Below are 496,648 nucleotides of genomic sequence, written 5' to 3' on the forward strand. Positions count from 1 at the left end.
AGAACCAGTTGTTGACCTCGTATTAATAAAGAAGAGTAGATAGACTCGTAGATTCTTTAATTTCTTATCTTATAATAAAATCCAACAAAAATCGCGAAGCAACGAGCGAAAGAGCAACGGCACCGCTCGTCTGTATCACCTTTAGCGAACTCTCCAAGTACCAGAGCCACTCCACGCTTGAGATCCTTTCTTACTGTCCGATCGGGGAACTCCTTGGCAGGTCCCCGAGTCTAACCACGAATTTATTCGGCGCCCTCCGTCGGGATTCCATGATAATTGAGGTCTAGCCGGCGCGCACAAGGAGGGATATTTGTTCTCTCCACTTAAAATCATACCTCGACGCATTCCCATATTACGCGGTTTCGTGCCGCTGCTGGGCCAACTCCGGAATGCCGTAGCGTGCTCGCCACGCCGCCCACGCTGCATCCTCCTCGTCTCGCGCGTTCGCCGGCACGCACACGCGAGCGCCGGTACCAGTATGCGCACGGGGCGGCGTCGTAACGCGCGGCGAACACCGCGCCGTCCGCGCCGAGGGTAGACGGCTTCGTGTGCGAGCGCAACGCGCGCGTTAAGCGTGGACGCCGCGGCTGGTTCACGCATACACGCGCTCCTCTGCGCCGCGCACAGATTAAACTCACGCACAAGCCGGCCCCGGGGGCGGCGTGCCAGCCAACTAATGAGAGAGGCGAGCGACCGAGCGCGATGATAAAGTCTCCGGCTCTCGAGAGGGTTCCCCGTAACCAGGACCACGGCCCAAATCTTTTCTTCTTCGCCGCTCTTTCTTCGATATTTCGCCTTCTTCTTGTTCTCTCCTCCGCGCGCAGGACAGCCCGCGTTTCCTGAGCACGCTGTTGCGCGTAGCCGGTACAAGGATCGGTAAAGAAACGGGACCGGCTGGAGGGCGATCGTGCGTTGTCGATGAATTTTGATTAAATGTCGTACAACTGAAAATTGTCGAGGGGTTTTTAAGCCCTCCGCGAGCACGCGTGTCAAAAGCGAAATGTATGCGCGGTGGTGAGAGAGTAACGCGGATATTAATCGTTCCTCAAGGCGAGCGTTGTTTTTCCTATTTCGTTCGTTTCGCTGAGGCACGCCTTGCGAAAGACCGCGCGCCGCGGAAAAATCGCTTCCTCGTACAGGCAATTATGCTAATGCGTCACTTAGTCGCGTAGCCTTGCTCGAGCCGAGGCATTGGCCGGAATACAGAACGTATGGCGTACGGTACTCTCCTGCGGTGGCCACGGAGCTCTTATTTTCTTCGTTATAGCCTCGTTCGGTCGTCGCCGCTCCTTCAGCCCCTTCAGGACGGATACGAACAAGCTTTTAGCATGCACCGCGTGCGCGTCTCGTAGAAATTCCACCGCGAATGGTAGGGAGAGGATGTCCGAATCGTATTCGCGCCGTGGGTGCACGGCTGAACGCTTAATAACGACGGAACCAATGTTTTATCGCGAATTAAGAGCTGTTGCCGATGCGCCCGGCATAAAGTGCTTCGCCCCCGATGTCCAACCTGGAATTCGTGCGGGACATCCAAACACTATTCGATCACGCCACGCCACGCCACAGGCCAGGCTGTCCGTTCTCCGTGAGCATGGCTTCGCCACGCTACCAGATTCTACCTTGGTGTACCCTGACTGAGTAAAAGTGGCACCGTTAAGAAATGTTGGGACCAAAACATGGGATGGAGGGATCTGCAGGGTATCATCAACTCTCGATTGACGGAGTAAAATGCGATACCTCTCTGATTGTAGCTAATTGGATCGATGGGGATAAGCAGAGGCAAGTTTGGAAATATGTGGAATAAACCCTTGGAGAAATGCGTGGTAACGCGCGCATAAAAGTATCAAAGCATTAGATTTACCTATTGCTATATCATAAGTCATATGGTTCTTCACGAACAGAAATTCATTGCGTCACTACATTGTATATGTTCGACGTACTCCCGTTCGATAAACTCTCGTTGATACACGCTTATTACAACGAAACATGGTAGAAGAAATCGTTCGATAGCAATGGATTTTGTCCTAGGCATTTTCCCTAGGTAAACACCGCACATTGGAGTGCTGAGCTGTAGGCCATTTTGAAATGTTTTAAATGGATAACACCATACTACAGACGCAAGTTCCGCGGTATCAGATTTTAAAGTTGGTACCCAGGCTCAAGGAACATTGACACGCACTTATTAAACTCGATAGGACGATGGCGCAAATCGTACGGTGGCAACGAATTTTATTTTCCGAACGGAGCGAGGACCACGGACATAGGATCGAGTCGTGTGCCGTTTTCAAATGCTACCGGATCACGCCACGCTGCGGGCGACTTTGTGTAGCCACGGGAACAGGTAGAACGTCGCTCATAATGGAACGAGAGGCTTGGCATACTGTTATTAGAAACAGCGTGGTCATAGGATGCCGCATAGGTACCTATTCTTAGGTGTATACGGCTTTCCGTGTTTCGCCTCGCAAGGATGAACGCTAATTCCGAAACGCTACGGTCCATCGAGGATCGAGACGTTACGAGAAACTTGTGGCTCGAACGAACAGGGGTTTTATTATCCGAAGCGTTTTCCTCGAGGGCGGGATGGTGCCAGCAGGAGCTGCTCTTTATTTAGTTATCAGCTAACCTCGATCGAATTTGGCACGAAATTAGAAAGACTTCATTTAGCTTGAGAATAAGTTACTTGCAATATACATAAACGATAGAAAAATGGAAAACCCCAACTTTGAAAGAAGAAGAGACAGAAAAGAAAGGATTCGTTTTACAAAATTTAACTGGGAATTCGCATTCTTTAATGGTAAACTGTTCGCTGAAATTCCAGCTGAAAAAGGAACAATTTCCACGGGGATGGAAACAAATCCACGAAAATAATATCGTGCTCGATATTCCGATCGCGCGGTGAGAGGCTCTCGGACCCTCTTACAAAAATATCGCGTAGCTTCAAAGGGCGGCAAACCCCGTTCGGATTCAAAGAGAGAGGGAGGGAGAGAGAGAGAGAGAAAGTGGTAAGAAATCACATTTCAAAAGAACCCACGGAGTCCAGACGTTAGGTAAGCCAACAATTTGCATGCCATTACCGTGAGACGTTTGCGCTTCGTTGCGGGGCGTTTTACCGCGGCAACCAGGACTTGTTTATTGTAATTACGAAAGTTCGACTTCCAGCCGAACTTATTCCGGAGTCTACCGTCGAGCCTGAACGCGTAAAAGGCTGACCGGAGAAAAGGCTGGGATATCTAATAGAATAAATTACGATCATATATATTTATAGGCAATTAAGAAAGAACGATCGTTTGTTATAGGCAGTGGCGAGAAAAACAATTGTAGGAACAAATTTATTAATTCACTTCATAATTTACCATCTTTCAATCAAATTCGTTCAATCATGGCATTACACGTTAAAATATTACACGTATTAAAATTTCACGTGAACTGATTTCCTCTTTTAAAATAAGTTTGAAGCTATTTATCCAATCCTTAATACAATCACAACTCATACCTTATTAATGAAATTTAATAGAGCACAAAACCCTAGTTGTTCCAGTGTTCTTCCCATGTACTAAAACCGTCTCTATCGAAAAAGACATCGAGCCAAAAAAAAAAAGGGAAGAAAGAAGTTCTGAAGAAAGGATCCGTATAACGATACACTGTAGTACTTAGAACCATTTCGTGGGCGTAATCCTCGAAACATCGTAGAGTAGCGGGGGCCAACATTCGCGCAGTGAAAAACGTTTGAAAGGAACAAATTTGCCACGCGCTTAAGTCAACAGGCTCTTCACCGCCCGCGGAGGGAAAGAAAAAAAGTAGGGGTAGGTTATTCAGAAGGCTTTCAAGATGCACGAATGTTTTCAGAAAAATCAGCTCCAGATACGCACATTTTTATGGCCCGGACGGCGCGGTACCACCTGACAGCCTCGAGCTGTTCGTGAAACGTGAAAGGATATGTACCGAGGGTAGGACGCGTCGCGTTTGCCATCCCCGTGATCAATAGGGATCAGTATCGATCTAAGGGGATCTGTCTAGGATGGCGGACGGATCATCCGGGATCTATTGATTTTGTCGTTTCATCGATCGGGTTCGCTCCTCTCTCGCGCACAAAGATGCTTACGTGAAAAAACTGTTGTGGTATCGAGGAGGAAAGCTCGGGTGGAAAAGAGAATCACGTCAGGTTGAGTTTGTCATGGTCACGCGTGCGATGCGTGTGAAATTCCGTGCGCTGTTTTCTCCGTTTCTTTGTAATTGATCGACACATTTAACTAGACGCACAACACGAAACAGTTTGAATGCGAATATTGGACACGCTGCGGGTGATGTTTTTCAATTTCGGATTGAAAGTCCGTGAAATTTAAAGGATTTCTAAATTCGATGGAACGCGTTGTCTTGTTAGGCTTTATTGCTTGCGTTGATATTAAAACTTGCAACGGTATTCATTCGTCAAACATTTCATTCGAGTACCACGAAGATTCGAACAGCACATTATTTATTTGTTGGAAACGAAAGGGAGGATATAACGCGGTAATCAAGTTTGTACGCGTCCCTGGTATGTCCATTAGAATTTACCGGAGTTATAGACACATCATTCAACTTGCTGTGACGCGGAAACCACTTAGACACGGCCAAAGTTAGGTCATCGCTTCGGATTATTAGGTAATTAGGGTAAGATGGTCTCCGTGGCCATCTCGATGATGGAGTGGGGCCGCAGTATATGCCTGACTACCTACCGATAGATAAACACATGGGCAGATTACACAGCGCTCTCGGCTCTTGCATGGATATATGCAATTTAACTAGTAATTTCCAACTTACACCGGCTTAACTTTCGGAGTAATGATGTGGTAGTTAAATTGCATCACACGAGAGAGTTATGGCGTTATAATGTGATGTGCTCTGGGAACAAAGTGGATTATAGTAGATTTCTTAGCGAGTAACTTCTCGGTTAGCTGCTGAAGCTTGGTTACAGGAAGGATTCTTGTCTTTGATCGTACGTACGCCGTTCAACGAGGCAAATTAATCTCTTAATGGCTCGCCCCGTGAATATAAACGTCGGCCGAGGAAAATTAAAGGCGCGGAAGAAACTTTGCTAATTATGAGTCCAGCCACTATAGGCGATTCGTTCTCTCAGGAATCCGCAGTATCGTTGCAAGACAAAGTGCGATTTAAATGCGTTGTTCATTAGTCCTCCCGAAAATATTGCAATACTAAGGAGTAACAGCTGATTGGCATCATTTTTACGTTATACTACGATAATGCACCCCTTGCGTTACTTAAAAACATATTCATCGGTTCGCGTGAAAGAAGAACTCGAACACCAACCAAATGGAACTTCCATATGGCATAAGAAGATATCTAGGCAACAACGTGAACTTTAAGTCCTCTTCCGGAAATGGAAGATTCCCTCTTCGTCGAGGAATTTCCACGTTATACTACTGAACCCCTCGACGTCTGCACGACGCGCATCGTTCGTAGGCGTAGCTCGACTACGCTCAAGATATCGAGAGCATCTACAGCATCGTATCGAGTCAGTGACGTTCCAGGTAACATCGAACTCGACTCGACCCGGTCGATGTTGCATCCAGTTCGAGTTCAAGTCGATTGGTCCCGTTCACAACCATTGCGCAACACCGGCCCGTTGTTTGTCGATCTGGCATTTCTTGCTTCTTTCTCCACGGGCGATTCACGAACCACCGTGGATACCCCGGAGGATCGCATCAGGTTGTTCCTGGGCGCTAATATAACACCGGCGCTTCCTCCTGCCCGATCGAGTCACGATTTAACATAGGCGTGGTGCGCCGCTCTCCGGCAAGAAGATGGACGGCTTGACCTCTCCCGCGAGTTTAGAGTTCGATCAGGGAAACTGGCGGCACGTTGTGACGGTGTACGTACCTATCTCCGCTTCTTCGTGAAAGTAATCACTTTCCTGCGGAATTTTTCAAAACAGAAATGCCATAAATAATAGCCGATAGGTTGTTCGCGATACGTTTTCTCGATTGCAACGACCGATCGTTTCCTCCGTTCGTAATGTCTTCCCGGGCATCGTTCTTATATCTGCGACGTAGTTACGTCAAGGATAGTACGCTGATTAAGTTCCATTGGTCGTTGAGTAATGGGGATCGATCTGCAGGCACCGTCCAAAAGAAAGAGTGCCACTTCAAATCCGAGGGGCATTAATATCCTATAAACTCGTAAAAAGAGTCTATCGAATTCAAGATTCATGGCCTCCCTGACAAGAGAAAAGGACCGACAAGAGAGTGAGGTGAAACTGGTGCGCGTAAGGGACGGTAAGAAGACGCAGGAAGGAGAGAACGAGGGAAACGAGAAGAAAGAGAACGACGACGGCGTGAAAACCTGCCGAAATCTCCAGAGGGAAAAACAGGAGCATCATCTTGACGTGTTCTTAGAAGTCTCTTCTCTTCACTCCACCTCCGAGCGTTTCTCCTCCTTCGGCTCGCACCCTTCTCTCTGTCTTTCTCCCGTTCTGGAATTGGGAGTAAAAATAGGGGTGGGATGGTCGACGGAGGTAGCGACAGCAGGGCTGTACGAAGAAAGGGGCTGCTGTAGCTGTGGTAGTCCTAGTTCGCTGGGGACAGGGTAGTAGGGTGGTACGAAGTCGGGCTACGTACAGTAGTAGCGTGGTAGTCTGCCGTCAGAAGGGGTGACGGTGGTAAAAGGAAGGGGAATCGATCGGTCATGCGCAGACGAAGCTAAGCGCTTGTCGTCCTTCCCGTGTTACGCCGTGCGAATGTATTGGCGGCTCACGGTTATACCGTTCGTCCTAGGATTAGGGGTGCAGAGGGTGTGGTGTGCGGAATCCAACCCTCTATCCTCGTCGCGCGCACGCATACACACGCGCCCATCTTTTACGCGACAAACAGGCATATACACGCCGCTACCAACTTACGTTCCCGTTGTACCTTCGAATTTGTTCATCCCTTACGCGTTTCAACCAATACTCGCTAACGATACAAACTTATATCGTACGAAGAGAAAACCATCTATTCTTCACGTCCTACCTAGAACCAAATAAAAATTTTCGTTAACCAAATAAAAAGTCGAAGAGCTCGCGTACACCGGAAGAAAAAATAACATCCGTAGGAAGAAAATAAAATCGTCGTCGTCGAAATGGAATGGAGGGTATATTCGCGGCCGGTAGGCCGATCGACGAGATTCGCCGTGTTAAACGAAGCGCGCTCGTACAGGTTATGCCTCGTAGCCGCGTAGGTTAGGTTACGTTATCCCCGCCGGCGGACGTGTACAGCAGGGAGGCCGCGCAGGGTCCGTCGTGTGACTGGAGGCGGAGGCACCACACCCCCGTGGGGTGCAACGAGTAGAGGGAGGCCGGTGGTGGACGCGCCGCAGGTGCGGGCGGGCGGGCTGACGAAGCGAAAGGGAGGATGGGGTGATAGGGAGCGTGGTTTACGAAGGGTGGTCGTCGAGATGGGTTGGGGGGCGCCGCGGCGCCTCTCTTGCCTCGAGCGCAGTGCGACGTCGCGACGCGCCACGTGCGGTGGCAACACACACCGGGGGAGGTACAACGTACAAAAGTCACTTTCTTCCTTCCCGTCGTGTATCGTCGCCCGCGTCGTCGTTTCGAGCCTCGCACGCGTCTTTAAGAGGCCACCCTCGCGACATCCGGAGAAATCTCGCGTCCCACCGGCTGGTATCGCGGTTTCGCCCGATTACGGGTCACCGTCTCCGAGTAATCGCCGGTTAGGGTGCGAGGACGAGAAAGAAAGACGAGAGATAAAGAGGGAGAGAACGTGGGGGGCGAACGGAAGAAGGAGAGAGGGAGAGATAGAGTGAAAAAGGGAGGGAAGGAGAGAGGCACGAGTCGAAGGACGGAGAGCAATATCGCACGAGGAAAAGCGAAATACAGGGAGAGGGGAGGCGAGTAAAGGAGAGGGCAAGAAGGGGATCGCGAAGTCGCGGAGAAAGAGAGGAAGACGCGGGTTGCATTTTGAATTAGCCCTTGCTAATCTAACCGTGGATTAAGTTATCGGACCCCGGACGTGTATGCGAGCTATCGTGCCGCGAGTGCTTATTAGAACGTAACGAGGTCACCGAAAAGTTCTCGGCTCCTTCTATTAACGGTCGTTTTCAAAACATTTGCCCTGTCGCTTTATCGCGGGAAGGACGGAAACTTTGGAAACGTGACGACATCTTAGCCGCGGGCACGCACACAGTTCAGTTCAGTGTCGTGTCGCGACGCGCGCGCTTCCCTTGTGTCTACCGAGTCCTCGGTGCGGTGTATCCTTCGGATGCCACGGACACGAATCAGAGGAGGTGAATCGTAATTTACCAGTCGTTATTACGCGATCGTACGTGCCAGTCAAATTGCGTTCGAGTCGTGAAAAACGAACCGAGTGGAGTTTTGTACGAAACATTCGCTTGTGACGTGTGCCGTTGCTCCGTTTTCGCGGTCAAAGGACGTCTCGAGGGGACCGCTTGTGACGCTGTGATTTGGAATCTGCTCTCGTCGACTGATTTCAGTGTGTTTTTACGTGAACGATAATTAGTTGCTCGCTGAGTCTTGTGGTGAGTACGCTAAACGCTTACGTCTCTTCATCTCTCGTTAATTGTGTTTCTTACTACGCGACAAGTGATGTCGAGGGTTATGTCACAGGGAACACTTTGCGTAAATGAATTTTAAATAAATTTCCTGCATTCGTCCTTCCTCTTAGAAAATTAGAGCCCTTGTCGATATAATTTTTGCGTCATAGTTGACTGCCAATAGATTTCTGGTTTGTCATTCGTTATCGTGAATAGTACACGTTTGAATATGGAATTTGTGTAATTTGTACCTTATAATACTGATTATATCTGACTGCAATTATAATATCCGTGCAATCAATATCGTTGAATCATTAGTGGCAATCGAAGGTACATTTAAGGACGATTAAATTCAAGTTATTTCCTGAGATATGGGGGGTGAATTGGTAACACGCGTTCGATGAAAAGCGAAGCTTCGAGCGACGCGTTCTGGTCGGCCGTGTACCAGGGCGATTCCGGTTATCTTTTCGTTTTGTGAAAGTGTTTGCAATTAAAAAGCGGCCGTGCCACCTCGGGGAGTCGTATTTAACTTTACTTAACTAAGTTCTCGATCCGTTGACGGAACGCCCGAGGGACTCGAACCGACGACAGTGTAATTCACATTTTTTTCGCCAACTTTCAGTTTACGTCCCGCTCGTGCCTCTGTGTTTTTCTTCGCCGTTTACGCCTCCACAGGCAGACGCATTCACTCCTTTGTGCTCACAGTTTGTTTACAGTTTGTCATTTTCATTTTCAATCTAATACATGCTTAACATTTATATCTACATGTTTGTATTTCTACTTTATAAACTCGTTGTATAAATATTTCGCTGTTTCGTACAATATTCTGAGTAAATCTAAATTAAATTGAGATATTTGCGAATATGTCATTATAGTTTTAGTAACTATAAATGTGCAAAGTAGAACGATTTGAAAAATTTTATGGTATTTTCTGGGAAAATTTGAGCTTAACAGATCGTTGTATAAACATAGATTGTCGTATTCGAGGTTTCGAAATAAATTTATTATTCCTAACGCATTTAAAATATATCGCTGTATGTAATTGTCCGTGCAATTCTGTTGAATTTCATTTCAGTTCAAAAACACGCTTTGTTTGCGTTTGAGAACCGCTTACGCTGAAATATTAAATTTTTCGGTTAAAATCAACGATATTTCCGTCGGTTTAAATTGTTTGTCATAAAGATTCATTACTCGGTGACGTATTTTATTTAAATCTAGAGCGTTAGTTCTTCACGTGAACTTAAAAGATTTACATTGTGCTATGGAAAATAATATTTCTGCTCGAACGAAAACATTTCTATCATTCTCCAAAATGTAAAAATAAAGGTAAACGTAATGATTTCAAGTGTGGTAATCGACATATAATGTCGTTGCAATGTTGCGATTAAAAGGAAGAAATAAAAATACCAAAAATATTAAATATAAATGCGAGAATGCAATATTAGATCGATATGAAAATTATACGGTAGTGAAAATGATGAATCTTATAAAAATAGGATATAGGATGGAAAAAAGATGGTTGATGATCATTTTACGTGTTAAATGTCCACATGAAGAGCAACAAATTTGAATAAAAATTATACAATTCTAAGTTAAGTTTTGCTTATCTTTATTGCAATAAATTAGTCGATAGTCAAGATGCCTTCTCTGGGAATTAATATTAATGATACATTTCAGGACCTTCTGCACGCTGTCGAAACGACCGACGGAAGATGCCGCCTGCCGATCATCTCGGGACGTGAGTGAGAAGTTTCGTATTGATAAAGTGCCGAACGGCGACGGGTTCACAGAGTCCATAGCATTTTCACAACCACGGAGGACAGTAACAACAACATGTCTTATCTCGCCCTGGACTCCAACGCCTGGCAGGTAAGTGTTAAATTCAATTTTCACTTGCGTTTTCCGTGAAAACGCGAGTCGAATAACAAACGTTCCCTTTACAAATGTGTATAGAAGATCGATTAATTATAATTGCGGTGTGTACCAGACCTAAAAGAGAATGAGACGAATTAATAATTTTGGTCGTAACATATGAAATTTCGACATCGAATTTGGAACGAATTAATAATTTTGGTCGTAACATATGAAATTCCGTAATATACGAATTCCCCACAAGTGACATTCATTTCTAATTAATCGTTATTAATCAAAATACGTGCTATCGAAATCAAAGCATATTTATCCATGGAATACCATAGTTTTAATCGTGGCTTAATCAAATGGTCAGATTCTAATACCATAATACGTATCAGAAAATATACTTTTTTATTTAAGAAATATTTCAAGTATAGAACGTCTATATCTGCCGCAAGATAGTTGAAACAATATTGCGTATTTCTGTAAAATATACTTTTATTATAGAGAAATTATATTTGAGAACTATACTCTCTCTTTCTCTGGAAATTATCCAATATTATTTCAAACTAAAAGCACATGAAATAAAAAAAAGGATTTATTATGATATGATTAACCGATATTTAATATTAACATGTTTTGAGTATAATACACTGAGAGAAAACCTGCAAGCGATTCAGATAGATATTTCATGTACTACGATCTAATATTTAAGCATCTAACAATTTTACTCAACAGATAGTGGAATGAATGAAATATTATTAACGATTACTAGTCGTGAAACTGTAGCGTTGTTATATTGTTTTTATATCAGACAACAGATGGTGAATACTCGTCTTTCGATACGCCTTGATCGCGTAAAATTCGAGAGAAACGCTTTGCAAACTTTTGCACGCAAAGCTCGATTGAAACGATATACGCAAACACAATTACATCGTATAAATACCCGCGTAGTTGCACGACGAGCAATGGTAGCACGTGATTTTCCGCCGTTTAATTTGCGGAAAGCGTAATAATTTAGATGATAAATATTTGTTGACGAATAGATTGCCTTTATGCCTGTCGCGTTTCACACGAAGCGAGCTTCTATGTCCGCATTGTTCATTTTGCCGCGCGTTAAGAACTGCCGACGTGTTGAAAATGCTAGTATAATATGACTAGTACGTGGACGCGTTTCGAAAGTAATATTCAGTTACTGTCAGCTGCAATTGAGATCGAACGTTAAATAGCTTGGATAAGCCGGTTAAATGAGCCCCATATAGTATGCTATTGTTGCGCGAATAGAATTTGATAGAACATACTTGTAATACACGTAATTTTCTCAAACAGTGTGGTTAGAAACGACGATAAGTGGTTCAATGAAGCCTCGATACGGATAGGTTTTAGTCCGGGGTTACTCATGAAATTTTCTATTACTCAATTGTAACATCTGGTTATATTACATTTCTATATCGTATACAAGAATCCATCATTCAATGGATACAGTAGAAATACAGTACCGTTATACGGTACGATTCTTTTCATTTTCGATCGAATAAATTTTGGTAACTTCACGAAAGAAAATTTATGATACCAGCTCGTGTATCATACATATCGCGTATCTTATATATTGATAACAGAAACAGGAAGAACACTCTAATCTCTATTTCCTTAACTTTTAATGCACAAGCGTATAAGATGAAGATCTCTAGTTAACCACCCGACTAATGTTCAGAAAATTCGTATAAAGTATTATGCAACGCACCCCTTCTATCCATTTTGTGTGAAAACGAGGCACTACTGGACGCGTGAAGGGACCTAAGGGACTTAATCGACAGCCGCGTGCCCCAATTTCGATCGATTACCATAAAGGAGGACTCGCGTCGAAGGCTCAGTCGCACGAAACGGGTCGCCGTGGCCCTTTTACCTCGGGCATTTCTAACAAACATCGCCGATCACCGGGGACAGATCAATCTACTTCCGTGGTCGTCGCGACGATCAGCAGAGGTTCCACCCCATTCGCAAAGCAGCCAACCAGGCGTCAGATACTGATCGCGCCGCGGCTCTCTTTTTGCCGGTTAATTCTCTTCCCGTAGCTGTAATCATTATCGAGGCAAATTAGCGACGCTCGATTCGCGTACGGACATTCTGCGTGCAATGAGGGGAACGAGTATGCGCGATTGTATCCGGCGAAAAACGACGCCATGTGCGAAGCTGAGCGTGGGCTAGCTAACGCTCGCGGCACGCGGTCATTAAGCTTAAGTTCGTGTCTCATACTTGTCTCGAAACGATAGTTGCACTCGCTTTACGTAAGTAGTTATTTTGGTCCGTTGATAAGTTAGATATTTACATTGGAAAGTTGCGTCAAAACAGCGAGAAACAGAGTCAGATAGAAATCTCCAGTTATTTAATCCATTGCTATTACTGTAGATACGTTTGATAAAATCGTATGATTGGTATTTGTAGTTGAAGAGTGTAAGCTATGGGTTAGATAAGAAATAGGTCTTTGTAATACTACCACGATTAACTCGAGTAGCGATAGCTGAATTAAGCCAGCTCGTCAGCAAATTAAGTATTTAACCTTAATGCAGTATCGGTAGCTCTTTTAACAAATCATTTTAATGTATAGTTTGATGGATTTATGATATAAATCGTAGCAGAAATTAGAGATTTGATATTTCTTATCACGTTTTATCGCATTCTTCTAGCTGAAATAATTAGTAATAATGGTAGACGCATAAACACGTGTACACGCACATTTAGGGATAATTAACCGCGCGAGGAAAGTTGAAGGGATGAATAATTTGCGAGAAAACCAGCTGGTGTCGAATCAGAGGTGGTCCTGAAAAAATTGATCGCACACGCATGAGTTTCGCGCGCAAAAAAACGTTTCGTCGCGGCAAAAAGTTAATAGGATCACGGGGAAACCTAAGGAAGGTCGTTGGTGAGGTAAAAAACATCGGTAATCGTCGAGACATATTCGACACAGTATGGCGCGTATCAAGATTCCCCTACGGTAGCCCACGGAAATCACATAGTGCCGGCAGGAAATGTAAGGCCTAAACCATGGCGGATAACGGAAACAAGTTTAGGTGGACTCGGCTCGTATCGAATTATATTGTTAGAGAAGTTCACTAGCTTTGCCTAGGTTGCCCAAAAGACGGTGGTTTCAGCGCTGTAACCGCCCCTTCCGGTTCAGAGAATATACAGTTGGAATCTGCCTTTTGATGTCTCGCTTGAAACCATTCCTTTAGAGACATTAAACTCTTACCAATGTTTAAACACTTTTTTAATAATCAGTATACAATTATCTGTACGCAATAGAATTTCCTAAATCTAACGGTATTTCAATGGAAGCTGATAATTTTATTGTAAAGTTAAAATTACACCGTTCAACGCGTTCCATGCGATATTTCCATAATTGAATTCGATTAATGATAAACCAGATATTAATTTTACATTCATACATACCGTGTACTAACAATTGCGGACGATATGTTTTATACATTATGATTTTTCCATTATTAATTCTGTCATATTTGTTCTGTATCAAATGATTCTATCGCGTATGATTGGGGCGTGGTAAAGACAATCGAAACAAAGTAGAGGCCGCGGATAATCTCGAGGACCGAGGGAAAAAAACAGAAGGAGGAAAGAAAGGTCGAAGGAAGGGGGATGATCAAGGGGTATTTGCACATTTTCCAATAAAGTATGATGCGTGCGCGTGGCAAAGGCGAGCGATGGATCGTGTCTTTGCTTGAAACAACAAGGGGCTGTACCGTACGTGGAATTAATACTTCGCTCACACGTGTCTGATTTGTTACTGTCCCCCTTTCGCTTCTGTTTTTATCCCGCGCCATCCTTGTCCACGACTGTTTGTCCGTTCGCCGCGTCTTTCACCCATCTTCCCTGGTCGAACGAGCGTGAACGATAGGAAAACCACGAAAGCAAGCGCTGCGCTCCACCCTGGACAACGTAGCCAGCGATATTTCATCCCGGTTCCCGTGTGCGCGCGTGCACGCACGTGCATCCGTGCACGCGTGTGATGTCGCCCGGAATCAGAAGAGTTAAGAGGCTGGCGGATCGCGGTTTCGTGTCCCCCGCATATTTGTCTTCGCCATCCACTCGACTTTCGCGCTCGTGTTCGCGCGTTAAAACCGGCGACTCGTCGTCGTTGGGGGACTGGGTGCGTGCCTCGGGTTCGATTAAGTGAACAACGACCGGTGGAGTTTTACGATTTCCTTAGAATCCCTTTGACAGCGTGACAGCCACGATATAAATCGACCTCTACTCCCTTCTATCGTGAAAGCTCGTGTTACTTGAATTCGAGCTTCAAGTCGATCGATCGACTTACTATTGGGGCCTGTTACAAGTCTGGTGTGATCATCGAAGGACGTTTAACTGCTCTTTATTTAAATCTTCTTTTCATAATGTTTGAAAATGTTAGGGAATACAGGCGTTGGTAATTTTAAAAATTAATTGAGATATATCTATTCGTTTCTTAATTGGTTTCCTTGGTGCTCGTGTAAAGCGAAATTGTTTGTACGACACCGCATAAGGGCGCAAACGTTTGCCTTCTGGATTGGTCGGTCGATTACTCCGATTATTTGTCTCTTCATCTTAGCTTAATGCGTGATTCACTGCTTTGCATGGCGAACGAGGCACGGGAACAGTTGGTGGCTACATCAAAAACCCGGCGCACTTCAAAGTTGGAGCAGTTCACGACGCAACGTGGAAGGGGTTGGTCGGAGTAATGGAGGGTAAGGAAGAGAAGGAAGGGTGAACGAAAAATAAATGATACCCGAATTAGCGTAATCGTGTGATGGTTTCACGAGGGAGATACTCGCGCACCGAACGGGTATCGCGGGGACGACAAATTGAATTTCGATTTCATTCTGCCGTTTGACGTTCGCCGCCGCGAGAGGAGATTCGCAGATTCGCAGATTGCACGGCTACCAATACTTGCGGAGGAGAACCTTTGGTATCTAAAACACATAGAGCTAGCTGTTATTTTTACAAGTTTTTAGTTACTTAGCAAATTTAACGTGTACTTTGCTTTGGATACTTTCCCTATGTTTCTTATATCATGTACATTTGAACAGTTTTCACAGATTTACACTTTTCCTAAACATCCGTAATTCAGTTATCAGTTTATGCAAGAAATAAATACACGATCATTGCTTCGTTTAATATCGAGTTTAACGAAATGATTAAATCGATAGTTAATACGGATAGCAGAGGGCATTGTATCCGACAGGCATCCATTCGAGTACGGTCGATTCAATTTTTATTTACGCTGTACGAACGCAACACAATCAGAGAAACAGAGGGACAGAGAAAGGGAGACATGTAGCGCAAACTAAGCTCGCTTTGTTAGCGTTCAAACTTCGATGCAGAGCGAAACCGGAATTCTCTAAAACGTGCGCGGCTGATGTTCAGTAATTACAGTACCACGGGCGAGTCACGTACGCAGCAAAGCCGCACGCAAAGGGTTGAATAAAAGATGATGAGCTGATGTTGGCCGAGCCACGGCGATGCCAAACATCCGCGATACCCACTCACTCCCCCACCTGCCACCCCCTGAAAACGTTGGTTAACCCAGTGACAATGCGGAGAGCGAGGTCCATTGTCACCCTCATCGGGCACAAAGGGCTGCCGGCACTTTGTTCGTGCGCGCTTATGTACACTGAGCATGTCACGAGACACATTCCTCTATAATGCAGAAGGTAAATTCAGTTGCACGCGTTTCACGGTACGCTGCAATTTCCCCGTCAGAGATAACTTTCATGACTTTTGCGCGTAAGCGTGAAGCACCGTCGGAGGAGCGAAATGAACGCCGCGGACCTGGCGGGTGGGGGATGGAAATGTGATTCATAACAGTTAGCGATAAGGTGACGGGTCTTAAAACGCGAAATAAGTTGTAAACTTTTCAGCTTCTCGCGATAGCGATTAAATAAAATGGGGTTATTCGTGGGAATGGAGCGCGAAGTTAATTGTTTCTCCAGAAGCGATATAATCGAAACTTGGGAAGAAAAGCTTAAAATAGAATTCTACTCTACAAAAAAAATGCAGTAATCATCGCACGATTTGTACAATCTGTCCCATTTTCACTGAGATTACTGCATGCAAGGGTGTTCGAACGTGAGGCAAAAAACTACGAAATAACGCCTGGAAGAGGAATCTCGTTGACGATTGAAACAATCGAAGAAATTTAAAAAAAAGGAAAAGGAAAAAAAGAAAGAAGGCTAGGAAGAAAATATGGAGTGGAAAGGGGGAGAGAAAGCCAGCAGGTGTCACGTACCTTCCGCAATAATAATTTTTCTAGACCGTTTTCATTTGGCACGGACGTCAGACGCGACGCGCCGTGATCAGTCAAGCGACGTCGGCTTGTGTTTTAGTCTTTAACCCGTTCTGCTTCCAGTAATTAAGACTGGAGTATAAAAAAAGGAGAGAGAGGAAGAGGAAGCGACGGAGGAACGGAGAGATGAGAGGGCGAAGCGAAAGTAGTTTGCGTTGGGCTGAGAGGGGCTGGTGGGGGTGGAAGGAGGGTAGAAATAGAAGAGCATTGAGGGTGGGATTGTAGATGGCACGGGGTGGCCGGAGATAAAGGTGGAGCATCGAAGTGAAAGAAGAAGAGAGAAAGGGAGGAAAGGTGAACGTTGCGAGGCAGCGGTGTAGCGAGGATCGGGGGGGGGGGGGGGCGGGGGCGGGTGTAGGGTTGGGCTGGCTATACGATGACATGCTCCTTTGTTCTGCCCTTTTGCGGAAGACACCGTAGCGAGTAGCATTTGCAAGCACAAAGAGAAATAATGACTAGTCCAGTGTTCAACTAATATTTGCTTCCAACTTTTCCCGAGATTTTTTCTCCGAGAATGCTTCCCTTTGTCACTGGTGAGAGCCGGTGAGACACGACGTTGACGACTCTGGCCCGATTCGGGTTGTCGGAAAAGTGTTCCGGGGCTGGAAACGGGGCGGACGGCGGTGGATCGTCGCATCGTCGCAGAGGAACCGGCCTTAAGATGGCTAGTGTCACCGTCTCCGCTCTGTCGTCTTGTGTGTATACCTTTGGAACAAAGGATCATACTTTTGCCGGCTCGTTGGCTTGGACCCGGCTGCAAACGCGTTCCGTCTCTCTTTTGCATATCTGAGAGACAGCGCACGTACTACAGCTGACTTTTTTCCGTTCGCGCTCGTCTCCTCCTTTTTCTCCCCTCTCTCCTTCTCTGTTATTTTTAGTTTTCTTCTTGTTCCCGGTCTTTCGGCCCTCAGGATTGAAGAAACTTTGCTCCTCTTCTCCGGTGATTTGTTGCAATTCATTCGTTACCGCTAGCAGCCTCTCGTTTTCCGTTTGCCGTCGTCCGTCACTGTTAATTTGTTTTATCTCAACCAGATTTGCGAACGCTTTGCAGACTATTCGAGCGCAAAGAGGAGTTTACAGCGAGTTACTCGACGCTCCGCGGGTAGTTTCTTCCGTGCCTCGACTCTTCTGCGTTATTAAAAACTTGGAATATTATTTACGTATCCCTCTTCCAGCAGCAGCGAATTTTCAGGGGTTTTTCGTGAGGCGGGCACGAAACTCGCGGACTGTGCGTCGGTCGAAGGGTGACCATTGGATCCACCCTATATCTAGTTTAGTGGTCCTGGTTTTTCGAGGGTGGTAGTTGCTGGTCGCAATGGTGGTGGTGAAATCGAGTTAGCCAAATTAACCATGAAATAGACTCCCTCCGCCCTAGTGTCTGTCTATCTCGTCAGCCGCTCGTGTCGTTCGCATCGTTCCACGACCACTAACCAAAGCTAACCAGTCCCGCAGGGCTTTTTAGGGCCGCTGCACGCAGAATTGAAGTATCGGGTCTAAAGGAAACGCAGGAAGCGTTCCGCGTAACGTTTGTCAGGGTATCCCCACGATAATCAACTACTTGCTTCGATCATTGATTATTGGAATAAGTATTTTTTTTTTTACTTTTTAATTAGAACGAGAAATATAACGTATTTAAGTGGACACGTTTCATTTATACGATGATTCAGTGTCATTTAACATAATTGATAGCTCGAGTCAATATTTCCTTATTTCCTTACGTTGTCAGCGGAGATAATTGTAGCTCGAAACAATCCGTAAATTACTTCGAAATAACAAAAAAAGCATAACATATGGCGTATAATTAACAACATTCTCCGCTTGTAACGAGCATTAGTCTTTCCAAAGGGATTACTAACTCGAGCACTGGTTATTTTTAATTATCGCTGTAACCGTTAATTAGCCAAATGGCAACTACTTTGTGTCGTTAGTTGTTCGCGAAAAGAAGATGGCAAAACGAAAAGAAGGAGCGCACGCTGCCCACGCAGTTCAAACGCCCAAGTGAACATCTCTCTGACTTGATTCATGGGCACGATGATCCCATTGACAAATAAGAAGGACGCGGGTCGGCCTTTTTCTCATTAGCGGCACTTTGAACTAACCCGCCCACGTTATGACAAACTAGATTAATTTTCTGTCCAAAAGGGACCGCCTTCCCGATCGTTTGTTACGAAATTTCGTCTGTCAGAAATTGCCACGTTCGCTGGCCGCGACCGCTGGTAAAAAACCGGGCGTTTAACCGATCGCGCTGCAAAACAAAATTGATCCTACGATTTAGAACGATTCTTTGTCGTCGCTTTTTTCTCCCTTTTCCCCGTTGTTTTATTTATTTATTTCTTTTTTTTCCATTCGTCGCTACATTTTTACGTGATCTCGATCAAGTTTTCGTCGTCGAACATGATTGTTTCGATACAACACGGTGCATGCGTTATAAAAAAAAAAAAAAAGGAAAAGGAAAAAACCAACGTAAATTCGAAACCAACGTTTCGAGACAGCAACATTCATCCCCGAATCGCTCTGGCATCGAACTGGTATCGTAATCGATTCGAATCGTCCCTCTCTTCCAATTCGATTACAAAATGATCTGCAAAGTGGTTACAGGATAATCGACGACGAATAACTTGGAATATCGCGTAACACCCGCTACCATCGGTAAGAAATTTCATCGACACGCTGTTTTACGGACGTCCGTGTTCAGTTTTCGTATCGTGTTCTGTGTAACGCGCAGCCAATAACAGAAACTCCGACGAGTGCTCGAAACGTGATTAAACGCACGTTTAAACGACTCTGTCGCGCGTATCTCAACCCTCGCCCTATACCTACCCGTGTACCCTTCCTACGTAGCATTGATTAACTTTGCGCGAGCACATTTCTAGACGCATCGATGCGAGCGTAACGTACGCGCAAAGTCGAGCATCTAGAATAGAAATATCGTAGAGTGGGTCTCCATAGCGGTATAATAAAGTCTACGCGTGTCTACGTTCAGTGGCGGTGGACGTTTTCATTGCAAAAATCGGGATCCGGTTAAAAATATTCAAAGGGTGGGAGCGATGGCCGGAGAGGGGTTTATAACTCACGTCAGGCAGGTAATTAGCCGCTTTTGCCCAGCTGTAATGGACCCGCTAAGGCACTAAGCGAGACCCTTAACTTATTTAAATGAACTGGTAACCCATGTCCATGTCCAACGTGAGCCAGACACGAGGCAATATAGAAAAACCATTTATAAGGGCACTATTCCGGATGCCTAAGATGCTTCTTTTACGTTTTGCTACAGTTTCGACTCCGCAAGCCATCAGGGGATCTATTTTTTCGTGTCGACAGGTACGCAACAAACATGTGCACGCGCGCAGGTTCCTGTCCGTGGTTTGTTTTGCCCCCCGACTGACCAGCTCGCGCTTAAATAGTCGTTTTAATGATCCACCAAAGAAGCAACGAGTGACAACGTGTTCTCTGGTGACTGGAAATTTATTTGTCATCGCGATGGATTTCTATGTTAGGTATTACGTCGTGATTAACTTTCAGCGACCTGTTGGTTGCTTTTCTGAGGTAATTTCTTGGCTTGATCTGTAAATTGGGCGTTGTTAGTCATCGTAGACGAATGTTTGCCAGAACAGCGATGTGATAATGATGTGTAATAACAGTTATGTATGTGAACGATTGATCGAGGAATTAATGAAGGCATTCGAATGAAATCATTTCGTCTGTTATCGGTTGCATAAAAATTTTAATTTACGCCGGCTAATGGCGGAAAAAAGAAAGTACAAAGTGTTCGTTCGCCGAATAATATTTATCTCGTCTTTAAACCGGAGGAGCGCGCTGATTTGTTTTCGATGGAATTTAGGGACGTGTCCAAAGGGCGAATATTGATTTTATGTTCGGCTGTAAAAGTGTGATTTGAATTTTGATTGCGGGCTGGGAGAGATCGCGTAACAGGATAGTGCACGCTTTGCCAGACACACAAGAGCCCTTCAACGAACGCTTACTCGACTGGAAAATTGAAGGAATACACGTTTTAAAGTGGTGAACTTGAAGACCTCCTGACCGAATGGGGTCCTGCGCTTAAAAGAAAAATCTGCGTTTCCTCTGATTCGAAAAAATCAATTTCCCATCCGCGCGATTACACTGCGAGCCGATCGAATCACTTTGAAGAAAATGTGTTTCTCTGTTATTTCTCCTTCATTTTACTAGATTCCTAGATATATCTCTCGTTCGACGCGTGTGCGCAAAAATTATGCAAATAACAGTTCCTGTCGTCGAATTAATTATGGCAACGTATTAAATATTCCAGATCCTGGGTCATCTTTTTTTCCTTGGCTCGATTTAATATTCAGAGTGATTATCAAAATTTTATGCATTTTTAATATGCAAATATAGCGACCGTCACGGCGTAGGCGGTTTTCTAGGTGAATCATCATTTCGTTTGATTACGATCTTCAGCGAGCCGTAATTAGATAATGATACGAGGGCACAGCTTTTATCGTGGAAGCATGCTAATTTCGCTTTTGTTGTAACCCAAGATACCCATAATTTGTGGGAGCATAAAAATAGAGATTAAAATATCATCCTAGATCTCCTTTATTATGGGGATCGGAACTCTAGTTTCCTTTTGTCAACTCACACTTGATAATACGTTAATACGGAACGCGGGTTTTCTTCTACCATTTTCCTAATAACAATTTTGGATACAAGCATTTAATTTGTTTATAATTGCATCGCTAATCGATAAATAAATTAAAACATAATTACGTTTCCCTCGAAAGGTGCGAGTTAATTTTTGATTCGTCGTTTGATCATTTTTAATGAGTCAAGCAGAATATATTTGGGGGGACGAAAAGGGATAAAATTATCCTAATTGATGCTATTGCATTGAGCTACAAATTTGAACGGCGACCAAAGGTTCATCGCGCAATGTCGATCCCGGGGTAAGTTAACGGAATGTTATTTCACTTTGCGTTGCCGCTATAACGGTTGACGCGAGTCACCATTCGTTACGATACCCAAGGCGCATTTCTGGTGCATCAGCATGCAAAACTAATGCAAATAAACGCAACGCGTGTCCAAAACATCATTTCGCTCAAGGATACTGCGTTTATGATGCGCGAAACGTCTCGGTATAGTACCGTTAAACAAACTCGTGCTGCTATCCAACAGAATCTAGCGTATCCGCATATTTTTTCCATGTTCTTTCTCTACATTAGCATAACATTTTATAATACACCGTAATTAAACATTTTTCTAATGAAATAGCAAATCTTTTATTTTCGTTAGTATCCTTGCTTTCATTTTCATTCCTTCACGTATCATAGCTCACTGTAAGACTCTCGACGAGCATCTAAACGTACCTTACATCGTCCAGTTATATATTTTGGTTTTGTTTCTCTATAAAAAGTATCGCAGACAGATGACGTTAATATCGTCCGAAATAATTAGAAAACTTGCCCCAAGTTTCATCCGCGTGTACCCTCCGCCCACGCGGATCTTTCCTTGGCGGGGCTGTTAAATCTATTAAAATCGGTATTTCATTTAGCCAGCCGCGGCGGCGCTCGGTCCCGAAGTGAAAATCTGCTCTCTCGTGCATACATACATCAAGTTTGCCCGAGAGGGCCGGCTGAAACGGGCAGGCGCAATGTCGTTAAACAAACTCGTAACACGGACGAGCTAGCTGTTAATGCGATCATTCGCGGTTCGATCGGCGCACACCCGTCTAACGATCCTTTCAAACACCTCAGCCTCGTTGAAATTCAACCACCGATGGGGGCCCCGCCGTCCTGCGTTTTTTCCGTGCCCGGCCGTGGCCCGTCGTCCCACCGCATCATCCCCTGTCCCCTTTTTCGACGCTCGTTCGCCTCCTTTTTCGCTCTCTTAATATCTCGTGGCTCCAATTAGTTCTGAACCGTCGGACCGTCCCGATTGTCCGTCCGTCCATCCCCGTGTCTGTCCATCCATTCCGTTCTTGGTGCCGTTTGCACACCGGTGCGTTGCGCGCTGCGTTCCTCTCGTCCCGTTGCCTCGGCTCGTTCGTATCCCTCAGCTTCATTAAGAAACGGTAATGCGTTTTGTTTCTCTTTTACGCTCTCCTCTCTCCCGAAGGGGAACGAGCTAGGGACTCTTTTAATAATCCCGCAGCACGCTCAGAGATTTATTATTTTCGGACTACGTTGCTGGATAAGTCCATATGGCTGCCGCTCTCTCTCTCTCTCTCTCTCTCTCACCCTCGCCCACCCCATTTTCTACCCTCCTCCTCTTTTGTCCCTCTTCCTCTGTTTCAGCGACGAACGACGACTTTTACCTTTTTTTACCACTCTCTTCTCCTTTTCTTCCTCACCCTTGGCTTGCAACCGCGTCCGTCGGTCGGTTCGCGAACTTCTGTATAGGGTGACCTAATAGCAAACCGCTCTCGAACTTACTTGGAGCCGTCGCTGCGTCCGTACGGTCCGTCTCGATCTACTTTCGCCGCGAGACGATCGTGAGAGCCGACGAACTGCTTTTGCTGCCGAAAGACTCGCAAACGAAAGGATCTACGCTCGGTGAACGGCTAGACGAAGATGCGTCTAGAATGCGAACGGGGTTAATATCAACGTGTTTCGCGAGCAGCAGAAGTTCAACAAACTAATAAATTATAACTTGTTTCGCGTCAACGTTATTTATGATTGCTGCGATAGAGCGACTCGGTTCCTGGCGAGGCTATCCTTGATTTTAATAGTCGGGTTGGTACGGTTGGACAGTCGTTTTCAACACTTTCCTTTGGCATCTGTAATTCCTCGCATTCTTCGCGTTTTATCGAAATTACTAAGTTCAATGAGTTAAGATACACAAGTAAGGTTGTTTTTTCGTAAAGTAAGAAAATGAAAGGAAAAATAGGCATAGTCAGTCAGACTACGGCGGCCCGATCGAGCCAGAACGACGCTCCGCTCGTTCAGTTATAATTCTTAAGGGACGTGTAGCTATAAGCATATTCCGGTCCTTTGATTTAACGAGGTGTGGTGTCGGTTATACTATAAACGGTACATCGGAGCGCCTATAAACCAAACGGGCGAGTCGGTAAATTAGGAACTGAGACCTCTCTAAGGAAGCCCCTAAAAATACAATTAACGAGTCGTTTAACGGATATACCTGGCGTAGCTCGCTATTCCCGAAGATGGGTCAGCATCCGTGCAAAATGATCGAAACTGATTTTTCTCCGGTGCATCGTCTGGCGGACCACTGGGTCCACCTTCCACGAGAGCGCAATATAAAATTGAATTTCTAACTTCTTTTTATTAAATCTCCTCTTCTTAACCAAAGGCACAACATAAAATAACTACATCTTGTAAAAGCCAATCACCATTTAATAATCTTGAATACAGTAAAAAATATTAGATGGACGAAATCTGCGCAACTCACGCATATCGATTGATAATACCGTTTAAAGTAATTGCTCATGTAAGTTGTACTGAATTTATATCAACAGCCATTTAATGGAAAAAAGGACCGACACAATGGTAATTGCTCGTAATTATTATTCAAATTGAAGATCGATTCGTGATAATTCATTGCCGGGCAATAAACTTGCGGTTAATGCAATTGATCTTCTGTGTGCTCGTTAACTGTATGCACCGGAGGATTGGAAAGTGACCGGCGCGATTATCCTGGAACTATTCACAGACGCGTCAAGTAGAAAAGAGTAAACACGATTAATCGCGGGCATCGATAATTTTCTCAACGACAGCGTCGTCTAAGCAGTAAATTACGAGTCGCGTGGTTTAATATTGTGTCCATAGCGCGGGCAGCGAATATAATCCACGATAAATCACCGGGAGAATCTGTGGCTTAATGAGTTTTTAGTGGCGGGTTTCACCGACCGTGATTCATTTTGTTTTTTAATCAATTCCTTAACGCTCCGCGCTCGGATACAACTTGGAGGGAGCTCGCCTCGCTACCGCTCCCCGATCCGTTCCAATATTCGACCAACTTACGTTTTCATCGGTTCATTTCGTTGCTCTTAATTAATTTCGATATCGTTAACGATGATTACTTCGCCCACCTGCGATATTTTCCTGGAAATCGAACGGCGTGGAAATTTATCCTTTCGCGTCGTGTCTGTTCCTCGTCGGAAGTTCGAATCTTATCATCGCGATCATAATTATCATCGGATAATTAAAGCGTTATCGATAAGTGCCACTCTAAAGACACAGTTATGATTAAATTTATCAATATTTCTCGATAGTCAAAGATGTTGGTACATTTCCAACGAATCCCTTTTCTACGTGGCCAACGAATCCAAATGACGAATTAAAACGTGCTCCATTTTTGTTTGTTCGTTTAAAAATGAACGTTTCATCGTCGAAGGGCTTGATTTCAACGAGTATGAATTTGATCGCAAAGTGTAATCTCTCAAATGAACGTTCTCCGTTAATTTAAACAATTCCACGCTCGTACACGGTAATCGTACCATTCTCCGACTTTGCGTTGTTATTTCATTCTATTATTGAATTCGTATAACGCGCTCGCTGTTTTGTTACACTGAATCAATATCGTGAAAACAGTCTGGCGTGGGTACACAATGGCCGAGCAAATTCGCATCGCGATGTCGATCGCTCGACGAATCTCTGAGAAAGAAATCTCGATCGGCGGTTCTCGTATAATCGCGCGCGTTCGCTCGCGCGTCGCTTCAGAAAGCAACGGGCCAGGGTAAACATAATTACGCGAAAAACAGCCGGGATTATTTATGCAACGATTTACTCTCGTTAGACGTCTGGGAACTCTGTAGAGAGAGCGCGTTTTGCATCGCGTGGTAACACCGGTAAATTGTGTATCGCGGCTGGCCGCGGCAACAAAAGCGTAATATCGCAGTAATCAAAACGAAGAGAAATATAACGCGGCTGTTACAAAGAGCCGGGAAGACCTTCTATACGGGAACGCGGGGCATTGTAGGAGCCACAAAGGGTTTCCAAGACACGGGGAAATTTCGAAATTCAAAGTGGCGAGAAAAGGTCCGCGGTAACCGGTTTCCTGCTCGCTTCTGCAAACAATCAAATATTAAATTATCAAATAAAGCGCCAGTCCGGACGGAGTATTACGCGCGCGCGTTCGCATTAATACCGTTAATATTTAGAGGAAGCGCCTACGTAACGAAGCCCGCGTCTCAGGGGTGGTAGCACGAAGAATTTGTAACGGGGGCAGAACGAGCGGGGCATAGTTTCATGCGCGTTATAAATACAAATACGAGAGGATCCGAGAGAGGCGGGTGGCGCGATGCACGGGACGCGGGGTATGTGAAAAGGGTAGAAAGAGAGGCTGGCGAAGGTGTCGGTGCCGAGGCCCTGCGGGATACGACCCCCGTGGTGAGCACACGACTCCCGAAAGAGCCTCCGTTTGGGAATCGCGCCTGCTCGTCCGGTCAAGTCAACCTGTCTCACCCACCGAGTCAATCCTCTCGACGCGGTGGCCAAAATCGATGAAGAATGTCCCACGAAACAATTCTATAGGGTACGCGTCTCCTTTCCTGTATAATAATTTTTTTAAAATCAAATTACGGTATTTGTTTGCATATTTTTCTTTGAGCTGCAGATACGTAGGCTTGTTACGAGAAGAGGCAGGCTCATGGAAAATCATTTTCCATTAAAGACTGTATTTATAATTAAAGTTGGTCAACAGCAATTTTTTCTGATATTCGAAGGAGAATTTAGAAATATCATCGCGACGTTTGCGAGGAACACCCTGTACATTAGAATCACTGTTATTTAGCCAGCGATATATCAGTTTTGTACGAGCCACGGGTTTGCCCCGTCGCGGTTTAGTGTTTGCGTTTTCTGTCACGGTTAGTGTTCGTTCGCGGGCGTATTTCCTATCCAGAACCATAGCTGCCGGTGAAAAGAAATTCTACGGGCAGTGGTGGAAGCTACGTTTGCGCGCGGCGCGCGAGCATTGTTCGCGGTGGAATTTTCTCGGATCACGGTGAACGATCCCAGGCGAAATTGTGCCATTAAGATCGGAGATAACGGGAATTGATAGCAATAAATCAGCCGGATCGGTAATTGTTGTCCATTGAGTCTATTGTAAATAATTGCAATTACCGGCGTGACTGATTTATGTTTACATTAAGCCACGTGCGAGTTGGTTAAACGCGTGGGACGCCCGGATGGAATTTTGTGTAAGAACGTTATCATCGAAATTTCGATCGCACCGTTTGCTTTCGAACGCGGTCGAATCGAAATGCAGCTCGAAATTATTCTATTTGCTATGTAACGCAAGCTGAATGAATACATCCACAACGATTTATGCAGGAATCTATCAGATTAACCCCGTAGGAAGTAAAACTGACGACAGTTTAATCAATTCCAAATCGTCAACTTATCACTATCACTTTGCAATTTTTTTTAAATTACCTGTTAAAATACCTGTTACGTTAATACTTACGGTCAACATACCCTGAGGTACAGTTCCAGCGAAAAAAAGGCCGAAGAAATCGTTTAACGAAACCATAACTAATAAACCAACAAGTTGGCCAGCTAAAAATCCTTTCGTCGTAAACTCGGTTTCACGGGCACAAAGTTGCTATGACGGGGCGCGATGATGAAAGCAAGAAATCAACGGGGCGAATGCGGTCGAATCGAAATGCAGCTCGAAATTATTCTATTTGCTATGTAACGCAAGCTAAATGAATACATTCACAACGATTTATGCAGGAATCTATCAGATTAACCCCCGCAGAAGTAAAACTGACGACAGTTTAATCAATTCTCTGCAATTTTTTTTAAATTACGTGTTAAAATACCTGTTACGTTAATTCTTACGGTCAACATACCCCGAGGTACAGTTCCAGCGAAAAAAAGGTCGAAGAAATCGTTTAACGAAACCATAACTAATAAACCAACAAGTTGGCCAGCTAAAAATCCTTTCGTCGTAAACTCGGTTTCACGGGCACAAAGTTGCTACGACGGGGCGCGATGATGAAAGCAAGAAATCAACGGGGCGAACGCGGCTACAGCCGCTCTCGTCGAAAGACGGATCTATTAAGGCTGCGCCGGCCGGGGCCACGGTACCGGGGTTAGACCTGTAATTAACCGGTAGCTCTTTTACTCGCGAGAGAGCGTACAACTGGCCGTTTAACGGTCTACTTTTATTGGTCGCTTATTGGTTATTTTTGGGGCCGCAGCGTAGCCCTGGGCGCCGACCGCCCCTGGGCGTCGCGTCTCTACCGTGTAACCGGAAGCCGGAAGTAGCCCACGGAGATCGTTCACGGATAATGGAAAGTATCGTTTTGCACGCTGACACTTAATACTTAACCGGTGGTGGGGGGTCGCGATTCGAATATCGAATTTGGCAGTGATTACGGACCGCGAGTTAATGGATCGTACGGTCGCTGGTATATTACACATTCGTCGCGAGGAAACGCGCGTTCCTCCTCGTCGTTTTCAGCCAACTTTTTCTCCTTTACCTCGAAAAGCGTTCTCGATGAATGGTAGCGTGTATTTGATTATTTCATCAAACGATTCGTTCGCTGGGACACTTATTTCGCGCGTATTAAACCAACATCGGTTCGCGTGTCATTTCAACTAGGCGCGCGCCACGGGCTCAAGGGGTTGTTATCGAACACGCGAGCGAACGAACGAATAATAGCGACTCAATTTATTTTTCCTTCCCGCGTACGTTTCTATTGTATATATCGAATGGTTTTTTAATCCGTTGATTCTATGATTCGATACGCGATGCTCGAATTTACCAGCGCGCGTACGCGTTCGAGTGGATTTTAATCGGGTCTGTCGGGAGCTTCGGCGGGTGGAATTAATTTCTCGCGGCCGCTGCCGCGCCGATAAACGATCAATAACGGCGAAACGAAGCTTTCGCTAATAAAATCCATTATGCATGTATCTATGCCGAAGAAAATCAGCTAACCTAAATTGGATCAGCCCGTCGGTTCTCCGCGCTGGGCGCGCGTTGGCCTACGTACTCGAGGCCCGGGCTCCACGCTTTCTACCCGCGAGTGAAGGGTCAGCGTAACAAAAGTGAAGCTTACAGTATCATGATTTTAGCTTCGCACGTGCCCAACGAGCCCGTTTTGTTCGCCACGCGAACTGCACTCCAGTCTGTGTACATATTACCCGTTGTTTATTAGACGGCACTATTAAGCGCACTCCACCGCCCGCTCGAGTTCTCGAGTGCTCTCTTACCACGCGCTAGCCGATTTCCGAACCGGGAGTATCGGCCGCTGTCAGCCGTGCCCGGCCTTTTGATTAATTAATCGCTCGAAATGATGAATATCCCTCCGCTCGGTGGGCGTTTTTGTTTGATGTTTACTGTAATCTGTCTATCCAGCGTTGCGTTGCATTTTTCACGACGTCGTGAAGATCGTATCGCACGTGACAGAATTGCGAGTCGGTTGCGTTTGGACACGCGACGCTTTTTATCTCTCGTTCACGGAAGTTTGCTATCTCTTCGAACAATTGCATTTGGCGCTAATAAGTGACGGGGATAGACGCGAGAACTAGCTGCGCTAACTGGAAAAATGGTAACTAGAATTTGTTCGATGTTAATAAGCAGGCACGCGTAGTAGATAGTTTTTTAAATTGAACAGCGAGCCTCTGTACAAAGTAGAAGTTTAGTATGATCGAAGGTTTCGCGGTTGAACGGTTTTTTGCAACTATTATCCGGTTCGAGGGCCGCAACGGCGAGGCTCAAGATTATACGCAATTAACGCCATAACGACCGCCTTGGTCAAATTGGATTATTTTTTTCCGGCAACGTTTCAATCAAGCCCGTCAACGTCCCCTTGAGCTATATCGAAAGATTCGACCCTGCAATTACTTTGCTAATTAAATCACGATCGCTTCCGCGGCAGATGTTTCGTCGGTCAACGACTGGTAGTGAAAAATTGCTGGAAAGCAATTCGCGCAGTGAATCTTGCCAGACTCGATACGTATTTATGTTTACCATCGACATTCGTTCGTTCTTTTTCGTTCAAACACCACACTTTCGCGTGATCCGCTCCATCTTATCCTTCTAGTATTCGCGCTATTTAACATAACACACATAAACGATCGATCATCGCAACACGTCGTTTTAATAGGAAATTAAGGAACAGAAACAGGAGCACGTGTGGCGATGTGATTAACGGATCGGATAAAAGGCACGATCGATACGTATGACCAACAGTCGCAAGTATTTTTACGCGTTACTCGTTATGAACATTGCTCGTTCATATTTCACTTTAATTACATTAAAGCCCAGCCGTATGCACCGGTTTTACCGAAGAACGCATACGTTTTCAAATGTCCCTGCCACGTAAACGGAACAACCAGACCTTATCAATGCGCAGCGAGCGTAATTTGTTACGAGTCGTTACGAGCGTGTCCAGTTAAAGGACAAGTAGCACACGTTAGCCCACGAAACTGACAATTATCCTCGCCTCCTTATCGCGGCGCGGTATCTGCATCCGCAACAGTTACATTTTCCACGCTCGTTTTAATAGCATTCTCATATGCCGCCCGTCTTATTTATGCAGCCCGTTCCAACCTGCGAGATGTATTCCGCCTTTCTGGCTGCTCGTGTCCCTCCCAAACCCTCGAGCCCTTTGCTCGTCGATCCTCCTTTTCCTCCTTCTTTCACCGCTCAGTTTTCTCTCGTTTCCTTTTTCTAGTCGTCGACTAGCGCGGTGAAGAGAGCGTGCAGTATCTTTTGAAACGCGCGATGCAATCGTATCAAGGGGGTAGTTTTTCGATAATATGTAATAACATTACTTGCATAAAAATTTCATATTGAATTGAACAGAATAATACTGTAACGTTAAGTTAGAGATTATTTTGAAACTTTTGAACTCGATAGAAAATGGTACCTTCAGCTGAAAAATTGAGGTTTGCATTTTCGATTCTTTTTTGGACGTAGAATAACTCTCTAGTTGGTCGCGTCATTGGACCCAGAATACTTTGTATACGCCCGCTAGGATGCCGTTCCTCGGAAGAAACCCAAAACTGATGGTTAATTATATTCGTCCCGCAACTGAACGCGGACTCTCGAGCGCTAGGGGTCTTTTTTAGTTTGCGGCACGCGCCTCGCCACGTGGCGTCGCCGTGGACCACGTGAAGAGGAAACGAGCAGCCAGCCGAAGGCTTATCCCCGTCCCGAGTTAGTGTTACCGATATGCGGAGGAGCACGTGGAAGCCTCTTCATCGGCGGAAAAGACGCACGCACGACGAGCTCGAAGAGGAGCGCTGTTAGCCCATTTATCGCCCCGTGAGATCGAGAACAATGAGGCAGCGTTGAAACGATGCAGCGTGCGAATCGTGGGCTCTCGACAGGTTTTTTCAATTTCATTTCGAACATCGATGATATGTTCTTTCAGTGCAAACGGGGGTTTGATGAAAAAAAGGCACTTTTTCTCATATCTTCCAATATGCTCGACTGTATTTGATTTGAAAATTGATTTGTTTGCCAGCAGGCTACCTGTAAATGTTTAAGTTTTTTCTTGAACCAATGTTTGGAATCGAACAATCCTCAATACCCAATAAGGGTAGGAAAAAGTTGTTTGAAATCTGTATTTACAAGTGATACACGGCGAGAGAGGGATCCATGTAGAAACTAGAACGCGTTTAACGCGTGTTTTCGCAATCTCCACCATAATAGGATGCGTATCATAGCAAATGCTGCTCGGGGCGTATTTGCTCCAGCAAGTTTCTAATATAACCAGTCCTTGTTTCATAATTACCGTTAAGTATCGACGGTTTAGTTAACGAAAAAGTATTGGGACGCGAGTCACGTTAGGAGTTGTGTACATACAAGCTGAAATGGAGATTGAATTTCATTTAAATCCATTGATTGCCGTTTCATTGGCGCGTGACGGTACCCGCTGAGCGAGCAAGGAAATACCAAGGTCCTGTAATGACTCTCACCTTCAACTTGCAAAGAGCAAGGGAAAGGGACGCGGTTGCGAGGTAACGCGGAACCAGTCACCAGGACGAGCGAAATGTCTTCATGATTATCAATATGGCCACCAAACTGGCTAACCACCGCGGGAATTATAAACAACTAACACGAGTTAACGCGAGTCTATCGAGCGCAGGGTTAATTAAAATTCACGACATCAACGAGTTTGTCGCCGCCAGTCTCGAACGTCGTCGATCTTCAACCCGCGCACCCATCGCGTTTAAAAAGAACAGGAACGACGGCCACCGCGTTCTCCATTTTGGTTCGAGGTGATCGCCGGCGAGCGAGGAATTATCCCTCGTGTAAAGGCGCGCGATCGATCGATTTACATTTTAAAATGCGCTCGACGCACCTCCCTTTCAAAATGTGATACAATGATGTATTTCATTATTAAGCCTCGCTTCTCTCCAACCCAAAAATTACACATTCTCGAGGACCACGTTCTACGTTCTCCCGTGGCATTACGAGTCATGATGCGCACGATTATACGCGCAGAGGATCGTACGGCGGCCCGTTCGATTTCCTCGGGCGACGGAATTCGAACGCGGCTGGTCCTGGTTCGACGATCGTCGTTTCGATGGTATTCCCGTGGTATTGCCTTCTTTTGACGCGATACGTCTCGAGCGAACCCTCGAAAAGGGTTGGCTCTGCGCCTCGGTACGGACGCGAGAGGCCTAAATGGTAGCTCGCAAAACTATGCGAAACGGTTGTCCCGCAGCTAAATGCGCTTCGTGGCGCGCGTGGGATTTGAGACAGCTGCGCGTCCACCCGGGACAATTAATATGAATTATGATAAACAGAATACAGCGGACCCACTGAAAGGGATCATCCGTGGGAGTCGCGCATTCGAAGGCAGCCGAGCATAGAAACCCCGAATTCGCCCCCGGGAGTATACGAACATTTCTGCGCTCATTTTTGCGGACACAGCACAGCCTCGCAGCTGGTCCCTTTCGCGAAAAAATGGCACTCTTTCCTTCATTCTGGTTTTTCGAGGTTTCGTTCGAATCGCGCGTTGCGTTAAATTATGGATAGCTTAACGGGGTGGAAAAATTTAATTAGAACGATGCCTTTAATATTAATAAATGGTTCACGCGTTTACCATAAACGATACAGTTTATAGAATTTAGGTCTCCTAGGCAATTTGTCAACGACGCGAGACGTCTAAAGCTTGTAATTATGAATGCTGCGAAACAGGCGCGCACGAGTGTCTATCGATTGAAGCGTGCATTTCCATTTGCCCCGTGGCAGCAATGTTCCCGTGTACCTTTTTACCCGCAGCAGACCCGCAGGTGCTCCGCTGCCCTGTAAACGTCAAGTAGACAGTATTGCATTTATACGAGGATATCGGCTAATTTACCACGTCATCGAGTAAATTTATAGCGAGCTACTTCGATTTGTCGTTAGATCCAGCTGAGAATCCTGGACAATTTAATGATAACAATTTCTCTTGACTTAAGCATCGAAACGTTCTGTTTTAAAAAAATTATTTATTCTTCGCGTAGGAAACATTGTAACGCCCACGATATGGAAATGGGGGAGTGTTTCAATATTTCAATTAAGGGAGGGAGAGAAAGATTATTACTTGGCGCAATAAGTATAGCGTAGAGCCATTTACATGAATTATACAAATTTTCACGTCACGCCCCGAAATGAAATCCCTGAAAGTTGAGCCGGCAAGCTGCGGCTACGTCGCGTAACGCTTTAATTAGCGTTACCAGGTGGAAATCAGCGGGGCAAATCTGCGGCGGGTAACCACGCGGTCGAATCCGTCGGCACGCATTCGATCGGTGCTCGCTGGCTCGTCACCCATTTCGCGTTAACTTCTTCCACGCGACACGCCCCCGCTCTGAAAATGGCTTCCGAGACTTATTAGCTGTTGCAATTTCCTTCTAATTGCATCATTGTACCGCCAATCCTGGGTACGCGTAATTACAGAGATCGCCGTTGCAATTTTCGCGCCGCCCTTCCTACCGTCGAACGAAAACGTTTCCAGGCACGAAACTTTGCCGCGTAATACTGTACCTACGCTGATCGATCCGGTAATTGACACTTTAATTAATTTACTTTCGCATTTGATATTTAAATTTAATTTTTTGCCTCGTTACTGCTCCATTACCGATACATTAATTAGGCGTGACAATACGGTTACCCGTGATTTATACGCGATATATTGCGTTCAGTGTTTTTTTCTTGTGTTTTTAATTAATATACACGCGGTTACACGTTACCCCCGTGGCACTGGTCGTTTATTCATTTTTCATTTGGTTTTTAAATTACACGTCTCGCGCTTGCTCCAAAAATTGCCACATTAATTAAACGTCTACGCGTCCACCTTTCGAGATTCGAACACAAAGCTGATCGTGTGCTAAATTTCTAAGCGAAAACCGTTCGAACGTAAATTCTTGCGATTTTTCGAAACAACCTCTCCGCGAATTCGTCAGCCATCCGTGCAGCTGCCGGTCGACCGATGTGAAAGTTAGATCGTTTCGAGGAAGTTACCTCGTCTGGCCGATTACCAGATACCGAACAATGTTACTCGCTCGATTATCGATCACGTTATCGATCCACCGTCGAGCGCGCGGAATCATTAAGATTCCTGAACAAAGACGCGCCGATTAACTCCAACAATCGTCGATCGATACGCCGCGCAGATAAGGCCCTACACTCGTTATTATTCGGTAATAACTTTTATACCGTTTCGAACGGCACGTCGCACCACGCACAAAGACACACATACAATCCGTTAAATACAATAATCGATCGACTCAGACGGGCAAACATACTGATTATTGTTATCAGTCGGAACACTTGGGTGCATCTTGGGTGGTGTTGCGCCGATCGTAGATTCCATCGAACGCGAATTATCAGTAGACCTGTTATTCGTCTCAAAAATGGTGCCATCCTCGCGGCTAGATTTTTCGCATGCGACAGTTCGCGAATCCTGACTATGCGCCACGTTCGACTAGCTTTCGAAATCCGTCTGATAGCATTGTAAAATCGCTAGAGCAGTGTTCGACGTTCGTACGCGTGGTTACGGATCAGATTGGTAAAGTGTCGAGGAAAAGGAGAGGCTTCAATTCCAAAAACTGTCAGTCGCAGATAAACATCTGTAATGGAAGCACAGGGTGGTTACCAATGCGCGGTGGTGGCGATCGGCAAGTTTCCGGACGCGACGGAACGATAGAGAGAGGGAGAGTGAGAGAGCGTTTCTGGCCCGCTGGTTGGGTAGCCGATAGATGAAAATTAATACCCGTAACGGGAGAGGAGCTTTGGTAAACGACGAGTTCAATATTTCGAGAGACAAATCGTTTGACATGTAGGTAGAGCGGTGGGCTCGCGAACGGCCGTTCACCTGTCGATTCGGGGATTCGCTCTCTGTCGAAACGCAGCTGACAAAATAATTAGTTTCCAAGGCTCGTGCACGTGAATGGACGAGGATTCTCTATCTCTCGGAATCGCGTGCACACCGGAATCGCTCAAAAATCGCGCTCTATCCACCTGTCAACGGATGCGTTATGAACATGTCGCGCGGGGCCGGGGCTCACCCTCGAGGGCCTCGACGAGGAGCGCCTTTTTCGCTGGGAATTAGACGGTTTAATTTTTATAACGTCGCCTGGTGACGTTTCGAAATATATTGCGCTCGTCACGGCCACGGGAAGACGGAACGATTATTATTCGCGTTACCTTTTCGCATTTAGATTGGCTGTATGTACCTGCAAACGCGCGTCGCGTTCCTGACATTCATCTGGCTTCTGATATTAATCATCGTCGATAATAAATTAGCGTGCCATTTTTGTCCCGGAAACCTTCGTAATCGGACGTATCATCGCTTCGCAGAGTGACAAAGTCTCTTTAGAGAATGAGTGAACGTATAAGCAACACGTACGAGTGCAAATTTTACGCAAATTTTTGTCCACTTGACGTTTCCATGTTGCTCGTACACTTTGCACGAGAGATTTCGCCAATTATGGCGCTTTTCAGCGGAACGCGAGGCACATCGTTCAAACGTGATAGAGCAAATTGATCATCGCGATCGATACGTAAACCCTTTGTATCCGTGCGCCGCGGACGATTAAAAATAATTTCTCTATCGAATAACTGTCTATTAATTGGAAAGCTCGAATTATCGTCGGTGCCGATAAATCTTTTGCCCGTAAAATAGAGTGAACCGTCGAGGGTGACTCGTTGGTTAATTGTACAATCTAAACGATCGATCGGAAGTTGGTTAACTCGTAGATAGCAATTACGTGGCATTAAATTATAATAAATTGATTCGCCCGCTATCTTTCCCTTAATCTTGTACCGAGCATTTAATGGCGGGATTTAACACCGTGCACGTAGTCGTGATTAGGGATTTACTTTTCAAATGTCACGAGTGACGAAATGCAACGGAAGCTGTGCATTTTCTATACCGTCGTGTAACAGTTTAACGACGATTTCAGACTGAAAAAGTAAGTCAGATCGTAACTGATATCCTGTACTTGCTTCGTCGATTGTTCAACTCTTTTTGGAGGATGCGAGTCGTTACTCGTAGTGCTTTATGCGCGTGAACGATTCTTAAAAATCGTGCAGACACAACAACATACCAAAATATTGATAACAGCAATGGCGGTTCGAGTAATGTTCTATATATCTGTGACATTTACGTATCGTCGATGAGCGAGTTCAGATTAGATATCGATAGCTTCCATTAGTTCTAATCCGTTACGACATGTTTCGAAACGATACGTATCGTTATCTTGAAAATCTTGCCCCGTTTCGTTATCATTCTATTATATTGCTCGGATATCGAGCGAGCAACTTACAGCGATCGTTACTATCGAGCTGTCGAATCAAATTATAGAATCCTAATCCCGTGCGTGTATCAGTTTTTGTCCCACTCGAGATTCTGATTGCGAAACGTTGATTCTGTACAGGGCTTCGGAAAGATTCGATTAATCGTTAACGGCCCGATTAAGTGCTCTATCGTGTCGATCGTATCTCGCTCGAGTAGTCTAGTGCCATAAGCATCGTAGTAGTAGTAGCGTTAATACGCTTCCTAGTACCGCGTTTTGGTAAAATGCTTGCGCTCGAGCAGCTTTTATTTGCCCGTTTCGATATCATTTATTATTAACATGGCTAGTTTTAATACGTATCGTGAATTTTACGATCGACCATAAAATCGTACCTTTTCATAAATGACTGGATGCTTGTACCGGAGTAATGCCTTCTCGTAGCAGGGCAGTACTGCTCGTTGTCCGTCGAACCAGTTAATAATAATTAACCACCATTCCCGATGGTAACCGATCGTTCACGAGGAACTGTAATTGGCCATAATAATAGCAAAGAACGCGGGAACGAGGCCGGCTAGGCATGCTCGTTGAAATCTCAGCCGTTTCGCGTTAGCTTTATAGATAATTTTGTCCCATGCGACGGTAAAAAATACCGTGTGCAATGCGGATTCGAGGGTAGTTCCAGGCTGGACACGGGGCTGATAGCTCCGGGCTGATAGATGTCGGCTAATTATGTGCCAGAGGAGCCCTGGCCGCGTCCGGCCAGGAAGAGGACCCTCGCTTGCATTCTTTCCACGGCCCAGACGTCGCGGACGACCACCCATTGACAATAAAATCTTGCGCCCGTTCCTCAAAGAGAGATCACGCCCAAAACGATTGCCTCCGCGCTTTATGGGGCCCCGCGCGAAATTGTCCGCGCTCGCGCGCTCCTGTCATTAGGGACACTCGCACTTTCTCTCTATCGTTATTCTCTTTCGATTACGATAACGGCTCGCAGTGAGAGTAATTAGAGTGGACTCGATTACGCCTCGATAAAATTGTCTCTCAAGTATTTCTCTTTTATCATCGCCTCTACCCTCTTTCAGATCGAACGCTTCGATAGCTCTTACGCGAGTTCACTCGCACTTTGTACAGAAATGAATCTCTTGTATCTGTTATCCAAGATAGTTGGTAGTGGAAAAAGAGCAAACGCGATGTCCCTCGAACTTTACCTACACGATATTACCTCGTTCGAAAACGATTATCGCAATAATCGACCATCGACTGCATCGTTCCTTGCATTGCGTCGTTCGTAACTTCATGTACGATCTGCAAGTGGCGTTATCACGATGATCCATCGCGTCGACTGACGACCGATCGCGAGACGATACGAGAGGAACGCGAAGAACGGGGAATCAGCGGAACGTAGGAGTCTGGACCGAGGCCATTATCATTTATCCCCTTCCGGCGTGGCGAGTCTTTGGAAATTGTTGCGCGTCCTTGGCCAGAGCATCAGCAACGGAACGTGTAGACGCTGGCACAGGCACAAACGCACGCACACGACACCGCGGTGATCGCGATCCCTCGCAAAGTCTCCGGCGAACATGGAGGCGTGCGTTCGCTCGTTCTTTCTTTCGTCCATCCGTCCGTCCGTCCGTCCGTCCGTTCGGTGGTACTGGCCCTGTAATTGGGCCCAAACTCTTAGCTCCGCTCGGCCGGCCAAAGATTATACACCCGCATGTCCCGAGGGGCCAGAGCCAAACGTTCTTGTGTGATATATTATGCTGCGGATACCTGTATCTGATTCACGAGGTGAAGCCGGCGTAAACGGAGTAAACTTTTTCGGCCGTGCTAAGAGCACGTTGCCGGGAACAAGCGCGCAACCCTTGGAGAAAAAGCGGCGCGAACGGGGGCCTATCGTAGACGAGCAAATAACACGTCGCACGCGGCGCAGAATTCGATCGTCCAGCCTGATTTTTAAAACGGAAGGTGACCCCAGCCCGCCTATCGAAACGATCGTTACGCGGATACCAATTTGTCACTACCGCCCAGCCCTCGCGGTTGCTCGCCGCGCGCGCCACCGTAGAATTTAGAGGAACGCGACACTCTCGAGATTGATTCGCTCGCGCCGGTTTGTTGATTTTAACGAGTCGCAGGAGGTTAACCGATCGTTTGCGTGGGTTGGAATGGTCTGCTGTACGAGTGGTGGTTGTTTGATTTATATTCGCCGTGTCGTTTCTATCATGCGACCGGTAGACTGTACGGTTTAGTCGAGTTTGAAGTCTGAGGACGTTCTTGATGAGAGACTGATAGCACCGTGATGCTCGAGTGGATAAGGTTATCTGGTAATCTGATGAGACTTGACGATTCTGTTTCGTCGCGCGAGGTTTTTTTATCTACAGGAATTGCTTCGTAACGAAGCGAGAATTGGTTTGGAGAAATAGAAGAAAATAGTGGAAGAGATCGAGGTTGGTTTATTAATCAGTTTAGTTGAACGGTTTGTTGAAATTGTTTAAAGGATAAATTGATATCTCGCCAGCGGTTAAACCTGCGTGCTATCTACTGTTCGACAACCAGTGAAGCAACACCTGATCGTCACACCTGGTACACCAGATCGCCGTATAAAAAATTCAATGGCGATGTACATACGATTATACGAGCACGAACACATCTTAATTCGGTTTAAAACTGAACATACGGAATGGACAATAAACGACGATAACAGCCGCGTCGATCTTATCGAACGGAGGATCTCGAGCCGAAAATTTAGGCTGGCACGAACGCCGAGGAAGACGGAGAGCTCGTGACTTTGCCATCTGCGTGGCGCTCAATTACGCCAAGGTTCCCTTTGTTATGCAGAAACGGCATAATTCTTCGTTGCGTGCATCCTCTTAGGGCAAGCGGGTGTAATTGTGCCAACGTTCAAATACTCGCGGGGTCGCGCGTATAACGCGTGACCTAATATGGACGTGCCATTAAGAAGGAGAGGGAAGGACAGGGGAGAAAAATTGTTTGACCCGCGCGGCGCTGTCGTAACGGCACGTCGATCGCCTTAATAAATTCAACACTTGAGGCTCCGCTTCCCGATTTGGCTGGACGATAAGCGTTTCTACGTCATTGTGAAATTGGAACAGGACAAAATTACGAACGAGGCACTGTCGTATAATTATAAGACCAAGCTGGTCGCTCGGACAATTGATGCACCCCTCCGCCTTCTTACCTGCTCGTGTGGCACGTGCAATGTCGTGCAAAAATCGCAGAGACAACTAGCGCTACTAATCTCAGAGACTTCTGCACCAGAAAAAAATTCAACGAGATTGTTTTACGAGGGGAAACTCAACGTGCCTCTCGACACGGTTAAATTAAATACCTTTTTGAGAATTGAATGAAAGGCTGGAAAGAGAAGCGATGACTATCTTGAAATGAAATTCTAAAATGATGAAGCATTTCCTTGACAAATGGCCGAAGAATTTTCTAGAGTGCTGTATTACCGTTCAGCTGGTTGTTTTTCCCTTCCGCGATGTTTTAACTACACTGTCAGCGGTCGGCTGGAAAGTAAGAAAAACCTTGGGGTCGTTCTTACGATACTCGGGTAGCCGCCGTCGCTCCGACGTGCGTTCCGTTGAAAGGTGCGCGTGCACACCGTACACGATCGCCCTTTGTCGTTTATTGGTTATATTTTACTCGCGCTCGTACACCAGAGGAACGAACGTGTTATCCGTGTCGGCCGGCTGATTGGCGGATACGCCGCGTACTGGCTGTATTTTATAGCGCGAACGATTGCGATAGGATATTAACTGTTACCCGATACAAGGTGTGTGTTTAGCTGGAAGTCGTGCGAACGCCGTCCGTGTAAGTTCCACCTTGTGCCGGGTAAATTACAGATAATTTCTTGTCTCCTGGCGCGAACAATGCTCGCTTTGCTTCGAGGGGTAGTGCACGGGGGTTATTAATCGGACGTTCCGTGCTGCTCATGGCCGGTGAACGTATAAATATCGATGCGCGAGATATGACGACCGAATAATACGCGAACTGCGACCAGGATCATTATTCGAAGGAAACGACTGCCTTTGGAATCTGCCAAGTCCCTCGAATCAGATGAAATCGCGCTAGAAACACTAAGAGACAAGGCCAATGTTCCCAAATGCACACGCGTGTACGCGTGCATGTGAGGTTCGAGTAAAGGTGTACAATGTGTTATAATTCGAACAGAACGTGGGTACAGATGTCAGTGGCTTGTTTGCGTTTCCTTAAATGCTCGTAAAGGGGTTGTATTCTTCGCATCGCGTCCGCAGCACGCAGTCGGTGTATATTTCATTCCGCATCTCTAATCTCGAGTCCGCCAGCGAGGATGTCGAAGCGACAGCAGCCGAGACGCATGAACTCGAGGCGGAATCGATTCGATAGAGCACGCCAGAGTCCGAGGATTGCCCGAATCGTGAATATATCAGTCTGAAAGGTAGTTACGGCCGAGGGCAGCAAGTTGGACCTTTCATTACGTTCGGGTCTCAATGCCAGGGTGCTATGTAGCGTCAGCGTTAGCTCTGTACGCGTCCACGTTCACCAGCCTGGCCAGGATCGGCCGGCATCACCACCATCACCATCACGGGCGTACGTAATGCTTTGGACGGCGAAAAAATCGCGCGAAGAAGCTTTTGCCTCGCGCACTCGTTGATGTGGCCACGCCCGTGGCGGATTCCTCATACGTAACTCGTGCAGTGGCTCGACCTACCAGACCTCTTTCTCCTTCTCCTACGCCTTCACCGTCTAAGATTACCGCCACGTTGCTTTTATTGCAATTGAATCCCCCAACCCTCTGCCCGCTTTACCCGGCTCCCTCTCACTTTATCTCACTTCCACCTCGAACTGGCTCGCCCCTCGCTTTTTCCACTCCTTGCCCACCGCGATCTTCCATATCCTTTCCGCGTGCTCCGCTCGTTGCTACATCATCCTCGCCTTCATCCGCACCTCTCCCGTTTCTCCGTTTCCTCCTCATCTTTATCCACCTCCCGCTTTCCCTCTTCTTCGCCTTCTTTGTAATCTTCTTACACTACTGCGTCCACCACCATCACCACCGCCACCACCATCACCACTACTACCAATACTACTGTTTTCTACCTTGCTCCTTTTTTTAATCCTCTCGTTTTCCCTCTTCCCTCTGCCACGTTCGCTTGGTTGCGCCGCCGCCGCCGCCGCAGACGCCGTTTCGTACCACGGAACTCTACGGCGCCGCTTCTTCTGCTCTCGAACCGCGCTTACCTCCGTTCTCCATCTCGCTTCGCCCTGCCCCTGTCCCCGACGCCTCGTATGAAATATTTTCCTGCAGCCTGCCTTTTTGCCCCTGCACTCTCAGTTCACTATGCGCTATTACATCGCGCGTTTTGCTCTTACCCATCAGCCAGAGCCATCACCTCTCTCTCTCGCACCCATTACCCTGCTCCGCTTTGTCGTCTTGCACCGTTTCACTCTACGCATGACTCGCTCTCCCTCTGTTAATGCCGTATTGCCCGGCGCAAGCGAACGCGCCTTGCAGCTCATTAAAGCGATGCCTTCTTGATCGCCTAATTACAAGATGGCGGGCGCGGCTACATGGCGTCTTGAAGAACTTGCGCCGCATCGGGTATCCATGCCTCTCGTCTTGTTCCTTACGGTACTCGCCCTTTACAAGCTTTTCGCGGGAGATGTACCATTTTTATTTCTTTATTGATTTAAGTCGCTGTTTAATTAGGGGTGGAGAAGCACAGCAATGAACTGTGGGTTGTTTGGGTTTCATTAGCCCAAGTTTTTGAGAGTTTCTCTGCACAACAGATAGAGTTTCCTTTAGAATCTGGTGGGAATATTTCTCAAAGGTGCATTTACGGAGTTTTTTTTTTATCGCGATAAAAATGTGAATTCATTTAAAGACAGCGTAAATTGGGAATATAAATTCGATAAAGGCGTACGGTCGCAGGTCCACTTGGCTCGCTTGTTAATGCGCGATGAAACTTAAGAGTTGCCACTTGATTCGGTTCAAATAAAGTCTTTGCAACCCGCGAAGATATAATTGAGCAGGAAAGTATCGAGAGTAATGGCCCGTGCAATAGAGTTTAAATGTTACCGTTCCGTTTCTGGCGTTTGAACTTTTGCGAACTGTCGAGTGAAAGTATGCAGTCACTTGAGCGTTCTAAGAACTCTCGCGTTCTTGTCTTTTAGCGATACTGGAACAAACTTGAAACGAGGGACTCGCTAATTTCTCACGATTTCATTAGAATCCAGGAAACTTCCCCCGGTACTCTGTTCAAAAGTTCTTCATCGAATATCACCGTTAAACTTCCCTTTCTATCTCTCTATTTCGTAATCTTTCGTTACAGTTATCCGTTTAAAAATAAAAATTCTCTTATAAATAAAACCGATATTATTTATAAAGCACAGCTAAGAAATAAATAAAATTGTTTATCGCGTGCAAATGATAGGGGAGGGCGAAACAATTCTCGCGAAAATTACGTCGAGTTCGCAATTTTGAACGTGCGGATACAGTGCGCATGTTGTACGCGCCATAAATCCGGCGAGTTTATCAAAATTTGACGTCGGGTGATATTTTGATGAGGCTGAAAATGCAGCACGTTGCTTTTCTATGGGAACAGCTAAATACTCGTTCAGATGAATAGTGTTGAGACAAGAGTGCTCTAATATGTACGTGCGTGCATGCATATGTATGAATGCATATATTCGGCGGATTTTCTATCAAATGAGAAGAGCGGAACGCACGACGGGAAATTTATTCATCACGCGTGTAATAATCGAAAAATAATATTTCGGAAATGTGAAATTAATTTCGTCGAACCGACGAACGTATGCGCGTGCAGCACGGGGAAAAAGGAACGAAGTATTAATTTTTTATTAAACTACATACTCTCGCGTATTATCCTTTCGCAATAGCTCGATTCGGTATACCTATAAATTAAAATAACGTTGCGAGGACCGCTAACGGATGGCGGTTCTATCGAAACGTTCAATTCGCACACTAACAAAATAATTTTTATCGCAAATTAAAAATTCTCGCGTCGCTAGAATTTAATTAAAATACGGCGAATGACCATTGGTTCGTATGTTGTTAGCGATTTTGTAACACCTGCTTCGAACTCACTTGGAACTTCCGAATTCATTTGGAAGACGAAAGCGTACGAAAAAAAAAGAAAAAGGAGAGAGAGAGAGAGAGAGAGAGGAGGAACGATAGCAGAACGGAGTCGTCGAGAGAACGGTCACCTTCGACCCGGTCCTCGAGGCGGCCTTCCACCTTTTGCAACGGAAGTAAAAGTAGACGTCGGAGGGAGGCGCGCAGTGTCCCGCAGGTTGTGGGCATTGTTTCCGAGTGAGTTCGCCCGAAGGGTGCGGGCTTCTTCAGGTTGCTGGCGTCCTACTGAGCGGCCCACGCCGACTGCCGCTCATCGACATCCCGACAGCCCCAGGACTCGAATCCAGAACGGCTTTCTGCGATCCTCCCCGTACGTACGGTGCCTCGCGCGTTCCCCGTTCTTCTCCCTCTCCGTCCTTTTCCTCTTCCTCTTCTCCTTCATCATCATCATCATCATTATCATTACCATCATCATCATCATCATCATCATCATCTTCGTCATCATAGTCCCTCTGCTTTCTCCTTCTCCTCTGCCTCGAACTTCATCATCCTCGTCTTCTCCTCCGTTTCATCCACGTTCCGCGGCTTCTCTCGATTCTCGACTGTCTTCTTCTCTCCGTCGTTCTCTTCTCCTACTCGAACGCCTCTCACCCCCTTCCCCCGTCGATCGCCGGTACCCTTGTACCCTTCCGCAGGCTCCGTGCTCCCTTCTTTTCGTTTGCGTGGCGTGGGTGTGCGTGCCTTCACTTTGCCCGGTAATCGTATGTAAATCGTATAGCAGATCTCTCCCGTCCTGGTCGCGCGACCGCCTGGATGAAGGGGGCCCCGTATAGAATCTGCAGCGAGATGGACCGTGCAGCTTCTTACCCCGCGGCGGATACGGAGGATAGCCGCGTGCGTTGCTCATAAACAAATTATCCGGACCCAAGGGTCGAAGGTCTATTGAACCGAGGCGATCCGTTCTCCGTTCTCATTTACATAGTTAGCCCCGGAGCTGCAGATGCCCTCGTCGCACCGTCCTTTTCCCTCGCTCCTGCCCGGCTTCAACCGCCTCTCTGCTGGCCCGCCTGTCCTTCTCTAGATAACGACCGGCTCCTCCACCCTTGATTCCCCACTCGCACGCCCGGCGTTCCTGCCGACAATCGGTGTGCAACGACAATCTCGTTCCGTGGCAGGGACTCTTATGTCCGTTGGAACATGGTCTCGTTCCTTCTTCCCGTTGTCGTGCGCGCGTTCCTCGAACGTCTCGCGGTCGCGTTTCGTTACGGCTTAATTGCCGAGCGGCCGCGAGATAATCGAGGAAACGTTAAATCAATCGATCTTACCGCGGGACAAGGGCTGCACGGTGGTTAACCGTGCAAATTGACGGGACACGAAAGTATCGTGGCTACGTATTGGACGATGGTACAACCGGGGATAGGTTTGCCTGGCTGTCTTCTGTCGTGCGATCGTCCTTTTTCGTTTTATCACCGCGCGGAGGTCTACTTCTATAATTACGTTGGCCGTGATTTATCGCCAGGAAGAAAGCTCCCTCTACACCCCCGGTGGCTACGCGAGGCGCGTCCGTTCGAATAGCTTAATAACGCGACGATAAATATTCCGACCAAATCGAATGTTTTAATCGATTGCAGGAACTAGCCTGGACGACAAGAGTTCCTGCCACGAATCACGCGAGATACACTGCGCACCCTTAGGGTGCTCCCGGCCCCGGTGCTCATTACGAGAGCTACTCCGATTGTACCCGGGTACCCCGTTCGTAATCCTGTTCCGCGGCTCTCTTCCACCGTCACGCTCGTACCTCGCGACCGTGCACGCGTAACGAAACCACGCCGATAACCGATTGCGCTTATTTATTATTACCGCGGGAGCATTTCAATTGGACGTCGAAGATAAGGAGCTGACCGCGTGCAACAGGCGCACGCCAGACGCGATCCACGGACCCTCGCGAGTCGTTGCCACCCTTCGATCATTCCTGACGAATGGTTCCTCGTCTGCTTTGATACGTTTCACTTACTAAATCGAAGCGTAGATTACGCTTTCGAGTTCCTTCTGGAGATTACTTTACTGGTCCGCATTCCGGATCTGTTTGCTTTACTTTTTCCTGCACGGATAATCTCTCTACCCTTCCTCTTACCTGCTACGTAAGGTTCTTCTAGATCCTAGACAGCGATAGAATCTTCGCTGATTTACGAGAAGGAAGATCGAAAGAAGAGATTGAAAGATTTCCGTTAATCTAGAGAACAACGCGCGAACGAATATACTATGCGAGGATACGCTGGAAAAAAAGGATCATAGAGGGTTCGAGTAACGTTTTGATGTCCGCTTCGATGAGCGGCACGAGGGGAATCAAAGTGCTGGGACTGTGTCGATCGAAAAGACGCAGCGCGTTCAATCCTCCCCCAATCCTGGAGTCTGCTGCAACGAATCCTCGACCAGGGGCCGGTGGTACGCTAGCAACCTGAAAGAACACACCTAGGCGATACTCATTACGAGAACGGACGAGCCTTACCGGCTGTTTCGCGCTGCGATCGCGTTTCGTTTTGTCGGCGGTGGTCGTATACCTCTATGCGGCGTAATCACAGTGCCCCTGAGCAGTGCGCGGCGTCGAGCCCGAAGAGTAATCCACGAGGGCAGGGCAGCCGTGGAGAGAAGAAGGCAAACGTGGGGCGGCGGGCTCCAGCAGGCTCCTCGCAGGCTCCTCGCGCAGAGCGGGAACGAGGGTGGAGGGAAAAAAGAGTAGCGCAGCGTCTCTTCTTTAGGGTTGCTATGGGTTGCTGGACGGGTTGGGGAGCGCGCGTAGTACAGAGGGGGGCTATTTTTCTTTCTGGGGCCCGATCACGGCGAAACGGAAGGGGAGCCGCGGAAGGTGGAGATTCGTGGGGGAGGAATAGAGGCCCGAGGGGGTTGAGGAGGAGGGACACGGGGATCGAGGTTCGAGGCGCTGGCTGGCAGGTTGAGTCGTCGAGGCGGCTCGACGCCGCCGGAGGGGGACCTGGGTGCACGAACGAAGGAGGTGGGGGCCCAGGAGCGGGGACAGGGGACCGACGCCGGTGTAGGAGGCACGGTAGAGAACGAGAGGAAGAGGCAACGTGGTCTTCTGGGCCCCTTTCGTGGCCCGCCCCCGCCGCCCGCCGCGTGATTGCTTCCCCCGGGCAGGCATCGCGTGTCAGGCCCCTCTTACACACTGTCCCTCCGGTCCCGCTTCTCCTCTTGGCGCGGTACGCCGTTTCGATATCGCGGGGCCCCTCCGTCGTGCCGCAGCTCCCTCTCCGCTCTGCTCAGACCGCTCGTCTTCCCGCTGGATCCCCGACCACCGCGCGTTTTCTTCGACCACGCATCGCGCAGTCCGCAGCTTGACCACCGCTACGCTCGCTCGCGGGCTGCTCGCGCGACCGCGCACCTTCGATGTGCGCGCTGATTCGCCCCCTGTGCGCAGCGCTTTCCCGCCCTTACAAATTGAACGCTTCGCGGAGCAAAGGGTGCTGATATATTACGTGCATAAACGTGGAGCAATTTTTTGCTTCTTCTTTCTCCTTTTTTTTTTTAGATTCGCCTCACTGTGTTTATCGTACGATTATATAGGCGAGGCGGCTGATGGTCGTTTTGTAAACGCGATTAGTCATCGCAGACACTAGAAAATATAGTACGCTGATATTCTAGGAATGTACGATGATCAACTGGTAATCATGGTATCATTGACTGTTGCGATTCTATCTTTACGAGACTGCACAGGCAATGATAGAAATACGATAGATACGTTAATTCGTAATTAATCTTGAGCAACAAGTAGTCCAGATTGTTTGAATCTAAATATTCTAATACAGGAATCGTGTCCTGCATTTGACAGAGGATTAACGATTTGAACAATTACTCACGGATCGTTCAAGCAAAATGACATCACAGTCGCGGTATCCATTTCTGGCTAAAAATGTGCATCCATCGCACTGTAGATCCAAGAATCAATTCTGCCGGTATTTCTCGGTACTACCAAGGTTGGTTAAAACGATTAAGCCGCAAAGATGCTCATTTTTCCGCATCGAACGGATCTCGCAATAGGCAACAGCATGGCGAACGGTCGCGCAAAAACGTTCCGCTCGCCGGGAGAAAATGGTCGCTCATGATCTTCGATATCCGCCAATTGAATCTCGAGGAAAGATCTCGTCCCGTTGCAATGGTGCCTCTCGAATGCAATGATTCGATGCTCGCCACTTTGACCATGTTCTTTCGAAATTCCCACAATGAACAAGTAAATCTGCTCAGAAACGGGTACAGAAAAGAAAAGCAGCGTATTATGAAGATAATTCTAGTTGCGCCCGATTTCTCAGACCCCACCTAAGATATGCTTCAATAATTTGCTCACTTTATCATCGCAGATATCAATGACAATTAAAAATACTTAGTATCTTACAGCAGAACGTTATGTTACGCTGTTAACCAATTAAAACTGGATTCTTACGGCACATTTGAATATTCTTAGAGCGTTGATTCATTCAAATTGAACATAAGATTGCGATTAAGCTATCTCAAGATTTTTTAGGAAATTTCATTTACACTGTCATGTATAAACCCAGCTGTAGTCTCAATTCTGTTTCTGATTCACGGAAAATTCGCAAAAATTCAAATGTAACATATAATATAAGATATCTTTCGATATCAGCGGAGATATTAAAATCGAAGAAGGAAGCACGTTTTCCGCGATAATCGTCCACCTCTAGCGATAAATATGAGACGATTTTTTCCACATTATCCAGCTGTTTTACGTTAATATATCATTACGATGAATATATCGTCCAAAGGATGGACAAACGTTTACGAGCGATAATGTATATCATACTCGCGTTATCCCACAAGATAAAATCCGCTAAATAAACAGATAAATAGATAAATAAGTAACTAATCATAGCCAGGCAGGATTTCTCTCCGCGTTTCTGTCTATCTATAGGAATACACCGCGAGAAACTGCGAACACTAGCGACTCGAACTCGATCGCTGCGGAGCAGGTAGAAAATCTCCGATACGAACCACCGTTTCCGAGTCTTCAAATTATCCTGCTCACCGTTCGGTTTAGGCAGAGAACGCGGTTCTTATTAGCGATTACCTCTATCGCGTGTATAATTCTAAGCTCGCATAATTCCGCTGGCGAGTGCACGCGGAGACCGGGCGCAGATATCGATCTTAATAACACGGGGAGGATTTATCGGGACCGATCTCGCTTATCCGTCGACCAGCCGTCACGCATTGCTTCCCCGTCATTCCTTTCGCGTTATATAATTGAACAAACTATGATTTCGCCTCGCAACCGCTGGTATCGGTTGCCAACGCGTCGAACTCCATCATTCGCCGCGATTTGTTCGACCGTTTCGTCGCGTTACGTACGACGAGGTCGCGGAGGGTGCCGCGACTTCCGAATCCCCGAGGACACTCGCGACAGACGTAGGAAATTGTAGAATTGACGGGTTGTCGACGATTGATTCTGGATTCTACGAAAATGGAGCGATTCTACGCGGCTCGTATACAAATATTGAAATTTTTAATTCGACGGTAATTCATTTTTATTTCTCACGAGCGGTTCGTTCGCGTGAAATTCTCATAAAAGCGATTGCTATTAACTGATCTAATTACGGTATCGCGTATCGATCTTGGCAGCGTCAATTAAAAAATTGTTCGGTGCTAAGAATACACGGAATTATGAAATTTGCAAAACCAACGCGATACGAACGAACTCGCAATTTGCATGATAATTCGTTAGTAATTATTGGCGCACCCTACGCGGCTCGCCCTCGAAATGATGTGTAATAGTATTATTAATTTTTCACTTGAATAATATTAATTACGGCACGGCTGGTTGGCCTGGAAGTTGAACTATTTGGATACACGTAGCCAGGCTCGTATTAGGCGGTACCAGCTCGCAGTGTAAGCAACGTGGTGGTGCACAATTATTACAAGGTGATATCACGATAAATTCATATTAAGCACGAATTAATTGGATCGTGGCAGTGATAAAAGGTAAATGGAGCCATTATGGGCGTTCATTACCACAAATAATGAATTATGCAGATATGATTTAATCGATACCCTGGACAGAATGCACGCGCGTCTAATAAACTCGCGATCTCGGTTTCTTCGAGAACAGTCTCCCACGAAATAAAAATCGTTCCACGTATTTTCGATTTTCTACACCAAGGTACGCGACTGTACCAACAATTACGCGTCTTCCTTTTTTCTCTTTATAGTTAATCTCTCGTTGGCGTTCAATGATCGAGGAATCGGGGCGGGGGAAAAGAAGTTGTACGGTAACATCGACAAGGATGATGCTTTTGTTCCACGAAGTTGATAATGACCGGGGTTGTAATTGGCCTAGACTAAACCCACCTGTTCCCAAGAGTTAGTCACGGCACTGGAACCGTGCCGTATCGTTCGAATTTCGAGCTCGGGTGTTACGAAACAGAGCCAAACGTTGTCCGTGTGGAAATTATTTCCCAGGCTCTGCTCGCGAGTGTAATCTTCCAATTTCGTTTTCTTGATAATAGGTTGGACAGTTCACCCTCGTCTTCTGGCCTCGAACTGACACCTGAACGGTGCACGAACTGTTCGTACGGTCCTCTAGATTTCACGTGAAATTGTCCAAACATTTTCCTAAAAATATGTGTCTTTGATTATTAATCGATATTATTGCTTTGATACAGGTGAATAGATGAAATGGTAAGAAATTTAAATTGAAAATATTCGTTGAAATCGCGTTTGAAGATGATTTATAGAAAGGAGCGACGCTGAGGAGCACGAACTCGCGAAGAGAGAGGCGAAAAAATTTTCCGGATCTCGAAGGTCTCGCAGCGACCCTAGAATTACAGGTTACGAAGGCTCGAGTGTCATTTGCAGGCAGGCCTCATAAACGACTCTTTATTTGATAATAATTGCAGCATAAGAGCCATAAACACTCATTTTCTGAGAGTCATGCCTAATACCTGGCATTTCTGGTATCCTTGCCTCGTTCTGTCGTCCCATCGCGTTTTTCTCCCGCTTCTTCGTTCCACTCCCTGACGAAATTCACTTTTTCCCCGTCTCCCGTCGAATCATCACCGCGTCTAACTGTTAATATTATGTCATTCATCTCAAACGAGTTTCTAACAATTTCGAGGAGCTTCGTCACATTATCATTCTTTCGAGCTTGATTTCATTTTAAAACGTTCGACACTAGACGTTTATGGAAATGTTTCTACTGATTTCTAGATTCGTGTGTTTACCTATAGGCTGGATTATGTAGCATCAAAGAAAGAGCAAAAATAAAGTAATCTGCCTGGCGTTTTAACCGCCCTCGGTTGGACGAAAATTTCAGAACGAAGAAGGAATAGAGAAATAATTATACAGCTTGAATCGCATTACAAGAAGTACCTTTTATCTTCGTTGTTTCGTCAAAATGAAATAAACAGGCTCGCTCGCGTCACTGGCAAAACTGTACGCGCGTGTTTGCGCACAATATAATTAACAAGTTGTACAAAGATCCGTGTGTATTCTGCGCGATGATACTTGATAGCTGTAATGTTTGTGCGTTAATCTCCTACAATGGCGGACCTTTGTCGGTACTTTCCCCCTTTTCTTCGCTTTCCACACGCAAAATTGCCGCTCGCATTTTCTTCTCATCGCTCGGCTATCCACCCTTTCTATCTATTCATGGAATCGTGAGACGCGCGATGGTTTAATGGAACTTCCACAGCGGAGTTTATCATTTATTCATACGCTATGTCCTTGTAAGTAGCTATGAAAAGATCATTAATATAATGCAGCCGTTTATGCATCTGTTACGCGGCAATTTTATCATAAATATGCAAAACGGCGTAGAGTGTTCACAATAGTTTTGTTCTACCACTTGAAACGGTCGTCCAATTAAAAGCGATCGCGTCTGTGGTACTTGAACCGTCGCCGTTATGCGTTTTACGTCTACTTAAGCGAGTAGATCGATCCTCGTTGGTCAGCCATCGCTCTTGAGCTAAACGTAAGCAAGAATCCTGATTTCATGATGAATTATCTACTTATCTAAGTAGATAAAAGTCACTTCCAATCGCTCTAATATTTTCAGACATGAGTTCTTCATAATTTAACCGAGAAGACGGCGAACCTTTTACTAACTTCGAGATTCGATTTCGAAAATCTGCCACACCGTTTCGATTCACGAATTCTCTCAGTTCTCGCGAAAGAATTCCACCAGCAAGTGTACGCAGGATCTAAAAAAAATCGTGAAGCTGTCCAAGACACGAGATCTGGCGAAATTCCAAAGTTCGAGCTCGGTGTTCGGGTCGACCTGCAATTTCCAGACACCCCCTCCCCGACTATACACATTACCACCACTCCGCGGTTTTCTCGTTCACCAGGCGTTTTCTACTCTCGTTGAACGAGCCGCGTGTTCGTCCCTGGTCCCTTGGCGTCTTCCTCCCGCGCCCGGGGTGCACGAACCGCCTCCGCTCCCCTTTTTGTCCTTACCCCGGCTCGGTTCGCCAGGCTCGTTCGCCAGCGATCAGGGCCCGCGCGGCGGACGGAACCGGGACGGAACCGCAAATCTATAATTTGCCCGTCGCGATGCGTATAATCATCGAATACCAGAAACTGTGCTATTCATTATTTCATTCGGCGCATTTGCTACCAGCGCGGCGGCGGTGGCGGCGGTTTTCGCGGGCCCAGCGCAATAAAAGTTCCCGGTGATTATGCTAATCCGGCAAATGATACAGTCCCCAACGCCGTTACGGGGGAGAGATTTGGATCTCCCGTGGGTCCTGGGCCTCGCGTCCGAGTCCTAAGTCGAGGCCCCTTTCACCCCTCGCGTCCATCGCGGCCCAACGCCGCCGCCGCCGCGTAATTTCGTAATTCTAATCCGATTGCTTTAGATCCGGCTCTGTGATATCATCGTGAGACGTTCCCAGGGCTACACAACTCTGTTCTAGCCCCGTGATTAGGTCCTTCTCGCTAATGTTCTCCTCGCTTTTTACGTTTATTTCGTCGAGACGATCCTTGCAACGGAATGTATAGGCAGTACGTTGATTCATTTTGTAAGTAGGAACGCGTGTGCTTCTTCTCTCGATTCTCCGTGCCAGTTAGTGTTTACGCAATGTTCGCTGTGGGCACAGTTTGAAAGTATCATTTGGATTCGAAGTGCTGATTATCCTTCTTTTTTCGCAAGGATAATTACGTCACTTCGAAGATTAAATTGGTTACTGATGTTGTAATCAGATGTTGAGCTTTCTAAATTTCTTACGATTTATTTCGCGTGGTTTAGAGTACGATGCTCGATTGTATAAGTATAATTATATTTACAATTTGAAAATATGTGAAGATTTTAGATGTGGCGTTATATTTTACATAAACATCCACCCTTGAGTTACCAACGTTTTGAATTTGAATTTCATCGTTGAGTTAAAAAATGAAGACGCATTACTTCCTCAGTGATCCGCTCGCTTCCGACGTTCGATTAAATATCAGGCCCCGAAACGGGGAAAGAATCCGAGGCATTGCGAAATCCATCCTTCCCGGGACTTTAACTAATGGCCCCGGCCAATTAAGATCTCCCTTTCCGGGCAATTATCCCGTCTCCTCGACCCGTTGCGATCGATCCGCTCGCGTGTAACAATCCCAAGGTCGATCATCGGGAAAGTGTTGAAGCGGACGGGATTTGTTGTTGGCGCACGTACAAGGAAGTTCCTCCTCGTGGTCGCTCTGGCGCACAGCCGAGCCACCCACGCGTCCGACCCGGCTCTGAGTTACGGCCGAATCTGAGCGCACCTGATCCACGATAATCGCCTCTAATCTTCCACTTTGCCCTTTTCTTTAGGCATCGCCTCTACCTCCACCTTCTTCGTCGTTCCTCCTCGCCTTTGAGTGGCGTATAAATCATCGGGAATGGTAACTCGTTCGAGTAAACGCGCTGAATATCTTTGAGAAAACGGGGTGCGCGAATGGGGTTTAGAGGGGGTCGGGGTGGAAGAGGTTTTATTTGGTCGATCGATGTTGGGTAGTTCTTAGGTAGTTCCAACTAATGGCGATGGGGAAGATCGCGGTGAGGGAACTGTAAATCATTTTCATTGAGTGGATCGACTCGAAAGTTGTCTGCGTTCGAGCTGAGTCGAGGGAAAATCTTCATTTCCCGTGAACGAACGATGAGATTAGTTCGATGGAGTTGACAGTGTGTAATATAATAATAGCGTAAATTTGTTTTCTTGGCCTTGCTTCTATTTGATATTTCTATGAATCGTATCGTTCATTCAAAGTTGTTGAACCATATTTTTATTATCGATAGGTATTACTGCGTTGAGGTACGCATGAGTTAAATGTTTTCGAAAATCGATAGCAAACCGATTTTGTTCTGCATTTATCCGTATTGTTAAATACAAACATCCATCATGGTCGTAAATAGCGATGATTTTTAGGAACGTATCTGATTGTTGTAGAAAATGAATGGCCACGGGGATATAAATAAGTAGAAAGCTAACGAGCACTATAAATGAAAGTCAAGCAAAGGTAGCGACACGAGACAGTCATTATACTGATTTATATAGTCCAGGTATAGTGGTTTTGATTTATATTGCTGCCAATACCAGTGCACTTACAGTTCCTCTTATCAATACATAATACCAGAGCATTTTTAAAACTATTCGCATGCATAATTAAACAAATAGAGGGATAGAAATTTATTACTTAGATACCAATGGCCGACTATAATAAACAAAAGTGACAAAAATATTCTCAGAGCTACCATTTTAACAATGCAATCTCAAAACCACAAACGTGTCCCTAATCTGACAAAACCGCTATCATTCCCCAATAAAAACATCCGAATAGTTTCTCCATTTATTTTCAAATTTCAAATCTTCTCATCTTGCCTCGAACACGCGTTCAATAAAAACACAATAATTCATCTTGCTCAATTAAACCAGAGTAACATCCTTAATATCATCTTGTCAATCTATAATGCTACAACGTTTCCAATTATCAAGATAGCCTTTCTCGACTCATTCCAGACCAAAAAATGCACCAACTGGTAGCCATTTCGTGTACGCAATATCTCATAAAAACCGCGCATACGTCACTTCTATGGCGAACTCAGTCCATATAATCAACTTTGTCGATCCCAAACGACAACGTCGAAACGCGTGCCCGCGAATCCGTTAACTCGCGGCACCCCTCGCGAAGGTTGCTCGTTCCCCAGCCCCGTGGCCGGTAACTTGGAAACACGTGTAAGCCCCGAGTGTACCGCCCACGCACGCGCATTCTGCCCATCCGTTTCTCCGGTCCGCTCGCTCGTCCATCCGTCCGACAATCCACGGGCTCCTTCGTCCTCTCCGACTCTGCTCTGTTGCTACTCCGCTCGCGATGCGCCTGGCGCGCATGGGGCCTGGCCGTGCGCATTCCTCGCGCATTCCCCTAAGGGCCTGCCGGTGCGGGATCCGGCAATTTGTACGGATCCCGCGCGTATATTCGTAGGAGCAGTTAAACGCGGCGTTATATTCAAATCGGACGCGCCCTCGCGTTCCTCAGACGGGGACGGGCTGGGATTTTAACGCGCGGGGTGGAACTTCTCGATACCGTTTCGAGTAAGACGCCGATAGCTATCTCGATTTTTAGATACGCTCTCGTGGGCTAATCACGACGACGATGTGAATCTTGCGGACCATGATGATGATGATGATGATCGTAATGATGATGATGATGACGACGGCGATGCCGTGGCAACGATGATTGTCATGACGGCCAAGTTTTTGGCGAGATCGCTTGGATAGGTAATGAGTATCCTTAGCGGAACTGGCTTAAGTATAGTTTTGAGGTGTGGAGCGATGTTTCTTGGATTCGTCGCCTCCTAATTTTGATGGCGGATAAGTAGGAGGTGGAAGTATTTCTTTACACAGTTGCTTTCGAGATACTTCAGACGGATTTCGAAGATCGCTAACGATCGAGTCGAAGCGTGTTACACCGTGCATACAGAATCAACTAAGACGCTGTTCCGAGGTGTGGAGTGATGTTTCTTAGATTCGTCGCCTCTTAATTTTGATAGTGGACAAGTAGAAGGTGGAAGTATTTCTTTACACAATTGTTTTCGAGATACTTGATACGGATTTCGAGGATCGCTAACGATCGAGTCGAAGCGTGTTACATCGTGCATACAGAATCAATTAAGACACTGTCCCTTATAAATTGCAAGTGTCGTTCGAACGGAAGCTTTCGTTTCTAAGAAAATACAGGGAAGCAATCTCTCTTGGTCGAAAATAGAATTCGCAACACCCATTACAAGCCGACATCTTTTATGTAAATCGAATTTCAATGGCTACGTCTGCAGCACGGTGGTACCATTGAATCTAGTAGATGCTCGATTCCCAGGTTCAGATTCCCTCAGGCTGAGGGGTTATCGGTATCTGTCTGACTATCCGTTTCTCCACTTGCGCCCATGTCACGCGAACGGATCCGGCTGATAATAATTGTTTGTTGCGATCACAGCCGCGTCGTACGCACGGCTGCCGATACCTTTCGGACGGAACTTTGTGAGCCGTTGTTTGCCAATTTCACGTCCACCATCGTTTTTCGCCGCGGTTTTCATATTCTGCCCGCGCGCGCCGAGGTATTGCACACCCTCGTCTGGTCGCTACGCGCAAAGTGTACTCAAAATATTGCTATTGTTTTCCTTTTTCCGTATTTTTTTTTTTTTATCGATAGTTCGCTTCGATTAAATAGAAGAAAAGGAATTGAAGGCGTGCGATTGATAAATTAGTATATTTCACTCAGTGATGGAATTACAGAAAATAATTTAGTGGTATCGTTGCAAATAATTGTTATATCGGTATATATGCAAGATTGTTGCAAAAGAAGCTGTTTGAATGATTTATAAAAATAAGGGTTATTCGTTAGAATCTTGGACCACTGGCTCGTAAGGATACTTGCAAAGTCTTTTCGCAGAACCCCAGAGATGTCTTCCAGTGAAGACAGGTGATTGCAATTTGCTACAAATGGGTTGCAAGAAAGATCTGATTTAGTACCTTGTAACTTTTTTATGGGAACATGTCAAACGGAAGGCCTTCGTATCTCTTCTCTGTCGATTTGCAAGATCCGAAGCAATTTGTCACACCTGCTGCTGTAGTCCTGGAACACCTGTTAATCATGCTCGACGAAAATTGGGTTATTTTATTGATAGCCACGAATGCATACTGTACGAACGAAGACGAGCATGCTGATCATTTACTAACTGCTACAGCAGAGCTACAAGACCTTATTTGTGAACCTATTTACAAGAGACAACAGTAGGATGTGATTAATTTAGCAATCGCAGAAACGTGGTTTCTCTACCATTGTTCGAACGTATGAAAAATCAAAGACCTATGACAGTGTGCATTTACAGCACGATCGTAGATATCGAACCAAATCGAGAAACTCGCACTGAATAGCAAAAGATAACGCTTGCATCATATTAGCTGCATAATCTTGCATCATATTATCTATCATATCCGTAGACAACGACTCTTACCTTTATGCAACTTCCCTCGACCACAACGAGGCGACCTTCTCCGTCGATCGCGTTCGCTGGTGATCAGAGGGTGATCGAACGATTTCTCGTGCGCTTAGAGATGGTTAAATTACAGGCTTGCACCGCGTCCTATCAAATTATCAGCTTGACGAGCACGATCGTTGGGCTGAATATTAAAATCTTATTCAATGACACACGTTGGTAATCGATCTCTGTTCCCGGCGTAAACGGATTCAGCTGCTATATGGTAATAGGCATTGTTGCGGTTCCCGTGCGCGCATAATCACGCCAGAGCAGGATAGAGTGTCTAACAGGACGCGTACGTATGCTCGTTCGTAACGAATGTCGACTGCGTAGGTGCTGGTGATAATTACCTATCGCGTGTTTCCAAGCGCGCGAAAAAATGGTTCCAGCAAATTGTTAAGCGTATCGAGCAGCAATATATCTTGCGCGCGATAAAATCGCAACGACTCGAACGATGGGTTCTGAACAAGCTCGGAAATAATCGGTAGACAGTTTTGCCGCTGTGCTATGATATAGGAATCCGATTTGTTATTATAATGGAATGCGCCGTTAACGAGGGGGTTAACTCGCTGGAGAACGGTAACTCGCGACTGAAGAAACTCGCTGACCAGTCTCGCGATCGTTTGCTAGAGATGGCATCCATTAAACCAGGTGCGCTTAATAGATGAGATCGATTTTCTGGCTGAAAGAAAATTTTAAGCAAAGCTTGTTAATTAATCGTAATAAATTTTGAAAGAGATCGATGAACTAACTATCTGATCGCCAGCAAATATCGAAAGTGGCATCGTGCGTTTGAAGTACGTGCCTCTGAATTTTCCACAGATTTTTTATCTTTGAACAAGAACTTTCGAGTCCGGAAACAGACAGATAACCATTGAAATCAACGAAGATATATTATTTCGTTCGATACGATACAGAAAATCTTGATTCGATAACATTTCAAACAGTATACCCCAAAAGTTTCATTAAAAGCAACAGGTGTCCTAAGATGCATAAATAATCGTCCACGTATCAGCAATAATTTCTTCACAGACACCTCGAAGTACGAATCGTACGAAACTTCGTGATTAAAAATTCAGCAAAAATTGCGAGGAACCGTAGCAAAGTCGAGCAGAACGATAAAGCCAGGAACAAGGAGGGGTCGTAAGTCAAGGCTGATCGAGAGGGACAGGGTTGGTCCGCCCACGTAACGTCGACGGTTCTGATCGATGTCGGATCGATTAAAGATCCTTAGGCAGATAGGAGAGACACGACGAGGAACGAGGGTCTTGGACGAGGTCCACGTCCATCTGGCGCGGGTGATAATTACCGTTCGCGTGTCTCCAAGCAGCGAAGTGTTCCGTGGCGCCACCAAATTATTAGCCTTATCCGCGGCACGCTGATAATTATATAGCCGAATAAGCCTCGAACGCGGCTCGTCCCGTAGGGGCCAACGATGCTGGTTGCGTCAATGCTTTTAGGACTTTATAGGGCCCCGCGGTTCATGCGGTCCGCACGGGGTTACCTAATGAAAAGGTTACTTGACCCCGGCCAGAACGCCCTGGCGCCTCCTTCTCTAGCTAGCTACGTAGTGGCCTCTCCTCTCCACCTTCTCCACGCTCTATCCTTTCCCTCCGCTCGACTCGAACCGTACCCCATCGTATGCGTACGTCCACCAAACTCGCGTTCAGCGAGACTCGAGAACGAGGGACCACAAAAGAGGATGCGAATCTGGTTCATGAGAATCCTTCCGTCGAGACTCACCGCCGTTTCCGCGAAATCCTCCCCTTCTCGATGGGGAGACCGACGACGCCCTCGACACCTCCCACGTAGACGGCTATGGATTTCTGGTAAAATCCGAGCTTCGCTGGAAATAGCTCGCAAACGGCGATCCTGGCTAGGAGGATTGCAGTTCCGTCGGGAACTAGCGGTCTTGAGACTACGTTCAGGGTGTTAGTCGGGGTTACGTCTTTTTTCTTCTTTCTTCGGAGTTCTCGCTGACGTGTTTGAACTTTGGCGTTTTAGTGGTGTTATGGTGATTCCGGGAAGCGTTTAACAAGCGAAGGATTATCCTTGCTAATCCTTTGAATAATTTTGTGTGTCGGTTTTTCTATATCTCTTTTTGTAATTTAACGATTCTGTTTCTTCTGGAAGAATTGTAGTAGCTGTTTCGTTTCGATGTTCTAATGAATTTCAATGGTCTCGTAATCGATATACGAGTTTCCACTGTGGAGAATTTCAATTTTTATTCGATGCTACAGTTATTGAAAAAATTGTATCGCTCGCAGACCTTGATCCGTTATACGGGATGACACTATTACACGTTATTACAGTACGATCTCGATAAGATTGTCGAGGGAATGTTCTGATAAACGATCGGCATGGACGCCAGGGAAATAATGAGACCGATCATTTTCGTAAATAACGATCGACCCTTGTCACTCGAGTCGTGCTCTGTAACAGGTACTACTACGGTATTATATACCGTGCTCTTGCACGGGGACTCTGCGGGATGCTTCAGTTATGGACAAGTTTAGGTATAATCTTATCGACGATTATCTCCTGGAAAAAGTTGTGGAACTAGAATGTCCCGAGAAAATCGATTCCAGGACGTTGTGCACCAAATACTTTCCTGTTCTTTGAATCGCTAATTACTAATTCGATTTAGTGCAAACCGTGTATTTTATTTTACACTATTTTGGAGTATTTTTTATTTGTACAAATGTCTAGTTTCTTTTTCTTCTGTATTTCCAACGCGTATGTACAAAGATTTGTTGCCAGTTATTATTGAACGACGAATTATCATAAACAAGCATTTAACACTGGCTTTTCCGTTCGCATTGTAACGACCACGCAGTATAATTACTGTTCACAGAGTCGTGATCTATTGCCTTCAATTTTGATTGCCTCGGTTTCCTGCATTCATCATTATTGTCACGCGTTCATTATATCTTACGTGAACGTGCAGCTTACGAATGTACGCTCGTGTTCGAGCGAACCTTGATCTCGTTCTAGCATGGTGATTTGGAATTTAGATTGTAAAAAAGAGTAGACAGGGTGCGATTTTTTGATTCGCCATCGATTAAGGAAAGAGTTACGCATAAGGGAGTGGCCTTTAATTTCTATTTTCCGATACAGTTGATTTATGCTGCGATGTCGCGATACTCCAGTTACGATTTCGTGCAAGTGACGGAAAATGTAAATTACTAAGCGTATTTCGATTGCTTTTTAGGATGTTTCAAAGCTGTCTACACTTTTGAAATTTAAAAAATTCCTTTTCCTTTCAAATCATAAGTAAAGCAGCAAAGATTCCTCTCCCACGATGTATATGCTTCGAACACCATTCAACAGAGACATTCCGGCAGCGAAGCGGCCTTCCACGGAAACCGATCAAGGCTGCAGACGAGAAACGAAAAATCCCATAAGCCTCGACCGATTCGTAACGACCTGCGAAATTCTTTCGCCCGGGCGAGTGCCACGATTCGTCGTAAATCCGAGCGAGCAAAGGGAGAAAGAGCTGCTTCCTCGTCTCTGGGCCCGTTTCGCCGGAACGCGTATAGAATTCTAAGCGATTACGCGAAATCCCTAATGGAAATTACAGTGGTCCCCTAAGTGGCGCGAGGATATACTTATCGTGCCCCGTCAGCTCCGTTAGCGCTTTTTAGCCAAGTTTGACTTGTTTCCACTGTGAGATTGTGTGGGAAGCGTTTCGGTAATCAATGGTTCTGGCAGGTAGGCGCCCTTTTAGTGGCTCTTGAAGAGCATAACCACAGTTTTCGGTTCCCTACGCGGCCGGCTAGGCCGGCCAACCGATCTTTCTCTCCGCGTCCGTCTTCACTCCCTCGCTTTCACGTAGCCGCGATATCCGCCTGCTAAAAATCGAGGCCCTCCACGCACGCTGCCGTCGCGAGAAGAAAGGAAACGGGAAACGGAGGATAGACGGGGTAATAGAATAGGTTAACTTTCGACCCCTCCTTGTTCTGGACGATCCGAGTCGGAGTCAAAGTTTGGACATTACGACCGCGGGGTACCGAGACCTGGCATCCTTAGAAACCGCCATTTAAGAGTTTTAGGCTGCTCCTTAACCGTTCAGCTACAACGCAATGGGTCTCGAAGTTCCTCGTGATTTTTTTTACGGTTCCGTTGTAAGGGGTGGGTTTGCAGGGGTTCGAGCGCGTGCCTCGCGAGGATATTTCATCCTGGTAGACCCTCGTTTTATTCTTTATCAGTCGAGAGAGTCATTTATTTTAAAATATAACGGGGAATAATTATATTTTTGATTTAAAGAAGACTCTGTATTAATTGTCGAGTCATAATAAACTCTTGGTTCGATAGAATTTTCTGTTTCTCGTGCAAGCAAGTAGATCGAGAGTATTTTCACCCTATCAGCCCTTCGTGATTCGTGCGCCAGTAAATTTTTTCTACCATGGAAGATCGCGACGAATCGAATCGATTCGAGGCAGTTCGTGGCTGAACGTTCGCTCGAGAGGGCCGCGTAGCTGCGGATTTCGAACAGCGCTACACTTGCGCGGGTCTGCAGGGTGAATCTTGAAGACGAGAATCGATACCGACAAGGCCGGACGAAAGTAAACAGACGGCACAAAGGCTGGCACGATATTAGAGCCGTTCACGATCCACGTAAGTACATACACGAGGAGAACCTGGGAAGTAGCCTGTAGACGGAATCAGTGTACACACGGCACCTTGGACTGTTTGAACAGAAGGGCGCAGGTCGCCTCAATTCGGCTACGCGGTGATCCGTGGTGAAACGAATTCGGTCCTTTCACTTATTTCATCGCGGTAGCGAGTGAACGTCGCGGGGGAAGAAATGGTCCGCCAAGGAGGAAGATCGGGTTCGACGATTACTTACGAAGTATCGAAACTATCAAGTATAACATCTACGAGAGCAAGACATTTCTATTTATTGCATAAATCCCCTGAAAATTGAATTTTTCTGCCCTCATCTTTCCTCCTTGGAAGTGAGAGAAAACAAATGTTCGGAAAAATTAATTATACCAAAATAAAAAGGTACAAATTCTTTATAAGCTGCTAAAATACTACAAAACTTCATCTACGCGTGATCAACGTTAGTTGCGACACGTCGCAGGGGAAGAAATGGTCTGCCAAGAAAAAAGATCGGGTTCAATGGTTACTCGTGAAGTATCAAAACTATAAAGTATAACATCTACGAGAAACAGACATTTCTATTTAGTGCATAAATTCTCTGAATTTTGAATTTTTCTCCCCTCATCTTTTCCTCCTTGGAAATGAGAGAAGACAAATGTTCGAACGAATTAATTATACCAAAATAAAAACGTAACAATTCTTTACAAGCTACTAAAATACTACAATACTTCATCTACACGTAATGAACGTTAGTTGCGACTCAATAAAAAGTTTAAGTTGGCTGAAAATGAGTTTAATGTAATAAAAATCGACGTGCTCGCAGGTGGATTCCAGCTGGAGGTGTTCGAGGTATCCGATAACTGGACTTTGCAAGCCCTACGGTTATAATTTCGGCAGTGATAAATCAGAAATTCAGCACGTACTTGAACGCGCGGTTCGTAGGTTTTCTTTCGAATGTCTGGTACCTACGCCGGCGAGTCCGATCGACCTTCGACCCTTTAAAACCCTGTTCTTCACCGACTCGTCTTAGAGGGAGAGGGGGAGAGGGCGAAGAAGTAAAAGGTACAAGAAGGCATCGAAATGGGCGTACGGTGCGCCACGTCGTAAACATATTTTTATTAAATAATTAGAGATTAGGGCTGCCCTTAATGGGTGGTTAGCCCACTCGTGCCCTCCATTCCGCGCATTCCAACGCGGCGTACGTGAGATTCCCACACTGTGTATCTCTTTAAACTTCCTTCCTTCCTTCCTCTCGCTAAGCAGCGTCAAATGAGCGGACTTGCCAGGTTTAAATTGGCCCACGGCTTCGAACGTGTTACGTACGCTAGCTGTGCGAGGTGCCTTTATTAAAACGTTCGAATTTTACGTTTCCTTCTTTTGCTCCACCATTGTTTACGATTGATCCCACGAGAACCAACAACAATTAAAACCTTTCTCAAAGTTTATTGAAATACTCGAACACTTCTACAAAAGTATTCCATAGTATATTCTCTGTTGTACATTACGAAAACTATAATAATCTTCGATTAAGAAGCTTGTTCTACAAGATTATTCTAGAATTACATAAGAATCGACTAAATTCGACAGTGCGATTGCAGCAATATTTCTTGACGAACCTAGGTCTGTCCTATCGCGTTAGAAATTTGACAGGTATCGTTATTTCGCGTGTACTCTAGAGTGAAGTGAACAGATCGCGGCAGTTTGGGCATCAGGAAGGAGGTAACGCCGGCTCAAACAGTGGCGAGTCGGTTAAACGCAGGAACGGAACTAACGCCGCTGCGTGAAACGGTCCGTGCGTATTTGCTAAACAAACCTGGCGATAATTGTCCCCGCGTTAGTTGTAAATTTAACGTAAATGGGACCGATCGATCGGTCGAGCGCCGCGTCGGGACGTGGCCCAGAGGTGTGCGAAGAAACGGCGGTCCAGGTGTGCGCCGCCGCCCCGTTGCCGGGGCGGGCTGAGAAGCGTTTCCGGCCGCCTAGTTCCTTTCCTTGAATATGGGCTGCTCATTAAAAAGAGAAAAATGTTAAAGGGCGGGTGAAATGAGCCGCGGATGACGTCGCGCTTCAAACGGCTCTATGCGACGATGCTTTTTAAGGGATCTAAAAATAGCGTCCCTTCTAAGATTGTAGGTCACGAGCCGCGTCAAAGAAACTGTCTCTCCGCCACCGCCATTTTTTTACCTCCACTTTTTCTTCCTCTTCTTCTCTTCTTCTTAATCCCACAGCGGCCGACTGCATTATGGACGCTCGTGAAATGCATGCAAACGTGTGCATACACCTCCTAAGCGATTTCTTTTCTCTCCCCTTTGCGAGCCAAGACAAACTCGTTGCGCTCAAGGTGTCCGCTCGGAACCGATCTTCGCGTGGACCGCTTCCTTCTCGATGTAGGCTGACCCCGCTAAATGGGACGTTAAGTATTTCGAAGATGAGACACGCGGTGGGCGTTGTGTCTCTGTCTAGTAGCGGTGGTTCTGTTTAAAGTGTGCCTTTATGGGTAGCGCTTTCGAGCGGTGATTGAAGATCAACATATTCGTCTTTTCTTGTAGCTTTAGGAGGGCACCCCTGCGGATCAGGCTCGAGTGGAAAGCGTTCGAAAGCAAAATCCTGTATCACTTGATATGATTCACCATGGAGATCCATCAAGCTATCGAAAACATACGAATAATCCGCAAAACGTTCTATCCTTTCATTAAATTGCAATTTTCGTAAATACAATTACAGCTTCCCAAGTAAATTCGTATCGAAAAACGGACGTCCAAGTATCCGAACAATACTCTCTGTTTCATTTACCATTTATTATTCTTCCCTCGATGAACACGTTTCGTCGAGCCGGTAGAAAATTTCCGCGGACAGGTTGGCCCGCGTATAGAGACGAGAGATCCCGTTTGGAAGGACGAGAACGCGCGGCTGGAGCCGCAGGATCGCTCGAAGACGGGACGAGGGTGCGTCGAGGGGGCGAATCGATGCTGGAATGCTCAAGGCCAATTCCACCGCCGTCCCGGTTTCTGCGTCCCAGGTGTTCGTTGGTAATTAATCGAAGGTTTAGGTGGCTGGCGGCTGGTCCGCGTAGCCCCGCGAGCGGCGAAATTAAGAGCGAGGACAGCGGCGGTGTTCGCTACGAGCGCCGACACAGGCATCACCGGGCTACTCATTCAATTATGCCGCTGACACCGAGCGCATCAATCTTGCCTGGGCCGGCGCTAACGCGCGCGGGATATTTCGATGGACGCGACGACGCGCCGCGCCGGAAGTGCCCTCTCGCCACGTGGCCGCGCGCCGGTAATATGCATACTAAGGTGGGTAAGGGCCGCGTAATTTGCCACGGTAAATACATTTGCTTGGCCAGTGTCTCGTCTCTTCTGGAAGGTAGTGCGAGACCCTTGAAATCGTTCTGCTTTTGGACGCGATCGAGAAGAGTCCTTCGTGGAGGATCGCTGGAACGCGGTTGTTGGTGTTGAGTTTCGAGAGTTTGGTGCATTTCGAGACTTTTATGCGGTGTAACGTGATGGGTTTCTTTGGGGTTTCTATCAGTAACGTTCAAACTTGGTTTGTACTACTGAAAAATATTGTAGAGTGGTAAAAATGAAGAGGTATGAAGTTAGTGCTCCTGCGTAAAATGTGGTTGGTAATAACGCGGTAATTACTCGAGAATCGTGTCCAAAATTAAACACACGGCATTATCTAGTTTTGCTAATTATTTGATTTATTATTGCGTGTTATTATCGCTTTGAAATTTATAGCTGTGACATCTGCAGCGGGAGTTAAATGTCGATGCCTCGACCGTGTGGACGCTTCAGTATATTTTGCAGCGCGTATCGTCCAATTATTACAATTTGTTTAAACATTATCGCGCATGGCCGTTCGAATCCGCAACTCTCGATATCCACACGCAATTTCATTCTGTAACATAATTACTCCCATTGCAGCTATTATCTTTTCGAATCGTTTCCTCAGGTTTTCACCAGAAACGCTTGACAACGATTCCCAGAGGTATGATTCAACAATTCGATGAAAGAACATTGGAAAACGGTGCTTTGTCAACAATAATAACACAACAGAAAAACAAAATAAATATTATAATGATATTGACTATTATTACCTTGCAATGTATACAGTTCTACAAATTTCTAAAACGAAAAAGAGTTTCGAACGCAAGACGAAAAACAAGGTAGACCCGAAAAGCCAGCCAGTTCGAGGAACGAGAGTAACCAGCCTCCGCCACGGCACTTACGTAACAAGCGATAAATGAAGCACGAAATTAGCGGATAATCGTTCCACGGTGGGTTTCGCCAAAAAATTCGCGTTGGATTCGCGTGCAGTGCGGGGGCAGCGAAAACAAAGGCGGCGGTGGCTATTAAGCCGTGGCGTGAGCGTCGAGGGGGCAAAATCGTCCGTGGATCGGAACGTTTCGCCCCGGTTCTCGAGAGACAGGCGCGAGCGCGCGGTGTTCCGGCATCCCGAAGACGCGGGACACGGATTCCCGGGCCTGCGGATATCTAATTTAAATTTATAATTCCGCCGTTTATCTCAGCCGGCCTGGTTTCCTCGAACCCACGAAACGCTTCTGCGATCTGGAACGAGCCTCTCGCTCGCACGACACGACGAGTGCGCGAACCGGAAAAGGCTAGGAGCCGCGGAGGAAGCGCAGAGAAAGAGACAGACAGACAAGCAAAGAGAGAGAGAAAAAGAGGGATCGCGTGGGTGGTGAGCGTGGAGAAGGGGAGGACCGGGGAATAACGTGAAAAGAGATTAAAAAACAGGGGGACACGGGACGAGGGGTGGCGCAGTGGCGCAACGTGTGGAAGAGCGAGGGCGGAAAGGATTGAAAGGAGAAAATAAACCGCGATCGGGTGGTGCCGGCGCGGCGTGGTCGTGGCGGCTGTCTCGTCCGCACGCGGGAATTTCAATAACCCGCGGGACACAAAGCGGAATGTATGTAGTCACATCTGGCCTGGTCTCATGCGGCGGCAGTTCTCCGGTTTACGTTGGACCGTCGGGCGCGGGGACGGAAAATCACGATTGCCGGGAAGCGGCTGAGAGGAGTTGAAACGGGACGGAGTTAGGCGAGGAGAAAGAGGAAACGAAGAGGGGAGCGGTTGGAAGAGGGATGGAAACGGGCGGTGAAACGACGGAGACGGAAGCAGAGAGTCGCGAGTGTGTACCGTGCATATGCACTGGGATCGGATGAAGAGGGATGGAGGATCGGAGGAAGATAAAGCGGTGGAAGAGGGACGAAGAGGTTAGGGAGAAAGGAAGACGGGTTTCGAGCGTGGGGAGGGACAGAGAGCGGATAATGATCCAGCCGGCACTACCAGCAACCACCCCCATGGAGAATGTGTCTGACGAGAGGCGGATGGCGCGACGGAGAGCAACGCGGAGAGCGACACGCTCTGTGAAGGAGAGAGAGAGAGAAGTGGAGAGAGAACGAGGGCGGTGGCGACGAAAAGGGCAGAGAGGGTGGAAGCTATCGCGTACACGTAGGTGGATGCAGCGGGATGGAGAAAGGGTGAGAGAGTGGTGTACCGCATGCATATTGAAGCGTCATTTCATGGTCACCGCAGACCGGAGCTACCCGTTTAGACACGCATGCCGAGCTGCTAACGGCGGAAAGGTCGTTCGATTAAACGTACCAGTGGAATCGCGACGCTTGATGGATATTTATGCATACCCGGCTGACGAGCAAGACGCGCTCCGTTGGAGGCTGAGGCGCGTTCGAGGATCAGCCGCGTCAATGACCTCCGCGAGCTGGACGAGGAGGAAACGCGGACAGGTGCTTTGGCGAACGCGACGGGGGCGGTATATGTGATTTTATTCCGTTCGCCTGGTGCCTCGAACGATTCAGACGAGATGCTTGACGCGAGGAGAGCGGTTCATTTTTATCGAGCAGACGTCTCATGTTTTCAATGATTTTCATGGGATTTGGGATGAGAAGAATCGATCTTGTTTCGACTGTGGACATTCTTTGCGTTCGTTAATTATCTGTCTAATATCCAGTTCCCATTTATAAAGGATTTCTGGACGCAATATACAAGAACATAGAGTAGATAATATCTCTATTCGCGAAGGGGAAACAATTTTTATTTAGATTTCATTTCTTCGATAATCGTGTTCCTCGCACTTTAACAAAACGTGTACGGTGTCTATTTATTTATTCTGACATTAAGCAGTTTGTTCCTATCAATTATCAATTCTCATTCCAAACTTTCTTCTTCGCAAATTGATATTTATACAAGATACAAATAACAGAAACATGATGGTGTTACCATCAGAGATATTCAACGTTGAAAGGATCCTGCTTAACAGCACAGTTAATAGAGCAACGGATTAGAATTTTCAGATGGATTTACGTGAAACACGTACAGGGATCGAATCCACTTATTTTACCGGGGAAACATTTCCTATCGCGAATCAGAATGCATCGGCGAGAGAAGGCAGATCCGAAAGGTGATGTACGCGGACCACGACGGACCGTCCGTTACATTCATTGGACGCTTGGTGTTCGCCGCAAACCGTTGGCTTCCCATTTGCACACGAGAACTCCCAGCGGAAACGGAGCAGAAACGGTAACATTCGATATCGCCCCGCTCGGTGTGTACTTACGCACGTGAACAGGTACCCGTGTAAATTTGCATAAACGCATTGCTCGCTCGCTACGCGCGCGGTTTGAAGAAACGCCCGGCGTATCCAGGCGTCAGGCGCTCTCGTGAAATGTCATTATCAGAACGCGAGCGAAAGAACATCGTTGATAAGTTCGCGTTTATCGTGCCGACGGAGCCAGGCGATTGTGTAATACGCTGTTCCCGTTTCAACGGTGTATCGAAAGGGGATTGATTGCGGTTCAATCGTACCACCGCCAGCAAATTATTCGATTACTATACTCTGATCCATTGTTTGACCGACACTCGAATATTTGTGTAACCGTGTAACATATCGCATAATTAATATCCGCTGCACCGCGGTATGTAGGCGAGGCGATACACCAATTAACAGTGCGGAACATTAATCGAGAGCCAACCGATCGGGCCGATAGATTCATCCGTGTAACGAACGTCGTACGACATTTAATGATCCCAAAATATTTTCATTGAAAAGAGGAAAAAGAAAAGGAGAAACGTGGTAAAATTCAAGATTATGACGCGAAGAAATTTCATTAGTAATGTCGCGATTGCGATACGAAACAAGTCTTTCGTGCGCTTTACCTTTCAATCACGCGAATTCCAAATCCACAGCGAGGATAATTACGATTCGCGTAACCACGTGTCTCTGATATCGTTGCAAGTATTTTGCCCTGAAATTTTGCAATTCGAGCAGGGAGATAACTTCGATCGAGTCTGCAGCTTGTCGCTTTCACGACGTTGCCATAACGCGATCAAGCAGATGCAGAGCACAGTGGCAGGTATGACACACACGCGCGATGCAATTATAGGTACTTGGATTAACCCCCCTCGTCGAACGCCGGGGTCAGAGGTCCTTCTGGGAAAAGAACGAGGATATTCGACGTGGCCATAATTTGTGCGGCTCGTGCGTTGCATAATAATTCGATCGTTCGAGCGTAGTCGATGTAGGCGCTTGATATCGCTTTTAGTAACGATTAGCGTGGTCTCGAGTCACGATCGTTCGTTTTAATGTGTCACACGCACACGATGACCAATCTGTACAGATCGAAGGAGTAACCAGGGAATTTTTATTCCATTTCGTGTGTCTGTACAGCTACTGGAAATGTTAAGCTACGTGTCTCGACATCGTTGCTAAATACGATAATATCAGTAATTAGGAATACGTGAACATTGCAAAGAATAAATATAAATTAGCAATTTAAACGAAGAACAGGAAAAACGAAACGATATCGTTTTAATTTTTGTTTTTTTTTCTGTTTCGAAGTGGAAACATTGTACATCCGGTAATATGCATAATCATGCAATAATTATAACAATATTCTTGTTTCGAGAGCATAGAATAATTCTGCACTCGGGTTGCTACGTATGTAATTTACATGAATGAATAATTCGTTGGGAGAATAAGTAATTGTACCAATACAAGTAAGATGTGTAATTACATTGCAGTTTTGTAGCGAACTTCTAAAGAGACGTACACATAGCATGGCGGAGTTTATTACGTAATAAATAATTGTCGTCGGTTGTGAACGTAACAATTTCACCAGTAAACATTCTCGGCTCCTATTTGAGTAGGATTACATAAATACCCAACTTGACGGTGGATAATTGAACTATTCCTGCACAGTCTTAAATTTTCAACAATTTCTTCATCTCTGTTCTTCTGCTTCTATCGAAGTTGATATTTTCTATAAAACAGTTGTTGACAATTTGATTGTTATTCTCTTCAATTATTCAATGATTGACGATTTCTGATACATTAATGCGACAGGATTTATAAAGGGCGTATAAGACTTTTTCGAAAGTGTTTGCGATTTAATCTACAAAAACTAAAGGATTTGCAAAGTCCATAAATAAATTACTCGAACGAGGAAATTAATCGACAAACTTTCCTGATCAACAGTAAACCAGACGTCAGTGAATTTTTACTCGAACGTCTAAATCCTTGAAACTTTGAAACTCAACAATGCTATTATAACATCATGATTCGCATTACATTCCTGTACCTAAGAACTAGACACAGTTCCTTCAACAATCTCGATTCAGGATGCATACTCGTACGCTCATTGCCTATCCACAACGAGGAATCGACAAGTAACCTCAATGGAGCTCAAAGCATCCCTGGCAAACCTGAAAATCTGAATTTCACCCTGTTAGGAGAATCACCGGGCACCCTGGTGACGGTGCTCGCGCACGAAAGAAGGAACGCTCGCGACGTCCAAAAGCGGGCTTATTTGCCGCGAGTATCCGGCAAACGGTTACATCGGCGGTATCAGATTAAGATTCACTTTAGGAAGCCGGTTTATCTTTAGAGGTTGCACCTTCCGCCTCGCTTGATAATTCAATTCCTTCCGCGCTGGCAACTCTCCTTCGTTCTCTCTATCCATCCGACCAAACACACAGAGAAAGAGAGACAGAGAGAGAGAGAGAGAGAGAGAGAGAGAGGGGCCCATCCAGCCATCCGGCGGTTCTTCCGAGATAGAGTGCCGGTAAGCTCTAGCGAGATTATACCGCGAGGTACGAGCGAACGTCAGAGAAAGAGGGTAGCCGCGGACGGGCGCGTACTCGAGGGAGAGAACGAGGACGACGGAACACCGACGGGCGGGTGCCTCTCTCTAAGGTGCATCGATTTCCCCATACCACCCCCGTGCGCCTCGCGCGCCACGGCAGCCGCCCATATTCGCATATACCTCAGACAAAGAGACCTAGATAGACGGAAGCCTACCCCGTACGAATAGCAAGGAAGGAATGGAACGCCGGCGGCCATTTTGTAAGCTCTTCCCGGAGGAATCAATGTGACGTCGCCTGAGGGGCGCTTGCGCTGCGGGCAACCCTTCGTTCCGTCCCTCCAATCCTTCCTCCTCCGATCAATTCCAACTTCGACGCTACCCTCTCTGTTTTTCTCACGCTCCTGCTGTCTCTGTCCCGCCAGTCTACCCTCTCCTTCCATCGCCAGATACGTTTGTCTCCCTTCCGTTTCCTTCGTTTTGCCTGAGTTTCCATTTCTCTTTCTTCTGCTTCTTCTTCTTCTTTCCAGTTTTCAGGCCACCCTTTTGCGCGCGATCGTTTCCAGCCTCCCGCATCACGCCACTAGGTGCACATTTCGCGCGCGACTACCCCGTCGACAGCTTGAACTCGCGCGAAAAAGCATCTCGAGCGATTACTCGGTCGACGGGATTCGATGGAGACTCAGGCTGTAATGAGGCGCGATAGGTTCGTTTGGGTTCTGCGAGCACTTTTTTGTGCTAATCAGAAGAACCATGTGGCATGAAAAATATACCGTGTGTATCGTTAGCTTTGGTTCTCGTTGAAAATGTTCTCCTCGAGGTATCGTCTTTTCGTGTCTCGTTGAAACTATTTCGCGCCGTTCGAGATGCATTCTGTTGCATAATCTGAAAGTATTATCAGGCGAGCGGGATGATTTTTAATTGGAAAGGTAGAATCGAGTCGTGAACGATCGCGCTTGGGTTCTGCGAGCACTTTTTTGTGCTAATCAGAAGAACCATGTGGCATGAAAAATATACCGTGTGTATCGTTAGCTTTGGTTCTCGTTGAAAATGTTCTCCTCGAGGTATCGTCTTTTCGTGTCTCGTTGAAACTATTTCGCACCGTTCGAGGTGCATTCTGTTGCATAATCTGAAAGTATCATCAGACGAGCGGGATGATTTTTAATTGGAAAGGTAGAATCGAGTCGAGAACGATCGCGAGTAAAGGTATCGCGGGGAATCATTGGGGATGTTGTCGAACAATGGGTCGTTCCTCGATCGACGCGTTTAGATTTCTGGAATTAAGGGTTGTTACAGACGGTCGAACGTCGGTGTTTACGGTTTCCAATTGGAAAGTGTAGTTACCCCCTTGCGGGTTGGCTCTATCTCGAAATACACGCGGTCTGTGGGACGTATCTTTGTTACTTCGTTTACGGTGTAACGGAACAAAAGGGAGCGCGAATCGAGTGTAGCTGAAAGCTGATTTTCCGAGCTTTGTCTGTTGCCCATACCGTTAGAACGTTGTTTCGATGCTTCGTGCGGTTCGATAGCGCAACCGTGCGTTGGTGTAACGCTTTTTGTCCAAGAAACGGAGACTTTAAATTGAAATCTGTGTATCGCACGCGGATATAATAATAATGTCGCGTGATTCGCTGGAATCGAGAGAAAGTTTGCAGATCGGGTGTTAACAATAAAATAATAATGAAAATTGTATATGTTTTATTGCTTTTGTAAATCTTTTTGTAAATATTTAAATTAATGTCTCAAAGTACATATTGCGAACAAAATGGAAAGCGATTTGCCAACTATAATACTTTTCATTCCAAAGTATCAAGGATTATGATAAAAAATGTAAGAGAACGGACATATTCCTGCAATTTTTGCATGCTATACAAAACGTTGGAGAAAATCTTGGCGTTACATCTCTCCAATGTTTGTTATACCAAGGTGCACATTACATAAAAGTTTTACGATAAAAATTGTAAAAGGAATTACAGAGTATTCTTCTGCTACGTTCCTCTGAAGCTTCTTCTTTTTCAAAGTTGCTGCGCGTTACAGCCAAGATTGCGATAGGATGAAATTATCCTTAGAAAATGTACGAAAATGGAGGAAAATTTCAGACTACTTCAACGCGCGTATTGCAAATAACCAAAATTATAAGAGAACGCGAATTTCAAATCTCCTTAATATCATAGTTAAAAAAAAAGTTATTTCAAACTGTACGATGTTCGCGAGAAAAATTACAACAGAACGGAGAAACTTGTAAGCGAAATGAAAGCTTCTCGAACTCGATGCGTGTCCGATTCGTGGCGTTGCTCGAAGGTTCGCGCTGAATCGGATTCGTTGCAGAATCGTCGAGCGTATGTCGGTCCGCGGCTGAACGTAGCGGGCCAAAAAATCAATGAGCAAGAACGCGGCGGCCGTAATAAACGCACGCGACAATCCCGCGGTTTCGTTCCAGCCTGTGTGCGCGCACAAACACGCCGCGTCTTCTGCAAAAAGCCTGGGCCACGGTACGGCACCCGGATGTGTCCGCCATTTCATCGCGAGTACCGCGGGGACCTTTTTACCACCGTCCAGCGTAAAGAAGCGACAGAGACGGAAGCAAAAAGAACCACCGTCCTCTCCTCCAATTGTAAAATTGATTCTGTTTGTTATTTTCAATCGCCGAAACTGCATTGCGCTCTGCTTTGACGATTCGACGTGCAAACCGCCGCTCGTTTCTGCTACAGTTTTCCCTTTTGCGTGCTCGCGTACATTGTATAACAGAACTGTATTTCCAGTGGTATTTTTCAGAAGAACCTAGCTAACATTTTGACAATTATTTAAGATGTAATTACAGTACCAGAGACATGTTTTTCTTTCAAGTATAAAAACGACAAGTGTCTGCAACCAAGCTCTCGAATTAGTCCACTAATCTCCTTCTCGATGATCGTCGAACAATCTGATTCAACGATTCCTCAAGCGTTACACATTGTCAAGCAGCACATTCGTTCATGATTTCTATCCACCCGCCACTGCCTCGTTTTCCGAGTTTCCGCGATGTTACTCGTTAAAAGAACAAAGCGGAACAAGGTCAGATGAAAACCCCGTAAAAGCGTATCTCGACACGGACTGCGACACGGACAGAGGAAAGGCGAGAGTTTAGCAGAGCGAGAGTTTATATGCGTCGAGGGCAACTGAAATTTATAATGCCGGGGTAATCGTAGCAGGGCGTGCACGCACCTGGGTACTAGGGTACCGGCACGTTATTATGATTAGCTACTTTCGGTCCGGTCCAGGGGAGTGCTGAAGATTCCGATCGGATACGCGATACGCGACGCACACCTCGGATTACGGCCGGAGAAGATGATCTTCCTGTGGACGCCCGGGGCCGTCGTCAGGTACCTACACCCTACCCAACTCCTACCAAGGCATACTTCATTTATTATGACTGTGATCATCGATTATGCACCGACGTCTGCCTCTACCACCCCTCCCCCTGTTCCCCGCAGCATCGTCTTACCGCAACCTCCACAGCCCTCCGCGTCCTGTTTCGCCCTCTGCCTCCCCCTGTGCCAGGACCTTCCTGTTCCAGCGAGCGCGACCACCGCACCTCCTCCACCGTACTCCTTCCGTTTCTTTCCCTCGCACGCGTCTCCGACCGTCTACGCTTTTCCCCCTTCGAACGCTCTCGCGCGATCCACCGCGCTGCTCGTGCACATTATATCCCTGGCTAAGAGAGGATACACCGGCCGGATTACGCCCTCTTCTTTCGCTTCGGGACCAAAAGGGTGTCCACGTCTTTAAGCTCCGTGGCGAATCCTCGTTTCGCCGGCAGTTTCGATGGTTCCTCGCGTACCGCGAGACCGATCGGAGCAACAGATTACGCGAGATCTAACGAGACGCCACGGATCGAACGATCCTCCCGGATGCGAATGGAGATAGGGGGGAGTTTCGAGACGGGGCTGTTGCGAAGGGGATACCGCCAATGAGTCATCCACGGCGATAGGTGAAAGTAGGAAGACGGTAGGTTTTTGTGAAACTGACGTTGGACGAGGTTTTGTTGTTGTTTAATTAGGCAGTTTTTTGTGCTTCTCTGAGGTGATTATTTTTGTAATACCAATTGCTTGGAGGAATTAATGTACGTGTGGAATATAGTTGGAGTCTACAGCCCCGTTGTACTATTGTCGAACTTGTTGCAAGAACAACACGTTACGTTGTTCTCAACGCGGCAATTTGGGGTTGATTGTTTTGGGTAACTTGGGTTTGAGTTGAGACGCAACGGGGGTGCGTTCATGTGTCATAGCTGAGATAGTTTAGGCTCTTGCGGAGCCACGAGAGCCTTGCGATTTAATATCCATATTAGCTTGTTTAACTGTCGTAAATTGAAAGTTACTTAATTTATCACCTGTTAGGGTATATACGCATTTACAGATCGATTTAAGCTTATTTACGATCATAATCGAGCTTCGAAGCGATTACAAAGTTTATTTTAAATATTACCCCGATACCGTTGCGAAAGACCGGAGGATTATTTGCTCATCGATTCAAATATTATGTAATAAAATATCCAACAGAGCGCAGAAAACCTCCGCGCCCCGTGCAAGTCAAACATTTCACATTGAACGCGCGTTAAACGCGAGCGTTCCTTCCATCCCCGACATCCGATCCCCCGATTTCCACGCGGAATTGCAATCGCGCGTTACCAAACAGCACGACGCAACGCGGTCGCGCGTTTCTTAGGTTCTCTCTTGGCTCGTTTGAATAATTTCGCCCGCCAACTGCTCGTCCAAACCTTTTCCCTTCGAATCCAATTACCCGCGAATCGAAAGAGGGGGCTGGAAAAACTTTCCAGCGGGACGGAAATTTCATCAGTTCTTTTGTTATGATGTTTGAGCACGATGTTTCTCGCTTTACCGTGTCTCACCAGCGTCTAAGGATAACACGCGCTCGATTTATCGGAACACGATAACTATCACGGAGTAGAGTTTGAAACGCCGCTGGCGATATTACGGATTTCTCCTCGTGTACGTGTATTTCGTACGAAAATATTTCGCGCACACATCCATTTCTTGCATACCTTCGCTGCATCGTTTCGCCATACTTTTTTTTTTCTCTCGAATAACAGTTCGGATGACTCGCACCACTTGCGAAATTAAAAGGCGTCGAACCTTCCGTTGTTAATAGATATGGTACCAGGTGTTTCTAAACACTTAATATAATTAACGTTCTCGTATTCATATTGTCCAAATTACCCACCGTACGAATACATTTTTTTACAACAACTCATTTAAAACATACGTCATCTGTTTAATAACGAGTAGAACCTGAAATGAAATTTTTTCTTTCAACGCGAAACTTTCCACCCTCGAGTCGTACCCTCGACCATCCAGTTCGTATCTGAAGCAACGATTGGAACTGGCGCTGGTATCCAAACCGAAAGGCCAATCGAACTTCGACGCTGCCCTGCAGTTCGGCTCTCCTTTCATTAAACTCGTCCGAAAGTCGTTCCGCGATCGAAACTCGGGCAGAAATTAGAAGGCGATCGAAACACCGCGACAAACGGGTGCGCAGACCGCCGCGCGAGAAGTTTAATATCCACAATAGACATTGATATCGGCGAATTTTCGTTTTAATCGAGCGGCGCGCGTTTACCGGAACCTAGTTACGCTCGCAGAGCAGAACCATCAGCGGGGCTATTTGCCGAATTCGTGTGCCAGACGAGTTCGCGTTCGAAACTGGTTTCCAACGGGTTACCCGCGCGACGATGCCAGTCGAATCGCGCGCGTGTCTTGCTCGTACGGATAATGTTGCATCGAAAACGCTTGCCGCATGTTGCGGACACCCGACACATTTAAAAATCAATAGCGAGCCGCGCGAGTGGAACGCTGGTGCGATTAATTCGTGTGTAGTTTCTTCCTTTTCTTAACCAGAGGGGACGTGTAAACATCGTTCGTAACGTATCGTTTAATGAAAATACAGGAGGAGATGATAATGGAAGTTGACTATTTGGTAGTACGAAATTTACTTAGAAACTGTTGGATATTTGCTGCGGAAATTGTTTGATATGCCTCGACTTCGTTGTCGATAGAGTGCAACTGAAGTAACTGAAGAAATCTTCTTTTAACGGACGCTTGCTGTAGCACATCGTATGTATATGAAAAAAAGAAATTTTTAAGTAAAAAATATGATACAATTCAGATAGATTAACGGAAGATTAAATTGATGACATCAAAAGAGTTCTACGTATGCACTCTATTATAGTACAGATAATTATATATGCATTTTTTTCTAGACCTTTGACCTATATTAAATTATTCCATGACATTCGCAACGAAATTACACTGTCTCCACCGCATAACTTGTTAGCACATTTGTTTATGCTCAAATATTTAAAAATCAATATTAAACCGCGGAAATGGCGATCGGCTAACGGGGAGGCTCTTTAAAGCCGCAGAGTATTTGACACACGTTTCGAAATGTGCGTCAAAATATTCAGGCGCGGTTGTTTTTCGTATTATAAACAAAATTGGGCTCGTGAAGTTTCTATCGCAATTAGTTTGCGTACTGCTCTCTTTTCACGAAGCTCGTTGGAAATGTTCATTCTTCTACGGTTAACCAATTGATGTGCCTATTGTAGACATAGTTGGCAGATTATTTGTATAAATTTCAGCAAAACGCCGCACGTTTGAAACATTTCAATGCACGCATTATACACGTGCTTCACCTTGGATCGCTCGTTCCTCATTTTTCGCGCGAGTTAGTTCCTCATTCACGCAAATGCCGTCACAGCGTACCGCCATTCACCACGTTTTTCAACCATGCATACAATCCATCACACCTCAGCTTCCATTATACGAATCTGTTCATGCGATCCAAATTCCCACGTACAACATTCATCGCACGGAAACGCGGAAAAATTGTTTCACTACGTTCAGACACCCTTTAATCCTTACTTCTAGTTAATGCTATCATTTGTAAAATAACACCCAATCGAAAAGAGAAAACTAAAGTCTGCTAGCAACAAAGTCCACAAAAAGTGTAAAACTGTTTCACTCTTTAAACCTTCCAACTTTTTTAAATTCCAAGTGCTGCCATTAGTAAGGTGTAGCAGCCGATAAGAAACTATTGGAAATCAAAATTTTGCCACTCGAAGATTACATAAGGTACGATCGAAAACGGATGAAAGATTGATTCCGTTCATCAACGTTTAATACCTCGTTAGTGCGGTAACCTGAACAAATTCCTACAACTGCAGGCCGGTGCAACGCGGCTCGCGGTCGTTCCAGCTCCGTGGAAGCGTAACGCGGACTTTCGCGGTGATTTACGAGCGAAAAAAGTCCATAACGCGGTGCGTGTAAACACCGCGACGGATAAGCACCGAGCAGTTAGCCGTGCTCGTTAAATATCGCCACGTACGCCTACGACACGAGTCCTCGTCCTTCGCTACCTTTTAACCCCGAGACGCGGTCAGCTGTTGACCGCGAGATCTTTACGGTCGCTGGCGCTCAGGGTTGCGTCCTGGTTCGAACTTTTTTCTGCTGTCTTCACCAACATTTGGTCAAAGTTTTACGCTTGAATTTGTGGAGTCTTAGAAAAGTGAGTGCTTCAGAAATTAAATGACAAACGTTGATGACAATTCTTATAGTTGTAGGAAGATTGTGTAGAAGAGCCATCCTATCTGATTGCTTCTCGAGGTAGAACGAGTTTGGAAGTATTATAATTACCGGATTGTGGTAATTACGAAAATACAAGCGTAATATCTTTATAACTCAGGCGATGGCGAGAACGGGTTTAGAAGCGCATAGATCGTCATGCCGTGTGTTAAACGCGCTTCTTTACGAGCGTAAAACTAATAACAGATCGTACCGCTTATCTCTTGCCTTGATCGAAACTTTGCATAACACTTAACCAGGTTCAACAATTATAGCGGACAAAGTACATATTTTTGACCAAAATGTTACAACTAGTTATAACCAGATTATACGTAAAAAACGTTCGTCAGTGCATTCAGACGTTCGTTGCATTTGAAACACTAGTAGGTAACATACGAACGATAAATCATTCCCAGTCGTATATCTGAAATTGAAACGATCTTAGCTTTAACAAATAAAATGAAATTCAAACGAACAGACAAATTACAAATCAGTATCAGCTCCAGGGTACAAGACTCAAGCACAGACAAAATCGCACGGAAAGGATTGCTCGATCAGCGATGAAGGACATCTCGAACCCTCCGAAACGGCTCTCTGGTTGATCGTCGCGTCAAATGGCCGCGACATTCGAGTCCCATCGAAGTCGTCGTTGGATCAGGAAGGGCGATGGTACGCGTGAACAAAGGGCATAGCAATAATGGCGGTAATAATAACGTTCGCCCGTTGAATGGTGTGTCTCGAGCGACGCCACGAGGGAAACATACCGAGACGGATAGCAGGCGATTCTGGGCGAGCAGAGGGCACGGCAGACGGACGATCAGCCGAAGCTGTATGTACAGGGCGTATATACGTCGCGCACATATATACATATACATACATACACATATATATATACACCCGTTTTCTCCCTGAACGGAGAGGGAAGTTCTTGGCGAACCCCGTCGGCGAAAAGGGTTTCTAGCTCCTGGTGATTGGTGTAAGTTAGCCCTCTGGGCAGAGAAAACGGTCTCGCGGGCGCATGCGCCAGCCACGGGGATCCCCCTTTGCTTTAGGGTTAGCCGCGGTCCTCCCTGCGGCCAACAGCCCAGGATGACACGCCCCGGGCTACCAGATCAATAAGATCCCTTATACCTACCTACCAACCTACCTACCTCTTTGGTTACGCCCTGAGATATACGCCGGTTTAAATTTGCAATACGCGGCGCGGCGCGGCGGCGAGCGTGTACGGAGCCCCGCTCTGGCATCCTTTTGTGCTCCGCCGGAGACGACGCAGGGTGGAAACCGTCTTCACCAGCTCTGTCTCGATGGGCCGCCAGAGGAGATTCCGCTGTCTGGCGAGCGTTACCAAATGTGAGTGGGCTTTGGTTCAGGAGCTACCTTCTTTTCTTTCTTTTTCTTTTTTTTTTTTTTCCACGTTCGAAATCACGTTCCGTTGGCTCGTTTATGGTCACCGCGTATGGTTGAGCTGGATCTTGCGGGTGGTATAGAGGGTTCGATTTTTAGGACTGAGATTTGTGTTAAACGTCGTTATTGATCAGCTAGCGATACTGTTTTCGTTTGCAATAATTGTTTAGATATTCTTATCTCTTGATTTCGATTTTACCATCGAGAACTGTGAATTGGAAATTAACGGTACGTAAAACAGTTGTTAGTCGAATTTAAAAGCGGACGATGTTAATTTGAAAGCCTTGGTCGAATGGTAACACTGATTTTTGCACATCTTTGTTTCGATAAGAGAAATTTGACAAGGATATTATAATAATATCCTTTACCAGAATCACTGTATCGCGTGTGATAGAGAAAGCTGACATTCTAACGAGATAGGGTACTCTAAAAATGCGGTTAATTTATTATTAATCTGTGTGGCAAAAGAAAAGAAGACGAGGCGAAGGAGAAAAGTGTAAAAATGCACGGGCCGTAGGGTTGCCTGTGGAAGGACGGGCGTAGGTTTGGGCATCACAGTGATGACCGCATCTCGTTAAAAGGCCTCCCTTCCAATTTCGCCAGCTCGATCTGAAATTTTCTTGTAAGCTCGCGTGCACGCCCAGGGCTGTCACGATTCGGACCTAACTGCCGCGTTCGTACAACCGATTCAGGGATTCCTCGTAAGGTAATTTCATCTTTGGAATTCCTGCTTCGCCCGTACGCGTACCTCCCGTGCAAAACGGACGCTACTCGTTTGCAGCAGCGTCTTAATTTCGGCTAGGCGTTCCTACGCAGCCTCGTCGCTTTTCAGACATTCATTTATCCGCGCAGAGAATCATCACTCGAGAGATTACAGATGATACGTTTCAATAATAGCGTGCCCTTTAAATCGTAAAAACATCGCCAATCGTTTTTTCTTCGTTAGAACAGCTTGCGTAACGTACGAACGAAATAAATTGCCCTCTTGCTTCTCGGCTTCCAAAGCAATTACGGAGTTAGAAAAGCCCACGGTTCAAATGAACGCGAATAAATCTAGCCGCTGAACAAAGCGCGTTAATAAATTTCGAAAATTATCCTCGCCCCGTAATGACACACATTAGAAATTTAATTTGCTCGGTTAAGAAACCCAGTACCGCACCAGCGTCATCAATCATACCTGGCGACGAAAAACGAAGAGGTTTAATGCTCGGTGCCTGTAGATGTCCACGCGTGTTATTATTCAACAGCCGCGATCGCGGCGCCCAGCGATGCAAATTTGGCGAATGCCAGTTCCGTGGCGCTGGCCACCAGCTCGAATTAAAATTCACCGCCTCCGATCAATGAAGATGACCGTCATCAGGGATACGAGAAGTTGTAGGTCGTGGCGGCGGGTAAAGTCGAGCGGGACACGGCCACGTTCCGCGAAACGGTCCCAAGGAATTTCATTCATTCGTTCATTGCTCAGGTAGCCGATCGGAAATCTACCCTCTGGGACTTGCCCCCGGGTTAAATAGGGTCGTCGACCGGAACGACGGAGCTAAATAGTCGCATTGAACGCGTTCGCCTGGTCAGCAAAGATCGGGCCTCCCTGCTCGTACGATCCGTCCTGCCATCGTGGAAATAACGCAGTTATCGTTGCCAAAGCTTTCCTCGAGCATCGGAGAGACATGGTTGAAAGAGATCGAGAAAACGTAACTCTGTGATTTAAACAGTGGAGCGCGATAAGTTGACTCGCGCGAAATCTTCAGAGAGATGAGGGAATTCAACGAAGTCCTACGAATGCGTAGTAACGATGATAAAGAGGGATGAAGAGGAATAAATGCGACAAATAATAATAACAAAAATTACATACAAGTCGTGCTGAATGATGATTGGTATTTCTGAGTTCTGATTCATACGTAGCCACTCTGTGCGTTATTCATTACAAAGATTATTGGCCTCTGAACAGATTTCATTCGAACGCTACTTCTTTCAAGACATTTAAAATTCGTTGCTTTAATGAAAGTTGAAATTAATATCCAGCGAACAAAAGAAAGTAAAAGCGAGCGATGTACCGGACAATAAAACGCAAAGGTGAGCAGCACTGGCAGCATCCAAGTGGTATCTCGATGGCAGGAGGCAAGAGTCGCGGCGTGCTCGGAGCTCGGCTCGTATCTTTCAAGCTGCTCCGATATCGGGCCGCAGGATCGCCGGACCCTATGTTGTAGAGAGAAAGAGAGAGAAAGAAAGACACAGAGAAAAAGAGAGAGAGAGAGAGAGAGAGAGGCGGACGGGTACGAGATAAAGACTCATCCTTTATTCAAGAAATAAAATCGCCACGACATTATCCGGGAGTTTATCCGCGGTGCAACGCGCAGATGGAGAGAAAAAGAGAGAACGTCGAGCGTGCGCGCAAGCTGGCATCGTCAGGCCCCGACCAATCCGACACGAGCTGGGCGTCCCGCGTTCACGTGGCGATCGCGACCAAGAAACCGGGGATTGGGCCCGTCTCTGTGCCCCTCGACCAATGGACGCCCGTTCGAAAACGACTCAGGCCCCAAGGCCCATCCCAGTTCCCACCCTGCGCCGTTTCCGCGGCGCGTCTATCTGGTAGCTAAGGCCCCGCGGGCGCAGTAACCCTCGAGTCTTCCTGCGTGTACGACGGTTTAAGGCGAATTCTATCTACCCATACACAATCGCTCGCGATATCGGAAAACAATATCCAACGCGCGGCCGTGGTAACGCGATACCTCTCCCGATACATCTCGCTCTTTCGCCAACCCTTCACGCCAACCCGTTCAATCCTGCGTGTTCTCGAGCGCCCCTTGCACTTTGCACCTTACCAACCGTCCGCTCTGCTGTCCCACCTCGTCGACCCGCGCGTATTCGTTCCGCAAACGGGCCCGACGCGGACGAAACAGGTAGCGACTCGCGGTTCGCCTGTTCGAGGTACGCCAAATTTTGTGGCAGCCTCTTCGTCGCGACATTTTATATTTCGCGCGCGCGCGCGCGCGCGCGTGTGTGCCGCTGCAGCAGTGCTTGACCACGAGCCGGACGTCGGACCACGCGTGGACCTGGCCCCAAAAACTCCGTGCGACGAGACGGGAGAGTCTCGACTGGGAGCACATCCGATCCCCTCGAATCACGTAGAAGGGACAGACGGCCGCTGTTGTTGGATTGTTCGAGGTTTCAGTGGTGCGCGGAGTCAGTGGTTTTCGCCGTGTGTGATGATCGCGGGGCCCGAGTAAGTCGGCCCCCCTCGAGTTCTACGGACAGCCGCTCGTGACCATTCTGTTGGGGGTGTGTTCTTCTTTCCGTACGGCCAGGTTAACGACTACGGGTGGCCGGATGCCGAATCTAGACTACTACAACACCGCGAGAATGCATCAAATGGTAAACTCTTTTCAAGATACATTGCGAAACGTGACGCGGGTCTGTCGGTTTTTACGAGGAAGTCGACTGAAGAGGGTTTCGACGAATCGATTCGTTTATCGTTTTGCCACTGGCCATGCGCGACGCTTGAAAATCTGTCGACGAAGATGTTAACTTTGACGCTTGTAAATCTCTAGTTCAGTTTGAGTAATCGTTCGTGTTCAACTTCATTCGTGAATAGAGATATTATCGTTATTTAATAGACTATGAGTAATGAGAAATTAATGCCTGGGGAAGCTTTCAAATATTTCATTGAAAATCGCTGCCTTCGAAAAATAACAGATTCGGTTACAGTTTGCGTTTCTTGTTAGCATTAGAAGTCATAGAATAGTTTTATATACACTCGTACAAACATGGAAATTATCTAGGTTCCATTTCTTGATTACTTTTAACGTTAAATATTTCGTGTTACATTGGAACGTCTGTATTCTACTCGTTATTCTTCCATCTTGCGACTATTACACAGCACGAAAGCGCAGGCCACTTTTAAGACAATTCCAGCTAGTTTGCTCCTTAACAAGAAGCATAGAGATCTAATGCCTTTTTAATGAACTCTTGCGCAATAGACAGAGCTCGAAATGTTGAAGCTAATAGCGCATAGTTTCGGCGATATGGACGATCCCGAGCAGTTTACGAAATATTTAATGTCAGTGTACAATCTCCATCGTCTGGCGAAGTATGGCGGTGTCAGCGAGGGCAAACGAGAATTAAGCCTACGATATCGAATACTAATCTCAGCCGCGCCGACGAGAACTGCCAGGCTCGCGAGATTTATTCAAACGTCGAATCTTCGGCTGTGTCGTGCGACTCGTTCCTCTCCGTCACATGTTTACGACGTGGAAACGCAGGTTCGTTTTGAATGACGCGAAAGGAATCCCCCTTTTTGTCAATCTGCCAGCCGCCATCCTCTCCTAACCGATAATACTTTCTCAGGCCTCTCGAGAAACCGCTTGACAGCGGTGGTTTTGAATTCCTGTAAATCCCGCGAGAGCACACCTTGAAACGTGACCAAACCTTCCAGGCGTTTCTCGCAGATAAATAAATACGCGAGCCGTCGTTCGATACGCCGGCTGTCTAGCGAGAACGTCTATCGATAAATTGTGTTCCCTCGCGCGGCCATCGCGATCCGAGCCTATAATCCAGCAGTGTCCGTTCGATCTCTCTGCATCATCCGCTGAATAACAAGGCGGCTTATCAATCAAATTTCTAGGAACGCGGGAAAAAATGGTGTTACAGCGAAATAAGGGGTTCCGCGGTTGAAAAATGAGCCACGTCGTCTCCTGGCGAGTAATTAAATTGCATTCTCGGATCGACCAGCCTACCGACTGGCCACTCTGGGAACGCGTTTCTTAGAAATGTCTGTTTATGGAGAAATCGACGGACGAGCCTATCATTACGCGGGGAAACACGGAATTACTCATAGAAATCGTGCTCCTTTTGTCATGTGCTTTATGTTTACGACAGCTGTTGGTCGTAAATTTGAAATTGAATGATTTGCTCCAGGCGCGCTTGCCGGGGTCGCTGAAAAGAATTTCATATTTTCGATTGCTTCATCGGCTCGGGTAGATAACAACATTTATTGCGCGGATGCAATAACCCACTGTGCAAATATATGAAGTAATAAAGCCTATCACAGCGTGTCTCGAATAATAGACGTTGCTTAACCTCTGCATTCTTCAGAATCGCACCGCGCTGGACTCCGTTGAAAAATGAAGAACCATTCGGATAACCCCGATGCTTAACTCTAATCGAAACGAAATTGAAAAGGACCACACGTGCATTCTCACACTCCGTTTCGCGTCTTTTAAGATCGTAAAATAAACGCGAGCCTCTTCTCAACGCGCGCAGTACAGATCACCACCCCGCGAAGCCACAGTCTCCATTACAAAATTTCCACCAACCATAAACTCCGCGTCGAGGCGGCACAAGGTCCGCGCGTCCGCCATCGCGTTCGCCAATAATCGCTGCTTTTTCGCCGCGTAAATTCGAAGGGTGCTCGTGACCCTTGTACCTCCACTTCGTGATCGTGACTTGGAGGCTCGTATCGTTTGACAATTACGTGGAATCCCGCGTACCCACGGCCCCATTCATCGGCTCTGCATCTAGCCTAGCAGCAGAGACGTACACCTGGCCGCGGGTAACGAACCGGCACAATGGCGGTTACGAGCATCCGGCAGGATTCGTCACGCGCCCTCAGGACGCGTTTAAGTGAAATAGATACGTCAGTCTTATGGAATATAAGTTCATAAAATTGAGCGGTAAATCATCGGGAATTTGTTGGCCGCGCGCGGGGCGAAACGCATCCCCCCCGTGCCCAGGCCTTGGGTAATGACAGGCTTTAACAGCGACTCGTAAAATCTCTGCCACAATGGAATCATTCGCGGCCGGCGGTGCCTCTAGCAAGCGTTCCTTCAATGATCTCGCACGCGCGTGAACGGCTCGACGCGAGTTCGCGCGTATTTTACAAGCGTGAACGGCCACAGCCGACCGTTTCATCCCCCGTCGTCGAGGTTGCGCGTGCGATGAGCGATGGCGTGGCGCGTTTCTGGCCTGAGATCGAGACTTTCGTCTCGAAGAGTCGTTCTTTCGAACGGTTTGCTGGAATTATCGACTCGTTGGAAGGATAAGAGAGATAGGGAGAATTAATGTATTTTGCTGAATGTATTTTGTTGAAACTGTAGTTTGGACTTTAAGTAGGTGTACTGGTTTGTAGAGGGATATACAGCGGCGTTTTATTGGGTGAATGGCAAATTTATTTAAATGACTGTAAAAGTAATTCGACGTCAGCTGTGAACATTAAGCGGAATCCGTGACTCGTTTCGTTTGTATAAATTATAATTCTTACCGTAATACGAGTCGGCATAATTGCAATTGATTCATTTGAAAGTCAATCTCGTGATTTACATTTCCATTAAACTTCCGGGAATGAAAACTTAACGCACTCTTTTATCATTCGAAGCGAGAAACAAATATTGGAGAGAAATTTTCGCCCTTCATTTAATTACACCGATATTAATAAATCACGGTACGTTATCGTCACCGGACGATCGATCGGATTTGTAAATTCTACGTATTTACCTTCGTTCCGCTGATTAAAAATAACCTCGTCTCGTTTGTCTTCGTCTCTACTCTACAAATATACGAGAAATAAATATGCACGTGCTTGTAACAATAATTTGAAGCAACGAAAAATTGAATTATCTCGAATATCCCATTCTTTTTCCAAGATTTCATTCGTTCTTATAATTTCATTGCTTCACGTCACACTTGGTGGGTTTTTCGAATGTCCAAACGATAGAGTAACGGATGTGCTCGAGCTGGTTAAAAAAAAAAGAAGGACCAACCAAATGGCATAATTAAGTACGTTAAGACAACTACGATTCCTGACAGAGAAACGCCGCCAGTAATAATAACCGTAACACAGCGGATAGAGTAAATTACACCTTGAATTTCGTATCAAAGGAGAAAGCAACGCAAACCGTGTAAAAATCAGTGGTCGTCGTGCCGCGAGAAAATTAGTGGCCAGGATCGAACGAACAGTTATTAGATTGTTAATCGTCGCATGGCTGGGCGGAGAACCGCGCGACGCGATCTAGTAATTCCGTTGTTGCTGTTAACGCCTTTGATACTTTACGATCGACGATTACACTCGTTGACGTGCACGTTAAGTCGCACACGATTGCTCTCTCTAGTCCAGCACCAATTTTTAAACCCACGTACATTCAGAATTCCAGCGATTCGCCTTAAAAAAATCGCCTAAAAGGCACCCTTGTTGCAATACCATCATTCGCGTCATAGATCGTTCGATACCAAAAGTGATCGTGAATTATGAATAAAAAGATTGCCACGAATATTTATTATTTGCTCTGTCTAGTCGAGCACCAATTTTTAAACCCACGTACATTCAGAATTCCAGCGATTCGCTTTAAAAAAATCGCCTAAAAGGCACCCTTGTTGCAATACCATCATTCGCGTCGTAGATCGTTCGATATCAAAAGTGATCGTGAATTACGAATAAAAAGATTGCCACGAATATTTATTATTTGCTCTGTCTAGTCGAGCACCAATTTTTAAACCCACGTACATTCAGAATTCCAGCGATTCGCTTTAAAAAAATCGCCTAAAAGGCACCCTTGTTGCAATACCATCATTCGCGTCGTAGATCGTTCGATATCAAAAGTGATCGTGAATTACGAATAAAAAGATTGCCACGAATATTTATTATTTGCTCTGTCTAGTCGAGCACCAATTTTTAAACCCACGTACATTCAGAATTCCAGCGATTCGCTTTAAAAAAATCGCCTAAAAGGCACCCTTGTTGCAATACCATCATTCGCGTGGTAGATCGTTCGATACCAAAATTGATCGTGAATTACGAATAAAAAGATTGCCACGAATATGTATTATTTGCTCTGTCTAATTGAACACGAATTTTTAAACTCACGTATATTCTGAATTCCAGCGATTCGCTTTAAAAAAATCGCCTACAAGGCACTTTTGTTGCGATACCATCATTCGAGTCGTAGATCGTTCGATACCAAAATTGATCGTGAATTACGAATAAAAAGATTGCCACGAAGACTTATTATTATTAGCTGTTGAGGGAACTAGCAATGTTTCAGTAACGGTTGGAAGCTCACCGAAGTGGAATCGGTAAATATCGAGGAGGGTTTGTTTTATGTTGGTTGGAATCGAGACTGGGTCTCTGCAGCGACTCCGTCAGAAATTTGTTGCAAAACGCGACACCGCAATCGAGGCGTGGTGCAGAGCGCGTGCTACAAAAGGGGTTGAGGGGTACAATGTGCACCGCGGCATATCGCTGGAACATAACTCCTGCTGGCTGACGTTTCAATCAACCGTTCCTCACCTTCGTTCCTCGTCGACTTTTCGTTGGCCGCGCGGATCTTCTAGCCGCGCCACGTACGACGAATTTTTTCGTAACTCATCATCAACCGTCGAACCGTCCAAGTGGAAACGGTAGTAAATAACGCCGCGCGCCGTGGAAAGAAATTTATTTCCGACCGAATCTCCGCTGTTATGAATGCCGTCTCTCTTCCTCTCTTTCTCTCTCGCGAGATGCAATTTAATGCGGGTGCACCGTTGCGATTAAGCGTCGCTTTGACGTTTTTTCCTTTAGATTAATAGTCGCGACCCGTTTCGAAACTATCCGTGAGAAATTTTTATTTCATTTCTTTCCGTTTAAAAAAAAAAGTCCATCGATCAATTTTGCATTTAACTTTTTCAATCGAATTATTACGATCGCATATCACAAGACTGATCGGATTTACCATCAATCGGGTGTTGGAAACAAATTAATTTAACGCGTAGAAATCGAGGCTACTAAAAATATCCTCGCAGCCCATTGGCATTCTAACAGGCCGCCATTTGATAAGGAACGCAAAAGGAATAATTAAAAATAAAAGACGGGAAAGGGACGAAGAAAGGGGGAGGGCGATGGCAGGGGTTGTGAGCGAGGCCTGTTTCTTTCACCTGTGCCACCGCGAGCAATAAATAACCGCCAGCTTAGCTGATTTTACTGCCGTGTGTTTGGGTGATCCCAATAACGCCGACCAAAGAAGGGACCAATAATGCGAAGAAAACCAATCTTCGCGCTAACTAGCCATTCAGACGGCAGAACTGCCAGACAAGTACTCGGAGGACCTCTGGTTAACCCCTGAAACGAAACGGTTTCAAGCCTATTTCGGTATTAAAGAATTCGCGGGGAACTCGCCATAACCGCGTGGGCGGAAACGATCGTCGTGCCGCACGTACGATATCCGCACGACCGTTCACGGATTACAATACGTAATTGCACGCATCCTTTGTGCCTTCGAACAGCCACTCGAGTGGATTATTTTCAGCGAATTATTATTTCGCGAGTACCTGACTCTCAAACGTGAATTATCGCGTTTCACCATTTAATTATTGTTAACAAACATCGAGGTTAAATTACCCTCGACGACAGTGGTACACTCGGAGGATTTCGATTAATTTCACGTCCCCTTACATTTTCATAAGTTTCCGTATATACTTACGCAGCCGTATACTTACGTGTAATTCAGAGAACATTATTCTCGTTGGCAACGAGGCTGAAAATTACTCGATATAATTAAAAAATTATATCTCACGAAATCTTGCGCAAATACTGTTGCATTCGAAATGAAATTCACCCTCTCGAGTTCACCCTTGGAATGCTGGGGTTAGCACGTCGATGAGAATTAAACGCGACCATTTCGTGCCATTTTGCCTAGACACTCGTAGAGCACTGTTGAGACAAAAAGTCGAATTTGAATCGAGCAAAAAGCCACGATAAAATTTGAATCGCGTTAAAAACAACCGCGCGAGCAAGATCGATCCGCTTAACGAGAGCTGCTCTCGCGAATGTTACGACGCGGATACTTTTCGTACCGAGTTAATGGCCGCTTACCCCTGCGAACGTGTTTTCGATCGCGCGTTGTCATCTGCGTGGGCAGAGACGGCCGTCTCTCGGTACGAGACCGTTCCAGGAGTAATAATTGCTGCTGGGAGATGGTAGCCATTACAAGGAACGATTTATCACCGCGTGAATCGTAATTCAAGCGGACGGTACCGACGGGACGGGGCTTAATTAAATTACATCGCGGCCTATTAATAAGCCCGCGAATTCGAAAAGAAGCGTCGCGGCACGAGCGACCGGACGTCCACCGTTCGATCTTTATCGCGATCAACTCGCGGTACCATTTCGTTCATTATCGCTGTTAACGTCTTTAACGATCGATCGGAAACGAGATACCGAGGGACGGGAGTAATTAGGCATTTTACGCGTTGAGAAGTCGACGGTTAATTATTTCATTTGGATTTTTCAACGCGGCAGGTCTTTTCGAGCTCGATGCATTCACGCGCGATGAGAATACGCGCGGAGATTCGCGTTTGATAAAACCGTGTGTACTCCGTTTATGTTCCGCGTAACATTTCGAGCTAATTAATCAGACGCAAGTGCATTAAATTTTCAATCATTTGTATATGCGTATCCTCGTGTCACTACTGATGATGGTGTACGATATTGTGGAAATGAAATGTCGAATTTACTAGCATTTTGTTAGAAAATATGGGTATATGTCAGAATATACGTCTTGTAATCAACAACTGGCGATGGTATAAAGATTACTCGAATACAGAAACGTATTCATTAAATAGATAACAGTAATGTAAGAATGAGGGTTGCGCAAACACCGCAGAGAGGACCATCAATCTAAGCCACCCCTACATTTACTATAATATATTAAATAAAATTAACTGTCCTCCAAAAACTTGCTTAATTAAATCATTTTCTGGTTGAATAATTACCACCATAAATCCTTCACTCGATGATTAATGGACAACGCTCGATCATGTTTCCGAATGTAATTTATGTTCCTTTGACAAACTACTCTAACGTCTTTTCAACACAGATCGTAATTACATATGGAAACAGCTTAAATCGAGTGATTAAAAAGAAGAAAAAAATAGAAAAGAAGATAGTACGTATGCAAAACTTCGATTTGATCGCAACGATCCACACAATTAAAATGGTAACTATATGGACCTAAGCAAGCGGGCTACTTAAAACAGCTGCGATTCGGATCGCAACAAGATTTATACGCGCGAGGATTTAATGGACGAAAATTTGCAAGAAAGTAGAGAGTGGCGGCGCTTCTGCTCGCAATCAGCCACACACGCGCAGAGATAAAGAAATGGATTTCACGGGACGCCGCTCCTGCGATCAGATAATTCGCGGCCGCTTAATTGTTAAACGCGAACGGGTTCCGCGTCTGTCGGCTAATCGCGCGCTCCATCACTTGCGTACCCGCGATTTTGACGAAATTGCACGATCTGTCACTTACCTCTGCAAACAGGTTAACCGGTGGCCAGGAGATGTAGAACAAGCCGCCATCATACTCTACCTCCCAGCGACTCGCGGGGACTTTCACGCGTACTAGGAAACGCATTCGTTTGGTTTTATTCGGATTTCTCACGCACTGCCACTGAGTGGAACGCAAATATAATGATAGTAACGATTGGAACGAAGATTGCTGTTTGAGAGCGTTTCGAAGCTTGGAAAAGAGTTTGCGTTTATTCGCGACCGTGTCAGCTGATGAACTTTTCACATTGGAGGGAATTAAGAACGACCAATTCTTCTCGCGAATTAATAAACACAGGAATGACGACAGTTTCTTGGTCTGTGAATTCCTACGTCGACACTCGAGGTGTTTAAACTTTGTCGAATCACAGAAGCAGCGATAGCGTATTAATAAATATAATTGGACGCGTTTCGCTGACAGGGATATTAAGATTGTTCGAATAGAATTCTTCTGGGATTCGTAGAAACACATATTCTGCGCTGCGAGTGTTCTCATGTCAGGGATAAATGACGATCGCAAGTTTGTTGCGATTCTCGATTAGATTGCTAAGAAATACAGAGTAACGCGAGGTAGTCGTAACTCTCGTAACTGTGCCCAAACGAAAAAATAGGAAAGTGTTCCATATAATCGAACTAAGATAGATCGATTAAAAGATACATTGCTTCAGCAGAAAAATCAGTGCTTCCGTCTGCATTCAATCACCAGCCGCAACAAAGTACCACAGGAGTCGAATCTAAGTAGGCGCATACTTAGGTGTCCCACGGGCCCAAATGCCAGGAGAGCTCGATCGCGCTGCCCAACGATGGCCCAATCTCTCTCTCTCTCCCTCTCTGGCCCGCCACTCGGTCCGCCATCCGTATAATAACTGGTTAAATTCCGGTAGTGGCGATCCTTACGAACGGTAGCCTCTAATCAACCTAATTTCGGGTTCCTTTGGCCCGAATCTGGGCCAACATTGGAATTACTCGATAATTGTAATGGATCGGAATGTTGCGCGTTCGCTCTTTAGGGTCGAGCAATTTCGGTATCCTCTACTTGCTACCTCTTTCACCCTTCGTCTCCTACTCGACGGCTATTACGAACGGGGCGCCCGACACGGATTCGACTGTTGGGTCCCTCCCGTTCGTGATTAGGCACCCAGGGTGGTTGCTCGTGCCCGACCGCCGCGCGATTATTCGCTGCTCGTCGCCCATCGTGCCTGGAATTCTTACCAGCGATGCTCCACGGTGTTCAGCGGTGGGAAACGCGTCGATCAGCTTCGTTCTAGCTTGCGACGACCCGGAGAACGATCGTCCCTGCGTTTCTTCCAATGTTGCGCGCGCGGTGGCTTGCGTTAAATTACGGTCCCTCGCTAGACTGAGGTCCCTGGGCTTCTTGTTGCGTAGGATTAATGAGAGGTGTCTGGGTTGTTCTGAAGCTGAGTTGGACGTGAATGGAAGCTGCGAGCGATGGATTCGATCCGTTGATGTTTCTTAGTGAAGAGTAGAATGCAGAGAGCTTGGGAAGGAGCGTGTAAAAGTGCCATTTTAATCTGTTTCGCGCTACGCTTCTATATTTGTACAGTGTTTAATGAAGGTTTGAATAAGCATTTGGACATTCGCATAAATGAAATTGTACGTAGAATTTTTCTGTTACTTTCTACGCACCAAATAGTTATTTCCTAGCAATGTTGATGTGTTTTATTACAGCGATGTCATTCGTTATCAAAAACCACGTGTTGTCGGAAACGAGGTGTCGAACGAGGAACTTCTAATCTACACTTTAATTATATTTCTACGTGTAATTACATCGCAGTTTGGCTAATATATCTACGATCGTCGAGGACTCGAATCGAATGACGAATAAAACCGCTTGGTTGACGCGCTATGAAACGTGGGATTGACCAACCGGTGATCAGAGCCCGACAATTTAATCGGCACGCATGAAACGCGTGTAACCGGCGGAAAAATAACCGATCCCAGAGGAACGTATGAATCATTATTTTCCTTCGAAACGTCCAGCCTACACGACTTTTTACTCGTATACAAAAATGGACACCGTGCTACGCCAATTGCCGACAATTTTAATCGTTTCTACGACGCAATTGCTTTTAATTGCCAGCCGATTCGTGGTTGCGAGAACAGCATTCTGATCGATCATAGTCTCGCATTAGGTCCCCTTGATCACACGTTTCGAGGGATTTTTATTAGGAATCGTAGCTGGGGCAATAAGAGGGCGACAAGTAAACAGCTCGCCACGGTGGTTGCCAATGGTACGACTATCAGTGGATCGAGTTGGCTAATTGCTGGCTGTAATAACTGACTTTTCGTTCGATAACACTCTTCTGTTATTTGGTTCTCGTGTGCAACACGTGCGTAGACTAGGAAGGAGATAAACGGCGAAAAAATTAATTGAAATCCTTATATAATACTAGAAAATTGTTGTATTAAACTAGTACGAATTTTCTTGCCGTTTCGAAGTAAGTTCTGCGCACATTTTGCTGTAACGAGCGAATAAATTAAAATCGAATCGAGTAGAGAAGGAAGAAAATTCGTAACAATTTAATTCGCTTTCTCGTTCGATACAAACGCACTGACTGCAGGAAAATCAGTTCGAGTCAGCGAGCAGAAAATTCGTGCTTACATCGACGATTTATGCAACGAGTCGACTCGTCACGGACTCGTGGTCCACTCTAAGACAGAAAAATCAGTGCACGCCACGAACAAAAGCAAACGTCAGGTCGTATTAGATTGCAGGTTGCTTGCGAACAGGGCGAGCACCAAAGTGCAACATAGTGCACGCGTGTACGCAGCTTCTGGTTCAGCCAAGGTGTTTTCACGCCTTTTATACGCGTTTCAGCAGAATACAAGGGAATAACAATTTTTTTTCACTGTTCGCCAGGCTAATAACATTTCATTGCGCGCTTGGGAGCACGAAAGTGCAACAGTGCACGCGTGTACGCAGCTTCTGGTTCAGCGAAGGTGTTTTCACGCCTTTTATACGCGTTTCAACAGAATACAAGGGAATAACAATTTTTTTTCACTGTTCGCCAGGCTAATGACTTTTCATTGAGCGCTCGCAATTGAAGCGAACGTTTCAACACTGTCCAACGGTGTCTTTTACAAGCTCTCGTATCCAATGGTACGATATGGAGGTCGTAGATACGAGGAAGACGATGGAATCGTGTAATTTTGTCGATTTCATAGTTTTTACTGGCTCGTAGGGTTCAGGAGGCAGTGGGACGGGTTAAAGTGAGAATTTTCCTGTGAGGTACGAGGCTCGAGGTGCGATGAGAATGGTAGCATTCGCCGATGAAAAGAACGTCGATTATTCCGCGTTTTACGATCTTTTAATCCACTCGACGCTTTGGTATCGTGTTAAATGAGAATTAAATCGTTGAGTAGAATTTATGCGTTGAAACTGAAGTTTATTAGAACGTGAAATTTGCACGCGTCGTACTTGAACTATTATTTATCATTTCTGTCACAGATATGATACGAAATTTTAGGAAATTAATTAAATAATAAAGCAGTGTGCAGTTGAATTTAACACATGAGATATAAAGATTGTAATATAAATAATATTTTAATTGTCTTCTTTCTTTTTATTTTTTATAATGTAGTAACACATTTTATACATTTGTATAACATTTCCCTCTCTTTTTTGTACGAAACGATTTATTTTTCACGATTGCATTCACGTAAATCTTTTTTACTCCGTTCGACATTCCTGCTCGAAATAAACAAATGTGATTACCAATTACGAAAAAGCAATCATACCCGAAGTAACATAAACTGGTATTTATACCAGGGACTGTTTGCATGTGAACCCTAAAGACGAGTCGTTTTCCAGCGCGTTTTACGATAATTTTACGTCACCATAAACATGTTTTCCTGTAATCCCGGCTGAAAGCGAGGGGAACGCAGTTTCGCGACCGTGAATCTCATTCCAGAGTCGTCGATTTAACAAGCCGGGCAAAGTTCTCCGTCGATCCTTTAAGGTCCTCGCGTGCGCCGCATCGCGCGGCGATTTCTGCGCGTGTTCATCGCGCCGCTCGTGTCGAAATTCATTTCTTAACAAGCGAATCGAGGCGCGCGCGAGAAAATAAAAAAAAAAAAAAACAAAAAAAACAAAAAAATAAACGCAAAAAAAAAGCGACGGGAAACGTGTCAGAGTCATCGAACAACAGCGGATCGTTCGAAATAACACGTTCCGGAAGCGTAAATAAATTAAACTGACTCGCCGCGAGCAAACGTTACACGAGCAACCGCGTGCTCTATGGCAATCAAACAATTTACACGGCTGAATTTACATTGGGATATGCGGTAATCAACGTTAATAGCCGAACGCGAAAATCTCCGCCGCTTGATTCGGGAAATGGGAAATCTGAAATATCTGAAACACCGTAGCGGCCCGTAGATAACAGAGCGACAAGCATTATCGTTACCTTGATTAATTAGGTGATTTACTGCTTACTGCGAGCGAACGTAACGTTTTACGGCGACGAGATAGTTCGTAGTGGTCGTTCGAGTGTCTCGCGACGAGAATTCTATGCATTTTTCGTGTTCGACTATTATAAACGTTCAAGGTGTCTACAAAAAATTACTGCTATTTACTCGTGCTTCTTAATTAAACCTTTTTATATCATCTCCTTAATACGTGAAATTTGTATAATTGAAAGAGAAAAATTATAGGGAATTTAACGAAGATACTTGTAAGAATCTTCCTCGCAGTTACTTTCTATGATATTTCAATTCTTCACAAAATAAATCTGAACGTTCGCAATATTCTTTACTCATCTTTAACCACACTGAAGAAGTATAATATTTTTCAAAATTTTTCCACAAAATCTGTCACACCAGCTGACAAAAGTCTGTCGATCGCTCGCAACCAATAAAGATCGCATTTACAACACAGATCGAAATACACCAATTAACAATCAACCAAGAAGAAGAATCCCAAGAAAGAATGGGCACGAAAATGAACCCCTTGGGTGTTCCACAAAACGGCCCGTTCCGCTCAACGAGCCAATCGGTCCTCGAAACGGCCAGCTTATCCACCGCGATCGCCAGAACCACCCTGGCTGCGCCCAACCGCAGAAAAACGGGGTCGAACGCTCGATCCCGGTCTCGAGAGACAAAAGACGCTCGACGATAGCGAAAGGATTTGCCCAACAGCCATTACACCGAGCCTCTCGCTAAAAACAGAGGAAAAAAGAGGGGGGAAAAAATGAAAACGGTAACACCCCGATGGGAGCGCAGCGATTGCTCGCGCAACGAGCCTGGACCAGAGCGTATCTCCGCGACGGGAGTGTCTGTCCGCTGGTGCTGTCCCGTTTCCATGAAAGGCATCGCCGTTTTGCGGTTCACCGATGGCGAGGTGAAACGATCGGCTAGCTAGGAAATAGCTCGGCGAATAGCGCGGCTATCCTCGTTAACTCGATTTAATGGCGCGTCGTTAGCAGCCGTATAGCCGTGGACGCGGATGGCGACCATAAAAAAAAAAGAAATAAAAAAAAAACGGGAGGGTATTAGGGGGAGAGAACGAAAAAAAAAAAAAAACGAGCGCAGTCGGAATTCGGGATACTCGGAATCGTTAAGACCCCCGCTGGTTCGGTTGGTCGAACGGAGACACGGATCGGATGGAACGGGGACAGAACGTGTTATTGTACCTTACCGGTTACCTCGTATCCGGTTCTCGACCCGCGACTCTGGCAGCGACTATAAAAGATGATAACGCGGCTGATTGCTGGTATATATCAGGTTCCGCGAGCAGTTTCCTCGTTTTTCTTTTGGGAACTCGCTTTATGACGCCACGTGTCTGGTTTTGGATCCCATCGTACATCGTGTGTGCGAGTTATCGGTTGGAGATCGACGGTTTCGGTGTTTGCTCGATATCAGGTGCGAGTCGAATTCGTTGAGTGCGATGCAGGAATTTTTTCATAACGTACATGGATATTTTAAATTGTAACGGATCGAAATTGACTTTGCTTTGCTTTGATAATGACACGTAGAAACGAGAACAAAGTAGTTGCGTGGAAGCTGTTGCGTCAAGTATTTGGATAATATGCTTTCGTTATCAATATTCGCAAAGCATAATTAAAAATATTTGCGTTACAATAACTTGATACTGAACAGTACGATTATTTAAGAAATGTAATCAGTAATGAGTATTGTATACGAAAAAATATTTAAACAAGTTCATTACAAGTTTGACAAAGTTGAACAAATATTTAAAAGGATATAAAAATATGAGAAGCAAATAGCACATAGTTGTTTGCATGAAAATGAACTAGTGTGTCGTTGTATTGTATAAAAAAAAAATCGCGAGCAGTCATTGAAAAATTGTACAAGTTCGGTTAGCGAATCTCTGTTTCCAGGGTGCTATTGGGCGCTGAAGGGTGTACGACGGACTGACGGATGAGTTGGCTCGATCAGTCGTGTTGGAATTTTCGATCATGCTTGATTGTTGTTACAGCAGAACTCTCCGGGATAATTTATGTAAAGTGGTGTAAGTTACTCTACGTTGTCATCCGGGTAACAGGGTACCGTGTAATTAGATATTGAAATTGGTCAGTCGAGAACTGGAATTATTGCGCAGATAATCCTAATACCGCGATGTCGATGGTGTTGTAGCTTAATACTTGGAGTGAAAATTGGATGAACTGCGTATTTTGTGTTTAGTATGAATAACGACTTGTCGAATTTGACAACTAAATAGAGAGAAACAGAGAGGGGGAAAGAGAGAACTTTACTTTCTTTAATATATGAACTTCGAGCTTTACTGTTGCATAGATCGCAGCTTAATAAACGCAGAAGACTCGTTTATTTTTAACGCAAGGTTTATTTTTTATAAAAAAGATCAAAAAATAAGCGAAGTCGGTGAAGAAGCTACTTTTCTTAACTACTTCACTTAACAAATAAAAGTTTTATTCCAGTTTCAAGAAAAATTGTATTAAACGAAGAGGCTGATTCTACATGCTGATATTACCACTAGATTTCTTTGTTTCTTACAAAGGATAATCCATGTACAAGTAATCCAAAGTACACAATCAGCTCGCACTCGGAAGTTGAAGTTCAGTTTTCTTGCGCTGGAATTTCGCATTCTCCTCCTTCGCTCGTATCCTTTTGTCTTATCCTTTCTTTGTTGTTCGCAGTTTCTTGAAAGCTTCTGTGGCGGAGGAGCGTTTTTGTTCGAAACAATAGTACGAAGTGGCGTTAAAAACTGGTTGATATTATCTTTCGTTTTGCGCGGATGTTTGTACGTATCCTCCTCGCTTCATCTTCCCTATTGTTCTTATCCTTTCCACGGTTTTGCAGCGCGCAGAACGCAAACAGAGATTTACAATTACCCTCGCAAAGGAACTTTAGGAATAATCATTGCTTTATGATTCTCGATTTCGATTACGCTCGCCGATTAAACGCGCGCGTGATGGTTTTCAGCGGAAAGGTTAAAGTAAAATTACGTTTTGCTTATCTCATTTATTTCACCAGTGAGACTGGTATTTTGATTTAGTATTTTAATTAAACGCAGAGATAAATGTCGTGGTCGCAATTGTTCGTTGATCGTTTGCAATCGCAAAGTGAAAGTTCGATTTCCACGCGTGTCGAAGAAGGTACTGCGATCCTCTCGAGAATTACGATAATTTTAATGAGTCACGTGTCATTTCACGCGTTGGGTATCCGACTTTTTTTAAAAATTCTCTGTTTTGAAGGTATTCATATTAAATTTATAATGCTTGCAGTATAAAATTAAAATTTCTAGCACAACATACCACTCGTTTTCAAACCAATTTGACTAGTTTTTTTGGACACTTTTCAATCCACGAAGACCGTCAACCATCAAAGACCAAATCGAATATCAATAATGTCATCGTCCGTTCGACTGTGTAACCAAGAAGGTGTATCGATACACAATTCCATATTCAACCAGTCATCGATGCAGGTCTACAACCACGAAGCTCGTGGCCAATCAGCAACAAGACGATTCCATATTCAATCAGTCAAACAACGACAAAGCTGCACGAGTCGCGAAGCTTGTCTATCGATCTTTGACATCAATAATTGCCATTTCATAACACAGATCGGTAACTCTACGGAACGGAATGTAACAGCGTCGATGCATTACTCCATTGGTCGGTACTGCAATTATTTTCGTTCTTCTAACAGCTGATGCGTTTTCAACCATTTGCAAAGAATCGTGAACATTCGTCTTTTATAACTTTTCACATCAGTCATCAATCGACGATTCACAGAAAACTTCCACAACAAAATTATCTGCAGTGCAACTGCTTATACGCATTGCAATTCGTTTGCAACCCCAATCAAGTTCCACAGTTCCTAAAATTCTCGACAACCCTTGATTCAATCACTCATCAAAATTTCCATCTTCCTTTCCCAAATTCAATACAAATAATTCGTAGATACTTATAATAACGTAACTTTGATCTCTTACCACTATACTATACTATATCTTCTCAACACCGATCATCGATCGACGATTCACAGAAAACTTCCATAACAAGATTATCTGCAGCGCAACTGCTTATACGCATTGCAATTCGTTTGCAACCCCAATCAAGTTCCACAATTTCTAAAATTTTCGACAACCCTTGAGTCAATCTCTCACCAACATTTCCATCTTCTCTTCCCAAATTCAATACAAATCACTCGTCGATACTTACAATAACGTAACTTCACTATAATATACTATATCTCCTCAACATCGATCCAACTTCAACCCTTAATTTCATTCCTTTTAATAATTCATCGCAACCTCTTCGTGGTCGCCAAACAAAATTCGATCACACAGTTTCCTAACAACGAACACTTTCGTCGTTGCTGTCAGACACCTTGATCGTTCCCAATGGCGTCGTCGCTGGTCCAGGGTGGTTGGTTCCGCGCTCGCGGAACCCCACGCGTGCTCGTCCCGTGGAACGCGGCTGGGACGATGGTATCGGCGGGGCACATGGCCGTAGGAACGCATTATGAATATTCAACCGCGGTTAGCTGGCATGGCTGCATCCGAATCCATTATTCATCGTAGCGGCGGCACCGGGGCGTGCGCGTTGCGTTTTCCACTGGGTCTGGGTTAGGATTCAGCCACGATGAAGAATGCGGCCGAGGGAGGAGAAGGTGAGAACGGATGGTTCGCAGGGGACTCAAAGTGAGGAGTAGCAAAAAGGAACGATATAGTTTCGCTTCTATAATGAAATAACGATTTTCGTACACGCTTACGCGTAAGCTCGTAAAGTTGCCGCTGAATGGAGATATTAGCATATCGCGACGTGTAAAAGATTTGTTAAGCGACCATGGTGTATTATCGGTCAGTCGAATCGTGTACCTGTACTGAGCACGTTTACTGTGGGCCGTTTAAACGTTAAATGTGGAAATTAAAACTGACAGGAGATGAGATAAAAAGAATGAAGCTTGTACGATAGGAAGAAACGGAAGCTGAATTCAGAGGAAAATAAAAAAGGAAAGCTGTGGTTAACGCGCGGGAAATATACAAGTGAGAAATAAAATGAGGAACGTCTGTAAATGAAGGAAAATTAGAATTCCATCTGAAGGAAATATTGCAGGGATTGAAGACCGATAAGAGAATTTAAAAAGAAAGACACAAATATAAATAAGATGAAACATAAGAGAATAATGAAAATAAACACCTCGAAAGAAAAAAGAAAATCTGTTCCACATTTTTAGCTGCCCTTTTTACGTGCCTCGCCAGTTTTGGTCGTTTTCTTCTTTTCGATGTTCGGGTGCCCCAACCCTCGGTCCCTCCGGACGTTCCGCGTGGTTTTATTCGTTGGCAGCAAGAATGCGCCCTGTTCGGCCTAGTAATCAGTTCGAAAGGGCCAGCAGGCGAGAGAATCGGTTACGCAACAGAAAACGCCGTGCTCGAATTTTTCGAATTCCTTAGCTCGCGACATAAAGACTAACAAATCCTCTATTTTCAGGGTCCACATTATCATAGCCAAGTGCACTCGATTTCGTTAATATCCACCACGATTACACGCGATTCTACTGAAACTGTCTGTCAAGATTCTATTTCTTTTTTCTATATTAATTTTTATAAACCATTTGGTGGAGAAAATACAGAAGGACACGTTCGCCAAGTTCTTACGAATAAATGGCCGACAACAGTTTCTTCTACGCAGTTTTACGACGCGATGAGCGCGCAAGAAAATACGGGTTACCGCCGGCCAAGAGTGTGTTTTGCATAAAACACGTTCATTAAAGTAGAATAAAAGTCAGACGGAAGAGGAGGCAACTCGGAAGGAACACCTGCGGTGATCTGATTACTTACATATGTACGCACGTCTACACTAATATATCGCAGGAGCGGTCAGTTCGATACTTCCGCCGCCAGTATCTTACGACAGGATTTTTCCGATAAAATCCACCAAGCGGCTCGAATTAACGCGGTGTCTCGTAATTAACTCGAGCGAACGGTTCGTTTGTGCGCCACGCGAAGCTACCTCAAACGAAGTTTACCTTTGCTTGGAAAGTACTTTTTTTTATATTAAATTTGTTACATTGATGGCAGAGGTGACGCGATGTAACGATTTACAGTATTATTTAATTTTATCTAACATCAGATGCATGATCTTTTGTAACATTGTTAATGAGTTTATCTTCGCTTGGAAAGAACTTTTTTCTATATTAAATTAATTACGTTGATGACAGAGCTGACGCGATGTAACGACTTACAGTATTATAAATCGTATTACCGAGTCACGAATGAAATCAATGTTATCTAACATCAGATGCATGATCCTTCGTAACATTGTTAATGATATTGTGAAATATTGTAAAACTAATATCGCATGCTGGCCATCGAGCAGGTTGATCAAACAAAAGTGCAATCCTATTTATTTTCCGATCACATAAATCGTGCATAATGGCTGCTACATAATGGATGAATTACTGGTTTTATCCAGCACAATGCGATAGGATACATCCTTCCATAACCGAGGTTGGAATTATCAGCGCTCGTAACATCTGAATCGTCCCTAATCGCTTAAGTGTAAAGAGTCGCGGCATCAAGATCGATGCGTACGATATCAGTTAAGAGGAAACTGCCACGATCATTCATCATGCAATCGTATAATTCACGCTGGCATCGAATAACGATTCTTCCATTTGTTCACGTCTCATATTCATTAAATCGCCCGATTCATTTTTGCAATACGAACGAAACGATACAAATTTAACGTACCTGCATCTAAAACTAATCACTGTGCAAGTATCGAAGTAAAAAAAAAAAACATTTCCAGCACTTCTCGCACGCAGCAATTGGCCGTTTAGCTGGTTCGATCGCTAACTAGGCGTTTCGTCTTGTTCTAGGTAAGTTGTGACCGGAGAACCGCGGTGAACGTTTGGATAGTAATTCGGCGGTAGAGGTCAGAATGACGTTCAGATGCATGCCAGCGTTTCAAACACTCGGAGGCGGTGACTGCGGTGCATCATGGGTAAGTCTGTCACACTTTTGTAACTGGGGGTGCCGCGATCACCCTGGCAAACCCTGACGCCAGTCCACGCGCGTTAACCTTTCGCGTCTCAACGGTTCCAATCGTTCGAGAACGCTCGACGACGGCTTTCTCGTGTCTTGCTCGAAGTAATTGCGATTCGCGTATACGTAAAACCGAGCTAGCTTGATATTTGCAGAGAGGGAAACGGTGTCGACTGAAAAGCGGTACAGTTTGCCACGTAACGGCTCGAGTTGACAGTTTAAAAAGCTAAATACTCGCTGGTATCGTCGGAGGGATCAGAGAAAATCCTATTTTCTAACACGTTCTCTCATTTATTTAGCTATCTCGCTGGTACATCGTTCGACACGGCACGTTAAGTTCGTCCGGGCTCGTAGCGTGTTTCCTGATTTCATTGTCCGCGAGTCGAGCATGATCTCCATTAATTTAAACGGCAGAGAACACGATCCCTTTTCTCGATTATTCAACCCCCGTCCGGTTCGACTCGCAGTTACGCGACTCGGTACGGATCGAGAAAAATTTGAGAGCACAACTATTAAAAATGCGCGGGTATGTATAAACGCGTCCGTGGTACCTTGGCGTGGTTATTACGCAAGCATAAAGTACGGGGACTAGCCGCGATAGCTCGCAACTCGCGTGATTAATCGATGTCTCATAAGCGACGTTTGATGGCTCACTTTTGTAATAGATACCTAATGTTTGCGGAGATTAAAAGTCCATAAACGTGGCTATAATTTTCCTTTCACTTTTAACGGTAATTTAAACGCCGGCGTGTAATTTTCGATATCATTTACTCCTCTAATATACGACTCGAAATATTTAATTTGAAAGAGAAAAAAGAAGAAACGAGCGTAAGTCCTTTAATAACACCGATCCGTGCGAACGATAACGAACGTAATTGCACGCGACACTTTTTCTCTCCGCATTTTAATCTCTCCGTTACGAGCAATTACTCGCGAGTCCCTTCTTTCGCTGGCCAACCGCGATTATTGTAATCGACGTGAAATTCGAAATAACCTCTGCTTCGAGACGAAGTGATAAATTCTGTACAAACGGACGAGAAAAATTTCCATCGAACTACGATAAAGCCCAGTGGAGTCCTTGGTACTGGAGCGAGGCCTGCTCGCCATTATTTGCCAGCAAACTTGATAATTCATTCAACGAATTTAACCGCTGTAGGAAGCGGTAGTGCACGCGAAAGGTTCAATTAAAGGTGCAACTCTCCTCTAGTTATTTACCTTTCACGCATGAAACACCGTGATCGGCGTTCACGAAATTTACGATAAACTGGATACAACGCAGATGCGGAAACGATTGCTTTCTGTCGCGAAACATTTGCTTTACTACTTGTTTCTTCTATTCTTTGCGATAGTTCAGTCTTATATGCATGTTCAAAATTGTTCTTCCACATGTAAGAAATTACAAATTGCAGGACACGTCGAAATCAATGCTATCCCATTACGTAACCCTTGAAGAAAAGTATAAATTTTTGTAGATTGGTTTTTCGTCAAATGAATTACCTAAAACTGTCACTCTATGCACGAACTAACATTAGCACAATATATAAAAAACATTACCAAAATTTAGTTACACACAACATTACCAAAGTCCAAGTAGATACAGCCACGTCCACTTGAAAGACGCGCGAGACGTAAGGGTGCGTGATTCATATTTAAATCCAAAAAACTAGAAAGAACTACAACACAAAGCCAAGAACGAGGTTTCGATGAAGTTTAAAACATTTTTCACGCGCAATCGAGCGGGGTGGATTAAAAGAATTAGAAGAACGCGGGGAACGAGGTTGGCAGAAGCCATTTGCGGATAGTAAGCGCGACGGAAAAGCGGCTTTAACGCGGCTGCGCCGTGGTCGTGAGGTTTGCTGAACGACCTAAGGATTCAAACCTACCTTCTTATTCTCATTCCGTTGTTATTACTTTGTTTCCTTTCTCCCCTCTTTCCGAGCCGAGTAAATAACTCCTCGTCGTTTACTCACCCTACCCCCGAGTTTATAATGGAGATTATCTTATTTGCTTGCCGGGACTCGTTTCAGTCCAAAGTCCGAGGTCTACCTGGCTCGTTCTTGCTGGGAAACCGACTTTTGCATGGGAAAGCGAAAGAAAGCTCTGCGTCCACGCGATGTCCGAATGCGAGTATCCTTGCATCCTTCTAAGGGGTGAAACGTGTGCACGTTGAAAAATAACCTGTTGATCCTACGACACATTTAACTTTATTTACATCGACGTAATCGTAGATATACATTTTTAGTTTCCATATCCTGATGTTCAGTTAATTACTTTTTCATCCCAGATCTTGTATCTGAATCATTTAGTTCACAGTCAAAAATGAAACTTGGATCTCTCTCTCTCTCTCTGTTGACTTCTCACACTCTTCCTCGCACATTATTCATCCACTTCCACTAATCCAACACACAAATTCCACGGCTATCAATCCTCCTATCTACACCCAACTCCACGCAGTTAAACGAACATCAGAAGACTCAGGATATCAACGAATCAGTCAATGCAACGACTCGTCACTCCTCAACCGCGAAGCTTCATCTATTCTCAATTAGTCTCTCACACACGTACACACAATCCACCAATCGTCGCGCGCGTTACCACTCTGCGAGACCGTCTGACTCAAAACGAAAGAAACGCGGTAAGTTCCAAGAAACGCGCGGATCAGCCTCCCCCGACTGGCAGCCCCAACGACTCGCCTATCCTCCGCCACGAGCACTCGTATTCCCCCATTATTTTTCCCTGAACAACTCCCCGCGCCGTAATTCTTGATCCACCGCTCGTTCCATCCGTCTCTAGCCGTTCGAACCTGCCGACGAATCGCGCGTAGAGCTGCACCTTGCAATTACGCGGAAAGGCGGTCCACCCACTCCGCGACTCCGCTCGTTCCGGCGTAACATCTCCACACCACCTCCATTCCCGACGGTGCACACCCGACCGCAGCCCCCGTGCGGTTTCATTATTGATTATCAGGTCGCCAGTGTGTTATTAGCGCACTAGGAGAGACCAGCCGCCTCGCGGCGCGACTCAATCCGTGGAAGAAGAGGAGGAGGAGGAGGAGGAGGCGGAGGAACAAGGTGGATGAGGAAGGCGGCCACGTAGCTTCGGCCAACGATGATAAATAACGACGCGGCGGGTAAACGCGCACGTACAATCTGCTGGCCGCCCGTTTTTGAGTGACACGCGGCCGTAATTACTATTATCAATTAGCAAACGGCACGCGGAGATTTATGGGCTGGGGGATGAAACGCTGCCGTCTAGCCTTTTTCCTACCGCTCCCTCCGCTACGGTCCTCCGGTTCGTTTGTTGCGTCGTGCCTGCTGTTTGTTCTGGGAATTGTTTGGTCGTCGATGGTTCGTTCGTGGTGGTTTCTGACGCGAACGAGTGGCGTTTGGGAATTTTGGGAATTTTGATGGGGTACTTGGAGATTTGACGTCAACATTTTTTCGTATCAATCGATGTCATCGAGGGTAGAAAAGAATTGTTAAAAATGTTTGAAGATTCTTGTGGATCTGCTGAAACAACGAGAGATGCGTTTCCGTCTGATGCACTGATGTTGGATGGACGCACTTCTCTCGCGAAATGAAATTGCGAAATTCAAAAAATCGCGATGGATTCCATCGAGAAAGAGGACGAATGATCCCATGAGAGATTTACAAGGGAGCAGAGAAGCATTCGTAGTCGCAATCAACCGTTGAGCAGTCCAATGCCGCGTGAGACGGTTAATTATCATATTCAAATTAGCAGAGATGCTTCTGAGGTTGCAACTTGTGTTAATGACTCAGGTGTATCGTTAGCAGCAATGATATAATCGAGGAATAAAGAAGGCAGAAGGAACAGTAGGAAATCTAGCAATACGAGGCCATCTTCTTCTGCTGCAACGATACAAGTATCATTACAATGATTAATACCTAGAAAATGTGTTGGAAGCATTCCCATGTCTCGATTTCTCATCTTTACGATTCCTTTTTTTTGAACCTCTGTTCCTCTTTTCAGAGCGCGAAATTGCAGCCAGGACGGTCCAACAACGGCGGCGATATCTCGCGGCTTAGCTACTTGCAAGTAGATTTAGCTAAACGTAGCGCGGCGCCTGGCTGGCCGCGCTCTTCCAGTGTCCTAATCTACTTAAGGTCGACCGTGCGGACCGCCGCCTGAATCCACTTGCAAGTAACCGAATCGCCGTGCTCCGCGAGATCTTTGTTGCTCTCCACTGGCCACAATTTCCCAGCTACGAACAATATAAAAACTGCAATCTGTAGAGGAAAGATCGTAGAACGTGAAGATATTTTTTTCAAATTTTTCGAAGCATCAGAAAATTGGTCAAAAAAATTCCGAAGGAAAATATTCCTAATATCCAAGTATCGCGAAAAGGATGATACAGATATGCAGTGCGACGATAAAAGCGGGGGAAATAAAATTTGAAAAACAGACACGCACAAGCGCAAGCTCGAGTCGCGCCGCTTTGCGTAAGGGGTTAATGGGGCGTAATTAAAAGGACGCGTACAAATGGCAGCGAATCGGCGTGGCACGGTTGACGTGTACGCGTCGTTTTAGCCGGGCCTCTCGTTTCTCTCGCAATAACGAACGCATTTATTTCCACGCCTGTAATGTGTACGGCAATGCCTCCGCTCGATCTACGACTCGGAACAAAGCGCGGCTGGCGCGCGTGCAAACGGCCGCTTCTTGGCAAACGAGCTGATGCGAGCCCCAGGAACCCCGAGGGGCGGCGAGTATTTCACCAGAATTTACGTTGCGTTTCACGCTGCTAATACCGCCGTAGTATAATTATAATTAGCGGGATACGCCCTTCACACCGCCCCCTTTTCGAAAGTTCGCCAAGCCGGATACCTGGCGCGCGTATCCTTCACCTTGATATCCGGCGACCGGCTCGATGGCCGCGCGTCGGCTGTTGCTCGCTTTTGCGGACGCCGCGTCTGTTCCGTTTCGACCCTGCACTTTCTGTCTCGCGATTAAGCTTGGGCACTCTGAGCGTTTTCGTTGGGACGCGATGCGTTTTACGCGTGCAACCGTAGTTCGAGCGCGTGCTGCTTTCGAGGACGGAATTTCCGTTGAGTACAAAAGAGCGAACGGATTCTATATCGTTCAGTATCGTACGGATACAACGTTTTCAATTAATTATTTTCGTTTCGTGTCCGTCGCGATTCGTTTCGAATTACGAGAAGCGACTCAAACAGTTTCCATCCTCGTTTCGTTTTATTGGAATAAATATTTCTGTCCCGGATACGATATCTGAAATAATTTGAGCGTGTCGGTTGCATAAATGTACCCGTGTGTCGAAGAGATATCGATGTTATTTAAAAGATTCGGCTTCTTTTAGGAAAATTTCAATTTCAATCGCGGATGGAATAATCGTCGCCCCTCGAATATTTGCGGAATTTATATGCAGAAAAAATGTACAAATTGCGAATCAGTTTGCGTATCGTAGAATTGCAAATTTTTAACCGCGCGCATACCGCGTCGGGCAAAACGGTTTTTTTTTCTGTTGTGGGAAAAACTTTTATGGAAAAATGTCGTATAAAAATTTTACCTCGCGACGTTGCATTTATTATTTTCGGTTCGGGAGTTTTGTTGCCGGTTAGTTTTTGGACCGCGATCCGCTCGGAGATCCTCGCACAACGCTGAACTCTTTCGCTTAAATAGAAAATCGTTTAAAATTCTTACAGAAATAATTCAATATCGATACTAAAATCGATCCTCCATAAATTCTCCTAAAAGTCTATTCATTCACTGCTAAGCAATGTTCACTTAAAACCGCTTATAGTCTCAACGTCCTGCTAACAATCCATTTGCAATACAAATGTATTTACCCTAATTTCAATTACACTTTAAAGTATCTGTCATTTACACCTTCGAAAGTACTCATAAAAAGACGAACCTGCCTCCTCTAAATTCAAATCCATTGACAGAACTGTTGCTGAAACAGCTCTCGCAGCATCTCAGATCCCATCTGAACTAGAAATGGAGCATGACTCGCGAAACACTTCAAACCGCCTCAACATCCTTTTGCAAAACTCTGCTAACAATCCATTTGCAATACAAATGTATTTACCCTAATTTCAATTATACTTGTAAGTATCTGTCATTTACACCTTCGAAAGTAATCATAAAAAGACGAATCTACTTCCTCTAAATTCAAATTCATCGCCAGAACTGTTGCTGAAACAGCTCTCGCAGCATCTCAGATCCCATCTGAACTAAAAATGGAGCATCTCTCGCGAAACACGCCCCGTCGAAGGTACCCCAAAACGTTCACCCCGATCTCTGGTATCCTTCCCTTCGCAGGACGTCGAGGCAGACGCAAAACAAGCGCCGTTTCGCTTGGTCCGCCACTTAGCGCGGCGCGATCACGGGTTTTCCCTATGGGCAGCGTTCCGCACGGCATGACACAGGCCAATCGCGCGAAATTACGTAGGGGTACGCGGCGGAAGGGCTCCTCTGGGGGTGGGACGAAGGAGGCGAAGGAAGAGAGGAGACGGGACTGGACGCAACGGGCGAAATGGGAAGACAGGAGGGAGGGAGATGGAGAAGAAGAAAAAAAAAAGAAAGAGGAGGGAAGGAGAATGGGTGCGCGTGCCTCGGGGCGAAGTCTTGGGCCTCGCGTGCCCAGGCATGGCCTCGTCTCACTCTCGAGCGTTCGCGGTCAGAGGTCATCATCGAGCACGAGCCACCTTCGGGTTCTCAACCTACCCCTCAGTATCGCCGACGCCGGTATAAAACCGCCTCATTAAAGGCGCTCGCGAATTCCGAGCGTGCCACGAATCTGGACGAGCCCGGCCGATTTTATGGGCCCCTTCGTACACGGGAATGTCTTCCCGTTCATTTTCTACCTTTTTCGCTTCACATTTCTTTCCTTTTTCCTATCGCTTTTTGCTTTCACCTTCGAGGAGCATGTTTTATGTCTCTCTCCGTTTCTTGCGTCCCTTCGTCGAGTCCTTCGCATTGGAATCGGTATTCAAAGTTGTTCGCCAAGACATTTACCGATGCCTCGTTCGGACAGGGCTGCCACTAGAAACCTGACGTATAATTGAATTAAAATGTCGATCCTACTTTCGAGGTCATTCGTTCGTTTCGCAAAACTTGAAATATCCCTCAAGCCGAGAAATGTTGCATACTTATGGTAAACGTTTAAAGAGTAAACGTTATTCGAAAACCATACAATCCACTTGCAATGTTTCGCGTTACTTTCTTAAGAATAATCTGAAGAAGAAACGTGATACAATTTTCATGGAACAGCCCTCGCGACACGACATCGACTTCCAATTAGAATTCTTTGATCACCAGAGAAACCTGCGACCCTAGGCGAACCATAAATAACGCGAGAACAAGTACACTTCGAATCGCGTCTCGCATCGACGAACCAGTTTAATCGAATGTAAAACATCAAAGCCACCGTGTGTCTTCTCGCCCGTCGCCACTATGTTTGTCTACCGTCGAGGGGGTACCACAGCGCCATTACACGCTCGCAATAATTGCCAGCGGAGCTAGGAGCGATCCGGGTCCCAGCTTATCGGGCATTAAAATCGTCCGCAAAGGACCGACGCGCACGACTGTCATTAATAAAAATCTCGTCCACTGGATCGTCGACTCATTCATTTCGCTTAATAACCATAAATTACTGGTTGCGTCGGGGCGAGCGTCGCGGCCAGGCAACTTGAACGGATTCCATCCGCGAGCGCGAGGAACGTGGCGGCACCCCCGTCTAACCGTTCCCTCGTCTAATGCGCGCGATTAAATCGCGATCGCCGATGGACGCTGAAAAAAAAAGGGATCACGCGACGAGGAAAGGAGAAAACGGGGAGGGGACCACGTCGTCGAGCGACCACGTTTTTCCTAAGCCAGCGTAATACGTCGGCTTGTAATCACGCTAAGTGGCCTGTTGCCCGTTTTAATATGGTAAACACCGTCCGTACTTCTGCAACAGACTCGCTCTCGATCGCGTCCGCTCGTAGATGGAAATACCCGGCGCGCTCGTATCGCTCGGATTACGCGGCCATTTTTTTTCTTCCCCTGCCGCCCTTAACGGGAACGGTCTTAAATCACACGGTTAGAGCCGATACGTTTTAACTAGCCGATATTTATTAACCGTCAGCCAGGCTGGAGCAGATCTTCGTAAACTCGACGCGTCCTTTGCGCCGGGTCTCTGGTCAATTAGTCGGTTAAAAGATACGACGGCACATCCGAGGAACCGGTTTCCACGAGGCGTATGAATTTCCGTTTCGAAGATAATTATTTTCCGCCTCTGCTGTCCCGCGTTCTGGAAAGATCGCTCGAATGGGACGAGAGACGGGCGTTCTGAACGCGGTAGACGGGACCAACGCAGGAATGTTTCGTTCACTTGATTGCGGAGGGAATGATTGAGCGCGGGTATGGATGCATATGAGTTTGGGATGGGCTTGGGTTGTTGGGAATTTTAGTTAGGGAAACGAGTCTCATTTATCTCGAGAATCGTAAGTATGGAATTAGGATGTGACTAATATCTTTGAACTGAATCACTTTGAGACTGTAGAAGTTAAGTTTTAACGAGAAAAGTTGCGCTTTTTACTATTTTATTTATTAAATATAGCGTTTCTTTTTAAGTTCTGCATGAGTTTGATAGAAATTTCTTTTTTTGATGACTATCGTGTTCGATTTGAGAGGTACAGCGAGTTCGCGATTCGAATTTTAGTACCCCGTTCGTCGTGATTACTTGCTAGGCTCAGCAGATAAGTCAGGAAATGTTGGTAATGGTAGAAATCTATAGTAGTTGATTACAGAAGCTCTCTGGATACACTCACAGAAGGTAATGGAGTCGGTAAGCAAGATATCTGCAGGAAGTTGAGAGGATAACGAGAGATTTTATACTTTATGTTCTCAGTAGATGGTCGTAGTATGTATTGCTGGCCGCGAACGCGCGTGGTATGAAATTTCTGCTCCATTCAATTTCAACAAACATTTCAATGTTTTAATGTTCAAACTTGCATACGTCAAATAATTCGCTTTTAACATTGTTCGTTCGTTTGGTAACTTTGTTTTCTATGAATTGTAATAAAATATTGCAAGAAGAAACTTTGGACAGAATTAAACTCAGCTTTTTGAAACAATACACGGTCTGAAAACGCGGAAAATAAGCTGCAACTTGTATTGTAAATACTGTTGCGATAACGAAGGTAAATGTTGGAGTATCATTGTAGAATCACGTGATAATTAATTGTCATTTTTGTTTAAAGTAATTAACGATAATATTAAAACGCGCGTCCACGTTAATTGTATTCAACTAATTGTCCATCAATCAATCGGTGAAATTAAACCAGACGTCGATTCATTGGCCCATCATTCGCAGTTATCTTCTCGGGTTTCATTAAATAATTGTGATAAATTATTATTTGTTTGCCGTGCAAGAAATTTATTCAATTTAAATTTACATACATATTACCTTCGCGCTTTAAATTAACTTTCGTTCCCGAGCCGACATAAATATATTGAAAAGTAATCGCGCGAATGAAACGCAACGAATCAATAATTAATAGTAACCTGAACTATGTAATTAAAATCGAACGAAAATCAGAAAATTTCTGCACCCACCACCTCAATAATACACGAAACATCAACGAACAATATCGAAGAACCGTCTACCAATTTCCAACATCTCCATGCTTCTCGCAACTAATTACGCTATCATGGAAATTTATCTTGCAATCAGCGATCCAAGTGAAAAAGCTTCCTCCTCGCGCACCCCTTTGCTCTTCACTCTTCAAAGGAAAGGAAGAGGGCAGAAAAAAGCAATAATTAAACCACGCGTTTCTTTCGATTTCTCGTGGAAAACTGTTTTTGCGCGCAGCAGAGTTTCATCATCGACGACTCGATTGTCCCGCGATACGCAGGAGGAACGAGGGACGCCTATCGAAGCAGGTGTCGACGACGATGGCGGGTCGCAGGATCGTCCAGGGAGTCGCGTCGAGTCGCGGTTTAGAAACATGCAAGCTCACCGTAGATACATCCGATCGTCGACGGCAATAACGCGTGTGACGGATAGCTTTTGAGATTTACGCGAAGATACCGGGAGCCGGTGCCTTTTCTTACGCGGAACGAAGAAACGGTTAAAGACATTTTCTTACCGTTAACCCGATAGGATCTCCTTATTGATAGAGTCCGCGAGGGGCGAGGAATTTTTAATTAGCCCGGAGCACGTCGATTAAATCTTGCCGAGTAATTACGAGTCCGGGGCCCGGTGAGCCGTTCGTGGCATCGACCAGCCCCGTGGCCGTGCCGTTTCTTGCTTTCGTTCCGCGATAAGTCCGCCCGAGTTTAAGTGGAGGCCATTTATTTTTCGATGACCATCGCGAATTTTCTTACGAGGCTAATAACTATATCCCGCCACGGCCACGATCTCCTTCGAGCACGATCATTGAGACGTCAGCGTTTAAATAGATTCCTCGAGAAAAATGGCTCGTGATGCTTTTGGATTTCAAGGGGGATCTGGCGGAGTCCTCGAGAAAATGGAAATTATTGTCGGATAAATTGATTTGGGATATAATAAACGGATGAACGTTCATCAGATATTGTCACTGGAAAATCTAGGTCGGAATTTTTTTGGGCGGATAAATAGATTGGTCTTAAAAGTGTTTTGGGATTTTGTGAGATTTCGTGGAACAATAGTTTATATTAAATTCTGTTAGTCTAAGAATTATGGGATATCGTTTGAATTATTCATCTTGAACTCGTTACCTTAAAGATCCCTCGAGAAAAATGGCTCGAGATGGTTTGGGATTTCAGGGGGGATCTGGCAGAGTCCTCGAGAAAATGGAAATGGTTGTCGAATGGTTATTAAATTGATTTGGAATATAAGAAAGGGATGAAAGTTCTTATTATATTGTCACTGGAAAATTTAGATCAGAAAGTCCTTTTTTGGGATTAATAGATTGATCTTGAAAGTGTTTTGAGATTTCGTGGAACGGTAGTTTATATTTAATTCTATTAGTTTAAGAATTATGTGATATCGTTTGATTTATTCATTTTGGACTCGTTACTTTAAAGATTCGTCGAGAAAAATGGCTCGAGATGGTTTGGGATTTCAGGGGGGATCTGGCAGAGTCCTCGAGAAAATGGAAATGGTTGTCGAATGGTTATTAAATTGATTTGACTGTCACTGGAATATTTAGACCAGAAACTTTTTTGGGGGATTAATAGATTGCTCTTGAAAGTGTTTTGGGAGTTTGTGAACTTTCACGGAACGGTAGTTTATATTTAATTCTGTTAGTTTAAGAATTATGTGATATCGTTTGATTTATTCATCCTGGACTCGTTACTTTAATGAATAAAAATCGTGGAAATCGCGAGGCTCGGTGATACGATCCAAAACGAAGTTAGCTTTTAATTGATCGCGAAACCATCGATTACTTTCACCCGGAGTTTCTCTTGAAAATTAATATTTTATGTAAGTGTAATCACGAGCTCCGATTGGAATCACATTGTATTGCCAATGTGAAAGTGCCCCGCGCGGCACGGCGATAAGAGATATAATTTTATCGGGAATGCCTGTGGTTCTTGTTTTATCCCTTCTTCGGCCTCTTTTTATAGGATAACTTTCATCGAAAATTCCCTCGTTCGCTCTGTTATGAAACACTAGCAAAATATAGCGGAACTGTACATTTTTCAAGAAGTCTGAATTGTATCATATCAGCAGACACTGTCGTAATAAATGATCGTATTATTTTGATTAATTAATTCCACTTTATCATTTCCAAATATAACTAAAAATGGAATAATCTAATATTTAACTTTTGAGCGCGTCGCTGAAATTATTTGAATACAAATAATAATAAAAATAAAGGCTTTTAGATTGTTTCATGCACTACAATTTCCTTCGATGGGAAAGTGCAAATTTCGAGGCATAAAACAGTTAGCCGCATAATGCCAGTGATGAGCATCATTCAAAGCAGCGCTAATCATAATCAAAGAGTCTTGATTCGCGATTAATGACCGCGCCGTTGATGATTCTTGACGATCTTTGACGGTCGGTTCTTTCGACCTGTTAATTAATGTGTCTCGATTCACGATTCAAGATTTACGATCTCCACTACGGTTCCGTATCGTGCAACGCAAGAATGCGCCTTCTTACTTTTCTATCCATCACTGTAACCGCACTGGCCATATACATTACATCCTCGCGTATCGTGCATTCCTTTTTATCCCACGAAATATTCTATGACTTTTTTCTAAATGAAACATTTCGTGGAATCGCGAATTTTATCGACACTGACGTAGCTGATAAGAATGGTCCGAAGTTAACGATCTACTTGCTTAAGATAGATCGAGCCAGTTTTACCAATTATACCAGAGACACGTCAAGTGTTTGAATTAGCGAATTCAACTGAATTAAAATTTGATTTGAAATTACGATGATCAATAATAGATGCTTAATTTTGAACGATCGAAAAAATTTAATTTCATTTCATTTCTCGATCTCTGGGCAGACTTATCGCTCGATTACCCCGAACAAGGGTGAAAAGCAACGCTGGATAAACGAATCCCTATCGAAACGATTCCCTATCAAATATCTCATCGTGTGTCAGCCGGTTAGAAAGTTCGCTGGTTCGATCCACGAAAATGGACCCTCATGCATTAATCATTGACTGACTAGCGCGATTCTCCGACGATGTTGCTCGATTTCGATGAACGCGTATCAACAGCGAGAGCAGTACGAGTCAGCTGGCGACTGATAAATGGATTTCTGTTTTTCATCGAGCGATTTTAAGTTTCGAGGTCCTACAAAAATGTATATTAGAAGCAAAATTGGATCGAGCGAAGGTGGATTGGATTTCGAATCGTTGGAGAACGAGAGCAATTGAATTCGCGAAGAAATTAGTAATAAAGAAAGTGAAAGGATGAGGTTGGAGATAGTGACATAGTATTAGGTGTAAGAAATTGAAGAGCGAATCCAAAAATGGCAGTGATGCCTCGCAAGACTCGAATAATTAAAAATGGACGGGTTGCGATGAATCTAGCGAAACACCATCGAGAATAAAACTCATATGGTGAAATAAAAAAAGATAAAATTATTTGTAAGTCATCGAAATCATCTCAAGTTGCTACTTTGCCCAACCAAAAAAGTCATCGAGTGCGAATGGATAAATGTCTCCCTTAAAATTGAATCTTAAATACCAAAAGTAATTACAAACTCAAGGGTTACACCAGAAATAATTTATCTTGGTTCACGTAGTTCGCGACGAGATCGTTCGAAATGGTAACTGAAAATAGCGAAGATCGCAATTCAGATCGTAGGGATAAAAAGTCGGTTACAAAAGAGGCTGGTAGCGTTTCGAGCGAGGGGGTTTGCCATTCATTCGCGCGGTTATCGCGACGTGTCCGTGACGGAGAAAGAACGTGAAAGCAATTAGGGCACCGGCGAGATGAAATCTGCGTGTGAATTGACGGAGGCCCGGCGCTGATGAAGTCGCCTCGTCGGGTGGATCGATGCGAATAAAAACGGAGCCAAGAAGTGACATTTACTGGCGGGCTATCTTAATCGTGGGACTTAATTCGGCCGGTTAATTCTTAATCAATTTTACCGCGGAAACGCGCAATGAAAAATAAATTAACTGTGCCCCACGGACGCGCGAATTAATATTTTATCTTGTATTTTATGTCCGCCTCGCGTTTATTGTTCATTTCAACTCATAATTGCCACCGTACACGTTCCCCTCATGAATACTGGAGTATCGTAAATGAAATTGTTCCGTGCGCGTTTTTCTTAATTACTCCGGTAAAATAAATTACATTGTTCGACGTTCAACGTGGAATTATTATCAATTAATATATCTCAAATATCACGATCAACGCATCGATCTAACAGCATAAACGATATCGATAGCGTTGAGGGAAAAAGGAAAAGTATCCGCTTAAATTACTAGAAACTCGCAAGCGACTCGATCCTTAATTACCATACTATTGTACCATGAACTTAACCTTTAAAGTAGAAAGCGAACACGACGATGAATAATGCATACTTTCACAAGCTAATGACTACCACAAATATTATCAATCATGCGAGCTTGCAGCGCCATAACGAGGCTACAACCGTGTTCTAATTGCGCAAGAGTGAAAAAAGAATATTATCTCATATAAAACGTACGCGCGCGTGAATTATAACGAGTGAACTTCAATTACATTTGGTCGAGCACACGATCGAGCGATCGAATGATCGCTGAACGCGCGATCAACGATCGCAGAGGAAGGATCAGGGGTAAACGATACGCAGAGCGAGGGTGCGCGCGGCACAGGGTTGAAATTAAAAGCCTAGAAGGCAGGATACTCTCGCGCGGCGCACGGAACGACGTAATTTGCTCACGTGTCCCGTGTCATTGGCGACCAGTCCTGATCATCCGAGTCGGATAATACGCGGTAAATTCCAAACGATTATCCACGTGCCTGACCGACCCTAAAATTGGCTAATGTGGCCGCAGTATCGTTCGTGCGCGAGTATTCTCGAACCTGCAAAAGCATAGACAATTGTGCATAGACACAAACGACGATAATAAACTCGTGCTCGCTTTACAAATTATCACGATCTCTTTGGAAATTAATAAAAACTAGTGCCGATAACGGTAATAATTTTAAACGAATACAATTCCTGCATTTTTGAATAGAACTTATCAGATTTATGCAACGAAATGATAATGTTCTTGTCGATCTAAGTAGAGGAAGTAAGGGTGAATATAATATATCGTTAATGCTCGATAATTCTCGAAGACAGAGAAGTTATTTCCAAAGAAACGACTCCACAGTGTGTACGCGCGTTCCGTCAAACGATCGTCTCGCACGAACCCGTCGCCATTACCGATTCACCCGATTTTTCGCGACGTCTAGCGCGATTCACTCGACCGGACGTTGCAGTGTAAAGCAGAGTGGCGAAGCAGAACGCGAAGTGAAATGATAGGGGTAAAAATGAGGGGACGAAGGAATGTAGACGCGCAGAGGAACGTCGCGGATGCAACAATCCTACAATACATATAGCGTCCTTTAAAAAGTACCATTCCACCTCTTCATCTCTCCCTCCCTTTCTCCATCCCAATGTAACATTAAAACTCGTACAAATCGAAAAACGAATCTCGATACTGTGGCAGTCTATTGCATTCGCCACTAAAGAGACAGCAACTTACAGTTTCTTGAAAGTACTCGATGACCTACCAATTCCAATATATATCAGTTCTGACCTGTCTCTAATATTCCAGCGTCTAAGGCAGGGCCTGATGAGTCCACTAGCAGGCCCAGGACGAAACGTTCTTGCCCTCTCATTTGCTTCCTTCTTTCCTCTTCCATTTCTATAACACGCTAAAGCATCGTCGTTTCAATGCAATAAAAAAAAAAGGAAGAATTTCGAATCAGTGCGTTCGTGTACGACGTTCGAGGGACGAAACGTTCTTCCCCTCTCATTTCCTTCCTTCTTTCCTCTTCCATTTCTATAACACGCTAAAGCATCGTCGTTTCAATACAATAAAAAAAAAAGGAAGAATCTCGAATCAGTGCGTTCGTGTACGACGTTCGAGGGACGAAACGTTCTTCCCCTCTCATTTCCTTCCTTCTTTCCTCTTCAATTTCTATAACACACTGAAGCATCGTCGCTTTAATGCAATAAAAAAAAAAAAAGGAAGAATCTCGAATCAGTGCGTTCGTGTGCGACGTTCCAGCGATTCGAATCACTTCCGGCTAGCCTGTCCGCGAGACGTGCGACTTTCTCAACGCTGGGCGGCGTCGCTTCCGGCGAGCGTTCCCGCGTTCGTCGCAGCCGCGTTTTTTCGCCCCGTCATTTTTTCGATTCCGCTCCGAGCGGCAGACAGGGAAAAAGTCTAACGCTGCTCGAACCCGTTTGCCCTAGATAGCGCAGGAGATGCCCGCGTCCGCCTCGCATCGCGCACACGAACGCGCGCGCGCGCGCGCGAGCGCTCGACGCGGACACGTCGGCATGATCGGCCGCGCGTACGCACGCGTTATGAACGAAGGAACAAGGTGCGTTGGTCACTGGGGCGTTGACCTGGCTGGACCAAAGGAGCGCGAGCGGAATCTCGCCTCCGCCGGAGGATGAGAGGTGAAAGAGTCCGTTTTTTCGAATTATTCCTCCTCTCCGCCCCTCTCCGTTCTCTGGCCGTCCTCGCCGCCGCCTCAGCTCTTTTCTTCTACCGGCCATTTAAACCGATATATAGCATAATTAAAGCTTGGCGTTTCTACTTCCGCCATGTCTCTTCTCTCGTGTAACGCCGGATTAAACGCTCGACGTGTCTTGAACGTGTAAGTGCAATTTTTTTTTTTACTAGATCGCGAGAAGTTAATTGCGAGTCAAGTGTTTACGCAAAGAAGCGTGGAAATTTAATTTAACAGTGGAATCAGGATGATTGTATGTTTGTATTGGTGTGTGTGTGTGTTAAGGAAAAGATAAAACGAATGCTTTTTTCGTTAGAGTAAAATGGAGATTCCGGTAATCGAAGGATAATGCATTACATTATCACGTTTGTTTTGGGCAGAGAAAAAAGGTCTTAAGCGTTACGTTTCACGACAGCTTCCGATAGTTTAGGCTCGATTAGCACTCAATTTATTAGACGACTTTCGAAGACAGTTTGCCGCGTCAATTCTCGAAATGTTAAGTTTACAGGTTTCTCTTGACTCTGCCAGTATTCCACGTATCACCTGCCAGGGGGCCCACGGAACTCGTTAGTGCGGGTTACAGCTGTTAATGTCTAATTTGCACCGAATTAGAATTAAGAACGGCCGAGAATTTCTTAAATACACAATTTTTGAAACGAAGCGACAAGCCTGCTCGCCTCCCTCGTTTGGTCTTCCACACTTCGAACAACGAAACCGTCCAAGTTAAACATCGTTCTGTGATCCTTCCTCGTTCGAATCCGAATTTTACGCTACTTTTTATACGACGAAGTAACTACTTTAACTGCTGCTCGATTTCGCATCGTTTTAACTCGTTTAACTCTGGCTGATAAGCCAGAATTCTGAATTTCTAAATTTTCCAGCTTTCCAATGAAAAAAATTTCATATTCGCGCGAAACTTTTCTAGCGAGACTAAAAATCCTCCGTTTCTACGAACATTTAAATATCGAAATGAAATGTTCGCGTGTGCAAGAACTTCTCAAACGAGCAACCATTCGATGGTTCCAAGTGAAATTCATCTTTTCGTTTTCTCATTTAATTTCTCCCCCTGTAAAATTACGTACAACCAAAAATTCCTTAACAACGTGGCTATTCTCAGATAGCAAATGGTTCGTTTGATTACATCGCGTGCTCAGCTCGTAACATGCAGGATAGATTCGATAATCGTCCAGTTCTCCGCTGGCGTCCGTGGATTCACCTTAAAAGGCGGCGAACGGTTCCATCCGCGCGCGCGTTCCACGCGGCGTCCCTTCGAGAGGCATCGTCGACGGACCCGTCGTTGACCCAATTCAACGCGGACAATTTCGAGTCGCACAATCGGCTGCTTAATGAACTTTTAAAAGCCGTCTATTACGTTCCACTATAATCAGGCATCGGCTTGGTACGCCTTAACGCTTTTTCGATCCGGCTCGAGAGGTAGTAATTACGTCATCTGGAGCTCTCGATGACGATTATGATGTTCCGGTAACGTTACGAGGGCAAACGTTGCTCTCGCGGTCGGGTCTTCGTTCTCGAGGTCACTCGTGGATCGAAAACTCTTCGACAGAGACGTCCTTGCGAGGCGAAACGAAGGAGGGAGCAGAAAGAACTGTCGAAGAAGAGAGAGAGAGAGAGAAGAAAGAATCGTGGGGAAGAAGAGGAGGACGGGAAATGGAGGGAGCCCAGGGGTGGAAACGAGATGGAACCGTTCGTGGTGTGCTCGTCTCGTTTACCTGCTCCTACGCTTTTTGTTCGACGCCGTTTAATTTCGTGCCGTTCTCGATCGAGCTTCCTCCGGTGAAAACGGTTCTTATCGATTAATTAAAAGGTTAACAGCCTCGTGCTACGATCAGACGATTTTCGAGCAATTTCGCGATTATTCGAGAGCCCTGTTTTTAACTTCACTGCGCACCTGCCATTTGATTATCTTCTTTTTTGGAGAAATATATGTATAGTCTTTATTGTTACATTTAATACATTTGAGACCATCGCATAGAAGGTGTTACATTAGTTTGCAAACAAATTACTTTTCTATTCAAAGCATTTTCTTTTTATTTCTTTTTTAAACGCTTATCCATTCAATTCAAACATACATTTTTTTAATTATAATATTAGTAATCTCGTCAGAGTCGTAGCTTGAACCATCGAAAGACTGCACGACTCGCACATGCTGGCACATGGATTCTCGAACACGTTTCCTTGCGGGCCTCTCTATTTCGTTTGCGATGAACAACAGCGATAATAAAGTGTCTTGGACTGCAACATTGTGAGGAGACCGTGTTGTTCCCGTCTCGGAAGAGGCTCCTCGATTCTTCCACGGGGTTATTCACGCGGGATTACGTTATGAAGGATCAATGCAACTCGCGAGTCCTTTGATGCGCCAGCGTCGTTCGTTTCGTCGCGCGAGAACGGTACAAATGGCGCGATTGTTGAATTTGTCAAGAGGTTACCTGTCCGCGTTTCAATGCGCTCCTCTCCGCGAAGGATGATCGTTGACTCGATATTAGGCTCGACTGGTATAATTCGTTTCTTCCTCGTGTTGATCGGTTGATCTTGCGAAAGCGAGTCCCTATTCGTTAACTGCTGCCTCGTTTCTAGTCTGACACAATCTTTAAAGTTTACAGGATGTTTTTCAGAGGCTTCGACATTTTAATATACGAAGACGATAATAATAAATCATCGAACTATAAAATGGTGACTGCAGAGAGAAAAATTGTCAATCGTATTGCTGTAGTGTTAATGTAAATATGCGTGAAATACTAAGAGAAAACACGATGCAGTATCTTCTTTTACCAGAGAATAGATCACGCAATTGATCCACGTTAGTTCAAAAGCAATTCCACTTTATTCCGCTGCGAGTAGTCAATGAAAAACCACCACCAAACGGTAGAACCGCGTGAAACCACGATTCCACCACCAACAGTCGCAACCACTCCCAACAATCGGCCATCAAACATCGAGCGACACTCCCATGAGCCGCTGCTCAGTGGTACGGCCATTAAGAAGTCTCGCCGTTTTTCTTTTCTCGCCACGGTCCTTCGTACTTTTCCGCTCGCGCGCGTTTCATTAAAGCGCGCCACGAGTAAAACGGCCGGCCGTTAATAAAGAAACGGCTGTTGAAACAGAAAGCGTCGACGGACAGAGATATCGAGGGGGCCCCGCATTATCGCGTTTTACGGCCGTGTAAATTGCCGGGCCGCTAACGTACGCCCGCCGTTGACTGAAAAACGCTCGCTCGCTCGCGAGAGAGAGAGAGAGAGAGAGAGAGAGAGAGAGAGGGAGAGAGAAAAAAAGAAAAAAAATCGAGGGGAACCGCGTCGACGCGCTTTCTTCGCGTTCTCCCTGGGCCCGTTTCTGGACCGTCGAGGCCGCGACAATGCCCCAGCTGACCGATCCGCGGGACAAGCGACTCGGATTACGTGGCTTCGACGTGTTCACTCTCGATGGCTGCGCGAACTAGAGCGTAGCGGCGGCCGCGAATTTCGCGGTCGCGACGCGCCTTACGCTCGTCGTTTCGACGCTCGCGCAACCCCTAATCTCGGGGTGGCGCGCGTACTTCGAACATCCAAAGCCTCCTGCGTTTCGTGCAAACGACAGACAACAATACACTCACGAATCTCTTAATTCAAGCATTAAACGATCGTTCTAGAAAGTTTTAACAAGAAGAGTTACACTGAAACTTCTGGTAGCGACTGGAGAACATTCTGAAACACTGTCTGAGTGAAATAGTCGTACCTTATCGAGCATCCATAGGTGCAGAAAATCAGCATCGTAAAACCTCCTGCGTTTCGTACAAACGACAGACAACAATACACTCACGAATCTCTTAATTCAAGCATTAAACGATCGTTCTAGAAAGTTTTAACAACAAGAGTTACACTGAAACTTCTGGTAGCGACTGGAGAACATTCTGAAACACTGTCTGAGTGAAATAGTCGTATCTTATCGAGCATCCATAGGTGCAGAAAATCAGCATCGATCGAAAGAATGGATGTTCCTTCGGCTACGAGAGAGATGGAGAGTCCAGGGATGAATACGATATCGTGGCAACGAGATTCTGATCGATTCTGGTGTATCCACCTACCTCTCGATCGCGAAACCGCAAGAGAGCCTGCCTGAGTCGGAATGGGCTCGAGTGGATCGCTGTGTGCCCTAATGGCCAAGTGGAATCGAACGCGTCTCGCTTTTTCTTTTTAATCCAACCTGGCGTAGGTCCTTCTTTCATCCAGGACTTCGTCGTCGTATCGATGCACCGCGAAGATCGTCTCGCGATTACACTTGGTAAAATAAAGGCTGGGGTGAGGGTAACGTATGTATTTACGATTCGCGAGCGGAATGAGCGTTCCTGGAGCAGAGGAAGAGATTGGATACGCGAGAGACGGAGTCGTGTGGGTTTTCTCTCCGCGATTTGAAAATGTTTTCGCTGATTTTTCGAGCGGTCGATTTTTCTTCCAGTTTATTTGCGTACTCGTTACGCTGGCTTCCTCTCCTTTCTCCTTCACCTTTCTCGTAGTCGCGAAATGTATCAGACGCGGCTCTGTTTACGGAAGATTTTAACACGATCGCTTTCCAAGTGTATCTCGCGATATATTTGCGCGCCTCGCGAAGAAAGGATGATAATGAACGACACCTACGAGCGACGGTTGCAGCCTCGTTCGAGGCATGCGTACGCTACGAAGATCGTAAAGCAACGCCTCGATAATTTATTAGTTGATTGCTCAGGTGTGCAAATGACGAATCGTTATGAACTGTCATCGAATTGTTTATGCCTCGTCGAAGAGGCGACAGCCGCGTTACATCTCTATTCATACATTATTCCTATTGAACAAGAGGACGTCGCACTCGCTTTTGCTAGAGAACTTTGTTCTCCTTATTTCTCAGAAAAATCTTGCTTAAGTAATAAAAGAACTAATTCAAAAACAAAATCAATTATTCCCACTTAATAGTAAAAAAAAAAGAAATAAAATAAGAGTAACAAGTACTTTCTTTATTCGCGAACGAAATCGAATTAGTTATCAAATTAACGATTACGCGCAAGCTGATGGTAAATTTCCATAGGAATCCCTGAAGCGAAGCAGACTGGGAACGACGCGCCGAAAGAAGGTGTAGAATTTCTCTGTAGATGGTGGAAATCGGTAAAAAAGAGGGCAGGTACGTGAGAGGCAGCGCGAGAGCGATGAGTTGGAGGGAAATCGGCTGCCCATAGGCTGGATTCCGCAAGAATCGTGGGCTGCATTAGACGCGGCTAAGCGCAATTCGAGTCTAATCGCGTGCTCGAAGACGTGATTGTAATAACAAATCTCGGCTAGACCACGCCTGTTTACCATTATCATTGGCCGGGGCTGCGGATAAGAAGCGAGACGGCAATGGTCGGTGCCCAGGCGGTCGTGATCGCGATCCTAACGTCCGATCCCCAGCGACACGCAATTGGCAACGTGATTTTCTGGTAATCGGCCCCTCGCGTTTATTCCACGGCCTTTTTATCGCTGTTAAATTGTTCCCGGTTAACTCGCCCGACGGTCCGATCGATCGTAAGTACGAACGTTTACGAAATTTAATAACTTAATGGGGAGAAAGATAATGCCTGAAAAGCGGCGAACGATTCGGTACGAATTGAAAGACGCAGTGAAAGTTCCATTTTTTTTTTTCTGCGTCAATGAATTATGGTTTACGTAAGTATTTAGAAACATTTTAATGAATATCGCTTCTTCTACTTCAAATGAAAATCTCATTCCACCAAATTTGACATGAATTGATTGCACATCTCCATGATATTCCTAGATAAATTACGCATTGATGGCAACGTTACGAATTTCGTCGCGAAAGGGTTGTCGAACGATCGCGAGGTGACGCGAAACGAACTCAAATTGTCGCAACCTCGCGTCAATTTTTCACGCGACGCAGAAAATCGCAAGACGTCAGGCAGCGCGAGTTACGTCGACGAGAGACGCAAACGACGAGGCCGCTTGCGAGAAAATCGAGCGGAGATAAGCGGGCACAGGTAGGCGAGGGGCAGGGGACGGGTAGGTCGTGCCATTTGTACAGCAATATATTATCCGAGCCCGGTATTACGTCGTATCGTGCAGGTTGGATGGCCTTTACCATCAGGGACATTGTGCGGCTCCCATACGTGGCCACATATTGTGCGACACGGCCGCCGCTATCTGCATCCGGCAGAGACACCCTTACAAGAGGACGTGAAAATATGCTCAAAGATTTCTCCGGGGAACGTCAATGCGCCCCTCACCCAACGAAAGACGTATTCACCATTATCGAGCAATCCGCCTCTAATCTGGAAAACATATCTCGCCGCTGTTCGAGGATCGTTCGCCACGCGAATACGTGCACCAGCGTGGGGTGAATCCTCGCGTCCATCGCTGTCCTGTTTGGAGCACTCTTCCTTTTTAGGGTTGAAGCGTGGTGATCTCGCAATAGGCTACTCGAGATTTTCACGTTACACGTCCCACTTGGGGGACGAGAAAAAGAGTGAGAGTATCATTTTTACATTTTCAGATTTGTATTTCTGGTTTTCTTTTCTGTGAGAAAAGGATCTGTTCGTCCTCGATACTCTTCAAATACAGAAAAAAAGAAATATATTGTAATATAGAAAATATGAGCTAGAGACAATTCATACTCACGATCAGTTCTTCGAATAAAATTTAAATTAGCTGGTTAAATTGGAATCAGGTCGTAGTTCCATAGATCAACTTCCTCGTTACACAAACGTGCGATTTACAGATCGCGCTGCAACCAGTTGTTAAAGAATCGTCAAAGAGAGAACAACGCGTTATCCGCTCGCTCGCGTACTCGCGCGAAAGGCTTTTGGAAATTTCGAGGCGCGCGCCGCGAGCTCACCGCTGGCGATTCCCAGACGCCGTGAACTTTACGCGGTCGTATATCTCGTTTATAGAGCACACCCGTTGGACAATTCTATTTTTATTTCAGCCAACACATTGTAAATCACGCGGAAACACACAGCCGTTCCACTTTCATAGAAGCGTGCGTACCGACTGCGTTGGCTCTCCTCGAAATGCCCGCCGCTTACGTCACGATATATCGAGCACCGTTCTTGTAACAGGGCCGCGACGTATCTCCCCTTGTATCCCGACACGGGCGAATGCGTCGAACGAGTTCGTTAACCATTCCACTTTTTTTGCTCGCGCCTTCCCCGCGCGTCGCCCCTTTTTCTTACCATTGGACACGGATCCACGCTGTTTTCGGCAGTGATCTCATAATTACGCACGTGGGTGACTTTCTCTCGTCGATCGAGCGACGCCTGCTCGCTATGGTACTCCCTTGTCGTTTAAACAACGTGGAAATAGCGTTAGTCTCGCTCTATGGACGTGAGACCAGATTTTCCTACGATACCCTCGAGTTTCGTTTAATCCATTTAATTCGAGAAGCAAGCCTTGATCACCGTCTCGAATCACCGTCGAAAGCTCTGAACGCGATGGGCTAATACACGTGGTTGTTTCGTTCAACTTCCAATGCTGCAAGATAATTATTTAATGACAGAGTTACAGGATAGAATATTTCTTTTCATTACTTGCTACCATGAATTTTGTACGGGTCTGGTAAACAGGCGCAGTTACGGGAGAAATTTTTCCAAAACGATCGATTCAACGGACTTGTAATTACATAGAATATAATTGTATAATTATATGGGATACAGCTGGGAGCTAGTAATAACGCGAGTGTCGACTCTTTTTCTACGACATAATCTCTATACTGTTATAGAGGAATATTAAATGTTGTGAAGCATTTAATTGCGAGCGAAACAACGCGACCATTTTTATTACCATTGTATACTTTACACGCGTAACGATAGACGAACGTGTCGCACATCTCGTTCCATCGAGCTCGTCGAACTCGTTCGTGACCGTTTCGCAGCCGAAGAGAATTAAAAACGCGATCCCTCGAAGGGTGGAAGGGGGTGCGTTTCGTATGCAACGAAATCGCTTAAACGATTCGATTGGACGCGGATAAGAGGAAAAAAAAGGTAAAAGGGAGTCGTAGGAAGCGAGATCGGAATACCATACGCTGAGGCTGGACAGGTGCGCGTAAAACGGAGGGTGGAAGGGGAAAAAAGAGGTGATCCGTCTTGGTATGCCGGAGGGTCCAGCCTCCTCTGGAAGCTTCAGTTCCAAGGTCCGCTGTTGCCAGTTGCTATTCATCTGACCCGAATACTTCCACTGGCTAAAGCTTGACATCGATCCCTGTGACGTCGAGGAACGCGCTTCGCGAAGGGGTGGACCGTGTCCTCAAGCTCCAACGAAACTAAAATAGAGGGGGTGGATTAAGGATTCGACTCTCTGCGAGAGCTGCTGCGCGTTTTAATTACGTGTGCAAGACTAAGCTTCGAATTTACGATTTCAGGGATACCGATCTGAAAAAATGGGATAATAAAACGCTCGAATCACGTGCGAGTTGAATTAGAAATCGCGCGGAGAACCGAAATTGATAATATACACGATTGTATCTGAAACTGATTATTAGTCGTGACGAAGGCAGCCCTCCCAGTTAAACGGATTTCGACATTTCTCCCGGATAATCAATAATTTTTCGCAACCGATCGCAATCTAATGTCTAGGTCCTATTTCACAGTTGCGACTAGTCGCGCGCGACCGCTGCTCTCGCGCGAATATTAAATCGTGGCGCTGAACATGAGGTAATACAAGAGCATGCGCTCTAAGCAAGTTTATTGCAGTTTAAATTATATAACGTCGCTAACCGTTCCAGTAAGACATTCTTTCTTAATGAGCCTCTTATTTCACGTTCGCCGTTGCTCATATTTGGGTTAACGTATGGAGGAATTTTCTCCTGTACGCGATCCTGTCACAGGACGCCGACATTTTTTTTCCCCGCCTCCCCTCTACCATTGCGCGTACACGTTAATCATAAAAATATCGAGCACAATCCTCTAATTGTCGCAATTATAAGAACAACATTTTATAAAAACAATTTTATAAAAATAAAAATATTAATCCAAGTTAAAAGTTGAAATTGTTTTGGCAAATAAAATAAGAGATTACTGATAATAAATTAATATGAACATTATGCGGCATTTGCTAGCTATTATTAAGTAGAATGTGTCCGTACGTACACTGTTTTCAAGTAGAATGCGTCTACGATCATGAATAATTAATTGTTCGCCCATCGAAGGCACGTTCCCTCTAATACCAGTACATTACAATATAATAGAATAGACGTTTCACATTTTTTTACGCGACAGTGGGACAACGAAGACATTGCAATTATTTATATTTTATAATCTTGGCTGATAATCAGAGTCCTCGGGTACCCCCTGATCGAGGCACTGTAAAATGAGATGCGCGTCGTTACACGACCAGAAGGATTATGTTAATTTCGCGTAGCATTTAATTTGAAACGTGTTTGTTCGTGCTAAGATAAACCGGTCGATCTGGTGGCGACACCACTGTAATTACGTACCGGCGATTCCTGGGATTACGCTGGGAATCCTGCGAGACGAAAACCGTGGAACGACCGCGCGTCAGTTTCTTTTCAGCGCGGCCGTATTTCATACCGCTTCGATAACTCGCGATACAGCGGTTAAATCTTTACGATCCCCCAGCTGAATATTAATAAAACAAATTCGAGCGTTTCATTAGAGTCTCGTAAACGAGCTCGAGCCGTCGAGACGCTGCTCGCATCGACGTTACCACCGTCGCTTCAATTAACCGAAAACCGTGCCTCGACGAGAACGAGATGTACACGGTGAAATCGTCGATTCGTCGAGCGGCCGCTAACACGCTCCGCGCGTCGTAAAACAGAGGAAGGCAGCGCGATGCTGCTCGCAAACTCTACTTATGGGATGCTAATTGGAAGTGCGGCCGCGATGGAAGACGGAGAAAGCGAGGGGTAGCAAACGGAGAAAGAACGGCGGACCGGTCCACGCGCGATTTACCAGCCGATCGGATCGTTTCGAGCGGTCAGAGGAACGCGGTTGGTAGCGATTTAAACTGACCACTCGGAGAGGAGGCTCGAGGTGTCGACGTCCGCTGACATAAGTGACTATGCGTTCGCGCGAATCGCTGGCACGCGATGCGAGACGGAGCCAACGATTTCGCGTGAACACCCGCGGTCGATCTCGACGATATCGACTTTGGTCACGTTCGACGTAACAGCGTGCAACAAAGTTTGGCGAGAATCGAAAAGAGCGACAAGCATCGATCCGGCTACTCGAGATTCGAGGCTGTTTATCGACAACGAGACGCTAAGATCTGAAAAACGAAGCCGTTCGCAGTAACCACTTTAACAAAGTGGTTGTTTTATATCAGCGAATTGCTGCGACGAGCGTGCAGTCCGTGGAATGCAGCGGTCTATGAATTACCAGACACGCAACATCATTAGTGTGTCACTTGACCCCTGAAGAAGGCAGTTACAATGCAGACGAAACGTCGAGCCACGCTTCCTCGTTGAAACGACTTATGCTCGAGAGCCTCGGGTAGTAACGACTGCATAGATCCAGACCGTGCGCACCCAAGATTCTGAGTGCATTCACAAGGCGTATCATCGCGAGCGAACAAAAATGCAGGTACCACTCTCGAGTACAAAATATCCCATTAAGATACCACAGCAACGTCGCGAAAAGGACATCGTCAATACAAAACCGTCGATTTTAGTCGATTCTCACGTATCTCAACAGCCCAACAGAGTTTCGATTTCCTCTAAATCCCGCTACCACAACTGCGAGATCGTCGAATAAAATCAGATCGTCCATCGCATCCAGGATACCACTCGTCAGTCACACTGGAAGATAAGACCGGTATCAGAGAAGAATCAAGCTCGAACCGATGCACAAAGACCAGGAACGCGAACTCGGAGTAATGTCTCTGAAGGAACCGGGTTGATTGAACAGAATCGTGATCGAGGCAAGAAGGACGGCTGAAAGGGCGTGTATCGAAGAAGCGAGCGAGACCGCGAACGCGTGCACGAAGCGAAGTGGGACTAGTAAATCGTAGTGCCAGGCGAGTCCCCGCTCCTCCCAGGTATCATCGATACGTCTCTCGTGCTCGAGAGACAGCAGCAGCAGCAGCAGAAGCAGCAGCAACAACGTAGACCAGGTAGACAAAGAGGCGACAAGCGGTCCACTCTCCGTGGTCCAACAGAGACAAGTTACCGTAGCCTGGCTGAGAAGGGGAATCAGAGTCCAAGCAAGACTGTGTCGCGGCGACAGAGAGAGCAGAGGCTCTCGAGAAGAGGCACGCGAGAGAGAAAGAAAGATAACCGGTGCACGGAGAGGACAGCTGGTATCGGCGACGACGTTCACTCGTGAAGGTGGACGATGCCGCGGTGATGGTGATACCGATGGCATCGTCCGTGGTAGCCGCGACGTTCGCGGTGGTGGTGGCCAAGCGGACCGGTGGTGGTCGAAGTGGGACCGACGGTAGTGGTGGTGGTGGCCGAAGCGGGCATATCGTGCGGGCCCAACACTTGCTCCCGACGCAGGAAAGAGATTTGCCCCCTCCTGCCGCGGGCGGCGCCACTCGAGGTGATCCTTTCCTCTTTTCGCCTCTAGGCCATTCTCGAGAGGCGCGCGCGGCTACGCGGTGTCGCACGATCGGTCCTCGTCGACCTTCGACCAATACGCGCGCTCCTACGTGCCTCTGTGCCGAGCTTTTCGCGGGCTGACGTTACCCGAAACCGCGAACCTGGTTCGCGAGCGAGGCGATCGACGTCGATCGGTATCGCGGCTCGAGTGTGTTCGCCCAGACCACCTGCCTGGTCTGCTCTCCGTCCTCCTGTGTACACCACGTGACACCGGCTACCACGTGACTGAGAACGAGACCGCGAATCTTTAACGCGTGGAACGTCAACATCCGTCGCACGGGCCCCGAGGGATCCGCCGTTTCGCTAGACGCTCTCTCTTTCCTGCCTGAGGATGACTCGACGCGCTGGACGTTGATCGACCTGTTGCGTAACAGACCGCGGGGACCGGCTCACGGTGTTTCCGTTGCGTGGACGTTGGATCGTGTCGGGTGTCGAGCGACCAACAGGAGACGCGTGTGTTGTTTGTTGTTGATATTTGCCATCGGTGCTCGTGGAGGCGCGGAGCTACGCGCGGACGTTGCAGTCGTTATCGATCAGTTTGACGATATCGAAAATTCGATCGGCAGAGAAATCGGCTGGGTGTATGAACGAATGGAAACAGTGTCGTCGATGATGGTGTCCATGTGACGAGGGAAAATGAGAGAATCGTGGCGATCGAGACTCGTTTGAATACGCGAAGTCGATGGTTTGTTCCAGGTGAAGAGGGAGCGGCGGTTACGCGTCCGATCGGTTGAAACGCAGGCTAGAAATGAACGAGCGCGATTCGTGGCGCGCGAGGTTTCGAGTCGTGATGCAGGCAGGAAGTGTGCGCGAATCGATCGGTGCAATCTCATTACCGGTAGCGGTCCGCGACTCGATTCCACGGTGAAATCGGGCCGTGGCCGAGCGGCCAGGCTGAACGCGAGAACTGGCGACCGGCAACGCGAGCGTACGTTGCGAACGAGCTCGCCACGTGACTGTTTGCGACTGGTTGGCGTTCTTTTTTTTTTTTTTGTATTCTCTTGCGTCGATTCCACGCGAAATCGTCGACTCGCGGTCTTTGTTTCTCGAGTGCGTTTCGATCGACCTGCGATCAGTTCAGTGCTCGACAAAGTAATGATAATGGTAAGGAGGAAGATTTCTGATCGCCGCTATGGGATCGCAACGTTTCCCGTAATCGCAGCAGACGATACGATGCTGATCGCGTCATTACGTCGGCCCGTGTAATTTGCGGGGATTTAATTACGCTGCGGTGGACGCGTTATTAAACTGGTCGACGGGAACCGGGCGAAAGAATTCTGGTTTCCTGCGTCATCGATCAGCGGAACCGGGTGGAAAGCCGGAGACTTTAATGCCCGCAGAGAAGCGCGCCTGCGGGATCGTTTTACGTCTGGTTTTAAAGCTGCGCTCTCTTGCTCGCGCACACGCGAGCCTCCCTGCCAGTCGCTTGTTGACTGAAAGTCGATCATTCTACTGGCGCCTCTCATTGTTCGCAAGATATCGCATCTCGTTGCACGATACGCAGAGACGAGCGCAACAGTGACTGTTTTACAAAATAGACAAACAGCAAAGTAACTCTGGAATTCTTCAATTGGAGAGATCGAATTCAAGCAAACACTGGCACGATCGATTTTACAAACGCTGCCCTCGTCAAGCGTTATCGAGCGCAATAACTACGAAGCAATTAATTGCGCTCGAACCAAGTGCAAGCGTTCTTTAAAGGCAATTCACCAATTAACAAACGAACGACTTCCTTCGAGCGTGCAACGATCGACTCGAGCATCCTGCAGCGATCGCTCACGATCAAAGTCTCGCGTTTCGCGCGCAGAAACGTTCGCCAGCAGGTGTTCTTACCATCGAGGCGAGCAGCGCGCACCGCACTCGAAGGAAAAAGAGGGTCACGCTCGTTTGGAAAATCGGATGCAACCGTGGCGTGGCTTCGCGTTTAGCGGCACCGTTATCGGGGGACAGGCGATTTATCAGGCCCCATTGTCTTCGAGTCGGACGGGCGCTGGCTAGCCAGCATTCGGGACCGTCACGAGCGTACGAATCCGTTGGCCGCGAATCTCGCGGGTCTAACGAACATCGAGCACGGCGAACTACGTCGAGGAAAGTGATTAATGAGAGGAAGTTCCAGCGGGCGAATATAAACGCTGATCGAATGTCAACGGTGGGGAAAACTGGGATTGGAAAGGAGAGTGATTAATAGAGAACCGCGAGCTGTAATCGTGCCGCGAAACGGAGCCGTGGGAGAACATTCTTCGATCGCCGTGATGACAACGCGATACCAAACTAAACTGATAAATCTTCGTTACTCTAAACAGATCCACCGTGAATCTCCTTGACTATTGAAACTATACAAAGTATCACGTTATCCAGAACCTCAGTGATACGTATCCCATCATAATTACTTTCAACAGCTTCCTCTATCGGAACCAACAACGTTCGTCACGAACTGAACACGCTACTAAACTTACTTTACAAACTATCGTTACGCAAGATTATAATAGACATCGACGTAAATCGTCTAATAACGATCCAGCGTTAATAGAGAAGAAAAAAAGCCTACATACTCAAAACAATACGAACGTGCAGTCATAGTCGCTTATAGCCTGCGAGTGTTCCTTCGCTACCTGGCAACGCGATAGTTATTCCCTTCATCGTTACCACTACAAACAGCCAGGCAACCAAAGTTGATAGAAAAGGGACCAGAGTATCGGAAGGAAGACTCTATGAACGTGGATCGGTACTCACTCGGAGAGCGGAGGTGCTTGGCTGCCACCTCTTGGGTGCCGACGCGTAGCGTCCCGTCGAAGACGAGGGCCGTGTGTCCGCGAATTCTGGTGATCGTGACCCAGGAGGCATCTGCGCGGGTAAAAGTGGCTCACCATGTCTGTGCTGGAGGCTGGTGAAGCCGACAGGACGGCCATGTCGCCGCTGGACGAAGTCGTGTCCCCGGCGAGCGTCGAGTCGGAACTGATGGTCACCGACATGTTGGACGAGCACGAGACCACGCTGAACGAGCACAGGGACGGCAAGCGGAAGAGAGACACTGACGGCGAGGAGCTCACGCCCAGGAAGCTGCCCTCGCTCACCAGGAACAACAACGACGTGGGCTTTGTCCTCGAGGAGACCACTGACGACGATCTCCACGAGGACAGGGATGACGTAAGTCTGACTCTTCATTTTCCGTTGGTCGAACCGTGGGAAGGTAACCGCGTGGTTCTGTCGTTCGTCGAAATTTATTTTCCAATTCTGAGCACGCTTGTCGCTTTCGATGGTCATCAGCTTTGATAATATCATTGGTAAAATGGGACTATCTTGTGTAATTGTGCTCCGTCGAGGATCGAATATGCTGGAAGGTATTGCACTTCGCGAGGATTGGACTTGGCGATCAGATTCGAGAAAGTTTCCCACTGAGTAGAGTCGATATGTTTAACCAGAAAATCGTTCCCATGAAAATGGAATCGAAGTTGAGACGGCGATAGGCGTTTAATAACAGGTTGGCGGCATTAATTGCGCGACGTTGATTCCCTCCCGCGCTGGGCACGTCGCGGAAATCGAACGTGCTCGATGGCCGCGATCAGGAAACTTGAGAATACACACCGCCGTGTCCGCCAGCGTTTCAGTGACATTTATCCTCCGTTAAAGCGCAGTCTATAACGCTCTTCGACGGACGGGTCTCAAACTACATTGCGTAGAAACTAAATTCTCACGTGGCAAGTGAAAGAGCGGCTGTCGGTCCAAGTGTCCGCCCACGCGTGGTTATACCTGTTCCACTGTCGTGAACGTATTCAACTCTGACATACGGCAACAAATCAGGTGTCTGGGGGCCCAGTACTATAATAAAACGAAGCTATTAGCGCGTCATCTTTACGGTCCAGGAAGCTCGATGCCCGGCCGCACCTTATTTAGATGGAGGATGGCGCCCTTTCGCGCGCACTCTCGATCCGAATCGGACGAGGCCAATCGTCAAAAGGCCCTTTCGAAATCCTCGTCTCGAAATCGTCGATACCTTGGACAGTTATGTAGCGGTTTGTATCCGCGATTCATTCGACGTTTAAATCGCGACGCACCCCCGCATAGAAACGATCACTCGTCAGAAATCAGAAATCTTCATTTTATGGCTCAAAAACTATTTTAATATCTTTTGAGTGGCGAACAGTTGATGCAATAAAATAATTAATAATTGTTTACTTATGACACTGATTTTAATCGAAGACATCGCGGAGGTGCTTTCGATTGGAAATCGTACGCTAAAATCGCAATGCACCCTCGCACAGAAACGATCACTCGTCAGAAATCATAAATCTTCATTTTATGGCTCAAAAACTATTTTAATATCTTTGGAGTGGCGAACAGTTGATGCAGTAAAATAATTAATAATTGTTTACTTATGACACTGATTTTAATCGAAGACATCGCGAAGAGGCTTTCGATTGGAAATCGTATTTTTCCAATTGTCGACGTTGTACACTTTCACGTTACCATCGTCGATAATTATGATAGTTTTGCAGGATTTATCGGACGTTATTAATGACACATCGCGGGATACGTTTAGATTAGAAATCATGGTTAGATCGCACGCATTTAATTCCATCGATTTTCATCGAATGATCGTCGAAACAGCCTTTCGATTGGAAATCGTACATCGGAGGTCTTTGATGTTGACCATATATTATCACATCGCTTCGTTTAAAAAATATAAGAAATACATTGGAGCAACACCCCGAACTGCAAATCATATTTCAATATCTTAACAAGAAATTTCCAACTGACGATAATAATCGCCACAGACAATTTCGTCGCGTAGACGCAGATGATAAAACGGTTGGCACGGAGACGAGCCCTTTTTGCGGGCCCGCGCCATTGGCTTGTTCAAAAACGGAACCTTGTTAGCATAAATTACCTCGTACTCCATAAACGCACGCGTAACCTCTGCACCGTGGGACGTACCCCAAAGCAGTTATCAAATTTGTTGCAGCGCATAACGAAGCTCGCGTCGTCGTTTATCGCGTCGTGCCGTAACGTTATAATTGCCGTCGTAAAGGGAACGCGAACGTCGCGCCCCTAAGTATCCGTTTAAGCACCGTTTCGCGAGGCTCTGTGATATCTAAAAACGGGACATTAAACGTAACATTCGTGCGTTTACTGCATCGACGGATCCACGAACAACGCCTACTCGCGTAATCTCTGCTGAAAAGGGGCGAACAAATTTGGCTCCCTTTAAAACCTCTCCTTTATCCCTTGCCGCTTCTCAAACGGAATTTATGTAATACTTGCCAAATTTCACGCTGCTCGTAAAACATTCGATTACCAGTTCCCTAACGGTTAGTGAATACGATTCGCGCGTGTTCTCGATCGGTTCTTATTTCGCGGAATCTTCGTCCATCGTCTTAGAATAGAATTATTATATAATCGCAGGAACAACGCGATAAAGTTTCATAATTACGATCGGCTCTTACGATCGATATGACTCGTAATTCCCCACCGTTTTAGCTTTTAGCCTGACAGAATCGATTTTATCTGTAGTATGATTTATGGCATCGAATACGTCATACTAGTTGCTTCTATTATTGATTTATCTTCGCGTGTGTAGCAATATTTTATGGGTACTAACGTTCAAATTTAACCAGAGTTTCTTTACTAATTTAACTATATTTTACAAAGTCCTGCAAAGTTCATACAGACTGATCTGCCATCAGTTCTATCATTCGTATCTAATCAGAAGCGAACACTCGACGAACTTCGATCACGATCTTCCTGAACACGAACAAGTCGCGGTAATATCGCCCGTTTCGTACGCATGATAAGATCATCAGACGCGAAGATCGCTGCACTTCCTAAAATACACTGTGGCTTCAGATTTAACCAAAGTGTCTTTACTAATTTAACTATATTTTACAAAGTCCTGCAAAGTTCATACAGACTGATCAGCCATCAGTTTTATCACTCGTATCTAATCAGAAGCGAACACTCGACGACCTTCGATCACGATCTTCCTGAACACGAACGACTCAAGGCAATATCGTCCGTTTCGTACGCACGATAAGATCATCGGACGATCGCTGCACTTCCTAAAATACACCATGGGCGCTAACGAGACCCGTTTCCGGGTGCCATTCGCGCGCGAGATACGCGAGCAGGGGTGCACGCTCCTCCTCGCCGCGGTCGCTCTTTACGATCGTTCGAGGAAGCGGCGTCCGTTCTCGAAAACGGGGACAGAGGCCAGCGCGGACGCGTAGGCAGGATTGTCGTAGGATTGAAGCGCGGTGCGCGAGGTCACGGAACGGGTTTCAGGAAAAATCTACGCGCGATCCTGAGATGCGACCACGCGTCCATCCTATATCACCGTACGTAGCCGCTGTCGGATGCCGATCTCCGCGGCGATTCGACGTCGAACGTCATTAGAGATTCCATTAACCGCGTTTCCCGCAGCTACGTGTCCGAGCGCGGCTAAATTCTCTCCCAGCGAGGTTTCTCTCAGCGATCGGTTAGTTTAAACGGGATACGCTGACGATTGTAGTCGCGGCTGGGTAGAATGTTTGGCAAATCGACGGAGAAAGTCCAAGGAATCGTTTAATCGAAGCTTGTCCGTTTAAATTTCGAGAACCTCGGTGGTCGTCGATGACTGATGAGATCGTATCAGGCGAGGTACGCCGCTCGATAGATCAACGCTGGTTAATTCAGAGCTGTGCGGAGCGTGTAACAGTGAGACGCGCGTATGCAAGTTGGTCGATTAACGCAGATTGTAGGTTAACTAGACGATACGTCCAGTATAAGTTGAATCATATTTGAATTACCGCTCCTAACTGGCAATCTCTCCGTGCGATTGTAACATACGAGCACCTGGTACGTGGTGCACGCGAGACATTATCATACGAATGATATCGAAATATTAAATTCGTAATTCGAAATAATAATTCCACCGTAACCAGCAACATTTTCAATATCTCATAGAAACTATTTCAACGAAGAGATAAGATAGAATATACATAACGAACAAGAAATTAAAACTAATCAGTCATATAAATTTCGCAAAACATCCTCTGTACATACATTAACAATTTATATTAAACATAAAAAGGAAAATCCACGCGTTAACCATTAAATGCATCGAACATCAATTACTAGAGGGACTTGTTTAATTCGCAACTAGAAAAATTCATCGTAAATCAATCGATACGAATGCTCGAGCCACTCGCAGAAAGGACTCGAGATTCTCGTTAACAGCGAGGTAACGGCTCGAAAGTGTCGATAGGCTAAATAAAGTAAGCAACTCGCGAACGCCTGAGGGTGGGTAGGTCTTCCCGGAAACGCAGGAGAGGGTGATAGGTGAATATCGTCCGCGATCGACTATTTATTTACACACAATCCTGAGAGACGCGTCGACGCGGTTATTCTGTTGCTCGCTGCCGGGCCAGCGGGACGCGTTCAAAACCCTGGCGTCGATTCCGCGATCCGTAGAATGGCGACGGGGATTCCATTGGTCGTATTTCGAGCGGCAGTAAAAATCGGTTGGACGCGGCTAGCGCGCGCGAATCGCTCGCTCCCGGTTTACCGTTCGCCGTTGGGCGCACGCGATCGCTACTTGCGAACCGTCCACCAGGAATTGTGCATACGTATATTGCGTCCGCGATTTAGCACCGCGGGAAACGGTGAACTTGTTTGCGCGTCGACGGCAGCGGCTTCAATGGCTGCAACGGTGGTGGTTTAGTGCTGCTGGGTGCGAGCCTCTCCGCTGAAATCGGAGAAGAGGACGCTGGAAAGGATGGCTGTGATTCGTAAGGATACATCTGCGTATTATACCAAACGCGTGTGGAGGAGATAGATTTCTTTTTCGATTGCACAGGATTTTAGCAAGATTTTAGAAAGAGAAGAGTCCTTTGGTATTTGATTGGTTTATAAGATATGAGAGGAATTATTATTTAGTTTCTTAACGTTTTAGAATATCTGTAGAATTATTTATATTTTGTATTAACATCATTGGAATTATGATTTATCCTGCTTTCTACAGGTGGAATGTCTAGTTTTACCCAATGGTTTAGTAACGTTATAAATTAAAATAGAAATTACTGCTACATAGTTTTATAGTAGTGTCATAAAGTGATTAAGTACTGTAGCTGTAAATAATTCAAAATCTGAGTTTATCACAGTTTAAAACTTTTCCAAGTTTAATCACAATGTTGCTGTATCGATAGTCGCAATGAAACGTCGATAAAATTGCGAGAACATCGGCAATGCGAGCGTAACTGCATTCGTTGTGCAAGAATGAGAGTCGCGCTTGAACGCGGGACAAAATCGTAGACGTACGCGGTCGAACGATCGAAGCAGTTTACGGGACGTAAAATTCAGAAACGTTTTAAGGAGTCACGATAAGGAGGCTGAGGCTTGAAAGATTCAATCTTCGTAAATCGTGTTTACTTGACACCAATGCGCCGTGGAACGTCGTAAATTCTCCGGAGAGACGATCGGTTTTTGTACCTGCGCGAGCCTCTTTCTCTGTTCATTAGCTTCGAGTCATCGGCTGATGTAATTGGCGTAACCAATTTTCAATGGAGCCTCGCCGCGTCACCAACCTGTTCCCTTATTTGGAGATTAATAATGTTGAAAGTTCAATGCCAATCAAAATCTACGCTACGCGGGTTTTAGATTTTTTTTTTAATGCTTGGTGGTTTAACCTTTTTCTCCTCTCGCGTTTGAAATGTACGATCGTGACAGCAGAAAGGATGCAGTCTCTTGTCTCAATTTTCTTTTTCAAAAATCACCGTGTATTAAAAATAAATGATTTCCTTTTTTAATCGTCAGCTTTTCGAACATTGTTTCGTGGTAATTTGAAATCGTCCAGTGCAAAAGTAAAATAAAACTTTTCAAAGATATAAAAAGGAAGGAACGAGAACGTTAGCAGTGCAAGAATTGTACAGCTTGCAGTTAAAGGATACGTTCGAATCCAAGGTTCGACACTTAAGATGACAGTCGTTTTTGTGCACGTAGAAAAATGTGCTTCGAACAACTTGGACGATCTGGCCAATCGTCGTTAATGTCTCTTCGACCTACCTTAAATCGTTTAAACAAGTCGTAAACGTGTGTTACCAGGCAGTCGATAGTAGCCAATCGACGCGAACTGGTGAATGTTTTATCAAGTTCGAGACAAACTGTTCTTCGACGATTAATCTTTTTATCCGTCAACGAACTGTATTTTAATGCCACGAAAATTGAACGTAACATCATCGTGAGATACGTTAAATAATAAAAGCATAAACAACGTGCTGGTACCGTTACAAAAATCGAGCAACACTTGTAAAATAATTTTTTACTTGAGGAAGTTAAAGACTGTAGCGTGACTCCCACAAGGAATGAGGAATCCTTAAACGAGAAAGGTATGGCTCTCGTGTCTGACTCGAACGGTTCGATCTTCCTGATCGGAAGTCACGTGTTATTATTTTTAATTACGCTCGGTTATGAAAGTGTACCCTTGTCAAAGAGGAACAGCCGCGACTTAATTCCTCGATTGCTTTCAATCCTGTCTGTAGAAGCTTTAATTGATCGTCGATGATGGGCACTGATATTAGAGAGCTGAGAAATTGGTAGTTCGAGGATGCATGATCCCACAGTCACGTAACTGTTAATAGCTAACTTTAAACGTATAATAGAAACTTCTAATAATTTTTTATTTAACTTACAAATGAATTTCCTTATAGACGTCAATCATTAATTTGGTTTATTGAAAAGATTATTGAATTGTTCAAGATACTAGAATGAGCTTTACTTCATTTTTCAAATAGTACAACGTGCACTTATACTCTGAACGCGTATTCAGATCTCTCATAAATTGAATAAAATTCTGCTAAATTCCATTCGCGCCACGAAATAAGGAAAAACTTTCTGCATATTAAACTTGGCAAAAGATTCAAAAGCAAAAGAACAAAGTCACGAGTGCCGAAAAACTTGTCGCGATCCATTCGGGGATCAGTTATCGGGTATTTGCAATTCAGAATGCGGCGTGTACAAACACGAGGCGGTTGGCGCAAATTGACAAGCGGTTTTGTCACCTACACGTTTATTACTACCGCGTAATAAAACGGGGAAAAAAAATCTGTTCGTTTCCTATAAATTGGAAGGCAGCTGGAGATGCTCGGTTACGGCACCTGTAATCTTCATAATCGTTCGCAATTTACACGGCAACGAAAACGATCGCACAGGATAATTTGCTTATGATTCGTGAGAATAGTTTAGCGTCGTTTCGTCGCGGTATCCGGCCGTTTATCTTCGGCCACATTGTGTATTTTCTTACGGTAGAACGCGTAAACTGCCTCGTCGAGGGATCTGTTAGTGACTCAATCGACTCTGCTCGCGACGTGAAGTTGATTGCGAATGGATAGTAAACTACGTTAACTGCCTTCGATTCATCTCAATTTTTGTGAAAAATTCGCAGGAAATCTCACCTCGAAACTAATCATTTTTTTAAACACTGTTGTCTCGATGAAACTTTCGATACGTTTCTAACAGGTTTTTTCGTTGGACACGTATTCGTGTTGCTAAAAATATCTGCAAAAATTATGAAACCTCTTCTTACTCCTGTTTCCTCATGAATATTAATTTGATCGTACAACGTGCACAAATTAAATTGTGCAATACACTTTAAAGAAGCCGTTGATTACACCGATTACGATATATTATCAAGATAATGCTGAAGAATTCAACGCTTCGATTCCTCAGCTATGAATAGAAAAACAATTTGATGATAAAATAATTCTGATTATCGTTAAATATAGATGTTGACACATCAAACATCGTCTCATCTACAATCATTTACATTACACGATCCTATATTAAAAAGCATCCCTCAGAATATGCAAAGCGACTTGTAAAAACCAGAAAAAAGAAATATCAGATGAAGCACAACTTGCAGTTAAAATCGAACGGTAGCTACCAGCACGAAACCAAGCAATTTATCCCAATAACTATCATATATCGTCTCTCTTCTCACCCCTAGCTCATTATTTCACTTAACGTACCGATAAACTTGCTCCCAAAACGCTAAGAAACACAGCAGAGGAAGGGAGGAAGGAAGAGAACAACGTCCACCGTGTAATCTTCATTCACGGTGTTCCCGTTTTCTGAAATGCTGATTAAAGACGGCAAAACGAAGAAACAGGTGGGCCTTAAATAACCAGAATTGACGAAAACACGCGAGATCTCCGGGGCTGTGGGTTCTGCGGTTTAAATGGCACCCATGCCCCTGCAACAATGTAACGGCAACGCGGGCCACGGTGGGCAAAAACAGACGAAAGCGTGTAATTTCTTCGATCGATGATTACTTAGGCCGTGTTACGGCGTGCAACGATCGCGGTAGCCCCGGAAATCGTGCACGCATCCACTCGACAAGGAGTTATCGAGGAGCAAGGATTATCATCGCTGGCGAACAATGCGTCAGCCGCCCCTCGTGGCCATCGTGGACGAGCGTGCTCGTCGTCTAAGATGCTGCCGTCGATTTATGCCTGGCCTTTCGATTATCGAAGCAATGCCACGAAAATCGAAGGGTCGAGGCAATCGTGCAGTCGCGAACGACTCGATGCAATTGACGATGGATCTTCGATATTGGATCTGCTTTGACAAGTGACAAGATTCTAAGTCAGAGACACAGACGTAGAAATAGACTGAGAATATTCATCATTTCTGGGGAATTTAAATACGATACAGATTGTACTTGACGTGCAAAATGTTTCAAGTGTGGTACACGTTGTAATGTTTGAAGAATGCGATGAAAATTTTTCATTTGCTGAATGTGCGCGAAAAGAATGGAATTTTGTTTAATCATTTTCAGGGGTTTTAAGTTCCAGAGTCTTTAAGAAGTGTATTCTCTTATGGTCAGACAGCTGTTTCAGGTCAGATTCTGATCCTAGATCTGATTGACAAACGCACGGTGGGAACGTCTGATTAGAAGTGACTGCATCTACTTAAACGCGTAGATTGCAGATGCGACGAGTTTGCATTAATGAGACATAAGTACGTTTTTGCCTCGCATTTGAATGATAACTTCCACAGATTGCCTGCGAAACAGCAAATTTATTTTACCATTTCGAATTAAAATTTATACACGTGCGATTAATAGAACAGTTAGATTCCTACGCGATTTGATACTTTCTTAAATAGTAACTGAGAGATGTGTTTTATCGAGAATTCCATGCCGTGGATGGATAGCGTACAATTCAATTCGAGCTTGTGCCGAGGCAGAACATGAAGAAAAAACGCTAGGAATGTTGTATTAACTCAGAGTTTTCCTCCAACGCAATTTAATACGCGGAATCAAGAGAAATTACTACCGACTGATATTATTGAATAAAAACCGTCGAGAATCCTTAACTAATAACGTCGATGAATTAAGTAAACTCGAGTTCTCTCGCGGAAACTCATTGAAGAGGTTCAACCGATCTATCATTAGAATCAAACGTAGTGTTTAAATACGTCAATATCGGAATGATTAGCATACGAGTGACTTACAGTACAAGGATCTATTTCCAGCGAAAGCTGACTTCATAATTCACCAGGAACGTCCAGTATCATTATTCCGATAAAAAAGACGTTATTACCAGGGATTCTTCGAAATAATTACAGCAAAAAGAAGAAAACACGGTAAATGACTGTACGCGTGGAATTGAAGCGTACGCCAGGCAGAAGCTTGAGCAATATTTTGAATAAATTCCCGTATCGTATCGTCATCGAACGGCAGCAACGAACGAGAGACGAAGGAGAAAAGATCCTCAGTACGCAAATCCTTCCGCTACGCAGGAGACGCGTCGAGCTTCCCTTAAACTTTCGTAAATCTCGTTGCGTCGATCCTCTGGGGCAGGGGTCTGCAAAAGACTCCGCTGGCAAGTCCAACTTTTCGCTTTATCCCATTATCCTTTGGAATGGTAATTTTAAGGAATTTATCGTTGTTGGTTCGAAGAAATAGCTAGCTGGAAGCTGACGTTTTCCATCTCACCGGAAAGCGGATTATTTCGTAAGGATATTATTAGCCTCGGTTAGTTGATACCCGCGAACGAAAATGCACGTAGCTTCGTGATATGTTACGATAGTATTTAGAGAAGGTTGCTAGGATTCTTTGGATCAATGTCGAATGGATACAGCGCAGCGGATAATAAATAGAAACTTATATTGTCGCGATAGAAGGGAGTACAGTTTGTACGTTTGTATCCTCGACATTGGCTTTAAATTCGAACGCGCGAATTGAAATTCAAACTTCATTCTGAATTTATGCGTCGATAGGAGATAGCGAGTACAAATTATTCGTCGAAGATAACTGATAAAGTATTTCAAACGTTCCAGGCATCTCAGCGTGCCTGAAGCCTCAGGTATTTCTGGTCCTTCCTCTTCTTTTCCCATTTACGAACGCACTGCTGCGTACAATGTGAAACTATGTCGTCCGCTAATCTACGCTAGATATTCAAACTGCCCTCGCGTTCGCGACTGAACGACTACATCTCCTGGATCGTCTCTCGAACGTCCCCATGGAACAGGTTTTCCCAATCGAGTTCCGTTCGTTTCTTCGAGGCTCTCGAGAACGCGCCATTTCCCGACTGAAATTTCGCGAACATCCACATTCCAGTCCTAAGCTGCGCCGACTTGTTACACGCGCCGCACTTGGAATTCCATTAACCGCCTTTAAAACCACAAATTATTGCGCGCGTGTGAAGCGTAATTCAAAATGTATTAACTGAGACAGCAAAGAAGCCTCGAGTACCAAACAAGACGCCACTCGAGGCGGTCAATGGAAGAAACTCTCGCGAGAAAGAGTCATTTATTTCCACGCGATGGAGAAACGAGAAACTCTCGAAAATGTTGGAACGACGCGTGCACTCGAACTGTCCCACGGCGGCCATTGTGGGCGACAATAAAGATCGGGATTAAAGGTGGCTGCAGCCACCGCCGCGCACGCATAAACACAGACGCGGAGGCCTCAGCTGGTAGGCCCTCGATAAACGACCGCCTGGCTGGCAAATTTATCCGCGTGACGGCCACGCCACGCTCAAAGGTTTGTATATTATCATTACGATCGTACGCGGCGTTTACTGGGCTGTACGCGCGGAAGCTGAGGACGCCGGATAAGGGTGGAGCTCTACCCCGCTCGGATTAGAAACAGGTTCGTGCCTCGTATTCTGTCGGTTCGACGTCCGCCAGGTCTTTTTAATTCGCGCGGGTGTGAATGGAGCCACCGTGTGGCTATTGAACGCGTTGCGGCCGCTGTTGCGACGATCGCCGACTCGAATCGCGTCCGTTCGAGTTGCCCAACGTCAGCTGCCAGCTCTGAATCAACGATTATCGCGCACGCCACCGCGAAATGGAGCGTTTGGATATTTATCTATTCGCCTCTTTTCAGGTTCCCAGGAGAATCGCGAAGATGAATGAAAAGCCACTGCGTAGTCGCTTTAAGAGAAATTTCAGATAAGCCTCCTTCTTTTTTTTTTAAACTTCCTCCACAGCTGTCCACTGTCTTCCATAGTTTCAGTAGGAATTTTAACGCCCGTTTACAGAAGTAATTTTCAATTGTACAGCATTTAAAGTTGGCGCATCGGTTGATAACGTCTTCGTTCCACGGATAAGAAAAGTGTAACCAGGAGCTTGCGTTTATTGTAGCAATCGTAGTTGGCGTCCATTAACAGCGATATCGTACGATGCGCGAACGCTTTATTTCGTCCCTCGGTAACCGCGCGTCGATACGCGAGTGGTAATGTATGCAAATCGGGGGATACTAAAATTTTTACTTTAAACCTGCGCCGTAACCGTTTCGAGAGATAAGACTGAGAGGAAGCTGCGTGTAATCCAACTTAATATTTACACCACTTTCGCAACATGTGAACCTGTCTCGCGATGCAAGTGTACGGACGATCTTTTTTCTTGTTCATCTCGAATTTCAATTACACCAATACTTAATGTAATTTCATGAATTTCATGCACAATTCGATACTGCGAGAAATGAAATATTTAGGCACACTTTCGCGAGCATACGTGTTGCATTTAATGCAACGAAAATGTCGCACATGCACTCGAATAACCGAACGTAACGCAGGTGTATTTCGTCGAACGCGAGGCGAACCACGAGTTTCTCGATGCGATTCAGCGTCAAAGGATTTAAAGAATAGAGAAAGGAAGTGACGGTGACGTGTTGGCATCGCTTGGAAGTCGAGCGAACGCGAAAACTCGAGCGATTCGCGTTTCAACGGCGATCGAGTGTTAACCATGCAAAACGGACGTAACGCGAGCGTGTTCGCGGACAGCAAAGAAACAGCGTACGCTGGAAAAACGTTTACAGCACTGTTAGCCGCGTTTATTATCAACCGTGTGTCGTGCACACTCGACTGAACCGAGTTCGCGTTCAGTCCTCGCAGCTTCACGGATGAACGCGATTGTTGAGAAACGAAAGGTATCAAGGTGGATACGCGTGTCATATTTTATCGCGAATAATCGCCGCATAACGGCTCTGATTAACGGTTATCGTTCATCCTTGCGGTTGACGTAAATTCAGAAATTATTGCGTTTTTATCCGGTCGATAAAAACGGCGACGTCGCTTTAGAAACGAGTGCGAGTTCGTTGTTCCGCGTTGCAGTTAAATCGAGAGTTTATCGCGAATAGAAAAGACGCAGTGTTTCGAGGCGAGGAAACTATGTTTGGCGTTGAGAGAAGTTTCTTTATTGGCTGCTCGCAGCTGTGTTTTACGTCCGCGGCTATTTATTACGAGTTTGAAATTTTAAATGTCAAAGATTCTTCGAAGTGTAGATTATTATCGCGCGTTACGGCTGACGTTCGAGTTTTCTACGGGCATGAGGCCGGAGAGGGGAAGAAAAAAGGAGAAATGGAAAAAAGAAATGCAGGAAGAAAGTCTCGCTTCCCTTACACAGAATTCAATTAAGCACGTCCCAATATTTCAGGAGAAATCTCATCTTTCTGCTCTATTAAACAATTACCAAGATAATCAGTGGAAATTGCGGGACACGTGTACGAATAAGACGAAAACAAGAGGGACGCAGGAACAAGACTTGTCCTTAAAACGATGAACATATTTACATGATGAACCGAGCAGAAAATTGATTCCTCGAAGCGTGCCGGGGAGCGTTCGCCAGGAGAACGGAAGGCGACGCCGCGGTTTCGTAATCAGCTGGGCTCGACCAATTTGATCGCGCTAATACGGCTGAAAATTCGCACCTACGTCCCAGAGAAATTTGCATCGCGCATATTGGACTCGTCAGACGGTAGGCAGGGTTGGTGATGCAACCAACCCGGGGTGTCGGTCCCGTGAAACGGGCCAGGCTGCCGGACGTCTGAACTAGCGGCTCGTTTAATCGAACAGGACGCGCCTTATCTGGCATCTGTGCATTATCATACGTTTATAATTTGGTGAAGTAAAAAACGAGAGAGAGAGAGAGAGAGAGAGAGAGAGAGAGAGAGAGGATACGAGAAGAAAGAAAAAAAGGCAGACGCGACGCACGTTGGGTGCTCCACAATAAATCGAAAATTGCGGCGGCGCGTTACAGACAATTTCAACGGACATGTCGGCTTCTTAGAGCATGATGGTAGCCGGGTAACGAGCGCGAAATAAGACGCATACATTACGAGCTTTAATAATCTGAGCTCGATTTACATAGTAATTACTAAGCTTTCTGGTCCCAAATTACCTCTCAGCCGAGCCGTCAAAGAGTCGACGAGCAGCCGACAACGGGTCCGAATAATGATTATAAGAACGGTACGAAAGAAACTGGCAAAGGGAATCGGCCGTTTACCGGAATGCGGCATTCGATCCTGCGCAGACTTGCGAGGGAGCAAGGGTAACCAACTTGCCAGTGGCGAGATGGCTCCTCTAATTTCGCTCGTGACGCGTCCTCGAGCTGCGCTGCTTTTCTAATAGCCGTGATGAATTGGTTGCTGCGTCGAACGCATCGATTAGGACGACGAAACACGGCAAATTCACTTGTACGTAAGGTACAACATCTAATAAAACAGATAAAGTGTAGTACTTTCTATAAAGTTACTTCATTACGTCGCTGAATCGTATCAAGAATGAATTAGCCAAGTATATCGTTCAACAGGTCGATTCATAAGCGATATCAATCTCGTGGCAAAGTATTTGAAAGAGTTTCAATTAAGAGCCCCAAGACTTCTTAACCAAATATCGCGAATCACTGACTAGCATCACTTAAACCGCGACGCGACCAGGGAAAACGAAACTCACAAGCGTTGCATCGTATGAAACAATTATGAAACATTTGTTCATGTGTCTCGAGTGAACAAATTATCGTACAAAAGCGGTGAAAAAAATGCGAGGCTGCTTAAGGCCACGATAAGAGACGGCGATCGCCTAATATCTGGAGAATGCGAGCTATTCGTACGCCGGTTCCAACGAAACTGTTCCGCGCGGACGCCTCGAAGGTTGGGCGAGCATTATCGCGGGATTCCGCGCGTCGTTTCGAGCTTGTTATCAGCACGATCGGCAGATTGCGACGCGCGTTCGATCGGGGCCCTCTAATGACCCCGCCGCTACCACGGACGTGGTCACGAACAGCCGAACGTGTCGAGCGTTCCTCTCGAACGTAACGCGAAACGACGAGTGCCGCGATTTCACCTTTCGACTTGCATTATTAGCCATTGTGCCGCGAGTGGTCGACGGCTCGTCTCCGGGCCACCGATTATTTCGATTAGCCTTGAATGCCGGCCATTGTTTCAGGCGGACGCGATCCGCGCGTACTCGACGGAGGCTTCTCCTACACGCGGATACAACCGTTAACCTTTTCACGTCCTACTTAGGACGCTCGCCGCCACGTATCCGCAGACGTGTACACGCTCGATTATGACTCATAGATCCGCGCGAGAAATATGAAATATGAATCGCGCGGACGTAACCGGCTGCGGCGTTTCAGGAGATGACCGGCGCGAGCCGCGTGGAACGCTTGGAATCTCTGCTGTTGCCACGTGGAGTGGAAAAGTTTCACGCTTAGTCGTCTTCTCGGGGATTCGACTTTTTTTCGTTCTATGATAGTTCACGTTTGGGACGACTCGAGTGATTTTTAATATCGTGATAGATACTGCTAACATCTCCTCAAGATCTCTCTTTCTATCTGAGAAATTCTTTTGTGTGTTTCGTTAGATTTAGTTCGAGGGAAATTCGATTTGATTTTCATGACAGAAAACGTTCAGATTTTTAATACTTCTCGACGCGAAGATGCGCATTAGTACTGTTCCTATTTAAGGATAATAATTCATGGAATCAACTGAAAGGCTACTTAACCACCCGCGAGTGTAAACTCACAGTTGGACTTTCAGCTACTTTATTGGTAAGATAAATAATAAATCGAGTTATTAAATGAGTAGAATTTATACTTGACAAACTGTAAATTCGATTATCACCGAAAATCTGCTGCTCCCTCGCTGAGGCCAGAATAAATCGAAAGTATTATTCCAAGTAGGAGTCATTCAGAACTGCGCCACGTGACAAACAAGAGGCTACTTAACGTAACCGAAAGGGTGAGAAATCCGCGAGACAGGGACGGAAGTAATAATCGAGGCAATTATCAACCCGGTGAGAATAATCTCTGTCGAAACGGTGTTGTCCCGTGTAACGTTGACAAATTTACAACTGGCGTGCTATACCTATTATCGCTTCACTTACTAACGTAATAATACACGTTTTTGTAAGTAAAAGTTGAGGACGCATTAACGTAACGTTACGTACGCTCTGTCCCTCCGCGCAAGTGTATTATTATTCTCCAAGGTGAATAGCTCCCGTTGACACGACGGATTATCATTTTCGAGGCATTGTGGACGTTGCTAATTGTTATTAGAAATAGGTCATACGTGTGTATTACCATAAAAATGGTAGAACTGGAACGTTGATTGACGCTTCTTGCCTCGTAACGAACCGTTTCTAAATTGACAACCTGACGAGGCGGAACGTGAAAAGCAAAATCCGTACAGCGCACGCAACAAGCGTCACGGCAGTCGAGTAACTCCAAAACACAACTTTATTTTATTACAATTTGAAACTGTGATAAATGAATTACTTTAACGCGCGAACATTTCCACCATCTAAACGCACAAATTAATGTACTTTTAAAATCCGACATGACACCTTCAGTACATAATATCTATCATAAAACGCTATCAGTTCATTCGTGCATAGTAATTAATTTAACAACCACGAATGAACCGTACAATCTATCATGAATTAAAATTACATTAGCAGTACTAAACTTCAATAGTGTATCCAACACGAATACCAACGAAAGCATTTAACGAAACTCATTAAGGAATTCAAGTAATCCATGTACCATTAAATGAGTCGAACAAATCATTAATCAATCACTGCGAGAATATTGAAAGATTAGTCTCTCCACTGTCCCCTAACCTTCCTTAGATATTTTATAATTAAACTTATCGCGAATCACGTACCCAATAATCAACTTTAAATCACTTTAAACCTCCACGAAATCCTATTTATCTTCCACTTGTTACCAAACTATTTATTTCCAAACGAAATCGCTATAAAAGACCAAACATTAGCCACTCAAACTCATCCTCGAAATATCTCTCTCTCAAAAAAAGAAAGAAACACTGCAAATCGCCCATGGATTCTTCTCGAAAACTCCTTCCGCCACCATAGCATGAAAGATTAATCTCTCCACTGTCCCCTAACCTTCCTTAGATATTTTCTAATTAAACTTATCGCGAATCACGTGCCCAATAATAACTTTAAATCACTTTAAACCTCCACTCTAACTCCACGAAATCCTATTTATCTTCCACTTGTTACCAAACTATTTATTTCCAAACGAAATCGTTGTAAAAAACCAAATATCCGCCACTCAAACTCATCCTCGAAATATCTCTCTCAAAAAAAAGAAAAAAAATATTAAAAATCGCCCGTGGATTCTTCTCGAGAGCTCCTTCCGCCACCATTGCAGGGCAGCCCCGCGAGTGATTTCAACGCTTGGGCAGCGGGCAGCCCGCGGGCACCTGCTCGCGTCGGCCTATACCCAGCGGGCGCGTTGCACAGTGTCGTACGTGGTATCTGGCTCGCGTTTCATCGTGCGCATTCAAACGCGAGCTCTATTCCACCCTGTGGATTCGGACCACGTGCAGACGAGAGTACCGCGAGCCTGGTCGTTGCGTGTAGCCACGAGCTACGTCCGTTTAAATATCACTGGACGACAGGGCGTGGAACCTGTTACCGGTTCTGGGTAGGTGGACTCGAGCTTTGGTCGCGCGGATCGATCGAGATTTCCTCGCGAGCGGACGCTTTGAGAGATCGTTTCGTAACCGCGTGGGCGGACTCATCGCGGGGATTCGCTGTCGTTGGACTTGGCGGAATGTCGCGGTTCGATTTCCGTGTTCGTCGCAGAGAAGCGACTGCTGGGGAGTTCTGTTGGACTTGGGCAGAGGTGAAAGTAGATTGATCGAGTATTTAATCTCTGTTTATTGGCTATGCTTGTGTGAATAGATTTTTTAGTACTAATTATTCAGAATTGCTAAATTCTTCATGTAATTGATTTTTTTAAGCGATGCTTTATCACCAATTTCCTGTTCTCTCTCACTTATTACATCGAACACTTCAAGTTCTTTTCACAATAAATGAACCAAGCATTCGACGTCTCATGGACCACCTAACAGCAAACTATTTAATCAACCGTCCAACGATTTCATGCTTTACGCGGAATTGGTATCGCGTGACGGACGAGGCAAAGGAAGTCGCGTCTACCAATCGATCGCGACGCCTTCGCCAGTAGGAGGCTGCGAGTCATGTTGAAAGACACAAAGCAAAGACCCGCCGGCCAATTCGACACGCGGTGAAAAATGATTAACGCGTTCTTTATCATCGCGGTCACGCAGCCTGGTCCGCGGACAGGGTGGAAGCGAGGATCGGCTGGCGAGAGAAGGAGAGGAGGAAAAAAGGAAGGATAAGAGGCGTTAATACACGATCGAGCAGCACGCACGCGTCGTGTAGTGTCGTATAATGCGATCTACAAATCATACGGCGATACCGTACGGATTGTATTTATTGACCGTGGTATTTTTCTATCGGCCAAGACCAGCTGGGACCGACTGACTTATCGGTACCAGTCAGGGATCCGTTGTCACGCGACTATTTTTCCCAGCCTCGACACGATGTACTCGGGTACGAAGCTCGTTTGTTGAACGGGTTATTGTTGTTGCTTGGCACACGCGGATGGGATTTTTGCTGGACGCGAAACCAGTCGATCGGCGGTGGGGCACACCTGCTTGTTATTGCGCGTTAATCAGCGCCAATTGCGTGGTTATTAGCTGCGAAACACTTGTTAAGATAGCGATAAAGGAAGGGAGTTCGCTCGAGAGGAATTAGCATTTTGAGAAATTTTTATTGCAATTCTTTTTAGACTTATCGTGATTTTTATTCGCTTTTAATACGATTGGATATATGTAGTAGCTCGTGCAAATTATTTATTCTAAGAATTATGTGTCATAGACAGTCGAGGTTGATCGTTTCGCGAAAGGATTGAAATACAAGCACCATGGAATATTCTAATCCTATCCTGGAAATGTAAAATAACGCATAAGTTCGCAATATTTTCATATTTATCGATATTTCTGGTAAAGCACTCGATAAGGAAAGATAGTAAAAATCGTAGCCAACTTAGTTCCATTCGCAACCCGACGTTAAATCCAGCGAACGGTTATTACAGTCGTAAATAAGCGACTCGATTATTTTTCTCGTTTTTTTTCTCGATTCACAACGCACTCGCGAGGGAATCGAAGAGGCGTTCGAGACGTAAGAAACTCCGGGGACGTGATTAATTAGTGGGACCCCGAGGTTACTAAACATTTGTAATCGTATCGGCGGACGTATCGAATTATTAATTTCACGGCGAAGACGGTCGATTTCTTAACGCGGTAACGGAATAACTTTATTAACGACCAGCGTTTCGCAACGCTAATCGCGCGCTCGGGTTTGCGTTATCACGATCGAGGGAAATAGCGGCAGCCATGAACTTTTACTTGTCCCACTCCTCGACCCGATAATCATCGTGACGTTTGCGAGCGCCGTTCACGCGTCGATTCTGACGCGGATACCTTAAGCCAGAGGATCGGGTTAATACTTTTAGATACAAACTCCTCGATAACCTTTTTGTTTTACTCGATACCTGGCTGTCGCGCGGCTGCTCCTCGGGTTTAAGTGTCATTATCGTACAACGAGCGCCTTGGAAATAAAGTTCGCGCTCGGACGTCGTCGACAATCCCCGTCAGCAATTACACGATAAATCGCGATCTTTATTAAAAAAAAATCATCGACTATGTTAGAACAAAGTACTTCACACTACAAGATACAAATGACGATTTATATTAACGACAGATTTAAATAATTATATGTACACAGGTACGTGAGAATTAAATAAAGCTGTAACGTGTCGCTTTCTCAAGTTATAATCTGTTAGAAACAGGGACAGAGGCTTCGCGTGGAGCACGAATTATCCCCGATTATCCCCGTTTCGTGCAACAAATTCGCGTATCTCTCGATGCACCTGCCGTTCGCGGGTAAACCCGTGTCCGCGGTGGGTTATGGTTGTCGACCGCCTACGAGACTCCGATCCAGTGGGTTCCGAGATGATCGCCGCTCCGTCGGGTCCTATACACGCGGACAGCATTAGCATAACACGATCTAATTGATGCTGATTGTACCACGCGCCTTCGCCTCTCGTCGTGAACCGTGTTCGTCGTTGGATGGCACCGCGCGTGCATGTAACGCGATGCGAGCACCGAATTGTGGGTGAAACTTCAGATTCGCGATGGTTCTCGTGGTGCAGACCGATTGGAGAACGTTGATAATCGTGGTTGAAACAGTCAAAAATGTAGTTAGCGCAGCTGTAGTTGTATTTGATGCTGCATACTTCTGGTAAAGGTAATTGTGGTGAGGAAAGGTTTGTGAAGACAGTGTTGGCAGAGATTAATATCCTTAGACTGTATTGTAACGCATAGAGAAAAATGTCAAGAGCTTAGGGTCGCCTGAATTTATTTTATGCTCTTGGTAAAAGTTGATTAGTTAAAGTGTACGAGTATGTAGATCGACGCGAAGTGTAGTAGGTATGCGACAGTGTACAGAAATATAATCAGACAGTGGTAGATGCAAGCGTAGCGAGCACAGAGTGGTATGCGGTTGTGTGGTTAGTATAAAGTGGTACAAGCTTTTAAAGGCAGTTGTGTAAAAGAATACTGAACTAATATAGATAAGTAGAGGATTACGAACCTTCAGTTAACGCCATTCACAGCTTCCTTTTCGAGTTATCCTGGAATCTCGCGTGTACGAGGACCAAGATATAAATATAAGAAATAGTACAATTTCGATTAAAAATAAAACGCTACGACGCGGGACTTTCGATTAGCATAATAGGACAATTTCTACGCGGTGCGTAGCCAATGAATAATCCACGAAATGTCAATGCTCGTGTCAACTCTAAGACGGCTGCTAATTTTCAAGAGACAGTCTCGCAGTCAAACGAAATTTTGAATGACGCGAACATCTCGAGAGATAATCGGCACACGATGTCACAACTCTCATCGTCCCACGAGTCTCGCCGTTCGTTTCAAATTAATCTAACCGGTACACTCGTCTATATCACTGATATTTACCATGCTTTCAGTCATCGTCGCTTCGCAATCGCACTCGAGGAACACCGTGAAGTGTATTATCCTTTTGACAGAAGTCCGTATAACCGAGCGCTAATAAATCAATCTAATTAATGACCATCGCGGTTGCGCCATCCGAGTTTGCTCTGTTTCGCCGATCTTGCGACCTGGATCGCAGTCACGCGGGTCGACGTTGACCAGAGAGGCTGTGATCGTTAACAAAAGCTTCGAACGTGCACGCGAATCGCGTAAAAAGGGGTGATTTAAAGGGATTCAGTGATTTAATGCCCGGTACGATTGACAGCGATCGCGTTTCGAGCCGATACAATTCGCGTCGCCTTCGACAATGGCCGGCATTTGCAATTAAAAATATCGCGGATCATTTTTCTTTTGGGGGGGAAACGAAAGCAACGGTGAAAGCGAGCGCTGCGTCTATCGGGGCTGGCTATAAATAACGCTGTGGTCCTGGTGCGGATAGTGAAAATTATTTTCAACATCTGACGGCTGTAACAAGCGATGCATTTCGTTTTTTGCGATCTCTCGAGTTATAAAAGTTACAGGATAAGGGAGAGAGAGAGGGAGAGAGAGAAGTTGTGGCGTAGATAGGCGTGACGCGTTACGTTTTTGCAGCTACAAGTGTAGTTGGTAGCCAGCGCGCGGAAAGAAATCGTGAAATCCGTGGTCTGATGCGGAAAAGTGGATACTTGATTTACGGTTAAATCTCATTCGCGATTTGGTAAATGAGGCTGAGATATATTTCGAGCCTAGCGATCTGTCGCGTTCGTATTAATATTAATCTCCTGTTTCCCTTCGTCTGGGATTTACGTCACATTTATCGTTGGTCCACGTCATTAGCGACGGATTGATTTCGATTATGTTATACTTAAGACAGCTAAATTTCGTGCCACAGATCCAGAGCGTTTCTGGAGCACCTTGGATCTTGAAAATCTTATTAATTTCCTTTTCTTCTCTTTAATAATAAAAACGAAAGAAACAAAATTCGATATCACCTGTAGACTTGCCACGTAAACGATCAAATAGACGAATGTGAATCTAAAACAGCTAAAATATAAAAGTTACGATCGTAATTGAGTTTTCTAGCAGGCAACATAAATTTCTGTCATAGAAAAAAAGGATAGCGTGGCACCGTTTTACAACTACGACAAGCGAGCAGAGCCAAGCGACACGGTCGTCGTTGTACGATGGAAAATTCGTAAAACTTGGTTAAATTTATTGTTAACGTCCCTGTGCACCGTTAGAGACCGTTCGCCCGGAGGAAATCAATGCCTTCGAGTCATCGACGTCATCGTGATCGAGTTGAGACACTCGCGGACGACAGACGCTTCCTAATCGGTAGCAAATCGAAATTGTAAAGAGAGAATTGCCAGGTTAAATCGGGCGTACGCGCTCTGGAACACTTTGTCACTGAGCGCGGAATAAATCGCCGATCGTTCGCCTGACCGGCTGCAAATCAAGCAGATCCAGAGTGCGCTCGTGTCCGGCTTGTCAAGTCTCGTTTAATAATTATTATGCGCATAAACGTTGCCTTTCGGCGTCGAATTATCATCCATTGGTACCGCTGCATTTTAACGGGCAAAAATGATCCATCGATCGGCCGTTGAACCGTGGTTCGAAAGAAATCTGACTCGTCTACGCGTTCGCTTCTTTTGGGCGAAGATGGTCGATTTTAATCGTAATTAAAAGATTCAACTCAGCTGTGTTTCTTAGGTTTAAAGTCAACTAAACTCGCTAACCATCACGCGTGATATATTTCAGATAATAAGAGCGAGTCGAGCTTGATTGGAAATTAGTGGTAGAGAATTGATAGCCTGTATAATTAAGCTGCTGAGTTTCATTAAAGAGAGAAAACTATCGATGCAATATTGGAACGAAGGTACTCAGTTTTTTCGTGGTTGAAAAATATTCGCGACACTTGGCAGATATGAAGATATACCCGTCTCGGTGGTAACTTGACAGATAATCGTCCGATTAAGACACTCGAGTCGATTCTGCACTGTGTTATTAATCAAACGTATACCGAGGCAACAAAACGAACACGCGGAGAACATCAATTTTCTGAGCGATCAAGACAGTTTCGCAATGTGGACATTTCCACCGTATCGAATCGCCAAACATTTCCATACGTTTTAATCGCAGTTTTAAATCAGCCTCTTAGACAACCGTTCGAGAGGTATAATTACATACTTATCGAGCGAGGATTCAAGGGTTTTTGCCTGCCAGTCCATTGGCGGTTAAAAATCATCGTCGCATTAACATCCGCGGCGCAGAGAATAATAAAGCAATGCTATTCGCGTGGCTTATAATTAATGCCCGTCCCGTCGGTCATGAAACGTTAATTATGGCGTCCACCGGGTGAAGAATCGGCCTGGCTCCATTTCCATTGCGTCGTTAGACGTCTGATTGATAAATTCGAAACTAAAACCGTGTCACACTTGCCGTTCAACATCGTGGACTGGATTCGAGGCGGCGCGTTTGCGCAACAGATCGTTCGCGCGCATACACACACACAGACACGCGAGCGTTCTCTATGAAAACGCTGCAGCCTGACATTTTCACTGACTAATAGCGATTGGATCTTTAACAATAACAAACGAAGATGCATCTCCTCGGGGACCGTTCGTTGCGTTAAGCGACATTTCGATCCGCGATGCAAACCTGCCTGTCGCGGTGACGCGCAGGTGGAGATTATTACGTTCTTCCTTTCAGTCAGTGTTCGAGATAAAACTCTGATCGCTGCCAATTCCTTTCTGCGATCACCAAATAAGTAGACACGATTAATACAGTTACAGATGCACGTGTACAAAATAATTCCATCAAGTTTCGCGGAAATGAAACGTAAGACGTTCAAAGAAAGAGCGTTACAGTAAATTGAATCGATCGACGATACGTATTTTCCACGGCTGTTCCCCTGTATACCATGCTCTTTCGTTACGCGCAAACAGTTACGATCGATGATAACATTCCACGCGACGAGCAACCATCGAGAAAACGATCTCTCAGAGATGAGTATGCCATCTCGCAGCGCGGTCCCCACAGAGAGCCGCCGCTCTCGACCTAAGCGCCGCCATAGCCCAGCCGCTCGGCCAATTACGACGAATTAAAAACTCGCGCCGCGACAGGCGTTGAAATCACCAAGAGCACCAGCGCGAGACCCCTGGCGAACGTTCGCGTGTATCGTATATCAGCGTAACGCTGCTCGCGGACACGTTCCAGGCCTATAAAAACTTTTTCCTCCCTACGTGCGCGTCCGTGTGTGTGCACGCGTGATCGCAGCAGCAGCAGCAGCATCTCCTCCAGTGTCTTTGTGCAGGCGTGCGTGTCTGCGCGCGTGTACGTGTTTCGCGCGGGTGTGCGAAACGTGCCAGCCGCGCTTACGATCGGCTCTCTGGTCCCGTTAGCTTGAACCCTCTGGACCGGACTCTCTCGCCTTTCTCGAACGTGTGTGCCAGTATGTCCGCGCGTGTGTGCACAGACTTGGTTGTTCTACGCGGTCCCTGTGAGAGACGCACACGCGTGCACAAGGCCCTCCGTCCACGGCCTTCACACTGGCGGTACGATAAACGGCCGATTCACTCGTCCGCTCAAATTAACGGTGAACATCATTGTTGTCGAACGTACGACCGCTCCTCTTCTTCCAATCGTCCACCACCTCCTTCTCGTTTGTTCATCGTGACGCTAGACGCGAGGACGCGGCCCGTTTCGCGGTACGCTTCGTCGTGCCATTAGCGAGCGTCGATCGAGGGGATCGTTTATCTTCGCTGGCTTCGTAATTAGAGAATCGGCGAGGAGATCCGCGCGAGCACGATCGCGAGCAGACGTTCAAGTCGTGATTTTGTCGGGCTGAGACGAAAACGCGGTCATCGCGGCCAGCAGAGTTTTTGGGCGGCTCGAGAGAGCGCCCGCTAAGAGATTGCTGGTCTCGCGGCTGCCTTCTCCAGGCCATCCGGACGTCACGATGATTGATCGCTGACGCTAATTGCCGAGGACAATGTATGCATGCGATGGGAGGACGTGATTCCGGATTGCTGCTGGGAAAGGACTTGTGGCTTGCAGTTGGCTTCTTGTGCCTCTTTTTGCGGGGTGAAATGGGTGTTAATATCGAGGGTACTGGAGATTGCGCTTGGCTCGCTTTTGCTATACATGGATGGGCTTCAAGTTTATCATGGTTAATCAGGCGTAATGTACTTTGAGGAGCTCTAAGTGTCCAGTTGATATTTTGGAGAAACATTTTGGGTTCTGCACGCGCTTCATTCATTAATTTCGAAGAGATATTCTGTACGCTCCTAATTCATTAGGATTATTTATTCAAAGGATATTGGTTGGTCGGATAGTCTGGTTGGTCTTTTCGAGAAGAATTTAAAGATCTCTTCAAGAAATAATTTGAGAACAGCAATTTCTGGTATTTTATACGTAACGATGAGTCGAATAGCGAGTTTGTTATTGTGTCAATGTTGTGAAAAATGTTAGGCATCTTCTAGCGCAATGTTCGTGCGTGTATGTTGTAATATTTCACGTATCCAGTTGCACGGCTCTGAACGTCTGATTTTACTTTATTAAATTCCGTTTGGTATCTCCTTAGTCATCTCGTATCTTCTATTTTATTAAAATTGGAAGTTATTCGAACGCTTGGAAAAGCTTGCTTCTAAAAAATGATAGAGAACGTGGAACGTTGTTTGAGAGATCTTCGGAGATGAGACGATGATGCTGCGAAACGTGAAACGCGGTCAACGTTGAACGTGATTCTAAAGGATCGAGTGGTTACTGAATCGCGTACAATTGTGTTAAATGAAGAACAGAATCAAGTCGAATGCCATATAACGTGTGTCCTTTGATGAATCCAAGTTCAGACCACGCTTTGAACGCATTGTAATTTTGTTTGAGATAACCCTGCCTCGATCGTACAATAATTGCTTTAAACTTACACTACGTTTAAACTGTACGCGTCATTGTGTAATGAGGTGTGAAAAATTAGTAATTTAAGTGGGTTGAGGATGCTGGAATGTAGACTCCGAAGATCACAGTGATTTCAAGTGATTTAAAGTACCGCGTAACACGAGCCCTGCATTATACAGCTGTTCGAAGACGAGCTTCTTTTATTTGAAACTTATCCAGGCGATTATCCTCCACAGGGATAATCTACTTATCAGAATTACTCGATAAAATGAATTCTTCGCTTCTGAAAATTTCCACTGGGATACAATTAACGATCAACGATTCGACGTATACATTTTCAACTGCGTTTGTACAAATTGTCGCTGCACGGAATTACTTATTCAAATCGTCGTCATTTCCCATTAATTTAAATACTAATCGTTTTATCCTGATTATACGAATGTTTGTTTATACGGTGCAGCTACTTGTTCCCGATTATTCATGGAAATTGAATTCCCTGCCGTTAAAATGTTTCGTTGAAACAGCTTGAGAACCAGTTACCCTGTACAGAGATATTTTTATTCATTACGTCCTCGTAAATAACATTGACTAATAGATTCGATAAAAACGAGCGAACGCAGGACGCGTCATAAATAACGGCGCGAATTAAGCCTCGCTATCAAGATGAAAGGAGCGTTAGGGTTAATCCTTAAACGCATTTCGCGCGGACACCTCTCGCGGGACGCGCACAAAGAGTTATTTATCGCCGCGCGCGCTTTTTATTATCGATTGGCAACGCCAATCGCGGTTTTCCACGCGATCGTTCGCGAATATCGGCGCGAACGCGACAGCGACGCGTTCAATCCCCCCTGTGCGCTCGTCTTCGTCACGAAATGAATGAAATCGCGGCGTCGGGACGGGTGAACCGTTGTCTCCTCGCGCCTGTACCGTTTGCGCCACGTGTCCAATAAAGAAATTGGAATGCGGTGTACGCAAATGGGTTAAGCACTCGTAGACAAGTGTGTAAACAACGGAGACACGGAAAATGTACGTTCACCGCCATAGATCCGAGGCATACGTGGCCAGGAACGTTAACGGGCGTGCGTCGTAAAACGGCGACGACGGTGCATTTGTATCCGCTTTATCGATTTTATCGTGGCCACGCAAAATTTCGAACGACAACGTGCAACTCGTGGCGCAGAACGAAATTTCAAAGTGCTCTGAATTAAACTGCAGTGGAGGCTTTCCACTTTCTCAACGAATAAAGAAGAAGCCTTCATTGGCCAAATTACAAGTTTCGTTGGAAAAATTAGTAATAAGCGATTGTAATTATATCGTGAAGTAGCTGAGAATAAATTGGAAGAAGATTCTTCAGATAATGATATTAACAAAGTCAATGGTGGTACAGTAAATTGAATACAACTGCAAGGATGACGATAACATTCGTGGCGATCAAATTCGAGAGATGGATAGAATTTCTGCGCGGCGATATCGCGAAAAGCGATCGCGAGCGTTGCGACGCGCCATTACTCTTCCCATCGACGTTCTTGCGCGTAATACAGTTATCGGTGAAAAGAAGAGGCACGGAACGTCCGATAGAATAACTGAAAGCGGATTCGAAACGAGCTGGGGGCTTCCACAAATCATCTCGAGCTTGACAAAAAAAAAAAGAAAAGAAGAAGAGGAAGCCTATCGCAACCGCGACGTGTACAGTTGGTCAGTGAAGAGGCGGCTAATTTGAACTCGGAGGCCTGACCCCCTTCCCACGAGCGTCGACGCCGCTTTCAGCGTGACTTCGAACTCTGAAAACTTCGCTGATAGCAATCAACGACGTATCGGTATTCCAAGCTCACGTTTCTGTCTTCTACTGTTATTCCACCCAGATATCTTCCCTTTGTCGATTACCTTTGCGTTAATTGCAACAATCTTGACAGCTAAACTCTCGAACCCCACAAATCCCATTTACTTCAATTTCCAAAAAACACTTTAAAACCTTTACTCTTATTTTTTCCTCCTCCACAATTGAAATATATATAATATCCATCTCCTGAAAATGATTGACATTTCGTATAAAACACTGGACTTTCTCGATTCAATGCTTCAAGTTCCTCGCAGGTAGAACAATACTCAAAGTGCCACATTCTGCTTCACGAAGCTCGCAATTTTACCTCGTCCAACAGAATTTCTCAAGAACGATATCAAGGTACGACAGATACCATTTGATCCACAAATGCCATTTGCCTCAATTTCTAAAAAACACTTTAAAACCTTTACTCTTATTTATTCCTCCTCCACAATTGAAATATATATAATATCCATCTCCTGAAAATGATTGACATTTCGTATAAAACACTGGACTTTCTCGATTCAATGCTTCAAGTTCCTCGCAGGTAGAACAATACTCAAAGTGCCACATTCTGCTTCACGAAGCTCGCAATTTTTACTCGTCCAACAGAATTTCTCAAGAACGATATCAAGGTACGAGACAGATACCATTTGATCCATGGCCTCGAGTTCTTCGATAAGAGGAACGTGGCGAAGGGGAAGCCGGAAGCTTGGAGCGCGCGGTTCGACCGCGAAATGGCCGAAACGAACGTTTCTCCTTGACCGTGGCCGATCCGTTAAGGTAACGTAAGGTAACGTAAGGAAAGGTGCGGTAACACGAGGTAAGATAAGGGCGTCATGCGTTGGTTACCGTTGGGTGGCGCTGGATGGTCCGCTTGGAATGTCGTTTAGCGACTTCCCTCTCCCGCCATCGTCGTCCTTTCTTCGGCTTCTCCGCGGCCGTCTTCCTCGTCTCTTCGTTCGGCTTGCATCTACGCGCCTTTCATACTCGAACAGCGGCGCGTACCTTTGTACCCGTCGATTGTAATCGTCGACGGATCCTCGGTCGCTACCCTCTATCAGGGATCACCGGGCTCGCGGTTACCGCGTGCTCTGCGTCTCTCTCTCTCTCTCTCTCTCTCTCTCTTTGCCATTCGCCAGTCAGCATTTCGGTTGGAAATATCGATCGACAAAAGTTGAAGAAGTTGAGCATCGAACGATGCTGCTTTTTAACTGCTACTATTGTTGAGCTGAGGAGAATTGTCTGCTGCGAAGACAGATTTAGTTATTTGTGCAATATAAAAATGAAGCATTTCGGTTGGAAGTATCGATCGACGAAAGTTGAAGAAGTTGAGCATCGAACGATGCTGCTTTTTAACTGCTACTATTGTTGAGCTGAGGAGAATTGTCTGCTGCGAAGACAGATTTAGTTATTTGTGCAATATAAAAATGAAGCATTTCGGTTGGAAGTATTGATCGACGAAAGTTGAAGAAGTTGAGCATCGAACGATGCTGCTTTTTAACTGCTGTACTATTGTTGAGCTGAGGAGAATTGTCTGCTGCGAAGACAGATTCAGTTATTTGTACAATATAAAATTTGTTAAATGACAAAATTGAAAGGGAGTAGATGATTACTGTGGCACGATGAAAAAGCAATACTCTGTCAAAGTGAATACTTTCTGTAATAAAATTCTTGTTACGATGTATCAATGTTCTCGTTGAGAAAGTAAGCGAAATGGCACTGATAATATTGTAGCGACTGTAATTGAATTTATGCGACTCCAAAGCGCGATATGTAATAAAACTTGACAGAATTCGATATTAAAGAGACGAGAACACGATCATCCTCGACGATCGACGAAATTTCCAAACTTTATATGCAATCCAGCGGAATCCACGTTGGCGCAAAGTAACGCTACCGTCGTCGCCAGGGTGCCCCCCCCCCCCCCCCCCAAACAGCGGCTGTAAATACTAATCATTACTTGGTAATGAGGAATACACGTTACACGGATGTCAAAAGGAACGACGACGAAGTTCGTAAGTGGACGTGGCGGGCATCGAGCAATTTATTCGGGGTTAATGGCGGCACAAAGTGGCGAATCATCGAATATCGTAGCTGAATGAACGACTAAATAACACGTTCCCCGAGCCGTTGCCCAGCTGTAACCATTCCGAACTAATCCGCGGCGTAACAGTGGCAATTACTGCTTTTACGTAAGTAACGGACTGAAGATTACCGATGATTACCACCTCGGCCATTCCTTTATCGACAGCTCACTCTCACGCTACTTTTTCCCATAACACACATACCCGGGGTAACCGGCTTTCGGAAAGTACCATTTTTCGGATATCGACGAGACGCGCCACGTACCACGCCAGAGCGATAAATAACGGGGCAAATACGTTTGCCTGTATTTTACAGCGAGGAACAACCCGTTCTAACGTCGATTAACGCGGGTACAGTTATACATTGATTCGCGGATGATGAAGCCTTTCGGACGGGTCGAATACCATTCTGGGGAATAATGGCGACCCCCGCTAATGCGGACTCGTCGTTCGCAGTATCGTTCTCCGCATTTTTCGAGCGCTTCGAATAGTTTCAGAGATATTCTCTGTGCTTTTAGCGTTCGATAAAGTAATACTTCGTTGAGGTACGAGTAAAATATTCGTAAGCGACATATTCATATAGAATATGAGTTGTAGCGGAGGAAGAGTACCTTGTCTTTCGTGGAATCGCTTAAGAATCTGAACGTTGTACGTGCTGTTGGTGGAACTTTGAAAGTCAAGTGCGACGAATTTGAGTAGTTTCGAAAGTTTGAACGACTCAGGCTGCGATACTTGTCCCGTTAGAGGGGCAGAGTAGACGGTGTTAAGTCAGTTTTTCGAGACGTTCGTCCAGGTTCGACGAATTAAATTGTGACTGATGCTTCTGTGAAAGAATTGCGAGGTTTAGAGTGTGAAATGATCCAAGGTAGGAACTAGTGAGTTTATGGAAAACTGATAAGCCTTTCTAGAATCTGAAACGTCGTTTCTTCGCGAGTGGAAGCGTTATCGGTGAAAACGGTCGAAGTCGTATAAATCGCAGACTGAAAGCAACGATTTAACGCACCTGACGTTGTGATTAGAGACGCACGAACACGCCTATCGAGAGATTTCCTCGGCTATCGAATCGCAGCCCCGAGCGAAATCGATTATCGAAAGTTCACAAAGCACAGTAGGAACGAGCGAAACGTTTCGGTTGTTGCTCACCGATGTCTAACAATTAAGGCTCAAGGAACTGAATTATAGAGGCAACCAGAAATTAGACGAATCGACAAAAATTTGTTTAATCGCCCAATCAATTCCACGCCATTGTGTCTATCTGTATCGTTTAATCGAATTACGTAACTCGCTATAGGTTTGCTAATTTATAGCACTCGATATAGCCGCGGTAGAAAATTAATTTCCGTTCTGCTGCTCATTTTCTCTCTCGTCTGCGAGTCTCGAACTGCGATTCTGAATTATGCTTGCGCATAGCGCACGATGGGATCATTGGTCATTCTCGAATCGACGAAACTAAAAATCGCATCGATATCGCGTGTAAAAAGTGTCGACGTCCACGTTCAATCCATTTTTAAAATAGTTACGACTAAGTTATGCTTGCGCATAGCGCGCAATGGAATCATTGGTCATTCTCGAATGGACGAAACTAAAAATCGCATCGATATCGCCTGTAAAAAGTGTCGACGTCCACGTTCAATCCATTTTTAAAATAGTTACGACTAAATTATGCTTGCGCATAGCGCGCAATGGAATCATTGGTCATTCTCGAATCGACGAAACTAAAAATCGCATCGATATCGCCTGTAAAAAGTGTCGACGTCCACGTTCAATCCATTTTTAAAGTAGTTACGACTCGCGAAATTTCTCTAATATTCGCTAACGTTCAACGACCGCGTTAATTCGCGTTAATTCCGCGCGAGTGGACGATTCAGCGAGCAGCGTCACCGAAAATTCGTGCGTTGTAACAAAACCACCGGTTGCCGGGTATATCCGCGAAACGGATTCCGCAAAACGGATCCGTTAATCGTTTGACGCGATCGTAGTAACCGGGTGGGCTTTGCGGCGGCGTTTATTCCCGGTCGACGAGCAGGCTTCGCGATTCCATTTAGTTTACCGATTCCTAGACCGCAGATCGCGGTTTCCGCTGACATGCCCCGCATGCACGAAACTGAAAAATGTTGCAGAAACTTAGCGCGCCGCGGGAACGAGTTTCCCGTTGCCCGCCCCAGTAAATTCTTGTTGCATCGGATGACAACACGATGCACGATCGGTAGCCAGCGGCTTCGTAACAGCCTCGACATTATTCCGTTTCACTCTGCAACCGGATATCGCCCAATGTCTACATATTTTAGACATACATTTGCCCTTCGTGCCAATATGGAAGTAAATTCTTCAGCTACTCTAAAGGGTAGATTCTATGGACTCTAATAAATACGAGCAACGTGATCGTGTCTGACACTTTATTCTTGAGGAAGACAGGCTTGAACATCCTTGGAGGACGCGTGGTAGGTCAGTGGATAACATCGAAGAGGTTTCTTGTTTTCCGGAAACGAAGCTTGAAACCAATTTTGTCTTAGAGCTTTGGTTTTATTTCAGCTGCTAGAATTACCCATTTCGTTACAGATTAACTGAAACAGCGGGAGGCAGACTGTATATTTACTTGAATCAACGCAATGCGGTGTAGTACATCAGCTTAATCTCTAATGGCTTTAGGCGCGCTTCGGGATCATTAATTTGACTCGTCCTTTTTTTCGCACACGCTTCCGTACAACAACCCTGTACTTTCTCGCGCGAACGCACATCTCTGGCCACGTATTATTGCCCAGCTACTATTTTTTATGTCCAGTATACGTACATCTAGTCGCTGCGGCTTTCTCGTTTCTTTCTCTGCGTTTTGTAACCCGCCGCGCGATTAATCAGCTGCTGCGAGAGCATCATTTTTATTTTAAATTTCGTACATCTCGAATCTGGTAGACGAGAGAAGAGTTGTTCCGCGCGATTATCACCTCTCAGGCACCATTAATCAAGCAGCCACCGAAACGCGATTTTCGAGTGGATGACGTGAGTGTATTCGACGAGGCGAGATATCTCGACGTGGATCTTGAGGATTCTATTTCGAGGAAGCTGGGTTATTCAATTCCTTTTTTTACTTAATGAGACGCGGCCAGTGGGCGCGCGGAGGTGGTTGTTTGTTTTAGGATATGCAAATTGGAGTTTTTAAATCATCGAAAAGTAGCTCCGACGACTTAACCAATTAATATATCGACTTACGATTTCATAAGTTGTATAAATCCTCGCGGACTTGTACTTCGATCTTCTCTCACCGCTTTCCGTTATTTTCCTCTTAAACGAATGAACTTATATCCTAATTATTCTATACAATTTACCAAACTAATATTATATGCTTTATAAAACTACTAAAAAGGGTGCAAAAGTACGAAGGGGTTGAAAAAGTGTGAACACATCCTGCAGAATTGTGTCCAAATTAGAAACAAGTGGCCAAACATTCCATCGAAACGAACACTCTCAAAATAACAATTTTATCACCGTACACACAGTTCGCGTACAATGGAAAAATCGAAGAAAACGAAAAAACCGCGTCGATTTCGAAGATTCGCGCACCTGCTGGAGGTAAGTTCACCGCGGCGTCGAAGCGTTGGTGCCGCGCGCTGGAGGAACGCGCGCCGTTAACGGGCACCGCGACGGATTCCGCGCGTATTTAATTAAGATTAACACGATCGAAGGCGTGATTAAGCCCTTGTCCGCGCGAGTGTCTCCGTCTGGGGCTCGCGTGCCCCGTGTTCCGGTGTCGCGCGCGTCTTTTCACCAACCGACGCGGCCGTGAATGGCGTACCCGCGGCGTAATTACGCGGCAGAATTTACACCGGCATAAATTACGGTGCCGCGAGAGTCGACGACCTATAACGTCGCCGGTTTTCACCGTACCGGGAATTAATTGCGGCGCCCGGCATGAATGAGCCGTCGACGGGGAAAAATGCCGTCTGAAAATGCGCGACGGCTCGATTCTGGACGCGGTTTAATTAATACGTTCGCCTCCTGCCGGGTGGACGGCGGGACGCGATAACGAAGCCGCCCGTTATCCGTCGAACCCGATCTGATATCAGACGCGGTGATAAATATCGTTAATACGCGGGTCGCGGATGTTTATGCGGACGTAATATCTCGATGCACGCGAGAACCATGATCGAACTGCTGCTCGCTTAACAGGTGAAATATGTACACTAAACCGTGGCTGCGTTCAAGGGGTGGACGTTCCTCAAGATCGTATCAGAGGAAAGGAAATTAGAAAAACGTTTCTTGTCTTCTGTGGTACAATGTATCTCGATGTAGCAGCAAGGTGTGCAATGTCAATGCGTCTGAAATGCATGCGAAATCGTTCACCTCATAAATTAATTCCATTAAGGGGTTCTCCACGTGTTTCAAGTGAACGGGGTTGGCAAAATGGATCGTCCACCCAGCACGTAAATAAAATACAAATTTCATAAGAGAATTTCTACTAAAGTCTCACGCTACAAAAAAAGTTTCCGTGTATCTCTATCTTCGCACACCATACTCTTTCGATCTTCTCGCGATCACCAATAATCAACCAACAAACTCCACTCCAAAACTTCCATTGAAGCCAAAGAGAAGAACCTCCCACGCGGTCCAATCGCCAAAGAAAAAAATTATTAACAAAAAAACATCTAGCAAAAAATTCCTCGAGACCAACAAGGATCCAAGTTGACGCGGAGCGTCGGCTCGCCTCGTTCGTAGCGTCGCGCGAGTCCGTGGGGTATCCTTCCTATTCGCTCGATCGCGGCACGTCCCCTCGGCGGAATCGGCGCCGCTCGGCTGGCTGGTGGGGCAGCGCTCTAGGAGCAGTTGCACGTGGTGGCGCGTATCCTCGGGCGAAATTTCGGTCGTCGGCTGTACGCGTGCACTCTCCTCTCCGTTCTCCTATCCACCACGCTCGCCTCGACGCGGGGCCTGGTAGGGCAGAATTCTTGAGGCGGCCAGCCCGGCTGGTGGTGGTGGTGGTGGTGCGGATGGTGGTGGTGCAGCTGCTGGCGACGACGCCCGTGTGTCCCTGGTGGTGGCTGCTGCTGCTGCGGTAGTAGTAGGCACCAGTAGTAGTAGTGCACTAGTAGTAGTAGTAGTAGTAGCTCTCGGTAAGAGCAGACGGTGCCACCTCCCATTTCGTTCTCTCGTGTGCTGGCACACGGCGGTCGTAGCTATACTCTCGTACGGCGCTGCGTCGTCCCCGTCGCTCAGTCGGTCGGCCGCAACACGACGCTCGATCAGCCGATCAGCTGTTCTCCTCTTCGCGTGGCTTCGCCAGGGACAGCCACCGTCGCTGGGGCGAGAACCACCGGTTTACCTGCGTTTCAGCGATAGGTCGACCGCTTCTTTTCGCGCGAAGCCTTTCGCGAGCTTTGTCTTCTGTTCTTCTTTCATCTATTTCTCATTCGCGTCGCGGTGCTGAGAATCGTCGACTCGACGACGCAGCGGGTTGAATCTATGCACGCGACCCTCGAGGTCGACGCGCGGACGATCCTTGAGGGGTGGCTATGATCGAGATCGCGCGAGCGCCCTCCATCGTTGCGCGTGCGACGGTCGACGAGTCGTTGGAGGGCTTTGACACGTTGATCGTCTTGTAGTCTGTGATCAGGGATCAGCGACGATATGGTTCCTCGTGGTCTTTCTTGCTCGACTGTTCTTGTTACCCTTCGAGGCGCTGGGTTCTTCGAGAAGTGATCGATTTTGGGGATACGTTATTTCATTGCTGCTGGAAGTAATGAGGAGAACGCGGTCGCAGGAAGTGTCGAACGATCCTCGCCAATTTGCGAACTGTTCATTCCCGACGAGACGAGAAACTTAATTGGCAGCAACGCCGCGGGAGGAGAACGACAGTGATCGATCAAAGTGTACACAGTGGGCTTGTTGGGAAAGTGTTCTGGTGCGATGTGTGGGAGGAATTAGTGTCGGGGAGAAGTGATCGGGAGGAGCGATCGAGTGACTGCGACGGATTCAGTTTGGCGGAACCGGCAAGCTGGAGATCCTGGGGATGTTTCCGCCGCGGACGGAAGCGCCGACAGCGGACAAGCTGGCGCTCTGTTACGCGCCCCACGTTGACATGACCACGGTGATCGAGGTCGAGGTGTGTTCTCGTGAGAAATTCTACGATCTACCATTTTTCCGTCCACTTGCATCGTTTGTTACGCAAATATTAAATAAAATTAGCCAAAGAGAAACGGTTATCGGTCGAAAGGCGGCTCTGGAGTGTGAAGCTTCGATAAGTTTGCACGAAGTTAGTGAGATACGATCATTTAAATGAGAATTATAAAATATCGAGTTTACGAAATACGTGATTGTATTAGGGAAATTTTGCAAGCGTTAATTAGGCGTGATTATTGACACATTTACATTCTTAGACTGCCAAATGGTGCACTAATAACGTAGCTTGCGAAATAGTGGTTACGCAGTTGATAAAACTTCCGATCGATCGTCAGTTCGTTAATGAACAGGTACGCGAATTAAGTTGTCTTTATAGCAACGCATTTTATAGCGAAGTTTATGTCGAATTTCATTGCTCGAAAAGAAAGACTATCCTTGAGCTACATTTCTTAGGAGCGTTACTCGTATAACGATTACGCTCGAGTTTTTACGTGTCATTAAATGCATGGAAATGTAATTCATCGTAAAAGGAAATAGAGCTCGTTATAAATATGTATTACGTTACAATTTTCTTGTATCGTCGCTGGGTTCCTCTATTTGTTTCATTTCGCAAAAAACGAAATAAACAATAAATCAATTAAATTCCTTAAATGTGAACAGCGAATAGCAACTGTTTTATACTCGTCTCGATAGAAGAATGAACGATGCGCTCGAAAACGATCGAAAAACCTTAGCAATGTTAATTCAACCTCGCTATTTTCCACCGATTAAATCATCGTCATTTCTCTCTAATTGAACATTGTACGGCGACTTCTTCGCTCGAGTCGAAAGTTGTACAAAAAATAGATCCTCAGCCTCGGCTTAGAGCGCGTTCGATCGTGAATCGGCGAGCGGGGAATGCCGTGGCAGGCCTCGCGAGCAGTTGGACGCGGTTAATTTCTTTCCTAGTTCGTTACTCGTAATCTACGATCTGCCGATTTCGACACGGGCCAGGCTTATTGGTTATTAATTGTCTACTTGTCATATGTGGTAAGAAGGACGATTTCTCCTGGCGTTATCAATGAGCGATCTCGGCTGGAAAGTTCGGCTATGCGTCTTGTGAAACGAATCGGCCGCTTGCAGGTTGTTCTCGAGTTCGAAGACTTTACGCGTGTATTGTGTCAGATCGTCTTGATCGAACTCGTTATTTAAACGGGCCCGCGTGTTCCTTTCTTCTTCTTCTTCTTCTCCTTTCGCCGCGATCGGCTCGCCTTCCGGCTTCTCAAATTAGTTCCGTCGCTTCGATCGATCTCTCGCGATCTGCGTGAAATAGTATCACGAACGGATGGCTATTGGCGAGCCACTCGTATAATCGCTTACAATTAGAACGGTAATGGAGTTATAAATTGACTCATTAAATTAAACTGCATTTAATTGTTTTCAGAAATAGACTGCGACCATAATGTTATCGTTGCCACTGATTTCTAGGCTTGTTAGTTCTTTACTGTTAGATTTACGGTTTCTTATATTAGTTCGATCGGGAATAATCTACATTTCTTATGTATTCACGAGTTTCAATCTGTGCGATATTGTACTTGGAAATTCGATTCAGTGTTAGAAATCACTTCCTAAATTCTCATTCTTCCATTGCTCTTCTTTCTCTTATAATTGCATACACTTCAATTTCAATTTTTGGCCTTTCAATATCACTCCTTTTTAAATCAATATCACTCTGAACCAGTTACACAACACGATCATTACAAAAGATAGGCTTGAATCACCTTAGTTCCTTATATTTTCACATACAAACGTACAATGTTATACATAATCAAAGCTTTTAATTTTTCTGCGAGCATCTATCATCTATACAAATCGCTAAGCGTCCTCTGCAAATATGAAACGCTCCCCTTCGATAAACGACAAGTTCCTCGTTCTTGCTGAAAAGATCATTCGCAGAAAGGATCGCGTTCGTATCCTCGACGAAAACGAGAGGAACAAGGTTGCACGAAACGAAAGACGATGCTAACGATAATGAACGACGCGATCCCCGACGAGTGGTTTAATTCGGGCGCGAAAATTGAACGGCGCCGATAAATTCAAATCAGAAATCGAACCGCGCCGGATCGAGCGTGGGGCTCGCGTCCATCCGCGACACGTGAAAGTCGCGCCTGTAACGGCCGCGTAACGAACATTACTGCAAATTGAAATTCGCCTTAATGGGCTCCCTTTGGCATCGAGAGAAAAGAAACGGTACTCTCTTCGTCTTTGCGTGCCTGGTAACGACGTGGCTCGTTAAACGAACGACAAATATTTCGTACGAAATAAACACCGGCTGCTGTAACGAGCCCGGGCCCAGCCGTCCGCCGACGAGCGGTTTCGAAACGGCCGATTTGGAAATCAGCCTCGAGAGCGGCGAAGCTGAATTTTGTGTCTCGTTACACGCTCGTATCGGGCAGATTAGAAGCAGCGCGTGTTTGGCCAGGCGAGAGTCCCCTTCTATAACGGGCCCTCCTGTTCGATTTTCGACCGACCGTTCCTAAATGCCGTTACGAATGATCGAACGTTCCTCCTCTTGTTCGCCAAGCGTCGCGAGGTTACCGATCGCTCGAGGTTCCAGGGAGAATGATGATAGTAATTGTTTTTACTGCTCTCTAATTTTCGAATGTTTGCTCGGAGAATTTGGAAATATTTTTATCTTATTAATGCTACTCTTGTTCGCCAAGCGTCGCGAGGTTACCGATCGCTCGAGGTTCCAGGGAGAAAGATGATAGTAATTGTTTTTACTGCTCTCTAATTTTCGAATGTTTGCTCGGAGAATTTGGAAATACTTGTAGCTTATTGATGCTGCTCTTGTTCACGCCGTGTCATGAGGTTAGCGATCGCTCGAGGTTCGAGGGAGAAAATGGATAGTAATTGTTTTTACTGCTCTCTAATTTTAGAGTGTTTGCTCAGAGAATTTGGAAATGCTTGGAGCTTATTAACGCTGCGTTTCGAAAAGTTGAATTTTATTGTACACGTGGGCAAGAAGTGTAGTGTGAATTGTTAGCGAATTCTGTCGTCCAAAGGGGTGGATGATATCGAATCGCGAGGTAATCTATGAATTTCAAGGGTTGGAGAAAATGTTCACTGAGTTTTTGTAGTTGTAATGAAAAAAGAAAGTGATTTTATTAAACGATACTCTGGCAGAAATGAAAATAAGACTTGCGAGATTGATACAGATAATGCAATTCTTAGAGTTAATTTAGTTTTTATTGGAGAAGTTGATCGAGCACGCGTGATTGCAATTAATAAGAGCGTGTTGTTAAGTAATTTAAGCAAGTAAACTAATCACGTTTATATTTCCACGGTTCAATGTTGCACGAACGCAAAAATTACCAATAACTTCAGCTCTTAATCAATTTTCTCATAATTGCCAGTTGAAATTCGAATTCGAAGCACAGTGTCCAAGTTGTTGTTCATCTATTCTCCCATAATGCTCTATCGATGACGTAAAATTGATCTCACGCACGAATATCGTTCACCTTTCGACCGTCTTGCGTAATTAGAACCGACACGTGAAGGTAACAGGTAGAGACTCGCGTGAATGGAGAAAAAGGTCCGCGTTGGCCCTTCCACGGCTTATAAAGATGTTCGAGATCGTATCACGGGCGCAGAACGTAACAAACCTAATGGCCTGCACCCGGCGTAGTGTCGATACAAAGGCTTTCCGCCGATATTCAGATAAATCACCGTCCGATACTATCTACCAGAGTAATACCGTGTAATCGTAAGATCGAGAGATCACGTGGACCAGATTAAGCGGCGTTTTCATCGTACGAAAAATTGCGCGAGACGTGCGAAGACCTCACAGTTTCTGAAGATCGAGAATCCCTCGATTTCGCTGCCACAACATTTCACTCGAAATTCAATCGCGTTGAAACAAATTTGATGTGTTTAAAAATTAGCTTAAATTAAAAAATAAATAGGATTCGCATAGTGAACATTTAACTTTTAAATAGTATGAGAAGGATTTTTTAAATGGCTATAATCCGTACACTAAGTACAGTAACATAATCGTTACATTATTGCATTATATATTATATCCGCCAACAATTGCACGATAATGATTTCTTTCTCTTCATTTCACCAATTACGACGGTTGAAAAGCCCGTTTGTACATACAATTCGCTACATTATCAAAGGTGAAAACATGCTTGATCACAGCCCAGCAATTTGCTTGGATGATTCTGCGATTTACAGCTGATATTTCGTACGATCGATGGATCGCTAAGAACCCGATATCAGCGAGCGTCTCGCGCGGAGATGCTTATCTAAATTTGACAACACCGTTAGACGAAAACCAGAAAGAATGCTATACAGCGAATCGCGAACAATATGAGACCGTGGCTGTGCCAACGGAAAGTGTCTTCTAATTAATAGTGAAACGTAAACGACAGTTACATTCCCATAAAAATTCTGGAACCACTTAACGACAATCCGAAGCGATTATAGAACGGTTTATGGACCTTCTGTAGTACCGTTCGAACGCTATAATTCTATCCTGTTTACGAGATACCGGAAGCTTTCATCTTTCCATAATCCTAATTTTTATACCGAATAATTTGTTCTACGAGAGCTATGCTAAATACTGAACGATATTCAATCATAGTTAATCAAAAGATAAGATGTTATAATTCATCGTCCTCTTCTTTGCAATGCAGCGTCGTTATTACAACCCTTAGATCACTTCTGGAACAATCGCGCTTCTTTCGTTCACTAAAAACTTAGTAAAATTCGAGAAAATATGAAAAAGAAATTTCTCTTTCGTAGCAGTAACAAAATGAAAGTTACCCCTTATTTTCAACCCTTATTTCACAAGTAATCTCGCAAGAAGCTCGCAAGGTAGTAAAAGAAATTGCACTCGATCTGCGAAACGGATTATCCATCGTCCATCGAGATTCGTTCACGGTAGCTTATCGCCCCCGACGATATCTCGGATCGCGGCAATAAACGGCTCGATCGTCGATACAATTTTCCCAGCGAGAGATCCGCGGCACACCTACGTACATTCTGCCCGTGAGCTATTTGCGTTGCGCCTCTCGCCGGAAGATTTGCATAGCATTTAGCCGCGTTTACGTCCGCCACCTTCCGCGAACAAGCGCCACTGTCCCATATACTCGTCGTTTATAGTAATAGCAGACCTCCAGCGCTGGCACCATTCTTTTTCCCGCTCTGCCGCCAACCTCACCCCTGCCGCCGCCCATTTTCTTCCCCCTCGAAGGCGGGCGTACCTTGCATTAGTCACTGCAATTACCGGTGGCCGGCAATTTTTTAATACCGGTGAAAGTTACGCTCGCGTTCGTTGCGCGAGCGCAGCGGCCACGAACGAGGCGTTCACGCTGCCCGCGCGTTTATTACGGTTATTACTTTTTATTCGAGCCGTTTTCTTTTTTTTTCGCCCGCCGCGCATCGACGCGTGAGGCCCGCCGCGGCGTGGAACGGGTTACGATTACGCGTAATTACAGGAGATAGATGCGCACCGACGGTGACGATAATGGGGTTATTGCGGCGATAACGGGGTGAAAAATTCGAGCCACGAACGGGGGACAAGGCGCGCGATCGTTTTGAGCGCGCGTAAGGGGTTGCTTATGGATCCGCCCGCGTAAACCGAGTTGCGGCGATAAATACGGGGGATTAGTTAATTGGATGTATACAAGGAGAAAGAAATTGGTTTGAAACCTAAATTAAAGAAATTTCTTTGTAGTTACATACGTTATACCAATTTTGTTAAATTTCGAACGCGTTAATCGACTAGTTGAGTAAGTTATTAACGCATTATTCTACGATTGAGACGCCTGATGTCTCTTCTAAAGTATACACGAATTCTTTAGCAAGCTCGAAAAGTTTCCTGAGAGGGTGCGTTACTCTCTCTATCATACTTTTCCCTTTACACGCCATATTGCATACCATTGGTTTCAATCGCAGCCAATGGAACGCAGCAACGACAAAGATTTAACGCGAACAATTGTATTGACGATTGAAATTTTTGTGCGAACAGGACCGTTTACTCTCTCTCTCTATCATACTTTTCCCTTTACACGCCATGTTGCATGCCATTGGTTTCAATCGCAGCCAATGTAACGCAGCAATAAGAGAAAGATTTAACGCGAATAATTGTATTAACGATGGAAATTTCTGTGTGAACAGGACCGTTTGACTGGTCACGGGGGTATTTCCTCGCTGGGCGGTGGAAATTCCTCGCCGTACTCCGGTGCCCATCACCACGGGCACAGAGGCAATGGGAACGGCAGCGGGATGCCCCATCACGGCGGCGCGTCGTTGCCAACCGCCTCCGACTTTCAACCACCTTACTTTCCGCCCCCGTTCCCATCGCACCACCACGCGCCGGCGAGTCCCCAACATCCGGGCCTTGGCCAGCCGCAACATCTCGATTACCTCGTCGGCGACCCGTACACGCAGACGCTCAACACGTTACATCAACATCACTACAATCACTTGAGCGCCGCTGTCACGGCTGGCCAGAGGAGCGGCGATCTTAGGAGGGACGCGGAGGGCATCCATGTGGTGAGTAGTTTGCTTTGATTAATCGTTAGTATAAATAATTGGTACTTTGAACGCCGTTAAAAAGAGAGTCTTAAATAAGTTGGAAAGACGATATTTGATCTGCGTCTATGTCTTCACTTCATAATTAAATCTTGAAAATTCAGGGGGATGAAAAAAGTATTGATCTATACCAGTACAATGATACACTTTAAATTCAATTCTTTTCTTTATTACTGAGAGGATTTCATATAATTCACTTTGCTGGTGATGAAGGCCAGTACTTCCACATTTTTGTACTAGTAACCTTAATCGTTCGTGTAAATTGGTATTTTAGACACCATCAAAAGAGAGTTCTAAATAAATTGGAAAAATTATATTGATCTACGTCTGTGCCTCCATTTCATAATTAAATCTTTAAAAAAAATCGAGGGGGATGAAAAAGGTATAGATCTATACCAGAACAATGGTACACTTTAAATTCAATTATTTTCTTTATCACTGAGAGAACATTAACTTTGCTTGTGATAAAAGCTAGCACTCCCACATTTTTGTACTTGTAATCGCATTTAGAGGGTGACAAGGACGAGGATATCCGTCCGCGCCAATAATAACATCTCCTCGCAATAATCAAGCGAAAAAAAGAAATTGATCTGAACTAATCATGAAACGATCGATGATCCCCGCGCGAGGGTAGAAACACGCGGAACCACGCTCGTCCCGGTGTTTACGCGTAAAATCGAGGCGCGCGTAGATCCGGTCACGCGCGCGTCCGGCCGGCTCATTAGAGGAGGCGCGCGCGGCGTGTTATTTGTAGGACGTACCCCATTGCCCGGCGAATGGTGAACGCGTAATAATGGCTGGGGCCATCGATCTGTTAGACGTATCGCGGCCAATAAGAGAGCTCGCCCGTGACATCGGTGATTGCGATCGTTGATCCCACGCCGCGGACACGGGGTAAGGGCGAGACGCGCGACATTTGCATTCGCCACGGTGCTGCGTGCCCGTCCCAGGATGGACGGTGGCGGCGTGCCCGGGTATTAGCGAAGCGGCCGTCTCGAGGCGTGCGATCGACCCGCCAGAGGAAGAACCGGTCAGCGAGGAAGTCGCGGACGAATGGAACGTTTTCTTCGTCGATCGTGGCCGATTTTTCCGCGACAGTGGATGGATTTCTTGCTCCACATCGACGTGGTTCCTTTTCACGCGCGCTTGTCTATCATCCGTGGTCGTATCGCGGCGACAAATAGGTAAATAGGTGGGTACGCGACGGATCGCGTTAAGTGTGCCTGCAGCGGACTTTTTGTTTGGAGAGGTGCGAGAGAATTGTTTGCTGTAGCGGGAATCGTGAGTACGCGAACGAGCGTCGTTCCTCGACGGTCTATTTCTGAGGTTACCGTGTAGAGAGTTTGCTCTTTCGCTGGTGTTTGGAGAACTGTTGACCGTGGGCTGAACCGCGAGAGAGTTATGGGGTCGGTTGGACGAGGCAGTCCTTGGGACTCTTTTCAGTTGACCGGACTAGTTATTGGGAAAGTGGATAACTACTTAGGCGCTTGGGTTAGTCTTGTTATGGTTCTTAATTTAGGAAGAATTCAGGAGTGGTATAATAGGGGTGGAATAGTTGAATTTCTTCTTTCAATTATATTATTTTACCTTTTGTAATGCTAGCAGAGATTGCATTCTTGCAACCCTTTCATTGTATTAGTCGTAAAAAAATCGTCTGTCGATGATCAAAAGCAAGTGCTCGCTATTCGAAGGCTTGAACATGGCAAACAAACTCCCGTGGCGTTTCGCACCTCTGTTCATAGTAACGCAACACCGTGCCAACGTGTATTTAGGGGGCAGCTTTAGGTCCTCTAATAACGTTCACGGTAATAGTATTTGCGGTACACCTTGCCCCCAATAGCTTTCACGAAAATATCACCCTAATTACCAGCGGTACGCGTACACCGCGCTTTGGAGGATTATGTTTTGGGCGGTTTCCATAGGTGTCGTGTGACGGTCGCGCAAAAAAGACCGGGTTCGACGAAACTCGACACGCACCCGAAGAATACGCTTAGCTTTCGCACAGCTCGAAACTGGCCAGGAGAAGAGGAAAACGGGCGAGGTTTAAAGCATCTGTCCGCGCCATATGCAGTCTCTCGTATTGCGAGCCTGGAGTTCTCTGTCGAAAATCGTTTACTTCACGCCTTCGAAAACGAGCGAATCATTTTCAGGGTGAGTCACCTAATGCTCACCAAAACGTATGTGCATACGTACATCTCCGTTATTTTCAATTACTAAAAAAATATGTGAAAGCAGGCTTGTTTCTTAAGATCCATTTCTCGAATTGCCTGCATCAACCCCAATTCGCTTTTGAACGTATCTGGTTTATTGTCACATTGGGTACAAAATTGTTCAAACAACTTGTAAAAGTATACTTTAAAACATGTACTTTCATATAAAAAAATATCTTGGAATATTGAAAATAAAGTTGCATAATGTATCGCAATGTTCGTGAAGGGTAACATGTTATTCACATTTAGTTTCGTTAGAAGATGTTTGAAATTGACATTGTATACACGTATAGACGAATTAATGAATTGAGAATACGATGTGACAAGTAGTACGAGAAAATGACGAGTCGAGAATTGTTTAAATTTTATAGCTGAACAGAGGAAAAGTCTATCACAGTATCGTAAATGTAAATACATATAATATTCCATCAGAAAATCGGCTTTAAAATACTTGGCCGTCTCGCGAGATTGCGATATCGATTATTTGAAGCAGTAGAACCCCTCGTACCCTATCTGGATTGTGCCTAAAGCACATTCTTCAAAGGAGGGTGGCAGACCTCGTTCTCAATGAAATCTTACACCGATGCGATCCCTCGATTCGCGAAATATCGAGAGCAAATCCCTCGAATACCTTCCTCTGCTTACATCCACGATTTACCCCGACACTTTTACTCGCGACAACAGTTTAAACCGTCCAATTATTTCCACTCAAGTCACGTAGATCTTAAAGCAGGCATTGCGAATTTCCGCAACGTTACCCGACGATCGCCTTCGGTCCTCCGGAAGACGAGATAGTTGCGCGTGAGACACAAAGTCTTGGGCTCCGTTCGCGAACTACACGCAGTAATGGTGTCTCGCATAGTTGATCATAGTTAGAGAACTTGTCGTTACGGCTATGCGTCGACTATCGCGAACCTTGGGGTTCTCTGTTCGGTATCTCCGCCACCGATATCGAGAACGACAACGATGCGAGGCTGTTCGACAGTTTCAAGGGGACACGTCGTTTGAAAACCGCACTAAAACGGTTCAGAAATATGTAGCTACATGGTATAATCTCTAATCAATAATCCATTAAAAGTTCGTGTTAATATTACAATATAAAAAGTTTACTCTTGAACCATCTTGTAACGCAAATTATACAAAGTCGTAGGAGTCGTGTATCTTTCACTTTAATCGTTCAATATTAAACTTTTTTCATTAATAAATTGTTCTTGATATCCTCCTCCTCTCGTGTAAAACTATTTCAAAATTCGCAATTCATCACAGACGAGAGTAATAGATAAAATACTTTTGCATGGTCTTACAACTACCGTCCGATACGATCTGATACTTTAGGAATAAACCACCCCCTCGAAGCGTCGTACGCTGTGCCCTCCGTCAAGTAATTTACTTATTAAATTTTCGGCTGACCTTTGGCATTCCTCCGGGGTGGATGCCAGAGACGTTTACTTTGACGGAAATATGCTAAGCACTGCAATCCTTAAGACGGTGTTAGAGATACGTAAAAGGGGTGAATAGTTCCTCCACTTTACCCACTTAATTTTCATATTCGTTTCTTCTGTTTTTCCCGCATGTGTCACAGGGAAAACCTGTTCGAATTAGCAAATTGTAGCGCGTGAGGTGGACTCGTCAAGGTAACGTTCGATCGTCGTGTAATCAGTAATCACAGACCTGATGATGGAACAATTAATGAACGCTGTTTCAATTGTCGATGACTGACACGATAGTTCTCTTGTAAAACGATCCAATGAACAACGTTCACAAAATTACGCGAAAAGAATCGAGGCTGATAATATTTCTGTCTCATCGCGTTCTGTATCGAATTTATTAAAAGAAACGTATCGTGGAATCGCGTGAAAATTAACAAATATTTAGAAGCAAATGTATAAAACTGTGCGTGCTACTCCACGAGGAACGTTTTGGAACGAGGATGTGGTAGACGCGACGATACGCTTCTGAAAAAGAGACGACAATGCCAATAATCAGCCGAGTGGTTCGACCGATTCCAATAGCTTTATCCTTGAAAACGAGCAGCCTGGCGCTTCCTCGTGCCCAACCCCCACGCGTTCTCTACTGAATTATAGTATCTCGTCTGGATCCCTTCACGATCCCACATTTATGCTCGAGAGAGTACAATTTGTGACAGGCTCCTCGCTAAGGGATCTTAGATTCGGTAAATCTGCCTCATTGTTGTACGGGTTTCTCACGGGAAAGAGTTAAACGTTGGGTACTTACAGGACAATGACGACAATCCGGACACGTTTCTCGTCTGCTACGATAAACGAGACGTTTAAGTGAGTGTCGAATAAATTTCGTGCATTTTTATTTTCAACTCTTTTCTTATTTCCGACGAGATATCTCTCAAGGGGTTACGAATAACATTTTTACTTTTAATTCTTTAAATAATAATATATATTTTTTTACAGTAAAATTATATATTTCACTGTATTACCAATATTCAATTGTTCACCATCATAATAAAAATTTGAAATTCAATTTTAAAAAATATTCATGACTCAATTATTCAGCAGTTCATGTAATTATACCTGATTGGAACATTAATAATTAATATTCTGCCCCGACTCGGTTAGTTCAAAGTCTAGGATTACGAATAACATTTTTACTTTTAATTCTCTAAATAATAATATATGTACCTTCAGAGTAAAATTACATACTTCCCTGTATTATCAGTATAGATATTTTCAATTGTCCACGATTATAATAAAAATTTGAAATTCCATTTTAAAAAATATTCACGACATAATTATTCAACAGTTCATGTAATTATACCACCTTATTGGAATATTAAATATTAATATTCTGCCTCGACTCGATTAGTTCAAAGTCTGCTAAACGACGCCATTCAATCGCCATTTTCATGCATACAGAAGCAATATGTCAAACGTTCCTTCTCAATGAAATTCTGCCTACAAGCTCTTGGAAAGACGAAAAAAATTCCCATTCCTAATCAAACACAGATATTCTACTCTACACGTGAATATGATTAACGTTCGCGAGATCGCAAGAAATCACTTTGAAAACGGCCGTCGAAATGCTCGTCAGCTCTCAAATATTTGCTCGCTCGTATTATCGGCAAACAATTACGCAACTCTGAATCTCGATTAACGCGACAACAACGAGGAGAAAGAAAAAGGGGACGGGAAGGGAAGGTGAGCGCGGATTGCGCAAGAGGAAGCAGCGCACAGCCGAGACCAGTTCCGTCGACGATCCAAAGGGTTGTTCGCGAGTCACGCGCTCGCGCGTTCACTCGTCTAGTGGTATCGACACCGCAAATACCGGTCGACGTGACTACGACACGCCACGGAGTTTAACGAGAGAAAGGCGATCACATTTCATCTCATTAGTCTTGGCTGGCATGGTTACATCAATTTATAACTAACGCTGCGCGACGATAAATACTGGTAGCAACCACTTAGCCGAGTTAATTAGCCCCGCGTTTCCATTTCTTTGACCGCGTGAAAGCCGTACTCCAAATGGCCGCCGCGTTGCTCACGATAAGCCAAACGATATTCTGATTCACTTTACTGAACATGCGATTTAAAGGGGTAGATTTTCGAAAATTTATCATTCGTCAAATTTATTTCACGAACGTAGTACTTGAGCGACTTTAACATTCAGATGGACAGAACAGTTTGTAAATAAAGTATCGATTTAATGAGAGAATAAAAAGAATAACGTTGTTAATTTTGTGCTAGAGTAATATGAATGCGATTCTACATGAGATTATTATCCGTCCAGATAATTATCTCTAATAGTCTTTTTCGATATTCAGATAATAATCCAATTATGACAGAAAAGATGTTTAACGACTGGGACGAAAAACAGCGTCTGCTGTTTATTTTTCAGACGCAAAAACTGGCAGCGCCTGTTACCTGCACACGTGGCACGGCAATTTAAAATGACACGTCTGCATATGCAACGAAACCGCCGCCAGCTGAGCGGCATCGATAATCTCCACGCGCGGAATCATCCCTTGATCCTTTCAGATTGAACGATTTCGCTCGCATTTATTATTGATCGTATCTGGACTGATTAGGCGCGTTTAGTCAATCGCGATTTTGCGACGTTACAACGACAGTTTCGACGCAGAAACAAGATCGTTGATGAACGAGCGAAATGATCTGTGGTATCCTGGCAAAATCCAAATGCCATCGAGGCTCTACTCTTTCGAGGTATTGTCCGTTGCATGATTAAACGTGACTGTACGAGCAATTAATATCGCCGTCGCGAAAATGATCAACGATGTTCTAAATGAAAAGTTCGAGCTTTCAAATAATTAAATACATGTCGATACTGCTTAAACACTAGTTTCTAATTAAATTTTGTTCACGTGAAACTGATAGAAATGATAAAAAAAAAAATGTTTTCGAGGTATTTTAATCTCTACGAGTACACAAACCTCAAACAACCGATCGACCACCGAATCGACTGATCAAAAATCGTGCAATCTCGCAACTCGTACCCCTATCGTTCGTATTCTCGTTCCATCGTTTCTATCGATCGGGAATATCTCTTTAAAACCCGGGTTGTTGGCGAATAGGTCGAACGGAGAGTCCCGTGATATTTTCGCCGTTCCATTAGCCGGTCAGAAACTGAACGTATCGCGGCAATCTGGAATAGTCGTAACGGAGAAAACGATTACAATAGAAGGGGCAATCTCGCGAGGAAATCGGTGAAACGTGCGCGGAGATTTCTTCTCGTCGCGGGGACCACGCTCGCATAGAAAAGATATACGACAATAATGGGTAAGGGCTCGTAATACAACCGTATTTGCGACACGGCCGACTCGCGGGGCCCGGATAAAATCTCCGGTTTTTCTCCACCGCTGGATGGTGATTAAGATTCCGAACGTATGTCTAGCCGTTTCAATTCTCGGAACATCGTCCTCGTCTTCGTTTGTTCCCTGCTCGCCTCACCCGCTTTACTCGCTGGTTGCATGCATACTTCCTTACGTAACGTTCGTACCTCGATTTAATTCGCGTCCACGCATGCTCGCGCCGCTAATTAATATAACGCGTTTCCATCGAGTCCCGATTAAGAAGCCGGGGTACGCGTCTGGGCTGGAGAGGGTGGCCACCAGCTGGTACCGCTGCTGTTCGTTCTCGCTCCAGCGGTCCTCGCGTCCATGTAAAATTGCGATCGAACGCGAATCGTTAATCGTAAACATCAATTTTCATCGCTCCCCGCATTTTAATCCGCACATCCTATTATAACGATGATTATAATAATTTATGCGTCAATGATATAACTACCGGTACTTTACGACAATAATAAACGTGATCACTGTTAATGATCGAATATTTATGAACGGGTGCGCTTATGGTCGCCGCCAAGCAGAGGCGGCGTATTTTTTTAAGCACCAGCCACCGTGTGTCCCCGTTGGGAATTATCAATTAATTTACCCCGGTTTAACGGGTGAACGATACTACACAGGTGGATTGATTTACGTAATCGTATAGCGTCGCTCGATTTATCGGGCTTTTAATTGGTTTTAATATGCGACGTTAACCTCGCGGTTCGCCTCGGCTTATTATCGAGCCAGTTGCACCTTTATTTATACTGCGCTCGAATTAACCCGATGTCACTGGACTGATTTACGATCCGATCGCGGGGTATCGTTTTTTTTTTTTCACCGAAACGCGGCCAGTTCCACGAAAATTGCTGCGCAAATTGTACAGGTACTCAGAGTGTGTTGGCTGTCATAATTGTATACCTGTGTGGGGGATTTTTATGAACCGTCGAAAAAGTTCATCCGCGGCTGTGGCGGCAGGTTCGACGCGCAGCAGAGAATCCGCCAGGACGTTTCGCGACTATTTATTTCGAGGCGAGTAGCGTTGTTATTGCGTCTACGTGCATCTTCGCGATTGTATCAGACATTCGACTTCGGTTGGCGACTTTACGTGAGAACTGGGTCCCATGCGGATCTGCGATTTCAATTTCAGTTTCTCGTCGCACCTCTCTATCGTGCTTTGCAAAAATGATTAGTCGTTCTTTGGTTCAGCTTCCTTCGTTTTCTAGAATCTCGCGTAGAACTCTATTTTATGAGATTTTTTAATTGAATCTGTTTCTTATTAGAGGAAACTTTGTTAAATAGGAGGACGTCTGTGGAAATACAGTTATCTGTGCTCGGTTGCTATGATAATTTCTGCCATTGCGAATGATCAGATTAGCACGTGTTTCGTATTAAAGTTAGAATTTAAAACATTGTAGAGAGGACACGAAGCAGCGTGGACGAGGAAAAAGTGGCATTGTACAGCACGTGACGCTAAAAGCGTACTCATTGTAACGCGGTGGGATTTACTGGGAAAATAATTATACCGCGATTATTTCATGTACGTCAATGATTCCGTCGAGTGGGTTTTTCGTAGTACAAAGGTTCCACGCTTACGATTTAACTCGCGTGGAATTGTTCGATGTTTGCTGCTGCACACCTCTGCTCCTTCGCGGCAGCCAGAGAATTTATCGAGGATGTAGAACCGTTAAATCATTTCCGATATTAACGACAGGAACATCAAGAACCTACGAATTAACTTAAACTCTTTACCACGGAATCTCGTTTGAATTTTATTTAGAAAAAGGAAGAAATGAACACAGTTGCTATTCAATCTCGACTACCACTTTTATTACTCGTAACTTCTATGCAGGTATTTTTATAACACGCGATCGAGATTTCAGTATTTTCCATTTATCAATCCTTGCAATATTATGCTAATGACGCTATGTTAAATTAATATTCTCATACAAAAAATGTAAAAAAGTGTTCACTTCCTTAGATATACATACTCTACTGAATGTATTTATTAAACTTCAAGACATACAATTTTCTCGTTCGTTTCGCGAACAGAATTAAAAAGAAAGCAAAAACGAATAACGTATCACTGTTCTCGTGAATTTCAGACGAACATGCACGCGTCATTTCCGTACGACGGTGGACGCAGCAGCGGCGGAGGCGGCGGAGGCGGAGGTGGCGGAGGCGGTGGAGGAGGCGGCGGAAGGGCCGTCGAATACGGCGCCGTACGGCGTCCTGACGCCCTCCTGCCAACCCAAGGCATGGACCAAACCGAGCTCATTCTTCACACCAGCCTCGGAGATGACCCCCAGGTGAGCGACGATGTACGTAATCGCAACGCATTTTCTCTATTACCATTCTACTTCCCAAACGAAAATGCTGAAAACATTCTGAGGGCTTTGGCCCTTCTCCTAGTCCTCCCTTTTTAGCGTACAATCGTGGATATCACTTGTTGGACATTGGAACGTGGCTTCGCAACGATTCGAGTAACAGATATTACAATAGCATTTTGCGATAGCTACAAAATAAGAAATGTACTCGATCTCTTTAAATAATTTGATAAATTAGAACTCTGCTTCTTTGGTCAACTCTTATTCTCGATCGCTTACGCACGTTTCGTTTTCATTTCAGAACACAAACGTAGACGATGGAGGGTTCATGAACGACCTGCCTATCCTAAAAAGTGAGTAATATTATCTCCGTTTTGTCACGAAACCCAACAATTTTGCTAGCACGTAAGAACCTCGCGACAAACACGTTTCTCTCCTAATTGTTTCACTTGTTAATGCTTCCTTGTTGAGTTGATCTTCGATCCAACTCGATGCTCGTTATCAAAGGCACCGTTCAAAGATGTTATCGTGCGTCCGTGCGTTTTTTAAAAATCGAAGAGAGATCGTTCGTTTAATTGACGAATTTTGTTGAGGCCATTTTTCACCAACGTTCGAGTTCGAACTTCCGTCGAAGCTAACGAATTCACGCGACAAGAACGCGCATGCACAGAAGTTTGATGCGGGTACAAAAGCGCGAGAGGTGGCGGGCGTAATCCCAAGCGTGGAAAACGTGCCCGCCGCTCTCGACCGGAAATATAAAGCAGCCACGCCGGTAACTTGTCGGTTTTAATTAGAATTTATCTCTCGATGTGTCGTATCGAGTGCGCCTCCGTGAAACGGGGCCTGAATTTCAAACCGCCGCGGAAAGGCAAAAAAAGACGGATGGCCTTCGTGCACCGTCCGCCATTAAAGCGTCTCTAACGGTCGTAATTGCGAGAGCAATTGCGCGAAAAAAATAAACCACCACCAGGCATCGCTCGGATCATCGATCTTCGACCGATTTCTCGTGATATCCGCGACATGCGTTATAATAACTTTCATCTGAAGGCTGAAAATTTAGCAAGCAACTTGAACCCTTTAGTTTCATACGGTAGAACAGAGTGAAATGGAACGAAATAGAAAGGGAAACAGCGAAGGGTTAAGCGTATGCTAGAAATGTCGTCGAAACAACTCGTTGTACAGTAGGAATAAATAATTCAGCCTTGTTCGAAAGGATAAAAAACGAATCTAGCTCTAATTAGTTAAGAGCATTCTACAAACGCGATCAAATGATCCATCTGACCCTGTTCAGAACGCGACAATGTGCCTCGTTACGTTACAAGGTAAAAATGAATACAATCATTCCATTCGAGATTAACTTGCTTCTTCCAACGTACACCGCCTTGGCAATTAAGATAGCCTCGATAAAACTCATCCATCGGTAAATCGACTCTCCAATTATCACCCGAATTAATAAACGCGATTAGCCACCCCAAAGTCTCCGCGCGCGCACGCCAGCGGTCCAGAAAATTGATTTCCCGTTTCCACTATCGAACGGGAAAAAGAGGCACGATTATAACGATCGAGCGTGGTACAGGTAAAAGTCCTGCACGTCATCGGTCTAATTAACGATTTATCTTCGGCGCTCGCTTAATAAAATCAGCCTAGCCGCCGATAGTGGGTCGCACTTTCACGCCAATCTCGCTCCAGATTCTCAGAACCCATAAATATATAGATAACCAATTTATACGGACAACGGGACACGCACACGTGGAACACGGTTCCGTTGGACGCGTACACGCGGCCGCTCGATAGAGTTTTTCTTATCCTGCCACGTAAATGGCCGCTCGAGTAGAATAGAGGCGCGCAAGGCGGCGGCCACTGCCCAATACGCGTCGTTGCGTAACGCTGAACCAGTTATCCGACGGCCCAGAGGAAGGAGGATGATGTGCCCTGGGTCCGCGAGCTGGTAGATCGCCGCGCGATACCTCTCCTGCTATAAGGAAACTTGCGCTTCCATCGATCTTATCGATCGCGATCCAGCGTGTTGCGAAAGTGTCACGCGCGCGACGAGCCGACTCGCAGGCGGATTTTATTCTCAGCTGGCTTCCCTATCGGATCGACCAGCACTCAGGAATCTCGATCCCGACCTTTTCGAGGAAAATTAGAATTATTGCTAACGAGGTTGGATCTGTTCTGTAATCAGGCCTGGTGGAAGGAATACCTCTGTTTTTCGATGGTTGAGCGGCTGAGTTCGCTACTTGTTCGTGAAAATAGTTCATTTGTCACGTAATTAAGTTTCGAGCCAAATATTATTGAGGCTTCCGAATTACAGAATGAAAGGGACATGGTTGAATTTCTCACTGGTTTATAGAAATAATTCATTTATTTCATAACAGAATGGGATGTCAAATGGGAAAAGGAGTAGTATAATTTCTTGCTCGTTGGTAAAGTACACCCTTCAACTGTAATACAAGTACAATCAACGAGATGTGTCGAACGAATAAATCTTCCAAATTCGACAGAATCTCAACTAAGTTCAGTCACTGGTGATCGTAAAAAAAAAAAACGAAGTCACAGAAAGCACCCTCTCCCAGCAAAACGAACACCCTCGACGCGCGTACTTCGCAACTTCCAGCTTCTTCTGAACAGACGACACAATGGCGGAAATGCTGTGTACCGGTCGCGACCAGGCTCCGTTAAATGGGCGCGTTTCGTCATAGAGGTGCGAATGAGAAAATAAAACTGTAGTGGATGCCCGGAGGCGGATCGGATTTCGTTCATTGTCATTGTAATTTCTTGGCGGGGTGCAGTTTTCGGGGCGTCGCACACCGCAGGGGTATTACCTACAGATGGCTGTTTGTTCGAATGTCACCGTGGGTTATTATATGCCTCGTTACTTGCCCTCTGACGGCTTATTTGCCCGGTCCTCCATCCCCTTCTATCTCGCCCAGCGGCCGCCATTGTCCCTTTGTTTCGAGCCGCGTATCCGACATTGTATCGTCGAATTTAGAAAGGTGTATCCCCGTGGCGTGTTCACTTTAACGTGGCTTTCATCTGGGACCAGCCACTGACACGTCGCGCGCGTTTTCTATGCTATTCTTTAGCTGATCCGTGTCTTATGGTCGAATGCGAACTGTTTCCTGCGACGAAACACGAATGTGACTGCGAAACACTTCTCGAGGAACTATCGAAGAACAGACTTTGGTTGACGCAGTTAGAAATAGAGCGAGAAATATCATAAGAAAGGTTTCTTTTCCAAACTAGTTTCGATTTGATTTTTTTAACGATTGTTTCCTTATTCATCGTTTGTACTACTGGAAATATCAACTATATTATATTACTACTGGAAATAAGTAAATATTTCACATTTTTTTAATGTTTAAAGTAATAACTCTTGCGATTCGTGCGTATTATCTGTTGATTACATTCGTCTTAACATTGCTCTTTTCATACCAAGGTTTTTTTAAGGAGTTTGTACTGGAGCAACACCTACGGTTCGCTCGTCGTGTCTATTGTACTTCCATTTCAATTGTCCGTGTAATTTCGAACTGTTCAAGGCAGAAACGTAGTCTCTCCACCCACATTCTCATAGAAACTGCTCGTCACCGTTGGAATATGGAGTCGATTGGCAACAGCGACGACAAATACACGCGGCGTACGCGTTCCGTTTCTCGGAAGCCGGTTATACAATTACTTGCAGCTTACCTTGGCTCCTTCGTCACCCGTTGACGTGCTCCAGTTTAGCGGTTTTAACGCTGCTCGAAGTTACAGGATCGAGATGAATTTTTCTCAGAATTCATTGCTCTAAAAAAAGAAAAAAAAGAAATGGAGAATTTGGAAATCCGTGACCGCATTGGTTCGCCACGGATTTTGGTTAACGCCGCGCACGCGAGCGGCTGAGAACGACGGGCTGTCTTCGTTACGACATAGAAAGTATTCTCAGCAAAGAGGATATTCGTTGTAAGTTCTTTAATTACGGGGAACGTCAGAAAAAGAATTCGATTTATATCTGGTGAAAGGAGAAAATTTCTAATTTATTCCAAAGCGATGCTTCCGCCCCGCTAACATTTGGCAACTGTAATTGTAGGTTCTGGATAACTGCCGTAGAAATCATTCTGAACTGCATGGTCGCGTTTCAGAGCGTAATATGACATCTGCTGGCATGTGTTGTCACTGTTCAGACACTGGGCTCGTGTACTCCCTTATGCAGCCCCTTTTATTACGGATGAAAAGCGTTCCAAGTAGCAAAAGTTTTTATTATACAAAGATAGTAGAAATTCAAGAGTACGCTTTGTTCAAAGTATTTCAAAATCTCTTATCAGATATAATATTTGCAAACATCAATTAACAAATATCAAGTAAAACAAAGATTATTCCCTAGAAAATTTGCATCGAATCTAAATGAAAATCGCGCGAGCAATTTCACAAACTATTAAATCAAAGACAAACACGCATCGACACAAACGACCACAGTGCTCATTAAACATATCATACATTGCAACATTTAAAAAACGCGCGTGATTTCTCATTTAACACGTTAGACGCGAACGTAAAAAGAGATCCCTGGCTCCGCGCAGCTTAATGAAAGTAAACGAGCTTTTGTGGTTAATCAGTGGTCCCCTAGGTAACGGTGTGCTTCGAGAGCAGCTATCAGTGCCCCGGCTACATTAGAAACAATTAATCATTCGAACGAGGCCAGCAGACGGCACCGCTTTTACTATGTTAATGATCGTTCTAATTAACCCGGTCATTGGCGTTCGGTCAATTAACGTTCGCCGTTACGGGATCTCTCTGGGCAGGCACGTTACGCATTGTGCGCCTAAATTACCGAACGCTGGTTCCTGCTCGCGGGTAGACCTCCGATCTGGGAATTATGCGCGCCTTTCGACGTCGATCGAGCTGACTTATGGCCGTGCCCGTAATTTACGGCTCGCGATGCCCTGCGAGCGTGTGTTTCGGACATCGCGAGAGTTGTCAGCCGTGTTTTATTAGGAGGACATTATGATAATAACCGTTTTAATCTGCTGGCGGAACTCGTTTCATCGCGCGGCTATTACGTATTCCTAACGCTCGCTCGTTATCGTTTGTAAATGTAATTTCTAATTTGCGTACACATTTTTCTCGCCCGTCGACTTTTTGCCCGCCAGACGCACGCCCGTGGAAAACGTTAACCGTGGCAGGCTCGTTAATGCATCGTCGTTAAACGTTAACTTTTCCCTGGGACGAGTTCTGTGTTTCGATATTTATTCCGTTTCTTTGTCGGTCGCACCGTTAATCGTTGCACGGATTCCTCTTCTTCTTCGTTTTCTTCGCTGAACAATCTCTCTGTCGAACGTTGTCGAACAGCGCGCAACGTGTGTGCATCGTACGTGCTCGTGGCGATTTAATTATCGGATGTAAATGAATCGGTTACATCATACCCAGGAAACGTATCGGCTGTAATACTGTTTCTATGCATCTTTTTCTTATTTGATTACGCGCCTAGCGTCTGGTTGCATTATTAATGAACTGTACATTAGAATTCGCGTCTCGTTAGTTTACGTAGTACCAATATCAATGTTTATGTGTACACGCTTAAGTAATACCGGAATAATTTCTGAAACGTTGAACAAGACTGGCTTCCAGCCGATCAATCAACTGGCTCTGTCCAGAAGTTTCCTCGCTTATGACGGCAAATATAATTATATATTTAATTACAATTTCCCCCGGCTACCTCAGCGTGAACTCGACGGAATTAATGAACGCGATTACAACAACGAAAAAGTGGAAACGAAATTTTTACCCGCAAAGTACCATCGAAACGCCTCGCTCGTACGATACTCAACCGCACAAATATATAATCAACCGCGTTACACCTTCAATTACCATAATCTCCATCACTGTTTATCCCACTCGAGCGCTAAAGTCCAACAAAAAGCGTCTCGCCCAGAAGAACGCCGCGCTCGAGACTAGCGTTATCCAATCTCGATCTGACCGCCACGACACGATGATAATTCATCAAGCCAGTTATAATTATTCAGATTACATATACTTACGGTTAAACGATCTCATAACGCCAGCAGTGGATGTTACACAGCTCCGATAATCTCGCCGAGTGGCGCAACAAAACTATCGAACGTATTCTAACCACCTTCGAAGGGGGTGGTTCTTCAGTTAGCGCTGTTTGGCTTCAGAAAACGTTTCTTGCACTTATTAACGGTCGTACGCGAGCATCCATCGGAACGAAGGGGGTACCAGTAAATAGAGTACGTCCTCCAGCGTGCTCAGTAAATCGATTTCAATCGAACGAGAGGAGCGTCGAGGAGCAGGCGGTAAGTGCCTTTCTCGTATTGTTCCGTTCGAAAGGAACGGGCGCGACGGGATGGAGGGCGGCCACCATCTTTGTGCGAGTGCCAGTCGAGCCTTCTAAAATCGAGGCCTAATGAAATTAACGAGGACCAGCGACGCGTTGCCCCGGGGCCAGGTGGAATATCCCTCACGGACGGGACACCCCTCGCCGCGCGACGACGCGAACGCTGCCTCGTGAAGTCACACCCCAGCCGCTCGGTGGTAACCAATCAAGGTCGAGGCACAAGTGAACTCGTTTCTACGCGGCGATTGGTTAAGTTTCCGGGGCGTTGATTGCCCAGGAAATTGTGCGTGCACGGGACCCTGCACGTGCCAGCTTCGACGAGGCCGTTCGAGGTTGGTTCACACTTTTGCAAATTGAACGCCTTCGCGTTCGCGACGCGTGGCGTCCTGCGGGCCTCGTCGCCGTCGGATGGAGCCACGTTGGTTTTGGGACGCGTTCGTTTGGACGAAGGATGAGTAGGGCGAGTTTCAAGGTGAACGAAAGCACCTTTCGCCTTTCTGTTATTTAAACAGTTGAATTTAAATGGATATCAGACAAATTTTAAGAAAAATCATGTATTTATTCTGAAAATATATATGTATTCTTCGTTCTGACGTGCTGCACTCTGACGTAGTATATCTACTGTTCGCTCGGACGAAGGATGACGAGGGCGAGTTTGGGGGTGAACGAAGTTTACTCTTGCCTTTCTGTTGTTCAAACAGTCAGAATTAAATGGGTATTACAGAAATTTTAAGAAAGGGGATGTATTTATTCTGAAGGTACATGTTTTCTTTCTGAGGAACAGAAGTACGATAGTGTAACGAATGCAATGGTGAACAGAGTAGAGTTCAACGATTGTTGCTTGGTCTTGTATGAGATTGTACTTTCTAGTGTATTTCTGATTAGCCAAAGGAATGTCTGAGATGTTAACGAGTTGCGTTCGATGGTACATCACATAAAGGGGTGAACAAAGTATCTCTCGTCGACATCGCAAAAATTTTAAGAAAGAGCATGTATTTATTCTGAAAGTGCATATATTCTTTCTGCGAAACGGAAGTGCGATAGTGCAACGAATGTAACGGTGAACAGAGTAGAGTTCAACGATTGTTGCTTGATCCTGTATGAGATTGTACTTGTAGCGTATTTCTGATTAGCGAAGGGAATATCTGAAATGTTAACGAGTCGCGTTCGATGGTAGATCGCGCGTAGAAAGTATCGACAATTTCTCATCCGAGGAGCGTCGTAAGGTCGCGAAGAACCGCTGCTAAGCGGGAAGTAGGAGGGCGCTCGAGGTTTGGTATTGAAAAACGAGCGCGGGAAAAGTAATGCACGTAATAGAAACTTTATTCGAGCGATTATTCAAACGCACGCTTGTTTCGACTTTGATTGATACACGGCCGCGCGGGCGCTGTGAAATAAAAACGCGGCAAAACAAATGATCGGCCGGCGAGAGCAATTAAAACATCACGTTACGAACCCTCGAGCGAGCACGTACGGTACCCGCGCGAGAGGCCATCCTGAGGAGAGCCGTATTACTCGAGGAGCGAACGATGAAGGATCGCGAGGCAGAACTGTCTGTTTGCGTAACGCTGAAATTCAGCCTTGAACGGCGAAAGATCTTCGACGAGCTATAGTGGACGGCTGACGCGTCTATCTGCAAAATTGATCGTAAACGTGACACGTGTACGCGAATGTTTATTTATGCCCGTGTAATCGTAATGTTTAGCCGATCGTAAACTTCGAATCTTCTTTTACATCGTACACTTTTTTTCTGCCTTCAGTTACGGCGTATTATATACGATATTACGAGTTTTTACGAATCTACGTATGTACTACTCGTTCTCACAGTATTACAAGTCAAATCCTGTTGTAATTAAATCCCAGAATTAGTATTCGAGTCGCAGAAAAAATCCGTGTTTGTCTCGCAGAAAGACACGTTATTTATCGCTCGTTCTAAACCACTATCGTAATTACCAATCCTGTTAATTGAAGACAATCAGACAATCAGTTAAAACTATCTTAGCCTCGAAGGAGCGTTAAACTAACAAAACCGTAGAAACCTATGGATGTACAACAACCGTTCTCGGTATCTAATTATTAAATATCTACTCAGAACAGGTTAACACGCCTCTCGTTTACCCAATTACACTTATCTCTGCGCGAAGCCAGAGATAATCGCGATTAATACGCGCAACTCTTCCTGAATGGAACAAGGAAAACGAAGAACAAAAACAAAAGAGATAGAAAAAAAAAACATCTTTCGCAACACGAATAAAAATTCTATCGAGTCGACGTCCGTGTAAACCGAATTACATGCGTTTGTTATCGCGATACAGGATCGGCGCGCCTCCCATTAACAGTTCCCGCGGCCCACTGTCTTAATTACAAAGTAACGAAACCGCACGGCCGTCGATTAATTCGCCGCTCGCCAAGCCCGCGTGCGCGGCCGCGAAATATATATTAATTCGTCGCTACACCTGTGCAATAATCGCGTTACGTAACCGCGCCATAAATCACGAAACAGGCACGTAAGCGCGTTCACCGGGTCGGCTCATTAAAATCATGGACACCAGGCAGGCTGCATCCAGCTTTGAAATGATTTCTCTAAACAACCCCCCCGGGGGCTATAGATAATAGTGAATGGTCGTGAGACGTGGAATCGGGGATCGCCGTGGCCGCTTCTCGCGCCGCACGACGATTGATAAATCGACGATCACTCTCGAGTAATCGTCCCTTCTCGTCTGACTTTTCACTGACACCGATGTAGATATTTCATCGCGCCACTCGGATCGCTTTCGCGATTTTTACTCCCGCTGTTTATCACTCATTTTTCCACGTTCGATTCTTCTTCCGTCTCTGCTCTGTCGATTCCTCCTGCTTGGTTACCATCGCGGTGTGGGACTTTCGGCTTTTAGCGGTTTTGTTCGTCGATCAATCCTTACAGGCGCGCGTTAACGATAACGGTTTCATCGTGAGCTGGGATCTAGCGAGAGAATGCGTTCGAACTGGTTGATTAATGCAATCTGATGCGATCCTTCGGTTACTGTTCTGCTATTTTCAGTGGATCTAGCAAACGGATTTACTCTCTTCTGGAAGTAACTGTTTCTCACGGTTCAGCGAAGGTTTGCATAACTGAGAATATTCAAAAGACAGTTAAATTGCTCGAGAATATTTTTGGTAAATGTAATTACGATATCTTGTTTAAAAGATAGGATAATCAGTCGTGCAGTAATCGTTGATAATTCCAGGTAGCGTTATTAATAATGAAAATCTGGTTGCATACGATGGAAAGTGCGTGTTTTTTCTTTATTCAGCTGGAAATAAATATTTCCTTGAACAAGTTACCACATGTGTGTCACCGTATGTTAAACAGTATCGTAACATCGATGTTAAGTGCTTTTTACTCGAACAAAAATTGAATATTTAACTTGCACGTTTAAGACGAATACATCACAGGACCATTAACGCGGTTGATTCACGGGATCTTGCGTCGTTAAAGTATATGACGATTTATTTATCGCCCGTTGATTGATCTCCATCCTATAGATTGTATTTTTTATCAATATTTTTTGCTACATATAAATTGACCCTTAATACAGTCATTAATCTCGCGGCAACTACTTTTCTTGCCTCTTTTCTTTCGTGCTATTTTCACGATAAAAATATTCGTACAGCCTTATCGTTAACTATAACTGTCGCGTTTGCAAAACGTTTACAATCTCATACTCTTTCGGATATTATATAACAGCAACGATTAATTCAATTACAAAGATTATGAGATTATCGATCGATGCGAGCGCCTTTATTATTTCTACTTTTTTTATTATTATTTGTACAGCTCGACAGACTCACGCAACCGTGTCAGAAAAACATTTCCTGAATATGAGACGGATTAAAGTAGCGTTTGGAACGAGATAGGCGTTGTTCGGATCAGAAAGGAGTGTAACTGGGAACGAGACAGGTCTAGATGTGAAAGTGACTGGATTTACAGATGTGCTCCTTTTTTTTTTGCCCCCTCGCCCCCCTCACGTGTACGATTTTGTAATCGGAAAAAATGTGACCGTCACTTCCGGTCATTAGTCGTTAAAATGATAATTGGCGACCAGCAAAGCTTCGTCCCTACGTTCTTGTTGCGCTACCAGCGATTTTAAAATAATTAAATCGTGATTCGTGTAAGAACTCACGGAACTTAATTTAATACTGAAAATTTCTGGTCAGAAAGAATGAATATACATCCATAGATTCGTCCAATTAAACATATATAAAATAAAATTGTACACAGGAGTTGTATGGAAATTGAACGATGCTCGTATGATAAGTTTTGTTTAATTAAGGGGGAACTATTTGAAGAATACTTCTTCTTCGAACAATTAATTCCTTACACAACACTGAAACACTTATACAACACTCGGCAACTTTCCAAACTCTCAAAGGCCACGTAACATGTAAAATCCACTGCAAACAAGAAACAGTTACCATAACCACCTAAGAAAATGTAAACTTCAGCTGGATTTCATACTGTCCATGTAAAACTGTTCAACGTAATACCATTGACGAGGAATAAGTTACTCTTCGAAGTATTTTATTCTCAAAAACCATGCGACATCTAAGGACCAAGGCATTAGAAAAAATAAGTTCTACGACAGAGAGAGAGAGCTTGATATTGTTATATTGCACAAAGAGTGAAATAAGCTCTTCAATATTTTTACACTTATTCAGAGATCTAGAATTAAGTAATTATTTACGCTTAATACATTTTTGAATAAACAAAAGACAAAATCTAAATTCAAACAAAAAGCCACTGAAATTCTTCAAGAACAATACTCAAAAGATAATCAGTGTACCAACCCACAATTGAAGACAAAAATCCAAGTACTTCTTCCCCTCGCGACTTTCAAATTAACCACAATTATCGCCGCTAAGACCACCGTTAATAAGTTCTACGAAACGCGTTCGCAGATGTGGCGAATTACCAAAAGTTTCGCCTTCCGTACTGGCCAATGGGATAATAAGGAGCGTTCGCACGAACATAGGTACAAGGTGTGGACTCTTCCTGTGTGCGAAACGGAGTCGCTTCATTGACGGCCAACGTGTTCCGGTCGTTGTGCTCCCGTTGGCTCCTTGGCTGTTCCCAGCGGAATGAAAATTGCACCCCTGCGCGGACCACGATCGCCATTAGCCACCGCGAGTACGCGTGCAAAGGTGCTACCGAGCTGGCAATCTGCCGCGTACGTGCTCGACGCTTGGTCCCTGCTTTCCATCGATCCTCTTTCGTTTCATACGACCGTTATCCTTTGCTATTCATCGACAGATAAATTAGTAACAAATTAGATCAGTCTCCAGACTTTTTTTCGAAGTTCAATGGGTTTCTGTAAAATCTACGAACAGAAATCTATGATTAAACTAATTTACCATTTGGGTTTTATGGAATTTTATTTGTATACATCTGTTGAATTACCCAGAGAACTCTGTTATCAATATTTTTTGTGTCTCGTTAAAGAGACGATTGAAAGCAATTTAGTGAAACCCACGTGTGGCTGGTCTCTGTGTTACAAGCTCGCGTGCGTGCACGATACTTAATCGCGTTCGTTTCATCCAAGATGCACGCGTAGGAAATTTATTTAGACTTGTTTGCCGGTCATTTCAATACCTAATTAACCAAATAAATAGTAAATGATAGCGTGTCAGAGATAACCGTCCCATCGGTACACACCTGTGTGCAATCTCGAGTGGATAGAAACTTGAAGTTGCGAAACCTCGAACGCCACGAGCCTCCGATAATAATCGCGATGGTCGAACGGAAAAACGTTAGTGGACAGACGTAAATCGTCGCGTATATAATTTCCATTCCTAGGAAATTGCTTGTTCCATCTACCATTGGTCTAAAAAAATATTTCAATCACCAGATTAGATATTGCCTCGATCACCAATGATCGATAATGTAACGAGTATCAAACGTTGCTTTACAACATCGTCCGCTTCGCATTAAACGGTACAAACGGTACAATTTACGAGTGCACGTTTCCAGTGCCAAGATTAATATCGAGATTAACATCGAACGCGTTGACGATCTTCATTGAACATTCACGATTTAATGTCCAAACGAAAAGTAATTAGAATATTCTTTTGCGATTTATACACACGATGAACGATCGAGAGATCTTCCTGCTTAAGCGATCCGCGTTCTCTTTCGTCGCCAGACGAGGCGGGACATTTCCATAAGACAGAATATCGGACAGAGATAACCATCGACAAGGTTCACGATCGAGAATATCACGGCGCGTTACCAACGGATTGTTTCATTGTTACTTTCGCAACATTGTAATGATATTCCGTCGCGAGCTATCCCGCCCACGATTTACCTTTAGCGCAAGAGTTCTACCTGTCGAGAGGCTGTTTCGTGCCTCGAGATCCACCGACGTCAGACGAGGCGAGTTCCGTTCAGCCTCCTGGATCGAACCACTGCGACGATTAATCGCTGTTCGAGGGCTTAATCGAGTGGCCACGTTCTTTTCAGTACCCTCGATACGATTCCGGTGTCTCTGACAAACGATCGACGCTCGCGTAACCGATCGAAAGTATCGGGTGAAATAGTGCTCGCCGCGGAATTAATCGTTTAATGAGACTCTAATCGTGACGCGTTGCTGTAGACGTACCTCGTTCCTTCGCTCGTTTCATTAATTAATACGTTGTAATCCACTTTCGTCTATTAATCGTTGCTGCGCGATCGGAAGCTGACGAGACTGGCTTCTTTGGTGAAGATAGTTTGCTGTAGCGAAACTTATTTCTTAAACATGAAATAAAATTAAATAAGATATCAGATGAAAATGAGATGATTTAATTCTGATTGATTTCGCATTGTTGGTATTTATTTAGAGTTTGCAAAGTTAATTAACCCAAAGTTAACTAACCAAAAGTTTCACTAACTAAACAGTGTACTTCAGTCTCCACGAAATAGAAATTTAAATAATGCAATCCCAAAGATAAGATCAATGTCACATGCAACCATGGACCACTTCAATCCACAAACGAGAGATAACATAGAAAAAGTATACCTCGCGACGTGTAATGCGATAAATCGTTATCGATGAACGAAATTAAGATTCCATCGACAACTACCTCCAATAAAACGTAACAGCTCGTAATTACCAGCAATTTAAAAAAAACCAAAGCCTCGCCTCGAATATTCCCACGGAAACGAGATCAAGGTACGCGTTATCAGCCCTCGAAAGAGATCGATCACTGTTACCACTGCTCCAACCTGCTCACTTACGTCATTACCCCAAGGAATCGTCGTTACGCTGGAAATAGTTGTCCTTCGCGAGGATATCGCGTTTAATTATTGCCAGTCTGCGAGGCACTGCAATTAACGTAAACGCGGGGTACGTTAGCCGGCGTGGTGGCGGCCATTTTCACGGTTTCTGTGTTAGCGCCACGCGGCTCGTGACCGCGGTGGCTGTTGCCGCGCGTTTCTTTCACCAGCACAATAAATCCACGTTGGCCGGGGAGAGACAAATTGTCTGGTGGCGACTTCCTAGACGTTATCGCCGGGCTAAAACAAGACGCCGCCGATCTGGCGGGATAAAACCGGCGAGGACGTTGAATGCTTGCCTCTCGACGAGCGTGAAGAACGAGCGGAAAGCTCATTAGTCGGCCAGGTTTCGAATTCACGCGGGAAATTTACGACGCTGAGTTTTAATTCCGACTGAGCCAACGCTTCCTCTGTCTTGGGATGCACGTATATATGACTCTACAGTCGTCTTCGACGTTAGATTTTATTGCGACCCCGCATTAAGTAGCGATCAGTTAAAATGTAATTGTTCGGCCAGGTTTCGAATTCACGCGGGAAATTTACGACGCTGAGTTTTAATTCCGACTGAACCAACGCTTCCTCCGTCTTGGATGCACGTACATATGACTCTACAGTCGTCTGCGACGTTAGATTTTATTGCGACCTCGCATTAAGTGGCGATCAGTTAAAATGTAATTGTTCGATAAGGTCGTTAACCTTGTACGAGTTAAGGTACAAGGTGGAGGATTAATTGATCTGTGATGTCTTCGATCGTGATATATGTGTATCGTAGATCGCGATATAAGAATTGACTGTGAGTATGATCGAGATTTTTGCTCTCTTTATTGTCTGTGTGACTGGCATTTACTCCAAGTCGTCGCGTTCTTGTATCTGCAGTGTTCATCTAGGGGGATATCTTGGTTCGACGATGTGTCAGAAGTAGGACAGTGTCTCAAGCCAATCCTGTAATTATTTATGCGGAAGCGTCTAGTGTATGTGTTATAGTCCACGCCCTGTTAGGTAGTAACAGAAAGTTCCGTTAGCGATATTTGTTCTGTGATTTCTTTCGCTGGTAACTGTCAGGTGACTTATGATACGTCGTTTGCTGTTGATCGAATTCGTCGAGCACGTAAATGCTAATTATGTTGCCTACTTTGTATATATAATAAGGAACAAACGCTAATGTCTCGAAAATAGCAGATGTACCATCCGTGTCGTAAACTGAAAAACTTCTTAAATATTAAAGGGAATTCGATTAATATGTGATTCATGGTACTGTATTTTGGTCCAATTTTTGCTCTGAATCTTTTAAGAGATAATATATGATGAATATTTGTGAAAATCGATTAGACCAGAGTTTTACTCGCAAAAAAAATTAAATAATGCATTACTGTTCCATAAGGAGAAGGATCAATTCTCTTGACACATAAAACTACACAATTCTGAAGTATCTTATAAACCTCGAAGAGTATATTCCAAGATCTGAATTTCTCGCGGTGACCGTTTCTTCGTTCGCTCGATTCATTCGCCAGGATATAAATCAAAGTAACAATTCCGGACCATTTCAAGTACCGCTATTACAAGCTAACACGATCCAACGTCCCGACAACAATTTCACGGCAATAAATCGACGCATAATCACCGCGATGTGAAGAAACAAAAGAGAAAAAAAAAAGGAGAAGCGGCTATAAAAAAACGCGACGCGATGTTTAGAAGGGGGAAAAGGGGGCCAAAGTTCCCTTTATTTTTCTCTTTCTTATCGCGCGTACCCGACAATTTGCAAATCACCGTCGTGAATGAATTTCACCGTGTAATTTCAGTCGCCGTTCGTTACATTGCAATTTACCCGTCAAGATCAATCGGCGGAACGATCGACTTCTTAGGTAACCTCGAACGCGTCCCCTAGGAAGACGCATTCATCATAATAGCGAATCGCTAGTTATTTTTCTTTTTTTTTTTAACTGCCTTTTCTTACTTACGCCTCGCGATACCAGCTTGAATGGGATAATGTCGAGTAAAGGGAAGCTGAAAAGGGGCATCCGCGAAAATGTCACGGGGCAGCGTAGCCACGTCGCCTCGTGGCCCGTTGAATTAACCGATACGTGCCTTTGTAATTAACTCGCGATCGATTTACCGATAACGGGCTCATCGATGAGTGAGACGGTTTCACGAGTCACATAAGCGAAAGGTTAGAACGGGCCCCGATAATTACACGCTTTATACGCGATCGTCGTAAGGAAAGCGTGAGTTATTCCCATTATAATAAATTAATGCGCCTTCCAGTGCCGTTACCAAGATGAAGATAACGGGCTGGGATAGCTCGATGGTAACCGTACCGTTTCGTTTCGTTTTTTAAAACCTTCGCCTTTGAAACGATATCTTTTCATGTTTGGTATTCGCGCGAGAGTAAAAGCGTCATTCGTTCGAATATCTAGCACGAGTAGAACTTTTGTTTAGATGACATTTTTACTGTCCGTACTTCGCGAGAAGATGGTGATCGATCTTTTGCTTGCTACAAAATGAAGTTACATGATAAAAATGTAACCGTACCGTTTCGTTTCGTTCCGTTTTTTTAAACCTTCGCCTTCGAAACGATATTTTTTGACATTTGATATTCGATTGCGAGACACTTGCGAGAGTAAAAGTGCCATTTTTTCGAATATCTAGCACGAGTAGAACTTTTGTTTAGATGACATTTTTACTGTTCGTACTTCGCGAGAAAATGGTGATCGATCTTTTGCTTGCTACAAAACGAAGTTACAGGATAAAAATGGTGAAAGTTCGAAAGCACGAAGACCACGCAGCGCAGCTGGCATTCGCGTTACAAAAATCACGAACGCGTAACCCTCGCGAAGCCACCGAATCGTCCGCTCGGCTGGATCGACAGGCCGCTTACCGTTACACGATTTTCTACCGCTTCATTCTCGGGGATACAATTTATAAGCGCGGAACAAACCCACGTCGACCTATTTGGTACGCGTAGAAATTTATTACCCGCTTGACCCAGCCGATCGAGACGTCGATGTGGATTGATTCTACTTGACAACTTGTTTGCGCTCTCTTCCTCCTTCCTTCGCCTCGCCTCTTTCTCTCGGCTGGCACCACATCCTCCTCGACCCTCTGTCATACGTTTTCACGTACGCGAACAGGCTAAGCAAAGTTCTCGCTTCTGTGCATCGCAGTCACGCGTATCGATCGAAAACGATTTTCAATCGCAGAAACTCGTGTTCTGTAACAAGTTTCACGAGGTTCCAGCATTATGAATCAGAAGTAGTGATAATAGCAGAAAGCGGGGCTCAGTAAGCAAGCAGAGAGACCGCTATTTCCAACAAGTTTTTTAATATATTCGAAACATTTTCCCGCCCAGACAAGAGATCGAATAAATTCTCTCCAAAGGAACAACTTTCGAGACGCTTGATGATAACAATTTCTTTCAGCCCCGTGGTGGCGAAAAATTTATTATACACGTGCTATACCATCAGGCTGATTTCGCTCGATGCGGCCAGAACCTCGTGGAATTTTTATGCGTAAAACCTAAACATTATATAAAAATGAAGGGTGGTCGAGGAGGCGTTATCCGGCGTCGCATCGATGCGCTCGTTTTTCAGGGAGAATTTCGAGGTTATCGGTCCTCCTGACGCTCGCAGAAACCATAGGTGTAGCTCTCGTCCCGGCGTGGCAACGATGAACAGCCTTCGAGTTAGAAGTTGACCATCGATTCGCCTTGTAATAACACGGCTTTGTTCGAGCCCCGCGGGGCCCTATATTAAGCATTCCAGAGCAACGATGCAATAACCGCCGGACTATCGTTGCATAGAAACGAAAACAAGGACGGCGGGCATCGGCGAATTTAAAATATTTCGCGAAGGATATTGGCCCGATATCACGGTTATACGCGGCCATACACACGGGGAACCTAGCCAGGGATAACGTAATTTCAGGAGAGCCTTCGGTTTCGGTATTCCTCCCCGCCTTGCACACTCGTTAAACCCTCTTTGACCTTTTACAGCACCCGAGTACAGTAATCTTAAGAGGATTATTGCATTCCTCTCTCATCAACGGAATTAAGCGAGAAATATTTTATGGGAACCGGAATTATTTATCTCGTCCTGGGCCGGTTTCGTGCCAGGCAATGGCACAGGAACGATTTTCTAATTATTCTTCAGCTTTGTAGAACCGATTTTTACTAATACCACCTGATGTACCTGATCGCGAGTTTTAGAAATCAATTTATTATAGTTTAATACGAGAAATGTATTTGCGAATGGATATTTTGTCTATTTCAATTTCTTCTTCATATTTTTAATTTAGTCGCAAGCGAGAATAATTTCTGTCACTGATAACGAGCATTGTTTCATATTAACTTTAACCACTCCCTTTACGAATTTTTGGTATTTCAAAATGTATAATTAACAAATGGATGAAAAAGCATGTCTGTAACCACGCATGCTTTACGAAACACGAAACCAATCGATGTTACATTCACTTAAAGTCGATCCACGACGCGTTCGCTTCGCTCGCAACTTGCCAAGCATAATCTCGATCCCTTGACCCGCACAAGCCACTCAGTACTCGATTTAATTCGTCGTAAATAAAAAAAAAAAACATAGCCAACGTCCGCTATCTCGTCCCCCTGTACATACGCCGCGGAAATCGACTTCGGATCGGTGTGAAAATCGCACAATTCTCAGTAGCAAATATGCGTTACCCGTTTGTTGCAGACATGAAACCGTCGGACAGGAGCGAGAAGGCGATGCTGAGCGGGAACGCGCAGCCATCGGACGTGTTCTGTTCGGTTCCAGGACGATTATCGTTACTAAGCAGCACCAGCAAGTACAAAGTTACGGTAGCCGAGGTACAAAGACGACTATCGCCACCGGAATGCTTAAACGCGAGCCTCCTCGGCGGGGTCCTACGGAGGTAAGATATTGCTTTGCGAGGCTGCCTCCGGCCGCGCGGGGCGCCTCGTTTGCATAATACAATTTTATAAGGGGATTAACCCCCGTCCCAGTCAGACGGTGACGTTGTTTGACGGCGAAGCCACGGGGTATCGTCGAATCGGTGGCTGGTTGCGCTGAAACGCTTACACCACCGACTACCACTTACCATCCTGTTTCAAGTGCTCTTCGAACTGTCTCTCGTCGTTATTTCAATCTTGCTCCATGCGGTGTGCGTGCGAAACGTGTCTCGTTCGAGTTGAGTAATGGAGTTGATACCCTTTTGGTCTCGCGTCGAAACGGATAACAGTCGATTTACGTATACAATTCTACGATCTTTCTTATTATATATCTCGTTTTATCCTGGAAAACGTCGAAACGGATAACAGGTGATTTATGTATAAAATTCCGTGATCTTCCTTAGGTACGAATAATTATAACATTCGATTGTTCGTCTTTATTTTATACTAGAAAACGAAACTATCGAAAGCAAGAGTCACTCAGCTAGTTAATGCTACTTTCCTGAAGAATGAGAACGACGAATCTTTCCATAGCGATCAAAATGTACGTTCACATTTATCCATGAAAATGAACGCGATTCATACTGCATCTCACAAACGCCTCGCGATCTTTGCATCGAATCGAAAAACGTCGAAACGGATAACAGTTGATTTATGTATAAAATTCTGTGATCTTCCTTAGGTACGAATAATTATAACATTCGATTGTTCGTCTTTATTTTATACTATAAAACGAAACTATTGAAAGCAAGAGTCACTCAGCTAGTTAATGCTACTTTCTTGAAGAATGAGAACGACGAATCTTTCCATAGCGATCGAAATGTACGTCCACATATATCCATGGAAATGAACGCGATTCATACTCGCGATCTTTGCATCGAATCGAGAACGATCAAGAGAACCACGCTGCGCGTACGAACTCTTCCTTTCGGTACCGATCTATCTCAGGATCTTCGTTCGCCAGCCGCGTACCGCTCGCCCTCGTCCGGATTGACTAAGTATTTTAACGGTATCGCTTGATGCCAGCCGATGCCTCATCCGAAAGAGCAACCTGCAGATACGATACGAAACACGCGAGATACCGTGTCGCTGTAAATAACGCGTACACACTTCCGGACATTCGTCGTCCGCGTTGGAAGCAGCGCCGCGCGGCGGAACAATGGCCGCCCTGGCTGGACCAGCCGCGTAGATAGAACCGTGGAATCGAGATACGGACCAGCAAACGTTCAACCGTTACGCGACTCTATCTAGCCGGTTAATTAATAAACGCGCGTCCGTTTCGTTCGGGCCACCTCGTGTTCGAGCGCGGTTCCGACCGGCTGATTTACGGCCAGCCCCGCACGGACGCGGGAAGAGCCGTTCTTTATCTGATCCACCGTTTTACTTGCCCGGAACACTATCCGTTGCGCAATGCTTTATCACCAAAGGCGTGGATAAATCACCGCCCGTGCCTGAGGGCCGAATGTATCTCACGCACGCGTACCAAAGCGCGCGCGAAGTAACCGCGGCGAATCGACGCGCCCTCGCGACGATCGCCGCCGATCGCTCTTTTCTCGCATCCCGTGGGAATCTGTGCACGGACTACGCGAACAGAACGATGAAATATCTGCGTTACTGGCCTCGTTTTGTTGCTCGTAATGAGTGATAATGGAGCGGCTATTCGTCTTTACCGTGTACGATACGAGAGAAATGGCGACGCGTTGGAGGCAGTGGTGCGAGTCAACGATTTCGCGGATACTCGCGAGCTCGAAGCTTTTCAAGACACATAGCGTGGTTTAGTAGTTTAGTAACGCGATTTGGAAGTTGTGGTGATCATTGGTTTCGAGGAGGTAGCTCTGATTGCTGATTCTGATTTTGTAGGTTGTTGAAGATAATATGGAAAGGTATGGAGGATGTATGTGTTTATGATTACAAAATAGCTCGTTAAACTCAACGCGTAGCAAACCCAAAATGCCAGTCACGATACGTGTCAGCATCGCGAGACAATCACGAAATACCAGTGCCCACGATCGGTTTCTCGCGAGCCTTCGAGGCGCAGAACATGCTGCGGAGGACTCGCGGATCGGCGGTTCTCCGCCAGGCGGTCGTAACGAGTAACAATACCGATCCTCCCGACGAAAACAGTCGTTACATTCTCCGCACGCCCACGCGAGCCGATAGCCTGGCCCAATTGTACATAAAACCGGGCCCTCGTGGCCTCAAGTTGAGATTGTTGTTCGTTGCTGAGGCGAATTCCACGGTGTGGCAAGTGCAGAATGCAGGGACGAGGAGGTTGGGGACGAAGAAGGCCAAGAGAGCTGGCAACGAAACGACCGATCTATCCGCGATGCAAATGAGATATTAATAATTGCACGGGCACGAGTGTCAATTCCTGGTGCAGGTACCAACGGGCCCTCGAGGCTGTCCGCGCGCGTTCGATGCACCATCGCTCGCGACGATATAATTCATCCGTTCGAATACCGATCCGACCGATAATTACAAGCGTCTCGTTTTCTCGCCACCATAGATTTCTATCCGCGCACGGACGCCATTCCTTTGTCTCTGCCTGGCCCACCCTGCGCACCCTCCTCCGCCATCTTCGTCCTTGTCGCGGAGCCAACACCCTCTTGCGCTCGAGGATCGTCTAACTTCGCGTAAATTAAGATTTATGGTGAATTCCATAGTGTTTACGCGATACTGTTCGTTGAGGTAGACTATGGGACCTGTTTTTTAGATGTAACTTTCTTCGAATGGTTCTAGTGTTGAAATTTGAATTGTAACTCGGTTTTTGAAAGATGAATTGCTTTGGGGTTGACAAAACGCCAATACGTGATCTTCGGATTCGAGTTTCCTCGATTGTACTTTGCTTGAAAGCGGATTTACGATACGCGTGTCTCGAATTGCGTGGCTAATGTCAGAGTAAATTTACCGTTGCCATCGACCATAATTTTGACACTCGTAAATGGAAAAGTCATAACGACAGACAATTAACGCGTGTCATCAGACGATTGGTTCTTTTTAGTTTACGCTAAGCGAGGCTGTGGAATCTTCACGTGTTTCTCGCTGCCTTATGTTCGACATTGTAATACACTGATGCAATTGGCTAGCATCAGAATGTGGCGGCTTCTTGGAATCGACTCTGAGCCTGCCTAGGAGAGGCAACATAGCTGCTTAGAACTTCCTGGCAAAGACGATTCGCCGTAAAGGAGCACAGCGAGGCTCAAGCGAATCGCGGATTCTTCTGGACGCGTACAGTTTGCTATCATCGAGGACATTTGCATACCGCGCGAACTTGTAGCGGATGAAATATTTACAAGATTACCAGTGTCCACTGGACGGATGATAAAAATGCTGGCGACTTTGTTCTCGTGCGATCCACGCTCGCGTAATTAGAAGTAACGCGCATCCTATTAACGGTGCGTTTAATCCCAACCGTAGCACACGGGGGGAAACGAAACGAGCGGAGATTAACTCGACGCAGTTTGCGCGTCGTAAGTCGCGAGCGTAATTGACATTTTAACAATTCTTTACGACGGCGTAGCGTCATTAACTTCTTCGAGCATTTAAATTATGAGTGATCACGGCTTGAAACGCAATTCAGATTCCACGGTGTATCGCGTAATGGGTCCGGCGAATGTTCGCCGTGGCGTCGCAAAAAATCCGCGCCGGGGAAACTCAGCCGCGCGGCTCAGTTTTTCCCGTGGCAAATCGTAAAAGTCGATCCGCGAGCGTATGTTTTATTCATAATTTCACGTTTCATTTTCGTTGCCCGGCTGTTCTCACAATCGGCTAACGACTTTCAAAATTGCCGGCCGCGCGTCCAGGCAATCTCGTATTGTAATCGGCGTCGTTTCGCGCGGGTACGTATCGTCGACGATACGATACTGTATAGTAACGCAGCTTATGTTATTGTTTCGCTAAAGAAATTGCGCGATCGCGAAAGTACATACAGTTTCGAACGAGCACGTGTATAGAAATTGTACGATTTTATACGAGTGGATAATTTTCGACTACGGTCCTTCATAGTAATTTCGTTTAATCATTGGCGGAACTTGCATTGGATTATTTTTGTTAGTTTTGTTATACTAAATATGAATCATTTGTAATACTGTAGATTTCGTAAATCATCGAATTTTTCACGGTTAAATATTACAATTATTGCGTCAACGTAATTGTTTCCAAAGCAATTATATCATTTCCTTATTTTCTAATTGATGAAGGTTTGTAAAATAATTAGTCTTTCGTTTTTTGTGAATATCGATGCAAATATCATGGTGAATTTTATTATCGAATGACTTTCAAGTGAAATGTGTAATCTAAAAGCAATTAAATTGGACGTGCAACGTAATTAGCTTTTGTACTACTTGAGATACGAACCTGGACTCTCATTACATTTCTCGCTTCTGTTGCGTTTCTCGAGGCGAAGGGTCGGTTTCTAAATTCGTAGCCGATCGATAACAATTGCATCCGAGCGTTGTTTGCAGATGGTTATTTCACGACATCGTAAATTCCCCTTTATCTCCGCTGCATTCGTTTATCTATTTCTTCTACTTTCCCTCCTTTCGAGTTGCGTCGCGTCTTTACGGCCAGACGAAGGTTTACGATCGACAGTTATATTACATTGCAAAAGATCCCGCCAGATACGATTGTTTCTACGGTGAATGCCGGGTAATCACCGTAAGCATCGTCCATTATTCGAAAAAAGATTGATGCCCGCCGCGTTGGCCGTGTTACGAATCGTTCCTCTTCGACTTGGATCTTTAGAACCGCTTCATTTTGAACGTCGCGCTCGCGGAATTGATCGCAGCCACTGGAAAAAATGACGCGATGGTGACCAGTGAAATTAAATCACTTAAAGAGGAGCTTGCAAAACGAGAAACTGTCGAGTTCAGTTTCTAATCCCCAATTAATCGATCGCTCGGATGATCCTCTGACTTAACAGCTGCGTTACCAGAGTAACTGTCCATAATTAACAGTAATAAATTAATCTAACTTCAAGTATAACACATATTTCTAATTTTAATAAATAACATCACGGTCAAATAGATTACTGAGCGATTTAAAAATCTCAGTTTAAAAATCGTACGATCATCTCTACTTTCGCTGTCCTCCAAATAAGTGAGAAGTTCATTTTACAAATCTATGGTCGATCGAACGAAAATACAAGAGCAACTCTACAAATTTCCACCCTCGCGTCGGACATTTAAATTCCATCCAACAGAGGACACGTTCGATCACGAACCACTCTTTGATTTATCAACATCGCTCGACACAGACTTCGAATCGCAGACTCGAACGATTAACGACAATCCAGTAGCAGTGGAGGAGGTTCGAAGCAATCAGAGGGTGCGCGGGTGGCGCCCCACGCTTCGTATCGGGGGTTGGATCGAGTGGAAGGGCGCGAAGATGATCGCTGGTGTTTGAAGAAGACGGGGAGCTCCTCCTCGGGACAAGACTGTGTAATGAGTGGAGAATCGGTCTCGTCACGTACAAAGGAATCACCGTGGCAGTCGTCGATAATAAATAGCGTATGGGGATACAGCCGACTGACGCGGATTCCTCGAGCAACAGCCGCGCGCAACAGAAGGACAGAGTCGCGTTGCGTAAAAGCTCTCGTCGAGTTACGCGGAGGTGGCAAATGTCTCTGGATGGTGATAATTACGCGATTTGTAGGGGATGATTGCGCGTTAACGCGCACGCGGCGAGGTACGCGATATATTTTTATCGCCAAGGGTTATTTGGACGCGCAGCGCGAGCGACCGTGACATTAAGAGGACGCGCTCACGCGTTTCTAAGCAATCTGTGCGAGGAGATTGCGCGAGCCAGAGATTGAACGACTACACGTGGCAATTTAAAGTCTAGTCGACGATTGTTAATATTCATTTCGCTGCTATCTTAAATCGATTTGCATCCCTTCTGTTGTAGTTTCTCGAAGAGATTGTAACTCTCGTGAAGTTTAATTAGTCTCGACACGATTCGCAGTATACGTAAGGCGAAAATGTATTGTAATTGTTATTCGTAGAGTTTAGACGAAATTCGTTGCAACTAGAAAATAGAAATCTCGATGCGATCTGTACACGAAACGTAAACCACTATCAAAGTGAATAGATGTAAGACATATCAACGTAAAATTCTTAGAGACATAAAATACTGCTATCTTAAATCGATTTGCATCCCTTCTGCTGCAGTTCCTCGAAAAGATTGTAGCTCTCATGAAGTTTAATTAATCTCGACACGATTCGCGGTATACGTAAGGCGAAAATGTATTGTAATTATTATTCATAGAGTTTAGACGAAATTCGTTGCAACTAGAAAATAGAAATCTCGATGCGATCTGTATACGTAACGTAAACCACTATCAAAGTGAATAGGTATAAGACATACCAACGTAAAATTCTTAGAGACATAAAATACTGCGTAGCTGTTTCTCAGAAACGAGAGTAACCAGGGAAGAAATGAAAATCTCGCGAAGTTCCCCCGTTTAAATTCAATCTATGCCGTCCGTATCGAGGCGTTCCACAATGAAACGTCAAAAGGGTACAAAGAGGAACGCTCGATCGTCCGTGGAACCAGCACAACAGGTTTATCGCGGCCAGTAAAACGCTATCTGATCCCCGAACTATAAACGTTCACAAATTACCGCTGGAATTCCGCTGGAACGAAGGCACACTTCTAAATCAAGTTTCAGCCGGTGTATCTGGACGCATCGAAGGGGATTACGACGCGTATAAATAAAATGGCGTCGACGTTTTCACGTTCCTTACCACAGTGTTTCAAAACAGCCCGTACGACCGCGGGAAATCATATCTCGTCGTGGAAACGTGTAAATCATTCAGAAAAAAATAACCACCACCGGATACTATTCCTACTTATCCAACCATTTTTATCGTAAATCTGAAACTTTTTAATCGATAGATGAATACATAACTAAATGAAAATAGAAATTCAGAAATTCCACTCTGACAGTTTATTCCGTTACAGTTACTTCGAATTAAAACAGGATGCCATGCAACGTGCTCTTAGCATCGTTATCTCCAATAAGAAAGAAGAAGAAACGTCTTATGATTAAATGATATCTTAAATACAACAAGCTGCAGATTTCTGTGCGCGGAACACCCTACTTAACGGTCGATTATCGTATCTAGACGACTTTTTTTCCATTCAATTAAGCGGTCAGAAGAAGGATACCGAACGGCACGAAAGAAAACGATAATTAAGTGACGAAAAAACGATCGAAGCGAGCGTTTCGCGATCGTACGACCGCTTTAAAATGCCGCGTGTCGTCCTGCTGCGAGGACGGGGCACGAAACTCGTACCGGCGCGTAGATTCCACGGACAGATATGTAGCATTAAAAAGTCGTAGCGGTAAACTGTATTAATTGCCGAGCGAACCGAAAAATTACCGGACGAACCGGCTGCACCAACCGGACAAAGGTGGCCAAAGTACGCGTGCACGCGCCTCGCGTCGCTCCACGATGCGATCGACCAACCCCCAATAGGGTGTGTTAAACGTCATCGAACCTTCGTGTTCCGCGAAATTCACTCGAGAGTCTGTCCTTTAAGTGGGAATGTTCGCGGATTTTTTGACGTTCGAACTCTTCGCTGATTAAATATTTGCTTAGCTTCTCGTCTGGCTAATTATCATTCGCGGATTTTGTGTCAAGCATCGTTTGGTAGGTTCAGCTGGGCTGTAGAAATTACTGCGCGTGGATCATGAAAGCGGATGCTGGAAGAAGTGTAATGTCTCGCTAATTATCTTTTACGTGGATGGTGGCTCATTACTGGAATTTTAAATTGTGCACAGAATATTTGCGTTGCTATAGATCAGCGTTGTTTCGATGAACTGTAAGTATTGGAGAAAAATGGAAGAGATTTTATGGTGTTTTGTGCAATAGAATATGTCAGTTTTTCGTATCTGCAATATTTTTCCATGGACGAGGGTGATTTTTCATTTCTTTAACAGAGTTATATATTTATGGTACTTTAATCGATAGTCTAAAACAATATTCGACTCCATAATATTATAATAGAATTGAATATATTTAGAGAACTCGTGACTGGTCTTCGAAAAATTTCACCGGAAATTCTATCGAACGACGAACAATCGAGGAAAGAAAAGAAACTAATCGCTTTGAATCGGACCGCCACATATGTAACCGATGAGTTTTCTACGAAAGACAAATGCGTAGAGCGACTGAAAAAAATGCTGCTCCGCGATCGAGCAGCTCACAAAGCGTGAGTTACTCAATAGACGATGGATGACACGTGTAACTACGGATTATGCTAATCACCTCGTTTCTCTATCCCCTCGTCATCCTTCTCCTCTTCCTTCCCATCTCTCCCTCTCTCTCTCTCTCTCTCTCTCTCTTCCTTCGGTTGTCTGCCGCCGATTTCTTTTTCCTTCCGTCAAAGATCACGGCAAACATGATTAATGGGCCAATCCCGTTTCGAAATTTCTGCGCTCTAGAACGGGTCTTGCTAGTTTAACACATTCGTCACTATTTAGAGCACTCTGGTGTATTCAAACGTCCCGTGCAAAGAAACAGAGAGACAGCGTTCCGTTTAATTATTAAAAAATGTATTGGAGATATTACCATGTTCCACTGTAAATGATTTATGTACTCCGTTTGAACAAAGTGGTCGTATTTCGTAATGGTATTTGTGCACGTTGTTGCGAAATTGATTAACGATATCGTTTTCTGGCGATCATTCCAGGGCAAAGTCCAAAAACGGCGGACGTCTGCTTAGGGAAAAGTTGGAAAAAATTGGACTAAACTTACCAGCCGGAAGGAGGAAGGCCGCCAATGTCACGCTCTTGACATCCTTAGTGGAAGGTGAGTTACGAGTACAATATATCAAGTTTCTATTTTTGAAAAAAAGTTGTTTAAAAGAAAAATGAATAGCGTCAGAAACGATTCTTCTTTAATTTACTGCGTTCGAATTAAAGAAAAAAGTTAAGAATTATGTCCACAGATTGATGTAACAGTAGCTTCTTATATTCCTTTTTCGATCGGCATATATTCCACAAGATTAGGGATTCTCATATGCAAATTAGATTGTTCAATTAGTTTCATTTATGCAACGTGCGAATAAAAATAATGTCACGATCATTATTCACGTAACGTGTCGTCGAATCGTTTCAAATCCTCTGCTCGAGCAATAATTAACGTAACACGAAATTACACGCGCACAATGAAAAGTAATTTACGATCGTTTAACGACAGCATTTATTTCTGATCATTTCTCGAGTGGTTTATTTCTCGAGAATTATAAACTCCTCGTCGAACGTCAATTTATCTAATTTCGAAATTTATTTTACAACTGACTAAAACGACGTTAAATATCGTCGCGTTATAAATGTTAAACGGCCAGCGTCGAGAAGGGGTTAAAATCCTTTCGCTGCAGCGCCACTGGTCGCGTCTACTCTACCTTAAAGACCACGCGTTGTGCAAAACAGGCGTGCATTTGCATACACGTCGATGTAAACGGATCAATCTTTCGAATCACGAAATAATAATCGTTGACGCTAATTCAGCGTGGATTGTCAGAAGAATTAAGTATACGCCTGATTCGTTACTGCGACAAATTGTCGCGTAGACGCCGGATATACCCAGGCACTCGCACGAGCAACTTGTCGTTTGCTGGATGCATCCAGTGCTCGCAGCGAAAGGGTTAATAACACGCAGAATTCTGCGAATAGAGGTCGACAAGGCTCTAATGACTCAACTGGCGGGTTGTCCGAGAGTTACCGTGGACGTTGATTATAATTTATGGTCAATGGACTTCCATAAAACACCGACTCGGCTTTTCTTTCGTCACCATTAACACATCACCAGGAACGCTCCCGAGGGGACGCGTCTATTGTCGAAATGGCGTTTTAGCATGATTGCATCGTTATAAAAATGCACGTTAAGAACCACAGCAGAGTTCAATTTTTAAAAACTGAATTTTATCGACTGGAAAATAACGAATTTTCGAAAACGAAGCATTCTTGCTGATAAGTTTACTTTGTATAAAATATAATAGAATCACTGAAATGCACAGAGTAAAATTTCGCTAGCCAGAAGTCTTATCAGCCCAAGGAAAATGGAGGCATTTTACTTTCAACATTGAAACAATTTAAAGTAAAACTATATTTCCTTTCGCGTAGAAATGAAGTTACTCGAAATACTCGATTACTTGGTATCTGCTAATACTCCTGGACTTCTCTTCTCGACTAGACTTAAACTGTCCTTGGCAACCGTGCACGTTTCGCCGGATAGAATTTGTTACTTAAGCGTAATGGAACACGTTCCCGTTTTAAGCTAGTCGCTCGAAAAGCGAAGCCAGCAGGCTACGCGTTGGGAACAATAAATATTCCGCTTCGTTTTAGCACAGTGTCGCGATCTAATCTCGTTGCGGCGTGGAAGGGCGCGCGTAGCTTCTTAATAACGCATAAACCATAGGATCGATTCTATTAAGTCCCCTGCGCTATGTATCCCAGGCTATCCCGTTCAGCGATCTAATTAACTGTCTGGCAGCGTACAGGTTTTCAAACTCGTTCCGTCGAACATTTAGAATCTTCGTTTCTCGTTTGGCATTTCGAAGACGGAAGTTAATCTCGAAGACATTCCGCTCGAACAACTGTGTTCTATGCCCGGACTCGCTCCTCGTCGTTTTCGTTTACGACCTTCTTTTTCGCCTCTCTCACACCGTCTGCTCCCCTCTGTTCCATCTCTGACAGTCGCGCATAATATATGAAGAAGCGGCGAGCCGCGTACACTTTATCATACACTCCATTATCGACGCTTATTTGAATAACTGGAATAAACGCGGGGTAGACGATGGTATCGTCGAATAAAATCTAATTACGCGTTGCACAAGGTGTAACCGTGTAGACTTCTAACAGCCCAGTGCCCCGACTGGTTAATTGGAATCCGCTCTTCGCTTCCTTCACGGGCCATGAATCGTTCAGTGCTGCTGGCCGAACGCGTCGATCCCCCCGCAGTTTTCATATTTGCCTATCGACTTATTACGATATTACGCGCCTGGCCACTTTACGGGCCAACCAAGCCGGACTTATCGTTCCGTTTGGATTACCATCGCGCGCCCGTTTTTCTCCTCGAGCGTAAATCAACCAGGAGAATGGAGGCGCGCGGACCCGTCCATTCTTCTAATTTACGAACTCTACTCTCGATCGACCAGCTGATTTCGCTTGGATGATTTCATTTTCGATCGAGAACCGTTCGACAAATTGGAAAACGCGAGCTTGACGATATAATTGTCGATGTGAGTGGTCGCTACTCGTGAATAATCGTCGACTATCGACTCGTGGAGTTATCTATAGGATAATGTAAGTTTGTAGGTATTAATGGTCGCTGGAGATGTTAGCGAAATTTTTAACCACACGCGGACGAAAGTCAAATTCGACGAACCGTGCGCTATTACGAAATGTCCGCGCGTGTCTAACAGGTACCTGCGTGTGGTTAGCCGTGGACGGTGTTGGTACAGCGAAAGTGTGGGAACCTCCTCAGGTACGGAGGACTCGAACGCACCAGGTGTATGGATGTATGTACTTTAGCCGTTTTACGATTAAACGTGTGCGTGATTCACGCGTAAATTCGTGGCTGGCCAGAGTGACGCAACCCTGGTTATGTGCGCGACGAAAGTTCGGTTCGCCATCGACTCCACCTGGCGTGTCGTGGCCCGCAGGAGATCCAAGGATTCTCGATTATTCTCGCTCGCTCACATCGAACTCGATGAATCGAGTTATTTAAAATTAACAAATTACATTAACGATTTTTCATTCAATTGATAGCAGCTGATAATCTTCTTGGAAATGTACACTTTAAAACAAAAGAGTAAGCTCTACAGGCAAAGTAGATATTGAGATATAGGTGTTAAACTTAAAATTAGGTGTTAAATTTAAAATTAACAAATTACATCAACGATTTTTCATTTAATCGATAGCGTCTGGTAATCTTCTTGGAAATTGTACACTTTGAAACAAAAGAGTAAGCTCTACAGGCAAAGTAGATGTTGAGATGTAAGCGTTAAACTTACTTAGAACGATCCTTCCTTTCGCGTTAGAAAATGATGAAAAATAGTGACTCGAATAATAAAAAAAAAAGATGAAAAATCAATGGCTTCTACTTGTTCGGTTAAAGTTGAGTAGGATACAAACAATGGAGCCAATAGAGCTTATGTGCTCGTGGATACCTGTTATTTACCGTTCGCATACTTTCTGTGTATCGATCCCAACGAGGGTTTCAACACCGCTGCGAAACCGCAGGCATACTCTCAGCTATCCGAACACCGTTGTCTCTTGAGATACGCGGAAGAGAATCCCTCCGAAATTCTTCTCCCGTCTTCGATTATCGAGGCGCAGCGCATTACGGATGGGCATAATTTGCGGTCGCGCTCGGAGATTGATCATCTCGCGCGGATCTATCGATTATACGACCGTGAAATGGTTCCATCGATACCGTTCACCGTTCCCTGGCACGTACGCAAAACGCTGAGAACGATCGACCACGGAGTAGTAACCAGCGTGGCAATTACAATTCCACGAGAAAGTATCAGCGTCTAAATAAAACTCTCTTTTAAGAGAGTAGAGAAATATATTCAGAATTGGAATTTTGGAACTGCAATTTATCGTTTTAACGATCGCTTCATTAAATATTGCGTTCGTTGGAGATGTCCAGAAGAAAATGAAGCGAGGAACGTTGAAATTCGATGTCCACGTATTAATAAATGTTTTATGACAGTAATTAACTTCATCGCAATATGCGATATATCACCATGTATACAGAGAACAACGTGAAGATGTTTATAAATATATCACATTCTTTAAAACTCAATTACGAGTAAACTTGTATCTCACTCGATGATCAGCTGGCTGCCTTACGTTTCGTTATCGCAAGGTAATCAGCTCGTATCGGTTATTAATTGATCTATTTCTTCCCCGTTTGGAGTAAAAACCAGCAGCCATAACTTTATAAACTTCATTAAAGAAAAAATAAAAAGAAAAGTCCGGTTGGCAACAGGATTAAATTTGTCCGTTGCAATAAAAATTTAATAAGGCCCACCCAAGTGGCGTCCATCGGGAGAGTAAAGATGCCGCTTGTTAAAGTGCGTTTTCTGGCGCATATTTACCGCGTGAAACTCAGAAATAAAAATCCCAAAATTTCTCTGAAAATCGATAAATACCACTCTTTGCATGTTTTCGAAACATAAAACCTAACGAAAAAGTACCTTTCTGTGCAGCTAGGACAAAAATTCAAACGGCATTTTAAAGTGCGTTCCCTGGTGCATCTTTTAGCATAGAAATCAAAGAAAAAGATATATAAAATTTCTCTGAAAATCGATAAATACCACTCTTTGCATGTTTTCGAAAAATAAAACCTAACGATAAAGTACCTTCCCGTGTAGTTAGATCAAAAATTGCAACGGCATTTTAAAGTGCGTTCTCTGGTGCATCTTTTAGCATAGAAATCAAAGAAAAAGATTTACTAAAATGTCTCCAGAAATAGGTAAATACCCCCGCTTTGCATGTTTTCGAAACATAAAACCTAACGAAAAAGTACCTTCCCGTGCAGCTAGAACAAAAATTCGAACGGCATTTGAACAGAGGACATTCCTGTACGATTCTGCGCGTAACTCCAGTTTGTCATTAAGTTCGTCTGATTCATGCCACACGTGTGTGTCCGTATTATCGAGAGGACAGCCGGTTAAAAGTTTTCCTCGCCGCGCTCGTGCACACGCTTCGCTCGCGTTATTCGATTACTCATTGCTAATTTACTACGGCAATTATCGAGCGCATGGCGGACAAAGGGGTGGCGGTGCGGGGAGGGCGAGCGAGCGAGGTTTTTTAATCGAAACGCGCGACCGCCTCGTAATGGCCACGTCGGTTTTTCGATCGGACGCCCAAGCGACGAGCATAGTAAAGTCATCAGGTAAAAAGACCGATCGTTAATTCGCGAGTCACGTTGCTGATTCGCTCTCTCGTACGGCCGCGTGTACCAATCTGAGGCTCGCATCTGCAATCACCTCCGGCCAATCTGAGGTTCTCATCGTGCGTTCCGTTCGTCGCATTGAGTTGTCTCGTCGCGCGTCACTATCGTAGATTATCGTCCCCGATCGGCCGCGTTCCTCTCGTAGACGCCCAACGAGGATTTCGTAGACGATCCAATCGTGGTGTCCGTGATAATGAGAACCGTTCCGCTTTCCGAACATCCACGGGGGCCCCTCGAAGTTTCCTCGATTTCGGTACACGACTCTGCTCAGACTGGTTTTACCTTTCTCAGGTCGCTGTTGGATTTATTATACGAGATTATCCCGGATACGAAACGAGGCAGGGTGAATATGATTGATCTGCTCCACTTTTGTTTAGTGTGTCGCTCGCTGTGGTGTCCAAGAGGAGGAAAAAGAGCGCTCTGTCTAGGATTTCTTATTCGATTCGTCAGTGGGACTGTATATCACAGTTGCAATCGCTTTTATAATTGAATACATGGAAAGATCGTATTTTGTGTTTCAATCGAGTCGATAAAGTCGAGAGAAAAATTGAATCTACAGAGATCAGTCTCACTCGAGTTCGAAATCCCAAGAAAGAGACGATCGCAAAAGAACGAACGCGTACTACAAAAAAGTCGCGAAGTGATTCAATTAACAGTCTCGCAGCAACCCTTCAAACAAAAGCACGAAAATTAAAGAACGCCACACAGGGAAGATACTATCCGCTTCCGAAAACACAGTACTTTATTACGATAACACCAATAACAGAGTGATTGCGATAATAAAGTTTCAAATAAATGTCAGGGTAAATTAAAAGGCGGAGAGATCCGAGGGTGCTTTTACTCGCGCGCGTTCCGCCGCCGCGTTTCGTAAAAAGAAACGAGCCTGCGCGTCCAGCATCGATGTCTCCATAAACTAATCCCACGGGTAGCCACGGGTGACGCGCTCAGCCGCGCATCTCGAGGAGAGGAACGTGACGAAGATACTAATTCGACCGAAGGGAATTAAAAGAAGTTATGAAACGCGCGTCGAGCTCGTATGCAAATCGCGTGGCCTCTCTTCTCGAGCGAGAAGTCCCGTGGACGGTATTAAAAGCTGGCTGGAACGACCTGTTGCACTTTGCGGGTACACGTAACCGTGCACGGGGCTCGCGCGACCCTGCGTTCACGATTAGATCGTCGATAGTCGGTCCTGGTGACACGCGTTTAATCCAGGCCTCGCTCGGAAACGATCCTCTCGAGTTTACACGCGCGTGTTCCGCTGTACCGCGGCTCTTACACGAAGCTTATCGACTAAAGATGTTCCGATCCAGGTAAATACGGGTACGCAGTCGATGCTTTCGTTTAGATACTGGATGTTTGTGGTATCGATAGCTTTGGTTGCTTCTGCAAAAGGAAGCACTCGTACTGATACGAAAGTGGTATTATAAATTAATCAGGACAGTGAGTACGTTTCCAATGGGTTTTAAGTACTTTATATTTCTGTTAATAAAATATTTCAATACAATTGAAAATTTAAGAATGAAACTGTGTTAAGTATAATTTCATACAAATAAGTATTCATAACTTCCGTTTCGACATCCCTTTCCATCACTTTTGGATGCATTTGGAAAGGTGAAAGGCTTTTGTGACTGGCTTATTTGTAAGGGATGGAATATATGGTTTTTTAAAAGAAGAATTTGCTAGTTTTGTTATGAGGATGAGTCATGTCTCTTTTAGGGAGAATTTGGTGGGCTTTTGTAGATGGATCTTTCGTGAAGTTGGGAATTCACAGAGTTAAGGGTTTTCAGGGTTGGGGTGTTTCGAGGCCAAGGCATTTCAAGGCTGGGCTGCTGCAGGGTCAGAGTACTTTTGAGTTAGGTACCGTGGAATTTGGACATTTCAGGGCTGAAGGAATTTTGGGGTTAAGGCATTTCAGGGATGGGTACGACGTTAGCGCATCATCCACTAGCTTTCACGAAACGCAGCACCATACAGAACACACGGTCCCAAAAGTAAAGTCGCACGCTCTTGGCTACTGCGATTTCACATGGACAATAAAGAAACACAATAGCTCACCTTATAATTATTATACTATGGTGTTAACTATTTTTTGGAAGTAAGTTAGTCCAGTTTAACCCATAGTTCAGTTTTCGAGTTAACAGTGAGATAAAAAGACTGTTACGCGCTAAGTACTCACCTGTATTGTACTTAGGGATGGAAATTTCATAAGACGGTATTAAACAGAATATATAATACTTAATGAAATATATAAATATTTTTTAATCACTTAAATAATTATAATTATCCAAATATAAACAAATTATATATTCTTAATATGAAGCAGCAAGTTAATTCGACAAATTTCTATGGGTCATTTAAAAAATGATTGTAAAAACGTATGTATCAATGGATGAAGGACATGAAAATTGGTAGTCCATTTTACGACACGAAATTCTTACATTAGGCGTGTATATCTAGTTTGAAAACGCCCATTGAAGTAGATATCTTGTTGAAATAACAGCAAAGATACGAGAATCGATCGAATCTACTTTTCGAGCAAACAGAGGGGTAGTTTCTTCTTTAATCTCGTAATAATTGACAGATTGCTATAATTTCAAAAATTACGTTTCACTATAAACGAAATGGCAAGGCATTATGTAAATTACCATCCGTTACGAAGTGATTTTGTCATGTTTTCCGATACTTGCTTGCTCCGCGCAATTCACTGGCATCGCTCGTAGTGTACAGCAGGCTGGAAATGTTGGTTGCAAAATTCTCGAACCGCGCAGCGAGTGATATAACCGTTAAACAATAATTGCATCTCGCGTACGATTTATGTGGCACACCATGAACTACGCACGTACAATGTTACATACGAGCTTCTGCGGAATTGAAATACGTGCCAGAGTCGACCACGAGTTAGTAACGCCATGGAAAAACGATTTCTTAACTGTCTGCGTGCCTCCTGTGATCCAAAAGGTTCGCAAGCATTAAAACAGAGAAAGGTAAACGTAACACACTTTCAAGCTCCGCTCCTTTTACTTACCAACGTTAAACAGACTATTTAATTTAGAAATGTTGCAAATATGCCTAATATCCTGAGAGAACTTAAGAAATTAACAAAAACTGAAGACAATCAGACTTCAAACTGACACAGTCGCCATATCGAAGCTTCCAAAGCGTTCTATTCGAAGAGGGTGGCAGCAGAAATTCCCCAGAAAGGGTTGTAAACGCGGAACTATCAGCAGCAGTTTGCATACACTTTTCATCGTATATAATAGCTCGAGAAGAAAGGACAAAAGGAACTCGCGAAATTGGATAATTCGTTAACGCAGGTGGTACCTTGCGTTCCCGATTTCCCCAAGGCGAAACCCGACAAGCCTGCGGGTGGCTTCGCCCGGTTGTCGATAATAGCGCCTAGCGGGTCCGTTTCCATCTTGCACGAGACCCTGACTCTGGGTACCTAATTACCCGCCATCATCGTCGGTAATAAAGGACACGGAGAATGCAGGGGCAGCGAGTGCAACAGGGAAATCTAGAAAGGGGAGAAACGCACGCTGCTGCAGAGAAAGCACGTATGCTGTTTCATTATCGTAAATTAGTCCGTTCCTACCGGTGGAGAACAATCTTCTAACTGGCACGCGCGAAATGGCTTCCTAGAGTTCCGTTTTGGTGCAGGGAAACCGACAATCGCCAGCCAACAATCGCCATTCTCAACTGACAGTGCGCTCGTATTTTTTCAATTTGGTCGATCGTTCTATTATATATACTTTAGAAACAAGAGGAAGAGCGTGGTGCACAAAGTGCTCGGCTATTGAAGGGAGAATTTTAACGAATTATTTTATTAATTAAGATAAGGGAGGATTTGGAAGTAGGGAAATTATATTTGAGTTATCATTTTTTTGAGGATAATAAATTTAAAAATTCTTCATGTATGTGTTTACTAATGATGAGAAATTATAAACTAGTGCAGCGTGGATGTTGGCGACGTACAGAATTTTGTGACGTGTCACTTTATAAATGAAGCTGTAGTATTTAACAAAATTGCTACATTAAGTGATACACAACTTGATGTAAATTCTAAATAATATTAACCCAGCGATCTTTCATCGATCTTGAAACAGTTATCGTTACGCAAGTATCGCAAAGACAGATGATTTTACATTAGAAAAACGCCACAGGGATTCAAATAATCGTAGCTCAATAAAAATACCTGTTCCACGTAAATTTTATTACTCAATGAATTCGAATCGTTTGGCAGACGCCTGTTACACGGAACTGACCATACAAAAAACGAAACAAGCATCGGAAGGAGGAAAAGAAACGGCTACCTTATAAATGGACTTTTAATGGTCAAAAATGAGAATGTAACAGCCGCGTTCGAATAAGGAAAATTGTATTTTATCCCCGTTAAGTTAAGTTGCAAACGGGTGTTCGAAAAAAGATTCGCTGATTTACATACGACAGGTTGCGCAACCGGCGATCCTACGGCCAGGCGTTTTATTTCTTCTTTCTTTCCGCAGGAGAAGCCATTCACCTTGCCAGGGACTTCGGCTACGTTTGCGAAACCGAATTCCCTGCGAAACAAGTTGCCGAATACCTCAGCCGGCAGCATTGCGAACCGCAAGATTCCTACAGGAGAAAAGAACTTCTTCATGCCACCAAGTAAGAATTTATTTCCGTTTCGCGGCGCGAACAATGGCCGGGGGTTGGTGTACCGTGCGTGACTCGCGGGAGACCCCGTCGAAAGATGTACGTCCGCCGGATCGACCGACGCGTTCTCAGTTCCTCGATAATCCCCTGATTTACCATTATTGCAGACAAATCACCAAAGAGCTGATGGATCTTCTCAATCAAGACAGATCGCCGCTTTGCAACACGCGGCCGCAACATATCCTCGATCCAAGCATACAGAGACATTTAACGCACTTCTCTCTCATATCACACGGATTCGGAAGTCCCGCGATTGTAGCCGCTCTTACGGCGATACAGGTACTTCATGCTGTTTTATATTAAGTATCGAATCGAACTGTGTTTTACGAGAAAATAATAGAAACGATACGTGTTCTATTTTGCATGTAATTAACACTTTGCGCTCGGATGTTTTTTTGGGGAGACATCAGGGTTGATTAGTAATTGCGGAGGATAAACTTGTTCTATCGCAGGTTTTTCAGATATACATATTTCCCTGAAGTTTTCTATTTAAACGGAAACTTTCTAGTCTACTATTGCTAAGATATTGTTGTTTCACCAGTAGTTTTGCGCTCAGACGTTTTTTTGGGGAGACATCAGGGTTGATTAGTAATTGCGGAGGATAAACTTGTTCCATCGCAGGTTTTTCAGATATACATATTTCCCTGAAGTTTTCTATTTAAACGGAAACTTTCTAGTCTACTATTGCTAAGATATTGTTGTTTCAACAGTAGTTTTGCGCTCAGACATTTTTTTAGGGAGACATCAGGGTTGATTAGTAATTGCGGAGGATAAACATTTCAGATATACATATTTCTCTGAAGTTTTCTATTTCAATAGAAATTTTCTATTTTACCACTGTTAAGATATTGCTGTTTCAACAGTAGTTTCTATTGTTAACGTTCAGGAAGAAACCGGGTGCAAAGGGTTAAGATACATATGTGGATCGATTCGTTGTGCCACTCAAAACTGTAGATTACTCTATTTCACTTTATTCTATAAATTAAATTTAAATAGAGAATTGTTCACCCTATAAATATTACAACTTGGACTTTATTACTATACGCTTCGCACAGTTTTATATACCATGTACGTTCTATACAGATCTGTAGGTTTTCCACGAATGTATTAACATCCACAGTACACATGTAATTGTAATTATCCCCCAGTACGATGAATTTTAACTTCGAACCCTGATTGCAGAAGTTCCTAACCGAGTCGCTGAACCACCTAGAGAAGATGTACCCAGGCAACGGTAGCGGCGTGACAAGTAGTCAACAGTCGAGCCTCGACACGAACAAGAGCAAGGATGGGACGTTGATGAACGACATGAAGAAGTGACGCCCAGAGGACCCGCCTACCTCGAACGTGGTCACTTCAATCAGGCACTCCTGGCCGTACAACTGAGCTTTCGCGAGCTTCCGTTGATCGCGAACAGCTTCTGGTGGACCACTGAAACGACACGCACGTCCGCGCAGCCGCGAGCTCCATTGTATTAATCGAGAGAGAACAGAAAAAAAAAGAAGAAAAATAAAAATGAAAAAAAAAGAAGAAGAGAGAAGAGAACGCGTCGTTTTAGAAGAGCTCGCTGATAGCTATATGTAACGCGTGTGCGGATGTCCGTGTTCGCCGAGGTTGGCTGGTCGAAAGTGTTCTAGGCAAAATGAATGACGACAGGTCACGAGAAATGTGCAATCGCCGTTAGTCGATGACATCCACCAACGAGGACTCATCGCGGACCCCAGAGACCGAGGTCTCGATCGAACAGAATCGACTGGCAATGGGATATACACGAGACGCTATTATTCATTTCCGTTTCATTCAGCGAAGAGAACACACAGTCAGGGCACTCGTGTGTCGCGTCGAAAGGAACCTCGAGGAGAATTGGCTCGAGTATAAAATATAGAAGTAATCCTTGTTCCCCTCACTGCCTGTTCAGTTCATTGAAAACGCGCCTGTGCGTCGAGCGAGAAAGTGGAGCCTATCGATCGATTCGACGGGATCGTGTTCTCGCGTCGCGAATATCCATGCGATCGTCGTGGTTACGGAGTAACGTGAAATTTTCATCGATTACGTACGTCTTCCCCGTTTCTTCTTAACTCTAGATTACCCTCTCGTCGCGGCGCCATCGTCCTCCGAGCGGATCGATCGGGGGACGCGAGCGCGCGTTACGATTACTTGTGATAGGCTTAGCGTTAGTCCAAAAAAACGTTTGTGCAATCGTTACGATTTAATAACCGCAATGTTTCTCGCTAATTTTCACAGTCTATTTAGAGCGCAGCGCGTTTAAACGACGAGCAATCGACGCGTCATCGAAGTTGTCACCTTCAACCAACTCGATCGACCAACGATCGAACAACTTTCGCGTTCGAAACTCGACGATATCATTTTTCGAACACTTCCCGACTAAAGTAGTACAATTTTCGTATAAATATGATGTAACTGAAACAATAGCAGACATCGACAGCGATGGATCAAATGTTGCTCGTTACCGATCTAATAATGGAACGATTATAAATTGTTTTTTTTTTTTTCTTAATCTACGCGAAACTCGTCAGAGATTTCGTATTGTAAGATGATTTGGACGTAGTCAGAGGGATTCGTTTCCAGTTTCGTATGACGAGCGTAGAGGAATGCGATCGACGGTAGCTGGGTTCGAACGCCTCGGCTGTAGTCTGTTTTTGCAACTCGCGAATCGATCGATAATCGAGAGCGAGCACAGTGGTAGGACGGGAAGAGAACGAAGGAATAGGAGCGAGAAGAAGCGGATCGCGATAACCTTTACTTCTCCTCGTATAATTTTTGGGTCGACTATTTATATATTGCTCAAGCATCGTTATTCTTTGCTCATTACCGAGCGTCCGACATACGCGCGGTATCATTTATGACGCCGTTACGTAAGCGTTTAATATCGTCAGCGCAGTGATGTATCGCTCTCTATATCGCGGACAGCGTGTAATATAATTTAATATCTGCGACTGTGAACCCGTTTGCGAACCGTTCGACCAACTGAGTCCACCGATTCAACCCCGTTGAACTATTCTGAATCGCTTTATCGTCATCGTCGATTTCGATGTCACAAATTTACAGTTTCTTTCATTTCAACTGACATTCCTTCTAATCGATCGCCGCTGCAACTCGCGTTTTTCTGTTCATCATTGACCCCTTTAATTGCGAGTCCGTGACGTTCACGGCTGCGATGTATTAATACGTAAATCGATACGAATAATTGACGGTAATTAATCCGCTTTTATAATTTAAGCAACGTGTCAAACTCGACAACAATTTAATTAAGACACATTGATATTGCGAATACAGGCGAGACGTTTATTCTCTTAACTATTTTTCTCTCTTAGAGTGTTGAAAGCTGCTGTTGGATATTACAATCAAGTATTCTAAGAGGAAGTGCGATCGAAAGACAAAATATTATAATAATCATAGGAAAGTACATCAGGTTTCAACCAGAGAGAACGGAAAAACGTGGACTCAGTCGCGAAATGTACACCAATCACCGTTTACTGTTTGCATTTGTCATTTTCCCGCAAAGATTACCGCGACGATCTTCCATGGGGCGCGAAAGCACTCGATCTTGGCCGTGCCATGGAAGGTTAAACGCGAAAGCGTCGCAACGAACGAGGAAAAGGTGAGAATTACACGGGGGCGTGTGAGAACGTGCAACAGCCGTCCGAGGCTAAAGAAAAAGAAAAGTATTAATTTAGAGTCGTTATCTATCGCGTTAGTAGCCGACTAAGTTTTATTTAAATCAAAATACGGACGCACAGTGACGGGCTGAACGGTAATTAACCGTAGACGATCGTTCTTCAGACCACCAGCACCGATTACACACACACACCGAATTCTCGAACGATTTCGCGGTAGCCAAGCTAGGAGTTTCACGATACGAGATAGATTTCTCCATTCGCGTATTAAGAGACAATTCATTCGAACGCTCGAACACTTCCACATCGAGTTCATCACCGATTCATCCACGTAATAAAAGATTTTCCTCTTGAATTAGCTAGGGTTCGAGGTATTTGCCGCGCGAATTCTTCTCACTGACCATTTCCATTAGCGATATTCGATCAACTGCGTGATTTCACTCGAGAATCTTTCAGGATCTCTTAACACGATGATCGCTACGTAACGTTGCAACTCTCGAACGACGTATTCGACGCCCCGTTATCGCGCACTGTCCATCGACGTCGCGTTCTTGCCACGCGATTCGTATCTCCCGCGAATTCGTAGCGTGAATTCAGCGTGTACCACGATTTTACAAGGATCGCGTGTCCATTGGCTACGTGCGAGGATAGAGAGTGTTGCAGCAGCGTGTATCAAGACGCACCCGCGTTCCATCAACCGCGACGAACGATCTACGCTCGTTTCACGATTCGAACGATACGTTTTTCAGTCGACTGTTTCTTTGCGACGCGTATGAATTTTTGCGAAACGATCTGATCGATGTAACGCGTCGATTCTGGCGTCGATAACGATTTTTCGCGCGGATGCAGAGCGTTCGACCGACGAAATCGAACTTATTGGTTCTTGCCGAGTAGCTAGCAGGGTTGGTTTCCTCTTCGATAAAACAGTATACACGATGTTTACTTGTTTTGGTGAAACACGCGCTGTGGACAGAGCAATGTTTCGTATTCGATGTACAAGAACAAGTTGCATTACTTTAGATTTTGTTGTTACTGTATTGAATGACTCGTAGCGTCTACAAACAGCACCAGGAAGAGTTCCAAAGTCGAGGATACTCGTCACGACTTGTTACATTCCTCGTTTCACTAGTACCATAAATTACAATTCAATTTGTTACAGCACGCCTGCGTGTTATGATTTTTAGATAATTTGTATACGAAAAGTAACGATTTGTTTCGCTAGATGAATAGGTAGGGCCTCGAGAGGATCTCGCAGAGGGTCCTACGATCCCTCGTAGCCGACCCTGACGAGCTAACACCCGAAATCAACGAACCAGACACGTATTTCGCTCCGCGTTGCGATTTCCACGAATTTCGTTCGCGAAACACGAACAGCGGAACAAGACTTGCGCGCGTACCGTACGTCGGCTACCGACGAATTGAGAAGACAACGGATTAAAAAACGAGAAAAAGAAACGAAAAAAGCCCGAGGATCATTTCCAAGGATCATTTTCATCGTGCCAATGCGAATGTTGCCATTTGAGATGTGCCAATTAACGATATCGAGTTTAGAAACGTAAGAACGAGCGAGACTAGAGCCGCGAGCAGCCGAAGATGGCGAGATCGAACGAGCACCGAACGATTTCTGCCCTTCGCGGCTTCAGGAGGAGCACCTCGAGTTCTCGTTCAATCGTCGATAACGCGACGGTGTATTCCGCACGAGGTGCTCGTTCGTCCCGTAGCCAATCGAGGAACGGAAATTGGAGATTGGGCCAAGAAACGCAGAGCGGAAAGCACGAGAAATTGCGTTGAAGTACAATACCAGGTGAACCTGAGACATATCTAACTTTGTAATTAAATCTTAGGCGTATGTAAATGTAAGATTAAGAAACCTGATCAGAACGTCTCGCGTTCCGGGATATTATGTACAGAATATTTGAATCTTTCTTGTGATATAATCGTAACATTACTAAGGTATAAACCGATAACGAAGGCAGAAACGCGAACAGAGGGAGACGAGAGAGAGAGAGCAGCACACAGTAAAAATTACTATTATCGTTCCACGGTTTTTCATAGAGGAGAGGTTTTTAGAGTGGTCGTGGAGAGCGCTAGATAGGCCCGTTTGTTTCGTTTCCAAGGAGAAGAAAATCGACAGCTTCCTAATTTTCAAACTGGAAGCGAGATATTACAATTTTACGGCCTGCACGGTCGTTTTTTTTATTTTCTTCCGTCACGACTTGGCGCGCGTTTCTATCCGCGATTTTCTTCGCTCAAAGATCGAGAGGGATGAAGCAACGAGACGCGGAGGACACGTTTCCTCGAGTTTCGAGACCAACGCCGTGAGTTTCGTTGAGACAGAGAATGTAGAGCGCGAAGAAATTACGAACGCGGAGGATGGGAACTTCCTCGAGCCCCGTTATTTTCACTCACGACTACTTAGGTGACTCGTTAGAACGTAAGATCCCGTAAATTAATACTTATTTATAACCCCTAGAGCGGCCGTAGAAAAAAGACGTTTTTCTACCAGAATTTCTGTGCCAACTGCAAAGAATGTTGTAGACAATTTTTGTTCCAAGTTGAAGCATCATTCTAATCTTGTAAGATACTCAGATATATCTTTATTAAATATATTTGAATTTCGTAGTATATTATATTCTGATATTGATTATACAGTTCATTTTTGTATATTGGTGTGTGATAAATAAATAAGGATATTGTTTCTAAGCAATTTATACACTTACGCTCGGTACGATCCTGTATTGTCTTGTCTGAATTTGGGTTCCGATACTTTTTAACACTTTGAGCCTGGCATTTGTATCGTACGAGTTTCTTAACGACAAAATCGAAGTCCATTTCTTCTTTACTTAAGTAGTATATTAATTAAAATACTGAGATTCATGAAAAAATGAACTACCAGATGAATAGAACAGTTTCAAGTGTATACGAATATTATATCAAAGATGTAACAGTACGAAGATCGTTGAAGAGTTTCTCGTTTCGTAATAATTTATTTGAAAGAAATTGGACAACAACGCAAAATTATGGAAATTTCAATACACAGTGTTTGTTGTACTCTCGAAATATGTATATATATATATACCAATACCAATTTGAAATTGTACATACCTATTATTCTTCGTGAGAGATAGAGGTGGGCCAAAAATGGTACGAATGAGATCGCGTTATTCTAACTTGATCACGTTGATGAAAATGATGGAAATATGACAGGCTACTAACACTTTATATAAACTTAGTCTCTAAATACTGTTACATACTATATCCTTAATCATTAATTGGAAAGTTTTACAGATAAAAGAGGAGAGAAACACTTCGATTTACTTCCCCTAGACGGCCCCTACTCTTAGCTCGACGTCACTGTACAACGTAAAAATCAAACATCCACTGAGTCCTCTGATTTACTTTCGATTTATTTATTTATTTTCGATCGAATCGTTTTTTTTTTTTTACTGACGACGATGGATCCGCACGTCCGTACAATACACATTTATATTTACCATCAAAATAGTCGAGTTGCATTTGTGTCCTTAAAATATTATAGAAATAGATTAACAATTTTTAGTTCAATCGAGGAGTCTGACCGGTTCAAATATGCTTACATTTAAGTACTCATGCACACAAAGGAACACTTGACATGAATTTTCGTGAATTAAACATTATCGCATAGGTGTCCAATATAACGTTGATTTGTAGAAAAGATCACGGGACCACATTTATTAACATCAACAAGACCTAATCGAGTCGGGAGATCTAACGGATTCCCTACAGAATAATCTCGTAAGCTACTTTTTACGTGTTACGAATTATTTGGTTAATTTTACTCTACAACGATTTACGCATCAGAAAAATACACCGAACGTAGGTTTTCTCCTTGGTAATTTTGTCTACCTCGTTAAAAAGGATTCCGAACTCGGACGTAGTCGAATTTCAAAGGTATTTAAAATACACATCTCTTAACTTTTCCACTATACCCGGTCACTTGCTTAACAATTAAATGTCATCTCTTCGACTGATGTAATCATAATGTTGTGCATTGTCTGTACACCCCCATTGCCTGAAAGAAAGTCTTACTATCTCATAGATTTTTTTATCAAACTAACAGAAAAGAAGCAAACGAAACTCGTCGCGCATGCAAAGAAAATAATTTTCCGCTTTTTCACTATCGACCGTAGGATCGTTTCAACTGTTTTTTAATGGATGTTAATTGTTGCTCGTGTAAATGAGAATAGAGGCTCGCGATAAACGTGTTGCGATTACGTTACATATAGACAGAAATAAGAATTTATATATATATATATAAATATAATTATTATATTTTTCTTGCGGAAATGAAATTCAATTGTATATGATATTTGCTATAAAGTAACGTTAAAATTAGTGGTAAAACAATTGAATAATAATAAAAATTGTACTCACGCGGGATTTCAAGGCACTTCAAACTCCGCTGAACAGAGAAACAGAAGGAGATTAAAATATTTCAACCCATGAAAACGCGTTCCCACGTATTCTTCCGTATTCTTCTATACACCTAAGGGAGATACACGAAAAAAAAATATCGTTAGAAGTAAACGTTTGAGATACACCAAAACATCGAGACTTCAATCAGATTTAAACGAAAGATACATGTAACAATAGATTAACACCGCTGTTTTGTATTTCTCACAAGTTTATTGCTAAATAAAAGTTTAAATAATGTGCAAGACGAATATCAAGTTTAATACAAATTAAACACGTGTACGTTTGACGTTTAACAACAAAACTTATTTTTTTGTTTCTTTTTAAGTTTTACTCGTCCTTATATTAAACGTAGTTATATAAGACACACTTAAACATTTAAGTAAAATTAAAGTGAAGTTTATTATATATCTTTTTGACAGGACCGCCTAATGTTAACATTTCGTGATTGGTTAACAAAAAAAAAAAAAAAAAAAAAAAAAAAAAGAAAAAAAAAACTTGAAACACATCGGCTGAAATTGCCTGGATGTCGACGAGTCAATTTTTTTCCTCGAACGTCTGAATATATTAATGTTAATCGTTAGGTCTAAACACATCTCTTTATTATCATCGAAGTTATAATGCTACTGATTAATTAAGATTTTGATTTATAGTTGTTCACAAGTAGCTTATTATATAGCGCTGTTACACTTTCTTATTTATTTCGGTTTACGGGGATTACATACGATATATATGTATAGCAGAAAACAGATGATTACTTTAAAAACAAGGAAAAATGTTTATAAGTTACGCACATCTCACCAATCTTCTTTTTTTCTCTTTTATCATCTTTTTTTTGTATACTTATACTGAACGATCGTTGGATTACAGTACTCCTCCATTTCTGCCGTTATAACGTCGCTAGAAAATCTTTATAACAATCTATACGATCTGTCGCATCATATATTTTGCACATTACGTGTATCATTATACACGTGTCCGTTAACATTTATTTATGTCTTTTTAAACTTTCAACACGTCATTTTAATTACTTTTTTTTCTCGGTTTTTTTGTTTTTTTTTTTTCTTCTTCCTTTGTTCGTTCACGTGAACACTACGCACATTACTATTAAAACGGATTACGATGCGTGTCGCACAGTTTTATGCAACTTGTTTAACATTTATTTATAGAACTTCACCAGCGACTGAATCATTTACAGTATTTTACTTTGTTCTATTTTAGATACGAACTGCCAATTCGTTATAACACCACACGACTGTCCGAGCTATGCATTTTTCACCGTTCAACGAGCCTGATATAGTGTTACCAAAAACAAGTATCTACCCCAACAAAAAAAAAACATATGTATAAAAGTTTTATTCTCAAATATATATTTACACGTCTCTCATTCGCGTACATAGTACGATCATCGTTATACGCCGATTAAAAGACCAAAAAAAAAAAAAAAAAACAGAAGAAGGAAAGAGAAACACTCTCTCAAAAGTCTACGGGGACGGGGGGGAAATAAAAAAGGGAGAATCGTAGAAAAAGATACGAAATTCGATCTCTCGAAAAATGTGACACAGCTCCGACATTTTCCGTCTTTTAACTTTTCATTTTAACAATTTTGCTTGTCTCGTTCCACTGATCCTCTTGGTCACTGATCCTCGAGCCTTCCACTCTGACGTGATATATATATATATAATCTTTCTTTCAGGAGAGGAAAGGATTTCAAGGAACGGACGTTTCTCTCCTTTCTCGTTCTCATAAAAAAAAACCATAGACTACGGCGTAAATCTACTAGATGAACATTGCGATGCGATCGAATAGTCGACCAATTACAGTTCTCATTGCATTACGTTTGAATTCCTGAGATTAATTCAGCGGTCGTGAACAGTTCACCGGAAATTGCTAGTCAGCTTCGTTGCATCACGACTTAAAGGATTGTTTTGCACGAAAGTGAAGGCAGCAAGACACGGAGACACAACAAACAATATATTTCTAATTAAAACGAATTCCATCGGGCGAGTTCTCGTAAGCATTGCGTCTCTGGCCTCCTCGGGGTGCCATTTTGGTTCACTCAACTTCCGACGAAGCTAGCTTACAGTACTTGCGAGACATTAATCTAAAATTCTCTCGAAAGGACACGATTTATACTCAAGAAAAGCAACGTCGATAGTTACGTCAAAAAAAAAAAAAAAAAAAAACGAAAAGCGTGGACAATTTCACAAATTCGCTAGGGATTTTTCCTCTCAGCGAAACCTTCGAGAAACCGAAGTTATAAAATGGCAGTTACATCGTACACCTGTTTCATTCGATCGCCGCAATATGATGAAAATATTGTAATGCAATCTGCGTGTCGTTTACCGTGCGAGTCTCTCCGTGCCTCTTGTTTTCGTTCAGAAACGATCGCGATGGTGTACCAATTTTGGCACCACAGGCACCATAGGTCGCCATATATTAAGAAGATTACAGGTCAACGGTCTAGAGCTATCGGAGAACGATAAAGATCAATGAAGGAGAAATCGTTCCCATCATTTTACAATGTAGGAATACTTCTGGATACACGACAAAAATCAAAGAAAGATAGCAGGATAATTTGTTCTTTTTCTGTGTGCATGTGTATATGTGTGTATTTATGTGTGTGTTTATGTGTGTGTGGATTTTTACTTGGAGGGTCGTGAATATGGGGCGTTGCGGTAGCGCGAGCTTGAGCCCGATGTTGTTGTCGTCTTGTACGATTTCCATGCGCGGCTCGATGATTCCTCTGCGAATTTCATGGAGTGATTCATTTTCATTATTCTCAATAAATCAGTGCACCACGACGATATATATGTATGCAAGATTATTAATCGAATAGTTTCCTAACTATATGTGTATACTACGCGAAGCAAGAGAGAGCATTGTGTTATTTGAAACGTTCGAAAAAAAAAGAAAAAAAAAGAACGAAATAGAAAAAAGAAAAAAGAAAAGGAAATTCTTGCAAATGGGCTGATGGATTGCTCAGCTAGCATCACACGTTGTTACGTGAAGCCATTCCATGTCTATTTTAATAGATTCAATATTGTAAGAAAATGGTTTAAATTCGGTATGTGGAAAAGATACAGAGTGATTATAAACTGTTGATATTACTCATCTTTTTATATATGTATTATTCGATGCGGTGCATATGAAATCTCGTAAATTCTCTTAATACGGCCAATCCTACCAGTTTGATTTAATTGTTTTTAGATTTAATCGTAAGTACGACCAGTCACAAATTATTCGATAACTTACAAATGTTAATTATTATAACTACAGATTATATTATTAACCATATTATTTTTAGGATTCTAGCAGTATTTAAATTTCTATTTAAAGGCTGTGGATATTAATGTTTGTTAAACTAATTTTATTACTTGTTTCATGCTTTGATATCGTTTTTCTTTTTTTTTTTTTTTTTTAATCTTAACAATCCTTTATTTCGTTCTATTCAGAAAATATTTAGTTATTTTTATCAATAACGATTCAGCAAAAATATTTATCTACGTATCATTTAAATATTAGAATGTTTTAATTGTGAAAACTTTAATACCCCGACTGTTATGTTAATTTTCCACATATCACACATGCGTGAACGTACGTTTATGATCGTTTACGTTTAATTACGTGTTAAATTTTTATGCTAAAAAAAAAAGGGGAACGTTAACCATCGAAATAGTGAAGTATATTACCTGGATATTCAGACGTTTCGTAGTAGTCGTGCGAAGAGTGAGGGACAGCATCGTCTTCGTACTCGTAAGTTGTATACCTCGGGGAAGCATACATATCATCTCTAGATGATGTATAAAAGTAGAATGCACGTTAAAGAGCAACATCATTCCGAACTTGGAATGTTTCTTACGCGTTTCGTACCGATGGAAAATGTGAAACCAAAAAATCGAGTGAAAAAATTATTACGATAAAAAGAAACCGTAATCGTATCCTAAAATTTTGGATGAAAATAATAATTAAAATTTAAATAATTATTTTTTCGAAAATTACGGTTAAAACTTAATTCTGTTGTATATTTAATACAACGCTGAACTTAAAACGGTGCAAAGTAAGCTGTGTTAAATATCTAATGTAAATGTAATCGTAAAATAAAAAAGAATGTGCTCTTGAAAGTGCACTTCATTTCAAGTCGATACGTTAATTGGTTTTCGAGATAAGAGTTTAAAAGCGTACCACCAAAGAATGATTACATGGTAATCGAAATATTCATAAATATTTATCAGAAAATTAATACTGATAAAAAGAATAACAATATTCTGCAGATAACCGTACGTGCAATAAACTTTAATCGCATTATTGATGATATAAGAGGAAGAAGTCGATAAAGCGGGAATGAAATATAAAAAATCACGGTTTACTTTAAGCAGCGATATCTCGATAACGAAAAGTCTTATCGACATGAAATTAAAGTATTTCGAAGAAAAAATTTGTTGCATTTGATCATTGTTATTAAGATGCTATCAAGATGCTCAATCAAAATTGACTTATGCTAAATATATATATATACGTACAATACAGACTACTTTATTTGTTACTTCTATTTTCATGTCAGAAAAGGTTGGAATTTTTCTATTATTCCAATCGATCATCCTATCACATGAATTTACGTACCAAGCAAAGTGTTAAGAGATGCCATTAACAGTGCAAAACAAAAATAAGACTAAGAGTACACAAGTATTACCAGTGAAAGTATCACTAATAATAAACTTTCTATGGCAAAAATGTTAAATATACTTACCCCGACGCGGATGTATAATGCCGATCTCCGTACCGACTACTACTGCCCGTCGATGTGTGGTAATCGTAATCGTGATGGGACCCAACGCGATTACTCGGGGGTGGAGTAGCGGTTTCGTAGCTAATGAGAAGTATCCGATATAAGTATCAAGCAACGCGTATTCAATTATTCGCATCCAATAGAAAGAAACTTACCCGTAACTCTGATCCATTGCAACTCTTGCACGATCCAAGATCGAGAACACTTTGTTTTTTCCTGACACAGGACGTGAGATTGGCCCCCGACTGGAAGGTGGTGGAAGTATGGCCGCTAAAATGGACAAATTTAAGAACCCATGAATTATGCTTATTATTTGAATGTAATCTTAAGTAATCTGTAAGAGTATAAAATGTTCGTAGTCGATAGAAAATAACAAACCTCGCGAGGATCGTGGCATTGTTGGTCTCGTAGTTGGCCTCAGTATACCACCACCACCTGGCACGCCCCTAACGGAGGATCTTCTGTCGTCACCGCTCGTTGGATCGTCCGACATACTCATTTCCATTTCTCGCATTTGTTCCTGGCGTATGTTGTCATTGTTATCGGGAATCAGATATTTTCGAACTTCTGCTAATGCAAACGCGATACGAGCGTAAGCCTCCGCTGGTGGTGCCAACGCTGTTATCTCGACGTGAAGGTCGTCGGAAAGGTGCGCGTATTTTGGATCCAGGGACATACGGCATTCTTCCTCCTAGATTGGCAAACGATAAATATTTAAAAAGGTTCGAAGCTGCATCCGAACAGTAAACTTGAGATTTACAACTCGAATTTACCTTTTGACGATCCTTCATGGATCCTCGTCCTAATACTGCCATTTTACACATGGTCTCTTCTTGCAAACGTTTCATAGAATTACCCTTGGGCCCCAATAATTTTCCCACGAAGTTAAACTATAAACGATATCATAATTTGATACAATTACATCGCTGCAATTACGAAAATTTAAAAGAAACTTGTACGAAACAGAAGAATTACCTTTGGGTGTTCCCGAACAGGTACCAATACTTTAACCGAAACGCGAATTGGTTTTTCACGATAAATATCCACGTATTTCGGGTCCCTTACTGGTTTACCGATTGCTTGAGTTTTTTGTATTTCTATGAAATAAAGTCATTATTTTGGATTCCGTGGCATGGCAAGATGGCACTAATTTAAGAGTAAGTACCAGTAAAAACGTAACGACTATTTTTCGTCGCTTCGACTAGATAATTAGTACTTAGAAAATGAACGTGCGTATAACGATTTATATTTGCCAATTTACATTACAATTTGCATCATGTAACATGAAAAATGAATCTGAATTGCTGCTATGAAATGCAAATATATCAATTCTATGCAAGTTATACGGTATTTATTCTGAATATGAACTGACATTGTACATGTTTAATAACTGAGATCACATGCTTAGTTAAAAATAAAAGATTAATCAGAAACTTAATATAGATTAACATAGGATCAAAATAGGATAAACATGAGTTTTAAATAAATCAATTACATATGTACATTCATATATTGTTAACCACTGTTTTAACCTACGGACACAAATTGTATTATATACAAATGCTAACAGTAATAAACGAATAATAAAAAGGGATTAGTACATTAAATAAAATACAAAAATTCATAAATACATATGGCATTTAAAATGGGAACATTATATCTAAATTTAAAGTACTCGCATATCATTCGTGTAACATTTCTTTACGCTATACATTTCTATATAAAACAAACACAACTTTCTACATTAACAAACGTAAGGAATGATAAAAAATATAAATGTCAAACCAATTGTGAAAAACCACTGTACTCATACATATTGCACACTATTATAAACGATATATAATTATTTGTTATTATTGGCCCCCAAAGGAATTAATCACACGTTCTATTAATTACAGGAACGATACTTTAAAAAGTGAAACAACAAAGGTGGAATTGTTTTTCATTTACACCGCAGTCTAACCTTAAAAATCAACCTTCGACTACGCTAAAATCCGACGTCGTCCAAATAGGAAAAAGCAATAAATTAACACCGTGTGACTAACGAGAATAACAATAGATCAAAGGAGACATACAAACAGCGCGTAAGAGTTGTAAACATATACGTTAGAAATAACAGAATTGCGGTTAAAATAAATAGTAAGTCCTGACGCGAGTAGAAGAATCGCACCTACCTTGATCAATCAGTCTGGTTGCGTTAGGCCACTTTTGTGAATCCAATTCAACTTTTTCTTGTAAAAGCTCCCGGACATATTCCCCAGCCTTGTCAACTTGATGCTCCTTCTCGTCGCGATCCTTGTCCTTCTTCAAATCGGAATTCTCTTCCCTTTGGTACTTGTATTCACCGTTGCTCGGCCGATCGCTCATGATTTCCACTGTTTCGTTAAATACCCTCGAAACGTGTCGAACGGGAAAATAATACACACTTTACGGCAATTAAACAGTTGAACGTAATTTAGGGAATCGTTCACGCGCGAAGCGTCTTTGGAGCAGAATTGCAATGGCCGAACACTGATTCTTCTACTTTCCAGCTTAACCTTAAGGCGCGTACATATTCATACACAGCTCGATTTTGCCAACGAAATAACCGCAAACATTTCACTGTCGAATGTAGACTTCGATGTAACAGGAGATACTTTCAACACCGCTTCAACAATCCACGCAGATTGTGCCATTTCTATCGCTTAAAATTGGACATCGATGCACGTACTTATGCGCGAGCAATGAGAAATAACTAGTCGACGATCTCTCAGATTCTGTCGTCACGTGTGATGCTAACCTAAACGCAGTCAACCAATGAGAAGTCGCGCGAGTGAACAGAGTTAGTTGTTATTGGACAGTCCCTCGACTCTTGGGCTTTTATTATGTCGCGTTCAGACGACGAGTCGTTCTAATCGCAACAAATAGTGGCTAATAGAAGCAGATGGTGAGAACATCGAGAGCGTCCTAACCTCGTAGTACGTTAAATTGTATTTAATTTTTATTTCGTTCATTAATTATGTTTAAGTAGTGTCGAGTAAAGTAAATAACTTCCAAGATGAGTCATATTATAGTAATACGGCCTTACAAGCCGGGCGATGAGATCAATTGCAAAGAGTTAATGAAAACAGGAGTGATGTCCTCTTTAAACTCGACGTATTTCGGGATCGTACTTAAAGAATTAACTTTCCAATTAATGATATTGTTCGCTGCCATAATGTTTATATTCTTTGGGTTACCCTTGACTGTTTGTCTTCTTGTCGTTCCTCTTGTTATATTACTTGTGTACGTTGGAACTTACATAGGTTTCGCTGCGAAAGCTATGGAAGTTAATGAAGAAGTTTCTAATATATCAAGGTAAACATTGTTTATGATTCTATAATTTTTAAGTAACGTCAAAAAGTTGAGTCCATCCGTTTCTGTTTTATAGAACATTAAATATGTAATCATTTTATGATATAAGTTAGTGTATAAAAGTGTTATAAGGGAAACTAAAGTTCTTAAGAGAAAATGATAATCAATACAAGAACTTCTTCATTTATTGTAACAGGATTTACATGTCCAATGCCTTTTCATGCTTTTGGGTCGCTGAAGCATTCGAACCTTATCTAATGACACACCATCCAAAGAACGTACACTATACCATAATGACAGAGCAACAGTTTCGCGACTCGAACGTTGATATCTCATCTCAGGTTAAGAAAATTGTTGGGACCATTGCTTTGTGTAAAAGCCATAGATTAGACAAAGGTGCATGGATCAAAAGATTGTATGTGCATCAGCAATATAAGAGGAAGGGAATAGCCTCGTGCCTTTTAAATGTTGCTGTACAATTCGCTATTGATCAAGGATACAGTTGCACTAATCTTGTTGCCTCTGAATATACAGAGGGTGGGAGAGAATTGTGCCTTAAGAAAGGTTTCGAGTTGCAGCAAATGTATCATAAACCCATTCTAGGCTCGCTTGTGACTATATTAATGTATGAATTGACATATAAAATTAAGCCTGCTAATGACTATGATTGCGTACCAACAGTTTACTGTAGATCAATGCTTAATCAGTGAAAATGAGATTAAATTCATTTTATTATATGCAAGCAAGTTTTTTTGATAAATATGTAAGAGAGAGGGCCTGAGTTTGTATGTCACGAGAAAAGTGGTGAAGAACAAAGCATTTTATTCCATTAAAATATTTATATTTTATATCAATCCATAGAATACTAAAAAAATATAGTTTTTGATTTAAGAAATATTGTTATATAAATGAAAATTTAGTATGTTATTTTATACGAGTTCAATGTTAAGTGTATAATGTATACAAAAATAAAAAAATATATTTTTCTCACTTTTTCATATACTCCCAATGTGCTTGGAATTCTTGGTTTTCCCAGTGCTTGTCTGTTATTTTATTTAGATGCCTAAAATGTAAATAAATATCATTTTGCATCGTTTATACAACGAAAGAAAGTTGGTTTTTTGTGCAGAAATTTGTTAATTTTATACTTATATATAGTTGAACTGTACCGTATGTTACCGATTAATCGATCGATGATTTTAACGAGACTACACGGTTTGTCAAGCAACAACCTTAATTACTACTGACAACTCACCAACTTGATATGAGGTTGAAGAATAATAGGAAAGTCTGAAGACTTGTATAAATCACAATAATGTGTAGATAAAATGTAATCCTATGTCAGGTCAGACGTTTCAAAAATTTTTCGTAACGGGAACTATTGGCATATAGAAGAAATGAAATTCGCTTTTGTTATGTATAAGTTTCGAATAAGTAACAGAGCTTTAAGTATAGTTAATGTGAGAGATAATTAAGGAACTATAATTAATTTCACAAGCATCAAAATTTATATCGGTGAAATTGGCACAATTAGCTGATCTGTTGTAGTATAACAAATGCATAAAAAAAAAATTAGAACAAAATTATTACCAAAGTAATATTTTATGAGGTCAGATGTGCGTGACAATGGAATTTTTGTACTGTTAGAAATATAACTTTATAGGCGTTATTTATAAAATTTCGAAATATGATTTACTCCTTAACTGCATATTAATTTTCTAATGTTAAACTTACTTTTCCTGAACTTCTTTCAGTACATCTTTCTCCTTTTCCGTAATGCCATTTTTAACAACATCAAGATTCATAGCCAATTCTTTCAAATTTTGCATTCCAACTAGGAATGTACAGATACCTTCGCATTGTAAGGAGTACCATAATGCTAATTTAGCTAGTTCAATGTCATGATCCTGCAACAAGTATAATTTTTTTATTATAATGACTTAAGAGTTTAAAATTTATGTGTACCTTACAGCAGGCAGCAGCATCTGCACATATTTTCTTAGTTTTTTCCGAACTAGGATGCCAGTTTGGTGGACCTTTACTCGTTAAAAGTCCCATGCACGGTGCAGAAGCATTAATTATACCAATGTTGTGTTCCTAAAGAAATTCACATCGTTCGAAATTAGTAATCTTCGTCGAGTCAAGAATTAACTACGAAATCTTACCTTGAAAAATGGAATATATTGGGCCAAAGTGTTATCAATTAATGTAAATCTCGAATAGGTCAATATGCACGAGATATTAATATTACTCTTCTCAACGCATTCTTTCAAAACGGACACCGGATATCCGGTAATACCAATGTACCTCGCTTTGCCATCAGCAACTTGTGCCGATAGTTCTGGTAAAGTTTGCGTAATTATTACGTCCAAAGTTGGGGCGAATTCGATGTCGTGGACCTAGAAAAATGTTCATCGATCAACGATTAAGTTAAATGCTTGAAAGAGTTAACGAACTCACTTGTATGACATCGACATAATCCAATCCTAGGAGTTCCAAACTCTTTTTAAAGCTGCTTCTAGCTTTCTCTTTGGAGAAATCGAACATATTTTCATAATTCAGTTCGTACCTTCCGACTTTCGTCGCGATATAATACGCTTCACGTGGTATGCCTTTCAGAGCCTAATATTAGAGAATTTAAATGATAAACGAACTGAACAGAATTACGTTTCTGATATATTTAATTAAATATATGTGAAGTATATTAGAGCAAGTGAAATATGCAAGTACTTTGCCAATGACAGTCTCAGAACGGCCTTGGCCGTACCACGGTGCGGTATCAATATAATTAATACCCTGCCTTATTGCTTGCCGTATCGCTTCGATAGCTTCATCTTCGTCATACGTACTATCGGTATGTAAAAACAGAAAAATGACAAGTAGAACATTTTTCTTTGATAATTCTAAGATTACAGGCTATTTTGAAAATACTTGTACTTTGTGAATATCAAGGTTTCAGATACGATATTATATAATATTCTTTTCTTATGTAAAAGTAATCACTAACCCATAGTGACAACCGAGTGGTCCACCACCAAACGATAATTTACTGACCAATAATCCTGTCTTGCCCAAAGGCCTGTACTCCATAGATTTTACTGCTTCCACATCGTGAAAACCCTCGACATATGTCGGTGGTAACATTATTATGAATAACTTTAATTAATCGAGTATAAACGTTGCCCAATTATAAAGTATATGTCTTTTCTCTGTAATACAGTGTACCAGTATTTAATGGTATGAGTGTGTCTAATATAAGTATCAAAGTTTTATAGTAAAGAAGACTATTATATTTCTGTAATACATCTGTGTCGTACACTTGTTAGTTATCAGTATATCACTTTAATGTAAACGAAATATCAGCAAACCCGTTAAAGACTTTAAACAGATAATTTTGTTAAAAGTTATAATTAATTAGCAATTGGTATCCGTTTACAGTTTGATCGATCTCTTATCTATTCCTGACGTACTGTTTACGAGGCAATTGTGAAAGATACATTATGGAATGAAAGAATTTTTCAAACTTTTAACACGATTGAAACACAGTCTACATTTTTATGAATAAACTTGTCGAAGAAAATTATTTATATACGTGAAGAGGTCATTATGTTTGAGCCTTTTGTATTTTTGGACTCGGCCAAGGTCTAACGCACTCCAAATAAACAAGATACAACAAGCGTGTACACACTTTCTCAAAAGGTATAGACGAACAAACGTTGAAATTTCATTTGGATGTATTGCAAATAGCAACATTCACAAAGCGTACTAACACGAATTGATTGTCCTCAATCAATCGCGTATCGTGTGGCTTTGTTCGACGATTAATTATACCTGCGCACTTTATTCATTCAGTAACCGTGCTATCTTTCATTTTCGCAAGACTGAATGGAATATATTTTTCTTACATAATACCTAAACAATGTTTGGGAATGTATAAACAATATTGAAACGTGTTCGAAAACCTTGTTGCGTAGAGTCACTCACGAACGTAGAACTTAACAGGTCACTGATAAGAGCACGACTGACTGAAGATATGGAAACGCTAAGCTACTTCAGTATTGCCATCTCTTCGAGTCAGATGAATTCTCGTATCATTTCTACACAGCATTGTTATCACCAACGAGGTATATAGATAAACCGTTCGTTTTATAAAACTTCGTATCCCACGTTCTGAGTTACCGAGCGTGCAAAAAGAGGACGCGGGTTTTATCAGTGGTAAACGATAAAGCTTGTTGTGCTCCTCTTGAACAATTAATTTATTTAATCAAGTTAATAAAATATACAATAAAACTGCATTTTACAGTGGTATGTATACTTATGGTGCAATGTTTTTCATTTTCGCTAATATAAATGATTAAGAAGGAAGAGGAAGAAAAAGAAGAGGAATCAAGAGGATGATACTGTACTATCATATTATTAATTTAGCATTGTCGAATTAGTCTTAAGCTGATTATTCTATTTTCTAATACAATATGCTTTAGTACATTTAAAGTAACGATGGCTGATTGAAGAGATTTCTTCAATTTTATTGATCCTTCGAGGATCGTTCTGTATCTTCTTTCTTGTAATTATTATAACACACAGAAAATAATAACTAGTTAATTATGATTATTTGAATGCATTTATTCTAAAAAAGCATTCTAAGAGGAGTCGGTAACATTGGAGAGCACCCAAGTTCTGAGAACTAAAAGTCTATCGGGTGAACAATCAACCTGTACGTATGTCGGTGCTGATATCGGAAGCAAAGAGACTTTATAGAAAGTCGCTTTATCGATAACAGATAAGTTAAAACTGGCGCCAAATCTCTACTTCCGGTGGTGTTTTGAACGCACTCAATATGGCTGCTGTGATAAAGTTTGAACGCGTTTTAATCACACTTTCCCCAAGAAAATAGGTGTCGTCACTTGAAATTTTCATACGGATCAGATAAATAACATTTTAAATTCTTTTTTACGCTCGATCTTTTCGAACGTACATCTACACAAACGCGGAGAATGCGTTTCAAAAATTGTGGGTTGCATTCACAGCGATGGCCGCCATATAAAAGAAACGAAATGGAATAACGCGCAGCGAAACGGACGAACTTATCACCTAAAAAAGGGCGGTGAATTGCGCACGGTTAGAAAAGTAACGAACGGAATTCCGGGATTTTTACGCGGCTACTAAATAATAAAATTAGTACGCTGTTAACAGTGGGCCGTGCACCGGCGGTTAAAGCTAATTTAATGATTTTCGTTATTGGCTCGAGCACCGTAAAGCTATCCAGGCCCATCTGTTGCCCGCGTAGATTTTAATATCGCTCCACTCATTTGCGCGCCCCGTCCTGGAATCGAATCGGATCGCGCTGTTCCGCACCCAAACGCCATTTCAATTCTCCGGCGATTTGTTTACAACTATTTCACCATCGCCGTCGAACGGCGCTCATCGATTCATCGCCGTTCCATAGTCGCTCGCGAAAGTTTTCAAGTGGGCAAAAAGCCCAGACAAATTATTGAGGGGCATTAAGTGGAATTTGATATTAGTCGCTGGGCGAGCAGGTAGCTGGGAAATTACTGCCCCCAATGTTTGCGAGATTTAATGAACCTTTTGTATGACTCGAATTACGGTTTAATCTCGCAGTCCTCGATGCCGATTGCGTGACCGATGAATATTTCTATTATTTTTCGATATTTCAATGTCTCAAGAGGTACGTGTGCACATAGATTCAATTACAGTTGAAACGTACAATAAAAAATAGCTTTTTGCAGCTATAAATTTATTGTAATTATTAAACTTACAGCATAATGATCGTAGAGATTTAAATACACTACTATCATTGACTAAATATATGTTAACAATATTAAAATATTCCTTTCGAATACTGTTCGTATTTAGAAACGCACGGTTTAAAATCGTTTCTTTAATTCCCATGCAGATCATTTAATTATTTCCTCTTTCATTATTCACACACTAACAAATATTCCTTTTTTTCAGGCTATCGTCACGATGCACCATAAACACGACAAGTATAACAAATTGGGGCAGAGTCCATCCATCAGCAAAATGATCAAAATAATCAGTCTGAAATGTGGATCCAACAGAAGCGTAGCCAATTCCTCTAAATAATGAATCTTCCCTAATTTGCACGTCGCATCGCAAATAACAGACGTAAGCTGTGAATAGCGCGGTAGATCGCGCGAAAATCGACAGGGGTGCAGGGTAGTTCGGGTCGGGATCAAAGAGTACAATTAAAGTCGCCATTAAAGCGACACTGTCAGGCGTCGATCCCTTACAAACGACGACACTCGGTGGCTGGTGTTCCACTTTCAGCGGGAGCGTTTTGTCGCGTCCGAGAGGAAGTTGCCGGCAGTACATCAAGTCACGGGGGTTGTTCAATAATTCCGGTGGGTATCGTAAAGGAACAATGAGGCGAGTATTGGTCTTTCGTCGTGTCGCCGCTGCTGGGCTGTCCCTCTGTCTCGCCCGCGACCTTTTTCCTTCGTGCCCGGAGCCGTGGAGAGGGAAGACGGATAGACGAGTGACACTGGCTCGTTTATTAATAAACGAGAAGAAAATAAAAAAAAAAAAAAGAGGAGAGAGGAAAGAAAGAACGAGGAGAATAAAGGAGTTTGCGAAGGGGGAGACAGTTAGTTGTTAAAGGGGTGAGAGTGACGATGCCGAGTGAGAGAGCGAGGGATGAAAAGGAACGAAGTGGTAGGGCGGCGCGTGACGCGGGGTTTAAGGAAGCCGCTGAATACATATATATATACATATATATATAAGTATGTATATACATATACATGTATATACCCTCGCGCACCGATCGTTCGCCGCCGCTTTAACAATTCGCGACGCGTCCGCGTTAACAGCGTTACGACAACAAGCTCGAGTTGTAGAAACTTATAACGAGAAAATAATGAACCCGGTTCACCAAGTCTGCTTGGAATGCGAGCCCTGGTGTACGCCCAACCTCCCGCGCAAGTAGCTGTCCCGGACCCTCTCTTTCACCCCGCGTCCTTTTTCCCTTTCTCTCATTGCGCCCCCCCCAGGTTTAACCACCTTTTCGATTTTCCACCGCTTTTCGTAGCCCCCGTGCCCGGCCCCCATTCTAATTTCACTCTTCGTTTCCATCGCACGAAACCCTCTCCGCCCGCTTTTGTCCGCTTCATATTTTCGTTTTACCGATCACCAACACCTGCTCGTTTTCCTCCGCCACTGCTGCCACGGTCCTCGCCTCGTTCCTCGTGCTCGTTCCTTCCCACGTTCCTTCCACCCGCCTTCTTTCTTCGTCCCCCGTCTGGTCCACCCCGCGCGTAAAGGGAATATTTGAATGTTGTTGTGGATTCCGCGACGGACGCAGGCGGACAACGGGAAAAGAAAAACGGCGGAGGAAGCACGCGACGTACGCGAGCACGGAACTCTCGCTATTGGTAGGCGAGAGGACGACGAATCGAGCGAGAGGAATTCCGCCCGGTGGAATCTTCAACCCTGAACGAAGCGAGGACAGGAAAGACTGATGTCCTGTATCCTGTCCCGAAGGCGTCCTACCCCGAGCGATCGAAGGAGGAGGACGTGCGACGCCGTGAAAGGAGGGGGTGGCGAGAAGCAAGGATACCGTGGGTATCCGGAATGGATTACGGAATCGGATGGAACAGCGGACCGGAAACTCACCCCTTCTCTATCCTCTAGCGCGACACCTCATCATTCCGCCACGTTCGCCTAGGTATCCCTCGACGTACAACGTGTTTCGATCTTTCCCCGAGGCATCTACGGTGATTTAAGTCACTGTTTACGTTTCCGTGTCTTTCGCAGCCCCTCCGTTTCGCTCGTAGATCGCATGGGAATTCGTATCCGTCTTCGTGCTGCTTCCTTGGATCCTCCACGCGCGAATCCAGTCTAGTATTGGGTCAACCATTGCTAGGCTAGACGGGATCGAGGGGTGGTAGAATCGAATTTCCTTGCATAATTTGTTCACCTTGTTCGTCTGTTTTAGCAGAAATTCAACGAGAATTGTTAAGATTAACAGGGATAAAATGGATAACAGTTCAGTCGTATAATTTGTCATACTCTTTCGATTTATAATTAAAAATACCTTCGTCGATTATTTCTGCGCATACATTTCCAGATTGAAACTTGCGAACTCTACGGTACGCGCATTCGACGAGAATGGAACTCTGAAACTTTCACGCAAATCGAAGAGAAACAGAGGACATTTTAGGGCAGTTGTTCTGATGAAAAATGTGTAACGTACTTGCGCGCTTTGGATCGTTATCGCGTGCACGAGGCACATTGTTAGACGGGACAACGAGAAAGTACGGTATTTACCGAAATGGGAGATCAGATGTGTCTCACGGTACGAGCACGAACGAAATGTTTGCCATTGGATTAGCATACTATCATTTAAACAGACATTCCGGATGCGTCATCCGGTCGTCATTAGTAGCGCTCATTGAAGGTCCATTGAAAGCTGGATCCAGTCCTACAGACTAATTACAGTCCGGCGTATACGGTTTCGAAAGCGAGATTGAAAGGGCTGCGTCACACGCACCGTATCCCGTGTTACCTAGTACCTATGAGCTTGGTATTGTGAACATTAATGAAACCGAACATTCTACTTTACGCCGTTCTACGATTCGACTCTCGTAATTTCAGCTACGCGTTCCGTTTCGCCTTCGTTTCCCTGAGAACTGGAACCAATTATCGAATCGAAACGACGCAAAATTGCACTTCATTCTCATTATTTTTCGTATCTCCATCGGTAGTTTGCTTTCTTTTCTCTTTCATATAAAATTCTGCTTTTTATAGCAACTCGTAGAGTTGTATCGACTTTCTGGGTCAACATAGCTGTTCAGTTATTGATAATGGTACTGGCGTCTGTTCGTGTGAACCGCTCAATTATTCAAACAACCTGGGTGATCAATTCCTTAGCGTTGCCTCAGTGGAACGTATTTAAAGTACAGCTACAATTCATTTATAAGCGCAACGGTGTTCGTTATTTTAATAAGAACCATTTATGGTGGTAGTGGAATGAGATAATCATTTACGATTAATAACAAAATCTTAATAAAAAAAGAAATATATATATATATATATATATATATATATATATATATATCAAGACTCTGAAATGAACAATCGATTGAAATCGTTAATTGCCCTCCATATAGAAGACGTTTATTAGTTCTATAAAATACCAAGAAACCACGTTTTTCCAATGAAATTTCGCGACGTATCTTCACACCAGACGAGAAGGCGAAAGATAATGCCTGCCAGATCGATGATGGTGGCATCGAGGTCGAGTGTTTTTATTCCATTACTCGAGCAACACCGTCTTCCTAACCACTTACTTAACCTACAACTTTCATCCCCGTCTACCCCATGTCGCGGCTTGATGGTCTTCGACAACTCAAATATTATCCACCGTTTAATTCTCTCCAGCTCGTCACACGAACGCGACTGTGTTGTAATACGTCGCCTAAAATGTAGATACTGCAATTTAAATCCAATTCGTCGTAACACGGATGCCTTGGATATGGTTCCCACAGGGTTTCCATTCCCCTACCTAGTTACTTTAGTCGAGGAATCTCGCGACGGATGTATTCGTTGTTCATCACTTTATTGGATCCATCTTTTTGGTTGCAAAGAAGAACTTGTATAACATACAACGAATTTTCAATGTAACTAACTTAGAATTTACTGTTTTATAATAATTTCCATATCATAACCATTATTCCCTTAATTTCCACACTACACCCCTTTATAATCGCTAAATTGGAACTGAAGAGAGAAAGAGTCTTTAAATAAAAAAAATTGAAAGAGTTTCGTTCATAAAGGAAAAGTTTTCGAGTATTCGTGGCATCGACCATTGATTTAAGAAAGAAAATATGTACGCAGAAAAATTAAACGCGATCCAAGTCGATCACGCTTCGAATCCGTGCGTCGGCTGTTTCAAGTCTTCGCGGGGATTGATAAATGGTAAGGGCGGATATATCTATAGGAGGGAGAAAGTGACAAGAGGAGATACATCGAACAACGGGGAGAAATATGGCCGATTCATTTGAAAAAGCGCATTATGCTGGTCGGTCTCGTTATAGGGGCTGTAAATAAAAACTTGGCCGGTCGTATCTGCATTTCAACCACACCCTGGGCCATTTGCATCTCATTTCGAACGTTATATCAGTTTCATTAACGAAGTGGAACAGTAGATTGCCGTTCCATCGATTACGCGCGCTTACCGGTTGCTTTTGTAGATACACGGTATGTATTAAAGTGGAATTTGCCTTGACAAACAGACGCGCGTTGCCAGATTGTCAACAGTTTCGTTCTTCCACCCATTCGTTGGACGGGTGTACCTTTCAACCGAAAGTTTGTTAGATCGAATTTGAAACCTACAAATTGTGTAAAATTATTTTTAAAAATAGTCAAAAATTCATATAAAAAAAGGTGAGATTACAATTTTACATCATTCCTTTCGCATTAATTATTATCTCTGTGTAATATTGTTTAGAAGCAGTATTACACGATGTAATTTCATATTTACATCATCATTTTATTCAGAATTGTAGAATAGATAGTAAACGTTTAATCTTTCTTCTCGCAAGAGTTTCGTGTGCATGGGAAGCGTATACCCAACAGTAATTTACATGTGTAATGGATGTGTCGGATTTTGCACACTTGCCAAAAACAGGATGTTCCTTTAAAGCTACACTATTCCCTTTACCATTTTCGTACTCTCAGCTCGTACCGCAATTAACGAATCGTGATAGTTCTTGTTGCTGAATACACTTTAATTATTCTATAATAATTCTAAATAACATCTAAATTAAAGGAGAATTCTTAACTCCCTTCATCACCAATGTACATCTATACTCATTCCTAAATTTGGGAACCTAAATCTCTCTTAAATTTAGGCACCCATATATATGTACAAAAATCTTAGATTATCTATTAACAAAAAACAGTCTGGACAAATTTACAAAATTTATATAACATACATCAATTTTCCTAATAAAATCAAATCTCCTCTCTACATTAATCCAACCATAAACAACATCCGAATCAAATCTCCAAGTATCTAAAAATCCTACGTAAATATTTCTCTGAACAACCAACAATATTTAAACCTTAACTACCCTGTAATTATCAGTCATCTACGCGAATAACCTAAGACGTCGTCCGCATGCAACGAATCATAAAACAGGGTCCATTAAAAGACACGAACCGATGGTCAACGAGGGAGAGTCGCGATTACACGTCGCGCTGGTACCGGATGGAAGGGTTCTCCGGACGTTCTCTCGACGGAGAGGCGCGGCGTGAAGTGGCGCGATCAGACGCGGATGGAACAGTGGAAGAGCGGCGAGGAACGTAACCGAAGGGCAGAGAAACCGCGAGGGCTCGCCGCCCTCGCCGTTCCAGGGGGTTGCAGGTAGTCGCATGTGGAGGCGGAGCGACGCTGCGCGTCGCGTCTAGCCGGCGACGCCGGGCATCCTGCCCCTAAAGCGTCGGGTGGGGAGCCGTGGAGAACGCAGTTCTCGACCGATCGCCGAGAAGGTGTAACGATTGTTGCCGCCGCTGGTTCCGAGTGGCCGCGAGCCGTCCGCGAACGCCACGTGATCGACGCTTCCGACTGGTTTCCGGAGAACGGCCGATCGTTCGCCCTCGTCCACCTTCGCCAGTCTTCGCCCCGCTCCGCTGGTGTTACCGCTCGCTGATCGTCGCAGTCGCTACCCTTCGATCGTTGGAGGACGTCGATCCGGATCGCGATGTCGCGCGAGTGGCACGCTCGATCGTTCGTCGATTCTCCACGTTTCGCGTAACGTTCTTCTCGTTTAGTCGTCGCGTACGTACGATGCGTCTCGTTCCTTGTCGATCGTGAGTGGTGATTAGAGGGAAGGGTTGACACGCGTTTATCCACGTGTACGCGTGTATCGTTCGCGCGGCTTGGAACGTCGTCTAGCAGATTCCGGATACGGGACGTGGTTTGGTATCGTTGGCTGGTCTCCGTGGCACGCGGACTTTGGACATGCCCGAGTGGCGCAGTTAACCGGACACGTGATCCTTGTGTCACACGACGGGCGACGTCGTGATAGTGTTTAAGGGTGTTCAAGGTGCGTCCTGAGTCGACCAGGGGATAAGAATGCCACCGCTGGAGACGTAGAGGCGATCGCGGATCTGGGATTTTCGAGATCAAGGAGCTCTTTGAATAAGGTAAGCGTGACGTTTCTTGTTGCAATTTCTCGCTTCTTTCGCGAATGTTCTTCTTGTTAAGGATACTGCGTTACGCTGGTTGGTTTGTTGTTTGACGCTCGACATTTATGACTCACGGAATTGGATGTGTAAAAGTTTATTAGCGTGTAGAAACGTTATTATCTCTCGAAGGGGTATTTTAATTTTATCGAGAAAAGCGATAATTTGACTCTGTTTTATTTATTTTGAAACGTATGTGGATATAACATGTTATATTTATGCAAGTAATCCTGCATAATTCCTCGGTTCCTTCCGAACGTATCGTATTAATTACCTTAACAAGCATACATTAAGAATAAACGCGGATGTACTCGTATATACGCAGGTTACTTGTAATGCCTCGCATTTATCGACGAAAACAAACGAAACGATAATATTCACTCGAAACGGAACTACGTCTCGTCGAAATGTCAACACGAAAGTATCGAGAATGTTCTAGGTCGATCGTGCGATAGAACGCTGCTGAAATTGCCAACCTAAATATATCACGAGAGAACACGTCCGTTTAATATTTAAAACCACTTGGAGCAAATTAAACATCCGAAAGGGAAGAATAATGAGAATTATACGGGAATCATTTTCCGCGCGATTAACTTTCCACAATGGAGGAACTTTAATCGTGCGAAGTTTCCGTGTTTCCTTCTGGGTAGGACGCATTCAAAACAGAAATCGCGCGAGGATCGCGCAAACTTGGATTGTTTATTTTCTTTTTTCTCCTCTCAGCCTCTTTTCCTACCCGAAGAAACGAAATGCTAGGTTCGTAGTTAATGGCCATTCGTGTAGTATCTCGTCTATTTTTCCTCCCTCTTTTTTCTTCCATTCCCTCTCTCTCTCTCTTATTCTCTCTCTTCCTCGCTCATTCTCTCTTTATTTACTCGCTCATGCTATCCGAACAAAAGTCACTGTCGCTGCCCACGGAGGCGGATGGATTACTCGGTGTTTCTGCATTGATTCTTCTTCTCCATAGCCTTAATTGAGGTTCTAAATCTGGACAAGCGCTTTTACACTTCCTTTTGCGACAGTACTTTGTTGCCGCGCACCAACGGACCCGTTTCTTTCGCCCCGCGCGAAATTACACCCTGCAATCCTTTCCTTTTATGGTTTTTACTGCGCACTAAAAGCTTTTTTTGTTTTCTTCTTTTTAATTGCGTGCCCGTGGAGGTGCAGCTACCGCCGTGGCTGCTGTTTCAAGTTTCGCGGCGTACGCTGCAAGCGAAATGAGACACCCAAAGGAGGAGTTTTACGCAACGTTCACAATTGATAATTAAATTACTATTACCTGGTGAATACCTTTTGCGCATGGTATCCATTAATTTTTCTGTACGTTTCTTCTATGTATATATTTTCAATCTCGTGCAACTCGATAAATTTGCTTCGAAACGACAAAGCGTCGTTTTGTCAATTTTATTTTAAGAATACAAATTGATAGATTCTGTTTTAGAAGAAAAGAAAGAAATTGTAGTTACTTCAATAATGTTTCCGCATAATATCATAAAGTAATGGTAGCAAAACGATATTGAATGATTATGTGCGAGCAGTACGTTATAAGCAAAGCTGCACACATTCGTACGCCGTTCGTCACGGGATAAAGTAACATAAAATTGAAACTAGCCGATATTGAAACGATTTTACTGCGACACGATCATAAACTTTAAAAACTGAACCCGTTTGTAGTAACGTGTACGCGTTATCAGCTGAGCTCGCCTCCATTTTTGTTTCTAAATCACGGACTTTCAAGCACCGAACGGGGGAAAAAGTTGGACACGTTTCAAGTGCCCGCGTTACAGACTGCGCTTGTTAATTGAGATTTATAATTATTTCAGCATATTCACATGGATTAATTAAAACACGGCGCAGAGTTTATTTAAAGTACTTGCTGCTCATTTACATCCTTTGGAGCAGAATTTAAACGTTTGTACAGACAATTAGAACAAGCTTGCAGAGGGTATTGAACATATTAACTAAATTTAATTCAAATCGAAAAGACAAATTTTTATTACATCTATCTGTCGTTTTATTTACAGTTCTGCATTAAACGTATTAAATTCTGTTAATTTCTAAGCCTTGCTTAACAAAAATTAATTTTAACACCGCAATACGTTACAATTTCAAATTAACAAATTCGCCACTTGATTTTCTTCCACCAGTCTCTTCTGAATGTCTCCAATAATCCAAAGAAGAAACAACAAAAAGAACTCGCGTTCACGACAATCGATTAAGAAATAAGTAATGGACGTACAGTACACCCTGCGACTTAAAGCTACAAAAACGTGACGCGTCTTCGAACACGTGAGGATCGTTCGCGGATCGCGGATCGTCGACGCGCGCGTCGCCCTGTGAATTGTTCCTCAAACAATTTTCCACTTAGTCGGGCAAGGGAATGGGTGTCCCCGGCCAGGTGAACGGAGTGAAAGATTCAAAGTTCCATTTGCACGCGGCTCACGTCCCGCCGGCGCATAGTTTTCTGACCGCGATGGGTGTATGCAAATATCCAATACACCGAGGCTGGTGGAGGCTCGCGAAACCAGGCGCGGAGGGATCATCCCGGAAAAACGTGGGAACATATGCTCTCGCGTGTAGAGGAAACCGTGGGCCCAGGCGTGCTGGCGATGGAACGCGTAGAATGCGGCTATTGGACAGGGGATGAAGAAGAAAAAACGAAGAACGCGAGTGTAAGGAAAAAAAAGGAGGGTGGAAAGTGGCGCGAGAAAAAGCGTTGCCAGACGAATCGTTTTAAACTATCGTCTAGTTCGCATTCCTGATTTCAGTTAACGGGCTTTGTTTATTTCCCTTTTGGGTTCCGCGAAGGCATTATACGCTTGCCGCTGCGGAATGCAATGCATCACGGATAAGGGATGGGAAAAAGAAGAAGAAGGAAGACGCCGTTGGCTCGCTGGACTACCAGTGACAGGGAAGTTTCGCTCCGTCTCTTATTTGCTTTTCTATCCTCTCTCCATTAGGAGTGCCAGCGAGGCTCTTTAATCATGCTTTTCAATTATCGTTGGTTACGCGTCCTGAACTGATTCGCGTGCATCGATAGCCTGTGGGTTTAATGAGGAACGAGTCGAGGGTAGGTGTCGGGTTCCTCGTAATGGCACTGGCGAACGAGAACTTATTGTTAGGGAAAGAGTTTAAACTGTTCGCTCGAGTTCTTTTCAGGTTGTTAACTCTCGTTATAGCGATAAGTGTCGTGGAAGTTTATGTGCTCGCTTATATCTGCGAATGTACGTTTTCTAAATTTTGATAAATATCTATTTTCACTAAGAGATAATTGTTTCTATTTTCAAGTAAGAAACTTTCTGCTAAAGAGTTGAATCGCTACAGAATTCGTGACGAATGCGAAATTTCAGCTTCGTGATATTTAGTTCACGCCTTATCCTTAACGTGTTATACAGATAATGTAAATTTTAGCGCATTAAAAATTTCTCGATCGTTGGATTTAGTAAATTGTCAAAGGTAGTGTACGAAGAATATGTTATCGTAAAAACCAGAAGAGCGTTTGTTACACAAAATTTCGTTGCGTTCGGTAAAGCACGATGAAGAAGAAGTCCGTTTTTATTACCGGCTGTAGAGCAACAAAGGGCTGGCCGTCGTTGGCATCGTTCCATTGTTTCTAAAGAATTTCACGTGTCACGCATCGAGCCTGAAAGGCATAAAATTGATTTACGCTCACTTGAGGGGAAACGCATTGTTTATACCCCTTTTCATAAAACCGTGATACGATAAATATGCGATGGACGGGCTGGAGCAAGATTAAACGAAAAAGAGCATCGAACGTGGTTGTTACGAAATCGGAACGCGAACCGAACAATGCGTTTCATTGCACGTAAACAGTGTCTAAATTAAGCGATCTCGCGCCCATCCGAATGATTGATCGATGTCGTTCAATTTTCTTTCTCCTCCTTTCTTTCTTCTTTCTTTTTTTTTCGTTTCTTTTTTGCGTTCGAAACACCGCGGCAAGAAGGGAGGATAAGTAATGGGCTCGAATTGTTCCGCTTCTTCTTAAGCTGAATTTAATGTTAATAACCCGAGCGCGAGGAGTCGTGCGTCTCGATAGAGCCCAGAAGGACATTAATTTAACAGGGGTGGTCATTAAGCGTCGTGATGAATGAAACGCGTGCACTTCTGGATGCCACGCGATCCCGTTGCCCGTTGATGGAGAGGCAAAAATATTTCACCGTCGTCTCGCTACATTTTCGCCCTTTCGATCTTTCGGATCGCTCGAGCCGTTCGAGACGGCTAGAATTAAATCAACCCCCGGCCAAGGATCGCGTATTCAACTTTCCCTTCCGCGAATGATCAACGACCCGCGAAAATACCCGTTCGACGTATGAAGATTAATTCTTCCCCCGTCGAAATCGTGATTCAGTTCACGCCAACCGATTTTTGGCGAGCTGCCCTCGATGTAACGCTTATTATCAATCGTATCGCAGCGATTTGAGGCGTTCCACCCTGATACTGGCTCGCTTTTCCTTGCGACGCTCGTGAGAAGAGGCGCGCACCTTTCAGGGATGAAAGAGGGAGAGAGAAAAGGGACGAAGGGCTTAGTCAACGAGGAAAATCGTTTAGCACGCGATCTTCTCGTAATTCTGCACGCTAGTTTCGTGGCACGCTTTGTCTTCGTCCCTCGTCTGACGCGTTACACGTGTTGGATTGTTTCCACTATCATTTTTGGTCGACGTTGTTATTATCATACGTAGCAACCTAATTGATCAACCGATCGTTAGTGTACGTCCATGGAAAGATACTATCGTGTATGTTATTCTTTCTGATAATGGATGTGTGAATGTATGTTAACGAAGTACATGGAGTATACCAATCGATAGACGTTTCAGTATCGACATCGAAATTAGTAAAACGTGCAGAAAGAAAATTATGGAATATACTGTAACAGAGATTAAGAAGATTAATTATAAAATTATTATTAGACTTTCGAGTGTTATTATGATATGATAGTGATTTCTAAGAATACAACGTATGGATGAAATTACCATTTTATAAAAACCATTTTTACGTACCATTCTATAGAAATTAGGTACACGATTTGTTAAAATTAGGTTATTTTACGCGATGCACCGTCTTCTATTTCATGGTTTCGCTTAAAATCCTTCATTTCGTAATTCGAATCTTAACCTAGAAGCAGCTGACCGACTTGCGTGCGAAACTGGAACGATCAAACGTAATTTCCTCCACCTTTTTTCCCCCCCGCAATATTTTGCCTCTCCTCGCGTCGAGTAACTCAAATTTCCCTCGGAGAATACAACGTAACGAGCGCATTTAAACACGAGAACCGGGCAATTTCTTGCTATTCCGAGGAACTCTCCCCGGCGGTACGAGTGCGAAGCTTAAAAGCCGTGCCTTTCTTGCAACGCAGATACCCGTTGAAAGAATTTTCAGACTTTAAAGCCGGAAACTTAGTAAAACGTAGAAGTCCATGACGAGAGGGGGGTGGAGTGGGGTACAGGGCGGCGTAGGAGGGGGACGAAAACAAAAAGGACATGTATCTCGCCGGGACTGAATGTATCTCGAGATACAGCGGGTGTTTCGCGGAAACTGGAGCGAGAGTTTGTTTTTGTTCAACAGTGATTTCGTGATAAAAGGCACGAATTATTCATGCAAAGTTTTTCGTTGCGCTTTGTTACATAAATTAAAGTTATATCTCCAGTACGAAGGAAAATTCGTATTGCAGAAGAGAGTACAAACATGCACAGTGATAGAATTAATTTTCTTTCATCTCTCTCTCTCTCCCTCTCTTCATCCCTTCTGCTACCTATTACGCATAAAATTATGCGAAGCGGTGTGTTACAATTTTTCTCGCGACACGTATGTTCATTTTACAAATTGTCCGTGTACGCGCATCTACGAGCGACGTTCGAGCGGCTTTTGTTGCAGACGCAATAATGGACGCGAGCTTTTTTAAATATAAAACACTGAGAATGCAATAGACGAAACTGTAATTTTTATTAGAGGCTCGTTTCGCGTGTTCGAAAAATAATTGAAACGTATTGCGTTGGAGAATAGACGAGGTTCAATTGGAAAATAACTCTTTAGCGTGCACAGTTTGGTATGTTCCGCGTGAATTTTGTCTGAACTTTTATCTCTTGGTTGGTTAATTAAAAATTCGATTCTCGTTCGTTCGTTCGTTCACGGCTCGCAAATTGCGCGCGGTATGCACGTGAGAAAGGATCGCTTCAAGAAATTGTATCTTGATTTGATGGACGAGTAACGGGGCTGCCAACAGAACAAAGTATGAAATTGATTGTTATACTGTTTGGTAGGAAATCAACCGCGGTATTTGCAAACTCGATTGCATCGCTGCTGTTCTAACGGTACAATTTTGAACGCGTTGTCACGCACAAATGTATGAACAGATGCATATGCATGTACCAAAACAGAATCCTTTCCTGTCGCGCCGCTCGTGCTTGCCGTGGACAGGCTTAAATTGATCCCGCGTTTTCGAACTCTCTCTATCCCTCTGCGTTCAACGTTTCTAACAACCGTGATGCGATAACAATTAAAAAAAAAATCGATTGGAACTATTAAAGATAACTCTAAACATATTTTTGTGTTTAAACTGAAGAACTCAATGAGTTCGCGAAACAAAATTAATTAGATAATAATACACTGTCAATTTGAGATGAATCAATGCAAGAACTAAACACACACAGTATCACAATCTAGAATTAAATCATTATTTACACCCAACTCTCCAGCCTTGAAGATAAAACGAAGTTGTCTACGTCTGCAAATAGTACGATCGTGAATCTAAATAACTTGCGTCCCATTGCAAAAGTGTTATTACTCGTCGCTTAACAAAAAAAGTACAGAAAACACGCGAATATTTCTCTCCATCTTCTATAAAGTGTATTTATACACTGTTACATTATAAAATAGCTCCAAGAAGAAGACGAAAAATTCTGATCACCAAAACCCCTCCAGTGGATAGAGAAAACTATCCCAATAAAATCAGTTTTTGTTTCATCTCGATATCTCGATCCGTTGCTGAGATATAAGGCTTCAAAGTTTTGCATTCTTACTACGGCGCGGGAGGTGGTGGTGGGGGGGGTGGTATATATGAATGAACTTGACCCAGTTGTTTTTCCAGGAAATACCTACGCACTAATAGTAATAGTAAAAAAACCGTCTGGCGACTGTCTGGCACACTGACCACGTGACTGATCATTGAGATAGGTCAGTGACCAGGAGCGAGCGAGAGGTCCGAGTCCTTCCGACGAGGACAGACATAGTTGCCGATTAAAAATTACTCTTCTCTTCACACGACGATATCTCGGGAACCGGAAGTCGGATCGAGATGATTCGAAAGTCATTTTGAAGAGGAAGATTCCCAGCTTCTAACGAGCTGAACTTCGTTTAATAAAAATTCGTATCTTCGGAGATATAGCGGTTGCAATTTTTCATCATTTTAATACGGACTAATCTGGGTTTTAAACAGTTTTTTTTCGAAAATGTTTAACTTTTTTCGCTAAATTTGATCAGTATTGGGGACCAATGTTACTTTACTAGATAAATGCGTAAAATGAAGGAAAAATATATACTGTTATACAAATTGCCTTCATAAAGATGGCAATATTATAGATTATGGATTCGTAAAGAAAGTTACAAAGTGATTTTCAAGGCAAATTACCAGAAATTTTCAGAATATTTTTGCGAACGATGAAACATCCGTAATGTATGTCGTGACACAGAAACGACTGAATTAAAAGGCGGCTCTCAGTCACCACGGCGTTTCACGCTGTACCTCGAACTTTTCATCCACCAATCCTAAATATTAAAACCCTGCAAATTTAGATTTCAGACGTGAAATTACCTCGAGCAAAGACTTAAATTTCATTCTGAACTGTTCAAAAATGATATCGATCGTATTCGTAAAAAAAATCAGCGATAAAGAGAATAAAAGCAGCGACGAAGATAGAAACACAATATCAAGTGTAAGAACGTAGCTTCGCCAAGTGCGATGGTCTCTTCCAACTTCAATCTTAAAAAAAAAAAAGAAGTACAAATTGGAGAAACAGAAACTCGTACGCATAACAGCATTACCCTGTAAACCTATTAAAAAGCGTGCTCCATTTGTACCCGGGTTACCCGTATCCGTACCCGATCGTAAGAGGATTTCTTCCCGCGTGGCTTCGCATTCAAAGGTACCCGTTGCGGTTTACCGTTCGGATAATTTCACGGCCGCGAAATGGGACGGCGGGTACGTGGAGAAACTACCGTCGTCGGACGTCCCCGCATTAATTTCGATCGTCGAACCGTTCGCCGCGACCTATCGCGCCATTACCACGATTTCCTTTCCGTGGAAAACTTTCGTCTCCCGGCTGCGAGCTACGGGATAAGTCTAATTGGAAGTGCCACGGAAGTTTCCGCGGGAAATTCAGGGAACGAAGAGGCGAGCTGTGCCAGTGGGAAAGAACGAAACGCGAGGGCAATTATTGTTCTTCCGGCCGCGAATTTAATTGAGGCGCGAGCCGTATGAACCGGTTAACGAGTATCCATCCGGTATCCATCTTGATACCTTCCATCGGGTAGTGGCTATCCTCGTTCATCTTTTAAACTTTACGCAGACTCGCCTCGCTCGTTGCGTTCCCTATGGAATTTTCGATGCTCCGTTATCGAATCAAGCCCGCGGAGTGTTTTCACGATGTTATGCTTCCTGAAATAAGTTTCATTATTAAGACGTTGTTTCAGGATATCTGGAATAGTTGGACGTATCGCGCGCTGGTATCGAAACGTGGAAGTTTCGACGGAGCTACCACCCTCTGCTGCCGTACGGGAATAATGACTTTCCTCCCAGCGAAAACTTTCGACCACCACCCCCTTGGTGTTTGCGTTGTGTGTGTTTATTCAATTATGAGACGTAGTTATCCTTCGCTTATTTTCGTTTCTCTTAGTTAATATCTAGGCGCGAAGGGATCGTGGCTGTACAGGAGGTCCGTTTCTTTGATAATCTTTTAAAACGGTAGTTGTTTAAAATTGATGTAGATTCAATTATGATTCACGCGTGACAAGAATTGAGAAACGAAGCGTCGCTAGTTTTTCATTGCATGGCGATCGCTGTAGTCGCCTTTGCACCCTTGGCGCAGGGCGGAAGAGAATACTTGACCCTCGAAGCGAAGAGACTGGAGACATTAAACGTATGTTTGATTCCAAACTTTCTCTTCGTCTTCGAGAGTTAAGTAACGTTTTCCACGAACGTGCCCCCTCCTTTTCCACATCGAAATGAGGGGGAAAAAATAGATACGATACGAGAGAAAGGAACCCTCAAGAGTTAATTAAGATTTGAGCTGTATAGCGTCCAAAGCTAGAGCGAGCATAGAGTTTAAGTTCGTTATCTACTAAAATAAATTATTTGTTTTGTTATTCCGGGTGGTCATTTAATTTTTAACCTCACCCACGTAGGTTTCTCAAGATTGTATCGCGTGAAAGTGATCGTATTTTCTAATTTTCTTTTTTGAACGGAAATGTCAATTTATCGGCGGATAATCGAATTTTATTATTGCGTGTTGAAGGTGCGATGTAGGATGGAAGTTGCTTAACACCTCGGCTACGAAATGTAACCATAATCACACGCGGCAAACCGTCCGCTGTATGCTAAGAGGAACCGTAAGTAGCAGTCGTAAAGCGTCCACTATAAGCGTGCAAAGAGCGTCTACAACGAGCCGTCGTAAAATTCGTTCGCTGTGCATAAAGGGTGGCTATATATGCGCGACCAAATTTGTCCTCTCCACTAAGAGCGCGCGTGAAAATTCAAACTGTTCATCGCGCGGCAACTTTTCTTTTTATATCAGCCTGGAATTGCGAATTCACGTCTACGTTTACGATCGTGGCGAACGTTTTAATTCGCCAGCCAAGTTTGTTAAGCCTGAAACAATGATCGTGGCATCGCGTAATATTCTGTGGATCGTGGCAATGCTTCTAGATTTAGACTGAAGCGATATTTCACCCCGCAGGGTAGCAAATTTTCATTTAAGTCATCTTGATACGTTGGACAAAGTATCTTATAAAAACCTTATTGATATTCCCGTCAACGTTGCAGCGTATTATATTATGTACACGCGTGCGCGAGTCATTCATCAAGCCTCGTGATAAATGGGCACTTAATCTACCTTGATAAGTGGTGGGCAAAAAAGAGAAAATAGGGAGGAGAAGAAGGGGTGGGCGGGAAAAAATCGAATGCGTTCGATCGCGTATCGGAATTTAAACTGCGCGGGTATAGCTCATTTAAATTTACGATGAGACAAATTTTCTTTCTGTCGTCCGTAACGGCAGCGACGTTACCCATTTTCTATGGGAAATCGATACTCCGTTGTATCGTAATGTTTCGCAGGCTCGCCGTTAAAAGCGTGGAATTAATTTTCAATTTGGAAAAAAGGACGCGTCTCTCGGTCAAAAGGGCAATCAATCAAACCACTGACATCGTGTCCTAGCGGACTCTTTCAAATTTCCGTCGGCTATAGCGTTGTCGGCTGGGGAATAACGCGTCGTTCGCGAAAATATCATGAACGTCTGTCAGGAGATTAAAAAATGATATTCTGCGAGCACGGAAATCAGTGGACGAGAGTATCCTACATTTCTGATGACACATACGATTCCATTAGAGTAGTGTATCTTGTTGCGCCACATATAAGTTAACGGAAATAAAATTATTGTCGCTCGAACGAGCATACTATACAACCTTACATTCTCTTATTATTCCACCTGACGAATTGAAGCTCTATCATTTCTTCAAAGTTTCACATCACATTTCTACAACTTCACATCATAATATACACTATTACTTACAAAGTCGCTATAGATATTAAAAGAAAATTCGACACAAGTAGCAAATTATAAAGTAATACCAAAGATCCGTTTGCAATCGTATAAAAAAAAAACAGAAACAATATTGCACATAATAACAAGAAAAATGAGTCGAAAGATGGAAGGTTAAGGGCGTGACGCGATAATCCGCGCGAGCATTTAGGGGTGCACCGCGGGTGAGCGAGATGGCGAAGACGAGACCAGCCGGTGGTTGCAAGTATGATACGAAGGGGTCGCTCGCGTTAATGTATATTTATGTATTAAACAGGCATTATTTATACGTCAGATGAATATGCATTGTTCGGTGGCAGTAGCGAGGTGTCGAGTGCAGACCCGTCGCTATCACTGCCTCATCAATCACGCACAGTCCCGGGTGGCGGTACCCGCCCCCGCTTCCATGCGAGCTCTGCTGCCGAGGGCACCGTTCTCTCGTTCCTCTCTCAGAATGGTAAACTCCTCGCTCGTGCTGGTGGCCCGTGCGACCGACCATCCGCTCGCAATTCACCGCTAATTTACGTAATTTTTTCGCGCACCCCCTCGCGACACACCCCGTCGAGCCGTTCTACGTTCGATTCGCGGATGGTTTTGTCGAACTCGCGGAAGGGACAGGGCGCAGCTCTCGTTCGAACGGACACACAGTCATCGTTCGCGAGCGTGTTCGCGCGATGGCGGAGTCCTGATATCGACTAGGAGAGGGCGACGGGGGCTGGGGTGTGGATGGGTCGAGTCAAACCACCGTGAAGTCTCGCCAAATGGTCATCCGTGGCCACGGTGGCGACGGATATTCAGAACGTTAATCGGACGAATCAATCGGATCTCGTCGGCCGCAAAACTGACCCGCGGACATTCGTGGAGTGCACGCGCGGAATGCGCGCTGCCGAAATTTTTCAGCCGTGGAATGGACGTTTGATATGTTGTTTTGCACCCGCGTGGATTTTGGTCAGGGAATTGCGCTTCGACGACGGGGCGTTGCGCGCCTCCCCTCGCCTACCCTCTGACCCGGCCGCGAGCTCACGGTATATCCTGTTAAATATGGATCGTCGTATAATTGTCGCCGCTATTACCCGCAACCAGATGCATCGGTCGTGTACCGGAATTGCCGCGCAGATAGATTAACAAGGCTCCGCGGCGGGTGATACCAAACTTCGACGCCAGTTGCGTTCAATTTTCTGTCCGCTCGTTCAAAGACCAACGATTTTCTCCATTTTCACCTCGATTTTTTCGTTCAACGTTTTGTGTACACGCGTGAGATTAAGTGGCTTTATTCTGAGTGTAATAATAATAATTATTGGTTATAATTGCGCTCAGCAATTCATTGCTGATAGGTGGGGGGTGGATACTGTTTACTTTTTTTTTTTAATTAAAGTAATTGAGTAAAATAGTCGATGGTTTGTTGCTAGGAAATTTGCCTGAAGTTTCAAAGGTTTCCTCTCTCTCTCTCTTTTTCGTTTTGTGCCTGTCAATGAAACTTAGAATCGGAATGAATTAATGTAATAAAGAACTTTGGTTCACTTGAGCAGACTCTGCTTCACTCGTACACGAAAGTTTACTTATTTCTCTTTGGAGCGCGCGCAAACATTCCATCGTAATTACGCGAAACACACCTGGGTTTTCCGGATGTCGTTTAAAAGTTTGTCACCTTTGCTGAAATTCTTTACTCCCCGCCGCGCGACTGTTCTCTACGAACGACTCTAACTGGATCGTAGCAATTAACCGATTCTTTTATTCATAGGCTGCCAGTCTTTGTTAATTCTTACCTTCCAACGCCTCGTGCGAGTTTAGAAGTCTGCGCGAGAGGTGCAAATGGCGAGAAGAAACGCGCTCGAAGAACTTTTCTGGCTTTCCCTGCGAAAGTCTAGGAAATCGAGAAAGAGTCGGTAATCATATTTTCCAACGATTTGTACTTCGATTTTCTACTTGTAATCTTGTCTCTCGATTCTAGTCGCGTTTCCAGGCGAAAGATTTTTCGTTTTGCTATTTGCTTAGAAAACTTTGTCGCCTTGTAAATGCTTGCGCAACGCTTCCTTCGTTTCCGTTTCCACGGCGCTGTATCTTTGTTAGCCTCAAGTTCTCGGGGAGTTTGATACCATTCATTGAGGCGAGTTTACCGAGGGCGCCATAAGGCGCATTTTATTACCCAGCTTCAATCTCATTTGCCTCGCCGGTACACCAATTCAAATAGTGCATCGCAGTAATTGCAAAGCAACATTTCAAACGATGTCAAGAATTGCGCGCTGCGTTAGTCGCGAGCGGGAAATTATGCACGCGACGTTGAGAAGAAAATTCATACACGATTTCGTCTGCGTTTCTGAACGTGTTACTTCTATTTCTTTCTCATTTATAATCAACCTTTTAAACATTTTAATTCTTTGAATGGAGAGTAAATTGTTGCTCTCTCATTTGTAATTATTATATTTTCAATGTTTCTATTGATGTTTCTAGTGATGAAAGAAACAGTACGATACGACTGCGATATAATTTCAGTTGATCACAAATATTCCCTGATATTTTTAACAGATACACTTTATACGATCGCGATAAATGAAATGAATTTTCCCGTGTATATCGCCGAACGAGGGCATACATTACGCGCGAAATTCATAATTTAATTGAATTCACACTTTTCGCTTTAATTATGTTTAAAATCACCGCGTTACTTTCCGATCAATCTCATTTCGAAGTGTACATTTTCGTTGCGGCGTTTTACGTTTCGCTGGGTATCGATTTTCGATCAGGCTGATTTTTTCCCGCGAACACGCTTCTCAGCGCGACGCTCAGGGCAGCAGTTTACAGGACAGATCAGTCTGCGACTGAGGAAGACTGGTTTCTCGTTGCCAGGATCGGTAACGATCGCTCACGGGGTCTCTCTTCGTTTACACTTCTCAAGTTCCGTGCAACAGAATAAATCGTTCGTATAATCGAATATGCATTCACGGGAATATCGAATTCCAGCACACAAACGCGGCGAATTGTTACCGGATTTTCTTGCTCCTTGTACGCTCTGTTTGTATGCCGCTGGTAAATAGTACAGGTTGAATAATTGTTATTTTAAAACAGCCAGCGATGTAAATGCAGGATTAATTAATTCGTTCGCGAGAAAATTGGAGGAAAATCGTAGCAGGAGTATCAGAAAATTATTAGATACCTCGTGGCGCAAGTAGTAATTAGTAGCATTGGTCAGACGTAACTCGATTTGCAATCTTAAAGCTCCAGTAACATTGGCACGTATAATACAAAGTTATCGTATCGTAATGCTACGTTACTATATAATAATTATTATGTAAAATCAATTTTTTATAAATATAATTAAGAAAATGGAATCCAAACGGTAACATTCGTGCTCTTAATTTTACAACGCGTACTTTACTCTGATTATTTTCTATATTTTTACATGCTACGTACGTTTTTACTTTCCACGTGGCATTGTTTCTCTCGTCTCATTCAGACAACATTTTCAGTCCCCGTAGTTCTTTCCCCGTGTCCTAAATTCAAACATTCGTCTCTGACTTCCCTAATAATTCAACTCCACGAGCGTTTATACAAAATTTCCGTTCCCAAAATTCCATTAACGACATGGAAAATTACATTCGTTACATCCACCAGTGAAACACGCAAACGCACAACCATTTCCAGTTCAATTAGAAGCTGTTCACGATTAGTAATCCACCAGTATCAAATAAACCGACAATCCGCATGTTCGCAGAAAAATTCGTGGACCATGGCGAATTTGGCTGGCAGTTTGGACATTTTCGAAGGGTTCGCCTGGCGAGTTTTCCTTAGTTGCTTATCGCTTCTCGATACGGCTCGTTTTGCCTGTGTACGCTGGCGATTCTGCGCGCTGTTTCACGCGCTGCTTCGAGATCGTGGCATATATAATTCCAAGGGTGGAAGGGAGAAAGAAACGAAGCTACCTATGGCGCGAGCGTACATATCGCCGAAGAAACTCTCAATTTTCACCCGCTCGTTCTCCTCCCGGCAAATTAGATTCGCTCGTACGACTTTTATCGTCCGTTCCACTGGTAACCATCGCCTAACGCTCCTCTTGTAGTTCACTTTCGAACGGTGCGCTCGGGAACGACGGACCCGTTTCCCCTCCCCTCCCACGTCCACCCTCGTAATAATAGTCTGAATTCCTTCGGAATCTCTTACTAAATTTCTGCAGAATTTCCTTCCAATGAAAATTTGATGCTTACACGGCGGGCGCCAGGGTATCTCCAGATCCTGTCGCCTCGACGACTGCGAACCTTCTCGCTCTCCACTCAACCTGACCTACGTATTATAATTCCCTCCACTTCTCTGCCTCTGATTTTTCAACGATTTTTGAGAATAATGCAGATACGAAGATTAAGCAAGCTCGGGGAATTGGGAACGAACTGGGAATTAAGTTATTCCACGGTATTTTCGGAGATACAGAGTAGTTTCTGTTACACTCAGGAATGTATAAAATCTAAAATTGCTAGATTTTAAAAGGAAAGTATGTTTGAATTATTGTTTCTCTCTTCTGTTGATTATATGTATGTGTAATTTCGAAAATGGCTCTTCTTGATACTTTTTAACGAAATACTTCTTATATTTTTTTTATAGTAGCTAAAGTAGCTCATAGAATATTATAATTTAAACAATTAAGTGTTACTGTATAATAAGTCTAGAATAACTATTTATTAAGATATTTAGAATGAGAGTTCTATTCAATAGGCGTTCGAGTGAATTCAAATGGCCCGAGCAGTGGGTCCACCCATATATTTTTCAGAACTGTCTAATATTTCTAGCGAAATGGCACGCGTGTACGTACAGGGAGTATCTGAAAAGAATTACGTTCTGAAAATAATGTGCGAATGAACACTCTTTCGCGATTAACCTCGCGTTTAAGCGAAACAATTATGGAACCGTGACGTTTCGAGCAAACCCGCAGAGGGGAACAATTCAATTTGTAAAAGAGAATGAATAGTGCAGGGGGGAGGGAGCCAATATGGCATCGTAATATGGGAAATTGTAAAATTGCTTGGTATATATAGGATACCAGCGTGGAAAATGCGCGCAATGAATAAACGAAATTTCGCCAGTCGGTTACCTTGTGGCCCGTTTGCCAAACGAACTTTCGAGATCGTCCGCTACCAATCACTCACTGTCCGCTACAACTCGAGCAGCCGCATCGCGTATTTCTATCGGTTATCTACAATTGATTCGATGCCTTTTTTCCTATCCGTTTCTGATATATCGGTCACTCGTTTTGCCTTCCATAGGTGTCTTTGATAGCAGTTATTTACGCTTCTTCGGTCGCCTCTGTCGTTCTTCAACGCATATCCTCCCCCGTCACGCTTTTATAACGCCAATTTAAAAGAACCACGACTTCCGTTTCGTTCAGATCAGATTTCGAACCTCGCTCGCGCCATTCACATTTCTATTTAATATAAATTTACGTTCATTTTATTTGTAGCATACATTGCGAGTGTTATTTCTCGTGAAATACACCGGAAACATATAAACGAGTAACTCTAATTTCGCACGAAAATAAGAAGTGGCTTGCCACGAAATATTTCCGCGAATCTTCTTCGATTTATCGAATCTCATCACGAGAACGGAAAGAGCAATCGCTTTATTCCAAATTGCCAGCGTTTCCTGTTATAAACGACACGCTAAAAGCATCGAATTAGACTAGTCGAAGTTCGTTACGAAGGAAGACGGATGAAATATTCGACGACCAGTAAGATGCAGTCCGATGGAACGAAATGATATCTCATTTACGCTGTATCCGGTCGACGTACTACGTTGCATCGAGATCAACTGTCATTGGCGGCCCATTGGGTATCCAAGCGAAATTGAATCTCTGATATTTACACCGAAATCGCGTTTCCAATGGAGGGGGTGGGGTTTAAAAAAAAATGAGGAAAATCCATTTCGTTGGAATGCCTAATAGCGCACGTCACCGTGAGATGTCACAATATAGGCGAGCCATAATGAATGGACAAGAGTTTCATTGGAGCCGTTACTGTTCTCTATCCCTCTCTCTCTCTCTTTCTCTCTCTCTGTCTCTTTACACAGGCGAACGAACAGCGGTGGATCGGTCGGCACTCATCATTCACTGTCTGCTACGAGTCAAGCATGCCGCATATCAGTTCTCGAATACCCTTCGGCCTTCCCTTGGACGCTGTTACAAATCCACCCTCGCGCCACGCACCCTGGCATGTTAAGCGATTCAATTTCAATTTGTATGCCAGGACGTTTTTGACTTGCCGCTAAAACAACCGCGACGCCTGCCCATTTTTCTTCTCAGCCTCGTTCCCTTTACGTACGCCAGATCGATCGCGATCGCGTCCCTTATCCACCGTAGAATTGAAATCACCCTTTCCCATCGGGATACCAGCTTCGGTTTGTTACGTGCGCGTGAGTAGAAAGGTCGTACGAGTGAGAATAGGAAACATCTGCGACATTGAAACAATATTAATAAGGCGTGTAAGAGATGGAATGGGATCGAAGCTGAGTTGAAGCAGTCAGTCGAAACAGGTAGCTGAAAAAGTGAAGTTGCTAGTGGAGAACGTGTTTACTGCTTTATGACGAGCATCGTGATCGCGTTGCACCTCGTGGCGCAAGGAGGAAATGTGCTTTTAACCCTTGATGCGAAGAAACAGGAGACAGTGAACATATGTTTCGTATTAGAAACTTTTTCTTCGTTTTCGAGGGTTAAGAAGGATGTTTTGAGAATATCTTCTGCTTTTTGGCATCGAATTTGACGGAAATTAAAATTGAAAAACTAAAGAGAGGGGCGCCTTCACGTAAATATTTTATTGTTGAAATCAATTTTTTGGTTATCGTTAAACTCCAATCTATTATTTCACAACATTACCCTCCACCTTACTATTTTATATTTTCTAAATTCAATCGAAATTTATTCTATCAGACATTCCTAATCATTCACCACAAAGATCTTTGATTTCTCATCTCAATCATCAAATTCCACATTAACATAATCATACTCGTATCGAGACCTAGTGCAACGTTTCAGTAGTACAAGCAAACGGATGCTCCAACACACAAGTAGAAAGCACATCTTAACGTATCAAAAAACCTTCTCGACAGTCAATTTTCACGAGAGATAGTTAACGATTACGATCATGTCCGTTCCTCAAACACGGACGTGATCCACGAACGCTTCGTCTGGCTCGCGGGCACGAAGTATCAAAATTAGTAGCGCACGCACGAACGACGCTGCAGTAAAACGGCACTGCCTGTTCGACGAGCCTTATCGAAACTATAATCAACACGGCCGTTGAACGTTTTCACCGTGTCAACATAAAACAGACGTTTCGTCTGGAGGAGTAGTTTGTGCCTTCGGCTACCTTCCTCGCCAGTGGCCTCTCTCAGAACGCCACGAGGGAGGGTTGAGCCGCTGGTGAAAGTACTCGAGGGTACTCTCTCTGGCTTCTCATAGTTTCGGTTATTGCTGAACTCCGTTCGACGGAACAGTGGTCTGTCTGATAAACCAGAAGTTGCAGGTTTAAGTTGCCACCTTCCTCTCTGATGGGAATATCATATTTTCCAGTCTGATAGGAAGAAAATTGTACGCCAAGTAAATTCTTTTGATTGTTCGTTTTTTATAATGAATTTTTTTTATTAAGGATTGAAGCACTGTGCTTTGGTTTTGCTATAGAATGAAAGAGGAAAGAAGGAAGGAAAAGAGAGGAAAGAACGTTTCGTCCTGGGCCTGCTAGTGAACTCATCAGTAAGATTATTAGAGACAGATCAGAAACTTGTATATATTGGAAAGAGTAGGTAATTGTGTACCTTCGAAAAACTGTAAGTGGTGCTGCTCTAGTGGCGAGTATTTGGAGGTCGCCTCAGGATAATATTTTTCTGACGTTCTTAAAATTTATTGCTTATCTGCGTTCATATTGTATGTGCACTAAAAGCCGGAAATATTAAAATTCTAACATTGCACACGGGCATATTAACCTATAATTATACGTATTCTGATTTTTCTTTATTTTATATAAAAATACAAAATCATACAATATCCCGTATATTTTATAAAAACGACTAAAAACCACACGAGTCGCTCTGCACAAAAGTTTCTGCTTTGTTGAAGAATATAATATTAAATAAAACAATTTGCAGACGAATAATATATTATTCTATTTTTTTCTTATTCTTTTTTATTATATTTTTCTATATTTTATTAAAACTTCTGCCCTCGTCGCGTAAAATATAAAACAATACAATATCCCGTATATTTTATAAGAACGATTAAAAACCACACGAGTTGCTCTGCACAAAAGTTTCTGCTTTGTTGAAGAATATAATATTAAATAAAACAATTTGCAGACGAATAATATATTATTCTATTTTTTCTTATTCTTTTTTATTCTATTTTTCTATATTTTATTAAAACTCTTGCCCTCGTCGCGTAAAATATAAAACAATACAGTATCCCGTATATTTTATAAGAACGATTAAAAACCACACGAGTTGCTCTGCACAAAAGTTTCTGCTTTGTTCGAGTATATAATATTAAATAAAACAATTTGCAGACGAATAATATATAAAATGGCAACGTTAAACGGGACAATCTGAAACGTTTCCAGTCGCAGTTCGAGAGCAAGGATCGCGATAGATCGCGGGTAGGATGGCGGAGCGTCTCGCAGACTTTTGTCCAGCGACGAGAGGAACGAGCGCGTTCAATTATTCCGGGCCAGGACTCCCGAACGCTCTCGAAGTATAAAGATTAAACGCACAGACAGCAACACGGGTTAGCCAGGGTATGGTTGGCCTTTATTGTTCGTGGCAACAATGGATCCATGCAGATACCCTGCCGCTCGTAAAGCCTTGCGTCCAAAACCCGTGCCTCAACCCCGGCGAAGTGTTCGAATTTTTTTCCTTTCACGCTAGCCCGCGACCCTGTTCCGCGCCTCTTTATTGGCAGCCAGAAATGTTTGCGCTCTGCACATCGTTTCGTTTGTATCTTTCGTGGACCTCGTTCCTCGGAATCGAGAAGGACAATTTTCGAACCAAGTGTCCAACCCTTCGACAGCGTGGTTCCTCGCGACGAAATTTTTCTTCGCTGCCATTTAATCTTCATCGCGGACGATATTGGACGCGTTGTTTTTCTCGAACTTGGTGACTTTGCGAAGCAACAGAATAGATTCGATAAAGCGAATAGTCGATCGATTATTTCAGTGGGGCGGGTAATTTCTTCAGTTTTGGTAAAAACATTATCTGAACCTTTCCGCGCCAATGATTGCTGTTAGGAGATAAATCTCTTTTAGTCTCGTGACTCGCTAAAGTCGCTAGGGAACCGCTAATAGCGGTGGAAAAAATTCGTATGTCCATTGTTTAGAAATAAAAAGTAACGTTCTTTGTATCATTGCGCTTTGACGTTGAATATCACGTGTTTGTTAAACAGGAACGTTGACATCTTTGAGTTGAATACAATTTCTGAAGACTGCTATCATATATATTTAATATTTGACAAATTTGCAGTTCAAACAACGCCTTTGCGTATCTTAACACATAGTGCTCTCGTCAACCATCATTTGCACCATAAATTCCAGTTAATTATTACGATTATTCAAATGATAATTAAATACGAACATTTAGAAATACATATACGCATAGGACGGATTTGTACATAGGTGTACGTCGTCGCTGGTTTCATCGTGCAATTCTCGAAATTCTCTTTATTGCGTCGGATCAAAGGGTGCTCTTCCCATCCTCGCCAAGTGGAGGGTGTCTTATGAAATTTTCATGTTTCGCCAGGACCTTCGTCGACAACGGATCGACGTGTCCCGCTGTGCACGTCTGTTTTCACCGCGTTCGTAACGCAAATGTTTGCACGGGGATCGCTGGAATTCGTTTAATCCCGGCTATTTAGGAAACGTAAATATTTGAGATCGGACGAAAAATTATATTAATCGCCGCTAATAGCCGCGTGTGCAAACGAAAAACGCGTCGTTTCTTCAAACGAATTGAAAGAATTTTTTTCTTCGTTCTGCTCCTGCGTTGCCATACTTGAATATATTTTGCTACGAAATCATTTCGAGTGGCGTCACCTTTTTCCTGTGAAATGTAACTTTTTCGTGTTAGTTGTTTTATGCTCGTCCGAGTGTAGAAAATATTTAAATCTCGTATGGTTACGAGTTATTGCAAGTACGTTCAAGGGAGAAAGGTAAACTAGTGAAATCTGCTGGTTGTACATTTCTCAGTTCGTTACCTGTACATACGATTGGCTGTTAAATTTACAGAAAACAAACAATTAACTTATACGAAATTAGACAGTTCAATTTATTGATTCGTTTCTACAATTTCTGACTGATTCATGTAACTGTACGATTCCTGTAAGTAGTATAGATCCACGTATGGTCCCACACACAATTCATTCAGAAAAAATACATGATATACGTAAACATTTTAAACGTTTACAAATAATATATAAAATTTCTAACTGGTTTGCTATATTGTCAGAAACTGAGAAATTTGCAGCACAGAAGGGGTGTACAATCACTATTAATTCGAGCGCGTTTATCCTCGTCCTCTCTGGTTCCACCCCAAATCATTTACACCCCCTAAACAGGTATTTGTCTAAAATTCGAACAGGAAAACAGAGCAATTATTTCTGACTGAACCGGATGCAGCTAATCCAACATTCCACCGGATACGTCTCGATTTAATTTTCATCGATCTCCCGTCCGAGGGAGGAGCCGCGCGCTTAATCAGCATCAATTCCCACGGCTCGAGATTGGCGTCCCGCGGTGGAACGCGCTCCTGCGTTCGAATACGAGACGCACGAAAATACTTTTGGTCGTCGCCTCGCTTTGAGCGAGTGCCCACCATAGGCTACGTCGTTTGTCAGGCCCCAGGCGAAATGAACGCGCTTAATGAACGAATTTTCATACATCGACGGAATTTCTGTAAACGGGTTCTACATTGTTCCGTGGAAAATCAAAACTAGACTGCGCAGGACGGATCGTTCGTTCGTAGGGAAACGGAGAGAAAGATATTCCGCGCCATAAACCTGACACTTCATTTTTCCCTTGTTCTCCTCCACAGCGCCCTTTAAATCCCGCGCTCTCACCCCCTTCGTTCGCCATTCTACTCGTCTACCGTTTCGTCTCTCCGACACAGTCCTCCCACGTCCCCTCTCGGTCTATTCTCCCCCGTATTTTCTCTCTATCCTCTGAAACCCTGTATTTCTACCTTTCCGCTGTCTACCAGGCTCGTCCCCTCGCTCCGTATTACTTGAGCTATGTAAATGAATTTCGTTTAATTATCTAGGAGCCAGCGCGAGAAAGGGTAAGAAACGAGGGTTGAGGTACCCCGTGGGACCCGTCGTGCCTCGTAGGAGGAGAATGCGACGTCGCGCTTCCGTTACGGTTAAAGACTACCCCCTGAATTCGCCGCGACTTCGCTGGCTTTAGAATTCCCTTCGTTCCCCGCCTCGTTTCTCCTACGTTTCGCACGGGGTAAGGATCGTGTCCCACGAATCGCCTATCGCGCCCTTCGTGGACGTGTAACGCGACAGATGCTACGTCTCCCTTCAAGGACGATCGTAGGCGCTCCAATTTGAATCGTCGAGCGACGATTCCACAGCCGCGCCATGGTTAATTCGCTTACGCTCGATGGACGCGAGCCGGAAGCGAATCGGGGGTGCTGACTGCGCTGTCGATTTCTTCGCGTTGTTCTCGGCTAATCTGCTGGGGAATTCTCTTCTCGTTCTGTCCCGTTTATCATCGAGCCATTCAGACGATGTCGCGCGACGAAATCGACGGAAAAATTCGCTTTGGTGGGAGTTGGACGTTTACTTGTTTTGATCGTTCATTTTCGAGGAACTGTCTTTAGTCGCGCCTCGAGTCGAACGAGAATAAGGTGCTATTGCGATTAATGCCAATTGCCTTTCGATATAGATTCTGACGGATGAGTGCAGACATTTATTTGGAAATGTTCTCATATTTGCGTTCTTATACTTAACACAGTGAATAATAGTTGGTTCTCATTTTGAAATCTGAAGCTGTGCTTTATAAAATGAATATATATTTCTGACGATGCAGCGAATGATACTCGTTACTGATTAATGCAATTACATGATTGTAGACTTTCGATATATAAGTACAGATATTTCTTTAGAAATGTTCTCATATCTGCACTCTTATACTTAGGACAGTAAATAACATATTAATGACAGTAGTTGGTTCTTATTTTTAAATCTGAAGCTATGCATAAAATGAATATGCATTTCTGACGATGCAGCGAACGATACCAGCATCGATTAATTGTTTATCGGTTTTTGTACGGAGGTACGGTTATAATTTATTATATTCCACAGTGCATTGTGCTCGAGGCATCGTCCTTGGAGCATTAATATCCATCCTGAAATCGATCGGAAGACATTCGAGGGAATCTGATGAAAATCGAGGAGCCTTCAATTTATTGACACGGAATAAGAAGGCTCCGCCGGATGGAAGTTAGTTTAGAACTATGCGGATATTAAATCTCGACCCGGGAACGAACGCTCTCCACTTTTTCGCTCGTCTCTTCTCCGTTTCTGTCTGCGCGCACCGCGTCCCTCGTCTAATCGGCCTCGTGCCCGTCGCTTGTGTACCGTGGATGTTGGTTAAGATTAGTTAAAGTTGGACGAACTTCTGCCTGGCTCGGAACTATGCATAAGCGGTTATAACAGCGTTAGATCTTGCGCGTTATATGATGCACGTATAATGGAAGCCTGGAATTCCAACCGTTATTGACATCTCTGTTTTTATTTTTTTTAGTACACTTCCTCTCGAAAATAAACATTTCACGATTATAATATAATTTTATTAAAAAGCTGAAAAATTGCGACTCTTTCCCTTTAAATATAATTTACATTCTCTCTTTTACATTTTCCCTTTATTTACATTTTCCCCTTAAATATATTTTACATTCTCGAATGCAACATACGACTATCTTAAACCATAGAAACTGTAGATAGATTGAAAATTCATTCGCATCATATCTGCTATGAAATATGTACACGACACAATAATTTTCTGAATTCTTAATCCAGTTCACGAACAATTCTCATCCCAATTTACCCGATATCCTCCACGATAATGCAGCCTGCTCCGCTCATTTTAATTAGCAGCATCCACGCATGCAGCCGCGGCCGCATTGGGAGCAAATCCCCACTGGGAGCCGACTATGGCAGCGGCCACGGGACGCCCTGGCCTCGGCTCTTAATAACAACCCCCCAGGTCCCAGTTGTTTTTTCCACCGCGTCCATAGTCGCGCGGTCTAAGTTGCGCGATATTACGTATGGCATTAATTAAACGGGCCCAAGTATGCATCGGTTCTAATAACCCGTCGCGGGGGTGGCTGTCGCGCGCGCTGGTCGACAACCACCCCCCGCAGGGGCTGGCAAGTAGCGCGTGCATCGCGCACGGTCCGCGTATTTCTATTAAAAAATATTTGCGAGGATTAGCGAGGGCCGCGCTTTCATTACTTGTGGCCAGCGGGCACGAGTCAAAGGAAAACACGGCCGAAAAGCGAGTATTCATGCCATCGAGAGCGGGGGTGGTGCGCGAGAGCCCCTCGTTCACGTATTTAAGCGCGACTCTGTCCATCGTTAGCGGTCCCAGCGTTGGCTTTTTCATGCGAGCCTCCTGCCGTCTACACGTACGCGATACAACGCGCGCGAAAATACCTCAGGATATTTCCTTTCGTCCCGTGGCATTTTTCAGTGGCAATTAGCAGCGACTGTGCCAACCGCCAAGCCGCCTAGCTGACTTCAACCCTCCTCCTCGGGTGTCTACCTATACAGATTCAACCGACGCAACCCCCTGCCTCCTTGTTAGTTACGCTCTCGCGCCTCGTTCATTTTTTAGCGCTATCCGTAGTCGAAGTTAACGAGTGTCTGAGGGATGACTGACGAGAGTGCCGCGCGAATGGCGACCAAGTGTGTAATTGCGGTTATCGGTTGCGGATGGCGGATTTTCTTTTTGGCCACTGTCGTCGCTTAACTGCTCGCGGATAGGTTTCGTGGATCAGCTGATTTTTGGTTGATCGTATATTCTTGTCGGATTGTCGAGCGTAAATTCGAGAATAATTTTTATTAAAAGTCTTTTGAATGCGTTGCACGTGTGAATTGAAATAAGTAATACGAACAGAACTCTCGTTATGACAGACAGTGATATTTGTATATTAATTTATAGTATGGTAGGTGTATGTATATTTCGATAGATTATGCGAATGCGATCGTTGGTTTTTGAGTAATAATTATTTTCTAGTAATTATTTTACTTAAAGGATTAAGATCTGTGATTCCGTCGTTTCTTTACTTTCGTTATCAAGTTCCAATTACAATTTTAAGTGTCTGATATTCGCATTAATGCAATCAATTGTCTCGAATGTAAATATCGTATTAGAAACATATTTCTTGCGTCCACTTATTTCGCTCGATAGTATCTGTACACATGTGTCGTTTAACTAGAAGAGAACCTTCGTTGTGTTATCGTCTTTCCTCGCTCCTATAAATCTGCTGAAATTCTATCCATATTATTTATTACCGCACACTAGGGATAATTGATCGCGGGCAAATTTGAGCTCGCGCGTGATTAAACTCTTACACACACATTATTATACCGGTAGATAAATTAGAGCCGTTGCTCGAGGTATATATTTATTTCCCAAGAAAATTCATTCTCGTAAATGCGAAGCAATTAAAACGATTCTTTTTCAATTTAATTCTAACCGTGTTCTCCATCCTCCAAATGGAATAATAATTTTGTTTTTAATACAATCTTTTAATCGTATCAAATATATATATATATTGTTTCTGTTATTCAGTTTATAAACAGTTTAGTTCAATTTAAATTACTAGGGAACCTTCTTGTCACGGTAATTTAAGCTTTGAAATCTCATTTAGCCGCTACCCGAGAAGCTTAATTCGCGTGGCCTCAACATTTTTATTCGAAGCAATTTTCTGAGGCAAGTTCAATTTTTTCTGACACCGAAGACTCAGCATATTTGGCTTTGAAGAGATATACATGTCCGTGGTAACGTGGAATTTAGAGTCGCTACGAGAGGAACGCTTCGTAGGGGAATTTTTGACACTGTAATCGCAATCTTATCATTGCATATCTCGCGATTTTTAACTAGCACTCATCCAGGTTCGTACGTATTATTTAAACTGTTTTATTGGAGGCGAGTCTGCATAGATTTGAACACCTTTAGATTATAATAATTCTGTCGTATTAAATTTACACTTCGCTGGAATTTATCTGCCATTGAACCTCAGAGACCTCAAGCGTCACTAATTTGCTTGCAACGACCATTTCATTTGCTGCATTACGTTTATTACAGATCCTCGAGCGGAATTTCTGTCGATGATCTCTTGTTATTAATCACAATTTAATGAGGTTACCAATTTTTTTATTAATTGTAAACTTTAAATAAAAAATCTATATTTTTACATTTTTTAAACTCTCTTTGACGTTTAGAATATATAAGAGAAATAAAATTAGAATCACTGAAATTTTGTCGATAAAACATGAGACTTTAAATGGAATCGCTTATCGTTAATTTTCATCTAGCATGTTGATGGAGGAAGTGGTCTGAAAATGCAACGAAAGCCTATCGAGCACACGATTCTTATCTACCATCTGCGCTAGTTTATTTCCCCCTGTTTTCATTCGACAATGAACTTAATTGCCAACCTTAATGCGTTGCTCAGGTTTCCAGAGTCCGCAATAGTCTTACGTCGTGCAGGCGTTCTCCACTCAATTCCATAAAACGAAATAAGAAATTTCAGAATTTCATCTTTCTATTTTTCGACACGGGCCGCGATACACAGCGAGCCGTCGAATGAAGCCTCAAAAAAATGGAAGCTAATTGCGAGCTAAAATAAGTTGCTCGCCCCACGAAATTATGAATAGCACGTTGTTAACCCTTAAATGCACGACGAATTCGCGAGAACAATAAACCATTTTGAAGTAACCAATTAACGTCTCCAAGAATGGTACACAATGGAACGAAAGAATGATCAAAATTCATCTGAATTTTTCACATATTTCTGAACGACAGAAAAAGCAATTTGTTGGTAACCGAGTTAAAAAACATGCGGCTGTAATTTTTATTTACACGCAGCGGAATTTCACGATCGTCATATTAATTTACAAGTCCGCCACAGATCGGGAAACAATACGTTACCAAATAATAATGCGAGCTGTACGTTCGAGGGTTAACATTTCTAGGCGGCAAATATCAACCCTCGTACACAATCGTGGCACGTTCTCCCGTGCATTAATACCGTCTACCTGTGCCTGGTACCCGGACCTGTAAATCTACCTGGCACGTTCTCTCTGTCTAGCAATCAGCCCGATATCGCGGCTCCGTCTTCGTCCCTCGAAACGTGGCTGTCCTCCTCCCTTTTCGTCCAGCGCACGAATACGCGGCGGTACACCAACACCAGGAAAACCGCTGGTAACCGCGTTCACGTTCACCAGCTCGACACCCCGTCCGACGCACGTACACACTCGCACGTTATAAAATGCTCGTTATAGTTCGCCGCGGTGCTCGCGGCGCACGGGGTGAGGAATTTAATTTAGAACTTGATTTATATTTTAGCGGGCCATAAAATGGGGAAATAATTTGTCCCCTGCACGCGTATGAGATGGGCCACCCCCTCTCTCCGCGCTCGGCTATGCCACCCTCTCATCCCATGGCGCATCCGCGCTGCCTGCAACCCCCTTTTCTCTCCAATTTCCATTCCGTTTTCGCCGCTCCTCCTCGCCGCTCGCGTTCTTCGTGCAACAGCGGAAGGTCGCGCGAGTAGACGCGCCCATACATTACGCGAAGGTGGCGCGCAGCCTTCCTGCCCGTGCACGCGAGGAACTTTTCTGTTTCCGCGACGAATTCACCCTGCTGAGGTGGAGGCGTTTAGTTGGGGAGTCGCGTACCACTGGCGGGTTTCATAGCCGTTAAACGTTCCACGCTGTCGTGGCTGTACGTGTGCTGGTCCTTGACGAGGATCGATCCGCTTCGGGGCTGGTAATGCATGCATCAAGGTTACGAGAGCTGTGCGTGTTACCGGCTATTCGTTCCACGCGAACGCGATACGCGGAGGACGGACGTTTGTAGGACGGATCGGGGGCGGCTGGTACCTTCGCGATGCGTCGAAATTGGGGTTGCGACGGTCTCGATTTTACTGGTAAACCAAGTGTTACTGTTTTTTACTGGATTTTACTGGTAAACTAACTTATTTGTCCGCTGCGAATCGAGTTCTCGGATCGATCTGTACAACCGATCGCTTCTCTCTGTACGAAGTCGATTGGAGAAGAATATTTCTCCGCTAGTACGCGTGCTTAAAGTAAAAGTAAAACTGGAGCCAGTCGAACAGAGCGTGCTTCTCGACGTTAGGATTCCAACGGATAGAAGCGAGCTCGAACCAACCCTCTGTCGAGAAAATCCTGGGATTCTTCGAACTACAAACTTCTTCATCCGTCCCCGAAATAGTTAAATCACTAGCGCCACGTTGCTCCACGGTTGTAATTAAATAGAACGCGATTCCCGGCGTCCATGGACGTAGCCGGAAAGATAGATAGAGCCATGGTTAAGAAAGCGCGGGGATATAAGGATAGAGGGCGCGGAAGCAGGAGGCGGCGTGGAGGACACAGAGCTCTTTGAACAGGGTGAAAGAAGGGTAGCGGGTGGTATGAAGAGGACTCTGGTTCAAATAAACGGATGCCAGAACGGAGAGCAAAGATATTTACGACTTCGAAAGAGGTAAGGGGACGGCTGGCTCGGGAGGAGAATATATAGGGGACACGGGGATGGGGTCTAGGGCTCGATCTCACCCTCGAGCCCGTCTCGACACTGTGAGGGATTCATTAAGGTAGGATGGAGGTGTTAATATAGTGAACATTGCCGGCGGGACTGGCGTGTACCACTTTGCTCCTCCTAAGACAGGGATACGAGGTCTACGAGAAGCCCAGGCTCGAGTGCCGCCGCCTGAAAAGGGAAGAGCGCGAGCTCTGAAGGGGGTGGGACACGGGAAACGAAGATCAGGGAAGGGCCCACGGTTCAACCCGTGGAAAGACGAGACGAGCAACGGTCCTAGACGACAGATCGTGCCTAGTTAAAATACTGTACCCCAGACTTGAGAACACGAGATGCTATTAACTGGGATTGAGGTGTACACTCTCTGGCTGTCTAACTTTAATCAATCCGCGCTTGTCAGTATTAGCTCCTCAGCTGTTTCGCGTTTGATACAACCCTTCGAACGAAGGTCGATTCTGGTTTTAAGGACACTTGGTTCGATGCCAGTCACTTTTTATTAGCGCAGAGTGGATCTGGATCTTTTTCAATCTTTCTGAGATGCTACGATGAAGGAATAATATATTATTTAGTTATAAGAAGAGATTTTGTATTACGTAATTGATTAATTGGTAGCACATAGAATCGATATAAAGTTATTTATATTTGTGATACACAAATTTAAGATATTTGTTGTGTGTATTTATGGTCGGTACGTAGACAATTCTTTATATTTCTCGCGAGTAAAATTCTCGTCGAATTCAATTAAGACTGGCATAAATTTTTTATCGCTCAGCAATATAAAAAGTACGATGCGTGAAGATATCCCGAAGAAACGTCTCCCTTACAAAGGTATACCAGAAGGAAACTGCAATATATTACACACATATCGCAGACAGTATTTTCGTACACGTTCTCTTTCTCTTTCCAGCTCTTTTCATCCAAAATTGGTTGCCGTTTATAACATTTTATGACGTCTTCCTCGTTGATATAACAAAAAGTTGAACTTCGTTTACGGACGCGGTAAGTGGGTCACGCAAGCGTTATCAAGCGACAGGGCGCAGAACGAACTTTACGTCAAATAATTTCTGTCCTTACAAAAACATTTAACCACTAAAAAAAAAAAATCTTCTCTAATTCACCATATTTCTATCCGATCTCTAAAAATTAAATAAACATCTATATAATAACACTACCACCAACGAGTAACGCAAGCGTATCAGATGATCGCTTATCACCTAACCACCGACGATCGCGCGTTTATCCACTCAAAGTGGTAACGGAACGGTGGAAAGAGTGCCTGTTGCGATGATCCGCTCCGCGATACGGCGTATCGCCGTTTAACAACGCGCGGGACCGGTTACGCGATGAATCGGGTATCGATCGCACTCTTCGCCGCCGCTTGCGCCCCGCGCGTTCATTTACATTCGACGCGGTGTAAAATATTCGCGACCTTTGTGCGGCGAATTAGTTACCACCGCAATTCCTTTCACGAAGTATTGAACGACCTGTGGCGAGAGGTAATGGCACGGCTGGCGCGCGATCAAAGAACATCGAACATCGATTCCAGGCCTTGCGAGCCGTGGAGAGACCGTGGCGTTGCTCAGGGAAAATTTTCACGTTAGTTAGACGTAAACGAGCAGTTCTCGCTGTTCGCGCGGCGGCAATCTCTCGCACTTTTGTTCGAGAGCCTGGTGAAAAGTCGGGGCCTAGAAAAGACGGCGCGAGCCGCTCGATTACCTGGGAAAATTTCCACCGTGGACGCTCGATCGATTCTGTACGTGCACGTGCATACGACGCAGTGGTCGGTGTCGTCTTTTCGCGGACGATCGTTTCTCGATTTTTGCGTCAGAAAAGTGGTTCAATTAGTTGTACGTATAAAGTTTGTTAGGAAGTTATGGAAATTGTACAAGGACGAGTCGTACTCACATCTGAGACGTGTAATTTTGAAATTGTAAAGCTGAATCTAAGTTAAGAATTATGGAGACACTTAATATCTTTTATTGAATGGTTTTGTATTCGAGTATTCTAGGATATCATTTCAGAGAAGTAAAAATAGTATTGTCTCTTCGTGGACGATCGCTTCTCGATTTTTGCGTCAGAAAAGGGGTTCAATTAGTTGTACGTATAAAGTTCCGTAGGAATTTTATGAAAATTGTACAAGTATTAATCGTACTCACATCTGAGACGTGTAATTTAAAAATTGTAAAGCCGTGCCTACTTTAAGAATTATGAAAACACTTAGTATCTTTATTGAATGTTTTTAGATTCTCGAAGAAGGATTTAAAGAAGATATGAATTTGAAATGTATTTTCAAAAGAGCTAGAAACAACTTCTTTAAATTGAAAGTGTAGTTTTCAAAGAATGAGAATGCTCCGTATATTCGTTTGTTAAAAAATGAAAATAGATAACATTTGTAAATCGTTTAGGATATTTAGAGCATTTAAGAGGAATTGATTATGGCCGGTGCTTTAAGTTGTTTATTGGAATTACGTAGCTGGTACTTTAATTATGTAAAATTATAAGCCCCGTGTCGGGTGCTGTTTGTACAGGGGCCATTAATAATGTCGAAAGTGGACTACTGAACGGTTAAACAAACCTGCGGTGAGTTGAATTATTTGAAACGGTTAACCTCTTTTCCGACAAACGAAACCGCGGAGTAGACGGAAGTCATTAGTCCCTCTTGCCTCGTATTGATCCACCCTCCGAGCAGATGATTTTCCAACTACCAGACTACATTGTTCAACAATATCGTGTAACGTGTTTCTGGATTAAAGAATACAATTGGTTCTCGAAAGCAAGATATTTCTCAAAACTTTCCATTTACAATACCACTGTCATTTAAAATACTTTAAAAATCTTCAACATATAAAAGTAAAAATGAAGAAACTTATTTAAAAGTAAGAAAATTAGTTGTTTACGAAGCACTGTAAAATTGTTGATCAACTTGCTGAAATTACTCGCGTTTGGAACTTTCCTCTCTCTCTCTCTCTCTCTCCAAGAGGAAATCCCGCTAAGATAAACGATCGAATATATTTGTCAGGGGTCTAACTGATACCGGTAGTTCGTTACCAGTTGTACCGTGAAAGTATTTGAATTCTTGTGTTAAACAATTCCGGTTTATTGACTGCACGCACACGATCAAGACAAACACGAAACATGATATCGAACTGCAAGTCACATGAATGCGTCGTAATCAACGGAAGACGAGTTCCCCCGTGCGCAACTTCTCTGTTTGCATACGTCAGGAGAAGTCTCGACTGCAAGCAGTTAGATCGGAATAGCTGGACTATGTTAATCCTAATTTCTATCCGGCAGAACCGTACCACGGATAGAATTAAGCGAGGGCATAGAATTTCGTACGTGAAACTGCTGATAACGTGGCTCCTCGATCGTCCACCGCTCTTATTCCAAGTAAATCGTTAAATATCAAATAGAGACGGAGGTAGTTTCCGATCTTCGTGCATTCCACGTATCTCGACTCGTGATTTAACAATTGTACCAAATTTTTAAAATCTTTCAGAGATTTTTAAATGTCCACGCAACGGCGCACCCTTTAATTATTTTTATTTAATCCGTAATTTACCTGCGAATTAAAACTTGCAAATGTGTCCTCTATTTAATATTAATCAAGATGGTGTAGAAATTTATAGTCTGCGTAGTGCATAACTATGCATCGTATACCTGTTACTTTTAAATTTCCAAGTCATTTTCACGCGGAAGATCGCTTTAAATACATGACGTCGCGTCTCAAGTTCGGAGAACTTAATTATTATAAATTACTAATTTCTGTCAACGGTCATTTCATAACCGTAGACATTAATTATCGATGCAAGAGAAATCGGAATAAAGATACAGTATTAAAGTTTCTTTTCAAGTGTACGTAACTATTCTTGACTCTAAAAACCATTAAATATTCTATTTCCATGTTAAAAGAAAAGATTTATATTCAAAATCTTCATTAAAAGTTTCTCACTTTCAAACCAGTCACCACCTTCTTCACATATCTTTATTAATTATCTCATACAGAAAAGAAACTTTTGGAGTTTCTTCAGATCATAAATATTTTTTCCTACAAAAGTATACATTCACTAATGCAGAACTGTGGGAACTTATTTCTACTTTTGTTTTATACGTAATTGCATAAAGAAATTTTAGCAACATCTTGTTTCTATTCTTCATTGGATGAATTTAGTCAGCCACAGTCAGAACTGTAGAACTTATTTTTACTTTTTCCCAGAAAAGTATGCATTTGCTAATGCAGAACAGGAACTATATTCAGTCAAAACTATAGGTGACTAAATTTATCTAATGAACAGTAGAAATAGTTGCTAAAATTTCTTTATGCAGTTATGTATGTAGCTCCTGTTCTGCATTAACAAATGCATACTTTTCTGGGAAAAAGTAGAAGTAAGTTCTACAGTTCTGACTGTGGCTGACTAAATTCATCTAATGAAGAGTAGAAATCAGAGTCAGAACTGTAGGTGACTAAATTGATCTAATGAAGGTAAATAAGGTGATGACTTATTTCTACTCTTCATTAGATGAATTTGGTGACCCATAGGCTACATAGAATATCATCCCTCTGGCATCGAGTGTTATTCTTAACCAGTTAACTGTGGAATTTAGTTTCAAAAGATCGCCACAGGGTGCGGAATTAAAAACAAGCAACGACGTGTATACACGTCGAACGCAAGGCAAATGGTACTATTATACATTTTACGAAAAACGAGGAAGGATTACATTTTTATTCCTCAAAAAAACTAACAATTCGTTTCTGAATACGTTGTTCTTACTAAAATCTTGAAAATTGTCTAAAAATAATAAAATACATAAACAAGAAAAATTGAAGATAGCAAGAATAAAGAAGAAAAATAAGAAAATAGTTCACAAAATTTCAAGCTACATATATATATAAAGGGAACATACCACCAAATAATATTCTTATTACATTATATTGAGCTTTCGAATTTTTGTAGCGAATGGTAATTTTCTTTTTACACGACGAGTATACACGTCAAACGCAGTGCAGTAGAGATTTGGTACGACGAGTATACACGTCGAACGCACTTAACTGGTTAACCAAGCGGTATCGAGCGTTCGTTCTCTGGGTGGATATCGAGAAAACCGGCATAAAGCAATACGGTGACAAATCGTCGCACGGAAAGTCACCGAAAACGGATTAGGTGCGATAAACACAGGAAGGGGAAGCGAGAGAGGGATACGATGCTCCAGGCTCGAGGTTCGTACAAGGGCGTCGTGTGTCACCAGCGTGCAACAAGTTGCCTTCCTCGGAACTTCCCCGTCCCTCGCCACCCTCTTTCCGTCGCCCGCCCCGATACCAGCCAGGCCAGGCCGCATTAAATCATTTTTAAACGTCCTCACGCTCGCTGTCTGACTTCTATTTGACCGATACAGCACCGCGCTTTGACGTACGCCAGCCATTTTTCCAACCCCCGCTGTCGCGTCCTCCCCCGCCGTCTGTTCGAACTGGAATTGTAGATTTTCCGCCGCGCGAGCGCGTCGGTTCCTGCGCGATTTCGCGGCTCGAAGCCTCGAACGTTCTCTCGTCATTTTTCCCCTGTGAACGTCCTTTTTTTCTCCGTTTTTTTTTTGGTTTTGGTTGAATTCCTGGTCAGAGTCGCGGTTATTTCTGTATTTTTTTTTTGTTTAATCGGATAACTGAACGGTTTGTGAGAGATTTGTGGTTGAAATGCGTTTAGAGAAGAACAGTTATGGAACGACATGTTACAAATTAATTGGATTTGTAGCGAGGATGCGTGGAATTTTATTTCACGCGCTTGTAATTTCGTTACTTCGTTATTTTTTCGCTCTGACAAATTAAAGCACAACGAAGAGTGTCGAAGACATGAATGTACGAAAGGAAAGACGATGAATTTTTATCAAACTTGGTATATATGGTGGGTGAATTTTTTTAGCTAAGGAATCTGGAAAAATTCGTCTAAACAGTTATTTCGTGCCAACAGTGGGACACGATTTCTGAAGTTCACACGTACACACGTCCATTCAGTTACGAACACGTGAACACCCGCATGAAACTGTGTTCCAGTAATACCAGGGCATCATAATCTGGCTAATGGTATTATCAGAGATCTTACAGTGTGTCCTGCAATATACACGTATTTAGTGGATCAATGCGCTAGATTGCCGCTACGAACAACGAATACTACTGTTTACATACTATTATACCCAACACGAAGTACCATTCGCGCATTGTATTTCAATTTAAGTCTCAAAAATTAAATTAACCATACATCAGAAAATTGTACCGATCATAAACCTTAAACGCATGCACACAACTCAAATAAATACAGTAGAAATTGCTACTGCTTCGACTAAGTCAATCACAAATACGCATTACAAACTTCGAACAAAACCTGGTTCAATTATAAATCGACCAACGAGAAGTACCAATTTCTCCTTTCGCTACCAGACGATGAATCGCGACGTGGATCCAAGGAACGTTCGATTGCATAATCCGCAGCCAGTAGAGTGGCAACAGTTAGGCCAGGCAAACTTGAACCAGCGGACAAACGTTCGATGAATCAATCAATCAGCCGTGCAGCGTGTAGCTGGGCAGCCAGCTTACTAGCTTCAGTTAGGTAAGCCGTGGGTACCGAGCGTTGGCTGTTATTAAAGGCAAAGCTGAGCAGGCCGATACACACGCGGCCGCCAGGCGAAAGCAAACTCTAACGATCCGGCTCTGCTGACCCTTCGACATTCTCCGAATAGTTTCGACGTGTTACCGATCACGTTGCCCGTCCCAGCCGCTCGAAACGCTACGCCTTGCCCCGCGCATGCATCCCTCGAAACGCCAAAGGCTAATGCGATCGATCGACGATACAAAGTAATCCGCGGTGTAACGCCGCGTATCAGACGGACGGTTGTCTGCGAGTAGGGAAAGTCAGAGAACGAGAGGATCGCGGGCATAACTTCCTCGATCATCCCTCTTTGGATAGTTGCGCAACGCGTGTTATCCGAGGGTTGTTCGCGAACTATCGGCAGTCCGCGACACGATCGCGGTGATCTTGTTACGGCGATCGCTCGTACGATTGCTCCTGCGATTTCCGTTAACATTGGTTACCGTGCATCGATCGAGTTCGTCTGTCTTTGGGAAATTTCGTTTGCGAAACTGTGGCTTTGGTGTTTCGTGGACATTTTTGTGGCGATGCGTAGACTTGTATAGTATTTGAAATTTATTAGCGGAATTTGGGAGAAATTAGATACAAGTTTTGTTTGTCTTTTAATTTGGGAAGAGTATTCTTGAATCATGAACTTTTCAAGAGTTCACTCAAGAATATCTTATTCCAGTATATATTGTAGGAAAACAGATCAACAGGTTCTTCTTTCAAGAATTCGTGTCACGCGTTTAATTCAGTACTTTGGCAGCGAATTTTTATTTTATTCAATTCTGTTCTATTAACTTCAAAGAGAGTGACAGTATTTTAAAACACGTTCGCGTTGGACAGGATGGACCGGAAGTCTGTCGTGGGTTAGTCCCTTGTAAGGTCACGCGTAAAGCTTCTTACGTATAATAAATTAATGGGGCGGCCTCGAAATTGGCCGGCTATACAATCTTCCATCCAAACAGTCGGTTCATAACGTTGTGAAATCTCTAGAGACGATCAAACGCTTGTGTACCAGGGGTATTCCGTGGAGTTAGATCCACAGTGATATTCCTTGTACGCTACAAAAGGTTGCGGGAGACGTATCTCCAAATCCGCCTACTATACATCTTTTCTATTTAACCGAAAGGTGATACATAATACCACCTTTGGTGATACCACCATGCTTTCGATAAAATTTATATTATCACATGTGGATCTGTAAAATCGAGAACCACTTGCGTAGTACTTTACAACTAAGTATATTTGTTAATTTCTGCAAAAAGTAGACATTTGATCTCCAAACATGGAAGCTGAAGGATGTTCTTAAAAATTTCTAGATATTATTAAGAAAGTCTGCCCTTAAAATTAGGCAAATATTAGGAATTTTCTCTTTTCAAGTTTTCTCTTGAGAAAGCACAATATGTAAAAAGGAACGTAACAAGACCAAATATTCTTGTAATGACCTCCAAATATCCTTATTTCATATATTCCATATAGTATTTCATGAAATGACAATAAAGAATTTAACACTGTGGTAAACATTCCACGATGGATTCATTGAACGCAGGTATTCCCATGCAACGAAACCTGATCACGATTTAATTGACTTTCGCATCGGGAGAACGGAAAGCCCTTAAGGCTGGTGCATCCGCTGTGTCAGAGCGCGGTTGCATTTCGAAACGAACCGCCGCCGCGAATGGTCCTTTGCATTATTAACATTAGCGGAGCAGAACTGAAGTAGATGCGCGACGTACCTTAACGTACCGGCATTATTACGATTTTCATCGTTAGGGTGGCATTACGAGTGCTTTACCTCGGTTACAGCGCCAGTAACCGATGCAACGAAGACTCTCGTCGAATTCTCCCATTGAGGAACGGAACGCTATCGCGAGACGCGTTTCTTTTCCTCTGCCTAAGGATGCCTTTGACTCCAATTGCCTCGACGCTTATGCTACCGCTAGTTGACGATGTTTTTTCTGCATCGACGTATGCTCGCTAGTCGATCAATGCTCTTGTTAACATTATTTTTTAGAAACAAACATTCTACAATAAGAAGATGAATAATTGTGAACAATTTTACGAACGAATAATGAATTTTTTATGGGCATTTAAAATTAAATTGTATATGAAATAGAAGAGAAAGAGGAAGGAACGAGGAATTTCGACAGAAAATTCGCAAGAATCTGAAAAAGATGAAAGCAGAGGAACAGAATGGAAGGAGTTTCTTACTTGGGAAGGAAGGCAACGTAATAGTCGATGAAAAATGAGTTTATTTCGCTACGTAGTCTTCTTCTGGTCGGATGCATTTATTCCAACGATGTTCGAGGGCATTTACGCCAAGTGCAGCGGATAGACCGCGCTCGAATGATGAATCGCGTTCATATCGCAATAATGGACGTGCATAGCAAAACGCAGCCGCGTTCATTTTGACGGACCATCGCGCGCAAGGTGCTTAAGGTCGGACTAATGAAGAACGAAGCCGCGGTGAACCATCGACGATCCGCGACGATATCCGCTGCTCGTCAACTGGGTCAAAAACTTTTTATACCACCGCCATAGTTAGGCTCTCGTGACGATCCTTTAGCCGTTCGAAAATCTGCAAATATCCTCCGTGAAACGGAGTCCTCCCGTGCCGTAAAAATTTCACGAATTCCAACGCTGGAATCCCCTCGAAACGCGAATTATTGTACTCCCTCGCGGAATTCGTCTGCGACTCAATAACCGTGTCAAGTCATATCATCCATTTTATCTGTTTATTCTCTCGTCGTTTGCTTCGTTGGTTCGCCACTGCATCGACTTCTGCTAAACCAATCTTCAATTAAAAGAGTACCTTGACCATAATTATTTCTATTGCATTAGTACCAGTTGAACCTTGCATTACAATGATAATAGAAATCTTACGTTTCATGTCAAAAATATTATCCACTTTATCTGTTTATTCTCTCATTGTTTGCTTCGTTGGTTCGCCATTGCATCGACTTCTGATAAACCAATCTTTAATTATTTCTATTGCATTAATATCAGTTGAACTTTGCAGTACAATGATCAAAAATCAAAAATCTTATGTTTCATATTAAAATTAAAAACGAGTAACTTCCTCTTTCTTCAGGGGCAATAAAAAAATCGGTTCACCAGCGCAAAAGAGTCACCCCACTTGCACCCTTGTTACGCGAGCACGGAACCGTCCATCGCGGAGACAGGTGCCTCGATTCTTTCAATTCCTCGCGAAGAGAAACCGACTGGAACGGTTTACGGGACAATCCGCGGTTCTGCAATTAAAAAGAGTGGTCTCATCGCGAGAGCACGTGCCCTCTATCCACCGCAGCGTAACCAAACGCTGAGAGGGGCGTGTGCCGCGTGTGCGTAAGCGAAAGCTCGAGCTTGGCTCGGGGTAGAGGGCATCGGAAGTTTAACTATTCGTTACCGGTGTATGATAACGCTCGGAACGCTCCCGGATAAGCTTTCTAATTATGCTAAATGCCTGCCACTCGCCGGTTCAAATTGAAGGACTCGCGGATGCGGAACGCGATGCGATTTTAAATAAAAAGATAAGAGGCAACCGGGAGCGTGTTACGGTATGCATGTAGGTGATACCCACGGTAAGCGGTCGAATGAAAAGGAAACGCTGCGGAGTTCCACCGAATATCCCGAATTTCACGTCTGAAACCCGACGGCTCGAAATGGGCACTGTTTTCGTAGCTACGGTTCGCTGTGGCAAGTGAATTTTTACGTTCCCCGTCCCTGGAGAGATTGATAGCGATGGAGATAGGATGTTTGTCGATGATTCTCCATTTTTTATGGAAATATTCCATTAAATCGGTAGGAAATGTTTTGGTGTACTTATAATATTATGCTGTTTGAAATGGTTCGTTGAAACTTGATTCTTAGGGGTAGCGAGCGTATATTGCGAATCCCTGTTCCACTCGTGGCTTTAATTCAATTAACAAGTTTTAAAATTAACCACGGCCAAAGATTTGCGTGGCCTCCTCCGCCGGAACTCTTCCGTTCCTTCATTTGAGACTTAAAAGGTCGAAGAAAAAGAAAACGGAGTGGCTCGGCGACTTTGGACTTTTAATTTCATATTTCCAGAAAAATGCCTGGAATTCCTTTATCTTTCGCGCTTCAAGCCCGGTTTCATTTGGAAAGTACTCGGTCGCATCGCGCGGTCCTCTTATTAAAATTACGTTACGTCTGTTAACTTGGAGAAAATCAGAGCCAGAATCGCTGCGTCCATTTCTACCAGCCCGTCGCAAGACGAACGATCGATCGACGCTCTCGTCTTTTTATACCCCGCGGTGTATTTCATGCGCGTCGTATAAACGGTCGAGCGTTCTCAGGCGTACGTCTGTTAACGAGGCGTATCGATGTAACGAGCATCGATTAGTATAATTCCCGTTGCTTCGACTCCAACTTCCCCCTGGATTATCTCTGTCACTCTCCACTACGATCTCACCGATCGTATTCAAACCTTTTCGTGCATCATCCGCCGCATAACTGGAATCCACTCGATACTTGAAATCCACGCGACTTCATTAGTCGAGCCACTTAACTTCACCGTATAGTCGAACCCAATTCACTCGAAAATAATCCTGCGAATCCCCAGTGCAGCACTGCGAACGCGATACGCAGGATAAACAGACTCGCTGGAGCAACGAAATGCCAGCGACACCCCCGCGCAGCCACCCTCTGATTCTCTGAAAATTCAACCGCGAGGTTCGTAACCCACGCATTAAGGCGAAACGTAGTTTCGCTCGTGCGAGCGTTCTTGAGGGATCCTCGTGCAGAATGGGAAACGAGGAGGAAGAGTCAGGAGAGGCAGGAGCGAGGCTGAGGAAAGGATACGGGACGTTGGAGGCGCGGTGGGCTCTGCGGCGGAGGGTGGCCACGGGTAGAGGGTTAATGCATTAACATCAAAGTGGCTTGCTGGTACAATTATTGCACTCGACGCTGCGGCACACGCATAGGCGCACCAGAGAAGGGAGGAACGGTGGTGCGCGCAGCGTTGGGAACACCATATATTACATTCTTCCGCGTTTAACTGGTCGGACATTAATTTGAAAAAGTAGGTAGAGCTGCCCAGCCGCTGACCCCTTGCGGTCTAGAATCTCATATCCCGTTGGACTTTGTGCGAATGTTCAAGCTGAACGTGCGCGGCCATCGCGTGCTTGGCTGCCGTAAAATATCCGCAGAGGTTCGAGCTGCCGCTGGATGTTTAAGAAACGGATTTCAGTCTTTAGGGACTCGTAATCGCGTGGTACTGAGAGATGAAAGGATTGATTGAGAAGTTGAGAAATAATAAGTCGATGAATAATGCGTTGTATGCAACGTTTTGTTCAGGCTTTTTTAAAAGAAAGTCCAGTTTGGCTCGTGTTATTTAATCAGAATCGTATGAAATGTTAAGAGAAAGTTTTTATTCGCATTCGAGGCGGTTTATCGGGTTTCTCAGGTAAACGAGGTTCGCCTCGAGCGCGATGGAAACGCGAGACACGGTTTTACTGATTGAACTCATCAGGATGACAGCTCACGCTAGCCATTTCCAAAAAGCAATTGCCGCGGGAAACGTTAAAGCGTGAAAATTGCGCGTCCTTTTGCCCCGTTTTATTGGGAATGTTTACCGGGGCCGACGCCACAGGGGAATATCCATGTAACGTTTGCTCAGAATACAAATAAAGCGGACTCGACACGTTGCCGCGTCGCGATGCTCGCCGATTTCCACTATTTAATACAGACGAATTACTTACATTCGCACCGTAAATTCCTACCGCGTCGCTCTAACCGCGAAAATTTAGGTAATATTTGCATTCTGCGTGTTAATAGAATCCGAGCTTAACTCGATAATTGTCAGATTAAATCGCATTCGATGTACATCAAGTTGAACTCACGATTTCAACCCCTAATTTTTTCAAAATCAAATGTGTCTACTTAAATTCGATATGCTTATCTTCTGATGTTTAAAATATTTGAATACTACATTTGAAGCTTCATTTAGATTTTTCGTTGAAGAGTAACATTGTAACCATCAAGAATGAAACAATATCATTACCACTAAGTATCCACTACTTAATCAATTTACACCCTTAGCATACATATTCATGCATTCACACAAATACACATATACAAACTTCTATTTCCGTTCTCATCCTCCATGAAAATATAACGCTTGCTACACCTTTCGAAACATTTTCAACAAAAAGTGCAACAAAAAAAAAAAATAGAATATTATTAATTCCTCGTACAAAGCAAATATGGTTGTCCCCAACCGATTTTAAGCGAGGCAACTTGATACACGTGAGCGGAAGCTTCCAATCAAGTAGCCTGAATCGAAGTGACTCCGACCCAACTATACAACTCGACTAATCCATAGGAGTCGTAACACGCGCGCAGCCGGGTGGTAAATGCCTCGCGTTGCGTCGCGCGTGCATTCTTGATGAGACCCGTGCTCCGGCCGTTATTCATTGCCGGTCATTTCGAAAGAGACATTGTCAGCTCGAATGGTTATAAAACGCGAAAATTGTCCGTCGCTGGGTTCGGCTGGTTTTATTGCGCGCATTTGCCGGTTCGATGCCGTAATGGAACGCGGCCGGAATGTTTGCGCCGGATACACGCGCGCGTCCGCGTGTCGCGCACCGCGCAGGAATGCCCTCGCGGACCCTCTCGCGGTATTCAGCGGCCGTGTCACGCGCGTCTTTTAACCGACGCATTTGTCCGACGAGGCGATGCGACCCGTTCTCGTCGCGATGCCCTCTCCAACCCTCGTCGCTCGTCTAATTACGAATATGCGTGCCTCGTCCCGTTAACGTTAACCGCGACAGCGTGGACGAGGGGCTGGATCGGCGATCGGTACCAGCGGGGGTTTGAATCGTTTAACTCACCGTGCTGGGAACCTTTTATTTCCCTGTTCACGACGGCATTTAGCGGATATATTCCTGGGCGCGGAATATCGCGTCACGGGTACCAGCGTCGCCGTGACCGTTTCATTTCGTTATCGAAGGGATGAAATGAATGCCGTGTTTTGTGGAGCACGATGCATCAGGGAAATCGAATTCCAGCCGAGTCGAGGAACATTTTTTAAAACGCGAAACGAGGCTACCAGGTCTACTAGCTTTTTTTTTTTTTGTTTGTTTTTCTCTTTCTTTTTTATTTTGCTTGTGTCTGATTTCCTCTTTTTTTTATTACTCGATGAGATCATGTGATAAATGTATTTTTCTCTTCTTTTAAGAGCGTTGCTTCTGTTGTTGCGGTGCGCAGATAAAGATGTGTTAATCGAGTTTTAATATGATATTATATCGCTCATAGAGTGTTACACGATACCTCGACCGCATCCGTGGAATGAAAATTTATATTTTTTTCGTTTACGGGAAATTCGAACCGCCTTTTGTCCGAAAACTGTCGTCCCGTTGCTGCGTACCCGGCATCGGTTTTGTATCGTGTTCCACTCGTGCTAACGAAACGCTCGCGTACTTGTTCAGCCCGCTACAATCGTCGTTAACAAACACTCCGTAGAACAATCCCTTTTTCTCCTTTCTTTCGATCACTCACGACAATTGTCGTTTAACAACCCTGTCTAATTAAAATATCAAACTTGAGTTCTAACAATGTTCTTGTGTTTTCAGGTAAACCAAACCACCCCAGGATAGAACATCGAAAACCAAGTAATCACTTAACAAGAAGTATCAAGCGTAAGATGAATATTTATTCAACCATTTTCCAATGAAACTTTTATTGTCAACCTTTCAAATCTTCGACTGTTGCGTCCTTAATTTCTCCTCGCTTACTTGCTCGGGTAGAATATTTCGGACGACCTTTTGCTGGTGGATTTTTGACTGGTGGTGATTTCTGAGGTTGGCTATTCGAGGCTATTTGACCTAACAGGACCCGTAATTGAGATTTTTGGGTTTATGATACATCAATAGCTATTGAAGAAAAACATTGAGATGTAAACTAAGTTCTCTAGCAACCTTGTAATGCCTTAATCCCGGTTAAGAAATTAATCAGAAAAAGCAATAAACAGAAATTAGGACTCTTCAAAAATAACTAATTATATGCGACCGTAGCATAAACTTGGTTCGACCATATGTTTCGAGGACGGAACATCGACTGTAGCCACTAGCATTCGATTATGAGAGAACGTTCGATTTCCACGTTTCAAGACCGCTCGAGTCTCGCTGGCGGTTCTCTAAAACATTTTCAGCACGTAGAAGCCAAAGAATCCAGTCGTAGGTTTCGCGGAGCCCAGTTTCCGGTGGCATCCGCATCCACTCGGCCGAGATAAATCCGGCGCGGTGAATAATTCGCGCGACGGACCAACCCCCTCGCCCTCCGGTTCTCGTTCGCGATAGAGGCGAGCGTGGTGGTGAGTTACCAATAAATCGCCCCGGAATTTCCCGCCGGTGTTGGTTTCCATCAGCGGGAACGACGGTCCCGTACCACGGCACGTTTAACCGTAGCAAGTGCTTCGGTGTCCTTGCTAATAGGATTATCCGGATTCGCGAAGTTTCTCGTCGCCGAAATAACCTCGCGAGGACGGTACGTGAAGGACGGCCGTCGTGCGTCGCTGGCGAAATTTCGATGCGCCAAGATTTCCTGCGAACCGCGCCCCGCCGCCATTTCGATCCTCCGTCGTTTCGTCCCTTTTCAAAGCGAGCCAGACACCCGGCGCAAGTGGTATCGGTTTACGACTCGACGCTCGTCGATCACCCATCGTCGCGTCCCTTGCTCGACGCCCGCTTCCGTCTTTCGTTCGCCACCGGAAGTGGCTGGCTGAGTAATTCAGAAGGTTGCCAACTGGGGACCCCGCTGTGCGTGTATATATCTGTCTACCTGCGTCTTGAACCTCGCGGACTTTCGTTTCGTCGCTCGCACTGGGGACCAGGGGGTGCTTAAATCGATGGTCGTTTTAGGGGAGGTGTAGCGTTCGTTATTCGTTGATCTAACGTGGCGATGGTGAAATGGTAACGTCTCGTTGAGTTGTGTTGCGTCGTTGACATGGTGTATATGGTATTTTTGGTGATAGGATAATTTAGAAGAAGTAATATGTGTTATGGAATATCGTGGTTTGGAATGTTTTGTGTTGAGAAGAGATAACGTTGTTTTTAGTGGAGAGTAGTAGTCTTACAGTAGTTTTCGTTGAAAAGTGAAGATATGTGTCATTGAATCATAGACCATACCATTTGAAGAATTCGGAAGTTTGTTAAAGTTATTTTAATATTTTTGAACGAAACGACATTCACGTTGGCTTTGCGGGTTTAATGCAACACCGTGTCGGAGTGGAGTTTTTCTAGGATTTGCGGAAGTTGTGCATGCAAATGATTAATGTAGTTGGTATGATTTACGAGAGTTCGTATCGAACATTATGATTTGCGAGGGTTTCTAACGAACAGAAGGTCTTATTTAAGAAGATAGTTTATCAATGCTGTATTATTTCGAAAAGATCGCTGCTACATGTCAACTACGTCGACTGTGTCTCTCTTTTATTTTCACATCGCGAGAGTAATCACCAAAAAAGTAATCAAATCGACATGACACTCTCGACAGAGTTACATGCTACCAGATAGGTAAATAAATTAACAGCGGTATGGAGTTAAATCTCTCGAGACTAAATATTTCCATAAATCAAGCAAGGAGATTAAAAGCTACCCTGAAGTATCGAAGTTATCTTTCCCAACGAAGTTACTTTCTTCCGCGCAATTCATTAACGGGTACTTTGCTGCTTTCCAGTAGCGATTTCCACCCGCGCAATTGACTGTAAGTGTTACTTGCTGAATATTCAATCCCGGAAAAATATTAAGAAACTTTTACGAGCACGTCAAACTTCAATTGAAAACCAATTAACCATCTATAACCAGATTTAGTTTGTTTCCCCGCAGACATTTCGTTTAATTTCGAATCTAACTACATTAACAAGTGTCACTTATACACTTAAAATAAATTAACGTCTATATTTACCAACTAATTCTCACGCACTCCCGTTGCACATACAATCTACTTATTTTTAATCGATCGAGGTAGAGATTTTACAATTGTATCACACAGCTTCCAAATGATACGATGTTAGAGACGATTATATTATTATTAATACCATCTCTACCTTCTACTACCACTGTTTATTATATCTGTTACAATAAAGAACGAGTAGCGCGATAAAATCCACCGTACATGCCAGTGCATCACCAGTAAACGAAAAATAATCACCCTCTGCCCCCTGAACGCCCCCCAAACATTATACACATTACATTACCATCGACGTAATTAAGTTCATTCCTGAGGTTAACTCGAACCCGTAATTCGATTACACAAACGTATCCAGGAATGGTCGATCGCATACACCGCGTACAACGATGTTAATTGTCTGCATGATTTATCGGGAAATTGCAAATATGGCGAGAGGAGGCGGCGAGGATCGGTGGCTCGGATTGGGGGTTGCGGGGACCGTAACGCAGCGAGCACGAAACAATGGCGCGCGTTTACCCCCGAAGGATAATGGCGCGGATAAATTGAGTCCGTCTAACATCATAACTCTTTATCACGCTGGAAAATCCTGGCTCGCGTGAAGATAAATAGGAGAAGAAGGTTCGCGGATACTGGCGAGTTCGAAACCGTTCGCGCCACCCCCTCCCCGTCCGCGCCTGTCCCCAGACCATGAATAATATTTGCATGAATTAAACTAATCGATATAGTTTCGAGTTTAGTTTCTGGGCGAGCTGTAAGACAAGAATCTGGGAAGATTCACGAGCCCCCCCGCTGCTGTTAGAACTATTCAGTGCGGCTTTATAACATTTGTCCCCGCTGTCGCTGTAATGTGACCACTTACCAAGCCGTACCGGCGGCTATGCAGTTTAATACTTGAGAGTGTTTCTTGTAACAACGGCATGTCTGGCATGCGATGCGACCCCCCACGCGTATTCCATTTGCGTCGTAGACGTCGCCGCGGCGAAAAACACCCTCTTTATACGGAAAGTTCGAGCTGCGAGTGTCCCGCTCGCGATGAGACAGCGTTGGCTGTTTTATGAACCGCGGCTAATTGGTCGAAATCAATTCATGTACACCAAAGTGCTCGCGTTGTACAATTACATCCGCGTCATCGTTTATTTTTTTTTTTTTTTACACGTTAAATTAATAATTAGCCGACGAGAATTACCAACGAGTTCCCCAGTAATTACTAAAGATATTAATATCGCTAGCTTCGCGTTTTCAGCCGTGATTCCTCGCCAGATTGTTCAGAAAATTTACACGAAATTCACATCCCTCTCCACACACACACACACATAAACGCGATTGAACGATACAAGCATCGAAGTCTCGCAACTACTCATCGTTCACCAGATCCACCTTTTCTCACCCTGCAGCACTCTGTCCGGACAGAGGGCATCGACTAGGCAGATCCCACACACGAGTACGATGACACAAATATCTCAGAAAGTCCGCACGAAAGTGGAACACTGTCAGAGCCGGATGGAAAGGAATTGGAACGATAACGAAGGCAACAGCACGGCATTTCTTTGCACGCGACGCGGTCCAATTATCGGCGCGCGACTCTATCTCGCGTCCGACGGAGCATCGAGACACCCCCGTGGGGGTGAACTCGAGGCGACGCGTCTACTTCTTCACCCCAGAGACAGCGTGTACGCCTCGCCTCGGCCGTGGAAACTCGCGCAGACAGTTCCTCTGGCCGCAGTCTGAAACACGTACGTGCGAGCGTGTAACGACGTGGCCGCCTACCCTACCGACGTACTCCAGCTAACGCAGCCAGTACGACCGGTTTCAACCGACTCGAGTGCCCGTTATATGGGCTTCTAAGCATCCTGATTCTGCTGACCGCTGCGCGGACCCCATACCCTCCTCCGACCGTTCTGTCCACCCTCGCTGCTACGTGGACTGCCTTTAAACCATCCCGCAGCTTACTCGTTTACTCACGCTCGACCTCTGTCCTGTACGCCCGCCGATTTTTCCACCCCCTCGGAACCCGCTCCGTGTCTCTTCGTCCGCCGCGTGTCCTCCTCGCATGCCTCGACCCTCCGCGCTGGGTGAATTACGCTCGACCGTGATTCCAACGGTAATTCGCGTTTCTTGGACACGTCGTTGCGTTTATCACGCGGACGCGCGGTCTGAAAACGTGATTAGCTGCGAATCCACGGTTCGCGTGGGAGAATCTGAGGCTCTCGTCCAGAGGAGTTATTTTATTCGTGATTTTTGGCACGCTTTGACTTTCTCAATTCAAATAGAATAACCTAATAGAATTGTCTTCTGTAATGTCTAGAAGCGTAGAAAGAATAGCTCGAATTTGAAATTATCTTAGCTGAAGCAGTGTCGTTGCGTTTATCACGCGCGGTCTGAAAACGTGATTAGCAGGGAATCCACGGTTCGCGTGGGAGAATCTGAGGCTCTTATTGTGAGGAGTTATTTTATTCGTGATTTTTGGCACGCTTTGACTTTCTCAATTCAAATAGAATAATAGAATAACTTAATAGAATTGTTTTCTGTAATGTCTAGAAGCGTAGAAAGAATAGCTTGAATTTGGAATTATTCTAGCTTAAGCAGTGTCTTGCTGAACATGCGAGAGCATTAAGGTGCAAGTGTATGGAGTACTATTCGTTTCAGTGAAATCGTGCGATCCTGGTTTCACAACAGCCTCTTAAGGAATTCGAAATCGCGTCGCGATGGTAGCGCGGAGGCGAGAGCAAGGACGCGTCTAAGCGGAAGAAGATTTCATCTAATTTGCCGTAGTCGACGGGTTGATATTGATTAGTAAAGCGTGTCTGAGCGGCGTGATTGCGTGGTCTCAAAGCGCAACAGTGTTACGCTTGCCGCGATCGTAAATATTTGCGCGTCGTGATTTTGTTCATCCCCGTGGCGGAGGGCCCTGCCAAAGGTGCGAGCGGAATTTTAAATAAGTATTTCTCGGATATCGCGGTTAAGGGAAAACGTATTTCCACAGGCGGACGGTAACGTTCATTTCTCTCTGCCTTCCACCCTCTTTCTCTCTCTCTCTCTCTCTTTCTCGCTCCTTCCCTCGTGGGGAGGAACGTGGTCCCGTTAACAAGTCAGATTCGAGATAAGAGGGATTTAAAAAATGATATTTAGCTTTGATCTTTTACCTTTTTCCAAGGATGTTTAGTCTGCACGATTTATACTTTATTCCGTTACGTTGTTTCAGGGTAATAGCTTTGTCTCATTTCTGATATTACAACGAGTTGACGGAAGAATTCCGTCGAGACAGAAAACGTGATAAATTTTTCGAAATAAACGTTACCTGACTTTTTGCGCAAGAGATACAAATAATTCTTTTTAAAAAAATGTGCATCTTCGACTTTCATAATTGCAGAAATATTGCAAAAGTTTATTTCTATCGATGTTAGAAGTGGCTGCGTGAAACAGAGCTCAGCGACATTCTTTTCCCACTAAAGTCTTTATTACTCAGGTTCCGAAGGATGGTCCGCGCGTTACGAGGGCAATACGAACAGCGAGGACACTCGACAGAAAATCTGAGGTCCTCTCGCGTAAGAGAAACGACGACGCAAAGTCTGCACGCGTTTTTCTTTCAGGCCCTTAGGTACAAGCACTTTCTGGCACGTTCGAACCGATAGGTTTCTTCCACTGTTTCCATCCAGGATTCTATTACCCAACGCAGGATTCATTTTTGTTCCCACGTTGACACGTTGAAGTGTAATCCAACCAATGTATTCAACTTCGTTTCAATCTTTATAGACGTCTCGATATTTAGCATTAGAGGATTACGTTTGATATCGCAACGCTCGTAATTCGTGCAAAGCAGTCGCATTTATTCGGTAATATATTCGAGCATAATCCAAAGCGTATATTCGAAGCAGCGTGCCTGATTTATTCAAGACGTTTAATATTAAATATCGAAAGACCAGTCCACGATGATTAATCCCCTCGCTCGGTGTTAGAAAAGCCGATCGTCGGTGCTGGTGAAACGGCGGAGGCGGATGGAGGATTTCTGCGACTGTAAAATTGTAATTTTCTCGGGGGTGTGCGCGCGCGCGGTGACAAGCTAACAAATGAATTATACTTTCACGTGGTGCGTAACGTCTGGGGAGAATAATTATGTTGAGAAATGGGTGCGCGAGGCATTACGGGGTCTCTGTTAGTGACGGGGACGAAAAGAAGGAAATAATGGAAGCCAAAGGCGCGCGCGGAAGGAAATCGGATGCAGGAAGACAAGCAGGAAACGGCGAACGTCTAGACAGCGTGTATGGCGAGAGGCAGATGCAACGTTGACAGAATCGTTTTAGTCGATGCGTTCCTGATTATCCCTTCGGTAATGAAAAATTATTTATTACGTAATAGGAGAAGATTGTTTGTCTTCTTTTTCGAACATTAATTCTCTAATCGCTTTCATGAGAAATTTTAAATATTGATTTGTGAAGTGTGAGACATGAGAGAATGAGAGTGTGAATGTTTATAATTGCGAATGTTTTCGAGTAATTGCGAATATTATCGAATAATCAATTGTTGAGAATATGCAAAGTTTTGTGCACAAGAGTTTACGTGAATGCTTGGGAAAACAAAAAAAATCTATAATATTAAATGTAGAATGTATAAAAGGATGTATCAAAGAAAGAGTACTTTCTTCGATTATAAATAAATTTAACTTTTGAATTCCCATGGATTGAAACAGAATTAATGACGTAGACGTACGTAGGCGTCTAGAATATTTTATTGATTTGTGCTCAAATCCACTATTCGTGCAGTAATGTCTTCTTAGGTCGTTCGTATTAGCCTCGAAGACACCCCCAATACCCATAGTCCATTCAAACGTTTGGACAAGGCCCCAGAGAGGGGGGGTCGCTACAAGAAAATGCACATCATCCTCTTCAACCGCTCATGCACCTTGCTATTTGATATTTCTTAGGCTTTCGTTGCAAACGAACATTGTAAAAAAAATTTGCTCGGTTATAAAGACACTTGGTATTTCAGATTTTTATTTTCTCGAATTATAGAATTAATCGAGATATAAATCGCATTTCAAGCGAATGTACAATTTGATAACGCCTCCTCGAATTAGATGCGAAAATCCACGCAATAGGCTGTAACGTATAACGTGTCTCGTCTGAAACTTTGAGATAATATTTGTCGAAACGCGAGCTACATAGAAACTGAAGTTACTGTTGTCCCAAAGCGTCGTTAGGGATTAACGTTCAGTTATACCATATAATTGCTAGTATAGCATCGATTCTACGTAGACAATTGCATGTCAGAACTCCTGTAAAACCTATTTTCCAGTTCGAGTCGATAATAATAAAAAAAAAACATAATAATTTTAGTAAAAAAGGTAAAGTAACTTAAACAAAATCTGTCGAAGAATGTAGGAGTTTATGGGAATAAGTAAAATTCGAATGCATATGTCTGCAGGGAAGAAATGGCGGATTTATTTAACGCCTCATCTCGAGTCTGACGGAGAAAGACCCGAAAAGGCACGATTGGAATTTTAATCGAGAATCTTGTTGTCACGGATAACATTCCAAGACGTAGTCCTCGAGACCGTGTGCAGGGGGTTTATCGACTTTATTCTTAGACACTCGCCCTCGCCATGATAGGGCACAAACGATTACAAAATGAAGAAACAAAAAACTCTCTAAATTCATCTCGACGGAGGTTTAAAAAAAAACAGCTTTCGAGTACAGTGTCCATGCTTTAATATTCTCTTTTCAAGAGAAAATTTCTTCGAATAATGTGCAATTTCTGTGACGTATATGTAGATATATATGGTTAAAAATATGGTGCTTCTAATTGGATTACTGCTAGCATTAAAAAATCCTATTATTCGTTTCTGACCCAGATTATTATTTCCCACGCAACTCAGGGATTAGGTAATACTCGTATCTAAATGCTAGTAATTTAAAGCAGTGTAGCAAGCACAGTATCACGATCGAAACAGGGAAAATACTCGTGCAAAGTAACGAATGACAAATATGTTAATGAAAGGTGAGGGGTATAAGATGTAGAGTCGAAGCTTATTTTATCGCGTTGTATTTTTTACAGCCCTGGTTCAGAGGGGATAAACGCTAAAAAGAAAGGGGAAGAAAACACGAAAGGCGCGAGTGCTAATATTATTGCGGGCAATCTGCTAGCAGCGCAGTTAATTCGTTTCGTGTTACATCAAAACTGCGTTCAAGAAGGTAATCTACACCCCTTATTTCGCATTCCTAACTGAATTCCTTTAACGAGATCTAAGAAGTTCCACGGGCCCGCTTTTACACCTTTAACAGCGCCTGGAAATAACGAGAAGCTTTTTCAACGTGAAATTTAAAACGCACCGTTTCTAATTGGATTACGTTCGCCATTAGAAGAATCGCGTTGAAACAGTGGACGTTAAATTTTCGTTGAAAACCGAAACGACACGGGTCGCGAGTAAAAACCGAGACATCAGAGACCGTGACCCGTCGCGCGTTAAAAGTATCGTAAATTTAAGCGCGTATGAATCGCGTGGCGAACATCAGCGCACTGCGGGGGGGAATATTAAAATCACTGTTTGCGCAGCGCGAAATTTCTCGTGCGGGGATTCAATAAGATGCGCCTTTTAGAGACGAGCGTCACGAAAGAGTTAATATCGTCTTTTCGCCCGCAGGTTTAATAAATTTTCAAGTTGCGAATTCAAACAGGAGATTGAAAAGTAAAGAGCAAAACACGCGGATGGAATTTTAAAAGAGGAACCCCGCATCGCTTCGGCACTGTTGACCGTGTCGCGCGAAACGACCCGCCGGGTCGATTACAACATATTCGCTATTTTTTTAAGTGAAACAAAGCGTGATCTGCATATTTCGCGCGCGCCGCTTTGGGAAATGTTCCTTGCACGTTTGACGACGCGTTTTACCGATTTCCCCCCCGCGTTTTCCGTCCACCAGCAGGCGATTGGTTCGAATCTCCATCGACGAGATGGATTTCTCTTCCTGTAATTCATATGGCGAAACCATACAATTGAAGTCAAGCGGGATAAATTCACGTCAACGTGTCTATATTTCGCATATATCAAGTATGCAAAACGCACCATAAATTGCTTACTTATCATACTCCACAAAATCTCAATCACCAAAATTACATTTATGAAATTCAAATATACACAGTGTAAAAACTTGTAATAACTTTACCAATCCCCACTGGTTCGCAACAAACTCCAATACAACTAAACAAACCGCGAAGTATCATTTACCCCAGCGAACCTCTGCAGATTTATGATTCCACCCCTCAAATTCAATTTCCCTCCATTCTCGCAGTTCAAACGTAATCAACGAGCCCGAAGAGTCGTCGTAAACAAATCCATCTATCGTTACGAAGTAAAAAAAAAAAGAAAACGAAAAAGATAAATTCGAACCACGTCGATTCCAGTTTCAATCTCCCGCGATCGAGCGAGCCGAAACTTGTTGCGTTCATATTTATTCCGAGCGTTCCGCGCGAAACAGAAACCCGACCCGTGAACGGTCATTCGAGGCAGTGAGTTTTCGAACGAGAGAAAACGGCGGGCAAGAAAGACAGCGGGGACTGGGGAACGGGTAGCAGGCGGGATGGAAGAAAATCGTGGTCTGCTGTCGCGCAGGGCGGCACGGGTCGAGGGGTCGGGGTCGAAGGGTGAAAAGAGCGAGTCGTAGAAGCCGTGGAATCGCGTGGACGTCGGCAGACAGTCGACGCTGGGCAGGGATGGGCTCGCAGGGTAGGGTAGTTTGCTCCTGTTTCCAATATCACTACTGTCTTTGATGCATCGGCGTCCCGGAGTACCACTTGTTTCTTTTCGGTCCCGTGAACGGAAAATCAAATGAATTCCAAGCGTGTCGGCTCGCGTCCCTTCCATCGACGCGGCTTATCTTTGTTCATTTTTCTTCCGCCGCTTCCCGCCGCGCTCGCCCTCTCCCTCAGGACCCAGAGAACAACCCGACTCCTTCGCCTTCTCTCTCTCTCTCTTCTCAACTTTCCCGCTCGCTGACAGCGGAATGCGTGCGAGATCTGCGTCCTGGGGTATCTCAGCAAACTTTCTTGAAATTGAAGAGGACGCGCGTGCGCGCGAAAATTGTCGAGCTGAGAGATTCGTTTCTTCGTGATAACCGAGCTAGATTTTTTTTTACGAGACTTAGATCGTTAGGGAAGAGTCGCGACGCTCGATGTTGGGGTAGTTCTTGCTGGATCGCTGAAAAACGGACGTTGAGCGAGGACATTTCTTTTTTGGATGAATCGTTATACTGTTTCTGTTTCATTTGTTGAGAATCGTGGTTGTAAACGGAGAATTTAGAAGACTGAAGAAGATTAATTAAGAGTGATAGCACGCAATTTTGCGAAATTTTCATTTATGATTTGAACAGAAATTGGATAATGAAAATTGAAGAAGATTCTTCAGAGATTGGTACAGAAATAGTAATTACAATTTCGTTCTCGTTTTAATCGCATTATATCCACGAGGACGATAACGCAAACGTGCTCTAAAATGGTGATATGTGACGCGTTTAACTTCTAAGAATATCAGAGTCCGCGAACAGTTTAGCCGTTTCATCTGAAAGAGGTTAAACTCGATACTCGTTGATCCTTAAACGGTTGAACCGTTTATAAATCTCCGATCGGTTCACCTGGTTAAGATTCGCGAGATCTATGGGCTCGAGTACACGTGGCTGGAAAGTAAAGGGGAAATTCGCGGCGGCCACTTCTCAGCCGTCGTAAAGTCAGATTTTTGAGCCGTAGTCATCGATAATCGCGGAACGCCGGAAGTTTCCGTGCAGCGGGTGCCGATCTCGTCGAAATCGAATTCCATCGGGTCGAAGAGGTACATCGACCGATGGGGAGCGTTTCGAGGGCGGTCTCGAAAGTTTTCAGGAGTACGTACACCCTTGCCCTTTCTTATTTCGAACGACTTCGCCGACGATTACTATAAAATATTATCAGTCCCACCTCTTGCGCTTTGGATCCATCGTGTTACGTCGTTCGAGGAGTTTTGCTTTTGGTTCTTCGAACGAACTTCCCCGTCGCGTTGCGATAATACCTTAGAGTTTGGATGTATTTAGTTTTGCACATCGTGAGAACCATCCTGAAGTGTAAACCGTTGACTTTTTTACGGTGAAGTAGCTCTGAAAAATATATTTGACGTTTATTCCTAGTTTACTTGTTAATATTTGTATTGTTGCCATAATACCTTAGAGTTTGGATGTATTTAGTTTTATGCATCGTGAGAACCATCCTGAAGTGTAAATCGTTGACTTTTTTAAGGTGAAGTAGATCTGAAAAATATATTTGACGTTTATTCCTAGTTTATTTGTTAATATTCGTATTGTTGCCATAATACCTTAGAGTTTGGATGTATTTAGTTTTATGCATCGTGAGAACCATCCTGAAGTGTAAATCGTTGACTTTTTAAAGGTGAAGTAGCTCTGAAAAATATATTTGACGTTTATTCCTCGTTTATTTGTTAATATTTGTATTGCAAGGGTTAAAACAGTTCACGAAGTTGAGAGTCGAATTTAAAGCATCATAAATTTGTTCCAGTTACATAATTTTTACAGTAAATTTCGATATCTCCAATGTTTCGTGAGTATAGGGGATGCTTCGTATTACTCGAAGTTAGAAAAAGTGTAGCTTTCTAACGATTTCGTTGGAAGTAATTATAAAATATTTAAGACGATTCTTCATTTTTATATTTTCCGCACACGCGTTTCAGCGGGCCTTATAGAACCTCTTTTAACCTTTGATGATACTACAAGCACTTCGGTGGGAATTTAAAGTGGTTTATAATTTAGAAAGTCAAGCTCCTCAACGGCGAAGTGGCTAGAACGTGTACACTTAAATATTCGTGAAGCTTGTTCCGCCTTTTCCCCTCAATTCGTGATGCCGCAAATATTTTGCCCCCGCGGTTGTATATCGATAGCTTAGGAAATGTGGACGCGGGAATAAAAGTGAAGCGGTTGTCGGTAATTAATTGGCGGGACAAAGGGAAAGCAACTTTAAATATCAACTAGGATGCGCGAGGCAAAGAGAATACTAATTTCCATTCGTATCAAAGCACTCTCTTCGAGTTAAGAGATCTCGCGGTATTAAATACCATCTGCATGAAATTTACTTCTTGAATGCCAAATTACCATGGTCGAAACTTTTATTCACTCCAAGTGGTTTCTAAGTAATTCTGTTGCTGTTATTCCGTGGTCGTACTCGAGTGAGCGTTAAACGCCTGATAATATTCTGACTATCATACTATAAAAGGAGCAAAAATTAGTAAAAAATTAATCGCATCAGATTTTACTCGACTAGAGATTTCCTATTTATTTTTTTCTTTCCTCAATTTCCTCGCATTATTCTGTTTCGTCCCCAGATTCTGGAACGCGAGCCTTCGTACGCGACTTCGCTCGCTTATCGCCATTTGTAAAGCGCAGATGAAGCGCGAAAAGACGTGGAAATAAAACGGTTGGGTTAGACGACGTTATTATTGCTTTTGCTTGTCTTTGATCTCGTCCCAGTGGTAACAGCGCCGGCGTGATAATGTTGCACGAAGTTCCGTGAAGTTATTTTTTCAATCTCTCTCTGCACGCTTCACGTTGGATGTACTTTAGTCGAAGCTGCCTTCGGTAACAAGATGACACGTAAAGCTGCGCGGAATAAAACGGGCTAAGCCTTTGCCTCGAGGAAAATTTACACGGCCATTTTAGTTCCGTCAGATAGAAAAAGTAATAAAGTATAATATGCCACCCTTCTTACAGAATAAAATCCAGCTTGCTTTATTAAGTGTCATTAGGTTGGGTTTCATACGCTAAATGGGTCGATACAAAATTGTAGATTTATCACGTATTAAATTGTTCCCAATTTTATAATGCATACTGATTATAAAATCAATTATTAGCGATTGTATTCTTTCATTTTTCGAACGATTTTGCGCCTTTGCTTGAAGAATATGTATACATCATTTATTTAAAAAATACGCCAGAGAATGTTGTTTAAGTGAAGAACAATAATTGTGGACAGCAAATTGATGTTGGGTTCGTTCAAGAAACGCTTGGCATCGACCATCCAATAAGAAGTGATACGACCACAGTAGTCGACCACACAGTAGATAGACTCAGCGGTAGGTCAGCCGTGCCTCGCGATTGTATTAGCAAAGCTAGTGGAACCAGAATCACTGCTTACGTTTATACGTCTATTAGCCGCGCAAAAGGTCTTTAGTTGCGCGTGTGTACACGAGCTGTTCGAAATAATTAGGTGGAAGATTGTACCATTAAACCTATAAAGGGGTAGACAGATATTTATTTTCATTTTCAATTCGGATCTGCAATTTCTTTTGCACAGCTCGATTATTCCAATCATTTTGTACAACTATGGTTAAATCAATTATTTGAAACACTTTTATCAATGAATAATTTACAACCATCGTATATTAGTGAGACGTTTGTCTTTCTGACAGATCTCAGTATCAGCTGACTGTTCGTCGTTGTCGATCGTCTGTCTATCAGGATCGATAACTATTTCTTCGCCAACACTAATTCATAACAGCAGTTCATAACAGTATTCTCACTCGAACGTTATATCAAATATGTCACGGCGGTAGAAGAATAAAGGTCGAGAAGCAATAAACTTCCGCCGCCACTAATAAACGGAAGAGACTCTTCACAAGCGGTGCAAGAAAAACGAGGGGGCATCAGTCAGAGGATATTAACATTTCCCACCTCGCGCTTGACCCCTCCATCTTTTCCGGATCACGACATTTGTACGGTTTTTCACGCAAGTGGGTCGACGAATCTATTGAAATCGAATCTCGCGACACGGAGGCGATGGCGGTCCTCTCCAACCCCCTCGAACGAAACTTTCGACCTTCCCTGCCGTCGCAGTTTTATCCCCGCAAAATCTCCTCTTATTCGTCGCTCGCCTCGCCAGCAAAAACTTCCTCGGCGTGGCCGACGTCAGGTGCAGAACGACATCTTGGCTGCAACCTACGCGCAAAAAACCGGAACGAAAGAAAGGAGTAGGGAAAAGAAAGGGGGTTGGAGGGGGGTGTGGGCTGGGAACGTAGGGAAAGAGGTGTTTTACCGCTTCAACCGGATGATGACAAAGGCCACGACTAAAGTTTTCTTAACGGATAGCCTCCGATGCCTTTGTAGAGCAAGCAATCGCTATCAAAACTTCCTCGTCTGACGCTGGTTAATAGATAAATTGATTTCTTTTTCGGAACCGCACCGAGGCGGGGTTGAATTTCACCGTTCCAAAGTGCGTTTCGATCGATCCTCAAGTTTGCTACGAAGGAAGTTCGGATCTTGTTCACTGGAATGGTGAATTTGTGAAACTGTCGGAAGAATAAGGTTATCAGTGTTGGAACGTGAGCGGCCATTTTGTAATCGATCCTTCCTAAGTGATTCCGTTACTTCTGCTTTTAATTATGCCTGAGTATTACAATATATTCACGTTACAATATTATTTCTTCTTTATTTAAAAGAATAGAATACAAAATTGGACATGTTCGAAAATATATTTTTTTTACAACAGATCTGTCGTCAGCAAAGGTACAAAATGGTAATTTCTAAGAAAATGGCTGATTTCTCGAAGAGAAGGCGCACGTTCTTGTCAATTTCGTCAATTCAGATTCTTCTGACACGCGTACCGATTTTTAGATTGAAACGGGACACGATGTATGCCAGGTACACCTAAGTAGATCCGGTTGGATCGACCACCACCGCGTTCCCCTCTAGACTCGCGGATGCTCTTAGAGTCCACAACCTTCAAAAGTGCATCCTTGCCGTTTTCTTTCGAGAGTTGCCATTATGGCGTAGATGCAACCGCGGCGTATTCAGAGTTGTGTACAGCGGCACCAGAAGTACCCTATTTCACAGTGCAGGGAGACCGCGTCCATTTTTTGAGCCCGGTTACAGAGTGTCCTACATGATTTATATCGGTCGCGGCAGAAAGCGACTGTCGCTGGGAACCAGAGAAACCGTCTCTCGCGCTTACCTCGATATTACGTTCCTGCAAATGCCACGTATTCTACTCTCTTGTCGCTAACAGCCTCGTGTGATTTTTATCGCTCCCACTGTATATTCCGAATTTTTTCAGTCGTCTTTCGATCGCCCACTCGCGTTATTTTCAAAGGTATTATTGGAGGGTGGTGAAGAGAGAAAATTAAGGAAACGATAATTTGGCTTTGAAATTAAAGTTGCTTAAAAACCACGCATACGCACACATATTCACTGTGTCTTCGCATACTAATTATCTGTTCTTATATTCGAATGGTTTTGCAGTCGCTCTCTTACTCGCACATTATTCGCATACTCGCAATCAGCTGTTTACATTATCACTCAGGTAAAACATCCAACAATAAATAATTACGATCGACGTCGTGCACACGAAGAGAATCGCCAACAAATTCTCCACGTACGATTAATTTCACAAGAATTTTCTCCCGACGTTTTATCGGTTTTCACCCGAACAAGTCGCCCCCACCGTGTTTCTCTCGGAGAGAAAAGGAGCAAGATCGTCCAGGGGGGGAACGTCAATTTTCAGCCGTGACAGTTTTCGATTTCGCATTGGCTCGATCATCGCGTAACTGCGTGTCGGCACAACCGTGGGGGGCAAACGCTATTCCCGTCGACGGAAATCGAGTGGTTGCGGCTCTTAAACTGGACAGTTGAGAGTATGTATCCGTAAAAGGAACCAGAGGATGTCGCTTCATCGGCTGGCTCCGCTGGCCTGTCCCTCTAATTTCACCTCGCGAAATCGTCTGTCCTCGGTTTTAAAGACCTTCCATTTTCCAGCAACGAAAGGCAAGGAAAAAATTAATCCATTAGCTAGTCGGGAATTTTTTTCATCCCCCGCTCTCGCGTTTTTTCCATTTTTTCTTTCCTTCCTTTTTTTTTCTGCGCGCGCGAAGCTTAGCGACGAGCTGTTTGTATGACTTAGCGGCAAAAACGGGGTAGCAAAGCGGAGAAAAGTTTTCGTAGCTCGGCGAAGTTTCCTTTCTACGAGGCACTCCTTTTGATAGAACCGTTCCGCGCTTCGAGGGGGTGCATTATTTTGTTACAAAAGTATCGGCTATTGAGCACGCTTAGTAATTTCGAAGAATCGGTGTACGCGAGAGGTACATTTTTCTCCTCTCGTTACATATAGATTGTGTACGCATATTTCGTCCTCTTTTTTTTTTTTTTTTTGTTTCGTCTTTAATGGCGGCTACAGAGAAGGGAAACGAGAACGGGAAACGGGTCAATGCAATCTTGGTACGTGCTTCTACAATAATAAACGTAGCACGTGGCTGCTTCCGTAAGATTGCATTGACCCATTTTCTATTGCGTCTCGTTTCTTTTTTTTTTCCGCGAGCTGTTCCTTTAAAATGCACCTCTCGCGAGCGCGACTGCCGCGCGATCCTCCACCGGTTTCGTTCGAAACGGAACCGGAATTTGCGTATTAGCGAGGGAAGGCGTTTGGTTCTTTCCACTGACGATTCTTTTCACTTTGCGCTCGCGAAAGTGTTGCGCATATGCACTTTCTATTCGTTTATCGGGGATACTTCAACTGTGCGTTGCTCCAGCGATGAATATTTTAGGTATCGCCCTAAATTAGTGCAAGAATAAATTCATACTGGAAGAATTAATGTTTTAAAGTAATGCAAGTTTCACGAGAACACTTCGATGACAGAAAACCAGTGAGCAACTATACAAATAGAGACACCTCGTCAAAAAACGTCCCTTGACAGAAAATCATTACAGCAACGCGCATAGTAAACTAAATGAATAAAATAATACCTTGAATTAAAGAAAAATCGCCAGCAATAGCTACTGAAAGAGTTGCTGATCGTTGATCGAAGCAGTCAAACAGTGGAGACATCTTAAGTAATCAAAATATCAGAATCCCTGTAATGACATCATTCAGCCTGCTCTAACAACGTCCAATAATGTCTGGGATTCGAAGAGACCCGTTTACATCCCCGACAGCGTGTTCTAATGACTAACCCATAGCGTGCTAATGGAAGGCCTAATGACTGCGGAGTGGCTGCCGCTCCAAGAGTTTCTTGATCCACTGCCAATTATGTAAGACGCTCCCGGCTTAACGTTTTTGGGTCACGAATACCCGCCGATCGAGATTTCCGGTTCCCGCAGCCCTGTTCCCGACCGATGTGTCGGGTCCACGACCACCTATCCAGAAGAATCGCTCGATCCAATGCAGAGTTATTCGCTAATCGGATCGTCTGATCGCTGGGGGTGAGTTTTGGGATCCTCGTATACGGGGTGCACCGTTTTAATCCACCACGACGAATGCTTTCGAAACTGTTAATGTCAGCCACGACGCTGATATTGAATCGAACGATTTCTGAGAAATTTATTACAATACTGAGATGGAAATATCTCTTTTTAATGATCTTCTAAACAAGTTAAGTTTGTAACAGTATTAATAAGGAGCAAGTGTTTTTTGCATCGATTAAGACGAATGTCTAAAACGTTTCTAAGCTTCATCAGCAACTCGATAGATGCCTTCTCAAGAGTAAATTCAAATAGAACACTCTGTACGTATGCATGTAGAGTTGATTCGTCGAAGCGTTCCTCTTCGTCGCGGTGGGTCGAACCAGAGGTCTTCTGCGATAGACAAAATAGATTAGAAGGGCCGAGAAGGCTTGTCCTGCTCTTTGACGTGGTGAAATTCGGCCGGGTACGAAAGGGAAGAGGCGATCGACGGGCGGAAGCCAAGAGGAGAGAGTGAGAGAGGCAGAGAGAGAGAGATAGAAAAAGGTAAAAAAAGAGGTGGGTAAGATAGAAAGGGTAAGGTGGCTGTCGATAGCCTGATGTGACGGCCGCAATTTTTTTCCCGTGGGCCACTCCATTAACATCTCATTATGAACACTCGAGCAGCACGCCAACGGCGGTCTCGTCCGGCGAAATATCTTAAGTTGATGCTTCCATTAAAATATCCGACCGGTCTGACGAGCCTTCGTGGCCTCTGGGCTCTCCCGGTCCGATCGCTTTTCAACTCGTCCGTTTTACCCGGCTCGCGTTCCCCCGTCCCTGATTCGGGATGCAAACGAGCGCGCACCCGCGCTGGAATCGAGCCCAATCGAGAGATTGAACGCAAGGGGACCGGAAACGGTGGACACGCTCCGAGCACGTGACTCTCTTTTTACCGCGGCGCTCTCTGCGGGAGGGATAACGAGGGATCGGATGGATCAAGGTCACGCTGGCGGCCATAATTGGGACTGCTGGAAATTGCAGGTGAAGGAGTGATCGATTTTCAAATTTGTAGTTCTCTCAATTACATTTCTGTGTACACTAAATTGGTTTTACATTCCACTGTACACTGTTTTCTTATCGATGTTCTGGAAGATCCAAAGAATCGAGTTTCTCTATTTTTTCGTCGTTAAATTTCGATATATGTAATTTTCGTGCAATCATAAGTCTCGTTATTGCTGTCATCGTCAAAAGCTCGCTGGAAATTCAGCTCGAAATTAATCAGATACGAGCATCTCATCCACTATCAAATAATTGCACGTATCTAGTTCGACACTCGTGCAGTTATTCAACGTTCATCGTGCCATCAAAAGCGTAACATGGAGAAGAATTTCCAACGAAAACGTTGGCTCACTTAAAGGAACAGGGTTCGAACAGAATTCGTGAAACATTTGGAAAATCCAGAGATCGACCAACGATCGGGACCACTCTCTCCTTCCTGGTATCCTCCCTCGTACCCTCCACCCTTTCTTTTCGATCCCTTGGAAGTTTAATTAAAAGTAGGAGAGATCGACGGCAATGTTTGGCGTCGGGTAACACCAGAACGACAGGAATTCGAAAAAAAGAAAAAAGAGGGGGGCAGAGAGGAGGCAAAAAGATGGAAAGAAATCGGCGGGTACCATTGTCGCCGTTGCGTTTCTCGTCGTTTTATGAAAAGTTTCTTTTCCCCTTTAAATTCGCCGAGACGATTCGACGTCGATTCTGCGTCACGGGGAAATCTCCAGCTGCAGCTTTGTCTCTTTTCTTAACGCGGGCGGAGAAACTTTCTTTCTGCGGATTCGAGAGCCGAGGACGACGGATTTCTCTCTCTTTCTCTCTCTCTCTCTCTCTCTAGAACTCGGGAACTCTTATCGTCTCGTGGATACGGAACGGGCGAAAGGCGGCCCGATAGCTATTCACCGTCTGCCCTCGCGAAATCACGAGTGGCACGGAAATCGTGTCCCATTTTTAAATGAAATGACACGTGGAACGGACGCGGGACGCTCGAGACGAGTGAAATCCCGCCTGTTGAAATGTTACCGCTTATTCGATGTACCGGATTTCGAATTGTACAATTTCCACGGCTAGTTATCTGTCCGTTCGAATACCTTGCGATGGCTCGATTTTTCTGAAGCAAATACCTTGCAACGAGGTTCAGGATATTTTATCTTAGAAGTGCTTTTAAAATAAAATCCATTTCGTTGTTGTACGATTTAAAAGTAGAAAAAGGAAAGGGAGAAAAGTAGAAGAGAAGTAGTAGATATTTTGATATTTGACGCAAGCTTCTATTTCTTCTTCTCGTACGATCAATATTTTTGCCATTGGATGGAGAAAATTGAAAGCTGTTCGTGGCTTTACTTCTGAATGAGATATTACACATTGTTCCGTGGCGTAGCGTAAAACTAACAGGTGTCCGTATAATACCGGGGCGTATTCAAATCCACATTTATAGAATTACGGCAACTAGGCAGAGTGTGACGTGATGTAATGGGACCGTGGAGGTGTTAAATTGTACATGCCGCGGAAAACGTCCCCGGAATGCTAATGCGCGATACCGTCTAACCGCGTGGTAATTTCCCTTTCTTCCGAGATGCACTCGCGAAGATGCTGTCTTTTCTAACAAAGGGTACGCGCGAAACGTGCAAGTGATAACACTTGCGACGGTACACCCGTTATGCATTTATTAACGCAACGGAATAGTTTTGAATCTTTCATGAACCGAAGACACTCCGCAATTGTAAGATCCGTGCGTCGCAATTAAATTTATAAACGCCTCGTACAATTCACGTTAAATGCTCCACTTGAACTGTCGTTCTCGTGAATCGAAATATACCTGGAAGAAATTGCAGAGATAGATAAGTGCAGATCTCGATATCGAATTGACGCAAATTTGAAACGATACATTTATATCATTTCTAATCTTTAATTGCCTACATTTCTCTGTTATTGTACAGTTACTTTGCATGTGGCATTGGTACAGTCATTTATTGTAATAATTGCCAAAATTTTAGATTAATTAGAAAAGTTATACTTTTCTACAAACGAAAGATGATTAATGTTTTGATTCGCAGTTCCTTGTCAAACAAAAATCCTCTGCTCTTTCAGCTTAAAATATAAACGCTTGTATTCTACTGACCCATATTTTAATCCTATTCATCAGTATTTAAGTATGAAGGGCCACTATAAGGGGTACTTTAATCGCTTTCTCTCAGTATTTAAATCTGAAGAGTCTTTAAATATATATATGTATACTGGCAGCTAAAGAAATACAAATTGATCGAGAGAAAGTAATTATTCATCGACTTACAACGAGTCTATAATAGAATGAGCTTAATGCCCTCTTCTGTTCTGCTTTATATCGTCCGTTTATTATTTTAACTAACTAACTCGACCTGAACCGACTGTTTCTTATTTTTACTGACAAAATACCTGCCAAAAGTGAGCTTAAACACTGACCAAAGATATATTTAAATTATTAATTTATTATATATATAATTTTAAATATAAATTCACGTTTCGACGATGCGCCACGTGAATACGACGCGGAGTATCGAGACGAACGCCTTATGCGCGATTATTAGTTGAAGCAGCGAGATACGCGGCCCAGGTAAATTATAGTATTCGAAACAGCTATTGAAACTGTAAACTGCACTCGAGAATATCTCTTGAATGCATAACCCCATCGTAATTTGCCTGTCCCGGCGCGTAACGCTTAATGCATCGCCTGATACGCGCAGACGTAGGGGCGCGAATAAAATGATAAACGCGGGGCACGCACCAAAGCGGGAAAGTAACGTGATTCATGCACAGAACTGGCAACTTTAAGGTTAATACGTTCAAGTTATATCTGGGGTGGTTTTGTCGCGAAGCTGACCTCGCAGCGGTTCGACTCGATCGTTTTTGCACCCCCCGCATTGTCGCTTCGAGCAGTCTCGCGTATTTCCCGTGAAATTGTTGCAAAATATCCCGGGAATTTGTAATTTATATAGAAGATATTTTAAATTGCTATTTTTAATTGGATACGCGGCGCCTTTATGTTCTTCAGTGTTTTATGAAAAATGCGACGAACGTTTTAAATTTCAATCTTTTTGCTTAAATTATGATAATGGTGTAAGACTTTAATGACATGTATGTTTCTGTGCTTGTAGAGTTTTACTGAAGGAAATAAAGTTTCTTTGTCGTTGTAACTTTTCATAAAAAACGAAATGTTATCTGTATATTCTGTAACGCAAAAATGTTATCTATTTGTGGAATTTTAAGAGTGCGTTCGTAATTACGAAACAAGCACTAAATACCTTGCTCTACCTACTAGCAAACTATAGTTAAACTGTAAAAAATTGGCGAGGTAAAATGTAATTAAATTAGGAAATTTTGATTGCATTTATACTGGAAACATTTTGCGTCTGTGCTGTACGTTATTAAATCAGTAATAATTAGGTTATACTTAAACAGTTCGCGTTGCAGGAATTTAATAAATTCATAATTTATTACTTAACGAGCAACGACGAATTTCGAATAAAATTATCATGCATTTTTGAAGAGCGTATGCATATTTAAAATTATTTACTGTTGCTTCGTTGAATTTGTTATTCCGATTCCCAATCAGAATCTCGTTCTCTGTTAAATCATTAATTAAAAGTCAAGTGTACGTTTATACCCACTTGTAGATTCTGGGTCGATTAAGCTTATCCGTCTTCTTATCCTAATTTGAATACACATCCCTTGCAGACTATTCAGAAAAGTGAAAGTGGTTGCGAACTATTCGTAAAACTCTTACCTCCTCTTCTCAAGTTTACCCTTCGCTCGAAGTCTGCTCCTCTTATAAAATCAATAGAACCTTTTAGACAAAATTGAGTGCAGAATAACCGAGAGTTCGCTTCTCGTATCGGTGATCAGTAAATTTAGTTCGCTACAGAATTCAACCCTTGGAATTCGCTGGCGTAAAATTAACCGTGTTCCAAGAATTAGTAACCCAGATACCCGTTTCTTCGACCCACCCTTTGTTACCATGCCGGAAGTATTAATTTAAACGGAACAACCAATTTCGCCAGGTCGCTAAATGCATTTAAATTTTACGAGCATCTGTGAAATTATTGATACAGTTACTCGTTTTATCGCATCTCAAATGCTACGTTCTAGAGAGAGGATCAAACTCTTTAAACAATTTACATTACGTTCTGAAAATTAATGTAGGAAAACTCTTGATACTATCAATTAATTGCTCCATTCTAAAACTGATTTTATTGTAAATAATGAAAAATGTAAAATCATTTTATATGGTAAGTAGATGTCTTTTTAAACAGTATAGTAAATTATTTGATATATGTAGAGTGTAAATGGTTTTATTGTGTGCGAATGAGCATACGCAGAAACTTAAGATGTAATTGTGGATATTCTCGAATATTCAGTGTTCAAGAATATTCCGAACTTTGTGCATAATAGTGTGTGAATGCGTGTTTGCGAGTGCCTGGGGAAACAACGGAGTGCACGGAAATCCGAGAAAAAGAATCATGAATATTCGACGAATGAATATATAAAAGAATGCGAGTTTAAAAAAAGCAACGTTATACTGTCTTTAACAAATATAAAATTAACTTATCAATTGGTACAGTAAAATTGCTACTATAGTCATTGTATCGTTTGGTAGCTCTAATTACTATAACTCCTTGTCGCAACTAAATTCGATTTTGATCTAGAATCGAAGATACACATTTAAATGACATCCAATTAAAAATAAATTTAATTTAATAATTCTTCCAATTATCTAAGTAAACTAATTTAACGATAGCACCTGATTGTTTATACCTGTTTGAACACCTTTAACAAGATTGCAATGCTCTAAAGGTATAAAAAATAATGGCACGTAAATTCGATCCGCTGCTTGTTGCTTTAATTAAAGTATGGATTCACTGGATTTTTTATATTGAATAAAAACCGCAGTGGTGGTCTCGTTCGATTGATAAATTTCGTATGAATTAATGCTTGAGATATTCAAAGTTTTGTAACAAACAACAAATCCTCTGACCACAAAACGCACGGAAAAATATACCTTATTCCTTAGCTTAATTAAAAAAATGTTGATAACCCATATAACTGTCCAGACAGAGTTTCCTCCAACTTAAAAAATTATTTCTCTCGCTCTGAACGTTGTATTCTCACGAGACGTCCATCTGAGAAATCCTTCTCAGGATTTGTTACGACGACATGAAAAACCAAGCACGATGAGTCTTCTCACGAAGTCTGTACTAAATTATAAAAAAAGAAACATAGCAAATACTCTTAATTAAATAACAACGATCCAATTCAGATCGCAGTCTCCATAATTCCAGAAAATTGAACAACAGTCCACGTTTGAAGCGATTGTCCTGCGCACAGACGCAACGATCGAAATCTCCTTGGGCACGTTCGCCAGAGAAACGGTGTTCGAAGCTCATCGTTATTCCGCGGACAGTAATAAGTAATAAGATATCGCGCCCGATGGGTGGCGGAGTAAATTCGAATTCCCCGGTTTTCCACGCTACTTCCGCATTCCTTAACCGTGTCCCCGCTGGCGCCTTCGCCGTTCATAGTAAAAGTGCAATCAGCTCGATCGCTAATGCGCTTCCACAACGGCGTACTGCATTGCCCCCGCGATTTCGCCTCGTCGAAATGGAATTTGCAATTATCCGGCCGCAGAAGGACCGCTTTGTTCTGAATAGCGCGCTGCGTCCACTGAATCTCCAGGCAGAGTGTTCCTGTCCCAACGGCACCCGGACAGACCCTCTCTTCCTCTCTCTGTATCTCTCTCTCTCGCTCCAATTTTGTCTTGACGAAGGAGCACATCTGAAAAACTAGCGAATTAACCGCTGCCATGATGGATTATTAAATATTGAACGCTGGATTAATATCGTCTTCTGTGATCGCATTAATTATTTCGATCGAATAGGATCTGTGCTAATGGTAGATGCAGAGTTATATATTCTGTGAGACGTAAGGATTTCAGTGTTTGGAGATGCGTTGAATAATTCTTGAGTGAATAATCTGTGAAAATTATAAAGGCAATTGTTGTATAATTTTAATTTAGAGATTAGGAGATCTGACACGAGTGAAACATGAAATTTGGGGTACTTTTTTTATACGCTTCAAACATTATTAACTCACACCATTCAACGTGATACGAATTTACTAAAATACGTAAAATTATTCTGTTTTCGAATTCTCATCTACAATCGCATTGTTAGTATCCTCGCACATAGCACATAGCACAAATATAAATCTCCACTCATTTGATACTTTCGTTTTACTTCTAAATTCTATAAAAACTTTATATCCCTCACCGTATCTCTCCTCACTTTTATGCTCCACTTTTATAAACCTACACCAACATAAAAAAAAAAAATGAAGAAAGAGTGAACAAAGTGCGTTCGCATTTCCAAACGTTTGTTCTTAGCCTCGTCGAGGCTCGTGAAAATTTCACTTTCCCCAGGTGAATCGTAGGAGGCGAGAACACCGGTATTCCACCAGGCAAATTAATTCTAGAGCGGCTAGTTTGCAACGGACACAACGGGTATTACGAACACGAGTCGAGGGCCAGAGATTTAATCCGGCGGTCGAGGGGGTTGGCGATGGCTGCGCGTCGAGGGTGGACCAGGCGGACGAGACGAATTCAGGATTATCGCGTTGGTAATCTTACGAGTTTAGCTGCGCGTGATACGCAATAATTCTTCGTCGCGCGTTCCCGTGGCCAGGCGATCGTCGCGAACAGGCCCTCTTCCTAATGGCGAGTTTGTTAGCCGGCGAACGTGACGACGAGTCGCCTGGTTCCCGCGGATCCAGCCCTTGGAGCTCGTATTTTTGCCGGATCAACGCCTCGCTCGAAACTTTTTCAATCTTTCTAGCCCCGCGCGCGGGCAGAGGGTGGAAGACGATCCGCAGTTTTTCTAATTCCTCGTCGCGCTCGCGTGAGAATAGCCAAAGTTCCCTGGATCGGAATATTCTTAGTTAGAGCGCAGAGATTTCACGAGGTGCTTTCGCGCGCTGGGACACGCTTGAGTCTCGTTGCGATCGATCGACAAGGGGTGGAAATAAATTCGAGCGGAGATAATTTTGGATGCGTTGCGGTTAGCTGACGTGTAATCCACTTTCGAGAAATACAATTACAATTTAAAATTGGGTATTAGAGAAATTTGAAAGTTTGAAAGTTCGAATTTCTGATTCGCACATCTTCTTTATGCTTCATTGAGGGATGAAAGCAGTCGAACGCTGTGTCTGGTACAATTTTTAGGATATTTGTGTAGTTCAGTGATAATTAATTTGTCTTCAGTTTATGCAGGCAATTTTGTAGAGGAGGAACGGATATATCGTCTATTTTGTTTCTACGGTCCTTTGGCTTGTCGCGAGTTCTCTAGGCCAACTAAAAACTAGGTGAAACAAGAGGAAGAAAGTTAGAGAAAGGCTGATGGAAGCTGTTGTCAGTAGACAGCGTACGCTGCACTTGTATGTGTACCAAAATGGCTTCGGTTAATGAAGCTTCTAACATCTCGCCTCGGCTGCATGCATTAATAAAACGGAAAATGTATTAACGTTAAAAGTGCGCGCGCCAGACACAAGCGTATTATCAAGCTACTTTTCTCCCCTTTAAAAAATTGAATATATTAACTTCAAAACTATCCTAAAACTATTCACTTACTTAACTTAAACATAAAAGAATATTTCAATTAATCTCTCAAATGAGAAATCTCTACTCTAAACGAAATCTCAATTCCACAAAATGCTACTAAAAAAAACGGAAAACATAAAAAAATACGATTATACATACAAAATATAATCCCTTCTAGAAACATATCTATTCTCACGGCATAAGTACCATACGCGAAGGGGTCAGCGCAGAAAGCACCCCTCTCGAAAACAAAATACAACTTCTTACACCGCCATATAAAAAACCTAATAATGTCGCCAATAACATCCCTTGGAGCACCTCGCATAAAGACAAGAATAAGCATTCGAGCCCAGCCGTGACAATAGTCTCGCAGGAGGCAACGAGAGGGAGAGAAACTAAAAGCCGAGACACCGTGAAAGGGCAGGAGAGGCGAAGGAAAACCGGGGAAAGGATGGAAAATAGGGACAGGCTTGGTAAGAGGGGAGGGGCCAGGCGATCGGAGTGCACGGGCTATGCGCGCCACGTGTAATTAGCAATGTTCCGGGGGTGTCGGGACTCGACTTTAATGGAGCGCGTCGCATTAACCCCGGCATTTACACGTCAGGCACGAAGATCGAGTGGAATCGGAGAGCGTGCCTCTTTCGAGCCGGCTTAAATGGATTCGCGTTGTCGAGTTATACGGCCGGTGGCCGCGGCCTTCGCAACAGAGATGAACGAAACACCCACAGGGGGTGGCGTGTCCTCGTGCAACGAGATTCTTTAAGCTTTCAGGATATAATTGACATCATCGCTTGTGATTATTGGATGCTCTGCGCAGGATTTCTGGTTTCTCTTCTCGATGGAACGATCGATTGTTTGATCGGATTTATAGCGACAATAATATTCTCATCGATTCGAAATTAAATATAGCTTATTCAATTTGTTAGTCAGGGTTTTGATCGGTGAATAAAACATATTGACCAGTTAACTGTGGAATTTAGTTTGAGAAGATCAGCACAGGGTGCGGAATTAGAAGCAAGCAACGACGTCGAACGCAGGGCAAATGGTACTACTATACATTTTACGAAAAACGAGGAAGGATTACATTTGTATTCGTCAAGGAAACTAACAATTCGTTTCTGAATACGTTATTCTCACTAAAAGCTTGAGAATTGTCAAAAAATGGTAATTTTTTATTTTACACGACGAGTATACGCACTTAACTGGTTAACTCTGCGATCTACGATATAATTATCGACTTACTTACATTCGTCAACAATTTATGTCACTCACTTTCACGCAAAAATGAGGATCCCTGTTTGATCACCGTTTTTCGATTAAATTTCCCACGAGCCCGTCGATACGATTATAGTTAAATCAGGTATCTCATTCGCCACAGCACAGCGAGCGCAAATTCCTTCCGCAAACATCGATAAATATCGCGGTGGCGGAACAAACAGGTATCCCCGTCCTCGACCGCGTAGCAGCCAGCTCGCACCTCGTCGTGCGATTTTAACCCTTGCTCTCGGAAAGGGAAGCGAGCATGGAAGCGAAGCGTTGAACCGATCCAGGTACCGGCGGTTTCTGCTCGGGCAGCTACCAAACAAGCGATCCCAAGTCCCGGCTACGTTCCCGGAACGAGACGGCGCATCGCGCGTATACCAGGGCGCCTCCCTTTGTCAGAAGGCTCGAGCTTAATCGGCGAAACAACGCTCCACGGTATCACGGTGTGTAGCGATAGTTCCGGCGCAATTTATTCCAAGATTATGCGCGGCGAGCGCGCTCAGAATGCATCCACACGAATTTCAGATCACGCGCTGGCGAGCTGCGGGGTATCGCGCGAGTTAACAATAGGCCGGAGCGCGGAAAGGTCGCCGTGGAACGGTATCAACTGCTTTAACGAACCTAACCGGCGCTCCCTTTCGTGTCATTCGTTTTAACTTCCGCGGGAATTTCGGTAAATTAGATTAGCGGGCCCTGGGGCAAAAATAAATTGCGAGCGTAGTGCGAAACGCTTCGAATTCTCGCCGTTCGAAATGCTTTTAGTCCGGCAGTTAGACATTAATGATGGCTAATTAAATATTTGGGTCGATTATTATTATTAATGGATAGTTAAAATTACTTTCTGTTGTATGTTTCAATCCCTTATGGTTCTTGCACGGTTTCATTGGTAATTAATCCTCGTCTTCATCGAAGACTCCGTTTCTTTCATAGTTATTTCAATTTGATATCTCAGTTGTACGTAATTAACGTCGAAATTGAGCTAAGGAATTTGAGAATCTATCCCTGTTTCATTTCTTAGTATCACTGTACTATAGAAAATGTGTGATATTGTATAGAAATTATTACCTCCTCCAACCACCTACATTTAAAGAAAAGGAAAATGGTATCATCAATTGGTCCACGTGTACATCCTGACGCACTGTACATAAAAAAAAAGCGTATGGTATTATATAGAAACCTCTGAACCCCATAAAAATAATTACCCTCTCCAACCACCCATTTTTAAAGAAACAATTATAGTGAAAAGGAAAATGCTATCATCAATTGGTCCACGTGTACATCCTGACGCACTGTACTACAGAAAACGTATGGTATTGTATAGAAACCTCTGAACCTCATAAAAATAATTACCTTCTCCAACCACCCATATCTAAAGAAACAATTGTAAAGAAAAGAAAAATGCTCTCATCAATTGCGCCACGTGTACATCCTAACGCACAGAATACGTAGACAAGCATCCCCTCGAAACAGCGCTCCGTTCGAACCACGCTCCACCTCGTTGGTAGTCGACGGACGTATCGGAAAGTAAGAAGTCGGATTCGGTGCGCGCGGTTAACGATCGAACGTGTCGAAGGAAAGTCACCGTGGAAGATCGCGGGCGACGCAAGCGAGCCAGCGACGTCCCGAGTTCTCGCGCAAACTTAGTTTACTATCGCGGTTATTTACCCCACCTTCTTCCGTTCGAAGTACGCGAGAAACGAGGCGACGTGAGGCTACAATAAGACCGCGCGCTCCTAACCACCAAGAGAGACAGGGTTCACGAGTGAAAGGGACCGAGAAATAGATAGACAGATAGAGAGAGAGAGAGAGAGAGAGAGGAACGCACAAAAGGGGTGAGAGCTTCAACGAAGGGAGCACAGCGCGTCCGCGCGCGCTTCTAAGGCGGAAGGGGTGGCGGCGGAGGGGTTGTAGGACGAAAAGTGAACAGGACGGGGAGAGCTTTGTTCCCGTGACGTCATGATGGAACGTGTCCCGTAACTTCTGCTCAGGAAATTGGAGAAGTATTGTGATGCGGGACGTAGCCTGTCGGGCGGAAAAACCGAGGAACCTTCAAACTCCTCCTTGGCCCGCTTATGTCCTCGCGGAAGCCTGCTCCGTACGGGCGCGACGCCGGCCGTACGGAACGGCTCGTCGCGGTCGTATTCAAACAGACGCAACTCGAGTGGCGGCGCGGTTCGACGTAAGAGATTGTAAGAACACGAGACGCGATCTCGGGTTCGGCTGAACTCGCCCCTATTGAAAAGCCTGCCACACGAGACGCTCGTCTCTCGATCCGTTTTCAAAGAGGCGGCTGACTACTTTTTCCGTCCCCCTTTTCCGTTTTCTCGCGATGCACCCCCGCGTTCGACCGACGGGGCGGCCAGACGAGACCGGAGAAATTGCAGTTAAGAGATTAAAGAGCGTTCTCGTATAGAAGTACTTATTTTGTTGATCAAGTTAACAGCGTTGGGGGTGAAGAAGCGTGTCGGATAAACGCGGGGTGCAATCAGCTGTTTTGCTTGGCAGTTTCTTTGCCTACTCGATAACTGGTCGCATGAAAACTATAAGTAAGAAACACGTGGTATAATATTCTGAGAAATTCAGTGAATGAAAAATATGGGGTAAAATAAATTCCATTGAAAACAAAATTAGTTGCTCGATGTAAAAAGATTAATTGGCGTTTGTAGACTGTATATTGTAAGAAATGTGCGTGTAAAGAGTGTACGCGTGCAGTATAAATATTCTGTCGACTTTTACAGCATAAAAATACTTCATAGATGGTCCATGCGATTTCTCATACGCGCGTCAGCGTATCTATGCACTGCGCCGTCACAATCGCGCGAAACGCTATTAATTACGGTTATAAATCGGAAAGGGATCGATTACAATTCTCACCCGCGTATTTCGTGAGAGATTCGTGAACGATCAGACGAGGGCCCGTTTGAAAAGCGAAACAGCGAAACGGCGCGTCGTTAAGGGATCGATCTGGATCAATTATTCGACGGGACGCGACGCGAATTCGGGCATCGCGAATCGAAAACGACCCGGCGGCTTTCCGCGCGGCAGTTAAATCGTTATTCGATATCTCTTTGATTCCATTTTCAACGGACCGCAAAGTTTTGATGATTCCGCGGTCTGCGAGCGATTCCAGCATCAACGAAATAATTCTGTCGCGAGCTGCGTCGAACGAGCGACGTCGTTCTGGCAGCAGCATAATTTGCTGGATATACATCTGGATGTAATGGACGCGTTACGGGATTAATAAGATCTATTAATCGACGTCGAGATTCGTTTCTAGTTCTGAGTTACGATAATGACTGGTGGCGCGAGTAAAATCACCCTTGTCTTTATTGGACTTCGACTTTAAATCGTATCATGAATGGGCGAGTGATAAATTTTGCAGATTTGTTTAGAAAAATGAAACAAATATTATTCTGCAAAATGTTGTAGGATTAGTTATCTTTATATGCGATGTGTGATAGCTAATTATGTGTACAGCAAGGTAGAGAAAGGATTGATACATAGCCCTTGGTGTGTTTGAAAAAGTTTTATGTGAAGTTTATGAGAGAATTTTTGTACTGAAAGGAAGACTAGAGTGTAATGAAGAGAAGAAAGTACCTGTGAATACTCTCCATGTGTATAAAAAGCTTAGAAGGAGAATATGAAATGCGAAGAAAATAAAATGGACTTATTCTTAATACAAGAACAGATAAACAGTATTTATGATCTACAGTATATATCGTATCGATGTGTCATTACTGGAATAAATTCAGTAGAGTGCTAAAATTGAACTCATTCGATAAATCAATGTAAATATCATATTCATTTGTCAACAGTATTGCATTAAGACAAAATCTCATTAAGACAAATTCTCATTTATACACGTGAATTTTCACATATTTCATTGACAAGCAGATACGGTGGTACATTGTCCAACATTCGACTCGCTCCAGTTTTAAAAGCCAAAGGGGCTACCGTTGAGAGATCCTATTTCTACCATAATAAACTGAAGCAATATCCATGTAATCTTCGCATAATCTACGAATTTAATGCTGGCGTAGTTAGTAATTCACAAAGTTAAGATCTAGCCGCGCTAGCAAGTCCTACTTTTAATATGTATTTCCTGTATGAATCACTCACTGCCCTGGCGTCTACTGAATTTTACAGACCCCTACAAGATACTTGAATTTCTTTCGAGATACGAATTTCACCAGCGCGACCGTATTTCGCGCAATTATATCAAACTGTATTAACGTTCATCCAATTTTCGCGCGATCCACGCATAATTCATTAAACGCATTTACATTAACGAAGGGAGAATAGGATGTCTGCGAAAATGTCTACACTTTCCAAGGAGAGTAACTTCCTTCTGGCCCGATCTCGCGTTCCATTCGCACGATACGAAATCTTTACGGTCCCATAAAGAAGGGACCATTTAATACGCTCGAGCTTAACTACTTACGCAGTCTGTAGATCACACCCTTGAAGTATAGCGCATCCTGCGTGAATTACTCACAGCTCAGGCGTCCACTGAATCTCGCGAACTTGCGCGAGATATTCGAATTTCTTTTTCCTTTTAAGGGCGAACTTGCACTTGGTAATTCGAAACTTCCGACTTCCATCTTTATCCGTGCACCCTGTCCGCCCCTCTCGCGCCCTCCGCCGTCGTTCCACCCCCTCGCTCCGCAGGGTTCATCTAAGTTAAGCCCAGGTGATTTGCATTCCAGAGCTAAGGACGCTCCAAGTTCGATAAGGCAATAAGTGTGAAAAAGTGATTCCGGGCGTTGGCGTACGCGAACGCTACCCGATACGCTCGACAACATATAAATTAATCGCGAAATTCCGCTACACGCTCGGCTGGGAATAAAGAAGAACTTAAAGTAGTCGGAAGTACACTCGGAAGCCGATGACGCGGAAGGCGGACTTCGCGATTTAACTGCGTTTCGAAGTGTTTCCCTTGCATACACTCTTTTTCTTTCTTTTTCCAACCCCTCTCACTCATTTATACAGACGGAAGGGTTTAAAACGCTGTACAGAAACTGGCGAGCGTCAACTTAACTCTTTACTGCGTAGAATCGAGTTGCATTAGAAGGCGATGGGAAGAATTTGATTGGAAATTTGGGTTATCAAAGTTTGAGGAAGTTTGCGTGGCTCTTGGAGAGGATTTAAGTTAGTTTCGATATTTTTGCTGATGCTTGAAATTATTATATTTAGGGAAAACTGTTTGATATCAGACACGTAACATTATATTAATTACTACATCAAACGCTTGATTATATTAAATTTTAGTAATAACAATATAACTTTCCTTGATGGTATTTTAATTAACGAGAATTAAAGATTGAATTCGTAAACTTTTATCACGTCAGTGATGGAATAATGGAAGGCGGTTGTTTTTAGGTATAAAGCGCGAATGGTGAAATTTTTATAATGGAATAATAATTCTCGCGAGCAACAATTGCAGAATTAATGAGATAATATTTGCCGTGAGACTGATTGTTATCTAATTTATACAGATTTAGAGCGGAAATATTTTCAAAAGTTCGTGATATTCCGAACAAGAGACACCAAAAATGTTCGCGACCCGCTGCGCGTCATATCCCGTAGGAAATCAAGTCAAACTCGTCGGAAAATCAACAGTTTTTTTTCCTCCTGTCGTATTGTTCTGTACCACGAGCGAATACATTTTTCACGCGCGTTCCCTCTTCCCGGAAATCCTCGAGCGTTTGAGGCGTAACGTTGGTCACTTTAATTTAAAAGGAAATTTTCTCCGTCTGGATTTTCGCAAATTAGCAAAAGAATTGGAGGCAATCGAGAAAGCAGGTGTTTCCTTTCCCCATTAGGGAGTCGATGCCTGGTATTGGCGATACAGATACGCTGCGAGCACGGTTCACCGTCCAATTAAAATGAAATTAGTTTTTAAAGAACGGATCTTATGAATATAAAATAGCCGTAACGAATGAATCAATATAGAATATTCCTTTGGGAGATAAAAAATCAAAGTTTCTTCCGAGGAAATTAAAATTAAACGAACAATACGAGCTGGCAGTGGAAAACAAACGGAAATGAACAATTTTTATTCAACGTGGTGATACATATTATTGTATCCACGTGGAATATTATAAATTATTTCTATCAAATTTCTTCAAATTATTTCCACTTCTAACTGTCACGAATTTTGTCTTCTGTTCTTGCGTATCGATTATTATTCCTCTGTCGAAACCTGTTACTTATATTCTATCTATTAACCGCAAATATTTTTACATCAGCGTACAAAGATATTTAGACAGTAACACATTTAAAGTAAAATTTACATTCCACGAAATATTATAATGGAACACGACACTGTTCGATATAATTGACCTCGTTCTTTTCATGACACTTGAAACTTACAAAACACATAACGTTAATTCAAAAAAACAAAAAACCAAAGAAACAGCCTACAAAAATAAAATAAAATTTCTTGCAAAGTGTACACAGAGCTGCGCAAAGCCACGAATAATTCGCGACACCGTGTACCCGTCGCCACTCAGGTCGAAAGCATTTTATTCCACACGTTGCACGCGAAAAAAAAGGGAGAGAAAAATACAGGAGAAAGGAAAGAAGTGAGACAGCCTGGAGATACTTGGACCACGATCCTAGCTAAGGTCTTAAACTTTCGTCGATCACTGTATTCCGGTGTCTGACGCGGGGCTCGTCTCCAGCGCGTCGACGACACGGCAGGAAGCGAAGGATTCGAGTTCGCGCGAAAGTCGTTTCATCTTGACGGACTCGTAAAAGCGAGGAGCGAGGGTCGTAAACCTGCCCCCGCGGAGATCGACGCCGTTGAATATTCACGAAGCTACACCTGGCCGTGTACACGGCTGGCGAACACGTATGCCACGGGTGTATCTTCGATTCGAGGCGCGCGTGTACGCGTCCTGGTTCGCGAGGAGACGCGAGCCAGCCGAATTCGGGAGGACGTAAGCAGAGGTATGCACGATCGCTCTCGACGATGCTGGACGAGCGTCGCGACGTGGTGAACGGATATATAATCGTTCCTCGACTCTGTGGCCCGTCGTATTTCCGCCCACGAGATTCCGTTCTGGTGTGTAAGAAGCTTTCGAACGAACGGGACGACGAGTCGAGGCTGACGTTGTGTTTCAGCCACGCTGGGCTCGGTAGCTCGTTGTCACGGGATCGAGACATCGAGGATGGTTCCTATTTTAGAGCTGAGCGGTATGGAATTTCGTAGTATCTCTTTGAAGCTTGAGAGCAATTTTTATTCCGAGGGCTGTGTTTAATGTTGTCATGTGTTACAACGTCGAGTTCTACTGGGCACTGATAGTTGAAGCAACATTGATTTTTAATTGATACTGTATTATATTTGGGTCTCTACGTTTACTGTAAATAACAGATAAAATAATAGATAGATAGGAAATAAAAATTGTGGTGTAATATAAATAAGAAAGATATGCAGAAGAAATATTTCGTACAAAGGACCCTATTCAAAAACCATATGTTTTCGCCCTCAACCAATTTTGTTTAAACTTTGCATATTTGTAGATCTATATATGCCTCACCATTTGTGTCTAACTTCGAACGTAATTGATCCTTCCTAGTAAAAACTTGACACTGTACGTATTACAGCTAATTCTTAGCTTTGAAATATCAAATTTGGAATCGATATGAAGAATAGAAGAACAGAAAAAGTTTCTCTAGTTATTATATTACCTTTTCAAACGTTGGCTAATACTAAACAATGCATAGAATAATTATTTCAAATATTTAAATGCCACAGTACTGTACATAATATTCAATATTTTTCGATATTACCAATATCATCATCATAATTCTTCGCTACTCTAATAGCATTGTAATAAAATTAAAAAAAAATGGGAACGTATAGTTTTATCGGTCCTCTGTATAGTGGCATCAGCAACGCGGCTTTCGTTATTTAACTCCATTATATAAAGAAGTGCGAAACAAATTTCTAGGGCTGTAAAAGCGTCCCTTGACTATCAAGCCTTGTAGATTTACCGTGGACAGTTCTCTGTATTCTTTAAGGGACATTTATTAGAGCCACCGGTTTTATGTGACGCTTAATCTACCAACAGTGAAGCTAGCGTTCTCCAGAGAGTAATGTGTACCAGTCGAGGCTATTGCTGCCTCCAGGAGCATCCGTCTAATAATCATTTTACGAAAACACTTGTAAACTCTCTTAGGATCAAGTGTCTTCTCTAGTTCGGCTATCAACAGAAGTTTATATTCTTTGGTAATCAATTTCAAAAGTAAACCAAAACTAGCTCCTTGAGTAGAATCAGAAGAACCATTTAATGGAACTCTAAATATCAATTTGTAACAATAGTGGTGTTAACAACTACACGTGTGTACAATTTGAATCTATTTCTTGGAGAATCGCGTGACATTCTGCTACGTATAAATATCTAATGCTATTCAATTATATTAATTATCTGATAGTAGAATAATGCAATACAATCTAATACAGTTTGTATTGCATTCTATTATATAAAAAGGTACCAGTTGTACGAGAGAGCAGATAAAATATTTAAATCGGACAATTGACAGAGAGTTTTATCCTGATATTTTATTTAATGGTCCGTGTACTTAAAAGCAAGCTATTATCCGCCTCAGCTGTTTATCTGTTCGATTTAATTTCGCTCACGAAAGTACTGTCTCGTAGGAAAAAACAAGAATTCTTTAGCCAGCAGTTATTCAAGAGAATAAGAAGGACTGGCCAGCGAAATCGATACGCAGGTTCGAGTCATAATTCAAGGTGTAATTGCCCGAAAAATACTTCTCCTTTCCAATAACAGGGCAGATACATCTAACAATTAATTAAAAATAAATGGCTCGATCAGTTACAAATACAAAACGTTCAAAATTGAGAAAATTCGAAGAACGCTGTATCTTTATTGTCGTTATGGGAAAAAAAGAAAATTGAGCTACTGAGAAGTCTCGTTTCACCGAAATTCCTAACTCGCCTCGCGTTCGCAAAGTGTCATTTCTATTGGGGGATGATAAGGGGGCGGGACGCGAGGCTACGTTGAATAAAGCGATACGGAAATTGTGGTGTTCGCGCAGCGTTTCAAATTTATTCTCACGTAAATTTCGCCTACTCTTGTAGCGAGATACCTGTGCAGCCGCAAACGATCATCATCGGAAAAGTGATAGTGTCGCGGTTTGGTCCGACACGGTACGCGCGTACGTACTCCGCGCTACGTGGCGCCTGGGCGCGCAGTGCCACGATCAATGGTCCGCGATGAATATTTTAAACGTTTCGATGGGAACGATCGAGGAATTGGGAAATTTTTATTTAAGCTATTTACGGTGGCTCGACACACGGGCCTCCGTGAACAGCGCGCCACCTTCTGCATTTATGATCGGACGATTATTCGACGTGGATCGAGCGAAAATTTATATCGCTGCCGTGGCATGGAATTTATTTAAATTTGCGATACATAACAGGTTTATTCGGACTGTATTATTTCGTTTGTACAATTTATTTAAATTACTTTTGCTCGTTTGCTTCTGACATTTCGCGTTTCAATGTTCTTCATGAATTTGTAAAGTATTCGATTCACCGTGCGATCACGTTCGTGTACACGTCGTGTGTATTTTAGTTTCGTGTAAGCGGAGTCTGAATAATGATTAACCGATTATTAATTACGGAACCTATCGAGAAGAACGTAATATCGTACTAATTTTGTAACAACGAGCTTATCTCGTAGTCTCAGTATTTTTGTTGTCAATTAATATTTAAAATATAACTTAAAAATATTTAATCTCAGCTTTGCTTTGTTAAAATATCAATCTTTTACTTTCCAGAATTGTAGAAAATAAGAAAGCAGGAATTATCGATGAAATGAACGCTTCCATGATCTTTCAACGCTTTCTCAACCCCCTGATTAATCGTGCGCAGGAGACCACGTATTTCGCAAATATCACGTGTTGCATAGAAAGAAATTATCTTAAACGAATGATCTCTCACGCTAAGCCCATCTTCTGCACTGTAATCTGCATCTAATCTAGACACGAGAACCCTTGTTACACGTGCAACATGGCTGAGGCCACCGTTACAGTGCTTCCTTTTCTGGAGACAAATAGATTTCCCTTTCTCGAACCACAGAGACTAACACCAACAAAAAGAGCAATTCACAAAACAAAAATGATTTTTTATTTATTTTTTGTTGTTTTTAATTCGCAAAAAAGACATTTATGCAAATGCAAAACATTACTCATGCGAGGCTCCGTAAGATACGAAATAGAAAAGTTGCTTAAACGGTCGCCGATTCTTAAGTGAAAGGTGAGTCAGCAAATTTTCGAGTAATTTTTCGAAGCACCACCTGGCAGACTTATGAATTGTTCTACCCTGTGTAATGAATAATTCAAAGCGGGCCAAGTTTAAACTCTATTCCCGTCGCGCGAATTTTATTCTGAACGCGCTTCGAGTTTCGGTACTTAATAATTCATTTACGAATTAAACACCACCCTCGTTAATTATTGTCCCGCTGCGAAATACGCGCGAAGTATCGCGTTTCCCGTACACCATGTTTAAAGTTCAACTACAAAACGAAAATAGAAACCAATAACTTCAACGGGCCCAATGCGCAGCCCTTACATTTCTCACGTTATAGCGACCCTTTCAGATACGAATAGCAAAAGAGTGAAGCAAAAAAAAAAGAAGAGGTACACGGTCCAAGTTTCTTTAATACTAACGCGAGGCAGAGGGCAGGTGTTTCCGGGGGTGAGGCTGTCTTTTAAACCCGCCTCGATGTTAACCCAAGACACTCTCGCGTGGCCGCAAAGTGCAGCTTCCGGTGCACCGCGTGTGTGTACCGCGCATACGTGGCGTTCTACATAGAGCCGTGTACATAGGTACCCGCGAATGTAAATTAGAGTTAACCCTGTCCTGACTCTTTTTTCGTTCGGTTGTCTGCGTGAAAGGGGCAACGAGAACCGCCGCCGCTACTTCTGCTGTTTGTGGTATAGATCGGCTTTACCCTTGTCGGTAACGAACTGCAGCAGTTCGTGTCCCGTGTTTCGTGTTTCGCATTTTACCGGTTGCCTCGGAGACGTACGTAGGAATCACTGGTTTCGACAAATATTGCTGTGGCGATTTTTACCGATGGAATTCTTCTACTCGATGTTCCTTCTTCGAACGGCGCGGTCATCAAGTTTGATTTCTAAGGGGTAGCGTCCATATTTTTGAAAGCAATTTTCTTTCACTCCTTTTCTTTAAAAGATGTTTTGCGTTATGACTTTATGTAAGTGTAGAAGCGAGTTTAATTAATTGCTAGAAGTATATTATCGTTATGTAAACTGATTTCTAACAAGGGGTAGCACTTGTATTTTTGAAAGCAATTCTCTCCTTTTTTTTTGAAAGATGTTTCATGTTATGATTTTATGTAAGTGTAGAAGCGAGTTTAATTAATTGCTAGAAGTATATTATCGTTATCTAAACTTGTAAGAGGGGGGTTGGATGATGAACGTTTGTTAGTTTGATCTTTGAATGAATTTGTTTTTGTTTTTGGTTCAGATTGTTGTTAAAATCTTGCGATTTCGTTTCTTTATAGTGCAAAGGGATTCGATACTTAAAATGATCATCAAATACGCGCAGCTAAAGGCTGCGCGAAGTAATCCTCTTCCCTTCAGAGTTCACGGATCAAACGATCTGTGCTTTGCTTTGTAACGCGAAACTTTCCTTCGTTTCGACCAGCAACGATACTCGCGATCAATTATAAAAGTCCAATAGTACATTATAATTCAGCACAGTTTTTATTCCGTCGTTCTCGAGTTACCTCATATTATTACAGATAAAATTCTCGCACGAGTAATAACCCGTTAATTACGAGGCGGATATTTTATATTGTAATAGCTAAAAGGTCCATTCTATAACACGATGTATAGACATAATTTTAAAGGATATTAATTTCTACGATATTCATTAGCAAACAAAACTGGTGGATTATAATGTATTACGAGCTTGTTTGAGTTTCATATTTCCTGTTGAGAAAAGAATACGTGCAATTACCGTATTATCTTCATCGCTGATGTAAGTAGAGGGTAGGGAGCGAAAATGATATCTAAAAATATTTCTAACGTCCAAGAACTTATTGTTAGCGTGTTTTACGAGGTGTTATATTTGCCAGCACGCCACACGTTTCACCGAGTAATTTATTTGTAAGATAGACCACACGCTACAATTTAAATAATTCCGCTGGTACGACGTTCAACCACCGACAGTTACTGCAACATACGTTATGCTTTGCAATTTACACTCGACTGTTCTTTTCCACTTGCGAACGTTTTACGAACCCGTGTTAAACTTGTACCAATAAATTTCGAATCGTTAAAGACATTAAACCCTTAAATAGCTATTTTAACGTTCATCGATGCTTTTAAATATTTCGCATCGTTTCTATTTCGAGACACACAACTATAGCTTTCGTGACCTGTACGAGGATTGATAACCAGCGCACAATTTCATGCCCAGATAAAACAAGCTATTACACGCAACCCTAACATCCATTAATTAAACACCAAAAAAAAACGCTCAAGTTCAAAAATACCCTGAAACAAATACACTCCATTACCAAATAGTTCTACACTAACGATAAATTATCCAGCACCCGATTAAATCTACGTATCACACTCTTACCCCTATCGTTCAGCACGTTCAGGACAGAGAAGAACAGCCGAACGAAACATCCGTCTAATCGATAAATGTCTGCGTGCTGGTCAGACGTGGCTAATAACGAGACTCGTCGGGGCGTTCGCTCGTAAATCGAATAAGCAGCGGTGGTTTGCGAGGGGAGGGGGTTTGGCGAATAATTTCGTCGGTCACTTTGAAAGTCAACGTCGCGCGAATCGTTAAAACCGTCAGACCGCGCGTCCCGCTGTATTGTTTATGTCGCTCTAAAGGAAGCTGGGACCAGTGGTAATTAATAGTTTACTACCGCGTCCGTCGACGCGGGCGCCATTGACGAGGGGACACGATTCGATCCTCGATAATTTCGAACGATTTTAAATCGCAACGACGACGCAGAGGGGTGCGACGCTCCTCCGTACCCTGTGTCCATAAAACTGCGCCCACGTCCGTCGCGTACGAGCGGAAAGGTTCGCAATCTGATCAATGGTGTGCACCACGTGGAACGCGGACGCGTGTCCCGTGGTATATGGAGAATTAACAATCTGCCGTTAGCCGGTCGCGTCGGCTAGGGAAATCGTAACGCGGACCGCCGAATGGCCCTGTCGAACAATAATTTTACTAATGGCCACGGAATATGGACGCGTTTGCCATCGACGCGGTCGAACGTGATCGATGGGAACGATGCACGCGCCGCGCCTCCGACCCGTGTATTTTTGATAGAGTTTTTATTTTCTTCCTGTACGAATGCTTGTTAACGCGCGTTTTTTTTTTCCTACCACCCGATACTGGTCGCTAGTTTCGCAGAGGGGCAATCGCGATCGATGGAAATTGATAGATCATGACTCGTCGCGAAGTTGACCGATGACTCGTACTGAAAGGAGACCCTGTAAATGGACGGTGTAACGAAAATCGTTCGACATGGATCAATCGCTTAATTACTTTCGAATATACTCGTTCCAGCGTGCATCGATGTTTTACTAGTTTCCAACACTTTTGCGTAGTACTTGCCAGTTACCATAGAACGAAGCCACGAATTAATATCACGTACTGTACATAGTGAAACCAAGAATTAATTGCAGTTTATACGTGAGAAACTCATCGACATCCATTTAAATTTAAACTCCAAGCGACACTTTCAAATCCTCGAATCCAAAATTTAGCCGATTCCTCCCACGATTTCTCAGTGCCGAAACCTACGAACGATCGCGTACAAAATTCTTGAGAACAGTTGCGCGTAATTTACCACGCAAACAAAGGGTCCCGACCACGGGAGCATCTTCACGTGCTCGAAGCATCGACGGTAGTTGGACGTTCAGGCAGGCTTGTTAGCCAAGTTCCACGGTGCAGGATCGAACGTCACCGCGGAGAAACGGCAGCTTCGAGCCAGATAACGATAGTGGTTAGGGTAGCCAGTTTTGCAAGGGTGCGAGTCGGAAAGTTCGCTCGGTGGAAACGGCCGATAAAGCGGACCAGTGACGATGGCATCCTTCTGTCCGTACGTTCGAAACAAACGGTGGCTCGAACGTACGTCGAGTTGCGACTGGTTCGAGCCGTCGAACGACTCAAAAAACGTATTGAAAAAAAAAAGAAAAACAGAGGAACAGAGGAGGTGGAATATAATATTGCGATTAACGTGGATGACGCGGACGTATCGTGGTCGTGTGTATAACGATGCGACTGTGGATGTTTCAGGCATGCTATGCGTCAGAAGACTGGAAACAGAGGTTCCCGCGGAAGATGACAGGGTTAAGTAGATAAAAGGAGCAGCTGCTGGTTCCATCGACCGAGGACGATTCATCGCGTTTTCCATGCAGTGCACAATGCTCTGCCATTGCGCCCTTGTCGTTCTCTTTGCTGTCAACGTGCCAATCGGTAAGTGGAAATGTCAACGGTGTCGTTTGCCTCTGGTGTTTCGTTGCGCCCGCCGCCAGACGGGTTCTTTCCGTTCCGCGGAGGGGTAGTTCAGTGGACGCACGTCGATTTCTTCTCTTGTTGATCGTGTCGCGGAATTTTTAGTGGGGCTTGATTGCAAAATTTCGATTCTTAGTGGAACGTGAATTATGATGGTAACACGAGAGGATAATATATTAATAAATATTTATCATTTATTTGTTACGTATCGTTGTTTGCATGCTGTAAGTAGAGCATTGAAACAACAATTTGTTTATTAATGCACGATTGTGTAATAAAATTTATAAAGAAGAAGCGTGGAGTCCACCAGTTTTTATCTTCGTTGTTCCTGTTAAATATATTTTTATTTTTGTTATGTCCAACTACGATTCCAAAGGAATAACGATAAATGTAAAAAAAAAAAGAGTTAAAGAAACAATTTCTGACGTGAAAAATTGCTGAAAGCATATCAGTCAACAAGAGAAGGTATCTAAATAAATAAAACAATTTAAACAAATCGTTCGCCACTGTCCGTCGTTTGCTTGAAATATTCAAAGGTGCGCTATAAATCAAACATTTTCTCTTGTTTATTTCCAGCATTCAGATAATAGTTGATCGGTTCTTGATTATTCTCATTAGTTTCTGTACATGTGAAGAGGTAGATAAATGCAGGGTGCGACAGAGCGAAGGGTAACGAGTTCGCCGCGTTAGCACGACGATTATCGTTTTCATACGCGGTAGAATAAGCAACGTTACCAGATAGAACGGAAGAATCGAGTTGGAACGCAATTGCGACGTCCCTTTCGATTACTCGGAGTAATACAAATCTATATTTGCATTTTATCGGGGTTGTATAGCACTTAAGCGGTCGTTTGATAAGAAACAAAGGTCTTTTGTTCCCGTTGAACGGCAAAATGGACCACGTATCTATACACGTGTCGTTTCATCAAAATCGATATCCTCGATTTTCAGCTTTCGAGCTTTCTATGGGCGGAACAGCGGCGAGTGTTTCCCGGAATGGGGAGCCTCCTGCCAATTGTCTCGATTCGATTGTTTTCTCATCAGATCTTAAATAAATTCCGTGGGAACGATTATCGGGAATTCGAAATCGATGAGACACGCAGTTGCGACCAATTTCTGATGACCGTGTTATCGATATCGGAATCGCGTTTTATTAAATTTTCATATCCGACGAAAATATTCATCTCTCGTAAGAAAGTTTTTGCAATTCCTTGCAGGAAAATGAGAAATAACGTAGTTCAAGAATTTTCATATAAAATTGCTACTATGTTTGTAATAAATCTTCTAGAGGGCATCGAAGATTCATATATGCGTTTTACAAGTCTTCAGAGAAATTACACTATTAATATACAATTTATATTACATTTAATTTCTTATTATAGTATCGATATATACCTACAACAAATTACATAATAACAATCATTGTCATTAGTAAGGAACTTACGAAGAATGCTTCCAACATAGAATACAACGCGTGTCTGACTAATGATCTACACTTTCCATTTAAATCTATACAAACCAATGACACTTACTACTTGCAGATATCACATCATATCATTAAATACATATTTCTCAAATTTACTAATAACTTTACTTATCACCAAACTGCAACATTAATTAAATAACATATAAATACTGTTACAGCCCAATATCTCTCTGCAAAACGCGATACACAATAATACAATAATTTACTTCCACCACTGCGCTACACACGAACGTCCACATCTGTCCTACCCAAAAACAGATCCTCCCTAGAAAAAAAATAAAACACGCATGGTCACTGAAAAGCAAGGGACTCTCAAGTTAACTAACAGAGTCGAGCGATCGCATCCGACGAAGTCGATCGTCAAACAGCTCCCAGGAAACTCGGAATTGGAACGCAATCGGGCGAGCGTTCCCCCGGTGCAAAAGCAGTTAGCCCGCTAATTTTGCAGATCGCCGGGGCCCACCACGGATCGGATATCAATTCGCGTCGCGGCAGTTCGCGGATTGCGATCGACAAGAGTTAGACGCAGCGTCCGGGGATCGTGCTCGAGGACAACGTCCGTTGCAGACGGCGAAACGGTGGGGGAGGGGGAGAGAGAGAGAGCGTCACGGAAGACCTGTGCCAAACACGGGACAACCGGAGAACCGGTTTGCGTCGACGAGTCCCGGAAACGACGCGACGTCGCCGCTACCCGTTCGAACTCTGCCGTTGATGTTCATACGGGGTGAAAGCGGGATAGAAACGGTGATGGGGAACGCCGACCTGGGATTGTCGTTACCGAATTAACCCGCCGTTTCCGGTCCCGCGAGCCGTCTCTGCTACTCGACTAGACGCGGAGGATCTGTTTATGCAATCGTTTGCGATTTGCACAGCGATGGAAGTTTATTTTGGAGTATTGGAAATTTTATTTCGTTTAATCGTGGATGTCCAATGTGTGGGGCTTTATTAATTAGAATTTAGTTATCAGTGTTTCATGTCAGGTCTTCGTGGATACTCATTTTATGTATTTATGTTTTCATCCGTTGCGATTTTTTATTCTGCTTCGATCAATTTTATTACTCGCACCATTTTAGTCGCATCTTTCGGTTCTTTTGTCTCCATGAAAGTTTCATCAGATAATTCAATCGTATAGAATTTGAATCGAGCCTTTTCGTCTAATTGTCAAGAGTGAAAATATAGTTTTTCTATTCTCGTTCCTCGCAGTTCCTTTCCACGTTCAGCCCTTGTCGCTGTTTTTATTCTGCGTCGATCAATTTTATTACTGTTACTGTTTACTCGAATGTTTCCATTACTCGCACCATTTTAATTGCATCTATCGGTTCTTCTTTCTTTCTTTTCTCCACGAAAGTTTCATCAGATAATCCAATCGTATAGAATTTGTATCGAGCCATTTCTTCTAATTGTCAAGAGTGGAAATAAAATATTTTTTCTATTTTTTTCGTCCCTCGCAGTTTCTTTTCGCGTCCAACCAAGCTCTTGTCGTTGATGCAAAATAGAACGTCGCTACTTTGAAACGCGATCCTGCCCCTCTCGATGATGCAGCTCGAAAATAAGCAAGTTTGCGGTAATTGGCCCACTCACATGTTCGCATCACGGTAACCGGCGGCCGGTTGATAGAAAAATAATGAAATAAGTTTAGGTGGATGGCGTCGGTTTCGCTGGTTGGTCCGTAGCCAAGCCTCTGCTCGAGAATGGAATTTAGCGGCGATTTAGTTAGCGTGCCGGTATCGCGAACGTTCCACGGAACAAAGCGCGGATTTACGGCGCGAACGGATGAACTTGGGGAGATTTAACGAGTGCTCGTAAGCTGATTATCACGATCTCGTTGCGTGCTTTCGTGGATTCTTGCAGCAACGAGATACTCGAGATTCTTAAAATAATATTATATTTCATGCGTAATATGTATCCAGCCATTTTAATGTTTTCTGCTGGCGATCATCCATTTAAATCCTCGCGGAGAACGAAAGCTTTCATTCTGAGACTTCGATGGATCCTTGATCGCAAATTAATTGCTTTCTCAATTCGATTCGTATACAATTAATTATATTTTCCAACTAATCTATATCTACGCGTACATTTTAAAATGTTAATAGTGACGGACACTGAAATTTTTGTAATTTTATTAGTTATTAATTTAGAATGAATATTTTGTATTATAATGCTCGAAATGCTTCTTAGAAAAATCTGAAAGTTCGAACTTTCGCATTTTTACTTGGATCGTACGAGATGTTCGCTGTTAGGTGCATTTCTTCGTTCCCAAAGTTACCCTTCGGCTGTCACTCGAATCGTGATTAGGTTTGTACAACGGAATCGGATTTAGGACTAGATAGTTCAGAGCGTTCCCTCTTCCAGAGATGTCAATCACCCATTATCCGGTTTAAATTATGCTTGACTAACGAGTACGCATTGCCATTCCTCTCGAGCGCGTTGCACGCAACGAACTACGAATTCTAAGTGGTATTTCCACCCCCCTCCCGTTATTGAATATATTTAATAAAAGTTTCATTCACATGAACGGATACATAATCGTGCTTCGAGTTTGCTTTAAAGTTACCAAACGCTTTTATTTTTCCTAAGCTTGGATGAGAAATTGTTCTTCTCTAAAATAAGGATAACACTGAAATTCATAATATCTTGCCTTGCGTATCGCCAGTTATGTTAATAAATGTACTGCAAATTAATTGAAAACTCTGTTACGTCCATCTATATCTAGAATATCCAGCATAGCGCGTCTTACGTCAACATCATATTGCAATCAGTGTTAGGACTGTTGGATTTATGGTCGACTAAATCCACAAATTACTACTGTGCAAGTAGTTAGCCTAAATGCAACTCGTAATCGTAAATATGGATAGTGGTATTTACGTCATATCAAGTCATAGTGGAGTTTGTTCCCCTTATGTTTATGGATATAATACTCTAATGATACCAAGTTTTATTTTTCTTTATCTGACGTCTTCTTCGACTACTTGTATTACAAATACCTATCTTATGAAACTGAAATATGTTGCTTAACTCAATACAGTCACAAAATTGCAGCTCTTGAAAGCGTCTAACGTTGTGGAATTAAAAATTAGTTTCACAATTCACATCCAACTAACTAGACTACACCAACTGCTATTAAATTATTCTACAGATAACTTCCAACAAAATTATTGACGTTCAACGAAGTTCCATTTTTACTAAAGATACATCAAGTACCACGAAAGTTACGTCTTACAAACAAAATAAAAACATCACCAGTGAATTAATTAACATGAACACGTTAAAAAACGTATCTGAACGAACCACTGTACCACTGCCCCCAATTAACGCCACCCTCTCGTCGTTCCTCCGCAATGAAACCCCATTGTCGAGAAAATCCAAACAACCACGGAGCGTTACAACGCTTACGTTCCCTTACAAGCTGCGCACAGTCACCTGTGCGCCCAGCATTACAAGATCCATCCCCAAGTGGGATTTCGAATTTCTAACCAACATCCGAATACGGAGGGCCAGCAGCGGAACTATAGCCATCGTTCTCGAGGCACGAGGCGAACGTGGAAGCTCTGTCGAGCGATCGAACCGAGAGAAGGAGAGACACAAGAGGACGGGGACCTCGAGAGAGAGAGAGAGAGAGGGGCAGAAATTTAGAGTCCTATCTCTTGGCCGGCAGATAAGATTGTTTGTCCATACTACGGATCACGGTTGGACTCGTCGATTGTTCCACGGGAACGGCGCCACCCGATCCCACCGCCGCCACCCTCTTTCTCTCGCTCTCTTATCTGAAAACAACGACCTTTCCGGGCAAATTGGTTGGCTCGGCTCGAAGTCTAGTAAAACGTGATTAATCGCGCGCTTCCTCTCGCGAGATGTACCCTCGGCCTCGAGCCGACCTGGCAGCCGCGCGCCAACCCCTAACGCTTCCCACCGCTATCACGCTCGTATAGCGGCTCGTATAGTGATAATCGGATAACCGTGGTCCAGAGCTCAATTGGATTTCTCCTTGGCTTGCTAGGGTCCAGTCTCTGTGCACTGCTTTCGGACCTCCGCACGGAACGGTGGCGGAAGAACGAGGGGCGAACGAGGGGTGCGCGTGGAGAACGAGCGCGACGAGGGGTGAGAAAAGTGGCGAGCGAAAGTATACGTTCGTTAGAAAGGATCGAAGCGTGGGTTAGAGCAGTTCGATGCATTCGCGAGTTTTACTGCTGGCGGAAAGGACGATTTCTTTAATCGTTCGCGGGTACGCTCGCCACGTGCACTTTTCTTCGAGCTAATTACAGTTGCCAGTTCCGCGCTTCTTCCAGCGTGGGACCAGACGTTTATCACCGCCTATTGGCGGTTAATCGAGAGAATCGAGCGATTCGTCGAACTTATCGGATCCATTCGTGGAAGTTGCTTTGGGATTTTTTTTTTTATGTAAGAAATGGAGAATTGATAGAATTGAGGCTGGTTGAATACCACGCGAACGTGTACTGCGAGATGGGGTAATTTGCGAGGAACTTTTGCTCGCATGACTTTCCTACCAAGTGAAGATTTCGTTCGAATGGCATCGGGAGCGAATAAAAGAAGTTTGTCTTCTGGCAAGTGAAATTTACTTTGGAACTGTTTGAGGAATATCGAAGGTTGTGGAAAAATGGCAGTAAATGCTGCGTTCGATGGTTAAAGCGTTGGAATATTTATTTCTTCAACTAATTTGATATTAACTTTGCGATTGTAAAAATTATCTAAATTCTTTCATATAATATAACATTAACCAGATTGAAGGAAAGACTTACGTAGACTTATTTTAATAATTTGGCTTGGACATCACGATCTAATAGAACTTGCTTTATGTTTTAACAAGAGAAACATCGCAGGGAAATCTCAGAGTATAATTAAAACCTACGAAGATACGCGTGAGCTTAAACAGCGATTAAAATCGTACAACTCGCGCTGCTGTTCTTTATAACACGCTTCGTACTATTTTTTCGTTTCTCCGCGCGAGGTGCTTAAAATTTTCACAACATCCGCCCGTGATAAATGATATAACATGTTCAGCGAGGATCCCGCGTTATTAAATGCGCGATGTTTTTTATCACCGCCACCGAGTTTTGTTCGTTCTTCAAAATCTAATATTTGATTCGTTCCACGCGTACCCGCGGATCCCCTAATTGTTTCGAGGAACGTTTTCAACGGCGTTGTAACGTTTTTATATTTCGTTATGCAAATTAAAGGGGTCGTTACGCGGGGATTCTTTTTGCGAACAAACGGGAATTAAACCGTGAGAATGTAACAAGAACGAAACGACGGCGAATTACATATCAAGATAAGACGCCGCGCAACAAGGCAAAGAAACGCGATGTTAAAGCGGAAATATTTGGGGATATGATATTACGCGGCGGAAAAGTGGAACGGTAGAGCCGGCAAAGAGCATGTAAATTTTATTGTAGCCCTTTGTTACCATCGCCCTCGGAGATGTGATTAAATTTCTCCGTGAATTCCATCGGATTAATTAAAGAAAGAAAGAGAAGTATAAAGAATTGTTACAAAATCGTAATTAAGAAGGAATTTCGTTGGCTTCATCATTGTCAAGCTTTTCGTTCTATAAATCCATCTTTTCATACATACTTTACATTTTTTTTCCTTTATTCCTCGAATGTCTCGAAAGAGACTTTAATTAGGAATTTTCGCGAAAGAAATTAAAATTAACACTCAATTGCTATATTGTTATTCGAGCAAGAAAAGGGTTCTACCTCGCGATAAATTATAATATTGGGATTCTAAACACGAGCTGTGATTTATATTTTACAAGAAGATTGGTATACTCACACTTTTCAAGGACATAGCCAATAAGAGTTTAATTGATTCGCGTTTGAGCGCGATAGCCAACACCGCTTTCAATCCAGATGGATCGCCATTTAACGTGCCTTGCGAATAATTAAATTCAGACAGTGCAATGTAATAAATCCGTTGAACGGTTATAAATCAACGATTGAAATTATTGAATACGGCTGCCACCCGTAAAGGGTTATTTATACTACCGCAGTACCGAGTTTCTAATTACCTTTGCTTTAATTAAGGAGATGAAAGGACCGTTCGATGGTATTTGCAACACTATTTCATATAGAGATCCAGTGGAATTCTATTGAAAATTCGACGCGCAATAGACACGCGGATCAATCCCGGTTTGTTCATTTCCACGGCCACCTTTTAATCCATCTATTTATAGCGATGCCATTGAAATGTAAATAAAATGTTCAATATCAATTCGAAATAAGTTAAACAAGATCGACTAGCACATTCGTACAAAAGTATTTCGCTAGTCCAACTGAAGCACTGTTAACAATATCATTAATATCAACGTTAAATCCTCGTTTGAACAACGACTATGCTTTTCAACGCAAGCACATTACAATAACGCTAAATGTAATTACACTGAACACATCGCCTATCGGCAAATACTATATTTTATACTACAAAAACAATCCTCCCCTGATAAGCCATAATAACGTATCAGCCAGCTATGCAAACGTCTACAGTGGTGAAATCCTTCGTGCCGCGCAAAATTAATACTTCCAAGAAGAACAGCAAAAGATAGAACAACACTATAACTTTCCACCAAAAAAAAAAAAAAAAAGAGAATAATAAAATAGAGAGACAGAAGAAACTAATCGAATAACACGCACAGCCTCGAAAACACGGCAACGATCTCCCAGGTTAAATAACCGAAATCCCCGAGCATTCCAGCCATTGCACGGGAAGCAACCGGCACGGAATCATCCCTGGCATCTCTTTCCAGCCGACTTAATAACGATTCGATGGAAACGCGCGCGCGGAAAGTCATCGAGCGTCATCCATCATTTCTCGTCGATACAACCCACCCCATGGGGGGCCAGGCTGATACCCGACGCAGCGAGCAACGGGGATGAAAAGCCACCGTTTCGCCGCGTTCCATCAAATTTCCCGCGGTCCAGAGGATGTTGTCCCCCTCGATACGAACGACAGAACGACCACCGCACCACGTTTCGAGGGGATCGGTGTTACACGCCGCCGTTAACGCGTGCTAGTTCTCGTCTGCGCATACCGCTCGTGCCCGGATCTTTCTTAATGTACGGATAATTCTTAAATGTACAGGAGGTTTCAAGAATGAAACCTTCCGCATAGAAAGAAGTATGAATTAACGCAGAAGACTATGAAGCGGCGACGCTTAGGTTGTATAAAAACGTATAAATACGTCTATTCTTTGTGCCAGGGATCACATTTTTATGAGTTATATAAACGCTTAATCTAACTTAGTTTATGTTCTAATTGTCTAGGTCGAATGGCTGTTAATAGCGCTCGTCGACTTTTTTGGTTTGCGTGTGTTGTTTGTTGCTTTGTTTTTTTTTTCTTAGATAGTATGGTCTATTTTGATCATTTGCGATTTGTCTTAAGCGCCCAAAATTTAATGTACGGCGAACGGTGTAAAACAGCGCAAACATTTTACTTGAAGTACTTACTAGTCTTATTCTACTTTTGTTAGCATTAAGTCTTAAGTTTATTCTTATTATATTCTATCTTATCGACTACTTAAGCTATTAGAGATATTAGGGACAAGTCAGAATTTCTATATATTGCAAAGGATAGGTCATCAAGTACCTTCAGAAAAGTGTAAACGGTGCTGTCCCTCAAGTGACGAAAATCGAAGGGCTGCCACAACTACATAGAAGAAGTATTAATTAAATATAGATTCTCAGGTTGGTTTGAATAATAGAAGTTTAAACTGGCAAACGTATAAGGTAATACTTCATAAATGTATCCCGAGTTTCAAGTACGATAATACAATGTATGGTAAAGGTAGAAAGTGCTACTTTCTGGTTAAGAGAACTAGCTGTCTTCGAATTTAAATCCACGCGCATTTATTGTCCTCCGCAGTCTGTTACGTGGGTTCGCAGACACGACTGGAAGGGCCTGTAAACGCGGGGGTTGCACACACGCGAGGCGCGCGTCGAGCGTGTTCGCGCGGCGCGGGTTTCAAGTCCGTGACAGAATACGGGGGAGAAGGGTTCGATTTGATCGCATTGCATTGCGAGCACACTGCCTTGTATCGGTCGTGGCGAGATTCGAAAGTAGATTGGGAAGAGCCGGAGCAAGCGTGCGGCAGACAGGCGAGGTAATACATACAATCTCCCTTGTTGTCTGGCATCGAGTCGGTTGCAGCGTGTGCGAGATCCGTAGGCGGAGGTTCGAGGAAAGGAAAACAGGAGGGAGGGACGTGGAATCGGGCGAAGAACGGGGCGGAAAGGTCTGGGAGGAAAGAAAATGGACGAACGGGGCGCAGCGTCGGGCGGGGGTGAGCTTTGAAAAGCGCGGCAGCTAGCGGAAGTCTTATAAACAATCCCAAGAGCGATGGGAACGGGGACCGAACTACCCCCCCAGCCTCGTGCAAAGAGGATCAATGGTGAACGGAATGCGTGTAAACAGTGAAGCAACGTTACACGCTTGCTTCAATGTGCGCCATTCTCTTCATCCTCCCTCTCTCTCCCTCTCTCTTTCTCTATAGTTCTTCGTTTATGTGTTCCTCGCTTCTCAATCCTTCGCTATGGGGATTGTAGGAATGTGTGTGTGGGAAGGAGAGAGAGAAAAGAGGAACTGATATCGTTGAAACTGCGTTTAACGTTCGTCTGGAAGAGAGATACGTCTGATTGTGAGTGTATCAATGGCGTAACACTTGAAACCACCCCTGTCAAGAAACGTGTTGCACGTGTTCGATCTTTCCAGTTTTCGGCTCGCTGAAATAATTCACTTTGAACGTAGCTTACGGAGGGCTTTGTATGGCTTGGATTTGATTTTTCTGGGATGACGTGAGTATTGAAAGTGTGCGAGGGAATTTGGGGGCGCGAGTTAGTTAGAGATATCGATAATTATGGTATTCAGCTTATCTTGAATCTTCCTAGATAATATGATAACTATTCTTAGTAACTACAGTCATTCACTACCCTAATACTATGTCACAAATCCAATTTGTAATTACTGAGAATTCGATAACCAAAAATTCTTTGCTGTATCTTAGAATTAAAAGTTTGACATCCAACACACGTTGCGCGCACACACCCTTGCACAGTTTAGAAATAAAAATCCGCGAAGGGAATTGAACGGTCTGCCGCGTGTCAATCAATGACAATTTGAGTCTAACGGCCAGACGTACGAAATAAATTGCAAGTTTTTTTAAGAACTTTGGTAATTATCGACTGGAGCGCGCAACACGCGCAAGACGTACAGCGTGTGCTATTCGTAGATCGAGAAAAGTTTCGACGGAGGAGCTAAGGGATCGAAACGCGGGTGCATCAGAATGGCAGGTCAGTGTCTAAAACTGGGCGACGCGTCATTTTTCAGTGTCTTGGTACACGATATTACCGGTGCAAACTCGCGAGCGGAAATTTTCACCTTCCCCTTTGATATTTCGCCTGCGACTTTTGATATTCCCTTCACGTACTTATTTTTACTTCGTTGCTCGAACTGTCACGCGTGCCTCCTGCAATTTTATTTCCTTGCTCGTTCCTCCCATTTTGGAGAACGTTACGCAGACGCGATCCCAGGTTTCTGCCCCGACGGTTTTTAATCGTAACGCCGCGTCTGCGGCTTAAAGAAGAAACGAGATTGTTACCAGCGACTGAATATTTAATTTAATTTTTTTTATCAGCGCGAGCTGCAACGGCTTGTATTTAATATAATTTAATTTAACGACAAGATTGAAGGTTAACTTCGTTAAGCTCAGTCTTTCGTTGGGCTTAATAGCCAGTACCATTTTCGGGTATAAGCAGCTTTAGTATAAGTATCTTATAATCATCCCATAAAACCACTGTAGCTCTCGTTGTATTATTTAAAATCACCTTTATCTTGCACATTTCGTTCTCCACTTTTTTGTGCACCCAAGTCTGCTTCTCGGAATTTCATATTTCTTCTTCCCAAATTCTTTAATTCTTCTTCTGAGCAGTATTTCTGTCACGTGCCCCACTTTTTCTGCTATTTTTACTATTTTACTTTTCTTTACGTTTCCTCGCGACCAGATTGTAATTATCCTTACAGTCTTACAGTCTTCATCGCACTTCTGACAAACTTTTCCCTTTCTTGCCGTACTTTGTGACCTACTGTTGTTAGGTTTTAATCTAAATATCCATCCTCGACTTTTATTTTACTTTCTTCTACTCGTGACTGCTTTTTATAAGCACATATCTTTTTATTTCAATGTTCTTATACCTATTAAAATCGTTGATTGTTACTTTATCGATCGCGCGATGGTTCTTTACATTGGAATTCAATGCCTGATAATTTTAGAAACGAATAATTTATCGTCGCATAAAAAAAGCAGAAGAGGCCGGGCTAAAGTTAGTGCTTAACCTTATTATTAATCACCACTCGAACTGGAGAGGCAGGAACTATGTCGAAATCAAGATTTCAATGTAATATCGCGACTTTTTAATGATCGAAAGTAAAACACTCTATTAATGTATATAGCAGAAAATATCGGATAATTTACCAATGATATTAAATACAATTTAAGATTAAACTGTTTCAATAATTACATATTTGTGTAACAATACTTGTTACTCATTTTTTGATACTTCTCGACCAACTTCTATGAGGATTTACAGAATTATCCAATATAATTCGAGGAAAAGTAAAATCGTGGTAGTTTACTCTCTCCAGCCACAAAAGTATCCGTACACTCTTTTGAAACGACAACTGATCGCCAACAAAAATTCCTGGGCATCGTGAACGAATCTCCAAAATATCTTTGACAGCCCAACGCATCTCTGCACGTCACAACCGCGCCCTCTTTCAAACCAAACATTATCAATCGAAAGAAAAAAAACGCACCGCACTCGCATGTTTCTAGCGGCTCGACACGAACATCCCTCTTTCAAATTTCGAAACATTATCAATCCAAAGGGAGAACCACCGCGCTGGCGTTTGCTGGCAGCGAGCCGGCGCCGTAATTCAAAGATCACCGTTATCGAGGAACACAGAAGCGGGGCAAAAGGGCGGCGCACGAAAAAAAGAGAGAGAAAAAAAAAATGAAGAACACGCGGGAACGGACACAGAGGGAAATCCTTTTCGAAATCACATCCACCGTCGACATTGCTATGTATGATGCACGGGGGCCGCGCGTGCACACGTTGCATTATGCATCGCGTCATAATGTAAGCCTTGAGGGGTAACGGCAGATTCGTGGATTCCTTTTGGCTGTTTTGCAATATCGCCAGTATACGATTTCCAGCAGCCTCGTCCGCGCGACCATCGACGCCTCGCGCACCCACCCCCTTGCACGCGTCCTCCTTAACGCGTGATCACGTCACACGGCGCGTGCACTTGGAACGACGTTCACGTGCGATCCAAGCAGAGAACCGTTCCACGACGACGCTCGTTTTCTGATTATGAAATTATATCGAGCCCCTGAGAATCGACGCCGTGCAGGATCACGCGACGCGACGCGACGCGACGCGCTCGCGGTTCGTTCTAGACGAGCTGACGCCGCGCCCCTCGCCACGGTCCCGCCGTCATCCGGTTCCGTTTCCCGCGTCTCGCCCTCGCCCCTCCGCCTTAAAACGGATCAGACCGCTCTGGTCGTAATAAAACCTGCTGCCGTTGCAACGGGAAACGGGAAATTGTTTCTCTCGTTTCGGATACTGCCGATTGGTTTCGCAGTTCGCGTATAAGAGGAAGAGAAGCGGCGCGTTCGAAATTCGAGATTTTATTGGGATGTCTTGACGAGTCCGGGCAGAGAGGATTCCTCTATGGCAGGGCGATAGAGTTCGAATGAAATTGTACTCCTAGCGCTCGTCCCGGGGTAGTTCCAGTGAAAGGGGTGAAGGGTGCGTCTTGTTGGCGCTGTTGATGGTTAACTCGTCGTTGCGTTTGGTTAGAATGATCGAGCTGGTTTACTGAATTTTTGTATTTTCATGTGTTTATGCGTTCTCTTTCAATTCAACGATATGGATTGTGTAGTTATTTGTACTTCGATATGCAGTTTAGAGAGCTTAGAAAGTGTCTTTAGTGTTATTTTTTTTTTTTTTGTATTTTTTTAATTTAATCGTAGAATAGAGATTTAAAAAATTTGAGTAACAAAATGCGTTGAAAACTAGTTTGAAAATTAGCTGTTATTAATTTTTTGACAGAGGATGGTCGGCTTATAATTTCAACCATTTTCGTCGGAAGATAAGCGAGTGTCCTGGCATTGAAATGTATCTCATGCCCGGAATATCTTGTCCCTTGTAATAATTCCATGTCTGCTCTACATTCTGCTGTAATCTCGAGTCTCGTTGATGAAATACTCTCCTCCGACCGTAGGTTAATAGAGGAAAACACTTTTTAATTAATAATTCGCTGAAGAACATGATAATATATATACACACACGTAACTCGGGAAATGTAATAAAAACATATCGTCCGACCACTTCCTTCTAAATTATACGCAATTTAAACACACTCTACGACGTGTTATTATAACTCAAAGTTTCACGAAAATGACGTTTCTCTTCTAATTAACGTAATTTAACAAAACACATTTTCATAATTGGCCATTTTATACCAACTCGCAACTAATTTTTTAAGTATAATATATTCCAGTGTCAGAGATTTTTGCAATCGTAATTTGAACCCACCTTACAAAAGTTTCGAAAGCAGATAGTTAACGATGATTTAATCCATCGTACGTACTTTTATCTCTGATATTATTCGTACAAATGAAAATCTTTATCAAGATCCAATAACTTTTCCACAAACGCTAATTTCCATCTTCGACTATAATCTCGATCGTTTAAAAATGAATAAACTCTTTGAAATAAATCTGTAAATGTTAAATTTTTACAACTGACTACAATTAAACCTCTGATAAGAACATTTTCTACCCACCCCCGCGAAACCACCTCACATCGATCTACGCAGAAATGACACTCTTCCAATTAAGATCCAATAACTTTTTCTCAAACGCTAATCTCTATCTTCGATTACAATCTCGATCATTTAAGATCGGATAGACTCTGAAATAAATCTCTAAATGTTAAATTTTTACCACTGACTACAATTAAACGTCTGACAAGAACACTTCCAACCCACCCCCCGCGAAATCTCAAAAAAGGATAGACTCTGAAATAAATCAATAAATATTAAATTTTTACGACTGACTACAATTAAACGTCTGACAAGAACACTTTCTAACCACCCTCGCGAAACCACCTCACATCGAACCACGCAGGGACGATACACTTCCAATTAAGATCCAATAACTTTTTCTCAAACGCTAATCTCCATCTTCGACTACAATCTCGATCGTTCAAAAACGGTTAGGCTATGAAATAAATCTATAAGTACTAAATTTTTACCACTGACTAAAATGAAACGTCTGACAAAAACACTTTCTAACCGCCTCACATCGATCCACGCAGAAACGACACACTTCCACCCCAAACAATGTCCACCCCCAACGTCCCCGTGGCAAGTACACCAGGACCCTCGTGCACGTTTTCAATGATTCATCGTCCACGTACATACATGTAAGCCAGCCCGTTCCTAATTGAATCGAAACACGTAACATCCCGTCGTATCGTCTTTACGAGGCGGGAATTGAATAAACGTAGACTTTAAAGGGCTCCCGGACGCCTCTCGCCCCCTGGCGCACTGCCTCGGGGGTGGGACTTACGCGTGTGCGCGTAATTGACGATAAATAACGGAACACACGAGTCCGTCGCCGCGTACCCGGGATAATCTTTCACGACCGCCGTTAAAGGCGCGTTTAACGGCGGCGTTGTCGTCTTCTCTAGTATTTTCTTTTATCTCGGCTTAAACAAGAACGCAAAGGATCCCCCGTGCGGGGGCTTAAACGATTTTCTCACGGCGTATTTACGTGGATGAGCGATCCCCGCGTTGATGAAGGGACGGGGCTCTGTTGCAGGAGGCCGGTGTACACAATCGAGAGACGCGAACTAATAAGAGAATAACGAGAGAAAAGAGAGGCAGAGGCGGGCGATGCTCGTTTGCGTTGCCTGGCAAAACTTTCTCTTTATTACTGACAACGGTTCGCTCGTTCCTCTACTTATTCTTCGCCTTCGTCTTCTTCTTCCGCCTCAGCCTCTTCTGCTCGTCGTTTTTCCTCGACTTATTTTTATTTGTTTGTCCCCTTTTTATTCCTTTCCTTCTCACCTTCTGTCGGTGTTCTTTTCCTTACTACTTTCTTCTTCTTCTTCTTTTTTTCTTTCACAACGGCCCAGTCGAGTAGAGTTTCGTTTGTGATCGGCATCGAGGCGGCATCTTTGAAAATTAATAAACCGCGCGCGTAATTGGAAACGCTGAGAAGGAAAATTGCGCTCGAGGGCTTGTTTGCCATCGCCCATTCGCGATCGCTTTGTCCGGTGAAAATAATGGGGAGGTGTTGCTCCGCCGGATGGCTCGTTACGCGCCTCTTTCCGCGTCGCGAGATAGAGGAACGATGATTACACCCCTCTTGACCGACAAATTGATTTCACTTCGGCGCACGACCGTGTGGACTCGTTCGTACGCAGGCGAGGGATTAAATCGACTTTCGTGCCCACTGGAAGAACCGTTTCACCGTAAATCGCTATCGATATCAATCTCTGACGTTGAGCATCGAAAAGTTCCGCTGCTAAAACGTCCACATTCGTACCCTAGAAAAGGGAAAGACTTTTCGCAAGAAGAAGCACAAGAATTTCGTTTACATCTTGACTTATTCATAGTAATCGTAATTCCAATATTCTGTGTTCCTTCAATAATTTACAAGTCTTCGAACTCTACTTGGTTACACAAATGTCCCTAAATACATCCCAATTACATTAAAGAAAATTGCTTTATCCGTAAGTAAACCCGCGTCACATTTCAATGGCTCGTATCGCGCGTTCAGCTCGAGCGGAGAGGACGGGAGCGTGGGAAATAAAAAAGTTAAATTGAATCTATATCGAAGCGTGGCCCCGAAAAAACGGTTTTTGCCCGTGCACAAAGGCGGCGGCGGCGGACGGGCCGCGATAAAAACGTGACAGCGTTACAGGGATGGAATTGGCGACGTGGATGGAACGAATACGTAATATAACATTACCCAGGGTATTAGAGAGCGGTGGAGCGAGTGAGAGAGCGCGAGAGGACGAGCTGGGGGGTGGTTGAGGACAAGCTATAGCAGAGCGAGAACATATTACCAATTTTGAGGGGCATAAATAATTCTACGGTCCCGGTAGGATGAGACACACGATCCAGCGAGCAATTTTCCAAATTAGAAGGCCCCCCCTCCACGAACGCCGCAATAACGTGTGAACATTCTCGCCGAGCCACGCCGTCCGCCCTCTTCGAGACACCTTTGGTATCCGGAAGGCCGACGAGGGGGTGGTTGGTAGCGTTTTAAACGCGAAGGTATGCCGCAGCTTCCGCCGCAAGAGTGTCGCTGGAAAAATGCAGTTTTGCGGCCGATCACGCCGCCGGGGGAATGCAAATCTATCTCGTACCATTCTTCACGGTGGAATGTCGCGGGCGGATCGATATTTACGACGGAAGACGTTCAACGGGGATAACGTCGGTTGCTTGCTGGCTAAATTGATCGATTACGTGGAAATTGATCGCTTCGCTTTTAGAAAGTTCGCTAACGATTTCGTGCTGTGGTAACCAAGTTGAATGTTTCATGGAAGATTCTAAAAGGATTCGTGTTAACTCTAATTGCGCGAAATGAATCAAGTCTCTGATTCAATTACAAGTGAAAAACGGTAGAACGGAAAGAATCATTTACGTAAATAAAATATCGATCTTCCAAGAAATCTACCAAAGATTAGCACTCATGCACCAACCAGGAGTATCTCGAACCAGCTAAAAGAAAAAAATTATTAACGCATATGTGGCGGCCTTCCGACACTCGCCATTAGAGGGACAGCACCATTTACAGTTTCCTGAAAGTATCCTATGACCTTTTCATATGAATGACCATTCCAATATATATCAGTTTTGACCTGTCCCTAATACCCCAGCGTCTAAGGCAGGGCCTACTAGGTAGCCTTACTGATGAGTCCACAAACAGGCCCAGGACGAAACGTTCTTCCCCTCTCTTTTCATTCCTTCTTTCCTCCTCCATTTCTACAGCACACTGAAGCACTTCGCAAGAACATAACAACAGTCCATACACGTCACGAGTTAATCATCCCCCAGCCACGAGTTTCCGTCCAAACGATAATGCATTCCTCCCTCCAATAAACCCACAGTACCACAAAATTGGTGATCGTTTACGAAAATCTGGAAATGCCTCGAAGACCCACGTAACAACAACAGAACGACCGATCGTCGCCGTTTATTAAGGGTTGGAGGTTGAAACGAGGCGAGCCTTGGCGAGGACAGCAGCCAGCGGAAACGGAACAGCGTTCAACGGGCCGGTATCAACGCCACGAGGCACGTCGACGAGACAGGTGCAGAGGCCCAACGGACGTAGATAGGAAACAGGCGAACGTAAAACGCGACCAGGCCAAGGAATAACGAGAGTCCTGATCCCTCGACCGACTGAGGATATGACGTAATACAATATGTGCGGTGTCGTCTGTCCCGTCCCATTTGTTCGTTCGCGGCCGTGTGCGCGGGAAAAACGTTCAACCCCCTCGCCTGGCGCTCGCGTGCACCGTCCGATCCGTGTGTCGGCGCTTGGCTGGGGGTTGAAAAAGGAGAGGCGCGCGGGCGCGTGGCCGCAGAGACGGGACAAAGAGATGGCACGAGCTGCGCTGGCGTTGATAACGACTCGCCAGTGTTCATATTTTACGCGACGCTCATCAATAATTCATGCTGTGAATAATGCAGCACTGTTTCGCGTTACTTTATACCGGTCTCTTCCTTCCTTCCTGTCTTCCTTCCTTCCTTCCTTCCTTCCTTCCTTCCTTCCTTCCTTCCTTCGTCTCTCCTCGCGTCTCTCCACCCCCGTTCACCTTTCTTCGTCGCTCGAACTTACGTCGCGATGATAGTCTCTCTTTTATATCTCTCCTCTGTCTCGTTCTCTTGCTGTCGTTCTCTGTTCGTCTCGAGGCGGAGGACGGACACGAACTTCCTGTCGGGACACTTTTATCTTACGGTTTATCCTCTAAAACGGAGACACGCTCGCCCCTTCGTCCCACAGTGCCCGCGCTACCATCCCCATCTCGGTCTCCTTTTCACTTTATTCTTAACCGCGGTTCTCAACTGTTTCTTTTTCTTCGACAGTAAATAGCGCTCTTTATGCGATCATTTCTGGCCAGCCTGACTCGCAACCGCGGAAAAGGGTGGACGCAGAATCCTTTCAACGGATCGTGATGTTAAATAATCATCGACTGTGTTATTGCTCTTTTTCTCTTCTAGTTTCTGACGAAAGTGATGATTGTTTATCGACGTTTCGATTCAGAAGTTCGAACAGTTGGTTTGTGTCACGGTTTGAAGCGTCAGAGGGACCATACATCGTGTATTATGAATCTTCTTCGAATGGAAAGCAATTTTATCGACAGCTCGATTAAACGACACGCGTGAATATCAATTATGAAAAATATTCTCACGATGGCTTTGTATACAATACATAGCGAACTTTTTAGATCGCTGCGTTAGACACAGAAATTACACGATGACAAATCTAAATTAACCAATCAGAGTTCAATTGCCACGTGCTTCGCCACGCGTTCGCCTTGATTCTCTTTCCTCACACGCCTCCTCGTTATGTCCGACCAGAAAACAATAAACTTCGCTTGTTCCTCGCAAGTTTGCCCCACGGATTGTTCGCGTGGAAACAAAAGAAAGTTAGTGGCCGACGGACGATAGTGTCTTACGGTGGGAACGAAGCTACGGAATAATTTTGCGACGGTGTGTTCGCCCGATAAATAATTTAGCAAAATCCCAAGTCGAATTTCTCATCAATAATTCATACCGCGATACGGTACACCTATACCTCGCCGCCACTTTGTACCCGTTCTTGTCTCTTTTATCGTTCTCCGTCCCGTTCCTCTTCACGCAGCCGTTTCTAGCCAGGCACGAACAATGGACTCCGAATCGAGACACTTATTTCCCCATTTATCTCGGCAAAACTAAAGTCCTCCGCGACGTTCAACTTATTTCCACGCGATAGAAAGCTATGTGCCTCGTCCGGTTGATAACGAAGCCCCCGTGGTTTTGATTTATAAAAATCGAGCTCACCGATCGCTGGTCCGGCTGGCTATTAACCGCGAACGTTAATTGGATCGAAAGTTTTCTAGTTTAATTTTCTTTCGCTTCAGTTGTACGTTTTTATATATCTTCAGGTTTTTAGATAAGAATAGTGTCTATTCTTTTTTTAGTAAAAAATATTGAATTTATATTTGTGGAAAGAGTAAATAGATTATTTTGTACGCAGACGATTGTAAGCTTTGTTGTGGTTAAATCTTCTCTCGTTAACTCTTCTCGTTTTTATATACCTTCACATTTTTATACGAGACCAGTGTCTATTCTTTTTTTGGTAACAATTATTGAATTTATATTTGTGGTAAAGTGTAAATAGATTATTTTGTACGCAGACGATTGTAGGCTTTATTGTGGTTAAATCTTTTTTCATTTTTGTTTTCGTTCGCGAAAACTGGATAGCGCGTAGCCTAATTCAGGCGGCTCGAACGAACACGCTGGTCGAACGGACACAATTTCCATTAATTGCTAGATTACACAAATGAATGCTTCTGAAACATTAGCTTGCTCTAAACGCGCGCAGCCGAACTGCACGTTTGAGACTCTCGAACGCAATTTATGTTAATTAACTTGAAACGTGCTTTATGTATCTGCAGAGAATTAATCGCAATGGCGCATCAAATAAGTGCTAGATCTATCGACGGTATCAAAAATTGATCATTGAATGTGTATTAACGTTGCTCGCAATTTCAGTTGCTTTGCATCCCGTCATCCATCAACCCACAAGCCTACTTTTTGCTCAAAAATCGAATTAAAAATTATTTAACGTGCATTTCCAAACGTTCAGTGACGCAATCGAATAATATTCGAACGCACGAATTAGTTCCAAAATTCAATCTCGTCATCGAGGACCTTCGTCACGTCCAACGCTAGTTCTAATTAAATGAGAACGCAACGTGGAAGACAACGACGAACTCGAACCTCTGAGAAACGTTTATCGATTTGTTCTCGCTGGTTATTGTCGCGAGCAAGTGTGTAATCGCAGTATTTCCTCAGGAGGTTCGATTTTTCCGATCGGAGCACATCCGAACTCGTTCGATCGGATCCAAGGCACAGTGATTCATACTCTTCCATGCTTTTCAATTTCGCACGATTGAGTTGCCACGATCTGATACAGCCATCCGATTCGATATAAAATATCTCTAGTTTTACCAAGAAGTTTCGTTAAACACGTTTGATTTCCTATAATCGACCCATGTCATGTTGTAATTATCGATTAATCGTTCGTCCAAGTCTGTAATGTCTTCATAGTAGATCTTTAGGATTTTTCACAACTTTTAAGCTCTCTCAGAGACATTGAACTTTGTCATCAAGTGTGAAATTTTCAAATGTACTGTGATCGCTAATAATCTAAGAAAGTGACGTTAAATAATCAATTAAGAAAAATCTTATGATAAATATTTTCTATTTTTTATTAGTTATTTGTGTGTGTATATTATTTAGAGTTTTAGATAAAATTATTCGTTTCGTTTGATGCTAATTACTGTTATTATTCAGCTAGATATTATACTAGATAATCGACGAGTTGATGATAAAAATTGTTTGGAACAGTAGAGAGCGAGAAGGTGAATGATCTATTAATAAACGTTATGCTCCAGTAAGCGATATAATAACGAAAGGCGTATAGCCGTGCGTATTTATCGATAATATTCCTCTCGTCTTATATGCTCAGTTGAGTTTCTTAAACAAGTCTACTTTTATAGCCGCAGCTTTTATTCTTTCTGTTAAGGAAAGTGCTCCGCTTCTTCCCCTCGAGCGAGCTTATACTTTGATCTTTCCACGGAGTAATACCTATTGCGCTTCAGACTCCGTTAACAATATCAAATCTGCGAGTAAAAATAGAATTTCACAGCTGAGATCAAAATTACGATCCGTAAAGGAAACCATGCCGCGAGCAGTATTTTTGAAAGTTCACAACTCGTACGCGATCCAAAGAATCCTCGAAAACGTACGATACTTTTTTACAAATCTTTCTGTCTTAAATTAAATAAAATAAAATACAATTTCCACTTCGCCTGTCACATCGCAGAGCGTTCATTCCATCGTTCGTTTGTACCGAAGCGAAATATTTTCCTTCGCCAGCTTTCTCAGCCGTCGTTACGCGTTTAAATGTCACTTTATGAACTTAAAGTAGCACGGCTGGCCGATAGGTCAGTCGCGAGGAGTTGGTCCTCCGCGTCGTTCGCCGCGACGCGACCTTTCAGAAACGTCCCCCTCCGATTGCCAATCTGAAAAGACCGCGTAATGCCCGCCGCGGTTATCGACGCGGCGCGATATCCCGCGTATTCGATATAGACGGCACTGTATCATTCTCGCATAATGGGAAGGTCGGGTAATACGGAATGGAATACAAACAAAGCCGCGTGATATTCCTCCTGGCGCTATATCATATCAACGTTTTATGAATAAAACATTTGCTTTAGTGGCTTTCCGCCGGCTAGCCCATACATTAGAATGTTGCCCCGGCGACAATGTCCCGACGAGGCTACTTATCGGAATGAGAAACGGCGTGTTGCGCCCGAAATTACTTGAGTTATTAAAATCGATACTCGTGGCTCGCTTTTTTCTCTCAACTCCTCCCTTTCGAATTTTTTAGAGAGCTTTGAAATCGTGCATTCCTTCAGTAAACTGTGGAGCAAGGTTTAGAAAATGTATTGCGATCAAATTGACTTCGTGTCGATCGTTTATTCTAGTTCTTGGATATAAATTGTATCTGTGGAATTTGAACAAATCTTGCAGTGAAATTAATTAACATAATGTAGGAAGTTAAGGAATTTTTAGTTCTGAAGAGCTTATATGTATTATGTAGAAAAATTGTAGAAGTGGAGGATCTGTGTTAATTAATTAAAATGCGACTTGATTACATTTATAAGTATTTGCCATAATTTTCCCGCTTTTCTAAGCCTAATTGTCATGGAAATATGGAAATTTTGTCTATTAAAATAATATCTGTTCGTTGGATTAAAAAAGAATGAGCAATTTTTGGTTTAATCCAAACGCGGTTCTACTGGCGTGTATCATATAATACCCGGTGAAATTTTGCACATAAGTAGATAGTATAACTGGAAACCTTGTTATCCGCGGCATAAACGAGACCGAAAACGAGTAAATTAAATTCCGTATAACGTTTCAGCCAGCCAACGAGCCGACGAACGTTGCAGCCGATATATTTCCAAGAAATTACCGCCCCGCTTTTGTTAGCGGCATCGAATTTAATTTTTACTCCGATCACTCTATTAGCGTGACTCGTGCTCTCGTCGAACTCGCTAACCAGGCGGTTTTAATTCGAGAAAAAGTTCCCTCGTAAGATCGTATCAGAGGACTCTTAATAGCGGAAGCTTATCAGGAAGTGGCGCATGAAATCCGTTGGATTTCTATTTTCACTGACGCTAATTTCCTGCGCCAACAAATCCTGACGGTTCCTAGACACGTCCAAAAATATATTAAATAATTTCTTTATTAGAAGATCATAATTTCTTGCGATTACTTGATAAACATTTATTGAGACTGAAAAATAGAGAGATAGAGAATTTTAATCGTGCGTTAAAATGCAGAGTGCGTTCGTTCAGTAATAGTGATTAAAATAGTCGCGAGAGGTAACTATGATATAGCGCATGCGAAATTTAAAACGAGAGTACATGCGTTGTTAGTAAAAATGGAAATGAATACGCGTGCCCTAATTCCTGTTCCCTTTCCCTCGTTTTACGTTAAACATAGAGAACCTCGTAACGAAAAAAAAAAGATGAATAATCGCATTCGTCGCTTATATCGCGATCCTCGAAAGTATTCTCCAGTTAATGAAGCCTGAAAATGTAATTTATTATCAGTATCCCTGGATACTTGTTACATTAAATCGCGATTCTCGTATAATCTGGAAGGATCTTTTATTCGAGGATTCCATGACCGTAAACCCATTCAGTGATTCAAAAGGGTGCATTCGAGGGATTTCTACATATACATGTATATTTTTTTACGTTATACATACATACATTTCTGTACTATACACAGTGGCTGAAAAAGAGTACCCACATACCTCGAACTCTTGTTTTCTATCGGGGTTACCATTTTTAAAGCAACGCCATGATGAAACTGGTTTGTGCCAGAGTAATCTGCGACAATATAGCTTTCGAGACTTGTCATGGTTTTAATGTTGCATTGTTACGCGAAAAAACCGGTACCACTGATAATGACTTGAAACTCGAGTACTCTAAGCGCTACGCTACGTCACGAGAGCACGCATTAGAAGAGATAAGAGAACAGCAAGCTCTCTATATTCGCTCTAGCTAAAGTTAGAAGTCGGATTGAATGAAAGCTTCGAGGAAACGTAGCCAGTGTCCTGTGACTTACCGCGAGAAGCGTGTAACCGTAGAAATCGAGCGGGTACGGTCGTGTTGGTTCAGCAAAGCGAATCAAAGCGCACACGAGGACCACTTAGCGCGTTCGAACGCTGAATAATGAAAAAGACTTCGACGACCAGAGCTCTGATAATAGAACGTTTTGACGTGGTGTTAGCAGATCCAGGAATAATTCGAAGCCGATCTGTTGGGGACGATTATCGCCATAGCAACGGCAATCAGTGCCAGAAATGTAATCGATCACTTAGGCAAATTCGCTTTCCCTCGCAACCTGAAATCTTCTAAAAGAAAGTCTGAGAATAAACCTCGACGTAGACCTGATTATCGAACGTCGAAACTATTATGTTAAAAAATTTATCGGATAGATGGCTGATGGACTAGCCTGGATTCAATTTCGATCGAAACTTCGATCCCTACTGCCGCGTAAACGCGATTCCACGCGGTGATGTCGCTCTGTTAATTCGTGGGACATCAGACAGAGGCATTGGAAATTTGAATAAAAAATTGTATTGGATTTTCTTAAACACTGACGCGAAATTTCGTACGAAATCGATTGTCGAACGTCGAAACTATTATGCTAAGAAGTTTATCGGATCGATGGCTGATGGACTAGCCTGGATTCAATTTCGATCGAAACTTCGATCCCTGCTGCCGCGTAAACGCGATTCCACGCGGTGATGTTGCTCTGTTAATTCGTGGGACATCAGACAGAGGCATTGGAAATTTGAATAAAAAATTGTATTGGATTTTCTTAAACACTGACGCGAAATTTCGTACGAAATTAGCTAAATACGTGGTTGAACAGCTCTGTGACTGTATAATTGTCTATTTCGAGCGAACCGTTCCACGCCCACCAGGCAATCAACCCTCTAATCGTTTCACGCGAATTAACTCTTCTTGTATCCGTTTACGTACCCCGCGTGAATCCAATCGTCTGGGAATCCTCTCGTCGTTCGCAGTTTTCTTCTGCTCGTGACCGTCGATAGTTAACGCAACGATCTGCACGCATTTTTTCTCTCGCTCTTCTAACTTTCTTTCTCCATTTTTTTGCATCTTTCTATTTTTTTTCTATCCTCCAGTCTTCCACGATTTTTTCTTGTTTTCCTTCCTCTTTTTTTTCCACGAGCAACCCGGCTGGTTTCAAAATGAGTTCGGAAGAGCGGCATTTCAGCCGAGTAATCACGGATCGATACGTGATCGGAATCCAGCAATCTAAGTGATATCGTCGAATACCGTGCGTGCTTCTTGCTCGGCGGAACGGGACTATTGATAAGGGCTGGCTCGCTTTGATCGAGTCTTATTAAGACAATCCTTAATACTCTTCTTTCGTGCCCTCTTCTTTGAACGATGTCGCAATGTTCAAGGTTGATTGCTTTGCCTTTGCGAGCTGGTGAAAAAAGTCGTGCGATGTCGTTCAAGTTAATCGATTTAAACAGTTCTGTCCTAATATTAATATTAACATTCCACGTGTCAACGTGCTATTATGTATCAGAAAAATAGTTAGCAAAATAAAGATTTAGAATTCATTATTATTACTATGTTTCAAATTTTTAATGAAACCTTGCAGATTTATTAATATATCACTCCTTAACTGATTTGAATTAAAAATTACCATGATTGCTGTTTATTAAATTTAATTTTCTTCTTCTGAAAAAGATAATTCGTCAAGGAAATAAAGAATTGGTAGAAGTAAACTGAAATTGACTAAAGTGAAATAAAAAGAATATAACGATTGCATTCTCCGAGTGCATTGAAAAAATTAATGCAACAGGAAGAAACAAACCCTTTTCTTTCTATTTTAAAAACAAGAACACAATGTTCAAGGTTGATTGCTCTGAAAAAGTCGCGCGATATCGTTGGAATTAATTAAATTAAACAGTTCTGTCCTAATATTAATATTAATATTCCACGTTGTAACGTGCTATAATGTATCAGGAAAATAATTAACAAAAGAAAGATTTAGAATTCATTATTATTACTACATTTCAAATTTTTAATAAAACCTTACATATTTACTAATAAATCATCTCTTAACTGATTTTAACTAAAAATTACCATGATTGCTGTTTATTAAATTAAATTTTCTTCTTCTGAAAAAGATAAATTCATTAATGCAAAATAGAGAATTGGTAGAAGTAAACTGAAATTGGCCAAAGTGAAGGAAAAAGAATATACCAATTGCATTCTTCGAGTGAATTGAAGAAATAAAGGCAACAGGAAAAAAACAGACCCGTTTCACTCTGTTTTCAAAAAAAGAAATTCTATCGACTAATGTACACCGATTCTAATTGCGTGACGCATTCCGTAACACGACGGGAACGGAAGAAACGGTTCTGGCAATCGCGAATTCCATTTCTACGAGCAGAATCATTTAACCCGAGCCGCGCGCGTTGAATGGAAAGTGGCGGAGGTTTGCAAACGCACCAAGTTACTCGGGCACGTCGGCTTCACTGGATAATAACGCTCGAACGTACTTCCCTGAGCCGTGCACGCGCACCCTTACAGCGGACCAGCCGGATGATTGTGACATGAAACTTTACGCTTGTAAAACGCTTGACATTTGGTGAAATCGACATTATTTATGGCCTCTCATACAAATAAATGCGATGCTCGCAATAATTCTTACACGTGCATCACTTAACTTACTTTATGTTACAAATTTGAGACGTCACAAAACAGTTACCTCGTTAACGTACACTTTTAACGTCTCTTTGGTACAAGTAACGAGTTCTTCTATTTGTTAGACATTGTGCAGATTTTTAATTGCATTCTCAGTTGCAAGTTCAATCGCACAACAATAAAATTTGAATTAGAGCGCATGCTGAGCTACATTTTCAAACATTTCTTATCACAAGTGATATAAGAAAATTTCTCCAAACGCAGACACCAATAACCACTGTATACATAAATGAAACGGCTACTTTGTCGAGGTAACGACTCGCTTGCAAAACCATTACCAGTATTTTCCTAACGCGAGTGTTCGATGAATAATGGATCTTCTAGTTTTTTCACTCGTTGGAATACATACGTGTATCTTTCTGATCCTCTTGTCCCAAGTTTTATCCTCTTCATCCTCGCTGTTTCAAATTTACTGCTCTTACATTTAAACGTTCACAAATAATATTCTTCTAAACATCTTCTATAAACAAAAATCATTTGTCTCGAAAATGAAGTTTCTCTGCTCATTCAGTCTCAAAACAAAAGTAAGAAAAAAAAGCTCAGAACTAAAAAAAATACTAACCAATGAAAATAAGAAGAAAATTGAAATTTCAGCTACTTAAACGTTGAACGTTGCTCGTTGACTAAAATTTCTTTCTGCTCATTATTCAGTCTCGAAACAAAATAAAAAGAAGCTCAGAACTAAAAAAGAAAAACTAATAAATGAAAATACGAAGAAAATTGAATTTGACGAAGAATCGTCCACTTAAATATCGAGCATTGCTCGTTGACTAAAATTTCTTCCTGCTCATTCAGTCTCGAAACAAAATAAAAAAAAACTAGCCAATGAAAATAAGAAAAAAATTGAGATTGACTAAGAATCGTCCACTTAAACATCGAGCATTGCTCGTTGACTAAAATTTCTTCCTGCTCATTCAGTCTCGAAACAAAATAAAAAGAAGCTTAGAACCAAAAACAAACTAGCCAATGAAAATAAGAAGAAAATTGAAATTTACGAAGAATCGTCCACTTAAATATCGAGCATTGCTCGTCGACTAAATTTCGCCAGTGTCCTGGACAGTCCATCGTCCTCGTCGAGCGAGTGGACTCATGCCACCGAGGAACTGTCCCCGCGACAAGTGGAGACGTTCACGAGGAATCCCCAGGACGAGGCATGCCGATAGCCAGGCTATATCAAGGAAACCTTTACTTCCACGATACGGCCAGACAACGTTTCGTGTCAAATTAGCGAAAAAGCAGTGGCGTCCAGCCCCGCGGGATCAGACGCTTCACGGTACACGCTCGGATCGTGTAAGAAACGGTGGGATTTTCGATATCCCCCGGCCAACGGTAACTGTAATTCAAGTTCATATTGGACGATTCCCTGTCGCGGATCGATAAGCTCCCCTCGGGACATCTATTCGCTCGTTCGTCCTCTCGCAACCGGTCGCGTAGCCAGCCCGATCGTCGAACCGTTTCGAGGCGAATGGGGAATTTACGAGCCCGTGAAAGCATTACCGACGACACGTCGATAAATATGCCTCGCGAGATAATTAGACGACTCGAACTGTTGATGAAGTTTGAAAAATGTCGTCTTGCAATTTTGGCACGAGTCGTGAGTGCTTGGCACAAGTTTTTATGAAAGTTAGTAGGGTTGGTATAGAAATGAAAATTTCTTTTAATCGTCTGCAGATATTAGTAAGATATAGGTGAATTAGGAGATTAGATGAATTTTAATTTCTCTAGAAATATTGCTTCGAGTGGTAATATATTAAACTATCGAATTATTTTCAACTCAAATGTAAGAGAAATTAGGAATTTCTTTTAATCGTCCGCTAATGTTAGTAAGATATATATGCTTCAGATGAATTTCAATTCCTCTAAAAATATTGCTTCGAGTGGTGATATATTAAACTATGAAACTATTCTCAACTCAAATGGAAGAGAAATTAGGTTTCTCTTAAACTACCTCGCAATCTGTTTCAATATGAAATATAGTTATCTGATTGTTTAAGTAGCGTGGATGTTATATTGTTTTTTCTGTACGAATACCATGCGTCTTCTCGTGAGAGAGTAATATCAGCGATATTTCCAGTGATTAGCGCAGTTCTGTTGGTTTTGGTGATAAGTTTTATCGCTGCGCCATTAACCAACCGAGTGATCCTCGCGCGTGCAATAAGTTTAAATAGAGTGCAGTTATATTCGTCGTACTACGGGTGGGTACGTTACTTAAGTGGAGAGCGACACTTTGGTCTACATATTTCTCTGGCTGCGTTCGACGGAACGAGATGTCTATATAAATGGCGGCGTAACTCGCCAGAAGTTCGTTGTAACGAGACTTCGACATTTGCAACTTTGACACCATTCACTGTGCTATCTGACTCGCGAGAGAACGTCGAGAATGAGACTTCGAATTGTATTCTGACTCGTGAACGTCAAGGTCTTGCGATTAATAACGCGTTAATTATGCGTTAGGTGTACAGCAATCTTCTTTTTATTAACATTTTTCGAAGTCAGTGCATGGCGATATTGTAATTCGTTAAAATTGAACGAGTGTCCATGGAATTAGTTTCGAGTAATTAAATTATATTTCAAGATTTCCTTGAAAAAGGAACGAAAAATATTGCTGAAAAGTTAATTAAATTTCTACTACTAACGATTAATACAAAATAGTTGTCGATAACATAATAAAGATTTATGTTTGGAAGAGAGTCAAACTTAGACTTGTATTAAAATATTATATTGAATTTATTATCGAAATTGAAAATATTTTTGTACTTATTACTTTGGAGTAATTAAATTCTTCTTATTAAATTATCTGGAGACGTCGTCCCTCTTTACTATGCATTGAAAAATTTTCTAAAATACGTACGGTTATTAATCCGAGGTCCTCAATAGAATTTCGATATATATTTAAATATTAAAAATATTTGATCGGTACACATCACTTCGTAACTCGAATTTATTATTAAAATTTGACAACGAACGTTTTTAATATCTAATACAGTTTAATCGAAATATCCTTCCTTGAAACCATTTTTCCTCAACTGGATCGCGTTACTAAAAAAAGAAAGAAGGAAATTAATTTCACCTAATTTGATGTAACTTCACTCGATTTTAAATAATTTAACCTAAATTGAACTTCATTTAAAATTGAATTCGAAACGCATTCCTCTCCATTCCTGCATAACGCGGCACGATCCATTTCTGTTTGCGATTTCTCAAAGAAAACGCAGAATTTGCACACAAATGGGATAGCAAATTGTAACGGTTGGCAAGAAATCGTGCAAGAACGCGCCGCGAGAACGTAGGACAAGATGAAAGCAGCTCTCTCACCGATGAACGAAAACGGGATTTATCGATCTCTTGAGACACGTGCTAGAGGAGCGTCTCGATGATAGCGTGAAACGTCGAACGTTCACGTCGCATTCCGTCGATTCCTCGTGAATATATTACGTCCGGTAAGAAGTGCTCGATTTCACTTGCCGCGACACGATCTGCGATGAGTACCGCTGCCTACAATTCGAGATCTCGTCGTTCAGGATCAGGAAACGCGAGAGATCTCTAGAATATAGAAATATGCTCGACTACAATTTTAGAGCTGAAACAACGGGCAATCTGAGTGTAATATAAACCTCTTGTCGTGTTATTTGTAACATTCACCAATTAACAATGGCAACAAATACTTTTCATAGCAATTATACCAGTGAATTGAAGCAAATGCCATTTTAAGTGGTTGCAATTATGTTCAATCAATTCTGGAAGAAATGTTAATACTGTAGACTGAAAATAAACATTTTAGAGGACATCCCTGGAAGGTCCAGCTCCCCTTCGATCACATATACATAAAAATATTTCTAAAACGTTTCAATCGTTATTATATTTCCCAACGATAACAATTATACACAATATAACAACGCAAGACTGATCCGTTCAGTAACGGTGTGTCGTCAGACCTTCTGATGAAGCTGACTGCAAAATTGACGAAACGTAGGAATTCAACACCTTCAAGAGAATGCTTACAATTGCAGAACTTTTCACTTTCAATGTAACGTTAAATTTTATCGACAAATTCACCAAGAAACCTTGCGAACTTTTTAACAAATAGCAGCTGAGGAGATAGAAGAAAGTGTCCTGAATATAACGCTTTTTGTTTCATCTCGATATCTCTAATGGTCCCAGAGATATAGGCGTTTAAAGATCGAGGCGGTCTAGACGCACGGGGTTATGAATGGGCGGCCATCTTTAAACCACCGTGGGAATGTAAATAGTAAAGTACCGTTATTACGTCATGTGTAACTGACCAGCGCACAGCTGATCGACTTGGGGTAGGTCAGTGAGGAATGTGCGAGTGAGACTTCCGAGTGCGTGACAAGGACAGCGATAGAAAACTATTAAAAATTACCTTCGTCTTTACACGACGATATCTCGGGAACGGGAAGAGATATCGAGGTGAAACAAAAACCGTTTTACAGGGGAAGGTTCCCCGTTTCCAACGACCTCAGTTTCACTAAAAAATCGTTTGAAACATAGGAGCAGTGGCTCCTGAAAATTTCGTTAAAATCAATCCATATTATTGCTATATTTCGAAATGTATTAATGAAAAATCGCGTAGTTTTGGACAAATATATTTTATAATAATTATGTTAATCATTGTTGGCGATGGGTAAGAGAGTTACAAGGACTATCAAACGTTTTCAAAGTGTAAGAATCAGTCAGTTGAATTTTAGAAGGTTTGCTAGTTGATATTGCGAAAGAGAGAGAAGTTGAATGGTTTGTATATCCTGTAAAATATATCTTATACTTCCTGCTACGTCCTTACAATGTAAAATGGCTTTAAAAATTCCTCGTGCACACGTGCATCGATAGTAAGAACCCGCAAGACAGGAACAGTATTCGACGACATCCATAAAATGTCATCACGTAACGTTCATTATCCTATGAACTTTTACCATCAGCGCACTTGTACCCCGTACCTTTCTCAACTGGAAACGAGGACGGAAGATACGAGTATGTACACTCGCTTCACTCGAAGAGTCGCTCATCTGCATCCACCCTAACAGATATGTAGGGTCGCAGGAGATGTTAACGAGGCGCGTGCACATGTCGCGACGTCGTCAAGGTAGAAACTGCCGTCTGATTTTATTAAACCGAGAAAGCGCGAGTCGCAGAGCTGACGGAGGCCTTTGTCAATCCAAAGCCATACAATTTTCAACAGGGTCGTTGTTTAATTTTCGATGAGAGAAGTTCGAGTGTCTCCTGACTGAAATTAGGTGGAACTGAGTATCGAACTAGGCATCGAAGCACGTATGAGGGACAAGAGATGAGATCGTTAACGAAAGAAGAGATCGTGACCAAAATATGATCGCCAAAAGGAAACCGTATCGAAAACTACCACCCTGTTTCCAAATTATTTTATTTTCCGCTACTTTTCGACTCTCCTGCACGTATACCACTCAAAATCTTGTCCTACAGTTACGAGGACCCAACAACAAGTCCTTCGTACGAGCCAACCCTCGAACCTCCCCATCAGATATCAGTTCACGTTGACGATGGCGTCCTACGAGGCCGTGGACTTAGAAACGACTGGTTCCAGTAATGGCATCCCAGCCCAGCGGGATTTCATTTGAATTTCCCGGTTCGTTTGTAAATATATCGCGCCCTGCAGGGTAGCGTTCCTCTCGTCGCAATGATTTCGCGCAGCTGCAGCTGCAAACAAAGCAAGGTAAACGGGCTGAATATCAGATCTCAGACTTTCAAGATCTCATTAGGATTTTCAACTCGGCTGGAGTAAGAAGGCGCTGGGAGCAGGACGCGGAGATGGGTAAAGGTGCGTTCTCACGGCGATACACAGGTACCCGCGCGAAACGAGAGGGCGAGGAAACGAACGAAGGGTGGAGGGCTGAAATAAGCAGAAGATGTACGAAGGGAAAAATTGTAAACGCGAATCTAGAGCCTTGGGGGTTGGTTACTCTTTCTCGCGTGCAGAGGACAGAGAGAAGTGCTCGTGGCTGGGACGGTGAAAAAAAGGGGGTGGAAGGGGTGGAAAAAAAGCGGAACGAGTTGGAGTTTCTGTGCAATTGCCGGACAAAACGTTTGTGTTTCAGGATAAGAGCTGATGACAATTTTCAGATGATAATTTCTATGATTCTCCTTTATCGTTATCGCTCGAGCGTGAACCTTGTTGGCGGAAGCGGAAGATGCAGATCCGTTTGGAACGTCTCGTCGTGTATCGCGAATCGAATTTAATCTCTTCTCACTGATACTCTCAACAACGACAATCTTTCCTATGATATTAATTATAAAGGATATTCAAGCTTTTATATAACATGAGAATTCTGCAATGTCCATAAAGGAGTAGACCTCTTTTTTAAGCGTCCTCCAGTGTGCCTCTTAACGCTTAGCACACTTTAAGTTTCTATCTGTATTCATATCGCCGTCAACTTTTTCATACGCGTCTTATCGTGTGTCGCAAAGTGGTAGCAGTTGAAAAATCAGTTTAAAAGTTTTCTCATAACAATGATTAGGTAAGAAAGGAACATCTCAGAGTAAAGGAAGTGGTATAAATCAATGAACGTTCGCGCGACTATAACTCACTTACTCGTTCTATCTTTTATCTATAATTTTTCGCGATGAAATGATGCTAGACAGTAGATTAGGTAACAGTGATCCCGACAGGAGTTCATTTAATCAGGCATTAACTAAATTTCCACTCCAATAAATGCAGTTCTGATAAGTATACACTTGTACGTAAGTTCGAATGGGATTATGTAGGAACTCTGGTTCTGTTTTAATCACTTCTATTCACCCAATCGATTCACTTCAACGATGTTATCGATACATCGATTATTATCAATAAATTGACGTAACTAACCATCGATAATCGTTAACACCAGCTCCATTTCCAAGCATTAATTTTCTACTATCTACTAATTGATTAATTAATTATTTCATTCTCGAACTAAAGCCCTTTTATATCAATTACACGATATAATGATACTCCAACAAAAGTGCATTACTAGAAAGGGATTAAAATTAAAGTTCGAAGACAGAGCAACACCTGTTGAAGTAAATTGTTTGTGATAATTGTTTATTCCTGCAGTTCATTATGTCTAACGAAGTCTAATAAACATAACAAATTTAGAAAGTATACCATTATTAATGCATTCAGTATTAATCCTTTCTACTCGACCTTTTCAGACGTTAGCAACAGAAACTAATGCTAGTAATAATATAGTAATAGTATAAGGCAATAGTTTCAATTCTGACGTCCCTTTAGATGAGAAATCTAAGTGTAAAGGATTAATGTGAATTCAACATTAAATCACAATTTTTCCTAAACGAATGCTTAACTATTTCACAATGCAATTCCCATAGATTTCTACCTTGTTCAAGCTGTATTATACTGCAGCATAGTTAACAAAATTTATTAGCTATTAACAATTAACGTTACACATTTCGTTTCAGCTAAACGAGAGATATAAACAACACAGATTCTTAATAAAAAGAGACCAATAAATACTAAATTTCACAAATTCGATTACCCTTTCATCAAGGGTTAATCCACGTGATATATTCAGAGGGGATATAAAAATTTAGCTGCGAATACATAAAAATGATCTGACGACGCACGCGGGGGTCGCAAGACACGAGAGAGATATAAGATATCGGTGTTAAAATTCAATGCCCTCGATGCGACATCGCGTAATCAATTTGAATTGAATGGCTCGACGGTGGCGGGGCATCGCGATAAATTCCCAAGAATAAATTGCGATCGATAAACGAGCGGGTGAAAATACTATTCCAGGCTAGTAATTGTGCGCTAGCAATTTTCGCCGTGGGTATAGCGGCTAGTAATGGCGCATGGCCTGACTTTAATGACCTGTGAATTAAGCCGCATCACAAATACACCGGGTTGCGGTGCAATTTCTGCGCGTCAACCGGCGAAAATATTTTCGTTTTCGCGTGAAACTGGAGTCCTGTTGCGCGAAACGCGACCGCTGGTCCCAAGGAACCGACGAGAAACCGGAATTAACCCGCGAAAACGCGGGAGTTATACGTTAAAATTCGTTCACCGTGAATTTCAGGCGAATAACGTTTGCTTAAGCGTAACGAAGGTCCCAGTATTTTAGAACGTCGAGATATTCATCTTAACTGTATTCGAATCGTGTACACGTGCTTTCTTTCGTTCAATTGAGTGTATTGAGTGTCTATGTGTCTATTTAACCCTCTCTGTAGCGTCACGTATCGTGCTACTTGTTGACGACAGCTGTGAACGTTGCTTCTCTCGTTAATTCGATAAAGAGAGAGAAAGTTGATTAGAGTGGACTGTATATTTCGTGTATTTCTCCAAATGTGATACGTTTCGCTCTTCTGATAATCGCGAGCTCTAATATATGAATGAATGATGAGTGAATACTGGTAGCTTGTGATGTATGTTAGTCTAATCGATGTACTGTGTTCTTGTGTTGCTTGTTGAATTGTTTTCTCCTGTGTGTTTCTCATAAAATACCGAATGGGTGTGTCTTACTCTGCTAAGGCAAGCGAATTTGGACATTGCGATATTATTTACGAAACTAATTGGATGTAGAAAAAAACTCTGGAGAAATAGAATATTGACTGCACCCTCGGATGGCGCACACCTGGAATTCCTCAACTTAAATAATGGCACAATAATACGAAAGATTCAAAAGTCAAAATGTGATCGTCTAATAAGTTCACGTAGCAAAAAGTAACACTAAACCTAAACGAACCTAAACTAACGGCCTCTTAAAGATTATCGCTGTTCTCTGTGAACGTACGATCACCAAGTACTTAATTAAATGAAAAAGCTGACAATATAGTCGGCTCAATTTTTCTCGAATCATGCTAAGTAAACTATTCTACGTTTCTATCATCTGTGCTCGAGTATCAGAACATTTGATTATTAAGATCGTCTTCATCGTGTTTTTCAATGAAACGAAAGCTTTCATGAAAAGAAAAATATGTGAAACTAAATTAATTCGTGATATTTGTTTAGTCTCTTCTCAAAGGATAATTTCGAGAACGTTATCTAGAATTCGCCTAATGGACGAACGGACGGATCAGCAATTTGCCCGCAATCATGCACGACGAACGGACGGATCAACAATTTGCCCGCAATCATGCACGATGAACGGTAGAAGAAAGTCACTGCCGCAGAGACTAACAAGCAGCAACTTCACTTCGGCTATAGGAGGTCTATACACGACACCCGGAAATGGAGATTGATAGATACTATTCGATAACAATGCCGTTTCCATACTGACTTCCCCACGTGCGGTTATCGCAGTTCCTCCTGCTTCGCTCTTCAAACAAGACCCAAGAAACAAACCCCCTACAACAACACCCTATTCTCATCTCTCAAAATTAATATCGTTCTCATAATACACATTAACAACTAAAATATCTAAAACAAAAGTGATCAAACTTAAAATTAACCCTTGCAGAAATTATTTAAACGATCAAACCAATTTTCTCACCCCTTCAAAAAAACGTAGCGTAAAAACAAGAAGATGCTTTCGATAAAAATTCGAGTGAAACAAACAACACTCTATTCTCATCTCACAAAATTAATATCGTTCTCATAATACACATTAACAACTAAAATATTTAAAGCAAAAGTGATCAGACTTAATTAACCCTTGCAGACATTATTTAAACGATCAAACCAATTTTCGCACCCCTTCAAAAAAACGTAGCATAGAAACAAAAAAATACTTTCGATGGAAAATTCGATTTCACCACTCTCGTTTGGTATTTTTATATCGTAGAAGAAAAATACTCGCGTAACGTCTCTCGATCGATACCAAGCGTGTTTAACAAGACGCGTTAATGTACGACCCAGTGAACAACCCTCGCGATTCTTTCACAGTTCAGAAAATTTCGTGGAACCCACTCGAGGGGTGTGTCGTTCGCGGTTTAAACACGTCCACGGTGTCTCGAAAGTACCTCGAAGAACTTCTCGCGGCGACATCCGTTACGCATGCCTTCCACACGGTTGTTTCTCATTACGGCTGATCAAAGGTAAACGGTGGACAGACGATGGTGGCAGAAGCGGGAAAGTAAATTTGCCGTTCGACTGGTGCGTGTGTTCGAACAGGCAGGAAACGGGTAAAAGGACAACGAGTCGAAGAAAGGCACGGAAATTCGACGAGAGAGGGACGAAAATGGAGGTAACCGAGAAAATGAAGACATAGAGAAACACGGGAAGAAAATTTATATTCCTAAGAAAATCTAGAACGCGTGGAAAGGAGGGAGAGAACGAGGGTGGATGGGTGGATGGAAAAAGGGGAATTGCCATCCTGGAAAGAGTATAAATGCGAGGACGTGCTAGGTAGCGGAAGGAATCCCAATGGCATTGGAAGCGGAAACAGAAGTGGAAGAACGACGTGGTGGAGGATTGGAGTGAGGTTGCTGGGGCGCGGAGCGTGGCGTGACATGTGGGATGATGCTTGGACACACGGGCAGAAGTAGTGGATTTCCTGGCCAGGAACTCCTGTTTGCTTACACCCAATCAACTCCAACCTTTCCACCATTTCTTCCCCCGTTTCGATGTTGCACACAGACACCACCGTGCTGGCCAATATCTGTCCGTGTGCTCCCTCGTCTGCGCGTATCTACGATTCCCGTATTCTTGCGTGGTCGATCCTTTATCCAGTTACTTATTTTTAGACGTCTACCTTTTTTTCATCGTGTAATTTCGGTAGTCGATTGTCCACGTTGTGTCAAACAGTGTTCGTAATTTGCACGCGTGGTAGGAATTGCGATTGAATTAACTCTTTGCGGTTGTTCGAATTGGTGATTAAGTAGTGGAAATGTTATTGTATTTTTTTAGAATTTACGATTGTATTGAGAAATTTATGTTTAGCTGTTTGTTTTTTCTTGAAATGCGTTGATTTGGTGTTATAATATAATATAATATTTCTTTTTGGTAGCAAAGTTGGGTATATGCGACACAAGGTGAATTGAATCAAAATAGTATAATAGATATGGAGACGATAATTAATGCTTATGATAATTGAATATGTCACAATCACTTGATTAGCGCATTTTCTGTGATTGAATCTTCAACGCTAAACGAATTTGGTAGTTATTTAAGAACAAGGATTTTTTTAATAACTATTTATCGTAAATTTTTGATAAGAAAATAGAAGCAATATTGATCGTACCTTTGCATAAATGAGCAGAAAAATCGGAACGTTCTATGCATTTATACACTCTTTCATCTAAAAGCTGCTACATTTGAGGTCCATAATAATTGACATAGAAAGCGTAGTAAAAACTTATGAAACGGTATTAGTAAATTAACGAACACTATCGATAGCTGGAGTAGTTTATTCGTAAATCCCTATTCGGGTGCGTGTACCTACATATTGCACGGAACTCGTGTCGTACACTGAAAAACTGTCGCGCGATTCTATTGCGTCGTGTTTTGCCACCGCCACAATAGCGGAAACTGAAAATCGCCGGCGAATGTAGTGATGTATAACTCATGGTGGTTTAATTTTCCGGTCCCGGAACACCTGCCGCGAACTTTAAACGCGGAGCACCTGTTTATCTGATAATTTCGTGGAATTGCGCCAATTAATTTTAATGCCACGTGGCAAGTTTAAATGTTTGTCATAAGCCGAATTTGCAAGTTCCCGTACGGTTATCCGAGCAATTACAAAGCTCACACGTTTTAAATAACGCCCATCCATAATCGTGCGTGCACTATGCACGACGCGATAGTTGCTAAAAATTGTTTCAACGAACTGTTCAAGTCTGTGTGACAGTACGAAGGTAAATTTAAATTGACACAGGTATTTAGAAACACAGAAGAAAAAAATTAAGAATTTTTACTAGTCACAATTCATGTTTCTCTCTCCTTTTCACGGTATATCAGTTTGTAATCATATCTATTATAATATCTATTGCTAACAGAATATTTGCAGCGATAATTATAAAAATGACACGAAGACATTTTAATTCCATCGGAATATGATTTCACCGTTCGAAATCTGAGGAATTTTACGTCGAACAGCAGTCCAGAATGGACTAGAAACGTTTGCAGAGGCGCGACGATAATTTCGAAATACCTGTTTGCCTTGTCCGCCAAACAATGCGACAATTACGCCGCTGTTCGTTAATCACTTACGGTGAATGGAATGCGCTTCGCTGTTCCTCCGTAAACAAACAATATTAGCTAATAATCTAGCCCTATCCCAGCGCGGCTCAGATAGCTGTCGCGTCATCTGAAAATTCACGTCCCGCCTACAACACGCTGGCGATGATGGATACAGCGGTTGATCGCTGGTAACACTCACCCATTGATCCTCGTGTTCGCTCATGAAGTTCAGCCTCTCCTCCCAATTACGTAAATTCGCGCTCTACCCTTTCAAGCATATTGCCCTTCGTGCGTGGATAAAAAATGTAAATACCTGCAGCACGGTTATGAAGAATGATCGCGCGAGCAACCCTTTCGCGACGTAATGGTTCTGGGAATAATCAAATTCGAGAGAGTTCGACTATTCTTTGGAGAGATCGTTGCGCTGTTGGTTTCTCAGATTATCGTTATTTTCACATCGTTCAAAGATTTGTATCGCGTTTAATTCTCATTTGATACGTTTAGTTTTGTATGTTCTCTACTTTTAGATGAAAATTTCGCCATATAATCATACATTCGTGTGAAATATCAAAGCTAAATCAAAGAAATATCAAAGTTTTTTTGTTACCTTTGAGAATATTTAACCCTTTGCACTCATGGATTGACACTTATTAGCATAAATGACTGAATTGAGATGTAACTCGTTGTGGCAAAAATATTTTTCAAGCCAAAGGATGCAGGCAAAATAATTTCGAGAAATTCCGTAGGAAAACGTCAGAAGTTGAACGATCAAATTTATTTAAAAAGCAAACGTTTGCGCGGCCGTTTATATAATACGTTTATTCCTTTGCGAGGGAACGCAGTCCGCGAGAGTAAAGTCGGCGACGAAACCTGTACGGTGTCCCCTGAACAAAGTGCATCCACGCTATTTTCACGTGTACCTCGCTAAACAGTGCGTGTTTTCCTTAATTACACGAAGAATTGTTTTTTCTGTTAAGCTCTAAACGAGACAAAGGTCGTACGTTTATACTTATAAACGTTTAATGTTGCGCTCGCAATAAAAACGCCTGTTACGCGCATATATTCCCCTTTTAACCTCTGATTAAAACATACCGTCAGAACGAACTCGGACCTTCTTTGTCTCGTTTATCTAGAGGGATGCACGTTCAGCGCAGTTAAACGCGCGGATTTCACATTCGTTCATCAGGCACGTTCCTTTTTTTCCTGTTAAAAATTAAAGATACTTCGCGCAAACTGCTTGTTAACCAGAATTCCTTTCGACATCGATAATACAAATGATTGAATACTAAATTAATTAGTAATCCTCACGATATTATCAATTTAACTGATCAAATGTGATCATTTTCACATCCAATCATACAACTTACACTCGATTTCATCTGGCAGTTATGAACAATCGAAAAAGAAGCGTTTCTGAGGGCGATCGTAAAGTAAAAAATGTGCGTCAACGTGTTAATTCATACTGCTCAGCTGAAAATGTACACGATCGCGATAAATAGATCGAAAAGAGTAGTCGATAAATTTCCGAAAATGAATTTCGTGGCCATCGATCACCAGTGCGCTCGTATAACCGTTCATTTTTTTTACATCTCTCGTTCGTATTCCGTTTGTCTCGGTATTATTGATGAGGCGCGAGCAACAGCTTCGAGGAGCGCGCAGGGTTGCTGGCCGCGTTAAATAGCGGCGGGGATGAGAAATTTCGGTAACATTTCACGCGCGCCATTCGGAACACGTCTCGAGGCGAGGGTGCAGTCGCTTCGGAACGCGCCCAGGGATCATTTCTTACGTCGCGAACAAAGAACAGCGAAGTAACCGGGTCGTTCGCGATTGTTCAACGTCACCCCCCTGGTTCCTTAAAGAATGCGCCTTTGTGTTTATCGTAATGCACTTTTCATTTGCTCGCCAGCCGACACCCCGTCGCGATCCGTCTAACCGTTGCTTGACTCGTGGATCGCACTTTCTTCACTTTCTCCCACGTTTTCACTGCTACGAATATTTCTTTTATGCCTATTGGTTTAAAAGAACCAATTCTGTGTATCTTCCTCTGAATGAACTGTCACTTATGTAAATGTGAAATGATTGTTCTTCTATGATTCCTGATTGAAACAGAAATTCTTCGTGGAACTGTTTAAAAAAATATTTCTACACTTATTTTATCGAAGCTACGTCTATATAAACTGCTCCTTCTCTCGCGTCAAAATGCATGGCGACTAGTAATAAAACGAGGCATGTATCATTGCGATTCGTCTAACCGTTGCTTAACTCGTGGATTTTACTTTCTTCACTTTCTCCCACGTTTTCACTGCTACGAATATTTCTTTCGTGCGTACTGGTTTAAAAGAACCAATTTTGTATATTTTTCTTTACACGAACTGTCACTGACGTAAACGTAAAATGATTGTTCTTCTATGATTCCTGATTGAAACAGAAATTCTTCATCGAACTGTTTAAAAAAATATTTCTACACTTACTTTATCGAAGCTACGTCTATATAAACTGTTCCTTCTCTCGCATCAAAATGTATACGTAACAAAACGAGGCATGTATCGTTTTGAAAACCGTGGGCAAAACGACGCGCGAAGAGACGCGAGTCATTGAATCCGCGGTGGAAGATACGAAACAAGTTGCACGCTCCACGCCGCCTACCCCTCGCGCGTCGAGGACACACGTGTAATCGCAAAATCGTGTGCAGCGTTTTGCACATTCGATGCAAAGACGTCGTTCGTAAACGCAGTTGAAAAGACACAGAAAGAACGAACGCTAGGAAACGAATGAAACGCAGCGCGATATGTAGAACGCCCAACAGCAAGAGTTTCAATGATTTCTTTCCACCCCCTTTTTCTTCACCCTTCAATTTTAAGTAGATAAAATATATTGACAAGGATTTATGAAAATAAAATCTGTACAGATTATTAACGCATTGCTGAGCAAAGTGTTAAGTGATCGAACGCGTTGCTGAGCAAATCAAGCAATTAATTAAAAATATGTAGACGTTTATCAGTGTTCGATTACTTGTGTTTGGATACGCGAAACGTTTGCTGAAGGGATGCCACTTGAAAATGCGCTCGTTAAAACAACGAATCGCGGAGAAAAAAATGGGAGACTCCGAAAAGAGACGAAGCAAAAGAGTCTCTACTCACCCTCTGTGAGCCAGCGCGAGAGGGGATGAGGAAGAACGAGAGGGCGGAGGGGTGGCCGCTGGAACATCGGAATGGAGGTTGCGTAGCGCGGATTGCGAGCTTTTGTGCGCGAGCACAGAGAACACGGTACATTGTGAAACGGGATTGGCCGGTCGGATCTGTCACGCGGTATCTCGACTGACAAGAAAAACGACAACAACCAATAAACTGTTTCTGAACCTTTTGTCGTGCGCCGGCGGTCGCGTAACGTTGCTATTCGAATTGAAAATACCTCGTCAGCGCGAGCTCGAATTGTTACGCCTGACTTGGTCTTGGTCATCGCGCGATAAACGTCTCCTAACCCACCCTGCGAGGCATCTGTTCGAAAACAAGCCGTTGTGGGGGTTGAACCGTGCGTCGATGCACGTCGATCGAGAATGGAAATGATTCTATGGTTTTTTATGATCAAGGAAAAATTTGACTGAGGGTAGGTATGTACACTACTTTTTATTTTTGGAATTTGGAACTCGAATGCTAAATCAAATTGATTGCTGGTGGTGAATTTACTTTTTTTTCAATATTAATCTCTTTGTTGCAAATATTTCATTATTCGTATCGATTGACAAAGTTTCGTCAATTTTTTAAAGTGACTATTGTAGATTTTACACTTTCTTCGTTCTGAGTGTAAAAATAAGAAATACAAAAACTCACCCTGCAAGGTATCTGTTCGAAAACAAGCCGTTGCGGGGGTTGAACCGTGCGTCGATGCACGTCGATCGAGAATGGAAATGATTCTATGGTTTTTTATGATCAAGGAAAAATTTGACTGAGGGTAGGTATGTACACTACTTTTTATTTTTGGAATTTCGAACTCGAATGCTAAATCGAATTGATTGCTGGTGGTGAATTTACTTTTTTTTTCAATATTAATCTCTCTGTTGCAAATATTTCATTATTCGTATCGATTGACAAAGTTTCGTCAATTTTTTAAAGTGACTATTGTAGATTTCACACTTTCTTCATTCTGAGTGTAAAAATAAGAAATACAAGACGGATCGTTGATTAACTGAACAAAATTTTCATTAAGCATCGAAAGTAATATAAACGAGTACCAGCGCGCAGTTTGTTAAATCGTTCCTTAAGTAACTTCGTTTGAAAGTTTCGCAGTAAGTCGTTCGCGACGCAACGATTCTATTTACGTTCGAAATTCATAGCCAGTAACCGTTCCGCTGTTCTTCCATTCTCGTTTCGTCAGTCTCTTGCATTATTCTCTCCGCAGGCGTTCATGTTTCCTTTCTATTCTTTTGTTTCTTTTCTTTCTTTTTTTTACACCCGCCACCTTGATAAGCAAAAAGGCAATCACGGCAACCGTTTCGAGATAATTGCATTTTTAAATTGAAATACGTGACGCTTTCTCCCCTTTCGTTCCCGTGGCGCGCTCGCGCTTCGAAATCCTTCCCTTCTGTCGCCTCCCCACGGGCCAGACACGCGCAGGAATTATTATCGTGTTCATTAACCGAAATTTCTTGATTTTGACCAAGGCGCACTGCATTTTCATCCCTTTGGCGCCCAGTGGGAGACAGAGGCTCCCGTTTCCCTTTTCTTTATCCTCTGTTCGCGGTAATGAAGTCGCGAGGGACGGAAATAAATTGCGTGCTTGACGAATAAACTGGCTGGGCACACGATTCGCTTTTTCTGTAATAGTCAAACGTGGCTCGAGTTACACAGCCCACTATTTTACATCGTACCGCCGTGGAATTCATTGTACGAACATTTTTATCCAAGCTCGTAGTCGAAGTTTGAATACAAACGTGTGGGACCATGAAAGTTATAATTACAGTACGATAAAGCCATGATAATAATACAAATTTAGAAAATCTAGCAAACAATACGCGAGTTCAAATTTACCTATAATACAGCAATAGTCTCATCAAATTAAATAAATTTAAATCTCTATGGGCCAAATTTTTGTTTTAAATCCCAAAAAATTGTGGAAGCGAAAAACCAGAAATTATAAACCGATATGTGCAAATGAAAACAAATTTTTGCATTTAAACAATTTTATTGCGATATATTGACTTTGTAACTTACAAGTCACACCGGCCTACAAAGTTTAAATTATTTTATAAAATGTCGATAAATTAAAATGTGACCTGAAAGTTACACAGGCCCATAGAGAGTTAACCACGTTCTCCATGAAAATCAAAGTTCACGAAAAAACCCAAGATAATTTCACCAAGAATCCAACGCAATAAGAAAAAGAAACTTTCCGTTATTCTGATCGATCGTCAAAAAATGTCCCAAAGCCGTAAAAATTCTGCGAATAGTCGAACCCATCGTCTCGACGATCTCATCAGAGGCGAACGAGGAAGCAAAAAAAAAAAAAAAAAAGAAGAAATATCCTTCCCTCCGCACTCTCCGCTGAACCAAGTCTTAAACACGGCGGCAGATACGAGGAATAACACGATCCGCTTGGTCGTCGTCCTCGTTCGACGTCGGATCGGCCGGTCAGCTTCCGCCCCGTCGCCGTACCAGGAAGAGTTTGTTTCAACGACATCGGGAATAGTGGCACTCGCGGGAGAGAAGTGGACGTGTAAGAAGAGGCAGGGGCGAGCGGACGTTCGAGGAAGGGTCCTCGCTGATCGGCGGCAATGCTCTCCGCAGCCAACAACGGCCAGGACGGCGGTCAGATCCCCGTGGGAGACGTGAGATCGCGCGTTATTCGCCTGCGACTGCCTTACACCCGAGGACACGACCCGACCCTTGACCCACCGTCCACCCTCGCGCCATCTTCGTCCCTCAGTCGCTGTTTTTCTTACGTCCACCGTCGTCCTCCTCGACGCCTCTCTCGATTTCTCGTCCCGAATGACTTTCTCTTTTTCCACCCATTTCACCCCGCATCGCCCCCTCTTCAGGCACCCCTTTTTCTCCGCGGTCGGCTTCGTTCTTGCTTCCCGGGTTCCTTGGGGTCGCTCTTCCCCTGCACGGTTATAGGAACGACCCGTGGATGGTCATAAACGTCCCGGCCGTCGCCACGCTTGGCTACTCGGTGGCTCGCAGCGACAATTATTGGCCCTCGAGCCGCGGTTAAAATAACCGACCATTCTTGCTGAGCACGTGCTCTCGTTGATGCCCCTTTGACGTAGGGGATCGCGCTCGTTACTGCCGGTTTCATCAACTTTCTCGCACGCTGCGTGAAAATTTTTGTCGATGAAGCAAGATTTCGCGTGGCGATTTGGGGTGAGTAGTGGGGGTGGCTTGGGTTTGGGGTTGTTGAGAGTGGAAAACATGGCTGTTGTGTAAGTTATAGTAAGGTGATGGGTAAATTAGTGTGTAAATTGAGGGTGGAATAGAATTAGATTGGTTTTGGAGATTATTTATATTTTTCAACGTTTCAGCTGTTCAGCATGTGTTTCTTGATGGTTTCTGACGTAAAGGGACAAGGGATCACTCGTTAGCCAGACTTTCTTCAACTTTTCGACTTCTCTACGAGTGGTCCCAGTCCTCTGGGGGTGCGAGAAGTTGGAGAAATAAAGAAGTTTCGACGAACGGGAACGCGATTAGTTCTGTAACTAACAGCCACGTAATTGCAGATCTGTCGGAACTGTGAATAGGCTCGTTATAGTTTCGTGACGATATCGGAAGCTCTATTGGTCAAAATAGAGCACGTAACAAAAGAGAAAGTACAACATTCCCGAGGAAAATGTGAATCCTTTTACAAAAATACAAAAAGAGACGTACAAAAATCATCCCTTATAAGAAACATATCTAATTAATTATATAAACAACAAATTCTACTAGATAGTTCAACGAATATTTTAATTAAGAAATATTAGAAAATAATATCAGAGACATTGATAGGTACTTAAATGAATAGTTAACCCCTTGCCATATTTTGACGAGTCTTACTTGTAATGAGAATTTCAGACCATCAACATGGATATCGCAATAAATAATAATATGAGATTAATTAAATATACATTATTTATCTTCGACTCATTTCGCGAACATTTCTGCGCATCGCAAAGGATTAATCCGTGATCCATGCAAATATATGAGGATTAGGCGCACGACACCTCGCCAGTAACAGTGTGAAAAGTGGCTTTATCGCGTGCGCTGTGTCAGAGAAGCAGAGGAGGAAGAAGGGTAACCGCAGATGATCGTGGATAATAAGTCGATACCTGTAACGCGATTAGACGATGAAACGAAACAGAAGAGCTCGAACGTCCCGCCTGGGCGGTCTCGAAAAGTATTGACCTCCGTATTTTCTCAGCAAACGTACGGGGGCTGTTTGCCCCCGTATGAAAGCGCGAGGAATCAATTTTTGCAATCGGCTGTCCCGTTTGCCTTCCACCCGGCCGAAGACGTTTCAAAATATTTCCCAACGATATACTCGGGCCCTGAGAGCAATATTTATTCAATTTATTCGACGCTACGCGCGAAACATCCCGCGCCATCCATCGTTTCCGGTTCTTAATGCGATTTCCACGGGGGGTGAACGACGGGGGTGGCGCGAGGAGGAGCGCGCGAGAGCCACTGTTTGCTAAAATAACCACGAACGCGGCTGGTCCTACTTCATCAATGCGTGGAAGTTAATTGCTGGCTGTTCCCAGAGCTATTGACCATTTAGTAACGTACCGCGGACCCGCGAATGAATCCTGATAGATTCCTCCTAATATTTCGTCCCGAGTCAATTTCGTCCGCGTCGGCTCGTTGCCTACGATGGGAAGGGTTGCGTTTGTTTCTGGCGATGTTAATCTCGCCGCACTGACGCGGATGGATGAAATGTAAGGGCGTAACTGAACGATGTGCATGCGTATTCATGTTTCAAAGTGGTCTTCTTCGTTTTTGATAGCGTGCAATTTTTTGTTTCATTTAATTTGGGTGAAATATTTGGGGATGAACGCAAGACGTGTGACGATGTGAATATTATCTGTCGATTGTCAACTGGAAAGGATTAAAATGTACGCGTATATTGGAACGTAAGTGGAATTATTTTAAAGCGTATCTGAAAGTTCGAGATTAAACTCGACGCGGTTTTTCGACAGTATTTATAAAGTTTATCGATTAAAGCTCACCAAAAACGTGGCGAGCTGCGAACTTTCCCTCAGCCGGAAGATATAATTGGCGACTACACGAAACTATTTAATTATGCGCGAAAACTATTTTACATCGCGGAGAACGCGAGAAGTGCTGTTTCGCGTTCGATCCTCCTTTCGACGGAATATTGAAGAGATTAGACACTGACGTATTCGAACATTAAAATCGTTTCCGAATGAAATTGATACGCTTGAACGATATTTTGGTTTCAACAAATGTGTTCGCGTATGCAAATAAATCTTGATCGATTTTCACGTTATTCTTTCATTAGAAATTAAATTTTAAATAAATATAATCTAGCAAATTCTCGAAACTTTATCCATAGTCGCTGGTAACGTTCCAAGGCAGAATAAACACCGTGCAAGTGGCACGTACTCGAAAGACTAACTCGTAAGCGTTGCTCCATTCTCTCAGAAACGAAGAAAGACAGCGAGACGCCGCTCGAAGGAGGGTGCAATTCTTCGCGCGACTTAAATTAGTGCTTCGATACAACGGATGGCCATTGAAATTACTGGAATGTCCATTTACTCTCGCGAGGACGTTCGCTCCACCAGCACGGCCCATTGGGGAATCAATCCTGGCACAGGAAATTCGAGGAAAAATAAATTGTTTCGCCTACAGCGCGAAACGAATACTTCAACCGTGTATTTTTTTTAATTCACGTGTGCGCGACAAATTAGTCGATGTTGATACCTTCGTCTTAGATTTGTTTTACAAGAATATAGATCGATGCATCTGTAGCACATAATGGTCGAGGTATGAATTGTATCTACAGTTTATGTAGTTTATAATAATATGGTCGATAAAATGATCGTTGTGCAGTTTATTTTAACTGAAACAATTAATTTTTCGTAGTTAAGAAATTATTATTTTCTTAATACCAATAATAAGAAATATATAATAGAAATGATGATATGAAATGTTCGAAAGATACGATCAATATTTTCAAGAGTATAATTTTTGATATTCGTTATACATAGCGTTCAGTCGCTACTTGGATGAAATGAGAAATCTATTTTCCAATTACTTATCGAAATATTAATTATTATGGAATCCAATATAAAATTTGACTGACACGTCAGATATATTGGAAAACTAAACTGCAGATTTAATGCATGGAGGAAAGATAGAATTTTTACGACGGAGTTAAGTTAATTTAAATTAATATTTTACGTTGCTTTAGACGAATATCTACGCAACGCTGTTAAAATCGTGAGGGTATACCAATAATTGTCGTCCAAGCATATTTACGTTCTAATACGATTCGCCTGTTTAATAATTCTCCGCGAAAAACGGCTGGCCAAATCCTCATAAACGCGCGGCATGACGGATATTAAAATCGACAAAAAAGCTTCTTTGAGAGCCACGTGAAAACTCATTAAAAATGGTTGTCACCCGTTTAAACCAAATAGTACGCACTTTGACCGTAAGCCAGATCGATGTTCGTACGAATTAAATTTAATTGCAGTTTGCTAGCTGTGCTACCTTACCCGTATCCATTATTTAAGGACGTATTAATTGTCATTTAATAGAACTGTTCGTTATTAATTTTAGAATTAATTTCTCATCGACATAAAATGTGTACTGTCAGAGTAATGCTTATTGTATTCTAGTTATATTATTAATGGAACGATACGATCAAACGAACCAATATTTTCACTATTTCATTCAGATCATTTTTAGTACTACTTTAAACGAGAAGTCTATAAAATTATTCGCGTGAATGATTTTAACCAACTGAAGTAAAAGATCCTTGCAGTTAATCGAATGGATTGTACAAGCAATATATAAGTAGGACACGGAAGATTTTTTAAGTGCAATTCTAATCATATCCATATTCTAATCCAACCTGACACATACAAAAATGAATCCTTTTACTATACATTAATTTTTCAAAAGAAGGAAATGGAGATTCTCTTAAATATTTAAGCATCGTTACTTCGCTCGAGCCATCACCTGATTGACTTCTCGAAACCTGGCTGAAGATAAAATAAAAGGTTTGTCTATATTTTATGAGGGGGATGAAAACTATCCATTTCAATAAAATCGAATTTTTCGAAAATATTGAAACCAGAAAAAGAAGAGGCAATTGAAAAAAGAAATCCACGAATCATTCATGCACTACAATAAAAATGAAATAAAATGAAAAAAAACAAAGTAAGCAATTATATTATTGATACAACCAAATACCAAACATTGATCACTCCAATTTATTGCCAAGTCTAACGTTAACCAGCCAAAGAGAAATGAATCATAAAACGTCCCACGCTTTCTCAGTTTCTGCACTTTTCTCAATCTCGACGATTCTTAACTTGAATTGAAACACGTGCCACGTGTCCTTCCTGCAACCCATGTCCATAGTACAAGTTTCGAGGGATTGAATCGCTGGTCGCAAAGTTGGATGGATCGTTCCATGGCACGGCGGTGATACTCTTGTAAATTTTCGAATACACGCGGGAACGCATGGGTGGAAAAACAATGCTAGTTCGTGTCACTTGTCCGCGCGTACATCACTGGCTAAGAGGAGCGACGGTTTCACAAATTCACAACATTTGAAATATTGAGTACCAGGTTCGACCGTTAGTACCGCCGCGTGCACGCGTGTACACGCGCACGTTTTCGAATATATTGCGAGCGTACGTAGGTGCACGGCCGAGTGAATTCGTGTGGAACCGAGCGTGTTAATATTCATACCGCCGTGCGTACAAGTGCCCACCTGGTACCGTTGTGAATCCGTGTTTCTGTGATAACTCCTGCACGCAATTACCACGGTAAACGTATAATTCTGTATTATGGCCGAATCTTTACGGACCGTTCGCGCGAAGTCTGCAATTTAATGGACAATCTAGATTGAAGCAGTTGGAGTAACGTTGCCAAGAGAAGATCGACGATCATTGAAAAGAACAGTACATTTAATGGTACCACGATCGTAGCATTGGAACGTTTGTACGTTCTGTGAAAGAAATGAAAATTAGACAGTGTTGTGTAATTTCTGTCTACCCTGTATTACATTTAGCAAAATACGAATTCGTAAAAACGATCACAAGCTGATAGCAGCTGGAATAATGGTACTAGAAGAATATCGACGATCATTGAAAAAAGCAGTAGATCCAATGGTACCACGATCGTAGCATTGGGACGTTTGTATGTTCTGTGAAGGAACTGAAAATTAGGCAGTGTTGCGTTGGTCAGTAATTTCTGTCTATCAAGTATTTCATTTAACAAAATACGAATTCGTAAAAACGATCACAAGCTGATAGCAGCTGGAATAATCGTACCAGAAGAAGATCGACGATTATTGAAAAGAACAGTACATTTAATGATACTGCGATTGTAGCATTGGGACGTTTGTACGTTCTGCGGAGGAACTGAAAATTAGGCAGTGTTGCGTTAGTTGGTAATTTCTGTCTATCAAGTATTTTATTTAGCAAAATAAGAATTCGTAGAAACTATCAGAGGCTGACAATCAAATCGATCATCAGAGCATTTATTTTGTAACCTCCATACGTGTCGCGACAGAGTAACAATTCATCAGAGGCTCGAGAACAATAATTCTATGCGAACGTATGCATTGAGATTAACGAGCGACGATCCATTAGCAATCTTGAATACCTTAATCACACGTGACTAATCTCTTATCGCGTACAATGCGAGTTCCGATTCTCTTCAACCTGCCACTTACATTTCGCGCGTATCGCACCCTTTACAATGGGGGTGTCGCGACAAATAGTCGCGAAACAAACGTCCCGACAGAACTCGTCCACGGGACTGCAATCCATTCCACGGTGGCGTGGCATCGTCTTCGAATTTATCAAAATCAAAGGGGACAGAACAGCAACCGAGGGTAGGGGAGGCTTCTTCGAAATCCGCGCGTACCAGTCGAAAGCACGACCGAACCGTGAAAAAACGTTCATTAATCAAGGTAACAATTACACGCTGGGCTTATGGTTTCCATCGTAACGAATTAACGATGCCTCTGATCGCGTGAAAAATGTAACTGCGAATCATATGAAAAATAGTAGAAATCTATAGAAATTATCTACCGACACTCTTCTATTATATTCAAATAGAAACGAAAATTATTTTAAATAATATCATTATATAGCAATTATTCTAATCCTTAATCTTGTTTGTTACAACCCGCTACACTTCAGTTGCATGACTTTAATAAGCTTGTTTCAGTAACCAAGAGTAGTTTCTCCAAGATCAAATCGATTTTTAAAGCCTTTAACACTTCCCACAAAAAAAAAGTGAACTTTAAATTTGAAGAAGAGAAAGTATATCGAGACAGACCACTTCTGTACGATACAGTCGAGCGCTGTGTACAATTAAAATGTTTATCTTTCAATTGGAGCACCAGCGGCAGCCACCCCAGTCGCAACGAAGTTGCTTTCTTTGAGGCGTCGCAAACGAAGACGGACTTCTTTGTCCCCCAGTCGAAGAGGACCTCGAGAGAGGGCCTTTTGCGACGCGACGCAGCTTCCCCTTGACCGTTGTTCCCGTCTCCGCGACTAGTCGGCTCAGCCGGATAATCGCGTTAACAATTACGTGCCGGTTCTACTGCGAGTTATCTAAATTGATTGCAAGAGTAATTGCATTCGCCGCCGAGGTTCCGCCGCGCGAAATTAAAGCGCGTCGTTTTAGCGTACACGCGGCCCATCTTCTGCACTTGCACCCTGTGCGTCTTTGGAAGTGTCGCCAGATACTCCATCCCCTTTTTTCTTCTCGACTGATTGAACTTGAGTGAACTCGACGCGTGATTTCGCGACACGTTACTTGAATTCTCCACTCTCCATTGGTTAATTAAATTTCGTAGCATTCTTCTTGTCAGACGGTGAAACGAAGGGGGTGGAAAGATATTTATTTACCTGGCCGCGCGTTCGGTTAAGTGTTATATTCAATGGATGATATTGAAATGGAGGTAGTGGGATTGAGAATTCAATCAGTTTTAAATTATTCAACGTAAATATCCGCCGTCTGTCGGGAGCAATTTAAATAATTGCAATATTCGTCGTCTTTCGGAGGCTATTTAAATAATAGAAACACCGGGGAGACGAAATTGCCAGGGGACCGCCGCAATGCATTAGGAAGCGAGAATAAGAGAATGTTCGAGGGAAAATACCGGCAATTAGAGTTAATGGCGCACGTCTCGCCAAAGCGTATGCAATTGTAATTGCTAATTATTGTAATCCTCTAATCTACTATGAACTCTCTCACACGTATCGATCGTACATTTAAAGTTTTATGATTAGCCATTCAGTCGTATTCACTAAGTGCTCGTGACGTGATGCATGCGATTCGATGGCGACCTTGGGATGCTTTGAGATCCCGGGTCCGCAGTGGTCGTAAACCTCTATCCGGTCTTTAACTGGACTTCCTGTCGCGTGCGATCCTACGTCCTTTTACAGACACAGGAAATTTAGACGGTCTCTTCGCGTAAATGCGTCGAGTCTAATGTTTTAAAAAAATGAGCTATTTGATTGAATGACAAATTGATGTAATAGTATGACTGAAAGGTCCATACTAGGTTCATATTAAAAATGCTGCGTCTCTTCGAATGCTCACTGCTTGACTACATCTTTTCGACTGTTAGAATACATTAAAGAGTCTACGATTTCTCTAGTGTACATGTTTTTTTTTTAATATATTTACGCAGTAGAAGTTACACAGTTCTGCGAATTCTCAAGGAACTAGCCAGTGATAAAAATGGCAAGAAATTTAAAAAACCGCTTCGCATTCGCGTTCATAGTTCCGTTCAAAGTAGAATAAACGAGCCCAATAGAAGATAAAACAAAACTAGCACCGAGTTCAATTGGCACTCGCCACAAAACACTCAACTACCTCGCTAAACGTGATACGCCGCAGCATCCTCCGCATCAAAATTGCCGCGCAAGAGAGGCCATCCTCTTGTTGCTTCCCGTTCCACCAGCCCCGTCACGCGTGTGCGTGCAGTTTGTTCGAGGATCGACGCAAACGGTATCGCACGCGACAACGTAACAACCGAGCGTTTCTCCGCGTTTCCAATTTCCAACTGGCTCCGCTTCCTTCGTGCCAGCCACTCGCCCCCTTTCCTAACGCGCGTGCATTACTAACAGCCAAGACAACCAGCCTCCAGCGGAAATAGAAACGAGACTCGCGTCTCGACGCAGGGTCGCTGATTCGAAGAACACCTTTCTTTGCGATAAAAATTCATTAGCGTACGAACTTAGCTGTTTTTACGCAAGATTCGATTTTTTTAAAGTTATTCTAACAGGGACGTAGCGCAAGAAATGAAAATTCACCACCCCGATTCCTTCGTTTCTATCAGCCACTGGAATATCAGAGAATAGTTTCACAGAAAGCGTGTAATAAAAAGCATGCTTTTCAGCGCGATTGATAAGCATCAGGGTAAAACAAAAAGGGACGCTGGAAAATGAGGGCGAGAGATAGGGCGTAGAATATTTCAGGCGGGTTCCTTATCCGCACCACGTGGCGAGGTGAGAAGGAAATCTTTAAACCGCACTTTGATTCATAGATGGCCGCATAGCCACTGAGAGACAAAACGTGACCCGGCATTAAGTGCTCTATAAAATATTGCGCCCATGTAAATACCCTCGTAAAATTCAGTCGGCACCGTTACCACCCCTCGCGTCACCTCCGCACCCTCGTCGCGATGCCTCTATGATACCCTTGATAACCGGTGCTCAACGTGGACTCGATATTCAACAATTTTCTCGTCCTCGACATCCTCTCACTTTCTTCTTCGCCGTTTTCTTTTATGAACGATGAAATTTTGTTGTTACTTGTGTTTGATGACTTGGCTAATCGTGATGAATTTCGAGGAGAGAAGCAATAGTAATTGTTAGAAAAAATAATTTACAATTTTGTCAGTATGGATTCCATAAAATTTGCTTCATTATTTTAATTTGCAAACAGCTGAAAATGTAATAAAGAAAAATCGTATGCAAATTTAACGCTCGAAGGTTAAATTCAACGCTATCGAGCAACAACTTCCTTCTTGCATCGATTCTGGCTGCAATATTAATGGTTTACGAAAATATCTTAGATACCAATGCAGAAACCATATCTCAAGATTGTATATTTCATACTGAGGGTTAGGGGAGAAGCGTATAAATTATTTTTAACGATCTCATAAATAGAAAGTATGGAACCTAAATAGTAATTTATTTCAAACCACATTTTCTCGATGCGAAGGTATATAATTTGATTTAATCTTGATCAGAATGTATCTGGTCACAAATATATCTGGTATAAAAATATACTTCCCATTCCGAAGTTCTAGATTTTTCCAATAGTTATCCAACTTGAAACAAAAACGTATAACACCGTGTCCCATACACGGATGTCAAGAATAAAGAAACTCTTGATTTGTTACGTGTCACCGTTCAAATATTGAAAAAAAATCGAAGAAAACAAATTTCGTTTGCTACGCTGTACCACGATGTGATATACTTTCATTGCCCGTCGCATGGTTATTCGAAACAAAAGCTATTGATGCTCGAAGATTGATCTAAGAACGGTACATCAGCGAATAACGAATCTGAAATAAAAGAAATTGCACGAAACTTAATTTCGTATAATTATAAAACATTTTCTTTCTCACGCAAAGGGAAAAAGAGAATTTTCCGCGGAACGTGATACGATGTCGCGCGTACCACCGCGACATCGAGCACGAGGGGGTTAATATTTCGCGACAGCGTGGCGGCAAGAAGTTGCGCCCGTTTCTCGTTCGCCGTGTCGCGGAAACACGACACGTTCGACGCGATGAAATAAATTTTTAGCAACGCCACCCCGATACACTCGAACCGTGAACGAAACTAACTCGAGAGTTTTCAACTTTCAATTGGCCACGTGTGGCGTGCACGCGAATTTGTTAGCAACCAGCGATTTTTTTCTCTCGCCAGAACATCGACTTTGGACGATTTTTGTAACTCTGGGTGACCATCGTCGTAATATTTTGGAATTTACACTTATGACACTTGAGAATTTCCCAATCTATCCTTAACTGATGAGTGCACTAGCAAATCCAGGACAAAACGTTCTCTTCTCTTTCTACCCCTTCTCTTTAACTCTCACAGCGACCCAAAGCAAGGAGCTTCACACTGTATTAAAAGCATCGAACAAGTCAATTTTCTTCCTGAGGTTTACTAATAAAATAAAAGGTATTAAACCTGTAGCGCGAATATTTCCTTTTAAAATTCAATTAACCCCTAAGAATGGTTCGTTCAGAAGTAATTCAATTTTAAGTATCTCATTTTCTTTCTACACGTGGTATTCTTGTGAAGAGTAATTACGATTTATTTAAAAAATATAGAGGCGCAGTATGCAAGCCTTTTTCCTCTCTCTAGGCAACGCGAGAACGCTTATCCTTTTTGAAAATGCTCTCTCCAACATCCTGCTCCCACCAGCATACACTCACCACCCCTGCTAACGTATTGCCCGCAAAAGCACTCGTCGACCCTTGGGTCTGGCCTTCGTCAAACTTTCCCTTTCACAGCCCTCTTGCAAAAATACTATTCTGCCTCGTATCCCAAACTTCAACGCTACAAATATATATATAACATTTTTCAGGTAGTGAAGTGAACATTAACCTCTACAAAATATATTCTAAAGTCTTTTAAATTAAGTCGATATCATTCTGTGAAACTCTTTGTGCCAAATATAATACTTGGTAAAATCCACTTTCATTTAAGCTGTCTCAGTAGGACAGTTTTAGAATATCGAAGTACAGTAAAACTCCATTTATTCCATCTAGTTTTGTCACGCAAACCGATATACTAAACGTACTGTCAAGTTTTTATTATTCGAAGTGCATCCTATTATTAACTGTATCCACTCTTTTATAAATTCCTGCCATCTTCTTGCGTCGAGTATCTAGGATAAAATTTAAATTGCGGAAAACTGACAGTCATTGCAGATGTTCATCGAATGAAATTAAATTACCTTGTTTCAGGACATTTAAAATATATCGTGTTCCACGAAGGAATGAAAAATATGATTTATTATCCTTTGTTTGACCAACAGTTTCGTTCGCTAAATTTGTCTGCGGTTTGTCGGACGTTACCTTGTTGACACATTGCGACACGCAATAATGCTGATAAAGTGTCTACGGTTTATTTAGAGGAACTGCTATCCCTCTGTGCCGTGCGCGCGCGTGTAACCGAATTTCAATCGGCGAAAAAATATTGAAAATGATTGCCGGGGTTGAAAGAGTTTTTAATGGCTGCGCCCTTTCATACGAACTGTCATAAACCGCTGACCCGCGCTCGCATAAATGACATTTGATATTTCAGAAAACCATCCCCATTTATTTTTTACCCTGTTGTCTTCTGCCTACGTTCGTAAAAAAAAAAAAACAATTGTCAGCTACCTTTTGAAAGAATCGAAATAGAGATTCGCGAAAAAATTAACTGACTGCCGGAAAAATCTTTAAATAATTTACAATAATCAAATCTTGACGAGCGAATTAAAATATTTACGTACAAAATGGATAATGTATAGTGTCGCAGTAATAGCAAAGAAATGAAGTTAATAAAAGTTAAATCAAGTTAATAAAAGTAACAGTAATTATTATTTGATTTAATGATCGTCGTAGAGTACAATAATAAAAAATAATAAATGTATTGTGTCGCAGTTAATAGCAGAGAAATGTATCGTATCGAGTTAATAAAAGTAACAGTAATTATTACTTGATTTAATGATCGTCGTAGAATATAATAATAACATGGAAGGCTGAAATTCGTTGTAGAATCGTAGAGCGATACGAACGGAAGTTGGATTCGATTAAAAACAATTTCTCGCTTTAATCCAGTCCCGTGGCATTTAAAAAATTTCATTCCAACAAGAAAGTCGGCGAGCCGTTGCACGAGTGACCTCACAACTTCAAAAGGATTATTCTACGTGACAGACTATTCGTTTAGCCATAATATAATGGAAAATTAGAACTACGATTTTTAAATCTAATAACAGGCATACGAAAACTAAAAAAACTCATACTTCTAATAAAACAATATCTGATTTAAATAAATGGATACATACATTCGTAACGAATGCGCTCACGGATAAATTGTATGTACAATGATACAATTTCTTTGTTTATTTTACATTGACTTTCTCTTTAAACGCGTTGTACATCATCGTATACGTTCGACTGCACCATTGAAACAAATTATACGTTTTTATTCGACCAAAATACAATTTATAAAATGATCGTACCGTTTAAACCACAAAACTTCCTTGCTTATTTTACATTCACTCTCTTTAAATGCGTTGTACATCATCGTATACGTTCGACTGCACCATTGGAACAAGTGATACGTTTTTATTCGACCAAAATACAATTTATAAAATGATCGTACCGTTTAAACCACAAAACTTCCTTGCTTATTTTACACTGACTCTCTTTAAACGCGTTGTACATCATCGTATACGTTCGACTGCACCATTGGAGCAAGTTATACGTTTTTATTCGACCAAAAATCCCAACGACAGAATGTGCCTAACCGCAGAAACCAGCCAGTGGTCGTCTGTTTCTTGTTACACGATATCGGGGCGAACCAGCCCTGGTGAACTCGAATTCCACCAGCTTACGTTTTTCCTTGAGAACCGCGAAAAAGCTCGCGCTGTGAATCAGTTTTGCCCCAGACTCGGGTAGCTTTATTGAACGTACCTTTATTTCGCGGCAAGTCGCTGCTGATATATGTTCGATCGCATAACTGTCGTCCCAGCTACGTTTCGAGATACCAGCGGCTCTCCATCTAATTTTTCATTGCTACGCGATTTACGAGAACGTCTCAATACGCCACTCTGCATTCGAATGATTCCGCTTTCAGACGTTTTTAAAACTGGCCAATACACTTCTCGAGAGATTTATTTATTTAAAGACGACGATATTCTGTCGTAAATTCATCGTGGACAGAGAAGAGGTGGTGAGTCACGGTTTAACCCTTTGCACCCCGAATTTTATCTCAATTTCAATTTCGAAACTCTGAGCAAGTTGATGTAAGATATGTAAGTTTTCTCTCGCTTAACCCTTTAGGCACAGGTGAATTTTGCGCGAGGCTGTTTCTCTGTACGTCAAAGTCTAACGCGAATTACGTGTAAATGATACAGCACTGCAATGCGTGACGGATAATGCTATTCCTTACACGAGTACATTGGAATTAAATGTTTGATGATTAGATTATAATTTTTCTTAAAGATATGATACACGCATTTAATAATAATAATAAGTAACAGCGTCAATAACGTGTGCACATCTATTTATTTGAACATGAAATAATGTCGAGTGAGACTCAAAAATGGAGCTTCTGAGATAAAAACTAAGATCGAGTCACATTCGACATAGGAGTGCAAAGGGAAAATTAAAGATTCGTTGTTTAACGCTTCGTTCCACGGTTTACCAACCTGGTCTCCTGCAAAACTAGTTTACGGTGAATGTAGTTAGACCAACTGTGTGTTCTCTGTGAAACGTACGTCTTCTCGTACGCGGGGCAGGAAACAGTCGATTCCGCGGAATTTCTGCATGAATATGTGCATACATTTGCCCCGTAATCGAAAGGTTTATTTTGGCGATTGACGAACCAACGAACTTTCGAAAGCAATTATTTGGTTAGGCAAGGTAAATCTGTCTGATGATAAATTACATTTTAATTGCGACAATGGATCGCGTGTTAGGTCGTTGAGAAAATTATAATTCAGGATACTGCGACGCGTTGTACAAGCAAACGAGCGGGTAAAATATTTAATTTGAACCGTGTAACTTTTATTATCAGGCGATATTTTATTCCTTGTTATCAAATTCATGGCTCGTGAGTCTATTGTTCAGCGAAGTTGTTGAAGTATTATAAACGTGCGCGCACGTTCTAGTGGATTAACAATTACCCGATACAAAAGCCCATTGATTAAGAACCACGGTTTTCGTGCCAGTAATCCGCAAAAGCAGTCGTTCGATTGCGCAACGATGAATTTTAACGAGAAGTTAATTATTCACGCATACCTTCGCCAACCGAGTCGTATAATCGCTAAAAAATGTAGCGACTCAATTTTACCTTTCGTTACCTACAATTCCACCCTGTTATTTAATTTTTAACAGAGTTCTTGAAATTTCGCAAGCTTTTTTCGTTTTCACTCTCAGAGACAAATTATCCACGCGCGCGTGTCAGATTATTATAAAGCACGGCTGGACATTATTTACATTCATCTGTATTCAGTATTCACGAAATTATTTGCCAGCAAATACTTCACGCAGTTGCATATTTACAGCCCTTTTCTGAGGTTCGCGACAATGCTGCGCTTCAAAGATCGAAGAGGTTTTAATAAAATACCACCTCTGTGGAGAACGAGGAAGAGGCAAAAAAAAAAGCGAGCAACGATTATCACGGCGAATACTTTAATCCATAAACCTGAACATTAGTTATGCAAGCGGTTATCTCGCCTCGCCGCGGGTTGAAGTAACGTTATCTCCACTGTCTTTTTACGGTGCGCGTTTGTTCCCGCGAATTTACTTTTTTAATCTCCTCTGTTCGGTGAATTTTCAATTTTTCAACTCCCGTAGCCTGTGAATTTCAATTACACCGGCGACGCTCCGCCCCCCGTCGTACTAAAAACTTCGAAGGGGTTAATCGACGCTTTTGATCCGCCAATGAAATCCGTTATCGAGGATATCAGAAAGTGTTCGCGCGGAGATCAGTGCCGAATTAGTGGTACTTACAAGAGAGAAAGGGGTTGGAGAGATGGAGCGAGGGCTCCCTTTTAAAAGGGGGAAGATAAAATGAAAATCTGAAGGAGCTGAATTTTCCGTGCCACTCTGTACCGGGGTAGATAAAGTATCCGAAGTGTGGCACGGTAAAACTTTTCGACGTTGCTTGCTTTCGCAGATAACATTCTCTTAAGAATGTCCGATCTCTCTGAAAATTACACTCCTTCGCGAGCCACTTTTTAGACGCGTCCGCATTTTTCAGCCGGTTAATTATTATTGAATCCGCGGGAATTCTATGCAGAGTTTTTCGTTTCTCTGCAGCCAGAAATTTGCCAATTTATTATGCGTGAACGGCGATCCGTGATGCAAGTTATTGAGAGAAGTGCACGTGGAAAGGAAAATATCTTGCCAAATTTTGCGAGTGAAACTATTTGCTAGCAATTTTATATGTACAATAGAAAAGTTTCGGTTCTCATTTTCTTATATTTCTCATGATTTTATTTAACGTAGAGTATAGGTCGATAGAATTTTCGACAGCTTCGGATATATTTAAGGGATCAAAAGCTGATGGTTATAATTTAGCTCGTTAACAGCAATATGTCTGGAAACGAGATTTTCTTGGTAATCGAAATAGGGGTTAATCTAATTTGTAACAAGATGTCGCTCACTTTGCACGTCCATTTTCATTATATCCGTAAAGCACATTTTGGCACTACCTTTTTGCCATTATACGACACGTTTCCCTTTTTTATTTATTACCCTCGCATTTCTCACTACTGCTTTTAATTAACTTACTTATTCAATAATGCAGCAGAAAATTAACGAGCAAATTCAGTCACAAACAAATTTGTTCTTTCGATCAATTATCCTTTTACTCCTCGAGATTTCAAGCACTGCGATGCTATTTCTCAATTTCTCTTCCATCTACATATTTACCACGCACGTGCGCATGTTAATCACACCTCGCAGCGTTCTATTTATCACAATCACCTGTCCAGGAAACACCACCTCAGAGCGCCAAGACCGATATCATTCATTTCCCATTTCAAGCATCCGCTGGCCGTGTAGCCATTAATCCTTTAAGCAGCGAATAAAATTCTCCGTCCAAACGAACGATCGTGGTAAACATTGACTCGAAAATGGCTGGAAATCAATTTGTCCAATTGTGCAACTGATAACAGAATTCGATCGGTAAAAGTGACAAGAGATCGGACGGTTCGTTCACGTTTGCTCTAATAAACGAATGACTGTTTTAACTGTTGCAGTGTCGGGGCTCGAGCCAGACTTCGTGCGCCCGTTGGTCAACATAACGATCCCGCAGGGTCGAGACGCAACCTTCACCTGTGTGGTGAACAACCTCGGTGGATACCGGGTGAGTCCTTCCTCCTCCGCGAGCGGAGATCACTCTGGCGGCGCCAAGGCCCGGGTAACTATTTTACCATTAACCTGTGTGCGCCTGTAATGGACTACCTTATCTACTACTACTACTACCTACTACTATTACTACCATTACTACTACTATTACTACTACTACTACTACTACTACTACTACTACTGCACTACTTATATGCGCGTGTGCCTGCACCTCACAGCACTGCATTTAACTGCACCACTGCCAGCTATGAAAAAGAAAAAAAAACAAAGTAACCACCGCAGCAGCCACCACCATCACCAAAGCATCTCTCTCTGTACGACATCCATTTTCACCCAGCAGCCGATAGAAACTAGCTGGCACACGGACGAACGTGCCAGCCACCCCCGTTCGCTCGTGACTTCTACTTTTCGCGCGCGTTACATCCCCAACCTTGCATCCTTCGTCCGACCTCCTCCTCTCGCGCGTTCTCCACGGACTTTTCCTGCGCGTACGTAGCCCCGCGACCGGAAGGTGACTCGTCTCGGTGGCAAGAGACACGCGAGGGTGGGGTAGAGAAACGGGCGAGAAGAAATAAGGGAGACACGGGAGGAAACCCGCGTCGAAACACAGAGGAGAGGGGAATGAGGGAAAGAATAGCTTGCGGAATAGCTGACGATAGCTTGTGAGAGGAGTTCGTGCATATTGTTTCCCCGCCACTGTGTAGACGCGATGACGAGTGTCGCGACAGGGCTGTCCTGGACGTAGTTGAGCGATCGGTTCGTTCGCTTCGAGCGTCTTTGCAGTAGTGTGCAGAGTGTTTCAGTTAGGCTAAGAGCGGATCTGATAATGATTAGAGTTAACTTAGTGGAATCTTTAAAAAGGAGGGAGTTGTTTAAATTATTGTGACGGTATTGCAGCACTTGCTACGTTTCTTACAAGTTCTCGTTTTCATCCTTTAGTTCGTACGTAAGAAAATGCTAAGGTACGATTCTATTAATTGTCTCTGATAATGAGTCTACGAGCAGACTCAAAATTTATTTTCTTTCTCTCCAGATCTTAAGAATCGTATGGAATATTTTTGATCGAGTAGAATTTACAAAGTCACAAGGAAAAACAAATAATAAATTAATAAACTATGTGTTCTATATCTAGTAATAGAATAATTTTTCTATAATAATATTTATAGAATTACAGTCTATCGTTATGAAACACTCTGCATACATTTTGCCTAATTTTTTTATAAATATCGAGTCACGTTTTGCAATGAAAATTAATAAAAGAAGAAATCGATGCGAACAGGCCCTTCCAATCGCTGTTAGGTTTCGATACCAAAGTAGCATGTGCTTTTTGTGAGACTGTTTCACGGTAAATCCATTTTTCAATGCTCGCATCAAATGTATTTCGTTGTACCGTGAAAAATATTTATTTTCTATCTACATCTCGATCCAGCAAATATTAAACTGATTTAGTTAAACGGAATGTTATTTACCGAACTGAAAATATGGAGTAGTATTTACATAAAAAATGGCATTGCCTCTGAAACAGTATAAAAAAGATAGCGGTGGCTTGAAAAGTAGATTGTGCAGGATCGAAGCAATAGCTGATAAAGGATTAGATGAGAGCAGACCAAAGAACTAGTAACTGTGGAGTCGAGTAGTCAATTATACATAATCCACCGTCAAATATTAACACGAAAAGTGATTTCTCCCTTCATTTCAATTTATCTAAATAATTTCCAAATACCTCGCACATATGCAATAACAACATAAAATATTTTAACCGACATTTACATATTTGCTTTAAGAGCCGGAGAAATTCATATTAGTCACTCATGTTAAATCTCAAAACTATTTTCATTATTAGTCAATCTATTTTATTCTGTTGGATATATTTTAATTAATTCTTTTGCAAAGATTTTAATCGCCCCTTTTTTCTATAAAAACTGGTTTCCACATTTTTCCCTGTAGCATTGTCCTCGCAAAAAACTTTTAACTTCAAAAGTAATTTTCAAAAAAAAATATTTAACGGATATTTTTCTGTACCAACGAGTATCAAAAAGTTCCATATTTGTTCTAAATTTACTATAAACATCTTGAAATTAATATCTACTGGAACATTTTCATTCACATAGCTTTCCACAAAGCACTTGAATAGGAGTGAACTTTCACAATTATAATATTAGCAGATGTTCGCGTCCCAATAAACGTGTCCAAATTAATTCTTACGTGAATCAAAGTTCTTACTTGATTATCTCGCGCAAGCAGAAGCTACGACTTCGCGAATGAAATTGAAAGAAGTATGTTTGACAGTTTTACGATCCCACTTGTTGAACGAATTTCTTGCTCCGCGGAGGAGTCGGTGAAAGAAGTGAGAATATTTCTTTCCGAAGAGAGATTTTCGCCGGAAGTTACTCTGTGGACTTTAATTAAGCCTCGAAACCTTAAACTCTATAACTCCAGGAATGGATGATTCTTTTCGCCTAATGGAGTTCACAGTTTAATTTCTTCCTTACGTTACATGCAATTCACCGCCAGTTATACGATCCTACGCGAAGGCAGTCTTTCGCGAAATAGTTTAAAGACATTGATATATATCGCTTGTATCTTCCAACTAATCTTAATTAACTTAAAATTACTTAATGTACTCGATGGAAAGAAATTCAAAAGAAAAACTTAGGACGAAAATTTCATTTTCACTTCCATTTTCTGCTGTTCACATTTACGTTCGTAATGAGTCTCAAATAATTTCTAATCAATTTTCATTGAACAAAAAATTAGAAAACCCATGCGTTTACATTACAACAATTCACTCGCAAATATTACCTTTCTCAGACTAAAATAACACGACAGTATCATTACTGATTATCGTAAGAAAGATCGCAAAAGAGTTTGAACGAGGTCTCCAATGACCAACCTATGGAAAAAACGATATCGACTCGATTAGAAAGCCGAAGCGAAGGCAATGACAAAATGTTTCGAAAGTGTATGCATAATTTCGTCCATCCCCCGCCCTGGCGACGATAATCATCATTCTTTCTCGAACGCGGCGCGGCTCGAAACGCCCGCTCGCCTAACTCGCGTCTATTTGACTTGCTGATTCGTATACGACAAATTATCATTTTCATTTTCATCCTCATGATCAAGAGACCCGGTTAAAGTCTTGCGCGAAATGTATGCGCATATATACAGCCGTAAGTGCGACGAGTATCTTTGCCCCTTTGCGAATACGCTGAATGACAAATCGCTCCGGTACAACCGTCTGATATCTTGTAATTTACACCTGAAAAAGCGGTCAACAAATAGCGGGAGCTGTCTGAAAATTTTCAATCCCTACAGTCTCGCTTTATACCTGGCAAACTCCAAATTATGGATACTTGACGTCTTCCTTTCGATTTCTCAGCTCATTTCGATGAACAATAGAAGTTTCACGAGAACAATGACCACGCAGAATCGCAAGATATACAAGGAGGCGAGACAGAAAATGTAGTTGAAAGCAAACACTTGAACAACGCGGAAGAAAAAGCAATAAATTCAAGACAAATAGCTTTAGAACGTCCAGAAGTCTTGTTCTCTTCGAACGAGACGAGCCTCGGAAACTTTCCGAGCGGCCCCGCGTCAACATTTTTCGCGTGCTTCCGTTCCTCGCTCTTCCGGCTCGAGTATTCGTTCGCGCGACGCTCAGGGAAGCCACCGTGAACGTACCTTCCTCGCGGTTGTTCGCGGCGACGCGCCCTGTATCCAGCAAGACGAGTAACTTAAATAAGCATACTCGGAAAGCGTAATCTTCCCATTCACGCGCCGATGAATACCCGGCAATAAATGCATTCTGCCAACCCGCGACGTTCCGCGGCGACGGTTTCGCTTTTTCGCGCGAGCCTCCAAGAGGGAGCCTCTCTCCGTGTTGCTCCCATTGTGTCGTCGACGTTGCTAATCGAGAGTTGCCGTTTCCGTCCACTCCAGTACGTGCCATCTTTTTTTTTTTAATAATAAATGTAATTCAAATTTTTTGGGAATTTATCGTCGAAGAAAATTGCTGTTAAGTAACTTTGAGATTTTTTTTTTTTTTTAATCTTTATAGCGATTAGTAACTTAAAACGCAAAGTCAGTATTTTTTTTTGAGATCTCTTTTTTTTTAATCTTTACAGCGATTAGTAACTTAAAACGTAAAGTCAGTATTTTATTTTGAGATCTCTTTTTTTTTTAATCTTTATAGCGATTAGTAAGTTAAAACGCAAAGACCGTATTTTATTTTTGCGTAATATATTCGCGAGAAAAGAGATGAGATTCCTCCCAAAGAATTTCCAATTATTTTCAAGTGAAGAGAGGTAGCGAAAGTATTCGTCGAAGATTCGAATTCCCCAATTGGCTATTTTCGAATGGCAACACTGCCGCGGAATTCCAGTGACCAATAAAAACGACTGAAGCGCGGTAAATGGCTTCTTGGCTTTTTAGATTTAAGCTTCGACGCTTAAACGCCGTAATTAAAACTTCCCTGACAAAATTCGTACGGTGCCTTGGAGACATGCTGAAACATAAAGAACAGAGAAACAATTTAGCGCCGATCATTCGATCTTAAACATGAGATTACACTATAACGTGTCGTATGTATAGAAATATTATTCCAAACTGTGATACAGTGAATTATCGATGAATCTTAATTAATAATCTTATTCTCGACTGCATTTGAAATTTTAAAGTTGAAAATATATTTTTTTTTCAGTGTGTTCTACTATTTATTCAATTAAATAGCTGTCTCAATCTATTATTATTGTATAATCATACACTTTTATCACTATTGTAGTAAGCATAGCTGACTACAGTTCATTTTCTTGACTAAATGAAATACCTGTTTAATTGTAGCCTTTAACATTGTTCAACCAACGATTTATTCGCTTAACCCTTAACTGCTCTAACGATCAAATTTTTATCTCCAATTGGAACCTGATCAGACGTTAAGAATTTCGCACGATTAATCCAGCAACAAATAAAATATTAATTTTATAATAATCATAATCATGGAAATACAAACCTGAACCAAACAAAATATTATCGAGATACTTAATCGAAAGTAAAATTGTGCCAACTAATAATTAATAATTAGCTAGAGCGATTGAGGGTTAAGAATCGAGCCTGGTGGTTCTCAGCAAAAAAATATTCAGCAAACCGCGAAGATCGCGTGTCACGATCGGCCACTGATCCATCACATGCGAATAAGAAAAAAAAAACAAAAAAAAAAGAGCCAAAAGAATAAAAGCACGAACGTATGTCGCACAAAACGTTCCTCCACAATTGCACAACACACTTGAGACTGTTTGTTCGTGGGATGAAATATGATGCAAGCTGCATTGGACGACAGTTGAGTGCACAATGTTAAGATGTGTTATGCGTCGTAAGTAAATAGCGGTGCCACGGCGATCGAGCCGGGTGCGTTGAATTATCAGATTGTTCTTAGCGTACCTCTGATTTCCGACTTACACGGGGCATGCCTTGATGCATGATTATATGATAATGAGAGGTGATGATGATGAGGTTGCATGAGCATGTCATTCTTTTTTTTTTTCAAGCATTAATATAGATTAAATAAGGCTGACGCGAAAGGTTAATTAATTAATCGTTGGTAGAAGGTAGAAAGAAAGAGGCACTAGATATCCACTAATCAGGTGTACATTTGTGGAACGTGTGATGTCAGATTTTATACGATGAACGTGTACGAAATGATTATGAGCTTGCGACTAACATAAGATGAAATATGGTGCTAAGAAATTCATTGAGGCTAAATTCACGACTTCATTAATAATACATTTTTTTATGCGACCTTAATAGATCACAAAGTGACATTCGATAGATGAATTTAGCGTTACAAATGGTTACTGCGCTAAACAAATATATTCAAGATAAAATTTACTGTCAAATGTAATAAAAGTTCACAGAAATACTATGTTCGTTAAAAATTCAATGAAAAAAATATGAAGCTTCGATAGAAATAAGTTTCTCGACGCTCAGAATGACCGAATTAAAACAGTGTCGTAAAAGTTCACAAAATTCGATCAAAATTCTGGCTGAGTCAATGGTTGGTTGCATAATTTACAAAATATGGCTGATATTATATTAGCAATCGATCGATTCAGCACAGGCACTTCGATCTATTAATAAAATTCGCTTGGCTGCAATTTTAACCGCCCCACAGTGAATGATTAATTAAAACGCGGGCTCTTTACAACGGTACCGAAGAGAAATAATGAAGCATTCAACTGATTCATCATTATACGTTAAGCTCCGCATTCAGCGGGGGCTCAACGTATGCATTATTGCAGAATCTCAAGGCGGAATTCGAAATTCACTATAATAGTCCCGAGAGATCACTGGCTCATTGTTTTCTAATCTATTATTAACATATCCATTGCTCCACTTGCGCGCGGTGTTTCGAGGGATCAAACAATCGTGCGTTTCCCATTTCCTATGCTCTTTCTGCGTGACCTTGCTCCTAAAATCGTTCAAAATGCACGCGAAATAACGCAAACACAAAATCGAGAAACTGTTGGATAGTTTTGGAAGAAGTTTTACGCTTCGACAGATTTTCAGTGCAGATAGAAAATCGGTGAATTGAAGCTATTCTCGAACACGTGAGAAATTTCAATTGTAGATATTGGGTAGATATCTTAAGTCCACTGGTATTAATTAACGATCGTCGATTGGATAATTGTATGATTGCTTGGCTAAGAAACTTCAAATAGAAACTATCTCTAATCATTAAAGTCTACATAAGAAAATGATCACAGTTATAACTGTACAATTAGGAAACAGATCTATAGAATCACTCTGATCAAAGCTTATGGCGTATTCAGATAGTAAAGCATTGAAAATATATAATTCCCCTTTTATTTTCGCATTAAATAATTCCGAATTGCCAATTAAATGCTGTGCACAAAGTTATAATCCAGCTGGATTACTGGTTTTGTGTTATACAATAACGATATTAACCGTAACCTACTTCTGTATCATACGAGAATGAGTATTTATTATTACCTTTCGTTCTATTTTTCATTTCGTAATTCGACTGCTCAATGGTTAATTCTGAATACCCAGAATCGAAAGAGATATTAATATCTTCAACTCGTTTTACAAAACCATGAAAAATCAGTGATCGTTCGTTGCTCCTCTTCGCAGAGGAAATTCGCGAAAGCGATCGATCTCAATGTATCACCGCGTGTAAAATATATATTTTTCGTCTGTCGCGAAACAGGGAAGCGATAGCGAGATAAAACCGTGATTTAAACGGATATTTACATTAAAAGTCGTGGCGCGCGACTGAAAACTCTGGCGTCGCTCGCAGGAATCGAGGACGCGGTTAATCAAACCTGAAAAATGAGGCTCGCCAGTAAGGATCGACGATGAGTGAGGAGTAAGACGGAAGATTCATGGCACGTACGGGAAAATTTCGGCTCGTTTAACTCACGGCACAAATTGCGTCGAAAGTCAGGAAGATTAAGCTAAGCCTTTGCCACGGACGAATGTGCATGTATCAAAGCGAATGGTTTCCAAAATTCATATCTCCCCGGTACACGCTCCGAACTAATCTATTTAACACTATAACGGGTGGAGTACTCGATGAATTCCCGGCCAATTATCCAGGCGGGTTGATAATTTACATCGAAACGGATACGTGTAAAAAGTTTGCGCGATGTGCCAATTCTACAGTGACATGTACGTGTATAGAGAGCAAAATTGTGAATGCAAATTTATGTTATGGAATAACAATACGTCCTAGAAGATGAAGTGAAAAGTTTATAGAAAGAAACGATTGTAGAGAACATATAGAAAAACATTTAGGAATTGAAAGTGACACAGAAAAACCAATAAAAAGAAAAGGTGATGTAGTATTCCTTATAAGGATTGTATTATATTATATTAATTTACATCGAAACGGATCCTAGTAAAATGTTTGCGCGACATGCGAATTCTACAGTGACATGTACATATACAGAGAGCGGAATAGTAAATGCAAATTTATGTTATGGAATAACAGAACGTCCTAGAAGATGAAGTAAAAAGTTTATAGAAAGGAATAATTGGAGAGAACATATAGAGGAACATTTAGAAATTGAAAGTGATAAAGAAACAATCAATAAAAAATAAATGTGATATAGTGTCCCTTGCAACGATTGTATTATATTCCTTTTTATTTTTTTTCCTTGTTATTCTAAACCATTATCAATTGCTCCACTATGTTTCGACATTCTATATTCTATATATTTTGTGTAAAATAAAACAGGGATATGCAGAACTCCAAATATTTACATATTTCCTTGGAAATATTAAACGCACAACACAAAAAGTTAAAAACCAGCAGTTTTTCGTTGTACACGATAAAACGTGTTACCAGCGTTTTCGAACGGCTATCAAATCTGTCCCGATAGGATGGAATAAAAACCTAGGTCGATTTTTGAAAGCGTTACTCCTGATTGATGATGTTCGTCGCATATCTTTATGTATTTCATCTTGTATCTATCTGTGGCTGAGTGTGTATTTTATAACTTGCTATAAATACCATGAGAACGTTGAATTTATTGTTTATTGGCCATTTTTCAGCCTCTCTTTAAAAAAGAAAAATATACAGCCTGCAAAAAAGTTACATAACACGAAAAACGCTACAAATCGATCGACTTTCGATACTGAGTCCGTCGTTGAAACATAAAAGAGATAACTAGCTGGCTTTCATGCTTCTTGATCATATCAGTTCATAAAAAACGAATCCAGAAATCGAAATTAAAATCCCTCAGTATTTCACTAATTTCAAAAAACGAAGTCACTGTAACACACATAATTTTAAAGTCACTAAAAGCAAAAGGATCAAGCTAAATTAAAATCGCACAGATCAAACATTAGCAAAAGCCAGAACCAACGATACGAATATCTCAAAAAAAAATCTCCTAAATTATACAATTCATTTCTCTGGACATATCCTACAACACGAAGGTAAAGCGTTGCAAATTCGACGAAAGATCATCAGTTCCGTCTCACCACCCCACGCAAACTACAGCAACGAAGGCAGGCATTCATCCCTCGAAACGGATTAAAATCAATCCGAAAACAAGGGAAACACAGCTCTGGAGCGATCCAATGGAAGATCGATCACCGACCGCGCGACGAGCCCCTCGACAAACCATGCGAGTCCTTTCACGAGGCTCGAAACAGCCGATGATAACGGGAAAAATGATCGGTCCCGTGTTTCAGGACGCGTAAGCCGCAGTCCCGGTGCGTGTCACCGGACGGGATCGGTTAATCGCGCTGGAGGGTTGCGTGTATAAACTCCAACGCCGCGGATGAGTGCGTTTCACTGTAACAAGGCTGCTATCCTGGCCAGTAATAAATTCTAACATTTAAACTTGTCCATGGCGCGTAAAGCAGCGTGCAAACGCGAGAGCTTGCGGAAATGCACGACGAGACAGGAGGGGTGAAGCTAGCCAAACACCAGGTTAACAGGGGGTGGAGAGACGCAACAGAAAACGTAACGAACAACAAGCGAGGAGAACGAGAGAGGCAGGAAGAAAGAGGAGAAAGAAGAAGAAAACGACGTTAGTAAGAGATGGGTTGGGCGACCCAACGGATGCGCATCAGGATGCGAGGGAAGAGAGATCCGTGGGGTACCTGTGAAACTTTTAATTAGCGAGCTTATCCATTTATCTGCATGCCGTTGAAAGGAGCAGCCCGTGGCTCGCAGCCGAAAACAGAAGTCGAGGAAATAAAAGCGCGGATGCGAGAAGCGTGGGGGGATGTTCCGAAGGATACCCGTAGAGTCGAACCTGGACGATGAAAGAGAACGATGCACGGCGGAGCGAAGACGGTGGGAAGGTGAAAAAGAGGGGGCGTGGGACGAAAAGTGAGGTGCACCCGGGTATAGGTAAACCCCGAGAAAGGCAACGGGGACGGGCGAGAGAAGATGGCGGGAAATAAACGAGGTGTGGTAGACTGGACCGAGGCTTCTGATCCCACAATGCGCCACAATAGAACGCCGACGATGGTTTTGCATATGAAAGAGGGCCGAGAATGGAGACCGCGAGAGATAGGTGCACGTAGTGTGATATATCTGACTAGAGTCACCCCGTAGACCACCCAGTTCCTCTCCTCCGCATCTTTCTCCTCTTCTGTCGCCGTCTTCCCGTGCTCTTCCCATCGGCCTTTTGATCCTTCGTATACTCCTGCCCCGTGTATACGCTTGCAATTTCTCCTCGTCCTTCTTTTTCCCTCATTTTTTTCTCCTCTCTATTTTTTCTTTTTCTCCTTTCTCTGCCCTCGACCCTCGGCGAGAGGCGAGGAGACCGCGCCAGTACGGTCGTAAGTTGAAAATGCGTAAGGGAAACTGCATTAGGGGAGGTGGGGTCGTCTCTTTCGCTTAAGATAAACTCGTTTCCATAGAGCCACGGCCCTTTAAGTCGTTCCACTCATTGTGCTGCAAATTTGCGATCTCTTGCGGGACACGAGGCTGTTCTCGTCCCTGCCTGGCGGGATTATATTGGAACCCTTCCCTCAAGGTGGATACCAGGGTTGGGCGTGGGCTGGTGGATTTCGTGGCCGTCCCAGCGAAGAGCTTTTCGAACGAGAAAAGGGTTTCCCTTCTTCGGCTCCTTCTTTCGGCGTCTGCGATCCCTGCGAGCGGGGATCGTTCCGTGACTTTCGACTTTCCGTGAATATTTCGAGCAGCCAGCTCGTTGCCGGAGAAGAGAGAAAGGGATGGAGCCCCCTTTTCTTTCGTGGAACGAGCGAACGTTTCAACGCAGTTTTCTCAGGGGCTGGCCAGGTTTCGTGGAGCCGTTCGAATTGAAAAATAAATTGAGAAACTGTTAATTGCGAACGGTAGGTGGGAACGGTGAGTTTTACGGCACTGTGGACCTGTTGAAAATAAATTATTGATTTCGCGTTCCTCGATTGGGTAAGCAAGACGAATCAAGCAAAATCTGTGAATTAAATTATAACTGGTTCTTTTAATTCTTGTTTCTCCTTTTGTGTTATACGATAGAATAAAATGAATCGGGTATCGTTGCAGACTGAAAAGTACCAACCGTTACGGTAAATATTATATGTACGTATGGCATCGTCCGCGTCATTGAACTTCTGCGTGAAATTTAATCAATGCATTCGAGGCAAATGAACCCCTGTACGCGATCAAACAAAATTAATTACGAAACTGAGCGTTAAATTTATAATGCTCGAAATTGTCAAGGAAGCATCTCGTATTACATTGCAGAAAATAATTGCTTTAAATATCCTCTACCATTCGTTCTTATTCATCGTGACCTAATCAAACACCTACCAACTCTACTTCTATTATCCATTAATACACAAAACTGTAAAATCACTGATTTCATTCGCACCAACGATTGATCACTCGATTCGCCAATGAATCCTCAACACAGATATACTTGTCGAAAAAACAGCTCGAAATGGAACTAAAAAAAAAAGAACCATCGTGCGCACAGAATAAGAGAGAAAACAGGGTGAGAAAAGTGGCATAAATGTTTCAGAATCGCGAGCATCTGTCGACCGTGGGGAGTTTTTCGGTGCCAGAATGGAGCCCGTTTTTGGAGCCGCTCAGGAAGGCGTCGAGCAAGTAGAAGGAAGGGGGTGAAGGGGTTTTATTATCCTCGTATAATGTATTATAAGTGGAGGCACTCACAGTGCCGTCACTACCAAACACTCAAAGCCCTCCGCGCCCCTGGCTTCTCTATCTTCCGTCTACTAGCTCGTGTCCTTCCATCCCTCTCACCCCTCCCTCGAGCAGCCACCTTTCACCCTTCGGCCCGCAGATATTCCCGTGAACCCCTCCAGCAGCAGCAGCAGCAGCAGCCTTCTCTGTACACTCCGCTTTCGAGTTATCGATAAGAACCGCAGACCTCTTTTGTTGGTTGATAGATAGCCTTTCAAAGCGACGCGGGGTCAAATATTCGACATGCCGCTCGGTTCAATTTCGTGCCAATAATATCTATGCGAAATAAGGACCGGAAGCCACCGCCGCTGAGCCACTATTCGCGGCGTTTTCCGCTGTGAAACTTCCGCGTACCGCCTCTCTCACTCTCTCTCTCTGCAGCTGCCTGTATTCGATTGAGAACTGGTGATATTTGAAAATGATTTTTATCGGGTATATTCGAGGTTACTTTGATCGCGTAGCTTGGGCAATACCTTTTCAACTGCGACGAGGCGTCTGCGTGGAGACGTCGAAGGCAAGACATTTTCAGAAGAAATGTTTGTACGAAATGGTTACGCACGAATCGTTATAAAATCTGACACGCAAATTGTATGCAAATACACGTGAATACTGCCGATTAAATAGCTGATTAAATGTATAGTCTAAGGAGAAGGTGTGGATTGCCTCGTTGATATTGTAGGTCTTTCATAGTTTAGTCAGTTTAGAGTCTTCTCACTTTTAATATATTGTCAAGTATCTTTGAATTATGAAATGCGTCTTTTAAAATGAAATATGATGCTTTCAGACAAGTGGAAAGAGAAATATTGAGTTCTAATAATTTTATCTGAAATAGAAAGAAAATTATGTTAACAGATATTATCAGAAATTATTGCTATTTTCTAGTAATAATAAACATTCGTAATAAAGGAAGAAAAAAGATAGTAGCCTTACGTCCAGTAAATGTATGTCGATTATATAGAAAAGAACTAATTGAAAAAGATTTAAACGTTTTCGGTTCGAGACACGTAGACGTGTAAAAGAATCTATAACTCAGGACTGTGAGATTATCAACTTTTAAATAAACTTTTCAATGAAATTCCATACAATCATGTCCACGATAAAAATATCCAAATATTTAAATCATTATTAGATCCTTTTACGCGTCTTTGAATTTCCAGTAAATCAGTTCATTCTTTTATTACAGCAAAGTTGATTAAACCTTTGCAGCGTATTAAAATTCGATCGGAAATAAAGCATGCCTGAATTCAAAGTAAAAGCCAATTTTTAATTATCCGCGGCCGTATTCAAAAGCCACCACACACATACAAGCCTTAATTAAATTTCACGGACATTCTTGTAACTCTTTGGTCTTAGGAATTTCTAAAAGTTGCTACAAAATAATTTCAAGAAGAGGGAAATCGGTAGAACGTATGATTAAATAAAAGAAAAAATAAATGCAAACATACAAAGTTAAATAAAATAACTTTACGTGTTCCTTCTTTTGAAACTGAATTTTTGTTTAACAATTTTAATCTCAAAATGTTCTTTTCGTATAATGAAACAAAGTAGCTAGAACTAATAACGTGATAAAAATTATCAAATTTCTCTTCTTATCAAGTAAATTCTTTTCTCTCTTACGAAATTTCACATTTCATAAAAAATAGTATTTTTGTAAATTACAATTGGCCACGAATTTACTGTCAAACATGACAGTTCCATACTGCTGTCTGCAGTTTATCGATGCACACTGTATCACAAAATTACACACCCAATATAGTACAATGACACATCAACCCAGCACTAACGTGAGCAATGATTCCAGCCCTACTGACCTCGCAAACGCAAACTCGAGGCAGCAATGAGTCCAATGAGAAATGATGAGCAGTAGATAGAACCACTTCCAATTGTTCCAGGTCGTGCAGTAGATAGAGCCACTTCTAATTAGACAGCTTTGCTATGCATTTCGTCCGTAACACCAGTAAACCTGGAATCACTGCCCGCGTTTCTACAATAATCAACGGCTACGCGATATCGTCCAGTGTTTAATCATCGTATACGTTACGATAAACATGTTGAAACCTTAATCTCTACAATTATTCAATATTCCACGATATTCAACGAAAAAAAGGGGAATACACATAAAATTCTACTTTGAATTCGAGCGTACTTCGTTCCCGTCGCGAGAGTCGAGTCACGAAAGACCGAACAGCACGCGGATCCGCCCTATCGATTAAAGCATTTTGCATATGTCGTTCGATTAACGAGAGATGCGAGGGCTATGCAACGTGGACGCGCGAATGGCGGCAGTGTTTTAAGAAATGGGTTTGTGAGGCCAGGTGGCGTGGATCAAAGCGGACACCAAGGCGGTCCTGGCGATTCACGAGCACGTGATCACGAACAACGCGCGTTTATCAGTAACACACAGCGACCACAACACGTGGACGTTGAACATTCGTGGGGCGCGCCGAGAAGATCGAGGCATTTATATGTGTCAGGTCAACACGGATCCTATGAAGAGTCAGGTACGGAAAGATTATCCCTTGGAATAGCGGTCGTACGTTAAGAAAAAAGGACGGGATGAAGGAGACGAGGAAGGAGAAGGGAATGCTCGCGAGTTGCAGAGAATCTTTTTACCCTAGATCCGGGTCAGATTTTTATTGTACGCGATGCTTTCGCGTGGAGGGCATTCATTTTAAAGTGAAATCCGTTCCACGCCCGCCGGAAGTAGTGTTCTCCAACGGCCTGTTCCGCGCGCCGGCTAAATTCCCCCGGAATTATGTACCGAAACTTTGCTGCGGAATTTTCATCGTTGCTACACGATAATCCGTCGTTGCTGGCTCGACCAGCGATTCGTTAACGTCCACTCGATCCTCCTCGATCCGTCTCACGGACAACGATTCGCAGACTGAGCTCAACCTTCTCGAAATACTTCCCAATATTCCAAATTTCATTTGCCCTTTGTATATTCTTAAATCGAATTGATTAACATTGCAATTTCCCGGACGATGAAGATATTAAGACACGCAGACTTAGATGGCTAGTAATGTTCTTTAATCGCTCGGTTTACCCGGATCTAGGAATTCTATCTGTTCAATTTCTACGTCTATTAAAAGCAGTTTTAATTTTTCATTCGAAAATAGAGTTCTAAAAGATTCATTTTAGCGGAGAAGTATTTGCAGATTAGCGATATCCGGCGTTTATCGACATCTTTGTCGATGCAACGCTTTGATAGTGACGTATCGAGAACGTCCTGAATACTTAGTTATAAGCTTATTTGAAGATTCAATAAATGCTGCGCTCCCGTGAACATTCATTGATCACGATTGCTCGTATTTGTAGAGCGCGTTCCTAGAAGTGGTAATACCACCGGACATAATATCGGAGGAGACCTCGAACGACCTTATGGTACCAGAGGGTGGTTCCGCGAAGCTGGTGTGCAAGGCTCGCGGCTATCCAAAGCCTGACATCGTTTGGAAACGAGAAGATGGCGCTGATATCATCTCCCGTGCCGGATTGTCCGGTGGCAAAACGAAACGTGAGTACACACTAAACGTAACGAAACTGCGATCGTTGTAACTGAACAGCTATGTCCGACTTCCGTCGACGTTACACTGTTGCACACTTCATCTCTTCCACTATGCAATGCATTCGTTCTGACTCTGAATCGAGAAAAGAATTTTTAAATCTGTTACATGAAATTTACCTACGTTTACGAGAAAATGTATAGTTTTGCTCTGTTACATTTTTCTACGGTTCGATACTTGTGGATGGAAACTTAGTTGAATATTACAGAGGCTTTAAATAATTAGTCTACATTGAACTTTCTTGGATCTTATTTGTGTAACAAATTACTTTCTTACTTTTGTTTCACTCGAGACGCACGATCTGCTGTCAAACATTTTCATCTAAAACTATAAGACAATCTCGCGTTCATCTTTTCCGCTACCAATACATTCATTCTGATTCTGAATCGAGAAAAAAATTGTTAAACCTGTTACATGAAATTTACCTACGTTTATAAGAAAATATATAGTTTCGCTTTGTTACATTTGTTACGGTTTGAACAAAACTTACTTGAACATTACAGAAGCTTTAAAAATTAGTCTACATTGAATTTTCTTGGATTTAGTTGAAAACATTCTTGAATCTTATTTGTGTAGTAAATTATATTGCAAGAGAATTTTTCTTAATTTTGTTTTACTTGAAACGCGCAATCTGCTGTCAAACATTTTCAATCTGAAACTATAAGGCAATCTCGCGTTCAAAGGTATCATTTAAATCGCAGTCTATTGACAGTGAATAAAACGGGGATTTATCCGGCTCTTGGGTCGGCTCGAGTATGCGAAAAGATTGAGAAACGGTGACGCCAATGATCCGTATATAATATGGTAATATGTTTTCGATATAAGTAGAATGGATCGTAAAACAGCGAACTGAAATTGGAAAACAGGGGTAATACAGAGAGTCAGGCCGATTCGTCACCGTACTCCCCCGCGTTTAAATTCATAAGTCAAGACAGTTTTTTCGGGAAACTTTTACCCGATTCGAAAGAGCAGTGTCGACAAAAATTTTTTCTCGACAGACAGTAAAAATATGGTATCTCAAATTGGATATCTAAGCTTTCTGCAAGATCTTATTGTTCATCTTCAACGTTGTACTGTAACATTATAAATTCTATCACAAAACTGTCTGACGAATATTAAGTTAAAATTAAAAGATTCGCAGGAGTAAAGTTTAGTTTTACTGCAAATATTATCAAATTTGTCAAGGCTAGTAAATAGTTTAAGGTAATGCAAGTTGTGCCATACTTCCACGCCTGAACGATACAGAATTGATTACAAAATTTAAGGTGCACGATAATTTCTGCTACTATTGAATTCGTGCGTGAAACAAGGCTCTCGCCAGTTATACTTTGAATGCCAACCGGTTCGCGTTGCATCGAATCCACGCGAATATCCTCTACCGTGATACTTGTCACAATAGCGGTTTAAATGGAATAAGCAGCAACCGGGCGAACTATTTCATAAATTCTCAGCGAGCAAATAATTTTCGAGGACGAGTTGCGTGCGACAAACGGTAAATAAATTAAGGAAATTCTAGCTTAACGAACATCTCATTGTAGAGTATAAAATATCTAATTTTTCGCGGGCTACTCGTTAGCCAGGTCACAAAAGTAGATTATTGCGTTATTTTATACAAAAACGTATCAAACATTTCGTTTTAGGTAATAAAATATTTTTAAATATTTTTATTCCGTTTTAGAAAATTCTTTGATGGTAGAAATACAAATTTTATTTTGCTTTAGCTGATAGCATTTAAAAGAAATCATTGTACCGTCTCTTTTTCCTTAACGTTTCGTTCGCAGCGAACATATATTTTTCCTTCAAGATCTAAAGCTCTTAAAGTGGTTCGAGACAATTTGGAAAAGAAAGTTCCAGCAGTATAGCTCGCATTGTATTTTGTAGAGTCCTCCAGTTTTATTTTCTCTTCGAATACTCACAAAGCCGCTCCGCCTCGTGAATTCGCGTGTTTTATAGAGGGGAGTTCAAGAAAATAGCTTTTTAGACGCGGTAGCAATTTGAAAAAGGGAAAGAAGGATCGAGTTCGAGTATCGAAAGCTCGCGATGCAACGGTATCGAGTTCTGGGTAGCGTCTTTCGTAAGCTCCTGCTTCGTCTCGATATTTTTGCGAGTGTTGCTCTAGTTTGTTCGAATGTACAGATTTTGCAGGAACATTCAACTGGTGTGGAATATATCAATAGACCAATATTTGCTCTTAATTTCACCAGATATTGAAGTCAAATATAAACGTTTAAATGAAACCGTGTCAACTTTGCCTTCGATCTAATAATTCGAACGAATACTCTCATTTTTCAAATGTAACTCAAAGTAAGGTCTAACAAGTCTCGATGCAAAATAGCCCAACTTCTGCCTACCTACAAAGAATATATTCTTCGAGCATTTTTTTATTTTCTCGTTTCGTCAAGTATACAATTTTAAAAATCTTGCAACGATAGTGGCACGTGTAACACGATAACGCTTGCTGACAAGACTTAACAAAATTTCCCCCGATTTTCTCACGAGCGAAGGTGAAACTGAATTTTCACCCCAATGACGTCTGCTTACGCTTTATAGGAAACTCGGTCGAGTAGTATCGACGCGTTGAATTGAAATGGACAGTGGCAGGACCTTAAGCTTCGTATCGCACCTAATCCAGTGTGTTTGATTAGTAATCGAACCGGTTCGATTATTTACACGATAGGATTAAACAATTCATGCGTGTAAACAGCCACCCGTTGACATCGAGTTTCAATTGAACCATTAAACTTTGTGTGTCGAGTGTCAGAAATTATCGGAAATATATCGCGAATAATTCGTAATTAAAATGAAATGATCGTTCGATCAAACGGTTTGAAATCTGTCCGGAAAAATTGCACTGCAGATTTTTGCTGTTGAAATTTTGCGTAATAAAAAAAAATTCTATCTCTTGTTCGCGATCAACAAAAATTAAATATATTAAATTTGTAAAAAGAGGACAGTTTTTGGAGGCGAGAAGTATCGCATATTTTTGGCGACGATGCACAAATGTATACAACGATCGTCGCATTCTATTAGAATACCTTTTATCAAACACTAAACCGACGAAACGGAATTATACAGTGAATTTTGGATGGACGTCATTTTATCTGGCGCGATACCTGACATTCATGATAATTATTGGCGTTTCTGAAAATGATTTGATGGCAGATTTCTGCGAATAATCCGGTTAAATCTCTGTGAACGGTGTCTAAATAAGTTATTGGGGGACGTGTCGAAATTCATTGCAGCACTTTTGACAACTGCATTTATTTATGAAAGATAAAACTTTAACGAGGACCTCTGTTTTTCGTACACGACATAACTCAGCGATTAAACGCCACTAATCAAAATCGATGCGAACTTTCCAATCGACAATAACTCTTGCATGTAGAGGAAACATGACATTCCAAACTGCCTTGTTCCCTACAAAAATAATTAACTAATTAACAGTACGTTTAATATCAAAGATATGTTTCTCCACTTGGCCATTCATATAAGATAAATCCAATTAGTACATTGAAATAAAGCTAACAAAATTTTTCAAACAATTACCAGTCGCGCGAGCACGTAGCGAATCAAATTTCGCGGCTGTTAAATTCTTCTCGTCCGCCTCTGTATTGCAGTAAACTACTCGGAGGGTGAAACGCTGACTCTGTCGAAAGTAACCAGAAGCGAAATGGGCACCTACCTATGCATCGCGAGTAACGGAGTACCACCATCAGTCAGCAAACGGATGATGCTGCACGTGCACTGTGAGTACGCCCTAATATCGTTTCCCTAGGTACTTTCAACGGGGAGATCTATCTCCCGTGCCCTCCAACGCGGAAGATTATCTTCTTAGCCAGAGCGATGGATTCTGCTGATTCCCGCTCATCGAGCTCTGACTTATTTTTTAAAAGATTCTCGGCCGCCCGCGACCGCGCACCGATTCATCACTGTTCACGACCATCGATCCAATTATATCCAGCTTAATAACAGTCGAGCTCATTTGTTTATGACTCCTCCTCCCTTCACACGGGAAAACAGCTGGAGATTTATTGCGCGAACATTTAAATGAACGACGACGATCCGATTTCAAATGCACCAGGCTGTAATTTTTGGTTGCAAGGTCCATCATCGTCAATTTAATTGTATTTTGTTCCTATTGTGGTTATTTATTTATGTTGAGGAGGAACATGGGGTTGTTAAATGAAATTAGTGAGAGAATTTTTATTTTTGATGACTGGTGCGAATTTGTGACTCCAAGGGGTTGTTGATTAGGTGGATTGTAATGTGGAGGCTTCGTTGTGGTACATGTTTGCTTTTGATGTACAACTTTAATCGTTACCAAATTGATTTTGGAGTGTTTTTAATGATAGAAGGTATTTAAAAATTGCAGAACAGCCTACGAAATTTTGTCAAACAGAGATTAGTACTCTCGAAAGAATCTCAACTATCATTTTATCCATCTTACTAATGCTCGTAGCAAAAACTAAATTGCCTATTAGAACATGTACAGAGCCCGTGTCGCGATTAGAAATAAGAAATACGTCGCAATCCATGTTCCTTATTCGCAACTATGCTCGTCCAAATGTTTCTGAGCTATTTAAGTAACTCTATCACACCTGTTCCTTTGACTGATTCCACGTGGAACCGTAAATCGAGTTACAACACGCGATGCGCATTCATACGTGTAATGCATTCAACGCCGTTCCACACATGCGAACTTTCTAACTTGTTTTCTACCACGGTATTCAGATTCGTGCTACCACGTTGCCACATTAAAAATATTTCTTACGTGATCTGTGACGAATTACACGTGTCGCAGTAACAAGTATGGGAATGTATTTTATTCGATCGATCATACGCGAATGGAACGTTATATTCTTTATTCCATCTCGGTTGGAGCTAATAATGAATAGTAAAGTATACGTCGTGGCATACAGAATTCATTGAACAGTGTTTTCCACGATGCATTATGGGTTTTAATAATAAAACGATTATTTTTCACTTCGCCGCCCTTCCAAAGTACCATTTACCGTAAGGATCTATTGAAACCCTTTTGTTCGACCCTTCCACATTTACCTCACCGTGAAAACAGATTAACGTTTAACCTTTCATCGCTCGCGAGCCGTTTCACGTATCGCTTATTATTTTATACGTGGAAGTAGAGCCTTTTTCATTCGCGATTTCTACACATCGCGCCTCATGAATCAAGTATTAAAATATGTGGCACTATTCACTTCATCGAGTCAATCACAGCACAATTTTTTACCCTATTTTTTTCCCTATTTACCCAATTTTTTACCTTAAGATTGAAATATTTGAAAGATAAAGTAACATTCTCGCTAAAAATTATTTGTTCATGAAAAGAAAGAGACTCAATACTAATCTATAAAGCAGACTAATCTATAATTTCTATAATAACAAAATATCTCCCCTTTTCGAAGATACCCTTCACGATCCAAGAAATCTAGAACAAATGAAGAGACGCAAGAATTTCTGAAAATTCTCAAGTCAGTCACAGTACGAATCGCGACATTGACGAGGGGACTACAAAGATAGAATGGAAGACAAAGAAAAGAGAAATAAAATTCCATGGGACCTGTACGAAAACGGCGTCGTACTCGCGCCGCTTAGACACGAAGGGGGTGGTTTTCTCATAATCGCGCGCTGCGTAAACGCGGTGTTATCCGGCGATGGTCGTGGCCTTAGGAACGTGTCCCACCTCAGACGAAATGTACACAGAGCATGGTCATGGTATGCCAAAGGCAGAAGGGAATGCGAGATACGAGAGAGAGAAAAGAAGGATAAAAAAAGGAACGAAGAAGCAGCGTGGCGGTGGTGAACATACACGGAGATAGCCATCGTCTTCTTCTTCTTCTTCTTCTTCTTCTTTCTCTTCTTCTTCTCTGCATAATTTTAACGCGGCAAAGGGGAGTCTCGTATCTGTATTAAAGGTAGAGTGTAGACGATGAAGGGGTGGCGGTGAAAAGGTGGAAAGTGGAGGGATGGTCGCTGGTGGCAAAGGGTAAGCAAAAAGGAAGCTAAGTAAAACGCAGCTTAAATAACAGCGTGAACCAGCGTGGTCTGAGGGGCGACGAAAAGGGCTACGCCGCGATAGAGGAGGGCAGATGAAAATAATCAAATTACGTTCGAAGCGATATACACTACTGCCTGTAAAGATGGAGGAATGGGGGTAGAGATGAGAAGAGAGATGCGTGTGCATACGTGGAGAGTGCTGAAAAGGGTTAAAAGCTTGTAATCTAATGTTGATCTGAGAATCAATTAATTTTGTTCCTTGCATCTATCTCTTATTTATTATTTCGTTACGCTGTTGTTATCGACGTGATCAACTATTATCATCTTCTATGATACAGTGACGTAATGCGATTGACATGGTGACTTATGCAAGTCAATTATAATACACTAACGTAGGAGCAAAATGAAACAACGAAATTCGCAAAAACGTGGCTGTAGCATTGCAAAAATTGTTATCAACATGATCAACTATTATCATCTTCTGTGATACAGTGACGTAATGATTGACATGGTGATTTATGCAAGTCAATCATAATACACTAACGTAAGATCAAAATGAAACAACGAAATTCGCAAAAACGGAGCTGTAGCATTGCAAAAAGAGTTACAAAGTATTACAGAAGCTAAACACTAGAAATCAAAGGAATATTGAATCAACTACAGAGTACTGAACGAACGATGAAAAAGAAACAACGAAGCAACAAAGACTCTGGTCAAGAAGCCTGTGGGTTGTGCTCAAAAAGGCGTCATACTCAAAAAGTTGTGCGCCCAAAAAGGTTGTGGTCTGTCAAGAACAAAAGTGTTGAAAGCAAAAACAAGAAGCTACGAATAACATAAAAAAAAAAACAGGAAATCGAAGTACCATCGACAAAACATCAAACAATCGATATGATTGGCAAGAAACGATGAGATGTCTGACGCGACAAGCGAAAGGCTCGCAAAGCGATCGACAAAATCGCACGCGTTATTTATACACAGCGATGTATTAAGTCGCGATTACGATTCCGTTTCCCAGTGTCTTAGATCGGACAGCGGGATGATTCTTCGCCGGAAATTGGATGTACCGACTGCCGTGGCACGATCTTGCCGCCTGCCCTAGAGCGATAAGATCGTGCGGGGATAATCGAATTTCATTGAATACGCTTGGTGCCCGCAGACCGTATAGACGATTGCGTCCGCGAGCTATTGCTTCGAAATTCAACCGATCGGGGCTATTGTCGATCGAGAGACCGGGACGACGAGAAGGACAAACCGGATCATCTCGAAGATGGCTGAGGGATCGCCCGTGCAACGCCACGCGGAGGGGCGCGATGCGGTTACGATCGATCCGGTCCCCAACCCGTTTCGATTGTTGCGTCCTCCAACAGTGAAATTCACGCTGCTCGTTCCTGTTTATAGCGGGGTGTCGTTGCGCCTCGCGTCGCGTTTTCATGGCCGTTGGAAATTTGCCGCGCGACGGAAGGAAAAATTGAATGCGGTTTAACGAGCGGCTTGAAAAGAGCCGGTAGGCTGCGATATTTTTCAACGTTACTGAATCACGGATTAAGCTTTCGATTAAACTTGAATTTTGATGCCTGGATCGATATCGTTGGTGTGGTATGACTTTCGATGTAGCGTGTACTCGTTGGAGTGACTTCAGGGTTGATTCGTCGCGCGAGTGATTGTAGTTGGATTCGAGGCTGCGATGAATGACTGGAGTTAATTTCAGACGTTATCAGGTTTTGTATAAATGATAATAATATCGTAATCTATGTTTAACCGCGATATTATAATAGATAACAGGTTGCAATGTTGTAATCTACAATTGGTCCTAATATTGTCATCCTGTATCGCAGAATTACATTTCCAGAAATGCACAAACGTCCAGAATACCGCGTGGAAAATCGATATTACAAACAGCACGAGAGAAATCAATTATAGTCCCTCTTGTTTTATTCTCCGCGAAGGAACGTTCGAGTGGAACATTCTCTTCTTTTGATAATCGCGTGTCCAATCGCGAATCGGAAGCACCTCGTTCCCTGGGAACGCGATTGGAGAAAAGCGAGGTAGGGAAGCTCGAGTTTCTGTCCGATTCGTTCGAGAGACTTCCGCGAAATTTCATCTTAATGCAATTTCGAGATAAGTCGTTAGAACGAGTCTTAAGGGTACGCGCTCGCGATAACACGCGTATTCCCGCCAGAGGAGGACGCGGAGGGTGGTTTCGTTGACGCTCGTACGCGCGAAACTCCCTTCTTTCGTTAATTCGTCCGATAGGAAATCTCTTTGTCCCTGAGGCGAGAAGTTTGCGAAACTGGTTTCTCTCGCGAAAGAAGCAAATTAAATGTATTACAGAGGCCAGTGTACGTGGTACGCGTGGAAAGTAACGTTGACGTTCTATTCAACCGTGAGTTTGTAGCGATCGTGAAAATGGAATGTAGAACGCGATCAAAAACCGCTTTGCTGTAAAACGAGGACGTCTGGAAATATATCTCGCAGACAGTCTGCACGGAGGAACGCATGGCTCTCTTAACGAACGTTTATCCGGTTTTTATTAGACGCTTCAGTCGAGTTAAAACGCGGCTCGTTGATAATTTGATACGCGCCCAGGTTCTATACACGACAGAAGTGGAAAATCAGATTAATAATCTCCGACCTCTGAATTAAACATGCGATAGCTCAAATTCACCGCGTAATTCCCAATTGTGCAATAGCTGGTCATTATTGCGCAGAAAGCGTGCTTAACCGCTGCCAACACCTTCCATTTTCCATCCCCCTCGTTGCACGACGCCTGAATAGCAACGTGTGAATGGAAATAACTGACGCTTCGGCTCTGCGCTCCCTGTAACCCCTCCTCGGTTAATTGTTGGTTGATTACGCGCGATTTATTAGCCGCGACAAACAAAATTCGATTGTTTAATTAGCGTGTCTTACAACGCGGCGGAACAACGCCATCGCGGTTTACCCGTTCGTCATTTAAATTTACACGCGCCACGTATATTCGTTGAAATGATCCATCGTGCACTGTGCTCGAAATAAAAAGACAATCGTATAAGCAACTTCTAACTAACTTGTGCTAAATATTAAGAAAGTTAATAGTATATTGGCTGTCCAGTTACTTATAAGCTTAATCTGTTTTACTATTCACAAACAAAGATATAGAGATTAGACTTCAAAGAAATAGTAATTATATGTTTAACGTTTTGATTCCTCCATTTGCAAAGTAAAAATGCCACCGCACTAGCTTAAGAGAAGATTCGAGAAGTGTCAAGTTTATACTATATCTAAGAGTACCAGAGAAGAGATCCAAAAGATGCAACCAAAAGAAACTGCAAAGATCACGAAAAACGCACCAAAACACGATGATAGCACTTCGAAGACTTTACTAACCCTTTGCGCTCGACGACTTTTTGAGTCGGACGGCACTGCAACTCGAGACAATTTCGCACGTAAATGGATTTATAGAAGAATTAACATTTTGAAAAAGATAATTGTCGAAGTTCAAGTTCTGTAGTTGCATTTGGTGTGATGTTTTACGTAAACACTTATCAGAGCATTCTGAGTTGCCAGGATCTTGTGAGTCATCGCTGTTACTTCCGGATTCACTGTCCATTACACTAACTTCTCTATTTCTCACACTCGACACGTAACTACTGTTTACACTTGCTCTACCACCAATTTAATCATAATCAATCCAAAATCAAACTCGCGTTAAAACTTTAAAACGTGTGGTGCAAAATTTCGCGACAAATGTGCTCGCTACGACCGTCGAAACTGTATTAACGCTAGACACATCGTATTCAGGACTAGTCGTAGAGGAATTTTACGTCACAATGTCACTTTCCAACCTAAGACATAAACAGCCTAATTCCCCGAACCAATACTTCGCTTCTATCAATTGAAGATAACGAAATTCAGCGTAAATACAGCCGCTCGAGTTGCCACGCGAAACATCGTGGCGAGTAAGAGTCGCCATTCGAGCGCAAAAGGTTAAGAGTGATCGTAGACGTGGCTCGTCACGAACTGCGCGTGTCCTCTCCACTTCTCCATTATCGTCTCGAGGCCCAAGCTATTCCTTGGTCCCCAAATGACGGACCCAAATCTCTCCTTTCGAGAAGAAAAAGGGAGCAAAACGCAGTTCGAAGCTCTCGCTAGTTTCAATATATACACTAAATCTTGAACACTATGGTCCATACGTGGTACACAGCAAAATTAAGTGTTATCTCATCAAGGCAGAAATAGCAGAAACTGCTGGTGTGGAGAGAAGGAGTGCGAGGATACTTTTCGTGGACCGTACTTATCCTGGAAACCGCAGTCTAGTAGGAAACTACAGGCCAAACGGTCTGAAAACGTACGTAGAACCTCCCAATGTCTCGCTATCTGAGCTTATTTTACGTCAAGGAACAACACTGTTTAAATAGGACACCATTCGTCAGCAATTTCTCCATTCGTTCCTCCATAAATATTTATTTCCGCTAGGAACTCGCTGGCGATATTTCTAAAAAAGATTGAAACATTCATTAAACATTGTTTGTTATCACGTTTATTAAACGCGAATTCAGTGAGGCATCACGATCGCATAATTGAACTTTGTATATGTTAATTGACTCCCATCTACGGCCACGTTAACTGGAATTAATTTTCTTTCGGCTGTTTCCAACTTGTTATCGTCTTATTAACAAACTTGCCAACTATTAGAGACAAAACTTGGGATTGGTGTATCGAGGATTTTTGATCCCCCACGGTGTTGCGTGCCACGTAATAACCCTTTGCGCGCGATGACTTTTTCGATCGGACAGCGTCGCAACTCGTGACAATTTCGCGCGTAAATGAATTTATAGAAGAATTAACATACGAAAGTGTTATATATTGATATATTATCTATGTTTACATTTCGAAAAAGATAATTATCGAAGTTCAAGTTCTGTAGTGGCGTTTGGTGTAATATTTATAGAAAACACTTACCAGAACATTCCGAGTTGCCAGGATCTTGTGGGTCGTCGCTGCTACTTCCGGATTCACTGTCTATTACACTAATTTTTCTATTTCTCACACCCGTTACATACTGTGTACACTTGCTCGAAATTAAAAACGAGTGCTGGAAAATTTCGCGATACGCGTGCTCCCTACGACCGTCGAAACTGTACTAATGCTAGACACATCGTATTCAGGACTACAGTCGTAGACGAATTTTACGTCACAATGTCACTTTCCTATCGAAGACGTAAACAGCCCAAGGAGCTTATTCACGAACCAATACTTCGCATCTATCAACTGGAGATAACGTAATTCAGTATAAATACAGCCGCTCGAGCTGCCACACGAAACATCGCGGCGAGTGAGAGTCGCCATTCGAGCGCAAAGGAATAATAATCGCAGGATATCGTGAATAATACAAAGTCGCCAGGGCTGTTTGTTAGCAGAAAATTGCTGGTAAGTAAGCGCAGTTTGTTCGTACCGTATATGTCGGTCGAGAAAATTAAAGGGTTAAATCTAGCTGGGAAGTAACCGTTCTAACGTGCGCTAGCCTAACTAAACGTGCCCACCAGCTATCTATCTAGTCCGCTTCACTCGCAGGACTTAATTTAGATTCGCGCGGATTAACTTCCAACTTTTGACCAACTCTTCGGCTGCTACAGAACTCCTCGCACCGTACCCTTCCTCTAGTTTTCACTGGCAACCTTCTACGATTCGTATAGCGTAAGTGAATACTCTGCGCGATCGATAAATAATTTTTCTACAAGCTTGGGCTAATTTTCGATTATACATACAGTTACTGTGTCTCTAATTGCTGTGTAACAAATTCTATCGACGTACGCGCATTTCTGTTGAATCAATTTTTCCATAGTTTAAAATCGGGATTGCAAATAATCTACTTTCAATCAAATTTGCTATTTTTATTAAAAAAAGAGAGGGACTTAAAATTGTGGATAAAACTCGCGCGTAGAACGCGATGGATTTTAATTAACGGATAGAAATCAGTAATGAAAAAAAAAATGGAACATTGAAGTTCCCGATAGACTTGATGGGCGAAGTTACAGTGGGAAGAAAAAAAGTTGAAATAGAAAAAAAAAAGGAAAAGTTATTGATGAGAATCAAATATATTATATAGCATGGGAACGGTTCCATTTGACAGGGAAGTAATCGATAGTGGAAAAAATAGGGGGCAGGAGTTTCCAATAGACCTAATAGGCGATGCTAGCCTCGGCTCCGCGAGTCCCTCGCAAATTGAAGTAGCCTCGATGCATCGTGCTACCTGCATTTATCGCGGCTGTCTGCGTTAATCAAACTGATTACAACTACCGTAAATCTCTGTCACCGGTGGAACAATTTCGGTACCAGTTCACCTCTTCTGGGACAAATTGTACGAAGCTTTATTTTACGCCAAGCCATTACGTCCTTCCTAGAGAATCGTACGTGACGATCGTTGCGTGATCGCATATGACGATACACTGAAGATCTTGCGAGAACGTGGCCATGTCTATCGACGATTGAAAATTTTGCCATTGGAAAGTTAAAGGGACTCGAAAATGTTTTATCTCACATTTCGCATGTCACACTTTGCTCTTTCCTTGTTATATTTTATAATAAAAATAGGATAACAATTTCACTTTGAAAACGTAATTATTTAACTATTTTCCTGTATGCATTGCAAGGAACGAACAGTCGAGTAAAAAGTGACAAACTGTCGTATTCATCCTTTATCAGAAAACAGGTTCAGAGAAGTTTCGCAAGGTCGATAGCATTAACGAGATTCGTGACACTGGTGACGCGTTACGGACGACTGTTACACCGGATGTTGATGCTAAAAAGCGGAGGGTAGTTTGTACATAAGTTTCCGGGCGACTCGGTTTAACTTCTATGAATCGGAAACTCTGCGCGCTGAAGGATTTCCTTGTCGAGCAGAGGCGTTCAAGTTCAGCGAAAACGAATGGAATTCGAAGACTTTTGGAAACTTAAAATGTGGATTTAATTGAAGTTTACCAGTCCGTCAGGCAAGGACTACATGGCAGATAAATAAGCTTCAATCTGTCAGTGAAATCGTTTATTCATTTACAGATCGATTGAGGCGAACTTATACGTGTTCTAAAATAAACTAGGCAAATGGTATTCCAAGAATGTGTCAAAATTTATCCGTATGGAGCAAATTTAACTCTCGTAATCAGATTATCCCAAAATTTTAATATATTATTATTTAATATTAATCAAAATGTACTTTTGGTTAATGCGATTTGGATTTGATGGAATATAGTGTGAAATGCTTATATTTAAAAGAGAATATAACATTTCCCTGAAAATATCGCGAAACAAAATTTAAATTTGGATCTTTGGAATACTCCAAAGAGCTACAATAAGGCTGAAATAATCTTCACCAAAATATGTTCTACTTCTGTCATTTATATCCGATTTTCTTCCTGCTAATAAGAGAATAGAGTAAAGTGAATTAAATGTAAGTAGAATACACAAAAGAAATAGCATCTCCCATTTCTTGAATACAATCTAAAATAATCTTCAACTAAGTGTATTCCACTTATACGCTTTTTATATTTAACTTTGTTTTTCCGAGGAAGATAACAGGACAAAATAAGAAGGATGAAATTAGAATATTTTAAACTATTAAAACGTCACATCGTCGACATTCGTACTAAAATTGTATGGTCGACAGACGCGAATTATTTGTATCGTTTAAATTTAGTTTCTCCTTCTTGTCACTAATGCTGTTCTACTTTATCAATTCTCGTTTCTCTTTTTAAATTGAGAGAAACATTCGCAATTGGAGGGACTACGATAATTTTTCAGCCACAAGCAAAGGGGTGCGGTTCCCTTTCAAGTTTAAATATAAAGAGTTAAACGTAATTTATGAATCTCGCGTGCAAAAACGAACGAATCGAGCGGTATTGAAACTTTAATGCCCCGCCCGCGTACAAACGGCAGAAATGACGGCGATCAGAACAAAAACTTGAACGTTTTTATTGTCCACGCACCAATCTGAAATTTCGACTCTTTGTTTCCATAGATAAGAACTTTACGCGCGCACCTCTTACTGCAGTATTGGATTTCTGTCGCCTTCGCAAACCCACCCCCGTTTTTCCACCCTCTCACGTTAAACTGCAGTTTACGATTTCTGCTTTACATCCTTTTTACGCCGTGCACTTTTTAGTCGGGCTATCGTGATTTATGATCGCGTTATCGTTCGTAACATCGGAACCGATGGATTCCTTCCATGAATACCATCGGCCCGCGCATTCTTCCCTCGTGCGTATCCGACTATCAGTCGAAATGGAATCCTATTATTCGTTTAAAAAGGGCAATCATGTATTTTTTCGCGGAAGGGCAAACGGAGACCATAGATGTTCAGTGAACGCGTTCAGATCGACGCTTATCGACTAAAATTTATCGATAAACTATCGTTCAAATAATAAATTTAAATACCCTCACGTCACACTTTTCCATTTAAATCTTGTATCGTACTATAAAACCACTTTCACGATATATTTAATATAATAAGTGATATGAACTTAAATAGACCTGACACTGAAGTATACGTACGACCAATATCACTCTTGCACTGCTTAAAACGTACTTAATATTAATTCCCCTTAACATAATACATCACGATTCATTAATCACTCTTAATAACCTCTCTACGACCCTTAACATTAACATTATCAATTTTATATATCCCAAAAATATCTTTCAACGAATTCTTCCTTAATAAAACACGCCTCCCTCGTTTCTCCCACATTCGTCCACAATAAATTAAGCTGAATCACGTAGCCTGCCATTCACGAGCCGCCTACAGCAGCCAGACGACGAACCATGAAAGAAGGCATCGTGAAACTTGCATTACTCCCATGGATTATTTCCAACAGTACCGTACCACTGGTCGCTGAAACTATTATCAATTTTATATATCCCATATACATCTCCTTACATATATGTTCTCTATATATAACCAAAAATATCTATCAACGAATTCTTCCTAAAAAAACACGCCTCCCTCGTTTCTCCCACATTTAGCCACAATAAATTAAGTAATACGTAAGTAAAATAAGTATACGTACAACCAATATCACTCTTGCACTACTTAAAATGTACTTAATATTAATTCCCCTTAACATAATACATCACGATTCATTAATCACTCTTAATAACCTTCTCTACGACCCTTAACATTAACATTATCAATTTTATATATCCCAAAAATATCTTTCAACGAATTCTTCCTTAAAAAAAACACATCTACTTTCTCCCACATTTCGTCCACAATAAATTAAGCTGAATCACGTAGCCTGCCATTCACGAGCCGCCTACAGCAGCCAGACGACGAACCACGAAAGAAGGCATCGTGAAACTTGCATTACTCCCATGGATTATTTTCAAAGGCACTGTACCACTGGTCGCTGAAACTATGGACGTTCCATGGACGTTCGAGGATATATATATGTACATCTTTAAACCGTCCATCAATATTGAACGAAGAAACGTCGGCGCCGGGTCGTCTATTCACGCTGGTTCGGCAGCGACACGGAGGAAGGCGCGGAGGTTATGGCATTACCACGGAAGCACACCGAAGATCTGTCCTTTGGCCCGGCAGCAGAGGGAATTCTGCTTTGAATGGAGGCCAGCCCCGCAAAACCACAGCCCGCTCCCTTGGCCAGTCAACCCAGAAACCTATTACAGGATTTCCTAGCGTTTTGCCCGCAGCACCGGAAGCGTGTTCCACCGTGCGATACACCCCCGGCTGGGGGAGGCGTCTTTAAACGGTTCGCTGTTTTAACCCGTTCCTACGCAACTCTGACCGTTACCACGGCCATGGTATCGCCCCTCGTCGACAATTTCTCATTTTCTACGCGCATAACTCGTCATTGACGATATTAGCTTGCGCTCGTTTTTTTTTTTTGTGGAAGTTCTGACTTGCCTGGACTCAAATGAATTCTCGTAGCAAAGGTGTACGAAGAGACGAAATATACGGGTGATTAAAAGTTTTTGTATTAGCCTGGAGTTCTTGCTGGTTGCTGAATTTTCTTAAGCGTTAATTCTCTGGATTATACTGTTTCGTTTCGCCCCCATGCGCTGAGACAAAAGCAGGCACGGTATGAGCCTGGATACTGTTTCTGTATAATGGAACAGCATAAGTACTCGATGCGACGTAAAAAATCTTCAGAAGAAAACTGGGATGGTATTAGACATGAAAGTTTCGAAGCCAATCGTGAATTATTCGACCACGTCACGTAGCCTTTAATTAAATCGTTCTTTAAACCCTACGCAGTGTCCAGGTAGATTCATTCGTTTTTCATCCGCTTCACGAAATTCACTTAATGGACTCAGAAGAATATTACGTCGAAGAATGTCTATCGTTACGAAACGGAAATTAAATTCTGAAAGAACGAAGAGAGAACCTTAAGCCGATAGCTTCGCGTGGCACACGTTGAGCGAAATAAATATGGCGAGGCGGGCGCGATTATTTGGAGCTCGACCAGTATACAAGTTAGCCACGGGCCAGTCGGCTGGTAATACAAGTTAAGAAGGATTTATTGAAGGTTACCACGAACTTCTGATATTATAGCGGTAATGCTCATCGTGAAGATCGGCTGGCATCGGCGGGGCCACATAAAGCGGCTTGACCAGTCGACCTGGAAACCTATTAGGACGTCCCAATGTTTCGCCTTACAGGCTTACTTCATCGCCGCAATCGCATCAGGGGACACACCTTCCTCGGAGGGTGGGACAGGGTGAGGGCGATGGGCGAGATCCGAAGCTATTAGCCGGGATTTCTCTTTCCTCCAATTTAAATGATTTATTTCGCGGCGTGCCGACCTATCTCCGGCCAAATACCATCGTGGCCATCTAACATTTCCAGAGAATGCCACCGCGTTGCGGCGATATTTCCCCGTGTCGTTGCGCCCGGCTCTTTCGCAATTGCACCCCGCTTTTCCCTCGTTTTATCACTTCCACCGAAACGATCGAACTGATTACGAGAATCGATCGAATGTACGCCACCGATTTCTGTTAACTGACGACGATGTGCAAGGTTTATCTCGTCAGCTTGAAAAGAAAGTTTGCAAGAAAGGGAGATGAGAGTGAAAAATTGAAAAGTATAGTGCGATATAGTAGTGATAATACGTGGATGAAAATGAATTATAGACGTTCGACTTTAATTTTAATTAATATTGTATGTCATATTAGAACAGATGACAATGTGTAAGATTTACCTCGTCAGCTTGGAAAGAAAGCTTGCAAGAAAGTAAGAATTTTTTTCATTAGATATTTTGGTAAAGAATTATGAGATAAGAGTGAAAAATTGAAAAGTATAGTGCAATATGGTAGTAATAATACGTGGATGAAATTTAATTACAGACGGTCGGCTTTAATTTCAATTAGCATTGTACGTCATAAACGGCAGCGCAGGTTAATAGTGTGACAGAATCGCGGTAAAATTAAGAGGATGGTAAATAATTACATATTAATCATGCTGTCCGTAACCAACGTATTATTAATACTAGATATAAACGATTTATATTGCAATATTGATATACGAGCTAATGATAACTTCAGGCAACTTCCTGGATTTCCCTTCCGTTAAAGAACAATGTACTTGTCATTTACAGGGTAATGAGTTATTGCTACGTTGTTAAATTGATGGGTTATAATTTTGATATAATGATAATCACTTCTCTTGTTTTATTATCCTGTTATTTACGATGGCAAAGCTTCATGTATCTCTAAGCAATGCAAACATTTAAAAATATTGTGTACCTTATATCTTTTTAATCTAAAATTATTTTATCATCAATTTTATTTTGTTCTCTTTACAATATCTTTCACTATTGGCTCTCGAATGTGACATAAACTGATTACAAAATGTGCATGGCTGTTAGAAATTTAGAATCTTCCATCGAAGGAACCACGAATAGTATCCAATGATATCTCTCGTTCGACAAATGCAATTTTTGTTCTCTGTAACGAATTTACTCTCTCTCTCTCTCTCTCTCTCTCTCTCTCTCTCTCTCTCTCTCTCTCTCTCTTTCACTCTCTGTAACTCTGTTAACGCACCTATAACGCGATATTGAGATAACCAGAAACGCAATATCCAGTTCGACCATAAAAATTTCTGTCAGAAGAACACCCCGCTCGTTGCGCGAGTACAACAGTCCGATCGCGTGTTTACCGCCAGAGCAATAGATATAAACACCTTTATCCGCGTTTTTGGCACGTCATCGCAATTTCGTCGCAGCCAATTACAGAATTGTATTACGGCTCGGTTCATCAATCTAAACATCGAATCGAAACGGCGCTGCAGGCACGCTCGGGGGTTAAATGAATATTCGCGCGCGCGCGCGCCCACCCCTTCGCAATCGCGATATAAAGATTGATCAACGAGGAAGTTAGTCGTAGCCGTGGCGGAAAAAGTTTTAATTGCACCCAGCGTCGTATTAAATAATTCCGTTCGTATCGACACGGTGGCTCTCGCGCGGAAATTGTTTGCACCGCGATATCTTCCGCAGGAACGGCTTCGAAATCTTCCCTCCGCCGCGAAACGAACGGTCCCGAGGGTGCACGACGATTTCATTGTGTTACGATACTCGTGAAACGACTCGCGAAATGATTCACGCGCACCGTGTGCGGAACTAATTGCTTTCCTGATTGAAATTTAATGAATTCTTGGGGAATCTGTTTTGTACCCCGCGTAAGCATTTTTGGCAGCGGGAATTAAAATTTGTTCGTTAATTAATGTTTACTGGTCGAGGGGGTTCCCGCGTTGTTGTACCGCTAATTAATCGGATTCTCGTTGCGTTTCGGTACTTAGACTGTCGCTAATTTAGTTCCTCGTTAGAAGTTAAATATGAACGTACAGCGAGGGCTTGTAATGGCATGTAAAGTAATATTCAAGTTCTCGTTCAACGATACCCGTGAAATTACAATTATTTCAACTAATTGCCAACTGTTCGAACAATCGGTTACATCGAAGATATAACGCATTTTCATTGCACAAAAGAATAAAAAGTCCAGTAAAGTTCAATGCATCAACCAAGTATAACTCGATTTCGATGTTAATTTCACTCTTTTCGAAATCAATTATCTAACACGATAACATTTCTAAGCCTTTACGAATCCACCCCTTCTAAGTGGACACAAACAATGTACGCGTAACGTAAAAAATGGTAGCCCTAGATAAAAGTGTTTGCGATTATAATCCAAATTAATGCGCAAAATTTGCCTCAGCCGAGGTACCCGCGAAATCCTATTAGCTCGAACGAAAGGATGCCCCTCGAGCGAATCTGAAAGCCACCCTCGTCGCGTTTCAACGACGGCCATCCCTCGATACTTGGCAATAATATCGCTGGGCAAACCTCTTACGCTACGAAACGGATCGCAGATCTGCTTTCCGCGCGGGAACAACAGTGTCCCCGGTAGTCTCTCGAACGGGGCCACTTTTCTAGATTTATCTCAGCAATATATGTAGATTAAGCGACTCTCGTCTGAGGCACCGTAAAGTCCTTTGTGCCCGGGTACTACCCTAAAAATGCACGAACAGACGCGAGCTCGCCGGTCAAAAGAACTGGCCGGCGTGGGTGGCTGTTAAAACCTAAGCAGCTCGCGGAAAGCTGCTTACGATATTCGGGACGAAGGACAGGACGGTGCGCGATTCACCCCTTACCTAAATGACAGGGCTGTCAACCGTGGCAACATTTCATTATCGTAAATTACGCGGCCCCGTTTCGTCGGCTAATGACCGCCCACAGACGGACGAGGCGGAAGGGGAGGCGAAATATCGCGTAAGACGATTGCAACCGAGCGCGATGCGACGATCCTTCGCGTATCCTTCTTTATTTTTAGCCAGTTCCCGTGCCACGATTCCCGCCGTTCCCTTCGAGGGTGAAACCTGCTCGCTCGCCTCCAGATAATTGCGAAGTAGAGTAAGTCTGATCCGCGCGGCCACGTTTCACTGCGATGACAGCCGGCTTATTACGGGGGTGGAGATGGAGCTTGTATAGTGTGCGAATTAGGTTGATGGAGATTTCAAATTCCGCTGATAATGGCCGGAGTATTGTTCGTATCGGGAATTCTGATTGCGTGGATTTGAATCGCAGTCGAGTGTGCGTTTAAGCGTTTGCGGTCTGGGAGTTGTGAATGAAATTTCGCGATCACGTGAAGGGTTGCTGAAGGAAGAAGAAATTTTAGTTTCGAAGAGATATTTAGAATAATTGTTAGTTGCTTCGTTACACCTTATATGCGTTTAGCTTTCCTTGACTTCGTAGTTAACACTTCCCTTTTTCAGTCATCATTGCTTCTGCTAATTTCTATAATTTGCGTGTTTAGCTCAATTACACTTTATGTACGAAGCAAATACAATAACGAGAACGCACACACAAAATTGTCCAACCTTCATTACTTCCGAAAGTTTATAAATTAATTTCTACCCACTTTTATTCTTTTAATTTTGAGAAACTCTGTTGCACGAGAAAGAAAATGATAGATCGAGCGATAAAATAGACGGATAGTAGTTAGAATACCGGAAGAAGACGCCAAACGAAGCGAAAAAACTCTGATTCACGATTCACAGGGTAAGATATGTTTATTCTCTTTTCTGTAAAGGGTGCCCTGGCGGCTCGTTACACTGCTTACGTTTGATATAACTTTCCGAGAGAGTTCGAACGTTCTTTTACCACGGCGGCATCGCGATTTCTTTCGCTCGAGTCTGAACAGAAATAAAGCGCAGCAATTTAACCGCAGCTTAATTTAAAATGGAAGACTCTGCCAGAAAATTCATCGTTTAAAAACGTACATTTCTGCGTCCGCGAACCGTAGCAACAGGGACTGAAGGAAATACTCGAGTACCCACGTACACCCGTATTTTCATAATGAAACACGTTTAAATGGCATTCTACGGTTCGTTCGCGTAACACCAAAATATTCAGCTGACGCAAAACTACAATCGAATGATGAAAAATAAAAAAAAAAATCGTACGATCGAGCGTACAATAGGCGGTTAAAATAAATAACAATACCGCGCGGATACCTTTTCGCAGCCAGCGCGTATAAATCGTGTAAACGACAGAATTTCGCAAATAAATTCCCCGGGTGATCCGGTGACCGTAATACGCAATTTCACGCGATCGAATTTACTTTAACCGAACGTGTCGCCGCGTTACGTTTCATTGATCCGTATCAGTGGCAGGTGACAAATCGCGGCGTGGCCGATAATTATTACATATACGTATACTTTACGTTTGGCCATTGATTAATGGCGTTGCGATAAATTGCAGTTCACCCGATGGTTCAAGTACCGAACCAGCTAGTCGGTGCGCCAACTGGAACCAACGTTACGCTGGTCTGCCACGTCGAAGCTTCCCCGAAGGCCATTAATTACTGGACACGCGAATCAGGTAAGATTCAATTAACTGCATCGCGATCGTTCCGTTGTTTTATTCAAAATTCCAATGCAAGACGCGAGTAATTATTTTATTTATTTTTTTTTTTTAATTCTGTGTAAAATGAATTTCTCAGTTGTTCGTAGAAAAAGTATCGAATAGCGTCTCTACTTTGTTTTGTGGCGACCACCGTAGTCGCGTTTGCACCCCTTGGCGCAGGGTGAAAGAAAATACTTGACTTTCGAAGTGAAGAAACTGGAGACATTAAATATATATTTGATTCCAAACTTTCTCTTCGTTTTTAAGGGTTAAGGACGTTTTCTGCGAACATGCCCCCTCCTTTTCGACAATGAAATGAGGGGGTGAAAACAGATATAATGTGAGGGAAAGGAGCCCTCAGGAGTTAGTTTGTTAGTAGTTACGTTCTGAATAGCACAGCGTCGATACCTTGAGCGAGTATAAAATTTGTTATTTATTATTTGTTAAAATAGCATCATTCTATCTCACTCACGTAGGTTTCCCAAAGTTTCATCCTAGTGCGATCGTTTAGGAATTATGTGAGAGGAAATATTACGATTAATTGTGTCCTTTCAATTTCTGAATTACTTTAATTAATAGATCGTTTATTGTAAGCGTTTGAAGATAGAAACTGTCGATCGTGGTTAATAAAACGATGCCACAAATTTCGATCGTTTGCATTTCATCAATCTTATGTCTGATCATAAAGGATGAAATGTCGTTTGCGAAATGGACGAACGCGAATCGATCGGTTCATGAAATCGCAGCTGATAGGAAGCGAGTTTTTGTTGGCTGGCTAGGTAAAATAATAATTCGCCGGGACGTGTTCGCTGGCGAGCCGCAAAGATAAGTCACGTACAGAAATTTAAATGCGAAGCGAAGTCGAGTATTGTGCGGTTCGAAAGCGACCGCGTTTCACCGTTTTATCCTAAGAAGAATATTTACACTTTTTACAGTTTATCATTCTCTACGAACCGAAATTAATGAAATTCGATGCACTTTCATGGGAAATTTATTTTACAGCGATCATTCGAGCAGATCATTTTATATAGTTGAATAATAATCGTCGATGAAGAATTTATTTAATTATAGTTTCAAAATTTATCGTTTAATATCGTAGGATTTTAATGCTAGCATTTCTAAATGATTTTGATCGTACATTTAAGAAGAGAAATAAATATGAAGTATCTTTCGCAGCCTACACTTGAGATGAAAAGATTTAAGCACAGATCTAATGCAAAGTAGTTCAAAAACCTTCTAAAATAAGCAAAAATAATGAAGCTAAAAATAAGCAAAAAGCTCTATAAATTCTTCTCCTCGTCCTTTTATTTAATTCTGCAAATTGCAATCATGTAGAGTGGTCTTAAATAAAATTAACGAAAGCAATACTGAAATTTACATTCCTAGCTTTCTCGTTCCCCACTTCTTTTAATCATTAGTCCAATAAAAGTTGCCAAATAAAGAGCAATGATTTATTTTACTTTAAATAACTAATATTAATCGCAAACGTCAGAAACGATTAGCGTTTCGATTACACAATGCGACGCAACAGAGTTAATTAAAATAAATAGTAAAATAACGCCACGTTGAAAGATCCTCTGCGCAATATTAGCTGGCCTAGCTCACACCATGAATACTCTTTTTTTCCAGGCGAAATGATAATTAGCAATCAGAAATATTCGATGTCAGAGGTGAAAACGTCCGTGTACAGCGTTCAGATGCGTTTGGTGATCATGAATCTGCAGAAACAGGACCTGGGCGGTTACAAATGCATCTCGAAGAACTCGATCGGCGACGCCGAGGGAAACATTCGACTTTACGGTGAGTTTTTCACGGATAATGCATTTATAAGGATCGCGCGGTCCCAACTTCCGGACTTCGAAACTCCACGCCCTCCGCCTCTTTTTATCTGCCCCTGTCGCAAGGAATTTTCCTGCACCGCGATACCACGCGACCCTCCCAACTTCTCCTGACATACTCCCATGGTGGACATGTGTACAGCTTTTTTGATATGCGAGCATTTCGATAAACACCGTCTTCCCAACAAGTATCCAAAGAAGCGCTTAAGCGACGCGCGCGCGGGAATATCCCAGTTCTAAAAGACCAAGTGGCGTACATTATTAGAGCTAAACGAAACGGAAGGAAATAATCCCCTTTGGGGTTGGAATATGTCGCTTTTCAATTTTATATCCGACAGTCGTAAACTTATCGATGATATCAAAAAATAAATCGATTACTTATTGTTAGAAGTTAGTTCATTTGTGTGTGTATTAATTTTTTATTCACGTACGTGATTACCATGCGCACGTGGTGGGTGAATTTATAAAAATTAGAGATTTTAATCGCATAAATATTAAAGATTTGGTGTTGTGTAATATTTGAGATCGTTGTTGTTGGTTTCCTTATGCATTACATTTTAACTGGTTCCTCGCACGCGACAAATAATATTAATTTATTCGTGTCGTTTAATGATGCATATTTCCAAAATCACGCGGAATCGTTCTGGTCCCGCAATTTCTGTCAAGCGATGGCATTCTCGCTTTACGATGAAAAATTCATTCCACGGCTACACAAATGCGCAATCTCTGTTTTTATTATTTCTGCAAATGTTTGAAAAAATTAGTACCGCCCGCGTATCGTAATATGATTACAGCCGATATCAGTAGCGTAGCGATTTTTCGCGCAAAATCCGCGTGGCGGAAATAAAAGTAATAATAATTCGCCGGGGCGCGTCAAATGGTCAGCACAGCTACGTACACGGATTATTCGAATCGTTGTTAACAATTTACATGCAAATCAAAGATAAATGTTCGCAGGGAATAATTGAAATAGTCGCATTATTGATACGCGCGCGATATCGTGAATAATAATGATCCACCCTGGCGGAAATAAAACGCGCGACATTTTCTGGACGAGGCTCGCGGGTATTCAGAGAATAAATGTTACGCTCGATTTTGTAAAAGTTAACAAGGCGCACGACAAAGTAGATTGGTCCACGTAGTTATCCGCGACGTATAATAGTCGTCCACCTAATGACAATGGCAATTAGCATTGATTATTAATTTGAGCGTAATAGCCGCCGTATCAGGCTGGGACTGGCCAAGCTGCTTATTTTTGTCCAACTAATGCTTATCGTCTGGCTTAGTTCGATTCTCCACGTAAACATAAATTTATACTCCTGTTATTCTCAAAATTGAATTATTCCCTGGATGTAATGGTGGTCTTGAAAAGATATATTTCGTATATCAGTCGTGCTGGCGTGAAATGCACAAAATTGAAGAGAGAAACTAATTATATATTTCAACAATAAATATTTAAATTGATATTGGAACGTTTATTGAAAATATAAGATTGATAGCTGTGAAATATTTCACTGGATTAATTTAAAACTTAATGTCTATTCGAATCGGATGATAATAAAGGTTTAATAAATTCCTGGGTGCAAGGTATAGATACGAGAGATGAAAGAAATGTGAAATTTTTATTACACATTTCTGCGTAAATGAATACTGCAAGTCGCCAAAATATTTGACTGGACCGAGACTAAACTTTGTCCATATTAAATCACTTGCGTATTGTTAACCATATTTCGTTTACGAAATGAAACATGTTTTAAAATGCGATAAATTACATTTTACCATGACGCAAATAATTATTTGTGCGTCTCGATTGGTCAAACAAATAGCTCAAAATTAACAGTCTTCTTAGAACTATTAACTTCAGTTAATAAAAAGGGTCACAATTGGCATAAGGATAAATCCATCAACATCAGACCATGAAAACGTTTCAATCACTGAAACAAATAGATCGACGATAAGAAACGAAAAAAGGAACAACTTTCTGAAACGATCGAATTGGATTAATAAAGAAAAAAGTAATCATCGATAAATGACAGATCCATCGATATAGGTGTTCATTAAACGTTACCGTTCTACCCTCTCGTTTTAATAAATGGAAGAGTGAAGCACCCTCGAAAACGAATTCCATTGTCGAATAATCGTACGTTCCGATGTCGCGTGTCCCTCGTATTTAGCAATATAAATTTTCGCGGCACAGAAGTTTCCCCGGGCACAAACGTACCTAGCCGCGTAGCTATAATGGAACTGCAACTTTAAAATGATCGAATTTATTGCGACGCTCGTCGGGGGTTGCCCCGGTTTTATATCGCAAACTTCATGATGTAAATCCACGGGGACAAAATTATGAAACGAAATTCTGACTCGAAGATAATCGCACTTGCGGCGGTCCCATGTGGTCCCTGGGCATCCCTTTTTTCTTTTTATTATACCTTTAAAACGAATATTCTCGTTCACCTCAATTTTCCAAACAGCCGTCGCGAAATTCGACTATATGTTCGAACGCGCTATTGTATTTCCATAATTTATTACCGATCGCGGACCACAGAACGTAAATTATACAATAGATCGTAGGGGATGCAAGAATCCATTACAATTTTTAAATCTTATTTAAATATTTTAAGAAGCCATTAAAAGCCCTTCTAATACTTAAATAATTAATTTTACATATATTATAAAATATTTAAAAAGCTTTCACTTGAAGAATACTCTTCTCAAGAATAAATTTCACAATGACATCTACATATTAATATTACATACAATTAAATATTCAGTCCTGCTCTAACTCATTAAACTACATGTCATCCAAGCCACGTTATTTACATAAATTATAATCCACACTATCCATTTCAATCAACCATGTTCGATTCCATTTACCATCACCGTTCTTCCACATCTGCGTCGAAAAACGAGCGAAAGAACGAGCGAGAAATAAAGCGTACAAACGCAATACAACGTGTTTCCGCTCGTAAAAGCGAAAAAGGCGGGGAAATAAGAGAGATCGATTCCAGGGTCCGGCAGTGAGGGGCAGTGAGGGGTGCGAAGCGTCGATGGGCCCGGGAAGACGTAACAAGTAGAGCAAAACCGAGCTTAAGTATTTACGAGGAAATCACCGTAACACGCAGTCCATTATCAGCGCGCGAACCGGCTACGCCCCCGCGTTTAATGACGGAAATTTTATCGCGTAAGCCGTGTAAACTAACAGGCCCGACGCCTGTATTAGCGTCCAGGGTTGTGTGCCAGGGGGTGGTTGTCCCGGCTCGTGGCGGCGTGCTCGAACTTCTCGTTGAAGTCACGCGATCAGATAAGCTCGGGGGATTAACCGTTAAACCGATGGTATAAACGGAGCGTGAAGAGAACGCTGAGAAGAGAAAAGAACGCGGTGGAATCTAACGGGTGCCGTTTCACTCGTTCGTTTCCGAGGGATTGATCGATTACGTTTCGCGGGATGAATTCAATTTACGGGCCTGTGTTAAATGGACGATATGAGTGACGGGTAACATTTTTTTCTTTTAGCTGGTGCGATGTATTTTTTCTGTGGTAAAGCAGCTCGTTTCACTGTGTGCTTCAACATTGAGTAAAGAGCACGTGGAGAAGGTAAAGGGGTGTTTTACGTATAGGTTGTTAAACATAGGCAGATGAAGTTTAAACTCGGTTTACTCAGGATTTCATTTTCGTTACATATCCCCTTCGAGCTCGGAGCTTTTTAGTTTGGTGATTATTTGAGGGACCTTGGAATGAGAGATTCTTTTCGTTGAAACGGACTCTCGCGTATAAAGATTGCTGACGCTGAGTTTGTTACTGGTGATATTTATGACATTAACTATATGTGATTTCGATTGTTTAACTAGCTAAGTAAGTAGCTGACTAAGAAATAAATGTCCTCTCTGGCATCACTATATTTGCATATAAAAACGTTTCTTTGGAAGGAACCAGTATAAGGGTTGTTTCTTTACATTTTCATATCTAACTTTCCTCTCCAAAATCGTCCCGATCGAAAACGAGACTTAATATAAAATTATCTTATTAATCTTGGTTTTCATGTAATGGTAATTTCCAAAATCATTTTTTAATTTCATCCAACATCGATCAAACCACCCTTAAAGTCGTAGTCGTTATACTTTCGATTACGAAAGTGTCTGAAAAAAAACCGTTCCACACCGTTATTACTCTGAAACGTACAAATGAAACGATCCACGAGAGCGCGGAAAGGTAAATCAAAGACGGTGGCTCGCGTCTACAGGCACACCCTGTACAACCGTCACGATCGTAGGTGGCTGGACGAGAAAACGAGCAGGAAGAAGAAGGGGGTTGGTACACGAGCGGTGTGTATACGAGTAGAGCGCGTGCGGAGGGTGGGACGACAGTGGCGAGATGTTGGCACGTCACGTCAAGGGCTAAAAGTCCGCGAAACAATATCCAACCACCGTCGCCCATCCTGCCCTAACGCCGCGTCTATCTTCCCTTTTCTCTCGCTGCCGCTTCTTCTGTTCCGTATTAGTTATCGTTTATCAGGCCGGCCAGACAAAACGCGCCGCCGGGAATTGGGTGAGCCATCTGTTGCCAGACATGATCGATAAAAGTCCGCCAAGTGCTATCAGTGCTAAACTGCTATTTCGACGAGCTGCCGCACGTTTCACCCTTCCGTCCCCTACGCCCCAACCGCCCCTTTCCAACCGCCACGTCGTCCCCGTTCCCACCATCCGCACCCTGCCGCTGTCTCGTCCTCCCGTGACCCTTTGTCGAACGTTCACCACCTTCCGCGATTTCTTCTTTCCGGCCAAACCACCCCATCTGCGCCCTCTCCGCCAACCCCTCGCGCTTCTTTCCGCAATCCACCACCGCAACATCTGTCCGGGAACCAAAACCGATCGCGGAAGTGTATACGCAATAAATTGAATCCGCCCTGCAAATTGCTCGTTACGCTTTCCTGCTCGATCAGGGCTTTTTCGTCGGGACTGGCAAGTTTTCGACCGAGAATAGGAAGGAGAATTAGCTCCGTTTTTTGCCACCGGTTATGGTACGGAGCGCGGCGGAAGGGTATTCGCAGGCTTAATGGATCTCGTTGATGGCTCGCGGTTACGTCGAGATGTGCTTTGATTTTTTTCAAAGGGCTATGCAGCCTTTGTGGTTTTTTAGCAGGTTTTTCTCTTCTCCACGATAGAATACAGGGTAGAAAGTTAGTTAATGTCCAGCTAATTTTGTGTATCGTGGGTGTACGTGATATATAATTTTTTTTTTTGTACTTTCACGCAGTATGTAATAAGATTTTTGTGTATTGGATGAAAGTGCACTTGAAATTCTTATGAAGCACAGATCTTTCTGGTGTACTGAAACGAATGGCGGAACGTGCTATCGCGTTTATTATTTGCTTCCCGAATTTATGATTATTCTGACTGCATCTTTTTCGATTCTTAATATACATAAGCTTGTACAGAATGAAAGGGGAACAACGGTAGCTCGATGGTTTCTGTATTTTCGTAATTTCGTTGAATTACTTGGGGGGGTGTAATAATTTTCGAGAACAATATCGAAAGAGTACGGTGGAAGCGGCGAAACTTCCCATTTCGCCTTTTCCAATTTCTCCAGTGTCAATTTTGCAACACATGGCCCTTGCGTTATCGCGATGGAAGATTACAGTTCCTTCCCTTTTTTCCTCGCACTTTTTATTTTTTTTACTGATACACCGCTCAGTTTCTTTGGATAACTCGATCAAATTTTTTGTTTATTTGCAACAGATTTCCATTACATTTCAGATTACATGCTCTTTGGTAATAATCTTTATCATGTATCAATCTAGCCATTTCAAATAATAATTTTTTAAACTTATTTAAATGAACGTCTGAAAGTAATAACACTTTAAACTTTAAACGAAATTCCAAATCGAAGTTATTTTATTTACAATTGATTGCCAATAGTTTACATGCCGCTGGCGGAAACAAAATTTTCCAGGGATCGGGGTGATGGAATCGTAAAGAAATTTTAATATAACAAGTTGTAGGGTTCGTTGAGGGGTGGGAGGGGGGGATGTAAAAACTGAAGTATTTTTATGAAACCGCAGCACAAATTTAATATCGCCTGTAAGCAGTTGCACGGAGATGCCCAGCAGAGATTAGTGTTAGTAGTGTACATGTCGATACATGTTTAAATTGAATCCACTATAGAAATTCCTCGTCAAAGAGAGGAATTCTTGCTTCCTCTTTTTCTGCCAATACCGCCTTCTATGTACTGTGACGTCGAGCGTGAAAATGCTCCACTCCGCAACCCCTGTTGCAGTTTCTATCAAAGGGTTGGGCAATGTGAAAAAAATGGTGTTCGATGCAACTAAAATTGTCCTAATAACTACCGGACAGACTGTTATCACTGTGGATATTGCCACGTACTCCCCATAAAGCAGTACTAAATAGAGATATACGTACCAAACAAAACTCGATATACAGTTCATTTTAATTACAGTAAATCGTTTGAACGTGCAATTCCATGAGCAATACTTTTTCAAATTTTACGTATGGAAATGTGATATCATTTAAGCGTCTGCCTTTCTAATTAGACTTAACACAGTATATATCAATTATAATAAAACGCGAAGTAATAGAAATTTGTCACATCTTCGCTGATTCGCTGCAAAATTTCTTTCTTTCTTTCAGATATGGATTTACCAAGGCACTCGAAGAAACCTGGTGATCGAAGAGGGGAGGACGAGACGAACGAAGCGATCAACGATCGCGATCACAGACTGAATCACGTGTACCAGGGTTCTTTACGGGAAACAGGTTCGACTTTGGAGCCGTTCTTCGATGGCGATGACTCATCCTCGACGACGTCCTCGTACGACATTCTACCACCCGCCTCTTGTATCCTTCTCATAGCATTTCTGCAACTACTCGCTTTGACGTAAAGAACATTAAAGACACGTGGGGACGAGACGGAATGAAAGATGATGCAAACCACGGGTTCACTTCAACGACGACGATCAATGATTAGTTTTATCATTTGTCGCACGTCGAACTCTGTGCTGCGTTATATCGATCGACGGAAGAATAGCGAGTTCGTTCGGGGAGATTAGTCGAGAAATGATTTGTGTTAATGTCTCATCGTTGCATTTGCTCGATCACTCCATCGATGATACTCTACAGGAACTAGATGGCGAATTAACGTTGAGTGAAGTTGTTTCTGTTCGCTGAGCTTGTTTGGTAAGTAAAGATATTTACTGAGTATACTTCTGGTCTTTTCTTTTTGTAATATAATTTTTAACGAGTTCATGTTCTTTACTTTATCGTTCAACTGATAGAATTTTGATAATTTTATTTATTGACATTTTATTTTCTTTTTTTATGCCTTCATTTCGATCAATTGGTCAGTCATAAACGATACAATAAGGTAAGGCCGATCTCGAATCACGCAAAAAGTGTTTTACGACATATTTCGAGCAACAAATTTCTTAAGCACATGCTCTATACAACTTTTACAAGTTTTGATATTTCATTTCTCCCCCGTTACCTTTTTCTACAACTTTTGCGCGACAGAATTGTCTGTACTATGAAAGTAATTACCTACTGTACAAGCCTAGCTGAATTAGTCGTTTTACAGAGAACATTGTGATTTATACTGTTCTGACTGATAAAAGTATCGCGAGCCTTGCTGTTGGTACATATTTTAACGAAAAATTCGAGTATTCTGTACGCTGGACCAAACTGTAAAGCAGATTTCATGAAACGAAAGGAATAACAATGTTCAACAATCAACGCCCATGTTTGTTGCGTATGACAGCGTATTGGGCCAAGTTATTTATTTAACTTGTTGCATTTTCATGTGGACACGAAAAATTATGAATTTTTAATCCCTTTGCTTTCCATTTACCTATTTTAATTGAAAAGCTGAATCGAACAACAAAAGATTACAAACTACGTATTCAAAATTTATATATTCGAAGATATCAGTTTCATCGAATTTTTCCATTCTTTGTTTATATATATTCACAAAAAATTAAAATAACAAAAAAAAATATAGAAGATATATATAAATATGATAAATATAATTTATTGATCTATTTTTCTAAAGACATCTGTCTCTCATTCGTTTATTTATTTATTCACAAGTGTGAACACACAATTTTTCGCGTTAATTTTTCCAATGTTCAATTTTTGTTAAGTCACGTATCTCGAAAGTATACGCGTAATCGTTTAGCAGGCGACAAATTTAAATTCGTTTCGTCACCGGCCAGACATTTCTGCCCCTCTCCAATTAAGAAGATACATCTCGTTAGAGCAATTTCACCATCCACCTGTTACTCTGTAATCTACTTGACCTATGTGCAAGCCCACACTTTAATGTAGCACCATTCACACGATCTTCCAACAAAAGAACCAGACCAGCGGAGTACTCTAAAAGTGGTTTTAAAAATACGCCCTGATGTGTCAAGTAGTTAAATACAGCAAACGATTGTGAAGATCGAACAGTTCGAGGACAGAGAGAGAGACACGTGGTAAACTTGATTTATCAATGATCATTTTTAGCTATAGAATCGTATTTTCAAAGAAAATATCAATCGTTCTTATAAACAAATATTTTCCAAGTAACAAAATAGTCAAACAATATTGGAATAATTCTTGCAATATAATGATACAAGGTTAAATATTTTATAAACAATTTTTTACATCACGTGGACGTTATATTTGCAATCTTTATCGCCCTACGAATCACGCGTTAAAATAATTCTCTTTCAATCTTCCATCAAAATTATTAGATGTTTCTACAAACAATGAAAGACTAAAACATCAATCACTCTAATTCGAAAAGCAGAATATAAAAGTTGGTGTTACAAAGGAGCGGATATCTGCCTACCCTAATTCCACCCTCAACGAAACAAGAAGTAATATACAATTCACCCCTCGATCGCTTAAAATAACCAACACAATGGCCGACACAATAGAGAATACCGAGGGAAACGCTTGAAGAAAAGCAGAAATGAAAGGAGATTTTCCGGTTGCTCGATAGTCTTCAACGTTCCCTGCAAATTAAACGCGGCACTCGGATAATAAAAGCCTCGCGAGGACAGGATAATCGTTTCATCGGAAACGTTTCGCAGGCTCGCTGGAGAAGTGGCGAACGTAGCAAAATGTTTCGTTTCAAGAAACGGATGGCATAGTCGCGATTTAACAGAAAAGGTCTCTTGTATACCCGCGTAAACATTTAAACGGACATCGAAACAAAAAAAAAACGCTGAAAATATCAATTTTTCCATAAACAAACATCAATTTCACGGATCCTTTCCTACGTTTCTTCTACCACCCAAAACTATCCAGACTTATATTTAAAGAAATGTAATTTCTACTTTATTATTAGAGATTTATATATACCATCAAATATTCTGAATTCACAAAATTAATTTCTGAAGTATCGATTTGCAGCAATAAAATTTTAACGTTCGAATAGTAAATTTACACGATACACGCAACGAGCGTATATACTTGGCCAAGATAAACGAAGCAATAGCTTCAGAATCATCTCTGGTGTTAGCACAATTTTTCCACGACACCTCCTAATTCAATTTCAAATATAAATCAACGAGACATCGAACGGCCGATTTTTTTTCATTCGAGAGCGAAACAAATCGAGTCGATGTTCGAAACGCGATAAACTTCGACCCTGGTTCGGTTACGCGACGACCACGGTGGCTATTACCGTATCGACGAGCGTGAAATTAATATTCTAACGAATATCGGAGAAACGTAATGGCGGAACGAAGATCTCGTCGTGGATCTCGTCACGTCGAACAGCTCCGCGGCGCGCGATTGTCCGTTCTAGGCTTAACGAGATATCTCGTTAGCACTGCATGCTCGTCCCGCGGCCTCCATCTCGCTCCAGCACCCCGGGTCCATCGAATTGTCCGATCCCCTGCGATGATAGAATTATTAAACTCTGGACTACCTTTTTTTCCCCCTACCCCGTCATCTACACTCGTTTCTGCTGCTTCCCACCGTCTCTTCCCACCTTGTTACCATATTATCCGTCCGTGTGATTTCAATACACCTGTAAAATGTACGAACAGTGTGTATGTTCGCGTGTACACTGTTGCTCAAAAGTTTCCAATATTTTAGTACGATTACAGATAGACGTTACAGGTATTTGCAATAATACCAGTCATCGATCGCTGGTGAATTAGAATTTTTCGTTCGACTGACCCACGTTAATTATCGCGATATCTGTGAATGTTGATTGTTAGTTATCTAATTAGAAGATAATATGTGCGATCGTATGATAGAGCACGAGCAATGATCCTCTGTAATAGTGAGAGATAACGGAACCATTGCTGTTATCCACGATTTTCAACTGAAATTAAGCTCTCGCAGAAATAAAGAATTGGATAGGTACTTTCGAGCGACGGTGTACCCGCGGGTGTACAACGGAGGAAGAAGGAAAACGAGGATCTATCCCTCTCCGATCCGTCGACGAGCAGCATTATTATGATCGTTGATGAGGATATCAGGCAACCGAGATAAACAGACGCGAAATCTAGTTACGCGAATCCTGCTTGTCATCGAGCAGAAAGAAACGCAACGTTGGTTTTCATTAAAACGCATCAACTCGCGGATTTCACGGGTTTCGCGGATCGAAAGACGAGCGGGACGTTTAATAATTTGTTGTTCGACAGCTTTTCATAATTAGCCACTCAGTTTGATGCATTCTCGTGGACCATCGGTTCCCGTTTCGATCTCTTCTTTTAATTTGTTCCTTGCGTTGGTTCAGTTCGACGCGTGGAATTTAAACGAGAGGAGTCTTCAAGTTTTAGGTGTATTTAAATGATCTAAAGATCGATTTGCAACAACTATGTTGGAGTATGAAAATGCACCAGCAACGTTCTTTATAAATAAACGTACGCCACCAGCAATTATTACAGTGACTAGTCCTCGTCTCTCTTTTCCACATTAATTAGTTACATTTTTTTTTTAGTGAACATACTGGATATAATAATTCTGGTAATGAAGTTTATTAAGAATTGCGATTCCCGCCAACATACGCGGTCCAATTTTTGTGTCGCTAATGAATCCAATTAAAATTGGAGAACCAGCAGAGGAAGAACGATGAACATCCATTTTTGGTGTATTTCACTGATGGTGTTCCCTCTGATGGCGTTTAATATTTATAAATGGATATTATGTAGTTCTTTTAATTTAAGCTGCAAAGCTGTCGATAGAGAAAAAGTGAATTTGTAAATTGTAAAAGTAACGATTATGCTTTTCCTTTCTCGAAAGACATCAAAAGTGGACTTTCGTCGTTTCATTTTAGCCGAAAAATTGAATCGCAATTGTTCTACCTGCATACTTCACTATACTTTAAAGTGTCGTGAACGACACGGTTATTGAAATGAAATTTCATCATTGGTGTAGGTATCATCGAGAGGAATTCTGTCGTTCTATCGTTTCCGTGTTATTTGTTGCACCACGTCGAGAAACGAGAAATAAGTTGGCAATTATTAGCGACTTTCGCGAACCCAATACATATCCCAAATCAATTATTAGCGATATAATTTGACGGTTTTTTAAGCAACGATTAGGAGTACATACACAAGTCTGAAGATATATCGTTAGATTTGTAATAAAAAAAATTGTATAGGCGAACTGAGTTTGTAGCGATCGTTACGCGTTACCAAACAGCTGACTATTGATAAAAAAAATTCAGAAAATTTTTCGCACGGCTGAACTTGCAATATTCGTATCGAAATTCATTTCCACCGAATCGAGACCAAATTATGATTCGAAATTGTGAAAACAATTTGTTCATCGATAAAAGCAATACATTAATATCGTTTAAAGTTCCAACAGTGAATTCTTCTTGCGGTTCGGACAAAAACTGTTATACCAGGCCAATGTATAAACTGTTTGTCGAGGGGAATTTATTTCTCTCGTAATTCCATGGTAAAATGTGAAAAGTGGGTTAAGTAGGCAAAAGTAATTATTCAGGAAAAATACAGAACATTTCTCAACGTTTTATAAAGTTGGGTCTTCTCCTTTTCCCGTTCGCAATTTTTTTTTTTTTTTTTTCTTGCTCTTAAATCTCTTTTACATGGAATGGAAAATTTTATGACGAAAGAACCCTCTTAATAATACAAAATATTACACTGGACTTATTTCTTGATCATTTAATATTTTACATAAACGAGCCAACTTCGTTTCTTCATAGCTTTTCTATCCAGAGATTACTTTCGCAATCTTAATTTCTTTCTCATTATTCCTTCTTCAGGTTCGAAGCTTTTGTTAACGTGGCGATTAATGACAATTTTCTATTTCGTTTTCTGTATTGTATTTCCTTATTTCTTGTTTGAAAATCGCACGACTCTGACCATGAAAGGAAAAAGCAATTATGTCCTTCTAAAATCTGAATTATTGACTATAAACTCATGGTACACGTGTGTAAACATTCAATCAGTGCATTGCACGTGTAAATTACTTTAAAATAAATACATTTATACGCATGACCCAATATAAATTATCTGAAAAATTTGATTTGGAATGAAAAATCGAAACGATGTAACGACGAACTATAAACGCAGCCTCGCAACGGAATATAAATCAATTAATTCGTTATCAGTGTGCAGCGTGTGCGTTTTGCTCCCATTTACGAAAGTCTCGCCGCTTGAAAAAAAAGAAGAAAAAAAAAATAGAAAAGCGTAAGAAGAAAGTGAAACGATAGAGTCTCGCGAGCAGACGCGAAGTCATTAATTGGCGTCGTCGTGTGAGCGAGAATCGAAGCTGTAACCGTGCTTTCGATACTGTTATGTCGGTGTGCACGCACAGAATGCCACGTTGTTCGTATGATGCGCTTCCACCGTATGTAGTGTAAAAGAGGAGGACGCGAAAGAGAAACAAACGCGAAGAAATCCCGAGCTATTGTAAGAAACGTACTCCCCCTTGCTTTTTGCAACCAACAAATAAGAGAAGTGAGAGGTATCGTCGAGCATTATCCTCGCGAGTCGTGAATGATTGCGTTTCGTGATGCGTGTGCGTGGCTTAAACGGGTATGTAATGTTAAGTGATAGGTGTGTGTACGAAAATTCGTACAATGGAAGCGAGCAGACATTATCTGAAATATTCTTCTTTAATTGTCTTCTTCATTGAACAGATAACATTTAAAAAATGTTTAAAATGATCCAACATCTTTTTCGTAGTCATCAGTGACTAATAAATTAATTAACTATAGTTGTTTCTTCACTCATTTACGATATAATTACACTACGATCGTGTATTATTAATTTCTTAAATCTTCTTACCCCTAAGCCTTTTACCCCTTCGATCTTTCAGCTGGTTAAATATTGTAATAAAGATGAAAAATCACGAAAAATCGTGACTAAAATTATTATGCTGTCGAGATTACATATTTTTGAAGCTTTATCAGAGCTGAAAATTGAGGAATCATTTACTTTTCAATAAGAATTGTCTAAGAATATAGGAAAAGAAAACGAAATGGCTGCTCGCCTCGTTTACTGGGAAGAACGTGCCAAAATGTGAGATCTGCGGCAAGAACGTCGTATTTCATTTACGGGCAATTTTCATTTCTTCAATTTCCCGCTTACTTCGAACATTTCCAATCGTTTCACAGCATTTGTAATCGCATTACATATTTTATTCGCCTCTCCTGCGATCGCAGATGTTGCAGCTACGTTCCACGCAAAGTATCCCATTGAACATTTGAACGGCACCGCTTTTGCTCGCGATAACCACCGTATTAATAATTATCAAAACGCACGGAAATATTTTGCACGAGCAGGACAACTAGTTCACGGAAGATCGCACGGCTCGTATTATTTTAATTGGAAGCTGAAGCGTAACGAACGCAAGCTTGCACCAGCTGCCCTTTAACTTATTCGGGACGCGGTTCTTCGATGCGCGATAAACGCGAGTCATTCCACAGTGTTTAATTTAATAATTAAAGCCAAAAAAAATTGTATTAAATGTAAGATAGAAGGAAAATGAAGTTTATTTAATAGAAAAGTAAGAAACTACCCTCGAACTGTTTTCTTCAGTTATCCGTGTAAATGGTTGTTACTCAGCTGAAAAAGGATCATCGAACTTTCGTGAAGTCGAACGTTCTCAGCGTTAAATTCTCGAGCGAGTTTGCCGATAATTCGATATCTACGAATACAATTTTTCTCCTCGGAGGGATAAACATGTCTGAAAATGAAAAAAAGTTAGGCGACGAAAGATCGTTCCGAATAAGTTATTTCTATGATTTATTATTATCGAACGAGGTTCACAGCACAATTGAGATCGTGTGAGTTGAATGGGAACGCGAATGAATCGATGACCGCGTTAGCAACTAGGGAAAAAAAGGGAATTACGCGATATTTAGTATCAGTGGATATGAGAATATATTTATGTGTAGATTGTGTAAAATACGGAATAGGAATGAAACGATATTATTAAAGTTATTGAATTGTTGACTGTAGGTGTTTACGACGGTTATATGATAAATATAAATACATATATAATAGGCTATAAGGTATAAATAAAACATTGAAATCAAATCATAGCAAGATCGGCCTTCCACGTTTCCGTGACGCGAACAAAAATATTCTCCAAGTATCGTAAAAATTCTATTAACTCGTTTCTTCGGATAAAGAGAGAAACGAACAGAGGTTGAGAAGAAGAAGATAGAACAGAGATATCGATAGAATTTTTACAGCCTAGTATATGCGAGAGAAAAGAAGAAACAAATTTGATTAGTACACAATTAGACGATTCAATTGACACACTGACATTAAGTAACATCCATTATTATCATCACGAACGTTACCATTCGTTTCATACCATCGATCGATCGACAATATTTTCATTTGCAAAATTACGGATACATTTACACGTGTAAGCGAACGAAGTGTACATTTATGCAAATCGAAACAATCTGTGTAAGAGCGTATTGTAACATATTCCGCCTGCATTATTTAATTGTTAACGGCAGCGAGTCCGGGTGAGTGTAAATAATTCTGTTCCACTTTTCCATTTTTAATTAACGATAATCTGATTACGAGGCAATCGTGAGATGTGCATGCGCGATGTCGATGAAAAATCGCACGAATAATACGTATCTCTAAAAGTGTACCGAATTTAATAGAGTAAGTTAACCGCGACACGAGGGTGGAAATTGTTCCCAGAAGATAACGATTAAACTAAGAACTCCAAGTGTAACGCTGAATCATATCGGACACATATCGACGTTTCACCCTCGCCTAAATTTTTCTCGGACATCAGAAGAGCATCCTTTTGGTATCGCTTCGAATTTCGAACGATTTCGAAAGAGATCTACCAGACTTTCACGAGGCATCAACTTTTTCGACTAACGTTGTTCGAGATTTTTAGCATGTAAAATTATTTCGAAAAACGTCATCAATTCTCATCAAGTATTACTTAATTATATGACACAGCGTTTGAACGACAGCCAAGGTCAACACTTTTCGCAGATAAAAATGTGTAAGAAATTAAATATTAAATTTCTTTTAAGTACCATAAACGTTTCTCGTTTAATCCAGAAATAATAGATAGAATATTTTTAAACACTGAACGAAGATAATCAGAACGCTGACAAAATTTCCAAATATTTTCTAAAACAAAATGTTACAATTTACAGTTAAAAATCTCGAGAGCAATCCACCGACAAATATCATTTATCAGCGCACGATCTATCCGACTCGAATCGGCTTTCTGTCCGTGATTACTTGAAGAACGCGAGATTAGCATTAGCCTCGTTATCGTTAAATTAGTAACCCTCGATTTACCCGCGTGCAGATTTGATAATAAACCGAAATAAAATGGGAGACTAAAGTGAGAACCAAAAGTGAGCGCATGTGGATGATCAGCCTTTGAAAAGGATTCAGAGCTGTCCTCGGTATGAATGGTGTCTGGCCTTAATATATTTTGCACTATATATACATACGTTATTTACGAACAAAGGAATACTAATAAAGTGAAAAAGGAAAAAAAAAGGAAAAGAATGGATAAAGAGCAAAATAAATGAACGGACAGGAGCGTGTCTCTCCTATTGTGAATACGATTTCTTCCCCTTCGAGTGTCTAAGGGCGTATCGCACTCTGTACAATAATCACGCGCATACACATATGTTATATACATATACATATAAATACAAATTATACCTATACCATATAGTACGATATTTATATATAAATATCATTTACGATATGCATACCTGCGTCAATGTAATTAAATAATGTACCGTGTAATAACGTGATCCAGAGACGGACACTCGTACTAAGCCTACTAATGAATTATCGCACTGCTGGTACCAAACGGAGATGAATATATATATATGTATATATACATATATATATACATATGGAACTGAATAAAGAGACGATTAATGTATAAAATTCATTGTCGATCATTTTCAACACCTGTGGGTTGTAATGTTACAATATACAATAACCTGCATTTATTTATGCTTGCTCGAAAAATGTTTAATGTAAGATTCTATATGTAATAATTATAGATAAATAGTAGTCGCAAAACCATCTCAGGAGATTCTTTGTTTATTTAAATCGATAATTTTACTGAGGAAATTTAAGAAAAATTTAAAATAGATACTGGTAAGAATTAGAGAAATGTGTGTAATTTGGGTATTTCTTAGTTAAATGTATTACAGTACGATATATTGTACAGTAGCATTGTTTCTACTGTATTATACGCAACCGATGCGTTTTGAAGTCCATCAGGATTCCCATTGTGCGTGTATCGACTGCCTATCCTGCTATATTATGCACACCCATATACAATATAACCGAAACGTTGTATTAACCTAAATGATAGTTCAATTTAATAATCTGGCTTCTGTCATCCCATGATTTAAACAGTTCGCATGAGTCAATTAATGAAGACATTGAAGATTACTAAGTTATGAAACAGGGTAAATATATAATTTTATTATATATACAATGCATTACAATAAAATTTCTCTCGAAGCCTTGAAAAATGTGATCAAATATTAATTTTTTAAATAAAATTCACACTTAAACCTCAGTCGACACGTCGTTTAAAAGTTCGACAATCCTTCACACTTTCAATGGCTAACAAGTTTACCAAGTATCGATTTAAAGCAAAGACGGAATTTCACTTTCAAACTGACGCAAGTAGTACAAGTCTATACAGAGTCAGACACCATTAGTAAACTTCTACTTAAGACGTTTCATAGATTAGAGAAAAGCAGAAAAGAACAACAGATGATCGAGTAACTCGATCAATACAACAATTTTATATCGAATCTCCAGAAATTTAATATCTATAATGGTTTAAATAAAAGAGGTGATTGAACCTTTACATCAGCCTTTACCGTCCCGCGTTCAACTCTGCCTGGACGTTGACACGGGCAAAAATACCCGTGCTCGCCGTCACACGACGCAGCATCCGACGTTTCATCTTTTAATCCACTCATACGTCCATTACAATCAAGCAGTTTCATTTTACTTAAACCCATCAACTACTTTCACCGTCCAAGTTGCCTCGCGTTCGCAACTCCGCGGCTGCCCTCTCTATTTCGCGTAAAATAAAAGCGACAAAAAAGGGGAAAAAAGAAAGCGCGCGCGTATTTCTGCGCGGGTCGTTCTATAGGGTGGATACGCTGGAGAGAGACAGCGAGCAGCGGGGTGCTGCGCGAAAAATAGAGAGGAGAACGAGAGGGAAGGAAAAACGAGGAGAAAAAGAAGAAATAATGGAAAAAAGGGAGCAAGAAGTGACGGCATATTCGAGCATTGGTAGCCGTTGACCCTGAACGGAATCATCCGACTTGCTGCCCTTCGCTTCGCGGGCACAAAGACCGCAAAGGGCGCGTTTCCCATTTTGTATCGTTCAAAGAGAGACACCAACCCCCGATATTTTCGGGGATCAAATGGAACGAGTTGCATCGTGTTTAGCCACGATGTTATGAGACGACTGATGTCCAGTTTCCCGACGAAACGAGATGAAACCGTTGAAACCCGGTGTCTTCGAAACGGAAAAGCCCCTCTCTGTGCGCGACTCGCGGGTGGTACCACTGGCAAATTGTACCGTTCTTTTTATGAGGGGTACGCTCGCGTAGCAGCACCGCATCGTTGAATGGATCCTTTTGTTTTCGTTTCAATGGGACTTGGTAATCCGATTTGTTAAATAATATCGCGGAGTTTTGATGACTTTCGCGGTGGAACTTTAATAACTGTCTCTGGAAGCCGAGACCCAAACGTGGTTGCTTGGTATAATGGAAATGAAAAGGGTAGACGATGGAAAAATCAGAGAGATAGCTGAATTTTACTAATAATTTAATATTGATAAATTAGTGGAATCTTAGTCAAAATATCATTTCGATTGGAAGATTCGTTTTCGAAATAAAAAAGGAACAAATATTGTTGCTACCATTGTAGGTTGAAAAGAATATATAGACATTTAAAAAGGTAAAAAAATGGAATAAATATAAATTAAGAGACTCTGTCTTAAATTATGCCATCTTTTCGACAGACATCGCACGCGTAATCTTTGCCAGATGCGTTAAATTCCGTTCGGGACGAGCTTTCTCCACGCGGCGCGGCGTTTCTTTGGTATTTCGGGGTGAGAAATTACATGTTAATGCGTGGCGAACAGACGATGGGCCGCGTAAAAACGAGCTGGCCGTGCGAGAAGGGAAAATATGCGGTGCCGGAAAGTTTCATGGCAGAACGATGATGGGCGAAGTTTACAGGCACGCGCAAACGCTCGTCGCTATTCTTCCTCGCGGGAGGAAGAAGAGAGATCCTCCGCGTGGATATAAAAGTAAAAGTAGTTTGTAGTTACAAAAGTATTTTAAAACAATTTACTGTCCCGAGCAACAGACTTCTCGATGCGATTACCTCATTCGAACGAATTCCTTTACCTCTTTACATTCTATTTCACTTTGCAATGACAATGCACTTTTCGTTGCAAAATACATTTTTAAATATTTTCATTTACTGAGAAACTCGTCAGTAAGAAACAGTCCACATTAACGATTGATGTACATAAATACGTTTACACAGAAAGAATTAATAATACATAAAGTTAATATGTATCGCTGTTCCCAAAATCTATTTACAAGCTCGAACGACTTAATTCATAAAAAGTAGGTATACGTTTCATCTTTAAATAGCCGCACGAGTTAGACAATTCGTTTAACAAATACACGGATTAAATCGTTTACGGATCGATGGATTTAACGTAGGTTATTACGCTTATTCCGTAGCGATTCGTTTGATCGCAGAGAAAGCCGTCGAGCCGATTTTAACAAACGAACGGGGATCAGCCGCGATTATAAATCAATTAACGAATTCTAAACAACGCGCGGGGATTATAGGACGCGATGTAGGCGCTATTATAGTAATTCGTTCGAGTAATTCTTCGAGAGTGATCTGTCACTAACGCTGGCTCGTATCGCGGCTAAGCGTTATGAACCGAATCCGATTCGAACGGGGTCCGAGTAATAAAAGCGAAATTGGTTCTGTCCGATTTGAACAATGAAAGCGCGAAGAGTGATTAATTAAGCGATATGCGTGATAAACGAATATGGCGTAGACGCGAGCGCGGACGGTGCATTATATCGTGCTCGATGGAAAATATGCACTCGTCGGTGGCATTATACACCGTGACAACGATCGAACAACGTCGATGCGTGTTATTATATTCAGCGAACCGATACGCTCGACTTGGCGACCGCCTGCGGATCGAACGGATAAATCGCCCAAAAGTACCGAGTTAGAACGTTTATACGATGGAAAGCTCTTGTTTTCCTTTCATTTTGCACCCGCGCAAATTGGCTCCTCTTTCATTTCGCGGTATTAAATTTACTTTTTTTTCTGTTTTTTTTTTTACTTTGTAGTTTGTTAAAATTGGTCCCGCCTTGTTTTGCAGCCCGAAATTGAGCGTCTTTTTTTTTCATTTTACCGTATGAAATCGCCTGTTGTTGTTTCGAAACGCGTACTGAACTTTTTTACTTTGTAGCGTTGGAATTAATGAATCGTGGTAGATATAGCAACAACTTATGGAGTATTGAATTATTATTCCAAGCAAGATCTTAAAAATCGATCGTTTTCATCGTTCACCTTGCTTAAGTAGCAAAATAAGTCGTTCGAAGGACGTGTAGGATTACGAAATAACCAATTGCTAGGTTTAACCAAATTTTTTAAAACACCGCAACTGAGTAACAATTAATTTTCTCTGGCCATCGATCATCCAAGAGGTTAAAAGCATCAGTCGTCATCTCGATCGCTGGATACAGGTGGACAAACGAGCATCTTGCCGCAGCAGTTGGTAACCAGGATAGACACTCGCTGCAGACACCCGGTCCAGACTCAATACACTCGATGGTAGCACTTGGCCAACTGGACTAACATAACTTTGCCGGCCGATGACCAAGTAAATTGCAGATACCGCATCCTCGCCGGCTGGGATATGACCTCGATGATTATTCAATTTAATGAGCCATTGTAGACGCCCCCTGAAACGTGACGTTTACACCGCAACCGATTTCCAAGCCTCGAATGATCGGTCGTTCATGCTTAACGAGTTCGCGACTCTCCCTTCTCGTCCCTGCCTCTTCCTCTATCGCTTCTCCACACTATCTCCACATGCTTCTGTATCCGTGAACGCGTGAAAGTTTCGCCTGCACGTCTACAGTGCCCTTCGAAAGTGTTTCAACCAATTTTTTCCCTTAAATACATTTGATCGGTCATTTTATCGAATATTCAATAAGTAAATACGTAATTATATTAACAGATCTTTAGGTGGCATTTCTTGCTATTATATAAAAAGCACTCTGGTGAAGCGCGTTGCTTAGGTTTTGCTGCGAATAAAAGACGAGAGATGGAAGAGAAAGAGAAGGAAGAACGTTTCGTCCTGGACCTGCTAGTGGACTCATCAGTAAGGCTACTTAGCAAGTAGATGGCTTGCCTTAGATGGCAAGGATGTTAAAGACAGATCAAGAAGTGCCTTCGAGAAACTGTGAATCTCAATGTCCCTCTAGTGGCGAGTGTCAGAGGGCTGCCATATCAACCCCTTACCAATGATGGACGATGTCTGACTATGCGTCTTGTTCTTCTTGATGTTCTCTCTGATGCGACGACGTATTTTTGCACAATGATATTAAATTTGAAGAACACAACAAACGGCCAGCGCAATTACTGCCCTTTGACCAATGAAAACGCAAGTTTTGAACGGGTCTGTATAGAACAGAGCAGGGCGCAGAGGCGCGAAAGGTCCATGGCGTTCCCTCTTGCTAGAATTTCGATCCTATGGGCGAGCACGCGATTCGAGTCCACCGATAATTAGTAGACACTTGGAATCGAATTAATCCGCAATACGACGACGGGATCACCACCGTCCACGTCCGGCCATTAATTAAAGGCCATCGTCGAAGGCGAGGGTGCGCAGTGCGTCGCAACAAGTAAATAAAACCACCGCGGGCGTTCTCATTAATTAAATCCCGTTTATTCGGCCGCGGCAGTCCGGAATCGATGCCTGGTTATTTACCGTCGACGGCCGCGAGTGCTCATCCGCGGTTATTAACGAAACCAATCGGTGGCGCCTCGTCCGATGGCCAAGTAGCTTCTGACAATTGCTCGATTTGCTAAATCGAAAACGATGTACGATCGCACGAGACTGTATCAGCGACGTACAATGAACGAAAAAAGTATCTGCGTGCTTGCGAACTGTTTTCCACCTCGATTCGACGTATCTACTTTCAGAAGTGCGTTACGATGTAACTGTGATAGTAATTCGTATCAATGAATGAAAAAAAGTATTTGCGTGCTCGAGCAAACTTTTTTCACCTCTTTTGGACGTATCTGCTTTCAGAAGTGCGTTACGATAAACGTGTGGCATTAATTCTTGTCGTACTGTTCGTGTCTCGCGTTTCGGTTGTTCGAACTCGAGGAGCTTTGGTTCAGGTTTGTCTTCGTAGGAGTGAGATTATTTGTATCGATACCTATCGGTTGAGATAATTTTATTTCGATTAGTCGATAATTAAAATACACAATATTTTTGTAGTAAAAATTATGGAATTATATTGTAGCAACTTGCTTCAAAATACCCTATATAATTGAAGTAGTCTGAAGTTTGTTTTAAGGTGAAAGAATATTTGAATTTGATGAGAAATAATAGGTTTTCATCGGTAAAACGATTCGAGGGAGTTAAAAGCAATTGGTTTAATTACTTGTGACAGATATAGTGCTGCATAATACGTATAGTATATCGTCGTATTAAACCTGTGGACAATTGTACAGAATACGTGGTGTATTGCAATATTTTTTGGTAGTTTTGAAAGTTAATCGCTTTGATTGAAAAGTCCTCGAAGCGTAAAATGTTAAAGCGTAACAGAGGAACTGGGTCGGTATCGATGTATCGGTACATATCCGTGATATGTTGCGAGATAATAGGTTCGAAGTAGAGTTCTCTTTGAAGGTGATGTTGCGTGTTTCTTTGAGGTGGGTCGGATCACGAGCTTTCCAAAGTTAACATACACAATATTCTAATTAAAGTTGAGAATTTTATTTGCCATTTCACGTCCTCGGTATCGTTAACAATAAAATCATATTTTACCAGAAATTCGAATTGTAGGTCAAACAGAAATAATTCGAATAATTGGAAGAAGTGATACGAAAATATATATATATAGTTTTAAATTAATTTGGAATTTCTGTTTAATTCCCCACATTGCTCTACATTTCAAACCTTAAAATCTCGTTTGAATCGACAGCTTTATGTGATTTAGATAATTCTTCAATTTAATATGAATCCAAAAGCTCAGAAGATTTAAATCGTCTGATTTGAAACCGTCCACTTCATCATCTGCGTTTCGCGTAGCCTCCTAAGAAGCCTCCTAAGTAGCCTCTCGTCTGTAATCCGCCAGGGGTGTTCATAAACGTACGTCAAAAGCGTTTTTCCGGCATTATCTCAGAAAATTAGGAAGCTTACTCGAGATATTGCGTTACTGGCACTTCGCTTCAAAGAAATTATCCGTCTGTTAAACATTTCCGCGAATTTCCCTGTAAAATTTAGAAACCTGAAGGAAATCCTACATAGTATTGACACGACAAATAATTCGATGGAATATTCAAAATCGTATGCAAAATTAAAAAATTTGTATACTCAAAACCCACCCCGATAAACTACACCCACTCTCAAGACAGAAAGAACCCAACAAACAACCATTCTAAGCAACCAGTTAAGCTAATTGCTCACGATCGACACGGACTTAATCCGAAATCGCCCAAGAAACCCCCAGAAGCAGTGAAAAAGGTCACGGCAGCTCCCAGCTGAGAGGGATGAAATCAAAAGTAAAAGAAGAACCAAACCGTCGCCCGTCGAGCGAGCGTGATGAAATAAAAGGAAAAAGCGAAACTCGTCGTCGCGACAGGCAAAAGAGAAGAAGGATACGAAAGTGGAAGAACAGAGCAGAGCAAGAGAAAAGAAGCAGAGACGATCGCAGCAGTAAGAGCGCGTCTCTCTGATGGCCACATATCTATATCGAGAGGCTCGTTTCGAGGCGAGTCACGAACGGGCCGGATGGCCGGAGGGTCCGTGGCTGTTCGAAGTGGCCGGTGGAAAAAGGGTCGGCTCGTTAATCCAGATCGGCTAGAAACGTCGGAAAGGATAAGAAAGACAGCCGGACGGCTGGCAGAGCAGAGGAACGCTGAGCAGATCCGAGGAAAACGGAGAGGGATAGCGAGCGGATAGCGAAGATAGGGGTAGGCGAGCGGGTTGGATGGGGGTTGGAAAAAAGGGGCGCACGACTAGAGAGGCTTTCGGACGTTGATGACGGCGAACGGATAGCTGTAAGGAGAAACGGCGTGCACGGCTCTCGGAAGGGGTTGGTAGGGAAGGGTGGTTGAGATGGCGCGGCGTCGAGCGACGGGCAGGAGGACGGGGAAAGAGGCTCGAGGAGAAGGCGGAGGGCTAGATGGCCCGGATAGGATAGAAGGCTGATATCGTAAGTGGCTGCGAATCCTTTATAACTAAGAGAACTCGTGAGCTGAGCGGGAGCGAGCTTGGAATTTTTGATGTAGTAGCAAGGCAGATATGAATATCGGAAAGTTCCCAAAGGAATTCCGTGAGGATCGCCGAGGACGAGGAGAGAAGAGGCTTCAGCGTGAGACTCTCTCCCCGGGGTTCTCTGGACGGCGGTGGATAGCGCGGATGCTGGACTGGGGGTGGAAAGGAGACGTGATCGTTGGGGAGACGGGAAGATGGAGGGGTTCAGAGAGTGGGATGGAGGAGGTAATCCTGTCTTTCTGTCGGCGCTTGCTCGAGCGGCGGAAAGTTTGAGAAATCGCCGCGAAGCCGATAAACTTGCCGCCAAACAGGCCGCGATCTCGCGATCCGCTGGAACGGTAGTCTGAGCAGGCCGACTACGGTGTAAGCGATGCGTAAGGGGAGCTCTTATGGCGGTGGTACGGCGATCGAAAGTTTCTGAGCAGAGGCACGTAACTTGTGGATGGCTTACCTGGATGACTGTATGGTATGGACGATTCTTGGTTTTATCCAATAATTGCACTATTAACATCGACGTACAGAACACTTCAGATTCACACAGATTCTTGGTTTTATCTAGTAATTGCACTGTTAACATCGACGTACAGAACACCATTTCAGTTACACACACATGTAAACATATATAGTTAATCAGAAATTCGCAAAGATAAACTACAAAGAAGAATTTTCGAAGTTTCGTTAGAGTAATGTGAATTCTTCGACACGATACACCAAATATCAACTAACACAAGAAATCATCCAAGTTACCATAGAAAGGCTACTACAGTGCGTCAGGGACGATTATGTCCAGAATGCATTAATTGCGAGGAATTGCTTGATAATAATAATTAATTACGACTGGGACACCAGCAGCCCCGTCGAACTAATAATCGTTTAAGCGACAGGACAACTTTCATCCCTCCGCGACTCGACAGCGGCTGGGTGTCGGTGTTGCTAAAATCAGTCGTAAAATAATGCAATAACGCCTCTTTAGGGCTTGTTTACAAATAGTTTACTACACCGGAATATTTGGTGGTGCATCAATACTGTTCCGGGGCTTATCAAATTCATTTGCGGGATATCAGGAAACTTCGCCTCTAGGGTATAACAAACTTACGTTTCGACTTGGTTCTACCTCTCTCCCTCTCTCTCTCTCCCACTCTCTCGCTCTCTCTCATCTCCTCTCTGTACTCGACGGAATAAAGGAAAACTTTGATGTTCTCAATTACGTGTCTGAGCCACAGTTGTTCGGATGATATGCTTGTAAACGGTTACCTCGATGACCGTAACTCGTTTACGAAGTGCTCTGTCTGCTGAATGTTCTCGAATAACTGTTGACGTTCGATCGTTCGGGACAAAGTACCCGACGCTTTAAAGTAGTATATACGAGGGCCAACCGGAGAACTGGAATTGTTCGAACGACTTTTGATTGCGTCGCCAAACGCTGGTACTTACTATAATTCGAGACGCTTAAACAGAAACTGCGTCGAGTAACGACAGCTGCATTGATGGACGTCGAAGCTAACGTTGCTTGATACTACTTGCTAACAGATACCACTCCTATTGTTGGAATATTTCCATCTGTACTGCTCTTCGTTCGTTAAGGCATGTAACGATTAAACCTTCTGTACAGATCCACACAAATATCTTTACAAAAATCAAACATGTAAATGAAAATGTAACCTATGATTAGAGATTAAAAATAATTGAACCAAGCTAAATCTAAGTCAAGATTGTCCAATTAAATTATCTACATATTAGTACATAAACACAGTAGAGTACTGTATCATACACAGGACTGTATAATAAAATTGACATAATATAATAATTAAACTAATTGTAAAAATAAATGATACAAAAATTATGTACCTAGGAACCAGGAAAAGCTTGCTCAAATAGCAACCACGTCCCTTCTAAACCCATTCTGTAGTTGGTAAGTACGTAGAATCGATCGATGACTTTCCAAACACCCTCCAATGAATCACTTTCACCGTAAACGAGGTGTGTACGTGTGCGTCGCGATCCACAGAGAAGGTAAAGAGCAGCGAGGCACGTTTCGCGGTCTATCGCGAATCTTAGAGCACGTGTAAACTCATAAACCCTCGGCCTTTGTAACCGGGAGGGAGCTACGGGGCGAGTTAAGGTCCGCTGGAGCCGCAATCTTCTGGAAGCGTGTAATAACGTGTCGCCGTCGTATTTCCCTCCTTTATCGAGGTCTTACATTTTTAATGAGCCAGGCGTCACGCAATAATAACAGCGACAGCACCCATAAGACCTTTCTAATGGACACGTTCGCTTCGTTGCCTGGCATCGAACAAATGAAATTCATCGTTTCGTGATCATTGGAAAAATTGCGGAACACGGAGTATCCCTGCGAGTTTCCACCTCGTTGTCAACTCTTTAAACGTCGAGTTATCGCGTTACTTATTACATTAACATGGAACGATCTTCGCACACGTGTATACTGGCAGACGCGAGACAGCAGGAGGTTTATAACCATAGGAAACCAATCTGTGCTAGTTAGCAAGCGAGACCACCATCTCTGAAAATGAACCACGAGTAACGAGAGCAGAGAAAAAAGAAAAACAGTGAGAAATAGAGGGTAATAAAAATGCAGGTGAGTAGTGTGAGACAAACAGGATAAAATAACGAGGAGAGAGACACATGTTTCCTTGTTTCTTAATTAAAACTTAATTATACATACGTCTAGTGCGAAAAGACAGTTTTTACTGTGTCATATTTATTCGTTAATGATCAGTAAAATTCCAATTTCGTTGAGAACGTGCATAGAATCCGATCAGTGTACACTTTTGCAAATCTTAAAAGCGATGCAACACGCAGGGACTAATTCGTATTCTTAGAGTCTAGTACGAAGAGGTTGAATGGCCATTCCAAAGTGATTTGATCGCCATTGAAGCAAGTCTCTGATTCGACTAATAAATTGAAGTGCTTAGGGGATAAAAGAGTTCCCGTTACTAATATGAAGTTCCGTGGAAATCGAGTTTAAACTTCATCTGCCTGCGTTTAACAGCACGTTACGTCTCCCCCTTTGTTCGTCCTTTATTTCTTTACTTGGCGATGGAACAACGTGGAGCGAAGCGCTTTTTGAGTGAACATCCCATTTTATTGAATAACTCGATTGAAAAACGGAAAAATGTTACGCGTTTACATCTTCAATTCGAAGTTACAGCAATCTGAAAAATATCAGTGGTGTCCTCAGTTTTGGCTCGAACTTATCTTTCTTTACGTGAAAATACATTTTTTTATTTTTGCAAACTTCATTTTTATAAAAAAATGAGTTGATAGCAATCTTTTGCTCTACTTTCACTGTTTTTTCAAGCTGTATACTTCCTCCTTTAAATGCGACGATATAACAATAACAATAATTAGATGCACATCCATTATCGATCGATTAAGTTAATTGGGTCACTCTGTGGATCTATAGCTAACATTTATACGAGTCATTACCGTAATCAACAGTAATAGAAGTTAATATAGTTTACTGATAACAAATACCAACTCGATAGTAATTATTAAGTTATTATTGTTAATAATTGAATCATTGGTCAACTGGTTTGTAATGACATTTTAATCGTTGAAAAAAATAAAGAATAATATTTCTTTCACAAGAGGATATCTATATCATAACGAATAGTTATTATAAATAATAAAAGTGATCGAAAACAAAACATTCCTCTTAATTGTAACACATTTAAATGCTTTCGTCTGTTCAGCACCGCATTATAATTTTATCGTACATTTCTAAGTCAACCGTTGGATTCTATTCGCACGTTATGAACGTGGATACCTTTATACCTCTCAGTTTCGACGATATTAATGTTTGACTAACAATAAAAACGGCATAAACGCGGAACGCCGGCGCACATCAGAGCGCATAGTGTTTAAATCACGTATATTCGTTTCGCGAGGGTCGTTCCCTTCTATTTTTCATTGACAATTTGTCCACACATGAATGGCTGACAACTTTGGGCCGAGTTATGGCTCGTCTCGCGTAAAAAGTCGTTGGGACAGAATGATAGCGCCAACTTTCCCGGCCGCCATTATATCTTGCTACCCCCGTAACAAAAGGAAAGTTTTTTTAATACCCTCGAACCACCACTGTAAGCCTCTCCATGCCAATGTTATAATACTTGAAGCATGGTACACCTGGAAAGATTTTACGCAATCTAGATTATAACAAATGCCAATTATTATACCAGAGTTTCTAGTTAGACGATGGTCACGATAAATTGTTGCCATTTCTTCGTGTCTGAAATCAGAAAGAACGAAGGATACATATCAGTGACGTGAAACACAGAGTTGTTGCAGACCAGAAGCAATCCTTTGCCACCCAAATCCTTGGTATTCGTCTCGCGATTCGTGATTTTTCCTCTCTTTAACCGATCCGTCGTAAACCCCCCCAATAACGTTGCAACGCAATCTCATTCATTGTTACCACCCTTCTACACTTGCGACACGGTTCAGCGGCACTTTTACAAGGGTTTTATATCGGAAAATCATAAACCGCCAAGCGAAAGGTATAGTCTTCAACTTTTGGCGTATCTTTTCGGGTTTTTCTCAAACATAAAATCCTTAAACCATCCATAGTTCGTATTTTAACGATAATACCAATGGCCACCAATTTGAAGACATCTGCACGATAAAAATTACACTCAAAAATCTCTTTCGAATTCTGGCGTCAAATGAAACGATAACGATACAAATCCAGAATCTGAAGTAAAAAAAACGCTGCTTTGATTGCATCGTGTTGCAATGCACTACGATTATCATTGGTGACTTAATAATTCAGGCGAGGGACGCCAGGCTACGTAAGCCTCGCGTGATCTGCTTAAAACGTTAAAGTGTGGTTGCCCACCGTGCGTTGCGTTAATCAATTTTATCACGAAGTCGATTCCGTCCGGATAGCTGGTACGAAGGCGGCACCGCGTCCCCATTATTAATTGGCCAGCGCATAACACAGCAATAACATTAGCCGAATAATGTAATAATGCTATCGGCACTGGGCCACCGAGCCGGGTCTACGCACAGGCAAAATCCACAGCCCGAATTTGATGACGGAGCACGACAGACATATTTGCATAATACATATTTCGTTATCGCGTAAAACGCGAAACGGAGACTTGTAATCAACGCCAGCCGTGTATAATCGCCGACGGGATCTGCTGCCACGGGGAATAGGAACGATTCGCATTCTGATACCGGGGAATTAAAAAATCGATTTATTCGAGGGGGAAATTATACGATTCGTAGGAAGAAATTATGCGGAACTGGATGAGGGTAGCGAAGGAACGACGATCGTATGAAACCATATCTGATCATTTCATCTGATTACTTTTGCTTTGTATGTGTATGTCGTACGCAAATGTAACGAGAATGTGGAAGAAACGATTACTCATTTTTTGAAAAGTTTACTCTTCAATTATTCTGTTTAAGGATAATTTAATTTCGTCGCTGATAGTGTAAGACATTGTATGAGTGGAGAAACTATTTCCAAGGTACAAAGATACGATAAAAATGTTAGAATGAAGACATGTAGTATTAAATTATTAGTTAAACTACTAAGAAACGATTACTCATATTTTATAAAATTTACTCTTCAATCATTCTGTTTAAGGGTAGTTTAATTTCGTCGCTGATAGTGTAAGATACTGTATGAGTGGAGAAACTACTTTCAAAGTACAAAGATACGATAAAAATGTTAGCATGAAGACATAACTGACATACTGCAGAACTTGCAACTTTATGAAGAAAAATATTCACGTCTCCTATTTGGAAATAAATTCAATTTAAATGACAGTGTCGTCTATAAATAGTGATTTACGACCTGCGATTGAATTTTCTTGGCTTCTGTTTAAAACAGACTTCATCGGTATTCACTAGATACAAATCGATCAACAGAACTGATGATAAGAATACGAAACCGAGTTCTTTAATTAAATACAAACTACTTCATCCAATCGAATCATTCAAACCATTAACAGATCTCTTCACTGTAATCCGAAGAATCTTTCTATTAAGAACCACGTCGAACCACTTGACCACAGAAACCTGTGCGTAAAGTCGCATAGCTTTGCATAACTTAAAAACTCTTCGTTGCCTTAACCCTTTCCTTATTTCGCGATCCGACATCAGTTGTTCAACATTTTACTTTCAATCCCTCAGTAAATGGATATGAAAGAACAACCACCACTTAAAATTTACTAACAATTATTCACAGTCACGATAAAAATGCTTGCATTTTGATTATAATTAAAATGCTGTCTACATCCATCCAGAATTAAAGAATAATCCAAACCTAATCAAACATCTATTCACAATCGAACTATTATCCATTTATATAAAAATCTGCGCTATTTGCAATGAAACATTGCAAACTTTGACATGTTCTAACATCTGGTCGTAATCGAGCGGAAGCATAGAAGTCGTCTGAGACGGTCTTGGTCTCGCTTCTAATCCGTCCTCGAAACTGGTATTCGACACGCGAACGTCGTCGCTGGTCGAAGCGACAGGTAGTCGGACGAGGAGCAACGCCGCTGGAGGGATCCGTGCTGGCGCAGGCATGGGTTTTAATTATTTCCACGAGATGAGATTTCGCCACGGAGGCTACTATTGAGCGCTAGACCGGTGTAAATTCCGGGGAACCCCGGCTAATCGGCATAATTCCACGGAATCCGTAATAGACTTCAGAACGGGATGCTCGAGGGGGTGGAGAACAGAGGGTGGAGTTGGCGAACGCCTAGCTCAGCAACAACCAACCCCTTCTTCCACTCTTTGAATCCTTCAGTCACTCCAGTTCCTTGTCTCTCGTTCGTTTTGCTCGTCGTTACTTCGTTTTCGCAGTTCTTTTCATGACTTCTCCTCCCCCGGACGTTTCTTTTTTCTTCGTTCCAAGTGGATTTTCCCCTCTTGCTCGTCTTTTTCTTCGCTTTCCTCTCCTCGTTCATTTCACTCGGTCTCTCTCTCGACTCCTCTCGGTTGTTTCTTTGCGCTTCAGCTTTATTCCCGTCTGTTTTTCGGAATCCCATCTTTCTTCCAGCGGTTTCTTCCCTTCGTTGGTTTCATCCTTTCGTTCCTTTTTTATCTTTACTTCTTTTATATCATTATTCTTTCTTCCTTCTTTATTCTTTCTTCAATGAACCCTACCTACCACCTGTTATTATTTTCCTTCAAGTTTAAAATTTAAGAAAACCCAACGACAAAATCAATGTTTCACTGTCATTTTCCAATCAACACAAGATGATTAATTATGACACAAACGGATTCATCAAAGATTAGACCAGCCAAAAATTGATTCTTCCTAAAAATTCATCCCCAAATTGACCACAGTGAATTACACATACGAACCAACCATTTAACCTTACGAACCAACACATCGACGAACTCTCCTCAATAACTTCCAGTTCCGGCAACGCTCGCCAAACCCACGTATTCTTGCGAACCGACCCAATCGATGCACAACCGGGAACCATCGTGGCAAACACTCTAATACCACGGATCCGGGCATTCATCGGCCGATCCTCCGATGAAAGCCTAATACGGGGGCGAGCGTAAGGGCGGCAGTTACGCGCTGGACGGCCAAAGTCGATGGCGTTCGACCGATACTTACAGGCCCCCCCGACCCCATCCACGAAACGGGACAAACGAAAGCGCTCAGTGCCGATTAAAATTCGCGCTCGAGACGGATTACGCGTGCAACAACGCCAGGGGATCGCGATGGGTTAATACGTAATTCCGTAATTGCGTGATCGAGGATTCAATATCGGCGGAACGAGCCCGCGCGCGTCGTTATTCGTATTCAACATTAGCCAGGAAGAGAGGGTGGCTGCAACCCCCTTGCTGCGAACGACTGCGATTGCGTTCGGATGATAAAGCACGAGAGTAACATCGGTTCGAACGCGGTCACGGTTATCGATCCGAGCGCGTTCGAGGTGAATAACGGGCCAGATTAAGAAACTTAACTCGGTCGAAGACTCGACTCGGGGATGGTCAACGGCAATTAACATAATGCATAATCCGCTTAGTCTGGTGTGATCCGTCGGCTTGGTCCTCCTATGAAAACGGACGGAACCTGTTTCTGTGTCGTGCGGAAGAATCTGGGCATATTAGCCGGATTGTTAATGAGAATGTTATCTCGTGTCTGGTACACAGAAATACGCTGTTCTTTTTTTAATTAATCCTGTCCATTTTGAATTTAATCATTGCAAGCGAATCAGATGTTTTGGTGTAAGGGTTTGGAGGAAGAAAATCTAGTTCAGGCTTATGGATTAAATAAACGCGCAGTGTACAGTTTCTATACTAGAAATTTAAGCATTTTAAATGATCGTGACAACGTAATTGTAAGGGATATGGAATAACAGAGTGCGTGAGTGATCGAAGAGAGCTATGTGCATTTCCTTAATCGGAACCACCTCTTTTTGGAGGTCTTAACTAAACATTCGGATAAGTCATGGCGTTTGGGGTGTCCTCGAGGATAATACTGAAGGTCTAAGAAGGCATTTTTGTACGAACCTTCGAGTTGAATGCAAGGAAAATAGCGCCTTAAAAACGCGTATGAAAAAAAAAGGAGAAGCTGAGATGGAAAGGGTATTAAACATATAATGTTTAAAACTGGGCGAGAAACGTTTTATTAATACAGATTTGTCTCTTATTTTATCGCGTCAACTTTTTTATTTAGTTCATTTTTCACTACGACAGTATTAAGTGTAATAAATTAGAATTAATGGCCTAGCCACCCGACGCTGACTGTAATCCACAGTTTTCTTAGAAACATTTTTACAAAAGAAGGAAAATCTTCCAACTGACTGCAACCCTCTATAATTTCATATAACCTGCAATTAGAATTTATATATAGCTATTTATGCGCCTACATTTTTTGCTGCACCTGCCGTTCCATAGCTTACTGGCATCGATCCCCGCTATTTATAACAATCTATGTACTTTCTAATTTTTTCTCGCGTGTTTACGACATTAGTCGATCTGAGATAAAACCGCTTCGAAAATAAAATTACTATGTTGCATACAAATTATTCAGCGAGAGGAAGGATACGTATCGATCGATTACAGTTATATTCGACGCGCTATTGGTTCGTTAAAATGCCGACAGTTTATGTTTGCTGGGAATAGTCCAAGATCAACTTTGCTAAAAGACATTCCCTCGACGTACGTGTACCGCGTGCAAAGAGGGTTCACATGGTTCTAGTCAAGGAATTCCATAAAAATCCTGTAAACTCAGAAATCAACGCATTCTTATCGATCCCTATTGAAATAAAAAATTTAATTCTCGCAAATTATTTGCGAATCAAATTTTATAACGTGTCAACAACGTATCGTCAATCTTAACCCACGCGATATCGACGTTAACGGTGGCATAATCGCCACGTTAGGGACACTTCCGCGAGAAACTGGCAGAAGCAGCTGGAGCCTACCGAGCAGACAAACCCGATATGGAGAAGAAGTGCCTGTACGAATGGTGGACTTGGACAGTTCGATGGCAGCAGTTCGATGCTAATGAAATTCCGCTGGTCTCTCCCATAGATTGTGCAGTCGATCCAAGTGACTGCTAGTTTGGCATGAGTGTGAGTCCGCAGAATGCACGCCACGGGGATTATCCTAGATTCAGATGAACCTGGAACCCGTTCGCACTCGTCCAGAATCGAATTGGAATTATGTAATTTGAATTATTATAGAAATTACCGAACGACGTTGTTTTATCAACAAACAACATCTTATTTCGTCCCCTCTCGCGGAGAGATTCTTAGAATTTCGCACGCTAATTATTTAAAATATTTTTTCAAACATTTAACAGCTTCGTGCTTGAAAATATTCATTGCATCACGTAAATATTAAATATTAATTATAATTTGCATATGTGTCTTACTGTTAGTAAGAAAATGTTATCGATTAATTTTTTTCGTAACCACAAAGAATTCAATACACGCATTTCGATAAGTAATTAAGCTTCTAATCCAATATTGTCTAAAGTAAGCAGTAATCCACTTTGAAGTTCGAAATTAATAATAGCGACGTGGAAATGACAGAGGGTTAGATCGTTAATTAGAAAAGATGGCTGAAATGAAGGCAGACGCGATTCATTCAACTTCATAAACGTCCGCGTTCAAGGAAATAATTAGGGTCGCACGAAAACGCTATTGAAGCTATAAAAAATATACCAAAGACCCTTTAATATCGCCCTTCTTTTGAAGTACAACTTTCATCAAAAGAAAACACTCTCGTGCATCGTATATTATACATAAAATAATATAAAAAAATAAAAATTCTTTAACATTCTACTTTAACAAATCATAATTAAACAATGCGAAGGAGAAACAAGTCAAACTAATAATCGTTAATAATTGTCTGCACGTAAAATAATCCTCAAATTGCGAGAAGTAAAGAAAGATATTCCATTCGACGAAAGTAGCGATAAAAAACGAGGGATCGACTTTTGATCGAGCAGAAGAAATGGAAACGATCGAAGGTGGGCGGAGCGGAAAGAAACATAGTTGGATTTAATAAACATTCCCGGATCGTAATCGGCCGTCGCCGGGTACAGGGATCGATGTCCCGATTTCCGGCTGGAAATCTAGATTCCAGGGTGGATTAAACTTACCGGAGATATGCTCATCGTCGATAAGTGACTTTAACTTTCGGGGGCTGTTCATAGTTCAGTGCGTGCATAATGAAGATTCGCGGGGTAGTTATGAGAAAGTCGTTGGAAAGTCCTGGGGAAACGCAAACCGGAATAACGAAAGTTTTCCCTGTGATCGAATTATGGTCAGCGACAAATGTAATTCGGATTTTTAATTTACTTCTAATTAACCGCTGAAAGGAACCTCGTTTAATTAACTTAATAATCACGACTGGCTCCCAAGTATAATCGAATCTTCCTCCTTATCGCGGTTCATTATAAACAGCGCAATAATATTGAAAATTATCACTGAAACAAATTATAAATTTCTGTTACAATTTTTAAAGTCCTTTTATAAATACTGACAATTCATTAGATAATACAGTAATCTGTGTAGGTGATAAATTGTAATTATAATGGATGGTACTATCTATCTGATATATTATAATCCGTGTGTACACATATATAAAATAAAACTGCAGCAATGAGCGTAAAGTATAAAACGTGCTGATATCGTTAAAGAGGGACTTCGAGGATAACAAAGTTTCTATTTCGAGGATTATTCACGAGGAATCCTTCGATTCTACGAACGTAATCCGGTGAATCCGTTGAATGCTCGTAAGCGGACATGAAAATGAAATGTTTCGACGTTTGTAATTATTCATTGTGTCAACGTTTCTGTCGGTTTCACGGCATATCGAATAGATCCTATTCATTGCCTAGGGGATAGGAGTTATCCTACCCCCTCGACGCTTTCTTCTGGTTCTAGTCGACGCGGAATGTTAATGTCCCTTTCCAGTGACACCTGACAAATGAGGATTGCGTATTAATCCGAAGAAAAATCATTTTTAGACGATACAAGCTGCTGATTAGAAGAGAAGACTTTACTTTATATTAAAATTGGCAATTAAAAATTTTTAATAATACGAATTTCTCAAACTTAGCAATATTAACTGATTCACGACGATGAAAATTTCATACCAGAAATATAATTAGTTCACACAAAATTCTGCAGCGTATTTTTCAAACGTTTATAACTCGAAATTTATTAAAAGCCACGCGATAGGCTGCGCGCGAGTCACGTCAGTTAATTTTAACGAAATACTATATAAAGCATGTTAGTTTACGCATCGTTGCACCGATGCTTTCGATCCTCGTTATTCTCGTTTAGCATTAATGGCTTCGTTTAGCATTGACCGTTCTGCTCGTGGAAACTTTCCTCATTCAATTATGATTCTTTTGTGAACTTTATTACAGCCACGATATTTCATCCTGGATTCATAAAAATAATCTGAAACTTGGAATCGACAAATTATTAGCCATCAAGCCGACGGTCATTCTATCGAGGCGTCAAATACGGCAATGATCTTGTTAAGGCAGTTTGAAACCTTTCTCTGTGACAATAAAATACACAACCAATATAAAAGCAACTAAAACTATGAACATAATAGAGATGAATTTAATTTTTATTTTGCAAGTGAACGATCTGCCCTTCAATTCAGGACCGTGTCTGCTTTTTACTGATTTGTTCTGATGTCTCCTGATGTAAACTTCGACCTTCAAGGTTTCTTACATATCTTGCAGAATAGTAAGGGGACAGTAACTGAGCTCTAGTTGGTCATCATATGCGTGTAGGAAATGGAAGATCGTCCCTGACTAATGGTCACTCGAAGTTATCGTTCCACCCCCAAGTATCGCACAGGGAAATTTTGAACGTCCCAATATGACCATAGCATACAATAAATCCAAAAAGCGTCTCAATTTTAAACAATGACGTGCCTAGAAAATAACTTGGACTAAGATTATGAAACACTGTTAGAAAATTGAAGCTGAAGAAAAGCGAAAGTAACGACTCTTGGGGTATTGCTTCTGCCAGGGACAAGCGTATTGTCACCATACATTCAACAAATTGACAATAATAACAATCAGTCGTGCCCAAAATCATCTTACGCGATACTTCGTCTTACGCTACCATCGTCACATAATCTCAGAACCAAACAACGCGTCTAAGAATGTTTCAAAAGAAGCCCCGAGGCTTACACAGGTGTCTTAAACGACCCAACACACCTGCATCCATACCTAAACACCCAGAACCGTGGAAGCTCAGCTGGAACAAAGCAGCGCGACCAGTTCGACGTCGTTACAATCGAATCGGCCTCAAAAGCGAGCGTCGAAAGGGCAACGGAAAAAGTCCGTTTACACAGGGCGATCGCAATTACAGTACCGTTAAACGAAGCGTGGGTGTTGGGTGGCGTCGCTCAAACGCCGTCGAATTGCCAGGTGAATTCGACAGTCTTGAAGCTGTCCATCTTCTTGCAACGTTAAACAGCTTTGTACGCGATCATATCCGGTGGCATTAAATGGCCGCGGCTCGAATCCGGGGCGAAGTTACGCATGCCGGCTGTGTACGTGCACAGTATTAGACATTTACACGGTCAGAGAGCCGGTGACAGTACAGCCGAGTGTCTTTGACGTACTCCCCGGTTACAATGCAATGGGGTGCCCGTGGGCCTTTGTGCGCGCAAATGTGACGACTGCACGCGGCAGCATGTCGGTAATGGCCGCTGTCATTCGTTAACAGGGCGCCACGCGAAATAAATCAACGATCTAAAGGTGCTCCGCCGTTTCTGCGGTTCGTTTGCCGCGGATTATAGGGCGAACGGACCGACACGGCTCGTTTCACGTCTAACGTTCCCTAAGTCGGCCAATCGATAGCTGATACGACGGATAACGCGTCTCTTCTTCGGGGCAATTGCTGCCGCTTCCACCCTTGAGTTCAGCTTTGCGCGCGTACCCGCGCGCTACTTCCGGGGATGACGAGCCGCCGCGAGAAGTGGACCTTCAAAAGTTTCTACCTGACTCTGGTTGCACGTCCGTCGTGCTTTTAATGAAACACGAGTCTCGAATTGAATTGGAGTTGAATCGAATGATAATCTCATTATAATTTTCGCACGATTAAACATCGATTATTTGGAAGTGTTTTATTTTAAAAAGAAATGAGAGAAATTGATTAAAGGATGTAATAATCAGTGTAGAGCTGTTAGGATCTTCTTTAAGTTTAATTCATTTATTTTGGTAAAAATACTGGGATCTTGTATTGTACGATTTTAACTTGTGTTTCGTTTCCCATTGATCATGCTCCCGTGAAATTTAAGCATTGCAATGCCACTACGTGCAGTCGGTTAGTGTATCATCAACAGCTCCGCACGATGCATCATGACCACTCGTATGCTAGTGTATTACAATAAATCGTGCCGCACCCCAGTTAAAATGGGTACTAGTTATTCTAGTACTAATTATCTATTTAATTACTTGATTTATATATTAACGAGTGTCTCGCTAACAGAATTTTCAGTTATCACAATAAATATAAATTGTATATGGCATTTCAGAAAATAACAATTGAACACAATCACAAGTAGAATTCTTAAGAAATGAGAAAAGCAATTTTGGTATTTCAAAAACAAGGAAGAACAGTCCAATCGAAGACAGTGGAACCGCGTACGCTCTACGCTGTGCAAAACAACGCATCCCACGAACGGTGAACATTTTTGTCATTATCTATTTAATTACTTAATTTCTATATTAACCAGTGTCTCGCTATCAGAATTCTCAGTTCTCACAAGAAATATAAATTTTATATGACGTATCAGAAAATAACAATTGAACACAATCACAAGTAGAATTCTTAAGAAATGAGAAAAGCAATTTTGGTATTTCAAAAACAAGGAAGAACAGTCCAATCGAAGACAGTGGAACCGCGTACGCTCTACGCTGTGCAAAACAACGCATCCCACGAACGGTGGACATTTTTTTCATCCCCATCCAGTGGTGAAAGTGTGTTCGGTTGAAAATTGAAAATCGGCCGCGTTTGATTACGCACGGTACGCTGCGCGGGCACAGTGAGGGATGAAAATCGTTGTCGTCGAATGCCCCGCGCGTTCCCCAGTTCGAAATTTGAAATTCAGATTGTTTTATTGTGACCGGGTGTTTGCGCCCGTTCTGCGGGTCACAATTATAAAAATATTTGCTCGTAAATCTATAATATAATGGGGGTAACAGAGTTTCCGTTTTATTACGCCAGGCCGTGAAATATCGCTTACTAAAAATGTTCCTCCCACCGAATAGGATACGGCACGGTGGTCGAGTTAAACGCGGCGAATCGAATGAACGCATTTTTTCCCAATTTTTTTTCTCTCCTTTTTTCTTGTTTTTCTTTTTTTTTTTTTGTTCGCCAGTTCGTTCCTTTTTTATTTCTCCCGCGCCTTTTTCCCGATAACGCGTTGCAATGCGTGACAAACATTATAACGCGGCGAGGCGGCTCGATCGACGAGATATTATTTACTGTTATCGCACGCGTCAAAGTTATCCCGTGAAAAGGACGGTTCATCGTGCCGCGTTTTACCACGTGCTTCGCTTTTTAACGTTTTTAAAACGCCGGCAAAAATTCAACGCCGGATATTATGCCTGGGTAAAGTTTTGCTAACAGGAGTTTCGATTTGTACGCTCGTACGCCGAATGTTTGTTTTATACACTTGGCACGTACGCGGCCGCTCATAAATATGCGGTCGGCTTGGTCAATTTTTAATAACACGGAATTGTGCGCTTAAATTGTTTATTAAAAAGCTTGCAGATGTAGCCACCCGTTAAATTCGAGGATTAAATTTCAGCTAATTGCATCAGCTATGCTGATATTGTCATCGAATTTGAGAAACGTTTTTCGTTTAATTTCTGACTTAAAAGTTGATTGACTCGAAGGGCAAAGTGTACGAAATAACTTCGAACGTCGAACAGGTTCCTTGAATGTGACAGTTTTTGTATCGCGTTTCGTTACTCGCGTTCCATTCGCATCGCGGTTAAATTAAACGGTAATAAGCATCGAGTTGGACTTTTTACACCACCGCCAGAATCTAAGTGCAAACGCTTCTTAACTCGCAAAGATAATTTCCTGCTGCTGGTATTCCCAGCGTGCGCAGAACGAAAGCGTATATCATACTTCTTACGCGACCGAAAGTGCAACGATTTACGGAGTTCCGTCCGCTGATTATTCGTATATATTGTCCGTATGGTACCTGCATGAATACCAGTAGCGTAGTCGATATATAAATCGCAGCAAACATGAATCCCTTAATTATAATTAAATACACAAATACTGTATATAAAAAGAAAAGCAATATCTAAATTTAATTACAGTATATTATTATTATTATCATAATTTTGAACTCACATACACGGAAATTCGACGCAGATTTTATCTTGAAAAAATGTACGATGATAAAAAGTGTTGGAGATAAGAGTCGATGATTTTATTTCGCCAATATTCTTGTATTTGCCAGATCCAATTAACTGGATATGCTCATCGATCAAGCAAAGCTACAATCTGAGAAAAGAGTGCATGGAATTTTTGAATTTCCGGTTAATAAATATACTAACGAGCACCTTGCGTTACTCCGGTGCCAATTTCGGCGCAACAGGTATAAATTAAATATTTCAAGTCGCGTTAATAGCATCCTCGTTTCAGCGTTAAAGCCGCGTTTTACATTTAACATTTAATTCGATGTGATAGTTTCGCTTTAAGCCCTGCTCGTCCGTACGCGCACTGTTTATAACTCTTCCAGACGAGCGCAAAAAACAGAACAATATCTCATTTACCTATAGAAATTACCCGACAATGCACGCATGCATATAAAGCGGTGCATTTTTATTAATACTAACAAATGCGCGAAAAGTAAAAGTACGTCCCTCTCGCGTACGCTTGCTTCAAACAAAGTTAAGAGGGAGAAACGAAATTGCAGGAAACTAATTTCACACGTATGCTTCTTCGTTTCCTGCAGAGTACATCGAAATTAGTTTCAACTATTTTCTAATGAAACGATGAATTAAAGTCATCGTGAAAAATGGATCTAAACGATCATTTCTATCGGAACTGTTGGTAATCGCGATTACTCGACGATACACGGTTTCCCATTGAAGAAGACGATAATCAATCAGAACGCAAACGTCCATTGTCGAGATTAGAACGTTCCTCGATCAATCGTCGAATAACGTAAACATGGCAAATATCCGTTGGCCAGATTGCTACGCCATTGCCAATGGTTGTTTCCTTGCTCTTCTGCACATCCTACACCTGCATAATTTACCACCATGCTACGAGAGAACTGGATATATGTAGATCCCATTTGTATTCGGTATTACGGACGTATAGATCGCACGGGAAATCGCGTTTCTATTTCCGGCAATATCATATCCGTCATAGAACGGACGTTTGTTGCCGTTGGTGGTTGCGGTCGCGACGCGTCGAATCCACCGCTAGTTTCCTTGTTTTTGGTGGAAAGATAAAAACAGTTGGATGGGATCTGAAGAGAGAGAGAAACGTCAGAGAGAGACGATAATATGAAATAGATTAGCTTGCGACTGTCAGACTATAAGTAATCCTACACGATCTTGCTAAATCGCTTCTACACCAACATTGCAAATGGCCACACTAACTTACGTAGTTTGTGTCGCCTCTTAAGTAAATAAGAAGGCTTATTTTATTTTAATAATTATTATTATTTCATTCGACAAGATACGTTTATACATAGTCAACAGATTGGACATCATACATAATTTCGTTCTACTTTCGTTCAATCTTGAGGACTGACTAGAGCATACGGTTAAAGAGCAATATAAGAACCCACGATATTGTCAAGCCCCATTGCATAACGGTTTCATATATAGCATTACCGTCCAGGGTCGCAAAGGAAGGCCAGTCGATAGCGGTATCAAGAGAGTCGATACGTGTATCTATCAGTTTTACATGTGTACCGTGCATCCTCGTTCAATCTCCTTTATACCCTCGTACTTTTCCGAACTGCTTCGCCCCGTGAATCGATACCCGTGTTACGTCGTCCCCGCGATACCTTTGTCCCTCCACCTATGTACACCTTGACCTACGTAGTTCGTTTTCCACGTCTGATCTCCCCCGCGGAACATGCTTACAACCCCGAGTGAATCGCCCAAGGAAGACCCGGGTAAACATTTCCTTCCGTCTTCCCCAAAACGGTTTCCCACCATTGAACCCTTCTCTACGTATTATAACAAGATGAACGAAGGATTTTTCTGACTGGAAAAAATATCGCGACAAAAAGAGACGAAATGAATTACAAAAAAAGGGTATGTAAAATGAATAAATTAAATAAATTCGATCGTAATTAATTTTCGAACGACATTTAGCAACATTTCTGTGGCTAGAAAATTTCCTTATATTTGACTTTTCGTTTGAAAAATCCATCAGCTATTTAAATCGATGCATAACTATTACAATTGTCAGAAGCTCGCGGTGAATACCAAATTACAGATCAAGAAGAAAGGTGTCTACTCTTTCTTCGCAGTTTTTTACCAAATATAACAATTTATAAATAAAAAGTACAACTTCCTGATCATCTTATAATATCACAGAAACACCCTCGAAACGAATGAACCACAAAAAGAATCCAAAATTCCTCGCGATTCGTGTCGAAAGCAATGTCTGTTCTCTCCAACGATACAAGTGGAACAACTCAGCGAACGGTCAGACAGCGCCGCAGTGATACGCATTTACGTTCGACGAAACGTAGACGAGAAATATGAAACGGACGCGCTTAAACGTTCGTTTCACACGTTCTTTTTGCAAGCCAGCATTGAAATGTCGGCTGATGGGGACTCATGTGGGGTCCCTTAAGATTCGCGAACAGTCGAAACTGAAGGGAAACGAGGGGAAGGGAGAGGAAAGAGGGGCAGGAAAGGGACGAAATCGAGCGTAACTCGACGAAGTTCGTTCCGCTAGATTCCATGTACCTTTTCCTCTCCGACGTACGAGCCAAGAATGTTAGGGGGTGGCGGATGGGTTAGATACGCTCGTAAAACCATCGTCCCATAAAACCGGCTAGTTCACCGGCTACCGAGACGCCCATCAACCATTCCTTACATGGTCTAATTCCGAACCGACCTCGCATCCTCCTCCCTGTACGTCTCGTACACGCTCGTACGTGTGATCGTCACCTCCACACGCTCACGTTCACGTCGACTACCACAGAATACGAACGTAGACACGCGTGTTGGATAGCTTCCTCGTATATGGGAGGTACGCATCGCAAACGCGGTGAATAAAAGTGTCAACGAGTTTCAGCCGCTTGGAAAGAAGCGGGCTTCCCGTAAGGTGTTAATTAACATGTTAATTTTCTGGATTAAGATGTTTAGTGGGCTTAAACGAGGAAAAGAATTAGACACGCCAAAAAATAGAGTACTCGAATAGTGAAAGAAAACACTAATCTGGCTAACGTTATGGAGGTTCTTGAGAAGTTAAAAAGGCTTATCGATGTTCCTTTTTTGCGTGATTCGTGAACTATTAAAGTTGTTTCTCTCTCTCTCTCTTTCTTAAAACGAAGCATTGAATTAAACAAGTTGAGTTCGATTTAAAGGGACAAGAGATTGAAATTAATCCTCGCAGCAGCACGTCAGTGTCCTTCTCGAGGCTGCGTCCCAGGCCCAGCCACTAATCAACTTCACAACGCTACGATTATGTAAATGGAAAAGCGTTACTGATGATCGTTGTTAGTGTGTAATTGTTGCTTAATGATTCGTGGCGGCGAACGATTAATCTTTTCGGTGCGCGGGGCGGTTTAGCCGGGCAACGCGGATTTATTTCGGCGGTGTATTATCGGTGTTGGATACAGGGCTTCGAAATGAAAAATGACATCGAATTAATGGCCACAGGGGCAACTGGAAAAAATATAATCCACCGCCACTGAGCACACCGACGTTCAAAGGTATTAAATCGCTTGCTATTTTTAACGAACGAATTAATGAAAATGTCTAATGCCTAGCGTTTCACTTTGTTTCTCTCCATGTTTCGTGATTCGTTCTATAAAGTGTCTGCTTTTCTAGGCGCTACGCGTTTAACGCGACCACGTTTGTTCTCTATAAATTTATTTAAACGCTCAGAGTCATAATGCGTATCGAAAATAGAATAGTTAATAAAATATTATTCCAGCATTTCTATCAGAGACAGTTCTCTTACTTTTGATCGAACATATTTTTTAATAAAATACTAAACAGAATAGGTGTGCGCTCAGTGAAATTCACGATCGATTGACCCGTAACTTTTCCAATAAAATTTTTCAAATTGTGTTACCAGTCGAAAGGTTTGAAAGGCGAAAGAGGCGCATAATCTTCTAGTATAATTTCGCGAACAACTCCAGAAATTTTCAATTATTCTATGATAGAAACTTGCTCCTGCCTTAGAGTTGGCTTTCGTGGTAATAATACGGTCTGAAGTGTATTAGCCGGTTCGGAGAATTTACGAGTCGCGAGAAACGAGACCATTAACCCCAACAAATTCATTTCGTAGAGAGCTCGCCCCGGCCGGATAACTAATATCCAATTAGGAAACGTTTTAAAGAAAGGATCGAGCCGCTGAAAATCGCGACGCGCGGTTTCTATATCTCGCGATAAATTTCTTCAAGCATTTTTGAATTGCACTGGAAGAATTGTACTCAAAACTTCGAAGGATAAACAAATTTTGAAAAGCTTTCGCATCGTGAGATATCCTCGCTGAACGTTGGATCTTTAATTCCAGAACTGTACAATATTAAATCAATTTTTATTTATCGACAGATTGTCAAATGTTTCTTTTTCTATAGGTAGTGAAAATATTATTGAATATATTATAATTGGAACGATTAAGAAATGAATGGAATGCTATCAATTTCTTTTATACTTTATATACTTTATATATTTAATCGCCTCATTGGACTCTATGAAATTGGGTTGCAAGACAAATTCAAGAAATTGATCGAACACGTGCTTATAACATAACTTATATGAGAAACGAAAGTTTCCGACTCTTCTTAGAAGCACACAAACGAAACACTCTAACAAGGAAAGCTGTTGAGAAATAATACGAAACACTTAACTTTCATTCGAATAACAGCATTCAGATTAGTCTATAATTTTTTTAACAATCTTTCGAAATATTCAAGTTTACTGCGAACAAAAGATAAACAAACCGATCATAAATTCTTTGTTACCCGCAGCACGATACACTCTTTTATAAAAATTTGTTAAAGTATCAAACTTTGATTTAACCAACGCAACGTTGTTCAATATTCCCTCGTAACGAACACCCTTTATTCTCTTTCAAATTTTTCACCCCCGTTCCGACAGGCAGGCAGATATTTTCGACAGAAATCCAGGGCGAAAAAAGTGAAAAACGCAACGACGAAACCGTGCATCCTTAAATACATCAGAATCGCTAATGCGTTGCATCGTGCATGAACTAACCGTTGAGAACACCGGTCCGTGTCAACAAGCATTTGTCTCTATTGAATAAAACAAAACCCTCCTCTGGGCACACGGTATCCGGTGAAAAAACTTCATTTCCATTAATTTTTATCGATCTCTCTTTTCCACCGAACCTGAAACGCGAGGTTAACTTACAAGCTTGCGCGAAGTCACGATACTAAAACAGTTCGATCGAAAAGTGACGCCAACGGAAATTGAATGATTGTAGTTATAATTTGCAAACTACTGAGAAATGAAAAACTGAAACAATATACGCGTTTAAATATTTCGAAGAGATTTTCCAAAGTTAAGGTTTCTCGACTGAAAAGTAGGTCTAGCAGAAATCTCGATGACTTATGATTCATCAAAGAGATAAAGGCGATCAATCGCGCGGAGGAAATTGGATATTTTTAAGAGGCACCGTGAAACGACCATCGTAACATCGCTGCAAAAATCTTTATTTCGAGGTACGTCGAGTATTGGACATTCTTCTTTAAGGCGACGATATAATTCATTCGTCATCAGGATTCAGTACTCCCAAACGTAAGATTTAGGGATAACTCATCGACGAAAACGATATTCATCCCTTGCTAGGTGCTCCCGGGGGAATACGAGGCAGGAGTTATTTGATCTTTTATTGTCCCTCTCCTCGCCGTCCGCTTTTTTCTTCCGTCCTTTCCCGTGCCTCGCTAACGTCTCCTAGGACCAATTCAATCTCTAGTCTGGCTTCTTCGAGGACTATCGATACTTTCGTCCTACAACACTGAAAAGTAAATTCATTTCGCTTTGGCCCGTGGAGCATACGTTATTCAGACACGCTGCAGCATGGATACACTGCGGTTGATGATCAATTTCTGGAAGAAATGCTGTAAAGGTCTACCTAGAAACGTATCAACGATTGTACGAATAATTCTACTCTTCAAACGAAATGTTTTTAGTTTCAAGCAAATCTTACGTATTGCACGTAAGTAATTCTCGATAGTTTTCTTAAATGCTTAATTCTCAGCGCGCAACGCAACCAACATCGTTGCAGTCTCAAAGAGAATCGACGATCGCACAAGCAATAGGATCCAAGAGTTTGTGCCGCGAGTTTCGCCACTGTTCAATTACGACAATTCCCAATTAATATGTCTTGAAAAGTGTAATATATTACGGAAGTTCAACTTTAATTAGCAGCTCGCTAGACCGGCTCTCTTAACAGTACTGCGCCAGCGACGCAAGCCGTGGCCCTCCGCTTGATTGCCATTAATTTCCAATATCCGATAATGAAGTATCATAATGTCCTTAAACGCGCGCGACGCGTCTTTTCGCGATGGTAAACTCATAATGCGATAGCTGGGCACGTTCCTCTATTCAATCTCGACGTGTGACGTTCAACTTCGTTTTTCGTACTCGTATACGAGTATTCATCGCGATCAGGCGATAGTTTAAGCAGTCTATCCTGAAAGATCTCCGTGACGATTGACACAAATTAGTGGTTTTGATGCACGAGTGTACCATCTTTAAAAATTTTAATAACACGACAGAATTCTATGTCTTTAATCGCAAATGACACGAATAAATTAGTATGATTTCAACACGAGAAAAATATATAATTTCCCATATCAAGACATGATAAAAATTACTTTTATCTATACCAAAACTCGCTAAATTCGTGTACATCAGTCTCAAATATCTGACCACCAAAAAAGAATTCTCACTTAATTGAAAGAGAAGAAGGCAGACATTACCAAAACCAAACAACACTCTCAGCAAGCGCAACAGTAGAAACGAAAATGAAATTAGCATATTTCACAAAACCTCCCTGAAGCTCCGTTTAAAATCCCATTCGACTGCTTTCAATCACAGCGAAAATTGCATCGATGGATAAAAGCTTCGAGAAGATACGTATACGTCTGAGCCGCTCGGGCAAAACAGCTCCCCCGCCACGATAGGAAGGGGATCGAGCTATTTTAGGAGAAACAGAAGGATTCGTGAATAAATCGTCGATAATAAGATTTCCATATTAACAGCGTTACTGTCTGCGTTGTTGGAGCTGGGAACTCGAGGTCGACCGCCCCTTTCATGTCGCGTCCTACCCCCGCTATTCATTCGCATTCTCCTGGAGGCTTGCAACACCCGAAATCCGGCTCCGATTCTGACCACGACTTTTCCAACCCTTCCCACCGCCACGGCTAAGGCTGAATCGACGGGAAACGCCTCGAGTTCCAGCTGGATGTAGCTAAAAAGTAGGAAAAGACAGAGGACCGCGGGAGCCCAAGGGTTAGATCGGTTCGATCACGTCGAGCTCTATTGGCCGTATCGGAAAACGACGAATCGAGAAACGAACCCGGTTGGCTTTACATGGTTACATGCGCCGGTTGATCAACCGGCTATCGCGCCGGTTCCACGAAAGAGACGTTGCAAACAGAGAGTATAAATGCGATCGGTGACTTGCGAACGACGCGGTTCGCTCGACTGAAATAGTCGAATATTAATCAGGGTAAACAATTTACTTCGTGCACCAGAGGAATGTTCGAGTAATTCTTTTAATTAGACGCGAATCCTGTGCAGATTAGACTGCTTGTTCTAGGAGAAATGCATCGGTGTGGGGACGTTGAGCAAGTGCGAGCCAGCGTGTGGCCACAGTACTATAAACTGTGGGAGGCGAGTAGTATAAGTGGCCAGACGAAAAGTAGTGGAGATCAACATTCGTTTGGTCAGTGGTAAACGAAAATGAATACAAATAATATACAGATACAGCAAAGTGATCGCATATCCTTTACGCGTACAAGCAAACGTATCTGCAGTTAAATATTGTTATCATATAATATCAATCGTCGCATATACGAGCTTAATTATTCAGTAATTTTCTAAGTACTTAGAAATCTTTTATATCGTACGTGAGATTGGTTGGAAAATTTTGCATGGAAATTAGGAAGTAATTCAGTGAACGATGTATTTGTTATAAAAGCATCTTAAAGATTGTACAAAGACTTTAAGCGTTTTGCTGGAACGCATTTGTATCGCGTTTGACACATTTACAGGACGTTCTGTTAAAAAAAACAATTCGCCAGGCTGAGTAAGAATTCTTAAGGGCGCTGGTGATAAATGATTGCCGGTAGCTGACGTTGATTCAATTTGTATAGGTACCTATTTAACAATGTCTGATAGAATCCATGAACTCCCTGGTCTTTTACTGCTTGTAAGGTTACTTTCGCGAGGATAACGATGGCACAGGCTGGTTCGTTCATTAATCAACGCATGCCACGTTACACTATAGCCTTTATGATGTCCGTTCAAACAACGACAGTACACTGTCGTTATCCTTTCAAGAGACAATTTTAAATTTGGAAACCATTACCGAATTTCTCCTTAGAAAAGTTATTCCCAAAAGTAGGAATAATAAATGATCACTTAACGATAGCATAGAAATGAAATATTTTTTCTAATTCTAGTAAATATAAAATATCTTGTGAGTCATCTACGAATTAAAACTTTAATCCAGAACAAAATTATTTCAATCGCAATATCTTTTCGTATTTGTTAATTCATAAAAATAATCAAATATAATTTTGAGAAAAGTGTCGTGTAAATTAAATTTGTTAAAATCCATGCAGATTACTATACACGTATTATATTACATAGTAAATATAGTTTTTCTTCGACTAATCAAATTTTTTTCTGAAAAATACGCCAACGTTCAAAACTTCTGCGGCATCAATATTCCAAGGTTCGTTTCCGTTGAAAGAATTTCCAAAGAACGTACGAACGCTCGCGAAAGGAGAAACGACTCTTACTAGCCGGGCATTAAATCTTCCGCGATACGTGCCTCGAAATCAAGTTCTCCACTTAAAATCACGGAACAGAAATTACTTGTACATAAGTTATTGGCAAATCACGTGATACTATCTTCAATGTGAAATGAAAAGTTCCCGCATCGCGCGGCATGCGAAAGCGGCAAAGAGGAAAAAGGGGGTAGAAGAAAGAATCGAGGGTAAAAGTTCGATCCGTTTCACTTGTGAAGCTGTTACCACCGATCGCGCTGCCGATCGTTTCAAAATGTTTTTAGAAAAAACAGATATCGCACTCTGCTTTCAAAATTCGATAGACAATTCAATTTCGTTAATTACATTAAGAAGAATACTGGTACTGCAGCTTAAAATGTAAATACTCACAGTACCATGTTCAGCGACTTGTCTCATCGCGCTACATTTTGAAAAATAGTTAAATATATTTTTTATAGTAACCAGTGAAATAATATATCTACCCAAAGGACCTATATACTCATACTTTCGAACTGAACCAAAAAATGGAAGCCAAGACTGAACGAAGAGCACGTGTAACTTAACGACAGAAAGCAACAAACCTAAATCTATTTTCTCTATACTCGAAAATATTCTCTATACTCCATTTCACACCTCTTCTACGAGTCGTAAGAAGCTCTCACAGACACGCACAATTACTTTCCAATCGTAGCCGAGGCCCATTTAATCGTGGCTGCAATATTTTCTCTCGCGAATGCTCCCTTTATACACTTCTACCCCGACGTCTCGAGGAATACTCAACATCTTATCCACCCGATTATAATACACAATCCACCGTGTTCCCCGCCACGCTCCTTCGAACCCTTGCTCCCTTTTTATCCCTTTAACCTCCACTTCATCCTCATTCTCCGTCCACTTCTGGCCTCGACCACTCTGTCTATCGTAGGGGACCAGAACGATCCTACCACTCGTTCACTCTCTCCCTTTCTCTTCTTCTACTCTTTCTCCGCGCTCCTCTATCCTGCCCTGTTCCTCTTGACGAAACAGTTGCGGATATCCAGCACTCGCTAATGGATATTGCTGCTGCCCTTGCTCTTGCTCTTGCCTCAGCCACCTGACTTTGCTGGCCGTCTGCTCGCGTTTCGGATAAATTAGAAAACTCCACAGGCTTACCCTCTTTCTTTTTTTTCCTTTTCTCCTTTTTCCCTTTTTCCTGCTTTTTTCTCTTTTTTTTTTTTGTTCGCTAGATCGGCGTAGCTCACTTTTGCGCACCGGGCAAAGCGTATTTGCATGACAAACGGCCCTACCAAGCCGCGTACCTGTGCACCTCGAACTCGTTCGATTCTCACAGACCCTAATCTCTTGCGCGGGAGCACGAACATCTTTTCTACGCTGTAATTGCCGACACGACATTAACTTATCTTAGGCAAATTGGAATTTTTTAGAGTTTGCGTGAATTGTTGGAATCTAGAATTCTTTTGCTGCTGCATGGTAGTTTTATAAACGCATACTTCATGCTGATCAACATTTTAGAACCGTCTTCCAGGATCTACTCGAGTTACTTCTCTCTCTAATTTTCCTATCAATTTTTAATTAACCTTGCAGACATTTAGAGCAATTATATAAAATTAAAGGGTATCGCTGTATGGGTCTTTTTTTGATCGCAGCAAATATTAAATTATTTTGACCGTCTCTGAACGTTATTTGTAATTCGTTAAAGCTTTGGTTAAAAAACAACGGCCAGATTTATAGGTAAATAAGCAAAGTTTGAGAATCAACGAAAGCAACTCTTGAAATGAAACAAACATTATTTGCGATGCTAGATATTTTCAATGGTAGAAATTTCACAAATATCTATTCTCTGTGTTCGATCGATGGTGAATAACCCTTTTCTTTAAACAACCCGCCAACTTACACTTGAGCACGGAGTTCGATGAGTTATGAGAAATCTTCTTATTTATCGGGAAGTAACTCTCGAGCCGGGCCCAGTCGCATATCAACTTAATATTGTGCGACTTACCGAAGGGTGAATATCAATAAGACTCCTCGAGAGATTCGATTTATTACGCAAGTTTTAAACTATGCGGCGCGAGGTGTTGCTTGTTAAAACTTGATAGGTTGATGGGCAGAGCGCATCCGATGTGTCGAGGAAAATTTTTCCCCCTCGACAAAACTTTGTAACGTGGAATTGAAAGAAGCGTCGCGTATCGAATCATCGAATAGTATCGTACACGCGTACATTATTACTTCTTTTGCTATTTGTTACTGACATTTATTTTCCACACAAATAATTCCTTCAGAATATCATGTAATGTACGAGATGCAAATAATTTAAAGAGATGTAAAGAATATTCATTAATTCCTTCGATGGTCGTCGTCTGGTTCCCACAAACCCTTCAAACACGAAACTTAAACCGCGTGGAGCAACTCTGTGAGCACTAACCAGACAAAGCCATTAGACACGCTTCGTAATAAAATAAAAATTTCCAGACGCAGACTCGCGCGTCCTTTTCATTCAATTTCGATGGAAAAATCTGTCGCCCCCAGTGGGGAACAGCCTTTATCGCGTTCGAAAGCGACAGGGGACGCGAGCAGAAAATATTAACCGAGCTGAGCGGTAAAGGGGTGAGCCTGTTGATTTATATCTCGATCAGTTGTTGTGGATACAGCGGTAAAGTTTTAATTATATTCTTGGCCACGGGGTACGCATCCGGCCGTAACCAATGCAGGTAAGAAAGATCCGCAGTCGGACGGGGCGAAGGGCCAGCGTAGCCAGGGCGTTCTACTCCGTTACTACCCCTCCGGCCGATATTTCCCCCGTAACACGAAAATTAAATTTGCTCCATCGTGCATATCGGTACGCCCTCGAAGCCGTCAATATTAATCTCACGGCATGCGCTCACGGAATTTCAAGAAGGTCGTGCTAGACGGAAGTTTCCCACGGAGCTAGATTTCAACGAAGAATATTAACACTTCGGTAAGGGCTGCTGTGTTTTAACGCCTGCTCCTCTTGGCTCGACGATCGTTTCGATTCTATTAAAGGGTTGAGATCGATATTCCGTCCGAGAGTGTTATTTGCGATCGTACCCGCCGGACTAATTTCATATTTAATATTCTAAGCTGATACATTCTATGCATTGAGCTAGCATTTGAGTGTTAGAGTAAGAAATAAGAAGAGGAATCGTGTCGAGAAGAAAGAATTCTCCGCTGAAACGCTTGACCTATCCCTTATAACGTTCGCTGGAATATCCACGGACAATAATAACCAGAAAGTTTCGAAACTCGCGTCAAGAATTAACGCAAATAATAGTCGCTTATTGGGATCTTGGAGTGTGTGTGTCTGGGCTATGCATCTTTATTGACCGATACTTTCCTCCAGCTGGGAAGTTCGTTGGACTTCTATGCGGCGGAAGTAGCTGGGAATAAAGTATCAGGAGGTCCAATCGGGCAACTCGTTACCTAAGATCCGAGACGAGGAGGAGCCCCGTTTGGTCGCCACTCGACCCCCTATATTGCAGTTCGATGCGCGCTCCTCGTATTGACACTTGAATACGAAATAACCCAAAGGAATCTCCAGTTAGCCCCTTTCGCCTATTATAATAAATATATATCGAGTATTCTTACGTTTGCGTAAGAACAGTATTGTAATATCGCTCTCGTTGGCCCGTTTCGCTTCGATCGCCCAGCCGTTTCGGACGAACCCTTTGTAACCGAGATTCTCATTTCATCGCGAAGAGAAAGACTGCAGCCGATTGTGGTTTACGGGTATACAATTAAAGTAATAACGAGCCTTCCCCACGTGAAGCTACAACCACGATTAAACCGTTCTAAAGCGAGCTGTACACGGTTGGTAACAGGTTCCCTCACGCCATTCGACGTATCGCTCGTACGGCCACGCCAAGTTGTCTTTCAGCGGATACTTAATGCCGGACATCAATCTTCCTAACCGTATGCGTGCGCCAGGGCTATGAGCCAGTGATGGACCGGTTGAAGAAGTACCAGAGGAGATAGCATGCTTAGTCGCGGTTCTAGGCGGGCGTACAAGCCCAATTGCCCGAGACCGGGAAGGAAGGAGGGAATTTCCGGTGTTCGCCTCTTTTCTTCCCTCCCTTAACGGGAAATGGTAGCAAGCCACTTGCTACTTTGAAGCCCCCCCCCCCCCCCACCCTTTTCCGAAAGCTGGAGACTTTTGGTCAGCGAACTCGGAGCCCGATTCTCTCGACTGTGGCTGAAAGTTTCGCTCGGTCCACGAGAGCAATATTTATGTCGGGGTAGCGAAGCGTGCACTTTCTACTCCCGCTGCTGGTCAACGGAAGATTGAAATCCTCTTTCCCTTTCTCTCTCTCTTACCCTCTTGATGGCCATCCGGTCGCCGGCCGATCGAAGCCTACGTTCTGCTCCAGATTCGAAATTCATTAACGGGCACTGAATTATTCTTCAACCGCCATTCGCGGGCTGTTTTGCGACCACGAGACATTAGCGGATACACGTTCTGCCTGTTCTGCGGATTTTACGTATTAGAACACGATTTGCACGCGTGGAATACAATACCATTTGCTGAGCACGAAATCGCGAGCACGAGCTAGTGTAATAGACGAGATTTAACTGTTAATCCAATTTCTATCACGTGAAATGGTACAACTTTGCCTCGAGAAACAATTTTCTTTACATTAACAACCTTTCGTAAGCTTTTGTTAGGTGCGATGTATAAATTGAAAGTGTGGAACATTCCTTCGAGTAGTGTTGTCATTTAAAAAAGTGTTTTGTTGTATATGTATTTTACTTTAAAATATCTGAAGTTAATTAAATTTCGCCTAAAGGAGGGTATCAGACTGGAATGATCGTTCGAAAAATGACGAAACTTGCCCAGGCTGTACACGCGGTTGCCCTGAGACTATTACTACTCGTTAAGGCTAAAGTAACGAAGGAACTAACGTGCTTACCTCGGGAATCTCGCGGCGACGGCCAAAACCCGGAATAAAGTGGCAAAGTTCCGGGATCCGTTCCTGGTTTTTGGCTGAAACGAGAAGTGATGACAAGGTTCCTTCCCGCGGAACAGCCGAGGGAATCTCATGTTCGGTTAGTTTTCCGTTCGGACCAAGTTCAAAAGCTCTCCCAGTACCCGGCTGGTTCTGGTATTTGCGTCACGCTTTTCTTACGTTGCTCGCAATTAGCCAAGATTATGGCTACTCCAGCGCTTCCGTGAACTTGCTCAAGATTCGCCATCGGCGGCCCTCCGCGGCTTCGATCGAGCTACCTCTGCTACGCTTCGTCAATCGTACTTTCGTGGATTCTCAAACGCGTTTCGATGGTGCACGATTTCTTTGTGCATCGCTAATCAACGCAAGTTCGTAACTATTTCTGGACAAACGAGCAACAGTTGTACTTGAATAGTGGAAAGAAAGGTGATAATATGACGCTCGGTCGGTAAATTGGATCTCCACGATAAGAGTAACTGTATAGAATTTAAGTATACGTTCCGGCAGAAGTAGAAACGAATCGTGAATGGTTACTGCTGTGACTGAAAGGTAGTTTTATCTCTAATTGAATATCATCTAATTAAATTTTATTACACTGTGCGTATTAAGTAACGAAACGATACTTGTAGCGTTACATATAAAATCTGTTGACGCAGCAAGCTCGAGATAATGTCGCGACCAGAAGCAGCACTTTAAATCGGCTTGAAATAATCCGAAGCAGCTGCACCTCTTCTGCTTCGTTTTTCGCGGGTCGGATAGAAAGAAATTTCATTAAAATCCGATGCAGCCGGTAAAATGATATCTATCCACTGGCTTCTGTTACTTACTGTCCAGGATAGCAACAGGTAGCGGTCGGAGGATCGCAACCTCCTTCATTTCGCAGACTTCCGATTACCTATTTTACCATGCGACTCGAGAATATACGATTTCAGCCGTGAAGACGTCCCCGAGATCGAACGATAGATTTTCTCCACAACGTTCGAGACTACCTCTATTTTCGATCGAATCGAATCGCCCTTCCGTATAACAAAATCTTTGATCGCACGTGGGAAAAGATTAATTGTACAATTTTTTTTATTTTAAGCTGAGAAATCTAGGAATTAATAATTGTTGTGAATAAAGTAGTTGGTACTATATGATATAGTAAGCAAGTAAAATAGAGATTAGAATTAATCTCAGAATGAATTATTGAATATTTATTAGTCTCTAAAATAGATGGTTGCATCTTTAAAACATCCTGTACACCGCGTTATTATTCTATACCGTTGATTGCTATTTCTATTTCCTATTGTGCTGTACCATTTCATTTATTAATATGTACAATTAAGAAACATTGGCATTACCACAGACATAATTGAACGTACCAAATAATAAATGAGCGAATGGTAACAATAATTCGTTTGAACGAAGTTAACAGTATATGAATAAATGAACACTTGTTGTCGAGACGGATGAGATTGATGATTTTGTGCGACAAAATTACATCTATCAACGAACGACGAAATTATCCTGCGAGTGCAACGGAATTCAGTCAATTATGTCTACGCTCGGTGATTCCACGAATACCGATATTTCATGGGCAATTTATGGAATAAACAGTTAATTTTGTTACGCGTGTCGAAGATGTCGGTTATTACAGAGTAGCAATTTTCCAGCATCGTTAAGCCACGATATTTTAAGCGCCAATGCATCGTGTTGCCCCGTTTTTTGATTAATGGAGTAGACAGCATTTAATTATTATTAACAAATACGTGTTCGAACTTAGTCGAATACTGACAGAGTATTCGCTTTGTCAGTTATCAATGTTTCTCGCAGAATTAGTATTTAACAATCTACCACATAATACGGTTTATAATGCATAAATAAAAGCGATGAAGAGAAGACAGAATTTTTAAAGAATCCATAAAAAAAATATGAAAGAAAACTATTGATTAAGTGAAACAATAACACCGCGGTAAAAGTGATTTACTTTTACACGTAGAAAACCAATACCATTCTCCACCAACCCGATAAAAATAGATTTCACGAGCTCTGCGACCAAATGAAAAACTGGGTTAAGTCGAAAAAAGCAATTTTTCCGGAGTAATACAAATTTTTGTTTCTCAACTTTTGCAGAAGATTTCAATCTCTCCACGACTTTACCCTTTACAGATTTTCCGCTCCCTGTTTCAACGTTTCTTTACGCGAAATAAAGGTTTTTTATAATCACCTCAAATATATTCAAAAAACTGCTTTTCCGATTACTCGCTATTACTTTACTCGCTCCTCACCCGTTTAACGCTTGCGACAAAAGCGTCATCGCGTTCCACGAAGGGACTTTTACACTTATTCTCCTTGCATCCATTATTAAACACAACGCAGCAGAAAGTATAACAGGTAGGGAGAGACAAAAGTGAAAAGTATTGAAACATAAAGTTTGAGCTAAAAAAAATCCAATACCAACGTGCGAACTCTTTTTTTCTACAATCTGGAGGGGAAAGATTGTTTTTTAACGATCGATTCGCAAAATGATTTGGTACGCGGGTGTTACACGTATAAAACAGAACTCCAAGCGGCGGTAAATCTTTCTAGAAGTTCCCGGGGCTAGGCAGTTTTTACCAACTCCCAAAGAACGTAAACCGATTAAGTCGGACCTGCAGGCATAAATGAAATATTTAATCCCGACGGCTCCGTTGAATATAACTTGGTTCCAGTAGACGCTTTGTAATTATCATTCTCTAAAGTGATTCTCATTTATGGTCGAAAGGATAACGGAGACGCAAGTTCCGCCATTGTGTGCCCGTCTTTAGAAGCGGCTACGCGTAAGGAAGAGCATATTGTCCATTTTGTTCAATCCGTATTTTTTAACAAATATGATGAACCGTACTAATTAAATATTATTTGCTAAAGTTTCGTAGAAGTTCAACAACTAGAGCGTACAATATTCTACAGCCAGACTTGGAACAGAGAAATGGATTTATTATTTGAAGAGATTTTTTTAGGAATATCTTGTATATTATTCAATCTATGTCATCAAAATATTATCTGGCTGGAACGAAATGTTAATTTCGTCTAAAATAGTTATTCATGTATGATACGTATGTATAGAGTTATAAAAAAAGTACGCTTCAGTGAACTCTATTGTATAAATACCAGACGTCTGACCATACGCGATTGTATACTACTTAGAATCAATAAACTCAAGATGTATCAGTGTTCTAGCAAATGATAATGCAACGGAAAGCTTTTAAAAAATATTACAATACTTATCTAACATCTTCGAAATTTATATACTCAAAAAACTGCTCGTCTAATTATACAAATAAATGTATAAAAAATCTCAGCTAACAAGAATCTAAACTAACTAAAGTTAAGATACTCTTGAATAAACCTCGGTTTATAACGCACTAACCTTAACCCAACGTCTCTGGAAACACCAAGTACCTAAATACCGTTCCCATAATACTCTGCGCAGGACACTGGCCGACAAATTCGACCAAAACCTAACAGGATCGGAACGGCGCGGTTAAACGAGAGGCGTTCGCGAGGCGGTTGCCAGCGGATTATTAACCTTGTCCCTAACGGGGCGGCGATTAACGCGTTAAAAGCAGCGTTTCGGCCAACGATGGACGAAGACAGGCGAGCGTCGCCTCCTATTCGACGGGGCTTTACTAATATCCCTAAGTGCATCGTCAGCCGCTTGATGCAGCGTTGCACAAGCCCTGATACGCTGCACTCCGGGGTTCACTTACTTTTTCACCGTCCCATCCCCATCGGCAGCTCGTCCGCGGCCTCTTTTTCACTGGTACCGCACCGCGTCTCTCTCTTCCTGTCTCTGTTCCCTTTTCAGCCCCGTCTCGCCCTGGCTCCACGGTTTCTCCCTTAAAATCCTGGCGCGGGCGCACCCTCGCGCGCGCGCGGCTCAGCGCACGAGCCCGCGCTCGCGTTCGCGCCCTCTCGAGATCCCCACTTCTCGTGATTACTTCCGATTTTATCCTAGACACAGAAATTGTGGCGATGTACCCACGGTTTCCCAAAGAATGGCAATATAAAGTAGTGCGGCCGCTGTGTCCCCTCCGACGCGGCGCGGAGGAAGAAAAGAGCGGCGGGCGCGAACCAACGAGGAACGAGTGGGAAGAGAGAGAAGGGAGATTGTGGTACGAAACGTTGCGAGTCGTTTCCTCCCTTGAATATGGCCACCTCGACCTTAACTCCTTTTCTTTCAGCCCTGCCTTCTTCCGTTCCATGTTTTTTTTTGCACCATTTACGCGTGTACGACTTGTATCTGGTTTTTCTTGGGTGTTGCGAAACTGTAAGCCGTTGTGGAAGAATTACTAATGTTGACTGTTGTTTAGAGGGAAATTAACAGTTGATGATAGAATGTTTAAGTCTTTGATGATCCGCGGTCGAGAGAATTGGAATTGATGTTTACGTTATTGTTCAGTGTCAGTAATTTTACAACTGAAAATATTAGTAACATTTATCTAGTTCAGAGTATTTCGTCGATCTTTTCTTTGTATCAAATACATTTTCACTTGATAGAGTGCCTATTCAAATATATCATACGAGAACCACAAGTTCCTCAGTCGTATGAAAAGAGTAACAATCATGTTTTAAATCTGAGTACGCAAAAGTACACATTTTATAGATAAATAACGTTCGTAAACGCGTGTCTAATATTGTTACAAACAATTGTTTTAAAATATCCAACATCCGTGGTTTGAATAATATCTTTTAATTCGCTGAAAACAACGCGATACAGTTGAGACAACTGTGCCAAAATGTCGGTTCCAACTGAACGCGAACGACGACATACCACGGGATATTTCCATAAAAGTAACGCGGAAATTTCCATAATGGCGTGTACGTATTATTTTCGGATGTAGAAATAGGAAACTGGATTTGCGTTCTCGAGGTGATATTACACGGATGAGGAAACGAGTTTGGTGTCGTTCGCCGGAATATTACCTACGTATCTCGTCGCGCGACGGTGGCTACGTTAAAGGGATACCATTGTTCGAATTGCTTCGACTATTTAATTAACTTCTTTTACCCATTACCGAACAGTTTATATTGTACGCTGTTGCTCAGAACGATATTAAAACAGAATGAATTTATTTACCATTTATAAGTATTTAACATAGAATTATCTTCTATTGAAGCCATACTCGTTTTTAATAACACCATATAATTTAATTGAGCTATATATATACATCAAGAGTTTCGATCTTAGAACATTATACAACAGCACTGATGCAGCCTCAATTATAATCCCATTTTAATATAACTATGATACAATTTTACCATATTCTACGTGCACACGTTACAACATACCCTTCCTGCAAAATTGATCGCGTCTCTCTCCACTCGCAGATAAGAACCAATAGAAATAAAAATCAAATAATATGCATACGCTGTAAACAGTACTCGAACATGTTCAATCTCCGTCGTAGTATCAATAATCCCTGTACGAATCTATATAATACGGCTTTCCTCGAGGAAGAGGGTCAGAAAGCGATCTTAAATACGGAATGCACGTAAATCAGGCTCTTTCCAGGCCGCTGGTTGCTATCATTCTTTCAAAATGCTCCCGTGTTCGACGAATGGAGACTGGATAAAAGCGCGGGGTTTCCGTGGCTTTTCGATTTTCCGAAAAATCCTGTTACCCGATAGCACCAGGATGGATAGATCGAAAAAGGGACGAGGAGGTCCTCGAAGATCGGGAAATCCTTCGCTTGAATCCTCGCCTCGACCTCTCGATCTCGACTCCTCGCCCCTTTTCCCTGTCGATCCGACCCAGACCTCCGCGAATGCCAACCATGTACACTCTCGATTAGCATTCGAACGAAAGAGTTAAAAGGAGAGAGCAAACGTTCGATCGATTGCAACGATAAAGAACGATAAAACAAAATTAAATTGTACGAGAATCATGTTGTGTTGCTTAACGCATCCGAGACGACAGCTTGAAACAAAACTGTCCCCAATAGACACAGCAGGGTTTCAAATGTCTGCACGAGAATCACGAAAGAGAAATACACTGTAAAGTAGAGGGGTTGCTTTCAAAACTGACACAACTCAATTTCGATGATTCGATCGAAGAAAAGAGAGGAGGCGACAGAGTAAAGCATTCATGGGGCAAGTCGAACTACGAACGAGCGACCTTAATGGAAAAGGGGGCGAAAGGGCAACGGTGTCGATGAAACGGGCACGCGAATCGAGCGCGTTACTCGACGTAGCGGAACTGTATCTGCGGCTGCGGTGGCATTCAAGGATTACTGGAGTTTAGCATAATATTAACAAACGCCAGAGAAGGACAACAGGCAGTCGACGCCCGAGAAGATGGGTGAGTAACGGGCATAGAGAGCCCTGAGCATGGGTGAGAGAGAAGGGCCGGAAGGGTGCGGGTATTATTCATGGATTACCTCACTTGTCCCGGCTACAATCCTCCCAAAGCCTCCATTAGAATAATTGCTTCTTCATCTTCGCGCTTATGTGGTTGCTGCGCCCGCCACTGCGTCATTCTCTTTCACAGCCACGATCCGCCTACCCCCGTCATGCGCCACCGCCACTTACAAGTCGCATACACGTGCCACGATGCACACTGCCCGTGTGTATTATACTTTCCTCGTGGAAACACGAGGGCTTAGCACGACTGCAGGATTTAGAAGTCGTATCCGTCGTTGACATCGATGGAGAACAGGGGCGGCCGCGGGATGGTCCGAGTGAGGGATGGGCGGTAAGATGTGGGGTTGGTGGGGTGTTTATGGTTCAGGATGAATCGCGTTTGCTATTGGTATTAACTGTCGAGCTTGTTGCTGAGAGGCTAGTGAAACTGGCGGCAATTTAAGTTGATAGGATCGTAGATTATCTTGAGGGACCACGGCTTGTTTGGTACTCCGCGATGGCTGCGAAAAGTACTGGCAAGTAATCAGAAACGATACGACATTCAGTAATTAATTGTTATGTAAGTACTGAGACAGATATTTTATTTTAGAAGAAGGTAAACTGACGGTATTCAGTTAAGTTTTGATTTTGAGATGTTAGATATACCTCGTATGGAAAAAAGTAATGTTTAATCTGTTATCTCTGTTCAAATTTATGAACGACATCGGAATAAAATTCACGGCTTAAAAACGGATTGACTCTGAAAGTCGTGTCAGTGATGTCTAAAGGGTTGATACAGCGTGGTCTCCAACGACGATCCGCGCATTACAAGTATCCCCTCCTCCTAGTCATAAATACAAAAAGCTTTTTTATATCTCCAATTTTTATCACCGATAAAACCGCGCGACTTTCATCTTTCAACAACGCCTGAAAGCTCGAGCATCAACGCGTTCATTCGTCCTTCGTGACAAATTGAGCCGTACACCATTCTCGATTAATTCGCGACTTCTGTCATCGAGGATATCGCTGAATTATAGAGAAAACATCTAGGCGCGGGGGGCATTTAATTTCCGCTCGGCTCGATATTCTTATATTTAGAGTCAGCCACGGTAATTTCATCATAAAGCTCTTCCGAGGCGAGAGGAACTTCAAATATTTGAATAGCCCCGTCGTAGCCACTTTCTTTTCCAGTTTTACGTTACACGCTGTTCTTTCAACATCGAACCATATCGCCGGTGCGTCTCTATCCTTGTCTCTGTTGCTTTTTATCCTTCTCGTGATCCCTTTTTTCTGTTCTTTTTTATTTATTAAGAATCAAAGAAATTAATGAATTTAACTAATCGCAAGGAGAACCAAGAACAGGTGCAATATGACAGAATGTAACAGACAACGGAATACAGTAGATTTTAAGTAGAATGAGAAAGAGTAACAGCCAAGAATTGGTGCCCACGAATTTAATTTATTGATGGAAAAAAGGAAGAGGTATCTGAAAGCCTCATGGCACGTTAAGATATCTAGTAGAAAACTGTATAGCAATAGAAAAATTAGAACACAGAATGAAAAAAGGATATTGCAAAATACAGTGTGTAACAAGTAGACTACAGGTGTTTATGTATTCACATACGAAGAATTTAAATATATATAGCGAATAGACTAAACACGCGTGCTGGAACGGAAGCACGAATGATTGTGAAGTTTGGCTGGCTGGCGAAGTATAAATGAAATTTATCGATCTATCAAAAATTGTCAGCCTTAAATTTTAATGTGGTTTTCCACGCGCTTGCAAAACAGTTGACTGGGAACAGCAGGAAAAA

The 496,648-nt window shown here is 42.9% G+C and overlaps 5 protein-coding genes across 17 annotated transcripts; 3 read left to right on the forward strand and 2 right to left on the reverse strand.

Annotated features, from left to right (window-relative positions):
• The first annotated feature begins 8,413 nt into the window (after positions 1–8,413).
• On the forward strand, positions 8,414–223,442 carry Tfap-2 (transcription factor AP-2). 4 transcript variants are annotated; one of them, XM_076894352.1, is made up of 10 exons: positions 8,414–8,526; positions 10,219–10,410; positions 174,975–175,352; positions 184,520–184,735; positions 185,043–185,094; positions 203,067–203,265; positions 211,997–212,115; positions 221,778–221,919; positions 222,075–222,246; positions 223,150–223,442. In XM_076894352.1, exons 2-10 carry the CDS (start codon positions 10,375–10,377, stop codon positions 223,285–223,287), a joined length of 1,452 nt encoding a protein of 483 aa, XP_076750467.1. In that variant the 5' UTR covers positions 8,414–8,526; positions 10,219–10,374; the 3' UTR covers positions 223,288–223,442. The 4 variants fall into 4 exon arrangements, with proteins under 4 accessions (XP_076750467.1, XP_076750464.1, XP_076750465.1 ...); XM_076894349.1 differs by lacking the exons at positions 8,414–8,526; positions 10,219–10,410 and adding an exon at positions 132,951–133,393; XM_076894350.1 differs by lacking the exons at positions 8,414–8,526; positions 10,219–10,410 and adding an exon at positions 132,951–133,393 and having other exon boundaries at positions 184,520–184,723.
• A 5,357-nt stretch (positions 223,443–228,799) lies between these two features.
• On the reverse strand, positions 228,800–237,372 carry LOC143422811 (KH domain-containing, RNA-binding, signal transduction-associated protein 3). Of its 4 annotated transcripts, none has more exons than XM_076893742.1 (9): positions 237,021–237,372; positions 235,822–235,943; positions 235,620–235,736; positions 235,225–235,537; positions 235,002–235,116; positions 234,808–234,927; positions 233,750–233,826; positions 230,019–230,130; positions 228,800–229,656 (listed from the first exon to the last, which is right to left on the reverse strand). In XM_076893742.1, exons 1-8 carry the CDS (start codon positions 237,211–237,213, stop codon positions 230,123–230,125), a joined length of 1,065 nt encoding a protein of 354 aa, XP_076749857.1. In that variant the 5' UTR covers positions 237,214–237,372; the 3' UTR covers positions 228,800–229,656; positions 230,019–230,122. The 4 variants fall into 4 exon arrangements, with proteins under 4 accessions (XP_076749857.1, XP_076749856.1, XP_076749855.1 ...); XM_076893741.1 differs by having other exon boundaries at positions 233,750–233,850; XM_076893740.1 differs by lacking the exons at positions 228,800–229,656; positions 230,019–230,130 and adding an exon at positions 232,666–232,803.
• Positions 237,373–237,780: 408 nt separating this feature from the next.
• Positions 237,781–238,905, forward strand: LOC143423212 (N-acetyltransferase 8B). The gene is made up of 2 exons (XM_076894371.1): positions 237,781–238,182; positions 238,376–238,905. Exons 1-2 carry the CDS (start codon positions 237,884–237,886, stop codon positions 238,887–238,889), a joined length of 813 nt encoding a protein of 270 aa, XP_076750486.1. The 5' UTR covers positions 237,781–237,883; the 3' UTR covers positions 238,890–238,905.
• LOC143423208 (uncharacterized) lies at positions 238,342–475,236 on the reverse strand. Of its 5 annotated transcripts, none has more exons than XR_013101797.1 (10): positions 242,164–242,297; positions 241,187–241,335; positions 240,910–241,027; positions 240,640–240,801; positions 240,345–240,578; positions 240,145–240,276; positions 239,914–240,086; positions 239,435–239,557; positions 239,171–239,242; positions 238,342–238,830 (listed from the first exon to the last, which is right to left on the reverse strand). XR_013101797.1 is itself a non-coding variant. In XM_076894364.1 (9 exons), exons 2-9 carry the CDS (start codon positions 241,321–241,323, stop codon positions 238,800–238,802), a joined length of 1,062 nt encoding a protein of 353 aa, XP_076750479.1. In that variant the 5' UTR covers positions 241,324–241,357; positions 475,226–475,236; the 3' UTR covers positions 238,342–238,799. The 5 variants fall into 5 exon arrangements, 3 of the variants coding, with proteins under 3 accessions (XP_076750479.1, XP_076750481.1, XP_076750478.1); XR_013101798.1 differs by having other exon boundaries at positions 238,342–238,833; XM_076894364.1 differs by lacking the exons at positions 239,435–239,557; positions 242,164–242,297 and adding an exon at positions 475,226–475,236 and having other exon boundaries at positions 238,342–238,833; positions 241,187–241,357.
• Positions 250,145–441,990, forward strand: LOC143423206 (lachesin). 3 transcript variants are annotated; one of them, XM_076894361.1, is made up of 10 exons: positions 250,145–250,365; positions 301,628–301,764; positions 335,010–335,189; positions 396,189–396,295; positions 410,296–410,481; positions 411,299–411,494; positions 415,161–415,289; positions 432,807–432,926; positions 434,580–434,750; positions 441,433–441,990. In XM_076894361.1, the coding sequence occupies exons 3-10, from the start codon at positions 335,126–335,128 to the stop codon at positions 441,681–441,683; spliced, it is 1,224 nt and encodes a 407-aa protein (XP_076750476.1). In that variant the 5' UTR covers positions 250,145–250,365; positions 301,628–301,764; positions 335,010–335,125; the 3' UTR covers positions 441,684–441,990. The 3 variants fall into 3 exon arrangements, with proteins under 3 accessions (XP_076750476.1, XP_076750474.1, XP_076750475.1); XM_076894359.1 differs by having other exon boundaries at positions 250,146–250,365; positions 396,189–396,349; XM_076894360.1 differs by lacking the exon at positions 301,628–301,764 and having other exon boundaries at positions 250,146–250,365; positions 396,189–396,349.
• Positions 475,237–496,648: the final 21,412 nt, after the last annotated feature.

Source organism: Xylocopa sonorina, chromosome 4 (genome assembly GCF_050948175.1).
Source record: "Xylocopa sonorina isolate GNS202 chromosome 4, iyXylSono1_principal, whole genome shotgun sequence".
Classification (NCBI taxonomy): domain Eukaryota; kingdom Metazoa; phylum Arthropoda; class Insecta; order Hymenoptera; family Apidae; genus Xylocopa; species Xylocopa sonorina.

Excerpts from the sequence above, each read along its gene's own strand:
- LOC143423208 (XM_076894364.1), bottom strand. The coding sequence starts at position 241,323 with ATGTTACCACCGACATATGTCGAGGGTTTTCACGATGTGGAAGCAGTA. Across the intron at positions 240,277-240,344 it reads AATATATTCCATTTTTCAAG|GAACACAACATTGGTATAAT; the intron begins GTAAGATTTCGT and ends GAATTTCTTTAG. Across the intron at positions 240,087-240,144 it reads ATGCTGCTGCCTGCTGTAAG|GATCATGACATTGAACTAGC; the intron begins GTACACATAAAT and ends TACTTGTTGCAG.
- LOC143423206 (XM_076894359.1), top strand. The coding sequence starts at position 335,126 with ATGCAGTGCACAATGCTCTGCCATTGCGCCCTTGTCGTTCTCTTTGCT. Across the intron at positions 335,190-396,188 it reads TGCTGTCAACGTGCCAATCG|TGTCGGGGCTCGAGCCAGAC; the intron begins GTAAGTGGAAAT and ends TAACTGTTGCAG. Across the intron at positions 396,350-410,295 it reads CTGGCGGCGCCAAGGCCCGG|GTGGCGTGGATCAAAGCGGA; the intron begins GTAACTATTTTA and ends TTGTGAGGCCAG.
- Tfap-2 (XM_076894349.1), top strand. The coding sequence starts at position 133,115 with ATGTCTGTGCTGGAGGCTGGTGAAGCCGACAGGACGGCCATGTCGCCG. Across the intron at positions 133,394-174,974 it reads TCCACGAGGACAGGGATGAC|GACCGTTTGACTGGTCACGG; the intron begins GTAAGTCTGACT and ends CTGTGTGAACAG. Across the intron at positions 203,266-211,996 it reads CTCGGCGGGGTCCTACGGAG|GGCAAAGTCCAAAAACGGCG; the intron begins GTAAGATATTGC and ends CGATCATTCCAG.
- LOC143422811 (XM_076893739.1), bottom strand. The coding sequence starts at position 237,213 with ATGAGCGATCGGCCGAGCAACGGTGAATACAAGTACCAAAGGGAAGAG. Across the intron at positions 235,538-235,619 it reads CCATGAAGGATCGTCAAAAG|GAGGAAGAATGCCGTATGTC; the intron begins GTAAATTCGAGT and ends TTGCCAATCTAG. Across the intron at positions 235,117-235,224 it reads AATGCCACGATCCTCGCGAG|CGGCCATACTTCCACCACCT; the intron begins GTTTGTTATTTT and ends TGTCCATTTTAG.
- LOC143423212 (XM_076894371.1), top strand. The coding sequence starts at position 237,884 with ATGAGTCATATTATAGTAATACGGCCTTACAAGCCGGGCGATGAGATC. Across the intron at positions 238,183-238,375 it reads GAAGTTTCTAATATATCAAG|GATTTACATGTCCAATGCCT; the intron begins GTAAACATTGTT and ends TTATTGTAACAG.